General features: G+C 41.1%; 3 protein-coding genes across 4 annotated transcripts; 2 read left to right on the top strand and 1 right to left on the bottom strand.

The window, feature by feature from the left end:
* The first annotated feature begins 24,761 nt into the window (after window positions 1–24,761).
* Window positions 24,762–25,991, top strand: LOC149321315 (uncharacterized). Its single transcript, XM_089495326.1, has 3 exons — window positions 24,762–25,107; window positions 25,217–25,327; window positions 25,418–25,991. The coding sequence occupies exons 1-3, from the start codon at window positions 24,886–24,888 to the stop codon at window positions 25,958–25,960; spliced, it is 876 nt and encodes a 291-aa protein (XP_089351452.1). The 5' UTR covers window positions 24,762–24,885; the 3' UTR covers window positions 25,961–25,991.
* A 12,534-nt stretch (window positions 25,992–38,525) lies between these two features.
* LOC149321314 (uncharacterized) lies at window positions 38,526–39,755 on the bottom strand. The gene is made up of 3 exons (XM_089495227.1): window positions 39,410–39,755; window positions 39,190–39,300; window positions 38,526–39,099 (listed from the first exon to the last, which is right to left on the bottom strand). The coding sequence occupies exons 1-3, from the start codon at window positions 39,629–39,631 to the stop codon at window positions 38,557–38,559; spliced, it is 876 nt and encodes a 291-aa protein (XP_089351353.1). The 5' UTR covers window positions 39,632–39,755; the 3' UTR covers window positions 38,526–38,556.
* A 58,013-nt stretch (window positions 39,756–97,768) lies between these two features.
* On the top strand, window positions 97,769–384,016 carry FRMD4B (FERM domain containing 4B). 2 transcript variants are annotated; one of them, XM_089519398.1, is made up of 24 exons: window positions 97,769–97,941; window positions 178,386–178,508; window positions 245,306–245,371; window positions 246,377–246,471; window positions 250,381–250,473; window positions 253,734–253,818; window positions 286,125–286,181; window positions 287,214–287,236; window positions 309,840–309,923; window positions 314,531–314,596; window positions 315,516–315,573; window positions 318,688–318,774; window positions 347,222–347,298; window positions 348,224–348,362; window positions 348,901–349,042; window positions 352,844–352,977; window positions 353,122–353,241; window positions 355,759–355,990; window positions 360,331–360,387; window positions 365,375–365,522; window positions 366,487–366,606; window positions 370,838–371,646; window positions 374,074–374,206; window positions 381,900–384,016. In XM_089519398.1, the coding sequence occupies exons 3-24, from the start codon at window positions 245,306–245,308 to the stop codon at window positions 382,012–382,014; spliced, it is 2,940 nt and encodes a 979-aa protein (XP_089375524.1). In that variant the 5' UTR covers window positions 97,769–97,941; window positions 178,386–178,508; the 3' UTR covers window positions 382,015–384,016. The 2 variants fall into 2 exon arrangements, with proteins under 2 accessions (XP_089375524.1, XP_089375515.1); XM_089519389.1 differs by lacking the exons at window positions 97,769–97,941; window positions 178,386–178,508 and adding an exon at window positions 201,618–201,905.
* Window positions 384,017–404,340: the final 20,324 nt, after the last annotated feature.

Raw genomic sequence — 404,340 nt, 5'->3', positions numbered from 1 at the left:
CACAGATGAAAACTAGGACATATGTGGTAAAGCAATATCAGAGTATGGTCAGGATGTCAACAGCTATTAAAGAGGATGAATACCCAGGCTAGGAGAGAAGCTGCAGCAGTTTGCTTTTGCCCAAATTCCTAGGACAGGCAAGATTCTGCCCTCTCCCCTCTTCTCCCACCAATTGAGAGAAACTACCTTTGCTCCTTCAGCTCTGTAGCAACTGAAGCTGAAGACAAAGTGGGAGGAGGAGAGAGAAACAAGGACATTTCAAAAGCAGCTTAGAAATCAGGATAATCAGGACTGTTCCTGACAAATCAGGACAATCAAAAGGCAGCAATCCATGAAACCACCAGATCAGTCACACTCAGTGGTGGTCTTCCACAGCCTTGCCTCTAACAAGATAAGCAGGTCAAGTCTCTACTGTGGTGTTTGAGATCACAAAGTGAACCTGTCTCCTATACAGTCTGGTGGGGGGAAAGTGTTGTGAGACACCCTGTGGGCCATCTGTTCCCACAAAAAAGACCAGTGGGAGGTTTGTGGCATGAGGATTTGGAGATAGAATTGGGTACTGGACCAAGAAAAGGATAATCCTGCTCACTTCTAATCCTTACTATTGAACTCTGATCAATCCCCCAAATGGCAGCTTTCTCCCTCATTGGGGAATGCAGTTGAATATGGCAAGAAGGTACATACTTTTGAGAAACTTCATCCCATGTGACACATCCCCACTTCTAATAGAGAAGTGGGAAGCAAAACAGCATGACTGGCTTGTGCTCCTGTTCTTCCTCCTCCCCTCCCCTGCTCTCACGTGGGAATCGGGGCTTTTTAGACATGTAAACACCAAATCCCACTTCCCACGTTAAGTGCAGAACTGCAGAGAGAGCAGAACTGCTGAGTCACCCCTCCTTGTGCTTTTCTTACTCCTCTCATTATGTCTGCGTTCAGATAGGAGGAAGTGTAGGAGGGATGGGGAGACACTCCCCTTCGGCAAAAATGATGGCCATTCAATGTGTTCCTCCAGATTGTCCGCCCTCTGTTTCTTCTGCCATTATGATGAGAATCATAGAGTTAGAAGAGAGGGAGAGTTGCCATTGCCATCCTATGAGGTTGAGAGAGTGTGACTGGCCCAGGGTCACCCAGAAGGGTTCATGGCTGAGTAATGATTCAAACTCTGTTCTGCAGAGCTCAAACCACTCCATCAGATTGACTCTCATTATCATCACCATCATCATCTTTTTTAGACCAAAGTATTACAGTGGGCCTTTGGTATCTACTGGGGTTTGGTTCCAGGACCCTCTGTGGATACTAAAATCATGGATGCTCGTTCCATTAAATACAATGGAGTAATCAAATGGTGTCCCTTATATAAAATGACAAAATCAAGGTTTGCTTATTGGAATTTATATATTTTTTGAATATCTTCAAGCTGTGGATGCTTGAATCTGTGGATAAAAAAAACCATGGATATGGAGGGCCAACTGTATTTCCAACTCCATTTAAAAATCTTTGAGTAATTCATTATAATTAATAACCACTTCAATCTTTTTCTAAATTTGAATTCACGGGAACAGAGAGAGAGAGAGAGAGAGAGATTTAGAAAAAAGCATAGCTGTTTTGCTTTGCATGATCTGTTCTGCTTCTGTTGTTGTTTGAGCTATTGGTTCCAAGGTGATGGATTTGTGTTCTTTTTGGAGGTGTAAGGATTTTATTAACAGGTCCCATGAACATATTGTCAAAGCTCCTGGAATATCATTTACTTACACACTCACTGAAGCAGTTAAGTCAAACCATCTTGCAATGGGTCCACCAGCATTTTGGATTGCAAGCTGTTCAGTGCTCAACCATCCTCATTACTTGAAATATTATTATGCAGAAAAGGGAGGGCAGCAGGTTTGAGTCACTGCATCACAATATTGTATCAGACATCATGATGCAATTATACAATCTGGTGAAGGTATGCTTCTCTTCCAAACAAAACAAAAAGAGGTTTAACAGGGCCAACACTGGTTGATAATGAAATGGGCAAATAATTTCAAGTTAACACAACATGTATTAATTGCTTAGTGATTCAAACCCAGTGGAGATATTTGTCATAGAAGTGTTTAAAGTGTGGAGGGGATATACAAAATCTATGGGGATTATTCAGACATTGTATTTTTTTAGCACAATTATCCAAATAATCTCACTCACTTATTCCAGTTTTGTTGTTCACACTATTTTTTCTAATTGGAACTGCATCTATGTGCATCTCTGCAAGTTCTGTTGCTCATGTGTGTCAGGACTCAAATAAAAAATGCAGTCGATAATGCAAATGTACTTGAAACTCGTTCAAGGCATGCAGAGATTTATCCTGGTTTATGTCAAGTCTATTCATATCAGTTATTCACACAGCTGATAACGCAGATCTTTTAGGAAAACTCAGGGGGAAAAAACAAGATCAATTTTCCTTGTTAAGTGTTTTTTTTTGGGGGGGGGGGACAGCATCCCCCAAACTTACTCAGGTGCATTCGAAATGCATGTGAACAACAAAGTTTCAAACCACATTCTATCAGACTTATTTTCATCATCTGAATAACCCCTATGTTCCTCCACTCAGTGAAGAAAAACACTTGTGAAGAGAAGTAGGCAATGCTATTCAGGATGGAGAGCTAGGAGGATAGGGATATGAACTATGTGTTTCCTTATGCCCTCTCCCTACTATTAACTCTCATATGCACAAGCTAAATCGTACAAAAACCTACAGAAGTGCCCCAGTCTTGAATTCTTCCACCCATCAGACACATTATTTGTATAAGCCAGGTCTTTCCACAGGATCCTGTTCCTTCTCCCAAAATTGACAATCCCTCCCTGCCACCACCATAAACCCTAAAATCCTCTTCTGGAGGGCCCAGTGAAGCTGTCTTCTGGGACCACTGAGAAGCATTGCAGGAGAAGAAACAAAAATCCCATTTCCACTGGCATTGGTACAAAAGTCTAACACTGAGCCTTGATTGCGGACCTATTAACATGCATGACATTTTAAAGAGCAACATAACACACAGGACAGGCCCTTTTTCTACCTCTGGATAGAAAAGAGGGGCTAGAAAGAAAACAGTACAAAATACATAAGCAAGGACAAAAGAGGGAAACTATACTCAACTATTGCTGAGAGGAATAACCAAAGGGCTTTTATTAGCTTAACCTCAGCCTTGCTGTGGTCACTACTTACCACATCCATGATGGTTAGGGCAGGTTTCTATTATGTGACTGACCATTTATTTATTCAGTTCATTTATTCAATTCGTTTCCTGCCTTTCTGTCAAGGAAAAGGCAATCAAGAGGAGCTGACAACAATGAAATTCAAATTGGAATACAAATACAATTAAAAAATAGAAGCCAGTCTAAAATACAGTTAAAAACAGATCAAGAAAAAGAATCAACAACATCTCTCCCATCAGTCAATGGCCAACTAGATGTCAGAGGCCAGTCTGAATAAAAAAAAAAAATCTTTGCCAGCCAGGGAAACAAAATATCTCTTGTTAAGATGGCTGATGTGTGCATGCAGTGGAGAAGGTAGGCGCTTTTGTATGGTGAGAAATCTGTTTCAGTGATGGACAGGTCACATATTGACACAATGTGAAAGCAGATTTGATAGCTGCATTCTTAAATGTGTGAGAGTGTGTGTTCATTTTTTTTTTTGGCACTTATTCATTAGTTGTGGGAGGAAATAAAGAGTTATACCTGGGATTAAGTGACCATCAGAAAGGCTAAATCTATTTTATCATGTGGTCTTGAAGACCTCCACTGATTCCAAGCCCTAGGACCTAAGCCTGTTCCCATTTGTATGCATAGACCTGGATTTTCTTTCTTGGGCACAGTAGTGGGAGGAAATATTGGCTGGAGGTAGGTGGTGTGTGCAGCCTGTTGTTATCTTCTCCCATTTTACAGAAGAAAACAATGAGTGTGTGAATGGCCACAAACCATCCAACATTTGGATAGCCACAGGTCTCTGAGTTCCATTTCCATCATGCTATGTACAAGGCTGCCCTGGCTTGATGAAGAACACTGTGTACATGTGCCTCTTAAAGAGAAAGGTTTCCAGTACATGACATCATCTGCTTTGTATTCAAATTGTGATTAATCCCTTTAGAAAGAGACTAACTTGTCACAAAGGAAGTCCTCCCTTGTCGAAAACCAGAGGTGCAAAAAACAGAGGTGTAGACACTAACCCTTTCCAAATGTGGCTATTCCTTCCTGAATGATTCATTACCTGCCTGAGGTGTTTAGCTCTCTAACAAATGTATCTTCAGTAGTTTGTTTAATAGAGAGGTGTCAAGTCCTGAGACTGCATGGAAGCCACATCCTGTGTTCTACCTACTTTATCACTTACTTTCATGTGTGTGTGTGGGGGGGGGGGGGCAGTATGAGTGTCAACATACAAGAATAATACTCAGTTTTTTCATGCTCTTCCTATGCAGCTGCCAAATATTATCCTTTCCCAAACTTGGAAAATGCAGTTTTTATTTTTATTTTTTTACTACAAATCTCAGAATTCCACTGTCAGGCATTCCAGAAGTTATAGCTCAAAACAGTAACTTTTTCCAAGTTCTGGCCAGAGGAGTCCCTGGCAGCACCCTCGGGGGGGGGGGGGGGACTGAAAGCAGACCTGCCATCAATGGCGGTCATATTGATCAACTATTGCAGCAGTTGAAGTGATGTCTGCTAATTAAAATTCAAAATTAATAGTCCCCAAACTTTTCCATGCTATGGCTTCCTTTCCTCTTGGCAACAACCCCAGCACCCCCTCCAGGCATTTTTTTTTATATTAGGTCTACTGTTCTATTGCAAATTCAAAACAACCAATTCAGATGACTTGGGAGCAGCAACCAAGCAGCTGGCTGAGCAGTGACCAAGAAGCTTCTCACTTGTGCTGGTCTTGCAGCAAAGGCTGGCACAAGTGAGTCTTTTTGGACACTGTTTGACTGGCTGCTCAGTCGCTGCTCCCTTTATGCCCTGTCACCCTGGGAGCAGCAACTGAGCAGCTAGCTGAGCAACAACCAAGAAGTCTCTCAGTGTACAGCAAAGGCAGTGTTCACAAAAAGGCTTTTGGTTGCTGTTCAGGCAACTGCTCAGTTTCAGCTCCCAAGGTGACAAGGTGCAAGGGAGAAGCTTCTTCCCAGAGATGATGCACTCTCAATAGTTCATCGGAGCAGAGAAAGGTGCAGCCGGTGTATGTGTAGGGGGTTTACAGAGGCCACTTTCTCTGGATTGGAGACTGGTGTGGACTGGGAAATACAGAGATTTTAACTACAGGAGCTACTCCAAGAAAAAGGACTCTTTCCGATAACTGAATACAGTTACTCCTTCCCCAGAGACATTATTATTATTATTATTATTATTATTGATTATATTTATACCCTGCTCTTTAGAAATGCTCTCAGAGCAAAAGATATGTCTTTCCCACACAACGTCAACTGTCCACCCTCACACAAAAATATGGTTTCTTCTGCTACCTCTTCTCTCAGTCTATTGATGAAAGCAGAAGCAGCAGTGCAACTCCAGCCCACTGGCCAAGTCCCAGTAAAGTTCACAAAGCTTAAGCGGGGTCCCAAATATGAAAGCTCCTTTTTGCCGCCACTTCCCTCCTGCCACCATGTGCTCTAACTCCAGTCTGTCCCAAAATGGTGCCTGTCCAAGACACAGAAGCAATGTCCAGTGCCCAAACCTCATGAGAGTTTCCCAACTGCCACTACTAGCAAAAGATGCCAGTAAGGTAGTGAGCTCACATGGGCAGGCAAAGAATGGGAGATAGCAGCACACAAAATGATCAGAGAGGCTGCATTGTGGTTTTAAGGGACTCTGAAAAGAAGTTTCATGCAACTCTCATTCCCACCCTGGCCCCAAAGGCCGCAGGTTCCCCTTGTCTTTCTTGCACACCAAGACTTTGACTGAAGGCCACCCCTTTTTCCTCACTGCTCCCCTGGAATCTGTCCCTGCCTCCAGCAGGGTGTACTGCCCACTTTGGGAATTGCTGTACTAGAGGGAAGCTGGTATGGGGAAGAATATTTTTATGCTATCAGATACTGTTTCAACATGCCAACTATCAAATATTGTCAAATATAGCTGCTACTTGTCAGATACTGTTAAAGTTACTGCCAGCCACCAGCTACTGCTAAATGTTGGCTATTGCTGCATACCAGCTGATATACACTATCAAAAAGGTTGGTTTGCACCTCTCAGATTCTGACATGTTATCCCAAGCCAACTGTTACAAACTGTCAGATCTCAAATACTACGTGTCAGCTATTGTCCAACACTGAGTGATCCATGTCAGATAATGAAATAGTGAAAGCTAAGACATGCCATCTTTCATCTGTTGTCAGATGTTGACTACAGCTGCAGAATTTTGGGATGTCAAATGCTAACACTGAGGTCAATTATTTGAAAGGTATTTGCTTGGCAGACAGGATATGTAGTTATCCAGCATAAAGGAGTATTCTTAAAATTTTGCAGCAAACACTTTTTTGTTTCTTTGTTTCAGTGATCTTGCCCCCTAAGACTGAAAAGTAATAAAATGGACCATGTTTTGATATTTTCTGGGATCTTTATTTTATTTTATTTTATTTGTAAAATCAAAAATGAAGTTATTAGTATCCTTCATTGGAGAGGTGGACAACTTTCCAAAGTCCAGGGGTCACAGAAGCCTCTCCATACCTGGCAGTCCAAGGAGAACATCCCCTGTTTAAAAAATAACTGGAAAAGACTCTAAGCATTCTCTAGGGGGCATCAGGGGAGAGGCATCTTATTTTAGATTGGGGGGGGGGGGGTTTGCCAAAAAAAAAAGGTGGTGAATAGAGGGCATATATATTCCACAGCTCTGAACCATGGCAGGGATTATTTCTGCAGCACAGATGTAGTCTGGGTGACTTTAGAAAGTCACACACTCTTGGCCCTCGAAAGCCCCATGATAGGTTAGCCTTAGAGTCTCCATAAGTCAGAAACAACTTGAAGGTACATGACATGAAGAAAGGAAGTTAAAATTCTTACCTTTCCCAATGAGCCATCTCTTATTTATTTATTTATTTATTTATTTATTTATTTAGGTATTTATATCCCGCCCTTCAGCCCTAATGGCTCTCAGGGTGGCTTACAATTATTATTTTTAATCAGACAGTTCCCTGCCCTCAGGCTTACAATCTAAAAGACACAAAACAAAAGGAGAAGGGAATGGTGGAGGGAAAGGGGATGAGGTCCAGTGGTTCTTCTCTCCCTCTGAGGCCTGGACCAAGGCAGATGGATTGGAGGGAGGGCTCTTCCTTCTTCCAGGCTAGTCCTGATGGAATCAGGTTTATATAGAATGGTATTACTGGGTCTAGGTGTTATTTTGCTGCAGTTCTCCATTAACAAATATTTCCTCACAAAACATGTTTCCAAGATGAATTCAGGACTGGGATCTCCATTGTGGTCCACACTTAACCTAACCTCACATGAGCCTGCTGTCAATATAGAGTGTATGATCCGGTGCTATTCTCAAAGCTATCCTAATCATCGCTGATGTGATTCATGATAACTCACAGATAATTGGCTATGGAAAGCTGAAAGATTCTGGCTCCCATCTGAAGAGGAAAATAATGCACAACAGAGAGGGGAAAGATAGTACAGAGGGAGAATATTAACTTGTGAGAATATAGCTACACACATCTGGGTACTAGGTTCAACCACCCTCGCCTAAAAAAATTTCTGTGTTTCCTCCTGCTTCTTTGGATGAACTCTCTACACTTCGGAACTCTTGCAAACCTGCAACCTGTTCTCTTGATCCAATTCCTACTCGTCTTCTAATTTCTATAGCTCCCTCTTTTCTGCCCTCGCTTCTCCATATCTTCAATCGCTCTCTCTCTACAGGCTCCTTCCCTTCAGACTTCAAACATGCTCTCATTTCCCCAATTCTGAAAAAAACTTCTCTTGACCCCTCCTCTTTGTCTAGCTATCGTCCAATTTCTCTTCTTCCCTTTCTAAGGTTTTAGAACGGGTTGTTTATTCTCACTGTCTCGAGTTTCTTGAAGCCAACTCCATTCTTGATCCCTTTCAGTCTGGTTTCTGCCCAAGGCATTCTACAGAGACAGCTCTCACTATGATCTTGAATGACCTTTTACGGGCCAAGGCTAATGGCCTTTACTCTGTTCTCATCCTTCTTGATTTGTCTGCAGCCTTTGACACCGTTGATCACTGTCTCCTAGTTGACATACTCTCTGACCTTGGGTTCTCAGACTCTGTTCTCAACTGGTTTAGATCTTACTTGTCAGACAGATTTTTTGCAGTGGTTGCAGGTGGTCAGACTTCATCTCCTGTCCCCTTATCTGTTGGAGTTCCCCGGGGCTCTGTTCTGGGTCCCCTTCTGTTTTCTCTCTAAACACTGTCCTTAGGTAAACTCATTAGCTCTTTTGGTTTTTCCTACCATCTGTATGCCGATGACACCCAGTTGCATCTTTCCACCCCTGACCTTTCTCCAAGGTTTGAACAGCAAGTCTCATCTTGCCTCACAGCTGTCTCGCAGTGGATGCGCCATCGGCGTTTGAAGCTCAACATGTCCAAGACGGAGCTTCTTGTCTTTCCTCCTACGTCCTTCAACACTCCTTTTCTGTCTCTGTGGACAACATTTCTATTCAACCAGTTCAGCAAGCCTGCAGTCTTGGTTTTATCTTTGATTCTTCTCTGTCTTGTATCCCTCAGATCCAGACCACAGCCAAGGCTTGTAGATTTTTTTTGTACAATATTGCCAAAATCCGACCATATCTCTCCGCCTCTACTGCCAAGATCCTGGTCCATGCCCTAGTGATCTCACGACTCGATTACTGTAACATCCTCCTGGCTGGGCTTCCTCTTTCTCACCTCCGTCCTTTAATTTCTGTCCAGCATTCAGCTGCACGCATTATCACATCCGCCCACCGCTCTGACCACATCTCTCCTGTGTTGGCATCCCTTCACTGGCTCCCCCTCCCTTTCCGCATTCAGTATAAGCTCCTGCTGTCAACGTTTAAAGCCCTCCATGGGCTAGCCCCTCCTTACTTATCAGACCTTCTTTCTCCTCACCTTCCCACCCGGGCCCTCCGTTCTGGTAGTCAAGGGCTGCTGTCTCAGCCCAGGATTTCCTCTGCCCCATCTCGGATTCGCCCCTTTTCACTCGCTGCCCCTCACTCCTGGAACCTTCTTCCCCCACAAGCAAGAGCCATCACTTCTTTAACCAGTTTCAAAATGGAGTTGAAGACCATCCTGTTCAGGGCAGCGTTCCCAGGCATTGCATAATTGTCACTTGCTATTTGATGTTCTTTTATGTCTGTTTTGTTGAATCATTTCCTGTATTGCTATGTATTTTATATGTATTATCCTACTAGAGAGGCCCCTTCCCCACCACCACTCCCTTTGTGTTGTGTCTTTTTAGATTGTAAGCCTGAGGCGCAGGGAACCGTCCAATTAAAAAGATTGTATGTACAGCGCTGTGTAAATTTACAGTGCTTTATAAATAAAGGTTAATAATAATAATAACTGTTGCTGATGAGGTTTCTAATGGATTCAAACTACAGGAGAAGAGATTTCACATAAACATAGGGAGAACCTCCTGATGGTAAGTTTTGACAGTGGAATATGCTGCCATGGAGTGTGGTGGAGTCTCCTTTGGCGATCTTTAAACAGAGGTTGGGTGGCCATCTATCAACGGTGCTTTGATTGTGTATTTCTGCATGCAAAGGCTTGGACTGGATGGACCTTGTGGACTCTTCTAACTCTATGGTTCTATGATTCTATTTTCTGTTATCTGCTCTGGATTATTTTTCTTTTCCCTGAATCTGGGGGTCAAACTGCACATTGATTTCAGGGATGGACAACTCTGCCAGTACAGGAATTGTTGGACTACCTGTGGTGTTAGCCAGCAGTTGGGGATCATGGAAGGTGCACTCAGACAAGATCTGGAGGGTCATAGTTGGCCACTGCTGTTTTAAGGAGTAATCTTGGAGAGCCACTAATAGTAAAATAGAAAAGGGTAGAAGTAAAAACAGAGAGTAAATGGTAGAAGGCAATTTCAGTATGGACATTTTGAGATCCTTACTCAAGAAATCCAAGTGCAGCCCTTGAAATATTCTATATGAATGCACAAGCTTTTGTACAAACAGCAGCAAAAGAAGTAATAAAATGTTGATAGTTCCTATGCTTTGCATTATAGAAATTGCCTGCAACATCACTGTTATGGTAATGAGACAGAGAGCAGCTGGCACAAAATGGAGATGCTAGTTTTCTCTTTCTTTTCTCATTTGCAAAAACCTGAAATGTGCATTTCATTCTTCTTTCCCACAGCAGTACAAGGTGTACATTACACCTTCAAATTGGCAGCAGGTTTTCATTGCTTGCCTAGGAAGGACGCACCTGGCTGATCAGGATTTTTTTATAAAAAAATGCTGCCAATGCTGAGTCACTTGAAACACTTTTTTTTTCTTACAGCAGGTGTTGCTGGAGTTATAGCGTCTTTAATAGTTAGATCCCTGGGTTGTATGCAAAAACCCAATTACTGCTGAATCTGAGTGGACATTTAAAGAAAAACTAAAAACATAAAGGATCACAAGAAATCAATTGACAGGTCTGCAGGTTGATCCCTCCCAAGAAATATAGACTGAATGGCCACAGGAAGACAGGTTTAGAATAAAGGTACATAGTGTGGTTTATTGGAATATTTGCTCTGTGTGTCCACTTATTGTGCCATAGCTCTGTTAAAATAAATTATTCACCTTATGGCTCTAGGAACAGAACTTCTACGCCTTCTTTTTGCCTCCCTTTGCCATGCCCATCACCTCCCTGTGCTCTAAAAAATTAATTAATTAAAATAGCCTGGTGTCATCAGATTTGCTTCCAGGGGCCTTTTATTCTACACAGTTAAAGTGTTCTGATTCTACTTTAACTGTCATGGCTGCATCCTATGGAATCTTGGCGCTTGAGGATTTGTTTTTTGTTTTGTTTTGTTCTGTTTTGTTTTTGAGTCACTAGAGTTCTTTGGCTGAGAATTGCAAATGCCTGTCCCTAAACTAAAAATCCCAGAGTTCCATAGGATGAAATTTTGGAAGTCAAAGTGGACCATAGTGCTACACATAATTATCTGTGTCCAGGAGAGGCTGTAGCTGGCACACCAGTCGAAGCTGGTGCCCAAGCATTCCAAGCCACAAATTCCACTTTGAGCTTCCACCAGAGGCAAGAATATCAAGGAGCACTCTCAAGCTCTGTACCTGCTCTTTCAGGGGGAGTACAACCCCCTCCAGAACACGCTGCTTACCACATTCCTAGACCTGAGAACTGCCAATCCACAGGCCCTCCATCTTACTGAGATTCATCTTCAGTTTAGTGGCCCTCATCCGCCCCATTATAGCATCCAGGAACTGGTCTGCACTTGCACAGCCCCAGATGACCTTAGTGACAAGCAGGTGTATAGCTTAGTGTCATCAGTATACTGATGGCACCCTAATCCAATCCCCCCTGTAACCTGCCCCAATGGCTTAATGTAAATATTGAGCACCACAGGGGATAAAATTGAATTTTGTGGCTCTCCACAGTTTAATCGCCATAAGGCTGAACAGGAATCCCCCAGTGATACTCTCTGGTGGTGTTTAGGACTCGCAGCAACAGCAGCAGTGTGTGGCACAGCAGGATGTGTTGTAAACAGCCACCCACTGTTGCTTCAGTGGGCTCTGGCTCTTCTGGGAGGATCCAGAACAAAAGGTGAGGATTTTTTTTTAAGATTGGATTAAGGGGGGTATACCATGGTTTCACTGAACGATCCAGATGTGTTATCTGTGCCCTGTGTTATCCAGACCATTTCACCCTGAGGGTGGTGGGAGGACATGGCATTTGGCACAGGCAGACATGGCCTCTGGAACCAACCCTCCAGATAGGAGTGAAACCATTGTAGAACAGTGCCTCCTATTCCCATCCCACAGAGCCAGTCCAGTAAGATATCATGACCAGTGGTATCAAAAGCCATTGAGAGATACAGGAAGATCAACAAGGTAGCACTCACCTTGTCTTTCCCCAAAGCAATTCGTCAATCAGAGCAGCTAAGGTCATTTCAGTACCATACGCTGGACTGCAACCAGACTGAAATGGGTCCAGAAAATCCACCACTCTGTCAAATGGTAGGGCTGACACTGTCTCTAAAAATTTAACAGCACCAGTACATTTTCTTTGCAATAATGGGCCTTCTAACAGCTTATGAAAATGACCAGTAAAACCTTTCACCAGCAATTTCAATCACCTGGTGAGAAGGCCTCTGGGCCCAATCTTCGCCCTAACACACACACACACACACACACACACACACTTACTTTTAGAGCTGGTGCCTGTCATTCATGCCTTTGTGATTTTTTCTATAGATTACAACAATGTGCTCTATGTTGAACTGACCTTGCAAACTATTCAGAGGCCACAGCTGGGAGGCAGTGACTCCTACTGATAGACAGGCTTTGCTGTTAACATACCGAACTGGGGCAGAATGTTCACTGGTACAAAAGCAGGTCCTTCCAACTATCCCTGCTTTCTATTAGAAAGAATTCAGCACAGACTGAATCCAATAACCTGCTACAATAAGTGCTTGACTAAGAGTACATCAGATTACCACACCCCTAAGGACACTGTCTTAGCCATACACATTTCATTGAAATTAAAATAATTTACTTCTTAGTAAACATGATTAGGATCTGGATACATGAATCACATCTATTTGAATGACACAAGCATTGTTGTCATTTTTGTCAATTCTTTTGTTGTCCAGGCTGTTGTCCAGATGTATCTTTCTGTAAGGAGACTTATGTATACAGAAAATAGAACTGAAAAGTTTTGCAATGTCTATGTTCATCTAGGAGCTGATGTGACATTGCTACACATGGGCATCAATTGCACAATGTTGGAGTGGCTTATATGCCATGCCCAATTTTTCATTTCATTTGTGTCACCTTTCTCCCAGACTGGGATCCAAGTTGGCTCCCACTGAGAATCAATTAAAAAAATATATCTTAACAATAAAATTTTGAAAACGATTAAAAATGCCCACATTCAACAGTATACAGTCAGCTGTCCATATCAGCTGTATCAGCCATATCGGCTTGCCATCCGTGGAATGGGGCATCCATGGATGTTCCCACTCTGTTCTCTTCAATGGCAGGGTGTGCACAGAGCTGTGAAATGCAGTCCCACACATGTTGCATCACCATTGAATATAATGGGACATGACATCCCACAGTATTTGTCATCTTCAAGGGGGTTCAGAATGAACCTTCGTGGATATGAAGGATATGACTGTAAAATCATCTTAAAGGCATGCAAAAGCTAAAATAAATAAACAAATAAATAAAATACATATCACAATAAGAAGTTTCCCTGCTTACACAGTAAATGCCTGCTTACACAGTAAATGCCTGCTTAAACAAACAAACAAAAAACACCTTTGCCTGATGCACTGTGCATCAGGGCACTTCCCAATGTGCATCATAAGAACTCAATGTGCATCAGAAGAGCCCAATGTGCATCAGATATACCTCCTATACATTGGCACACTCTTGCCTGATACACATCTTTGTGGTTCACTAAGAGGGTTTCGTTGCACCTCTGCAATGCATCGAAGAATGTGTAACGTTACACAACATAGACCATGATGCAGAATTCTGCCCAGCCTTATTAATATTACTAATGTTATTATTTAACCACAGAATCCTCCTTCTGATAAGTCTCTCCCCACATTTCCTCCCAACAATTTCCACTTCTGTTTTCTTCTGCATCTGTTCCTAACCCAAAGAAAATCTCTCCCTTCCCAACCTCCCCTCCCGAAAACCAAGAAAATCTGCATACCCCCATCTAATTTTTACCAGTATGCCTGTGATCTCACTGGGTCAAACCAGATTTTAAGGGGCATGCATATTCACTCAGATTCACATGGTGTCCCCTCCAGCTTCAAAAACTGTGCGCTTCAGCAATCAAACTTGGAAATGAAGCCTGTGTTTACCTTCTCAGGGCCAATAACAAAACAAAACACACAGAATGTAGGTGAGGAAAATCATGTGCTAACAGGACAAACAGACATCTTTCACCATCCAAGGAATCACCTCATCTAAAATCTTACTAATGCTGTCATCCTGTTAATGATGTATGTATTACTTTGGTCATTGTGAAGGTTGGTGTTCTATCCCTCCCTTTGCAAGGAGCCCCATCACAACTCATTGTTTTACTGTAGGCAGTGTAGTGGTTTGAGCCTTGGACTATGACTTTGGAGACTAGGGTTTGAATCCCAGGTCATCCAGGTAAACCCACTGGGTGACTTTGGGCAAATCACATACTCTCAGCTTCAAAAGATGGCAACTGCAAATGACCTCTGAACAAAACTTGCCAAGAAAAACCTATGACAGGTTTGCCTTAGAGTTACCATGAGTCAAAAACTACTTGAAAGCACACAAGAACAAACAGCAACCACCCTCAATAGCCATTCAATGGCTGGTGATGAGCAGGGAAGGGACTGAGGAAGTGTCTGTCTGTGTCCCCATATCCCGACACAGAATGATTATATCATTCACTGAGATATGTGGAGGATCCCTGTAGATCACAGCAGATGATGTTGTCAGTTTGTGTCTGACTCTGGAGACATAGACACATATTTTCTATCTCACTTTCCACCAGCCACTGAATGACCACGAGAGGGCTGCATTGGTTGAACAGTAAGTAAGTAAGGGTTTGAGGGGAGACAGGTAGTATAGGACTAATCTGCACAGCAGAAATAATGCAGTATAACACTACGTTATCTGCCAAGGTTCAATGCTATGGGATCCTGGGATCTGTAGTTTGTTGTGGTTCCAAAGCTGTCTCACAGGGAGGGCTAGATATCTCCCAAAATTGCAAATTCCAGAATCCCATAGCACTGAGCCATGGCAATTAAAGAAGTATCAAATAGCATTATTTCTGCAGGGCAGATTAGACCATAGTTCTGTCTGCAGAACATTTATGTTATGCTGTGCAAAACAGGATCTATGTCTAAGTGACTGTCTCGCCCCTTATTCCAAGTTTTTAAAAAAGGAGAGGCACAGAAAGAGTACAATGCCTCTGCTGCTACGTAATGCCCTTGCCAAAAATGGCCTTTTGGCACTGACACTGGCTGAATTTCAGAACCAAGTTAAAACATGGATTTTTAGTAAAGTTTTTTTTGGATCTAATTAATTTATACAATTTGTACGTGTACATGGTTTTAGCTTTATTCCAAGACCTAGCCATGTCAGTCTGCAAAGCGATCTTGTAGTACCTTTGAGACCAACTGAAAGAAGTCTGTAATATAAACTTCCATAAATTTGATGAAGTTGACCCAGTCTATGAAAAGTTATGCCACAAACTTATTTTTCTGAGTTAGGTTGCATCTGCACTGCAGAAATAATCTAGTTTGACACCACTTTAATAGCCTTGCTATTCTGGGAACTGCAGTTTGTTGTAGCCCAGACTATTCTGACAGAGAAGGCTATATGTTTCACAAAACAATTAATTCCCGGAATTCTATAGCAGAAAACACTTATCTAGGCATTTGTAGGTCCTCCAGCATGATTTGATGGTCACCTTCTAGTGGATGTTGACCATAGAATTTCACTGGAGGACCTAGAGAGATGTTCTCTCAAGTAAAAAAAAATAATAGTATTTTTAAACATTTCCAGTTTTCCCACTTTCTCAGGAGCCCTATCCCTCTAACCCAAGAGAATATGATGGGGCCACTGTACACTTTATAATATTTAGGCCCTCAAAGTTACAACACTTGTGGGTCACTTGGGCAAATCCATGAGCATGCAAAGCAGAAATTGGCTGCATACCTCCCCCTTCAGGACACTGGAAAGTTTCCTTTTTTTATCCCATGTATTGACTAGTGGAGGCAAGGTTACCCGAGTAGATGCAAAACAAGAGATTCCCTTTTTTATTTGTTTTGTTTCCAGAAAGAGAAGAAAAACTAATTGCCGAGTGTATTGCAGCACTAATTCAACAGCAACCACTTGAACAGAATGCAGTTCTATCACCAACTTGACAGAGTTCTGTTTTGAAGCAGTGTATTCTTAGCTTTCATTTTTAAATAAAACAGTGTCATCCCAACATCAGCAACACTTGGATCTAAATTTGGACCTGAAAATTCCACTACATAGGTGAGGTGGAAATCTTCCTAAAAGCACGCTTGATTTGGCTTGAGTGTGAAGTAAATTCAACAAATGGCATTTTAATTTGTCCTCTGAAAACTATTAATAGAAAAATTTCTTGCACTTACACAATAACACCGTAAAGAAGAAAAATGATTGTGAAGAAAATTACATGAGTATAAACTATTTATGACAATTTGACCAATAACAAATTCCAGTTGGATCAGATTTAACTGAGACATACAGCTCAGAAGTAGTTAGTTTGGAATAGTTGTAGTATTTGAAAACATAGCCATGCTAGTGTCTTTTAGCTATATGGGTGTGTGTATGAGTCTGTCTCTCTGTCTCTCTGTCTGTGTAGGTAGATCCTGCAGCACCATTGAGACCAAGTAAGAAAAAGAAATTTCTGTCATAAGCTTTTATTGCATCAACAGAAGCCACTCTGGGCAGACTTATTTAGAAATGGGAGTAGTAGTGTGAATTGTAATAGAAATGCAAGACTTGTGGCTTTATAGTTTTTTGTGGGGTTTTTGGGCTATGTGGCCATGTCCTAGAAGAGTTTCATCCTGACATTTGGCCAGCATCTGTGGCTGGCATCTTCAGAGAATGCTTGCCTGGAAAGGACTTGGGTATATATATTGTGTGACCTGGAAAGGCAAGAGTGATTTGCATGTCTATTGTTCTGTTGCTAATGGCAGACCTCAGGGTGGGAGGCTAATGCAAAAGAGAATTAGTGTCTGCTTGATTAGTGCTCATTGTCTGCTGGGAAACCCCTGACCCTGCGAGATTTCTCATTTGCATTTGTTGAGTCTTCCTCTTGCTATTTTTCAGGACTGGTAGCAAAACCTTGTTTAGTTTAAGGCTTTCCTTTTTCCTGTTGAAATTGTCCAGATGTTTGTGGATTTCAATGGCTTCCCTGTGCATCTTGACATGGTAGTGGTTGGCATGGTCCAGAATTTCAGTGTTTTCAAACAGTATTTTATGCCCAGGGTGGTTTGTGGCATGTTCTGCTACTGCTGATTTTTCTGGCTGATCTTCAATTTATGGATTTGGTGATGAGATTAGAAGTCCAAATTCAATAATGGTCAGAAAGAGTAGTAAAAAGATAAATAGGTGGAAGACAGCTTTTGCATATAAGCCAAGATAAGCAGGTTCTTGATCTAGTGCATAGGTACAGGAGGTCTGATGGTCCTATTTAGCAGCAGTGATGACAGCTGGTGTTTTAACATTGTGGAGGATTACCAGATTGGATATGGAAAAGCCATCATTTTAATCCTGGACAGACCATAAATAAGGACAAGGTAGTGTAAAGCTCTGTTGAATTGGACAAAGGGCCCTGTCCTCCATTTCCTTTGAAACTCCAACTTTCAGCCACAGCCATCTCCTCCCATCATGGTTATTGCCTCCTCAGTGAAAAGGTTAGAGGACTCAGAGGAGTGCCCATCTCTCTTCTACCCCTTTGCAACAAGTCAGCAGTCAGTCTCCTTCCTTGGAGGTCTTTAAGCAGAGGCTAAATGGCCATCTGTAGGGGATGCTTTGATTTGGATTTCCTGCATGGCAGGGGGTTGGACTGGATGGCCTTTGCGGTCTCTTTCAACTCTACGATTCTATGATTCTATGTTGGGAAGAGATGGCTGCAATTGAAAATTAAAGTTTGGAAGGTAATGAAGGACCAGTGTCTTCACCCAATTTGACAGAACTTTACTGTACTTTGTCATGCTCCACAATCTGTTAAGCATTAAAGTTACAGAAGCTCCATCCCCTATCCAATCTGGCAATCTTAGCAACATACCAAGAAATCACTACCTATCTATGGACTGGAGTTTGTCAGTACATCCTAAGTCAGCTATTTCTTTTTCCAATGTCCCTTTAAAACTGTTTTGTTCAAGGGTGGCTGCTTGGATGTTAAGGATAGGATGTCAGTCTGCCCACTCTGAGCACTTTATTCTGCTAATACTTTCCTACCCTTATGGCTACTCTACCCACAGCCTTTTTGCCCCTGCCACCATTGCCTATGACAATGCAATTATACTATTTCAATGCACCAGCAGGATTCCATTTGATATTCTAGACTAACATGGTTATGCCTCTGGATTCTAGAATAACTGATTCGTGAGCCATGGAAACCTGAAAGTTCAGAACTTGCCATATACCAGATCAGACTATTTGCCCATCTAGATTAGTATTTACTAATCTGATTGATATCATCTCCCTGTACAGAAATGGGCTGTCAGATCCATAGGCATGGATTATCTTCTCTGGTTCAAAAAGGTGATGGAGAGGAATTTTGGGTTCCTATCTGCCAGTATGTTAATACCTCTCCCAGTTTTGTGTCATCTGCAAACTTGATAAGGATTCCCTCAGCCCCATCATCAAAGTCATTGATAATTATGGATCCATCTGACAGTGTTCCCATCTCTTCCACATGTAATAGGTTTGCTAATCAAATTATTATGGAGGACCTTATCAAATGCTTTCCTGAAATCCAGATAAATGATATCCACAGCATTCCCACCATCTACTAAACTAATAACCTGATGGAAAAAAGAAATAAGATTACAGTGGACCCTTATTATACGCTGGGGTTTGGTTCCAAGATCTCCCGTGTATAACAAAATCCGTGTATGTTCAAGTCCCATAACATATAATGACATAGCAAAATGGTGTCCCTTATAAAAAATGGAAAATCAAGGTAAATGTATACTTTTTTGGAACATTTTCAAACCGTGTATGCTTAAATCCGTGTATAAAAAATCAGTGTATAAGAAGGACCGACTGTAGTTTGACAGGATTTGTTCTTGATAAGCACATGCTGGCTGCTAATGATCACTGCATTGTCATCTTACTGTTAGACAGACATCTGAACAATCCTTTTCAATACTTTTTTTCCCTGATATTAAAGTCAGACTCACTGATCTGTAATTTCCTGGATTTCCTTTTTCTTTTTTTGCCTTTTTTTAAAGAGAGGGACAATGTTTGTACCCAGTCACAGTTCATTCTGAACTTACTATTCCAAATACCATATTCGTGCAAGTTTGCGCTATACATCTAGTGCACATCTAAAGCATCATGCTCTATCCAAACGTAGGATATGGTAGAGATCTGAAGAGCTTGGAGGTTGAGTTGGTGAAGAGAGAAAAAGCAATGAAAAAGGTCACAGGAAGGAAAGAGCGAAAAGGAACATGGCACACTGATTACTTCCATTCATGAGATAGGATTTTGCCAGTCCATGACACCATAGTTTTCCCACAAACCACTGGTAGTTGTGTTCATTAATCATTCTGGAGGATGTGCTTGTGTCTGTTTCCATGCATACATGCTAGCTGGCTAATTAATTCCATGGTGAGTTCATCAGGAGCTATTTTCTTTTCCCTTAGTTGATGCATTATATAAACACCTTCCTGTTTCCCATGTTTCAGTCCCTTTTCTTATGCTTCCACAATCTGTATGGATTAGGTTTAAAAAATCATATTGTCTAGTATACATTTTCTAGTAAACATCTAAACTGGATGATACCCAATTGTATCTTTCCACCCCTGACCTTTCGCCAAGGCTTGAGCAGCAAGTTTCATCTTGTCTGACAGCTGTCTCCCACTGGATGCGCCATCGGCATTTGAAGCTCAACATGTCTAAGACGGAGCTTCTTGTCTTCCCTCCTAAGCCCACCCTTCAATATTCCTTTTCTATCTCTGTCAACAACATCTCTATTCAGCCGGTTCAGGAAGCCCGCGGTCTTGGTTTCATTTTCGACTCCTCTCTGTCATTTATCCCTCAGATTCAGGCCACAGCCAAGGTCTGTAGATTTTCCCTCTATAATATTTCCAAAATCCATCCATACCTCTCTGCTTCTACTGCAAAGACTTTGGTCCATGCCCTAGTGGTCTCTCAGCTTGACTACTGCAACCTTCTCTTGGCAGGGCTTCCTCTCTCTCACCTCCACCCATTGATTTCTGTTCAGCACTCACTCTCTCACTCACTCGCCCTTATGACCATGTCTCCCCCCTGTTGTCATCCCTTCACTGGCTCCCCTTTCCCTTCCGCATTCAGTACAAGCTTCTCCTGCTCACCTTTAAAGCCCTCCATGGGCTGGCCCCTCCCTATCTCTCTGAACTTCTTTCTCCCTACATCCCCACTCATTCCATCTGTTCTGGTAGCCAAGGTCTCCTGTCCCAGCCCAGGATTTCCACTGCCCCGTCCCGGATTTGTCCCTTCTCGCTTGCTGCCCCTCACTCCTGGAACCTCCTCCCCTTACAAGCACGACTCAACATGTCTCTAACCAGCTTCAAAGCCAAGTTAAAGACCATATTGTTTAGGGAAGCGTTCCCAGGGAGTCTGTGATTGTGTCCTGGTTATTCAGATGCTTGACTCAGTAGTGGATATTGCTGTTTTAACTTGTTTCATATGATGTTTTTAATTTGTTGCTTTAACTTTTAGATTGTACGCCATAGGCAGGCTTTTATATTCTTGATTTTACTTGGTTTTGTACAGCGCCGTGTAGATTTACGGCGCTTTATAAATAAAGTTAATAATAATAATAATAATAATAATAATAATGCAGCTGCAATCTATGACTAAGTCTTTGCTCTCCTAACATTTGAAAAACCCTACAAAGGTCGGTATAATTGACAACAGGACCACTGTTTGAAGTTTGCCCCATTAAGGGAACAACCTGTATTAGAACAAATAGGTACATAGTAAAGGTTCTCCAAAGGGAAAAATCAAAGCTTAATGAAGAAGGCAATGGTAATCATGAAATAGCCAGAACTGTAGGTTTGTAGTCCAGCAGTAGAGTTTTTTTACACCCATTCAAAACAATGTATTTTTATTCAGATATTTCCATATTACCTTAAACAGTGACTCCAGGGTGGTTTGCAAAATAAAATACCGTACAACCAAGCAACAACATCCTAAGATATGTTGATGCTACTGCACTGCTATCTATGAAAATCGGGCTGAAGAGAAGTCTGAATTTTTTTTATGAGTTTTGTCAAACAGAGTAACTTAGAATAAATTATGTTGCAGTAAATTTAAGGTGATGGCTTTTGGCAAAAGTTCAACTAATATAATTGGAATTCAGGTGGAAATAAGATAGAACAGGTTCCCTTCTTTAAATACCTGGAGATATATTTTGATGAGAAAAATTCTTGAAAGACTTGTTTATAAAACATCAAGATAACAACACAGAAGACAGCTCATGCAATTTTGAAAATTTTCTGTTTTAGAGGTGGCAGGCTGGTAATTCCTATACAGAATTTTTTTTCTAGGAAAAGCAGTTGCCCAATTGCAATATGGTGTTGAGATCTGGAGAATAAGTCACAACAACCTGAATGACCTGGAGGTCTGTCAAAGCAAGTTTATGAGGTACTCTGGGGACTACAGCTGCATTCCTCAAGACAGAGACAGGTGGTATTAGCACATTCAAACCCCCCCCCCCCCCAAACACACACACTGTATATGGGTTTTGGGTTTTTTCACATTTTCATATCTTAATATGTAGAGTCAGGTTAAAAGGTCATGAAGGAACATTGACCCAAAGACATGTGTAAGATATCTAGGTTATACAAAAATAAAGGTTAAATGGATTTGCTGATCACTCTGTCCTGCCTCAGACTTTTTGCATGTCCTCTTGCACTGCAGACAAAGACAATCCCATTACACTAAGGTGAATGAGACCATATCTCCTATCTATACTTCTGTGTCACCAGCCAACTTCCCTGTCCATCCATCTTGGCATGTTCCTAAATCCAATCAATATTTTGTTACTCCAAAATTAAAAACATCAGCTATTCTGGAATCCCATTGTCAATTCTGTAGGAAGACCATTAGATCTTTATTATACTGCAAGATAGCACCAAGTATCTTTTGAGGCTAGGAGATGAGATATAAACATCAGCCCCAGATGTGTACATAGAGGGTCTCCTTCACTCACTGTGCCATCCTCAGACACTGTCTGAGCCCATCTGTGGATTTCTCTACAAGACTGGTGGATATCACCCTCTCTACAAATCTAACCCTCCATTATCCCATTTCCATACCTCGATTTTAGTTAATCTTGACACGGTACAGAGCACCAAAAAGAGGTGCCGGGGAGGCACCTCTCCTTGCTCCGCAGCAGCACCACATTAATCAAATTGTGTGATGCTGCTGCACAGAAGGAAAGGAGCATGTGGAAGCAGCTCCTTTTTGCGGCACAATTGCGCTGCTGCAAACCACCAGATATGGCACGATGGCGTCACAGGTGCGCAGCATTGTTTGAATGCTGCGCTGCTGTGATGTCATAGTTGTGCGTGCCATGTGGATGGTGCTGTGCAGCTGCGACATCCTCGTCACATGCAAAGGGCCAGTATGTACCGGGCCCTTGTATCATGTCTAGGACTGAACTGTTACTGTGTGTTTGGACCCTATTGCATGGGGTTAAAACCCCGGCTTACCTTTCCCAAATTCAGTGCTAATTCAGGAGGCAGCCAGGTCCTATCACACAGAAATCGCCACCAAATTGTTGCCCAGGTCCATCCGGGATGTATCAGTACATGGTTGCATATATCACAGTATATGCAGTATCACAGAAAGCACTCCTGGCTACAGCAGCCACCTAGGCATCCACCCACCTAGATTCTCGAAATGGAAAGGCAGGATATAAATAAATATTTTATTATTATTATTATTATTATTATTATTATTATTATATCCAGGAGCAATAGTACATTCAGGTATTGAGAGAGATGACCTTGAAATCCCACCTTCTTGTCTGGTTTGACCAAAAGGCTGCATGCATTCCATGTCAAATCATTTAGTAACATAACATAACATATTTATTTCGGTCGAGGACCAGCAATCATTTAGTAGGACTGCTGCTAGATACCAGAACCACTGAAAATTCTATTCAGATATGATTCTTCCTTTTGTGTATCAAGTTTCTATCACTATCACTTCTGGCCCTCATGTGAATCAGAATGTGTAGAGTGCAAGCTGCCCCAACAGTTCGCCAGCATTTCCAGTCCGTTAATTTTTTTTTTTTAAATTTCCAGCACATTTTCCAGACATTTTCACCTGATAATCATACAAAGCATTCAAAACATGCAGAAACACCCACAGCCCAAATAGTAAGCCCCTCAGAACCCTGTAGGACTCCCAAACTAGCTCTATTTCTTTTCTTTCCTTTTCCTTTTCTTCTTCTTCTTCTTCTTATTATTATTCTCAGAATGATGGCAGGAAGTGACACAGTGTCACTTAGGATTGCCACTTTGGGATGGACTCTGATAAAGACAGAGGTATTTGGGAGGGTTGTAAGGGAGATGTGGCCCAGGGGGAGTGAAAGAGGTGAAGGTATGCAGCCACCACCAAGTTGTGCACCCAATTTTAAAAAGGTTTTTTACATCCTTCACTGGTGTTACTAGAGCGCAAAAGAGACGGGCCAAAAGGGCTGCTATTGGGCCATGTTGGGGGCATGGCATCTGAAAGTGGCTGGAAGCTGCACTGACACCCCCCCCCCCCCCAATCCAGAAGAGATGGCCAAAAAGAAGTAGAAAAAAATCCATTCCTTTTTAGTGGCCTGGTTCAGGACTGCAGGAGCAGCCCAGATTGGGGTTAAGAGCATGTGACTGCCACAATCCTGTAGTGATCAGGGAGGGAACGGCCTCTGGCCGCTCCTTTTGCCCCATATGATTGACCTAGGTTTAGTGTTTTGGGACTAAATTAAATCCCTCTCTGCTAATACAGGGAGGTCTCCATAACAACGGATATTTTATCCATGGATTCAAGCATCCATGGATTGAAAATATTGCAAAAAATATAAATTCTAAAAAGCAAACCAGAGAATAGACCCTGGAGGAATTCAAACTGCAGTAAACAAGATTCCACCTCAATATTAGAAAGAACGTCCTGACAGTAAGAGTTGTTCAACAACAGAAGACACTTCCTCAGAGAGTGGTGGAGTTTCCTTCTCTGGAGGTCTTTAAACAGAGGTTCAATGGTCATCTATTGGGAGTGCTTTGATTCTGTGTTCCTGCATGGCAGGGATTTGGACTGGATAGCCTTTGGGGTCTCTTCCAGCTCTGTGCTTCTATTCCATGAAACCTTGCTTTTGCTATTTTATATAAGGAACACCATTTTACTATCCCACTGTATTTAATGGGGCTTGGGCATTCATGGATTTTGATATCCACAGGGGTCCTGGAACCAAACCTCAGTGGATACCAAGGGCCCACTGTAATCAGTTTAGAATCTCAGTAAGACTTTTGCATTTATCAAGATGCAAGGATAAATTTTGGTCTGGCTTTCTTGTCCTTGTTGTGAAACTTTCAGAAAAATTACACAGTAATACTAGTCCTTGAAATGTGGGTTGGCTAGCATGTTTTGCATTTCTTCTAAACTTTTTCCTCCCCTGTGTTTAGGGGGAGTAGTAAAGGGTGGCACCTCTCGTCAAACTCATAAGCCCCGCCCACTGACAGGTGCCCCGCCCCGGAAGTCCCGCCTTAACAGGAAGTCCCGCCTTAACCGGATATCCGGCCTCCTGCCGGAAGTCCCGCCCTCCCCGGATATCCGGCCTTCTGCCGGAAGTCCTGCCCTCCCCGGATATCCGGCCACGCCCCCGCTTGTGGCCCCACCCCAGCATGAAACCCCGCCTGTAGGTGGAGCGTCTGAAGGGACTCATGTGACCATGATGATTTAAAAGGGCCAATCAGAAGGCGGTTTTAGCAACGCTCCAGGAAGCCTTTGGGCAAGCCCAGACATGTTCAGGGAAGACAGCATGGAGGCCCCCACTACTTCTGCAAACTCTACAGAGCAAGAAACAGGGGATGTGAAGCCAAAAAGCAGAAAGCGTTATCCTAGCAATAGTTCAGATGATGGGCTTTCTACCTATGCTGACCTGGCTAGCGAAGAAGCTGATGAGATTTGCAAAGCATGGAACCGCCTGGTGGATGCCGTTTCAGCAGAACCAGCTGTAATGCAGGTAAAAAAGTGGGTTTTTTTTATTTTTAAAGGGTTTTGACTAGCCTTACAAAGTCGGCTCCCCACCTCTCCTCTAAAAAAAAAAAAAGACTATTTTCTTTATATTTTAGCAACCTCAGGCCAGTAGCAGTTCTGCAGAGAAGAGTGCTGAAGCATGTGGAGGCAACACATTACCTATAGCTCTGTGGAGGTTTGCAAGCATTGGCTGGAATGATATTCCAGTAAGTCATCTTTTAGAAGGGGATTTTGGTATTAAGTGTGTGTGTTTTAAAAATGCATTTTAAAGGTAATCTATCTTTTTTCTTTTTTAGGATTTCGTCGAGATGTCTACAGCTCAACCTAGCCCTGTGGTCATGGCTGAAATTCTTGGACTAGATGTTCCAAAAGAACCATTAAATTTTTCTCCCAGAGAATTGAAAGTTCTCATGCGGTCAACAATCAGAGCCGTGTGTTATGGAATCATCACCCATTGTTTGCAGCAATATCGCTATGAATCCTGTGTTGGCTGTGTAATCTCTGCCCCTGCTCAAAATTCCCATGACTGTCTGTTGTGGTCAAAACGTTATCTGTGTAGAAAACTGAGCTGGTTATGTGGGCAAATAGATTTTAAAAACGTGTTACACGTATATATTCTTGTAGCTTACAGTTTCAATGGCCTATTGATAACAAATGAGACTGTAGACCAAATCTTGCAACTTGTAACTAAAGTAGAGAGATCTGAAAATTCACTGAAGGAATTAAATAACATTTTGAAACCCAGGGATAAGCCTATTTTGGAGCATGTGTTAAAAGTGATTAAAAATAGATCTTATAAAACATTTCTAACAACTATTAACAGACCATCTGATCCATAAAGACTGACTAGAAGTTTGTTTGAAAACTGTTGGCTGCTTTGATATTTTTTAAAAATGTTTGTTAAAAGGTTATAAAATAAAAAAGAGTTTATTTTAAAAAAGGTGTTTGTGATTTTCTTTTCAAAAAAGTGACTACTCTAGAGCTGGCTCATAATGAGTATTTACAATGGGGGGAGGGGGGTATCAGTATTCATGCACCACTCAATCTCCCTAGAAAACATGAGGCTTTGGTGGTGTGGGGGATACAAAATGGAGGGGTGGAGGGTGGAGATGGCTCTTTAAATTAAACAATGAAGAGGGGGTGGGGGGAAGCCTTCTTACAGAAACCCTCCAAACTTCCTGACCCTCCTTAGCCTAAAAACAGAAATAAAGCAAAGGAGAGATTCTTACAATTAAGCTGTACAGCTACCTCTCCAACCCCCCCACTTCAAACAAAAAGCAGAAATCAGGATGGCTCTTAAATAATGTAGAGGGTTGAAAATCATTTTTTGCAACCCCCCAAGGCCCCCTCCCAATGTCTCCTAAACACAGAAACAAAAAGCATGGTTGAAGTTTTAAACAGACACTATATTTCCCTGGTGGGGCCCTCTGCAAAAAGTTTTTTAAAAAGAGAAAAGGGGAGGGGGGTGGCTTACCACATGGCTATGTGCCCTGCAACATGTACACCTTAGGGGTGGGGGGCCACCTTAGGGGGATGGAGGGACATAGATCCACCCCCAAGGACCACCTTTGGGTCATAGATCCACCCCCAAGGACCACCTTAGGGGGGGTGGAGGGACATAGATCCACCCCCAAGGACCACCTTTGGGTCATAGATCCACCTCCAAGGACCACCTTTTGGGGGAGGGGGGATAGATCCAACCTACCCTTTTTCTTAGGGGTGGGTGGGGGCAGGTCTCAAGAGCCAATCACAGACTGGTTACCTGACGTATAAAAGTTCTGCAGAGAAGGGGGTCTGTCCTTTTCTGGCTGCCATACCTGTGTGAGACTCTCTGGTTCTTGGTAAGTTTTTTCCTGTATATTCCATAGCATTGTTTTTTAAAAGAAGGCCTTTATAACTATTGCCTTTTCCCCATTTTTAAACTTTATTCAAAATGGGCTGTTGTGGGCCTTTTCCCTCACTAAAGAATAAATATTTGATGAATGTCCATTAATTTGGGGGGGAAAACTGAGCAGCTTTAAAATTACAAGCATAACATGCGGCTTTCTCTTTTTCCATGGACTTCATCTAAAATCTGGGGCTTTGGGCCATAAAAACATTGGTATTTATGCATTTTCCTGTTAAATGTTTTTAATTGTTAGCATGTAGTTCTGTTAGAAAGAAATTTTACATGTGCTACAAATGTTTTAGAAGCCTTTTTAAAAAATACTTTTCAAAGCTTACTGAAAGTAGAAATGTGTGGATTAGGATATACGGGTTTTTAAAATGTCTGGCAAATGGTTTCACTTGGAAACATGTGCTCAGCACTGTTTTAAATTTTTTTTTTGTTAAATATATATTTTTAACAAAGCTCTTTTTGGTATTTATGAAACAAGGTTTAAAATGCTTTAGAAGCCTTTTTTTAAAAAACTTTGCTTTGCTTACTGCTGGGTATGTTTGATGGGATTAAGAAAGATGTGTATTAAAAAGTCTGGCCCCTGTTTCCACATGCAAAACATGTGCTTGGTACATTTTTAAAAATTTTGTCAAATATTATTTTAAAAAGCTCTCTTTTTGTGAAACAAGGTTTAAAATGCTTTATAAGCTTTTTTTTTAAGAGTATTCTGGAGACTTTGTGGGGAAGATTTGATGGGGGTAGAAAACAAAGCTCCAGAGGTGTTAATGGGTTTATGGTCAAGAGCTGATTACTCATACGCAGCAGAGTTACAGCCTTTTGTATTGTTAACTTTTGGCTTGTTGGTGCTAAAAGTTCATTTAATTGTTAAATAAGCCTATTTGGAAAACTTCTTTTTGCCATTTTCCCCCAAAAAGTTTTTTTTTAGGTTTTAAATTGTCTAATGTGCCTGTTTTAAAAGCTCTTTTTTTTGGTTTTTCTCAAATAAGTGCCCATTTGGAAATCTTTTTATTCTGTTTAAAACTTTTTTTTTTTTTGCCAGTTTTTCTTAAATAAGCCTGTTAACTACCATTGCTTTGAGCATTGCTTTGTGTGTGTGTAGGGGTTAGGAATTGATGGTGACTAGGTAATTTCAAAAGATTTTATTGGGTGGATAGCTTTGTTATAGGACATTAGCATACAAGAGCTTATGCCGGAAATAACAACCACTTTAGATATAAAATATTGTACAGACGGTTAAAAACAGCTGTTCTCATATTTCTGGGTGTAACTTCATGCGTCATTATTAAGCCGTTTTCCTGAAATAATGAAAAGAAAAAAACTGTTAGGGCAACACATTTTTCTCAATTGATCACTGGTTCCATAGGGTTTCCTAAAGAATATGTGTTAAACTTACCCAGCTGCCATTTTCCTTCATCCAGATGTGTTTCTCCATTATCAAATAGCCGGCAATGCAATTGGTAATTTGCTGTACATTTCCTGTTGTGAGAGGCACACCTCTGGTCTTCAGCTTTTTGGCAATAAAACCTCCAAATAAGAGAGTCATCACAATTCTTCCCCAGTTGATTTTTCCATCAGAAAATTGAGACCTCATAACTAAATGGATTATTTCACAAGCACGAGAAATATTTGGAATTTCCAACTGTGTTATTAAGGGTTCCATTTTTTCTTCCACGTGCTTCTGAGTTGAATTGGCCAATTTTTGTAAAGTGTGGTATATTTTTTCATCTATTTGTTCATCTGGAACTTGGTCACATACTAGATTTAAGTAAACATGAACAATGCTGAATGTCTGCCTCTCCATTTCTTGTCAGAAGCAGAAATGTGGCAGCTCAGTCTCAACAGTATAATTCTGTGGGGTTTTCTGATATGCGAGGGGTGGGTTTAGTGGGCATGTCTCAACATGTTTGTGTTCATCAGGCACAGCTGGTACTTCATAGCCCCTGCAAGCCATGGAAAAACAGGTCCAAAACGTTCCTTCAGAGGAGACTGCACAGGGCACAGGAGGGATGGCTAAAACACAGGCCCCAAACCTGACACACCCAACAGATGAAGAATTAGGTAAAATTTGTGCTTAACAATATTAGCACTGCTTTGTGGGTCAAAAAAAAAATTTAGAGGTGGGGGCTAACAACATTAAATGTGTTATTTTGTGGGTTTGTTCTTTCTGAAATTAGTGCCTTTTCTTTACAGAATTGATGTTTGCTGAAGGCAGCCACGAAGGCAATGCGGCACCTGAAACTCCAGTGACAACAAATAAAAGTGGAGGTACAGTGTGTGTGTGTGTGTGTGTGTGTGTTGTGGTATTTAAGGGCTGGGGGGGTAATGAGTGAGTGAGTGAGCTATAATACTTCTTATTTTGTTTGCTTTTAGACAAATCTCTGAAACGTAACAGAGAAGAACCCCACGATGCTACACCCCAGGCTTCTAAGAAGCCAAAAAATAATGAGCAGGTGATGGTGATTGACGGAAATCTCTTACAACGCTTTGAAGCCCGCAGAAAGAAAGCTGCAACGTTATCGGCCTGCTTTGTGGAGATGCAGAAAATGGTGGCGAAAGGTTGCGCGATCCTTAGACGGGCCAAGGGCTATGAAGCCCATTTGAATTATATGTGGGACAATCCAGTAACACAAGCTCATATGGATGCTTTTTACGAGAGTATTAAAAAATATAACGAGTACATGGTGGACAGGTCCCTTGAACATCGGCAGATAGGCAGAGGTAAACTACAACCAAGGATCAAGAAAGGCCGGAATGGTAAATGGTGCAGGGTGGCGGGGTACTGGAAGAAACCTGCCAATGGTAAACTGTACTGGAGAAGAAGAGTAACCACCCTGATTAACAGATCAAAAAAAGTACTCCACACTCGGAAAAATAATAGGAAATGTAAAGGGGGCCTGAACTCGAGGAGCCTGGTAAAAAACACTAAACATAGTGTTGATAATAACCAGCCTTCTTGTTCCAGCACCCCTTCTTCCGTGGCCTCTGACCCATCCAGGGCTGAGAACCAAAACCCCTGTGACTCTGTTTCTGATAATAACCAGCCTTCTTATTCCAGTGCAGAACCTCAGAATGATTTGGAGTCTTCTGAATCATCCAGGGATGAGAGCCAGCCCCTACCTGCAAACATCCCAGGCTCCCCAGATGATGAGGGCCCCCCTGCCGTGTATGCAGAGCGTGTACGCTCATGGCAGTGGACCCACAGGTTGTATCGTACAGTGCGTATCGGTGAGGAGTTCCGATTCAGAAACTTAGAGCATGTAACATCGTACACGCAAGCTATACACGCATTACACAACTCAATACAAAATATTCTAGACGATCTTAACCAGCGAATTAGTCTGGGAGATTGTGTTCAAATTAGACTGGAGGCTGATGGCCTAAGAAATCCTCTGTATTCTGTTAAAAAAAGTAAGGACCTTTTAAATGCTGAGGATTTTCTATCACAGTTGAGTAACCTGTTGCAAAGCAACATGGAAATCTGTGCCCATTCCAGTTTTCGTCTCATAATTACGATTGTGAAACCCCCAGGGGGCGGAGGGCATAGATCAATAGGCTCCATCCCCTCTAGTGAAATAGTTGCCAGAAAAAGAAAACATTTGGTTGATTTAAATTATACAGGCACTAACCTCTGTTTTGGCGGTGGCCTGATTGCTGTCATGAGTGAAAAGATTCCCACAGATGCAAAACTGCTGACAGCAGCCAGGCAACTGTATAAGGAGCTTGGCTGGTCTGATCAGAAAAAAGTGACCTTAAGTGATATTTCACATGCTGAAAACCACTTAAAAATTAATATTCATGTGGCACATTATTCTAAGAAGGGGTGGAGTCTGTTTAAAACCCAAGGCCCTCAATATCAAAAAACATACACGCTGCTTCTGCATGACGAACACTTCTATGGGGTAATCAATGTAAAAGCCTTATTCGGGGTACGAAATTTTTGCATATTTTGCCAGAGCCTATATAACCATAACAATCACACCTGCTTATATTTCTGTCGCCTCTGCTTGAGAAAAGATTGTGCGGTTGTGGTAGATCAACAGGCTAGGTGTTTTGACTGTAAGCTGAATTGTAGGTCTAAAGAGTGCTTAAAAATACACAGGCAGCTGGTCTCAGAGGGAAAGGTACGCTGTGAAAGCAGGAGCTATTGTCCTAAATGCTCGCATTACCAGAAAAGTTACCATGATGAGGAAGAGTGTAAAGGCCGGCAGTGCACAGTCTGTTGGGGGTTCATCACAAAAGATGATGAACATAAATGCTTCATGCAGCCCCTAAAAACCCCTGAGGTTTCTGTACAGTATCTATTTTACGATTTCGAGTGTCACCAAGCAACTGGTGTACATGTCCCTAATTACTGCTTTGTAAAAGCATTTCCGGGGGAAACTGTAGAGTGCTTTAAAAATGGTAACAAAAGAAAGCGGAGGTATAAGAGAGGGGCTAAAAAGCAGTATGACAGCGATGATGAGGATGAAGATTATGAGTGGCCCCTTGCTGGCAAAAGTTGGGAATTTAAAGGGGAGACATGTTTATCTGACTTTATTACAACATTTATAGATCGCCAGTTTTCTGACTGTACATTCTTAGCACATAACTCTAAGGGTTATGATGGTTACCTGGTGCTGAATCAGCTGGTGAAAGAAAAACTTGATGTAAAAATTATCGCTCAGGGTGGGAAACTGATTTCTGTTACAGTGGAAAAATTGAATATAAAATTTATTGACTCCCTGAGTCACCTCCCTATGGCCCTCTCTAAACTACCCAAAGCTCTAGGCTTTGAGAGCTATAAGGGATATTTTCCCCATTACTTTAACACACCTGAGCATTGGGATTATGTAGGCCCAATGCCCTCAGCTGAAGATTTTGGTGTAAAATATATGATGCCTGGTGAAAAGGAAGCCTTTTTAGCATGGTATTCAGAGAATCAGGATAAAATCTTTGACATGCAGAAAGAGCTTGTGTTTTACTGCAAAAAGGATGTTGAAATTTTAGTAGAGGCCTGTACCAAGTACAGGCATGAAATTGTAGAACTGACAAAAGAAAAGAAGTTAGTGGAGAAAGGGAAGAAAGGGAAGAAAGGGAAAAAAGAATATGAGGAGTGGTTTGCTATAGACCCCCTCCAATTCCCCACCCTTGCAAGTGTCTCTCTTGCGATGTATAGATTTAAGTTTCTGCAAGAAAACACCATTGCAATTCCAAGTTTTGTAAATTACCACAATCAGTTTAAGCGATACTCCACACCGTCTATTCAATGGCTTTTGTATATTGAACATGAGGAAAAGCTTGAGATTCAGCATGCCTTAAATGGTGTTTTCTTGCAGAAACTTAAATCTATACATCGCAAGAGAGACACTTGCAAGGGTGGGGAATTGGAGGGGGTCTATAGCAAACCACTCCTCATATTCTTTTTTCCCTTTCTTCCCTTTCTTCCCTTTCTCCACTAACTTCTTTTCTTTTGTCAGTTCTACAATTTCATGCCTGTACTTGGTACAGGCCTCTACTAAAATTTCAACATCCTTTTTGCAGTAAAACACAAGCTCTTTCTGCATGTCAAAGATTTTATCCTGATTCTCTGAATACCATGCTAAAAAGGCTTCCTTTTCACCAGGCATCATATATTTTACACCAAAATCTTCAGCTGAGGGCATTGGGCCTACATAATCCCAATGCTCAGGTGTGTTAAAGTAATGGGGAAAATATCCCTTATAGCTCTCAAAGCCTAGAGCTTTGGGTAGTTTAGAGAGGGCCATAGGGAGGTGACTCAGGGAGTCAATAAATTTTATATTCAATTTTTCCACTGTAACAGAAATCAGTTTCCCACCCTGAGCGATAATTTTTACATCAAGTTTTTCTTTCACCAGCTGATTCAGCACCAGGTAACCATCATAACCCTTAGAGTTATGTGCTAAGAATGTACAGTCAGAAAACTGGCGATCTATAAATGTTGTAATAAAGTCAGATAAACATGTCTCCCCTTTAAATTCCCAACTTTTGCCAGCAAGGGGCCACTCATAATCTTCATCCTCATCATCGCTGTCATACTGCTTTTTAGCCCCTCTCTTATACCTCCGCTTTCTTTTGTTACCATTTTTAAAGCACTCTACAGTTTCCCCCGGAAATGCTTTTACAAAGCAGTAATTAGGGACATGTACACCAGTTGCTTGGTGACACTCGAAATCGTAAAATAGATACTGTACAGAAACCTCAGGGGTTTTTAGGGGCTGCATGAAGCATTTATGTTCATCATCTTTTGTGATGAACCCCCAACAGACTGTGCACTGCCGGCCTTTACACTCTTCCTCATCATGGTAACTTTTCTGGTAATGCGAGCATTTAGGACAATAGCTCCTGCTTTCACAGCGTACCTTTCCCTCTGAGACCAGCTGCCTGTGTATTTTTAAGCACTCTTTAGACCTACAATTCAGCTTACAGTCAAAACACCTAGCCTGTTGATCTACCACAACCGCACAATCTTTTCTCAAGCAGAGGCGACAGAAATATAAGCAGGTGTGATTGTTATGGTTATATAGGCTCTGGCAAAATATGCAAAAATTTCGTACCCCGAATAAGGCTTTTACATTGATTACCCCATAGAAGTGTTCGTCATGCAGAAGCAGCGTGTATGTTTTTTGATATTGAGGGCCTTGGGTTTTAAACAGACTCCACCCCTTCTTAGAATAATGTGCCACATGAATATTAATTTTTAAGTGGTTTTCAGCATGTGAAATATCACTTAAGGTCACTTTTTTCTGATCAGACCAGCCAAGCTCCTTATACAGTTGCCTGGCTGCTGTCAGCAGTTTTGCATCTGTGGGAATCTTTTCACTCATGACAGCAATCAGGCCACCGCCAAAACAGAGGTTAGTGCCTGTATAATTTAAATCAACCAAATGTTTTCTTTTTCTGGCAACTATTTCACTAGAGGGGATGGAGCCTATTGATCTATGCCCTCCGCCCCCTGGGGGTTTCACAATCGTAATTATGAGACGAAAACTGGAATGGGCACAGATTTCCATGTTGCTTTGCAACAGGTTACTCAACTGTGATAGAAAATCCTCAGCATTTAAAAGGTCCTTACTTTTTTTAACAGAATACAGAGGATTTCTTAGGCCATCAGCCTCCAGTCTAATTTGAACACAATCTCCCAGACTAATTCGCTGGTTAAGATCGTCTAGAATATTTTGTATTGAGTTGTGTAATGCGTGTATAGCTTGCGTGTACGATGTTACATGCTCTAAGTTTCTGAATCGGAACTCCTCACCGATACGCACTGTACGATACAACCTGTGGGTCCACTGCCATGAGCGTACACGCTCTGCATACACGGCAGGGGGGCCCTCATCATCTGGGGAGCCTGGGATGTTTGCAGGTAGGGGCTGGCTCTCATCCCTGGATGATTCAGAAGACTCCAAATCATTCTGAGGTTCTGCACTGGAATAAGAAGGCTGGTTATTATCAGAAACAGAGTCACAGGGGTTTTGGTTCTCAGCCCTGGATGGGTCAGAGGCCACGGAAGAAGGGGTGCTGGAACAAGAAGGCTGGTTATTATCAACACTATGTTTAGTGTTTTTTACCAGGCTCCTCGAGTTCAGGCCCCCTTTACATTTCCTATTATTTTTCCGAGTGTGGAGTACTTTTTTTGATCTGTTAATCAGGGTGGTTACTCTTCTTCTCCAGTACAGTTTACCATTGGCAGGTTTCTTCCAGTACCCCGCCACCCTGCACCATTTACCATTCCGGCCTTTCTTGATCCTTGGTTGTAGTTTACCTCTGCCTATCTGCCGATGTTCAAGGGACCTGTCCACCATGTACTCGTTATATTTTTTAATACTCTCGTAAAAAGCATCCATATGAGCTTGTGTTACTGGATTGTCCCACATATAATTCAAATGGGCTTCATAGCCCTTGGCCCGTCTAAGGATCGCGCAACCTTTCGCCACCATTTTCTGCATCTCCACAAAGCAGGCCGATAACGTTGCAGCTTTCTTTCTGCGGGCTTCAAAGCGTTGTAAGAGATTTCCGTCAATCACCATCACCTGCTCATTATTTTTTGGCTTCTTAGAAGCCTGGGGTGTAGCATCGTGGGGTTCTTCTCTGTTACGTTTCAGAGATTTGTCTAAAAGCAAACAAAATAAGAAGTATTATAGCTCACTCACTCACTCATTACCCCCCCAGCCCTTAAATACCACAACACACACACACACACACACACACACTGTACCTCCACTTTTATTTGTTGTCACTGGAGTTTCAGGTGCCGCATTGCCTTCGTGGCTGCCTTCAGCAAACATCAATTCTGTAAAGAAAAGGCACTAATTTCAGAAAGAACAAACCCACAAAATAACACATTTAATGTTGTTAGCCCCCACCTCTAAATTTTTTTTTTGACCCACAAAGCAGTGCTAATATTGTTAAGCACAAATTTTACCTAATTCTTCATCTGTTGGGTGTGTCAGGTTTGGGGCCTGTGTTTTAGCCATCCCTCCTGTGCCCTGTGCAGTCTCCTCTGAAGGAACGTTTTGGACCTGTTTTTCCATGGCTTGCAGGGGCTATGAAGTACCAGCTGTGCCTGATGAACACAAACATGTTGAGACATGCCCACTAAACCCACCCCTCGCATATCAGAAAACCCCACAGAATTATACTGTTGAGACTGAGCTGCCACATTTCTGCTTCTGACAAGAAATGGAGAGGCAGACATTCAGCATTGTTCATGTTTACTTAAATCTAGTATGTGACCAAGTTCCAGATGAACAAATAGATGAAAAAATATACCACACTTTACAAAAATTGGCCAATTCAACTCAGAAGCACGTGGAAGAAAAAATGGAACCCTTAATAACACAGTTGGAAATTCCAAATATTTCTCGTGCTTGTGAAATAATCCATTTAGTTATGAGGTCTCAATTTTCTGATGGAAAAATCAACTGGGGAAGAATTGTGATGACTCTCTTATTTGGAGGTTTTATTGCCAAAAAGCTGAAGACCAGAGGTGTGCCTCTCACAACAGGAAATGTACAGCAAATTACCAATTGCATTGCCGGCTATTTGATAATGGAGAAACACATCTGGATGAAGGAAAATGGCAGCTGGGTAAGTTTAACACATATTCTTTAGGAAACCCTATGGAACCAGTGATCAATTGAGAAAAATGTGTTGCCCTAACAGTTTTTTTCTTTTCATTATTTCAGGAAAACGGCTTAATAATGACGCATGAAGTTACACCCAGAAATATGAGAACAGCTGTTTTTAACCGTCTGTACAATATTTTATATCTAAAGTGGTTGTTATTTCCGGCATAAGCTCTTGTATGCTAATGTCCTATAACAAAGCTATCCACCCAATAAAATCTTTTGAAATTACCTAGTCACCATCAATTCCTAACCCCTACACACACACAAAGCAATGCTCAAAGCAATGGTAGTTAACAGGCTTATTTAAGAAAAACTGGCAAAAAAAAAAAAAGTTTTAAACAGAATAAAAAGATTTCCAAATGGGCACTTATTTGAGAAAAACCAAAAAAAAGAGCTTTTAAAACAGGCACATTAGACAATTTAAAACCTAAAAAAAAACTTTTTGGGGGAAAATGGCAAAAAGAAGTTTTCCAAATAGGCTTATTTAACAATTAAATGAACTTTTAGCACCAACAAGCCAAAAGTTAACAATACAAAAGGCTGTAACTCTGCTGCGTATGAGTAATCAGCTCTTGACCATAAACCCATTAACACCTCTGGAGCTTTGTTTTCTACCCCCATCAAATCTTCCCCACAAAGTCTCCAGAATACTCTTAAAAAAAAAGCTTATAAAGCATTTTAAACCTTGTTTCACAAAAAGAGAGCTTTTTAAAATAATATTTGACAAAATTTTTAAAAATGTACCAAGCACATGTTTTGCATGTGGAAACAGGGGCCAGACTTTTTAATACACATCTTTCTTAATCCCATCAAACATACCCAGCAGTAAGCAAAGCAAAGTTTTTTAAAAAAAGGCTTCTAAAGCATTTTAAACCTTGTTTCATAAATACCAAAAAGAGCTTTGTTAAAAATATATATTTAACAAAAAAAAAATTTAAAACAGTGCTGAGCACATGTTTCCAAGTGAAACCATTTGCCAGACATTTTAAAAACCCGTATATCCTAATCCACACATTTCTACTTTCAGTAAGCTTTGAAAAGTATTTTTTAAAAAGGCTTCTAAAACATTTGTAGCACATGTAAAATTTCTTTCTAACAGAACTACATGCTAACAATTAAAAACATTTAACAGGAAAATGCATAAATACCAATGTTTTTATGGCCCAAAGCCCCAGATTTTAGATGAAGTCCATGGAAAAAGAGAAAGCCGCATGTTATGCTTGTAATTTTAAAGCTGCTCAGTTTTCCCCCCCAAATTAATGGACATTCATCAAATATTTATTCTTTAGTGAGGGAAAAGGCCCACAACAGCCCATTTTGAATAAAGTTTAAAAATGGGGAAAAGGCAATAGTTATAAAGGCCTTCTTTTAAAAAACAATGCTATGGAATATACAGGAAAAAACTTACCAAGAACCAGAGAGTCTCACACAGGTATGGCAGCCAGAAAAGGACAGACCCCCTTCTCTGCAGAACTTTTATACGTCAGGTAACCAGTCTGTGATTGGCTCTTGAGACCTGCCCCCACCCACCCCTAAGAAAAAGGGTAGGTTGGATCTATCCCCCCTCCCCCAAAAGGTGGTCCTTGGAGGTGGATCTATGACCCAAAGGTGGTCCTTGGGGGTGGATCTATGTCCCTCCACCCCCCCTAAGGTGGTCCTTGGGGGTGGATCTATGACCCAAAGGTGGTCCTTGGGGGTGGATCTATGTCCCTCCATCCCCCTAAGGTGGCCCCCCACCCCTAAGGTGTACATGTTGCAGGGCACATAGCCATGTGGTAAGCCACCCCCCTCCCCTTTTCTCTTTTTAAAAAACTTTTTGCAGAGGGCCCCACCAGGGAAATATAGTGTCTGTTTAAAACTTCAACCATGCTTTTTGTTTCTGTGTTTAGGAGACATTGGGAGGGGGCCTTGGGGGGTTGCAAAAAATGATTTTCAACCCTCTACATTATTTAAGAGCCATCCTGATTTCTGCTTTTTGTTTGAAGTGGGGGGGTTGGAGAGGTAGCTGTACAGCTTAATTGTAAGAATCTCTCCTTTGCTTTATTTCTGTTTTTAGGCTAAGGAGGGTCAGGAAGTTTGGAGGGTTTCTGTAAGAAGGCTTCCCCCCACCCCCTCTTCATTGTTTAATTTAAAGAGCCATCTCCACCCTCCACCCCTCCATTTTGTATCCCCCACACCACCAAAGCCTCATGTTTTCTAGGGAGATTGAGTGGTGCATGAATACTGATACCCCCCTCCCCCCATTGTAAATACTCATTATGAGCCAGCTCTAGAGTAGTCACTTTTTTGAAAAGAAAATCACAAACACCTTTTTTAAAATAAACTCTTTTTTATTTTATAACCTTTTAACAAACATTTTTAAAAAATATCAAAGCAGCCAACAGTTTTCAAACAAACTTCTAGTCAGTCTTTATGGATCAGATGGTCTGTTAATAGTTGTTAGAAATGTTTTATAAGATCTATTTTTAATCACTTTTAACACATGCTCCAAAATAGGCTTATCCCTGGGTTTCAAAATGTTATTTAATTCCTTCAGTGAATTTTCAGATCTCTCTACTTTAGTTACAAGTTGCAAGATTTGGTCTACAGTCTCATTTGTTATCAATAGGCCATTGAAACTGTAAGCTACAAGAATATATACGTGTAACACGTTTTTAAAATCTATTTGCCCACATAACCAGCTCAGTTTTCTACACAGATAACGTTTTGACCACAACAGACAGTCATGGGAATTTTGAGCAGGGGCAGAGATTACACAGCCAACACAGGATTCATAGCGATATTGCTGCAAACAATGGGTGATGATTCCATAACACACGGCTCTGATTGTTGACCGCATGAGAACTTTCAATTCTCTGGGAGAAAAATTTAATGGTTCTTTTGGAACATCTAGTCCAAGAATTTCAGCCATGACCACAGGGCTAGGTTGAGCTGTAGACATCTCGACGAAATCCTAAAAAAGAAAAAAGATAGATTACCTTTAAAATGCATTTTTAAAACACACACACTTAATACCAAAATCCCCTTCTAAAAGATGACTTACTGGAATATCATTCCAGCCAATGCTTGCAAACCTCCACAGAGCTATAGGTAATGTGTTGCCTCCACATGCTTCAGCACTCTTCTCTGCAGAACTGCTACTGGCCTGAGGTTGCTAAAATATAAAGAAAATAGTCTTTTTTTTTTTTTAGAGGAGAGGTGGGGAGCCGACTTTGTAAGGCTAGTCAAAACCCTTTAAAAATAAAAAAAACCCACTTTTTTACCTGCATTACAGCTGGTTCTGCTGAAACGGCATCCACCAGGCGGTTCCATGCTTTGCAAATCTCATCAGCTTCTTCGCTAGCCAGGTCAGCATAGGTAGAAAGCCCATCATCTGAACTATTGCTAGGATAACGCTTTCTGCTTTTTGGCTTCACATCCCCTGTTTCTTGCTCTGTAGAGTTTGCAGAAGTAGTGGGGGCCTCCATGCTGTCTTCCCTGAACATGTCTGGGCTTGCCCAAAGGCTTCCTGGAGCGTTGCTAAAACCGCCTTCTGATTGGCCCTTTTAAATCATCATGGTCACATGAGTCCCTTCAGACGCTCCACCTACAGGCGGGGTTTCATGCTGGGGTGGGGCCACAAGCGGGGGCGTGGCCGGATATCCGGGGAGGGCAGGACTTCCGGCAGAAGGCCGGATATCCGGGGAGGGCGGGACTTCCGGCAGGAGGCCGGATATCCGGTTAAGGCGGGACTTCCTGTTAAGGCGGGACTTCCGGGGCGGGGCACCTGTCAGTGGGCGGGGCTTATGAGTTTGACGAGAGGTGCCACCCTTTACTACTAGGGGGATGGTAACAGAATCAAAAAGAGATAAGTTTAGAGCCACCTACACTCATTTCTCTATTTGTCTTTGTCAATAATCTCAGTTGCTCAGGAAATAAAAGACTGGTCCAGTCTCTCCACATATTGTTGCCAGTCCTTTCGCTGTGCCAAACTCCTAAATTTCTCCATAACATGACATTTGCTGTTTCTTTTCATTTTCAGTGTTTTCTCCAAATGCCCCAGTTACCCAAGAGGTTGGCAGTCATGTGAATTGCAGAAATTTGAGTGAGAATGTATATATTAATTTACTGTCCCAAGACAAAAAAGCTAAGATGGTGTTCACAATGACAAGACATGCAACTTGAAGGAAAAGACAGCATCAGAACGTGTTATTGTAGGTGTTCATACCATTAAAGCAGTTTGATTTAAATTCTACTGCCATAGTTCTACTTACAGTTTAGTGCTATACCTTTAATTCTCTGCTAGAGAGCACTAGACCATTCCCCCCAACTACAGTAAACTACAAATCCTAGGATTTGATATAAAACCACTGTAACTGGCAGGTGGACCACAACAACTTCTTCAATTGAATCAGGAGGAAAACTTTCACTGGCACGAACCAAACTTCCTTCCTGGAGTGAAGAACAGCTTCAAAAGAGCTTCTTCCATTAGAACAAGAGGAAATGCTTGACATGATCCAAATCCATCATACACAAGACTGATATATACATTTTGAAAACAGATACATAGAATGGATTCATACATCTTCTCTACTTTGTCTTTAAGGATACATCCAATAATACTTACAGAATAATCCTATGCATGCCTTGTTTGGATGTATGTTCCATTGAATTCAAGGGGATTTACTCCCAGGTAAAGTGAGTACAACATAACATTACAGCCACAGATACAGCCTTTAAAAAACACGCACTACTGGTGGGTCACCTAATTTGTGGGGAGAATACATTAGACCTTCCATCTGTCCCTATTTGATAGGGACTGTCCAAATTACTCCTCTGTCATCAAATGTTTTCAGATCCTTTTAAATTGTCCCCATTTTGTATTCCTCCTTCCACTTTTCCCATTAGCTTACTTCAGTTGCTTATTTCAATTGCTTACTTCAATAGCTGCAAATTGAGTTCAAAATGTAAAAAAATGCACTCAGTTAACTCTGTACTGAGGAGAGGAGGGGTGGAAATCTGCCCTTCCCAGTAGGCTCAGGCAAAGGGAAAGTGTTGCAGCCTCTCTAAGTTTTTGAATTCTTCCTTATTAATAATTTTTGCCATCTTCACCACAGTCTGATGTTGCTTGGCCACGTGTCCTGGTATTCTTTTGTGAAATGTCAGAGGGTATGGTAAATCCAGCTGCTGGCATCGCCACTTATAAAAACTTACAGAGGATGGGAAAGGCCTGTGTTTCTACAGACCACAGAATGCTGCCATGTGTAAAGAAGGACAATACTTTTTAAGCCCATCTGTCTGATCCAGTTTTAAGGCAAACCTTATACTGTAGTATGTGAGATTCAATCCAGATTGAGTTAGTGTAGACTAGTGGTGGGATTTCTGCAAACTATGGGTCTTTAGGTGCCCCACTCAAGGCCAGTGGATCACTTACCCCCCCCCCCCCCGACCTCTTCTATCAAAACAAAATGGCTGAAAATGGTCATTAATACTTCAAGAAGCCTCTATGGAATTCAATTGACTGTTTAAAGGTTATTTTGCCTCCTGGACCTTTTACAGGACAGAAATGGGTTTTAGGAAAAACTGGGCACTTGACCATATCATCATCATCATCATCATCATCATCATCATCATCATCATCATCATTATTTTAGGAAAAAAAACAGCCTGCTAAGGTTCAGAGGGTACAAAAATAGGTGGTTGTGGCACCCCCTATCATTGGTGGTTGCTCCAGAACAGACCCATTAAAATTAGTGGCACATCAATTAATCATAGCTTAAATTTCATTAATTCCAGCCGTTCTGCTCTATAGCTGAACCAGGTTCCTACCCATAGGAGCCAGGTGTTTGGAGGACTATTTTTGTCTGTTTTTACCAAGGAGTTAAAGCTTTAAAGTAGACACTAGTCCTTTTTTGCATATCCTCCCACCCTGAGGCCCTGCCATCGACAACAGAACAAACAGAACAATACACAGATTAACATGGGAATCACTCCTCCTTACCCAGGGTCACACAGTGTGTGTGTGTGTGTGTGTGTGTGTGTGTGTGTGTGTGTGTGTATTCTCTCTCTCTCTCTTCCAGATCAGCATTCTCTGAAGATACCAGCCACAGATGCTGGCGAAACATCAGGAATAAATTCTTCTAGAACATGGCCACATAGCCTGAAAAACCCACAAAAAAACTATAGATAAAGCTTTTCTTTGCAATATTCCCAAAATATCAGAATGTACAGCTGCAAATATATGCCTGAAAAGAATGTACAGCTGAAAAGGAAGAAAATTATGCCAAAAGGAGAGAAGCAGAAAAATGGAAAAGGTGGGGAGAAGTAAGGCAAGAGCAGCAAGGAGCCTTTACTTTCCATTTTTATTGTCCGATATATTATGCTTTCATGGGTAAATAAATATGAAGTCACTTTAACTGCCTTTTAATTTAGAAATATGCATTATCTTCCACACATTTCACGCTGTTAATGGACACTCAGCATGAGTAAGAGATGTCTCATGAAAAAAAAATCTCCTCAAAAGAAACAAAAGGTCAGCTTCCCTTTTTGCTGGTTTCTAACTTCCCCATATTCCCATATTGTTGATTCATGGAGTTGCAGCAGAATAGAAAACAGCATAACATCAGATGTAAGAGCTGCAGAGCATATGGTATATTGCAGTCACATGCTGTTTAGAAACACCCCCAGGATCAGCACCATAAATGGAGGTGAACTTGTTTGCCATCGACTAAACTCACAGATTCTTGCTCATGTTTTATGTTAGCATTCCAAGTGGAATACTAATGCCGCTCTATGCTTCTCTCTCCCCGCCATTCCTTGGTAATTTAATTTAGCATTCTCTGGTAAGGTTACCCATATCTTTTTCCTGCCAGGTTCACTGTACCATTCAGAGCAGCATAATGTGTATGAGTGCCATCTTGTTTTACCTTGGCTCTTTTCCTGAAGCTTGAAAAGTAACATAATGTGGAAAAGGTTTTCCAGGAGAGGTTTTCCTATCATGCAGGTAAATATTTGGAAACAGGTTGTTTCTCTATAATTTCTGCATATCCTGCCAGGCATTGTTGCTACAAAGAAATCAGAAACCCAAGATCTGAATGGTAGCCAAAATCTAGCAGTGGAAACTTGTTGGGGCTCCCCCAGCCCCATGGAATGGGTCTGCATTTTCTTTAGGGGGCAGTTTCTTGGCAAAAGAAAACCCAGTGTCTAGTACACCAGTTTTTGTTGAGACACTTTGAGAAAGCCCATGTCTGGAATCTGGGGGGGGGGGGGGGGGGGGAGCTGGCCTTACCATTATGCAGAGTAAGACTACATCTATACTGCAGAAATAATCCAAGTCGACATGGCTGCAACTGTCATGCCTCAACGCTATGGAATCCTAAGATTCATAGTTCTGTGAGATACTCAGCCTTCTCTGTCAGGGACCTCTGGTGCTTCAACAAATTGCAAATCTGAGGATTCATATAATCATAGAATCAAGATTCCATAGGAAAGTAACACCACAGTTAAAGCAGTGTCAAACTGCTTTATTTCTGCAGTGCAGATGCAGCCATAGCCCAGTACTCAAACTATTGCATCATGCTGGCTCTCTGTAAGTGCATTTATTCAGATGAAGGTGTCCTATAAGGCTTTTTCCCTGGAAAGGATGCATAGCATTTCAGCTTAAAAGTGCAACTACTCAGAGTTAAGTCCTGCTCAGACGTGGCCCAAAATGTTTTGCACTTGAAGCAAAGACCAAGGTGTACATAGCTCATTTGTGTACTTCACAGTGGGAGATATCACACATTCAAAGGCTGGCCAAAGACATTTTACTGTTTAATGAAAATAACAAAATGGTGTCCCCTCCCAGTCCATGTACAAAAGGCAACTAGGCCTGTGGCCTATGACTCTGGGGACCAGGTTTTGAATCTCTCCTCACCCATGGAAACTCACTGGTGATCTTAGGCAAGTCACATTCTCACAGCCTCAGAGGCAACACACACACACACACACACGAACAAATCTTGCCAACAAAAATCCAGGATAAGTTTGCCTTATGATCTTCACAAGTCAGAAAAAACTTTAAGGTGGTATCAGTTTATTCTGATATGTACAGTCAATGGCTGATGGCTTCCACATAAGTATGGTGGCTGGCTTTATATAAACTTTAAAGAAACTATCCAAGCTGGTGAAACCTATTCCCCAAAGTGAGTTCAGCACTTTGGATAGTTGACTAAAGTTTGGAGAAAAACTCAGAACAGATTCACCACCCCAGCGGCATGAGAGTCACTAGTCATCAGGAGATAAGGAAGGAGATTATTGCATGTCTGTTTTCACCCAATCCAGGCATGGGCTGGGTACGGACTTGAATGGGTGAAAACAGAAGTTATTGCACACCTTACTGCCCAATTCAGTTGTATCGCCTATGCGATCCGGACTCCTGGCATACTTTTCGAACCTATAATACTTTCCCGTCCTTCAAAATGTACACCAGCAGTTCAGACTGGGTATATGATGTAGCTGAGTTAGGCAAAAAGGTGTGCAACAAGATCCATTTGCACCTGTGCAAGCCTGTGCCCAGCCCATGCATAGATCGGGCAAAAATAGACGTGCGATAATCTCTGAAGTCTGTTTCCACCAGAATTCTCCAACCCAATGTCCTCTGTTTTTGGATAACAGCTCCCATCAATCCCAGCCATCGTGTCCAGGAATCATGTCAGACAGGAATTTTAGTTCAAAACCTCTGGACGGTATCAGGTTGGGGGAGGCTCATCTAGAGAGACTGGACAGACTGATTGCAATCAGAGATTTCTAAGCAGGTCATTCATTGAGTCAGTCTGAATTACACAGCACAACAGTAAATCTCATGGAGAACAGAGAAAACTATACCTATGAAACTAAACATATCAACAGGGTGACCAGATGTCTTAACCGCAAAGGAGGATAAGACACTGCAAAATGTAGGGCATTCAAGAAAAATGGAGGACATCATTGAATAAAAGCTTGAAATCACTCATATAGATATAAATTTATACTCAGAATGGAAGTCATTTCGGAATTCCTCCTGGACAGAAGGCTAAAATGAAGGACACATATTGGAAAATGAGGATGCCTGGTCACCCTGCATATAAAGGAGGAGCAGTCTCAAACTTGCCCAATACAGCATAAGTTGCACTGATTACTTGACAAATGCTGTTTGGTAATGCTACCAGAAGGTGGCAATATAAGGCTAGGGTTTACCTTGTCTCCTCAATCAGAAAATTTGGGCAGAAGAGGCTGATTTTGGGGTCAGTTCATATCATATGTAACAATTAGATGAACTGCTTATTTTTCAAGGAAGCATAATAGTCATTAGCCTTACAATGATTTCCTCTGTGTTATTAATCTAGCTTTCTACCCATAGTGGTCATGAGTTTGACATTTTATTGCATGTTCCTCTTTTTAAAAATTACCCTGATTGCCTTCTAAATCAAATGGGAAATATCAGTCAAATTGTTGGCTTTTTTATTGGTTTCCACCACTCTCTGCAAATGGCAGCAACATACACACACGTAATTATACAGGGTTACCTTTTGCACTCTGGACAAACTATAAAGGTATAGAGCCTTATCACACTGAGGGTTTTGCAGCTCTGTTCTCACGCAACTGCGGGTCCAACCATGCAAATTCATGCTAAAACATGATGTATTATCTCACGTGATTGCTTTCTATTGGGGGGGTCATTCTGAGGTGCTTCCGCAGTCAATTCAAAGTGACTCCTCATTTTGGTGAATTCGGTAACAAGCAAATTCACAAAAATTCCTACTAAGCTCACTTCGATTTCACTCTGAATTGGTCTGGTGCGGAATGCAACTTTTCTTCCATCCTGGTACCCCCCCCCCCCCAAAAAAAACCCCTCCAAGGTCCCACATTTGCCATGATGCCGCACTGCAATTTTACCCCATTTGCTTCCGGTGCTCCTTCAAGAATGGACATTTGGATGTAGTTGACAGGGATGAAGGGAATGAAACAGGAGGCTGGGGGGGGGGGGAGATGGAAGCAACAGAGGGGGCCATCAGAGGCTGGGGAGAGCAACAAACTCCAACTCCCAGAATTCCATAGCCTTGAGCCAAGGACCCCACAACAAACTCCAACTCCCAGAATTCCATAGCACTGACCCAGGACAGTTAAAGTGGAGTCAACCAGGATTGTCTCCCCAGTGCAGATCCAACCTAAGAGAAGGCAACTATTACAAAGGGAAGGAGAGCATGAAGAATAATTATAACAATTATCATTAAAATTGTTTTTAAAATAATAATAATAATAATAATAATAATAATAATTTATTTTAAAATAATAATAATAATAAGTTATTAGTTTGCTGAGGCACCAGAGCTCTCTGGCAGAGAAGGCTCAATGACTTACGACACTACAGTTCCCAGAATTCCATAGCACTGAGCCAGGACAGTTAAAGTGGAGTCAAACCGGATTATCTCCCCAGTGTGGATGCAGTCTAAGAGAAGGCAACTGTTACAAAGGGAAGAAGAGTGGATTGGATTCAGGGAGGTGGTATTTTAGGGAGCATAGAGAATAAGGGAAAATGGATCATGTCTGCACTCCTCCAAAACAGGTCTCCTTCAGATCCAAAGGATTTACTTCCAAGTAAACCTGCAGCTTCTACACTGATTTTGCAGTGAAATAATTATTTTAATAATAATAATAATAATAATAATAATAATAATAATAATTCCTTCTGTCATTCTCCTCATCCATTTCAGGCACATCTGCATCTATCCTCCTGTCATTCTCCTCATCTATTTCAGTCACCACAAGTCAAAGTTGGCTTGGCTGCAAATAATAACAAAGCTTTTGTGCCAGCATGGCTGCAGCCCTCATGAATATCCTTCCAGCCCTGGATCTGCAGAAACCCTACCAGAAGTCCAGGGCTGGAAGTCCTGCTCACCCCATAACTCTCATCCCCACATCGAGTGTCACCCAATGTGGGGACGCCACTGCTTCATGGTCATGGTCTGGAAATGAGAAGTGATCCAAATCTTGAAGAAAGACAACATTCCTTAGTGATTCTATAGCTATGTCTATCTTGACAACATCAGCTTAAACTGGAGTCCTACATGCATTCATTGTTTGAAAGTCACAATGAGTTTGATGGGAGTTTCTTTCTTCCAAACAGATTCCAAGAGGCTTGTGTTACGTTGTTGCTTTATTTCCCCACTGCAAAAATAGTACCCTGGGATATAATTTGTACAGTCATTTTTTGTAGTTAATTTTGTCTGTGACTTTTTGGGGAGGGTGGGATGTGAAAGCAACAGAAAATATCTATGAAACTATGCCAGAGTACACAATTAACATTTCTGTTATGCCTTTCATTTTGAACACTGCTGAAACGCTTTGTTTCAGACACTTTGGAAAAGCTTGTTGAAATTAGAGGTTCCATTGCCAAATTAAGGCTCAGTGTAGCCAGGAATTTTAAAAATGGCCAGTTGGTTGGGTAAAATTGTGTGCCAGAAACCTTTTTCATCTTAAAGAATATATCAGACCAGAGTAAAACAGGAACAGTTAAATTGTATTTTAACTTCCCAGGACAAGAGAGTTATGTTAACAGTGAAGCTGCAAGTGTATTTTCAAGCAGGCAATGAAGAGACTGAAATAGTTCAAGATTTTTCATACATGGGCTTCATCGTCAATCAGAGCAGAGACTGCAGTCAAGAAATCAGAAGAATACTAGGACTTGGAAGGGCACTTATGAAGGAACTAGACAAGATCTTGAAGTGCAAAGACATGTCATTAAATACTAAAGTTAAGATTGTCCATGACTTTACATTCCCATTTCTATGTATGAGTGTGAGAACTAGAGAGTAAAGAAAGCTGACAGGAAGAAAATCAACTAATTTGAAATGTGGTGCTGGAGAAGAGTTCTGAGAATGTCATGGACTACTAAAACATACCAATGGATGGGTCCTTGAGCAGATCAGGCCCAAATTTTCACTGGAAGCAAAGAAAGGAGGAGGAATAGCACTATATGTCAGAGATATTTACACCAGTGAAGAGATCCTGGACATCAATCATGGAAGCCAGGTGGAGAGCATCTGGATAAGAATCAAAGGGGAGGGAAATAACAAGGATGTTACGGTGGGAGTCTACTACAGACCCCCAAGTCAGACTGAGGAATTGGATGATATCTTTCTAGAACAGATGACCACACAGTCAGAAAAGAGAGATGTAGTAGTGATGGGCGACTTCAACTCTCCTGATATTTGCTGGAAGTCAAACTCAGCAAAATCCTCAAGGCCTAGCAAATTCCTCACTTGCCTGGAAGACAATTTCATGGTCCAAAAGGTGGAAGAGGCAACAAGGGGGTCAGCTATTTTAGATCTGATCCTAACCAACAAGGATGACTTGGTTAATGGGGTGCAAGTAGTGGGATCATTAGGTGGAAGTGACCATGTTCTCTTGGAGTTTGTAATACAGTGGAAAGGAGAAGCCAGGCATAGTCAGACACGCATCCTAGATTTTAGGAGAGCGGATTTCAGTAAACTTAGAGAAGTATTGAGGGCGATTCCATGGTCAGAAATACTAAAAGATAAAGGAGTTCAGGACAGATGGGAGTTTCTCAAAAGAGAGATACTGAAGGCACAATTTCAAACAGTTCCAGTGAGAAAGAAAAACGGGAGGTGTCTCAAGAAACCAGGATGGATGACTAAGGAACTTTCAACTGAGCTAAGTTTGAAACGGAACATGTATAAGAAATGGAAAAAGGTGGAAATCACGAAAAAGGAATTCAAAGAAATAGCAGGCATGTGTAGGGGTAAAGTCAGAAAAGCTAAAACGCAGAATGAACTCAGGCTTGCTAGAGAGGTTAAGAACAATAAAAAGGGCTTTTTTGGATATGTCCGCAGCAAAAGGAAGAAGAAGGAAACGGTAGGGCCACTGCGTGGAGAAGATGGCAAAATGCTAACAGAAGACAGAGAAAAGGCAGAATTACTCAACACCTTCTTTGCCACAGTCTTCTCAGAAAAGGCAAAGGGTGCTCAACCTGAGGATAATGGAGCAGAGGACAGAATAGGGGAATTTCAGCACAGAATAAGTAAAGAGATAGTAAAGGAACACCTTATTAATCTAAATGAATTTAAGTCTCCGGGACCAGATGAACTACATCCAAGGGTATTAAAAGAACTGGCAAAAGTAATATCGGAGCCATTGGCAATAATCTTTGAAAACTCCTGCAAAACAGGAGAGATCCCAGCAGACTGGCGGAGGGCAAACGTTGTCCCCATCTTCAAAAAGGGGAAAAAAGAGGATCCCAACAATTATCGTCCAGTTAGTCTGACATCAGTACTAGGAAAGATTCTGGAGCAGATCATTAAACAGAGAGTCTGTGAACATCTAAAAGGCAATGCCATAATCACAAAAAGTCAACATGGGTTTCAGAGAAACAAGTCATGCCAGACAAACCTAATCTCTTTCTTTGATAAAATTACCAGCTTGGTAGATGAAGGGAATGCTGTGGATATAGTATATCTTGATTTCAGTAAGGCCTTTGACAAGGTTCCCCATGACATTCTTGCAAACAAGCTTGTAAAATGTGGGCTAGACAAAGGAACTGTTACATGGATCTGTAATTGGTTGACCGGCCGAACCCAAAGGGTGCTCAACAATGGCTCCTTTTCATCCTGGAGAGAAGTGACCAGTGGGGTCCCACAGGGCTCTGTCCTGGGCCCAGTGCTATTCAACATCTTTATCAATGACCTGGATGACAGAATTGGGAGCATACTTATCAAATTTGCAGATGACACCAAATTAGGGGGAATAGCTAATACCCCAGAGGACAGGATCAAGATTCAAAATGACCTGAATAGACTAGAAAGCTGGGCCAAAGCTAACAAAATGAAATTCAACATGGAGAAATGTAAGGTATTGCACTTAGGGCGGAAAAATAAAATGCACAGATATAGGATGGGTGACACCTGGCTGAATGAAACTACGTGTGAAAGGGATCTAGGAGTCCAAGTAGACCACAAGTTGAACATGAGTGAACAGTGTGATGCGGCAGCTAAAAAGGCCAATGCTATTTTAGGCTGCATCAATAGAAGTATAGTGTCTAGATCAAGAGAAGTAATAGTGCCACTGTATTCTGCTCTGGTCAGGCCCCACCTAGAATATTGTGTCCAGTTCTGGGCACCACAATTCAAAAAGGACATTGAGAAACTGGAGCGTGTCCAAAGGAGGGCGACAAAAATGGTGAAGGGTCTGGAAACCATGCCCTATGAGGAACGACTTAGGGAGCTGGGGATGTTTAGCCTGGAGAAAAGAAGGTTAAGAGGCGATATGATAGCCCTGTTTAAATATTTGAAAGGATGTCATGTTGAAGAGGGAGCAAGCTTGTTTTCTGCTGCTCCAGAAAACAGGACCCGGAACAATGGATGCAAGCTACAGGAAAAGAGATTCCACCTGAACATTAGGAGGAACTTCCTGACAGTAAGGGCTGTTCGACAGTGGAATGCACTCCCTCGGAGGGTGATAGAGTCTCCTTCCTTGGAGGTCTTTAAACAGAGGCTGGATGGCCATCTGTCAGGGATGCTTTGATTTGGATTTCCTGCATGGCAGGGGGTTGGACTGGATGGCCCTAGTGGTCTCTTCCAACTCTACGATTCTATGATTCTATGATTCTATGATTCTATGACTAAACAGAGGTTGTCATATTTTAGCCACATCGTGAGAAGAAAGGACTCACTAGAAAAGATCATAAGGCTTGGTAAAGTGGGGGGCAATAGGAAAAGAGGAAGACCACATTTCAGATGGATAGGCTGATTTTCCTACTGCCCCCTACTTTACCAAGCATTACCAAGCATTATGGTATTTTCTGCACAGAAAATGCTGTTTCCTCTGGAAAACAGCTGCATGTGGTTTTTGTGCCAGAATAAGTTCCAGATTGCAAATCAACTTTGAATTCAATATGGGTTTTGAATACTTTCTTGCAGTGGGAAGGAAATTGTAGAATCCTGGAATCTTAGAGCTGGAAGAGACCTCAAGGACCTTCAAGTCTAACCCCCTGCCAGGCAGGACAAACACAATCAAAGCACTCCTGACAGATGGCCATCCAGCCTCTCTTTACAAACCTTCAGTGAAGGGAGACTCTACCACACTCTGAGGCAGCATGTTCCACTATCAAACAGCTCTTACTGTCAGGAGGTTCTTCCTATAATGTAGAAGTGGAATCTCTTTTTCTGTAGTTTGCATCCACTGCTCCCTATGAAGCAACAGAAAACAAACTTGCTCCACCTTCAATATGACATTCCTTCAAATGTTTAAAAAGGGGAATCATATAACCTCTTAACCTTCTCTTCTCCAGGCTAAACATACCCAGCTTCCTAAGTTTGAAGGGATGTCATATTGAGGAGGGAGCAAGCTTGTTTTCTGCTGCTCCAGAGACTAGGACCCAGAGCAATGGTTGCAAGCTGCAGGAAAAGAGATTCCACCTCAACATTAGGAGGAACTTCCTGACAGTAAGGGCTGTTCAACAGTGGAACAAACTTCCTCGGAGTGTAGTGGAGTCTCCCTCCTTGGAGGTCTTCAAACGGAGGCTGGATGGCCGTCTGTTGGGGATGCTTTGATTTGGATTTCCTGCATGGCAGGGGGTTGGACTGGATGGCCCTAGCAGTCTCTTCCAACTCTATGATTCTATGATTCTATTCTAGGTTATGAGAAATAAAGGCATAACTAAATCCAGAGCATAGAATGGGATTGCTGCAAGGCACTGTGGTGTGAGTTAATGTTACCTTTGCCAGCATGGTACTCCCCAGATGTTTTGGTCTGCAGTTTTCAGCAGTTCCAGTTAAATTGTGAATGGGGAGGGATTATAGAAGATGCAGGGCAAAACATCTGGAAGGTACCAGGCTGAGGAAGACTATTCTACTGCTAAGATTGTTTCAAAGTTGCAGACCCATATTGATGCAAATTGCAGCACCTTAAAATCTAACAGATTTATGATGGCATAAACCTCCATGATTTACGAGTCTGCTACTTTGTCTGTATGAATTCTGTTATTCTATGCTTTGCCTGTTCCTACTACTTACTTGTGTAATACAGAGTTTGATAGCAACCGATGTCGATAAGATGAAAATGACTGTAGAATGCATATTATGTATTAGAGATTCTTTTTATTGGATGTGCTCTGCTGCACTGAATTTTAATAACACATGTGCTTGACTGCAGTAGAATACTAATTATGTTTCATGCAATCCAAGAAGGTAAGGAACAGAGGCACATGAATAATGTCTAATAAAGTTCACTTCCACTGTCATATATTTGATGTTAAAAAATAGCTGGGGACTCTGCAGTTACAGCACAAACACTTTTATGTGCATTTCTTTAATGTTATGATAGTGTTATTGAATATACTACTAGTGGAAAACATCATGGACATGGAACAATTAATAAGGAAGGTCAAGTACAAAGGCAAGCTTGTCGCCAAACATACAGAAAATAAAAATAATAACAACTGAGGATCTACATAAATTCAACCTGGACAATGAGGAAATTGAAATAGTTAAGGATTCCCCATACCTTGGATCAAACATTGATCAGAATGGAGACTGAAGTCAAGAAATAAGACTAGGAATGGGAAGAGCAGTCATGAAAGAACTAGACAAGATTGCAAAGTGTACAGATATAACTCTGAACACTAAAGTGAGCATTGTCCAAGCCATAGTATTTCCCATCACCATTTACAAATACAAGAAAGTGTATTTAAAAAAAAAGCTCACTTGAGTTGTGGTGCTGGAGAAGAGTGCTGAGAATACTGTGGACAGCCAAAACAAACAAATGGGTCCGTGAACAGATCAAGTCTGAACTCAACACAAAGGAACGCCAGGTACTTTGGTAGCCTATGGCCTGAAAGGGTAGGCTGAAGGCAGATGGTTTTCCTGTGGAGGAACACCGCAGCAGTCAAGCTGCGCTGCGTGCCTCCGACCTAAAAAGAACCTGGAAAAAACGGGTTCTTCTTGGGATGCCACACGCATGTCACGAGTGCGCCATTGGCACACTCGTGACGAAAGCAACATGCAGTGACGTCTATATGCTGTGCGTCATTTATGTATGGACGGGAGGGCACCATTATGTTGCCACCGTGACATTGTAGGGTTAGGTACCGTGTGCTTGGTGCATGGTCTCTAACCCTACAATCAGCACCTGGATGCCACTTCTTGGTGGTATGTACTGGGCCTATAATTTCTTGCCTATCAAATTCAGGGGATCACCAGAATCCTCAGGAGGCTTGAAGGCACATACACACTCATAGGATGGAATTGGATTAATTTAAATGTTCAGCCCCAGAACAATGTGGATAGAATAGCATAAGTAATAATAGTAAATGAAACTGTTCAACAAAAAGTCCTTTTTTTATTTCAGTATTATTTTTCTGGTGTGAGATTGTAAGCCTGAGGGCAGGGAACTGTCTGATTAAAAATAATTGTAAGCCGCCCTGAGAGCCATTAGAGCTGAAGGGCGGGATATAAATACCTAAATAAATAAATAAATAAATAAATAAATAAATAAATAAATAATGGATTGTATTAGTTAATTAAGTCTGTGTAGGAATCTATTGTCAGAAAAAAAGATATAGAAGTAGAATTAATGTATCAGGTTCAGGTTTGTAGCTTGGGGATGCTCTTGGACCCAATGCTGCTCCTACAAAACCAAGTTGCTTTTGTGGCTAGGAGCACCTTTGCCCAGCTTCGGCAGGTGCACCAGTTGCACATTTTCTTGGGGAAGGCCTTTCTGGCCACAGTGGTTCAAGCCTTTGTTACTTCTTTATTAGACTACTGCAATGTGCTCTACACGGGGCTGCCTTTGAAAGGTGTTTAGAAGCTGCAGCTAGTGAAAAACAGAGCAGCCAGACTGGATCAGGAGTGCCTTTTAGAGACCATATAACTGGCTTCCAATTAGTGTCTGAGCTCAATTTAAAGTGTTAACCTACAAAGAGCCAGTGTGGCTTGAGTTGTTTGTATGTTGGACTATGACTCTGGAAACCAGGGTTCGATTCCCATTGTATGATCTTGGACAAGTCACCTGCTCTCAGCCTCAGGGGAAGGCAATGGCAAACCTCCTCTGAACAAATCTTGCCCAGAAAACCCTGTGATGGGGTTGTCATAAGTGGGAGACGACTTGAAGGCACACAACAATAACAGTGTTGACCTACAATGTTCTAAACAACTCAGGGCCAAGATATGTGAAAGACCACCTCTTCCTTTATGAGCCTGCCAGAAATTTGAGACCTTCAGAAGCCCTGTTGTGTATTTGAACACTTCATGGAGTTAGGTTGATGGGTACATGTAACAAGGTTTTCTCTGTAGCAGTGCCTCAGCTGTGCAAATTAGGTTGACCCCATCACTTTAAGCTTCTGGCAGCCAGCCAAAACAATACTGTTCCATATGGCATTCAATGTTTGCTGTTTTAATTGTTTTACCATTGGATTCTAGGACTGTTTTTAAACTGCTTTAAAGCTCTACAGTTGCTAGCCCTGTTTCCATGGTGCAAATAAAGTGGCCTCTCCCCCCTCCGCCATGCTCTTGGTTGGGAGTCTAGACAATGCAGGGCCCAATCCCTGAGTGTTCAGCACTGGGGGTATATCCCTCTTAAAATGGACTTTAAAAAGTCACCAGTTACTCCAGATCTTCCCAGAAGACCTGGAGCTCTCTAGTCCAATTGTATGTGGGTTCTAGGATTTAAAACAAATCCTGCTGTGCCACCCGGTGCCATGCATCACTTTTTCACTCTGAGTTCTGAACAAGGAACCCAGCCATGTGACAAATACTGGGTGCCTCGTTCTTATCTTAGAGTGAGTGACACATGACAGCGGAGGCCGTGGTAGGTGGCACAGTGAAATGCATATATAAAAAGCTGCCCAGCATCAGAACAGAGGGTCCCAGGTAGTGGGGGGCCAGGATACTCTGAGCTGCTCCTGGAAGCACCAGGACATTTTGCTGCATTCAATTCTGCCACAACAAACTGAAATACAGAAATAATTTCTCTGATATAATTCAAAGGTTGACTTGAGTAAGGGGCAGAGAGACCATGTACGAACAGTTCTTCAACATGGGAAAGTGTTTTAGATTAATACTTAAATGTACAACACTCAATACACCATAAATTTAATATCTATGAAGTGTTGGTTGAATGCTATAAAGTGAAATCAGCATGAAATTCTTAACGTAGTGCTTTCCGTTCTATCATGCATTATATAAAGCTTAAATTGCCACTGCTGTTACCATTAGTATGAACCGTATCCCCCACTTTTTAGTTTACAAGTTCTCAAAAACAAACAAACAAACAAAAAAACCAGAACAATCATTCAAGAATTTTCAATCTCTAGTTATTTAAAATCCCCACTCATTTTATAAAACATGAGTAATCCCAGAGAAATCTCACAGCTTGGAATCTACAAATCCCAGAGCTTGGAAAAGTTACTTTTGCAACTACAAATCCCAGAATCTTTCAATTAGCATAGCTTCTGAGAGTTACAGTCTAAAAGAGTCAAGCTCTGGTTGGTGATTAATTGAAAGCAGATGATCAGCAGATAGGACACTGGGGTGAACAGACCAACCAGCTAGCCAATCATGAGGCAGCTGCCTTCAGCCAATAAGATGCTGGCTGGGGAGAGCTGAAAATCCCGTGTGGCCAGTTGGGTTTGGACAGTTAGGGAACTGCTTTGTCCAGAGTGGGACAGTTAGAGGAAGGGTTCCAGATAGAGATATAGAACTTTATTGCATCAGAACCTGTAACATTACCATTGAGTTCTGAAAACGTTCTGTGGCCGAACGATCTGGGAACAGGACTCATCACATTAGAGAAGTAATAACGGGATGATAAAGTATAGGGAACATATTATATTGCACAGCACCCCCTTTGAATGGGTGCTTTTGTTGAGTACATTCTCATATCGTACTGCTGTGGTGCATGCACATTTCTTTAGTTGAGGTGCGATGCTGTGATGTCATCACTCTATCATCTTTTTACCTCAGACAACTTCCAGTTGTACACTCTAGGACTGCAGAGGAGGAAATTGTCTCAGCAAATCAAGATACGAGGACTGCCAGAATGGATATAAGAATGGATAGGATTACTGCACTAACTTTTCATGTTCCGGTATGATAACATTCCATCTGTCTGAGAACTGTTTCTCATGGTTCTCACCCTGGAACACTGTTGGAACACTTTGAGGTCAGAATGGGAACTCAATGGGAACCAAACTGTGCAGTAAATTTTGCTGCGTTCTGTTCTCATTTGGTTCCTAGAACGTTATCATAACACTATGCGATAAAGTTCAGGGTCTGTTCCAGAGGGGAACTTCTTTATAGTCTAGAATGAGGGACCTTTAACCAGTTAATGACTCTAAGGGAGTTATTTTAGTAAGCCTGAGTGGCAATACTACTGTGCATAAGCTTAGGAAAGTAGGCAAGTAGGACAGTGCCAGTGTCCTTGAAATCCAATAACAGTAATACTCTGCAGTGACTTTAACAGTTGAAACAAAGTAACCTCTAAGAAGTAACACGTGCCTGAACTAACAGCTGTTTAATGCCATTCAGTTTATGTAACATCCATTCAAATCCTCTGTTCAATAAAGTTCATATTTTGTTTTATATAAAGGCTTGTCTGCAATATAAATTATATCCATGCTACTATTAGACAGTACTGTGAACCTGGGTTTTAAAGAGGGTCTGCTCAAGTTTGGGGACTGTTACATAAGCATAATTTTGGTGGCAATTCAATGAGAGAGTGTGCGTCACAGACACTTTCTTTCTTTGAGCAGTACTTTGAGGTATTAAGACGCATACTCTCCAACTGTCTTGATTTGGCAGGGACAGTCCTGATTAATCTTCTGTTGTCCCACTTTTCAGCTGCTTTAAAATGTTCCAGTTTCTTTCTCCTCCTCCCCCCTTTGTTCTCAGCTTACTTCAGTAGCTGCAAACTGAATTCAAAACGCAAAAGTAGTTTGCACCCATTTCAGGGGAAGAAGCAGGGGACAAGATGGGATCTGGCCTTTCCCTGCTTCTTCTTCTTGTTGTTGTATGCACTCAAGTCATTTTTTACTTATGGCAACCCTAAGACAAACCTCTTACAGTGTTTTTTGGAAAGCTTCTTCAGAGGGGATTTGCCATTGCCATCCTCTGAGGCTGAGCATGATTTGCCCAAATCACTCAGTAGGTTTTTATGCTCAAATGGGAAATTGAAGCCTAATCTCCAGTCATAGCCCATGATGGCTAATGCAAATTGCTCCAGCCTCTCCTAGCCTCAGCTTTCTTCCTCATTAATAAGTTTTGCCATCTTGACCACACTCTGTTGTTGCTTGACCACATGTATCCAAGTTTCCACCTGAAAAGTTGGAGAATATGTGAGAAGCTGTCTTATATTGGAAGTGGAACAGAAGCCCTGTGTAACTTCATTTGGGAAGCTATATGTTGGATACAGCCTATGTATTTGTTTCTCTTTGAAAGCGTACCTTTCCTCCTATCAAATAGACATAAAAAAAGGCATCAAGACAAGACTCACCTTGGTGACATGTGATGTTTTGGCCCCACTGGGAAAAGAGGCTGAGTGCTTAATAACTGTCATGAAGAGAGGGGGGAAATAGCTGGGCAGCAAAATGGGGAAGTATCAGACAGAAAACTGAAGATCGAAGAAGTAGATAAGATTGAGAAAAAACTGGGTCTGTATGTGTGCATGCAAACAAGAGAGAGAGCAGTGTAAACAGGAATGGCACCTATCCCAGAACAATATGATCCACTTCTTATTTTCTTTGGAGCAGTGGGAATCAAACTGGAAAGGAAGAGGAATAAATTAATCAGTCTACACCTGATCTGCATCATTTTGACATGTATTCAGTCATAAGTCTTCTCTCCAACTTCCACAGTCTGCAGTTAAAACACAGACTCAGAGACACACAGATACACAAATTTACATTCATTTTCTCTAATGAACCCATATTGTATACATTTTCCCTAGCGATGCAGGGGATAGTTTTATGAGATAGTCTTCTTGCTTGATGTTGTACGTTTACATTCTGCCTAGAGGTGTCATTTGTAATGTTGCTTTTACTCAACCCTGAAAAATAATGTGTTGATTCTTAGCTTCATAGCTAAAGGAGCTATAATAACCACATTGGGTCAACAATATGGTTGAAATACCTCCTGCAGTTTGTCTTTTGAGCAGAATATATATCTCTAATGGGTAGCTGTCAGTACACATGTCAAAACCCCTCATCATGAAAGGTGAGGTTTTAAAATTAGCCTCACAGATGCATTTCATATACACTAGTATTTGAAACCAATGCACCAATGATGTGTCAAGCTTGCTTGTTTTTTATTTCCATCATCTCATTATTCAGGAATCTGCAGAATGATATAGTACTCTCTTTGTACATCAAATTCACATATAAAACATGCCCCTCTGTATGAAAGATTTAATTTAAATTTTAAAATGTGCCCTAGAGTTAGCAGGCTAAAATGAATTAGAACAGTTGGATGATCTGTCATTGGCATGAGCAGGCTATGCATAGACTTACTGCACTGCAAATCTCACCTCCATAACTTCTCTTTACATAATCTTTGAAATTTTGCCGTTTCAATATGACAAGGAATGGAATATGAAAATGATGTTGTAAACCAAATCTACCTTTGATTGGACTGTCAGCTGCAGCATTGATTGTAGGCTATATTGTAGTAAGCAACTGACAAATTACCATTGCAGACCTGTATGATTAACATGTTTGAGTCACCATCCATTTCCCAAGGATATGTGAACTGACAACTTCAATTCAATTAAAAGCACTACAAAATGGGCCGATTTCAGTAAATGGCATAGAATAGCCACTGTATTCCATTCCCCATGGGACATTTTGATGGAATTACTTCTGTAACAAGCAGGAGTGTTCCATCAGGCCCTGGCCTGTGCCTTATAAATGCATAATTCACCACACCAGGGGTGAAAATAATGATCTCTAGAGTCAAAGGTAGAAGCTTTTAGAGCCTGAAATATAAAGACATTGCTCTGAGATCTGTGCTGGAGCAAAATTATTTCATTTTATCATTGGGGGTGGGGAAAGGAGGAAAAAAGTGAGATCCATAGTATGTGGAATCTCATGTGGACATCACAGACACAGTATTAATACAAGAAATGGAATCTTTCAACTTTTTCAAAAATTAGGTTTCTTCCTGTTTGTAAGAAGCTTGAAAATATACACTGAGGATGAAGTCCAAATATATTCTTATGTTGAACATTCTTATGTTGACTCAGGCTGCATCTGCATTGTAGAAATAATGCAGTTTGACACCACTTTAAGTGCTGTAGCTTCTGCCTGGGATTTGTAGTTTTCCAGGGTTTTAGCCTTCCTCTGCAAAAGCATGCTGGTGCCACACAAAACTACAAATCCTAGGACTGTGTAGAATGGAGCCATGACAGTCAAAGTGGTGTCAAACTGCATTTTCTTTACAGTATAGATGCACGCTCAATACAATCTCATGGATATCATCCTAAAACATTTCTGGAGTGCAGGAGAAGAAAGGTGTGCAAGTTCTTCTTTTGTTTTTCTGCTTTTTAAATGTCAGAACAGAATAGTACTATCAAGTATTACCACGGGCTAGGTCCTAAAACAAAGGAGGAACCTCTGGAGGCGATACATTTTACAGGTGCTTAATGCTTCTCAGCCATCAACATCAATCTGTAAGGACATGAATTAAATCACATGTGATCAAATAATTGTGCCATACTAAATATGAGATTGTCCACTATATCAGGTCCAGTCATTCAAAACCTTCTCTCATGTCATCAGCCATATGTGAGGAAAAGCTCAGCAAGGAACCAAATCAAATCAAATTAGCATGAAAACTGTCAGCACTGAAAATAATCCCATTTTTAAATCATTTTCTGAATATTTTTGAAATGTAATTTTAAAGTGAAAGTATAGACCCTGCTGCTTTTTTGATGTCAATGACTTGTGATAGAAAGTTAAATAAAACCTCAGCCTCAAATGACAATGTTTAATCTCATTCCAGTGAACATTGAATAAATCTGCTTATTAGTATTAGATATTAGGAAGGCTTAACCATTCCCATTTCAGCACTCCTTAAAGTCTTGCCTACAAAATCTATCACAAGATAGCAATCACCTCATCAGCTGAAAAGTTAAACACCTCAGTTTTCACAGATCTCCCTCTGAATGCAATTGCAGGCTTTTCATCTTTGCCAAATGCCACATCAGCTTTCTACATTCCAATTTTCATGCCAATAACCAACAAACGGCAGCAACTGTTGATAGAAACAGTTGATTCATCCACAATGCACAGAGAAACAGTGGTGAAGTAAAGCTATATTTATGTGTCAATTACTTTATAATTCATGAGATTTATTAAAGATGGCTTGCATCCATCAAAATAATAATACAGAAGAGCACTAAAAGCATGGGGTTGGCTCTAGTGTCATCTTCCAATTTGCAAAGACCTCTGTGATACAGTGGAACATTTCAGGAACAGAAGAAGTGGCAAATTTAACAAACTGTCCTTTTGTTCCCCTGTTACCTTGTGTCTGCCTTGAAAAATGCATGAGAGCAGTGTGTGTTTTGCACCATAAGTTGACAAGTTGTGGCATTTAGATTTCTTTTTTTAAAAGAGGAAACTAAAAGCTACTCTGCTATTTCTGAGAAAAAGAAAAAGAGTAGTTTTTAAAATAATTACAACCATAATAATTAACTGATTGGGGGGGGGGAGGCTTTGAGCTATATTATTATTATTATTATTATTATTATTATTATTATTATTATCTATCCTGCATTTTCCTCCAGTTTGGAACTCAAAGCAGCAACTAATTAAAAAGCCACATAGTTAAAATGCACAAAATACAAATGTTAAAAAGAAATTAAATAATAAAAAAACCTCTCAGCAGATTAAAACATATGCCATTAAGCATGCACACACAAGCATAAACACATGCAAGATCCAGTGCATTGTTTAGGCGAGATGGGCCTTATACAGTCACTCATCAAATGCCTGTCTAAACAGAAACGTCTAGGCTGCGAAAAGAAAGGAGAGAAGGTGCATGTCTAACTTCTCTTAGAAAGGAGTTTCAGAGCTTGGGTGCAGCCACTGAGAAGCCCTCTTCTGTGTTTCTACCAGATGTACCAGTGAGAGCAAAGAGAAAGGCCTCCTCAGCAGATCTCAATGCATGACCAGGTTTGTAAGGGAGAATACAGTCTTTGAAATAACCTGGATGTGAACTGTTCAGGGCTTTATATATTGAATCGTGCCTGGAAATGAAATGGCAGCCAGTGGAGCTGTTGCAACAAGGGAGTTATGTGTTCCCTGTAGCCAGCCCAGTTAGCAATCTGGCTCAGGCTCTTTGGATCAGGTGAAGTTCCCAACTGCTCTACAAAGATGGTGCCACTTAGAAGATTATTGCACTGACTTTGGCCTGTTACAGACTGCCAAAATAAAGCTGCTTCGGGTCTCTTTGGAGGTATGCTAATTAAATGATGCATGCATCCTAAAAAACTGGAAGCTGCACCAAAAGCTGCACTCCAGTGCTTAGGAATGGAGTGTGGCTTTGGCGCGACCTCCGGACTCTTAGGACCCATGTATCATTTAAATAGCATACCTCCAAAGAGACCCGAAGCAGCTTTGTTTTGGCAGTCTGTAACAGGCCTGAGTTTTCCCATTCTGGACATAGGCTGAAAAATGGATGGTCTCACCTGGTGCACAAGGTTTTGTGCAAATGCACTCCTAGCTACCGCTGAAACCTGACTTTCCATCTTCCTTTTCTTATTGTGGAAAGGAGTAAAAGGGTTGGGTGTCATCTTCATACTTATGTCACTAAACCTCAAAACTCTAGACTTTAGACAACCTCTCCCAACTGCATCCGTAAGTTAAATAGTATGGAAGACAAAACCTGAGAAGTCCCACATGCCAATAGCCAAGGGGTCAAGCAGGAGCTCCCCAGTACCACCTTCTAGGTTCACCCTTCCAGGAGGAAGTAAAAGGTAAAGGTTTCCCCTTTGGTGTGATTTTCAAGTCATGTCTGACTGTAGAGGGCATTGTCAAAGACAACTCCATGGTCATATACAACACTACCCCCAAGTCCCATCACAGCAAGGTGATTCAGAAGGATAACATACTTGGTGGTACTGAAAACCACTGAGAGCTCTAGCAGAACCAACAGGGACACATTTCTGTCTAATTCCCAACATTGGTCACCAACCAAGGCAACCAAAGCCAAATCCTGGAAGGGGTGCCATAGGTGTGATGACACCCCTTCCACTCTGCACCGTTTGGGCACTGTGTGCCCAGTGTGCATCTTCATGGCACATGATGTGTCCAGTGTGCATCATCATGGCACATGCCGCGTGGATGAGCGCACACCAAAATGGTGCGCACACCAAAATGGTGTGGTAAGGACTTCAAGCATGTGGATGCTCAGCCCTCACTGCGCATACAGGCTGGCACAAAGTTAATGCCCCTTAGTGAGGCATTAACTATTCCCTCAACCAGTCCCCCTCTAGCTTTTTAAATAAGCCTGGAAGGGCAAGGATCTAACATACCTGGGTGTAGTGGTGTCATTTCTTCTCTGTAGCTCTTTCCCTACCAATATTTTGCCTCGATGTTACTTGTTCAGATATTTAAATATTATATATACAATCTACTGGGTGTTATCAACTAGCGTTTTGGATGAGGAATCTAGGGCTGGGTCTGCATGAACACTGTATCCCAACTCCACTGTGTGGTATCCCTGTCCCAGTTTAACGTCTTTACTGCCACACACATCTGTTTCAATCCAAACTGAAATCGCTTTAGAAAGCCACACAGTCGAACACCCATTATCAGTGCAAAGGGGTGTTTTTACTGTGTGCACATGTTCACTATATTGGTTTATGTCTGACCACATGACTGTGTCAGCTGTGAGCGTTTTTCCCCCTTCATATTCATTCAGTAAAATAGCATTTGGTTTCCTTTTGTTCTGGTTGCTCACCTTCCTTTATATAAAGTGAAGCTGGTAGAGAAGGAGGAGGTGAAATGCTGACATGCAAATCAGTTCCAAAAAGAAAAAAGAAGAAGAAGCAACACTGCTTTTTCCATATGCTGATACAAACAAGGGAGCTACCCTTCCATGATGGAAACAGTCCCATCCTCCTCACCTCCTGATTCCACTGCAGTCTCAATTTGGGGGTCAAGCTACAATTTTAAAAACCCAGTTGTCAAAATGAAGTGTTTTCACATTGGAAGAAGATGAACCTGGTGTATTCCAACATGACTGGGATGAAGGCACAGGCACATTATTTAATCTTTATAGATTCAGCCTAGAACTCTGTGAGATATTGTTAAATAACAAGGCACATTCTAAACAGCATCACATTTTGTAAATGTGCTCTTCTGAGCCAATCTATAATGATTTCATTTGGACGTTTTAAAATTGCTTTCTGAGAACCTATCACTACTGGAACTGCACTTGTTTTCTTTTCCCAGAGGAACTAAATATTGCTATTGTATTTTAGTACAGATCTCTGTAAATTTAAAACACATATGGCCTTCCAAGCCTAAATGGTACATATGTTTAAATGTTTAAATCACTAGTTTCCTTAGCAAAACAACAGGTACATTATATTTTTCCCCTGTTAGCTGGGTTTTATACATTTTGGCAGTTTCAATCTACTGCTGTTCTATTATTCTATTATATGCAGTCTAGGAGATTTGCCAAATAAATAAATAAATAAATAAATAAATAAATAAATAAATAACCAACCTTTATATATTTTACCCTAGATAGAGTTATTTAAATGTGCACTATCATTTACAACAAAATGTGCACATTTTGAACATTAACATCTCCATCTGAATACAGAAAGGGATCTTCATCTCCACTGCATAACTTTTTTAAAAAATTCACCATCCTCTCTTGTAATTTTTCATTTATAAGAAAGAAGGTTATGTGGGGAAACTGACAGAGATTTATAAAAGTAGGCACCATGTGGAGAAAGTGGAGAAAGAACTTTTCCTTTCTTTCTAATAATTTTAGAACTTGGGATCCTTTGGTGAAACTGACTGGATGGAGATTCCAGAAAGAGAAGCAAAAATAGTATTCTATCCTGAATTTAATGCCTACAAATATTATGGTAGCTATTAGTTTTATATGGTTTTAAAGGGGAATCAGATGCATTAATGAAATATAGCTTATCCATCACTGTTGGCCATGGGGGTGGGCATTTGCACGTTGAAAACAAACAAATAAACAAAGGAACATAGATTTGAAAAATATATTTATATGCTTATTTCTATGGACACAGCTGTAAATACAGAAGTAAGTTAAATCTGTGGTTTCTCAAGTTGTAGTAAATACAATGTTGTAGTAAAATGGTGCCCCCCTATATAAAATGGCAGAATCAAGATTTGCTTTTTGGAATTTATTTTTTAAAATATTTTCAGCAGCAGGTGGTTGAATACATGGATAAAGAATCTTGGATAGTGAGGGTCAACTGTAGTACTCTTCCCCTAGAAATACAGCTCAAGTTGCCATATAATGGAAAGGACTCTGAGCAGGTGATATGCACCGTGTCAGTCTATTAGCCACATGCTGGGGATGAACAACTTCAGGGCCCTTGCTTCTATCGCTGTTGTTATTCTACCTTCTTACAATTCTTTATCTGTAAACTTGAATTTGCTTAAAGAGCCTTCAAACAGAGAACAGAGGGTACAGAACAGAAACTTGCATACTTTATGGGCTATCATTGCTGTGGCAGCCTTGATTCCAATGCTGAGCCTATTAGTTATAGACCTTTTTCACACTAAGCAATTATAGCGGTGTGATTCCACTTTAGTTGCCATTTCTCCATCCTGTGGAGAAAATCCTGGGAACTGAAGGTTAGGGAGGAGCATTGACAGTTCTCAGCCAGAGAGTTCTAGTGCCTCCAAACTACAAGCCCCACGATTTGATAGGATGTTGTCATCCTAAAATATAATCTTCATACTGTGTGTAAAGGCCCTCAGGTAGGATTTGGACACCCATGTACAAAATTTGGTAACTTCGGCGCGTTACAGACTGCCCCTTTGGGGCGGCCTGTAGGCGCTCCTTTTCCTGGTGTATCGGGGCCTCAGCTGCCACAACGGCAGCCTCCGAGGCCCTGATCCACCACTTTCCAGGCCGCGAGGAAGCGGCAAAAGGCTGCTTCCCCGCGACCTGGAAAGGGGTGTCCTTGGAGCTTCAAGCCCCAAGGACACCCAATGGCGGCGGGGAGGAGGAGAAAGGGGCCGCTTGGCCCCTTTCTCCTCTGCATCGCTGGGAGCAGCCATGTAAAAGCTGCGCCCAGCGACGCAAACCTGGAAGGAGCTCCGAAATGGAGCTCCTTCCAGGGTTGCAGAAAGGGTGCTCTATGCACCCTTGCGCGGCCCCACTACGTCACAACCGTGCTGCCCTGTTTAGAGGTGGCGTAGTCATGACGTCATAATGGTGGCGGCCGTGTAGAACGGCCACCACCATTTTGTGTGCACTCCGCACGTCCTAGGATTGGGGGCATCCGTAAAGGACGCCCCTTTCTAACCCTAGCACGTGCAGAGCGCGCACTTTTAGGCCTGTCTGTAACGGGCCTTCATAACTAAATTTCATAACTAAACTAAGCTAATTCCATTAAAAAGCACTGTGCTAAAGACAAAGTTCTCCTTTCATCATTCACACCTGCACAAATTTAGATTTGACCACAGGCTGACAAAATTAGATTGACCATAGTAGTCAATATAGAAATGAATACAGAAAATTCATCACTTAGTACCATTTCCCAGAATGGTAATGCTTAGAAAGATGGCAGTGCCCATGCTATTCTTATAGGCTTCCTGAAACTATTAGCATGTTGTGCCTTTATTTTAGTCTGCTTTAGCAAGACTCTTCCTATTTTTATTTTTATGACTTAAGATCCTATCAAACATTAAAATCCTTAACAACAAAAATATTATAGCAGTAGGACCCATATCCTATTGCTCAGCAGCTATTTTTGTGAAGGTTTGTTTGTTTCCATTAGTATCAAGCCAAATGCTAATGCCTACTTTTAAAGCCCTTTCTCTTTTCTCTTCTAGGTCATAGCAGAAAACAAATGTTGTTCCCCATCAGTACTGAGCAGAATATACAACACGGTATTGTAGAACTTGGCTCAGACTGAATTCTCCAGTGATCTTAAGACATTTAACACTGAGGTGATCAACAAACTAAATATGGGTACAGAATGACAGTTCACCATTTCCTTTCAAAGTAATTGCCTTTGAACCATGCTGCTGTGAGTCTCATATTATAGACACATTCTGGAGAATTCACAGAACTAATTCAATGTACTAATCTACTGCAAAAGTTAACGTTTGTCAATTCCAGCACATACAGTTTGCTGTCTGTATGAGCCAAATACAATGGTCTTCTCCCTTTCCCTTGGCAGGGAGAACAGATTATGCATGGCTCAAAACCTGGTTCTGGTGAAAGCATATTGGAAAACATCTAGTCCACTCAGCAACAGAACTGAGTTTTACCCTCTTACCCAGGATTTTAATAATTCACCATTGGTTCCAGATCTTTGGATTTGGAACCCTCCGTTCTGAAGCCAGGTGGCTGTTTAAAATTTATCTGATTGCACTGAGCCACCCAGTGCATCTGTCACTACCATCAGTTGCTTGCTCCAAGGTCAGAACAAGGCATCCATCCATGTGACCATCCCTGGGCACCTTGTTCTGACAGAGTGAAGTGGCCTGTGATGGTTCAGCTGCCCGGTTTCAGAACAGAGAGCTTTGCAACTGAGAAGGATTGGGGCAGTTCTGAAGACAGGATACTGCTTCCAGTTTTAATGGAGGCATTATTCCATCTACCAAAGAAGGTACGTTGCCCTCAAATGGAAGAAGACAGGATTTTGCAACAGGGTAACTGCTATGTTAGGGGTTGTGCAGACCACCCTTAAAGGGGCGGCCTGCAGATGTCTCTATCTTTCCCAGATCAGGGCCATGGCAAGTGGATACTGCAGCCCTGATCAGGCCTTTCTGCAGTGCAAAAAGGACCCATCACACCACCCGGGGGAAGGAGGTCAGGCCATGCGTCATGTGAGTGCCATGTCCCGACTCTGCACCCAGGCCAACCTTAATAGCCGGTCTGCACAGCCCTTTAGTCAGCTGCTGTCTAAAGAGTGTTCCAGCATCTAAAGCATTTTTTCCAGAACAATACATGTTATTTAATTAAATGAGGTTCCCTTCTACATGGAGATAACACATGGGAAACTCCATTGCTTTGTTGTGATACTATGTTTGAAAGACATATGAGTGAATAAGGTGAGGAGAAGCATTCTATGGCCTGTTACAGACTGCCAAAATAAAGCTGCTTCGGGTCTCTTTGGAGGTATGCTATTTAAGTGATGCATGGGTCCTAAGAGTCCGGAGGTCGCGCTAAAGCCACACTCCATTCCTAAGCACCAGAGTGCAGCATTGGTGCAGCTTCTGGATTCTTAGGACCCATGCATCATTTAAACAGCATACCTCCAAAGAGACCCGAAGCAGCTTTATTTTGGCAGTTTGTAACAGGCCTATGAATCCTTAGAGGTAGCCTTTTGCTTCATTCAGAAAACCATGGTTCTAATGTAGGGAAGACAGAAAACTCTTCCCATTGCAGAAGCCAATTCTCATTAAATTCAGGGCAATAAGAACCAGCAGGTAAAGGGTACAGAGGCATAGTGCTTGCCTTCAGTCTCCCTTGCTTGTTCTTTAAATATTACTCAGTGGCGCGTTACAGACGGCCCAGAAGGGGCCGTCTCGCGCTGCCGCCGGTTGCAGCATCCGGGAACCGCAGCAGCCAAATGGCGCGGTTCCCAGACACTGCCAAGAAGGAGCGCGAAAATCGCGCTCCTTCTTGCTCCCCGGAAGAGACGCTGTGAGGTGCTAGTCACACACTCGTGGTGTCATTTCCGGGGCGCGACGTGTGGACGCAAAGCGTCCATTACGTCAAGATGGCAGCAGCCATGTGAATGGCCGCCACCATTTGTTACAGACTCAGTCCGTGCTAGGGTTAGGGGCATCTGGAAGAGATGCCCCTTTCTAACCCTAGCACGGACTGAGTCCATCCTAGGGTGCCTGTTTGTAACGGGCCATAATGTCTGAATAGGACCTGTGTTAGCAGCAAATTACTTCTGATGAAGTCCAGTCCAGTACAACTGCATTTGCCCAAACCTACTTGACAGAGACACTGAACTCACAGAATTGCAATAGGCATTTCTCAATCTACAATACCCATCAGTGAGATGGACACATTTCTACACATGTGGCTAGACTGCCCGAAAATAAACACATTTTGGCAATTGTTACTTGAACAAATTTCACTGATTACCAGCCAAGAAGTGAAGTTATGTCCAGAAATGCTTTTGTTATCAATATGTGTGGATGCAAATTCAAATTTGAAACATAAAAAACATATAGATTTCTTCATTACAGCAGCCCGTGTAGAAATTGCCAGATGCTGGAAAACAGGTGAGGTATATTTAGATATGTGGTGGAAAAATGTATGGGACCTATTGTTACTCAAAAAGCTATCTGATAACCAAAATCAGGAATTTTCATAGTCAAATGGTTCCCAGTCTTTGATCATGGCAAACATAGTGGGAACTTTGATCTGAATCCTCAATGAGACTCGGATCTCCTTGCTACAAAAATGAAATTATGAATGCCTCCTAAGTAGTCTTGTCAATCATTTCTTTCCATTCCCTCCTACCTGAATATCAGCATGATGATATAATGCAGCAATCAAAGTTTATTGACTGGTAGCTTGCAGTATTACTACATTTTCTCTAATGTTAGCATCCCAAAAGAATAAACATGTCCAGAACAAGTAGAGGGCAACAGATTTTCTTGTTTGCTTGCATTCTGCACAAATGAGCAAACTGGTGTACAGAAAGAGGAAGCTCAAGGGCAGATGCTGATTAAATAAGCATGGCTTATGTCCTTGATAGAGGATTTAGTGTCCTATACAAGCTGAACAAACTAAAAAAAATGTAAGACCAACTGATATAGAAAAGACCTAGGCCACTGAAAAATCATATCTAAGAATTACAAACAGTGGATAGTTTAGCATGGGGGGGGAGAAAGAGCGAGAGGTTTAAAAGCAAACAAACAGGACTTCTTACAAGTTTCTTTGGGATCCCAGTAGATACAGTTAATCACTAAAAGAGGGGACATAAAAAAGATATAAAACTTTTATTTTTATTAAAGTAAAATGAAATACATGTACTTTTATTTTAAGCAACTAAAAGGACAGAAGCCAAAATACTTTGCATATTAATTGAACTATTAAGCTCTTTTTGTTAACCAAATGCATGCATACACATAAAAAAAAGATTTTTTTAAAAAAATATCTGGCTACTTATAAAATGCTCAGTAGCTTCTAACTAGATATAGATATGAGTGTGTGTGTATTCAATTTTTTATTTATGATGACAAGACCATCAACAAATGATAACAAACAACTAAGGGCTTGTCTACTTGACTAAAATCCTCCTCATTAAAGTCAAATAGAACAGGGGTTTCCAGCCTGGGGTGTCATATCCCCAAGGGGTGAGAGATGAAATTTTCAGGAGGTGTGACAAAGAGAGGTTTGTGTCCTTGAGTGAGAAGTCAGGAGTCATCAATCAACCATCTAAAAGTGTGCCTTGAGACATGGTGGTAAGTGATTGTGTTGCATAGATAGTAGTCTCATTGTTTATTTAATCAAAAGAAGATAATTTTTACAATTTACAATAGTATACAATTTTTCTGAGTAAATTAGAATCTAATTGCTCTATTTAAATTAGTATATTATGTACTGATGTAAAAGCTTATTTTTAAAGTTCAGTTGGTTCACCCACAGTATTGTATGTGGTTCAATCTGCGGTTCCAAAATTAGACTTCTGCATTTTCAAATGTGATATTAGTTTTGTAGGGGCTTCAAATATTAACCGAACATTTCCTAAGGGTGTGGGGCAAAGAAAAGGTTGGGAACCACTGAAATAGATTGTAATCCAGCCAAATGTGACTCAGAAGAATTCTGACTTTTTGCATATATGCATCCTGAAAATCTACATAAACTGTGCTGGAAAAAGGATTTGTGGGGTTTTTTTACCAGAGTAAAAAAAACCACAAGTTATCAGACATGTGGCTGTCCATTCACTTTGTATGGATTTGAATGGAGTTGCATGGCTGTGCATTTTCAGCAGAGGGGAGGCAAATAGATGGGAATTTCTGCAGGAAACTGAAGACAATTAAACTTTGATATAAATGTACAAAAACCATAACAATTCACATAATATACTTACATGTACACTAGCCCTTTATGAAAAGGAAGCCATGGATTCCTTTAGGGAGAAAGGCAAAGAAAAAGGAAACATTCAAACATAAACTTTTTGACAATAGTTCTTTTTTAATTACACATAATAATTACATCCAGAAAGACAATATGCAACCCAGTGTACTTTTCGACAAGCTGACAGGGATGGAATGTCTATGTATATCTTGGTTCACATATGCAATAAAGATAGGTAAGTAAAGTGTGTCCTATAAACCATGCACATAGCAAGCAGGATTTATACAAATTCAAAGTAGATGACAAGGAAGTTGAAATAATAGATGATTTCTCATAACTTGGATCAATCGTTGATAGGAATGGAAATTGTAGTAAAGATATCAGTAAAAGACTGGGATTAGGAAAGGCAGCTGTGAAGGAACTAGACAAGATCCTGAAGTGCAAAAGTATACCATGAACACGATTGTTAGGATTGTCCATACCATCACACAGTCAGCCCTTCATAGCCATGGATTCTTTCACGGTTTGCAAATAATCAAAAATATATAAATTCCAAAAAGCAAGCCTTGATTTTGCCATTTTATATAAGGGACACCATTTTACTATGCCACGGTATTTAATAGGACTTGAGCATCCACAGATTTTGATATCACAAGGGATCCTAGAACTAAACCCCAGTGGATACCAAGGGCCCACTGCATTTCCCAGCACTATGTATAGATGATTTCCCATAACTATGAATGAGTGTGAGAGCTATGATAGAAAGAAAATCAACTCACTTGTGATGTAGTGCTGGAGAAGGGTTCTGGAGATACCATATATGACTAAAAACACAAACAAATGGGCCTAGAACAGATCAAGTGAGAACTCTTCCTGGAAACCAAGGCCCGTTACAGACGGGCCTTAAAGTATGTGCTGAGCACGTACTAGGGTTAGGAAGCGGCGGCGCTTCTGAACCCCCCAACCCTAGTACGTGCTCAGCACATACAAAATGGCAGCGGCCGTTCCACACGGCCGCCGCCATGAGCACCACCTCCAAACGAGATGGCGCGGTTGTTATGTAGAGGGGCCACGCGAGGGCACTTACTGCGCCCTTTCCATGGCTCCGGAAGGAGCTCCATTTCGGAGCTCCTTCCAGGTTTGCATCGCTGGGCGCAGCTTTTAGATGGCTGCGCCCAGCGATGCAGAGGAGAAAGGGGCCAAGCGGCCCCTTTCTCCTCCTCCCTGCTGCCATCGAGTGTCCTCGGGGCTTGAAGCCCCGAGGACACCCCTTTCCAGGCCGCGGGGAAGCGGCCTTTTGCCCCTTCCTCGCGGCCCAGAAAGCGGCGGATCGGGGCCTCGGAGGCTACCGTTCTGGCAGCTGAGGCCCTGATACACCGGGGAAAGGAGCACCTACAGGCCGCCCCAAAGGGGCGGTCTGTAACGCGCCCAAGATAACTAAATTTAGGCTGTTGTACTTTGGCCACATCATGAGAAGGCATGGCTCATTAGAAAAGACAATGACGTTTGGAAGGACAGAAGGCAGTAGAAAGAGTAGAAGACCACACATCAGATGGCTAGACTTAATCAAGAAAGGCACAGCCCTGAATCTGCAAGAACTGAGCAGAACTGTTGAAGACAGCGTATCTTGGAAATTCCACCTTCAAAGGGTCACCATGGGTTATGATCAGCTTGAGAACAGTACATACAAATACACACACATGCACGCATGCACGCACACAGCTCCTTGCCCCCACCATCCACGCCAGGTTTTAAAAAGGGGATTTGTACTTGTGGAAGCATCCAAGAGTGGCAACTCATCACAGACACATCCACAGCCCAGCCTGGTTACACAAAAGTCTTAGAATCCCAAAATCAAATTGGAATACATACCTTCCAACTGTTACAATTTAGCAGGGACAGTCCTGATTAATCCTCTGACCTGACATTTTTTTTTCAGCTGCTTTTAGGGTGTCCTAGGTGGGGTACAGACTGTCCAGAAGAGGTGCCTCTTCAGCGCCTCTCTCTGCTGCACAGCTGTGCCTCAGCATACAAATTGTGCGGCTCATCTGCGCAGCAGAAAAGAAGCTCAAAAAAGCGGGTTCTTTTTGCTGCGCTGCAAAGCGCCAAAGATGGCGCATATACATCGCAGCTGCACAGCTCCGTATGGAAGCTATGCAGCTGTGACGTAACGGTTATGCGTGCCGTGTGTAAGGCGCTGCGTAACTGTGGTGCATGCACAACGTGCTAGGGTTGCAGGGCGTGTGCACATGCCGCAAAAGGCCCATCTGGAGAGGGCCCTAGTTTCTCATTCCTCCTCCTACCTTTCCCCTTTGTCATCAGCTCACTTCAATAGCTGCAAAATGAGTTCAAAGCACAAAAGTAGTTTGCACTCAACTCAGCAGGAGGGGGAGCTTTGCCCCTCACTATAGCTGGTATAAGGCAAAAGCAAACTGCTGCATTCATTCCTAGCTTGAGTGTTCTTTATCATGAATAATGTTGGCTAACTTGACCACACTCTAATGTTGCTTAGCCACATATGTCCTTGTTTACATCTGTGAAATGTCAGAGGATATGGGAATAGATATCTTATCAATTTCAGTCTTGATTTGTGTTTGAGTTGTGCTTGCTAGTTTTGGGGCCTAGTGCATCCCACTAAGCTTCTTGGGAGCAGGAAAAAGACCACAGACACTCTAGGGTTGACCAGTCCTGAAATAAAAGGAATAAAAGGAATTCAACCAGATGCACACACCCTCCAAATAAGTTGGCTAGACAGTTGCTACAAAATGAAGAGTTGGCACATCCTGTCAAATGCTTCCTTCTTCTTAATACCTCAGATTATGCAGCTCTTCCCCAAAATGTGTAAATCCTACACTGATCAAATTCAGAGTTACCATATTTCAGTATATTCTGTGTATGTTTATTTAAGGGCTGTTTTGAATTTAGTTGTGGATTTCTAGATGGGGGTAGTATGAGAATGACATTAAGTCACTTTCTGATCCATTTCTCACTTTGTAGCCACATTTACTTCTCAGCCAGCCATGGAAGTGTTACCATTAATTACTTAGGGCCTGACTTTGAAGCTACCTAAGCAAAGGGGTCACATGCAGATGGTGCTGCCAAAATGAGAGGTTGTGTGGTCTGGATTGTTTAAAATTAATTAAACTGCAAATGGATGTGACTGAGCTGGACAAGAAGGCATGTTGAAGAGTGGGAGGGAAATGATTGCTATGCAATAAGTATTTACCACCGCAAGCAAGCTTACAGAGAAAATAAAATATTGTATTTGCCAAGGCATGCAAACATACTCAATATTCAGTAGGCTAAAACAAAAGCTTATCGTATTTGTCTAATCTCATTAGCAAATGAGAGGCAATAGACTGGTTCATGCACTACCTAATCATGAAACGTGGAAAGCACAATCTGATTTTAAAAAATTATTTATAAAGCAGTACAGGTTGAATCTTCCTTATCCAAAATGCTTAGGACAATAAGTATTTTCCATTTTTGAATTTTTTGTATTAAGGGATACCTGTATGTGCATATACATACATAATGACATAGCTTAGAGATGAGACCTATGTCTAAACACTAAATTCATTTATGTGTCATACACATCTTATACATATAATGTGAAGGTAATTTTATTCAATATTTTTAAAATAATTTTGTGCATGAAACAAAGTTTATGTACACTAAACCATCAGAAAGCAAAGGTGTCATTATCTCAGCCACCCATGAAAAAGGTTTTGGTTTTTGGAATATTTCAGATTTCAGAAGTTCAGATTAGGGAGATTCAACCTGTGTAACACATACAAAAAGTCTTTTCTTTAAAATAGTAAACTCGCCAAAAGTCTGATGGAATGTTTAAAAAAGGATTTTCCTGTCAATGGAAGTATAAGAAGAAGGGGTCAGCCAAGCCTCCTTCTGATGGGAATTCCAGAATTTGGGAGCTACTACCAGGAGCTACCACCAAGTAGGCTGCCTCCCACATTCCTGACAGAGATATTAGGCAGGTGGCAGAACTATGTGAAATGATACCCACAAAGCCTGGACAGGTTTGTAGCAGAGAATGTAATCCTTTAGATAACCTGGACCCAATTCAGAATCTAATAAATATATTCATAAATAAATGTGCATCAGTAGACAGCTCTTTTTCTTGCCCAGTAAATGGCACAAATTGCATTTTTTCTCACTATTGCCAGTCCCAGTCCCTGACAGACTATACGCTCTGCACACCCAAGCATAGGGCATGTCTACAGAGGCCATTAAAACCAGTCCATCCCTCGCCATCATTGCCACAACCTTTCTTTACACCACAGGGCCAAAGCCAGTTTCGCATGGAATCTGGGCTATCCTTCCCTTAAAAGGGTTTAAAATAACTAATTATTCTAAGCTTTTTTGTGTTATAGTGCCAATGGGACAAGTCAGTAGGCTAACCCAAGGAGTGCAAGCTAAGCCATGCAGGATATAACCATTTCCTTCCACATCTTTCCACTGCTTGATCACTGACCTGCTGGCACCTGCCCATTCAAATGATGAAATGAAGTAACCACTGGCATGCCCCATGCAAGCAGGGTAGATTCATAGAATCATAGGAGTTTATCACACTAGCAAGATCCCGCAGGCAAATGGGATTTAAACATGATATAACACGAAGGAAACCCGGAAATGCCCAACATTTTTCACACAATGTCACAGTTAACATGACATAATGCAAAGTTAATCTGCGGTTAAAGTGGAGGAAACCAGCAGCTTTTTAAATTTATTTGAGTTCCGAATTTGAAAAGCTGCTGGTTTCCTCCACTTTAACTGTGGATTAAGTTCACGTTATTGCACTTTGCGTTATTTCGCTGCAAAAAACTAACCAAATGTACAAGTCTTCTTTAAATTCAAATGTAGTTTAACTCCTGTTTACCTGTGGAGTGTCATAAAGGCCATAGAGTTTGAAGACACCTCAAGGATTAACTACTGCAGCACAACTAGCTAACATAAGCACACACATGCCTGAATCCTTTTCTTAGTCTCAACTAAAGTAGGGTCATGAATCTTTCAGCTTTAACTATTGTCTCACCATTAAACAGTTGATGCCAACCAGTAGGGATCAGAGACTAACAATGAGGGGGTTTATGTACAAATGGAAAGAGCAACAGCAAATATTGAAAAAAAATTAACAAAAGCAAGAATAAATGTGAAAATGTTTACCAAAACCAAGAAAAGTTGTTATTATATAGGCTCTGACAGAACTACTGTCACTCAGGATCTCCTGACACATGAGGAAACAATGATACATATAATTATTACAATTATTATTTATGTGCATACCTTCCCCCACTTTTTGTTTACCTTTTTAGAAAAATAATGACTAAAAGGTTAACATGAAGGTAGGGAGAAGAAGGAATGATGTTTGCTAAATGGCGTCAGGCCAGGTACATTGTCCAGCCACCTAATCTACCTCACAAGGCTGTTGTGTATACATATAATAATATAACCTCCATGTACTGAGCTCTCTGGAGGATGGGTGAGATACACATGCAATAAATTAGTATGCAGCAAATATAACACAGTTTTTAATTAGCCCACAAGGCCATCTGATAACAAAATTCTCTTAATCCTGCATGTCCAGGTGTGTACTGCAAAAATTAATCCTGATTTTGTAAAGCCTTGTTCCGTTGATCATGGCGCATATTCAGCACCATGCGCCTCGGCTGTGTTCTGTGTAAAACAGAAGCCATATACATCTTAGACACCCTGTGATGAATAGGCTAGTACATTGCTGAATCCACATCTCTGACCTTCCCTGCCAGGAAGAGTACAAAAGGCTGTATATCTCCTTTGATTAATAAAGGCTTGGGGGCATAATTCCATAGTATCTGACATCAAATCTAAACACTTTTCTCCTTCTTCTTTTTCTTTCCAAGGATATAATTTATGAAACGTTGTCCTCAAAGCACTAAACTTCAAGAGCCGTAAACACTTAAAATCCCATCTGCCAAGTCACTCAGGTGTATAAAAGGGAGAGGTCAACAATGTACTGAGATTGCCTCGGTTAACTCTTGTATTTTTCCTTAAATGCACATGGCTATAGTGCATACCAAGAGCAAAATACACTCTGCAACCTGATGGCAGCAAGTGATATGGTCCACTTGTTAACCTCAAACGTTTCACTTAACCTGCACAGTCACTACTGAGAAGCCCTCAAGCCTTCCTGTATTAGTAGCTATTATGCCAAACACTAAAGGCTGGAAACTAAGGCTGGCATTCTGTTGCGGCTCTGTACTAGTGTAAAAGCACTATTTTAAGTGATGGAAACAGGGAGGAAAAGCCATCAGAGAAATAGGCTATTTAGAATCAGCAGATTTGTCTGCCTTTTTTCACAACCACTGTCTGGCCCTGGGAAAATAAATCAACTGCTAACATAATGCACCAACATACTCCCGGCCTGCAATGGCATCTGTTGGTTTAAATTCTCATTGAGCATAACAAATAAAAACTCCCTTTGCATCTCAGGAAGCATTCATGTAGTACAAGAAATATTTGTTGTTGTTAAGTAGCTTCAGTTTGACTACAACTGATGGTGGCCCTATCATAGGGTTGTAGTAGTAGTTGTTGTTATTGTTTTGCAGAAATAATTGAAAGGAAGTTTGCCATTGCTTTCCTCTGAAATTGAGAGTGTGTGACTTGCCCAAGATCACCCAATGGGTTACCATGGCTAAGCAGGGGTTCAAAGTCTGGTTTCGCAGAGCTCTAGTTCAGCAGTCAAACCACTCCACCATGATGGCTTGTTGGAAATATACTGGAAATATATCTACCTAGCACTGGTGGTATATGTGTCCAATAAAGTCTTCACTGGATGATCTACTTCAGGGCAAAGCCCTAACTTTAGACTAGTGGTGAATGATTGAACTCAGCAAAAAGACCTCCAGAACCTCAAGGAGAGCTGAAAGGAAACATCAGCTCTCAATGTGCTGCAGCTGTGTAAAAGGAGCCCCATGCTTTGGATTAGCAGGAAATAAGCAAAATACAAAACTTTAAATATGATATCGGGAATAGCTCTTTTAACATGTTTTCTATGGCCCACACAGTCAATCAACTAATCAATCAATCAAACTATGGCTGAAACCCTATTTGAAACTGATGGAATAGAAAGATCTACCAGCATACTTACACAAGATGTTCAGGAGACTGATGGCTGCCAGTGAAGCAATGACATAAGGGAACCCTCTCAGTGAAGTCCCCTGGCCAATCAATGATCATTCAGGTCAGAGGAGGGGTCCACAACAGGCCAGAAGCTGTTGGACAATGAGAGAGAAACCACTGCACAAAGAAGTACTGGATATCTCCTTGCACAACATCCAAAAAAGTACAGTACTTACACTAGTACAGCTGACCCTCTTATATACTTTCTCAAAAGCACACCTTGATTTTAGTAATTTATATAAGGTGCACCATTTCACTATGCCACAGCGTTTATTGGGATTTGAGCATCCATGGATTCTGGTATCCATAGGGGGAGGGGGGTCCTGTCTGCAAGAAGAGAGGCTATAAATACTAGACTCCTTCTTAGTATTGAACTAACCTCCTGAGCCTTCGTGAGGTTAAAAATGGATAACCTTGCTTGAATTGCAATTGTTCATCAACGAAACTAGGTGATTGTGCTTTTTGTTAATTAAGAGGAACTGCTGAGACTAGAACCATGAAGACCTGTAGCTCTTCTGCAAGCTGCCAGCTCCTCTGCACCACCAGGGTACTGTCTAAATGGGGATGTAAAACTGTCAACAGAAAGGGAATCATCAAAACAGGCTGGCTTTTAGCTCTCCACCCACCGGGCTCGAGTGTAAAAGCTTCCTTTTTTAAGCTGACTTTCGGTCTGAGCAACAGTCTTCTTTCCTGATTCCCACTTGATGGATCAGCTTGGGCTTTCATTAATTCTCAAGCTCTGAAATGGGCTTTAATTTGATTTTGGGGATTTAGTAAAGTGCTACAACTACTAATTTGGGAAAGTAGGTTGTTGGGTGCTCTGAATTTGTTGTACAAACCAATTACAATAACTCAGAAAGCTTTTATCAGGTCAACCTGCTTGTTTTGGGTTGCTTACAAAGAGTCTTCTGGTGCTGTCAAGACTAACATAATCTGGTATTTTGTGGGCTGGAGGCCATGAACATGTATAGAATCATAGAGTTGGAAGAGACTGCAAGGACCATCTGGTCCAACCCCCTGCCATGCAGGAAATCTCAATCAAAGCATCCCCTATAGATGCCAAATAAAACATGCTAGTGTTTAAATTGCTGTAAGACTCTATTATTATTATTATTATTATTATTATTATTATTGCTGCAACAGACTAATATGGTCACTCCCATCCACAAAATATTGGTAATACCCAGCTATCAAAATTCATTGTACAGTCGGTCCTCCATACTCTTGGACTTTTCACCCATGGATTCAGCCATCCATGCTCAAAAATATTTTAAAAATATATAAATTCCAAAAACCAAACCCTGAATTTGCCCTTTCATATAAAGGACACCATTTTACTATGCTATTTTATTTAATGGGACTTGAGCATCCATGGATTTTGGTATCCAAAGGTCATCCTGAAACCAAACCTCAGCAGGTACCAAGGGCCCACTGTATATTCCTTATTGAATATTTGGTAGAACATGCTATATAGTTCATTAAGGCTACATCCACATTGCAGAAATAATCCAGTTTGACACCACTTTAACTGCCATGGCTCAGTTCTATGGAATTCAGGGACGTGTAGTTTGTTGTGGACCAGAGCTCTCTGACAGAGAAAGCTAAATATCTTGCAGAATTACAATTCCCAGAATTCTATAGAACTGAGCCATGGTAGTTAGAGGCCCTTGTTCCCACTACGTTTACATCGGGATTGCGATTGGATTAAAGGGGCATGGTTCCCACTGAATCCGGTTTTAGAAATCGATTCAGAAAGGGGGCCCATGCTTTCTGAACTTTTTTGCCCATTTAACCTGCGTTAAAAAGACACTGGGTTTTTGCAGTGTTTTGGGGGCAGAATTGAATTATTTTCAAATAAATTGATTCAGCCCAAGTGGGAACCAGGTGGATTCGAATCCACCCTGGTTCCCACGGGCAGCCCATCCGGTCCCATCCCTGTCCTCTCCTGGCCCCCAAATCCCCAGTCCAGCCTCCTTCCTGAATTCTTTGGCCACTGACCAGCTTCTCTGCACCTTTTTTAAAATTCCCCATGGCTGGGGAGGCCAGAAGGAGGTCGCAGAGAAGCAGGAAGCCTTGTGTGCTCCTTCCTAACTTTCCCCCGGCTTCTCTGCGACCTCCTTCCAGCCTCCCCAGCTGTGGAAAAATTTAAAAAGGCACAGGGCAGCCGGTCAGTGGCCAAAGAAGCCAGTAAGGAGGAGGCCAGATACGGGTCGGGCCAACAAGCTGTCCCCCACCACTTGCTGATTCCTGAACCGATTCTTGTTATCGGCACAAACATAGTAGAAACTACATTTTTTCGGAACAGGTTTCAGGAATTGGTTCAGGAAACGGATTTTCTGGTAAGTGGGAATGGGCCCAAAGTGGTATAAAACTGGATTATTTCTGCAGTGTGGATGCAGCCCCAGACACTTCTCTCTTCCTTTATTTCTTATTCAGTGTCTCTCTCTGAACTTTGAATTATTTCAGTGTATCCCAAATTATATTTACTTGTAACAGTGTCAGCTGTTGGCTGCTCAAATCTTAATTCTCTATTCTGAAACAACACACAGAAGGACCTGTAGGCACATGTTTAAAACACAAAAGTACTATGTATGCAGAAAGCTGTTCACTGAAAATTTATCTCTGGTATGATTTTTTTTTAATACAAACAGTACACATTCAGTGGATTTTGTTACACTTCAAGCCCTTCTATTCGCCATCTCTTTTATCATCACCCCATCCCACCCAACCCTCCAAACCCCCTGCCAAAGACTGCCTGTGATGTTTTCCTGTAATGAATTATTGACCTACAGCATTGTTTTGTTCCTTCTACTGCAGCCTTTCCAATCTAGTATGTTGGAGATGTTATAATAAAATTAAAATGATGCCAGTCCCTTTGAAAACATAGCCCAATGTCAAGCCAGATTTCCTCGGCTTAATCATTTGAAAAATGAACATTTGTCAAACACCAGCATGGTTTACCATTCAGCTCTGCAGCCGCTTTCTCCATGTTCCTGAAGCTCAGCTGTCTGGTTTCACAGATGTTCATTATCTGCATCCACTGTTAATTAGTTGTCTAGTTATTCATGCTACAACAGTGACAGAGACAGTCTGGGACCATCTCCCTAGAGGCATAAGCAAGGGCTTTAAAGGGGTTTTGTTCTTTGCTCCTCCCAGAACTCCATTCTTAGTGCTCCATTCTAAGCCAGAACATTGCTTTTAGTCATGCTGCCAGAGGCCAGGCCGCTTGGGGACTTTTTAAAAGTATGAACACACAGCTTCTGTCTCTCCCCAAACCTCCCCTCCCTGCCCCAAGCTTTCTAAGCACACAAATGAAATATTTCCATTAGCCATGAAATAATATTCCAGATCTCCAACTTGGCACCCTTCAGACATGTTAGATCACAGCATCCCCAGGTAACATGGCCACTGGCTTGTCAATTGGAATTATAGTCTGACACATCTAGAGGGTGCCAAATTTCTTAAGGAGTGGCAAGAGATATCATTATTCTTTGAAACTGCCACTTCTTGATATACAACTCTTCAGACGATTACAAAATGCATTTGATTTGCTGATCAAGGTGATAAATTACAAGGCACTAAGAAATCTGTTTTCTCTTTTGGGGCGTAAGAGCAGTCTGTGAGAGATCAGATAGGAACTAACTAATTAAAATCAACTAGGCTGGAATTTTTTAAATTGATTTAAAAAAAACACCAAAAACTTAATTGACTTATTTTTGTTAACATTTCATCTTCAACTTCTGTTTGAGGTCCAGCTTTTCAGAGTTATGGCCAAGATTCTAGATCAGCTACATAGGATTTGAACAGACAGACCAAAATAAAGCTGCTTTGGGTCATTTTGGATGTATGCTGTTTAAATGCTGCACGAGTCCTAAGAGGCTGGAGGCCATGCCAAAGCCATGCTCCAGTCCTAAGGACTAGAGCGCAGCTTTGGCACAACTTCTGGCCTCTTAAGATGTGTGTGTCATTTAAACAGCATATCTCCAAAGGGATCTGAAGCAGCTTTATTTTGATGGGTGGAACAATACTTTTAATCCTATTTTTGGAAATAAAGGTGCTTCCAGAAACTGAGCAAAGCTGGTTAAGATTTGCAAGTTCTCCTTTATTTTGTGTCAGCTTGCTCAATATTGCACCACTTACTAATAAGCAAACTAATGGTGGTTTATTCCAACAAAGAATAAGAAAAAACTTATCATAACTTGCTTGACCATACTTGCTTGACCATCCCTACACTGTTGCTGCCATCTTATTGTCTTCATATTTCTGTTGTAGGATAACACCCATATTCATTTCAACAGGCACCACTATGACAAATTGGTAAGTGACACCCACAAAAAAAATGTTGTGGCATGGAGTTGTCTAGTTATGAGGTGTCCCCCATCCTATATCTGTGCATTTTATTTTTCTGCCCTAAGTGCAGTACCTTACATTTCTCTGTGTTGAACAAAGCTAACAAAATGAAATTCAACACAGAGAAATGTAAGGTACTGCACTTAGGGCAGAAAAATAAAATGCACAGATATAGGATCGGGGACACCTGGTTGAATGAAACTACATGTGAAAGGGATCTCGGAGTCCAAGTAGACCACAAGTTGAACATGAGTCAACAGTGCGATGCGGCAGCTGAAAAGGCGAATGCAATTTTAGGCTGCATCAATAAAAGTATAGTGTCTAGATCAAGAGAAGTAATAGTGCCACTGTATTCTGCTCTGGTCAGGCCCCACCTGAATATTGTGTCCAGTTCTGGGCACCACCATTCAAAAAGGACATTGAGAAACTGGAGCGTGTCCAGAGGAGGGCGACTAAAATGGTGAAAGGTCTGGAAACCTTGCCCTATGAGGAACAACTCAGGGAGCTGGGGATGTTTAGCCTGGAGAAAAGAAGATTAAGAGGTGATATGATAGCCCTGTTTAAATATTTGAAAGGATGTCATATTGAGGAGGAAGCAAGCTTGTTTTCTGCTGCTCCAGAGAACAGGACCTGGAACAATGGATGCAAGCTACAGGAAAAGAGATTCCACCTCAACATTAGGAGGAACTTCCTGACAGTAAGGGCTGTGGAATGCACTCCCTTGGCATGTAGTGGAGTCTCCTTCCCTGGAGGTCTTCAAACAGAGGCTAGATGGCCATCTGTTGGGAATGCTTTGATTTGGATTTCCTGCAAGGCAGGGAGTTGGACTGGATGGCCCATGCGGTGTCTTCCAACTCTATGATTCTATGCGTTTTCTTCAGCTAGCCAGCAATGCCTTCTTCCAATGTAATCCACAGTTACTGACTTTTCTTAGTCTTCACTGAAATGGTTTGAGCGTTCCCTTTCTTTTGGACTACATTTTTTTTAAGATTGTTTGTTCTTCAAACTTTAAGCCCCTTCTCCAACACTGCCAATGCCTCCTTGTTTTGTGTAGTGTATCATTTTTGCTGCACAAAGAGGATGGGTTTGCTGTAAAGTAGGATGGAGAGTGTGGTATTCCTGGTCACCTCTTCTGTTCAGTTTGCTAAGCCCAAAGGAAGGCAGAGCTACAGTTCTTACAAACAATTGCCTTCTCTTTTTCTAAATCCTTGGCATGAAATGGATGGAGACTGCAAGAGAACAGGAATGTGACTTGTTCTGATTTTTTCCCCTTGAGCCAGAGATATAAAAGATGCTATTAGTATTGATCAAGACAGCCAATTTTTTTTTAGTCAAAGTTTAAAATCCTTTTAAAATTGATTTGAATATAGGAGCAAGATGGACAAATTGATTAGATTTCCTGATTTATTTGATCTAGTTATCTACACCTTAATTAAAAAGGCAGCCTCATCATACTCACATCTCCACACACAGACACAGAATTTGATGGGAAGTGTTACTTTTATCACTGCATTTTTTTAGTATACTCTTTTTAGAATTATTTTATGGGGTGATATTGTAATCAATGTAATCAAAATATATTTTAATATGTATTGCAAATCTGTTTTGAATGTCTAGTTTTGTACAACATGAGGCTTTTGTATAAACAAGTGTGTATTTATGTGCATTTATTTTATTTTATTATTTATATATCATTCCTCCATCTTCCAGTGCTGCCCTGGATTTAGCAATGTTGTTGAATTAGAACTCCCATCATCCCTAACCACTGGTCATACTTGTTCATGTTCTTATGGAGACCTGGGCAGCCTCACTGTTTGGTGCCAAGTGGGTGGAGTCCACAAAAGTCCACCAGTGCCTTGTATTCTGTTGATCAGAGATATGACATTGTGGCAGATGTGAGCAACTGTTGGCTGTTTGCACCACAGTGAAACTGCTCCCAGAGTCCCAGGTTATTCCCCATTGGAAATCATTCTCACAAGCCAAACTGGAAATGTGATTTGCTCCATGGTAGACCATTATGTCTCTGAAATTTCCTCCACGTCTTATCATCAGCACAGATGTCAGCATTTGGGGAAAAAACCTCTAGTATTCTAAGCTAGAAGATCTGGGGGGAAACTATGTACAGCACTGTGTAAATTTACAGCACTTCATAAATAAAGGTTAATAATAATAATAATAATAATAATAGGTATCAGTATGCTTCAGCTTCACATCTCCTTTGAATTCACGTCAGTTCTTCATTCCTAGCTGGTCAACTCCTTCTTCAACCACAATCAAGCTGATTGTGTCTGCATTTGTGAGGAGGGCAGAGAAAAGTCCTGACCAGCTCTTTTGGATCCTGGGGCCCCTTCACACTACATAGGCATAACACTTTAATTCCACTGTAACTGCAGTGGGTGCATCCTATGGAATCCTGAGATTGGTAGTTTGTTGAGGTACTAGAGCTCTCTGGCTGAGATCTGTATGTATCCCTGCCTAAACTACAAATCCCAAGATTCTACAGTGTGTAGCCATAACTGTTAAAGTGGGGTCATGGTGCTATAATTGTGTAATGTAAAAGGTTCCCTGATCCTGGGACACCCAGCTTGACCTAAGGAAAAAAATTCTTCTTGACCATTCAAGTCTGGATCTTTTCCTGGATGTTCTCCCCACTTTTCAAAGGGCAATTGCCTTATTTATGCCTATTTAATTTGACACAATTAACTTGAAGAGTTTTGTGTCATTGAGTCATAGTTTATTTCATTGAGGAAAAATGTGATAGGTAATTTATTAGATAGTGCTAAAATATGCTGAAGGTACCAGAGCCCAGCTGAACTCACAAATTAAGAAAAGTCAAGTCTGGTTACTGTTTGGAAGGGATACAACCAGGGAAAACTGGGTGCTGTATATTGTAAAGGAAGGCAACAGCAAACCATTGTTCATTTGAATATTCCTTGCCTAAGGAAACCCTATGAAATTCATAGGGTCACAATACATCCACACTTGTCCAAAAAAAAAAAAAAGAAAAAAAAAAGAAAAAGAAAGAAAAGAAAAGAAAAGAAAGAAAGAAAAGAAAAGAAAAAGAAAAAGAAAAAAAGGGAGAGGTCTTCAGAAGACTCCAAAAACAACTAATTTACAGAATTTTAAAAAGAAGTTCTGGGTCCCCCCCCCCCCCCAACATCAATAAAATATTTTCTTTCATCCAGGTTTTATAAATACTTAACACACACATACATATGTACATAGGGGGGTAGTGGTGGGAGAGCTTGTGACAAGGGTGTAACTACAAGAGAGTAAAAGTGAGGATGCCCCCAAATAAATATTCTCCCTCTCCCAGTGAAATTTACTTTCAAGTCCCCAAATTTCTAGCACTGTAGAGAGTGAAACAATGAAAATCATTCACACCTAGAGCTCCTATGTTTGCTGCCTTCCCTGCTCCTTTTCTTTTAGACGCCTAAACTGGATTTCTAATTTTTCAACTGAAGTTTTAAGTTACTGCTGTGTTGGACATTTGAAAAGTGGTGGAACAAAATTGGGGTGGGGGGTGGGAGATATTTTTATTTGGAGGGGCAATGCCTTCATTCTGCTCACTTTGTAGCTACACCTCTGGATTGTTGTAAAAAGGATGGTGGGATTATTTCCCCCTCAAACCCTCCACCTTTCTGTCATTAACTCCAAGAACTAATTATCTAGCTGCATCACTGCTTACTAGGATATGAACCCCATTAAAATCAGTAGAGCTTACTTTCTGAGTAATCACTCTGAGGATCATAGTATGGCTGAGGTTCTTTTCCCACATCATTTCCTCTTTGTTTCTGCATATCACAACTGGCAAACAATGGCTCTGAAGCCAGGGATATGAAATTCTGTGAGGAATTTGGCTCAGTTTTGCCTTGCTCCTACCATATTATGCATCTTAAAAAGAAAAATCAAAGTAAACAGAATACACAGCTCATGAAATCTGTGTACTTTGCTACATGATACAATGGCAGGATTTTAAATGAAGAGGTTTAATCTCACACTATTGAATTTTGAGCTGAAGGCAATAAGAACATGTATTATTTAAAATAAGAAGCCAGCGCAAAAGAACTGCTCAAAGAATAGAACCATTAAAGCCAATAAACAAAGCAGCCTGCTTTTGGAAGATGCTGAGCATGATAGACGTAAAGGGAGGAATACAGCTGCATAACATACGTTATTATTTCTGTAAAATATGAAAGATATATTGTATCACATATTATATCTATATAAATATGAAAGATACGTTTCATTTGTCAGCTGCTTCAAGATGCCAACTTGGGCAGAAGAGTGTAGCTAGCTAGCTGACCAAAGGTATAATCGATAACTCACAAACAAAGCATCCTCGACAGAGACATCCAGCCTCTGTTTAAAGACCTCCAAAGAATGAGAACCCACCACCCTCTGAGGGAGTGCGTTCCACTGTCAAACAGCTCTTACCATCAGGAAGTTCCTCCTAATGTTGAGCTGGAATCTCTTTGCCTGTAGCTTGCATCCATTGTTTGATGTTCTAGTCTCTGGAGCAGCAGAAAACAAGCTTGCTCCATCTCAATGTGATACCACTTCAGATACTTAAACAGGCCTATCTTATCACCTCTTAACCATCTCTTTTCCAGGCTAAACATACCCAGCTCCCTAAGTCTTTTGGTGGCCCTCCTTTGGACACGCTCGGGTTTGTCAACATCCTTTTTGAATTCTGGTGCCCAGAACTGGACACAATATTCCAGGTGAGGCCTGACCAAAGCAGAATTGAGTGGCACTATTATTTCCTTTGATCTAGACACTATACTTCTATTGATGCAGCCTAAAATCGCATTGGCTTTTTTTAGCTGCCGCATCACACTGTTAACTCATGTTCAACTTGTGGTCTACCAGGACTGCTAGATACTTTTCACGCGTAGTCTCATTAAGCCAGGTGTCCCCCAGCCTACATCTATGCATTTCATTTTTCTACCTAAGTGCAGTATCTTACATTTCTCCCTGTTAAAGTTCATTTTGTCAGTTTTGTACCAGCTTTCTAATCTATTCAGGTCATTTTGAAGTTTGATGCTGTCCTCTAGTGTATTAGCTAATCCTCCTAATTTGGTATCATCTGCAAATTTGATAAGCATGCCCTCTATTCCTTCATCCAAATCATTGATAAAGATGTTGAATAGCACTGGGCCCAGGACAGAGCCCTGTGGCATCCCACTGGTCACTTATTTTCAAGATGAAAAGGAGCCATTGCTGAGCACCCTTTGGGTTTGGCTGGTCAACCAGTTACAAATCCACCTAACAGTTGTATTTTCTAGCCCACATTTTATTAGCTTGTTTGCAAGAATACCATGGCAGACTTTGTGAAAGGCATTACTAAAATCAAGATATGCTATATCTACAGAATTCCCTTTGTCTACCAAGCTAGTAATTTTATCAAAAAAAGGAGATCAGATTAGTCTGGCATGACTTGTTTCTTAGAAACCCATGCTGACTTTTTGTGATTATGGCATTGCTTTCTAAATATGAGAATGGTAGAAAAGATTAGATCTAATAATCATTAATGCTTTATATATTGCAGCTCTCTGTAATCCACCTTTCAAACTTGCCCCTCAGGCAAAAAATATGTTATAGAGCTCTTCTTCTTTTTTTTTAAATAAAAAAGTGATAATAATGTAGCAGTAAAATAGATAAAGCATATTTATGTCCACAGCTATAAATGTTACCTGACCTTTAGAAACCATTTAGAGAAAGCACTCTTTTAACCTTGATTTAAGATTATGTGTGGAAAGCCAAAGGATGCATACTTATAGCATCAAAGTATCGACTAAAGCTGTTCACCCAACCAAAAAGAGGAGTGTATAACTAAGACACTGCATTATATGAGCTGGGATATGGAACTGGCTGCCCATGAATTTCTTCACCAGTCTCTGGATTGCTTCCAAATTTTTGCATCACACATTTGACTGGGACGCTTTCCAAACAATACCAGATTCTTCAGCTACCATGCAGCACCAGCATTTTCTTATTACTATACTCCATGAACTTCCATGCTCAGCCAAGGCAGGGTAAAATAGTATGTGAGGGAAGAAAATAGTTTACTTGAATAGATTACTCTGAGATGCTGCCTCTTCCTGAGTCATGGGACATGTCAACCAAGACCAAATTTGCCAGGTTTCTCTTATTATAAAGGGGTATTCCTTATCTGAGTATTTGGAAACCTTCCCTCTTATAGCTATCCTTTATTGTATGGTATGTCCCCTGTTTGAAGGTTGGAAAGCTTTTCTTTTCAGATAGACTGAACAAGATGCCAAAAATCCTATATTTTGGAGTTTGGACTTGGACAGAAAAGTGTGCATCATGTAATTTATGAATATAGACAGTGTGTTAATTTTGTAGAGAATCGCATGGCCAAGTCATCTGAAATCAATACTTTCATTTGGCATTTAAATAGCACACAAGCTAATTAATAACTACTTTCTGTTTGTTACCCTTGCATGCCACAAATTTCAACCACCCCTTATTGCTATTTGAAAAACTTGGTAACCTGGTATTACTAAAGACTGAATGCTATCGAATTCTGGGAACCGTAGTTTTATTGTGGCACCAGAGTATTTGTTAAAGGGAATCAGTAAGTCTTCTGCTTCACTGGGATACCAGTCTATTTCTTGGAACAATTCAAAGTGCTGGCCTATACAAAACCACTAAAACATCTGATCTAGGCCAGTGATTCCCAAACTTTAGCCTTCCAGATGTTTGGCCTTCATCTCTTACAATTCCTGACTGCTGACCGAGCTGATTGGCGCTTCTTGGAGTTGAAGTCCAAAACACTTGGAGGACCAACTTTTGGGAATCGCTGGTCTAGGCTGTTTGAAAGACGTTATTTTTCCATACAAGCCTGCCTAGGCTTTGAAAACTTTGATAGAAGTAATCCTTTCAGTTCTGTCACTCTCAACAATATGTCTGATATGCCTGTGAAATTATGCAAAATATATGGGAAACATAGTAGTAGATGTTGGAAATGTAAAAAGAAGAAAGAGACTTTATGCCACCTTTGGTGGAAATGCAAAAAGGCAAAAAAATTCTGGTCTGCTATACGTAAAACAATAAATAAGATATTAAGTATAAAACTTGAAAATAAACCAGAAATATTTCTGTTAAACATGATCAATGAGGATTTGGAAAAGAAATTTGGTTGTGTTCTATTTTATATGATTTGCTCTGCAAGAGTGTTGTATGCTAGATTTTGGAAAAGCAAAATAGTTCCAAAGGTTGATGATTGGTTATTGAAGTTTGAAGAACTATTAGAGTTAGATAAACTGACAAGAGAACTGAGAAATGGAAAATCAGACAAATTTTTGGAGAAATGGAAGCAGGTGTTTGGGTTTTTAGAAAAATAAATGGGGTCCCTTGACAACTAGTTTCTCGAAAGATTGATGATTGTGTAATTAATAAGTGCTTCATAGCACACATGATGAAATTGTAATGATGACATTGTAAAGTGTTAGATTAATTATAAGTTGACACAGTGGACTTTACAAGTAAAGATAGATATTTAATTTTAGGAAAAATAACGTAACCAGTCAACGGGCAAAACCCCCATGGGAAAAAAGTCTTCTTTGAATTATTCCTCTCTTTTGTATTTTCTTTCCTTTCTCTCATTTGTAGAAAGCAAGAATTAAAATAGGAGAAAACAGAAATAACAACAAAATTGCAGTCAAATAATGGTATTCTGAATGGGTTCACCTGTCAAAGTAGGAAGTTTAGTTTTTATATATACTACCAGGAATAAGATCATATGTATAACCACTTAAAAAAGAAGGAATATATTTTAAGGAAACTATTGATATATATATATCCTTTGAGATTAATGTCACCATATTAGGAGATGTATTTATCGAGTACATATAAGATGTACATGCGTATTATGTATGTCTTCTTTGTATGTCTTCCTTTTTTTGTATTAAAACTTTTTAAAATAATAATAATAATAATAATAATAATAATAATACGTCTGATAAAGAGGCAAGGTAGGATCTTCTTGGCAGTTGCTACTAGGCTGCAGAATATTATTCCTAAAGATATTAGACTTTCCTTTTTCCGTTTTCCTTTTTCCCTCCATGTAGGCAAAGACCGTTTTATTCAGAAAAGCTTTTGCAGTGGATTGGTTGCTGAGGGAAAAACTTTAACCCTAAGGGTGTTGTATTTTCTTTACTGATATGTTTTAAGTTGGTAAATTTGTGTTTCTGTATTTCTAATTGTTTTGTGTTTCAACTGTTGTACTGTGAGCCATCTTGAAGACTGTTTTCAGATGAAAAGTGGGATAGTGAGTCAATCAATAAAAGAGTCAAATATTTGTGAGACCTGCTAACTAATATAGAACAATGATAACCTGACAGTGCCATTTAGATTTATTGCAAAATTCCTCTTCAGGAAAGCCAGAACTATCCCTATAGATTTCACTATTTTGATACATACAACTGGTCTCTTTGTACCCGTCCTTGTACAATCTTTCTTCTTTAGTTGTCACTTACCAAATTGACAAGACAATAAGGACCAGAAAACTTGAGATATATCATTTCACAGCTGAATAGCACAATAAATTCCCATGCTACAAACTTACAATTTATCTGCAGTTATTTTCCCTACCTCAAAATGTCCAAGATCTATAGTTTTGTCTCCCTGTTGAGTGACAAGATAAATGTCTAAGATTATCTGATGGAATCCAGCTGAGTGATAACTTTGATGAGATAATAGGAAAGTACTATTCCATGACTGATTTCTGTTCTAAAGATGGCACTATTATCCAATAATACTAATTGGTACTTTGATTGCAAGGCCAGAATGCTGAGAACATGTGTGTGCTTGTAAAACCGCTGAATTCAGAGATGTCATTCAGATTGCAATCCTGTACCCACTGAAACCTATAGGATGTATGTTTGTAGAGATTTTAGTACTGGGGAAGAGTAGAGATGTGACCCCTTCACATGTAATGACTCCTTTCGAAGAGCTATACTTTCACCTGGGTCATGTAAGGCTGTAATTGTCACAGCACACTTACCTGGGAATTACTGCCACTGAATTAATAGTGGAAAACAGAATTAAGTTGTGAGGAGTAAAGAAGAAGAACCATTTTTATTCTATAAGAAGTTATACTGATGTGTCAGCTTTGGTCTGGAGAAAAGAACTGAAAAATTTAAGAATCTCACTGGCCATTGAGGGAGACCATTGGTTGAAATGTGTTGGATCTCTATTTGAATGAAGACCTGCCAAGACCTTTGGCCATCTACTGTCTTTCAGTTATTCATTTATTCCTTATGGACTTTCTCCCTTACCTTATTGCTATTTTTAACTTTAAATTGTGTCCTTTTTTAAAAAAAAAACATATCAGTTGATTATTTAATAGATTTATGATATCTTTGAATATTTGGTATACACTTATTTTATATTTATACCTTGACTTGGTTTATTTGTTCTCTGTTGCTTTTGTGAGTTAGACTTTTATGGTATTTTGTGAGCCAGACTTCTTGAGCAGACTGTTGTATGATTTTATTTTATTTATATCCAATCTTTCTCCAAGCATGGGATTCACAGTTCAGTATACACTCATCCCTCTCCGTTCATGGACTTGGGATCTGCGATTTTGTTCCTTCGTGGACGTCAAGCGGGGATGGACAAATTGAGGCTTGAATAACAAACGAGGCTTGAATATCTGCAATATTTCCAGTTCACAGGGGGGATACGGAACAGGTCCCCCACAAATTGGGAGGGATGCGTGTAAAATGTTTTAAAAGCAGAATAAAGTTAAAATTAGGTTTAAGCTGTACGAGGCTATTGGGGGCAACAGCAACAGAGTCTGCATGCATTCCAACTCATTCTTGTTCAAATCCTTGTCCACACATCCACCTTAGCCTATGGCTGATGTGGCAGATGTTGTTGAGCAACACTGGTAACCTTCATATCCTGAGCCCTCTGGCCTTTCTTCCATGGAGCTTGTGGGACATAGCTATTTTGACCGATTAGTTTAGACAGATCATTTTGAGGGGGACTCAGCCCCCACTCCAGGCTAGTCTTAGGGTAGCTTCACTCCCCCCCCCCCCACACACACACACTGCCAGCCCCTGTTCTACAGTATGAAGGCAAAAGTCCTCTCCTGTTCCCCAGGTACTGCTACTGGAAGACATGTTGTCTCTCTATTCATATAAATGATACCATAAGGCCATTCCAATGTTAGGTTCAGCCCTCCATGCTCTCCAGATGCTGTTATGTTGCATCCTAACATACTGGACCAACTGGAATTAATCTTGGGCTTCTCTGTGTGTACAAGTACTTTTACTTGTCTGTTTGTGTGTGTGTATTTCTTTCATTTTTTTTAAATGGATGAATTTGTCTCCTTTCAAAACAGATTTTTCCCAAGATGACTTATTAATATATTTTTTAAAAAAAACTTTTTAAAAATCATTTTCTCTCGTAACACAAATCAATCCCTTCTCCCCCTGCCCTGCCCCCACTCCCAGTATTTCAGATTGGAATAGATAACAGCAATTGTTTAAAATGCCAAATCTCTACCACAGACTAAAGGCAGTTTAAAATCTTAAAAATCCCTTTAAAGTTGATGAAAGCAAACATGAAGGGAACAAAATATAGACCCCATAGGAGGAAGTTGTATAGACAACTAAAATCCCTGCCTCTTGTGGTTTTGAATGAGTTGCTTCAACTGTTGTACCAGAGCTGGATACATGGAACCCATGTCACTCTGATAAAGACCAACATAAATGCTTCTATTTTTATTTCTTTCTACTAGTTTTTTTTATTCTGCCTCTCTGTTTTCTCTCCCAAACAGTGCTGCTTTTATAGATAATCTGGTTGTGCTGAACTGAATATACATCAGTAAGAGTGACAACCTGCCACTGGAACTTTTCTCTTCCTTACAATGCAGTGCCCCCCCCCCCCCCCCCCCCGCAATCAGTCCATGTGCAGAAATCATACCAAACTAAGAGTGTGTTCAAATGGGAAAATCAGGGGCTCTTCATTTGTATTTTAGCATTAAACTAAATATCCAGGAGAAATGTACTTCAAGATCAGGAATGGTGCTTTGTTCCACAGCAAATTCTATTCTGCTCATAGAATTCAAAGATATAGCTATGTTAGTCTGTAGAATCAGTATGTAGAGAGATCTTGTAGCATCTTGTGAGACTAACTGAAAGAAAGAAGTTGACAGCATGAGCTTTCATAGACTTCAGCCTACATCCTTAGATGCATTTGATCAAAGACTTTTGGTCAAAAGTGCTACAAGATCTCTCTGTTCTACCATACTTTTGGTTTTGATCTCTGGGCATGGATTCACTTCTGTCCCTACTGCATTTCCCAGAGAAAGCAGCACAGTCTGAAACACTAGCCTCATGATTCATATCTGTGTTTCATACCAATATCCAATAGTTGTCATGCAATGGAATTGTCTTCCCCTATGGCACATGGCTGATGACAGGCAGTGGTGTTCAGTATCAACACTGGCTTTCTTCTATGTTGCTCCTCAATTGTGGAACGAGCTCTTTTTAGAGTTGGGATCAGTTCCCACTCTTTATAAGAATGATGTGGAGCCCTCTCTTTTCAAAATGGCCTTTAAACTATCCTGGTGTTTACCGAGTATTGGTTTTGTTGTTTTTCTTTGTGGGGCATGAACCACCTTGAGTGCTATTTTCTCAGTAGGAAGGTGAGATGAAAAGGTAATTGGACCACAAGGAAAATCTCCTTTTAATCTCGCACCAGTGTTGTGACAAAAAAGGCTTTGCTGTTTGTCTGTGCTCCCAATGGAGAGGGAGAAGTAAGGCTTTGGCTCCTTTGTGGACTGCATCAGGCTAATGCGCCCAGAGGGTCTCTCTCTCCAATGCTCAAAACCACCCCAGGAGATAGGTTGGGAGGGTTGCCAGTGAATGGGCAGAATGCTCTCAATGCAATTGCACACACTATTGGGGGCTACAAAATGCAAAATCTCAATGAAGTGGGAAATGTTCATACCAACATAGAAGCAAGACTGACCCATGCTGAGACTCTGAAGTCAGAAACATCATCCAGTGAGGTAGCTCATGGTGCCACCCCCTCCATTGACCTCCTCCCATGCCACACCATACGGAATCCTTGTAATGTTGATTTGTTCTAATGTTACTGATAAATTGTAATTCCCATATATCATTGAATGTAATCGTAATAGTTGTAACATAAACGACTAGCATAATTAAAATTATACCTTTAAATTGCAATACTCAGACTATCAACACTATCAACAACAATGTATTTACATGTACAAAGTTTCATGTGGTGACAGTGAAAATTTGGTAAGTTTTAAAGAAAATTTTAAAAGATTTTTTTAAAAAAAAATAATTAACATTTAATTTACTTTTTAAAAACTTAGGGCCTCTCCTTTCTCTTCTCACTGAACCTCTCCATACTCATATCATCTCCTGATTTTTAAAAGGATGCAGGCAAATGCCACAGCCAATTTCTGCCAAAAGGCAGATGTTTGGAAAGTAGTATAGTGTCATTCCTCAGGCTATCACCTGGTGTATCCCTCACCTGTGCATCCCCCATGCCTGAAGTGATGCCAAGTTTAAGAGGCACCATACATCACCAGAAAATATATATGAGCCTAACAGATTTCAGGTCTGGTGAGAGATGGTGCTATAGGCTTTATTTTAAGGTCACTCTGGCTGGTCACTCTGAGAACATGGCAATGCCAAATCATCTCTGAGTACAGGCATATCTGAGTTAACAATGCCTTATGGTGACTTATGGTGAACCTATCATGGTGTTTTCTTGGCAAGATTTGTTCAGAGGAGGTTTAGCATGGCCTTCCCCTGAGAGAGTGTGACTTACCCAAGGTCACCCACTAGGTGTCATGGCCAAGCAGGGATTCAAATCCTGGTCGCCAGAGTTGTAGTTCAATGCTAACAAGCCACTACACAACCCTGGCTCCCAAGGTCTTTTTATGTTCTCCAGGCCCCCTTTCCTCCTTGTTCTCTACCTATCTGGAAGTTTTTAAAGCAGCATTGGGATGGTCATGTTGCAGCAGTGTGTCTGCAGTAAACAATGCAATCAAACTAGAACTGGAAAAATTGGATTGTACCCTTGCCTGCTGTAGCTGTAATTTCCTGCCTACAACTGGCAAGTTAAACAGCGGCTGCCTCTAGAATCCCCTACTGGGTAAGTGTAAACAGCAAAACAGGGGGGAAAGCAAGAGCAGATAAGCCTGCCTCACCAACACGCCCAATATATTTAAAAACAAAACGTAGACCTTTACTTCTGACCATCAAAACAGAAACCATAAGAAAAATAGAGGGTAAAGAAAAAAAAAACACACACATTCCTGGATGCATTTTGGCAGAAGTCTTACAGAGGTATCTAAAAGGGCTAAAACATTTTTGTTTACAAGGCTTATCTGACCTGATTGTTTCATTTCACATGTTATGAGAATTAAACATCTTCCAGAATTTCTGGCACATATTGTCAGTTTTCAACAACAAGTTTGCTAAAATATGTTGCAGGGCTCTTCCTTTTTTGTGGTGTGGAAACCTATCCCTGTTACCTCCATTGAAAAACCTAGCCATGCTACTCTGGAAAATCAGTATGCAAAGGGACCTTGTAGCACCTTGGAAACTGAGTGAAATACATTGTAGCATAAGCTTTTGTAGACTGGTCCACTTCCACCCAATGCATCTGAGGAAGTAGACTCATTGTGCTCCTTTCTTTTAGTAAGTCTCAAGAGGCTACAAGATCCCTTTGCATACTGTTCTTTGGCATGGGACAGACTGTCCCAAAAGGGTGGCCTGCTGGCAGCCTTTTCCCCTCCAGAGGGACGCCATAGCCAGCAAATCATGCTGCATCCATCCAGAATAAAAAGAACCCAAAAAAAACGGGTTCTTTTTGTGCCGCTGGACGGACGTAATGTGTGCACCAATGGCACACTCATTACATAAGCGATGCACAGTGACATGTGGACACTGCACATCGCTTATGTCAAAATAGCAGCACCTGTATGGACAGGACGCTGCCATTACTACACCACCGCAACGTGCTAGGGTTAGTGACCGTGTGGTTGGTGCATGGTCCCTAACCCTAAACAGTGCCAGCACTGTGCATTTGGCTCATCTGTTCTGGGCCTTTCCATTTAAAGACAGGCAGCCCTGTTAGTCTGAAAAATCAGTATGGTGCACCTGAGGATGTAGAACCAACTTGACTACCATAACTCTGGTGTGGAGCCCTGGTGGTGCAGTGGTTAAATGCCAGTACTGCAGCTACTCACTCACAAACCACATGGTTGTGAGTTCAATCCCAGCCAGGGGCTCAGGGTCATCTCAGTCTGGCATCCTTCCAAGGTCACTAAAATGAGGACCCAGCTTGTTGGGGCCAATTAGCTTATAGTTATAAACCGCTTAGGGAACGCTTAGTGCAGTATGAAGTGGGATATAAATGAAGCTGTTGTTGCTATTCTTTTCAGTTAGCCTCAAAGGAGCGGCAAGATCTCTTGGCATACTCTTCTTTCCATATTATTTGAGCCCTTGGTAGCAGCTTTTGTGGGAAAGCAGTAATGCCCAGAAAGATGTCTAATTCCCTGAGCTACTGGAGACCTTTCTTCCTTGTCTAGGAAAACCCTGTCAGACTCATGGGGTCACCATAAGTCACCAAGCGCATACACACACACCTACACACAGAGACATACACAAAATCTTTGGCTTGAAACTGCCACAGTTCATTGGTTGTTGTTGTTGTGTGCGTTCAAGTTGGTTCCGACTTATGCTGGCTCTTTAGACGAGCCTATCGCAGGTTCTCTTCTTGGCAAGTTTCTTTAGAGAGCCATCCTTTGAGGCTGAGAGAGTGTGACTTGCCCAAGGTTACCTAATGGGTTTCCATGGCCCAGCGGGATTCAAACCCTAGTCTAGTCCTAGTTCAACACTCAAGCCACTGTGCCACCCTGGGCCATTATTAATACAACAACAACAACAACAACAACAACAACATTGCTTATTTCTATAGTATAGCGCCATCCATGTACATGGCTGGCCTGCCCAGCCTGGTGTTTGACAAAGTTTCAGAATAAAACGGTGATAACACTGATACATTTTCTTTGGTCACGTCCTCCCTTTTTCTTGAATGTCCTCCATTTGGGTTGGCAATTCTAGGAATGCTTTCCCCTTTACTTGGCTCATGTCCTACGTTTCCACCTGGGAAGGAAGGAAGGGAAAGAGAGAAAGAAAGAAAGAAAGAAAGAAAGAAAGAAAGCCTCTTCTGTCAGCCGCCTGGGAAGGAAGGATGGGAAAGAGAGAAAGAAAGAAAGAAAGAAAGAAAGAAAGAAAGAAAGAAAGCCTCTTCTGTCAGCCGCCAAGGAAGGAAGGAAGGAAAGAAGGTAGAGAAAGGAAGAAAGAAAGAAAGAAAGAAAGAAAGAAAGAAAGAAAGAAAGCCTCTGTCAGCCACCTGGGAAGGAAGGAAGGGAAAGAGAGAAAGAAAGAAAGAAAGAAAGAAAGAAAGAAAGCCTCTGTCAGCCACCTGGGAAGGAAGGAAGGCAGAGAGAAAAGCTTTCCTTTCCTTCCTTCCCAGGTGGCTGACAGAAGAGGCTTCCTTCCTTCCTTCCTTGGCGCAGGTTCTCTTCTGCCCAGCCTGGGGCTCCTGAGGAGGCGGAGGAGGCGCCTTTGGACGCCTGCACCGAGGGAAGAAGCAGCAGCAGCAGCCGCAGCCCAAGCGTCCGGGAGCGGGTCCTCTGCCTCTGCCTCTGCCCCTGGCTGCTGTTCGGGGAGGCTCCCTGTGGGTCCCTGCCTGCCTGCCAGGCAGCCCCCGGGGAGGCAGAGCCGTGGCAGGGAGCGGAGGGCTGGGCTGGCACTATTGTGGGGCATTATTATTGTGGCGAGAGGGCGCGCCAGCAGGGATGGGATCTGCCCCCCTGGCCTTGCTTTGCCTTCCCTCCGCAGTCGGTGCGTCTGGCGGCGGGAGAAGGAGCAGCCCCTCAAGAGCCCCTCGGCTGGGCTCCTCGGGTGAGTCGGGACCCGGAGGAGGAGGGGGGCAGGTGGGGAAGGTCTGGGGGTGCCCCGGGCTGGCCTCCCGCCCTCCCTCCTCGCCTTGCCGCCTGGCCTTCGGTGGGGGGCGGCTGGCTCTTCCCAGGAACAAAGCCCCCAAAGCCGGCGAGGAGGAGGACGGGGAGCCCCAGGGCCCTGGGAACTTCGGCCTCGGCTCTGTGGGTTTGTGTGTGTGTGTGTGTGTGACTGTGTGTGGAGTGGCTTCATCCTCTCCCTTCTCCTGGCTTGGAAACGCTGCCTTGCGTTGAATGGACCCCAAAGACACACTCACAGAAGACTGGACTAGATAGATAGATAGATAGACACACACGCGCTCCATGTGCTTTGTTCTTCCCTTCTTCTCCTCCTCCTCGTTGTTGTTGTTGTTGTTGTTGTTGTTGTGTCTGACTCAAGGCGAGCCTGGGAAAAGTCAGCCTAGGGTAGTGTCGGACTCCAGCTCTGGGGTGCAGGGTTCAAGTCCCAGCTTGGATGTGGAACCCGTTGGGGGACCCTTTAGTCACACTCTCTCAGCCTCAGAGGATGGCAGGAGCCAATCTCTCAGGGACACATTTTAACTTGGAGGCACACAATACAACAACTAGGCTTTCTTGGCAAGGTTTCTGCAGATGTTTGCTTGGGATGCGTCCACACTGGAGAAATAACCCGCTTTGGCACCGTTTTAACCCTTTTTCTGGCTCTTGGGTATGGAATTCTAGGAGTTGGAGGGAGATAGGGATTATGTTTTTTATTATGGAATTTGACTATGGAATTCATTATGTTAATTGTGCATTGTGTGGGATATAAATAATAATGAATAATTTTATTATATACTAAATAATAATAATAATATAATTTACAATTTATATAAATAATAATAATAATAATAATAATAATGAGAGTCAGGAAGAGAAAATCAGGGAGCAGCTTGATTTAATGGAGAATTGGCCCTTGTCTTAGTGGACTGTTTCATTGCTGGTTGTATGCCTTCAGGTCCTTATGGCAACCCTAAGGCAACCCGATGATGGGTTTTTCTTGGCATGTTTTGTTCAGAGGAGGCTTGCCATTGCCTTCCCCTGAGGCTGAGAGCATGTGACTTGCCCAAGGCTACCCAGAGGGTTTCATGACCAAGCTGGGAATTGAAGCTGGCCTCCAGAGTCCAAGACTCAGACCACTATGCCACTACTGCCTCTCTCACTGGACTGTTCAGCTTCAAAGAAACATAGAGTTGGAAGAGACCCCAAGGGCCATCCAGCCCAACCCTATCCTGCCATGCAGGAATGCACAATCAAAGCACCCCCATAGATGGCCATTCTGCCTCTGTTTAAAGACCTCCAAAGAAGGAGAGCCCAGCACTCTGCAAGGGAGTGCGTTCCACAGTAGAACTGCTCTGACTGTCAGCAAGTTTCTCCTAATATTGAGGTGGAATAACTCTTTCTGTAGTTTCAATCCATTGCTCCAGGTCCTATTCTCTGAAGCAACAGAAAACAAACTTGCTCCCTCCTCAGTATGACATCCTTTCACATATTTAAACAGGGCTATCATATCATCTCTTAGCCTTCTCTTCTCCAGGCTAAAAATCCCCAGCTCCCTAAATCATTACTCATAAGGCATGGTTTCCAGACTGTTCATCATTTTGGCCACCCTCCTCTGGACATGCTTACATTGTGATGCCCAGAACTGGACACAATAGTTGACTCTTGTTTTTTGTTTGTTTGTTTTGCCATACAAAGCAATTGGGCTTCTATGTTGTTAGAGAAGGGGGAATAATTTTCATCTGAAACACAATGGAAAAGGAAAGAGTCCTTGAAGTTCATCACACGGGGAAAATTGGAAGTTGAAAAGGGTAAGAACCTGTGATTATCCAGCGTATTAGGCACAATTGTACAATGGTTTTCACACAACATTGTGCGCAAAACCCTAAGAATCTGACCAGAAGGAGACATGAACCAGCAATTAGTCATTTTGGGGAAAATATCATGAATTCATTTCCGTTTCATTCACAATATCACTTTTTTTTTTTTGCGTAGTTGTTCTAGTGTGAAAACTATTTGCAGTTTATTCATAGGATGTTCACAGTTTTTGTACTTGTTGCCAAATTTCCCATGGTTCTTTGGGGCAAGTTGACTCCTTTTGCTGTTTTGTCGTGCCCAGTTGCTGAGAGGTTTTTAAAAAACTTTCCTATCTTTTTAGTAATGTTTAGTTCTTTCTATTTGGGTTGCATACCATTTCTGGGAAAAGTAAGGGACAGTACAGTATGTTTTTAGAAAGAAAATTGTGTAAATAAACTGGTTTATTTCTCTGGGTGATTTTGTTTGCTGCTATGTGTGCTCTGGTGACTTGTGGTAATGCAACTAATTATTCTGTGCGCACACACAAAAATGCGGTTCCCAAACCATCAATGGGATTTACATGCATCTGTACCAAATGCACATTCTACTCTTTCTCACTTTAGTAATGAGCCTATAAAACGTTATTGTGTTAATTTGCACATTTGCAAGCTTTTCCAAGATTGTGGATGTTTTAATCATTATTGGGATGGAGGTAGATATGGTCCCCATGTGATACACTCCATTATTGGAAAGCAGAATGTCTCACTTTCCCAGAATGAGTTACAGAGTCTGCACCTTTACTTAGAAGTAGACCTCTCTGTGTTCTGTGAGGCTTATTCCCTAATTCCCTAATTCTTGTAGGGCGGCTGTCTTCATCCATAGCATCCTACCCATTCTGTTACATAGCAGAGCCTATATGTGTTGCCACCAATAAGAGCAACAGGGTTGCAAGGGGCAGGAAGAGACAGAGCCCTTTTTGTAGTTGGCCCACACTTGTGAAACTCTTCCAGGCCCTTGGGTCCCACTGCTGCAGGCCTTCAGGCTTGGCTCAGAAGATAGTGTCTCTATGGGGGGAGGACTTCTAGCATAATTATAAGACAACATAGTTGCACTGGAGCCCAGACTTGTGTGATGGATTGTACAATAGGCACCAAGGCCTCGAGTTCACCTCTTTACAAGGATTAGTTACCACTCTATTCTCTGCCTCTAAGCAGAAAGTGAGGGAGAGTTATGTGTGTCATTGGGGAATGACTGGCTACACATGGGACTGCATTTATACTATGAGAAAGTACAAATGATTACACAGTGATTTTTACACAAATGCAGTAGTTTTCTTGCAGGATTTCAGCCATGGTGTCCTTTGGCTTTAAAAGTAAATTTGATGTTTTTAGAATTGTTTCTTTAGTATTTAAAGTTCTTTTCTATGCTACTTTGGAAAAAATAATCCTGAAAAATGGTTTTCATGTATGTAAAATAATAAAGAAATAGACTGTATTGATAGTTTTTGGTGGGGTTTTCAGGCTATATGGCTATGTTCTTCCAGAATATGGCCACATAGCCCAAAAATCCCACAAAAAACTATGGATGCCGGCTGTGAAAGCCTTCGACTTCAGACATTATTGAATTTCCTCACAGGTGTGTATGATGTATTGTTAAGATGCCATCCATGTTTTCTTATTAATAAACCTCCTTTAATACGCTGGCACTGATTTCTAAATGAACTTGCAAAAGACTGCTATTTAAGGAGTACTTGATAACAAATGAAGACAGGAGCAAGGATATCTCTGTGTTCTTTAATTTATGAGGAAGAAATGACTTAGATCAGAATGCCACCTCCCCATGCCTTGGTAGGATGAGGAATGGTACAGATTCCTTCAAAATGAGATACATATCTAAGGCGCATTACAGACCGCCCCTTTGGGGCGGCCTGTAGGCGCGCCTCTCCCCGGTGTATAGGGGCCTCAGCTGCCAGACCGGCAGCCTCCAAGGCCCGAATCCGCTGCTTTGCAGGCTGCGGGGAAGCGGCAAAAGGCCGCTTCCCCACAGTCTGGAAAGGGGTGTCCTTGGGGCTTCAAGCCCCAAGGACACCCCGTGGCGGCAGGGAGGAGGAGAAAGGCCTCTTTCTCCCTTGCGTTGCTGGGCGCAGCTGTCTGAAGGCTGCGCCCAGCGACACAAACCAGGAAGGAGCTCCGAAACGGAGCTCCTTCCTGCTCCACACAAAGGGCGCATTAAGCGCCCTTGCGCGGAGTGATGGTGTCACATCTGTGCTGCCTCGTTTGGAGGCAGCGCGTTCGTCACGCCATCATGGCGGCGGCCGTGTGGAACAGCCACCGCCATTTTGTACGGACACAGTCCGTACTAGGGTTGAGGGGTGCGGAAGCACCGCCCCTTCCTAACCCTAGTACTTACTGAATACCTACTTTATGGCGGTCTCTAACCCGCCATTGTACCTCAAAAAAGTTGTAGGCCTGAGCCCTACTGTTAGTCCCAATTAGAGTAAACCCACAAAATTAGTGAGATTTACCTATGTGTTGACCCACAATTTAACATTTAACTCAATTAGCTTATTTTGATTGGGACTACATTCCAACCATCCACTGCAATGCTGTATTCATATATCTGGGATTAAGGCCAGTCAGTTCAATAGGATTTAATGCTGAGTATAGATGTACAAAAAGAGCCAATGTGGTGTAATGATTTAAATGTAGGACTAGAACTCTAGGAGACCAGTGTTCAAATCCCCATTGGGTGACTTTGGACAAGTCACACTCTCTCAGCCTTAGAAAAGGGCAGTGGCAAACCGACTCTGAACTAATGTTGCCAAGAAAACTTTGTGATATATGTGCCTTGGTTTCCATAGGTTGGAAACAACTTGAAGGCACACAACAACAACAGCAACAAATAAGTGTACAAAACTGCAGAGATTGCCTCTTGTTTTGCATCTCAGTGAAACTAAAACTACTTTAGCTGATTTGCAGCTGTTGCATATTTTGTCTTTCTTTCCTGATGTACTTCTGCAGAGGACTTCTAAATAAAAGTCAGAACAAACTCTTCCAGAATCAAATCCTAACTTTATCAAGGGTGTAATTTTGGTCAGTTATTTCATGCTGCTTGTTGTACTGCTTTTCCTTTGTTGTTTCACTCTATTTCCTCCTGCGTTTCCTAGAATAGTCCCTCTTCCTGCATTGTTTTCTGTGCCTGTTTCCTTTCTTCTTGCTTTTCAATGGTATCTTTCCCTCACTAATAATCGACTCAGTTTTATCACATTTGAGCATTGCGTTATATTCCACCCATTTCAGATTGCACACATCTGCATCTCAACTGATTGAACAACCTTTAATTTCATATTCTCTGCATTCCCATTTTACATTTTCTCCATGCAGTTTATGGCAAAACATATATGATGTCCTTCCCCACTTTTATCTCCAGAATAAACCATTTGATGGTAGGCCAGGTAGAGAGACAGTAAGTGAACCAAAATCATGTAGCAAATGATCCTAGTTGTCTTGGGGCCATGCCTAAGGTCCAAAACACACTGCAGAAATAATCCAGTTTGAGACTGCTTTAATTGCCTTTGCTCAGTCTGGGAATTGTAGTATATTGTGGCACCAGAGCTCTTTGACAGAAAAGGCTAAATGTCTCACAGAACTACAGTTACCAGAATTCCCTAGCATTGAGCCAAGGTGGTTAAAGTGGAATCAAACTGGGCTATTTCTGCAGTATGTTTTGAACCTATGATTTTAACCATTCACTGCATTGTTTCAAAACAATAGTGATCAGTGGTACAATTAATCTGATTAATCTTCAAGATGATACAAGACTCCTGACTGGTGTGGTGTTGGCTGACATATTTTGATATGGTTCTAAAATACTAAGTTACTTTGAACAGGGGATCCACTGACCAGAGAGTTGATTGCAGCAGGGCGTGTGTAGGCACAGATGGTCAGAGGGAAAAAATTAGCTCTTTCCAATCCCATTTAGGCCCTGTTGCTAGGTTTTGTTTTTTTTGTTTGTTGTTTTTTTTTTGTTTTTGTTTTTTGTGAATAAGAGGTCAACTAGAAGGTGTTTCTGGCCAATTCCATTGAGTTATAGAATCTTAATTGGAATGGGCCACAGGGGCCATCTAGTACAACACCATGAAAAGGAGCACTCTTGAAAGATGCCTATCCAACCTCTATTGTGTGTGAAGCTGTTGGGCGGGTATTGGGAGAATCTAGGATAGGGTTTCTGACAGCTCTAAGGGCCACTCAATATCCCCATCCCCAAGACTGCATGTGACCCATAGGCCATACTATTTCCATGTCTACACTATAGTGTTCAGTTCATTGAACCTATACAGATGGATATTTTACCTCACTGGGACTAGCCCTGCCATTTGGCATAAGGTGGCAACTGCTGCAGGTGTATCATGACAGGGTAGATAAATATCACTTACTTACTTCATCAGATGGGAGAGAAGTTCTTGTGCAGAAATATGTTGCTGGCTTTAGGTACCTGGACCTGAAATGGAGTGGAGCCAGAGCTCTCACCCATCCTTTTTGATTGGTAGGCATGGTGACATTATCTATTCCCCTTCTCCTTTTTATCTGCAGCCCCCACACTGGAAAGGCCCTGCTTTCTGTCCCATCACCTTCTCAAGCTCGTTTGGTGGGCCCAAGGAAGATGGCCTTCTCGTTGGCTGTACCCAGTCTCTGGAACTCCCTCCCAAGATAGGCCAGGTTGAGGTGGGGCTCTTAGTGTTGTGTGGTGCTGGTTTTTGAAGTTTTAAGGGTATATATATACAGTAGTTTTATTTTTATTGTTATGATGCATTTTAGTATTTTTGACTTTTAACATGTACTGTTTTTAAGAGCTTTTATTGCCCTAGTTTAATTCTGTTCACTTTCTGTTTAATTAATGCTCACTTTCATATGTTTTTAATTGTACTGTTCTTTTAATTTATAAACCTCTCTGTGTTCCAATTTTGGGGATATAGTGGAATAATAGTAGTAAGAATCAATGTGGTATAGTGGTTTGAGTGTTGTACTACAGCTCCGGAGAGCAGGGTCCAATTCCCAGCTCAGCCATAAAACCCACTGGATGACTTTGGGCAAGTCACACATACTCTCAGCCTCAGGGGAAGGCAATGGAAAACCTCCTCTGAACAAATCATATCAAGAAACCCCCATGAAAGGTTGACCTTAGTGTCACCATAAGTCAGAAATGACTTACTTTGTACACACATAATCTTACCCTTACCCACACAGAACCCTCTTTACTTTGTTGCCTTAAATTTACTTTTTCTTAAATGTGATAGTCAAACTATTGAAGTTTGGTGAAGAATTTACATAATCAAAGAAATTGTTTCAGATGGTTAAGATCTTTCCTTCCTTCCTTCTGGTCTTAACTGGGTGCCTCAACCCAGTGAGCTACCCTCTCTCACCTGGCTGAACCAATCAGATTAAACTTGATCTGCAGATGAAAAGTAGAATGAGGCAGATGTATGACGAATAGACCCAGATGCCTGCAAAACTTGTTCAAATCCCCACGGCGTGGTTCCTTGCCACTTTGTTCTAATTTGGACTGATAAAGAGAAAGTGGAGCACATTGTCCTGGTAGTAATTAAAATGAACATCAGCTAGACTAGTCACTTGAATTAATTGAAAGTTTAAGCCAAATGAGTGTGTTACAAGAATGGCTTATGTTCTCTTAATTTTTAGGAGAAAAATATTAATAAGAAAAATTAAGGTGGCTATGGCTTCAATCACATTGAGGTGGAAGCACACAAATAACATATTGTAATGCATGCGGTTCTATTCCAAGTAAATAAGCAGATACATTTTTTAAAAAAAAATCCCTGCACATAAACAAGTAGGTTGTCAATGAGATGGCTAGGCTGAGACGTTTCTTCTTGACATCTAACTTTCTATATATGAGTATTTCCGCGTGGAGAAGTGTGCAGTTCATCTCAGCTACTGGCTGTCTAGTACAACCTGGTGAGAACAGAACCCTATAAATCTTTGGATTGGCCCAGGGAAGTGGGGAATGGAGATTCTGCCACTGTGGGGTGAGGTACACTCCCTGTTTGGACCATAGTCTGACAGTGGTTTTGGTTAATGAGAACATATTCCCTTTCTAACCCTCTGGGATAGTTTGAATCTGAAGCGTTATAGAAGATAGGCCAGGACTCATGAACTTGTGATCCATCAGAGATGTTGTTTAGACTCCCGTTGTCATAAGGCCCTAGAGGCCTGGTCATTGATAAGAGATGAGTAGTTCATCAACATAGGTCCTCACAATTCTCTGTGCTTGGTTGTATGGCTAACAGAGCTATCCTATAAGATCCCTTAAATTTTTTTTTTTGGGGGGGGGGTCATAGGATATAGCAGATGCCCCACTATACCAGTGGATCATATCTCAACCATGATATATGATTTGCCAGTAGAACTACTCAGGAATCCTCGCAGGACATTAGATCAATACCCTGATGCATGTATAAAATGGGGTTTAATCATGAATGGAAAGGTAGGGCTAGCACAGTTAAGCAACATATTTATGCAGTAGCCTGTATTCCCCTAGACTGCAACAGTACCCCATTGATGGCAGGAGTTTGCACCCTCCTCGCACAAGAACAAAACATCTAAAGTCATGATGTGCCAAAGGTTGCCTTAATTGGCTTATAACCAGATGTCTTCTGGGATCCCATGTGTGGTTTTAATTCAAAAGATAACAGCATGAACTCTTTCTAATCAGTTTTCCATGATCTATGATGCAGTAACCTGGTGTTTCCTGCATAGGCTCCTTTGAAGTGTACTTCCTGCTCACTGTCCCCTTCTCTATACTCTACCATTGGTGATTTGTAGGCAGATGATTTTGGACTGTTCTCACACAGGAAAAGAAAATGTAGAGGAAGCTGAAAGCAGCTTCCGGTTGAAACAAGGGGACTTAGTAGTCTCTTGCATGCTGGATAGGAATTTGGACAATTGTATACAAGTCATATATTGGAAGATCCAGTGATATTCACATATACATTATGCTCTTGGGCATGTACCTAAATCTGTTGCAGTCAATTGGATTAAACATGTGTAATCTTTTACATAATTTCTCAGAAGTAGCCCCTGTTGAGTTCATTTGGACTTAGTCCCAGGTAGGTGACCATAAAGTGGCAAGCCAAGTAATTCCCAGGCAATAGGTAATTAAATAACTGTCCAGATATGTTGACTTTTGAAAGAAGGATGAGCAAGCTGTTTAGGGTTCTAAAAGCCAAGCCTGACTCTTGTGGTCTGGATATTCTTTGCTAATCCTCAGGGCAATGGTATCACTAGGTTTGGTGTCATCCAGTGTGGGAACTTGTGGCGTCACCTCCCCCTTTCTCCCTGCAGTGAGCCTCACCCCACTCGCACCATTTATTCAGCATTTTAGAGGGACCCAGATGAATCCCACAATCTATTTCTGCCAAATCCCAGATATTTAAGGAGCTACATTGTCTCATACCCCCAGGGTGTCACCTGGTGTGGTCTGAATCCCCCACCCATACCCACCTAGTGATGCCACTGCCTCAGGGCAAGATGAGACCAGTGTCTTAAAAACAATGTGTGTGTTACTGTTTGTTGCTGGCTCCTTTTGTTGTTGTTGTTTGGGCGGCTGCTCCAGGCTATTTTAGACTCTAAGGGGTCCATGTAGTCTCTCCTCCCCTATTTCCTCCTCAAAATTTCTGAAAACATGATTGGCACTAAGTGGGAGGGGAACATCAGTGTGAGGAAATATTGAACTGCCTTAAGAATCACTGACACTCTGTGTGTGTGTGTGTGTGTGTGTGTGTGTGTGTGTGAGAGAGAGAGAGAGAGAGAGAGAGAGAGAGAGAGAGAGAGAGACTTCTCCTCACCTTCTCCCATCTTCCTCACTATATCCTTATTGGTTGAAGCTACAGTACAGTTTCTTTTCTTCATCTAAGGCACATATGGATTGGGCCACTGAAACTTTTCCAGCTTTGCTTAGGCAGTTGATTCCTTTCTCTTTTGAGAGAATTGAGCAATTCCTGATTAAACTCTCCCTCCTTCTGCAACACCTGCCTACACACACATTCCCCCTCATTCCATACTCTGCCATTCTCTCTTTACTATTCACTTTCTCCTTCCCCAACTCATGTCTTCTCTTTTCCCCACCTGTCATTTTTCTTTCCCCCCCACAAATCACAACTTCTGTCTAATCATCTTCCTGCTTTCTCATGTCTTCTTCTGTTCCATGCCCTCTTTGCCTTGTTGTCACCTATCCCCCCCAGATCTTTCCCCTTCCCTTCCCTTCCCTTCCCTTCCCTTCCCTTCCCTTCCCTTCCCTGCCCTTCCCAATTCTCTATGCTACATTGCTCTTCATTCTTGCTTGCTTGCTTGCTTTCTTCTTTGCTGTTTCATCCTCCTTTTCCTCACACTTCTAACTCCACTGATCATCTTCCACTTCCTTCCCATGGTCTTTGCACACACACCCCAACTCAACCTTGACATCATGACTAGGTTGTATTAGCTTCACATCATTTTAAATAGTAAGTTCCATTAAACACCATAGAACAGTGATTGCGAAGCTTTTAGAGACATTTCAGCACTGAGTGTTACCCGGTTCCACGGGCAGAACTTCTGGGGGGGCGGGACTTCTGCCTTCTAAGGGCGGGACTTCCCTGGAGACAGTTGAAGGCCTGGGATGGTAGGGGGAAGAGGAGGAACAGACACATGCCTGTTCCTCCTTTTTCCCCACCCTCCTGTTTCTTCGCATGCCAGAGAGGGCATGTGCGCCATAGGTTCACCACACAGACATAGAGTTTGCTTCTGAATAGAAACAGTATGTATAGATGGCATTGCCCTGTTGTGTTCTATTGCCTTAATAATCTATTATCATAATTGACAATGTCTTCTTCCCCTCAATACTTGGAGATTATCAGTAACATTATTATAATGTGGATTATTTAGATGATGAGAGAGGATTTTGCAACCTGATTTACAAAGAAAGAAAAAGAGACAGTTAGAAGCAGTGGTTAAGTGAGACAATCCATTAAAAGCAGAGGTTTTTTTAAAAAAATCTTCTTTCTTGGAACATTTTATTTGGTTGGACTACAACTCCCATATGTTCCAAGCAGTTCTCAGAAAATCATTATTCAAGGCAGGCCATGGAAAACTTTATTTGGTTAGACTACAAGTCTCATGTATTCTTCAAAACTTGCAAAGGTTCTGAAAAGCAGAGCTAAGGAAGATTGGGTTTTGTTTAGTGTAGAGGTGTGAAGACATAATTTCCAGCTAGAGATATACTATATTTTCTCATTTTCTTAGAATTTGGTGGTGTTTTTTTTTTTAAATGAATTGCATATTCTTTTTTTAATAAATAAATTTGAATTGTATATCCTGAGCAAATGTCGTTGCTACTTAATGTACCATGTTTAATGGCATCATAAGTGGTTGTAGCCATTGTGATACCACTAAGGACCATCCTCCAGGGCTTGGGATGCTCTGGATTTGGCAATCCTAAACCTGTTGGTTCTCCAGATGTTGCTGGACTTCATCCCACATCGGTCCTAGCCAGCAAAGCCAGGAATGATGCTAATGTTCAAGCATTGTGTAAACATCTCCAGTGTCTATAAACCCACCATTGCTGCATTAGAAGGGATGCCCCTTGCCTTAGTAAAAAACACCTCCCTTATTCCTGCTTTAAAATGTTTCTTAATGTAATTCAAACTAGCAGATTTATGCCAGGTTCAATGTCCATTCAGCTCTATCCTTTTTAAAATGCGATCAGTGTTGTTTGCTTTCAGTCTATTTAATAATTGCTACAGGAAAACACTTGTTTCTGGAACATAAGGAGGTCAGAACAGGTTCTCTTTACATCATATAGCATCATTGCTTCCTGTTACTATATTTAAAAATTATGGTTAAATAGAGTAAGTTACAAGACTAAATTTTTTTAAAAAAGAAATGTTAACTCTACTGCACACCATACCTTGAAATGATGTGGTCTCTTGAGAGAAGCTAATGGATAGTGTGTTCTGAAAGCTGAAATGCCCTAATTTCAATTAGCTTTTTGTGTTTTTCTGCTTTCATGGCTCACCCATCCATAATGAATTCTTGACCTCTTAGGATAAAATACAATAATGGCAGGGGGAGCTGGAGGTTGGGTGGGGAGCACTGTTTGTCTGATATGATCTCCCTTCTGATAAATTGTTTTGTAGCATGTAGCAATCATGGGTGGGGAAATAGCTCTAAATGATTGAGATTACTAAAAATATGTTTCAGATGTTTGGTAAGACGAAAAGAAAAATGGTTACCAAAGTAAAGATTGGGCCATGTGTAGTAGAAATTTGGGGAGAAGAGGGGCATTATGGCTGCGAATGGATTTTTGGGTGGGGAGAGTGGACTATCATTGTGCAGTGGAAGGCATTATCTGCATTAGTGGTTTATCTGACCCATACTTGGAGCCTGGAAAAGTTACTTTTTTCAGATTATAGCTCCCAGAAGAATCTGGCCCCCATGGCCACAGGGCATGTTTTTGGGGGGACTCTGAGAGCTGTAGTCAAAGGGTAGCATTGCCAGTTTCTACCCCCATGCAGTGGAGCATAGGACATGATGGGAAAGGATTAAAACACTGTGCCAGTGAACTTTATTCTTTTCACAACACTTTTGTGAAGTGAGGTGCCAAAGTCAAAACATGTAGTCTCAGGGAAGGTGTGCATTTTGTAGCAGTAATATTCTATGCATCTATGTTGTCTCGTTCAACTGTTATGAGTCTATCAAGATCCAGGCCCTTTAATGAGTTCTCTGCCCTTTCCTCCATGGGCTCTACTGGCCATATTACAAAAGGATCATTTATTCAGAAGTAGCCTCACTTTGGCCTGTTTTTTGTTATTACCATATATACTCAACTATAAGTTGACCTCACATATAAGTCAAAGGCAAGTTTTGGGGCCAAAATTATGGATTTTGACATGACCCTATGGATAGGTTGAGTGTTAAACTTGGAGGCTCCAGTGTGGGTCTGTGAGGGACAAGAGGGAAGTATTAATCAATATGAGGCTTAAGTGTTTCAGCTTTCACTCCTGAGACAGTGAAGGGCATGGGTGAAAGAGGGGCTGTTAAACAAACAGCAGTCAATCAATCACCAAGGACTCTATTTGCTTGGCTCAGGATAGAAAGAAACTGTATGGGGAAATCTGAAAGAGTTGCTATTACATTATCATACTGAACCATAAAAAAGTCAACCTGGGATTTTGGGGTCAGTTTTTGGGCATAAATGTTTAGACTTATAGACAAATACATATGGCATTTGCCATCTAAGAGGAGCCCTAGTGGTGCAGTGATTAAATGCCGGTACTCCAGCCAAAATGTTGTGAGTTCAGTCGTGCAGGGCTCCAGGTTGACTCACTCTTCCATCCTTTCATAGTTTGGTAATATGAGTACCCAACTTTTGGGGGGGCAGTAGGATTCAATTTATGGCAAACCTATGAATGAGAGTCCTCCAGGAGTCCTGAAGAATCCTGCTCAGGTCTTCCAAACTCATGGTCGTGGCTTCCTTCATTGAGTTCATCCACCTGGAAGCATAGAATCATAAATTCATAGGGTTGGTAGAAACCTCAAGGGCCATCCAGTCCAACCTCTTGCCATGCAGGAATAAACAATCAAAGCACCCCTGACAGATGGCCATCCATCATCTTTTTTAAAACCTTTAAAGAAGGAGACTTCCTCATATTTCAAGCCAGCTGTCGTGGGGCCCATGGCTACTCTGACAGGAGTGGGGTTGGTAGGTAGCTCCATAACAGCAGAAGGAGGCAAGGACACCTGGGTGAATGCTCAACACCTTTATTCTAACAATAACTATACCCTTTTGATTTCTCATGTGATGGACTAGTTACTTCATCACCCATCTACTTTAACAGTCGCAGTGTCTAGAGCTTTGGGTCTAACCCTTCTTCTTCCGGCTCTCACTCAACTTGCACCTGTGGCCCTGGGCAACGCCCCACAGGCCAACACTGCCTTCGAATGTTCCAGCACAAGCAAGATCCGGGTAGAATTACCAGACAAGCCTGATAGGGCCCTTCATCAGCTTCCAAGGTAGTGGGGTGGACGCAGTCAGCAAAGAAGCACTCTATGTGGTGTTCCCTTAGCCCTTCACTCCCACTACTTCCCCGTCTCCCTCGTAGGTGTTGTCGTGCTTTGTCAGCAGTCCAAGCGTCCTGAACCCCCTCGTGTTATCTCCTCCTCATACCCCATCGCCTCCTTCCACTCCAGCGTCTTAGTTGGCTCCTCCTCCCACTCCTTGCCTTCCCTTTCCCCTTTTCTAGCTCGCGCATCGGACCCCTCCCTTAGGCCCATCCCTGTCACAGCAGAGTCTCCTGTTTTGGCAACCTTTCTTTCCCTTGGGGTTTCTCCAGGGTCCTCTTGTCCGCCAGATTCCCATGTAGGACCCCAACCCAACTCCTCCCCATCATTCACCCTCTGATGCCACCATATTGAACAGCTTTAATTGGCAGGAAGTTATTTCTAATGCTTAGGTGAAATCTCCTTTCCTGTAGTTTGAATCCATTTCTCTGGGTCCTATTCTCTGGTGCTGCATAAAACAAACTTACTCCATCTTTAGTATGACATCCTGTAAAATATTTAAGCAGAGCTATCATATCACCGTTTCTTCCTCAGGCTAAATATACCCAGCTCCCTAAGCCTCATTTCATAGTGCCTGTTTTCCAGACTTTTCACCATTTTGGTCATCCTCCTCTGGACATCTGTGTTACAGACAAAGGCAATGGCAAACCCCCCACTGAACGAAGAAAATTCTGTGATAGCGTCTTCTTATGGTTGCCAAAAGTCAGAAACATAGGCGGGTTACACACCGCCATTTAGTACGTATTCTATACGTACTAGGGTTAGGAAGGGGCAGTGCTTCCGCACCCCCCTAACCCTAGTACGTATAGAATACATACAAGATGGCGGCGCCCTGTTCATACGGTCGCCGCCATTTTTACGTATTGGACTCTGTGTGTCCGGATGTCGTGCGGCGTTTATGACGTCGCGAGTCCGCCCCAGGCACCTCGCGACGTCATAGAGGCGCTGCAAAAAGAAGCTCCAAAATGGAGCTTCTTTTTTGCTCCGCGCGGGAGCCGCGCGGTGTGGCTGCTGCGGCTCCCTCACAGAACAAATGGCGCCGGCGGGAGACCGCCACAAAGCGGCGGTCTATAACCCGCCATAGAATCATAGAGTTGGGAGAGATCTCAAGGACTATCCAGTCCAGCCCCCTGCCTTGCAGGAATACACAATCAAAGCACTCCCAACAGATGGTCATGTAGGCTGTGCTTAAAAATCTCAAAAGAAGGAGACTCCACCACCTCTTGCTGCCAGGAACCTCTTCCTAATGTTGAGGTGGAATCTCTTTTCATGTAGTTTGACTCCATTGCTACATGTCCTATTCTATGGAGCTGCAGCAAACAAGCTTGCTCCATCCTCAATATGTCACCCATTCAAGTATTTAAACAGGGCTATCATATCACCTCATAACCATCTCTTCTCCAAGCTGAACATATCCAGCTAAGTTTCTTTTCATAGGGCATGGTTTCCAGACCCTTCAGTATTTTGGTTCCCTGCTTTGGACACAACATTCCAGGGAAACAACTAGAATGTATACATCAAGAACAACTCAATAGTAGCTACAGCTTGAATTAGTGTAACTATTCTTAACAGTACAAATCTGCTTGTTTAGTGTCATTGTTTTCAATTATTTCTTCCCGATTACTTGGATATTTATTTATTTATTTATTTATTTATTTCATTTGTATGCTGCATTTCTCCCAGAAGGGACCCAAAGCAGTCTGTTCTGCTGTGGGATAAGGATATAGGATAAGGCCTTAATACTGTATAACATTTTTCTAGTTTTGATTCTCTCAAAAATAGGATGCTAAGACATATAATTTAACTTTTCTTTATTACCTTATTTTTCTTTTGGTATGTATTGATGCCATGCACATATATTCACCCCACTTTCTTTCCAAACTGGGAGTTTGGTCTTAGGTCAGGTTTTTTCCTTTCATTTGAGATACCCATATGTGTTCTGTCTCACAGTCTATGTAATCACAAATAGTTCCTTATAAATATATACAAGAAGCAATGTTTTCCTTCTGTTTGAATGTTGGTGTTCAGATGTTATTGTAAATTCTCAAATGTCTTTATTTTAATGTGACAAGACAATAAAATGTTTGTTTAGGTTCAGTTTCCCTTTCTGTCTCAGACTGTTTTGTCTAGCTCATTGTGTTTCCTTTCTTCTCATCTGCAACCTACACTTCAGTGTTTTATTTGTTTCCGTGCATACAGTGCCATTTGTCTGCCATGCCAATTTCTTAGTAGAAGCATGGTTGAGATGAAAAATGAAGAATTCAGAAACAGATGGATTTTGCAAGAAGTGTTTTGGAGATGTCAAAACTGGAAAGAAAATAGGAGAAATGTATGGAGTTGATCACTTAGAGCAGCTGGAGAATGCATATGACATTTCTTCATTGTTATGGGTTGGGTCCATCTGAGGGGTTCTCAGAAAAGTGTGTTTTTATGAGTCCTTTTCTTTGGTGGCGATAGAAGGCAACAACATTCTTAGTAACAGCAGGTGGCTGGGTCTAATTGCCGTGTGATTTCTTACAGAGCACAGGGGCTATGTGATGCCAAGGGCATTGTGGGTAGTTAAAATGGACTCTAGATAGGATTGCCAGGTCACAGCTGTCTCAGGCCCTGAGGTTCCAGAGTCAAAACCTGAGACCTAGGAATTGACTCCATGTGATGTCCTAGGGAGTGGGTCATGGTGATAGTACAAGGAGGACAGCCTAGTGATGTCATTACACATGACATATTAAGCATCAACCACAGTTGCACACAGCATGCCAATGGGGCAGAAAGTACCACACTAACAAATGAGGAATTTTCAAGACATTGCTCTTGCCCTAAGATGCTGCTCTGAGGAGTTCAGAAGAGGGTCCAGGCCCTGTCATCTAGCAACACCAAGGCTAGGCTTAAATATGCATATGGGCAGGTATCAGCAAAGGGCCCTGGATAAGATTGCTCCTCCTTCCTTTCCTTTTGAAAGAAGCTTTGCACATACAATCATTGCAGGACAGACATTAAGTTGAGCATGCATAGCTTTCCTAACTGACAGGAAAGATTTCCTTATCATGATCTGTGTAGCAGACTGTACATGTCCCCTACAACTAGATTTTCCATTGAGTTGAGACAATCTACACATTGAACATCTTTGAAATATTAAGAATGAAAGACAATTGTTCAATATCTTGCTACCCACAGGAAAGCCCACAGGTGGGGCATGAGCAAACTAGCATCCATCTGCTTACTTTCCATGTGTAACTGATATTCAGAAGAATGCAGTCTCTGATGCTAGAGTCAACATACAGACATCACAAATAATTACCATTAATAGACAAACATTTCATGAACATCTTCCACCAAATTTTGTAAACTAACGGGATTTACAGTATTTGTATTTAAATATGTACATGTTTGGAGTCTAAATCTCTTAATAAGGATGTTTGGCAGGAAGAGACATTTGTAGGCAATCTGCAGTTGTATAAATTTCCTGTTGTCCCATTTGTTTTGCTCAGTAGACATCATAGTGCTACAAATAGCACTGGGACTTCCTTAGTCAGACAGATTGACCCAGAGAGCCAGCAGGATTCTGTTTTGGGGGTGGGGATCAGACAGTTCCCAGCACTTCCCAGTTTTCTTCCAGCATTTCTATAAAAGCATCCTATTTTGCTTGGGGTTATGTTCTACCTAGAACATTAAAGAGACCTTTCCTTTTTAAAAAGTGAAATCAGATCAGATGATGAAAAGCCACCTAATCTTATAACTGTTTTGTTGTGGTAGAGTGTATGTGTCAGAAAGAAAGAATGAGAGAGAGAGCTGATCCCATTTAATTTAACAGGACTTACTGGATAGGTGCCACCATGATTTCCCATTATGACAGGGATGGACAACTTGCAATGTTTCAGATTTTAACTTCATCTCGTACAGATCTTAACCACTGGTAGTATGTAAGGGGGCTGTAGTGGGCCAAAAAGTGTATAGGATCCAAGGTTCCCTACCCTAGGTCTGAGAATTAGCTGCATTACATCTTGGTCTTGTTTCTTTCTCCACTCAAGAAACCCACTTGTTTCTTCTCCCATTGGCTTCCACTTTCAAGTTGAAGAAGAGGAGCTGGGAAAGAAACTCCTGCTTTCAGTTTTAGAGTGACCACAGTTTCACAATAAACAGGAGGAAGGAAAGGGGAGGAGAAAAAGATGGCAGTACCTTTAAGGCTAACTGTTCTTTTAATTTTTAAGTGAGCTTTCATAGATATAAACCCACTGAACTGTATCCAAATAAATGGGTTTGCAGCCCTCCATGTATTTTGGGGACCAGTGCAGCTCCTCAGCCTCTGACTATTACTCATCTCTAAACACAAACAAACACAGATGTGCCCTGACTCAGCTCAATCAGATGTGCATAGTAACCAGATAACATTGAAATAAACAATAAATATGTTTATAATAAAAAGTTAATCTTTAAATGGTAACATGGTTGCCAGTAGTTGTTTGTTGTGTGCCTTGAAGTTGTTCCTGACTTATGACAACCCTAAGGAGAACCTATCATGGGGTTTGTTTCTTTGTTGCATGTTTCTTCAGAGGCAGTTTGCCATTGCTGTCCTCTGAGGCTGAGAGAGTGTGACTTGCCCAAGGTCACCAGGTGGGTTTACATAGCTGAGCCAGGATTTGAACCCTGGTTTCCAGAGTCCTAGTCCAGTGCTCAAACCATTATGCCACACTGGCTCTCAATAGTCACATAGTAATATTGCTGCAGTGGCAATGTTGGATTGATACTGTCATAAATGTTATCACATTTTGTTATAATTACATTGTCATATTGTTTATTTGTATTCATTTTGTATAAGGGGTTGAAATATTTTGTTATAAAACATTTATTGTTTCTATCAATATTACCTGGTTGCTATTGACATCTCAGTTGCACATCCCTACCATACATACTTTCTGAGATATTAAATCTTCTCCTGTTTTGTGCCGCTTGTTCATTGTGTAGGGTTGCTGTTTTAGTTTGAAAAGTTTACAAAAGAAAGCAGGATGATCAGAAATGAGTCTCTGTAATCTTTGCGCTATTACTTCCATACTGGAGCAGATGTTCATTTATTCTGTCATGAAATCATAGGAGGAAAACAAGGATATGAACATTGGTGTCTCAGGTCATAAGCATCTGGCTGACGTTCCTAATGGAGAAAAGATGAATTGTAAACTCAAACTCGTACAACTCTGTCCTGTCCACTGACCCCAAAAGGAAATGAGGACACGTATTATTGTGTGGGAGTAGAAACCTCATGCACTGGCTCCACTTTTGTGTTGGTCCCTTTGTTATTTGCTTTTTTGTTGATTTTCTGTGCAGCTTAGTCCCTGGGAACACAGGATTTGCTTTAAAGGCATTGACTATTGTTTTCAAAGACTGACATCCTGCCTCCAGCGGCGGCCAGCATTTCGTATGTTGAGAAAAATAGGTCATATATGCATCCATTTGCCATTTGCCATGCCATCATAATACTTATGTGCAAGGCAGTCATAGCTCACATTTGGAATGTGGGAGCCATATTGGAGTGTGGTGCCATCAATAGGTTGATAACACTCAACTCTACTACTTCTTTCCACCCCAATACAAGGAAGCTGTCCTGGTCCTAAATCAGTGTCTATCACTGGTAATGGACTGGATGAGAGCAAACAAATTGAAACTTGTTCCAGACAGGACATCTAGTCACCCTACCTGTATGGCTCAGGTTCACGCCATTTGGCAGACTACATCCCCCTGTCTTAGCTAGCCCTCGCTGGATCATCAGGAGGGGCCTTTCTTTTAGTCCCGTTACCATTCACAAACATTGTTGATGGGGATGCAAGAGAGGGGCTTCTCAGTGGCTGTCCCTAGACTCTGTAACTCTCTTCCTCAGGAGGCCAGAATGGCCCCCTCCTTGTTGTCCTTCTGTCAGGTGGCTAAGACCTTTTTGTTCAGACAGGTATTTAAAACAGCATGTTTTTTTTTAAAGAACAGACTGGGGAAGCTGTACTGTTTTAATTATACTGTTTTTAATTGCTTTTATCTTTTTAATTGTATTTTATTCTTTTAATGAGTACTGTGCTTTTGATTGTTTAATTCTATTTTAATGCTCACTTTTTGTATGTTTTTAATTGCATTGTTATTTAAAATTGTGAGTTGCATTGAATCATAATTTTTTGGGGAAAGTAGGATATAATAATAATAATAATAATAATAATAATAATAATAATATAGCTATGCATCTGACTTTACCTCAAATATGGAAATGTGACTTTCATGGGTTACAGCTCCCCAAATTCCCCCACTACCATAGCTAATAGTTCAAAAAACTATATATCATTATAGTTTTCTGAAATTATGAATGAAAAATAATTCATAATGGGGACATGGTGGCTCAGTGGTTAAGACACTGACTCTGACAATTGCAGGGTTGGGAGATCAGCAGTTTGAGGCCCAGGTGCTTCATGACAGTGTGATCTCCTGTCACTAGTCCCAGTTTCTCCCAACCTAGCAGTTCAAAAGCATGTAAAAGAGCAAGTAAATAAATAGGTACCACTTCGATGGGATGGTAACTGCGTTCTGTGCAGTCCTGCTGGCCACATGTTCATAGAGTTGTCTTTGACAATGCTGGCTCTTTGGCTTAGTAATGGAGATGAGCACCACTCCTACAGCTGGACACAACTTTACCTTTTTATATATAAATATATATACAATTTAGTGGTGATTTTTGTGTGTGAAAAGGCTATGTGCTCAGTTCTGGGAACAGATAATAATTTCATAAAACTATAACTGTGTGTGTGTGTGTGTGTAATTTAGTGATAAAGGGTCATCATGTTGCGGCTGTTATCAAACAATTGAATGCCAGAAAACCTAGCCAATCTGCTACAGAAGTCACAGATCTATCATTATTAGTTAGATATATCATTTGCCCTCAAATTTCTTCTGCAGATTTGATTATTAATGAATTTGTGGCAGCTGGGCAAGCCAACAAGGAAGAGAGGCCATTTGTCCTGAGGATGGGGAGCAAGCAAGTGGGAGGATGTGGTAGATGCCCCTGACTGCCTTTTGACTGTGCTCCTACCACTGTTACTTCTGCTTGCTCATTCCAAAGGCAGAGCATAGTCACACAACCCCCTTAAGCTTCAGGAGGTGTGTGGCAGTAGTGGTGGTGGTGTGAATGAGCTCTGCCTTTGGAATGAACAAGCAGAAACGCTTTATCCATCCTATCCTGAAGCTTGAGGCTGTATCCCTGTTATCAACTGCCCTGATAAGGTATTGCAGACTCAGGACTGAGATTTCCTTGATGGAGTCTATCCACCTTGAATTTGGTCTTCCCTTTCCCTACTGCTTCCACCTTTCCTAGCATTATTGTCTTATATAATGAGTCATGTCTTACTCTACATCCAAAGTCTCAGTTTAATCATTTTGGTTTCTAGGGAGAGTTCAGGCTTGACTTACTCTAATACTGACACATTTGTCTTTGCAGCAGTGTTCTTAGCACTCATGTTTTAATTGTGTGCTTATACGAAACAGGAGGCTTGAATCATAGAATCCCAGAGTTCAAAGGGACAGCTAGAGCTATGTAATCCAACCTCCCATCATGCAGGAAAAGATAACTAAAGCACTCCTGGGAGATGGCTACCCTGACTCCACTTTTGTTTAGAGCCCTCCAAAGAAGAGTCCACCAACCTCCAAAGCACTAATATAGATTGCACTATACAAAATAATAATAATTAAAAAATTAAAAAATAAAAACACACCTCCCTGACAAAGGCATACAAGTAAACTCTAACTATGTTTGTAAGTGATCAATATATATGTAAGAACAAGCTGTGACATATTGGAGGGCAGCATATTTTAAACTAAGGATAAGCAACAGGGTGGTAGGTGTGGTAGCAATTCCAACGCCCCCACCCCACTGACATCATATGGGCCAGTCATGTGTCAATTCCCCCCCACTTTTGTTTAATTTAAACTGAAACCAACCTGGAATTCATTCCTGATTGTTATGTTCTTTTGAAAGAACATTTGCACTAAAGCAAAGCTATGTGTCGTGCTTTAGAGGAGAACTATTACGGTACTCCAGGATGCTTCCAGTAGTGTGATTCTCACTGTTTTAAACATCTCTTATGCCAGTAATGTGTGAGCACTGAAGGCTGTAGAAACAGTTAAGGCTGCATGTGACCCATTGGTTCCGAGCTACCCACCTCTCCTGTAACATTAGTCCAGCCTTATAAAAGCACTCAGTTCTGTGAACAATATATTTTCCTACAATCATGGTTTTTACATCTTGGTGCTGAACAAACACAGAGCAAAGAGGAAGTGTGGTGTCAGTTTCCTTCCATTTCTTATTTATTAAACAAAGTATCTATAGAGCAAAAAGTGTTTCCTTTTAAATCCTCTAAAGTGCAACAGTGTTCCTTTGTACAATAATCCTTTGCTGCATATATATCATTCCTTCCCTTGAAGTATCTTAAAACTGAGAAGAGAAAGAATATATACTTATGAAATTTCATTGGGGGTGGGATGTGTTTTTTAAAAGAAACATTACTCTATCAAGCTGTTTTGTTGATCTCTTCTTTGGATTTATCATGTCTTTCATGTCCCATCTCAGTGGGAAAAGGCTGATGCATGTTCACCATCTCACTGTGGAACAAGCAGCAGAAAACAGTAAAAACAGGTTATACAGAAAACAGAACCAAATTCTATTGTTACTTCCAACTAAAATAGACACAGGGAGCCAATAGGATTTACCTATGTGTTGGCTCACCATTCATTGGTGAATTTAATGGGTCTACTGTATTTGGGACTAAGAGGATTCAAACCAAGAGACACAAAATTAAATAATTTTATTTGTAGTGTCCAGAGCTTGTTAATAATGAATTAAAACTACACTTCCACAGACCCTAGTCAGCATTATAATTACATTTATCTAAATTTAAAAAGAGAACTCTATAAACATCTGGACTGTGATACAAACCACATGTCCTTACTTCGTCCAGGTCATTGCAGCTTCAATACACACAACAGAGCACAAATGGAGTAAGAGAACAGATACTCCTCCTCCATCATTTAGTGAGACTACTCCCTCACAAAAAATGCATATTTATTTATTTATTTCCCACCTTTCCCCCAGATTTCGAACACAAGGCAGCCTACAAAAATTGAAACAGATGCAGAGAAAATCTCACATTAAAAAGTTAACGTTTAAATGATCAATAGAATTAAGACAATTTAAGAAAGAGACCCATTAAAAATAAGAAATAAAGATGGGTGTATGTGTGCCTTGATCCAGCATATTATTAAAAGCTATTTTCCCATAAACAGTCAGTTCCCAAAGACCTGTTGAAACACAAAAGTTAACCTGTTGCAAGAAGCCCTTTGGGGACAGAGCAGTAAACAAAAAAACTGCTGCATTTTAGAAATAACAGAAATCATGTGCTGGTACACTTAGAATATGGCATTAAACCATGAAGAGTAAAACACAGAAAAGGTGCTTAGGCCTTGTAGTGAGTTTAGATTTTATGTGCTGAAAGGAACAGAATTTCAGTGCAGATACTTTCACAGTAGCGACACCCAAGTGATGATGCTACTGAGAATGTTTCCTAAGAAGCAAATGTCTGTCAGCTGTAGAAATCTGTAGTTTGCTTAATCCAGCCACGAGGGCCCATTAAAATGTGTGCCAACATGTACATTACTTTAGTACTTATGGCCTGGGAGCCTTAAATTTGCTGACGATACTTCTGTCTTTTATTCTGCTTCTCACAAATCTCTTTGAGTCCCTCGTATTTGAAGTAATACAATTGTAAGTCATTTTTGGTTTGAGGGAAAGAAATGTGTGCACATTAATAATGAAGAATGTAGGCATATATATGCTCTGTGAGTAATATAATCTAACAACCTCTCTCCCACTGGAAGTACCAGTTACAGTACTTCAGTATGATACAGGATGGGAAAATAGAGAAGATTCCCTGGAACAAACAGTTATTAGAATTATTAATTTCTATTTGTTTTCTTCTCTGTGCCTCTTACTGGGAGTTTGTTGTCACTTGCCATATAAAGGTACAGACAGAACTGGTCCCACTTACAGTAGCACCAGTGAGGAAACTGACTTAGGCAGGAGATCTTACAGATCAGTAGTTCCAGCTATTCTTGAGGCACTTGGCTGTTTCCTTCTATTGGAGGAAGTTTGTGTACTGCATGGTCTCTACTGTGTCCTTAACGTACACTGCTGTCCTCTGCTATTGTGCAGAACACTGTTGGCACTATTGTAAGATTAAATTTCCCAGTCCAGTCCACTTCTTTACATGGAATGGGAGGGAGACACCATCTTATGATTTGCCTTTTTAGGGACTTGTCTTGGGCCAGCCCTAGATACATGTGACTGAGGCTAATCACCAGCCTTGAAGTCTGGAATTGTAGTTAGTTGTGGCACAAGACATCTCTGAGACAGAAAGCTGAATATCTCACAAAACTACAAATCCCAGAATTCCATAGCATTGAGCCATTAAAATGGTATCAAACTGTATTATTTCTGTAGTGCAGATGCAGCCTACGTCAGCATAGCAGATGCAGACTTTCTGGAATATATTCATACTCCTTCTTTTATCATCTTCCTAAGCCCTATTTTACAATTAAGACTACTGAAATATTGTATGGGAAGCATTATTACAATACTTTTAATAAAATATTTTAAAATAAAATTATGAAATAGGACATAATGCAATACTAAAAAACATTTTAATAGATTTGTGATCATTGTTTTCAAGTGACAATACCTAACCATAAATAGTCTGATACTTTTTATGGATGCCAATACTTTTCCATGGACACGATCTTTGCCATCCTGACAAAATTCCTATGTGGTCGGCTGCTATTATTATTGCTGTTATGGGGTCTGAGAAACAGCTTTACCTAAGAGCACTCAGTGAAAACCAGCCATAGGCACTTTACAGACCGCCCAAAAAGGGCGGTCTGCCCACGCCATCATTTGCTGCACAGAGGAACCCCAGCGGCCAAACCGCATGGTTGCTTCACGCAGCACAAAGAAGCTGCAAAAAGCCGCTTTTTTTGCGGCGCGGAAATGGTGTCACAAAGCACCAGTGGCACACTCATGGCGTCATTTCTGCTGTGTGACGTGCGGATGCTAGGCGTCCACGACATCAAAATGGCAGTGCCCATGTAGAATGGGTGCCGCCATTTTGTACGCGCCAAGCGCGTACTAGGGTTAGCGGCGTCCTTTCCGGACGCCCCTTTCTAACCCTAGTACATGCGTGGCACATACTTTCTGCCCGTGCGGAACGGGTCATAGATTCTAAGGACAATGTTATGTTACATCGGTTACAGTTGTCACTCTGTCTATCACTCAAAACTGCCAAAGGGACAAATTAAATACATCATCAGTTGTATTAATAAGTGGCATCAGTTGTATTAATAAGTGGTGGCTGATGGTTTCCATATCATTAGGGCAGTGAATAATTCACTTTTTGTTTGTTTGTTTCATAAGAAGCAGCTGTGGGGCAGGAATTTAAATGTTCCTTTCCCTTCCACAACTCTGACAAAAATCAAAGCCTCCACATGTAATGTCAAGGGAAGTTCCCCTTCTCTTTTCCCCAATATATCAAGATTTCTTATTACAAAACAGAAATGGTGCTTGTTAAATACATTCATGTAATGAATATCTCACCTAATTTGTCCCAACATTTAGTTTGTAGGCTTCTTGAAGCACAAACCTTCTTATTTGTATGATAAAAACTATGGATGTAGACTGCACTGTGGAAATAAATCTGCCTCATTTCGTTTTGAATTGACTTCTTCATACCTGGTTTTCTCTGGTCTTGATCATCTTTGTTCCTTCTCTTCTATATAGAGGTTATCTATATGCTTTAAAATTGTTATTATTTCTCCCTCCTCCCTAAAATATTTAAATTATTTTCTTTTTTCTTTCTGGTATTTTGCAGACCATTGCTATTTTTTGACCTTTTCCAGTTGTTTATCTTATTCTTAAAATACAGCAACCATGGTATTCCCTTTCAGCTGAGCACACAACACTTCAGGTAGTCTATCTTTATCATGCATACAACACCTCTTTGACTGCAGCTGTGAATACTTTGGCTCTTTCAATTCAATGTTAGAATTTGGTATACTTTTACACTCCCCCCCCCCCCCCCGCCCAAACAGTCCTTTCTCTTCCACCCATTCTGGAAAACAGTAAGAAATTTGTCAAATGTCCTCAAATCAGAATTGTTATCCTTTCTTTCCTGAAACAAATCCTAGCGTTTTTTTCTCTTTCTCAGATAACAACAGAACTTCTGAAATCTACAGAAACAGAATAATGGGAGGTTCAGAACCTATAAAAAGACCCTTCAATTGCAGTGGACCCTTCAATTCTGGGAGTCCCCACAAATGGGGAAAATGCAGATGGTTGCACCCTATATTATTCAACAGGCAGTGATGTGCATGTATCTAAGTGCATGTACATGCACCCCCATTGAATAATATGGGGCATGGCAAGCCATGGATGTGGCAAGCCTGCTGATGCAGTGAGGGCACTGTATTTCTTTAAACACTACATGGTTAAAGCTATGAATTTGTTGTCATAAGAGACAGGGATGGCTACCAAAAGTGGACCTCTTTAAGGAAGTATTGGAAAAATTCAAAGGACAGGGCTATCATTAGTTACTGGTCATGGCAGATACATGTTCCCTTCATATTCCTCTGTGTATTTGTTACTGGAGAACAAAAATAGGAGGATTTGTTATACATCCCTCCTGCTTATGGATTTCCCATCGGCAACTCATTGTCCAGTTTGTGAAGATAATGTTGATCCTGATAGGTCTTTGATTTGATTTGGTCAAGCATATATTTTATGGTCCTAAATGTTAGGTGCCCCTGTGTACTGTTCATTGAAAGTTAACCCTGTGGAAGAAAAGTAGAAAACATGTATTTTCAGGGTTCCTAGCCCACTGTTCTGACAAGTATTTAGAGAGAGGCACCAGGTGTGTATCTTCTTTGTAGTTGTTCCACATTAGTGACTATAAAGATTGCCAGTTCTGTATATGGTATAAAAGCAAAGGTGTGTAGTATATACTGTGTGGCCTACGAATTATGAGTCAATAAAATTTTGGCCTGTCACTCAAAAATATATAGTTCAACTAAGAAGGTAGTTAGAAAAAAGCTTTGGTCTGATTCATATATTGCATTAAGGATTATATACTGGTTTAAAATTTGTGGTTTGGGTAGTATTCCAAAAGTGAATCTTTTCATCACACATTCTCAGTACCTGTCAATGGCGTACAATTTATGCTGTCCGATTAGCTCCCTATCAGTGGTTTGTTGGCAGATGTTGTGATATATACATTTTAATAGCAGATGCACAGTTCCGAACAATGGAACTGTAAATTGGATAAAATCAGTTAGGATGAGTTCAACTTCTTTGTATCTGAAGTTTCACATCAGTTTGTAGATGGAAGCTTTTTGGGAAGCAAAATTCCAAGCTGCATAAATTATGGAGATTTAACTTGGTGCCCTGCTAGTGGGCCCATGTGGATAGGAATAGAATTGGAGAGGCGACATTTTTAAATAGCTGCTTCTGAAGAAGGCTGCTTAACAAAGGGGAATGAAAGGGAAGGCATAGAGTGCCTGCAATAAAGTAAATGTGCAATTAATTCCTTAATTCAATCACTGAGTGTGTGATAGTCTCACTCCTATCGCTGTCAGACCTATGACTGTGCTCAGTATCAGGTGTTTTGCATGTGTTGGGAAGCATTTTGAAAAGCATCCTTTTCACTGAGGTGTTTATCTAACCACAGTCGGCCCTTCTTATACACGGATTTCTTATACATGGATTCAAGCATCCATGGTTTGAAAATGTTCAAAAAAATATTAATTTCAAATGTCAAACCTTGATTTTCCATTTTTTATAAAGGACACCATTTTGTTATGTCATTATATTTAATGGGACTTGAGCATCCACTGATTGTGTTATCCATGGGGAATCTTGGAACCAAACCCAAGGATCCACTAATCACAATTTAAAACATACACCTAACAAGTATTTTTAAAAAGTTAAAAACAATTTAGTAAAAACAACTATACAGCCCCTAAAGCCCTTCCTTTTGAAGCTCTTCGCTCTAAAAATCTGTTGCAATAAAAAAAAAACTTTGACTGCAGATAGAAGGATGTCATGGAGGGAGTCATTCTCGTCTCTTCAGGATGTCAGTTCCAAAGCCTAGGAGGAACCAACAAGAAGGCCTTATCTTTTGTTCCCACTGACCAGTACAATATGGAGAGGCCAATATTAAAACCAGTTAGCAAACCCTCACCTCTGTCTGGCAGAAGGACAGGCTCTCACACTCAATATACATTAATAACAAAACAGAATTAGTTCTGTTTGTGCCATCAGCCAGTGCATGGCTGTCCTCAGTACACATTTATAACAGCTAAAAGGCAGAATAAGCAAAAGGATGGTGGTCATGAAGATCAGTATCTCCTCACGTAATTCATTTTCAGCCACTTCTCCAGCAAACAATTCTTTGTTGCTGTGACTACATCTTCCTAATTTATGCTCCCCTAGAAAACAAGAATAGCATCCTGTCCTTGGGAGAAGCAATAGATTAAAGTTCAAATGCAACTGCACTCCAAAAGGCACCTCTTACTCAGTGCAATATATTGTTTCCTGCTGCAAATAGAAAACAGCTGCATTCTCAGTCATAGAGGACAGGTGTTTTCAGGTGTTACAGCAAGGGCTTTTAACTCCGCTGGCCCCAGGAGAGCTGCTTTAATCATCTTGACCGAGTATTTTCCCTTTGCTAGCTCTTCCAGATTATAGCATGCTCGTAAACACTTATTTGGCTCCTCAGCACAGGAATATCCCAGGAAGAGCTAGTGCTTCTTTTAGCTGGATGTGATATAGCTTTCTGGCTATGAGTGCAATGAGATGGAAAGCTTAAGAGCAGCTTTCTATGGCTACAAACGGTCAAGGATGTGAAGGTGAAATTCCCTCTTTGATGTCTAATGTGCTACATGCAGCAACCTGTACTGTAATGCATTTATTTCCTGAAATATTTGCCGGAGGGTGGTGGTGGCAGCAGCAATCCCTTATTAAAGACAAATCTGCTGCTTTTATTCTAGCCTTCCTCCTGCTTTAGGTTAAAACTGTTTACAGTGATGGCTCTGGGGAGTTGTTTTGCTCTCATAAAATATGTACTCCAGTGCCTATGCTTTCTCCATCAGAGGTCACAACATGACATTGACACTAACATTTTAAAATTAGATCAATTGATACAAAACAGTGTTTTTCAGACTATCTGATCTGGAAGACCAGCAGTCTTTCCCACCCCCCCAGTGTGCCAGTGGCTGGCATATATTTGTGTCCACTAGCTACAATTGTCTTTCTCTTTCTTGGAAACTCACCAATGGTGCGGGTACAGGGACCACCACAGGCCACCACTTTGAGTAGCAGTCATGTAAACATCAATTGTCCATTTATGGGTGCCACATTTTTTAATAGGAGTATGTATGGACACTATCTTTGATAAAGATAGTGTGAGGTTTGGAAATCATCTTGTATTAGTTGCCCTGGAAAAGAGAAGATTGAGGAAGTCACGATAATGCCATTTTGCAAGACAGTTCATGCCATTTCTGTTTGCAAGCTCTGTTCTTACCCTAATAGATATTGAGCCACTGAGCATCTTACGATCTGATAAGACTGTTTCTACTTCCCTTAAAATCTCTCCCAAATGGTTTTTGATATGTCTGCAAACCTTGCAGAGGTCCTGATTGAATACACAGAAGTCTATAAAAGGACAATGAAGAACACCTCATCACAAATACATTTTAGGAGTACAGGTGGCCACGGTAACATCCCTTGCCGTATCTGTCAGCCTCTTTTACTTTATTGGCTGTAGTAATATCCTGATCTCAAAACCAAGCTATTTACACAGTTCATTTCATATACTTACCTCTGGTGATGAATTTGGTCCTTCCCACCTTCTTCCTTAGCAGTTTATTATTCTATCTATATACTGTGTGTTCTTCAACTTTCTTTTCTTCTTTTTTGTCCCCTGAAAGCATTATACATTTTCAGTTCTGTCTCTGTGGATGCTTATGCCAGTTTATCTTCTTCTACTACTCTCTCTGTGCCTGAATGTTTTGAAATTTGTAATTGCGTTTATATTTATGTGATACAGTCAAACCATGTTGTTGCAGGAAATGAGCGATTCCCTCATTTTTAATCCATGCCTTCTTAACTTCACACCCACTGTGTGGAACTGCTCACGTACTAAATGATAATGGATTAGTTTTTCTGTTTTAAAGTTACTATGCCCAAATGCCTTCTTATCACAGTTTTTAAATTACCACCATCGTCCAAGCAGTGACCATTATGGAAATACAAAAAAGAGAGAGAGAAGGGGAGAGGGAGAGGGATAGGGAGAGGGAGAGAAAGAAAGAAAGAAAAGAAAAGAGGTCCACAATTCAACACCAAATGTAATTTGCAGACCTTGTCTTTGCAAGTTCCTCTTTTCAAATTGTGCAATAGAGAGGCATGGACCTGCCCATAAAAATGTAGCCGCTATTTAAATAGTACATTCATCAAGAATTCTCCAAATGAGGATTGATTCAAATATTACAATCTACTAGGTAATACTGGGTAATAGTTGAAATTTAGACATGGGGGTTCTTTTTTGGACTACAGCTATGCTGCCTTAGGGGAGAATTCTGGGAGTTGTAATCCAAAAGTAGACAAGCTATAAAGTACATTTGGGATTGGACATATGTCATCTTTTCCTTCCAAGCGAGCAGGGGTAGGAAAGCCTCTATCTATATTCTCCTCTTACTGCTATTTTCATATCCCACATTCAATTGAAGCTATTGATTGGCTTTCTTTAAAAATATACATTTTTGTTTAAGTGACATAAATAATAGAGCAGATTATTTTCAGTAGAAAAAACAGTGAGGGACATACTTAAACCATCCTTTCTGTGTGGTCCCCATCTAGGCACAGCATCCTCATGGCTTGCAAACAGAATAAAAAAGCAAAGGCAGTCCCAATCATGTGATTTTAAAATGTACTTAACATTTGTTCAACCCTAAAAGAACTTCTTAAAAAATGTTTTGTATTTTATTTAAGAACCACTGTGCAAATGGTGGAGAAAATATATTCCACATTCAAGGATATTGCAACTTCTTTGGGTCTTTTATTCATGTTGATGAAATGTGAATGAAGCTGTAATTTAAGATCATAGGAAGATTCCTGTCAGACCATTGGTCCATCGAGGGCAGTATTGACAACTCTCAAGTCCAAGATCCAAAACATACTGCAGAAATAGTCCAGTTTGAGACTGCTTTAACTGCCCTGTCTTAGTGCTAGGGGATCCTGGGAATTATAGGCGGGTTACAGACCGCTGAAAAGCAGCAGCCTGCACCTGCCCCTTTCCCCGCCGGATCAGGGCCTCAGCAGCCAGAGCGGCAGCCGCTGAGGCCCCAATCCGCCGCTTTCCAGGCCGCGGGGAAGTGGCAAAAGGCCCCTTCCCCGCAGCCTGGAAAGGGGTGTCCTTGGGGCTTCAAGCCCCAAGGACACCCCGCGGCGGTGGGGAGGAGGAGAAAGGGGCCACTTGGCCCCTTTCTCCTCTGCATCGCTGGGCGCAGCCGTCTAAAGACTGCGCCAACGACGTGAACGGCAAAAGGAACTCCATTTCGGAGCTCCTTTTGCGGCCGGGGAAGGGGTGCACTAAGTGCCCTGGTGCGGCGTGACGACATCACATCCACGCTGCCCCATATAGAGGCGGTGCGGTCGTGATGACGTAATGGCGGCGGCTGTGTGGAACGGCTGCCGCCATTTTGTGCTCACTCTGCATGTGCTAGGGTTGGGGGCGTCCGGAAAGGACGCCCCTTTCTAACCCTAGCACGTGCCGAGTGCGTACTTTTAGGCCTGTTTGTAACGGGCCTTTGTTTATTTTTGGCATCAGAGCTGTCTGACAGGGAAGGCTAAATATCTCACAAAACTACAGTTCTCAGAATTCCCTAGCACTTAGCCAGGGCAGTTAAAGCAGTTTCTTATTTCTGCAATTTGTTTTGGGCCCAAGCGATCTAAAGTATCATATCTTCCAGGATGAGCTTGCTTGATCACTAAGACCTTGAGAAGTCTTTTCTCATTCCCATCACTTGACACAATTGGTGGAAACATGGGAAAAGGACCTCGCTGGGGTGCACCCAGACCTTAGATCTCCCTTCCTAAGATCCCTCCTTGCTATCCTGCTGGGAAATGAAAACTTTTCCGTTTCAAAAGCTTTTAAGAACTGACTGTAAAGGCTTATGACAATGTGTTGTTTTGCTGACTTTTATCTTATACCCTTTAATGGATTTGTTTTTAACTGGTTTCCATCCTCTCAGTAGTTTAATTGCATTTTAGCAATAGCTTTCTATATGTATTTAATTAATGTCTTGTATGTACTTTTATTGATATCTGCTTTAATTTCTGTAAGCCTTGAGTCCCAGTTTGGGAAAAGATAAAAATAAATAAATAACGTTAACAGTCACTCTTCATATTTCAGGCAGAATAATTTCTTAGCCTTGTCTGAAGATCCCTGGCAAAATCTTGTCCAAATACTAACCATTATTATTATTATTATTATTACTATTATTAACCTTTATTTATAAAGCGTTGCAAATTTACACAGCGCTGTACATACAATCTTTTTAATTGGACGGTTCCCTGCCCTCAGGCTTACAATCTAAAAAGACACAACACAAAGGGAGTGGTGGTGGGGATGGGGCCTCTCTAGTAGGATAAAACATATAAAATACATAGCAATCCAGGAAATGATTCAATAAAACAGGCAACAAAAGAACATCAAATAGCAAGTGACAATTATGCAATGCCTGGGAACGCTGCCCTGAACAGGATGGTCTTCAACTCCGTTTTGAAGCTGGTTAAAGAAGTGATGGCTCTTGCTTGTGGGGGAAGAAGGTTCCAGGAGTGAGGGGCAGCAAGAGAAAGGGGCGAATCTGAGATGGGGCAGAGGAAATCCTGGGCTGGGACAGCAGACCTTGACTACCAGAATGGAGGGCCCTGGTGGGAAGGTGAGGAGAAATAAGGTCTGATAAGTAAGGAGGGGCTAGCCCATGGAGGGCTTTAAACGTCGACAGCAAGAGCTTGTACTGAATGCAGAAAGGGAGGGGGAGCCAGTGAAGGGATGCCAACACAGGAGAGATATGGTCAGAGCAGTGGGCGGATGTGATAATGCATGCAGCTGAATGCTGGACAGAGATTAAAGGACGGAGGTGAGAAAGAGGAAGCCCAGCCAGAAGGATGTTACAGTAATTAAGTCGTGAGACCAACCCTGACCCGGCTTAGCTTCCTAGATCAAATGGAATCAGATATGTTCAAGATGGTGTAATGAACATAGCATATCAAGAAGGTGGGGAAGCGGGGAAGGCTACTCTACAGCAACGTGCTTGCAAACAGAAAAGCCAGTATCTTAGAGATGGAAAGTACCAAAAGGGCCATCTAGTTCAACTGCCTGCCAGTACAGAAAGGAACAGCTAAAGCACTCTTGAGAGATGGCCATACAAACTCTACTTAATGACCTCCAGAGAGGGCGAGTCCACCATCCTTCAAGAAAGTCTATTCCATTAGCTCTTATCATTTGACCATTAGGAAATTATTCCTAATGTCTAGGTGGAATCTCCCCCCCCCCCCCTGTAATTTGAATCCTTTGATTTGTGGCCGGGTCTTTGGAATAGCAGAAAACAAGCTTGCTGTTCTGTGTTGTTGTTATCTTCATGTGCCTTCAAGTTTACTGCGACTTATTTCAACCCTATTCTAAGGTTTTCTTGGCAATATTTATTCAGATGAGGACTGCCACTACTTCCCTTTAAGACTGGGAGAGTATGCTTTGCTAGGGTCACCCCATGGGTGACCCATTTCATTTATTTAAAGCTGGCTACCATATCACCTTTCAATCCCTCTTTTGCAAGCCATTCCTCATAGGGCTTGGTTTCCATGACCTTCACCATCTAGGGGCTAGTCTGCACCTAGGTGTATTATGCAGATTGCTGCAGATTTTTCCACATTCGCATCAACTCTTAAATTGTCTTCACTTTGTTGCTTGAATTTGCATCTGTTTGCCATCCCTCAGGTGAAAATGTGCTGCCTTACAAATCCATGTGAGGCAACTTGCTGGCCACACATTTAATAATGTGCATTCTTGCAGATACTCATGAATACTTTAATCAAAGTCACTATTTCTTTTTCTGTGGAGCTTGAAGAGTTTTTTGGGAGGGGGAGGCAGCCAAAATCCTGAATTTCTCTAAACTGTTTTTGGAGGGATCACATTCTATTCAAATTGAATGAGGAGTATTTTAATCATGTAGACAAGCCCTAGGTTGCCCTCCTCTGGACATGTTCCAGCCTGACCCTATCCTCCTTGAACTGGACTGCTAGAACTGGCCACAGTATTCCAAGTGAATTACAGGAGATGGCCAGTGGCTTGAAATGTGGTCAGCATCAGTAAGGTTATAAGGTGAAACCACTGTTTTCATCTGATAGTATTCAAAACTCTTTTAAAAACCTTTTTTCCCCCTGTATGCTGCTGCCACTACACCATTATTGTACAGATACGTGTTCCATTTAAGATAAATTTTACAAGGCAGCTAAAGCAAAACCTAAATGTAAGTCAAGAATAGAGTACACTCAGGGGAAAATCATGTTTATGGGACTCATATCCATTGGGAGGCATCTGTGTAAACCTCCTTACATCTGAGACACATTTACTTTATCTGTTCTCTTCCTCTGCTACAGGTGAAGCACTTTTTCCTTTCACACACAAAAGGCAAGATCCTAGTTCCCCAAAGGAGCCGTTCTTTCAGATTAGGTGATTTTAATGATGTGATACTCCTAAAGGAAGAAGCTGAAGAGAATTTCCCATATTAGCTTGCCCTTTGCTCTCACCCTCCTCACACAGTTTCCTCTTTAAGAAGCTTTCCAGCTTTTCAGCTGGCACCTTTGAAACCATTCCTGTTCTTTCTCTGAATGCCTCCACCATAGCATTGCTTTGAGACATTGAGACATTGTCTGGCTTCATAGAGTCTGTATGCGTGCTCTGCCTTAACAAGGTGTCTACAGGTTGTGAAGCAGAAAAAAGCTTTGTATTGTCATTTTCCCTCTTTGATGGTCAAGGTTTTTCTCCACCAAAGAAAAACATCTGAAACCTGTTTTCAACATTTTGAATGCAAAGGGCAATGTTTGCTTTTTATGAATCCCAGGAGCTCATGGAGGCCAGAGGGCTTGTCTACACTGTTGAAAAGCTGGTGCTGGCAGTTTCCATGATGTATGGCTACTGGAAGAATTCATGGTTTTTTGCCCCTTAACCTGATTTTGCTTTGAAGTAAGCAAAGTCAGGGAAAACTCTGGAATTTTGAAGAAACCCACAAGTGCTTCCAGCTCTTTTGGCTGTGTGGACAGCTGGATCAAGCCCACGCTCTAAGAGCCATGCCATCTCTCTTACCCTACATTGAGCAGTGCAGGGAGGAGGATGGATCCCTTTCAGAGCTGCTGCCATTGCTTCCTCGCTGGCCAACAGCTCCCTGTAAATTCTTGCCTGGTATGCCATTGCTTTTGTTGAGGTCAGAAACAGAGTGCTCCTGAGATCAACAAGGAGGAGGTAGAGCATCCCCCTTCTTGTTGATTGCATGGCAGGGTGCTTTGTTCTGACCTCAGCAGAAGCACTGGTGAACTGGCCAGGCTCTCTCAGGAAGCACCTGCCCATGAGGAAGCAGTGGCTGTAGTGGCATCAAGGGCCAGTGTTGCCAATGTGGTGTCAGCCTGGCTGGCCTGTGTGCACAACAATGTGGTATTACACTATGTTTGGCTCAGAGCTTACAATCGCCATTGTGGTTGATCCATGCCCAGTCTGGGACATAATACTCTGGACTGGCCCTGGATTAAGATGCGTCCACTGAACTGAATGATTCTAGGGATTCTGAGGATGAACCAGCATCCCTTACTGATCTGGATTAATACAAATGGAGACAGTGTGAGAGAAGAGAGAATTTTCATGATTCTTTTAACTAACTAACCAAAGAGAACCACATATCCTGGCATATCCTCCTGTTTTTTTAAAAAACTTCCTGATCAGGTTAGCTCACATTGATCTAGATTTGGAATGGCAGCCTGGTGTCTATTCCAGGTCATGTAAGTGGTGAACAATTACTATGACCATACACTGAACAGCCTTTAAGCCAGCTTGTTGTGCTGTAGAGTGAAGGGAATCTTCTTGTCTAAGGTGCACTGGATACATCCTTATGCAGGCATGTAAAAAGTACAACCAGCAATGTAATGTGGAATTATGCTGCCAGCATGCCTTGATTGATTCTGCTCTTTGTTTGTATTTTTCCTTTGTACTGAAGCAGCTCTAGAGAACATCTTTTCAACTCCTGATTACCCAAGAGATGTGCTATTCTCAGCTAGTAGCATGAGGGGAAAGTGACAGGTTATTTGTTTAGCTACAACTTATTTTTTCAGTTATTAAAAAAAAATCCTGCTTTGTTCTGTTAAAGTTTTCCAGCTTTGGGACTCAGAATGGCTTAAAATTATACCGCTTTAAAAACATAATTCTTAAAAATGACAAATAAACAAAACACAGTGCAATACAGTTCTGCAAGATCTAGTCCTCTTAATCAGTCAGCCTTCACCCTAATTCTTTCTCAAAAAGTCTGCTATAGATTTCCAACCTTTCAAAAAAGTTTCCAACATCTTTTCTCAAATCAAAACTGACCATGTATCCATCTCTGCTAGCTCATTTATTTTTTATCTACCTTTCTGCTTTAGTAAGAAATTCATTACTCTTCCATTTCTTCCACAACTTGTTTCTAGTTGAATATCTATCAGTCCCAGAAGAAAAAATTCAGGTTTCAGTTGTATAATAGTCTTTACTAAAGTGTGCCTATGTCATATGCAGATGCACTATATGTGGCTTTCAGCATACGCTGAAAGCTGCGAGGGAGTGTGCAGGGCTCAAGGGGCGGCACATCCCATTTAGATTAATGGGGCACCACCACATGCATGGGCCCCATTACTTTCAATGGGGCTTGAGCATACGTGGGTTTTTTTATGTGGGGCCCCCCCGGAATGGATCCCCGCGTAAAAAAGGGTGCGCTGTATTTTCTACATCAATGCATATATTTGTACACAGTGCCTATTAGGAATTTTCACAAGCCCATCACATATAGCAGAATGTCCCTTCTTGTTTGTCATACTTACAGCAAACATTTAAATTACCCTTATACATCTTAGATTTCTCAGGGGTCATAACATAGCTTCAATTTCCATCCCTTTGACCACATATTTTCCCATTGTTCATTTGTATAATGTAGCCAAAGTGTTATTCCACTTTTCATTCCTTCCCCTGTTCCTCTTCTGTATCAAATTTCAACAAAAATTTATACATGTTACCAATCACCTGTTCATCATTTAAACATAGGTTCAATTCAAACTCAGATTTACATTGTTCAGAACCATATTTTGTCCATTTTGAATCTTTGAAATAACTGTAAATATGAAACCTACTGAAAATTGTAATCCTCATCAAAAGCTGCTCTTTTGTTTTCATAATGCATTCTCCTTGGCAATTCTACAACATTTCTTGGTAATACAACCATTTTTCTTTGTCTGTTTCTTTTCTATAAATAGCTTCCCATGCTGAGACCCATAAAGGAATTTTCTGACATAACCTCAGTTTGTATTTATTTCATTTTCTAAACAGGACACATCTCACCCAAGATTATTTAAATCCACATTCACTTTCATCTAATTGTACCATAAATATCCATGCCATCCAAACCTCAAATTATGACTTCATTTCTTAGCCCCAACAATTCCTTAGTCACACCAAACAATAGGCAGCAAAACATATCTTCAAGTTTTCTTCCCATTTTATTTATTTATTTATTTATTTATTTATTTATATAGTGCTGTAGATTTGCACAGCGCTGTGCATACAAACAATAAAATAGATAAGAGTAAACCAGTCCATGGCGTGCAATCTAAGAAATAATAGTGTAATACATATAAATAATACATAACAATACAGGCAACAAATTGAAGACGCCAAATAGCAAATAATAGTCACACAATGCCTGGGAACGCTTCTCTGAACAGGATGGTCTTCAGCTTGGTTTTGAAATTGGTTAAGGAAGTGATGGCCCATGTTCGTGGGGGAAGGAGGTTCCAGGAGTGAGGGGCAGCAAGTGAGAAGGGACAAATCCAGGATGGGTCAGTGAAAATCCTGGGCTGAGACAGCAGACCTTGACTACTAGAATGGAAGACCCAAGCGGGAATATCTTATATTTCAAATCTAGGCAGATGTAGGATGTTTGTTTGTTTATTTATTAGATATATATCTTTATTTATTAGATTTATATTCCGCCTTTCTCCCAGCAGCAGTTTTGGCATGCGTGTCTTGGTTATCACACAGTGCAATCCTTAATCCTACTTACTGGGGCATGGGGTTCACTTCTGGATAAACATGCTTGGAGCTGTGCTAGAATTGACACTGTATGTGGTTTACTGTTGGCTAGAGCAAATTGATGCAGCTGTATCGATTCTGAAAGGCATCTGCTTTTCTACTCCAACTAATTATTTGAGTTGTGTGGTTCCCACATCCTCCAAATTAGGGTAATGGAGTTCAGGCAATCCATCATAGCATGCTGTGACTGCTGTACAGTGTAGTTGTATCACAGAAGGCAGATGTCCAATCAAGAGATTTGTACTGTATGTAACCTTGGCCTTAGAACTGACACTTGATATATACGCTCTGTATATATAATTAGCACAACATTCGAAAGGGATATGTTGCTTACCAGGCCATAGCCGGTGGGCATTTCTTTCCTGTGCTCTACTGCACAAGCAAATAAAATAAAATAAAAAAAAATTGACTTGATGTGTTGCTTCATTTTCAAGATCCATTTTCTGGGATATTTGGAAGAATTAGATCCTGTCTCTTATCAGATAAACAGTCAATCTGGCTGAAATGATTTAAAACACCTGTATGATTGACTCTTAAATCATGCCTTGAGATATGTTTTGATTTGTTTTACACTGATTTCTAAACATTTCATGATTTTTCAAACCTCTCTTTACTTACAAAATAGACTCATTTCTAAAATAACAAAGAAAAGGTCTTGACTGTTAGCTCTCAAAGCTCATTGATCAGTTTTGCCTTTAAAAATCTGTCCTGGAAACTGTTAGCTGGCACTGCAAGTCTCACCTTTCTCATTCAGCGTTCCATTCAGCATTTGTACAGTTTATCTGTTAATATATCTTGTGTCTCTTCAGTTTTTTGGCTCACGTGGTTGGTGTTGTTAATTCTCTGGGGCACATGATGGGCAAATTATTTGTAAAGGTGAATAAATGTACAGATGCCATTCTTGGATGTATTCTTATTTTTTATTTATATCTCACTTTTTCTCCCACAATGGAAAAGCAGTTCATAACAGACAGTAAGTTAAAACAAAATAGCTAAAGCAACATGTGGTACAAAAGGTAAAACAGTATTAAACAATCAAATTCAATTTAAAAAATAAGACATTAACTAAAAACACACAAAACACTTATGGCATGTTTTATTTTAAAAAGTAGCAGTGCATGCCCCCCAACTGCTAACTTGCCATCTGCAGATTTGAGCATCAATGGATGGCAAGCCCATTGATTTCAATGGCTGTATGTACATGTGGCCCTGGGAGAGTGGCTGCATGTGTGCTGCCATTGACTACCACAGGACTTGAGGTTTTTGAGTCTGGAACAGAACCCGTGTGGATAAAAAGGGCCCACTGTACCTATAGTGCATCCTTCTGTCTCAGGCAGTTAAGGCTGAAGCCCTGTTTAAATAAGGTCTTTACCTGCTGATGAAAAGAGAGCAGAACAGGAGCCAGGTAAGCTTCCTGCGGGAGGGAGTTCCATAGTCTTTCAGCGCCCATAAAGATCTCTCTCTCTCTCTCTCTCTCTCTCTCTCTCATATATATATATATATATATGTATATATATATATATATATATATATATATATATATGGAAAGGTGGGGTGGGATAAAGAGAATGCCCTCCCTTGAAGACTGTGAAACTCAGACAGGTTCATATGGTACATCTATATGTGATATTATAGTTACTTCTTTCCTCATTCCTTAGGGCAGGAGTGGGCAGCTGACCCAGGTTTTCTTTCTTGATTCAAAGACCTCCAGGAGCTACACAGACAATAAAATCAAAACCATAAAGTGAATTGCCACAAGAGAATTAAGACACCCTCTTATTTTGGCCAGAGAAAGGGTAATCAGGGAATTGGGGGGGGGGGGGATCAATGGTCACAAAAAACAGTCTTGAGGGGGCCTCATACAGTGCTTGGACTCTACTTTGCCCATTGCAGCCTCAGGGCGAAGACCAGAAGTGACATATAAACATGAGATTATGAAAACAGAGTTCAGTAATAGGTGAGTGGGATATTTTGTCTGACAGAGCCCTGGGGCAAATTCATTCCACACAATTATAGTGCTATGATTCCAGTTTGACTGCTATGGTTCCATCCTATGGAATCTTCAGGTTTGTAGTTGAGTGAGCTACAAGAGATCCCTAAAATACACTGTCCTTAAACTGCAAATTGCAAGATTCCTCAGAATAGAATCATGACAGTTAAAGCGGAATCATAGCACTATAACTGTGTAGTATGTTTGGGCCTCTGAAGACAGCTTAGAAAAATGAGTATGTTTAGCATGGTGAAGAGAATGTTAAAAGGTAACATAGAATCATAGAATCAATGAGTTGGAAGAGATCGCAAGGACCATCCAGTCCAACCCCCTGCCATGCAGGAACTCAAAATCAAAGCATACCTGACAGATGGCCATCCAGCCTCTGTTTAAAGATCTCCAATGAAGGAGACTCCACCACTCTACGAGGGAATCTGTCCCACTGTTGAACAGTTCTTACTGTAAAGAAGTTCCTCCTAATGTTGAGGTGGAATCTCTTTTCCTGTAGCTTGCATCCATTGTTCTGTGTTCTAGTCTCTGGAGCAGCAGAAAACAAGCTCGCTCCATCATCAATGTGACACCCCTTCAAATACTTCAAACAGGGCTATCATATCACCCCTTAACCATCATGATAGCAATGTTTAAATATTTGAAAGCGTGTAATATTGAGCTTGTTTTCTGCTACTCTGGGGACTAGGACATAGAAAGAACCTCATGATGGTAAGAGCTGTTTGACAGTGGAACACACTGCATCAGAGAGTGGTGGAGTCTCCTTGTTTGGAGGTTTTTAAACAACCTGGATGGCCATCTATTGGGAATGATTTGATTTGTGCATTCTTCCATGGCAGGGGTGAACTGGATGGCTCTTGTGGTCTCTCCCAAATCCATTCTTGTAGCCAAGGAAAGCTTGCTACAGTCCTAATCAAGAATGGTAGCACTCATCTACTAATATAGATGAGTTTGCTAGATGTAGAAGTTTACCCATGGCCTTTTCAGACTTCTTGTAGGCATTCCTTCCCCAAATCCTGCAGCTGTGAAGATGCCAGTTCTTATGGCCCATTTTGCTTTTCAAATAGATTCTGTGGAACTGAAAGCCAAGTGTGAACCACCAACAAATGAGTTAGTAATAGAACTGTTATATTAAACCAAACCAAGTTCCTACATTGTGTTTATGAAGACTAATAAATGTTTATAAGTTAGGAAATTGTATTTCTAATATAGAATTCCATTTATGTTTCACAATTCAGTGAGAAATTCCTAACTTATAAACACTAATTGGTCCTAGAATGTGAATTGTCATTCGCATGATCGTGTTGTTGCTTATTTCTTATTCTCCAGGACTGACCAGGTCTGACCCAAAAAGGAATGAGAGAGCTTGTTTATTTTTTAAAACGGCCAGCTCCAGCTTTGAGCTAAACATTTCCTGGTAGATTTCCTTTTCTATAACTGGCAGGGCTGACACAACAACAACATAATCACATGCTGTATTTTATATTTGTTCCTCATGTTAATGGTTGCTATTTTAATTGCTTTTAATTTTATTGATAGTTCAATTATATGTTTAACTTTTGTATGGTGTAATTTTTTTAAAACTGTAGTCAGCCTTCTACATTTGCAGCTTTGACTTTTGCAGATTTTATTATTTATGGATTTGATTATATTCAGTTGATTATTTCCAGATTTGATTAATTTGTTCTCTCTAGAAATCTCTAGGTCCCCCAGCCAGCAGTGCCAGAAATTGACCACAGAGTTGCACTGGAGAACTTAATATTACTAGGGAAAACACTTTTATTGAATCCTTTCCTAGAATCATAGAATAATAGAATTGGAACAGACCGCAAGCCCACCCAGTCCAACCCCCTGCCATGCAGGAAATCCAAATCAAAGCATTCTCGACAGATGGCTATCCATCCTCTGTTTAAAGACCTCCAAGGAGGGAGATTCCACTACATTCTGAGGGAGTGTGTTCCACTGTCAGACAGCCCTTCCTGTCAGGAAGTTCTTCCTAATGTTGAGGTGGAATCTCTTTTGCTGTAGTTTGCATCCATTGTTCTGCGTTCTAGTCTTTGGAGCAGCAGAAAACAAGCTTGCTCCCTCCTCAATATGACATCCCTTCAAATATTTAAACAGGGCTATCATTGTTATGCATTATTTATATGTATTATGCTATTATTTCTTAGATTGTATGCCATGGGCAAGTTTACTCTTATCTATTTTATTGTTTGTATGTACAGCACTATGCAAATGTACAGCGCTATATAAATAATAATAATAATAATAATAATAATAATAATAATAATAATAATACATTCTCTTGGCATTTGTAAGTCCTCCAACATGATTCTGGGTGCAAATGTTGACCACAGTTTTATGCTGGAGGACCTAGAGATTCCTAGAGATGTATTTTCTCAGGTTAAAAAAATAGTGGTTTTTTAATTTATGGTTTTTCTACTTTCATGGGAGGTCCTGTGCCCCTAGCCCTGGAAAATGTGAAGGGCCCACTGTATATCTGTACCTTAGGTGCCACACTGGGGACTCATTCCCACTTACACTTTAAACCGATTTCCGATTTGCTCTGTGTTGGTAATTGATTCCCAAAGGTCCACTGTTTCCACTATGAAACCAGATCTTTTTATTATCCCCTTGTAATCGCTTCTTTTTTGGCACAATTGTTGTCCCCACTAATTTGCGCCAGTTCAAAATCCACTGTGTATCATCACTGACGTAGGTGGCAGCCCAGGCAGCCTGGCTTGGGAACTTTTAAAAAAAATAAAATTGATAGGAGATGTGATTCATTGGTTTTGCAACTATTTGCAATCAGTGAGGCGAGTCGTTGCAAAACCAATGAATCGCGTCATCTATCAATTTTAATTTTTCAAAATTGATAGAAGATGAGATTGATTGGTTTTGAAACTACTTGCCTCTCTGTTTACAAATAGTTGCAAGACCATTGAATCACATCTCCTATCAATTTTATTTTTTTAAAAAAACACATGCGCCCATAGGTCACACCACAAGCACAAAGGCAGCACTGAGGGGGGCGGGATGGTGGATCTACCAAAAACTGAGGAGGGATGGTAAACACCCCTCTAAATAATAAATAATAAAGCTTTTATTTATACCCCGCTTTTTGTTAAAACAATCAAAGTGGCTTACAATAGTTAAAATAGTACATCCATAAATACAAAGTATCCCCCCTTAAAAAAGATTAAACAATATAAGATTTAAAATTGCATAAATATTACAAACCAATAACAATGGCAGAGTCATCACCTATATGTGAGGCAATCACCACATGGCTGAGTAGTTTATTCTGGAAAAGCCTGCTGGAAGAGATCTGTCCTGACAGCTTTCTTGAAGCTGTCTAAGTTGGTGATTTGACCTCTGCCATTAGTCCCTTCCCTCCAGAATGATGTGATTCAGGTCTGTCATTCCCACTGGTTGAGCACACTTTGGAATTGATTCTTTTCAAAAGAACCGCTAAGAAACTAGTGTCTGGAAAAATCAGGTTTTTTTGTGTTTGCCTTGCTGTATCATGACAGGAATCGATCAAAGTAGGATAGGAACCCGTTTCAAATGGGAATGACGGTCATATAAACCAATTGGAAATTCACTTTAAATCATAGTGGGATCGCACCCTGGGAATACTAATGCTAATACCAGCACCACCATAGCTGGAATGAGGTAGATGCCCCCACTGACAGTTTTTTTTTTTTTTTTTTTTTTTTTTTTTTTGAGGGCGGGGGGAGGACCAACAGTAAGAATAGAGGTGTACATGCCTTATTGTATGGCTTGTGAAGGTTAGACATTATGAAAGCAGATCTTGTAGCTTCTTTTATTGCAGTATATGAGATACAGAAGGAGTGTGATGTTGCTCTTTGCCTCAGGCAGTAAAATGAGTTGACTCTGGTATGTTTTTCTGACTGCAGTGGCAATTCTCTAACAGTTCTAATCAGCTATATTGTTGAATACTTTAAATTCCTTACAATGTCCCAGAGCAATCAGGTTTGGGAATCGTGTGACCCTCCAGATGTTGGCCTGTAATTCCCAGTAACCTTAGACAATGGTGAGGATGTAAAAATTTACCCCATATCTTTTCCAGACTTGTATGTATTCTTTCCACAAATGCTGAAATTGTGAAGATGACAGTTCTCATTGGCCTATTTTACTTTTCAGATAGCTTCTGTGGAACTGAAAGCCAAATGCACACCAGCAGTGGGGAACTGTAGACCAACAACCTTTGGCAGTCTGTGTGATTCCCACCTGTGCTTTAAAGAACTGCAGTTTAATGAGCAGCTAAGTCCATCTCCCTAGTTCTACTCTGTCTATTCTACTACTCTAGACTTTTATTTTTAAAAGGAAGAGCCAGGACAGTGCTTACTGCCAGGTTCTTAAGGTTCTGGCTGTCAGCCCTGCTCTTTACAACCATTACATGGAAAGTAGATTGTCTGGAGATAAATAATGTAAGTCATTCAAAACAGTGTTGATGAGGCCACCAGCAAAAGTACCTGCCTTTACTTGGATTGGAAACCGATTTGTGGGTCTGTCTCTCTTGGTATGTCTTTCTCATTGCCCCCCAGTCAATATACCCTAGTAGTAATTCAGCTTGTTCCTTTTGTGTTCCTCAAGCCACTGCTGTTTTTCTCCTTCTACACACCCACCCCCCCCCTTCAGTGGTCTTTCCCTTCATGCCAGCATTCAATCAGTTTTTCTGTCACCTAACTCTCCTCCCTACCTTTACCAGGCACCAGGAATGTATGAGGATTTTTTGGGGTTGCCATAGGCATACATCCCCACATGCATGCATCCAGTATTATACATTATGAGGGCCTATGAACAACAGGATTCACACATAGATTGTTCCCAGGTACATTTTGGAACAACACCAAGCTTTATAGCTGGAGCCATCTTCCACCTGCAGAATAGGGGAAAAAATCATACTACACTTACTCAGGGCATGTCCTCATAATCTAGAGTATTATGTTCTGAAGTTGTCCCAAGTTGACAAGATGTGGGTCAAATGTGTCCAGACAGCTTGCAGGGCAGCAACAGCCTATCATACTGTCCCCCTCAGTGCCACCACTACTATGGCTTCACTAGCCAAACAGCTCCCTCCAAGACTCTGGTTGTCACTTCTGCTGATCACATGGCGAGGTATTCTGTTCTGACCTCAGCAGAAGTGATGGCCATGACCAGGCTCTCTCAGAGAGCTGCTTGGCCATTGAGGTTGCAGTGGTGGCACTAGGAGAGCTGGACCATTTTGGATCCAGCTGTCCTGACATTCAGCACACCTGCATTCACTTTCTTGGGAAGTCTGTAGTAAACAGCAGCTTCTATTAAACAGGATTAATAGCTGAAAGAGGTGGGCTTGCTGTGTATGCCATTAGGACTCATTGCACCACAGTCCGGGGATTTTGGCCAGTGTAGATCAGCCCTCAGGAGTCTACAGCTTCCATAATCCATGACGCAGCATTGCCTGCTGGTCATGCTGGTTGAAAGATTCTGGGAATGCAATCCAAAAAGGAACTTCCTCAAGCTCTGTATCTTAGGCGGGTTACAGACCGCCCATTTGGGGCGGGCTGTACCCGCCCCTTTCCCCGGTGTATCGGGGCCTCAGCTGCCAGAACGGCAGCCGCTGAGGCCCCAATCCGCGCTTTTCAGGCTGTGGGGAAGCGGCAAAACGCCGCTTCCCCGCAGCCTGAAAAGGGGTGTCCTTGGGGCTTCAAGCCCCAAGGACACCCCGTGGCGGCGGGGAGGAGGAGAAAGGGGCCGCTTGGCCCCTTTCTCCCTTGCTTCGCTGGGCGCAGCCATCTGAAGGCTGTGCCCAGCGACGCAAAGCGGCGCCGCAAACCAGGAAGGAGCTCCGAAACGGAGCTCCTTCCTGGTCCGCGGAAAGGGCGCACTAAGCACCCTGGCGCGGACCAACGACATCACGTCCACGCCGCCCCGTATAGAGGCGGCGCGGTCGTGACGTTGTCATGGTGGCCCCCATGTGGAAGGGGAGCCGCCATTTTGTATGGACTCAGTCCGTACTAGGGTTAGGGGGGTGCGGAAGCACCGCACCTTCCTAACCCTAGTACGGACTGACTCCGTACTTTCATGGCTGCCTGTAACCCGCCTTAATGTATTAACTGAGTCTAATTCTTTGTTGGTTTTGACCAGGTATGGCTGTTTGCTGAGGCTAGGAGTGGAATTAACCAAACTGACTGGCCTAATCAGGTTTCCAAACACTCAGCCAGTCAAGATTGATGTCAAATATGTTAGTGAGGTAGTGAATTTGCTCCAAGTTTTAGTCTAAACTTTAACAATGCTATCCAGCTGACCTGCTGCAGTGACCGGATTCACAACTTTGGATAGCTCATTTAGGTTTCAGATAAAAAGAGTGGATTTGCTTCCCACTGATGCAGAGCCACTGGCCTCCACTGCATTCAGTTACACTTGGTTACTAAACTTGTATTAGGATGAAGCTATTTTTCAAAAGAGAAGTTGCAGAAGGAAGAAGACACCTTTTGGACTACAGGTCCCATAATCTCATTATTTGCCTGTTTACAATGAATTGTTGTCCAAAAAGTGACTTCTCCAAGCTCTGAGGAGAAGGGATACTCAACTTTTCTCTCACCCCCCCCCCCCCAGTACCCACAGTCAAGAGTACTAGATCTGTGCTTGTAACAAGCCTGTGTCTACCAAGCAGCAATTTTAAAAGTAGGTTAGTGGCTAATGTATAATTTCAGACTCGATAGAAGGGTTTCCTGGAGAAAAAGATCCCTTTTCTAAAGTTGAGAGAAATGAAGAATACTCCCAGGATTTTGAAACCTTTAATGCTTCTTGAAGATATGCAGTTCTAGGCATAATTCAACCGTGTTATGTGGTGGGGCTTGCAATTCAGCACGAGTGAAGGACAACTTGTAATAATGCTGTTAATATAAAACAACCAGGAGCAGTATAGTAATTTCATGGGGCCATAATAGAATCGATTTGCCCTTTCACTTCAACAGGCTAACATAAAAGAAAATTGACTTGTCACACGAGCGTACCATTAGAAATATAGATGACATACAAGGAACTTTATGAAAGTGGCCTTGTGTAGCTACCTGATATGCCCTAGTTCAAAAATATTTTCAGACTGGGAGGGATGTAGATGTACAAAGAGCTGTGAGGATGCTGCAAACTATTTGATGCAAACTTGCACATCTAGCCTGGAGATGAGAATACTGAGAGATGGTTTGATAGCCATCTTTAAATATCTAAAGGCCCGTCAGGTGGAAGATAGGGAGAGTTTGTTTTCTGCTTCTCTGAAAGGTAATACCCAATTAATCAATTCAAATTACAGTCAGCCCTCCATATACACGGAAAGACCATGGGTAAATTTTTACACCCTCACCATCAGCTATGCTGGCTAAGGCTGCTGAAAACTGCAGTCCAATAGTTGCAAAAGAAAAATTCTAGAAAGCAAACCTTGTTTTTGCTGTTTTATATAAGGGACACCATTTTATTATATATAAAGGGACTTGAGCATCCACCAATTCTGGTATCCACAGTGGTTCTGGAACCAAACCCCAATGAATACGAAGGGCACAGTGTACAAGAAAGAAGATTCTAATTAAACATTAGGAAGAACTCAGGTACCAGCTGTTTGATGGGAACAGACTACCTCAGAAGGGGATGGCTGTTTCTTGGAAGATTTTAAAACAGGTTGGATTTTAAAACCTGTCAGGGATGCTTTAGCCATGGATCCCTGCACTAGGAGTTGTTGCATCCTCCAGTGAATTGTCATCTGGTTTCTTCTGAATGTGATAAAAGAGTTTGAATTTTTCAAAAACTAGAGTTTTCTGTGTTGGCAAGGTAGCAGGATTTGCTTTTGGGCAGATCAAGATATTGGTAGAGGACATAAAAATACTTATATTAATAAGACATCTTTGATCATTTTTGTATGATTTTATTATAGAACTCTTTCATTACCTAATTGTTACATTATCTGTGGATACATATCAATAGCTCAAAGATCTGCCTATTTCAGGGCTTATTTTTCTAATTGATAAAAAGAAAGAAATAATTTAAAGATGCCAGCCACAGTTGCTGGCAAAACGGCAGGAAGAAACTCTGCTAGAACATGGCCACATAGCCCGGAAAACACACAAAAAACTATAATTTAAAGAGACATTTTAATGGGCCATGGCTTGATTGAAATGTTTACAGTGGTGGAAGGAGGTTAGGCTCAGGTATTGATCCTCTATAGTGAGATGAACAATGGAAGTGCTCCTGGTTAAATTTCCCTGATGTGTTCCTTTCAATCTATAGGAGGGTTCTGAACATGAAGCAGTTTCACTTTCAAACAAGCTTGTTTTCTGCTGCTCCAGAGACTAGAACATGGAACAGTGGATGCAAGCTACAGAAAAAGAGATTCCACCTCAGCATTAGGAGGAACTTCCTAACAGTAAGAGCTGTTCAACAGTGGTGGGATCTCCTTCCTTGGAGGTCTTTAAGCAGATGCTGGATGGCCATCTATCGGGGATGCTTTGATTGTGATTTCTTGTGGTCTCTTCCAACTCTACGATTCTATTATTCTAAGTAATCTTCTACTAATATTCTGAGATGATCCAGTCCAGTGCCAACCCCAAACTTTCCAGTGTTTTGCTTCATAGACATTACTGCTGTTACCTGTTGTGAACTGGAGCTTGTTTGTTCTAATGACATAGAAGCAGAAGGTGGAGGCAGGGAAATGTTCCTGTACTAGGCATGCAGTCTTTGGTTGCCTGAAGCCACAGCATCATATGGGCTTATGCCAATCTTGGTTTATACAATATAACATTCATATGGAGTATTGTACCTTCTTTAAAACTGCACCCCCATTAAGTAATATGGAGGTAATAAACCAGTAGTTCCATAGCAAATTAAATAAATAATTAGGAAATGATATTGTTGAATTGTGGTGGCATAATCAGCTCCCTCCATAAGAAACACTTGTACATTTTTAAAGGATTTAAGCAGTTGTCTTTACTAATACAAAGGGAAGGACAGTTTTCACATTTTCTCATTTAGTGTCCTGTTAGATTGTCAGCTCTGGGAATGCACAAGTGGAAGTCCTTGAATAGTAACAGGAGTCTAGATACAATCAAGGTGGCTGTCAGGCTGTTTCAAAAGAGAGGCCAGCCCAAAAATTTGTGCTGAACAGAACAGTCAAGAACAGCAACAGTTAATGTTGTTTTACATCTTAAAACCACTTGTGGTTGATATGGCACAAAGTAAAGCTCCTCATTACCTCCTATTCCCCTGTAGTTGGGGAAATCTTTGGCTCTCCAGATACTTTGGACTGCCTCTCCCATAATCCCTTCCCATTGGCACTGTAATAATTACTTATAAATCCCAAATTCTCTCTGGGTTTGCTGCATGCTGTTAACATTATCCAGGTCCAACCCCTCCAAATTTGGTCTGGGCTGTTTATACAATGCCCAGACCCAATTAGGGGATTCCACCCATTATAAAGACTCACCTTTTGTTCTGGATTTTCCAGAAAACCCAGAGCAAAACATGGGTCCCATTCACACTACGAAAATAATCTGGGATGAATCCAAGTTAAATCCTTGGTGTTCTCATGTGCCCTGAATGCACTCAGTGCACCTTTGAGAGGCACTACGAAAAAAAATTAACCTGGCACATTTGATGCCATGTTTTTTTCTGAGTTTTTCTGAAAGATCCACATCAATCTGCATCGTTGGCAGAGTGAATAACCTTCAAAATCAATTTGGATTACTCTGTATCATTCAAATGAATGGAGGCGGCTCCATTTTATCCTAAAACGATGGCATGAAGAATAATACATGGGTTAAAATGACTGAGAGATTGGGAACCCAAAACATAGTGGGAACGACAATCCCAATATGCATCAGTGCAACAATCTGCATCTCCTTGGGACAAAAAAAAATGAGTGTGGGTGACCCCATGGTGACAGTGGCCAGTTCTTCTTCCCACATGATCCCTGCGAGTATCTCTGCTGAATTGCTCTGCAGGGGCAAGTCGCTCTGAGATCAGTACAAGGCTGGGCACCTTGTTTTGACCTCAGAGTGACTTGTGCCCATGTTGGCAGTGGCTGGATCACAGGGGGCACATGAGAAGGCAGCCAGCTATCATTCACTGAAAACCCAAAGAAGGTAAATGTAGGATTTCCAAGTAATTTGGAGCCAGAATACTCTAGGGATAATTTGGAGCATTTTGGCAAATGTAGATGAGCCCTCAGCTTTTGTGAGCTAAGTCCAAAATAGCTGGAGTGCTAAACTCCACCTCTGTTTGAACTCTTACTATATAAATCTTAACAGAAATGCAGAACATATCTAACAGTAATAGTTTCTAAAATGAAGGTTTCTTGGTAAATGTCAAACAAACTCAGTTGCTCAACCCAGTTGATCTAGGGCAGTTCCAAGGCTGAGGAAGGAAGGACCTTAGGGGCTGGTGCCCAGACATTTGGAGGTCTTGGGTCTTGTCTGTGTGTGGGTGTGGGTGGTGGTGGTGGTGTGGACAATTAAGAAGAACAGTATATTACAAAATAAGTTTTTGTTTCTTTCATTTCTCAGCAGCCCTGAGTGAGTGGCTATAAATGTTTGTTACTAAATTTAGAGACACGTGCTTCTGATTGTGCATCTCTCCTCAGCCCAGTGCCAGTTCTCAGCAGCCCTGATGGCAGTTCCCAGAGTAAAGTACTGCACCGCTCTGTTCACCTAAGGCACTTATGTTCAGGTGATTATGGCATGGTGATGACCATAATGATGATGATGTATGTGCTTTTCAATTGCGTTGTCGACTTATAGTGACTCCATATATTTCATAGGATGCTTTGTGTTTGTGTGGGTGTTGTTGTTTTTTGGTAGGGAGCATTCAGAGGCAATTTGTTATTGCTTTCCTCTGGAAATAAAATACAGTTCTGGTATTCTCCCCAGTGGTTACCTCCCAAATACTAACCATATCTTATCATGCCTAGCTTCTGTGATCAGACAGAATCTAGTCCTTAAGGAATGTACCTTAAAAAAATTGGAGAGGGAAGGCTTTGCCTCTTGCTTCTCTGGCAATCCAAGAGCAAGCAAACACTCTCAACAGAGCTGTGGCTCTTTTCCTTCCTGGTCAGTTGCCAAACCTTGTCCTGCCTCCCAATTCCCACCTGATCAGATAGCAGATCATCCCCCCCCCCCCCCGCTGAATCCTAACAATGTCTTGTTTTTTGGAGGAATATTATCATTTCTGGTTGCGCAGATGAATGAGTTTGTAAATGTACCCAGGCAGTAGGCTGCTGGAAGCACTCCTGAGAAAAGAAGTGTCATGTGGCTTTTATTAATCTATCCTTTACTCCTTTCCCCCCTCAGATTTTCATCCTTGAAATGAGATTAATTATACTTCCCTGAGTGCTGAGAGGACAGATGTGTTTTATTATTTTCAGGACCTGGCTGCAGCAGCTTTCAGGAACTGTGAGCAACAAGGGAAGGTTTTTCTCCCCCCCCCCCCCCCCATGCATGCATGTAACCAAAGGTGAGTGTCTGAGAGTTAAGAGAGATGAGTTTGGGTGAGGGAGCAGTATCTCTACATTTCTGACACTTAAATCTGCTCTTGCTTAGCACAGTTCCTAATGAGGGGCCATTATGTAACTTCTGCCTGGAGAACCATTCTTTCATTTGATACAGTTCTATAAGTGGGATTTATTCTGCAAATATTTAAAAAAGGTGAAGTGAGGACTTTGCTGGCTGATCTTACACATTTGCATCTTTAATTCAAAATATCAGCTGTTGAGAAAAAAGTCATTGTGGGTCAGTGGATGATTTAAGCTGAGGACCTTATCACACATGGGGGGGGGTTGCAGTTCAGCTCCGCAGTCGCTCCTGTTCTAGCAATGCAAAGCGTGATGTTTTTCCACACCAGATCCAGAGTCACTCCTCTCTAGCAATTTGGATTGAGGTTAAAATGTCATGTTTTTCCACACCTGGTTGCCTTTCTGTTGTCCTTCCAAAGTGAGGGAGAAGAGAAGTCAGTTCGATTCCAAGCAAGTCACATGATGCGGACTCAAGCAAAGGAGAGTGAGTGCACATTGTATTACCACACCAGAGCATACTGTGAGGGATCAACAATTCGAATCGGCCCGCTTGCACATGCTCAGTGGGGCTCTGGACGCTGTCTTCCTTCCCTGCCCCCTCCTTAGCTGTCATCTTTCATCGGGGTATAGGAGAAGGCAGGGGATGATGGGATAGCTCTCTGGGGATTGCTGGGGCCAGGATCAGGATGCAGGAGCAGTCAGGGGATGATGGGATAGGTGGCTGGGGGTCCCTGGGGCCAGGATCAGGATGCAGGAGCAGTCAGGGGATGATGGGATAGGTGGCTGGGGGTCTCTGGGGCCAGGATCAGGATGCAGGAGCAGCAGGGATGATGGGTTAGGTAGCAGAGGGGGCAAGATGGGGATGCAGGAGCAGTCAGCGGATGATGGGTTAGGTGTCAAGGTGAAGGAGAGGAGCAGATGGGGGTGTAGGAGAAGTCAGAGATGATGGGATTGGTGGGAGGCTGAAGGAGTGGAGCAGATCGGGGTCTAGGAGAAGGCAAGGATGATGGGATTGGTGGCAGGCTGAAGGAGTGGAGCAGTTCGGGGTCTAGAGGGATGCAGGGAAGGATGGGATTGGCTGGTTGGCAGAGAGGAGGAGATGGCATGAAGGAGGAGGAGGGGAATGATGGAGCAGGACGCAGGGGCCAAGAGGGGTGGCATCGGAGTGCTTTCCCACACCAGACCAAATCGCAGTGCAATTGAAGGCAGCCTGGAAGCGAATTCTCTGAAGCCACTTTTTTTCCGTTTTAACCAAAATGAGGGGTGACTTCAGAAATGCTGCTGAAGCAATTTGCAAGGGGCTCCCATAGAAATCAATGGTGTCTGATAAAACAGTCCCTTTATGAGGTGAAGCCGCATCGTTGGAAGTGCAATCACTTCGGAAGTGAGCTGGAACTGAGCCTACAAAGCCACCCAAAAGCTCCGTGTGATATACTCCTGTATCTACTCCTGTAAAACAATTTGTATTGATACCAATCCCAATCCTGTTTGAACACATGGTGGCCTTCCAGAATCAAAGTGAAAGCACTTCTTTTCAACACCTGAGGATCTTAAAGAGATTTTAAAAAATCCTTTTTACCCTGCAGTTTCTTGGGGAAACTTGGAAAAATAAAACGTGTTCTGCATTCCAAACCAGGATTAGCCTGGAATCAGGATAGGATGGTTGGAGGGCTGGACAGGTTAGTGGGAGGTTACCTTGGTATCTTTGTCCGGCAAGAGTGGCACCACCTTTTTGTTGTCGCTTTATCAGCTGCAGTGACAAAAAAGCCCACAAAGAACAGAAGGAAAGGGGATAGAGGACAGAGACAAAATGGTAGGTGGAGTGGAGTACAAGAAAAAAGAGAAATAGTGGTAGTGGCTAGGGAAGAATGGGTGAAATGGGGGGGGGGGTTCAAAGGTAGGGATGGCACTGTCTGGTCTCCTTTCAGCCCCCCCCCCCCCCCCAAGCACTGCAGCAGCACAGACTATCATATCCACAAACTCTCCAGGCATATACTGTAATGCAGTGGAAGGAAAAAGGTGAACATTTCCCCCTTCATAACCTTCAGCCCCACATTAAAATGTCTGCATATCCAAATATCTGATGGTCCATGGGGCTTCTGAAATATAAATATCCCTTTGTACATTTTAATACACTGAACTAAAAAAAAATGTTGACACTATACTTGGCAGTTGTGGATGCCAAGCTTCCCTTTGGGACCATTAAAGCCATGAACTTTGCCCACCTTCCACCCACCAGGCTCAAGTTGTGTGTTTGGAGAGAGGGGCTGGAGAATGCATTTGTTGTTAATTGTCTTTGAGTTGACCTCGACCCATGGCAACCGAATATATGAGAGATGTCCAAGTCACCCTATTCTCAACCCACCCTGCTCACCTACTGCAGACTTATGGCAGGGGATTCTCTGATTGAGTCTATCAGTATGTGGACTTCCTCTTTTCCTATTGCCCTCCACTTTGCCAAGCATTATGGTCTTTTCTAGTGAGTCCTTTCTTCTCAAGATATGCTCAAAATATGGCAACCTCTGTTTGGTCATCTTTGCTTCCAGGACGAGTTCTGGCCTGATCTGCTCTAAGATCCACCCACTGGCCTTTTAACAGTTGACAGTATTCTCAGACATCCTCTCCAAATGAATTATTTTTCAGGTGTGGATTCAGCCTTGTCTCAGAGGGAGAGAAGGAGCAAGCGCAGCTCCACCATGCCTAGTCCTAGAGGCAGATGAAAAGCCCTCCCTCCATTCCAGCTTCAGTATCTCCTGGGCATGATCTTCCTTTTTTCACTGCCATCCCCTTCTTCTTTATTGTCATGTCTTTTTTAGATTGTAAACCTGAGGGCAGGGAACTATTTAATTAGCAATTTGTAAGCTGCTCTGAGAGCTTTTATGGCAGAAGAGTTGAGTAAAAATACTCTAAATGAAATGAATGAAAGACTGCTGCCTGGTATACTGGGGCAAGTAATCTCAGCCTCAAAACAATTTTACTGATTACACTTGATGAAAAGTTGCAACCCATCTCAGTTCCCTGCCAAGTATACTTGTATGATAGAATATTTTGGAAACTTCTCTTTTGCTTTCAGACATGTATAGTTAATTCTCATTTACCAAGATTAAACAAAACAAAACTTGAGTTGAGTAAGTTGTGGAGTGTTTTCTGACCCCAGTGAGAATTGAGGGTCAGGTTGTGGTTTGGCTTTCATGCATACATCTTGTTTGGCTGGTACTTATCACACTATGTCATGTCTGTTTTGCTGCTGCCTTGCATTCCATTTGTTATTGTTGTGCACTATTACCCCCAGATCTAGTCCTCTTTCACCCCTAGTTGACCTTTGATATCAATTTAATATTAAAAAGGGATGTTTTAGGCAGGTAGCCAAAAGGACAGAAAGGACACTGCCAGTCCAGGAGACTAACCATGCCATAGATCCTGTTGGCTCAGCATGGGGGAAACTCTTAGCCTGGATAGATCAATTAAGATTGGACTCTGCATAATCTCTTCATGTAGGAGTGAGATGATGGGCAATGTACAGAGTACTTGCCAGAAAGCTGGAAATCAAAGGAACTTCCCTCTGGAAATGACACCCCTTCGTGTAAAACATTTGCCTTGTTTGTCCAGCCATCTCCACACATCTCTAGCCATTCATCTCCCTGGAAAATCCACTCAACCCCTGAGAAACTGCTCCAGGACATGTTTCATCCTATAAATATGCACACTTGGGCACCTCAGATTCTGTCTAGTTGGAATCAGGCAGAAACTACTGGATTCAAATTAACCCCTCATTACTACTGGCTGCACCACAAAACAGAGTTAAGAGCCCTATTTGGCTCACAGTCTTCCTCCAGATTGGAGTCTCACTTCTGAAATTGGTAATCCTTTAATTCACTGTCTGCTACCACCTTTTATATCTTAGTTCTTGTGTGTAATTGTGAGAGACTATTTTGCATGTGTGCTGATTGCCCTTTTAATCAGAAAACAAAACTAATTTGGAACCTGCCTCTGGAGTCCTTGGTTTTGGAACCATTATGCATAGGCTTGTGTTCTGGCTTTAGAGTTGCTTGAAACCCTCTCACTGCTGTAAGGGTCCACCCATGTAAGTTGTTGCAGGATGGGACTGTTGGAGTAGGGCTAAGGCAACAGGCACAGCCCGCTCTACTCATGCAGTGCAGCTGGAGCAGCTGAAGGTGCAGCCATTTAAGGGTTAGAGATTGACATGTCAACCCTTGACACAGCAACACAGTCTTCTGTGCTGCCTCTAGCTGCTATGACTGTATTTTGCCTTGTCTTGCTATTCTTCGACCCTGCTTTGTTTCCTGACTCTGCTTCCTTCCTCTGGCCCCTTGGACTCCTGAACTTTTGGCTCTCTGAGTTCAACATCCAGGGGTCTGGCCCTGACTCTAGCAGCCTGCCTTGTAATCCGGGCTACCTATGCTTCAGACTTTGACAGCTGCTTCCTATTGAGTTAAAGTAATTCCCCTATTGAATACAGTTGTGGGTATCCTCCTGGGACCCCAGCATTTTGGGTAACAGCATCTTTTCATTGATGGGCAAAACCTGTCAATAAACTCTCAGTTTCTTGCTATTCCATCAATGCCTTCATGCAGTAGGTCCCTTCCTCTGCAGTTCTGCTGCTCAGGCAGTCACATAGTGTCAGTGGGCATGATTCTGTTCTTCTACCCCTGTACCTCTTCCCACTCACTGTGATCCTAGTCACCAACAGTTTCCTGAAGCTGGCTGCTATGTGCACATTAAGGCACATCCTTGGAAGGCAGTTTACCACCCCAATTGCTTGTCTTTCCCTTCCTTCCAAAGCATGAGGCTGCTTGTGTGAGTGTGCACACAGCAGCCCCACATGTCAAGGGGCAGGGAAAGAAGGAGTGGCTATGGTTGCCAACCACCTCCTGAAGCCGTCTGCTCTGTGCATATTGACAGAGCAGCTGGCTTCAGGATGTGTTTGGTGGCTGCAATTGCTTAAGCGGGGCTGCTGTATGAATGTGCACTTAGCACCTGTGTGCTTCAGGATGGGAAAGAAGGCGTGATCACACCACCAACACCATCCCAAAACTGGCTGCTGTGTGCACATTCACCCAGCATTCAGCTTCCGGAGGCAGTTGGCAGCTGAGAGAGCTCATTCCCCCCGCCCTTATCTTCCTTCCCAAATCAGCATTTGACCTTGGATCACCAAAGCGCTATTATGGCAAAAAGTGTATACCAAACCGGTATGCTTCTGTTGAACTGACACAATTGCAGTGGGACAGCATGTTGGTGCAATAAAATCCTAAAATAGGAAAGGTCCCTAATGGTGCTAAGTTAACACTCAACTAAGGCCCCATTCCCACTGATGCATTTGTCCTGAATGGAACTGGGCAGAATCGCCTCCCCCCACCCCCCAAATCCCTCTAGAAGCAAGTGCCCACTAATAATTTACCTCATTCAGGGTAATTTAACCCTGAATGCCCTTGCAGCTCTTGCGGAGAGTTCACATGTGTAGGTACCAGTTTAAAATGAAGACTCTTCTGCTCTCAATCAAATTCATTTCCGCCTTCGTCAGGGTGACGTTTCCTGCAGCCAATTTGTCAAATTTAAAAACCTCCAGGTGTGTGTGTGTGCTGTGTGTATTTGAGTCACTACAGATTATGAATCTTCCCCTGCCTCCATTTTCAACCCCCAAATGCAATCTAATGCCATTTCTGCATCTTTCCTCCTTGCCACCCCAGAATGCCTCATACACATACAACAACAACAACAATAATTAATTCCTCACCCCAAATGGCATCTCTGCATCCTTTGCTTTCCCTCAGCCACCCCAGAATTCCTTACAGACACATACAGTAGCAAAAGCATTCTGTATCAATTTGCCAAATTGAAAAAGAAACATTTGTAACATTCGCATTGTAGCATTCGCACATACAAAAATAATTTAGAAGAAAAGCCTATTGCAAAGTGCCGTGCTGGTAGCAAGGAAATGAAAGGGAAAGTAGCACAAGCAGACACACATTCTATCTATATATGTATCTACCTGTAGAAAAAAGCATGCACATAGTCTGTCAAAAATGAGAGAGAGAGAGAGAGAGAGAGAGAGCTGCCTGCGAGAGTGGAGGCTTGCTCCGTTCTGTCCTCCCTCTGACCTACCCTGAATTGACCCTTTCTTTGGCTCCTTCTTCCTTCACCTCCTGCTCCCCCGTTACCCCGATTCTGCCCTTGGCACCCCCGGCTCCATCTGTCACCCCTTTGGCACCCATCCTTCAGCTCCTCCCTTCTTTCTACTCCTCCTCCTCCTCCGTCACCCGATGCTGCCCTCCATGGCACTCTTCTTTCCCTCAGCTTCATTCTCTTCCTCCTCCTCCTCCTTCGCCCCGATGAAGGGGAAGCATGTTCCACCCTCTGCCCTCCCTCCGACCTAAATCCCTCTCCTGAATTTGACCCGATCATGATCAGGGACAAGTTCATATTTGCCGGACCTGTTTTTTTTCAAAAGATACAGCTTTTACTCCGCTTCCAAATGACCTGCGCTAAGGGGCATTTGCCCCTCAACTGGTGTGAAAGCCTCGGATTCACTTGTGAGAGATTCAGGGCAAATATGAACTTCTTGTGGTTAATCCAGGTTCTGATCTGGGGTAAAAAGTAGTCTGAATGGCCCCTAAGCTAGTTTCACTCTTGGAAGAAATAAGAGAAAGGAGAATACTAGAAGAAGTAGAAAGGTCACTGGAAGCTACTTTGCCCTATCACTGCTGCTCTCCTTAAGACCTTCTTAGCCCTTTATGCATTGAGCATTGTTAGATTTTCAACAAGAAATGTGTCTTATAAAACATAACAGGAATTCTAGGATTTCTAACTGAATACCAAATGCCACGAGAAAACCAGTTAAGTAGATTGTGGGGTTCATTTTGACTTTGCTGTGTTTCAACTTACCTGCTTGCTTAGTTCTTCCCTTAACTGTTACTGAACCAAATGGAGTTCTTATGTCTGAGCAAATATAAATTTGAACTAATATTTTAAAAAAAGTATTGGCTGATATGCTGTATCATTTAGGCTGCAGATAATGTCTTTCTGCATTCCTCCCTGATAATATCCCTGGCTTCAGTCCAGTGTTCTTATGACTGCACACTGCTCATAAGTGATAAACTAGGGTTCCTGTGGTTCCTTGGTTTATCATGTCATCCAGTCATAGTAATTGAATTTGTTGATGATAGCAAAGCAGGAGATGGATGCAAGAGATCCCCACTGAAGCCTACTCCTTGGACTATGGCACTTAAGGAATACAAATCAAATAGGCAGGCATTTCCATTTGAAATCACTTAGCTGAAAAGTTTTCAGCTTGTCTTCAGACATGTATTTGAGCGACAAATGCCCAATTATTCATCAGTACAAGTCGTTAAATTCCTTCCAGCCCTTTGTGACTCCCCTCCCAGTATGCCCTGCAGCATGAATGTTAATTGTCCACATTATTACCACTCACTCCAGCAGTTTGCTGAGCAAGGGACCTTTCAAAGAACTTCAGCACATTGTGAGGAGCCACCTGTCTCTTATTACTGGAAACTAGAAAGGGACAAGCTTGTCTGATTAATATGATTCAGCTGCTGCAAAATTGTGGCTTAGCAGAAAGCATGTGGGGCATTGACATGCAAATGAGGATTGCAAGGCCTTTGCATTCTGCCTCACAGTAGCTGAAAGGGTGCTTCCAAATGGAGAGATGGACAGACAGAAATACACACAGAGTGAACCTGATACATACATGTTTATAACCGCATGTAAAGATTAAATATGTTTGTAAGCCATTGCATTAGCATCTTCAGTGTGCATTGTAGTGGCTGTACGTAACAAAGTGTGCAGTCTCTTAGATTTAATGAGTCTCTACTTCTGTACTTTTTCTTTTTCAGGAGAATGGCTTGCATTAATTCCACACCATGTGGTGAGACAATTGCAGTGACAAGATCTTGCTTTTTTAGATCTTTCCTTTACCCTGGGGGCACCAATATCATGCCAATCGATAGCCAGCTGTTATGCTTTTCTTTGAGCTCACAGACCTCACAGTTTGAACACTAGCGGGGTGAGTGGGGGTGAGGTGGAGGAAGGGTGGCTTATATATTTGTATGTAATTTAATATGCAACATACAGTTCAGGATTTCCAACATATTTGAATCCAGTAGGTAGATCTTGTAACTAATGATCAGTTAAAATTAGCTTGAAGATGGTATTGTGAATATGAAAAATAGAAAACTTCATCACTAAGTCCTGGCAGGCTTCAGTTTAAAAGGAACTTAATAATAAATGATGGGTTTATTTTTTATTTTTTAAGTATCTTTCTTTTTCCTCTTTGGGAGATAAAATATTCATCATATTAATGATTTCTTTGATCCGTTGACAGCCACATGAGATAAAGAAAATTAGATTTTTCTTTATCTGATATGTCCAAAGCACAGTACCAAATTAATCATCTTTTAGTTAAATCTTGCAAGTAATACAGTATATGTGCTTCAGATCCAGAGGGGATTAGATCCAAATACCACACTGCTGTGGGAAGCTTAGGGTTTTTGGTACAAGGAAACATCAGACAGAGGAGAGGGGGGATTTTTGGAGTAAGCTGTTAAGAGGGAAAAGGGAGGCAGATGGTTGAGGCTGGGATGGTCAAAACCTTAAACTGGGGCATCTGGAGAAAGAAATGGGAGCAAAAGGAAAGATGGGAAAATCACAGTGGTTTTTTTTAAAAAAAATCTGTGAGGTCATTATTGAAAGAAGGCTAAAGTGTTAAAGCAAGGAACGTGTTTCACAGATTCTGATTCTGCAGAATTCAAGACTTTTGCACTGAAAGCCAGTGTGCTGTAGTGGTTTAGTTGCACTAGGACACTGAGAGACCAAGGTTTGAATTCCACTTGGCCATAGAAACATACTGGGTAACCTTGGGCAAATCACACACTCTCAGCCTCAGAGGAAGGCAAGGGCAAACCTCCCCCCGAACAATTTCTGCCAAGAAAACACCATGGTAGTTCACAGTAATTCAGGAATGACTTGAAGGTACAGAACAACAACTCCAGAACTCAGAAGCTCACTTATGGATTGCCCAAAGACGAACAAAAAACACTCAGCATTATGATATAGATGTTTGTGTGTGGGTACTCACACTGTTACATACAGTTGGCCCCTCATATCCAGGGAATCTTTATCCACAGATTCAACCATCCATGGCATGAAAATACCTACATATATATATATATATATATTCCAAAAAGCAAACCTTTTTACTATGGACACCGTTTTACTGTGCCATTGTATTTAATGGGATTTGAGCATTCATGGAGTTTGGTATCCATGGGGGGAGGATGGCCTGGAATCAAACCCCAGCAGATTCCAAGACCCACTGTATGTACATGTGTGTGTATGAATTTTTAAAATTAACCATAATTTAAACAGTAGTGTGAATCATGCAGCCTCCCAGATGATGTTGGACTGCAACTCCAAGGAGCCCTAGACAGCTTAAGGAATGTTGGGAGCTGCAGTTCAGCAACATCTGGAGGGCCACCCAATTCCCATCCCAGTTTTAAAAGAAATGCAGCCTTCTCAACATAGTTGACAGTGCTGTGGCCAGGGCCACTCACTATTGATGGGCAACTTTAGGGATCCTGTCTTTTATTTTGGCACTTTTACCTTTAAACAGAACTTGGGACTGGGCAGCTCCTCCTAGGATGCATTCTGACATAGGGCTTTCCATTGTAAAGTAGGACATGCAACAGTCCTATCCAGACTACTAATGTAAAGAAGAGCTCTCTACAGTAAAGAAGATTTGAGGACAATAATTACTCTTGATGGCAGGGTTGCCTGTTGCCCCATGTGGCAGAAATTTCACAGAGGTTGCTATGCAGTAGTCATGAGCCTTGACTTATCCATCAGGACTGGATAACAAGTTTGCCCTTCTTGTTGTTGTTTGCTGTCAAGTTAACTTCGAATTATGGTTACCCTATGAATGAGAGACTTCCAAGAGCCCTGGTTGTCAATGGCAATGCTCAGGTCTTGCAGACCCAGGCCTGTGGCTTCCTTGGTTGAATTGTTTCATCTGTAGTGTGGTCTTTCTCTTTTCTTGCTGCCTGACAAGCATTCATCGTTTTTTCTATTGAGTTTCATTATGTCTTTTTAGCTATTTTCAAAAATTGTGGGGAGAGGTGTGCTTTTGACTTGAAATTTGACTGAGCCCTGAGTGAGCTCCTAACAATAAAAATCTGTGCCTATGTACTCAGAAGTGGTTGAGTTCAGACATATCGATACTCAGGTTAAAATAATGTAATAGTCTAGTGGAAACAGTAATTTTCTTGACCATAATAGCTTGAGGAGGGAAACTTTTCCATAGAGACTGTAAAGGTCACTTTTTTGAACATAGCTCCCACAATCTGCCAGTTACCATGGCTAGTGGCCATGATGACTGAGAATTCTGGGAGTTGTCCAAGAAGTTTTTTTTCAAGCTCTGATTTAATCTAACCACCACTATTATCCCTGTAATCCCAATCACTGATTAAGGTTGTGGGGGAGGTTGTTTATCTGTTTCAGTGTATGTTGGTGTATGTGTGAATGGGTGTGTATCCTGCCCCCTATATTTAATTCTACCCTTCTGTACAAGCCCCAAAGGTTTTCATAACCATCAGTGCACCCTTCTACCCAGGAATGATGTCCATAATCATGTCCTTTCTGAAAGTCCCATTAGAAGTAATAGTGCCACTGTATTTTGCTCTGGTCAGGCCCCACCTGGAATATTGTGTCCAGTTCTGGGCACCACAATTCAAAAAGGACATTGAGAAACTGGAGCGTGTCCAGAGGAGGGTGACTAAAATGGTGAAAGGTCTGGAAACCTTGCCCTATGAGGAACGACTCAGGGTGCTGGGGATGTTTAGCCTGGAGAAGAGAAGGTTAAGAGGTGATATGATAGCCCTGTTTAAATATTTGAAAGGATGTCATATTGAGGAGGGAGCAAGCTTGTTTTCTGCTGCTCCAGAGAACAGGACCCAGAACAATGGATGCAAGCTACAGGAAAAGAGATCCCACTTCAATATTAGGAAGAACTTGCTAACAGTAAGGGCTGTTCGACAGTGGAACACACTCTTTCCTCCGAGTGTAGTGGAGTATCCTTCCTTGGAGGTCTTTAAGCAGAGGCTAGATGGCCATCTGCTGGGGATGCTTTGATTTGGATTTCCTGCATGGCAGGGGGTTGGACTGGATGGCCCGTGTGGTCTCTTCCAACGCTATGATTCTATGATTCTGTGCACTAATGGGCTACAATAACCTGTTCATCAACTCTCTATGTAAGATTAGTAAATATATGGGAATAATAAATATATGGGCATACCCTCCTGATCCTGATTAAGACACCATATTATCTGTCAGATTGATTCCCTGTAATTGACCACTGTAGCATGTTTTGAATTTTTACTGTTCCTGGATTGTGATTGTATTTTAAGTATTCTATTTTACGGTATTGCATTTTATGATTGTATTTATGGTTTTATCAGGTTGTAAACCTGCCTCGATCTGAAGGGAGAGGCAGGGCAATATAAATAAAACTATTATTATTATTATTATTATTATTATTATTGTAAGATACTCCACCAAATGTTGACTTTTCTTGAATAATCAAGGATTCCATAGGGGCAACACCTTCAGTACTAGAGCTTCATTTTGAGTAAACCTGCTGGGGATTGGGCTGCATGATGTGGTATTAATAAGAAAGTAACGACGTTCCCTGTAAATAGGGTTGCCATTACCCTCCTGCCGACGGGACATTCCCGGTTTTTCACCACTAGGGGGCGTCCCTGCACGGTTTCCTCCTTGACTCAGGTTTGTCCTGGGTTTTGCCAATCTGGTGACTTTCACACCAAAATGGGTACTTTTCAGAGCCTTTGGTGTGATTTTGGTGGTTGGTTTTATTGGTAATTTTGAGAGTTGAAATAAGTTCCAATTATTTTTATTCAATTAGGGCTATGTTTTATTGCCATATTAACATTACGGGGACTTTTCAGGGATTTTGACTGAATATTTGGTGAGATATGGGGGGGATTTGGTGAGTTTTGGCCAAACGTTTGGGGAATTATCTTTGAGGCTTGTTGGCAACAATTGTTGCCAGACTCAGGAAGAGGAGCTCCTCCTTTGTTTGGTCCCAGCAAGGCAGCAGGGGGGAGAGGGCCATTTCCTTTGGCACCGAGGCGAGGAGGAGGTGTGTGGCCATTTTCAATATTTATTTTGCCCCTGTGTATTTTTTCTAACTTTGGCTGCCAGGGCTCAGTGCTCTGGAATTCTGGTTTCTGTGAGGCATTTGGCCTTCTCTGTCAGAGAGCTCTGATGCCACAATAAACTACAATTCCCAGGATTCCATAGCACTGAGCCCTGGCAGTCAAAGCAGTGTGTTTTGGACACAGATATCCTCCTTTTGTGAGTTAACGAATGAATCCAGTCCCTAGCCTTTCTATCTCTCTCACACACTGCAGGAGTAATAACCCACTTTGAGACTGCTTTAACTCAATGGTAGGGAATCCTGGGAATGCTAGTGTTTGGGAAATATTGAAACTTATCTGCCAGAGATGGCTCTGAGGCCACAATAAACTACAATTCCCAGGATTCCCCAGCACTGAGCAGTCTCAAACTGGACCATTTCCTCAGTGTGGATGCACCTGGTGAGGCATTCTGGGCACTGCAGTTCAACTACGTTTGGGGGGTTATGGGACTCCCTGTCAGAGATAGTTCTGGGGCCACAGTGTACTACAATTCCCAGCATTCCCCAGCACTAACCCAGGACAGTTAAGTCACTCTCGAACTGGATTATTTCCTCAATGGGGATGCAGCTTTGGTGAGGAACTCTGGGCATTTCAGTCCAGCTATGCTTTATTTCTGCAGTGTATTTTGGACCAGAGACAAGGTGACCAGACATCCTCCTCCTTTTCCAGGACATGTCCTCTTCTGTCAAATTTCAAAATGCCCTCATTTTGGATCATGCCTAAGAAACATGCATTTATATTAACATTTTTAAAAAATCATCAATTTTTTTCACGTGTCCTCCATTTATTAAAACTGTGTCCTACATTTAAAATGTAGTCCTACATTTGTCCTACATTTGTCCCGGTTTGGAGGTCCTGACTTATGGCAACCCTACCTGTAAAACGCCTAAATGTTATAATGATTTTCCTTGCGTTTTGATTATCTTAAGTTTATTTTAAAAATATTTATACTTTGTTTGCCTTGATTATTTACTATGCCCATGCCCAATTGGATTAGCATCCCATGGCGCTGTAACTTTAGGAGGGTTTTTTGGCATGAATGCCAGTGAACACAGTAACATTTCTATCTTGAGAATAAATGCCAGTGGTGTTTAGGTTTTGGAAATGTGCCTGCAGAATGAAGCTAAGTAACCATACATGGATGATTGCTATTATAAGGAGGAACAGTGTGTCTGGAAGAAAGGGGCACAAATTCAACCAAACCCTTATGAGATTAAATGAATGTGCTTTTTTCCTTTGTCATTGTTAACTGTTGCATCTACCCTCAGTGAGTCCAAGGTATTACAGATAGGCTAAATTACTAAATTACCATGCTCAAGACTCTAGGAAAAAGGAGGGCGAATATATTTTGGATATATCACTGGAAAGTGGAATGGAATCATTTATATTCTTGAGAACTGCAGCTTTAAGTGCATCTGCAGTTCCCCTAATATTCAAGAGAGGGCTTTTTAAATCAGCAAATTGTTGGAGATGTTATTCTGCAAATGCTTCCTTAATACATATGTTTAAAAGTTGTCCCATAGAGTAGCCACATTTTGGGAGGAAGTAATCACACAAGTATATTTGGTACTGGCAAAATATACCAAGTTCATTGGAATATTCAGTTGTTCAGGCAGTTCCTTGATATTCCTTGATACTGAGGAATGAAATATCTATCTTTTGAGTTTATTTATTTTGAGTTTCAGGTACAGAAAGTGCAAAATGATGGGAAAGAATTTTTAAACCACTTTGAACAACAAAGCTTGTGGAATCCAGCACCTTGATTATTAAGAACAGTGGCTATTTGCTAAAAGTGGATATATTTGATCCTATGATCTGTTATGCCACAGAGTATTTAAAGGAAAATAGCTAAAGATTTATTTGGATAAGTAGATTATAAAATCCACAGACATGACATTAGCAAATAAAATGCACATTTTGTATCCAGATAGCTGAATGAGTGAAGGCAAACCTGTTAAAGAAAACAAAGACTGCAGTCATATGCATTGTCCTAAGCACACACAAGTAGATAACATAGAGTTTACAGCAGATTTGCAATAATATAAAATTACATTCAAATATATTAGAGTTAGCTTCAATTCTGTATAGCCAGGAACATGAAGTCTTTTAATTTAGAGGGTTATATCAAGTTTATTTAATAAACTTGTAGAAAACAGGTGAACTGGTTTCCATTTCCTTCCTTTTAAACTCCTCCAGATAAAGTTTTGAGAGGCATAAAAATAGGCATTTGATGGACACTTCAGGGTTGAGTGCAATGTCTTAATGAGTACAGTCGGCCCTTCTTATACACTGATTTTTTATGCATGGATTCAAGCATCCATGGTTTGAAAATGTTCAAAAAAAGTATAAATTTCAAATATCAAACCTTGATTTTCCATTTTTTATAAGGGACACCATTTTGCTATGTCATTATATTTAATGGGACTTCAGCATCCATGGATTTTGTTATCCATGGGGAATCTTGAAACCGAACTGCAGTATATAACAAGGGTCCACTGTATATAAATATGGTGTATATAGTGTGTACTTGTGTGAACCTCCAAGTCGCCTCTCAACTTTTGGCAACCTCATGAATTTCAGTTTTCCTAAGGAATACTCAGAGGTGGTTTTGCTAGTTCCTTTCTCTGAAATACAGCCTATAGCACCTGGTCTTCGTTGGCAGTGTCCACTCCAAGTACTAATCAGACCTAACCTTACTTAGCTTCCAAGATCAAACAGGATCTGTTGCCTGTAGGGAATTTAGGCATTGTGGAGTATATCAGTATAGATTTATTTACTTAATATTTTGTGCAATCATATTTACAATCATGCGTCTGAACATCAGGGAATGTTTTCTAGATCTGCTCCCCCCCAACCCCCCTCCAGAGAATAGATATATTTTTATCTATTTAGTAAAATTGATGGTGCGTGACCCTATACAACTCAAATCATAGTATTTTTTAGACAAGTAGGATAGTAAGTCAGATTTGCAAAGGGAGTAATTAGCATATCTTGTAAGTGGTACATTCTGCACCCACAGTCATTTTCTTGTTGTCAAAGAGCGGTAGAATCATCAGGGATGCTTCCAGTGATTTTCCTGCAACTGGACACATTGCAAGGATGTCATTTGCAAGGAGGTATTGAGGAAAATAGCTGGATGTGTCCCCACTCATCCCCCTGCACTGCATGGAAATGGCCATGTCAGGGCAACCACACTACTTACAAGATGAGTTTCGCAGGGGATTTTAGTCATTGCATGGTCAGAACAGAATTCCAACTTCCACAACAATTTAAAAAATCATTTGCAGTGGCATGTATTACAGTGGCATTATAAACGTCAGACCCAATATTTATATTACCAGAACATGACTTATTGGTTAGGCCAGTCTTCTTTAGAGTACCTCATCCATTAGTCATAATTTGGAAAAATACTATGTGATTAAAACTTCAAAGAGCCTTACTACTCAATTAGATATTTGCTGTGATCACCTATCATTAAGAATCCAAGTTTGTTTTCTTCTTGTTGTTCTCTTCCAGGTATTTTCCTTTTGACTTGTGACATCTTTAAATTTTAAGCATGAGCTCCAGGGCAATTTTATTACTGATGTTTGTAAGATGTTCACAGAGCATTTTTCTCCTAATGCTCATGGTTCTTTGAATCCACGTCTGTGTTGTCACTGAACTTTGGAAAATCTGGTTTAAAAAAAGCAAGCTTCATTTGGCTGATTAAACATAAAGACCAAGATTTGTATTGTGAGAATCGAACCACCATACATTCTGTATGAGAACTGAGAACCCTTTGCATTGCCAAGAGTATCACATTTTGTACTGAGTGTGTCCTTACTGGAGTCCTGCCTAACCCTGACATTTTTCAGGCTTTGTAAGTGTGCTTCACAGTTCTATTAGATCTAACGGTTAATAAATAAAACTTAGCATTTTTGGCAAGGAACTTCTTATGTCAGTGACTGTGGCACTCTAGCTTAAATATTTGGTTACTTCATCTAGAAGAGATAAAATATTTTCAAATGTTATCTTCTGATATGTTAAACTTTGGATCACCTCCACAGAGTGAAAATGATTTTTAGTTTGCTTTTAATACAAATGTCTAAATTTTCTTTGGTCACTTTTGTTGGGACTGAAATCAGGAACTCAATCAATTGAATATACTGTAGCGAAATGGTGAATCATATGCAGATGCCTATTCATTACTAATTCCCTTTGCACCCAAGCAGTAAGACTGGACAACTCTCTGACAAGCAGGACAGCTAAGCTGGTTCTGCTGGTACTAGGGCCTGAAACACCATAGCCTCAGGATCAAAGGTGATGCATTGTCAGAATGTAGAGAGATCTTGTAACACCTTTGAGACTAACTGAAATAAAGAAGTTGGCAGCATGAGCTTTAGTAGACTCCAATGTACTTCCTGAGATGCATATAGCCTACGAAAGCTCATGCTGCCAACTTCTTTATTTCACTTAGTCTCAAAGATGCTACAAGTTCTCTCTGAATACTGATTCTACAGACTAACATGGTTATATCTTTGCATTCTACCACTTTTGTAGTCAGAAAAGAGTAATATTAAATTTGCTTAAAATAAAGGAATATAACAAAGACAAGCAGGATGGGTTTGCCTCTCCACTGTTACACACACTTTTTCTTTTCCATATGAAAAAGTGCCCCCCCCTTTTTTTTTGAACCCAGGTCTCCAGACTCATAGTCCAACACTCAAATTGCTATACTGAGTGTGTCACTAAAGTTCTGCGAAATAAAAGAACAACATCAGACTTCTGATTTGTTGATATAAATAATAATAATAATAATAATAATAATAAATTATTTATGTTTCCCCGCCTCTCCCGGTTGGATCGAAGCGGAGTTACAGACTAAGTAAAAACACAGTATATGCACTAAAATTCTCTAACATTAAAATATCCAACATGTAATTATCAATTAACTATTAACTATTAACAATACAATCAGTAAATAGCACAGCGTCTCAGTTGGTATATCATATCAGGAAATGCTTGGCGAAAAAGCTCGGTTTTAAGTGCTTTCCTAAATACTTGTTGTTTAATACATCCCCATGCATTGTGCACATAGCATGTGTTTCCAAAACCTAACTATGGGCTCCAACAAACAGGCCAAAATAAAGCTGCTTTGGGTCACTTTGGAGGTATGCTATTTAAATGATACATGCGTCCGAAGAGGCCAGAAGCTGCACCAAAGCCACGCTCCAGTCCTAAGGAGTGAAGCACAGCTTTGGCACAGCTTCTGGCCTCTTAAGATGTGCATGTATTTAAACAGCATGCCTCCAAAGTGACCTGAAGCAGCTTTGTTTTGGCCTGTCTATTCGGGCCCTATCTCTACAGATAATAATAATAATAATAATAATAATAATAATAATAATTATTATTATTATTATTATTATTATTATTATTTGTATCCCGCCTCTCCCTGTATTGGATCGAGGCGGGTAACAACAAACATTAGAACAATAAAAATAGAACACAACAAACCACAAGTAAAAACATAGCAAAACATATAAAATCTAATTCCCTATCTCCCTCCCACCTTAATATAGCATTAAAAACAATAATTCCCAACTGGAGAGTGAACATTCTGAGGAGGTCAATTTGGGAATGCCTGCCAGAAGAGATCTGTTTTTATTGCCTTCTTAAAGGCCTCCAAAGATGTTATATCGCAGATATCTTCCGGCAGGTCATTCCAGACTTTTGGAGTGGCAACAGAAAATGCTCTGAGACTGGTTTTCTTAGACTGCAAGAGATTCTTCCCAGAGGAAGGTGATAAGTATGTCTTTCTTGTGCTCAGGGGAGAAGCTCTTCTCTCTGAAAAGCCACTGATCAGAGAATGTTTTTACTTTTTGTCTTAGGAGAACCAGCTGGAGGTCTGGAGAGGGATTTTTCAGATGACGTATCTGGTGTATAATAATAATAATAATAATAATAATAATAATAATGTTTATTTATATACTGCTTTTCCAAATATGAACCAGAGGATTGTTAAATTTGTTGTAAAGTCTGAAATAACTTTTAATAGCATTTGCCATCATTAAGGATAAAGTAAAATCTGTATAGGTAGGTATTGTCTGTGGCCACTTCACTACAAGGTTCCATCTTCTGAGGAAAGGCCCATTAGGTGGCCTGTACTGCTGTGACTAATGGAATAGGAGATTCCAAACAGGCAAAAATCAGAGGTAGAGTAGGGATGAAAAAGAGGCAGGTCCTCTTTCCTCAGGTTGCACATAGTTTTATGTTGTCTTTGCAAAAGGTTTCTCTGTACATGCTAATTTCTCTCTTTGCAACTCCATTTTGGATAACTTTCTATTGGCACTCACCACTAGTTTGTTATTACGAAAAGCTGTTATTCCTCATTGAAGCCTTGGGTGGAATAGTTAGGTGTTAAAGAAAATTGACTCGAGGATCTAAGTTCTAGCTTTTGTAAAGTGGAATGTTGTTTTCTCCTCTGTTCTATCACACATTCTTTGATCGTCCATTGCTTTAAATTATGACTTCTGTGGGAAGCTAGTAAAACCTAGCAAAGCCTTACTCAGCAAATATTTGGGATTGCTGTCAAAGTGGGTTATTGCCCTGTTTCTTGTATTTTCAGTTTGAAATAGGGGGGCCTAAACTGCTTGAATTAATATTGTGTGAAGCCCACAGTTCATAATTCAAGTTAGGACCAGACTGCATTCTGTAGTCTACTTTTTTTTATCACCTTTGTTTGGTAGCAGACAAAAAATCAAAGCAGAGCCAGTAGGTTATTGATGTGTCTTCAGTGTTCTTCTTCAATCTTCCTCAGGGCTCATTCCTGCTACAATTTAAAGCAAATTGCTGATCAGGTTATATGTGCCTCGTTTCCACTTGAAACCGGTTTTCATCCTACTGAAATCAGCTTCAGTCGTGATGATGCAAGGCAAATGTAAAAAACCCCACTCTTTCCTGACACTAGTTCTTTGCCGGTTCTTTTTGAAAAGAATCGATTTCAAAGCATGTTCAACAAGTGGGAACGAAGGATCTGAATCACATCATTCTGGAGGGGAGGGACTATGGCAGAGGGGTTTGGCAGAGGGATCAATCCCCCCTCCCGGCTTCCCAGTCTTTACTTTCGAGTAGAGCCCAGCCTCCTGAGGTGAAAAAGAGGGAGCGATTCTTCTCTCCTCCTCCTCCTCCTCAGCTTCCCAGCCTTTATTTTCTAGAAGAGCCTGGGCTGCTGGGTTGAAAATGAGGGAGTGATCCTTCCAAGGCAATGTGGTGCAGTGATTTGAATGTTGGAATCCCAGATCAGCCATATAAACTAGTGGGTGACCTTGGGCTAGTCAGTCAATCAACCTTTATTAGGCATAAACCTGGGCTAGTCATACACTCTCAGTCTCAGAGGATGGCAGTGGGAGAGTCTTCCATGACACCCATGGATCCATGCATCCCAGGGGAAATTCCTCTATGGGGGTACCACCTCAAGCCCCCCCCCCATGTCCTCCAAGTCCTGTGAGGCTGGGAAGGCACCACCTGTCCCCCCATGTGTTAAGTCCTCCCCTGAATGTCCTACATTCTGAGGAGCATAACTTAGAGACACTCTGCATCAACATTCCTAGGAGTGATTTGAGTTTTGTTGATTTGGGGACACCCTCCATATATATATATATATATATATATATATATATATCCCTCTGGAAGCTCCTCCTTTTTTAGCATGACCAAGAGGCATGCATTGACATTTCTAACAGCGCCCTGGGGTTTTGATTTGGGGGTGGTCCTTCATTCAGGGCATGCAGCCCTGGACAGAAGGTTGAAATTATATGATTTTAATACTGTAGATGAAGCGGGCTGCGCAACGACTAGCGCTACTGGCAGAAACATCAGCACATATCTGACAAGGCACTCCATGAGAACATGTTACGTTCCTACGGAGTGGCAATCGATGCAGCAAAGAATTCATTCTGTGCTGCATGGATTGCATTGGCAGAGTCTCGTCCAGCAGAGCTGTTCAGGGTGGTTAGGGAATTAACTCAACCTCCGGCCACCCTGAACCCTTTATTAGAACCAACTACAGCCTGCTGTGATGCTTTTAATGACTTTTTTGCTGATGAAATCTCTCAGATAAGGGCTGATCTCGACGCTGGTTTTCTGACAGAATCATTAGAAGAGGTATCTAGTGCTTCTGGAAACAAGATTAAACTGGATCACTTTGAGTTTGTAAATCATAGAATCATAGAATCATAGCGTTGGAAGAGACCGCACGGGCCATCCAGTCCAACCCCCTGCCAAGCAGGAAATCCAAATCAAAGCATCCCCAGCAGATGGCCATCTAGCCTCTGCTTAAAGACCTCCAAGGAAGGATACTCCACTACACTCTGAGGAAAGAGTGTGTTCCACTGTCGAACAGCTCTTACTGTCAGGAAGTTCTTCCTAATGTTGAGGTGGAATCTCTTTTCTTGTAGCTTGCATCCATTGTTCTGGTACTGTTCTCTGGAGCATCAGCTCCCTCCTCAATATGACATCCTTTCAAATATTTAAACAGGGCTATCATATCACCTCTTAACCTTCTCTTCTCCAGGCTAAACATCCCCAGCACCCTGAGTCGTTCCTCATAGGGCAAGGTTTCCAGACCTTTCACCATTTTAGTCACCCTCCTCTGGATACGCTCCAGTTTCTCAATGTCCTTTTTGAATTGTGGTGCCCAGAACTGGACACAATATTCCAGGTGGGGCCTGACCAGAGCAGAATACAGTGGCACTATTACTTCTAATGGGACTTTCAGAAAGGACATGATTATGGACATCATTCCTGGGTAGAAGGGTGCACTGATGGTTATGAAAACCTTTGGGGCTTGTACAGAAGGGTAGAATTACCGATGACGTGGACAAGCTCCTTGGCTGTGTAAAAAAGACAACCTGCCCTCTCAACCCTTGCCCATCCTGGTTGACCGTTCAGGGAGGAGATGTAATTAAAACTTCACTACATCTTATAATTAATACATCTCTTCGGGAGGGAATATTTCCACCTGCCTTAAAACAGGCTATAGTGAAACCACTTTTGAAGAAACCCTCCCTAGATCCCCTGCAAATCAGTAATTATAGACCAGTCTCCTTACTACCTTTTTTGGGAAAGGTGATTGAGAGGGGAGTCGCCTTTCAACTCCAAGCTGTCTTGGATGAAGCCGATTATTTGGACCCATTTCAAACTGGCTTCAGGCGGTATACGGAGTGGAGACTGCCATGGTCGCCTTAGTCGATGATCTCCGTCTAGGTATCGACAGGGGAAGTGTGACCCTGTTGGTACTTTTGGACATCTCAGCAGCCTTCGATACCATAGACCATGGTATCCTTCTGGTACGCCTGAGAGAGTTGGGTATTGGGGGCACTGCACTCCAGTGGCTCCGTTCCTATCTCTCAGGAAGATTCCAGATGGTGGGGCTGAGGAACAGTTGCTCTTGAAAAAGAGAGCTGACATCTGGCGTCCCCCAGGGCGCCATTCTGTCCCCCATGCTGTTTAATATTTACATGAAGCCTCTGGGACAGATCATCTGGAACCATGGAGCACGGTGTTATCAGTACGCTGATGACACCCAGATCTATCTCTCCATGTCTCTGACTGATACAGTGACTAAGGATGGATGAGGGAAAACAAACTCAAGTTGAATCCAGAGAAAACAGAGGTACTCGTGATAGGTACCCCAAGTCCAGACAAGGAAATTTGTCATCCAGTCCTGGACGGAGTCACACTTCCCGTAAAGGACAGAGTTCACAGTTTGGGAGTACTCCTGGACTCATCCCAGTTATCATCACAAGTGGAGTGCTTGGTACCAGCTTTGGCTGATACGCCAACTGCGTCCCTCTTTGGACCAAAAGGACCTTGAAACAGTAGTACATGCACTGGTAACCTCTTGCTTAGATTTCTGTAATGTGCTCTACATGGGGCTACTTTTGTACCAGGTTCGGAAGCTTCAGCTAGTTCAAAATGCTCCAGCCAGATTGGTCGCTGGAATTTCAAGGTCGGACCACATAACACCTGTTTTAAGATCTCTTCACTGGCTGCCAGTTAGCTTCCGGGCTCAATACAAAGTGTTGGTTATTACCTATAAAGCCCTACATGGCTTGGGCCCGAGTTACTTGAGGGAGCGCCTCTCCCCACACAATCCACAATGCACTCTCAGAACAACAGGGAAGCTCTTACTCCCAAGGTGAGACTGGTAGCAACACACCAAAGATCATTTACAACAACAGCTCTTATGTATTGGAATAAACTCCCGGAAGAGATTCACCTTAGCTCTACTCTGGATGTCTTTAAGAAGACGCTGAAAACTTATCTCTTCTGGCTAGCATACCCTCCTGACTCTTTATAAAGAAAACTATTCCCTAATATAAAGAAAACTATTCCCTTTTACCTTTAGATGTTTACTTACGACTGATAGACTCTATGACTGGTTTTATATATTGTTTTTAAATTTTTTTATCGGATTTGTATCTGTAGTTGGAATTCTATTGTGCTATGATATGATATGTTTGTCTTAACTGAATCTGTAAACCACTTTGCTCTTGCTGGAAAAGTGGTATATAAATAAAGTTTTATTATTATTATTATCTGTAGGGTGGGGTGCCTGGTTCTCCCAGCCCTCCCTTCCTCCTTCTCCCTTCCATCATCAATGATGCGTAGATGATTGACATGCATTTTGAAGTGGCACAAACTAGTGGGAAAGACAGTCATGCCAAAAAAGAAGCGATTACAAGGGAGTAATGAAAATATCTGTTTTCATAGTGGGAACTACAGACCTTTTGGAACTGATTCAATGACACGGAGCAAAGGCAAATCACAAACTGGTTTAAATGTAAGTGGGAATGAGCCCTCAGTGTTGTTGATTATCATGACTAGAACATAGATGTTTATCACACTATACTCTTAAAGTGCTACTATTCCACTTTGACTGCTCTAGCTGCTTCCTGTTGCATTCTGGTATTGGCAGTTTTAAGGAGGGGTATTTAGAATTCTCAGGCAGAGATCTCTGCCTGAGAATTCTAAATACCCCTCCTTAAAACTGCAAATCCCGGAATGCAACAGGAGGCAGCTAGAGGAGTCAAAGTGGAATAGTAGCACTTTAAGAGTATAGTGTGATAAACATCATAGTTATGGAAGGTTAAATGCCTGTACTGCAGCCACTCACTCACAAACCACAAGGTTGTCAGTTCAATACCAGCCAGGGGCTCAGGGTTGACTCAGCTTGGCATCCTTCCGTAGGTCACTAACATAATACCCAGCTTGTTGTGGAGGTCTTTAAACAGAGCTTAGGTTGGCATCTTTCAGGACTGCTTTAGTTGTGTCTTTCTGCATGGCAAGGTATTAGACTAGAGGTCCTGCTGGTCCTTACCAGCTCTAAGGCTGCCCCTCACTCCTGGAACCTCCTTCCCCCACAAGCACGGCTCAACACTTCCCTAACCAGTTTTAAAACTGAGTTAAAGACCATATTATTTAGGGAAGCGTTCCCAGGGAGTCTGTGATTGTTACCTGGTTGTTTTTGATATTTGATTTGATAGTTTATATTTGATGTTTTTAATTTGCTTCCTTTTTATTCAGTTCTATCTTATAATATTATCTATTGTTTTATCTGTTATTATCCATTAGATGGTACGCCATGGGCAGGCTTTATATATTCTTCGATTTATTGACTTTTTGTACAGCATGGTGTACATCTACAGCGCTTCATAAATACAGTTTAATAATAATAATAATAATAATAATAATAATATGCATTGCAGAAATAATGCAGTTTGATAGTGCTTTTACTGACATGGACCCCTGGGATTTGTAGTTTGTTGTGGCAACAGAGCTCTCTGACAGATGAGGCTAAATATTTCACAAAACTACAATTTTCAGAATTCCATAGCATTGAGCTGTGGCAGTTAAAGCAATAACAAACTGCATTACTTTTGCAATGCTGGTACAGCCTAAGATTTTATGAGTCTGTGTCTTAACTCTCTCTGGCTTTCTTCGCAAACGAAGATTCAGTCTTAACTATAACTCTACCTAAAGAAGCCCATCCACCCGATCTCAGTAACCAAGTAAGGAGGGTGTTGGGGAAGAAACAAAAGAACAAAGGTAACTGAAGAAGCTGGAGAGATCTGCAGATGAGATGGGAAAAGGGCACCACAGGACTATTATCATTCAGATGGTTCACAAAGCTGGGCTTTATGGACCCCCCACCCCTCAAATATGTAGGTTATTAGGTATATTAGGAGCCCCCCCCCTCTCTGTGTGTGTATTATAGGAGCCCTGGTGGCACAGTGGTTAAATCCTGGTATTGCAGCCACAATGTTGTGAGTTTGATCCCAGGGCTCCAAGGTTGGTTCAAGGTCTTTCATAGGTTGGTAAAATGGGGACTCAGCTTCTTGGGGGGCAATTGGCTTACAGACTGAAAATCACTTAGAGAGTGCTGAATCATCAAAGAAACCACAAGGGCCACCAAGTGAAACCCATCCTGCCATGCAGGAAATTACAATCAAAGCACCCCAACAGTTGGCCAGCCAGCCTCTTTTTAAAAACTTCCAAATAAGAAGATTACACCACCCTCTAAGGGAGTGTGTTCCACCATTGAACAGCTCTTACTGTCAGGAACTTCATCCTAATGTTGAGGTGGAATTTCTTTTCCTGTAGCTTGCATCCATTGTTCTGAGTTCTATTTTCTGGAGCAGGGGTAGGCAACCTTTTTGAGCTGGGGGCCGGGTTGCTGTCCCTCAGCCAACTGGGGGGCTGAAGCCGGGGGTGGAGCTTCTACCCTCCGGGGGCGGGGCTGCATGCTGGGGGTGGAGCTTCCACCCTCCAGGGGTGGAGCCACATGCCGGAGCGTGGAGCTTCCACCCTCTGGAGGCCAGGCCTCCTCCTCTTTCCTGGCCCCTGACGGGGCCCCAGGCCCCATCAGAGACCAGCAAAAAAGCCAGCAGGGGCCTCCAGCGCTGGAGGCCCCCTCCTCTTTGCTGGCCCCTTTGCCGTCCAGAGGCCTGCTGCCGCCGCTGCTCTTGAAGGGCCCCAGCCACCGCAATGGGCCTCCTAGAGGCCGCCGCCAATGGCGGCGAAGTCTTGCACAACCTTTCCTGTGGTCGCACAAGACTTCGCCTCTAGGCCGCCGCCATTTTGTTTCGCAAAATGGCGGCAAAGTCTCACCGACCATGTGAAAGGTCGCGCGAGACTTCACCGCCATTTTGCAAAATAAAATGGTGGCGCCCGGAGCAGCAAAATGCCACAATCGGTGGCGGCGGCAGGAATGAGCAGAGGCCGGCCAAAAGGCCTCCACGGGCCGCATCCAGCCCGCGGGCCGGAGGTTGCCGACCCCTGCTCTGGATCATCAGAAAACAAGCTTGCTCCATCCTCAGTATGACACCCCTTCAAATACTTAAACAGGGCTATCATATCACCTCTTAAGCATCTCTTCTCTTGGCTAAACATCCCCAGCTTCCTAAGTCTGTCCTCACAGAGTATGGTTTCCAGACCCTACACCATTTTGGTGGCCCTCCTTTGGACACACTCCAACTTGTCAACATCCTTTTCGAACTTTGGTGCCCAGACCTGGACTGGCCACAGTACTACAGGTAATGCCTAACTAAAGCAGAATAGAGTGACACTATGATTTCCCTTGATCTTGACACTATGCTTCTATTGATGCAGCCTAGAATCGCAATGGCTTTTTTAGCTGCCGCATCACACTCTTGGTAGGAGACTGTTGACTCACCACACACTGTCCTCTACCAGGACTCCTAGATCCCTTTCACATGTAGTCTCCTTAAGCAAGGTGTCCCCTATCCTATATCTATGCATTTCATTCCCCCCCCCCCCCTTAAGTGCAGTGCCTTACATTTCCCCCTGTTGAAGTTCATTTTGTTAGTTTTGGCCCAGCTGAGTTCACTATTAAGTGGTATAGAAATGTAAATGGTAAATGCTATTGTAGTAGTTTTGCTGAAAATAATGAACATAAATTGTCTCATATAAAATACAGCAGGGTACTGCTGGCAAATGAAGGTATACATCACATTGGAAGATAGGTTGCTGTCTGCGCCTCTGAACTTACGAATGAGATCATTAGGTCAGCCATGAGAAAAGTGTGTGCTATGGATAGCATGTGGCTCCCAAGGCCCTTTTTGTGATTCCCAAGGTCTCTAATAAGTTTGGGAGGAAAACACTTTTACTCCCAAATACTTTCTAGAGGCTTCTGGGGGAGGGGGGCAATTATGCCATGTTGTTCACACACCTGGCCTAAGAGAGACCTTTTTTTAACAGAAAGTGACATCCTTGTTGCTTACACACACACACACACACACCTCTTCCCTTGGCCTAAGATGGGTGGGGAGGGGGACAATGATGACTAAGAACTTGGTACAGTTGTACCAATGCCTCCTGGAGGGCATTTGGAAACAAAAAACAAAAGGGGTTTTATGTTGGTTTGCAGGGGTGCAATGGGGCATGTGTGAAGCCCTCCAATTTCTCCTGGTAGGCCAGTGTATCTCTTTACCCCCCAATAGTTGTGCACCCTGCGTAATAAGGTTTTTAGGGCAGACGTGGGGATCCAGGTCATCTATAACGTCTAATTTCTGTTTCTGCACCTCTGTGCCAACATCTGTAACTTTGTAAATTTGGGTTGCTTTCTTTGAACAAGTACAACCCCGCCACCTATGAAAGAGAAATGTCATTGTCCAGGATGGGCTGTAGATTATTGATGTATGAGTGGTTTTAGCTCAGAACTGTCTGTACCAAACGAAATTTGGTATTTTCTCGTCAGTGCTTGTCTTATGGTAGTTTATTCCTTGGCACTAATCTAGCTCTTTTGATCTGTTTTTCATTTCCTTGTTTTGGTATTGTAGCCTGAGAAATGCTTGATTTAAATCTTGATTGGTAAATGTGTGATGGGTCTGAACAGATACAGTTGTATCACATAGCCTTACTATAAACAATAGATTTTGTTTTGTGTTCTGGATGAAAGCTGAAAGCATGCAAGTGTGTGCAGCAATCTGCAGCTTTCTCATATAAGGTGATGCTTGTATGTCCATTATGTAGTTGTATAGTAGCATCCAGAAAGCTAACGCTGGGAAGCTCAGGTTGATGATAGAGTTGAAGATCTGGTACAACTGGATTTAATTTACATGATTTCAAATAATAAAGACAACAGAGATTCTTGAGGCACCCAAAACATGAACAAGGGTTGTTGATGTTGGCTTTTTTGCATGAGCTTTTTAAAAACAAGCAGTCCACTGCTAGTAACTTTCCCCACTTTATAAACTAGCAGATTTTTCTACAATTAAAAAAAAAAGTTTCAACTAGTAAAATTGTAGTTTTGCAAAGTCTGCCCCCTGGTGTACAGCTAAAGTGCCTTCTTTTTTGCTATCACAAAACAAACAAACAAAAAAGGCACCAGCTCTCTTTGGCTAAAGAAGTCTACAGATCCCAGGATTCCATAAGATAGAGCTACAACAAGTGATGCTAGACTGCATTATTTCTACAGTGTAGATGAGTGCACATCTAGGCTTGCAATGTTTGTATGGGGTCAAACCATTGCCAGAAAAAGACACTGAAGGTGGCTAAGAATATCAAAATTCAAATCAAGATAAATACAGTTAAAATATAAGAACTTAAGATAGAATTAAAAGTGCATCAGTAACAATAAACAGCTCCTTTATAACCCACTTTTAAATGCTAAAGGCCTGTCAGAATACAAGTGTTTTGCTTCCATTAAAAGAAAAACCAGAGAGGAGGTCAGGCTAGTTTCTCTTGGACAGCCTGGGAGCTATTACCAAGAAGGCCCTCTTTCACATCCTCATAAGATGTGATTTTGAAGATAGCTGAAATAAAAGAGCCTCCCACAAACATCTTAAACCCAAGGTAGGCAAGTAAGTGAGGATATGATCTTTAAGAAAAACTTGTGTCAACTTATATAGGGATTTATAAGTTATAACCATCCAAATGTACACAAAATACACAGCTCTGGTACTTCCATTCCATTTTATCTGCTTCACAGTCTATAGTTAATAAGCCTCTGATATTCACAGGAATTAATGGGAAACTGTGTTGAGTTTTCCTGGGGCTATCTAGGGTGTCCAGTTTGCTGTACAGTAATTTTTGAATGTTTAGGTCTTTTGAGAGCATAATTCCAGCTAATATGATACTTGCAACACTTTGACATTTTGTTTTCTTACAGAAAGATGAATAAAGGCAAACAGATGAAATAATTAGAAGGATGAAAAAAGTGCACATATTAATGGAAGGCTGAAGAATATTGCAGTGAGAATCAAGGTGGCAGGAGCCTGTGGCTAAGATAAAAGTAAGTCTAACTGCCAAATTTTCTTTTACTTTGTCAGTGTGTATGGTAAGACAGAATAGATGTATTCAGCCATGAAACAGATGGGTAAAAAGTTACAGCCAGAAAATACAATTGTAACTTTATATTAAGAGATCATTTGCCTGAGTGAGTGCTGCAAGGAATTCTGAATCTGATATGTCTGCATGGTATGTGGGATGGGTGAACTTCCTGAAGGCATAGAAGACAGCTTTTGCAATTTGGTGTTGTTATTTGCCATCAAGTTGACCTCAACATATGGTGATCTTATGAATAAGAGACTTCCAAGACCCCAGTCATCAACTGTCCTGCTCAGGTTTCACATACTCAGGCCTATGGCTTTCTTGTTTGAATCAGTGTGCTCTCTCTCTTTTCTTACTGCTTTCCACTTTACCCAGCATTATTGTCTTTTCCAGTGAGTCACATTGGCCTGAAAGAGACCAACACAAAAAGGCGCCTTCTGTGCAGTTTGGGGGCATGGTGATTAGACAACACAAACCTCCAAACTGCATGTAAGCCACGCTGTGGCCATGCTGGGGCTGTGCTAAGGCCACCTAAGGTGGCCCAAACTCAGCTGCAAAGGGAGTGGATTTTATCCACACCTTGCTGCGGCCCATTTGGGACTGTCGCAGTGGCCAGCCTCAATACCGTGGCATTTGCTCACCATGGTCCAGCAGCAATCGGGGCACTCTCTTTTTGCCCTGTCTGCTCGAGGCTATGGTCTCATGGAATCTCCTTCCTTGGAGGCCTTTAAAGAGAGGCTGGATGGCCATCTGTCAGGTATACTTTGATTGGGAGTTCCTGCATGGCAGGGGGTTGGACTGGATGGCCCTTGTGGTCTCTTCCAACTCTAGGATTCTGTGATTCTATGAGATGTATGACAGCCTCATTTTAGTCATCTTCACTTCTAGGGAGAGTTCAGTCTTGATTTGCTTGAAGACCCTTTCATTTTCGAGCAGCCCATGGTATCCTGAGAACTCTTTTTCAGCACCAGATTTCAAAAGAGTTGATTTTCATCCTGTCTGCTTTCTTCACTGTCCAGTTTTTATACTCATATACAGAAATTGGGAGTACTACGGCGTGGATGACTGTGGCTTTAGTATCTAATTCTATATGTTCGTGCATTTCACCAAATCTTAGTCTTTTTCTGATTTCCTGACTACTGTACATTCTCTATTTTGATTGTTGACTGAGACAAGATATAGAAAATCTTTATTTTAGTGCCTTCATTACCCACTTTACAGTTATCATTTCTGGTCATTATTTCCCCCCCTCAATGTTCATTTGCAACCCTGCTTTAGTGCTGTCCTCCTTAAATCTCCTCCATAGTAATTCTAATTTTTTGCTATTTTCTACAAGTAATGTGGTGTTTTCTGTGTATTGTAAATTATTGATGTTTCTTCCCCCAATTTTGCACCTCTTCTCTAAATCTAATCCTGTTTGCCTTATGATTTGCATATAAATTAAGGAGTTATAGTGATAAAATGCATTCCTGGTTGCCCTCCACCTCCACCAATGGGAAACCATTATTTTTCCATGTTGTATTTTAACAGTGGCTTCTTGTCCAGGATATAGGTTACAAATAAGGGCAGTTATAAATATAACAATAAAACTTTAATTTATATCCCGCTTTTTGTTATCACAATCAAAGCGGCGTACAACTTTTAGATGTTGTGGCACTCACACTCCTATTAGAGCAAACCATATTTTTTCATGATTCAAAAAACTAAAGTTTTTGCTGTACTCTATAAAGCACAGGCTGATTTTCTTCTAATTTTTTGGTGTGTTCTATTATCCAACATATGCTTGCAATATGATCCGTAGTGCCTTTTCCTTTTATGAACCCAGCTTGAACATCTTATATTTTAAATTTCATGTTATAAAAGTCTTTCTTGTATAATTTTGAGAATCACTGTGCAGAAACAGGATTTAAAACTGGAAAATCCCATGTTGGGGGCATTGAGCATTAATCCGGCATTAACCTGCACAGAAAGTGGACGAAATTAGATGCTTTTTACTTCCGAGATTTTCCCGAAAGTAAAAGAACTGGATAACAGTTGTGTCTTTATCCCAAACTGGACAGTTCAGTTGTAGATACAAGATGGTATCATTAGGAGACTTGCAGAGAGGACATTGCATATGTGGCTGTTTCTGTTCCATTTCTTATATGTGTATGTCACTGATCTCTACAAGTTATCCCTCTGGAGTACTTGTCATTGGTGGTAAAATAGCAGTATTCAGAGCTTTGCTTTGGATGATTCTATACCCTGTAGGTTATACAATTTGCACTCTCCTAGTTGGGTACAAACTCATGAGATGTGACAATCTGTTTATGTGAAAAATGCATGTGTGGGCAATACACTGCCACAGAAAAATCACAAGGGAAGGGTTAAGGAAATGTAAAGAACCCCACTTCCTGGTAGATGCAGGTAATGTATTTCATGACTGCAGAGCAGTGAGTCTGCTCTGGGTTTTATTCAAAACCCAAAGGAGTTATTCAAGCTTCTCTCCCTATTGGGGGTGGGTAGTGTACAGCATGTTGGATATATCCTTTAAAAGTATGACAAAACCTCTGAACAGAATCACTGGCCTGTTACAGACTGCCAAAATAAAGCTGCTTCGGGTCTCTTTGGAGGTATGCCGTTTAAATGATGCATGCATCCTAAGAATCTGGAAGCTGCACCAAAGCTGCACTCCAGTGCTTACGAATGGAGTGTGGCTTTGGCGCGACCTCCGGACTCTTAGGACCCATGCATCATTTAAACAGCATACTTCCAAAGAGACCCGAAGCAGCTTTATTTTGGCAGTCTGTAACAGGCCACTGTCTCCACTGACATGGAATTCACTACCCATCCACTTTTGATTTGTCACTTCAGATTGTATATTGTGGGTGGATGGGGCAGTCATACTACATGTACTTTTACATATTCCCTCACATAACAAAGCTCAAAATGTCAGATAATTTTTCTTTCTACTTTTCATAGCTTGAGAGTCTCTACAAAAGTACAATTTTCCTCCCACTTCAATCTCATCCTTCCATTTGATTTGTTTGTCATGACCACTAGAGGGAGCCTTATGAGTAGAATCTTTGCTTTGCATTATGATGTTTAGGATAATACAGTACCAAGTAAATCCTTTTAGCAACACCTGTTCTCCAAGTAGTACTCATTTCCCCTGGATTCCTTTTAATAGACGAGAACTTTTTCTCCAGCTTCAGATCCCACAGAATGTACTTTATTTCCATGCTTCTCACCTAATTGGAATGCAGTGGATCTCCTTAATTTCAAAGGCTGTGACTTCAGAGGGTCAGATCTGGCAGGATCTCTGAAGCTTGAAAGAAGGCACTTCAGCTTTTTAGTATCTTCCATGGATGTTTATTTTGAAATGAAGAGAGTTGCTGCTGTCCATATACATTTTAGATGTGCCGAAGTTGGACAATCTGAACCAGATAAATATATTTGCATGCTATTTATTTAAAAACTGAATTGCTATGACTCATTCAATATATTTTTGAATGAACAGTAGTTCCCATTTTGTTTTGTTTTCATGTGGTAGTCACTGGATTATTTATATCCCTCTGAGTCAGGAGTGAGTGATGTATGGCTCTGTGTGATCCCAACCCGCCCTGGGTTTCCCCCACCCCTACAAAATTTGCAACCTCAGAAGGAGTTAACTAAATCAAGGGTTTACACAAGCTGTGCATTTTTGTGCACCTTGTTTGTAAGTAAAATCATGTTCCTGAAAACCTCTCAGAAGTATCATTAGATGCCTTTGCATCTATCTGAGTTGACATCTGAAGTGACGGATCCAGGAGCACCCCCCAAGCTGCAAACACAGTTCTTTAGGGGAAGTGTGACGCTGTCCAGGATCGGTTGACCTTTATACCTAGAGAAGGGCTGACCTTTTCTCCTCATCCCATATCTCATTTACATTATTCTTTCATTTAATCTTCTGTCAAGTGCTTTTTATGTGCCTAAGAGAAAGATGAACACATACATACATGAAGATATGAAAATGTCTCCTCCTCCACCCCCATGATCAACATGGCAGCAATCTCAATATGAAATACTGTCTTGCCTGGAAATTAAACAGCTGGTATTCACATTCTCCTTTGTGACAAACAAACAGCTGGAAAATTCTCTTCCGAAATATTCTCCGGACATGTAGCATCATCAAGCACTATTCATTAGATCTGGCATTATGAACATTATCTCCCATATGCCAGAGAATAACTTAGCTGTTTCCTACTCACCACTAAACAACATCCCAAATGTCTAATATGCTGGTGACAGATGTCTTGCTCCGATGGAAGAAAACATTCATACAGTACTTATCTTCTCAGTGGCATACAGAAAGGAGCATAAATGACAAGATTCCTTGCTAATGTTACCAGGAGATATGTACCTTACTGAGCAACAGATGGTATTCTTCCATAGTCCTTCCTAGTGGACAGTAGATGCATAATTCCAAAGTGAAGACATACCAAACGATTCACATTCAAATTGAGAATGTTACTATGAGAAATTCTATTTGTCTGTTTTGTGCAAACTATTTTGTGAGTGTTCTCTCTCCTCCCTGCTCTTGCCTTGCATCTCTCTCTCTCTTTATACTCATTGTGCTATATCAAAGGTAGGTAATTTGCAGATCCTGAACATCACAATTTAAAATATACTGTGATTTTGGGTTAGTTTTGTCTCCAGGTGTGTGAACACACAAAAAACCTCATCTCACCCCCCCCCCCCAAAAAAAAAGCACCTGTTGCCAATTTGAGAAGAACTTCCAAGGAAAATACAAGTATTTGGACTTGTTACAGGGGTGTGGGGATCTGGAGGGGAAATTAATTCTTGCCCCAAATACAGTTGGAAACATTTGCATTTCATATTTCCAAAAACACGTTTCCCCACAGTAGTACCCTACTTTGGAAGGCTGACTTGACTGGAACATTCTTGAATTTCAGAAGAGCATAGAAGACTTGCTGTCTACTTTATACCACTTATTTCTTTAATTAAGCATTTTTATGTCACCTTATATTCTGTTTATACTTCCAAGAGGTGTACATCCCTTAAATCAGGAATGGGCAACTGAAGTGATTCTGGGGGCCAATATTCATTGATGTTAGGTAGTGCAGAGGCCTCTGTTGTCTACTGAAAGCATCTGAGGTTCTCTATTGGAAAGTCTCCCCACCAAAATAGGGCCATCTGAGAAGTCTGGGGGTTAAGAGCTGCAGAAATTGCTAGGGAGAAGACATGTGGCCCCGGTACTGTCCACACTGCCTTGAATTGTGACATAAAAAGATCAAATCCAGCTTTTTGCTTAAACTAGTGTAGACTCAATGAATCAGTAAGTACTGGATAAGTCAACATGTAGGTAAATTTCAGTGACTGAATGGGTTTACTTTACCTGGGACTAACATTTGATTCAGTCTAATTAATCTACACCTAAATGCATTAATCCTTAAAAACAAACCCGGGTTAAAAATGCTCAGGTGAACAAAAATGTTTTATAGACATTCCACTTACCTCACATTTTGTCACCTGTGGTCAGTCCAAGCCCTACTGGGGTTGGACTCAGGGGTCAAGGGGAGGGCTCAGTCAGTTCCAAGGAGAGAATGATCCAGTGCTTGGTCCTGGATTGGTCTGGTGCCTAACATAGTTTCTCACCACAGCCCATGTACTTTTGTTCACTACAGCAAGTGAATGACCATTTTCTTCCTGTTCAGATGGGTATCCTTCTCTGCATTCATTTATATCAGCTGTGGCAAGTTCTGGATGGAGTACTTTGCGTAGTAGGAGAGAACCAGGTGAGAGTTACTTTAGCTTGACCCACATGGATGGTTGGCAGGGAGCTTTGAAATGGAAATTTGCCTTCCTGTAAGTGTCTTTTGATAACTGTCAAGCATCTTCTTCCTGCTCCAAATGGCTTCCTCTGACAGGCCCAGCTCACCTTATGTTCTCTCTAAGGAGAACATGATCTATTGGCAGAAGAAAGCTCAGATCTGCAGCTAAATAAGTTGGCCAGACAAGTAGCTTTATACTAATGGCATTATAATGATACTATAATGATACAACCACCTCAAATGCAGTGCGGATCTGTGATTTCACTAGTGTGGGCAATGCCTCTACTAGTGTAGATCACAGCTATTCCATCACGGTGTGTTCACGGTTGTAGCCAGTACATCACCTGTCAGTTGCCCTGTATGTAGGCTGATCCCTGACATTCAGACTGCTGCCAGAACCATACCTGAAGCCTTACCAGCTTGGTAGATCCTGCCAGACCTTGTGCTCTACTGACATAGCCTTCAAGACCTTGGGATCACTGAAGAAGCAGCAGAGTAGGACATTGTAAAGCAAAAGTAGCAGTGTGGTATTTTATTTAACTAAAAAGGATACTGTAATTCTGGAAAAGGTACAGGAAAGGGTAACTGATATGGCCAAGAGACTGGACCAACTGCCTTGCAAAGGAAGGGTACTGGGTTTAGGGCAAAAAAAAAAGTGAGTAAAGACTGTACTTGCATAACGGAGAGATGTGACACTTGAGGGTATTAAAAGCAGAACTTGGAAAAGTTACTTTTTGGACTAGAATTCCTAGAAATAGAATGGCTACTGGCTGAGTAATTCTGGGAACTGCAGTCAAAAAGGCCATCTTTCAAAGCATTGTTTAAAAAATATGTAAAGTTTTCCAATAGTCCAAATTATAGAATTGCCATTCTTTTAATATAATCTGTGAGTGCCATACTACACAGGTTAGTATGGCACAACTATGCATTTTTTTTCTTCTGAACATTTAGGATTACTTTTTTTAAATACTTTCATTTTCATCATAATCCAGAAGCAGGTCTTTTTTGTTATGTGCTTTCAGGTTGCTTCCAATTTACTGTGATCCCAAGGTGACCTTATCATGGGGTTTTCTTGGTTAGATTTGTTAAGAGGAGGTTTGCCTGTGTCTTTCTCTGAGGCTGTGGGAATGTGATTTGCCCAAGGTTATCAGTAGGTTTCTATGACTGGGTAGGGATTTGAATCCTGGTCTCCAGAGTCAATGTTCAAACCACTACATTCTTTCAAAATGGCCTCTATTTTATGACATTATAATGAGATTTCCTTAATGAAAAACATGGCAAACACTGGCCATAGAAAAGGAAAGCATCAGGACAAATAAAAACAAGTGAGAATTAATCACTCCATCCCTAGTGGCAATGAAAGTACGGTAAGCCATACATGGTCTGTTTTTCATGCTGAAACCAGAGAGCAGAGTTGTTCCCTCTTGTGTGTGACCCCCACCTGTCCCTTCTTCAGCTTACTCTGATGGGCTGATCTGAGCTTGTTTCCTTTCCCTCCCCTCTTTTTGGTGTGGCCCCAATTCCTCCCTTTCCTTGTCCTCTCCCTCAGCTGACTCAGCTATGCTACAACAATGAATGTGGGCAGTGCTGACCCCCCCCCCCCCCCACCTTTAGGATTTCCTTTTCTAACATCCTTTCTCACTGTTTGTGGAAATGTATGTTTTACGTTTCCAAAGGCCACCATTCACAGTAGGTCAAGCTATTATTAATGTCAATCCATCGCTTTACAGGACTGATCTGATTCCCCATTATTATTGTTGTTGTCATTTTTAAAATAGCATTTTAAGCTAATATTCTGGCGTACTAGTGAATCCACTTCTAAAAGAGCAAAATATGAAATTTAACCTTAACTTAAAATATGAAGCACCTAGACAGAGGCACTTCTGGTCATTTGAAAGACAGGTCTGGGAATAGGGATTCAGCTGGAAGTGGTTACATTCCCACTTAAGATACAGGTTCTCCATTTGTCTGTATCCCCTGATTCAGCTCTGAACCTGGATACCTAGCTTTGTGCAGTGGCCAGGAGTGCTTCTGCACACTTAAATCTAGTTCACCAGTAGTGTCCATTCCTGGAGATATCTGATCTGACTGTGGTGAAACATGCCTTGATTACATTGCTTTTGAATTACTGTAACATACTTTACATTATTCTAATGTGGATTATTATAATGCTCTTAACATTACAGTAACACGCCTGTGAAAAGTGCTCTGAAATCTCTCTTGGCCCAAAGAACTGCAGCTAGATTGTTAATTGGGGCTGGTTACAGGGTGCACACAACTCCTGTGTTGCAGCAGTTCCACTGGTTGTTTCTGTGTATAATTCAAAGTACTGATTATGATCTGTAAGACCTGGCATGATTCAAATGTAACTTGTTCTATATTAGCCTGTGCAAGGTCCAAAATCTGTGGAGAGGCCTGTCTCTTAGGGTGCATCTACACTGTAGAAATAATGCATTTTGACACCACTTTAAATGCTGTAGCTTCATCCTGTAGAATCCTGGGATTTATAGTTATAGTCTTTAGCAGTCTCTGCCAAAGAATTCAGGTGCCTCTCAGAACCCAAGGTTCTGAAAGATAAAGCTGTGGCCATTATAGTGGTGTCAAACAGCATTATTTCTACAGCGTAGATGTAGTCTCAGTCTAACTCCCCTTTCAGGCATATTTGATGGGCATAAGGGAGAGGGTCTTTTTGGTGGATGCTCTCAGACTTTGAAACTCCCTCCCTGTGGAGGCTAGGATGGCTCCCTTTTTTCTTCTTTCAACATGAAATTTCTTTCAAGCTTTTAGGAATTGTCAGCAATGGGCTTATAATGGTGTGCTGCCTTGTTGATTTTAAATTTTCTGTTATTAATGGATTGTTAAACGGTTTTAATTGTATAAATTGTTTAATTGCATTTTAAAGTAACTTTTATCTGTTTTACTTATATTTTTCATCTGTTTGGTTTTAATAGTTTGTCAGATATCATAGGGGAAATGGTGGGAGATAAATGAATGTATAAGCCAACAAGAGTAATATGCAATACTAGCTGCTATCTATTCCAAGTTTCATATGTCTTTAGCACCAGGGCAAAAATCAAAAGACCTGACACCGGGTGTCATTGTCCCTGCTCCACATTTTAGAAAAAGTAATAATTAAGAGGCTGGGCTTTCCTGCTATTCACATCTTTTTATTTGGTAATGGAAGGAAACCTAACCCTCTGTAAACTGTTTAGTTTTGAGAAATATGTTCTCTCTTCCTGCCTGCCCTACGGTATTAGGAAAATGATGACCAATTGTGGTGGTACACTGGTGCCATTCTTCGGCAATTCTTATAACCTGTCAACTCTTGTGTTTGAGTCTATATTTATTTTATTGCAGAGCACAACAATAATTATTTTTGTAGGGCCCAAGATTTGTTAAATTAATGTGGAAAGAATTTCAAGGCCCTTACCACAGATCTAGACAGATAAAATATGGATGTAATTAAGATACAGAATGCAAGATATTTGTCAAAGTAGAAAAATGTGAGGAAAGTGCAGGCTGCACTTTCAAAACTTAGCTCATTTGTGATAACCTGACAAACATTCATTATGCCAGGGATTCATTAATAACACAGAACATTAATTGTCTTTGTTATTCTTAAAACCATGTTGGTACATAAGTCATACTGTGGTACATGGAAGGTGTAAAATGTGGACATTTTTCCTAGCCATAATCTCAGTATATCACAGAAGCCTTAAGTTTAGAGAAATGAGAAAGTATTGGCTACTCTGTGGTTGGGCCAGGGAATGTTTGCTCACATTCCAATAGCTAAGGAGTTAAATGGCAATATGAAAGATGTAAGCTGTAGAGCCTGACTGTATCCTGTTGGTAGGAAGAAAACTGGCAGCACTTCAAGGTGGATAGCTTGATGGAGTACATAAGAATTGTATGAACAGATTGGGACAAGGAGCAGAAACATGGAGTGGATTTGAATGCATTGGAGTGCACTGTGAAAGGGAAAGATTTTGAAGATGTGGGCAAAAAGGCAGAAGGAAGACTATTAGGGGTAAAACTCAGGCCCAAGTCTTGTAGCATAGGAACTGAATCCAAATGATGGAGGCACAGCACAAACTCTGCATCTTTGTCTGTGAACCAAATAGTTTGGGTGGATAAATAGTTCCTTACCATACTGAGATTAAACACTACAAATTTACTCAAGGTGTCTGAGTCCCTCTGGAAAACAAATCACTTGAATGCTTCCTCTTAATGGAAAATTTTATGTAAGCACAATTTTAAATGAGCTGGCTATATAGCTCTTGGCATTCGTAATTGGAGACAGCATGTGTCAGGGTTGTAGAAAACTGCTTCTACTATTATTTCCTGTAGAAGAGGGGAAAAAGAAGACTACATTGCCCTGGATTGCCAAGCTGGCTTTTAAGCATAGTGTTTCTGTGAAAAAATAAACCTGATCCAAAATCAGCAAGAACAATATACTAATCATGTGGTCATGGGAGATGTGTTCAGATATTTATTGCCTATAATCCCGGTGGTTATATATAGGCTAAAGGCACATTAAGACTTTGAAAGAACTCTACAAAGGATTGTTACCCTAAATGTGTAGGACTTTTAGGCTCTCCACAAGCAATTGCAATCTATCTTTAATTATTTTGAGTAATACTCAACTTGGCTTTGTGAGAAAAGGGTAATGTATACAGAAGCACAAACCATATCGGTAATCACTGGTGGAGACTGCAGGCATGGGAAATGACATAAACCTTTATTAAAGTGAGTGTGAAGATGCACACACATAAAGATAATCCTTCAAATAATCTATATGCAGAACTAACTTTAAATGGAAAATGAAAGGGGATAGCTAGACATTAGAGTTGGATAAGGCAATAGCTACCTCTCTTGCACAGAGGAAGGTTCATGGAGAGGGTAGGCCAATGCCATCAGGCCTATCCTTAAAATACAGATCCCTCCATCTGTCCATCTGCCATGGTCCAGGCCTCAGAGGGAGAGAAGAATGCTGGACCTGATCCCCTTCCCCTCAACCATTCCCTTCTCCTTCTGTGTCATGTCTTCTTAGATTGTAAGCATGAAGGCAGGGAACTGCCTAATTAAATGATTTTATGTACAGTGCTGTGTAAATTTATAGCGCTATATAAATAAAGCTTAATAATAATAATAATAAAGCTGGGAAGTATGGAGACCAAAGTTATGAGGCTTGAGGATGCAGGTTATGGGAGGCAGAAGAAAACAGACAAAGAACTCAGACTGAGGCCTGAGGGCAACAATCACTGTACATGCAGAGGATGGGACAGAGTGACTGCAACAAAAAAAGGTACATTTTGGGATACCCTCAAAGCCAACCTCAATCCATAGAGGCTCTGTGAGAAACCAAAAGCATGATTGTTTTTCAATGGAAGTTAAAATGTTTTCCAAAGTGGAAACATTTCACCCAGAAAGGGACCCAAGGCAGCTTACAAGATAAAAACATCTAAAAACAAAACTTCAGTGTAAAATTTAAAACAATTAAAATCCTCTCTTTGAAACAATATAAAATTCACAATAAACATACCAAGTTAAAAATGTCACTAAAATACATACCCCATATAAATCACCTCTCTTGATAACACGTTAAAAAGCTTCCTTGAATAAAAATGTTTTTGCTTGCCAGCAGAAAGCAAGCAAACAGGAGGCCAGCCTAGCCCCTAGGAAGGACATTCCAGAGGGTGGGAGCAGCCACTGAGAAGGCTGATATCTGGAAGAAGAGAGGGATTGATTTTGATTGATGATGCTTCATGGCCTTTACAACAACTAGACAAGATCTGGGACCCTCAGGAATGAGAGGAAGGAAGGGTAGAAAAATGGAGAACCTATTATTATTATTATTATTATTATTATTATTATTATTAACCTTTATTTATAAAGCGCTGTAAATTTACACAGCGCTGTACATACAATCTTTTTAATTAGACAGTTCCCTGCCCTCAGGCTTACAATCTAAAAAGACATGACATAAAAGGAGAAGGGAAAGGTGGTGGGGCTAGTAGGCTAATACATATAAAGTACATAGCAATACAGGAAATGGTTTGATAAAACAGGCATCAAAAGAACATCAAATAGCAAGCGACAATTATGCAATGCCTGGGAACGCTTCTCTGAACAGGATGGTCTTCAACTCTGTTTTGAAGCTGGTTAAAGAAGTGATGGCCCTTGCTCGTGGGGGAAGAAGGTTCCAGGAGTGAGAGGCAGCAAGTGAAAAGGGGCGAATCCGAGATGGGGCAGAGGAAATCCTGGGCTGGGACAGCAGACCTTGACTACCAGAACGGGGGGCCCGAGTGGGATGGTGAGGAGGAAGAAGGTCTGATAAGTAAGGAGGGGCCAGCCCATGGAGGGCTTTAAACGTCGACAGCAGGAGCTTGTACTGAATACGGAAAGGGAGGGGGAGCCAGTGAAGGGATGCCAACACAGGAGAGATGTGGTCAGAGCGGTGGGCAGATGTGATAATGCGTGCAGCTGAATGCTGGACAGAGATTAAAGGACGGAGGTGAGAAAGAGGAAGCCCAGCCAGGAGGACGTTACAGTAATCAAGTCGTGAGACCACTAGGGCATGGACCAGGATCTTGGCAGTAGAGGCGGAGAGATATGGTTGGATTTTAGCAATATTGTACAAAAAGAATCTACAAGCCTTGGCTGTGGTCTGGATCTGAGGGATACACGACAGAGAAGAGTCAAAGATGAAACCAAGACTGCGGGCTTGCTGGACTGGTTGAATAGAAATGTTGTCCACAGAGACAGAAAAGGAGTGTTGAAGGGTGGGCTTAGGAGGAAAGACAAGAAGGTCCATCTTGGACATGTTGAGCTTCAAACGCCGATGGCGCATCCACTGCAAGACAGCTGTGAGACATGATGAAACTTGCTGTTCAAGCCTTGGAGAAAGGTCGGGGTGGAAAGATACAACTGGGTGTCATCGGCATACAGATGGTAGGAAAAACCAAAAGAGCTAATGAGTTTACCTAAGGACAGTGTGTAGAGAGAAAACAGAAGGGGACTCAGAACAGAGCCCTGGGGAACTCCAACAGATAAGGGGACAGGAGAAGTCTGACTGCCAGCAACCACTGCAAAAGATCTGCCAGACAAATAAGATCGAAACCAGTCAAGAACAGAGTCTGAGAACCCAAAAAAACCTTAAAAATATCCTGCTGGATCAGTTCAAAGGCCCGTCCAGTTCAACATTCTGCTTAAACATTGGTTAGCCAAATACCCACAAGAAGCCCACAAACTGGGCAGAAGGACAATATCACATTCCTATTCCATAGCACATGAAAATCTTCCAAATCATATTTTCTACTGATTTCTTTTCAAACCTTGTCATGAATATGGCTTGCTTTTAGTTGACTCATCCTTAGAGCCTTACTATGGAGATGAGTGTTCAGTTGTTCAGTGCAAGCTGAGTCATTTTCTCTTCCATTGTCAAATGGCCTAGATTATGCTGAGGTCTGATTTCTAGATGTTTGATGCACATCAGAGTGGCATTTCTGCCAGTTCTAATCTGCTCTAATAAACAGTGTCTATTGATTCTCTGCCTCGCCAAATCTTAGATCATTGTTGACTTTCTTTTGTCTTAGCCTGCCAAACATTAATTGTGCCAGTACTTCATTAATTAAAAAAAGGAACCTTCATTGCTTTTATTATTCTTAAAAAACCTCTTGGTTCATAATATGATAGGCTTTACAAACACCATTTGGGAGATGTTAAATGTGGTCCTATTCCGGTATTCAAATTCCACTGTCAGTTTATAGTTTCCTGTAATCAAAATGCATAACTATAACTTTTCTCTGAGTCACAGCATATTCTGGTCTTAATTATAGAAACAACAAAGGTCTTGTGGCACCTTAAACACTGACACATCTCTTCTGGCTCAGGCTTTGAGGACCAGATGCATGAAATGTTATCCTTAGATGGCAGATAAAAATACACACCACAGAGAGCAAAAATAGTGAACAGTGGTGTATATGTGTTTATTCATTTCCAAGGCCATCCTACTGTTAGAAAAAATTAGACAGAGCTACTTGAAGAAGTCGGTTTGGGATGTCAAAAAAAGGTAGCAAATTGTTAGTTCTCTTTTTATGTTGTTGTATTATTGTATTACACAGTTATTATCCCAGATCAAGGAAGAGTAGAGATGTTTGAGAGATTTTCTGCCTCATGTACAAAATTATGTGCTGGTTTCAAGTACCCCATACCTTCAGCTGAGTATATGAAGGAGACATCACTTACTGCTTCTCTACAGGCAGCAAAGTATCTGAGCTTGGACATAGCCCTTTGGACTATGCCTCCCATTTGAGGATTGCTTCATGCATTTGATGAATTTGGCTCTAAAAAGGCCACAATAAATCTCTGCTGCTTTCAGATGCCATTTAGTTGTGTATACTGCAGGAGACTAACATAACTATCTCTCTAACAGTTGCTCCAAATGTCAAGAATTTTTTTTTTTAAGCCTTGGTTTAGCTGAGCCTATTTCCTGAATGACATTCTCCAAACCATTGTGTTGATAGATGGACTGACAATTGCTGCGTACTGGCCATGCTGGCTGGGGGATTCTGGGAGCTGTAATCCAAAAAGGGATATTTCCAAACTCTGCTGCTAGGAGTATGTAACCTGGGAGCTTGTCTTCTTTTTGTCTGTAGAGAACATCCTGCTTGTCTCTCTCATCTATGGAACAATACAGTTTATTCATGCATATGCCTGATGGCTATGTGATTAACAGTTTCAGAAGAACCTCCTCTCCTTCAGCAAGAGACCCATCACAGAGAGCAAAGACAGCTTAGCCTTGCCATGGTTGGTGCTGGGTGGAGTTTTCCCGGGGGTTAAAAACTTTGAGGAAGCATGCTATAGGTTAATGCTCTGGAACAAGATATAGCTTTGAACTCTCATAAAGATAAACAAAATGCCATAAAATAGGTGTGAGATGACTATCTCAGCTTCCCAGTAGGGAGCTGTTCTCTGCAACTGTTTGGATCACTTGCATTTCTGTTCCCAGTTTCCACAGATTTAATGAAGCTGTAAAATAATAATAATTGCCGACTCAGGATAGCTCTTGGGCTCCAATCATTTTATTTCAGCCATGAAAACAATTCATGCAGATATAATTACCTGGCTTCTCTCCTTTCCCTTTTATATTTTAAGCATCTCCCAAATGCCAAGGACACCTCCTGCTGTCTCAGATGTTCCCTGCTGGGCACAAAGGACCCCTGGTAGGACCATCTCCTGTTGCCAAGCCCTTTGAGGTTATTTCACAGTGACTTATCAGAGGGATCATCAGAGAAACCTTAATCAGAAGTTAGCTGGAGGCAATTGGAGAGGATTAGAAAATTAACAGCAACCTGCTAAACCTAACCAGTTCAAAGTGCAAATACAGTTTGAATTTCATTTGTTTATGGCCCTAAATGTGGGAAGGAACATTTCCAAACTCTGTGGCTAGGAATATGTAACCTAGGAGCATGTCTCCTTTTTGTCTGTAGAGAGCATCTTGCTTGTCTCTGTTATCTCTGGGACAAAACAGTCTAGCCATACGTATACCTGCTGACAAAGTGGCAAGGCCGGTAGATTTCCAGATTTGCTGGTGTTACTCAAAATGCTGGGGTCCCAGGAGGACACCCACAAAAAAACAAAAAATTAATACAGGCATTTTAAAAGCTCAGTTGAAAGCATATCTTGTGTGGAACAACAGTCAGCCTTTGTGTAATGGTTCCAAACCACACAGAACTCTAGAGGCAATTCCAAATAAGGTTTCTTAGTTTTATTAGTAAAATAATCAACACATGCACACACACATACAGAGAGAGAGTGTGTGTGTGTGTCTCATGTACACACACAAGAACTAACAAAGCAAAGTTGGGAGAAATAGAATCATAGAATCATAGAATCGTAGAGTTGGAAGAGACCACTAGGGCCATCCAGTCCAACCCCCTGCCATGCAGGAAATCCAAATCAAAGCATCCCTGACAGATGGCCATCCAGCCTCTGTTTAAAGACCTCCAAGGAAGGAGACTCTATCACCCTCCGAGGGAGTGCGTTCCACTGTCGAACAGCCCTTACTGTCAGGAAATTCCTCATAATGTTGAGTTGGAATCTCTTTTCCTGTAGCTTGCATCCATTGTTCTGGGTTCTGTTCTCTGAAGCAGAAGAAAACAAGCTTGTTCCCTCCTCAATATGACATCCCTTCAAATATTTAAACAGGGCTATCATATCACCTCTTAACCTTCTTTTCTCCAGGCTAAACATCCCCAGCTCCCTAAGTCGTTCCTCATAGGGCATGGTTTCCAGACCCTTCACCATTTTTGTCGCCCTCCTTTGGACACGCTCCAGTTTCTCAATGTCCTTTCTGAATAGTGACTTTGAAGGTTGCTAAGAGGCAATAGTACCTTTCCTGAAGCATAGTTCCAATCTGGGGGTGTGCCAAATACAAGAGAAGACTGAGAAAATGTTCTGGCATCAATATCCCAAACAAAGGAAAACTCCTTCCACAGAGGAGCTACCTTTTGTTCGTATTTGTACGGCTACCTCAGGTCAGAAACGTATCATCGCCCTCCATTGAGAATAGATTATGCTGAGGTCAGTCTTGTGTAACCTCATTGTGGTGGATGCCCTTGCTAGAGCCAACCAGTTTTCCAAATATGGTCTGGCTTGGTTTTATGCAGTGGGGGTGCCTCTTAGGCTGCCCACCTCAGCATCCATTTTTATATGAAACTGATATCAAATATGAAAGGAGTGTGGTCTTACCCTGGAGTAACACTGGCCTGTATCCTGCCAGAGTGGAGTAGTGCTTTGAGCATTGGATTATGGCCTGGAACCAGAGTTCAAATACCCGCTTGGCCATGGAAACCCACTGGGTGACCGTGGGGAAGTCACCCTCTCTCAGCCTCAGAGGAAGGCACTTGCAAAAAAAAACCTTGAATGAATCTTGCCAAGAAAACCTCACAATAGCTTTAGGGTTGTCATAAGTCAGAAACAATTTGAAGGCACACAACAATAAGCTGGCATGGATGGAGCGGGAGGACTGATCTAACTTTAATTGCATATTTGTGAAATAATAATAATAATAATAATAATAATAATAATAATTTACCTGCCTCTCCCTACAGATCAAGCCAGGGAATGCAACGCATCACATCAGAACAATTAAAAGAGCATATAGAACCACCACGTATTAAAATCCATCAATAAATAATTTTAAAACAATCTGGATAGACCTGCCAGAACAAACTAGCCTTTACTGCCGATATCAGCTCAGACAGCATCTTGAGCTGACAGATCTCTTCCAGTAAGTCATTCCACAATCTGGAAGAAGACACACATTAGCCATATTTGTTTGAACTTACTTCTTTATTCAAAATATTAAACTTATTAAGAATTCCAGCTTCATACATTTTTAAATATTATATATATTCCTGACATCTTTCCCCAGAGCTTTGCTGTTGATCCCTCAAAATTACACTAATTTCCATTGGAAGAAAAGGTACTTTATACCCTGTCTGCCTGTTTTTTTTACCCTGTCTTGCTTCCTACTATATCAGGGTATGCAAAGTGAAGCCTGTGGGCTACATGCCTGTTTGTTGTTTTTTTTAAAAAACAAACCATTCCTCCCCCCCACCAACAAAATTGCCACCAAATACTGTCTGGGGCCATGGGCGCATTTTTGCCATGGCCCTGGATTGCTCCTATGGCATTTTAAGCTCAGGAGAGGCTTCTTTAAAAAAGTAATCATGGGGCTCATTCCCACTACAAAATAACCCAGTGCAGAAACTGGGTTATTTTGTGATCCAGTCTCTCCAGGTCTGTTTACTCTGATTTTACTCCCCTTTGTGATTCATACTTGAGATGAGGGGAGGGAGAGGAAAAATGGCTGCCATAGAGAGAGGGGGAGGGAAGGGGAAAAAAAAGGCAAACTCCTTCTGAATAAACCTTGCCAAGAAAACCCCACGGCAGACTTGAAGGTACACAACAACATTAACAACAATAATAGAGGAGGGGTGGTGGCATGGTGGGAAGGCTTGGGCCCCTGTGGCTCCTCCTTCACCTCCTACAAATGGGCTGCTCTCTGGTGCACCCCTCACCTTTTTGTCTATGGCAGCGGCAGCGGCAGTGCTCTGTTTCCCTCTCCTCCTCCTTGTCCTGACCCACTCTCAGCTGCCTCAACCGGAGAGCCCGACCAGAGTGCTCCCCAAAGGTGAGTTCCCAGGCCCCGATCCAGGTCTCTCTAGGGCCCAGCGCCGAACCATCCTCAGCAGCCTCAATGGGGGGGGGGGGCTGGCCAAAGCACTGCTGGGTCCTCCTCCACCTTCTCCTCCTCTTCATCCCCTTCAACTGAGAAAGTGTGACATTCCCAGGGGCACCCAGTGGGTTTCCATGACCCAGCTGGGAAAAGCAGAGGAAGGAAGAGAAGGTGAAGCCACACTCTAAGGACTCTGGTGAGACTCCCAAATTGCCTTGGCTCTCTCTCCAAGGAGGAAAGGCTCTCAATTCCCTCCTTGCCAAGGGAAGGAAGGGAAGAAGGACTGCCCTGCCTGTCAGCCTTGGCTGAGCCCAAAGGGAATGCCGTAGGAGCCACCCAAGACAGTGCCCGCAAGAATGGCGCTAGAGCACTGGGGCTGGCTGAGAGAAGCTGGCAAGAGCTGGCACACACACACCCAATATGAATCCGACCCATTGTTCCCACTTTTTGAACACAGTTCGGATTTGGATCTTTTCAAAAGAACTGCCCAAAAACTAATGTCAGGAAAGAGCGGTTCTTTTGTGTTTGCCTCACTTCATTTCGGTTGATATCAAGCGCAGTAGGATTTGAACCAGTTTCAAGTGGGAACGGCGAACACATAACCCAATCAGTAATTCACTTTAAACTCTAGCGGGAACGAGCCCATGAAGTGACTTCCCAGGACTTCCTGTTGGGGGGAGGCCTCTCCTGGGCCTAAAATGTCTAAAAACATGGCAAAAAAATACCCCACACTACCTAGGGGCATTTGGGGGCAAAAATAGGTTTTTTTAAAAGGTCTCCTGGGGTGAAATATTCCCTCCTTCAGCTTCTGACAGTTTCCCACCCAATTTTGAATGTCAAGGCAATAAAAATAAAAAGTCTCAAGATATCTGCATTTCTTTCCATCCTGTACTGTCTTGTTCTTCACTTCAGGCAGCGAAATATCTTGGAGTAGCCTTAAGAACCATCCTACTTTCCTAGTAACTAGGCACAAAGAAGGCATGATCAGACGGACAGAGAAAGGGTTCTTTTTATTCATCATTAGTTATTTATTTTCTCCATTGGCATCTTGCCTTTTTCTCAGAATTGTGATTCAGTAGAGCTTACAAAACTGGAAACAGATATAGATATAGTTTTTTGTGGGTTTTTCGGGCTATGTGGCCATGTTCTAGGAGATTTTCTTCCGGATGTTTCGCCAGCATCTGTGGCTGGCATCTTCAGAGAATGCTTGCCTGGAAAGGAGTTTTTATATATACACACACACACACACACACACACACACACACACACACACACTTTGTGAGCCTGGGAATGTAGGAGTGATTTGCATGTGTATTGTTCTGTTGCTGATGGCAGGCCTCAGGCTGGGAGGCTAATGCAAAAGAGGATTAGTGTCTGCTAATTGGTGATCATTATCTGCTGGGAAAGCCCCTGACTCTGAATGGTTTCCCATTTGCATTTGCTGAGTCCTCATTTTGCTATCCTTCAGGACTGGTAGCCAAATTTTGTTCACTTTAGGGGTTTCTTCTTTCCGGTTGAAATTATTCAGATGTTTGTGGATTTCAATGGCTCCCAGCCTGAAGCCTGCCATCAGCAACAGAACAATATACATGCAAATCACTCCTGCATTCCCAGGCTCACACAGTGTGTGTGTGTGTGTGTGTGTGTGTGTGTGTGTGTGTGTGTATACACACACACTTTCCAGGCAAGCATTCTCTGAAGATGCCAGCCACGGATGCTGGCGAAACGTCAGGAAGAAAATTTCCTAGAACATGGCCACATAGCCCAAAAAACCCACAAAAAACTATGGATGCCGGCCATGAAAGCCTTCGACTTCAGATATAGGTATATTAACATATAGGCAAAAACATACAAAGAGTGATTGCATTATATTTTTAAGAGTTATTTGTGTGAGAGGCAGAGTGGTGTGGTGATTTCAATGAAACAGATCCCCTGTGAATTGGAAGGGATGACTGTATGGCATTTTTGAACTTGTACTTCAGAACCTCCCAGCCAGTATGGCCACTGGTCAAGGCTTTGGAGACTCTGGGAGTTGACTTTTTTAAAAAAGTTACTTTTTCATGTTATTTAAGAAATCTTTGTTCTTTGGAAAAGTTTCCCCTAGTATTTTAATTCTAACAAAGCTGAACTTGATTTTCAAGTATAGGATCATGCATTCTTGCATCTGGTAGTTAAATTAATAAGCATCACACTTCAGGAAACCTACATTAAATACAGACAGGATCATTCTGTTGCCAGAGGCATCCACAATATTGGACTCTACTTTTATAAACCACATTAATCACTTTATTCCAAAAAGGTATTTTATAAATGTAGAAGATTTCCCATGTGTGCAAGCATTTAAATTTCTAGTCACACATGCCGTAGAGCCCCTGGTTGTCAATGAACTCATGCTGCCTGTGTTACTGTAGCTGAGCCAGTTGTACTTATGACTGCCAAGTATTAAGATTAGCCTGTGTTGGCTTTCAAGTTGAAAACATCAGTGTGGAAATTAAATTTTAGTTTTCCCTTTTAAAATTGAAATAGATCTTTGTTGGCCCCAGAAGTAAAAGGGGAGGGGGAGCAGTAATTGAAATTATACTTCCCTCATTTGTCTTACATATTTATATTTCAGCTGGAAAATGATTTGGCTGTTATGTACAGATGTCATAATGTGTGTGTTCTCCCAGCTAGTTAGTTCTTTTTCTGAGAAGGCCTGTTGTCACAGTGCAGATGTTCATCTTCATTCTTACTGAAATTCAGGAAGCAAGAACATGGTTGAAACCAATAAATGTTGAAATAATCTTTGGAATTGGAAGAGTTCCATTGTTGGAATAATTGCTGTTCTATCTTCCAAGATCACAAAGATTCTTAAAAGCCAAGGGTGCAAAAAAGTTTTTGTTCAGTATCTACAGATACTATGGTGGGACAAGATCCTTATTCAGTTCCAGCAGAGCAGAAAGCCCCACTGATGTAGTTATTTTATAACCCTTGCCATACACTGCCTCTACTTAGAACCAACCTTGTTTCTACAATGCCTGGCTTTGAGGTGGTCATTAAAGCCTAAGCACTAGGGGAGAAGGTGACTTTGGAAAGTGGGAAGATGGCTTAGTATATAGGAGCCAAAGTGCTAGAAATAGGAGCCAGTGTGCTTCCCATAGTGCCTTAGCTCCAAGAACTTTTTCTTCAGGCACTGAAGAAATGGCCAATTCTATATAGACCTCACCTCTGGTGGAAAGTGTATTCTGTGCATCTGGTGGGGATATTTGCATGCTGTGTGCCAAAGTCATCTGAATCTTAATGCATTAATGAATTCCATGAAAGTTTTTGTGGCTTTAGAATATAATTGGGAAAGCACTCTCATTTTATCGTTTCTAGTGTGAAGTTTTAGATGGTCACTGAATTTAAGTAAACATCTTTGGGAGATTATAAGATTGGTTTGCCAGCTTTTGTTTCACCAGTATTTTCTAACAGAGATAATCTCAAATGTGCATAAATCTGACCTTTGCCAGTGATGCAGTCTTTTTAAAGAGACATTTTATTAATTTAATAAATCTTCCTATTATACTGTATACTGACAGTGAGATAGGTATCATCCGTAGCAACGAGGTTCAAATGTACCAGTAAGTCATTGGCTATATGTCCATGCTTACTGTTTTACTAAATACAGATTCAGTTAAAGGTATAGGAACTTTTTCCAGTTTTCAGTCTGGCATCCCTAGTTATGACCTACTGTTATCATCTGTATTGTAGTTTCCACAGCTCTTTCTTTTATCTTCATGTTAAGCCTTAGTTTGTCTGCTCTGTTGCTCTGTTGAGAGGATTTTTTCAAGCCAGCAGCTCCAGTCTATACATAAGAATTGATAGTGTATGTCCAAGGGGATCCCTATAGTGTCTCCATCCCTCTGCCAATCCAATGAAAATTTGGCATAGAAAATGACAATTTGCACAAGATGTGTGTGTGTGTGTAGACAGCTTGTCTTAGTTTCAACTTCTGCCAGCAAATTGCCTATAAAACTAAGAGGTACTGTTTTCTGGCACCAACAATGTAATTCTCAGAAGGACTGGCCTTGGCTAATTTTATACCAACTGAGGCAAGCCTGGGAGTCTCTTGTGGGCTATTATTTCACCATTGTTTATTTACTGTGGTCCACATGGTGAAAGGCTCAGGCTTTGTGAGTCTCTTCTGTTTTTCTCATGTTGTGCATGCATATTAATAGGATTACAGTTAGTTTAGTGGAGAATTAAAGCCACAGTCCCTTTTAACTAGTAAGACAACATTCATCTCCGAAGTGTTGTATAATAACTGAAATACAAGATGGGCAAGAAGCATTCAGTGACGTATTATCTGAGGGTTGTCTTCTAGGAACAGAGGCAGAAAAAGATGACAGGATGGCTTTTATTTTCATAGGGTTTCAAAGTTGTATGCTGTTTCCTATGCCTTTACTTAATATCTCCTGTGTGAGACTAGCAAGAGTTATCTCTTTGAGAAATGAGGAAGAGATGCCAGAGGTAGTTTACGTGGTGTGTTCATACTCTGTGCCTTTGAACTTGGTACGTTTTCCTAGTATTGAGTGTGTGTATTGGAAGGAACAGAGTATTGAATTACTTGGAAGGAATTGTTTGTGCTGTCTCTCTTTTTTCTCCTTTCCCCCTTCCCTCCCTCCCTCTCTCCCAGTCCCAGAGTATTCAGATGAAGTAGTCGTGAAAGGCGTGCACACTGCAAAAATGGGTTAAACGTTTAATTAGAATCCATAGTGGTAGCTACTGAAGCTTAACAGAGATTTATATAAGCTGTTAAGAAGGACACAAGGCTGCTGTGTGCGCTTCTAGTCAGGCTGAGCCAGTGCAGCCGCTGGCCGGACTTCAAGCAACGCCAAGGCATGTCTGGGAGTCTGCCCAGGAAACAGAAGAGTGAAAGAGGAGTTTGTGTCAAGCTTGACCCTGGCCTCTTGCAAGCAACACCTCTCCCCTTTTCTGTGCCATATTAAATGAGTCTGCTATAGCAGGAGTGCTCTGTGTGTGCATGGGCGTGCATGCACGCAGGCCTGTGGTTTGTTGTTGTTGGGACTTTTTTTCTTTTTAAAAAAAGGTGGACTGACAGACTGGAGGCAGGGCAAAGTGTGTGCCTTGCCAGGCTAACACTCTGAAAGAGGACATCATGGCTTCGGTGTTCATGTGTGGAGTTGAAGACTTCCTTTTCAGCGGGAGTCGCTTTGTTTGGAACGTGACTGTCTCAACGCTGAGGAGGTGGTACACGGAAAGAGTGAGGGGATGCCACCAAGCGCTGAGAGCCTGGTGTGGGATAAGGGACATTTATCAGGTAAAAAAAACAACAACAACTTTGGGCTTTTTCTTTTTCCTTTTTCCTTTTTTTTCCTTTTGGAGGGAGAAAGCAAAAGAAAAGTCCATCTGTAACTTAAGTCTGACTTCCTCACCTGTCGGATGTTCTTGAATGAAATGCAAAATTCCCAGACAAAGTTATTTCTGTGTCCAATATAATGTAGTCTTTGGATTTATGTCTTCATAGTATCTTGTGTGAAAGTCTTTCTCTTTCACACAACTTTAATCATTTTGACACGTGTGCTCGTGTGTGTGTGTGTGTGTGTGTGTGTGTGTGTGTGTGTGAAGACTACGCTGTACAGAAATCTTTGCTGGGCAAAATGCCTTCCAATGTTGTTGGAAACCATTACTTGGGATTGATTGCCCTTTTCCATGCTGATTCCTTTCCAAAGACAGTAGTCCATAGCAGCAGCCTGCTTTTAAAACTATTGGGGTTAATTCAGTGTCTATCAAGTAAACAGAGCACGAAGAATTGTGAAGAGGGGAGAAACTTATTATATTCCCCTTCATAGTCTCTTTTTCTGCATTTTTATTATGTTCTCTTGAAGATAAATCACTTTAGCATGTCCTATACATTTCTAATTGTGTGCTGAATGAAGAGGGAGAGGGGTAAACAGTGAATATTGGAAATATCCCTCCTGTTAATTCCTTCCCCATCCTGTTATTCCTTTGTAGTACTTAGACAGACAGCAAAAATGTAGCAATATCATTTTTAATGCCACAAAGAATGCCATTTAATGGTAGGTTTTTAAATAAGTTGTCTTTTGTTTGGTTTTAAAGACAGTTATAAGTTTCTGCTGCTCCCCAATTGCTCCACATAAGTTCACCATGAAAAGCTGTCCCAGGCCTCAGAAGATATTGGAGGTGGGGGTGGGGGTGAAATATTTAAACTGCTATTGATTTGTATGTGTGCAATGTTGTTTGAAAAGGGAATGTTTAGATGGTTATAGAGCAAGTATGCCTTAACTTGCTGTGCTCTGATGTATAGCCAGTGGTGGATGTGCACTGTGATTTTTCATTCACTTTATAGAGGTTTCTAATGTACTTGAATTTCAAAGTATCAACACTGCACCATTATAGCAGTCTGATACCACTGTAACTGCCATGACTCTATCCAATAGAATCTCAGAATTTGTTCTTTGGTAATTCATTCAGAATTGTAATGCACTGTAGAGGGAACTCTACAGTAGTTCAGGAGAGTGGGCAATACAGTAGGCCCTTGATATCAGCTGGGGTTTGGTTCCAGGACCCTCAAATCCTATCATGTACAATGTCCCAGTAAAATGGTGTTCCTTATATGAAATGGCAAAATCGAGGCTTGCTTTTTGTAACACACACACACACACACACACACACACACATAGAATCATAGAATCGTAGAGTTGGAAGAGACCCCAAGGGCCATCAAGTCCAATGCCGTTCATGCAGGAGCTGTCAATCAAAGCATACCCAACAGATGGCCATCCAGCCTCTGTTTAAAGACCTCTAAGGAAAGAGACTCCACTACACTCTCTGAGGGAGTGTGTTCCACTGTTGAACAGCCCTTACTGTCAGGAAGTTCCTCCTAATGTTGAGGTGGAATCTCTTTTCCTGCAGCTTGCATCCATTGTTCCAGGTCCTGTTTTCTGGAGCAGCAGAAAACAAGCTTGCTCCCTCCTCAGTATGACACCCCTTCAAATATTTAAACAAGGCTATCATATCACCCCTTAACTTTCTCTTCTCCAGACTAAACATCCCCAGCTTCCTAAGTCATTCCTCATAGGGCATGGTATCCAGACCCTTCACCATTTTAGTCGCCCTCCTTTGGACAGTTTCTCAACATCCATTTTGAATTGTGATGCCCAGAACTGGACACAATATTCCAAGTGGGGCCTGACCAAAGCAAAATACAGTTGCATTATTACTTCTCTTAATCTAGACACTGTGCTTTTATTGATGCAGCCTAAAATTGCATTGGCCTTTTTAGCTGCCGCATCACACTGTTGACTCATGGTCAACTTATGATCTACTTGAACTCCTAGATCCTTTTCACATGTAGTCTCATTCAGCTAGGTATCCCCCATCCTATATCTATGCATTTCTTTTTTCCACCCTAAGTGCAGTACCTTACATTTCTCCTTGTTGAATATATACTGAATATTTTCATTCTGTGGATGATTGAATTAATGGATAAAAAAATCAGTGGATATGGAGGGCTGACTGTAATACCTCACCAACCCCAAATTGCAAGATTTCCTCAGGATGAATCAATGACAGTTAAAATGGCATACTGTTTTCACTGTGCAGTGTTGGAATACAGTACTGTCAGTCCAATAAGGGATTCAAGGGAGAGACTCTGATCCTTATCTTACATTAATTGTGTTCCTCTTGACCATTCAAGAACTGAGTAGAGTATGCAAGGAAGGGGGAGTGCGCTAGCTGTACCCTAGACCTCATGCACTCTCCGCATTTGGTAGATGATTTCCTGAGGATGAGAACCTCCTCTTCTGTATTCTGAATGTTGCAAAAAAAAAAAAAATACTCCCCCCACACACTACGTTTAGGTTGGGGCCTCCTCTTCAGAAAGTCAACCTCCATGAGAGGAGTGTGATGGAAATACTGAAGGAGGGGATAGGGTTAGCATGCTCCCCACTGGCAGCCCGTAGCTTTTCCCCTCAGGCCTTGGCCTGCCAGTGATACTGCTCCTCTTTCTATGGCCTAAAATGCATGGGTCAAATAAAGCAGCTTCCAGCCACTTTGAAGGAATGGCATTTAGATGATATATGTCCCCAAAGCATTTGGAAGCCATCCCAAGGGCACGCTCCAGTCCAAATGACCTGCATGGCTTGGGACTGCAGGTGGCAGTTCCCTTTAAGAGCTGGCTATGCAATCACCACAGTCCTGGCTCACTTGTGGCTGGAGCGGCTAGAAGCCACTCTTTAATGGCCATCTGCTTCACCTCTATGTTGACTCTGTGTGCTTCTTCAGTGGTTAAATAAGGACTTTTAGCTCTAAGGAGTTATTGTTATATATAGGAGTAAACATAGCACAACTTAACATCTAAGAAATAATGCATCATTAGATGTTACTTTATGAACATAGATCATCGTATATTTGGGCTAGACTATCAGAGTAATGCAAAGGGATGCCCATTGTAGTTGATGATTATTCCAAAGCATTTTTGAGTGTTTCATGATGTAGCCAACTCATTTAATCTCACAACAGTCTAATTAATGTAAAAGGTAATGTCCTAGACCTCTAAATGAAATTCAATTTGTTGAATATCTGAAGCCATAGCATATTACTTTACACTCTTCTACCAGTGAAACTGTACTGCCTGTGTGTAGTTTCTTTCCAGCTATTCTTTGTTGTAGCTATTGAAAGAGGAGAAACAGTAAAGTATCAGAAAAGTGTTTCTGTGACACAGTGAAGATTTACATCTGCTTCCTACCATCCTGCCTACCTAAAAGTACAAAATGACACCCTGTTTTGTACTGGACTGCTGCTCAGGTTAGGAAGAATAGCCAGACTTTATTCAGTTTCAGCAGTTTCACTGAGGGAAAGACATATACAGAAGCTCTCTTTCAAAAGGGTTGGAGAAACAGCCATTTCAGTTGTAATTGAGGATGATTAGTTGATGGAATGAGTCATTGCATGTACAAAAAGTTTTTTTCTGTACAAACCCATTTGATGGGCCCCGCCAATGGTTCAAATGACTGGACACAGTTGTTGAGCTCACAGTTTGTAGTTTCTTGTGCTTCTAGTCTCTTGATTCATTCTCTGCTTGTTGACTCTGGCAGCTTCTTGGGCACACTCTGGTTCCTGGTGTGATACTATAGTCATGCTTATTCATGCCTCCCTTCCATGAAATCATGACATAGGCATATTGCTCCTTAAGCCTTTCCTCATAGAAGCATACCTAGAACAATTCTACTGTTCTCATCTCACTCTCCTGCTGGTCCCAAAATTCTCCACAGGAAGAAGGACAAGTATAACCTGTGCTCCCTAGAAGAACTTCCTGCTTGCATTGGACTCATCCCCAGAAGGCCTGAGCTGGCAACATTATTATTGTTTTTGTTATTATTGTTATTGTTGTTGTTGTTGACCTTTAATTGTAAAGCCAGCAACACCTCTTTCTTTTCTCTGTGAACCCCATCCTTCCCATGGCTCGCCACATTTCTCCTAACCTGATCCCCATCCGGCCTCTCTCTGTCTCCCTGCTTCCCTTCCTCTGTTCCCTCTGGAACTGCCGCTCTGCTGCCCCTAAAGCAACAGCAATTCATGACCTCTTTCTCTCTAAATCCTTTAACCTCCTCGCTCTCACCGAAACCTGGCTCCCAGCCCATGATACTGCAACCTCCGCTGCCCTTTCTTTTGGTGGTCTCTCCTTCACGCACACAAGCCGTCCTGAGGGTCGAGGAGGAGGGTTTGGTATCTTGCTATCTAACTCCTCCCAGTTTCAAGTTCTATCTTCCCCCCCCCCCCCCAGCTATCATTTCTCTTCCTTTGAGTTTCATCCTATTAGACTCTTTTCTCCTCTACAGCTCCGGGTTGCAGTCATCTATCGCCCTCCTGGTTCTGCCACCCAGTTCCTCTCAGACTTCGAATCATGGCTGACTTTCTTTCTTTCAGATTCAGTCCCCACTCTGATCCTAGTTGACTTTAATATCCACGTTGACGATTCCAATAACCCTACAACATCTCGCTTTAACTCTCTCCTGGCTTCTTTTGGCCTCCAACCACATTCCAACTCTTCAACTCATTCTCTTGGTCACTGTCTTGACCTGGTTCTTGCTGCAAACTGCGCCATTTCTGACTACCTGACACTTGACTTTCCACTATCTGATCATCATTTTATCTCCTTTGCTCTTACTTATACTCCTCCTCCTCGCCATACTATTCAACGCCATTTTCGTGATCTTCAATCTGTCGACTCTAACCATCTTGGTCTGACCCTGGATTCATCTCTCTCTTCCCTAAATCTCGGGGATTCTGCTGATTCAGCTATGTCTTTATTTAACTCCACTCTTTCCTCAACTCTTGACCATTTTGCCCCTGTCTCTGTACGCACTTCTTCCTCTAAGACTAGACCTCAGCCCTGGCTTACCCCCAACATTAAGTTTCTCCGGTCCTGCTCTAGAGCGGCTGAACGTCTTTGGAGAAAGTCCAAAGAGTGGGCTGATTTTATCCATTTCAAATTTGTTCTTTCTTCCTTCTCACGCGCCCTCTCTATAGCAAAACAGAATTATTACAAATCATTGATCTCCGCCAATGAGAGGCGCCCGCAGTGTTTGTTCTCCATCTTCAACACTTTGCTTAAACCTCCCTCTCCTCCTGTCTCTTCATCATTCTCTCCTAATGACTTTGCTAATTATTTCATCTCTAAGATTACCACTATTCGCTCTGAGATAGTTCCTCCCGATTCTTCTTCTGCTCTTAATCTTCTATCGCCCTCCCCTAACAAATTTTCTGTGTTTCCTCCTGCCTCTTTGGATGAACTCTCTACACTTCTGAACTCTTCCAAACCTGCAACCTGTCCTCTTGATCCAATTCCTACTCCTCTTCTAATCTCTATAGCTCCCTCCTTTCTGCCCTCGCTTCTCCATATCTTCAATCTCTCTCTCTCTACAGGCTCCTTCCCGTCGGACTTCAAACATGCTCTCATTTCCCCAATTCTGAAAAAACCTTCTCTTGACCCCTCTTCTTTGTCTAGCTATCATCCGATTTCTCTTCTCCCCTTTCTTTCTAAGGTTTTGGAACAGGTTGTTTATTCACGCTGTCTTGAGTTTCTTGAAACCGACTCCATCCTTGATCCCTTTCAGTCTGGTTTCCGCCCAAGGCATTCCACAAGACAGCTCTCACTAAGATCTCGAATGACCTTTTACAGGCCAAGGCTAATGGCCTCTACTCTGTTCTCATCCTTCTCGATTTGTCTGCAGCCTTTGACACTATTGATCACTGTCTTCTAGTGGATATACTTTCTGACCTTGGGTTCTCAGACTCTGTTCTCAACTGGTTTAGATCTTACTTGTCTGGCAGATCTCTTGCAGTAGTTGCAGGGGGTCAGACTTCTTCTCCTGTTCCCTTATCTGTTGGAGTTCCCCAGGGCTCTGTTCTGGGTCCCCTTCTATTTTCTCTCTACACACTGTCCTTAGGAAAACTCATCAGCTCCTTTGGCTTTTCCTACCATCTGTATGCCGATGACACCCAGCTGTATCTTTCCGCCCCTGACCTTTCTCCAATGCTTCAACAGCAAGTCTCGTCCTGCCTCACAGCTGTCTCGCAGTGGATGCGCCATCGGCGTTTGAAGCTCAACATGTCCAAGACGGACCTTCTTGTCTTTCCTCCTAAGCCCACCCTTCAACACTCCTTTTCTGTCTCTGTGGACAACATTTCTATTCAACCAGTCCAGCAAGCCCGCAGTCTTGGTTTTATCTTTGACTCTTCTCTGTCGTGTATCCCTCAGATCCAGACCACAGCCAAGGCTTGTAGATTCTTTTTGTACAATATTGCCAAAATCCGACCATATCTCTCCGCCTCTACTGCCAAGATCCTGGTCCATGCCCTAGTGATCTCCCGACTTGATTACTGTAACGTCCTCCTGGCTGGGCTTCCTCTTTCTCACCTCCGTCCTTTAATCTCTGTTCAGCATTCAGCTGCATGCATTATCACTTCCACCCACCGCTCTGACCACATCTCTCCTGTCTTGGCATCCCTTCACTGGCTCCCTCTCCCCTTCCGCATTCAGTATAAGCTCCTGCTGTCGACATTTAAAGCCCTCCATGGACTGGCCCCTCCTTACTTATCAGACCTTCTTTCTCCTCACCTTCCCACCAGGGCCCTCCGTTCTGGTAGTCAAAGGTTCCTGTCTCAGCCCAGGATTTCCTCTGCCCCATCCCGGATTCGCCCCTTTTCACTTGCTGTCCCTCACTCCTGGAACCTTCTTCCCCCACAAGCAAGAGCCATCACTTCTTTAACTAGCTTCAAAACGGAGTTGGAAACCATCCTGTTCAGAGAAGCGTTCCCAGGCATTGCATAATTGTTGCTTACCATCTGTTGTTCTTTTAGTGCCTGTTTATCAAACCATTTCCTGTATTGCTATGTATTGTATATGTATTATCCTACTTGAGAGTATGTATTTTCCCTGGATGAAGATTAACCTTCCATTATGAAGCCAAGCCCTCCCTCCAGTCCATCTGCCTTTGTCCAGGCCTCGGAGGTAGAGAGGAACTGCTGGACCTCTTACCCTTTCCCTCCACCACTCCCTTCTCCTTCTGTGTAATGACTTTTTAGATTGTAAGCCCGAGGGCAGGGAACCGTCTAACTAAAAAGATTGCATGTACAGCACTGTGTAAATTTACAGCACTTCATAAGTAAAGGTTAATAATAATAATAATAATAATAATAATACTGGGTATTCAGCTATTCTAGTCATACTTTAGTCAGTGACTGATCTTGCAGTAAAAGATTTCAAATGGACATGAAATTGTATCAGATAGAAAAGGAGGAGTCACAATTTGAAAAACTATTAAGTAAAAAGTCAGATCATACCATTTCCAAAACATATAAACTTTTACTACAATTAGAATTGGAAGATGAAACAATTAAACAATTTATGATTAACTGGGCACAGGATTTAGGCAAACCTATACTTTTGAGTGAATGGGGAAAAAATTGGAAGACAAGGCTAAAATATACTCTGAGCTCTGATGTCAAAGAAAACTATAAGATCCAATATCGCTGGTATCTCACCCCAGAAAAATTGAGTAAAATTTACAAAAATAGTAAGACAACATGTTGGAACTGTAAAAATGTGTAGGGACTTTTATACACATGTGGTGGGATTGTGATATAGTCAAAAAAATTTGGAGCAAAATTCATAAAGAAGTCGAGGAGATATTGTCCATCAAAATAAAATTTGACCCAACCCTTTTGTTATAAGGAATGATGGATAAAGAAACAAAGTGGGAAAGAAATCTTTCATATGATAACGGCGGCTAGAATGATTATAGCGAAAAATTGGAAGAATGATGAGGCTCTAAAATGAATGCTTTACTGTACTGTGAGGTATATTCTCTTCTCTAGGTAAGCAAAGAGTTAATGATGTTTTAGGTTATATTTATGGGGGATCAGCATCACATAGGTGCAGCAGAGATCACCAAGAGACAGTTGCCCAAATTAAGATGATCAGTTTGGGGAGAAGTGTGGTACTTTTGAGCTGCTTCCAAGTGAGAGGCACAAGGAAGACTTAACTGAGAAATTTTGGGACTGATGGAGTGATAGGGGAGGCACACTTCACCTACCTTTCTATCCAGATTTCAGCACTTCACTGTAACTATCGTAAGATAATGCTGTTGTGTTTCTGTTCAGTGTAACAGCACATTTATGTTTGTGGGACACCAGGATATAGCCTAGAGTAAGATTCCTATATTCTTTCATCCAATATTGACAGATAATGCTTATTTTTCCGGAAGTAACAGCATTATGATCACTTGTGTTATCTCATATGCGCCATATAAAATATAGTAGCCTGTCCTCAAAAGCTGCATTGGAAGGTGCTGATGGAAGAGTTGGCACAGAAGGTCTTTGCAATCCCAGCACTATCCTTTGGAAGTCAATAAATGCTACCACTAATAGTATTAGGATTTGGCTGTACTCCCAAAGGAAGGCTGAAGCTTAGAAGTCACCAAGAATGTTATTCTCTTGTTTAGAAGGTCATACTGTATGCCTGAAGGAACAAAGAGATGCCAACCTTTTCTTGTGTGATACTGTAGGAACTTCTTCTATTTTGGGGACATTCAGGTACTTTTAGCGAGAACTGTATTCCCCTTGAGTTCTTGGCTCCAGTTTCCATGGCACATCTCCATCTGCTATTGAGGCATTCAAAATGTGGGAAAAGTAACTGCAGGAGAATGAATTATGAGGATGAATGTAGTAGCTTCCTTCCATGGTCATGTCTGCTGTTGTCTGCATACATAAGGTGACTTTATGAAGGGGAGAGTATTCCCACGGAGAGTTGTGTTATGGAAACCTCATTTTTCATGGTACTAAATCCTTCCAGGCAGAAAGACATCTTCCATATCTAGTGGGTGGTGAAAGGAGCAGGCTGGTATTTCCATGCATGCTTGGCATTTCTAGATTCCAAATGCCTAAGAAGGGTTCTAGTGGACTGCAAATCAGGTTTTCAGGATGCAATGCTTGTCGTTTGTCAATGTAGTATGGAGATGTCTACTCCATGGCAATTTAGGAAAAAATCAATTTATAAACTGGAATGAACTCAGAAAAGTAATGATGATGGTTTGATGTGGGGTGGGTTTACTGTTGTTGTTGGTCCTACAATATTGATTTATATTCTGCCTTTATCCGAGTTCAAGACTCAGAGTGCTTTCAACAAGCTGTAAACTCATTGTTTAAAATTCACCAGTTACAAACATTAAAACTTATATCATTATGCATGCACATGCACACACTATCACAATTGGCAGGATCCAAGGCATTACATAGTCACTCATCAAATGCCTGTCAAAACAGCAAAGTCTTTACTTGCCTGTCCTGAAGCATTGCCTCAGTCCCTGCCTGTTTAAAATTTTGTCCCTGATTATATCAGTGCTTGAGAAAGTTATTTGTTTGGGATTACAACTGTAAATTCTGGTGGGGTGTATGTGTGGGATTCTGGTACTTGTACTTACCAAACAAAATTGATTGAAATGAAACATTGGTGCAAGCAGGGAAAGAAAAAGATGACAATAACAGAACAAGAATAAATTCAGCATATAGAAAGGGTAGTAGGTACAAGTTGGATGATATCTTTGAGTCATTATAGGGATATAGGAAACTGGTTTACATGGAGTTAGACCACTGCTTCATCTAGTCCAATGTTCTTGGTTTCACTGGCAGTAGCTGTCCTATATACAGTGCCATACAGGGATAATCTCCAGTACTGCTACCAGTGCGCCGTCAAGACGGAGATTCTGCAGACTGCTTTTAACAACTTTATCTAGGAATATGTTTGGTGGTAACAACAAGCTATATCTGGGGCTTTCCTCCAGACTCTCATCCTTTATTTTATCAGTATTTGAAGTATGTGTGGCTGAGACATTTGTCTCAATCAGTATTGTTTCCTCTCACTGTCAGTGAGTCCATGGAGGCATTCTGAACAACCCTGTTATATTTTGAACATTGTTTAGTTGTAGACTTCGTGAAGTTAAATTGCATCCTTTATGAATAAGCAATTGATAATAACAATAAGCAATAAGAACAAGCAATTCCATCCAAAAATGTCTTCTGCTGTGCGATAGACAAAATACAATTTTTTTTAAAAAAAAATGTAATGTAAATCCCTCCTTCACAAAGAATGAATGCCACAATGTGTACAACAAAAATGTGTTTTTCAGGATACTGGATGATTGTTGCTAGTAGATACCTCCTTTCAGATTTTTGTGATTTTTTTAAAAGTTTTACCTGTGCTGCTTGTTTTTGTATTGTATTAGTTTGTCATATTCTTTCAGCATTTTGTAATTTGCACAAGAAATACTTTTATCGTCGATGATGATGATGATGATGATGATGTTTGAATATGTAAAATGATTCAAATGAATGCTGTAATCCCAAGGAGAATAGGGAGAGTGTTGCACAATTTAAGATTTGAGGTAGTCGGACTTTAATCTACTGGAAAGGAACTTTTTTATAATGTAGTAAGAGGCTGGAGAAGTTCACTGATGAGAGGATGGCTTTTAGTTCAGGTGGACAAAATGCTCACAAAGTGAATCAGCTTGGCAACATATTCATATCGTTCAACACCTAACTGTCATAGAGGAATAAAGAGGGAAATAGGCTATTTCTGCTTCCTGTAATTCAGATTTAGTTGGCTTGGACAGCTGTGCTTTTAACATTTCCTCTGCATCCCCACCCTCAGTTAATTTTCCAAAATGATATTTCACAAAAAGGGGATGATCTCTGTAATTATTTTTCCAGATGGAAGAGATAAATTGTTAGTTTTGAAACATCACAGCAGGATACTGGGCAAAGGGACCAATAAATGTTAAAAGCTAGTTAGTCCTTTGCTTTCCTATTAGGCTATTGCTATTTCAGACCCAGCATTCCCAAACAATGATAGCTTTCTTCTAGCAGGAAGGTTACAAATCTGTCATAGGTCCAAAACACACTGCAGAAATAATTCACTGTGAAAGCACTTTAACTACCCTGGCTCAATGCTAGGGAATTCTGGGAACTGACATTTTGTTAAACATTTAGTCTTCTCTGTCAGAGAGCTCTGGTGCCAAAATAAACTACAGTTCCCAGGATACTCTAGCATTTCTGCAGTCTGTTTTGGACCATAGTTAGGCACATCACTGTTACAATTCTTTGCATTGAGATTCCAGTAGACTTCTTGAAGTCAGTTGATCTACAAAGTATTTGGGGATATGAAGGCTTTCATGGCCAGCATCCATAGTTTTTTGTGGGGGGTTTTTGGGCTATGCGGCCATGTTCTAGAAGAGTTTATTCCTGACATTTCTTGCCAGCCGTAGATGCCACAAATGCTGGCGAAACATCAGGAATAAACTCTTCTAGAACATGGCCACATAGCCCAAAACAGCCACAAAAAAGTATTTGGGGTTACACTAATTAGAAATGGTTTGCAAAGTTTTTGTGGAAATTGTTTTCCTCCATCTGTTGAAAAGAGGTGTTATCTCTACTTTTATAATATTTAATTATTAAAAGTATTTCTAAAGTATTCTTTACCAAATGGATTTCAGGGGGAATGCACAGATTTAAAATTAATCATACTAATAAATATAAAACAATAAAACATCTGTAATGAGTTGAAGAAACAAGAGGTAGATGCAATAATAATAATAATAGCAGAGACAACATTGCCCTCTAAAACCTCTTGTAAATTATTCTGTTGGTGCCCAGTGGGTTTTTTTTTGGGGGGGGGGAGTTGAAGGTGTGGTATCGCCACAGAGAAGACTCTCTCCTTTTGAACATCTGCTGAGAAAAGCACTTGTAAGAGTGTCTGTGAATAATTTTAAAATTAAGGCAAGCTGGTATAGGAGGAACAGAACTCCTTCAGATATTATGCTTTGAAGCATGAATCTACATTGTAGGAATAATGCAGTTTGACACCATTTTATGTACTGTAGCTCCATCCTATGGGTTCCTGGGATTTGTAGTTTTACAAGGTCTTTAACCTTCTCTTCAAAGAGTGCTGGTGCCCCCCAAAACTACAAATCCCAGGATTCTGTAGGATGGGGCCATGGAAGTTAGAGTGTTGTTGAATTGCATTATTTCTACAGTGCAGATGCATCACCAATCCATCTAGTTCTCTTACACTGGAAATGGAACAACAATCAGTACTTTAAAAAGAGTTCATCTTCAAGGGAGCAGTCAGTGATGCAAATTATCCTCATCTCTTATCCACCTATTCTAATCTCTGGGAGGTGAAGTAATCTTTTCTCCTCCTTTCTTATTCTCCCCTACTAAAAGGAAAGCTAGCTTAGGGCCTGAACAGACAGGCCAAAATAAAGCTGCTTCGGGTCAGTTTGGAGGTATGCTGTTTAAATGACACACACATCTTAAGAGGCCAGAAGCTGCGCCAAAGTTGCGCTGCAGTTCTTAGGACTGGACTGTGGCTTTGGCATAGCTTCCAGCCTCTTAGGACACATGTAGCATTTAAACAGCATTCCTCCAAAGTTACCCGAAGCAGCTTTATTTTGGTCTGTCTCTTCAGGCCCTTAGTTAAGCAGCCTTATAGAATTTTCCTATCTCTATTGAAGGTCTTACAATAAAGCCTTAGTTTGTTTTTTTAGCCATTGATGTCTCCACTCCTTAATCAGAATTGCTAGCTGCTGCACATACACTGTCACTTTAAAAGTCAAGAAATAACAGCACCATGAATTATATCCAGAAGAATTCAACAAACACAAGTGTGTTTCTGTTCAAATTGATACTGATATGAACAAATATGGTTGTATTAATTAGAATTCTGGCTGCTAAATACTCTGTCCGGTTTTAAGTGGCCTTTAAGAGTGGGCCTATGTAGCAATAGCAATAACAAGTACATTTCTATAATGTGTATGTTATAGTAACCCAGCTGGGAGGTTATCAAAGTAAAGATCGCAGTCTAGTCCCATCAGGTTTAGTTTGATTCCATTTTAAAAACAGTCTGGAAATAAGATCCATTGAGTTCAGTGGTTTATTTTTATAGACACTGTGGTTAAGTCTGCAGTCCTGGGGGTGTACTGAAAATGTGTGTGGATGTTGTTGCTCTTCTCCCCCTTCCTTCTCTTGCAAATTAGCATATACTGGCAACCTCCCAGTTTTTATGAAAATCTCAATCAGTGGATAGCACTCTACATGGTGCTGGCTTTGGAAACTGTTCAGAAACTGCATCTGGTCCAAGACGCTGTGGCCAGTCTGCTGACCTGGTCTCTTTACAGGAAACATGTAACTCCCCTGTTGAAACAACTTCACTGGCTAGTTGTTTATTTTGGGGCCCAATACGAAGTGCTCAATATGACCTAAAATGTCCTAAATTCATTATGTCCAGATTGACTGAAAGACCATATATCCCAATATGAAGCTGCCCAAGTTTTAATAGTTTTTGTCACAGTCCTCCCACCATCATAGGCATCTTTGGTGAGGAAATGAGAAGTAGCCTTCTTAGTGGCTGCTCCTATATCTGATAGCAAGCAGGCAAAGACCTTTTCATTTTCCCAGGGAATGGATTGCTAACTGGCTGTTGCACAAAGTATTATAACTAGAGGGTGCTGGGTTTTTTTTTTTATCATCATTACTACATTTTAATTTGTTTTTTTAAATTGTTTTAAGCTAATGTTTTAATTGGTTTCTTTTTTGTGTAATTTCTTGTTTGCTAAAGACAATAGATTCCATCTGATCTTGGAATCTGAGCAGGATGAGCCTTGGTTAGTACTTGGGTGGGAGACCACCAAGGAATAGCAGGAGCTGCAGGCTGTATTTCAGAGGAAGGAACTGACAAAACCACCTCTGAGTTTTCCTTATCAAAGAAATATCATAACTTAATTAATAAATAAATAAATAATAAAACTTTTATTTATATACCGCCTTTCCTCCAGATCAAGGCGGTTTACATATAAAATTATAACATATTACAATACAATACAATACAATATATCAAAATTTCATACAGATTAAAAACCTTAAAAACAATATATCAACTTGACAGTTTGAAGGCACAAACACACGCATACTTGTTTTAATGGTAATGTTTGTTAAATTACATTGTAAGCCTCCTTGGTTCCCATATTCGAAGAAAAGTGGAATTTAAATAAAATAAAATAAAAAAAATAGATGATTCTATGCCTTTTGGCAAAAATGTTAATGGGCTAAAAGTTTTATAGGCGAAAAAACATTTGGCTTATTGTTTACAAGATATAGAAAGATTCTCCAAATTCCAAGAGCACCTCAACAATGGAATAAGCAACATGCACTGCTTATACAACCCCATACCTTGGATGTTTTCAAAGAAAGGTCAGATCGGAATTTGTTGTGGAGGCTTTATGTTTAGATTATCCTATCTTATGTTGGAGCTTCAGGATCAGCTGGATAAGTCAGTGGCTTGCTTCTGTTGTAATAGAAATTCAATTGAGTACTCTGGCTTTCACTAAGAACAGATGCACCCTCTTTGGCAAAACCTAACTGTCTCTAACCAGCCATCTTAATAACAACTACTAACAAAAAGGGGGTTCCTCTTCCCATGCCCCTGGGAAGCAGATGCCCTTTCCTGAACATCTTAATTCTTATTTCATCAGAGTATTATTGAATGCAGGAGATACAGTGTGGTGTAGTGGTGTGAGTGTCGGACTTGGACTCTGAAAGACCAGGGTTCGAATCTCTGTTCAGCCATGGAAACCTACTGGGTGACCTTGGGCAAGTCTGCTCTCAGAATGAAAGGAAGGCAGTGGCAAACCCCACTGAGCAAATCATTCCAAGAAAATCCTATGAGGGGTTCACTTTAGGGTCACCATAAATCAGAAAAGACTTGAAGGCACATGATAACAGCAAGAAATCATTGCATACACTTTTCTATTCCTTCCACATTTATTATTCTGTGGAAGTGGTTATTAACCTTTTCATGAGGTCACAAATCCCTTTGAGAATCTGATGAAAGCTATGACCCCCCCCCCCCCAAAGTACACATAAATAGACACACACTCACATACACACTTTCATAGAATTTATTTTATTGCATTGAACTAAACTCTTGGAAAGTCTAAATGTTTACTCTAAATTTCAGCGTAACAGAAAATTGAAAGTGGGATGAATCACACACATGAACATTTGGACCCACTTTACGGATCCCCCTGAAGATAACCCAGGTTAGGTAACCCTGTCCTATGGTCAGGCTCCAAAATTACAATCTCTGTTCTCCTTGTCCAGATTCCTTGTCACTTGAAAAAGCAATGAGCTAAAAATTCCTTTTCCAAACACTGAGAGCCAGTGTGATGTAGTGGCTCAAGTGTTGGGCTATGACTTTGGGATACCTGGATTTGAATCCCTACTTAGTTGTGGAAACCCACTGACTGACCTTGGGCAACAAACACTTTCCCGATTGTTCTCAGAGGGGTGGGATACAAATAAATTTATTATTATTATTATTATTATTATTATTATTATTATTATTATTTTCTTAGCCTCAGAGAACTCCTTCTGAACAAAATTTGCCAAAAAAACCCTGCAATGCGCTCTACATGGGGCTACCCTTGTCCCTAGTCCAGAAACTCCAGTTGGTACAGAATATGGCAGCCAGGTTGGTCACAGGAACAGCAAGGAGTGACCATATAACACCAATATTGAAGTCACTCCACTGGCTGCCTATTAGTTTCCGGGCACAGTACAAGGTGTTGGTTATCATCTTTAAAGGCCTACATGGCTTGGGCCCAACCTATCTAAGGGATCGCCTGCTTCCATACAATCTGCCCCGTACACTCAGGTCCTCTGGGAGGAATTTACTACAGCCTTTAAAGACCAGGTTGATGGCGACCTCCCAGAGGACCTTTACTGCAGCCGCTCCCAACTTATGGAATGGCCTGTCAGAAGAGATCCGTCAAATTACCAATCTAGAGAGCTTTAAAAAAGCCATTAAGACGGATCTCTTCCGGCAGGCCTTCCCGGAATAGAATACTCGGCCACGAATAAAACTCCCATCTATCAAACTCTGCCCATGATGACTATTATGTGGATTATTCAGATTTTAATATGTAGTTTTTAATCTTATATTGGCCCGTTACAGATGGGCCTTTAAGTACGGACTCAGTCCATACTAGGGTTAAAAAGGGGCGTCACTTCCAGACGCCCCTAACCCTAATACGGACTGAGTCCGTACAAAATGGCAGTGCCCCTTCCACATGGGGGCCGCCATGACGACGTCACAACCGCGCCGCCTCTATACGGGGTGGTGCGGACATGACATCGTCGCTCCGCGCCAGGGCGCTTAGTGCGCCCTTTCCACGGAGCAAGAAGGAGCTCCGTTTCAGAGCTCCTTCCTGGTTTGCGTCGCTGAGCTCAGCCTTGAGATGGCTGCGCCCAGCAACGCAAGGGAGAATGCCAAGCGGCCCCTTTCTCCTCCTCCCTGCCGCCGCGGGGTCTCCTTGGGGCTTGAAGCCCCAAGGACACCCCTTTCCAGGCTGTGGGGAAGCGGCCTTTTGCCGCTTCCCCGCAGCCTGGAAAGCGGCGGATCGGAGCCTCGGAGGCTGCCGGTCTGGCAGCTGAGGCCCCGATACACCGGGGAAAGCAGCGCCTACAGGCCGCCTCAAAGGGGCGGTCTGTAATGCGCCATTGTTTAATATTGTTTTAAGGGGGGCACTATGTATATATGGATGTGTTTTAACTTGTTGTACGCCTCTTTGATTGCCTGGCAAAAAGCGGGATAGAAATTAAAAAAATTTTTATTTATTATTTATTTATAATAGGGTCACAGTAACTCAGAAAATGCTTAAAGGCATACAACAACAACAAATTCCAAACTCCTTAATCTACTACAGTAATAACAGCAGTTCCTTCAGAGGTTTTACATTGGATCTTGTCCCTTCTTTTCAGACCAAGATATTCAGTTGACTAAAATGTTTTAAGACCTGAGTTTTCTCACAGTATCTGACATTCACACAGTGAAAGTAATTCACATAGTGAAAGTCATGCTAGTTTTGTTTGTTGCACTTTTTAAAAACTTTCTAAAAAGAACTTTCCAAAATTTTTGGAAAGGCATATTTCCACTTTAGCTTATGAAATGACATGGGGTTGGGGTGGGGAAAGGTTTTAGACTGAATGAAATAACATTTTGTATTGCCCTTCCTTCCTCATATCTGGAGAAATTCCTGACTGCAAATTTCATATCATTTTCGTCAAGGTAATATACCAGCCAATTACAAAACAATGTTCCTTTATTGACTAGCTCACCCCTCCCTTTTCACAGAGGATCTGTTACAGACCCCCCCCCCCAGAAAACGGAAGCTCACATATATTCAAGCCCCATTGGCTTGAATGGCTGTGCGCTCCTGCACCTGCACCACAGGCGCAGGCACCATTTAAGCCAATGGGGCTCATCCCCCTGAATAGTCGAGACCAGAGACTTCAAGTCTGCGAAAATGGAGGGGTGACTGTAATAACTCTTTCTGTAAGAGCAGTAGTGATATTCTTCAAATTCTGATGGAAAATAGAGCTCTGTAACTACAATATAGTTAAAATTAAAATGAATAACTTACCAGCTCTGCCTGGCATTCTGTTCCCTTATGGATGTGTTTGTACTTTGTGGCTGTGGCATAACATCCATATTCAGTTTGCAGTTGTGTAAATGGAGTTCCACAAGAGTAACTAGTGCACATGCAGCTGCCCATTCTTAGATGGTGTATAATTATTTGTTAGTACTTTCAATGTGCCATTTAATTCATTGGGATTATAAAAGATGGGCTCCTTCCTGAAATGATCCTACACCTCAAGAATACCTGTGCCAGTAATGATAGTATTGTATCATCTCTAAAAGGATTGTGGAGGATGGACGTGTCACAAAAGACAATATAATACTACGCTGTTATAGTGCTATTATTCAACTTTTATTGCTATGGCTACCTTCTGTAGAATCCTGGAATTTGCAGGTTGTTGTTGTTGTTGTTGTTACCTGCCTTTGAGCCAGCTTCAACTCATGGCGATGCTGTGAATGAGATAGCTGCATGTCTCCCTATTCACCTTCTTTGTTCAGGTCCTGCAGGTTCAGGCATGTGACCTCCCTGATTGAGTCAATCCATCTCGTGTGCAGTCTTCCTCTCTTTCTGCTGCTTTCTATCTTTCCTGGCACCATTGGCTTTTCTAATGTAGCCGAAATATGACAGTCTCAATTTAATCATCTTGCCTTCCAGGGAGTGTTCAGACTTAATCTGTTCTAGGGCCCATTTGTTTATCTTTTTAGCCATCCACAGTAATTCTCAGCCAGAGAGCCCTTGGGCTTCACTAAACTACAAACCTCAGAATTCCCCAGGAGTCAGACATAGCAGTTAAAGTAGCATAATAGTGCTATAACAATGTAGTGTGATATTGTTCTAAGTCAAGACAGAGTGCTGGCAGCAAATATTGCCTTCTCTCTGAAGTTTTTCCTTGATGATGTCACAGAATCATATCTGACTCTGGTTTTATTTTGGTGTTTGCAATCTCTTTTGTGTTTGGAATCTGCTAACTAAATGTGTGATGAAGAGGAGTGGAGTAGCCCTGTGCCTTATGTTGTCTCTCTCCATGTATGGAAAATGACTGTCCGAAGATAAAAGCTTCTGCTACACATGAAAGCTTGCCACTCCATCAGAATCCCTAATTTATTGAGGATCAGGGCTGCATACAGACCATCCAAATGGAGCAGATGCTCTTCTCTTCCAATTGTCACTCTCTATGCATAGAGAACGACAAGGGAGAGAGTGGAGCTAAAGTATTCCTCCTCCTCCTCATTACACATTTAGTTAAAGGAGATTTTGAATATCTGAGTAATGCTTACGTTATGACATATTTGAAGCCAAAGCACAGTAGGTTCAGTACTGTACGCTACATTGAGAGCAGAAGTACATTTTTCTACTGCCATGCAGCTTTCCAAAAAAACCATGGAAATGGAAAGCATTTTATGGGGCCTACTTTTGGCTTAGCTTTAGGACTGGAGTGTTTGGGATCTAAGTTCATCTGTATCATTTCTCCAGGTTACCTAAAATTATTGCTCAGAGTTAAGAGTATTTGAGATTTATCAAAACTTTTTAAAGAACATAATTGGGTAATTTGTTATAAAATGCTTCTCTCTCCAGGGACTCATTAGCTTGTTATTTTACTCAGTGCTTTTACCTATTTTTTGTTTGTTTGTTGTTGTGAACTGCCTTCGAGTCAATCTCAACCCATGGTGACCCTGTGGATGAGATAGTGGATGAGCTATCTCCGTGTCTTCCACTGCTCTGCTTAGTTCCTGCAAATGCATACCTGTAACCTCCTTAATGGAGTCCATCCATCTAGCATGTGGTCTTCCTCTCTTGCTACTTCCTTCCACCTTTCCTAGTATTATTGTTTTTTCTAATGAGTCCTCTCTTTTCATGATGTGTCCAAAATACGACAGCCTAAGTTTTGTCATTTTGGCTTCCAGGGAGATTTCTGGCTTGATCTGCTCTAGGACTCATTTTTGTGTGTGTGTGTTTGTGTTTGTGTTTGGCTGTCCACATGATCCTCAGCACTCTTCTCCAGCACCACATCTCAAATAAATTGATTTTCTTCCTATCTTGTTTCTTAACTGTCCAGGTCTTACATTCATACATTGTAATAGGGAATGCAGTGGCTTGTATGGTTCTAACTTTTGGGTTTAGTTGTATATATTGGCATTTTAGGATCTTTTCTACTTCTTTCATAGTTGCCCTTCCCATTCTTAATCTTCTTCTGATTTCCTGGCTACAGTCCCTGTTCCCATCAATGTTTCATCCCAGTTATAAGAATTATTTTACTATTTTTATTTCCTCATTGTCTAGGTTAAAATTGTGTAGATTTTCCATGGTCATTATTTTTGTTTTCTTTATGTTCAACAGTAAGCCTCCCTTTGCACTTTCTTCCTTGATCTTTCTCAGTAGTTGTTCCAGGTCTGTGAGGTTTTCTGCTAGTATTATAGTGTCATCTGCATATCGTAGATTGTTAATATTCCTTCCTCCTATTTTCACTCCTTCTGTGTCCAAGCTTGCTTTTTGTATAATATGTTCTACATACAAGTTGAACAGGTAGGGTAATAAGATTAAGCCTTGTCTGACTCCTTTGCCAATTGAGAACCATTCTGTTTTTTTAATTATTTTAATTAAAAAAATATTCAATAAGAAAATGGCTAGTTTATTTTTAACTCCCACCAAAAGGTTTCATAGATCTGTTCTAGCCCACCAAAGTAATGAGAAAAAGTTATGTTGAAGGAGTTGTTCTTTTGTCCTGCTTGGCCCCCAAAGTAATGCAAATAATTTTCAAGCACTGATTTATCATAGAAATAATAAAAAGGAAGGACAAATGATTCAACATTTAAGGTAGTTCCTGTGCTAATCCCAACATAGTCCAAATAGAGCTTCAGTGTCCCTCTATTATTTTTAATTAAAATTATTGTTTTGTTTTGTTTTTTGGAAATGTTTTGTCTGGATTAAAAACCGTACTGCACCATTTCAGTTTTCCTCATTATTCTGATCCTAGATGTAAGTTTGTGCCAGGGAAGACCATCACGTCATAATTAGTCATTAGCAGATCCCCTTATCTCTGTAACAGATGGCAACAGCCATATTCTCAGTGATTGTAAAGAGGATAATGCTGTCAGTGGTAGGACAAATCATCTTTTTTACCCACACTGGTTCCCTTGTACACATTTCTCTCTTGTCCTTAAAAGCTATTGCTTTGTTTATATTGGAAATTCTACCTCAACATTGTCATTCAGTTCTTTGTTTGTAATTTTATTCTTCTTTTAAGGGAAAGGTTCATTGCTCAGATGCAAATGTTACTTACACTCAGGAGGTGTTGAGAAACAAACAGCATTACAAAACTCCTCCCAGAGCATTAGCTCATAATTGGGTTGCTCGACTAGGGGGAGAGCAAGTCTCTCCTGGGGAAGCGTTCTTGGAAATTCCTAGGATCTCAGGCCTGAGGATGATTGCAACAAGGAGTACACATGTTACAAAGCTGCCAGTATTTGCCTCTGGAACAAAATATGAAACAAAGCACAAACATAAATATAAACATAGAGACAAGCTGGAGCATGACCAGAGAAGGGCGAAAACAACCTATAAGGAATGGCTAGGGAGCTGTGTGTGTTTAACTTGGAGAAGGGAAGACTTAGAGGTGAATGATAGCCATCTTTAAATATCTGAAGGGCTATCATATAGAAGATTAATCAAGCTTATTTTCTAGTGCTCCAGAGGCTAGAACAGAAACCAATGAATTTTAAATTACAAGAAAAGAGATTCCACCTAAACATTAGGAAGTACCTCTTGACTTGTAAGAGCTGTTCAACAGTGGAATAGTCTACTAAGCGGGTGGCAGACTCTCCTTCTTTGGAAATCTTTAAGTGTTTCCAATATCATTTTTAGTGATGCTTACTCATTCTTTAATCCTAGAAGTTCAGAGATGTTGTAACATGGGCTCAATTGGTGTCCTGCCACAGATCAGATAGTAAGTTACTGCACACTAGTTTGATTTTGACTAGCCTGGCTTCCTCTAAATGTCTTGTTACAAGGTCATTGCTGGATCTCTTCATGGCTGGTGATTTATTTACACGCACACACGCATACACATAAACTGCATTTCTAGTAAGATGTTTTGATGGCAGCAGTAATCAAAGAGCATTCTGACTGTCATAGCCAGTCACTGGAAGGCTGGTGCAGAAGATGAGGTGGATTTTTAGTGCCAACCTTCAGCTTTGCCCTTTGTAGTCTTGGCTGGCACTCTGTTGCCTTTTGTGGCAATTACAATACAGATGAACTGGCAGCAAACTGCCCACTTTCTGACTTGTGTTTGCAGAAGATCAACAGTGATTGCAGTTTTTAGCTCACCTTCTCCCATGTCTTTCAATCCAGGGGCCAGCCCTGCCTTTAGGCAGAACAGTGGCCACCTCAGATGCCAAAGGGTAGAAAATGGCATCAAAGGACAGCTGAAGGACAGAACGGTAAACATTATATGCCTTGAGTCCCTTAAGGTCTGACCTCAGATATTACTGCCCTCAAATATGATGGAGTATAATGTTCTGTTTGCCAATTCTGAACTGCCAGTTTGGTCAGCTTCTGTACATGAACTTATGGGAGGAGAAAGGATTCTTTTGTTTCAGGCAGCAAAATAACTTGGGCCAATCCACACACTCATATTCATCATGTCAGATATATATTTTCTGTGCTCCTTGCCAACCGAGGTGCACTGGGCAGGCCCTTGGAAATAGGGAAACACATTCCTACAAGATGTCTTATCACTGCCTACCTTTTTGTGAATAAAGAAGATGGATCTGTCTCACCAAGCATAGAGGAACTCCCTTCTGTGAGAAGCTAGACCAGTCCCCTCTCTGCTCTCCTTCCTCTGGCAGGCAAAAAATTTTCTTTTCAAGCAGGCTTTTAATACAATAGTTGTGCCCGGGAAGTTTTCTTACTGGGGTGTTTGCTTAGCATGTTTTTAATGATTTTATATTTTTAACTTAGTATTTTTAAGGATTTTATATTTGTATTTGTTATAGTTATACAGAGTTTTAATTATTTTTTTAAAAAATGTACTATATTGTTGTTGGTTTTTTAAACTTGAGTCAGAGTTGGGAGAAAGGTGGCATGTAAATAATAAATAAATATACAACAGTTGATTTCAGTTTCGGCTGCTTCTTTATGGTTTTAGGTTTATGGGATTTTTTTTTAGGTTACATGATTCTTAACATGGCTACTCATTATGGCTAATGCATCTGAGGAAGTAGACCGAAGTCTACGAAAGCTCATGCTGCCAATTTCTTTCAATTAGTCTCTAAGGTGCTACAAGATCTCTCTACGTACTAGTGGCTACTAATTAGTAAACCCCACTGAATTCAGTAAGGTTTATTCTAGATAAGCTTGTATGGGGCTGAAGCCCAGTTGTTGTACTCCAATGGGGCTGTAGTAATGGCAACAGTGGTTGTTGACTGTTGTTGCTGACATTCTGAGAATGGGTTAAAGTTTTAAACGTGTATTACACCCACACATATCCACACAGGATAGAACTCCAGGTTTCATGGACTCCTGGGCCCTGTCCTTGTAAGTTTCTTAATCAGTAGTTCCACTGTTGTTCCCTTTCTGTTATCATATTGTGTTTTCTGTCTGGGAGTAAATCAGATTGATGTCACTTCTGCTGAAACCAGAGCATCAGTTCGGTAGACTTCCCTGAAGACTTTGTTTTTCATTATATGAAATTCTTCTTCCTCTGAATAGTTTCCAATGTGGAATTAGATACTGGAAAACAGTACTGTATTGTTGTTATTTCCCTTGCCAGAACCTTTCACATCTCCCTGCCCAGCCTTTTTACCTGCCGTGTAGGAGGGTTTCTGCAAATCTCCTGTTCAGCCAGTTCATGTGTTACACAGAGAATTAGGGCACCGGATCAGGGGATCACGTAGGAGTGAGTGGGAGAGCATGTTGGGTCAGAAGACAGCTACAAGGTGAAGCTAAGGGAACCAGTGGATTATCTGAAAAGAGGCCAAATCTGATAGAAGTGGATGGGATAAAGATAGCTATGTGTTCTATTGAACTAATAATTCACCAGGGATTCAGCTAGAGCACAGAGATGCAACCCAAATACTTCTGAAATGTACCATTTCATATTTATGAATTCAAAATGACTGAAGTCTTTGTTACCCATGAAGCAACATTTGTGATACAATTCAATATATACTTTTAACTCTTTTTGTATTAGGTGCCTTGGATCTATTACAGGCACATCTCTTCCTCTCTCTACTTCCTTTGTAAGTCTCTCTGTTTCCCTCATAGATGTGCACCTCCATTTCTCCTCTATTCCTTTTTCTTTGTAAATCTGCATTCCATATTTCCCCTTTTCTTCGTGCTCTCCATTGTGTGCTTTCTTTTTGCTGCATTGCCGTGGTTTTCTTTATTACTAACCCCTTTTCTCTTTCCCCAATGTCTACTCCTTATCACTTAGCTCAAGGGTGAGAAAGCACAGACTTTCACTGTTCTTGTAGGTCACACACATGGGCAACCAATCAAAAAAGGTTAGAGGGATTTTTAAAAAATATATACACACACCCACACAGATACACACTTAGAGTAGAGATTTCCCTGGCCAAGACTTCATTGGTGCCAAGGATAACATTTCTCCTAAGCTCCTAATTCCTGTGTGGACCAGCATTTGGAAACCTTACTTTTGAAAGATACATGTCAACATTAGTGTTGCCTTGAAAAAAAGGAATTCACCCATGCTATTCTTTTAAAAAGGAGGGGGTAATATGATATGATTACAGCCAGTGTGGATTAGTGATTTGTCTGTTGAACTAAAATCCCGAGAGTCCAGGATTTGAATCAAGACCAGTATGTGAATTACTGCTTGGCTATGGAAACACCTGGTTGACCATGAGCATATTCTCTGAGCCACAGGGAAAGGCATTAGCAAACCCCCTCTAAACAAATTTTACCAAGAAAACTCCATGATAGGTCGACCTTAGGGTCCCCATATGTTGGAAATGCCTTGAAGGCATACAGCAACAACTTGATGTTATACTCATCAGTAAAATGTTACTAATGTATTTTGTTTAATTTTAAAAACTGAATATTGAAAAATGGTGTATGAGTCGGAATCTGCAAAATGACTTCACTATAGCATCAAGTAAAATTGTTTGTTATTCTAAAGATGTTAATGACACTGGGACTCAGCTTTACATACACACACACATGCACAGTGAATAATGGTATTGTAGTTTTAATGAGTTACTTATAATCTCTGGGTAATGGTGGTAGACAATACCTTTGAAATCAGGGCTAGGAAAGGAACTAGTAAACCTTCTTTCTCCAGAGCTGAAGTGCTGCAGTAACTTCCACCCCCACCCCACCCCCCTGGAACAAAAAAGTACAGTAATAGAGTTTGGTTATGGAATAAAACTCAGGCGCTGTCCAGCACTAACAGTCTCAGAAAACTATCACTGACAACATTGAATCCAGGAAGAAATCATAGAATCATAGAGTTGAAAGAGACCACAAGGGCCTCCCAGTCCAACCCATCCTGCCATGCAGGAACTCACAATTGAGGTATTCCTGACATGGTGGCCATCCAGCCTCTGTTTAATGACCTCCAAAGAAGGAGACTCCATCACTGTCAGGAAGTTCCTCCTAATGTTGAAGTGGAATCTCTTTTCCTGTAGCTTACATCCATTGTTCTGGGTCCTATTCCCTGAAACAGCAGAAAACAAACTTGCTCCATCCGCAATATAACATCCCTTCAAATAGTTAAACAGGGCTAGCATATCACCTCTTAATTTTCTCTTCTCCAGACTGAACATACCCAGTTCCCTTAGTGGCTCCTCATAGAGCATAGTTTTCAGACCTTTTATCATTTTAGTCACCCTCCTTTGGACATGCTCTAGCTTGTCAACATCCTTTTTGAACTGTGGTGCCCAGAACTGGACACAGTATTCCAGGTGAGGCCTGACCAAAGCAGGATAGAGTGGCACTATTACTTCCCTTGATCTAGATACTATACTTCAGTTAGGGGATGCAGCCCAGAATCCCATTGGCCTTTTTAGCTGCTGCATCACACTGTTGACTTATATTCAACTTGTGGTCTACTAGGACTTCTAGATCCCTTTTACATGTAGTCTCCTTAAGCCAGGTGTCCTCCATCCTGTGTCTATGCATTTCATTTCATTTCATTTTCCCCCCTAAGTGAGATACCTAACATTTCTCTGTGTTGAAATTCATTTTGTTAGCTTTAGCCCAGCTTTCTAATCTATTCAGGTAATTTTGAAGTTTGATGCTGTCCTCTAGGGTATTAGCTATTCCTTCTAATTTTGTGTCATCTGCCAATTTGATAAGCATGCTCCCTATTCTTTCATCCAAGTCATTGATAAAGATGTTCAATAGCATGGCCAAGGTTAAGCCAGTCAACCAGTTACTAATCCATTTAACAGTTGCATTGTCTAACCCACATTTTACCAACTTGTTTGCAAGGATGTCATGGGGGACCTTGTCAAAGGCCTTATTGAAATCAAGATGTGCTATGTCTACAGCATTCCCTTCATCTACTAAGCTGGTAACTTTATAAAAAAGAGAGAGAGATCAGATTAGTCTGGCATGACTTGGTTCTCTGAAACCCATGTTGACTTTTAGTGATTATGGCATTCCCTTCTAAATATTCACAGACTCTCTGTTTAATGATCTGCTGTAGACCTTTTCCTGTTATTGATGTCAGACTAACTGGGCGATAATTATTGGGATCCTCTTTTTCTCCCTTTTTGAAGATGGGGAAAACATTTGCACTTCTCCAGTCTGCTGTATGTAGTGGTTGATAGTCTTTTTTCACAGCAAACAACTGTAGTACTTTGCTTCCACTTTAACTGTCATGGCTCCAGTCTATGGAATCCTGGGATTTGTAGTTCAGTGAGACATAATTTTTAAAATTACAAATCCCAAGATGCTATAGGATGAAGCTGTGTCAGTTAAAGTGCCATGAAAGTGCTATAGTTTTATAGTATGAGAGAGACTGTAGACTTGCCATTTTCACTCTTTAGTTCACACATAACATGCATGCCTAAAGAAGAAACTCATGTGTTCCACTTTCCAAATGATGGGGAAACCAGGAGTCCTTGGTTCAGATGTACAATGAACAAATGGAGAGTGGAAATTGTGATTGCCCCTGCTACCCATTTATATTCATTGGTCATACAGAAGATGTTGTATGAAAAATGGCTAAAGCAGAGTGAGCTAAGGTTTGGGGGGCTGCACTGGACTTGCACGAGACCTTGAAGTATTATCTGCCCCAGAAGCACCACCAGGGAAATACAGGGGGTGTGAGCTGCACCAGGTGGAATACAGGCGGTTGTCACATGGCAAGGTAGTACACTCGGAGAGACTGGCATGACTACTGGGCAAGTGAGAAAGGGTGTTGCCTCCCTTTCTCACTCACCCAGCAGTTGTACTGGACCCTAAATGGGCCTGCTGGAAGCCGCAGCACTACTCCACCTCAGCAGTGGAGAGAGATCAAGGCATTTTGCACCCCCTCCCTCCCCCCCCCCCCTGCACTGGGTGACACCAGTCTCAGCAGTGCCACTGATCTGTCCCACCCCAATTATTTTTGTTTTCCTTTTAAAAAATATTGTTGGCTCAAAGTGTTCCCCTATGCCTGAGCAATTTTGTCAAATACCCCCCCCCCCAATGTTTTAGGCCCAAGAGAGGCCAGGAATTGAGGCCCTCTGAAAGCCTGAAAAACAGTCTTGAGTAGTAGTTCTTTGAGGGTTTCACAGCAGTGGTGTGACTGTAGCGCAGGGCAACATATTTTTGCAGTGTCTTCACTGTGGGTGCTCTGCTCATAGCCTTTTTTCTCCTTCTGCTATTTCCTACATGGGAAGGCTTTCTCTTGGTTCCACAACCACCACAGGCTTGCTTGGTGAGGACACGAGAGAGAGCCTTCTTGGTGGCTGCTCCTACCCTCTGGAACTCCCTTCCATGGAAGGCTAGGTTGGCCCTCTCTCTGCTTTACTTTCCTTGGCAGGCAAAGACATTTTTATTAAAGCAGGCTTTTAATATATAATCATTGTCAGGTAGGCTTTTATATGAGGCATGTGCACTATTTAGTATTTTTAACTTTTGTATGTTTTATGTAATTTATAGGATTTTAGCAAGCTGGTTTTAAGTGTTTTAAGATTTTTATTGTAAAGGTTCCAGGGGAAAGGAGGTGTATAATTGGAATAAATAAATAAATAAATAAATAAAATACATCAGCATAATTATTCACAAATTCTGACCATTGTGTCTTCTAGCACAATTACGTAATCTCCAAATTAAAGCATTTTCAGGAGATCCGTGAAAAAGGACGAAATGCTGGGAAGGGGACTGCTGTGTCTTTTCCTTATTATGGCAACTGATTTACGCTGTTCTCTCCTGTCCTGGATTCATAGACCTGAGTCATCTCTGGTTCCTATGCCATTCAGTGAAACAACCACTCTAAAAAGAAAAAAAAAACCAAACATTTTTTCAAGCATTAGCACTACATAGAGGAATAGCGCTTTGCTACCTAGCACAGTCCTGATCCTCTGCTGCGTGGGCAAAGGTCATGGTCTATTTTGAAAGATAAGAGATCATATCAAAAATGCATTTGAAGCAAGGCAGGGTATCTACTTCAGCCTTTAGAAAAAGCAGTGTTTGAGCACTGTTTGCATCAGGGGAAACAAAGCTTATTTGGGTGGGATTGGGATGAGGAGGATTTCATGCAGGATCCTCCCCAGTCTATCTGTATTTCTGAAATGTTGCAGTTTTCTTGCCTGGTAATACATGTGTTATTTTCATACAGCCCCCCCCCCCCCCCAAATCAAATTAGGTAGGAAGTGAAGGAGAATGCAAATTAGCCTCCCTCCCTATTTAGGACACAGCAAAAGGAGTAGAGTTAATCCACTCCTGTTGGCAGCCTGTTTGGGACCACAGTGGTGGCCCACTTCAAGAGCAGGCCATCTGGTTGCTGTGGTCCCACAGCAATTGCAGCCAGAGCAGCCAGAGATTGTTCCTTTTGGACTTTTTACTTCGGCCCTTAGTTTCACATATATTAATGTATCTGTCCTTCTGAAACTTTATAAACTTTTACTTAGTGCCACGTATGTGTTGTTGCAATCAGAATTGTGAATTACAAGGAACTGAGAAGATAAGTGCATATTTTAAAATGCCCTATGAGCAGATGATTTTGCATAAAACAACCAGCACCTACCTGTTGTCTCAAAATATTGCAGTATCTCCTCAGAAGAGGCAATTTGTGACTGTAAAATTTTCCAGTTCTGCCAAAAGAGTAAAAAAGTTGTTGGCCACTGATTTTCTTTTCTTTTTAAAATAAAATGTAAAGGCAGAATAGAAGACGGAAATGTAACAGAAACACTTTAATACTGATTTCTGACAGTTGGTGGGCCTAGTCCCCTCCTAAGGAACTACAGTACTTGCAAATTTCATCCAATGTTGTCAGTGTGACTAAAATGGTCTTAAACCATGTCCTATGAGGAACAGCTTAGGGAGCTGGGGATGCTTAGCCTGGAGAAGAGAAGGTTAAGAGGTGATATGATAGCACTGACAGTAAGGGCTGTTCGACAGTGGAACACCGTTCCTCAAAGAATAATGGAGTCTCCTTTTTTGGAGGTCTTTAAACAGAGGCTGGATGGACATCTTTCGGGTATACTTTGATTGAGAGTTCCTGCATAGCAGGGGTTGGACTGGATGGCCCTTGTGGTCTCTTCCAACTCTAGGATTCTATGATTCTATGATCAGCACTCAGGGACTGGCATCAGTCCATGGACCATCACTGTGAGTAGTACTGTATTAGACCACTTATCAGTTTGGATTGGAATTATAGGGAGGGTCTGTTGCTGAAAGTGCTGGTTTGTGGATGTGACTAAGAAATGGTAAAAGGCAAATAACTACATCACAGTGGGACCTATTGACGTGGGTGGTTCTTTTTTTCTTTTTTTTAAGGCAAGTTTTTTGCCTTTTATTCTTTGCAGATCTTTAATATGTCATGCTGCTTGGCTCGTATGGAAGTGCTTTTGTTTCTGAATCTGTAAGTAAAGCAAGAAATTGTCTGGTCATTTCCAAGAGATAACATGGTGATGGAAGAAGTCTGGGACTGTGCGAACCTCTGCTCTAAATAGCTTTTATTTAGGGGGTGCCGTGGCTCAAGTGGTTAAGATGCTGACCCTGTTGATTGCAAGATCATCAGGTTAGCAGTTTGGGGCCCGGGTGCCACATGATGGAGTGAGCTCCTTACTAGTCCCAGTTTCTGCCAGCCTAGCAGTTAGAAAGCATGCAAATGCAATTAGATAACTAGGTACCACTCTGGTGGGAAGGTAAACAACATTCTGTGCAATCATGCTGGTCACATGATCACAGATTAGTCTAACACTGCTGGCTCTTCACCTTAGTAATGGAGATAAGCACTGCCCCCTATGACTGGACATGACTTGACAACCTTGTCAGTGGGGAATACCTTTACTGTTACCTAGGGGAAAGACTTGTAGGCTTAGTGGATGTACTGTCCTTTTTGCACTTCAGCCAGCTCTTTAAAAATTCTGAGAGCATGTGATTTGGAGGTAAGAGAATTTATATGTGTGTGTTTTGTTTAGACTCTTTAGTGCATGGGTTGTTGTAAAATCAACTTCACTGAGTAAGAAATATGACAATAGAGAGAATAGCTACAGAGAGTCAATGAAAATATCAGAAAATGGCAAACTAAACATAAAATACAGAAACTTTTATGTTTTCTGGCTACAGAAAAATTGATATTCCTTACAGCATATTATGATGATGTGCATTGTCCAGAGCATAGAGTTGCTTTTCTTTACAATGAAAGTTGTGTTTATTGCTATTTTATAAGCATCATTTTCTGTTCTTTGCAAACACATTGCTTGCAGCCTTTTGGCCCCTGAGATCTAGATCATTATCAACACAGGCTACAGATTCTGATTTTCACAGATATAGTGTATTGAAACATATTAATAGTATTGAGATTCTTCAAAGCAGAATGATTTAACACAGCGTTACTGCCATCAAGGAGATGTTCCAAAGTCTCCAGAGGCTAGGCAAGATATTGTTGGCACAGCTACCTCTTTTCAGTTGGTAACCGTTAAACGTTTCATGAGTGAGATCTGTTCTTCTCTGTCGTCTGATGCAAGTCTTGGCATCGAGAGGTGCAACGGCTGGCATGGAACTCATTAGCAGCCTCTTAGAAAGGGCTCATTGATCCACACCCTTATTTTGAGGTCAAATGAGTCACAAAATCCCAACACTGTCAAATCCATTTGCATCCTTTCTCTCCCTCTTCTTCCAGTGCTTGGAAAGTTTTTTCTTCTTCAAATAATTGCTTACCTTTACCATTTTCAAGCTCACTTTTCTTCTAGTACAGTGAGCCCTTAGTATGTGTTTGAGTTTGGTTCCAGGACCACCAGTGGATACCAAAATCCATGGATGTTCAAGTCCTATTAAATGTAATGGATAGTAAAATGCTGTCCCTTATATAAAATGGCAAAATCACAATTTGCTTTTAAGAATTTATATATAATTTTGAATATGTTCAAGCTGTGGATGTTTGAATCCGTGGATAAGAAATCCATGGATATGGAGGCCTGACTGTAGTTCGTTTGTGTTATAGTTAATATCTTTAAAAGTAACATTTTACTTTCTTGCTATTTGAAAGTAAGAAAAGTTATTTTAGTTACCTTTCAAAATTGGTACAAGTGAATAGCCTGTAATATAAAACTCACCTAAGTAGTATGGCTATCTCCTACCCTGTGACTGTATAAATAACTGTTACTTTACAAAAGGAGTTGTTGTTAACCCTAGTTATGTTACACTGGTAACATAACTAAATTCATTTGCTAGCTGCTATCACAAGTGGCAATTACCTCAGAATAAAGACAGCAAAGTCAAAATGTTCATATCAACTAAAAGGCTGTTCCCATAGGAGGTACCCCTGACTGATTTGCCCATTTAGTACTTACAGTCGGCACTTCTTATACACAGATTTTTTATACACGGATTCAAGTGTCCACAGTTTGAAAATGTTCAAAGAAAAGTATAAATTTCAAATACCAAACCTTGATTTTTCATTTTTTATAAGGGACACCATTTTGCTATGTCATTATATTTAATGGGACTTGAGCATGTTTTACATGGGGATCTTGGAACCAAACCCCAGTGTATAGCAAGGGTCCACTGTACTATAAAATGTCAACAATAGAAGGTGGGAAGTAATGTGAACTATTAGACCACCAGTGCCAGCACAGAGACAGATAGAAAATATTATTATTGGTATGTTACATTCCTACATCATCATTACTTCAGTGAGCTCAAAGTTGAGATGCCTTTCTTGTCTCTTCTCTGCTTTATCTTTGCAAGAACCCTGTGAGGTAGGTTAGGCTAACAGTGACTACTTACGGGCACTGAATGAGTTTCATGGCTTGGTGAGGACTTGAACATGGATCCCTCAAATCCCAGTCCAACATTCTAAATATCGGACCTCATGTTGATTGGAGACTCTCATATCTCTGTACATTCATAAGAACTTAATGTAGTTCATTGCAGATATGCCACTTTATGTAGACACATGTTTAAGGAGACTGCTAATGATTTGGGATCAGTTGCAAAGATAAGAATACATCTCCATTTCGCGCACGCGCGCGCACACACACACACAGAATATTACTATAGGAATTACTTTTACTATAGGAATCATTCAATCTCATGTGATTACCCATGGGATTTAGCAATAACTCTACACAAGAACACAGAACAAAACCAGCTCCTAAGCTTTTGACTGGTTACTGTAACTTGCTGTATGGCCACAGTGCTATGGGATGAGTGTGCTGTACACAAGCTCTAATTAAATCGTAGCATTGCTGCCAAGGAAAGCAGATGCACACAAAGTATTTTACTGGCTCTGCCTTTGGAGTTGTTTTGTACTGATTGCTTCCTATTCTTTCATAACTAGCATTTGAGGTAGTAAAGAGATGGGTGTGGGGTGGGTATAAGAGGGAGGGAGACATGGGTGGTATTATTTCCTGTGGTTTCTCACTTGACCTGGCAACGTGATGATTCCATCTTTTATTCAAGAAAACCAGATCCCTAGTCCCTATAAGTGCAGCGAAAAACCTCAAAAATTCTGGCATTTTTTCAGAAGAGTGGAGGAGAATACAAAGACAATTTCTTAGCATAGGACATGGGGCTGGTGTTTGGTCTGGGATGATTTGATATTGCATTCTTTAGCTTTGGAGTTTAGGGGCACCTAGAAGAATCCTTCTCTTCTCTTTGTTCCTGTGTCACTTGTTGTGTCTACACTACCATCTCTTTTACTTAGAGGAAGTAAATTCCCATCAAAGCCACTTTGCCATTTGTTAGGGAATTGGTTAGTTTGAGGACTGGGTCACAGAAGGAATCATATAGGTAATTCCATATCTTTATAGGGAAAAGATTTACTTATTGCAGTTTTACTTATTGAGATTGGAGGAGGGGTGGCAGTTGTTTGATGAGCTGTATAGTCTTTTAGGTTTGCTAGTTTAGGGTCAAGAAAAGTTGGAAATAATATGAAGGCAAAGAATAAGTTGGAAATAGAATAAACGTAATGCAGAATACACACACAAATACTTTTTCTTCTTAGTACACCATTTGGATCACCTTGGTACAGTTATTTATTTATTTATTTATTTATTTATTTATTTATTGGAGTGTAATAAAAGATAGTGATACATCATGTGTATATAGCCCTGATGAATAAACAGTGGCATTCTGCCTTCATTTCTCAGGGTGGAAATGTTGTGCACTTGTTACCTTGCCAGTGTTTTGTTGCTTTGTTTTGGTTTTTAGCTGGTTCAGCTGGTGGAGATTACATGAAAGTCAGCCGATGTGCTTCAGGAGCCAAGAAATCCTCCCATTCGGTCCTTGTTTTTAAGGGAGGAAACCACACACAAATCCTTCTCTACATAGACTAAAAAATATAGCATATTAGAATCAAACTAAGCTTCCTCTGAATAATTTTGAAACCATCCCAAAGTAGCTGTAGATCTTGCCAAAGGTATCACAGCACAGCCAAAATGGCTTTGGAAAACAGCATCCAAAAGGCATAAGCCTGCTATTGCTTTCCATTGAATGCTGCTTGTATTGGACAGCAAGGCTGCATGCCTCCAGGAGAAGCCAAAGCGCACCAGTCTTAGCTTTACTCATTACAGTCAGTGTATCTGGCCTTTCTCCAGCATTCAGGTCTGAGCTAGTTCTTCCTTTTTTTCCTCGCCATCTTGTCTCATAGACGTCAGGATTAGTTGGTATTAAAACCTGAGCCCTCTGATCTCTATACCAATATCCTTTGTAGCAAGCCACATGGGACTGTGTACAAACAAAGAGAGCTTAGAAAAGTTCCCTTTGTGAAATTCAGATTTCAGAGTCTCCTAACCAGCACACATGATAGATACTCTGGTTAGGGAATTCTGGGAGTTGCAATCCAAAAGCAGTAGAAATCAGGTTGCACTTCTCCTACCTCCTAATTCCAAACTCATTCTGGCAGAGTTTCTTCATGCCTCCTCAGATTCAGTCATACAAGTCTTATGTTTTGGCATGGGACCGGGTTTCTCAGGAAGAAATTCTGCTCCTAAGAATTCTGGCCTTCATGTCATGGATGCCAACCACCTTTCGCTGTGGTAACTGATGTAGATTCTTCAGCGGCCCTTTGCCTGGGAATTGTCATTAGTGTTTACCCACTCCCTCCTTCACTATTTCCATGGCTGGCCAGGACTTCTCTCTGTGATAGGAATAGGCAACCTTCTTTGCAACACAATCCTTCTGTTCCTTTTCTCTGTACAACAAACTCTATAAATGAGGCTACTTGGCCTGGACCACACAAACCTGCCTGACGAATCTTATCTCTGTCATTGCCCAGACAAAAAGAAAGATTTATAATACACTGGCATAAAATAGCATATAACAATGATATTTCAAGTACTGTTTTTAAAATGTTTATCTTTTTAAAACTGTATTATATTCTTTTAATGAGTAATCCATTTTAATATTGGAATAGTTTCAAATCTATGAATACACAAGTATGTTTGTATGTGTTCTGAAAATGGCTGTTTTCTGTTTTTATATAATAGCAGTTACCCAATGTATAGAAAAGCCACAAACCAAATTAGAGTAATTAAAAGGGACTGATTTTCTAGATTGTTTAAGTTATAGTGTATTGTTAGAGACACAAAAATAATGCTTTAGTGTGCATGTAGAAACATTATTTGAATCCTGTTCGCCTCTATGGAGTAGTCCCTTGATTTCAGTGGAATATAGTCTCTATGACCACTGGTTTGACAACAATTTAGTTTTCTTCACAATGGTAGATTCAGAATTTTAGATTTTCAAACAAGTCATCATCGTCCATCCGTCCCCCCAAGATATTTGAAAAGTTACTGTTTGGACTAGAAAAAGAATCCACAGTCAGGGGAGTCTGATGGCTGTAGTAAAAAAAGAAGTAACTTTTCCAAGTTGTGCTTTCTCCACTGAGGTTATTGTATCTCATTCTATGGCCTTGTGGCTTTGCTGCTATGAATGTTTGAACAAAATACGCATTTGCAATCATTTGGCCATTTTGTGTGGATTTTTTTTTAGTTTCTTTGCTCCAGGCCTTTTCTTCAATAGAATCTGGCACAAGCCGAGTGTTTATTTCTATGCACATGATTAAACAACATTCCCCGTTCTCTTTGTGCATTTCCTTTATTAAATGTAACCTTGGAAAGCATTTTCCCCCCTGTTGGCAAAATAAGTTCATTTTCATTATTTTTATGCCATAACGTGAAGCTGCTGGCAATCTAGATCTCTTTGTGAGACCCAATAGTTGGTAGGCAACTTTCCATCCCTCCAGATGTTGTTGGAATTCAATTCCCATCACCTCTAATTAATGACTGTGCAGGCTAGCGTTGATGGGAGTTGCAGTGCAAGATTATTTAGAGGGCCACAAATTAAAGGAGACATGTGATGTCATCATTGTTAGCAAGGGAACTGGGTTGTTGTGTTACCCAAATTGCTGGTGTCTGGGGAGGACACCCCCCAAATTAATATGTTTTAGGGGAATTTAATATTAACTCAAATAAGCAATATAGTACGGTCAGGGTAACAGCAGCCTGGGATAGCAACCAAATTGTATACCAGGTCAGAATCACACAGAACTCCAGAGGCAAATCCAACTAAGTTTGTATTTTTGTTAGAGAAAACAATCAGCACACACAAGCACACATACACTCACACACAGAGACACACAGGAGCTAGGAAAGCAAAGGTGGGAGAAGTGGAATGGGTTTAAGGCTTTGCTAATGGTGATACGTTAGTGATGTGAATCTTGATTCCAATCGAAGGGAGTCCAGAACAGTGAAGATTCAATAGCTGCTGCGGGGAAGGACAGGGGTTATCCAGCATATTGAGGAGGCTAGTCTAGTCAAACCAACAGAGTGCCTGCCTGCTTGCAAACTAGACCAAGACCAGAGAATAGCTGTTTTACTAGCAGTATATATACCCAGAATTGTGTCTTGGGGGCAGAAACCAAGGCTTGAAAGGATTAGAAATTCTGCTCACTGGTTTCCCAGGGTGAAAAGAATAGTTCAGACTAGAAGCGAATAGCTGGGTGATTGCTGTGAATGTGCTAGACAGAGGGATTTGCCAGTGCTTCCCTGTCCTAGGTAAACACAAGCAATCACCCTCTTTGGCCATGATCCTGTCATGCCCTCTGTAGACAAAAGGGATTATGCTGTGGCCTCAGGGAATCCCATCATGGTGGGTGCCTTCTTGACCCTGGCTAGCCCTAACTGGTCTTTCCACATGTGAGCAAATCAGGTGTCCACATCAGGGTCATGCCTAGGTCACCCCCAGCTTCCGTTTTAATATTAATTTGACATTAAACATGAGGGGCAATTCCTGGGGTGTCAGTTGCAGTTGGGATGTCCGTGGAGTCCTGGTAGTTAGAGTGTTGTGTCTTCCTTCTTGTACTGCTAATGCACTTTCTCAGTCAAGCATAAATCTGGCTGGCTGAGCTCTGCCTCGGAGTGCTGTCACTTGGCTGACTTTATCAGTAGACTTCAAGAACCAATCCCTGTTAACTAGCCAAAATCTGTTAAGAAGTTGTTCTTAGTCTGAGGAAACGTCTCTTCCCGAGAAGATTGCTTGGCTCAGTGTAGAGTCCCCTTCCCCTCTACTACTTTCTTTTGGGACCCAGCATCCTTCCTGTATGTGATGATCTTACTCTTGCTGAGGCTGACTCAAGATCTTTTGCTTTTGGAATCAAATACTAAATGGCATCCATTCCCAGTTGCGTATTCAGTAACCAACCAGACTGGCAGCTGAATATAACTTGAGCATTGTTGAGGAAGGATTGTCCTCCGACATACCTGAGGATAGTGGATACAGAGCAAACTGTATGGCACACCTGGCTCAATTCCCCGCCCTCTCACCAACACAGTAGGCTTCTGCTTCCCTTGTCACCATGAGCACTCACCACTAAAGATGCCTGCTTAAAGGGAGGGCTGGTTTGCTTAAAGGGAGGGCTGGTTCTACTGCTTGGCTTCAGCTATGTTGCCTGCCTTTGAGCCCTTTGATATCTTCCTCTGGAACTTGACTTGTCTCTCCCCTGGACTGAATCTGTCCTTTCTAGCCCCTCAAGACTGATAGCTGGGATGTCTTATGTTCCCTGAAACCAGGTCATGGGGAGATTGACCCCAGAGCCCCACTGGAGTTCACATGGAGTTGTACAATCAAATCTCTTCTTTAACAAAGCTTCTGGGGGGAATGTGAGAGTGGATGAAAGCAATTACAAGTTATGTCTCATTTTAGCAGAGGTGATAGCCATCAGGGTCCATTTGTGGCCTCTTTTTAGTTCTTGTTATTGTTGTTTGATGATATTGGGACCTGGCTGTTTGTGCTGACCTACATTTCAGTACTGTTGGAGCTCTTATATTAGGTTGCAAGTTTGTTCTGTCAAAGAGTGTGAACAATTAACTGTTTTAGGAACAGAAGGTGGCAGATTTGCAGATCTTTAGGTACATTAGCTAATAAGCTTTTTCTGAATACAAATTTGCTTTTTCATTAGCTGGGTCCCAAGCTGACAGTTTTCTCCTTTTTGGCATGTGTTCAAAATTTTCTGATAAAAATGTGCATGTGAGTGAAAGAGATTTCTTGTTTTTCCTGTCTCTTCCATTAGCTGTTGCTAGAATCGTGGTTACATGAATCTGCTCTAATGATACATTGGAATTTAATCCAGTTTTGCAGTGATAATACAGACACTCTTGCTTTTCAATTAAGAGTGAATTAACTAAGGTTTATGTTCATTCATCTGGTAACAGGATTAAGCTAATATGAGATAAACCACTCTTAAATCAGAAGGACATTCCACAAGGAGCTTAAATGATTTAGCTAAATAGCTGGAGGAATGGGAGAGGTTCCTTCTGGAAATTTTAACAAGGAAAGACCTTCTTACCAGCCTTGGAAAATTTAACAGTGGGATGTCTAAGATCTTTCCCTAAAACCATAAACCCTCTGAGCTATATTAAACATAATGCCAGTAGAACTAACTCATACATTTTACTACATACGTTCACTCACATTTAGTCTTAGGGCTGAGTCAAACTTTCAGCATTTTGTGTTTTATGTGAAAAAAAGTTTTCTTCAAAGGGGCAGGGTTTTGCATCAACATCTGTAAAAAAACTGAAATACTGTAGTTCTATGCTACTTTTCAACATATGTTTTTGTGGTAGCTAGCAGTAACCATGGCAAAAATAATAATTAAATAATTAATTTTGTAATCAAACAGTAAGTAGGTATAAAATACAATGACAACAAAAGCCACAGTGGAACAGTAAGTGAAGAGAAGGCTAAGAGGTGATTTGATAGCCCTGTTTAAATATTTGAAGGGATATCATGTTGAGGATGGAGCAAGCTTGTTTTCTGCTGCTCCAGAGAACAGGACCCGGAATAATGGATGCAAGCTACAGAAAAAGAGATTCCACCTCAACATTAGGAGGAACCTCCTGGCAGTAAAGGCTGTTCGACAGTGGAACACACTTGCTTTGAGGGTGGTGGAGTCTCCCTCCTTGGAGGTCTTTAGACAGAGGCTGGATGGCCATATGTCGGGGATGCTTTGATTGAGAGTTCCTGCATGGCAGGGGGTTGGAGTGGATTTTCTGGTCTCTTCCAACTCTACGATTCTTTGATTCTATGGTTCTAAGTGGAGAAGTAAGAAGAATAAAATACATTACCCATTAAAAGTTCAGGAAAATAAATTTGTGTCCACTTGGCATCAAAAGCCACAAAAATCAGCACTAGTCCGGCATTAGTAGGAAGTGTATTGCACAGTTGTGATCCCGCCACCAAATGGAACTATTCTCTGGTCGCCTTGTCACAGAAGACGAATATCTCTACTGCTGAATTTAAAGAGTATGCAGAAACATAGAGGAGGTGCTGCTCTTTTAGATACCCTTGTTCCAAACTGTTTATGATATCTTTCTTATGCAAAGTCACCCTTTGAAAATGCTGGCAGCCTATTATTCCAGTGTTCTTTATCATTAGGAAGGATTTTTGTCTTTTTTCACTAATATCACCCTGATATCACTTCTTATGCTAATTCCTTTCATGACTAGCAGTTTGGGTTGCCACTTCAAGATCACCCTGGGCCCTGGGGTTTCCATGTCAAAACCTGAGACCTAGGGATAGGCCAGTGGCATCATTAAACATTATACAGCTTACCTGTTTGGTAATTAAGATAGAAATCTTAGTGCAAGGAGCTGTTCCCAGATCAAGGTTATTGTGGGTTATTCTCCAATAAATTCTCCTTCTCACTTATTTAGGGAAATAGGATAAGGAACACTTAATCTGCCCTATTTGCTTCTAACAAGAAAATAGATGTAGAGCAGAGTGGAGGGTGAGCCTTGATATCACAATGACTGGGAGAGAAGGAGCCATCTCTAATGACTCAAGACAAAATTGCCACTACACAGTTATAGTAGTTTGATGCCATTTTATCTGTCATGTGGAATCCTGGGATTTGTAGTTTGGTGAAATTCTTAGAATTTTGTGCTAGAGGGGCCCAGAAGTACATCCATGGTATAAAGGTGTGGAGATTTTGACCATGGAGCCACAGCAGCAATGTAAATTAGTGGGACCCTGAATCCGATACCAATCTGGGATTCTAAAGAGCTAAGAAAACTGGATTTGAGAGATGAATACATACATTGTGATCAGATTTTTTATTCATGCTGATGTGGTGGTAGTTCCACTGATGTTTTGACATCAACTGGGCTTGACCCTACCATTGGGAAGAGGGAGGCAGAGGCTTTGGGGGAGAATGTGACAGAACTGTTTGTGCCAGATTGGCTGTTATACATGGATTAGCCAACAAAATTTCAACATGTACCCAGACACCAACACATATCTGAGGCCAAAGGTCACCATGTTTTGCAATCCTCTCTAGATGGTCACCATGCAATAAAATAAAATAAATAGGCTGTTAGCATATTTGTATATGTTTAATAACATATTTTGGACCTGTTGCCAATGTGTATACTCCTAGTTGAGCTGGGGGCTGCAAAGATAATGGACAAGGAAAATGCAAAAGAAAGACAAAAATAATGGACAAGGAAAATGCAGCCATAGGGAACCAACAAGAATAGAAAAAGTGGATATAGGCACAGATGGGAGAAACAAGTCTGAATGGCGGGCAGACTTGATGCTAACTAACCCACGGGTAATTTTTCTCCTGGGCTTGCTTCAAATTGTTGGGGTTTTACCTATTTAAAAATAGTTTTGGAGAACTAAAATACAATCCTATATTAAAAGAAACAGTGACACATGTAGCCTGCCAAACCAGATAGATTTCTGGATAAAGAAAACAAAATCACAGTACTAAGCAGGGAAGAAAGAAAGAAAGAATCAGAATTCTGTAATCTAGAAATACCTCCTCCAAAGGTCTCCTTACTACAAATATATTCTGTATTTATATACACAGGTTGCTCCCTGTTTTTTTTAAGTCCTAAATTAAACTTATTCCTTCCACGAGGCTTCCTGTTTGTGTAGCATCTAACTACATTTGGATTATAAGTTAATGGCAATGTGGAACCTAAAAATATTGTCTCTTAACAGTATGTTTGATGTGCAGGAGGCGGCTGCTTTTTTTGAAAGAACAGCAAAAATATCCTGCAGGTTTTACTTCAAATTTTTGAGGTTATAGAAGGGAAATGTAGATTTGATTGCTGAGAACGGTGGCCCACACACTCATATTGAAGTACCATATTGAAGCAAAAACTTATTTAATAATTGCTTCCCCCTTTTACTGGAATTTCTATGAGTGAATAATTTGACTTGGTAACATATTGAATCTTAGCATTCTCAGTTACATAGGAGGGGGAATGAATTACACTGTTTTGTTTCGGTTAGAACCTTACTAGGTTCTGATTTGGGTCCTCTCAAGCAGTGTACTACAACAACTGGCACTTCTCCAACCGATCTCCAATAACCTTTTAGGCCTCCTTAGTAAATGTAGTGGCTCACAATACAACCAGTGACAGTTTTAGAACAAATTAGGTAAGATTACTTTTCACTGTTTATTTTTACACTTGAATCAGTCAGTGACTCTTTTAGCAGGGAGACTATAGCTCACAAGCAAAGCTCCTTTTTGTCATGCAATGCAAAAGGTCCCAGGTTCAGTTCATCACCTCTGCAGTTAGATGGAGTTAGATAGCAGGTGGCATGACTGGCTCAATACATTATTCTGCCTGAAAGAGCCCAAGGGCAAGATGGCACCCCACCCTATCCCTGATTCCATGTTCTGGCAGTTGAATCCTGACTGGCAGCTTAACAAGTTGACTGGTAGTTGTATCTTCTTTCAACACTGCTCTGTTGCAAGCCAATGGCAAGAAATGTTGGGTAAGCTCAGTTTGTGTATAACGGAGATGACCAGGATAGTAAAATGAGAAATAGGTGAGGTGAAATATTAATCAATAGATAAGTAGTAAGGTCCCCATGCTTAAATACCCTAAAGGCACTAGATCCCATCTGATCTTAGAAGCTAAACAGATCAGGCCTTTGTTAGTACTTGGATGGGAGCCTGTCAACAAATGCCAGGTGCTGTAGGATGTATTTCAGAAGTAACTTACAAAACTACCTTTGAAAATTTCTTGCCTGAAAAAAACTTATGAAATTCATGAGGTCACCATAAGTTGACATGTGAATTGAAGACACGTATACACATGCAAGGTTCACCATCTTTCACAGGGAAATGTGTGCATAGACAGAGTAATCACAGCTGGATGAAACCCATAAATCCATCCTGGCTCTGGAAAGAAAGGCCACAGAGATGTTTCAGTTAGCTGGGCCTCCATGCCCCCCACCCCTCCTTTCAGCTATTGGTTTGCACCACTAAACCCATGGGGAATGGGAGGTTTATAGGTTGCAAGGTGTGCAACATGGTACATATGGCTGTATCGGTTCTTCCCTTTATTCACCCTTAATAAGCCCAGCCCTGACAGGTGATGGCAGATAGCTTCTGGAAAACTGCTGCAGGTCAAATTGGACACTATTGGACCAGAAGGACAGAATAATAATAATAATAATTATTATTATTATTATTATTATTATTATTAAACTTTATTTCTAAAGCGCTGTAATTATACACATCAGAATTGTCTGATTATTGTACTATAAGGTAGCATCCTGTGTTAACATTGGCCCCTTCATACTATACTGTTAGAGCACTATTATTCCACTTCAGTTGCCATGGCAACATCATATGAAATCAGATCTGCAGTTTAGGGAGGGGCATTTGGAATTTTCAGCCAGAAATCATGGGCTTCACTAAACTACAAATCCCAAAATTCCATACGATGCAGCCATAGATGTTAAATTGGAATAATTGTGCTATGACAGTGTGGTGTGATTTGATTTGAGGATGGAACATATATGTATTTATGGAAGCAGAGTGTAGTGCAGCAGTTAAGACTGCTGGACTGTGACAACAGAGATTGGATTTCGATATCTTATTGAGCCATGAAATTTACTGAGTGATGTTAGCCCAGTCATACCATATTGAGGATGGAGCAAGCTTGTTTTCTGCTGCTCCAGAAACTATGACATGGAGAAATGGTTTCATGCTGTAGGAAAAGAGGTTCCACCTAAATCTCTTGATAGTAAGAGTGGAACACACTGCCTCTGAAAATGGTACAGTCTATTCTTCATAGGTTTTTAAACAGACACTGCATGACCCTCTGTCAGGAGTGCTTTGATTGTGTATTCCTGCAGCAGGTTGGACTGGGTGGCCCTTGGGGTCTCTTCCAACTCTATGATTCTATTATTCTGCTTTCTAAACCTGATCTACCACACAGGGTTGTTGTGAGAATAAAATGAGGAGGGGGGCGTGTTTAGAGCTCATTGGGGAACAGGTGGAATATCAATGTAGCTAACATTAAAAAGTGAGTATGTTTATAGCCCTAGAGAAAATGCAGAATATAAATAAACTAAAATAAATATATAAATAATTTATATGCCATATGTTTAAAAATTGAAAAGATGGACTTTGGTTTAGCTAATGAACCCAAACTTAGAATTTTCAATAGTACTCTTCCTTTGAAACAATGAGAGTCCTTTCCATTGATGTTTGATTGCTAACAATATTATCATTTCTTTGCAGATGACAGAAGGGAGACACTGTCAGGTACAGCTTCTGGATGACAGGAAATTGGAGCTGCTGGTTCAGGTGAGCCATTATAAATTATCATCATAGTTATGTCATTCTGCAGTTGTCCATTCCTATTCATTTCAATGGTATATCCTTGGCTCACAAAAGGGTATTCATATTTCTAAGTATAAGAATCCCAGGTGGTGTGGGCAGATACTGGTCGAGATGCTTCTACAATTTGGAATTTATTAATTTTTTTATTTATCAAGTTCTGATTGATTCTGTGGGTTTACTTTAGTGGGTACTAGCAAGTGAAATATGGTCCAGTTTTCAGCACCATATTTTAAGTAGAATATCAGCAAAGCAGAGTGTATCCAAAGGAGAACAGCCAGGAGGATGAAGTGTCTAAGAAAATAAGCTGAAAGAGTTGCATATGTTTTGCCCAGAGAAAAGAAGATTAAACATGTCTTCAAGATTTTATACCTGAAGGGCTGGTGGCACAGAGAATGGAGCAGATGTCTTCTCTGTTGGTCTGGAAGTGAGAAGGATGGGAGAAGATGCCTGGGTGGGGTGGCTCTTACCAACAGCTATTATTTATTTAGATATTTAGGTATTTATAATTGTACTATCTTTAACAGAGTAAATAATCATTAGTTGTAAGGGTAGGTCACATTGTCAGAGTTTTTCTCTCTGCTGATCTTTTTTTTTAATCTGCATGGCATGCATGAGTCAAATAAATAGTCTCCATAATATGAAGATGCACAAGCATTATTATCATATGTAGTTTGGATTATGAGATAAAAAGGAGAGGGGAATGTGTGGTCTTCCATATTTTGGACTGCAACTCCTATTGGCCTTAGCCTATGTAGCCAATGGTAGAGGTGTCATGTGCATTACAGCAACATTTGCAGGGCCACACTCATATCTTGCCTGAAATAAAGGATATTGTGTCATCAAATACAGAAGTCTATAGAGGAGAGGGATTTAATATTCTGATTGCCAGTTTCCTGCAGACACATTGAAGCAAGAATGGCTGTTTAGTACACGAAAATACCAAATAACCCATGTTGTTCTTTTCAATAGCCTAAACTGTTATCTCGAGAATTGTTGGATCTGGTAGCTTCACATTTCAACCTGAAAGAGAAGGAATATTTTGGAATAACATTCATAGATGATACGTAAGTATATGTATATGTGTGCATTTTTAAACAATTTTTTTACTAAATAGCCAAAGAATGAAATTGTCTTCTCCAAAATTATTTACTGATAATTTGGTAATTATGTAATCTTCAATAACAGTTAAGGGAAGTATCCAAGCAGATAATTTGTTTGTTATACAGGTTGAGTCTTCCTTCACCAGAGTTCCAAAATCCAACATATTCCAAAATCCAAAATTGTCTGCATGGGTAGCTGAGATGGTGACATCTTTGTTTTTTGATGGTTCAGTGTACACAGATCTTTGCTTTGGACTTGCATCTCTGAAAGTGTCTGGTATAGTGGTTTGAACATTGCACTACAACTCTGGAAACCAGGGTTCAGTTCCCTGCTCAGCCATGGAAACCTACTGTGAGTGACCATGGTCAAATCACACTTTCTCAGCCCCAGAAAACCCTGCCTTAGGGTTTCCATAAGTCTGAAACGACTTGAAGGCACACAACAAAAACAGCAAAGCAGCTTGAGGAGCAAAGTTTGGAATGCAAAAGTAGTTCAGTGCTTGGTTTCCTTCTTCAGTCCAAACTGCTCCACACTGTTCCTACATCCACAGAAGAATCCAGATATATGTTTGTCCTTCCCTATGGAGCCCTGATGGCGCAGTGGTTAAATGCTGGTATTATAGCCACAACATTGTGCGTTCAATCCCAGAGGGCTCCAGGTGGACTTAGCCTTCCATCCTTTCGTAGATCAGTAAAATGAGTACCCATCTTGTTGGGGGCAATTGACATTGTAAACCACTTAGAGAATGCTTAGTTCACTATGAAGCAGTATAGAAATGTAAATGCTATTGCTATTGTTATATCCATTAATGGAATCCTGTGATGAAGAGAGTGAGTTTTAAAAAAGCAGTCTAGGAAAAAGTTAAAAATAATTTCTATCCACTTGTTGTTTTGCTTAAAGATACATTTATACATGTGTGTATGTAAAATGTGAGTCATACCTCACTTTGACCATGCATTTCTGCTATGAGAGTGCTGAATTGCCTGTTGCAAGCTGTTACCACCATTGTTAGAAGTTCATGGTCTCAGAAGATTTTAGTGTCATCATCAATATATTTTTAGAAGTGTAGCTCCCATTTGGGAAAGTCTTCTCAGAAAATTGAGAATTGAGTGTGCTTTTGCTTTTTCTACCAGAGGAAAATATTTTCCTTTTATAAGGTAAAGGTAAAGTTAGTCCCTTGACATGAATGCATAGTCGTAACCGACTGCAGGACGCTGTGCTCATCTCCGTTACCAAGCTGAAGAGCCAGCGTTGTCTGAAGATGACTCTGATGGGGTTATGTGGCCAGCATGTCTGCACCGAATGCTGTTACCTTCTCAATGAAGTGTTATGTATTTATCTACTTGCATTTGCATGCTTTCGAACTGCAAGGTTGGCAGAAGCTGGGACTAGTGACTGGAGCTCACCCCATCATGCAGCACTCGGGCCTTGAACTGCCAATCGTCTGCTCTTCCAATTGTCAGAATTGATGTCTGAACCACTAAGCCACCGCAACCCACCATATTTCCTTTAATAACTAGCACCAAATCTCTGCTTACATATGTTCCACCTTTTTCACACAACCCCCATTATGTAGTGATACCATACTCCTTATTTCCACAGTGATCGTGTGAGAATTGCTTCTTTTTTCCCCACAGAAACAAAACAAAAGTTTCACTTTGATACAATCGAGAGATCTTTTTTTAAAAAAAAGATTGTAAAATTTTAATGTGTTACTCTTACAGAACAACAGAAACTTTACAGTTTATCAAAAATGTAATCTTACAGAATGAGATCTTGAAAACGCCTATAAATGCAATTCTGTTTTGCAGTTATTTTAACTATGAATTTGACACCTCCAGAGGGCAGTCTAGCTCCATTGTGTTAAAGCTCCTGTATAATTGCCATAGCTTTTCCTGGAAATACACCCAGGGGTAGCTGTCTTAGCTCCTGAAGCAAAATAAACAAAACCTAGAATCCTTTTCTTCTTCTTTATTATTTTTAACCCCTTTGCCTGATGAAGAAGACAGTGAAATTTTGCAAGTTTGCCTGATATATTTTATGCATTTTGGTTATCCAATAAAATGTATTGCTGTTCTGTGTGTTTTGGATTTTGTTACAGTATTTCCTATGGTGACTGACAAGAGACCAAGTAAATTACTTTCTCTCATGTTGGATCCACAGGATAAAAGAGCTCTTGTGGCAAGAGTTCAGTGGTGTCACACATTCTATTCAGACAGTAACCAGTAAGAATAAACTGTAAAGGTGCAAATAGTGGTTAATTAGAACAGCCTTCCCTAGCCTGGTGCCCTCTGGAGATGTAAAACTATAACTGCAATCATCCCTAGTTGGCTGGAGCTGATGGATATTATCCTCCAAAACCTTTGAGCCCTTAACTGCTTTGTACCTGAGAGACTACCCATCTTATTACAGTCTCCTGAAGTTACCAGTATCTGCAGAGTCCACTTTGTCAGGCATGACATGGGAAATATTTTTCCCCTCCTCTCATTCCTGATTGTGGATACTCTCCAGAATTATATTTAGCTGGACAACTACCTCCTGGGGATGCTCTAGCTGGAGATCCTGCACTGAGTAGAGGGTTGGACCTGATGCTATCTAGGACCCCTTCCAACTCTGTGATTCTATGATTCTACTTCTTTAACCTAGCATTTTAAATTATGCCCACTGCATGGCCATTTTAATAATGTGTAAGTACTTTTGTTTGTAAAGGGTTATTACACACTACACTGGTAGTACAAAAGATGGCGTAGAAATACTTTAACTGAATAAGTAAGTAAATCTAGAGGGCCTTTCCCCTTCTATCTGATTTGATGTCGTTGTTGTTGTGTGCCTTCAAGTTGTTTCGGATTTATAGCGAACCTAAGGTGAGCTTCTCATGGGTTTTGTTGGCAAGATTTGGTTGCCATTGCCTTCTTCTAAAGCTGACCTAGTGTAACTTGCCCATGGTCACCCATTGGGTTTCCATGGCCAAGTTCAGATTCAAACTTTGGTCTCTGAAGTTGCAATTCAACATTCAGAGCACTATGCCATGCTGGCTGTCCACACCACGCTGGATCTCCTATATTACTTTAACTTACTAATGCAGTGGAAATAAAAGTTCACAGTGAATTCCGATTAATTTTGGAGTGTGGGAGTAACCACACCATTGCAAAGGCTTCTCAGGGAGGATCAGTAATAAGCTGATCCCACTAAGAAATCAGGAGTTGAGCACTAGGTAAAAACAGTTGTGTGACCAGGCTATTGCAAATAATGTTCAGGCCTATGAGATCCATGACTTTGTAAATCTATGACGCATATGAGCTTGCCCTGTTTTCCATCTGCTCTGACATAGACTGAGCAGTTATGTTAATGGCACCTGTCCACAACCATATCTCAATCCATTAACTGACTCTTAGGTCTCAGGAAAAGAATTAATGGAATTTGCCATCCACTTTTTAAAAATGACTGCTAGATTTCTTTACCACTTTCTACTTAACATAACTTTGCATATTCTTAGCTAAGTAGCAGAGGCACTAATAAATCCTGTTAGTGAATTGCAAAGGTGCATATCAAGACACTGGCAAACATGCCCAATGTGTATCAGTGCACAATAAACATGGAAGTGTAAAACACATTGGGCACTTTGCTGGCTCTGTTACATAATATTGTAAAAGCAACCCTCTACTGGATATGGACATTACAAAACTGACCAACTCTAATTCCCACATACATAAGCCTGTTTCCAAAGACATAACTCTCATGCAGGATTCCAGCCTTCATCTCCAGTGGTCTCAGGAAGCTGAAACAGGCAACCAGCTTTTTCATTCACTTTTATTTTTATTTTGCTTTGTTTTTAATCCTGTTTTTTAAATCCTATTTAATTATACTTTCAGGGGTCAGAATATCTGGCTACAGTTAGATCACAGAGTTCTAGATCATGATTTGCCCAAGAAACCTGGACCAGCAACTTTGTTTTTTGCAGTCAGGTGAGTAACGATCATATAGGAATAAAATGCAAAAGAAATTAGCAGTGTGGAATTCCAGGCAAGGATTTGATGCTTAATTTTCCTTTATTATTTAACTTTAAATACCCATGCAGGGTTTGTTCCCTTGGGTTGTTTTTGTTTTGTTTGTTTTTTTTAAAAAATACAGTGACATTTGTATGAGTGGCTCTGTCACATTCCTCTTATCATTTCCCAACACAGCATGCTACATCATGTTCTAATTTTTTAATTTAAGCCTCAAAAAGATGAGTCAAAATTCTAGACACACAGTCATCCCTCCATTTCCACAGATTCTTTATCCACAGATTCAAGTATCCATGCTTTTGGAATATATATATATTTTCCAAAAAGCAAACCTTGATTTAGCCATTTTATATAAGAAGGACCTTTATACTATGCCATTGTATTTAATGGGGCTTGAGCACCCATGAATTTTGGTATCCATGAGAGGTCCTGGAACCAAACCCCCAGTGGATACCAAGGAGCCACCATAGTACTATCTTTCTGTGCATGGTAAAAATGCAGATTTCAAGGAAACCATTTATTTCCTGAGAAACACTCTACAGGTTTGGGAATGATCTAGTTGCCTGTTTGCACAAGGTCACTGCATCTCCATTTCATTCCCAGCATAATGCTATGAAACGGGTTATATTCAGAAAAATATCCCCAGTTGGACCCTGCATCACATCCCACATTTACTCTCTAGAATAGCTCTTTGAGAAGCAGAGGTAGCCACAAGGGAAGAGATGGGAAAGTCTTATTCTGTAAACTTCCTTAAGGGAAACTGTTCTAGGATCCAGGCCAATGAGTGCACAACTTATTATAACAGAGTTTTGGGTTGCCATGTTGTAGCCATGTTCATTTAATCCATTTATTTACAGACAGGGCTGTATCAAGTGGCTACACCCTCCACCCATTGCATACACTGAAGTAGTTCCTTCCTGACATGGCCTGTAGAATTCTAACATCTGCAGAAGAATTAGGCAGCTATTGCAGTGGGGACACTGCCCCTCACATTGTAACTCTCTCTGTCTTTTCAACTATTTGGGGGTAGCCTCTCTGGAGGCTGGACCAGGACTGCTGCATGAGGTTGCCATGGCCCTGATCCAGCCAGTAAAGGGGTGGCTGCAGGAACCCCCCCCCCCCCTTTTGAGGCAGTCTGTATAGCCCCATCCTCACCTTTTAAAGACTATACAGGTGCTTTTTTTCCACAACAAAAGGGGGGGGGGGAGAGTTTTCCTGATTGAGTCAGTTTTTTGGGGGAAAGCCCTGTATAGGCCCAAAATTTGAGATGTATGGTATTTGAGTGCCCTTGGGCCCATTTTACCTACCCCTGATTTATGGGTGGGGCCATTATGGGTGAGCAGGAGCCCCTAGGTTTCCTATGGGGAAACCTTTACATTTTCAATTGAATGTGGGAAGGCTGTCTCCTTCCAAATGTTTATCCTGTATATGCTGCCATCAGTAGATACTTACAGAACTGATTTATGCCAGGTCAGACCATTGATTCTTCTAGCTCAGTAATATCTACACAGATTGGCAGTGGCTTTCTGAGGTTTTATACTGTAGTTTTTTTCCCCCTAGCCCTGCCTGGAGGTTCCAGGGATTCAGCCTGGGGTCTTTTACATGCAAAACATGTGCTACATTGATCCTTCATTGACATTACATAACATCCCTAATACTGAGGGGCTGATTTACTGAGTACAACCGTATTCCTATTCACTTGTTTAAATGGATCAAACAAGATTTGAATGGGGTTTTTGACTTCTTTATTATCATCTTTGCATTTCAAATTGTAAACATTCTTTACAGTGGGAAGACTCTGCAAAGGCAACCAAGTTGCCCAAATTGCTTGTGTTGGATAAATGCCAGGCTGCAACCTGCCCTTACTACAAACCTTACATGACCAGCAATGGAAATATGGCTATCTTCAAAATTATGGCAGCATACCCAACAAAAGAATACCACAAAAAATGCTTGTCATTCTTTTTGACACCCTACTCTGTTCTAACTTGTGCTGCTCCTTTTGTGGTGATAAGACATATGTTGTGTGGCGGTGCCTTTTTGACAATTCAGTTCTCAGCTCATTATGAATAGCATCCTTGGGCTGCTTCCTTAACAAAAAGACATATTTAGTGAGATGCTGATTAACCTTTGTGTAAAAAAATAAAATCCATACATATTTATGTGTGAAAATACAGATTGCTTTTCTGTTATCATGTGCAATTGCACTTTGTTGTGAGATTCTCTCAGCTTTCAAACTTTTGGTCTTGGAAAGTCCTTTATCAAGCAACTTTTAATTTCTTCTCATGTGATCTGTCACCATGCCAAAGCAAATTCAACTTGTTTTGTGGCCACTATGCTGACCATCTACATACAAATGTACATTGAGGTGAAATTATTGATCTGTCTAGTCTAGCTCTCACTGGAAGTGGCTATCAAGCAGAGGTCTCTCCAGATGTAGTACGTATTGAGATCTTTTTTAAGTATTGGCAAATGAACCTGGAACGTTTAGTATCAACCATGGGGAACTTCTAGCCTGTAGGCCTAACCCAATAGCCAACATTCCCCAATCTAGCCAGTGAAATCATGTGATTGACTACTGGTATTTCTCCAAGCCACATACCGCTTATCTTTGATCTGAGCCAGCCTCTCAAGGAGGTGTTCCTCAGATTTCTGGATTAGATGGCTTTGGTCACTTGTTGCTTTCCCTGAATGGAAAGGACAAGCAGTGACAGAAACTGTCTCTGAAAGAAACTGGGATTAATTTCTCAGCTTGAGGTGCTGTCAGAACCCAAAACAAACTTTCCCTACATCTCATCATTGCTGGCTAGAGAATGTGAGGAAAGGGGTGATGAAATTCTGTGTATGTGTGTTTCTGTTTGTATGGAGGGAGACGAGCACACGCAGCGTGACATGCCAGCACTAGGGATGGCACAGCCTCGTTTGAGTTGATTAATGTGATTAAAATTTCTAGACATTACATGAGTATATAGTTGTCCCTTCTAATTTGGGGACTTGGAGTCAGCGGTCTCACTTTTTGTGACTGCAAGGCAGGGAGGGATTAAAATGGCACGTGTGCCTGTGGTGCACACCCATTATAATCAATGGGCTTTAAATATATGTGAAATTCCATTTTTGCGGGGTGGTGGTGGTCTGGAACAGATCCCCCGTGAAAATGGAGGGACAACTGTATATAGTACATTAATTTAATAATATTATTTTTAACCAATTTCTTTTAGATTTTACATTGAAAGTATTTCCTTTCTGAAGGACAAGACCACAGTAGAACTTTTTTTCCTGAATGCAAAGTCATGTGTGAATAAGGTAATTTGTTAATTTTGTTCTTTGTAGAATTGCATGTTATAATTTTTTTTGGTCCTAAAAGACATATAGATTTATTTGTGAATACATATATCAACATAAAAGAAACAGAGATAGAGATTAGAATCATAGAGTTGGAAGAGACCATAAGGGCCATCCAGATTGCAGGATACATTCCATAAATCATGTGAAGATTAACACATAAATGTATTGAGTCAGATTGTGAAACCTGATCTTGAATTGCTTGGATTTAAAAAACTTGAATACACACAGGCGCACGCGCCCACACACACACAAACAAACACACAGACACACTTTGAAAAGTGGTGGCATGCCACTACCTCCTTACAATAAACTTGTTACCTTTGACTGCCCCCACCTTAAGGAAAAATCTGTGCTTTGAATCAAAGCATCGTTGTCTTTTTACAATGATGTTTGTTTCTTCACAGTATATTTTCTTTAGTAAAGTGTTGAGCAATTGAAATGAATGGGTAGTATGAACACAATGGAGTTTATCACACAGGGAGAAAGCGTTATGCACCTGTTTTTTTCTGTTACCATTGCACACTTGCTCAATTGCGAAATAGCAATGAAATAGTAATGGGAGATGATCACACCTAAACCAAAAATGATGCAGTTCCACTTTAATTACAGAAGACTAGCACTTTTTGTGTATATACCTGAAGCGTTATGGCTCCATTTTTGTAGTCTGCACAGGAGCAGAAGAGATATCCTGGCAGTTCTCCCCTCCCCTCCAACTGTCATTGCTGTTATTTCGAATAGCAAGCTGGAAATGAAACCGCAATTGCAGAAATGCGCAATTGTAGTGCTTTGTAAGTACACACTTGTGGTAATAACATTTAGATTGCACTTTTGAGATGTTATTAATGATTTAAATCGTTAATACAATCTGACGGGAATATTTGATAACTTGTGGGCAACGTAATCATCCTGACTTCGTGTGATCATCTTCTTCGCAGTTGCACAATGGTAACAGAAAAAAAAACCAGGAACATGATGCTTTCTCCCCCATGTGATAAACTCCAATGGGAAATAGTGAAGCAGTTTGAAAAGACAGAAGAGTAGAGTCCTGATAGGATAAGATATTTATTGTTTATGTAGACATGCCTAATTGGCTTCATCAAGTCTCAAAAGTCTCCCTTTTGATCCCTTTCCTAGAAAACAAATGAATTATGTATTAATCATATAAGTCCAGGTGAACTATTCCTTTAAAAGACAAAAGTGTTAGTGCCACTTAATGGAGAGGAGCATTTAGAATTGTTCAGGGGGAGGAGGATTTGAGCTGAGCAAATGCAGGACACATCCTGATTTAGAAAATAGACTGACGTGTTGTTTCACTTTTCTAGTTTCCTTATCAAAATTTACAGCTCACAGGAATACCACCAGCTGGGTTAAGCAGCATAGTCTTCTTACTTGTGTAGATTTGGCCTGAGGGAAAATGTATTGTCTCTTTAAGGACAGTATGTCCACAGCAGATCTGAAATAGGGACATAGAAAAAAAACCTGCTTCTTTAGAACCTATCTAAAGTTCTCTTCTGAGATTTTGTTGTTTTTTAAAAAGTGCCTCCCTTAAAACAGGGCTTTTCTTCAGAGACAAATAAACATTTCTCAAAACATTATGCTCAGACATCATTAAAGAACCCTAAAAAGGAAGAAAGGAGGGGGAGGGGGAAAAAGAAATTTGACAGCACTTTTAAGACTAACTGGTTTATATTTTTGCATAAGCTGTCACCCCTTCGGATGCAGGACCTGTACTGAGTGGTCTTCAGGTGCACTACATATATTAATACCAGAGTCCTCACTACTGCACATATAACACAAGGAATCTTCTCAGAAATAATTTTGAACCTGGGAAACTAATTTGTGAGGGCTGTACATATGGAACAAAAGAACAAAAGAACAGCCTGTGTCCCCCCTGGCCTGGTATCATCCTATCTGGACAATGCAGACCAATAGCCCTGAGCTGAGATCAGGCAGACTGCATATGGATCTGGCCCAATCCTGGCCCCAAAAGCCCTTAATCCAGTTTACAAAGACCAGATGTTTGTGCTCTCATTACCTGCCATCTCTATTCTGAAGCCCCCAGTCATGGCCTGTGATACTGGAAGGGCGCACCTGACCACATGGGTGTGGCCAGGCACCCCACATCTGCCCTTACAGGCTGCAGCAGAAGCCTTCAGAGGGATGCCATAGCAAGTAAGTGGTGTGCATTAGCAGTGGCTCCACAGCATAGCTGTGTGTGTGTGTGTGTGTGTGTGTGTGTGTGTGTGTGTGAACACCCATCTGTCACTGGACTGGCCTCAGGGACATAATTGGATTGGAATCACAGAGAGGATACCACTGTTTTGGCCCATGGTATCTTGCCCATCTGTTTAGGCCCTCAGTAAGCAGAATAATTGCTTTCACACATCAACACCTATATATCAACATTAACATAGAACACCTATATTAAAATCTCTCCACTGGCTGCCTATTAGCTTCCAGGCGCAATACAAAGTGTTGGTCATTACCTTTAAAGCCCTACATGGCTCGGGCCCGAGTTACTTGTGGGAGCGCCTCTCCCTACATAATCCCCCCCCCCCGCACCCTCAGAACATCTGGGACCTATGTACTTGAATACCCCAGGGTAAAATTAGTAAAAACTTATCAGAGAGCCTATACAGCGACAGCTCCTGCTTATTGGAATGCTCTCCCTGAAAAGATCCGGTTATGTTCCACGCTGGAAGCCTTCAAGAAGGCTTTGAAAATGCATCTTTTTCAAATAGCAAACCCCCCTGATTCTATTTAGAGATAGAATACCCTAACTAAGATCCAGATACTCAACCACAACCAATCGTTTTTAAATGGACTTGTATTTGTTAGGAGATTTTTATTGTACTGTGTAATATTGCTGAGGTAATGGAGATTTTATTGTATTGTTTGAGCATTGTACTGTTTTGTATTATATTGTATGCTACTGTGAACCACTTTGATCAGTCAGAAAAGCAGTATACAAATAAAATTTTTATTATTATTATTAACACTGACTGACCATTTTGAAGATCTGAAAGACCTGTATCACCTTATGGAGACCTTTGAAAATTTAGGGCAAGGGACATGATTTGTATGCTTCTGGATCCTATTCTATCCCATTCTCACAACTGTATAAATATGCTTTAAACCTGAGTCCTTAATGCCAATTGACATTGTATTCAGAGAAGTGGGTTTGTATCCATGGAATCCCCCCGGTCTTTCTTCCTCCTCCCTTTCATTTTTTTTAAAAAATTTTAATTTATTTTTTTGTAATGCAAGAGACCAACACAACTACTTCTTTTTAAATTAACAGAATGCTTTATAAAGAAGGGATCTTGGGAAAGCCTGGGAGCCCTGAAAAGTCCACTATGGACCACAGGCTGCACTTTGCCCACCCTTGTGTTAAAGAAAGACCATAATTTTGCTGCAGTATGGCAGTGTGAACAAAGAAGCCCATCTACATAATGGCTGAATAGAGAGGCTCACGTGGTCATATCTGCCATCTGTCACTGAGGTTGTATCTGCACTACAACCACCATGGCTCAGTGCTATGGAATCCTAGGATTTGTAGTTTGTTGTGGCACCAGAGCTTTCTAACACAGAAAGCTAAATAGCTCTCACAACTACAAATTCCAGAATGCTATACCATTGAGCATGCCAGTTAAAGCCACGTCAAACGCCATCATTTTTGCATTGCAGATGCAGCCTAGGTGATCCACTCCTGTACATTGCTTGGCCTTTGTCCTGTTCAGACAGAAAGCTTCTGACATCTGTCATTGGATGGACGATACCACAAAAGAAGGCAGCACTTTCCCCTCAATCTGACTTAGAAATGTGCCTATCAATCACAGGAGTGCAGTGTCTTTAGGACTCAAGAATATATTGCCTGTTTCACTCTTCACAATCAAAGTAGTTTAATATTATAAATATTAAAGAGACAGAATGTTAAAATTTGTAGTTTCATGAGGTACTAGCACTCTATGTTAAAGAATTCTAATTACTATTGATTTTTTGTGAGTTTTTGGTCTATATGGCCATAAATCTAGAAGAATTTATTCCTGACATTTCACCTGAATTTCTCTGAAGATGCCAGCCACAGATGCAGGTGAAATGTCAGAAATAAATTCTTCTAGAACACAGCCACATAGCCCAAAAAATGCACAAGAAGCTATGGATGCCGGCTGTGAAAGCCTTTGACCTTACAATTCTAATTACCTCAAAAAACTACACATCTCAGTGTTCCTTAGGATGGAGCCATGGCAGTTAAAGTGGTATCAAAATGCTATAACTGTGAAGTGGGCTTGGTTCTGTCATCCATGTTATTTAGCCCATACATGAATCCTCTGGGAGAGGTTGTCCAGAGTTCAGAGGTTCAATGTCATCCATATGCATATGACACCCAACTCTATTACTCCTTTCCACCACAAGCCAATGAAGCTGTTTTGGTCCTAAACATCACTGTCATCAGTAATGGACTGGATGAGGGTGAAGAGATGGAAACTTAATCAAGGCAAGATGGAGGTACTCCAGGTCAGTTGAAGGGTAGATCAGGAAATATGAATTCAGCTTGTGCCGGATGGAGTTACACTCCCCATGATACGCAGCTTTGGGTGTGCTCCTGGATTCAACTCTGAGGCTGGAAGCTCAGTTTTCATCCGTGGCTAGGAATGCATTTGCACAGTCAAAGCTTGTGCACTAGCACTGCCTGTTCCTTAAGATGTCAGATCTGGCCTTAGTTACATCCCAGTTAGATTACTACATGGGACTGACTTTGAAAAGAGCTTGGAAAATTTAACTGGTCTAAAGAGCTGCAGCCATATTGCTAACTGGGTCTGTCTAGAGGGAACATGCAACTCCCTTGTTGCAACAGCTTCACTGTCTATTACTGGACACAATTCAAAGTGCTGATTTTTATTATAAAGCGCTGTATGGCTCAGGTCCAGATTATCTGAAGGTCTGTATTCTCCCTGACAAACCTCCTTGTACTTTGAGATCATCTGGAGAGGTCCCACACAGCCCTACCACCTTCACAGGTACATGGTTGGAACAGAGGAGACGGCCTTCTCAGTAGCTGTGCCCAGGCTCTGGAACTCTTTTTCCCAGAGAAGTTATACTAGCATCCTCCCTACTTTCTTTTCCATAGACAAATAAAGCCAATTTTGTTTAGACAGGCATTTGATGACTGACTATATAAGGCCCATCCCATCAAAACAATGTGCTTGATTTTGCTAACTGTTGGGCTGGTATGTGTATGTGTGTGGGTGTTTAATGATACATGTTTTAATCTGGTTTTAATTTTTTTATTATCTTGTTTTAACATTTATATCTTGTGGATTTTTAACAATATGTTTTTTGATTTGTTGTGGCAAAGCGCTGAGACTACCTTGAGTCTCAAACTGGGGGAAAGGCAGGATACTAATAACAACAACAACAGCAATGACAACAAGTTAACATTTCTAGAGATTTTTTTTTTTTAAGCAACTGTGGGTTTCTCTTCTTGCAGTATTTTCACCATGATTCCTTCTTTGGACTGCCATGACAAAATCTGTGTAGATTGCCTAACTTTTGTCCAGATATACCATCTTTCAGTGCCATCTCCAGAACTTGCTGAACAATCTTCAGCACTATTCTGCCCCTCAGGTTCTTTTCAGACCATACACCATTTCTTGAAGAGCTATACAATATGCTCAGATGTGGGGGAGATTTTGAGAGAAGCAGAATCTGAGGCAGCCAACCTAACTCAGGCTGCTCTTAGCATTACCTGGATGGGAGACCACCTGGGAGTCTTATAGCATTCCTGCATAAAGAAAGGTGGGATATAAATGTCATAAATAAAACAATTGTTTGCTGCCCTCTGTTCCTTTGCTCTAAACTACAGCTATAATTCATTTCTACTCACCCTGTGATGTTCAGAATCTAAGCTAGAATGAAAATCTGTCTATATGGGGGATGTTGTAGTGAAGAAATGGCATGAGTGGGAAAAGATTTAAGTAGACACAGCATTTTTAATCAAAATGCTTATAGGACAGTCTGTTTTTAACCCCTTAAGCTGCAGGAATGTGACTTACCATTCCAGTTAGGAAAATAGAGGGAAATACATGCTAAAGAGTTTTGTTAAGACACTCTTAAGAAAATTATCTTCTGCATCCAATGAATTGGGTTCAATAAAAAAGGTCTTTGGTATAATAATAATAAATAATAAAAATTTTATTTGTATACCGCCCTTCCCATGATCAGGGCGGTGAACAACAGGATAAAACAATACAATATCATCTACATATCAAAACAAACAAACAATACAAGTACAATACAACTATTAAAACCAATATTAAAACCCCTTAAGCCAGCTACCCTTGCTGTCAGTGAGGGGGACTAGCTGAACTTGTATTGGGGAATGCTGATTGGAACAGGAAGGTTTTCAGCTCCTTCCTGAACTGGGCCAGGGAGGTGGCCGAGCGGAGCTCAGTGGGCAGCGTATTCCAGAGGGTCGGGGCGATGATGGAATATGATCTCCTTGTTGTGGAGACTAATCTGGCCCCTGGAACCCTCAGTAGTTGCTGCCCAGATGTTCTGAGGGTGCGGGGCGGAATGTATGGGGAGAGGCGGTCCTCAAGGTATCCTGGGCCCAAGCCATGTAGGGCTTTATAGGTTATAACCAACACCTTGTATTGCGCCTGGAAGCGAATGGGTAGCCAATGCAGATTTTTAAGTACCGGTGTAATGTGACTGGTCCTGGACGTGCCAGTGACCAGTCTGGCTGCCATATTCTGGACCATTTGTAGCTTCCGGGTATGGTACAAGGGTTGCCCCATGTAGAGCGCATTGCAGAAATCCAATCGAGAAGTTACCAGAGCGTGTACCACTGTTTCAAGGTCCCCCTGGGCCAGGTATGGACGCAGCTGGCGAATAAGCCGAAGTTGATAACAGGTGCTCTTGACTGTCGCATTCACCTGAGCTGTAAGGTGAAGGGACAAATCAAGAAGCACCCCCAGACTGCGCACGGAGTCCTTCACAGGAAGCGTGATCCCGTTCAGGACAGGTGGAACCACCGCCATTCCTGGACCAGGGGAACCTATCACAAGTACCTCCGTTTTCTCTGGATTCAGACTGAGTCGGTTTTCCCTCATCCAGCCCATTACCGACTCCAGACAAGCCACGAGAGGAGAGATGCCATCCTCAGTCACTGCATCAGTCGGAGACATAGAGAAAACTATTTGGGTGTCATCAGCGTACTGATAACCCCGCGCCCCATGTCTCCGGATGATCTCTCCCAGCGGTTTCATGTAAATGTTAAATAGCATGGGAGACAGAATGGCTCCTTGAGGGACCCCAGTTGTGAGGGCCCTCTTATCGGAGCACACGTCTCCCAGCTGCACCATCTGGAACCTCCCAGAGAGGTAGGACCGGAACCACTGGAGCGCAGTGCCCCCGATTCCCACCTCTGCCAGGCGCTCCAGAAGGATACCATGGTCTATGGTATCGAAAGCCGCTGAGATGTCCAAGAGCACCAGCAGGGACACTCTTCCCCTGTCGATGCCCAGACGGAGATCATCGACCAAGGCGACCGTGGCCGTCTCAACCCCGTAGCCCGCCCGAAAGCCAGTTTGAAATGGGTCTAGATAATCCGTTTCATCCAAGACCGATTGAAGCTGGATTGCAACCGCCCTCTCGATCACCTTCCCTAGAAATGGCAGCAGCGAGACTGGCCGATAATTGCTATGTATCAGGGGGTCGAGGGAGGGCTTTTTTAACAGCGGTTTTATAGTGGCCAATTTCAAGCTGGATGGAAATTGCCCATCCCTCAGAGATGTATTAATAATCCGGTGTAACAACGAGGTTACCACCGGTCCCCCCTGAGCCGCTAGCCATGAGGGACAGGGATCGAGAGAGCAGGTTGTCTTCCGAATGCTTCCAAGGATCTTGTCCACATCATCGGTACTGACCAACTCAAACTGATCCAGTTTAATGGAGTCCACGGAGGTTCTGGATGCCTCTACCCTTGGTTCTGCCCTAATGCCAGCGTTAAGACCTTCGCTTATCAGAGAGGTTTTATCCGCGAAGAAGTTGTTAAATTGGTCGCAGCAGGCCTTAGAAGGTTCAAGGATCTGGTTCAGGGTGGGAGGGAGCTGAGTTAGCTCCCTGACCACCCTGAACAACTCTGCTGGACGCGACTCCGCGGACGCGACACGAGCACCATAGAACGAGTTCTTAGCTGCTCGCATCGCCTCTCCATAGTCCTCCAAAAGGCGGTCTAGGAGAGCCTTGTCAGCTAAGCGTAGGTGTTTCCGCCAGCGGTGCTCTAGCCGTCGCAGGACCCGCTTCCTTGCCCGGAGGTCTTCTGTATACCAGGGCTTACGTTTGGAAGCGGGCCTGAGAGGGCGCTTGGGAGCGATACTGTGTATAGCCCTGGAAAGGCCGGTATTCCAGATACCAGTCAGGGCATCAACAGAATCGTCGTCATTTCCAACCATGTTCCCCTCTAAGGCTTCTTGGAACCTTTTGGGTTCCATCAGCCTTCGAGGGTGGACCATCCTAATAGGTCCACCACCCCCGGGGGGGATCTGGGTAGAGGCCTTGATTTTTGCCTCCACGAGGAAATGATCCGTCCATGACAGGGGGGAAATATTGGTTATTTCCGCCCACTGATTTTCCGCATCCGTACAAAAAACCAAATCCAGTGTATTACCCGCAAAATGCATTGGACCCGAGATCAACTGGGACAGGCCCATGGCCGCCATGGTATCCATGAATTCCTGAGCCGCACCGGTTGGAACATAGTTGGCCACGAAGGGGATGTTGAAGTCACCCAGGACAAGCAGCCTGGGTGTTTCCAGCATCAGCTCCGCTACCAGCTGTGTCAGCTCGTTAAGGGAGTCCGCTAGCGCACGGGGTGGCCGGTACACCAGCAGAATCCCTAGACTGTCCCTAGTCCTCAGGGTCAGGTAAATACACTCAATAAAGGTAGTTTGACGGATGTGGTTCCTAGTGAGAGACAAGGTGTCCCTATGTACCAAGGCCACACACCCCCCGCCCACCTAACCTGGTCTGGTCCTTCACTGAGAACCCAACAGGGAGGGCCTGTGCCCACACAGCGTCTCCCTCAGGCCCAAGCCAGGTCTCGGTAATGCAAGCCAGGTCGCACTTGCTGTCCTCTAGCAGATCGTAAATTATGTGGGTCTTATTGTTAATCGACCTGGCATTGCACAGGAGGAGCGACAGGGTTTGTGGCACGGTTGGAGTGACCCTCAGGTCCCTTCGGTTGGGAGAGGGACAGGAAGGGGAGATAGATATGACGCATCGATCTCGCCTTCCTCTGTAACGCAAGTCCCTTCTTCCACCGCCATACCTCCCCCTGCCCCACACTACCTCAATAGGAGCTCCGCTCAAGCAGATGTTACCCTCCTCCTCCCCAGCCAAAGCATTCCCCACGTCCATATCCTCCCCCTCCCCTTTCCCAGCAACTGAAAGAGCAGAGGTCAGACACTGCAGACATCCTCTGCTCTAAGGCTGGCATGGACACTCTCCTTCAGCCCTACGCAGCCAAAATTGTGCAGCTGCGCAGCTGCGGAGCTACGGAGTCCTCCAAACACAGTCCGTGGGCGGCCTCCCTGGGGCAGTGCGCAGATGCGCACCTCCGACACCCCAGAGAGAGCCGCCCGGCAGCAGCACAGCCCCTAGCACAAGGTCCGGTGGCAAAAAGGAGGCGTGATGAAGGAGGAGTCCAGCGAGCTGACTTTCAGCGTGCCGCTGCCCCGACACGCCCCTCGCTCCGCCTTCCTCCCAGGTGACCTGAATTCGGCCCTCCGGAGCCGCTTTGGAGCTGCTGGTAGGCAAACTGGAGTCCTCCAAACACAGTATGTACAGCATATTTTCATTTTTAATAAACATTTAAACTGTTATTAGATATGGCTTTTGGAAATGTCAGGACAAGTTTACAAGACACAAAAACTGCTCACCCAACCCCCCCTCCCCCCCCCCCTCAGTCAAGGGTGTAAATCTAGAACAGGATGGAAAGGAAAATGTGAATGAATTACTAAAACATTTGGGTGTGGATCACCATGTGTGTGTACAAATGAATGCATACATATTTATATATGCAAAGAAAAGCGAAAACTCTCAAAACATAAACATTGCTGCTGTCATTATGCCAGGTCATGGGTGCCACTCACAGACTAATCCTGAGACAACTGGCTATGATGACAGTGAGGTACAGATGTGGCATTCTAAATACTGTGCATCTGTGATTGGTTTCAAGATGTATGGATGTAGTAAGCACTCAGGACTGAGAACAACATTTTCTTTTTACTAGGTGTGTGTTAATTGGTATCAGGATAACTGGTGCCAGGCAGTGGTTTCTTGTTGAGCCTGCCTGTCAGCCCAAGAGGGAAGGAGCTGTTCTTACAACTAGGGCATCATTGGGTGTTGTGTGGCCCTTCAAATAGTCTTGAACTGAAGTCCCCATCATTTCTCCCCATAGGCTCTGCTGGCTACATAGTTCTCACCTCTGCTCTAGGAAGCTTTGGAAACAGGCAGCTACCCTGCGGTTAAAAAATACAACACAAAAAAAATGGGGAAAGTGGAAAAAATGACAGCATCTCAGGACAACAATGATAAATGCTTTTTGTTTGTTGTTGGATATTCAGATTTAGGCAAGATGAAAATGTGTTGGTCAATATGCTGTTTCTACTTAATGCTTGTATATCAATGATTTAAAATTTACATGAAAAGCTGCTTGTGTTTAGAATTGGATTTCGTGAAATGTCCCAATAGCCTGCACCTTATCAGCAATAAAGATTATCTGCTTCCATCATCCATAAAACATGCCAGGTCGTACAGTCATCTCTGAAGCTGATCTTTAAATAGTACAAGAAACAATGGGAGCATGGACAAGACAGTTTATTGTTTTTACCAATAACTCTAGTTTTATGCTATTTTTGGGAAGAGGTAGCACATGCCTGTGTATCTTAGGAGTATCTCTGTGGGGAAAAAATGTAGTGGTAGCAAAGTCCTAGGCTATAAAAAGTCTACTGCAGGGATGGACAGACTTTAGTATTGCAGGGTTTTTTTCTCTTTTTGTTTTGTTTTTCTAGAACTATGAGATCCACCAACCAGAGCAAGGTTCAGAATGGTGGGTGGGTAGTTCTGGTTCTCAGATTTAAGTAATAAAAGTGGTTCTGAGAACCCCTTTAGCCTAGTATGCAAAGGGATCATGTAGCACCTTTGAGACTAACTGAAAGAAAGATGCTGGTAGTTGGTAGATCCCTTTGAATATTGATTTTCCAGACTAACATGACTTTATCTTTGAATTCTACATTTAGCCTAAGAGTTTGTTTTCATCTGCACAACTGAGCTCACAAAACTATTGCAATAAAATCTATTCATGGTCCCTTCACCCACAGCTCTCTTCCATTCCAGCAATTATATTTTAGAAGGTGTGGAGGAGGGGGAGAAGTTTTGTTGTCATTTTGGGGAACTGGAAGCCCTTGCCAATCTATTGTAAATTATTCAAACATCTGCCAGTAGATCATAATCTACTTTCTGCCAAATCCTGTTCTACTGGACATTGTCACAAGCTGTGCTGCTCTATGTTACAAACTGAGTTGCAAAATTAGACCTGTCCATGGAATCCATGCAATATAAAATATGTCTAATTTAAAAACTTCAGATATTCCTTTTGCCTGGTGCTATTATTTTCCTATATCCAGTAGTTATTCCCAAATAGAGTAGATCCAATGAATCAATGGAACCTACTTTTTGTATCTGATTTTATTTATATTCCACATTTTTGCCAAAACCAGGATTTAAGGCAGTGGTGTTTGCATTGATTCAGTGCGTGTACCATAGCAGGGACTAACAATTGGCCCTAGGATCTCCTTATATTCATGTAGTGTACAGCTGTCAAGTTCTTCTTATCACCTCTAAATGTGGTGGGAATGTAAAGCTTACCTAAAGAGTGGAGCAGAAATAGTTGTACTCTATCAAAAATCTTGGGCAACTCACACAAATACCTTGGGTCAGGAATGTAGGAGACCAAAAGTATAGATGCTCATATAGCAGGGTGTGGTACAGAAACCTGGCTAGATCAATAGTAGTTGTTAGATTAACTCAGTTACTAAACACTGTTGAAGGAAAGGATTGTGTGTATTAAGTTGCAACTTTGAGATCACATGTTAAAATGTGCTCCAAAACAGGCTTTTCAGGTACATACTTCTTGGTACCGAAATCATAATGGATGTTTCATTGGCTGGTAGATAGAGCCACACCATCCCTATGGCTTATGACATTTAGCTGCAAAGACTAGCTACATTTCAGGGGTGTTAGTGACAATTCCAGGACAAATGGGTCAAGTAATTGACGTCTTGCTTACTTCAGAAGCCTCACAACCTGTTAAGGGACTTAACAGTTGAAAGGGTACTTTGCATTACAGACTGATGTTCTTGGTACAGAACAATTCTCTTCCTGGCTTGTCCATATCTGTGTCAGCATGTTTTGGTCTGAATCCTATTTTTAGTCCCAACTAGTCCCATTGAATCAATTGGATTTTTCTGTCTGTTGACCCACCATTCAAAAGTTATCAATGGATCTGCTTTTGTGCCTCTTTTGTGGAATAGCAATGGATCTACTAATCAATAGCTTTTAGGCACCAATGTTTTTCCTTTTATCACATTGTTTCTTTTTGCTCTGGCAGAGCATACTTTGTGAGTCCTATTTAGAGTACTAATGGCTTTCTTCCTGTAATAACTAAACTGTTCTTTCACTGTTTGTACTTTATGAGGCTTTTGCTTCTCGTCATTAAGGGCCCAAAAAACTGCACACAATCAAATGCACGATAACTTTAGTGCTGCAGTGCAGTTGAAAAATGATCATGAAAAGAGAGCGCTGTAATAGATTTTGAACAAATGAAAGAACAGAATTGGGAAAGGGGAGGACAGAGTTGAAAATCTTCAACAAAAACTGATGAAGAGTTGTGAATATAAACTGCCAGATTAAAATACAAATAAATGTGTTATATATGGAGGGTTTTGGAACTGGAGAAAAACAAACAAACAAAAATCCAGTTTTTTTTAAAGAAGTGAAATTCATCTGTTAACTTCAAAAGGTATATGTAATTTGATTTTACTATAAAGTTATCATGTTATTTGGAAAATTATTGCAAATCAAATTTACTCTTTCACATGTTTATTTTTGTTACAAATGGAGCCACATGGTCCTGAACTGTAAAGAACAGCAGCCGCACCACCACCACCACTATTAGTGTAACTGGGATTGTATGGAGCTATTCTGTGAGACCACAGTTGTAAGCATATTTATTGAGTCCCATTGAACTGAGTGCCTAAAGACTGCCACTTCCATTCTGAGCATAGGTGAAGCACATGGACCTTAATAAAGCTTAGATCCTCATTAACATACAACATACATTTAGTCTAGTGCTAGTTTACCATATCTCCCAGGGCTACCTACTCTATTTAGGCCACCACACCTTACACCAGCCCTTCAGAACAATGGGTGTTTTTAATGTTAGTAATGCAAACGTCTGGGGAATTAACACACACTGCTGGTGAGATAAAATGCACCCCCATATCAAGAATACTATAGTCTCTCTTTGTGCATATCCATAACACAGCAAGGCTTCTAGTTTGGGTTGCTGAAACATCAGTCTGTAATGCAAAGTACCCTTTCAAGTGTCCCCAGCCTTCCAGAAAGTCCCTTAACAGGTTGGGAGGCTTCTGGAGTGAGCAAGGCGTCAATTACTTGACCCATTTGTCCTGGAAATGTCCAGGAACTCCCTTGCTCCAGGCATAGTGTGCAGCTGAATACCTAGCATAGGCAGGGGACCAAATAACTTAATAATACCCTGCTGGATACATCTACTCTCCCTTTCCTGCCTTTCTCTTTCTTTCTTTCAGCATGTTTTGGTTTTCTTAGATCAACACGCTGGACAGATCAAACTCAGTGATGGGATTTTGTCTTTGTGACTGCTTGCTCATGTTTATTTTTGCACACCATGGCACTTTAGCCAAAGACTTCTATTCAAACAGGGGCTGTCATATTTCCAATGGCTTGTCTTTCGACACTGGGCGGACTCTTAACAAGGAACATTACACAAGTCCTTTCCAAGTGAAACCACTACTTCACACACCTGTAGGACAAACCTGCCTGCACAGTTCAGTCTGTGTTTGTTTTCATCTCCACCTGACTTTCCACCTGACTTGCTTTACTCTTTGCTCAGGGCATAAGGAGAACATCAATTGCATTCTGCACACAAACGCCACTTAAAGCAAACTGAATACTTTCAGTAGTTCCTAATCCTGTTCCAGCACAGGGGGTTGCTACTATGACAAGTATGCCTTCTCCTCTACCACTGCCCCCCCTAAATCCTGAATAATATGCAGACTTAAGGGGAAAGTATGGCTTAACTCAGCTTGGATTGCTGCACCTTGTTTTACTTTTCTTGATGACTCTTAGTGTTTCTCTCTGGCACAATCTTTGTTAAGGTGTATGAAATATTTTTTGTGAGTTGAAGGTTATGGTGGTAGGAGGTTGTGGTTGAAGGAGGAAAGCAGGGCTTGGATGGTGACCTCACCCTATGGTTCTTTCTGGAAGGAACTTCAACAAACAACTATCCCATTGATTCCCTATAGTCAGAGCCCCTTATTATTTTTACTTACAAGAAGCCGCCAAATAACATTGTTTCTACTCCTCTCATCCCATCCTGAAAGGGGGAAAGTGTTGTACTGAAGCAACTTACATCCTTTGCTAAAATTGAATTGTGTTAATATAATTCATACACACTTGTCTGAACAGCTTACGTGTTTATAGAGGACATGACTAGGAGAGATGAGGAACAATGTAAGTAGCCCACATGTCAATCTTCAGCTCTAGTAATGTCTTGTATTTTTTTTCACTGAACGTGGAGGTTCTCAGGAGTCAGCGTTGTGTGGCAAGTTCCTAACTATACATGAAAAAAGTGCAGTACATGCAGGACTACCTGTACCAATGCCCATGGTTTGTATATCCCATTTTCTCTTGGCTTTTTTTAATTAGCCTTCAAAGAAAGTGTGATGGCATCTCCCTTGACCACACAGTTCTCATTGCTCAAAAGCTTGGCAGCTGCATAGTGCTTCCTTTTATGTAGTTTTACTTCCCATTTTCCATTTTGTTTGAGGAATAGTAAGTTCTGCCTGCTCTTCCTGAAGTAGTCTTTCTTACATCCAATGGCAGCAGTCAGGGTGTGTGTTAAGTCTCTGCATCATTTAAAGTACATAAATGTTCCTATTCATGTTTGAATTTGAACCACCTTGAAAAAACAGGCACCTGTGTTTTTACCTGCTATGCTTGCCATGCCAAGTATGTTTCTGTTCTCTGGTGAGGATAACAAACCCCAGCCCTTGGGCCAGGAAATGATAGAAATTCCTTCTTTGACTACTGAAAAAGACTAAGGCAAACTGACAGTTGTCAAAGAAGAATAGTCTCTGCTATCCCCCAATCTCCAAATTTGGAGATAGGAGGAAGCAAGCACTTGTGTCTAATGTGGTGTTGAGACCAGAGTTTGGAAAGGATGGGGTACAACTCCCAGAATTTCCCACCTAACAAGGCCCTGTTGATTGGGGAATTTCAGGAGATATAATCCAGATTGGAGTCAGCATGATGTAGTGGTTCAGAGTGTTGAACTACCACTCTGGAGACCAGGTTTTGAATCCTTGCTCAGCCATGGAAACCCACTTGGTGACCTTGAGAATTGCATATTGTCTCAGAGGAAGGCAAAGGCAAACCCCCTCTGAACAAATATTTGCAAGGAAACTTCATGTTAGATTCACCTTAGGGTTGCCATAAATTGGAAAGCATACAACAACAATCCAGAAAGTCACTTTTCTAACTTCTGCTTGATGTGGAGTGAAAGCTCAGTGACAAGAGAAGAGGTAGGGTCCTGGTCACTGTGATGTTTATTTTGGCTAGCAAGACCAATAAGAAATTATAGACCCCTTCAATAAAGAAACTTTCTGGAAATGGGGATAGGACAGTGAATGGCTTACATAACCAACTCCCTATAGCATTATTTCCCTCTCCCTGCCACATTCTTAGTGTTGAATACTCTTGTGGCCAGGTAGCTATCCCATGATACTCCACTTTATTCATGAACCTGTTTTTTTTCTTGCAAGGCATTTCTCTGCCACAGCTGTTCATCATGTATCAGTTTTCCTTCAGAAAATAAACAAAAAAAGCTTCTCACCTGCCTACATCCCCACACACTGTTATGCCTGAAACTTGGATATGTTGATGTGAGTTGTGGCACAGTCACTCCCTGTGGAAAATAATAGAGACTATCTGCAACAGTGAAAGCACTGATAATGGAAGATCACAAATATCACATACCAGCATTTCAAACATAAAATAGCGATGCTCTTGTGCAAAGGAACACTTGGATTTTGATAATAAAGGTGCATCTACACTGTAGAAATGATGCAGTTTGACAGCACTTTAACCGCAATGGCTCCATCCTACAGAATCCTGGGATGTATAGCTTTGTGAGGCATCAACACAATTTGACAGAGAAAGTTAAAAACCTTGTAAAACTACAAATACCAAATTCCATAGGATAGAGCTACAGCTCTTAAAGTGATATCAAATCATGTTATTTATACAGTGCAGATGCACCCTAAGACTACCTGACTATATGCAAACCTGTCACACACATGGCTGAATGAATCTCTTTGCCTATTATGTCCTCTATTCCCATTTAGTCAACGATTATCTTCATTGGTATGTTTTAAAAATGATTTCACACTGTTTTAAATTACTGGTGTTTAAACACAATAATTTAATCCCTTGATCCCTTGATTGTTACATTGATGCTGTTTTTCACGGAGAGATCCCTGGATGGAGGGTGGGTTATAAATATGTTAATAAATCGAAGAAAAGATTAAAAAGTAAGTTTTGTGTTCTCGTTCACTTTCAAATGTTTCCTTCCTTGCCTAGACATGACTGCAGCTAGCTAGTCGTGTTGTCCCTTGCCTCTTGGGCTCCCCATTCTAGATGATTGGCAGAATATCTCCATTTCCCATCCTTGCTGCCTTAGAGCTGACAAACTGTAGGTCTCTTGACTCTCCACCCCAGAGCCCACCTCTAGCAGTTCAGGTCACAGAGGCCAGCTTATCACAAAAGCACACAACAAAGCAAGGCTGGAGAGCCCAGGCTGAGAGTGAGCTGCTACTGCAAAGAGAAAAAAACAGAGAGAGTTTCACTTAAGGATGGCAAACCAGCAAGAAATGGTTCTGGGCATTGAGTCTTGCTCACATGAGCTTTAGATACCCACACACCAAGTTTTCTTGTCTGCTGTAGAACAGGATTGCTAGGATATGTTCAATAAAGGTAGCTCTGGAAGCTGCAATCTTTTCTATCACTTCCCTTTTACATTATACAGTGTACTGTCCAGCTGGTACTCTTGGGACTAATGATGGCTTTGAAAGTCTCCAGTGAGAAAGGAATATCCTGGTTAATCTTGACAAAGGATTCTACTGGGGAAATTAAATTTATACATTACGTTTTGTATATTGTGAATATCAATATATACTAAACTGCTTTAAAAATGAACATTTTAGGATGGTATTTATAACATAGTCTGTAGGGTCTTAGTAGTTTTCTCTGGAGTCGTTTCTCAAGAGAGGTTTTGGAACAGAGCCTTCCAAATTAGAGTTGATTTCCAAATTGGGAAATAACACATCATAATTCTGTAGCTAGAAAATCACTAAAATTAAACTTGAAAAAAATTGAAAACTTTTTCAAAAATCCTTTCAGTGCCTATGTGCAGGATTGCTTTATATGCCTCTGCCACTAGACATCTATTTGACCTGCTGTTGTTGCCAAACTTTAACAAACATCAATAAAGAGGCCTTTTGATTAACTACAGATTTCAGTCACTCTAGTTATTCTTTTTTCCTTGTTCAAGAAACAGCTCATAGAGAAGAAAAAAGTGGAGATATTTTTACACCTAGTCATTTTGCAGTTAGCACTGCAGAGGGGGAAAAAAGAACACCCAAATGCTGGCCTTCAAATGTTTACAATGTCTGGCTACCTGCCAGTTTGTAAAGGCAAGGGCTCTTGCAGGTTTTACAACAAACATTTCACAATTCCCCCATTTCATGTCTGGAAGAGAGGCGTGTTCTCTTGGATTGAAGGGTGTTCTGTTTCTGTCTGTGACTACTTAAATATACATTGCCGCAGACTAGATTTATCATTTCTGTTTCTAAAGATAGAACATGTACATGCTTCAAAAGACAAGGAGGAGAAGTGGGGGGTTAGCACTGAAAATGAGGTGAGAAAGTGCAGATACAGCTTGCTGAGATCTTTTCATGGCTGGCACAATCCCAAACTCTGAACACATTTGCTTGGAAATATCTATCAATTTGCTATTTCAGAGGCCTCTAGCAATGTGTCTAGGCCTCAGTATAATTGAGAAGGACAAAATGTTAATACACACTCTCCCACATATATGACATGATTCTGTTCCATCTAGACATCTTGAGTCATTAAATAAACATTTTTATTTTATTTCTGAAATTATATCTTCCTCATTTCCAGAATTGCACCATAGCCCATATTGAGGCTTTTAAGCCATGACCTCAGCATAGAATCATAGAATCATATGGCATTATGGAGTGTGAAATCATTTTTACTGTATATACAAGAACTAGTGCCTGGAAAAGTTACTTTGGAGGATTACAACTTCTGGAATCTCCCAGGCACTATGGTGACAGATATTTATTCACTGTTGAGAATACTTTCGTTCACTGTTGAGAATACACCGTGTGTTGTTTGTTTTATTCTAGCTCTTTTACTCTGTTGCTCTTTTGCAACTCTTTTGCTCAGTTGCTTTATTGTCTTCAACAAATTTCACAAGTGGATGACAGACAAACAGACAGAAAGATCTTTATATAAAGATCATCAACCACGATTGTGATGTGACCACCTTTCTGTGCCTTGAGGTTACCTTTTACTTCTCATTTATAGAATGCCCCTTGACAATGACACCTGCCCAGCCTCTACCCTTTATACACTTTCTCTAAATGTATCAGCTGTAGGACCCCAAGTGTCTTCCTCTTATAAATTTAATATCTTAGATAGTGTGTTTGTCTGTGCCTATGTGGTTTAGAATTCACTCGGGCAGAGGCTTCTGTTATGACAAATAAACATTAACTTTATTGAATAACATTTAGTAAGAATGTAGCATAGGTAGAATAGTTGAAATGGGGTATGGATACATTAATAAAATGGTTGCAGGCATTTCTCAGTTTCCTCTCTACATTCTGCAATACACTTTCTCTCCCAGCCAGTTTCCTTCCCTTACTGTATTGAGACCCTTTGTCTCTGTCTCTACTGTTGTGGCAGAATATCTCCCTGATTTTCTCTACCTGACCCTTATTTTATTATATCCCTGAATTTTACAGGGGCTTCCTTGCTTTTCCACTGTTTCCATCTTCTGGCTATGAAGAATCTGTTAAGGAGGGAACAAATGTAATAGCTGCACAGTGCCTTCTCATGGCTAATATGTAGGAAGCCTTCCATCTCAAAATATTGCAAGGGGGAAAAGATGCAATAGCAATAGCAATAGCAAATACATTTCTATACCACTTATCAGTGCACTTAAACAGTCCTTAAGCAGTTTACAGTGTGTAATATAAGTGCCAACAACAGGCTGGGGTACTCATTTTAGTTACCTTGGAAGGATACCAGGCTGAGTTGGCTGGCATTGAACTCACAACCCTGTGGTTTGTGAGTGAGTGGCTGCAGTACAGGCAGAGATCTCATCACAGCAAAGCTCCTATTACCATTTCTCCAAAATGTTTAATTCAGAGATTTACCAGGGCTCCATGACAGATCATTATAAACACATTTCTAGCCAGCGATGAAGAACAGAATATCACCTCTGTTGCAGAGGTGTTTGTGCTAGTCCAGATTTTGAACATGAACTTTTGACTTTTCTAAGATGCCAACACTATTGTGCAGGCTCAGGTTCTGTCTTTTTATATTTTTATTACTTGGATTGCTCATTGGAAAGCTGGCATTTTTGCAAAGTGGTTTAGTTAGCTCTGCCTCTAAGAGATGTGGTCTCAAATGGTTATTCAGAGCAGTCTTATTTTACATTTGTACCAGAGACCAAATTACTTGTATATCGCAGTAACAGTGAAAGTAAACATGGATTAATTGGTTGTGCTTTTTGTCTTCTCAAGCTAGGCTTGAAAAAGGAGGGAAATGAGCTTTTTCCAGCTGCTGTTCATGTATATGTGTTCACTTGATTTATGATTTCATAATTCCATGTTACACCTCTGTTTTATTCCCAAGTACAAAACTGAAAGGCAAGGATTAGCATTTCACTTTCCTTGGCCAATTCATTATTTCGCCTGTTAAATTTCAAATTTGCAAGGAGAAAAAAGAAGTCCTGCAGAAAAGGAAATCAAGAGAGACTTAACTACACAAAGAAGGAGAGACATTAAATGCTGAGGTTTCTGAAATAGCAAATGCATTGGCCCTTTATGGGAAAGTATAGAATGGATAGCAGCCGGTAAAAATCCATCATCTGCTCTGTGGTACTTGAGAACAACAAAATTCTTACTATCTATCTATCTGGTATTTTTCTCTTTTTCAAACAATTTGGACCCTAAAATAAGTACACCACTTTGTTTTCACACAAATTATCAGAGGTGAACATGATGGTTGAAAAACAGCCTTGGTCTTAATTCTGTTTAATGCCTAATTAGTGCTCATTGACCTTTATTTATTTGAGCAAACTCTTTAGATGAGCCTTTAAGGATTCACTAACTCCAGAGTTCAACAAACCTTCCAGAACTATGTATGTCAGCAAAAATATTTAAATTCTTTGCTTCAAAAGGTATAGTCCAGTGGACACCGGTAGCCCTGAAGGATGTGTTGATGCTAGTTTATGGAGAAGCATTAGGCATATCTTATCCTACTGCAAATATAACATGAAATGGATATGACATCAGGGAGGGTTCTTTACATATGACAGAAATGTGGTGTGTTTATTGTAACCCTTATTTCCTAGTGAAACCTAGCAACAGCCATGAAACCGATAACTTCACCAACAAATAGCATTATCAGCTTATGTTGGAAACATAAGAAATAACCACCACAAAGTGATTCAGTGGCCTCAAATATCCCTACTAAAAAGTAAAAGTTTATTCTGTTCTGAATCATATTGTGCACTCTATCTTGCAGCCATCTGATGATTTTTTTCCAGCAGATTTACAAAATTTGGATATAATCGTAAACATTATGAAAACAGATCAGTAGGATGTATATGCCACAGGCGAACCTCATGGTATCCTGCCCACAATTCTGACCTGTTTCTGCCCCCAGGCCAATGTGGCAATGAGCAGGTATTCACACATCCACCCATGTCGCTGTTGCAGCCATGCAACCCCTTACCTGGTGCCGCTGTCACATTCCCTGGGAAGGCCCCACTGCGGACCATAGTTACAGAAAAGGGACACCTAGCCACACCCACATCACTAGCCCCCCCCCCCCCCCAACATCATAGGCCATGACTTGGCTCTTCCCAGGGAACATGACAGCTGTGGCAGGTAATGGGGTGTGTGGCCAGATGACTGCAAACACCCAGTTAAAAAGACTGGGATAATGGCATTTGGGGCAAGGGTTGGTCCTGAACTGCCGGATCAGCATCCAGCCTGGCCAGTGCCAGCTTGCGGTTGTTGACCTGCATTGTCTGAACAGTTGAGGGGAACACGGGCCTTTTGGCCTGTGAATTCTGCTCTGTAGTCTCCATCTAAGCTTGTGCATTCCCCTTTTCCCTTTTGCATCCTGGCCAACATTTAGCCACCATTTCCTGTGTCATTTAGAAAGGTGGCTTGTTTTCAGAAACCACAGTTAAGTCTAAACACCACAGAAGATTCAACACTGAACTAGATACTCCAAAAAACAAGTATTGAGCTCTTTGTGGAGGACGTATAATGTTGCTTATTGTTATAAATTGTACTAATACATCGGGCAGTTCCTGAAGTACTATTCCTTTTCTTTAGGATACTGACTTTTGGTAAGAAACCTTCCTGTCCAGTCATACTAGTAGTGTTGCATCCAACACAGCCTGTGGAACAGATGGACAAAAACCACCTAAATGTATTCAATCTTGTTTTCTCCTGGTTGTAAAATTTTAATTTCAATTGAGTATTTAGTTATTACATTTAGTTTTGGTTATTAAATAATTGGTCAATAAAATATATTGACATATCCATCATGTGCCCATTTTTGTCCAGTTTTATCTTCTCTCTATTTCAGTTTATTAAGATAGTTTCAGAAGAGAATCAACAAACTCAAATCTGGAGAGTTTGTTGCATCTAACTTGGTAGAGCTTCTTACTATTTTCTCTTAAAAAAAAAAATCTTCCTTTAGCCTATACCCGAAAGTGTCTTTTGTTTGTTCCAACATAGGAAGTGTAAGATGACGCTTGATATTTTATTCATTTATTTCTCTTTGAGATGAAATCTTGTTTTGAGGTAAGCACAGCACTGGGATTTCTTGTCTGTCATCCACTGAATTTTTTATAAGGCTGCTATGTGCTGAACTGTCAAGCTTACCAGTGCTCTTTGCATGCTTAATACAGGCTTATGTTTTCAGTCCAGGTGGAAGGCTGTTGTAAGGGGATGCCGAATAAATGTGTAAATAGTATGGCGCACTGAACTCCAAATTACTATTTACAAGCAAAATATTAAATCAAGGAAAGGGAGTGAATCTACAGAAATGCTGACTAGAATAAAACTTTTCTTTCTTTGTAAAACCATCTCTCCCTGAGTGTAAGTGAGAGATTCTTATCTCTTACAGACTGGTCAAGTTGGAGGTGGCAGAGTCATATGGAGTTGATTTCCCCTCTTAAATCTTTACATGAGTCCATAGCCCCATAAAAGCCACCAGATGCCCATGCTGAAAACAGCTTGTTTCCACTGATTTTTTTTTTACATACGACAGGTTCTTAAAACAGATATGACCATACCTACATAGAAACTATGTATATTATAACCAACTACAGGTAATCTTTGTTGTTGTGTGCCTTCAAGTTGTTTCCAACTTATTTTGACCCTAAGGTGAACCTATCTCAAGGTTTTCTCGGCAAGTTTCTTCAGAGGGGGGTTTACCATTGGCATCCTTTGCAGATGAAAGAGTATGACTTGCCCAAATTCACCCAGTGAGATTCCATCTCTGAACTGGGATTTGAACCCTTGTCTCCAGAGTCATAGTCCAGGGCTCAAACCGCTAGACCATGCTGGTTCTATTTGCCACAAACAGAAATAGCAGAATAGAAGTGTGTGCATTTATCACATGCGACACTGGTATAATATACATTGTACATGAAGCTTTGGGGGTTTCGCCTGGAACCGGAAAAGTTACTTTATTGGATTGTAGCTATGCTGACTATGGCTATCCTTTGTCTAGGGGTAGGCAACCTTTTTGAGCCAGGGGCCGGGTTGGTGTCCCTCAGACAACTAGGGGGCCGAAGCCGGGGGTGGAGTTTCCACCTTCCGTGGGCGGGGCCGCATGACGGGGTGGAGCTTCCACCCTCTGGGGGTGGAGCCACACACCGGGGGTGGAGCTTCCACCGAAGCCCCACGGGGAGGAGGAGGAGGCATGTGCCCGCCCTCTCCTCCTCGGTCCCTTCCCTCGGCTGAACGGGCTCCAAGAGGCCCTTTCGGCCGAAGGGGAGGGAGGCCGAAGGGAAGGGCTTGGGCACCCGTCCCAGGCCCTTCCCTTCGGCTGAAAGGGCTCCAAGGGGCCCTTTCGGCCGAAGGGGAGGGAGGCCGAAGGGAAGGGCTTGGGCACCCGTCCCAGGCCCTTCCCTTCAGCTCTTCCCTTCGGCCGAAAGGGCTCCAAGGGCCGTGGATGAGCCCAGGAGGCGGCAGGCCGCTTCCATGGGCCCCTTCTCAGCCCGTGCGGCCCCAGGCCTCTCTCTGGAGAGAGAGGCCTGGGGCCGCAAGGGCCGTGGGGGAGCCCGCGGAGACGGCAGGCCGCTTCTGCAGGCCTCTTCTCTGCCCGTGCGGCCTCAGACCTCCCTCCGGAGAGAGAGGCCTGGGGCCGCAAGGGCCGTGGGGGAGCCCGTGGAGGCGGCAGGCCGCTTCCGCGGGTTCCATTTCGGCCCGTGCAGCCCCAGGCCTTCCTCCGGAAAAATAAGAGAAGAGGGGAAAAAGCGGAGGAAGAGAGGAAGAAGAAAAGAAGAGGAGGAGGAAGAGAAGAAGAAGAGGAGGAAGAAGACAAGAGGGGAAGAGGAAGAGGAGGAGGAAGAAGGGAAGAAGAGGAGGAGGAAGAGAGGAAGAAGAAGAGGAGGAAGAGGGGAAGAAGAACAGGAGGAAGAGGGGAAGGAGGAAGAAGAAGAAGAGGCAGAGAGGAAGGAGGAGGAAGACAAGAGGGGAAGAAGAAGAGAAGAGAGGAAGAGGAAGAAGGGAAAGAGGGAAAGGAGGAGGAAGAAGAAGAAGAGGAGAAAGAAGAACAGGAAGACAAGAAGGGAAGAAGAGGAGGAAGAGAGGAGGAAGAGGAGGAGGAAGAGGGAAAGGAGGAGCCCTCGGAGCCCAAGAGATGAGGGAAGCCGCCCCATGGGAAGGCCTCCCTCCCCTCTTGGGCTCCAGTCAGGGGCCCGGGCCGCCCTGGGAGCCCAAGAGGGGAGGGAAGCCACCCCAGGGGAAGGCCTCCCTGCCCCCCCTGGGCTCCAGCCAGGGGCCCAGGCCGCCCTGGGAGCCAAAGAGGGGAGGGAAGCCCCCCCAGGGGAAGGCCTCCCTCCCCCCCAGGCTCCAGCCAGGGGCCCGGGCCGCCCTGGGAGCCCAAGAGGGGAGGGAAGCCGCCCCAGGGGAAGGCTTCCTTCCCCTCTTGGCGGCGGCAGCAGGACCAGGCTGGTCCTCCACACCCCCACTGCTCTTAAAGGGCCAGAGGCAGCCTGGAGGCCTCTTGGCTTCCAAGCTGCCCCTGGCCCTTTAGCACGGCGGCGGGGAGGAGGAGGATGAAGCCTGGCTTCATCCTCCTCCTCCTCCTCCTCCTCCTCCTCCTCGCTGCCCTTAACGGGTCAGGGACAGCTTGGGGCCAAGAGGCCTCTTAGGCTGCCTCTGGCCCTTTAAGAGCAGAGAGGGCGAGGAGGTGGATGAAGCCAAGCTTCGTCCTCCTCCTCGCTGCCGCTGCTCTTAAAGGGCCGGGGGCAGCCTGGGAGGCCTCTCGGCTTCCAAACTGCCCATGGCCCTTTAAGAGCAGCGGGGGCAAGGAAGACGAGGCTTGCCTTCATCCTGCTTGCCCCCGCTGCCGCGGAAGAAGGGCTGGGGGCAGCCTGGAGGCCTCTGGGCCTCCAAGCTGCCCTTGGCCCTTTAAGGGTGGCAGCAAGGAGGAGGAGTATGAAGCCAGGTCTCATCCTCCTCGCCGCCGCCCTTAAAGGGCCAAGGGCAGCTTGGAGGCCCAGAGGAGGAGGAGGAGGAGGCCGTCTTGGCGGCAGCGGCAGCAACAGCAGCAGGACCGGGCTGGGGCCGGTCCTGCCACCTCCGCGGGCCGCATACGGCCTGCGGGCTGGAGTTTGCCGACGCCTGGTCTATGATGACTGGGGGGTTCTGGAATTGGAGTTCTAAAAATAACTTTCCTAAGCTTTTCATGGACGTTATAGTAGATTTGTAAAGCTTTCATCATCCTAAATGTGCTGTTTTGTGGAAGAATAGTGCTTTAGTACAGTTGAGACCTTTTTTGAACAATATTTGCCTTATAAAAATTATGAGTTTTATGTGTGCTTCCCTATCAAATATGGTCATCTGAATCAAGGAGCTCTGGGGTTTTTGTTTGGTTTGCCTTTTAAAATATTTAAACTAAATGGTATAAGACTTTATTGTGCATGTGGACATTTTTATGGATGAATGCATATTTTTTAGAAGGCTATCTTTCCCAATAATTCACACTGATACTTGGCCTATGTCTATAAACATGTACTGGAAATGAAGGTGCAATGTTAACGATACTAATCATAATTCTCATATTGGCATTGCTGATTTTTTTTCATCTACAAAAAGTACTTCATAAGAAGCAGTATTAGTATGTGTATTAGGATGGTTTTTCTTATCATGGGCTGAAGCATGGACTTGTATAATCAGGTTTTACATAACTTTTTACATAACTTACATAACTAGGTTTTTGTGAAGGTCTCATTATTTAGAAAGGAGTCTTTTTCCCTTTAAGAGCCATGAAGCAAGAAGATATTCAACTGATAGAGTTTGTCACTAAAAGCAAGTTCTAAAATGCCATAACGCTACTAAGGACATATGCATTTTGTCAGAGTGAAATTTGTGGGACTATATTCTGTAACTTGTTAATGGCATTTTGTTGTTTTTATCTTGTTGTTTTCAAAGTGATCCTCAACATTTGTGTGCAGACTCTCTGAGTCAAGATCGTTGAGCCTTTTAAGGCACAAGCCATATAGGTTATCATGGGAAAGCTCTCTTGTTTAAGCTTCTTCTCCTAAAAGAGTGAGTAGGATTAAGAAAGAGCAAGATAAAAGAGAGCCAGCATAGTGTAGTGTTGAGCATTGAACTATGACTCTGGAGACCATGATTTGAATCCCCAGTCATCCATGGAAACCACTGACCTTGGGCAAGTCATATTCTGCCAGCCTCAAAGACAAATCTCCTCTGAACAAATCTTGCCAAGAAATCCCCGTGATAGGGTTGCCATAGGTTTGGTTGCCATAAGTTGGAAAAGACTTGAAGACACACAACAAAGATAAAAGGCCTGGGTGTGTGGAATGATTGGCTGTTAGAACATGCATCTTAAACAACAAAAAGGAATGATAAAGAAAGGTCTGGGGCAAAAGTATTCTTCCATTACTACTGAGATTTTTTTCAGAACACTTTTTAAAAAACCCTACAAACTGCATGAAGTGATAGAACATATATACTTCATATCTGACTAGGATGGACCAGCTTGTTGAACAATAAAAGGTGGGATTTATACCATTGTGAAGAATATAATTGCTTGATTCCATTCTTACCTGTGTCAGAAGACCTCCTGGCTCCTAAGTTTGACTTTCTCCTTTTTCCTTTTTGCTTCTCCTATGCTCCCATCTGTTGGACCATTTTATGGACGTAAGACTCTTACATTATGCATTAATATGCACAGGTTCCCATGGAACCTTTTTACTAGTGTCTTGAGTTTTAAATTTATGTCTACTTGGATTGATGCCATCAAACTACATGGTCCCTGGGGCTGTTCCTGTGTCTGGTTACAGAATATCTAAATATGCACCTATTTTCTTTTAGAAAGTTATGCCATCTTGTCAACTTTCTCTTGGGAATGTTTATTTGCAAAAAAACACCAGTACAGGGATTCCTGCACCTAAGACAGTAGTAGCATGGAAAGTGGAGGGTTTTGATCACTGTGGATTTTCTCATCATGGCAACACTTTAGCTTGAGAAACTGAGGGGGATGAAATTCTCTTTCTACACTATTAAAAGGAAGTGACTTAGAAATAATACAATTTGATAGTGCTTTAACTGTCATGGCTCATTGCTATAGAATTCTGGGATTTGTAGTTTTGTGAAATATTTAGCTTTCTCCGATGATGATGATGATGATGATGAAGAAGTATTTATTTATATTCTGCCCCTTCCCTTTTGAGGACTGAGGTGGGTAACAACAGAGGTTAATACAATACTAAATAATCAAACAAAATGAACCCCCAAATCCCCCCAACCCTCACCCTCCCTTCCTAAATAAAATTACCACAATAAAACCATATATAAATATAGATCACAATAGAAAGTTAAAATAAATTAACACATGGCGGCAGTGATGAGATTTAATCAGAGAATCAGACTTGTTCTATTTTGGACAAAGGTCAGTCTGGGAAGGCCCACTGGAAAATAATTGTTTTTATCGCCTTTTTGAAAGCCTCAGGGGAGGTTATTTGGCGAGTCTCTTCCAGCAGGTCATTCCAGATTTTTGGAGCAGCAACGGAGAAGGTCCGTTGAGAGCTCTGGTTCCACAACAGACTATGAATCCAAGGATTCCATATCATTAGCCATGGCAGTTAAAACAATGTAGAACTGCATTATTTCTGCAGTGCCGATGCAGCCTATTTCTCCATATGTTCTTTCAAGTCATGCTTAAACTGTTTATAAGAATGTTTGAATGATGTGGATACGTCTCATCCTCTGATACTTTCCATGCCAAAGGACTACCTCTGCCAATACTAATACTGATGCTACTCATCAGAGCAAAGATCTGCTCTTTTTTCGGCTGGCGAAAAGCCAGCTTTTACAGCCCCACAGTGGTTTAAAGCCAGCCATATAAACGCTGCACCATCAGAGCGCCTTGAAGCTGCCCATGTCTAAACAGCTATGTGGCTTCAAGACATCTTGGGAGTGTGCAGTGTCTAAATGCCATGCCCCCATACTGCCCGGAAGGTGGCTTTACTGGGCAGTCTGTTTTGGCCCTTAGTTGGTTTTAATAATTATATTCTGATCTTTTTTAATGCCTGTGTGGGAAAATGTTGCCAATGGCAGCTCTTTGGCACCTGACTTCAAAGGAGTGCCAAGAGGAATTGGGCTGTGAAGAATCTGAATAACACATTTGTGTGTATGTCAGCTTTTCTGGGTTAAAAGCAAGCAAATTTATCACACCAAAATTAAAGGCTAAATCACTGCTAACACAGGCCCAAAGCCACCAGCAAAAGGAGCACTAAAAAAACGCTCCTGCCAGTAACTCATTTGGGATCATGTTGGCGGTCCACTTCGAGAGTGGACTGTCTGCTCACTGTGGTTCCTGGCAGATCAGTGACCGATCAGGGTTGGAGCAGGCAGAGGCCACTCCAAGCCACTGGTCTGCTTCACCCCATGGTCACCTTTTTCTTTTCTTTGCCTTTTCAGCCTTTTTTAATGTGTGCATTTTCTTAACTCCACCAATGCCTGGTCACTTCCCCTACGCTTTGGATAGCTACCATTTACTGTAGCTTCTTCCTCATTCATCCAGCCTTTAGGCTGAGCACAGTTACACCTGCTGGAAGTTTGTAAGATTTTTGACATTACTTTGCTTTGTCTTTTACATCCTTTGTTACATGCCCCTAAGTTCTAGCCTTAGTTTATACATGAGTCATATAAAAATCCACAGTTTGGCCCTGAAACCTGTCAACTTATACATGAGGTGGATATATAATTGAGTATATATAGTATCTATTCCTTTCTAAACCTGTGCTCTGAGAAATTTCTCTCCTGGGTTAAGCACCAGCCACAGCTTGTGGCTTATTTGTCACTTCGGTCACTATTTGTCACTACATGTCTTAGTATTAACTTTAAAACAGCTGTCTTACATGCGGAAGAACCTGAATATTTGACTATCATTTCATGAGATGAGGTTTCAAATCTGCATTCAGCCATGAAGACCTACTGGGTGACCTTCAGCAAGTCATACTTCTTCAGCCTCAGAGTCAATGGCAAACCTTTTCTAAAGAAATCTTGGCAAGAAAACCCCATGATATGGTCAACATAAGTTGAAGTCAACTTGAAAATACATTATATCATATATTCTGAATCTATTGCAGTGGGGTTTAGCACATTGGGTAGTTGTTGTTTTTTAAATGTTAGGCTGAACAACAGAACAGATTTACAGCCCCACTAACATTCTATATCTTCTGACGTTTTACAGACGAAAAATGGGGTATGTGAGTTCAAGCCAAGTTTGGCAAAGATGACAAAAGTTATTAATGAGAAAGAACATACAAGCTAGAATAGGTTACAGCAGATTGCTTTTGCCTAAGCCTAATGGGCAAAGCAAGATTCTGTTCTCTCTTCTCCCCCCACCCCCCTTCTGAAGCCAAAGTGGGAAAGTGGGAGGAGGAGGGAGAAACTGGGACATTTTAAAAATATCTGAAAAAGTGGAATGACAGAAGATTAGGTGGGGCTGTCCCTGCCAAATCTGGATAGTTGGGGAGGGGGAATATGTCATGGAAATACATTCCTCACCCCTAATAGTGGACACTCAATATAGAGAAGATCATCATGGAGGAGAGGGGCCATATGTCACTATTTACAGACTACATACATATTCAGCATAATGATAAGCACTGTATAGAGTTGTGTCACTAAATCTTTGGGCTTTAGCATTATTTACAACAAAACCAGAAAATCTCAAAAATAAAAGTTTTCCATTTGAAAATAAAGGTTTCCCATTGTTTCACCCCTTTCTAGCCCATATCTTACTGAACATTATATGAGGCAAACACAGACAATTAAGTGAAATACATACATAAGTGTTTGCATGAAATGAGTCGCAAGTGCCAAGGTTAAACAGCAACAGCAGCAACATTATCAAAAAATACTTTTACATGTTTTACGACAATCTTTGTATCACCGTTTATATATTTAAAAATCCACAAGGAATTGCATAGGAATTGCTCAAGCCTGAGCTTTTTTCATACAGTTTACACATATGAAGCTACCTTAGGTTGAGCCGGACTCTTGATTCATCTAGTCCAGTATTGTCAACTCTGACTGACGCTGACTCTCAGACAGAATTCTTTATGTGTAGATCTGTGGAATTTTCTGGTGGTCTCCTGTCCAAACACTATTGGGCTTGAGCCTGCCTAGCTTCTGAAATCAGATGAGATTGATGTTTTCAGGACTATATATAGTGGCACATTTTTCAGCATCTGGTATTTCCAGGTGACCTTCCACACAAGTACTAACCAGTTCTGACTCTACTTAGTTTCCAAGATCTAGTGTGATGGGATGTGTTATTTCTGTATCTATTTTATTTTCTGCAACCAAATCTTTCTCAGTAATGGATAAGTTACCTTATGTGCCGTTGATGGAGTTATGGGCAATGTTTGTAATTTTCTCTTTCCACCTGAAATAAATACTGAAAACTAAAGTGGGCAGCATGTTAGACTTTGGATCGAAAAGATCTGGGTGCATATTTCTATTCAACCATGTACTCTCCCACGTAACATAATCTTAAGCATTTTTTCCTCTTTATCCAACTCTGTGAAATTTATTCTCTCCAGTATGGTGTAATGGTTAAGAGCTGAAGTAAGAGCCGGGGAGACTAGGGTTCAAATCTCCACTCAGACCTGGAAATCTACTGGGTGACCTTGAACAAGTCACAGTTTCTCACTCTTATAGGAAGGCAGTGAGAAACCTTCTCCAAATAAACCTTGCCAATGAAGCCCTATGATAATGTTACCATAAATCAGAGCTGATTTGAAGACATATAACATCAACAGGGGGCATGAAATTTTGTTTAAAGATGCTGTTATCCATAATGCCTCAGATGCCAGCTTTTGACTTCTAAATTCTGGCCGAGGAGAGGTGTAAAACTGGACTTGGAAGAGAAACTAGCAGCAGAAAATCATTTTGGTATATTCTGAAGTTTACTATTCAGTTCTGAGTCTTGTTTACCTGCTGGGAAGGGAGTTATACTGCTCAAATGAGTAAAATAGTGAACACTTGGCAACCACTGCAGCTCATTGCCTTGTAGCTTCTGTCTAACATTTGTAAAATAGCAATTAGCAATTAGCAATCTATCCAGCAGGTGAAAAGTTTAAGGGCTTAAGAAGACATTCTGCACATTCAAAAGTACTGTATTATTAATCTTAGTTAATTTGCAAAAACTTCATCACATGTCTCAACATAATGTGTTCTGCTTTCATTCAAATTTTACTTCCTATGTTGAAACATACTAATAACCCAAGTCCCTTAAGCATCATCCAAAAAAGAGAATGAAGCCTTATGCACGTTTGTCCCATTGAGCACAGTGGGGACTGACGTCCAAGTCAAACTTCATCAGATTTCTGTGTGTATGTGTGTGTGTGTTTACTTAAAACTGAGCAATCTCAGTTGACAGAAGTGTGTTGGCAGAAAATTCAATTCAGTCAGTGCAGTTCAACAGAGCTTGCAAACCTGTAGGGTGCAAATGTACTACATTTACAAGGGGAAGTTGTGATTCATCAGAGATTGCAGGCAATCCACATGTCAACTTTCCTCTTTTTTCTCACACACCTTTCTTTTTCGCAAAGTGACTTTTCTAGTTGTCCATTTTAAATCTTATTCTATTATCCAGCTCTTCAGCTCAAATTACAACCACCCTTTCTGCTGTAATGGTATGATCTGCAACTGAAGGAAAACCAGTGGTGCTGACCAGTGACAGACTAACAGATTCATCAGCAATGGGGGGTGGGAATTGATCCAGCGCAGCCGACTTTGGCTGTGTCAACTAAACACTTTTCCTCCTTATTTGAACAGGGGCATATTGAGGTGGAAAGTGAGACAGTCTTCAGATTAGCTGCTTTGATTTTACAGGTAAGATTTCTCCCAAATTACTATGTGTTTATTTTAATTTGCAATGTATTTTCTAAAATGCCTATAGTTCCCAAACTTTTCTGTAGTTGTTTGCATGTATTTGATATATTACAAATGTATGCATTTTAGTAAAACAAATATAAATCTGTGGTTCAGGTGTCCAAATTGGGACATCTGTCGTTATACTAAGTCCAAGCAAGCAAAGATGTATGCATGTGAATAGGAGGACTATGATGTAAAATGCATTTAGGGTGGATACAGGAGGTGGATAGAGTTATTTGAATCAATTGTTGCTTCATGTTTCTAAGGTAATTATGTATTTTTCCATAATGCAAATAATAGGTAGATGTCTTGGGTACTGGAAAAAGTATTTCAAATAGAGAAAAAGATGATGCTGAACTGCAGAGACTTTAAACTTCTTTCTTCACTTCCAAAAAGCCTAAACTGAAATGTAATTTCATTTTTAAAATGATATTTTTTAAAACCTTGGCATTGTGAATCAGTTTCATCTTTCTTAAAACACCACAGTTGGTTTTTCAGTTTGCAGTCCTTGTCATTATTGGCATTTCACCACATTTTTACATTTCTTCCTCTATTTATTTTCCTCAGCAGGACACTTTGATTTTCATTGAAAAAATTCCTCAGCAAACTGATTATGGCTTTGACATTTGAACATTTGTGTTGTTTTGATTCAACCCAGACTTGATTCAGCCTAAGGCTGGCCTTTCCTTGATTTCACTTTCTATATTAGCTGAGGATACCAAGGATGGGCTTTTGTTGCTGTGTGCCTTCAAGTCATTTCTGACTTATGGCTACCCTAAGGTGAACTTATCATAGGGTTCTCTGAGGCTAATTCTTTTCCAAGAACAGTCTTTTTTTTTAAAGTAGCTAGGAAAAACTAATGAAATCCTAATGATCAGAGTTTGGTGAGTGATGTGGGTTAGGTTTTTCTTAAAGCTGCTATTTATGCAAAACATAAATTTAACTCAAAAGAAACAGCATTTTAACATCATTCATTTCTCCCACTTATAGGAAGCTAAAGGGGACTATTCAAGGTAATTACATTCATTTTTAAAATATATATCTATATTAGTATACAAGGTGATTGTGCTCTGTTCAGTTTGCATTCCATTATTGAACTGGTTGTTTTTCTAACTGGAAATTGGGGCAGGAGAGAGTGAAACAAGTGCAGTAACTGGAGCGAAATCACTGCCCCAGACAGGCTGGGCCACGGGGATGTGATTCTTTTGTGAATGGGTGTGAATCTAGCTGTTTTCTTTCAGAGTGCCACAGCCTGCTTGCCTACATGAGCTAATCTTTAATAAGGTGGAACTTGAGTAAACAATTGCAGCCTTTTCTAACAGGATCCTCTGCAGTAAAGTTCCTTTATTTATTTTTTCTATTTTTTTTTAAAAAAAGCCTCCAGTGTTCCTAATGACACCACTTTTGGATAGCCTTGATTTGTGTCCAAAAATATGAACTTTGTCAGCTGCCTGCTATGGAGATCAATGTGCATCATTTCTTTTGTTGCTACCCCACAGGGGCCTCACCCATCATGCTCTTGACCTGACAGTTGTATTATAGCTTGGGAGAGACTTTGAGCTTGTTGGATTTAGCTCTCACTGACTTGATCCATAAATTAAACAGCCTTCACCCTGTGTGACCCCATCCTACCTGTTAAACCCAACCACCTTTGTGCAGTTACAAGCCAGAAGGAAAGGAAAAACAAATAAAAAGGAAGTTGTGTTTCAGAGAGACAAAGAACTTAATTAGTAGTGGCTCACTGAACAAATGGATATTTGGAAGGTTAGTTTTAGCTGTTAATGTTTTACTCCTTGCCTGCCTTTCCACAAAGAAAAAAATGTGTGACTTGAACTACAAACACTTCAGGTACATAGAAGCCTAGTGTGCATTGCCATACTTACATAGGAGTTGTTGTCATGTCCATCATGAGTAATACTTGTCCAGTGACAGGAGCTAACTAATTAAAGGTGGGTTCAGGAGGTAAGGGAGAAGATGTTGTGGAGTTCCACCTGGTGGCACTTTTCACTGTCTTAACTTCACCAGTGTAAAGTGCCAGTGTTTTCAGCCTTGTTTGTAGGTGTTATCACCCTTAATTGTTACTTCTCTTATGAAATATCCAGTGGCTGCTCAATTCTGGCAACACTACAATAGACCTAAGAGATTTTGCATTTCCCAGCTATTTCTTTGGGGCTCTTTTTAATTTAGGCCAGTAGTTCCAATGGGTTGAATTCTGTTCAATGATTTTTAGCTCCATTCTGGTAATGTTTTTAGTGGAAACATTTAACTTACACTTAAATGACAATTTAACATAAACTTAATACTGTATAGTGGGCCCTTGGTATCCACTGGGATTTGGCTCCAAAATCCCCCATGGATACCAAAATCTGTGGATTCTCTAGTCCCATTAAATACAATGTTTTAGTAGAATGATGTCCCTTATATAAAATGGCAAAATCAAGGTTTGCTGCTTGGTCCCCCGTCCCCCATCCCCCCCCCCCCCCGGCCAGTATTTTCAAACCATGGATGGTTGAATCCATGGATAAGGAATCTGGATTTAGAGGACCAATTGTAGTTAATTTTCCCCTCTTCTAACAAAAGTCTAATTGAATTTGAGGGATTATCTAAAATTAACTAAATACACTAACCCTTTTCTACTAACTCACTATTTCTGTTGCTGCCAAGAGTTTACATGTAGCCATTGTTATTGTTGTGTGCCTTCAGGTACTTTCAGACTTACGACAACCCTAAAGCAAACCTATCATGGGGTTTTCTTGGCAAGTTTCTTCAGAGGAGATTTGCCATTGCCATCCTCTGAGGCTAAGAGACTATGACTTGCCCAAGGACACCCAGTGGGTTTAACTGCCCACAGAGACGTAGCCAGGATTTTAGGAAGGGGGGGTCCAGACTAAGTGCCACCATTATAATGGGGCTTGGGTGCAGCGGCGCAGCAGCACACACCATTCATTTTTCTAATGGAAGGGGGGGGGTCCGGACCCCAAGATCCCCCCCCCCCCCTTGGCTACGTCCCTGCTGCCCAGGCCACAACCACTGTAGTTTTTAGGAAACAAGGAAATAATAATGAGTATTCTGTTTTGACAGACACATAATTAGGAAAAGGAAAGGAAAAACAAATGCAGAGACTACAGTGTTTCTTTTTACTGTGCATGAGATAGAAGGAACCTTTTTAGTGTATGCTTATACCAGAACTTGGAAGAAGTACTTTTGGGGACTATAGATGGAGCAAACTGTAATCCAAAAAGCTATTTTTTCCTAGTTTGAGCATTATTTCCCATTGATATCAACTACTACCCACACAGAGAAAATGCGTGAGGAGGGCCTTCTCAGTGACTGCTCTCAGGCACTGAAGGTTTGGGGGGAAAGTGAAGTGTAAAGAGAGCAATGCAATAAAATACAATGTAATGAAGGGGGCAAGGGGCATTTTTAGAATAGCTATTTGCATGACAAAAAACAACAACAACAAGTCAAAGGGAGCTAAAGAGGTATACCGGAATCATATTTAGCACCAACTTTGTTTCCTGTGTTGGCTCTGCCATTCAGTTGGTACATTTTGAGAATTAGTGGAGATCGCTGCATGGATTGGTACACTCCCTATATAACTTGCAGCAACTACAGTATATGCATTGAATCAAGTGTAGCTGACGCCAAAACATCCTCCACCTGAAAATGTCATGATTGAGCAGTCGCTGGGTATTTTGTAAGAGAATGCAAGTAACAATTAAGGGTGATGATTTGTACAAGCAGGACTGAAAGCATTAGGTCTTTAAAGTGGTAAGATTAACTAATTAATCACAGATTAGAACTCTTAACTTTAATCTGATTTAATCCATGAAAGGATTTCCAATGCATCAAGGAAGCTACCATGCTGCATGCAAGTTGAGCAAGACTGTTAGCTTAAGTGGCAATCCCAATTCGGTATTTAAATCAGCAACTGCAAACTGAATACCACTAGCAAAATTGCTATGTCATGTCTATTGATTAATACAGGTTCAACTTAGAAAATTTCATTAAGTGTTTATATGTAGTGTTAAATTGTGTGTTTTTAAACAGTTTTAAAGTGGTATATAACTTTTGTATACCGTTTGCATCAGTACCTATGCTGATGGGTTGTTGTTTTGTTTTACTTTTACTATATTTTATCCTGTTGTATAGCAGACCCTTACCTTATGCAGGGATTCTGGTGTGGCAGTGTGCCGGCACACACGCACCATTTATTGTATTGTTGTGCAGCTTCAGCATAAGCTGAAAGCCTCATATAGTGTGCCTGCATATGGCGCAGGTACACTGCAGTTTGTTTGCAGTGGCTATGGCTAGTAGCCAGAAACATTTTAGATTGCATTCATACATTACTAGTACCAACAAGGATTAGTGGGGGAAGCACTTTCCCATGATGTATTCTTTTCAGTGTAGTGTACCAGCATTTGATACAGAAGCTGGAGAAGAGTTGATATTCAGTGCCAAAGACTAATTGATTCTGGTGTGGTATGGGAGGAAGCTGGTTCCTTCCAGTGTCCATTAGTGGTAACGCATGAATTGGTTCACAAATACAATTAATTTTATTGAGGTCAGTTCACATATTTATAAAACGCATAACATTTTAGATTGTCTAATGTTGTTTCATTGTCCATATCCTTTGGTTGCAGGGTAGGAATATAAATGTTTAAACAAACAAATAAATAGTCAAACTGCCAGATATCATATGTTGAGAAATCAAGTGATTTTAATATACTAGATAAAGAAAAGCCAATCTGAAGTCGAAGGCTTTCATGGCTGGCATCCATAGTTGGTTTTTATTGGGGGGATGGAGGGGGGTTGAGGACTATGTTCTAGAAGAGTTTATTCCTGACTCCAGCTCAGACATTAGAAGGGCTGCCAGACCCAGAAAAACCCTTAGGAGTGAAGACAAACAACCACCCAAAGGGTCAAAGGAGTCACAGACAGAATAGGGAGACTGGTGGGGAAACACAGCCTCCAAATGATCTGAAAACTAACCAAAAAAATCCAGCAAATGCTGTGCTCAGCAAAAGACAGGAGAGACACTTTCATGGCTGCCGGAGTTTACCGCATAATGTGCAGCTGTGGACAAGTCTATATAGGGACCACCAAATGTAGTGTTCAGCTATGAATCAAGAAACACAAGAGACACTGCAGACTGTGTCAGCCAGAAAAACCAGAAGTAGCAGAACACTCTATGAACCATCCTGGGCATAAAATACTATTTTATGCCCACCAAAATTCTGGACTGCGCCAACAACTATCAGGTCAGAATGCACAGGAAAGCCATTGAAATCCGCAAACACCTAGACAACTTCAACAGGAAGGAAGAAACCCTTAAAATAAACAAAGTCTGGCTACCAGTCCTTAAAAACACCAAAATCAATGCCCAGCAGAATGCAAATGAAAACCACCCAGGGTCAGGGATTTTCCCAGCAAGCAATGGATCATTAATTAGATACTCTGACACCTTGCCATTGATCAACAGACCAGCACACAGATTAACATGTAAATCACTTCCTCTCAAACAAGGGTCACACAGTTTATGTACCCCACTCTCTTCCATGCTGGCATTCTCTGAAGATGCCAGCCACAGATGCTGCTGAAACGTCAGGAATAAACTCTTCCGGACCATGGCCACATAGCCCAAAAAAACCCACAAAAAAACTATAAAAGCCAGTCTAGCACCATAAGTTCAAGAATCAAGGGTCATCTTGTCCAGCCCCCTGCCATGCAGGAATATACAACTAAAACACTCCTGAAAGATGCCCATCCAACCTTTGCTCAATCTCTAAGGAAGGAGATTCCACCATCCTCCACTGTCTTTTTCATTGTCCATCAGTTCTTACAATAAAGTGGTTTTCTATACTGTTCGGATAGAGTCACTTTTCTTGTAATTTGATGCAAATTACTTTTTGTTTTTGTATCTGGAATAGCAGTAAACACGCTTCCTCCATTTTCTACATGATATACCTTCAGATATTTAAGGATAACTATTATGTCATCTCTCATTCTTCTCTTCTCCAAGCTAAACATGCTCAGTCCATTCATTTTTCATAGGGCTTGGTTTCTAGACCTTTGATTATCTTGGACACCTTTTAATATGTTTCAGCTTGTCAATATCCTTCTTAAACTGTGGTGCCGAGAACTGGACACAGTATTCTGGGTGAGGTGTTGCCAAAGCAGGATGGCACTACTACTTCTCTTGATCTGGAAATTCTGTTGTATGCCGCTTTGATTGTGGTAACAAAAAGCGGGATATAAATTAAAGTTTTATTTATTATTTTATTTATGCTCCTGTCAATGCAGCCCAGAACTTAATTGGTGTTTTTGGTCTCCACACATCACACTCTGTTAACTCATGTTAGTCTGTGGTTGACTAAGACCCTTATGTATATTCATTTCACATGTACTGTTTTCTGGCCAGATGTTACCCATCCTATATTTGTGCATTTCATTTTTCCTAACTAGATGTAGTACTTTAGGCTTGAAGCTAACATGGTTCTTAAATTTAGTGGCTTCTGTCGGAGTTCTGAGTTCAGTGTATCATTGGTGCATTACAGACCGCCGAGAAGCGGCAGTCTGCTGCTGCCGCCAGTTGCAACATCCGGGAACCGCAGCAGCCAAATGGCGCGGTTCCCAGACGCTGCCAAGAAGGAGCGCGAAAATCACGCTCCTTCTTGCGGCCCGGAAGAGACGCCATGAGGCGCTAGTCACACACTCGTGGTATCACTTCTACCGCGTGATATGCGGACACACAGCGTCCGCTACGTCAAAATGGCAGCAGCCGTGTGGAACGGCCACTGCCATTTGTTATGGACTCTGTCTGTAATAGGAGTAGGGGCATCTAGAAGAGATGCCCCTTTTTCAAACTAGGATGTCCTGAGGACGTCCGAAATGGCGGTCTGTAACCTGCCATTCTGTTCAGGCAAATCGTTCTTTGTTTTGTGCAACTACCTTTCCCCCACAGTTTTGGTGATATCAGGCCTGGAGAATGGTTTAATGTCATCTTGGGATACCTTGAGACAATTGTAAGCATTCAGGATATTTTGGAAGCTGTTAGTAAATACAAGATTATTTTGCCATATGTCAAGCTCCCCAGAGCATATCATGTTAAAACAGCAGCTGTGGGCAGCATGCGATCGCATGTGAAGTTTATCTTTCCCCATCCCTATCTCACAGCATGTAACTTGCATTTATTTCTGAACAGATATGCTGCATGAGAGCATATGTCATTGCTTCTGGAGGGAGGAGTATAAGCATCTCTACCAAAAAAGAAGTAGGAAATGATGTTACACAGGGTGGCATGTTAATACTTAGGGCAACAAACAGAGACTGAACAATTAGTTCCAATGTGCTTGATGTCATTTAATCTCTGAGCAGTTTTAGGTGGTTTTATTCCCTCCTGGAAGTAAAGTCTGGATGGAAATTTAAATGAATAAAGCCAGGACATTTATAGTCCTTGTTAATTAAAAGATTCAGGCTCTTGCTGTACTATCCCACTGTTCCCAAGTTAACTATGTACAGGATTGGAGCCTTGATCAACATCCCAGTTGCAAAATGTCTCAGAAAGATGGTCTGAGACTTTTTTACCAAGCAAATATGGGAAAGAAGCTGGACAAGCAGGAGAGGAATCTACAAAATGATGTGCAGGTGAAGAATAGACAGAATCTTGGGGGAACAGTTGCTTGGAACAAACAATTATAGTAAATCAAAGGTGGGGGGGAGAATTAAAAAGGAAAACTGTGTGAATTAACCTCAAACTATTGGATTTGGTTCAAGGATTAGAGTAATACAGTAATCTAATTAGCAGAGAAGAGTTGATCATTTAGAGTGATATTTCATAATGCAAGTATTATTAATTTGTTTTATTAAGTTACGCATCAGTACTTCTGCCCTTTCACAATTAAATTAAGAAAATGTATCATTAATACAGCAGTACAAGCAGTTTAGAAAGTCTTGCAGTTTTGCTCTGAAATAGTTTCCACACACTTTAGTATGGCTTATCCACTAGTAGGAATAGAGACTTAAATACTATGTGGGGTGGTGGTGTTAATGGTTATTTACTGTATGTGACTAACAATTCCTTACGAAACACATAGTTGATCCAACAATAATACATAACAAATAATGTTAGAAAAATAAATTGTGACAGTCAATTGCTTTGAGAGCACAGGCTTGTTTATTTTTGTTCTGATGAGTTTTTCAATCAATTGTTTTTGTTTATTAAACAATCCTTGCAAAAATAAAACAAAATTGAATGGAGGGAGGATACTTGGATGATGATGATGATGATGATGATGATGCACATATGCATTGCAAAATGTCATCCTAGAAGAAGCATTTCCACCTATGTGTAAGAAGGTATCATGTTTTTTCTGTAGTAGTGCCTACCACCTACAGTTTTGGTGAGTTCTTGTATTAAAAGTGCAGTTCTGTACATGTCTGTTGAAAGATAAGTTCCATTGAATTCAAAGGACCTTACCTCCAAATAGGTAGCCGTTAGGTAGCAGACTAAAAGATTTTGCCTGCTTCTATAAGTTTATAAATTTACTTGGAAATAAATCCTACTGTGCTGAGGAGCTTGCTTCCAGATAAGCAGATGTAGAATTGTAACCATGCAGTGCAGTCTGAACTAGAAGGAAGAGGAGAGGAGAGCAGACAATTCCATAGCAGAGTACCATATATTCAGAAGGTCTCTGTTTCAGTCTCTAGTATCTCCAGGTAGCACTAGCAAAGAATTTTGCTTGAAATCCCAGTCAACCAGTACTGGTTAGTAGCAGATGAAACAAATCAATGGCCTGATTTATTATAGACAGTTCTCCCTCCCGACTGTATATGAAATTTACCCTCCTGATTCACAGTGGATCCGTTCTGGACCACCACCACCACCTGTGAATCTGGAAAATCACACGTATCCAAGCCCCACTGATTTCAATGGTGGTGTGCATGCCCTGGGCACATGTGCCATTTTGTCTCTCCCCACTTGCCATCTGTCAATAATTAAGTCCACAGACTCCAAATCTGTGAATTGAGAGGGACAACTGTATTTACTTGGAAGGAAGTTCTATTATATTGAAGGAGGCTTAATGCTTACTAGATGTATTTAGGAGAGCAAAATTAATTAATTGAACATAATTAATTTGATAAACATTGCAGCTTAAATAATGCTTACACACACTAGAAGTCCCCTAACTGTCAAATTGGTTTAAGTTGTTGCTGTTGTAGAGGCTCAAGATGGCCATGTAAATAATATTAGCATTGATTCAATGGCTGACAAAAATGTTGGGACAGTTGGTGAAAGAGCAGGTGGGCAAAGCATCTGTTTTTGAAGTGGCAGTCATAACACCCAGTTGATACCAAGTCCTGGCTTCAGAGAAAAAGAATGAGTATTTGAAACCAGGTGTTGACAATAAATCAATTCCTCCAAGATTTTGACCGACATAGTGGTTTTTGTTTTATTTTGTTTTGATATATGTGTATATATATATAAGAGAGAGAGAGAGAGAGAGAGAGAGAGAATATTCTACTTCACCATTTCAGAGTTATCTTTCTCACAGTGCAGTTGTGTACAGCTCTACACAGAAATATGCCACAATGGATCCAGCATATCTTCAGCCTATAAAAGTTAGGTTAGGATTTCAGGCCAAATGTCACTACAATCACCTAGAAGCATTTTAAATATTCTGAATGTGATGATAATGTATTTTTTTACACATACAACCATTTGGGGGAGAATGAGTAGCTTCCTTATGCTAATTGAGATTATTGTCCCATGCAGCCCAGTGATGCTTACCCTGGTAGTAGCTCTCCAAAGTTTCCATTAGATGTAATCTTTTAAAGTGAGGATGTTGGAGAATAAATCTTCAGAGTGCTAAGCATGAACATTACTACTAGGGAGATTTCCTTCCATATTATTTTGGAGAACTACCTTTTTTTAACTTTCTAAAACTCGTTTCATTTTATTATGTGCACAGTCATTTGAGAATTCCAGATTTCTTCATTGGGCATGTAACAAAAACCAGTTGGGGAAAGGGAATAAGTGAATGGAAAATTAAAACCACTGTGATAAGGTCTTGGTGATGTCTGCCACTCAGTCTGTACTTCAGAAATAATGCAGTTTTATATTGCTTTAATTTCCATGGCTTAATGCTATGGCTCTAGCACCACAACAAACTGCAAATCTCAGAATTCCATAGCATGAAGCCATGGCAGTTAAAGTGATGTCAAGATGCATTATTTCTACAGTGCAGATGCAACCTGTGTGATAGGGTGGAGGGGAAGGAGGAGGCGTATGCGGGCAGTCAAATCGCTGGTGTCCCTAGAATACATAGTTGTACCAGTTTGATACCACTTTAAGTCTCATGGCTATGTCCTCTTGTGTCCTGGGATTTGTGCTTTGGTGAGGGATTTCGAATTCTTTGTTAGAAAGTCTTTGTGTTCTTCCCTAAATTACAGTATTTACAGTACCTGAGAAGAGGGGCTGAGGATTAAAATGCACATTCTAGAATTACTATATGCAGGACTAAACCATGACAGTCAAAGGGATATCAAGCTGTTATAACTACACATAGCCCAGTTAAACTCTCTAGACAGGAACAAAGAAAATCTATGGTTTTAAATTAGTGTCCAGACTGTGAGTGGTGTATTGGTTTGAGCAGTGTACCATGATTCTGTAGAGCAGGGTCTGAATCCCTCCTTGGCCATGAAAACCCACTGAGTGACCTTGGGCAAGTCACACTGTCTCATCCTCAGACGATGACAATGGCAAACCCCCTCTGAAGAAACCTGCTCAGAAAACCCTGTGATAGGTTCGTCTTCCGGACTGGTTTACAATTTGTAAACCGCTTAGGGTGTGCTTAAGTGCACTGATAAGCAGTATAGAAATGTACTTGCTATTGCTATTCTGGTTGTCATAAATCGGAAAGTACTTGAAGGCACACAACACACAACAGTCTGTGAACTGAATACACAGGACTATAGATTTGTTAGTTTCCAGTCCTTTTTTCCAGTTTCCAGTTCTTTTTTTGAGAACAGGATTGCTGATATGAATGTATTTTTACTTTTGCTTTTCCTATGTTAAGTAGTGTGACTGGTAGGGAGAAGACAAGCCCACTTATAAGCAGACCTCAGCCCATGCCGTTGTTGTATCAACAAGAATATTGTGTGCCGCTAATGAGATAGTAATACCTAAGGGAAAGCAGCAACAGGGATTTAGAAGGGAAAGCAACATTTGTTTCAGGCACTGAGAGTACAGTGTCAGCTTACTTGAAAGCTTTGTTCTCAGTTCAAGCTAGAGAAATCTGGCATCTAAGTGGCACATTTGGAAGATACAGAGCCCCTTGATATATGCCAAGGGATTTTTGCCAGAACAGTTCATGATGAGAAAGTCCTCAAATGAGGTACCTTTACAGAACATATCTGCCAGTGAAGATTTCCATGTGTTTTAAGCTACCTGGCTTTCTTAACAGATCATTGAAACGTGTTTATTTTTAAAAGAAGGTTCATAGATGCAGATAAAGGATTGGAGTCATGAAGTGAGTTTTAACAATCAGTCCCTTCCAAAAGCCAAAACCATGAGACCTCATATTTAGTCAGGCGAGCTTGTGGCATTTAATTGGCACCTGAGAAAGGAGGATTTAATGGCTGGGTGTTGTACTTTATTTTTAGTGATAGATTACTTTTTTATTTAAAATGCTTTCAAATTAAGTATTGTTTTAATACCATCATTTGTTTAATTGTGTTTGACACTGTAACGTTTTGTGTTTTTATCTGTACCTATGAATTTCATAAGGTTTTCTTGAGCATGGAAAACTCAATAGGTGATTTTGCCATTTCCTTCCTCTGAATCCTACTCTACAGCACCTGGTATTCTTTGGCAGACCCTCATCCAAATACTAACCAGATCTCACCCTGCCTAGCTTCCAAGATCATATGGGATTCTGTGTCTTATAGAGTAAAAGTATATTCTGTTCATAGAAGTATTTTGTGTGGAGTATTTATTTAAAGTACAAGACCCAGTGTGGTGTAGTGGTTTGAGCACTGGGCTCTAACTATGGAGGCCAAGGTTTAAATCCTTGCTCGGCCATGGAGCCCCTACTCAGAAGATGGCAATGGCAAGCTCCCTCTGAAGAAAGAAAAACCTGTTGTAGGGTCAGCATAAGTTGGAGATAGCTTGATGGCACAACAACAAATTTATTTAAAATAATAATTAGTAGCCTCTTTCAGAAGTTTCTCCCATGGACCTGCCCACTACCAGCTCTGTCTTTTGACCAGTGGAAATTGGTGGCTCCAGTGTCTGTGGGTCAGTGAACTTGTTCTGGCTATTTGTCAGAACTTTAAATAAATTATTAAAAGTACTGTATCTGTTCTGGGAATAGGGTTCAGCACTTTGGAATATCTTCTTTAAACCTCTCTCTAAAACCACTTCCTCCAGAATTTCCCCCCACAAAGCTGAATTCTCTAGAGCAGTGCTATTCCAAGTGGAGGTCTATTGAACAGTGCCATTTGGTTTCTAGGAAAGAAAGAAACATTTATAGTGAATGTGCACAAATCCAATACTCATCAGAAATATATAAATGGTAAAAAATAAATTCCCTATCTCCCACATCAGTCTGATAAGCACTTTTTAAGAGGCTCGGTTCTCTATTTTGTGCTCCAGCCCAGTTTATGTAATGGGGGGTGGCATGCTGTGGGCAGGAGTGAGACCTGCAGAAAAGCTTCACCTACACCCCCTTCCAGCTACATAATTCACTACCTTTTTCTCAATAGAGGCTTTTCACTGGGCATTCTAGTTGGCACGACTTCTCTAAGATCTCAGGTAAGGAGCCTTTCCCATCCCTGCTAATTGCCTCTGATTTTTTTTAGCTGAGAACTGAATTTGAGAACTTCAAAGTAGATGCTGTCCTACTGAGCTATGACCTTTATGTTCCCATAAAAAAAGGACATCAGCTTGTGCAGCTTGTGTCTGTTCTTTTGCCAAAGCAAAAGCCCAAAGTGCTGAAAATGTTTTTTCTTCTGCTAAATGTTTGACTCCTTCTGCAAAAGTTCTTATAACTGGAGTAACATCTCTCTTTCTCTAACACATGTGTGTATATAAACAATCAGAAGAGCCAAGAAGGTTGGTGGTCTCTCTCCTTTCTCTGTGCTTTCTCTGTTCATTGCTGTGTATGTGGGAGACATAGAACATCCCGTGCTGATATATGCACCAGGCACTTACCCTCATTAAAAAATGAGGTCAATACAAACTAAAAAAATACTAAAATACATGTTGCAGGGGTTTGAGTGTTGGACTGGGACTCCAGGAAACCAGAGTTCATATCTTCACTCTCCCATGCAGACCCACTGCTTGACTTTGGGCAAATCACACTTTATCAGTCCCAGAGGAAAACAATGCCAAACTTCCTCAGAATAGATCTTGGCTGGAAAACCTGATGAGAGAGTTGCACTAAGCTGGAGCCAACTGGATGGCAAAGAACAACAAAAGAGAAGCAAGGAAAGAATCCTTAGGAGAAAATAGCTCTTAATGAAGCTATTATATTCATCTCCTTTCCCTCTCCTTTCAGAGTACAGAAAATCAACATGGAAGCAGGAACAGGACACTGAACACATAGGTTCGCAATATCCCATCCCCCTCACTCCCCTTTTGCATACTTCGCTTAACATTCCTCAGCTCCTCTCTCCCATTTTTTTGTATTCTTCCTTTCCCTCACTTTTGATGGGTCCAAATTCTTCATTAGAGTATATAATCCAATTTCCAAGCATCATTATAAAGTGGCAGTAAAGTTTAGAGTCCCTCCACTTACTCGCTAACATTGCTGGCTCTCAAAGAATAAAAGCTGTTTGTGGGTGGAAGTGAGTGGGGTATATACACTGTGTGACTCTGGGTTGGGATGAGTGATTTCCAAGTTAATCTGTGTATTGTTTTGTTGTTGAATGGCAAGGCCTCAGGGTGGGACAATATGCAAAGAGGATTTGTACCCAAGTCACTTCCATGCCAGCATTCTCTGAAGATGTCAGCCACAGATGCTGGTGAAACATCAGAAACAAACTCTTCAAGAACATGGCCACATGACCCAAAAAACTCACAAAAAAAACTATGGATGCCGGCCATGAAAGCCTTTGACTTCACATTATTGTTTCCATCCATCTGTTTAGCCAGGCAGCTTTTCTATACTCCCCCTCCCCCCCCCCCCCCCCCGTGGTTGATGGTAAATTCTTCTCAGGTTTGAATCCATGTTAATGTGCAGTAACCGAAGGAAACAGTTTCTTCTTCACAGTCTAGAAAAGTTATCTTTTCTTCCATAATTCCCCAAACCAGCATAGTCTGTGGTGTGCTGGCAAGGAAACCTTAGATGTTATAGGGTGGTGGTGGTTGTGTTTTTAAAAATAACTTATCTTCCTTTTGCTCATTTTAGCTTGCTGGGGAAGCACTGTCAGACTTCATTATTAGTCTGTCTGCTTTAGCATGTACCAGTATCTTCTTGGTGATTTATAGTGCATAATCAGTGTTAACACCAACGTAAGTACATTTTTCAAGGTGATACCTCATATCTCCTTGCGCAGTACCTTTTTGCTGACCATACAGCAGCAGCTCAGCAGTACCAAAGGCATACTTCCATGGCCAATAAGTGTTTGGAGAGACAACTCTGCCCTGGCACCAACCAGCTCCCTTTGCACTGGGGAAAAGAAGAACCAGATGTTACCCTCCCCCCCCCCCCCCGGTCCATTAAGCATTAGAAGTATTCCCCTTTTGAAACTTTATTTTCTAGCAGACAATCTCAAATTCCATTTTCTGTAGTAATGTTTTTTCAGAGGGCAGACCTAACCATACCTACTCCCTGGAAGTTAATTAAATTGCTGCCAGGAGGGCTTCTATTTTCTTTAAATAGCTGACACATTGGGTTTCCATTATAGGCCATGGGCTGCAAAGATAACTGCTGCCTGGTATAGCATAACACAGACAACGTAATGAATTCCTGATGGCTGACGATTTTAAGGGAGTTGGAGGGGTAGTGTCATTATTTTTGGTGATAAACACCGTTTGTAAGAGGAAATGGTTTGTACAAAAATACATCCTGCAGACTGTTACTGCAGTGAAATTGAAAGTCAGGAACATCAACATCAAATGGGAGGAATACATATTCTGTGACTTGCAAGGCATGCTGTCAGACATACTGTATAAAAGCTAAATATACATAGTTCAATCCCCTTATTAGCTCACTGAGAAAACTCTAACAGCAAGTTGTACATGCTAGGTGGGGAGTGGGGCGGGATTGGGAACCTGTTCAAAACAAGCAACTGCTCAGATCTCAAAACACAGCCATCCAGTGGCAAAACATCTGTTTGCTAGATTTTACACTCTAGACCTGTGTTTTTTTTTCTTTTTGCTATATTAAAAAAAAATCCTAGACAAAAAAACTTAAACAGAAAACTCCTGGAATCACTAGGAGGCTATAAAGTAGGTTTCAGGTCTGTACTCCCTTGAGGCTAATCTATCATATTCCCTTGAGGATAATTTGCTGTTTATATGGACAAAGCAAAAACCCCAGCAGAGCTCAGGGCCAGGCATCTTGCTATATTCCCTGCCTGTTTCTCTTTCTCTTTGGATTCATCTACACTGCATAAATAATGCAGTTTGACATCATTTTTACTATCATGGCTCACTGCTGTGGGATTTGGGATTTGTAGTTTTGTGAGATATTTATTCTTCTCTGTCAGAGATCTGTGATGCCACAACAACCTACAAATCCCAGAATTCCATAGGATGTAGTCATGACAGTTAAAACGGTGTCAAACTAGGTTAATTCTGTGGTGTGACAGCATCCTGAGTCTCCTGAGTAATTAGAGCAAGGGCCTTTTCACACATCACTGTTTTAGTGCTATTATTCCACTTTCAGTACCATGGCAACTATTATGGAATCCTGGGATTTGCAGTTTGAGGAGCAATATTTGGACTACTCAGTCAGGGAGCTCTTGTACCTCACTAAACTAAACACCCCAAAATTCCCCAGAATATTACCATGGCAGTTAAAATGGAATAATAGTGTTATAACAGCATTGTGTGATAAGGCCTCAGGAGTGGCGATTATACAGGCTTCCAGATGTGGTTGGACTGTAATTCCTAGCATATCTCATCATTGGTTATACTGCTGGAACTTGGAGTCCAGCTTCATCAGGAGAGCTGCATAATTCCCACCTGAACATAGAGAAGATGCTATACTGTATATAAAAAGCTGTAGCTACTGTTCTACCATTATTGGTTTCATTCAGTCAATAGTAATTTGTTATAAGCAGAAATTCTAGCTTTTTGACTGACAGAATCAGGAAATCATTATAATGTGGCTTTGCATATGGTCATCACATGAAGCATTCATAAAACAGAGATACTGACCATACTAAAACAGATTAATATGCTGACATGTGAACAAACCTGCTCGCCTGTGCTTGCAAATCATTTGCTTTTCTTGTTGAAATATGAGCAAAAGAGGAAGTCTGTAATTAAACATAATTTTCAATTTTATCCAAAACTGGGAAACTATTGTTTGGACCCTCCCTGGATAACAACTTGTGGCTTTGAGTTGGTTTAATATTTCAATGCATTCTGAAGCTGACAGCCATAGTTTTTGCGTTTAGATGAAATGGAAACCAGTAATTAATTAGAACCTTCCCCATGTATGTGGCCCATGGCAAAGAGAGAAACAAGCAGGGAATTGACTTGTTTTGTTATATGCAGCTCTACCTAACTATTCCAAAGGCTTTTCCAGCTTTCTCTTGCGATATATGGACAGGACGTGCACTTTAATGCCATTTTCCCTTGTAGTTTTGCTAGTTCTTCGTCTTTGTATGTATGCCTTTTTATAGTCTGAGGGGTCCTTTGTTATCAGGACCTAGGACTATGATAACAAGTTTTTCATTTTGCTGCCACACAAAAGAACCATAACTAATGGGGCTAATCTGACTTTTGTGCAAAGAGGAAGAACCCATGAATGTCAGCAACAATACGTCTGCTGCTTGCAACAGCTGTAGGGTCTTCTCCTGGCATCATGCAGACCATGAATAATCCCTATGTGCTTAACAATAAATCCACAAGTAAAGGGAAACAGATCTCTTTCCTGCTTGATCCATGGGGAAATGGGTCTGCTACTCTGAGGTCATATTCTTGAAAGTTGCAAGTGTTCTGTGCTGACTCTCAATGAAATCATATGGCAATTGGTCTTTCCCAGAAGGTGCAAGTTCTTCAGTTTCAAATTCTCTTTGTAAATATTTCAACAGCATATCTTAACACACATACACAGAGCCAAAAACTCTATTTTTGCTTGGTATCGAACCAAGTGGGTCTGTTGAAGGTGGGTTTGTGAGTTGGTGAACAGGAAGAGTCAATATATATGTTATTGTTGCTGTATGCCTTCAAGTCATTTCCATTTTATAGGAAACCTACCACAGAATTTTCTGGGCACAGGGTTTTTGTTAAGAGGGGGTTTGGCTTGCCTTCGCCTTCCTCTCAAGCTGAGTTTAACTTTCCCAATGTCACTCAGTGGGCTTCATTGCTGAATGAGGATTTGAACCCTGATCTACAGAGTCATAGTCCAACACTCAAACCACTACACCAAACTGGCTCTCTTGTGCCTAGGTGTAAATACAGTGGGCACTGGGTATCTTATGGGGTTTGGTTTGAGAAGCCCCATGGATATCAAAATCCATGGATGCTCAGGTCCCATTATATGCAGTGGTGTAGTCAAATGGTGTCCCTTATATAAAGTGGCAAAATCAAGGCTTGCTTTTTCAATTTACACACACACACACACACACACACACACACACACACACTCCATGGATACGGAGGGGGGTGTATCTTATGTGTGAGAGTGTAATATAAGGAACCTTGTTGCTCCCTAATGGAAGAATGTACTAAAATGGATACTATAGGTGGGATACAGGCTGCCAATTTGGGGAGGGCTGCAGCCGCCCCTTTGCCCAACATATTGGGGGCAGGGCAAAGGCCCCAATACGGCACTTTTCGGGACCAGGAAGTTTAGTGTGTTTTCTTCATTTCTTTAGTGGCTATGAAGCATGCAGGTAGATGAAAAGTTGCAGCAATCCACTCATTGCTGTCATGAAATTTTATTATAATTTGCTTAGACATTAATTTAATCAGAAAGCAAGTGGATCTAGCACCCTTAACATTGGTCCGCTTCCACCAGCCTGATTGTTCTGTACATAATATGAATCCAATTCAGTGTGGTCACATGCAGCAAATAATGGAAATCCTTTGTGGCTCAGGTTTCCAAAACTGGTTTTTGAGTGGCTTTCTGAATTGCAGATAATCATCTGAACCCAGTATTAATAGCTTAAGCAGAAATAAAGAAAGGTTATATGGTTAGAGATAAACTGAGAGTAGTGTTTCCAAATCTGAATGTACAAATCCAAAAAAAAAAAAAGAATAAGAAAATAAGTTGTAATATTGTTGTGCATGCAACATTATATAACTATTACTTCAGGATTGAAAAGTTTTCCCTCCAGTTACTGTGACTAGTGAACTTGAAAGTTGTCATTTGCAGCCTGTCATTCCCTTTACTTAATTATCAATTTGTATTATTTTACTCGTAAATTATCCTTTTCCTGTAGGTATGCAGGCATGACGCTTTGTTCATTGGCTTGCTTTATGTGTAAAGCGTTTTCATTTAGGTCATGCTGGGTTAAGTGAAGGTTGATCCTGTATTAAAGACAATGGATTGAAATCTAGTCAATCCTCAGATTTTCATCTAGTCTAACAAATGAATAATCCGTAGTCTTTCCTAAGTAAAACACCTTAATGACTTTTTCCACCTTTTTCATTAATGAGGAGGACCTCTGAAGTAGGCTAAGAAGCTACCATGTATATGTGGCACATACTGTGAGTTAATTGAAATGTCAGGATTAGAGAGTGACATTTTCTTTTGCAATGTCTTCACTGGTGGGGACTCAATCTTGATTCAAGCACTTTTGCTTATCATCATGATATTAAGTCCCCTTCTTTCACTGGGACTTAAAGAAAGCCACAAGCACACCAGGCATAGAACAGAGGCCAGATGTTTTGGATTGCAACTCTCAGTTTTCCTGACCATGGTTGGGGCTAGTTGGTATTGAAAAAATTAAAATACCTGTAGGGCTCCAGGTTGGAAAGGCTGATACAGCGTGATTGGCTTCACTTGCTAAATATACACTTGAATATTATATGCTGGAATATTAGCATAGGAGTGTGCTGATAGAGCCCATTGGAATGTTTTATGTTGGGAGATGATGTTAGGAGATGTGAAGTTCTGGATGAATCCTGGGCCCTTTTCACATTACACAGTTATTGTGCAATGAGTCCACTTTAACTGCCATTATTATATTTATTGTTTTGTTTATTCATATCCCAACTTTCTCTTGATGTAGGGACTCAATGGCCCGTTACAGACGGGCATAAAGTACGGACTGGGTCTGTATTAGGGTTAGAAAGGGGCATCCCTTCCGGACGCCCCTAACCCTAATACAGACCCAGTCCGTACAAAATGGCGGCGCCCGTTCCACACTGGGGCCAGCATCTTTACGTAGCAGATGTGCTGCGTCCGCATGTCGTGCAGTGCATATGACGCTGCGAGTGCACTATTGGTGCCTCATGGCATCATATTCACGCCACGGAAAGAAGCGCCATTTTGGGTCTTCTTTTTGTTCCGAGAGGGAGCTGCGCGGTTTGGCTGCTGCGGCTCCCTCGCGGAGCAACCAGCAGCGGTGCGAGACTGCCCATTTTGGGCGGTCTGTAACGTGCCAAAGTGACTAAAAAAAATTTAAAGCAGTACAAGTTAAAAACAATACACACCTTAAAATGTAGTTTCAGAGTTTAGAAAATTGATTAAACAATTCTAAAAAGTTAAAAAGATTACACATGAAAATTTAAAATGTATTCAAAACTCTATGCAAACCTTAAAATCTAAATTACACACCGTTTAAAGTCCAACCCTTGTCATTTTGAGAAAGCCTGATGGCACAAAGATGTTTTTATCTGCCACCAAAAGGAAAGCAGGGATGGGGCCATCCTGGCCTCACTAGGGGGAGAGTTGCTGAGCCTGGGAGAAGCCACCAAGAAAGCACTCTCTGCTGTTCTCACCAAATGAGAGGTTGGTGGGATCAGGGATGTAGCTGGGGGGGGGGGGTTCCTTGGGGTCCACCCCCCCCTTTCCATTAGATACAATGAATGATGTGTGCTGCTGCGCTGCCGCACCCAAGCCCCATTATAATGGAGGCACTTAGTCTGGACCCCCCCTTCCCAAAATCCTGGCTACGTCCCTGGTGGGATAGAAAGAAGTGTCTAAAGAACTCAATGCTCTAATGATCTCATAAAAGGAGATGCAGTCCTTCAAACACCTTGGACTCAAACTTTATGGGTTTCATGTCACTTCCTATGGAATCTTGTAGCTTGATGATGTGCGAGACCTCTCCTCTGTAGCTTAAAATTTTAAACTGCTCTCCCTAAATTAAAAGTCACAGGATTCTATGGGATGTTGCCATGAGTATTAAAGCATAACCATAGCACTAAAAGTTGTGTAGTATCAAAGGTCTCCCAGTGTTCACTGCGTCAGCATAACTGCACCAGCAAGAGAATAAAATTTGCAGCCACAGTGGTGTAAAGGAAGTATGGCTTTGAAAAAAACACTTTAGAGTACCATATTGTGCCAGCTTTCTTCTAGAAGGGTTATATGAGAAAAAAATTGCAGCCAGTAGTGCAGTGTACCAGCAGGATTACACCCTCTGTCTGCTGTTTTAAAGCCAGTGTGGACTATTTACAAATGCAAGACACTTTTTGGTGCTGCGGCCATCAAGCACAAACATATGTGAGCAGCTAATAAATACTGTTCTCTATTGAATTACTTTGGCAACTACATGCCCTCTGTTGAATTACTTTGAGAAATGGTCATATTTTAAATCAGAAGCCCAGTTATATCAACTCCTTGAAGTCCTGCTTTTGGATAAGTCATCAACAGCTATTTGCCTTGCAGGCACTTGACTGCAGTGGGCATGCTTTCTGCTTGTGGCGAACTGAGACCTAGATTCTGCAAAAATCTGGCTGATGAAATGGAATCCTTTTTTATTACTTTTTGGAATGTTCATTGTAGAATACTATGGCTGGAATGGCACATTTTGTTTGCTCATGAAGTGCACTTTTTGTTTCTGTATTGTTACTCAAAGAACAGGTGGGGGGCCGGGGGAGTCCCCATCAAATGTCAATGTTATTCGAATGTTGGGGAAATCAGCTTTTGCAAGAGGCTTGGGTAACCTCTGGACCATTTGCATCTGTTTATGCCAGTACTAACTGAAGAGGACTGCAGATTTTATGTGAATTAAGAAGTTTTTATTTAGAAAAATGAAGAAAGTGCAATCACACACACTAGATAGCAATTAAAACCAACACAGCATACAGAGCTAACCGAAATGCAAATAGGATAGCAGAGTTTTTAGGGGCTTTCAGGGGGTTATAATTACCTGAGTAGACCACAGAAAGCTGGAGTGAAATGGCTGAGACTGGGAGATGTGGGGGTGACACAGAACATAAGCAGCAGTGTGTGCTGTCTCTGTGCACAGCGGCTAAGTTTTGGAACATATTTATACCTGAAAACTAGCACCAAGTAATGGGCTATCTGGTCAAGTAACAAAGGCTGGATATCTTTTCCCAGGAATTTACTTATTGCTGGCTTTAATTTTAATGTGACAAAAACAGTGATTGGATCAGGATATCCCTGAGATGGATGGATGGGGAAGTTTGTCTGGGGACACAACAGGGGGAAGGTAGAGAAGTTGGCTTACCTCTTTGAGTGCAAGGAGATCCATTGTTTCAATTTGTGAGAGGAAATGCAGATTACTTGGGTCAAGGAAGTAGCACTTAATTCACACATTTAGATTTGCTGATCTTGTTTACCTGAATGTACACATGCTTCAGGACACTTTTTTCCCCTCTTGGGAACCTGATCTACAATTCCTGAAAGGTCATCAATCTCTCGAAAACATGCTATCTCCAGATATGAGAGATAAAAATACAGTGGACTCATCTGTGAACTTGCCAACCATGGATTTGAGATTCCACAGACAGCAAGCCCCGCTGTTTTTAATGGAGGTGCATGCACATTGTGCTAACATAGGAAACAATGGGTCTTGAGCTCCCACATTTTTTGTTATCCATGGGGGGGGGGGGACAAAATGGCTCCCCCATAGATACACATGGATGACTGTATGAGGACCTCAAAATTCTGCAGGGGGATGCAGGCATGGTAACAGTCTATATAGTGTGTGTGTGTGTGTGTGTGTGTGTGTGTGTGTATGTGTGTGTGTGTTCATGAGTGAAATATCTAGTGTGTGTGTGTACATAACACAAACCTCCACATAACCACGTACATTATTTGTGTGTTATTCCTCCATCCCATTTTAGAAATATTAGAATAATGAGTTGGCTCCTATGTTACAGGAGCAGAACTATGCCAACTTGTTGTTTTTCCTAGACAAAAGTAGAGGGGAGTTATTTCTTCACTAAATTTTCCATTTCTCTCAGTGGCTGCTGACTATGCTCCAGAATGTTGCTAAAGGGTCATCTATAGGTCCTCCTACCTACCTCTCCAAAAGGAGAAGTTTATATTCACAGAAAAGTTTGAGAACATCTTTTCTCCTTAATGCAAAGTTACTGTACTGTTGGGAAGGTGATTCATCCATTCCCCTTATCCTTCATATTTTGCAGGCAGTTGCATGCCTACAGAAAAGTTCTGCTTAGAGAGTGAGTGTGTGGTACCTGTGCTTTTACCTGAATTATTTAAGGGTGTAGTGAGCTCTGCAAACAATTTTGAACAAGAATTTGGAAAGCTTGTATGGTGTATGAACAGCTTGCTCAACTAGAAAACTAATGGCAGGCAGCCTAGTGAATCTTTCATTCACGAAAGTCATGTCAGTGCTTGTGCTCTCTGATAAAGCATGCAGAAATCCTGAAGAAACTGATGAGTTTAATTAGGCATGTGCACTGAAAGCATTGCCCATTTTGGTTTTTTTGACAGCTTTTTTGTCTTCCCAAGATAATTAAATAGATATGTGTCCAATGTTGATAATGGGACAATTTAAAATTTACTTTTTTAAGATCCCCCCCAACCCTAAACACCACTTTTTCTGCTCCCTTATTTTGCTTGATTTTCATCAAAAGTGCTTTTTCTAAAATGTAAGTATTTACATTGGGAATTTTAACTTCAGTTTTTCACGTTTATCATCCATTTAGATCCAGATGTGTCAATTAGAGGAGGAAATATTCAGTAGTCGTGTCTAGGAGCAAGTGAATGTTACCACTGCCTCTTTTTCCTCAGCTACTTAGTTACTGGGTTTTCTCAACAGCACTGTGCTTCTAATCAGAATAGTAATGAAAGTGTACCTCTTTTGTTCATAGCTGTCATGCAAGAAGGCCTATAGGATTCCGTTGCTATGACAGCTGCTGTACACCATGAATGAACTTGCTTTTAAGTGGCTAAAACTCAGCCCTCTTTGCTATAAGAAACCAATGGAGGTTTTGTAATTCTACAGTAGTGACACTTTATCACACTTTGGGTGTTTTCCTCTATTTTAACTTTTAAGTGATGAAAATGCAAGAAAAGATCTAAAGAACCTGCCTGCCTTTCCAACTAAGACTCTTCAGGAACACCCTTCACTTGCATACTGGTAAGCCATTTATTTAATTTACTTGTTGATTCTGTTTGTATCCTGCTCTTTGTTCTGGCTCAAGTTTAGAGTCCCCCCACCTTCCTGCTTACTTTATCATCACAACAAACCTGCAAAATAATAAGGTTGGGTCAGTCAGATAAAGGTAACCAAAGTCATTCAGTGACCTTGGCAGCTGAGCAGGACTTTGAGCCAAGGTTTTTCTGGTTCATCCAGCACTGAGTAGAATCCACCACAGTGGTTCCCACACCCAGCACACATGTAAACATTTTTATGGGACTATTGAACTCTCCTTTCAGGTGGTAGTTATTTGAAAAGCAGTTGAACAAATAGTATAGATAGTGTTTAATGCAAACTCTGGAAGTAAATGCTGCCAAAGGAGTTTAGTAGGATGCAAGTATATTTGAATTCAGATCCAGGATTTAATGATAAGTTTATATGTTCGAGAAAGCAATAGCTCAGCATATGAACAGTTTAAATAAGCTAATATTCACAGGGTTTTTTCCCCAGAGCAGTCTCAAGGACACAGTTCTATCCACACGTATTCAGGAGTAAATTCAATCACAGTAATTTCTCAGTTACGTCTCAGTAGACAGGTCAGTAGACAGGTCACACAGTTAAGTAAAGCTGAAGCATTTTGGACAATTCAGAGACAATTCTTTGGTAAATGATATGGCAATGGTAGCCTCACTATCAAGTTGTGGCAGAGTTTAGGAAAGTTACTTTCTTGGGCTACAGCTCCCAGATCCCCCATGCAGTAGGTATACTAGCTGTGCCATGCTGACTGAGATTCTGGGTGATTTAGTCTGAAATGAGGTGTTTTCTGCAGTGTACTTCTCAACAAATACTAGTAGCTTACGGAGATGTGATGTGCAAGTTCCACAGCTATTCCCAGTCTTAAGGAACTTTTCTTGTTTGTCAAGTCAAAGGCTTTCATGGTTGGCATCTAAAGCTTTTGCCTGCACAATTCCCACAGGTGTGTGTGTGTGTGTGTATGTATGCACACACACATCCCTCCACATTTGCGGCTTTGACTTCTTGGGGATTTGATTATTCACAGATTTTATTAGTATGTTCTCTCTAGGAATATCTAGGTCCTCCTGCACAACTCTATGATCAAGTCGCCCAGAAGGACCTAGGGATTCCTAGACAGAACACTCCACTAGGCAATGTAAAGTCGAAGGCTTTCATGGCCGGCATCCATAGTTTTTTGTGGGTTTTTCAGGCTATGTGGCCATGTTCTAGCAGAGTTTCTTTCTGACGTTTCGCCAGCATCCACTAGGCATTTGTAGCTTCTGTGGTCAGTGTCCGGCAGATGTTGACCACAGAGTTGCACTGGAGGACCTAGAGATTCCTAGAGAGGTGTTCTCTAAGGTAAAAACATGGTGTTTTTGTTATTTGCGTCCTATGCCCTTAACCCCAGTGAATGTGCAAGGATGAGTGTATATAGTCCACACGCTTCCATGCCACCACCATCTGAAGATGCCAGCCACAGATGAAATGATAGGAATAAATTCTGCCAGAATGCGGCCATATAGCCCAGGAAACCCACAGAAAACTTTTTGTGAATTTCTCGCTGAAATAAAACACAGCTGCTGACCTGCAAGCAAACTAAGTTACCATTCTCATGAATACATTTTTATGATTTTGACACCCAGAGCTAACTTACAATATTGTTCTGCCTAGGCCACATCTGCACTGTAGAAATAATGCAGTTTGATACCACTTTAACTGTCATGCAGATTATCTGCATCCTATGCAGTCCTGGAATTTGCAGCTTCTTGGAGCACCAGAGCTCTCTGACAGTGAAGGCTAAATATCTCACAAAACTACAAGTCCCAGAATTTTGTAGAATTGAGCCATGGCAGTTAAAGCAATGTCAAACTGGAGTAATTCTGTAATGCAGATTGAGTCTGAGACAAAGGTCAAAGTAGTACCCTGCACCATTCCAAGTACGGAAACCAATTGGATGGGCAGATGAAGCTTACTGCAATACACCGCCAACATACTATCCGGATCACAAAGAGCAGCAGACCAGTTTAGTGTAGGACAGGTCGTGTGCCCTACACAACTGAGTCCTCCAAAAAGAAGACGGTGGTAGTGGCTTAGGAGAAACAATTCGTGCTGCCTCCAGCTGGTTGCCTCACTCAACCTAATGGTAGAGGAAACCCTGGTCATATTATATGATTTTTTTAAAGAATTCAAGCATCAGCATAAATACTATAATAATACCAAGAGAAATCCAGAGATCATTTATTTATATTATGGTCCTATGTATGCAGATAAGATTTAAGCAGAGATCTAATTTGACATAGGTTGACAAACCTTATGTGTGCTAAAGGGCTGGTAGCTTTTGTGTTACCAGACCTTCTACATCTTTCAATATTGATGTCACTCACACATTCAACAGGTGAAGCTACTCCATTTGTTGTAGGTCCACGTAACGAATGGGGGATGTTTTACACATTTTGCAGTTTGTGCAGCTGTTAAAGGTGTAGGAGCCCTACTAGAAAAACAGGAGATGAGTTGGGACATGAGTTACATTCTGTAATTACCCCTCCAAATAAAGTTTCCTAAGTTGTGAAGATCTCATCTGGCTTTTGATGTTTCAGTTGTGGCATAGTGGCTCAAACTGGGATTACCTGTTGTTTTTCTTCACAGAGGTTTGGTTCCTTTAGCATTTCCATAGCATGAATGTGGACAACTGATTTTTTTTTAATTTCATGGTATTAGGTGATTGTTAAAATTCAGAACCTCTGTAGGAAAACACAGGGTGATCTTAGCTCAAGCTTAAACAGTTATTCCAGATCTGTTTCCTATTGACAAAGATAATGAGCTAATGCCATCAGTTTAGTGGTAAAAAAATGAAAGGAGAACCATGTTGCATTAGACCAAAATGCCATTAAGTCCCCCATCTTGTTTCACACAGCAGCTAACCAGTTGCTTCTGGAAAGTTAGCAAGTAAAAGCATAAAGGCAGTAGCCTTTTTTGTAGATGCTTCCTAGTGTACTGCCTCCAAATGCAGATAAGCATCACAACAATTCATCATTTGAATTAATTTTAAGCCCTTCTAAACCACATATTGTGGCATTGAATTTCATCAGTAAATTAATCACTATCTGCAGAAATACAGTTCTGTGTCTGTTCGGCATCTTCTGCCAATCAGTTGGGTAATCCTGAATTCTGCTATTAGAGTAGGAGAAACAAATATCTCTGACTATTTTCCTTACAAAGCTTTTTGCAGTGAGTGAATTAATATTAAGCTGTCTTGTGTCCAAGCAGACTTGGTTAGAAAGGCACGGTACAAAGCGCCAGGAAGAGGCAGCTGGAAGCTGCCTCTCTTTGCTGCGTAGACGTGCCACAGCAATCAAATGGTGCGGCTACGCAAAAAAGGACCGCTAAAAAGTGGCTCCTTTTTGCGCTGCCACAAAATCTGGAGGCCGCGCAGCAGTGGCATCATTGCTACACGTGCCATCTATTCGGCACTGTGCAGCGAGTACGCCCTCGTCACGTGCGAGGGGAGTGTGGGCCAGGCGCCCCTCACACATGACAAGGGCATCCTTCGGGGCCTGTCCATACCGGGCCTATGTTTTTCAAAATGTATAGAGACAAATGTGTGTGAATCATCTTCACCCAAGCCAGTATTACACAGATTTCACCCTAGGCTGATAAAGGGAGAAAAATAATAATAGTGGCATCACATAAATTGATGTGACTTCATCATTATTGTTAAATGATCACTGTTTTTCCCTGAGCTGGTAAAGGAAAGCGGGAGTTGAAAAATTGCCCTTCCCTCATCTATCAGTTATATGAACTAGTTTATAAAAAGGGGGGAAGGGAAGTACAAAAAACTGTTATTTATCAACTCAATCCCTAGCTCTTCCCCAAAATGTGTATTTTTGATATAAAGCTACCTTACCTATCCTGATGTCTTCCAGTTGTATGGATTATGACTCTCATCATACCCCAGCCAAAGGCAATACTATCTAGGGTGATGATTACTATGACCCACATCTAGAGGGCAATAGGCTAAGGGAAGATTAGGCAGTTGTCTGACATGTTTGGGTGCAGCTACCTTTACTCATGTTACTGACCATTTTAAGCTGCAAATTCTCCCCATGGTGACACATAATGAAGTCCTGTTTGATAGGGATGGAGGCAAGGCTACACCTGCTGACAAAGCTCCACCTGCTTTTGCAAGTTCAACTTTCTGTGTTGCTACAGCTGTTTTAACACACTTGGTGCTTTTGCGGTAGTAATGGTGCATTCCACAAAGGCTTGCACAATATTACAGGGTTAATTACAGGTGGGAACTCAGCATGCTTTGTCAAGAGAACTTTCCCATGATACTGTTTAGTGTCGTGAATTACAGAATCTGTGCTTGGAAAGTTACTTTGGGCACTACAACCCCCAGAATTCCCCAGCTAGCAAGCTCAGCAGTTGTGCTGACTTGGGGACCCTGGGAGTTGTAGTCCTAAAAGGAACCTTGCATATACTTTGTAGAGAAAATATGTGAAGTGACTTTTGTGTAGATCAAATAGAGTTCTGGTTTCTTATAAAACAGTCCTTTTAATCTTAATGGACCATTCTATTTGTTCCATCCACAGTGAGGACAGAGTGATTGAATACTATATAAAAAATAAGGGTCTGACCAGAGGACAAGCAATTGTTCAGTAAGTGTCTCACTTGGCTCTTTTTGGGGAAAGGTGAAATGTAACAGGGGGCTTTGGTAATATGTTGAGTGTTAGTGGCTGAGGGGCAATGATCAAATAATGAAATGAGACATGCATTCCAACAGTTCACAAAGGCATAGAAACCTGTTCTGGCCCTGTCAGGGCTCTTCAAGATGTTCACACTCCTTCCCTGCATTCTGACATACACCTTCCACTTCCACCAGTACCCATATTGTTCTCTATCCCAAGGACATCAGCTTCTTTGTCAGCTGAAGAATGCCTTTCATAATATGGCATATAACCAGGAACTGATCCAGCAGTAGAAGCTGTGTAAACAACTGACAAATCCTATCAATGGGTACTTTGCTGGTCAGATCTCATTTCCTGGATATATCTTTTTGAAGTTTATGTATACTTTACTGTTGAAATTTCTGTCACAGAGACATAAAGTAGGTCATCTGCATTTACAGTGGAAGTGTGCTGCCCAGAACTAAACTTGGAAAACAGTTCAGACCTATATTGTAGAGTTCAGCCACTAGAACTGGAGCCAAGTTTCTAATGAAGTTCAGCTGTTATACAGGCAAGTAGGAACAGACTGAGCACCTGGCAAACTTCACCACAACACTATGCGAGAGAGCCTCCACTTCCCCAAAAATGAGAAAACACCGATTGTTTTTTTACTGAACGCATTTGACATTTTGACTGTGTAGAGTGTTGCTTCAGATGCACTAATTTCTAAAAACATAGGTGTTGAGTGACCTATTCTAAAAAAAGAAAGAACATTTTTTGGGGGGGAAAATATCCCCATCTGCTTTTACATAAAACAAAGGTAACTATCAGTCTAAACTCATCAGTCAGAGGATATGTGTTTCACAGAAGACTGTACAGAACTGATCCACTTGTGAATCTCTCTGTGTAGGTACATGAAAGTGGTTGAAGCCCTGCCAACTTATGGAGTCCATTATTATGGAGTAAAGGTTAGTGAGTGCCGGAAACAAACCTAATTATCATGATGTAAGTGGATGAAGTTCAGAAAGAGAAGATCACCTGGAAAAAAAAGAGGAATGAGGGATTCTTTCAAGAGGGCTGTTAGTTAGTAAAAAGAACTGACCAGCTAGCAAGCAAGCCAGTTAAATATGTGTATGCTGTTTTTCATCCAATCATGTCACAGTGCATTTCACGACAAAATAAAACTGCATAATTTAAATGCCATGGGCCCTTGGTATCTGCTGGGTTTGGTTGCAGACCCCTCATAGATGCCAAAAACTGTGGATGCTGAAGTCCCATTAAATACCTTGGCTTAGTAAAATGGTGAGCCTTAGTTAAAATGGCAAAATCAAGGTTTGCTTTTTAGAATGTATATATATTTTTTATATTTTTATGCCATTGATGTTTGCATCCATGGATAAAGAAACTGTAGATAAGGAGTATCTGTACTGTACTACAAAACCACACAAAACCAAAATGCTTTGTAAAAACAATGTTTTTCCTTCCTTCTTTCTTTCCTTCCTTCCTTCCTTTGCTGGTTTGAAAATGCCTGGGAGAATATGAATGTCTGGATGGCTTAAAAGATTATGGTATAGGAAACAGATTAATTTCTCTGGGGAGAGAATTCCACAAACAAACTTCTTCCAATAAGAAACATCATATCTAATATTTATGGGAATGGAGAAAAAAATGCTAGACTGATAGATAATAATGTATGTTGGAAGTGGCAACTCTACATGTTCAGAACTTTCTGCCATTCTTTTAAAAGAATTTGGAAAATGTGGTTACCGTATATACTATAAGTCGAAAAATGTATACTACAAAATTGACCCAAAAAATTATACATTAGTCAATATGGTAATAAGATGGCGGGATGAGGGAGCGTTCACTCCCCAAGCCTCTTCCCAGCCTGGTTGCCTCTGGAAGGGACAGCCAGGCTGGGAAGACACAAGGAGAGTGAGCAGGACATCCTTTATATCCTTGGTTACTTGCTCTTCAGTTTTACGCTCAATTTATCCTCTAGTCATAATAAAATCCAAATTTTTGGCCCCAAAACCTACCCTTGACTTACACACGAGGCAGACCTATGCACAAGTATATATGGTAGTTTAGATTGCTCCAAGGATTTTCTTTGTGTCCTGATGTGACCTGTTGTGAAGGGAAACATGAAAGAGCTGCAAGTACTTTAATAATAAATTTGTGGAGACCAATTAAGTCCTTCAATTATAAATGGCACTTCTGAATCATTGAGTACTTAGAAGCAGAAGACATTCTGGACATGAAGAATGTGGACAGTAAACTTGTCCACAGGCTCAGGTTGAAAAGAGGAGAGAGGGAAGAACCAGTTTGGCCGCAAACTTGTTAGTGTGTGTGTGTGATCAGAACTGCATTAGTTTTGATTCTGGAAAATCTCCAGTATGCTGTCACAAATATCTGAGTAAAAACAAATGACTAAAAGAGAGATGTGTCTAAAATGACTTTGTGGCCTGTTTCATCTTTTATTTATTAAAATATTTTTTATCCTTTCATTATGAGATCTCACGGGCAGCAGACAACTCTGAATTAAAACTAATAAATAATTTAAACAAGTGAAAAATGTAATAAACAATTCAATCAAGTTAAAACTCATTTAAAAAATGTGCATCCTTAAGAGTGCAAAAATAAATCAGGCCACAAAAGTTTAGTAAAAAGCCACATCTTGACCTGGCACCTAAAAGACACCCATATTGATGCCAATCACACTGCAACACTGATGTCACTATCACTGATGGGAGGAGGGCCCTTCTGGCAGATCTCAAGCCCTGGCCAGGCGCATATATATATATATATATATATATATATATGGAGAACTGTTCCTTCAAGCATCAAGAACCCAGACCATTTAGGGCTTTGAAAGTCATCACCATCACCTTGAATTGAGGCAAGAAGCAGATGGACAGCCACTTTCATTACTAAGAAAGCTGTGTTAATGGCAAGCTGAAATGTTTAACAAAACAATTTTAAGCTGTTGTTATTATTATTATTATTAACCTTTATTTATAAAGCGCTGTAAATTTACACAGCTGTTCTTGTTTCGCTGAGTGGATATGTTTAAGTGACATGTATAGTTTTAGACACTATATAGTGGTTTGCCTACTATGAACCAGAAACTTCTTGTTCACTTCTGCCATAAGGGATTGCTGGCAGTAACCATGTCATTAGAGTGGTGACTGCTCAAGACTGTAATCCAAACTTGATCCAAGTTTCTGAACACTAGGTCCAAAATAGATTGAACACCTTGGATGATTCCTTTTAAGTTTGAATTAAAACCTAGATCAGCATTTTAGACAGCTCCTTAAAATTTGGAATATGGGAACCAGCAGCCACCATTAACTTTTTCTATGGTCTTAGGCATGTCACAGTCTTTTAGTTTCAGTCTTCCATTTGGAATAAGAAGTTAATACTAATCATAATTTAAGTGACAGGGGTGTTGAAAGGATTATGGAAATAATTTATTTGCTGTAAAATGTTACATGTTACTATTTTCTTGTCTGAAGCAGAGTCCTATAAAACTGGAACTTTTCATAGTTTCACTGAGCAAAGACATTAGAACAGCAAGAATAGGTTTTTTTACTTACTTCCTTTCTCTGTTTTGCATGTAAAGTAATTTATGGATGGTAGACTCCAACCTTAAATAGATTGGGATGTATTCCTGAGTAAATATGCATAGAATTGTTTTGCCTGTGTACATAACCTATTAGTTTCTTTCAACCGTATTCCAGTGCAGCTGTACTTTGGACACATCCCTCCCCAAATCTCTCTTCTTGGTGTTTTACCACCCACAGATTTTCTTGCACTCCTGCCCTGTCTGTAGCCCCTGTTTCAAAGAATGCAGCTTCTTTTCCCTATTGCTTTCTGCCTGTTTGCACAGCATTTTCCAGCTGGGAAAGGAATGGCGACCACTTTAAACAATAATCCTTTGCTCGGATGATTGCAGGTGCGCCAACAAAGAGCTGCCTAACCTGCAGATACTTGTTGCAGAACAAAGTAGTTAAATGTTCTATCAACTCAGCAGTTCTTGACTCTGACTTGAGCCTCACCATTTGTATTCTTCTAATCTACAGGATAAACAAGGAATCCCATGGTGGCTTGGGATCAGTTATAAAGGAATTGGCCAGTACGATTTACAAGATAAAGTCAAGCCCAGGAAAGTAAGTCTGGATGTGTATGTGTTTGATTATAATACATAGATGTGGAGGCAGAAGAACAAAGTAGACATTTAGCAGTGTTTTCTCCAACCATTTGAAACAAGTGAGTCCAGGAAATTTTGTTTTGACATGGGTGAAATATGTGTGTTAGAGAAGGAATGTTCCTCTTTATGCAGATAACTGAAGGTGCTGACAGCTGACCTAGGCTGCCATTTCCCCTGGGAAGCTCTTTTCAGATGTATTGAATTTGTGAAAATTTCATTTCTATGCAAAAATAAAAAGGCTTGTGTTTAGGGTGTTTAGTGCAGTAAAAGGAGAGTCATGGAACAGAAACAGTTCTCTTTTGTTGGACTTAATGTTGACAGTCACGTGCATAACATTTATATATATTTTTATTATCCTCCCTAGATTGTCAGCAAATTTAAAGTAATTCACCATGTACTTTGTTTTCTACTGGGCATGTGTGTTGTGGCTGTTATTTCTTAGATTCTTATCCATATCTACACTTAAAAGAGCACTTCCTTTAACAGAAGGGGGAACCACATTTTGTTTCCAAAATGAAATAATATGGTTTGCAGAATTTACTTGGGGGCAGGGGGGGAAGCTGTACTCACACATTGTTGTTGCATCCCCAAAGTATCCATGTGTGATCTTCTTTGGAGGCTGTGTCCCACATTCTTAACCAAATGAAATGAAGTAGGTAACCACTGGAGTGTTTCTGATAATGGCATTCTGGTTACAGAACAGTCTTCCCAGAAATGTTTGCCTGGCACCATTGTTATGATCTTTGCAGTACCAGATACGGTTTTTTGTTCACTATAGGTCTCTTAGTTTTAAAATATTTATTTTAATAAAAAATATATTGATTTTATTTTCATAATTGTAATAACCTTCACATTTTGTATTGCATTTTAATGTTGCATTTGTTTTATGAACCACCCAGAGAACTTATTTTTAAATTTAGTAAGCAATAATATTAGCATATGATGATGGTGATGATAACCTGGAAAGTCCCATTGCCAACATGTTTGGAGCTTTGAAAGGGAAGGCTGTCCCCTTGAAAACCTCTCCTCCGCCACCTGTTGTCACAGGCAGGATTCAGGGTGGATTGATGGAACAGCCAGCAAAACCAGAAGAACAACACTTTGGAGAAGCCATTGTTACTTTGTCTTTGCTGCAACAGGGCAGTTACAGATGTTGATAAGATTCATGACATAGGAGATTTGGTCCAAAAATCCAACCAGTGTTGCTTTCTGCCTACAGAAAGCCCCAAGTAAGACATGAAGGCAATAATTACCCTTGTTTGCCCTCCCCATCCCAAATACACATCATAACTAAGAACCGTATTCTCCAAAAGCATGCCAAATTCCTGTTTACAGCCTTCTAAGCTATCAGCCTTCATGGCATCTTTTGGGAGCATATTCCTTGCATTCAAAATGTGCTGTTGTGTGAAGAAATCCATATGTTCTCTGTCTGTCTTGAATTCGCCACCTGGCTATTTCATTGGATGACCCTAGGATCTAATATTATGGGAGCAGTACAAATCTGTGTTTTTTTTAAATCCATTGGTCTAAATCCAGTATTTTGCAATATTTTGCCACCTTGAGTCCCTATATTGGAAGAAAGGTGGGATATAATAATAATAATAATAATAATAATAATAATAATAATAATAAATATTAGTGTGTGCTTTCAAGTCATTTCCAGGCTGTGGCAATCTATCATGAGGTTTTATCGGCAAAAATTCCAAAAGGCTGGAAGTTATTAGGCGGTAGAGCCCTATATAACCTCAACTCCTCTCAGCTCTCCAAATCTTGGCAGGAAACACCAAGATAACCATTAATGTGGCCTCTCTCCATAGGAGGCCATCAAACTCTTATCCTACTTACCATGCAAGCAGTGTGGGGGGATAACTATTTCTCATATAGCAGTTAAGGAGGAAAAGCATTACACCTTCTATTTTTTTTCAGGACACATTTCAATGCCCTAGTTATGAGCTAGGAAACCCTATGGAGCTTAGGTTCAGAACGTCTGAAAGACTGTATCTCTTTATATCAGTCTGCCTGACTTTTAAGAACTTTGGGAGAGGGTTTCCTCTTAGTCCCACCACCTTTGCAGCTACAGCTGGTGAAGATACAGTGAAGAGCCTTTGCAGTGGGTGCTCTCAAGCTGTGTAAGTCTCCTTTAGCCAACTAGGCTGACCCCCCATGATCTCCTTCCACTTGTAGATAAGACCTTTATATATAAATATAAATATAAATATACATCTGGCAATTAAATGGCATTGTTATTGTTGTTATTATGTTTTTAAATAATATTACATTGTTTTAAATAATATTACATTGTTTTAAAGTATTGATGTTTTAATATGGTACTTTTAAAAAATAAATTGCTAAGTTTTAATTGCCGTACCTTGTTTTAATTCATGTTATTAGCTGCCTTCGATCCCAATCAGAAGAAAGGCAGAAAAATTAATTATTTGATTACATCCTATGTGTATAGAGTTGAGCCAGTGTGGCATAGTGGTTTGAGTGTTGGGTTGCGACTCTGGAGACCAGGGTTTGATTCCCAGCTTGGCAATGAAATCAACTGGGTCACCTTGGGTAAGTCACATACTCTCAGCCTCAGAGGAAAGCAATGGAAAACCACCTCTGAACAAATCTTGCCAAAAAAATCCCAAAAGAGCATAGCTTCACCTTAGGGTCCCCATAAGTCAGAAATGACTTGATAGGACACAACAACAAACAACAATTGTATATAGAGAAGAAAAAATAGAGTGAGAAGGTTGAAGACATTCCACTGCTTCAAGAATAAGTGACAGAGAAACAATCTACAATTCTTACTCTTATTTCATTTCTATTATGATTGGCTTGTGTCCTCCTTTGGCAATATTGGTACTGCTTCTGTGCTCTTTAACAAGGGCTTGCAGTGCTGACCTTGCCATTAGGCAGGGTCTGGCAACTGCCTTAGGCAGTAGAATATAGCTGTCACTAAAGCACAGCAGATTTTTGGTGCTTTAATCTACTGTTGTATTCTGATTGCTAGGGACAATGAAAGGGCTTGTGGGATTTTTCTGCCTCATGTGCCTAATTACCCTAAAGGCACCAGATCCCATCTGATCTTAGAAGCTAAGCTGGGTCTGTCCTGGTTATTACTTGGATGGGAAACCATCAATGAATACCAGGTGTCACAGGCTACATATATTTCTGAGGAAGGAATTGGCAAAACCACTTCTGAGTAATTTCTTGCCTAAGAAAACCATTTCAAATTCATGGAGTCACCATAAATCAACAGACAACTTGAAGGCATGCAAACACAGAGAGAGTGAGAGGCTAAAGTAACTTCCCTGGTTATGGGCACTACAGGGCCTTCATGGACTATCCTTCCTCCCCAACCTTGCCACATTATATTCTCTTCCAATTTGGAATTGAAATGGTTTTAATTGGCATTGTTATCAGTTGATGCATATAAGATATGCAAGACTGTGAAGGCAGGAAATAATTTTTATTGTTGCACAAAAGTTAAATAAACCAAAACAGTCTGGCATTTGGTAGTTGCATAAATATTCATCCCTGAGTCAGTAGTTGGCTAATGTACCTTTGGTGGCAATTACAGCTGCAAAACTTCCTGAGTAAATGTCTTATCAGCTTTGTGCATCTTGCTATTGCATTCCCCCTCCCCCCCAATCTGCTTGGCAAAATTGCTCCATCTCTGTCAGGTTGGATGGAGAACATCAGTGAACAGCACTTTGACTGGCCCATTCTTGTTGTTCTTGTTGTTAAACCACACTAGTGTTACATTGGTTACATGTTTAGGGTCATTCATCTGTTGAAACTTCCACTGCAGTCCTAAATTTCTTTACAGTCTGAAACAGGTTTTCTTCTAAAAGTACCTTGCATTTGGTTTTATCTGTCTTGCCCTCCACCAAACCAGTTTCTCAGCCCTGCCAATGAAAAGCACCCCCCACCAGAATGCTTCATCATATGGACAGTGTTATGATATGGATGAGTAAGGTTGGCTTTATACTATGCAACCTTTTGCAACAAGGCCAGAAAGTTCAATTTTTCATATTATCAAATCAGAGAATCTTCTTCCACATGTTTTCTGTGTCCCAAACTGCAATGGGTCTTTGATAAGGATTTGTTTCAGCAATGACTTTCCCCCCTCCATTCTTCTATAAAGCCCGGTTTTGTGATATATCAGGATAATTGTTGCCCTGTGGACAATTTCTCCCATCTCAGGTGCAGATTTTTTACTTGGTAACTGAGGGCCCAAACAGACAGGCCAAAATAAAGCTGCTTTGGGTCACTTTGGAGGTATGCTCTTTATATGACATATGCATCTGAAGAGGCCAGAAGCTGTGCCAAAGCTGCACTCCAGTCCTTAGTACTGGAGCATGGCTTTGGCGTGACTTCCAGCCTCTTAATAAGCATGCAGCATTTAAACAGCATACCTCCAATGTGACCTAAAGCAGCTTTATTTTGGCGTGCCTGTTCGGGCCCTGAGTTTTGGTAGACAGCCTTCTCTAGGCAAAGTCATGGTTCATCCATTCTCTTTGTATTTTGTAATAGTGGCTTTAGAAAGCCAGCATGATGTAGTGATTTGAGCATTGGATTATGATTCTGGAATCCTTGCTCAGCCATGGAAACCCACTGGGTGACTTTAGGCAAATCACACACTCTCATCCTTAAAGGAAGGCAAAGGCAAACTCTGAAAATTTTTTTTACCAAGAATACCCCATGATAAGGTTCATCTTAGGGTCACCATTTGTTGCCATAAATCAAAACAACTTGGAGGCACGCACAAAAACAACAAAAACAATGGATTTAACAATGATAATGGTGATGTTCCTAATTTGAGATTTGTTGTTGTTTGTATAAAACAAACTTGGTTGATGTCTCTTGCCAACCTTACTCCAGACTTATTTCAACAGCTCACTGGTCCTTATGATGCTGTTTGGAAATGCTCTCCAACATGCTCTGGGACCTTCCAGAAACAGGCCCCTTTATTCTGAGATTTCATAGGAGTGGGATTGCTCCCATGTAGACTACATTCAATGACTTGTGTGACTTCTGGAAGCTTTGGTTCCCACCAGAACATATTTAGTTGCATCATGATCAACAAGTGATAGTGCTAGAAGAAAGTTTCCCCATTACTTTTCTATATTTGTGCAGTTGCTATTAACAGTACAAGTTCTGGAATGGAAGCAATCTAATGTTCATCATGATATATTCTGTATTAAAATATCCACACAGGTTGTGTGCCATACTCTCTTTCACAGTGGAATCCTTGTCACATCTAAGTGTCCCTGCAGTAAGACACAATACCTCAGAACCCTTTTTGCAACATAAATTGATTGCCAGGGAAAATGAGCCCTTTTAACTTTGCCAGACAAGAGGGTATTACCCAAAACCTATCTCAGCCACCTTTAACAATCCTCCCCCCCCCCCCCCACTATCCCAATTTCATTCCTCAGCAAACCATAAACATCTGGAAAGAGTCCTGGAGTCCTTGGAAAGAATCAGTTTACCCTGCTGGATATAGCAAGGAGCACGTGTAGCAACTCTGCCGCAGGGGAGATGCACCTTGTTTCTTCCCAGCCACACCTCTATGCATTGCCTGTTTTTCTGAGCTGGTTGGTCTGCTATTCTTCATGCCTCCAAAGCTATTCAGGGGTCAACAGCTGGTGTACATTTTTCTGCATTTGCACATTTTCCTAAAGGGCTTTAGCTTCCTCTGGCTTCTCAGAATACAATCCAAGTATGTGTTCAACAGTTGATACATCTGGTCAACTTTCTGGAAAAGGTCTGCATCTTAAGGTGTCCCAGCAGGCTGCATCTACACTGCAGAAATGATGCAGTTTTAACTGCAGTGGGTGACTGATATGGAATTCTGGTGTTTGCAGTTTTGTAAGCTATTTATCCTTTTCTGTCAAGTAGCTCAGATGCCACAATAAACTACAAATCCCCGGATTCCATAGGATGGAGCCATGGCAGTTAAACCAATGTAAAACTGCATTAATTCTGCAGTGTGCAGCAGCACTAATGTGGGATTTATTTAACACCTTAAGGGTGCAGAAATTAGATATTCCAGACTAGGGAAACCACTCAGAGTCAGGGGCTTTCCCAGCAGAAAATGATCACCAGTTAGCAGACACTAATCCTCTTTTGAATTAGCCTCCCAGCCTGAGGCCTGCCATCAGCAACAGAACAATACAGATGCAAATCACTCCTGCATTCCCAGGCTCACACAGTATATATATACCCAACTTTTTCCAGGCAAGCATTCTCTAAAGATGCCAGCCACAGATGCTGGCAAAATGTCAGGAAGAAACTCTTCTGGAACATGGCCACATAGCCCAAAACCCCCACAAAAACTATGGATGCCGGCCATGAAAGCCTTCATCTTCACACTTGGGAAATTTACTTTGTTTAGACAGCAACTCTCAGGATCCTCCAGCCAATGTAGCCACTGGCTATACTACTAGTTTAGAAAGTTGGGGAGTTGAGCTCCAGAAAAATAATGGTTTCATTTTCTAAGCTTTAACTCCCCTCACTTGGTGGAAAGTGGTGACTCTCCCTGTCATTGTTTGACAGTTCAGTTTTTATTTATACACTGGTTTCCCGCAAATTATGCCTAAGGGCAATTCACATCAAAACCAGCCAACCAATATGGCACGCAGTGTAACAAATCAGAAATAAGCATTCTACAATATCTCTGGAATGTCTGGTGTGTTTATCCAGTCACTCATGAGTGTGCAGTGATCAAATAATATAATGGATTTTTATTCTATATTTTTAACTGTGTATAGCCTGCCTTGATGCCAGCAGAATTTTGGTTGTGTTGTTTAACACATGCAACCCTTTGTCAAAACACTGGGTTGGAAGCAGACTAGGTTTGTAATATTTACCTGTGAAACCTGAACCAAGTTTCCTGGCTAGAGGGGATGTTGAAAATACCTGCACCATGCTGCTCATTCTTAGGCAAAGCAAATTACTATGTTGCTCTCTCCCTCCCTCCCTGCCTTCTTTTATAAGGGGATTAGAAAGATTCATTGAAAATATGAATGGTTACAGGTCATTTATAGCAGTATGATTTCCACTTTAACTGCCAGAGCAACATCCTATGGAAATCTGGGACTTGCAGTTTAGGAAGGTACTTAGAATTCTCACCAAACTGCAGAGCCCAGGATTCCATAGGATGCAGCCAAGGCAGTTAAAGTGGAATTGTTCTGCTACAATGTTGTTGTATAAAAGGGCTCATACTGAGTATACATTTCCTTCTGTATCAAATAAAATTTGACTTCCATAGTTGACCATACTGTTTCATTCACGTTCTGTTCTCATGCTGGTGTATCTGTTTGATCTCAGGGGACAGAAATGTTAGATTAAACATTCCTTTGGTCTCATCCAGTTTAGGTAGCCTTATTATTATTATTATTATTATTTATATCCCATCTTTCTCCTGATAATGGGACTCAAGACAGCTAATACAAGATTTAAAACAATACAAATTAAAAACAGTTCAAAGGCATTTTAAAAACATAAATATAAGGTTTTTAAAATCTTATGCTCTCATTGGAAATTTTTGGTATAATGAATGACAAGTGTTTGTTTCCGTAGCATTTTGCAGTTTGTTCATGGCAACTACAGGTTTCTGAAAGAGTTACACAGCATAGACTAGAGAAGGAAGTGAGGGGAGACAGAGTCCAAAGGAGAGAGAAGAGAGATGGCAAATTCTGAGACCAATCAGCTTCTGAAAGCAGTGACACATTTTAAGGAAGACGTCATAGAGGAGGAGAGAGTGCAATTTCTTCTTTACACAGAGGGTGGTTCTGTGTTTGCCAGGCATAACAAACTGCAAAAGTGAGCAAAGACAATTAAAGCTAAGAGTGTTTGGAAGGAGAAAGAAATAAACATGTTTAGTAAAGGTGTGAATTAGAGATGGACAGAGGTGAGATCAATAGAACCTTTCCTCAAAATATGTTTGGTCCATTGTATAAATGTAGTACCGCTCTGCAGTAGGTAATTGTGGTCTCACAACACATATGATAGACCCCTTAATTTTATTCCACAGAAAGCAAAAAGTTTCGATAGAGCCTTCTTCCAGAGTCCAACCAAAGAGTCTCTGACAATGAAATCTTTTTAGCTTTCTGTGGAAAGCCCCTAAGGCCTCAATCATGTGTATAGTAAGATCACAGTCACCTAACACACGGTGATGACTGTGCCACCTAAATTCCAGCATGTCTGAAGCGCATGTCTCATTCAAGGCCGGAACCTGAAAAAATTGCCTTTTGAATGAGAGATACTGGGACAAAGTCACAGTCTTTTACCACCTGCCCTTATGGGGTTAAACTGCCAACCAGGCAGGGAATGAAAACTGACTTTGCCTCTTAAGTAGATGTTTGGAGGAAGAAGGGGCCCTCTATATCTGATTAAGAACATATGAAGGTCCCTTATATGGGTCAAGACATTGGTCTCTATGACCAATGTATTTTCTGCCACTCTGGCTGACACCAGCTTTCTGTGGTCTCAGGGAGGAGTCTTTTTTCCCCATCACCTGCTACCTGATCTTTTAAACTAGAGATCCTGCAGATTGATCTGAGAACCTTCTGTATCAAAATCACATATTTTGTATCACTGAGCTGTGGTCCTTTCAGTCTTCATCCCTGTAATCCTAGAAATGCAGAATCAAATCCTTAGCACCAGATTTTTAGGAGCACTATACTTCAAAAGAGAATTATCCTCATCTGCGGCCTTTCAGTACTAACCCACTTAGGTTTAAAAAAAAAAATCAGGGGTTCAAAATCCTTGATACAAGTTTTAAACTCACAGAAGGTGATTCTGGGGATGAGTGGGGAATTCTGACTTTTATCATTTAAAAAATTAACTTTTCTGAGCTCTACAGCTAAGAGAGTGTTCCAGTTTTGCATTCCTCTCTCAGAAATGTATATATTTGCAAAACAGCTATAGATTCCTGTGGATCTATATTTTCCTATAGATTTCAGCATTGTCATTTTATATGTATTGATTGAAATATGGAAACATTTAATATGGGTATAAATATATAAGACATTGAGGGTTGGGTTTGAATACAGCTATTGAAATGAATACTGATTTATTTGATTTTTTTTCAGTTTAGGAAGGAAGTGTTACTGCTTGTTAACATCACTGTTTCAGAATATTTTTTTTTCTCTGTGTACTCTTACTCGCCAAACAGTTATTACTTTCCCATTGTCAGCTGTTTCCTACAAAACTTTATAATTTGCAGTATAGTTTACAGATTAACCACAAGGTGTAGGGATTATATCTTGCAAGATTTGAGAGTTTCAATATGTTGAAACTTGTTTTCTCTATGCATATTTACAAGGAAACGCTGACTGTATACGGTTTCCATTGGTTTTGTATTCGAAGCTGGAAAGCTTCTTTGATTTTGAGATATAGAACCTCTAGTAAGATTAAGGTGTGTTGACCTCTTTTTCTGGAAGTATTCCAGCTGGGTAACTAACCGCATTCTCTTTTTCCCTGGCCTTTAGTCAGTTCCACATTCTTTGAAGCTGCTGTCAGAGATGACTGCAAGCATCCTTTAATTTCAACATACCCCCTGAGAATAATCCTCTCCCAGCTAAACTGTGTGTGCATAGAGGGGAGGGGAGCAGGAGGCTGGCACAACTCTGCTTTTCTTAAGAGCAAAAGAAGCAAGTGGATCTTATAAATCCTGCCTGCTCTGTCACTGTTGCCCACTTTTGCATAGTACACATCCTTTTTCCCATTTCACAGTAGTGAGCACACACTAGTCAAAGTTTCACCAACTAGAAATCTGAATAAAGGGTTAGAGGAGACGCCCAATAAAGCCAGGAGAGTATAACATTGCCTTTTTGTTATTGTACCTGCTGCCTTCCCAGAAAGACAGATCCGAAAACTGAGAGTACATGATCCAGCCAAAATTAATTTTCATTCACTAAAAATTTTCTGGGGGGGGGGGGGATAGCAAAACAACTGTGTAAAGTGTGAGATATTTTCTGAACCCCAATGAGAAGTCTTGCAAAGCATTCAGAGGTGCCACATGCAGAGGTGTGTTTGTGTGTGCAGAAGCAAATGTGTTCTACTCAGACACCCAGAACATCAGAAGACACAAGGTGGAATGAAAGGGAAACAAAATCAGACACTGAAAAAACAAAACTTCTTGTAGTGTGAGATGTGAAGACACATTAAACTGTTACCTTCCATGGCCTGATAAAAGAAACCCATTATAACCTTCAGAATGTTTTTGGTGTGTGTGTGGGGTGGGGGCACTTTGGCAGAAAGAATGTAAAACCAGAGGCTTCTCTGCTGAACTGTCAGATAGGGCCAGTTAGAAGTAGAGATGGAGCAGTGGCAGATAGGAATGGATTAATTTTTGAAAGGGACAATTAGAAATAGAAAAATGGTTAGGCTGGGCATGGATAAGATCTCAATAAGGACTTTGGTTTGATGGATGCTGAGTGTGGAATGAAATTAAGGGGGAAATCTTACTTTTGGGGAGGGAAATGTACTATAATGCTAGATGTTTAACTTAACTTGTTACACAATACCTCTTTACTCTTCTGTTTTCTGCATATTTTTATTACAAAAAGCGGCTGCCCGACTCCCCGGGCCAGCCGCTTTGCTGAAGGGAGCCGGCGCGGCTCCATGGCCCCAACTTCCGGGTTGGGGCCTGCCCTCCGCCCCGATTGGTGGCTCGGGCTGGAAGGGCCCTCCCCTTCCTCCCGGGCCGCTCTAGTAAGGGCGGAGGAAGTTTCTATGGTGGGGCTCCAGTCCTCCAGGGCGGCCCATTGGTTGGGGCCGCTTTGGAGGAGGAGCCTCAGTATGGGGTGATGGGCGGGGCCTTGGCTATATATTGGCCACGAGGCCAGGCCCCGCAGCCATTTGCCGCTCGGCTCTCCCACCCACCCTCCGCTTGGGTTCTTGGGTATATTGTCACAACTTGGGGCGGCAGCATAGGACAGGATCTGGTTGGTTTGGTTACCAGGGCTATGGAGCACTGGTTTGGGAGTCAATTGAGACCTGGGGGCAAGCTGTGCAAGGGTTGTGGCCATTGCGGGGGCCACAACATGGATATGCCACCCGGTGACTAGGGGCTTTGTGATCTAGAGAACGCCTGATGTGATGGCGGCCAGTTTGCGGTACTTAGCCCCTAGGTCATCCCAACGCCTGGCGGTCACCAGGCATGCTGCTTATCGATTAACCGAGGGGTTAGTCGATGCTTCAGATCCTGACCTTATGCTTTGTGCCAACCCTTCTGTTTTGGTTTGCTGTTGCTAATAAAGTTGTGGCCTTTCTTCCAATATGGTGTTATGTGGTTTTTAGTGCCGGCCTCCTAGGCAAATTTTAATATATATAAGGAAAGACGTATAAGCAACTTAGCCTCAAAAATAACAGTAGAATTTTTGTGTAAAATTATTCAGAGATTTTGAAAACTGTATATCCTTGATACTCTTTAAATATATTAATAAAACATTTTTCAGCTGACTAGAGCAAAATGCATATGTATGCATGTGGCAGTCCTGTACATGTGTGGCTAAATAATGGATAAAGAGCTGTAAAGAAACAAGATAGATGACTGAAATATCCCCAGCTATTGGCCTTCTATCTTTGTGGATGGCAATTCAAAACTACTACATAAATCTTTTAACTTCTTCACTGTGCCTGGATGCCAGGCTAGAAATAACTCTGGGTTGGGAGAATTTAGCTCTGGAAAAATGGAGGTCTAGAATAGACTCTAGCTTTGATAAATAAATGTACTTAATATATAAAAAATGTAAGCAGCACACAAATATCTTTTATAATAAACGGCATCTATTTATTCCATATGTTAGTAAAAGCTTAGGAGTTCTCTATTCACCTAAAACACATACCAATTTGTGGATAAAACACATACCAATTTGTGGAATCAGAATTCAAAACACTGCAGAAATAATCCAGTTTAAGGCAGCTTTAACTGCCCCTGCAGTGTGTTTTGGACCAATGTTTTAGCTTAACATATAATGAATACTCATAGTTTGGGTTTTTAAAGTGCATTTAATTGAAAACCAAGAGTTGGTGAGATTTGTTCAGAGGGGGGTTGCCTTTGCCTTCCTCTAAGGCTGAGAGAGTGTAACTTGCCCAAGGTCACCAGGGGGTTTCTGCGGCTGAGCAGGGATTTGAACCTTCATCTCCAGTCGTATTTCAGTATTCCATCCATAGAGATAGAGAGAATATCTATGCATTCTTATTGATAAAAAGTGTATGTCATCTTAAAAATTGTATATAAAAGTATAGTTCAGTGCAGCCTTGTTGTTTTTGTTCACCTTCAAGACTCTGAAATATCATAGGGGTTTCTTGGTCAGATTTATTCCGAGGAGGTCTGCCATTACTTTCTTCTGAAACTGAGAGAGTTTCAAGATCATCCAGTGGGTTTCCATGGCTTAGCTGAGATTCAAACTCAGACCTTCTGGGGTTCTAATCCAACACTGAAACCACTACATCACACTGGTTCTGACAATACATACTTACAGAAAGGAAAACAACATTCAGCTGCTAAAAATCATAGTGTGTGTGTGTATGTGTGTGTATATATATATATATATAGGGATGTGGTGGCTCAGGTGGTTAAGACATTGACCGCATAGAAGCTGTTTTGACATCTGTTAAAGATGAAGCAGCAGGGATGCAGTGGCTTAGTGGTTAAGATGCCAGTTCTGATGATCAGAAGATCAGAAGGTTGGTAGTTTGAGGCCCAAGTGCTGCATGATAGGGTGAGCTCCTGTCACTAGTCCCAGCTTCTGCCAACCTAGCAGTTCGAAAGCATGGAAATGCAAGTAGATAGATAGGTACCACTTCAGTGGGAATGTAACAGCGTTCAGTGCAATCATGCTGGCCACATGACCACCAGAGCAGTCCTTGGACAACGCTGGCTCTATGACTTAGAAACAGAGATGAGCACCGCCCCCTACAGTCGGTTAAGACTAGACATTCATGTCAAGGGACTACGTTTACCTTTTTAAAGATGAAGCAGAGCAGTGGTTGGGTGTAGAATGATTGTTCCTGAAATGTTTAAGAGCCAAATTGTTTAATCTTCCAAATTTCTGATGGCTTCAAACTGTTAGCGTTTAGGGCCAAAGCAGCAATGTTTTGTCATTAGGGAGTATTACTTTATGGAAATCTTAGCTGTCTGAAAGCCCTTAATGCCTCAATAATATTAGTATTATTATTCCTTTCTACAGTGGGCCCTTGGAATCTGCTGGGGTTTGGTTCCAGGACCCCCTGTGCATACCAAAATCTGTGGAGACTCAAGTTCCGTTATATACCATGGCTTATTATAATGGTGTCCCTTATATAAAATAGTAAAATGAATATATACTGTATTTTCTGTCGTATAAGACTACTTTTTAACCCAGGAAAATCTTCTCAAAAGTCAGGGGTCGTCTTATACACCAGGTGTCATATTATAGGGCAGGTGCTGAAACTTCCGAGTTGGACTGGAGAATCTGCAGTCGCCGCATATGGTGGGGGGAGCTCAAAAACGGCTGCAGCCACATCCCTGCTATATGCGGCGATCGTATGAAAGCAGCTACCGCTCTGATAGTCTTGGAGACAGGGAGCACTGGGCAGGCAGGGAGAGATGACTAATCCAGGCAGGCTTTGTATACAACAAGGTTTCCTGCTAAGGACCTGCATGTTATAAGCATTTGAATTTAAATTATCATATTGAAATCAAATCTGATGTTTTTTAAATTTTTATTTGGTGTGCGTTGGAAGAGGGGTAGTCTTATACGGTGAGTACATCCCAAACTCTATATTTTAACTGGAAAAGTTGGGGGGGGGTCGTCTTATATGCCCAGTCGTCTTATACGCCAGAAAATATGTGTGTGTGTGTGTGTGTGTGTGTGTGTGTGTGTGTGTGTGTGTGTATCAAAAACTGTGGATGGTTCAATCCATGGGCAAAGAATCCATGGATATGAAGGGCCAACTGTATATTATTATGAGATAAAGCCAGTGAATAGAATTTGCTAGTCACAGCTAACCTAAACCTCATTGATTCTGATGGGAGAGCTCTAAGTAGGATTGATGTTGAATTTGGCCCTCTATGTAGGTGTGTCTTAATTTCTGAGATATATATGAGCATATTTTTATTTCTTTATTGTGTTTTGAATCAGTTTTACTTTCTTGGAGCTCAGAGTACAGCACAGTATAGTATGTTACTAATCCTTATAATGATCCTTCTAACAAACCTGTGAAGTTGATAAAGCTCACTGACAATGACTGGCACAGGGCCATAAAAAACAACACCATACCTGTGTGCAAACTGGAGCTGAGGTCTTCACAGTCCATTCTTGGCACTCTAGATAATACACCACCTGTTCTTTGGAGGATACTCTTCATCAGCAGTTCAGAAATATCATTGGATTTGAGTCATGTAAGCAGACTATCTTAAGTGGGAGCAGATCCTGTGGGTGTCTTGGATCCCATCCCCATAGTTTATCTTATTCTTGGCCTTAAGAAATATTATGTGGCTCACAGGCATGACTCATCCTCTGACGCTTGTATATGAAGTGCACTCTGTGTTCTACCCTGATTTCTAGTTGCTATATCTCAGACTGTGTTTTGCAACTGCAGATACATGAACAGCTATTAAATCTTGTCAAGGATTGCCCCTTCCCTTTAACTCGTGGAGAAGAAGGGAAGCATGACATTTATATGAACTGTGAAGTCTAATGATTAATTCTGTTTTTCAGACTCCCCCCAAAAAATATCATCGTTGATCTCTGATATTCTAAAAGGCAAATTTAAAATTATGTTTAATGTTTAAAAATATATTTATTTCAGTTCCATGAGAACTGTGTGCCTTCTATCAACAGTTAGCTTTGCAACGTTTGAAACTTAACACAACCCTACAATATAGGGTGCAAAATGCATTTTCCTGTGTAGGAATTATTTTAAAAAGAGGAAATTGTAGTTGCAAACTTCTTCCAGCAAGGAAGCACAGATGATTGGGCTCAGAGTATGTGTAACTGGGAGTCCCTCTTGGTGATGAATGCAAAGTCTTCAGTCTTCATGGACAGGGTGACTAGAAACATGACTGGTCCAAGGCCAGATTGGCATCTGAATAATGCTTCAACATTGACAACGTTCACTGTTCCCTGTACACCCCTGAGAGTAGTTTAAAAGGTAGCTTAGTAGGTACAGGGAGCCCACATTGCACCCTGTAGCTATGCCCTCCAAAACAGTTGCCTGCTGCTTTTCTCACTTCTCCTGCATCTGCTGCCTCATGTGGCTGCCTCTCTCCGCCTACCAGCAGGACTGACCTGCTAGCAGAAAAGGAGCTAAAAGGTTAGATCAAAATTGGACCTTTGTATGTGCTCTGAAACCAAATCACATGCTATTTATTCAGTTTAGGAACAAGTCTCAAAGCACAGTGTGCTGTAAATTTGCAAAAACGAAATGACTCTAGGATTGGTCAGTGCCTGGAATGGGAAACTACTACATATACTTGTCCAGATTTCTACCACAAGTCATAGGCTATCAATTAAACCTCAAACTAAATTAACCATATTGCCAAAGCCACTATAGAAAATTTAATTTTATGCCCCTCCCCTTGTAAAAATAAAGCTGGTTTTCTGTAGTACTTTCCTTCTCCCAGTTCATGTCATTTTTTCAGTGTGTTCTGCCATCAGGTTTCCCACCACAGATCAGTGAAATAAGGAGAAATGGGTAGGATAAATCTTGCACTGTGTGGTTCTATTACTGTAAAGATGAGACCAGCACAGTCTGTTAGCATTGTCAGTTTACGTTGATGCTGGATGTCTTGAGGCCATTGAGTTGAACAGTGTATCTTTGCAGTGATAATGGGCAGAAGGTACACTATGTAATAATACATTTGCCAGTGGAACCTTTCCTTAAAATCTCTAAGATCAAAGTAGACGTTTATTTTTCTGTGTATTCCATTGCCTTTCCTGGCATCTTGTTCTTAATGTTTTCAGAATACTTGGAAAAGAACACCTTAAATTGTTCCTAGGTAGTTGGGAAATGTCATTTTTGCGTGCTTATAGCTCTTATAGTTACTCTTGGTTACCAACAGTTTGCTGAAATCTCTGACTTTATGAAGACTTGCACATCCATATGATAAGCAGAACTCTGTATACTGTTTCAAAACATAGGCTAGATTCCTTAAGTGTGTTAACTTGCAAGTCAGTTTGACTGAAAAGAAGTGTGTCTCATTTGCAAATGACATTTGCATGCTCCGGAATAATTTGTGATGACACTATAAGTAAGTACAAGCCAAATACGGGGAGAAAGGCTGTAAGGTTTATTTTTCTGCTAAATATGATGTTTATTACTCAGCGGACACATTCCCCCAGATATTTTCATACTTTGCGTGGTAGTAGAAGTACTTGAGCTCTTGCATAACTCCCATTAATTTCATTGAAATTATGCAGGAGATGTTCCCAGCTGATTGTGCCTAGTAGGAGTGGAATGCCCATGCTGTTGAATTATTAACTTATAGACTTAAGCTTGTTTATTCAGTTGTGGCCAGAGATGTTTGAAAATGCAGCTTTCTGGAGCTAAACAAAGTGCAAGCATTTTCACTTTTTATGGGATAGTGCATTCCTTTTTCTGTCCACGGAGAATTTTTTGCATTTTATAATTTCTCTCATAAATAGGTCCAGCAAAGAAAATAGTCAAAATATTATCTTTTTCACAAAGCATGTGAAGCATATATATGTATGAGCTCAGGAGCGGTATAAGATATTGGTTGAGGAAAGGAAATGCTGAAGGGAAAGAAATCCTAGTTTCCATAGTTAGTATCTGCCTTTGGGAAAGGTACATTCTGGACTACAGCTCCTACCACGGCAATGTGGGATGGGGGTTATGGGAACTGTATCCAAAAAGTGATTTTTCTAGGATCTGGAACTTGAAAAGAACCTTGAGGGGCACTTTTGATACCTTTCCCCAGGCGTACTGTCTACCTCCTAGAAGCTGCTTTTCTGTAGAAGCAGAGGGATCTTGTAGCACTTTTCAGATTAACTGTTGGCCACTCTTATACTATACTGCCTAGTTTGGCTTTCTCACAGTAAGTTGGACTGGGATTGCCTCTTCATGTATATGGTCCAAATAAAGGCATGTGCTCTTCCTCACCTCTCTCACACACAAATATGCCAGACTTGCTTGTATTTTCCTACTGCTTTAGTAGACTTGTGTGATTAACACTGATAACAGGAATGATAAATGGCTAGAGTAAAGCCCTTGCTTGTATGCACAGCAAATGTTTGTGTTCAGTTCTGTGTTTCGTGTTATGGCTTTAAGATAAAAGTACTTTAATCCCGTTGCTGGCTTTTGAATATCATTCTTCATGTTCCTATACAGTAATGGCAACATGGCCTCAGCAATTATCTGCCCTTTAACCCAAGATTTTTATTTTTAATTCCCCCCCCCAAAAAAAAAAATTTTGTATCTATTATTTGTTTGTCTCACTACCTAAAGTATTAAACTGTGCTCCGTGAGGTGACAGAAGAGCAATTGACAAAGGGAGGCCAAGGTAAATTCCACCACTACTCCAGAACAGAATTGTTCATGTCAAACACAAGTCATTGTCATGGCAGAAAAATCCCCCCAAGCTGTTGAAGTAATGCCATTCTAACCTTATTTTGTTAAAGTATGCAATGTCCTTCAGAAATGTAAAAAACAGGAGGTAGGCAGATTACCCTACCATTGGTATATATTCAGAATTTGAGAACAGATGGAACTACAATTCAGAGGCTCATAAAGATACTTGTGTGAGGGAACAAAAACAAAAAACCTAATACAGACCAATTTTTATACCCCATTTGTATCCTTGCATTATGCCACAGCTTTCATTTTAGAAGCTTAAATTAAAGAAGTTTTCCCTAGCCACCCTCCCATTCGGTCTTCCCAACAAACCTTTAAGAGAGGTTAGACTAGAGGTTTCCAAGGTTTGGTCCTCCAGATGTTTTGGACTTCAGCTCCCAGAAGCCTCAGCCAGCTTAGCCAACAATCAGGAATTATGAGAGCTGAAGACCAAAAGCCCTCAAAGACCAAAATTTGGGAACCACTGGGTTAGACTGCACATTAGCAGCTGGCCCAAGATCACCTGGACAATTTCAAAGCTAAGTGGAGATGTGAACCTTGGCCTTTCTTAGCCTAGCCCAACAAGTCTAATCGCTGTATCATACTCACTCCAGATTTATCTTACTGTTTCTTAGTTATAAAAAGAATGACCTGAGGGATGTGTGAGAGATATTTGAAAGATTATAAACTGTGTGAAGAAAATGTATAAAGAACTGACTCTGCGTAATGGATACTTGATTATGATTGATGCGGAGCTGAGCCAGGCTGAAGCAAGAATTGTTAAGATGCCTGTGTCCGAAAAATTGACTGAAAGCCTTCTGGAAAGAGGTGTAACTCAACTTCATACAAACAACTGGGTGGCTACATTTGGTGTAAGACCTAAGGGCTTCATTTGGAAGAATTGACTCTAGTTTAGGATAACTTCTACTTCTCTTTCACGGGTGGAAAATGGAGGCACAAAACATGGATTCTGTTGGAAGGAGCGTGTAGATTTTCCATCTAGAATGTTTCTAATTGTGAAGTAGGCTATTTGTGGACTTTTCTGAATATATTTTTAATATTTATTTCCTCACTAGTGGTACCATAAGTAGTAGTAGTAATATTTGCATGCCACTTTTTTCCAGTGAGCTCAACACTTCTCCTCCCTACATTATCCTCACAAAATTGTGTGAGGTATGTCTGGGTGAAAGACCGTGACTAGCTCAAGGCCACCTGAGGATTTGAACCAGCATCTCCCACTGCTTAGTCCAACTGTATCAAACTGCATGTGGCATACTTTCAGGCCCAATAATGTACGCTCTCTGGAAGACTTCCAGTACAAATGAAAACAAATAAATTGCAAAATATAAAACATAATCAGAAAAGCATTTTAAAAACCTCACCACATGAAATAAAAATAAATAAAATCAGTACAACAGAGCCTGTGGTATCACCAAAATGTCATTTCTCTTAAAACACACTATATCCCAAACATATCCATATTCTCCAACAGGCCCAATTTGGCAGGGACAGTCCTTATTAATTCTCTGTCATCCCAATTTTTTCAGTTGCTTTTAAAATGTCCCAGTTTCTCTGTCCTCCTGTTGCATTTCCTCTTTCTCCTCAGTTAATTCAAAGTCCAAAAATAGTTTGCACTAGGTTAACTCAGCAGGGAGGAGGAGGAGGGAATCTTGCCCTTCCCAGTAAGCTAAGCTGTTCCAGTAAGCTGTTCCAGCCTCTCCTTCTTTGTGTGTTCTCCTTTATAAATTACTGTTTCCACCTTGACCACACACTGATGTTGCTTGACCACACTATACTGCTTTTATTGGTGAAATGTTGAAAGGTATAGGTATCTTCTGTCATGATCTTCAGCTGCTAGATAAAATATGGGATATTTTATATGGGAAAGTAGCTTCTGGAGCAAAGCCTTCAAGCACTGTGTCAATAGTAAGATCTGCTTTTCCTTAAAGAAAGAAATCTGAACTGAACTGCTAATTTTTCTAACTTTTGTAACTTGATCTTTTTTAAAATTATTGTAAGTCACCTTCAATCCCATCTTGGGAAATTATGAATTCAATAAATACATAATAAATACATAAACTTGATCTTTTGTACACCTGAGGACTAATTAACAGCTTGGAAATCAATGCCATGCATGGTTTCCTTTCTGCTTTATAGGGCCAGCAGCATGCTAGGACCTATTCAGAACTCAGTCATGCTCCCTGCAGAGAGGGCTTATGGTAAGGCAAACACAGAGAGCAAATGCTCAGGCTGCTGACAGTTTTCCTAATGAATTTGCCACTTCGGTGGCATGATTAGAGAATTCAAAAACATAGCCATGTTAGTCTGGAAAATTAGTGTGCAAAGCTGCTACAATATTCCTTTCCCTAATGTTTACAGAATATCCACCTCCTTATTACTTTGAACAAACAGCAGGGGAACATTCAAAAGCACTATGTTGAACTTGCAGCCTGAATTGGTTAGGTCCATTCTCCAACCTCATTCTGTTGCATATCTAATCCAAACACCATATCGCATGGCAATCCTATAACAGAATGATCCACTCTGAGCCTACCTTCTCCCTGCTCTAAGCTTGCACCCTGAGTGCAGAGCCCCTTCTGCGTGGGTGTCCATGAATGCAAAGTTCATTTGCTTTAACATTTGTGTCTCACTTTTTCTCCCAAAACAAAGCCCAAACTGGTTAATAACAGCATACCTCTCTCCTGTCCAGGAAGGAATGTGGAAAAAATTTAGTTGTGCCAAAAAAAAAAAAAAAAGCCACACACAGAAACTAGTAAAAGTAAAAATATATTAAGCAGAATCAGGCTGTACAAATTATGCTAATCTCACATTTCAGGTCTATCTACTTTGTGTTGAATTGTAATGGTTTATTTGTCACTTGCCTCTTTTCCAAAATGGGAACTACTTGATTTCTAGATAGCACAGTTTCATGCTTTAAAAAAAATCCTTGGTCTGCAATGCTACAGCCCCATCTACCACAACCTTTTCATGTGTTTGATCTCTGCCCTATTCTTTGCATGGGCCCAAGACAATACCTTTTTTCCCAATTGTTGTTGTTGCTTTTGTGTTTCTTCAAGTCATTTCTGACATATGGTGACCCTGAAGTGAACCAATCCTGGCAGAATTTGTTCAGAGAGTGTTTGCCATTGCCATCCCCTGACGTTGAGAGAGTGTGACTTGCCCAAGGTCACCCAGTGGGTTTCCATGGCCACACAGGGATATGCACCTTGGTCTTCCAGTATTCTAGTCCAGCACCCAAACCATTACACCACACTGACTCTCTTTTCCCATATTTAGGGGACTTTGAAGTAATACATTGAGCTCCGTAAAGCTCAGATCCAGAATATCTTTCTATATGAGCCTCCCTGAGCTTTTAAGACCTTCAGCAAGGGCCCATATCTTGGTCCCTGCAGCTTCACAGGCATGTCTAGTGGGACCACAGGAGAGGGCCTTCATGGCTCCCAGGTTTTGGAACTCCCTTCCTAGGAAGACTAGGACAAGTCTTAGGAACTGACTATGAGCAGTTTTTAGAATGTACTGTTTTATGTACTTTTATTTTTTAAATGAGTTTATTTAAATGGGCTTAATTCTATGGCTAATCCAATAACTTTTTCACTTATGTCTTTGCATGTGTTTTAATCTGAATTTGCCTTAATTTTTGAAAGCCACCTTGAATCCCAGTTTGGGGGGGCAAGGTAAAATGTAAACGAAGGAATAATAACAGTGGCCTAAATTTTGTTACTAGTCCTCCCTAGAGTAGACCCATTGGGGTTTACTTATATATTGACTCACCATTCAACAATTGATTGAGTGGCCCTACTCTGGTAGGGTCAGACAACAAGATTCCAGCCCATAACAATGTTATTTGACAGATCATAGGTTGTTCTCAGCAACGAACCATTGAAAGGCTCATTTATTCATCCAGCAGCACCACCTCTGCAGATTTCCTATGTTCACATGTTCCCAGTAGTGTTCCCATAGGGATCATATATTACAGAGAGGGTGGCATATATTTGGTTGAGAATTACAAATGCCAAAGGAAATTGTCAAGAGGGGGAGGGAGGTTAGGAGTCATTATTAGTCAGAGCGATAAGGCAGGAAAAAAAGGAGGAGGCAGTGCTCTCAAGAGATCTTGTTTCACACACACATACACACACCAATCTCCCCTTTCTGGTCAATTGGCACTGCAGGGAAGTGCCACTGGAATGTGGCAGACTCTTCCTGTAGAACCTGTTGCCTTTTGATCAGGTGCATAAGACTGATGGGGAGGACCGCATTTCTCGGGCTCTGGTAAAGTAGTAGGTTGTCATACTGCTCCCTGGCTTGGCCAGAGCTGCAGCTGAAACTTCCTCCCTCCCTTCCTTCTGTGCTGACTTTAAGGCATGCCCCTCCTTCTCCAAGACACCCATCAGCATTGCCTCTTTTGCCCTCCTATGCTCTGATATCTGTGGAGGAGGAAAGAGACAGATAGGGAGAGAAGGTGGAATAGGGAGGCAGCCCTGGTGATGTCAGCAATGTGTCAGAGGAGGGAGGCAGTCTGTGAAACCAGAGTTACACCTAAGTGTCTGAAAACCTGGCAGAGGCATTGAGAGAGGAAGTTCTGCTGCTACAAAGAAGAGGGGAAAGGGGTTGGAGGTGAAGGACTTACCTAAAGTCATGCATTTTTTCAAAAAAGAACAATTTTGGCACATGGAGTAACAAAACTTTCAAGGGAAGAGTTTCCACAAAGATCCACGTAAGTGCAGTGAATCTTTCCTTCAGCTTTATGTGCAAGCTGTCTTGTTTTTCTGCTGTGTGTGGGTGAAGTGTTAATACTGCATTAAGTTGTGTAGTTTGGCTTTTCTGAAAGAGCGAGAGGGAGAAGATAGTAATCGGCAGTGACCCAAACTGTATATCTAAGTGGATCGGGAGAGTTTAATTGAAATCAGCTGGTCTGATATCTCAGATGGTTTAAATATTTAAGATCGAAAATGGTAATGAGCTCCTGGTTTTGCCTAGCTGTTGAAACAATCTTACCGGGTGAAAGGTTTCAAATTACCCTTTGATACAGAAGGCTACTTGTTTCATTCCTTGGTTTTATTTCTGTTTGCTGTAGATAGCCTTCCAATTTTTTTTAAAAAGGGGATGAGAGGGATGTGGAATCTATATGCTATTTTGAGGATATTTATACAGTTTTTATGGAACAAGATCTCAGTTTGTCAACAATAAAGATTGTTGATACATTCCAGCATATCAGAAGCGTGTGGCTGTTTGTTTGTTTTTAAGCATGTTTATATGCAGACTTTTTAATAAAACACAGTTTGGGCAAAGGCACAGTTTGGAATTGGCAAGATTTCTGAAGATGAAAGGCTTGTAAAATGAGCAGTGCTTGGCTGTTCTATGAACACATGTGAAGGATTAGGCTTTATTTATGGCACAAGATAAGTGCATTCAAAAATGTAATCTTTTGTGTATTTGAAAGGGATGGTTGCTTGGTGCTGTAGACTACAGTTTATGTTTAGCAGCTGCAGTGGGTACAGGCTGGTTCAGTATATTATATCCCACTGTTGTGTAGAAGAAGAATGCAATTTCTCACTGAGTCCTTTTGTACACATCCTCTGCAAACTTCACTACATGCACTAAGTATATAGTTTATTGAAAGGGATCCTTTGGACCTCTGCTCAAAAGACAGTTCAGCTGCGCACATGATTGCATCTAAGGAACTAAATACAACCAGGTCTTAGAAAAGGTACTGTTTGAAATTATCAGTCCCTTCATCTAGCATGCCCGGGTGTCCTGTAGAATTGTAGTCCAAAAACACTAACTTTTTCTAAGCACTAAATAAGACTTATATCTTACATGTATTTTAAGACTTGTGTCCTTACCTTCATGTAGTTGACAATAATCCAGGTTGAATTTCACTCTTCAGTTTAACAATCATAAGAGCAGATTGTATAGCTGCATTCCTAAGAACTTGAGACTGTCAGTAGACCATGGAATTATGTACATAATTAATTGTCAAGTAAGTTACTTAAAGACAGTAATTCTTCATGGGAGTGAAAGGAAGACTGGATGAAATCTGGCATTGTGCCATTCTAAAATGTTCTGCCTTCACTTTGATTTGCTCAACAAGCAGGAAAATTCTTTTCATAGTCCAAATACCAACCCTTGGGATATTGTCTCCTGCATCAATACTGGCAACAAAAAGTTTCGGACCTGAATTGCTCTATAGACTCCACCTGTGCAAACTCATTGTCTCCCAAGTGTCCTCCTGGAGCAGCTATGAAAACTCATTGTCTTTGTTTTGCAGCAATGCTCACTGAAGAGGGCTTTTGTAAGCCATGCCACTTCCATCTACAGTATAAGCCCAGAGAAACTAAAGGGACTCTGTTATCTATTATCAACAATTTCCTTGGATTGTTAAAGCACAAAGGGAGGCAGTTTTCCATGGAAAGTTGGAGTTATCGGGCATGGAATAAGAAAAAGGGATGTAGTTTAATGGTTAAATCTTTGGCATCTTCAAAAAAGCTGGGAAAGACTCCCGTCTGGATCCCAGAGGAGCTGCCAGTCAGTGTTGGCACTACAGAACTAGATGACCAAATGATCTCACTATTAGGCAGCTTCCTAAATTTCTAATAGAACTTGAAGTTTACAGATAGGATAGGATATCTTCCCCGCTTCCTCATTATACTGCAGCCTACCCTTTTGTTCAACCATTTCCCTCATTTTCCAACATTGACTTAAATCTTGTTATTACTTAATTAGAGTAGAACCCAGAATGAATTAAATTTCCCTATGCATTGAGTCACCATCCAACTGTTGATTGATTGTGCTCATGCTAGCTGTGACAAACAAACAGGATTCAAGTCTCCATCTCCTTCACACTTTTTTCTTCCCCTTCCAAGCTTTACCCAGTCCTTATTGCTTCACTCTTGCTTCCTGTTCCCACTGAAAAGTGGTACATGGAACTGTTTCAAGGAACTGTGCAATACCTCTGGCATTTCCTATAAAGAAATCCCTAAGGCATAACTTCTTCTGCCAGCACCTGAATGCCAACTTCACTCAGAGACTGGCATCAGAAGAACTGCTTTCAGATGTTCTGCTGACGTAGGTTAGAGTTCAAATTTTGATTTCAAATTAAGAATTCAAAATCTCTTTAAGATTATTTTTCTCTGTAATTTTCACACAAGAAAGCTGTCTGGTGGATGTGCCCTTTCTGTACTATTATCATGAAGGTTCATCAAATACCATTTTTTAAAAAAGGAAAAAGGGAAGGAAAAAAAGAAAAAAAAGAAATGCATGCCATGAAATGGTAGCCTTACCAAACAGAAATCATTCACAACACAACTGAGTGGGGAAGTAATTTTTTAGCACTTTTCCCAGTATATGTGAGAAGTGGGACTTTCAGACTACATTGTAGTGTAAGCAGCATCTGTATAAAAGGATGTGTCCATAAGACACCTGTGTGGCCCAGTGTTCATATTCATTTGAAGTTCTATTGAGTTTACCTGTAGCTGTGCCTAAGCTATGATTATAGTTGGCTTTACAGTGCAATCCAATGCATGTTTACTCAGTAATTAGCTCCAGTGTATTCAGTGGGGCTTAGTCCCAAGCTGATGTGCATTAGAAAATACCCTAAATTACAGTAGTTTTATTCTGCCTTTCATTTTCTCCACTTCCTGTCAAAGACACCAAAGCAGCTACGAAGGTACAATGGGCCCTTGTTATACGCTGGGGTTTGGTTCCAAGATCCCCCATGTATAACAAAATCTGTGAATGCTCAAGTCCCTTTAAATATAATGACATAGCAAAATGGTGTCCCTTATAAAAATGGAAAATCAAGATTTGATACTTGAAATGTATACTTTTTTGAATAATTTCAAACCGTGGATGCTTGAATCCATGTATAAAAAATCCGTGTATAAGAAGGGCCGACTGTAGTTAGCACAGTCTTTAGCATAGGTCTCTGCATAATCTACTGATGGCAAGGGGCTCTCCTGATGCCACTGGACCCCAGCTGCCTCAGTTTCTTGCTGTTGGCTGTGGTGGCTATGGCTGATAGGAGCTGTGAGCCAGAAAAAGAAAAAGGAAATCTGGAGGGCACAAGTTGCCCATCTAAGTCCATAGTGTTTCTTGGTGCTAGTTTTAATGTTAATGTGCCACTGGGGTTTGTGGCTCGCACGTTGTGGTAGTGTACTGTGCTTGGTCAAACATCAGGTAGTAACTCTCCACTATGTTGGAGGGCGACTAAAATGGTGAAAGGACTGGAAACCTTGCCCTATGAGGAACGACTCAGGGAGCTGGGGATGTTTAGCCTGGAGAAGAGAAGGTTAAGAGGTGATATGATAGCCCTGTTTAAATATTTGAAAGGATGTCATATTGAGAGGGAGCAAGCTTGTTTTCTGCTGCTCCAGAGAACAGGACCCGGAACAATGGATGCAAGCTCCAGGAAAAGAGATTCCACCTCAACATTAGGAAGAACTTCCTGACAGTTAGGGCTGTTCGACAGTGGAACACACTCCCTCGGAGTGTAGTGGCATCTCCTTCTTTGGAGGTCTTTAAGCAGAAGCTAGATGACCATCTGCTGGGGATGCTTTGATTTGGAATTCCTACATGGCAGGGGGTTGGACTGGATGGCCCTTGTGGTCTCTTCCAACTCTATGATTCTATGTTGCCTACATGCATTTGTAACTGGTCTAAGTCTTTACATCTCCAAGCAAATTTATTTTTACAACATTACTTAAACAACTGCTGGGTAAATCATAATTCTACCTTATTATTTATTAACAATCAAAGCAAAGCATAAATGGTCTTTGTTTGTTTCCCTTTTTATCTTTTTGAAAATACCGCTTTTAAATTTTTCATGCTCTCACAATTTATATGGGATTTTCATTGATTGTTTCTAAATCAAGTTATGGTAAACCTACCTCACCCATACCAACATATTGGCCTGCAGTGAATTTTTAAAACAAAGCAGCAGATATACAGTGGGTCCTCGCCTTACGCGGGGATCCGTTCCGGATCCCGCCGCGTAAGGCGAATTCTGCCTATGCTCAAGCCCCATTGTAAACAATGGGGCTCGTGCACGGCAGCGTGTGGGGCGCAACATGCGCGTGCGCCCATTCACATATGCTCAAGCCGCGTAAGGCGCGCCCGCGTATGACGCGGGCATGCTGTATAATGCTTACCGTTCCAATGCAGATAAGACTATTTGTGACTCATTGTTGCCACTAACATAGAAGAAGTGAGACACACGTACAGGAGGTGACTGGTAGCTTCCATGTCAGTGAGATGTTTCATTCACTACAGCTTTTTTCTCTTGAACTTTCAAGGAGTTATTCTGGATGCCCTAAAATAGATTCATCACCTTAGACAGATCCTTCAGACTAAAACTCTGACCAGATTCATCACCTCAATGACAAGCAACATATTAGCCACTATTGGTATGTGCACACATCAGGGGTGGCGAACTTGTGGCTCTCCAAGTGTTCGGGGACTGAAACTCATATCTCAGCATTACCTATATTGGTTGATGGGAGCTGTAGTTCAACATCTGTAGGGCCTCCACCCTTTGCATATATTGTCAAAAACAACTGACCACATCCCTTACTGCTTGCATTCCTGTCCCACTCTCCCATGTTCTCTGCCTCTTTGTTCTTTTGATTCTGGAAAATGGGCCAGATTCTGAGCTACATAATTGATAGATTGGTTATTTCAGCCTAGAATGGTGCCATTTCTAACCTATGTTCATGTTTTGTGCTATTTGGTACAATTGTTTGTCTGTTAATACAATTTATATCCCAATTTTCAGTATTAAAAAAACATTCTTCCAAGGTTACATAATCAAGGTAAAAGAATATTATAAACTGTAACTGATACTACAAATCACAGCTCTCAAGGGTCTGCTGCCCAGGGCACCTTATAAAAGGCGTTGTGGGGGGAAGAAGCAGCGGTCTGGGATGATTATCTTCTGCCTGCCGTAATACTTTCCTCTGTTTTCTTGGGTCCTTTCCATACAGTGGTTGGTGGTTATGGCTTTATCTGTAGAGGGGACAGTCCATCTGGAGCAGGCACTAAAGTGGCCTTTACCATATTGAGCTTATGATTTCCATAAAAGGAATTTAGCTGCATTTTGAGGAAGAAAGCATGATGCAGAATACAATTATGTCTTGAGTGATATTTACAAAATGACATTATAAAATTAATCTATATGGGCCATAGGACTGTGTGACTTCATACATCTGATACCAAAGCTTTTAAAAAGATGACCAGAACTCAATGGGTAATGTGGTAGCTGTGGTGGGAGGAGGTTCAGTGGGAGAAAATTTAAAATTTAATTGTTTTCTTGGACAAAATCCTATTGTTAGGCCTAACTAGAACAGATGATTGAATCCATGGAAACTTGGTAAGCCAGTGCTTCTGTATGTTCAGTTGAGTCAATGGGTTTGCATTAGAGGGGACCAACAATAGGATTCAGGTTATTCAGTTTGGTCTGGATAAAATTGGGATGAGAAGAAACAATGTTTGTTATCCCTCATTCAGTAGCATTGTTTGTTAGGTACAAATATTGAAAGGATTGGTTGGGAGTAGAGTATAGGACAGCAAAGGAAGGTGATAGAATAGTCTACCAAATGTCAGCAGTAACATTTACAGTATGCATTGTTACAACAAACAGTATATGTTACTACATGGACCTTTTTATGGTAAAAAAGCCAACAGTTGGGATGTGTATGATACATTAATCCTCAAGTGTAACTTGAGTTCCTGTCAAATGAAAACTCTGTGAATTATTAATAATGTCTTAGAGTGATTCAAGAAAGTTTTGGTACTTAAATAATTGTATTTCTTGTTTATTTTTTCCTCAGTTATTTCAATGGAAACAACTGGAGAATCTCTATTTCCGTGAAAAGAAATTTGCTGTTGAGGTTCATGATCCTCGTAGGTAAGTGAATGCTGTCATGTCCAAAAATATTTGGTTTGTCATGCAGACAAGAGTGGGAGCCTGAACTTGTCTCACTGAATTCCAAGGATTGGACCCAACATTATAGCTCTATTGATAGGATTGCTTTCTTCAGTGGAAGTAGGATGGGAAATTATCCCACCCTAAAATCAAGACAGAGTAAGAGGGTACTGTAGAAAGACATCATCAACAACAGCCTCCCCAAAATCATCACTGTTCCTAATGTCAGGAAAAAAATTGTTCCAGTGGCTCCCATTCTGTTTTAGAAAGCGCTATGTGAATTGCACCACTCTCCTTTTTTTCCTATCACAACGTGTTCTGCCTTGAATGTTTTTTTCTTCACCAACTCTCTGCTATTGCCACAAATGTTCTCTTAAGCTGAAGAGTACATTGTGCAACTGTAGGGAGTTGTTTTGAATTTTTGACTCAGCTTTCTAACAAGGAAAAGTAAAAAAAATCTGAGTGTAACAGAAACCTCTTTCTCACTGAGATGGTAAAGCTACATCTGGACTGTACTACTTCCATTGAGCTGTCTGAACTGAAAATTCCTCCATAGAGTTAGTCCTAATCATACAAATATGGCTCAGCTAGAACACTTGTCACTGATGCCTTGCTTTCTTTGTGAAGGGAGTTGTTTGTTTGGAGGAGCATTCAAACATGTCTGCCACCACCCTTCTCACAGACGATGATCGTACAGCCTAAGCATAACTTTATCAAGTAGATAAGGAGAAATAGGCCAGAGACACTAAAAGTAAAGAAAAGGTTGCCAGTTATTTTGAAGTTTATGGGTTTGTGTTTTAGACACTTTAGTCAAGAGTGTGTTTCACTCATCTGGTTTAAGAGACAGGGGCATGAAGAGGTGTGTCTCAGCAACAACCTTATATGGCCTTTCTAAATTCTGCTTTAGAATTTCAGTGTCAAGAAGGACTTTTGGACAGAGTGGCCTCGTAGTGCAAACCTGGTATGCGAACACTTCTCTGATCAAATCCATCTGGGTTATGGCAATCAGTCAACATCAGTTTTACTTGGACAGAAAACAAAGCAAAGTAAGTTAAAATTGGTCAAGTGCCATTTCTTAGAATGCAAATCTGTCATTTGCATCTGATATTCCCTCCATGTAATTATCTCTCCTCTGGAAATGAGCCCCCGACATTTCAAGACCATGCAGATTAGTAATCTGTGGTATATTGTCATTTTAAAGAGAGAAAAAAAACTTCTAACTTGCAAATGCATCCCTCTCTGGTTAGCTAGAGGTTATTTTTATTCATCACAAGAGAATAGACCTGTGGCAGTTGAAGGCCTTTGAGTCCCAATATTGAGAGAAAGGCAGGATATAAAAAATAAAATAATAGCAGCAGCAACAATAAAAACATAAAAGTTATCTTGTAACTGAGCAGGAATATGATTATTCAGCCTGTTTCATGCTTTAGTAATCAATGGCCAGGAAATAAATTAAGTGGTAAAGTAATATATTTAGTTCTTTAGGTGTAGTGAAATGTCATCTTCATTATCTTGCATTTGGAACCATTATCAGAGTCAACCTGATAATAATATAACTTTATGCATACATTTACATTACTTCAGGCAAAAATTCCCTCAGCCAGAAGTTTGGATGATATTGCAATGGACCTCACAGATATGGGAACACCAAAAGTTTCAAAACTAGCAGCTTTGGAAGCAAAGAATCAACTTATAATGGCCAGCAATGGTAGTTTAATCTCTTCAGGTAAGATTTCTGTCTTGTTTCAATAACTGCTGCTTGAATTTTGATGACTGTATTATTAAACTTGGTGATATGTGTACAATAAATGAGGAAAACTGGAAGAATCCTATTAATTACATAGGAGAAATCCCCAAACTCCCTCAATGTGTATGGTGACACGAGGTAAATCTTAAACTAAAGGATTTTTTAAAAAAAAATCTCTTCTATATAATAACTCTGCATTGCCAGGAGGATATATATATGTTTATATCCTGCCTTTAAAGTAAGCGATGCTTGAAATGATAAGACTTAAAGTGAGTACAGGAGACAAAATGAGGTCATTTCCCCCAGTCTGAATCCTGCCTCTTTAAATTCTGTCCCCAAATTTCTAGCATTGCAATAACTTCAGTTCAGCATTTGGAAATACAGGTATTTAAAGAAAGAGGTAAGCAACACAGCCAAACATGAAAGTTTGAATGACTTTCAAAGTTTCACTTTCTCCATTGCTAGAAATTTGGAGTCTGAAGGGAAAATGCATTTGGAGAAGCAGAATTCTTAGTTGGAGGGCAATGCCTTCATCCCCCCCCCCCAGTCATTACACCCCTGAGTGGATACATTTCCTGATTCTGTTAGTTCCTCACTTTAAAGTGGGGGAAATGTGAGGGAAGATAGTGTTCTCTTACTTTTGTCTTATGAGAGTCTTTTGTCTTCACTCACTGCAAAGAACCTTGTTCCTTTTGTAATCACTGTAATTTCTACTGATTAGATTTGCTTTGATTTATATCTTGCCCTTCCTTGACTCTTTGACCCCAAAAATTGTTCCTGTTCTGAATCCTCCCACCTTCCTGCAGCCCTATGGAACTTTTGCTGAGTGTCAGGAGGGGAAAGTGTAGATTTGAACACATGAAGCTGTTTGAGAAGTGGACAGTCACCTCAAATCAGGTGGAGACCTGTCACATCTAAGCTATTCCATTCTAATTCATTCATAAGCAGTCATGACTGGCTTAATCTTAAACCATAAATGTAGGCCATTTCCACTCTGCCCCAGAAACTCCTTGTGTTTCACATTGTTCAGGAGGCATGCTCCACCCTCCAGACAGGTTTTGGGGTGAGGAGGCACAAGGAACAGGAAATTTCCCTCTGTGCCCCTCCTTCCATACACTTATCTTGGAATGAAAGCCATAATATGCAAAGATGCTTTTAAAAACAAACAAACAGTGTGGCAATCAAATAAGAGCAAGCAGAAAATCAAGCAACATCAGCCAGTTAAAATTGTGGGTTTATATGTTCCCTTTGCCCATCTCTTAAAATCAAACTCAGTTATTATAAGAGGAAATTCAAGATGGCTTTAAACACGTCCAGTTTCATCCAGTTGGTAACTTGTAGCCTATCTAGAACTTCTAGAAGAAGTGGGTGCCAGCACTTAGTCCTCCATCCATTCCTTGAAGAGCCCTGGTGGCGCAGTGGTTAAATGCCTGTACTGCAGCCACTCACTCAAAACTATAATCTTCTTTACACTATTTGTTTATTTACTCATTTGTTAATATTATTATTATTCTTTCTTTTGGTAAAATTTAAGATATGTGTGTAAATGGAAAATATATTTTTCCTTCTTCTTTTAAATATGGAATATCTGAACATGGAAATTATGATTGGTTGAATTATTTCATTGTAATATCAATATTTTCTGCTTTGGAGGAACAGAAAACTCAATAAAAATTACTAAAAAAAAAAAAAAAAAAAACTATAAGGTTGCGAGTTCAAGACCAGCAAAAGGGCTCAAGCTCAACTCAGGCTTGCATCCTTCTGAGGAGGTCGCTAAAATGAGTACCCAGATTGTTGGGGGCAAATTAGCTTACAGTTGTAAACTGCGTAGACATTGTTTAGGTAGTATTAAGCGGTATATAAATGAAGCTTGTTTTGTTTGTTTGCATTCATGCATTATGGCTTTTCCAGAGCCACCTGCCAGATTTTACTTAAGGGATGGACAATGTTGCCCATTTTCACCATCCATAGACTTCAGCAGGCTGAACCCACATCCTCCAACACCCCACCAAACGGTATGAACATGGCAAGTTGCACCCACAGAAGCCCCTGTAAAGCATTAATAGCCATTTATGAGGTATTCCATGTGGAGGTGAACCTTTAGGCCTGAAATAGCATTTTTTTTAAAAATTAAAGAAACATTTTAAAAGGGTTATTTGGGGTCTGGGGAAAAAGGGGTCCTGCAAGAGAGGGAGAAAACCCAGAGGCTTCTAGACATTGTCACACTGATTGGGGCAGGAGACCATAGTGCAGAGCCTATGAGTTTGCTAACCTCTATTCTAGGCTATCTTGATCCAGTCAATAGCATCTGTGACTGCTACAATCTTGTGGAAGCTTGTCTCTCATCATATTCTGCCACTGTCACACAGTATCATCTGTTCTCTACACAGTCATGCTGAGGAGGGCAAGAGCTAGTGTGATGTCTTTCCTAAACCTTTTTAATCTCACTACAGATTAGAATTTTCTACCCATCCCAGCCCTAGATAGCCACATAACAAGTATTTGTTTCTAAGGAAAGGAAATGTATTCATAATGTGTTTCTACTACAGTACAGGCAACCAGATCTACTTTAGTGCAGGCAATCTGAATGGTGTGGGCAACATTTAGAGCAGCTTTAGGAACATTCACCTACAAGTAACATATAAACCTGCTTTGAATCCCATTGTGGGAAAAAGGTGGGATATAAAACCTTGACATAAATAAATAAACAAGTTAGCATTTTCTCTTTTCTGCCTTGCTCAGCTATCCTGCATTTCCAAAGACTCAGAGGGATCCTGTATGATACCTAATTCTATAAGAACAGAAGCAGCCAATTTGCCCATATTTTTTAGGCTTATCATTCACTGTATTGAAGGAAAAGTCTAGTCCTATGGGATTGTACTACTTAAAACCCTAAATCAAGCTTAGCTTTATATCTTTAAAACAAGGGTGGGGTGCCACTGAGAGCTATGTTGGCCATTAGTTCCCACATACATGGGCCAATACAACCAATAGTAAGATTGTGCAAATTGTAGTCCATAACATGTTGGGAGAGGTGCAAAGGTTTCTTACACTTGCTACACTACAAGCAAGGGGAAGGGAAGTGTTTATCTGGTTTTGGCTGTACACACATTGAAAGCCCTGTTTAATGACCAGGACACACCACAGATGCTTATACTTCTAGCTCTGTAAGGACTATTCCCAATACATTTGGAAGGCTCAGAAGGTAAAAATCAAACAACCACAGGAGCTTGGTTTTCATATTTCTTGACTGACATTTCAGCCTCGTGAGTATGAGAAGCTATAGAACAGATTTTTCTCTATACATGATTTTTCTCTGTGCATGAACAGAGGTGCCTATTGCATTTCAATGTAATACAGCTATGATTTGAAAAATCTACTTTGAACTATGAAAACATGTCAGATTACCCTTCCCTTGGCCCAAGACCAAAGAAAAGAATGGATTGATAATCTGGATTAATAGTCACAGGAGCGAGCAGAAAAACTTGCCATCTGGAGTGTTGCTGATTACAATTGCAACTATTCCATTCTCTTGCTGTTTTGGTTTTCCATTTATGCCCCACCCCAAAATAGTAAAGATTATGTGGTCAGCTGAGAGTCCTCATGGTGTTTATATTAGGGTTCTCTCTTCATTTTCTATATTTTTTTTCCTATAAACAAAAATAATGCTCTAGGGCATTTCTCCAAGCCTGCAGATCCATCCTCCTTGTGATGGGCTGCAAAAGAAATGGTGCTCAAATCCTAAGGGTCAGGAATTACAGGAATGATTTGCTCTTACAGGGTCTCAAGATTCAGAGGTCAGTGAGGAGCAAAAGAAAGAGAAAATCTTAGAACTGAGAAAGAAAGAAAAGCTTTTACAGGAAAAGCTTCTGCAGAAAGTGGAGGAGCTGAAGAAAATCTGCCTACGGGAGGCGGTGAGGCCTGTTCATTACTTTCCTTTTGTGTGTATTTGTTTGTGAGAGTGTGTGTGTGTGTGTGTGTGTGTGTGTGTGTGTGTGTGTGTATCAGAACATAGTAATTCTACAGTTCCTAATTATGCATTTTCTTTCACTGCATAGGAGATCACTGGGAAAATGCCAAAAGAATATCCTCTGAACACAGGAGAGAAACCTCCTCAGGTCAGAAGGCGTGTTGGCACAGCATTTAAATTGGATGACAATTTACTTCACTGTGAAGAGGTAAGTATAAGTTCTGCTGGAGGTTTTATCTGCAAAAATGTGACAACTGAAAGTGCTAGTGGAACACCTCTTAAAACACTGAGTCCCCTGTTGACTTTGATGCATACAACCTTCACTGTTTGGTTTGTGTCAGGTCAGTGAAAGGAGATCTCAGACAGGAGGATTGGTGGAAATATGTGCAGGCACATTCTGAAGCAAAGATTAAACCTCTCTTAATTATTTATGTGCAGAATTCAGTCCTTACGTAATGGCTTTAAAAGCTATCTGGTCTCAGTCAAGAGCCTCCTTCAACTTTATTTAAATTCCTGGGAATTGCAATCACTGGTTTCAGTAAAGCTTGTAACACATAGGAGTGTCCTTTGTAAATTTGGTTCCACCAAATTACACTGGTTTTTCTTTAGACCATATACATGTTTTGCCTTTATATTGTGGTTAAGAAACTACTCTCTTTACCTCACTTAGAAAGCTTGTTGGTTGTTGAAAGGGAATAGGATGAATTATTATGTGCAACTCCAGCATGTTTAGTTTGAATTTCTTGTACATTTGCTTTTTTGGGAAGTTGTTGTGCATTAACTTTTCAGAGTCTTAGATTCACACCATTTTCTTTGGATTTGAATAATAGATTTGTCTATTGGCTGCTAGGTACTGTTGTGAACCCTGGTGGTGCAATGTTTAAATGCCTGTACTGCAGCCACTCACTCATAAACTACAAGGTTGTGAGTTCAATACCAGCCAGGGGCTTAGGGTCAACTCAGTCTGGTATCCTTTGTTAGGGGCAATTAACTTACACATTGTTTAAGTGCACTGATAAGCGGTATAGAAATGTACTTGCTACTTGCTCATAGCTGAGATGGGAAATAATATAGGGCACTGACAAGCTGAAAATCTTGGTTGTGGTAACCTGATGGAGATGCAGGCACTCTTTATTCACACAGAGGTGTGGCACCAACAGTGGTTTCCACACTGTTAGGGGTGTATGTGGAGAAACATTAGGAGAGGCTACAAAATTGTATTTTCTTACTTTCTTTCTACAAATAATGTTCTCCTCTTAACAATCCCCACTGCTACACTTTCAGCAGGATTCCTTGAAACTTTCTCCAGACTCCACATACTGTCAGAATCTTGTAACTGTTCTGTCCCAGCTCTGAGCAGATTGGGTAGGAAGAACTGCCCTCTCACAGAAACATACATCAGTATGTGCACTGCAGTGATGGTGATGGTGACAATGAACTTCATTATGCCACTCCTTTCTGCAAACATCTTAGTCCCCCATCTATGTACAAGTCAGGAGTTGTTGGGGTGAGGGTTAGAGGGCCAAATTATTTGCAGTGAATAGTTTAACAATTTCATTTAAGGTGTGGTGATATTTAGATTTCTGTTCAAGGGCTAGAAAAATGATAAGCCAAAATAGGTTCTTAATCCCGTTATACCTGTATGCTAGGAAGAAAAAAGGTGACTAGTGGAGATTTCTTAGGATTTAGTACAGAGTTTGAAAATACTGCTTTTAAGGACTAGAATTCCTAACTGGTAGTTAGGATGCCTGTGTTTGTGTTTGTAGGTAGGTAGATAGATAGGTAGGTAGGTATGTTATGAATAGATCCTCAGATGGCCAGAAGCTACTCCAAAGTTCAGGGATTTTCTCTAGGAGAGAGATAACAAGTATTCCAGTTCTTGCTTTGCACCTTTGTGTTTTATCAAAGTGTCCTTCCATGCTTCAGATGTAAACTGCCTTGGCTTTTAACTTTCATAGTGGCTTTGGTTTAGAGTATTTCACACCTCTTTGCCAATAGGAACCCATTCTCTTGAGTGAGACAATTACAAATAATGCTCCCTCTTGAATATATCACTATAAAAGCTTTTGAAGCAAGACATAAAAAGGCATTGCTTAGTTACTCTCCTGTGTGCAACCTTTCATCTATGTTGTTCATAATTGTTTGTAAACTTTGACTAATAGAGCTTCCAGCATTTCAGAACATCATTATATTAGTGTTAGCACTTTGCTAAACCTTTTGCAGAAAAGCTTAACAGCAGTTTGTTCTCAGCAGGGCAATATAAACACGTTGATGGTGCTGGAGAGATCTTGGTATTTTAGTTTCTGGTGACAATGTGTGAAAAGGTTGACCATTTTAGAAGTATCCTAAGGATGTCATGGTAAAATCTGGATAAAATGAAGGAGCATGGGGAAGGAGAAAAAAGAACCTTGTAGTACCTTAAACACTTCTTTATTTTAGTATTAGTTTTATGAACTAGTGTCTACTTCCCTAGATGCATTGATAGAGTATATATAGTATCTGACAGTAGAACTAGGGAGCACAGTGTAGGAGATTAGCTTCCAACATCACACCACCTAATCCTATACATAATTTTAGAGGTGCAACGTTCTTTGTGTTAGATATGATGAAATATATTATATTGTGATTTTTGCTGTTGTCATTGTTCAGGTCTTACAGCTTGCCTTAAATCTAGAATCCAGTGTTTAAAATCCCCATTATTATTTCTGTTTTCTGGTTGGTATAGGACCCAGCTTTGCAGAATCTGGAGAGCAACTTTCTCATACAACAGAAGCTGGTGGAAGCTGCTAAGAAGCTCGCTGGTGAGCCAGACCTGTGCAAAAATGTGAAAAAGAAAAGGAAGCAGGAGTATGTGGAAGCAGTGAAAAAGCTTCAAGAAATTGAGAACTCCATTAATGAATATAGGATCAAGTGTGGGAAGAAACCTGCTCAGAAGGCAACCTTGACCTTACCATCAGGTATCAAAATTGATATTCTAATGAGGTGGGAAGGGGAAGGATCTGGGTTGGTTTTTTTGTTGTTGTTGTTGTTTTGTTTGTTTTTTAGTCCTGTTTTATTTGGAATGTTTTCTTCTGCAGAACAGAATAAAATAAAATACTTGATTTGGATTCAAATTTCAGATAGACAAATCTTGCCCAGTAGAAATCTGTAGGTTACCTCCCCCCAGTACCTGCTGCATAGTCTGAAGTTTACCTGTAATCTAATTTATGTAAGATGTGGTTGAAAGGAAATATAGACAGAGACAGGAGCACAAGCACAGGCTTGTTCAAATTACTGGGCAGAGAAGGACTGGCGGCATCCTTCCAGCCAAAACTAATGCAGTACCTCATTCTGTTATGTGTTGGATGCTGATCTGAGCAGAAATTGCATATTCTGTGTATGTGTGCATGCACGTGTGTGTCAGGGGGAAGAGATCTTTGTTAATATTGGGTCTGTTATGAGTCAAGGTTATGAGTCAAGCTTAAAACAGGAGTCCCATCCCTCCCACCCCCACTCAACTACCAACAAATGTAAGAAGAAGTGACATGGAGAGGATAGGAAAGGAGGACAATAAAAATGGTATGTTGGTTTTTAGCACTCAGAAAAATGGCAAGAATGTAGTGTTCCTTGTTGAAGAGTAAATAATATTGCAATAACGGGAAAGTTAAAAGATTCACTGTAAAAGAAAGTATAAGGTACCTGTAAATACTGTTCTTTTCTCAGAGTTGTTATTTCAATGTTGAGCCAAACTGTTGCCACTGGCCCAGGAATGCAAAATTCCAGGCACATGAATGACTCAAAGCATAAATAAGGTATATCTAGAGGTATATTTTAATGTACAGCAAGGTGAGTGATGCTGTCTAGATTATTTGGGAGGCAAGTCATCAGTTATCTGCCTGGAAAATCATTTCTGAAGTATCAACATTCCAAGGCTGAGTTTCAGAAAATCCAGATTTAAGCCTCTTTAGTTTCAAATTAATTCACTCCAGCTGCACCCATAGCTGATGGCTTTTGGTTTCCATTATGCACCATGCTATTGGTTTTTTCACAGAGAATCCTGTTTACAGGCTGGAAATGCAGCAGTGAGTAACTGGAAAGTCCTCTTTTATTTGTATGTTTGTAGCTTAATTATTCTGGCCCCAGACCTGTATTGCAGAGAGTAATATAAAAGTTCGTCAGTGGAACAGTTCTACATATCTTTTCTCCACCATCCTAAACTCACTACCACCCCCGCCTACACACACAAACAACACACAACTATTCAGTGGCTGGTAGAGCATATAGGGATTAGAGAAGACTGGCTATGTCTCCATGGCCAGAGACCAAACAAGGACATCATCAGCTGAGATCTGCCAGGATCCTCAGGGCATCTGAGTAGATGTGTTTCATCTAGCCAGATATTTCTCCCACCCCCTCACTCTCCACCAGTCACAGAATGACTGCAGAGAGGGAGCTATTAGAAAAAAATTGTGAGTCTTGAGTAGGAGGGCTTTGGTCACTGTTTAGGCAGAAAGAGAATACCAACCTTCACAACAACCAAAAAAAGAATGCAGAGGCACATGTTGGACACTTGCACATGTCACTAACAAGATGCTAGGCTTCAGTCTCTCATCTGTATTTTTAATTGAAAGGTTAATGTAAACAAGAAGGTAGAGACTAAGTAACAAGCTTTTCTTTTACAGTATTGCATTTTAAAAGTAATAATATATAACTATTCCATTTAATTTACCAAAATGCCTGATTCTGGTCTAGTTTAATAGCATCCAGAGGGCCCCATGCATTCAGGTGCTTTATTCTGGATTTTTTTAGTACCCTGTGTTGTCAATCACTTTATCTAATTGTAAGCAACACAGGATTGAGCAGACAAGGAGGAGGCTGAATACAGGAAAAAAGATAGGTATGAGTGATTGGTCCATAGTTGGTGCCAGTGTTTGAATGAAATGTTGAAATGTGTAGAGGGTTTAGTTTAGTTCATCAAAATGAAGACTAAGAGGATTACATCAGTTGTAGATTTCCAGCATTACCACAGGGAGAGAATGTCTAGATAAAGAAAATGGGTTCTGTAGTCAAGTAGAAGAAAGCATGAGAAATGCCAGTAGCTGGCAGTGAAAACTGGATGGTTCATTGGAGAGCTTTATGCCAGAACATGAACTGATCAATGGCTGTGCACCAAGAAGAGACCAGTTTCATCTACTCCACAATGTGCAGCAGGAGGGAGGCCTGACAGCTTTATACTGAGCCGTGGAAACTGTGCTGCAGGCTGACATTGCTGCTGGTGTGACTGCTTTCTGGATACTGACATTCTGTCTGCCATGGGACTGGCATCAAGTCATCTTATGCTAGACAATGTCTGGTTTTTTTAAAGCTACAGTTTGCATATTGCCCCTTTTGTCTAATGTTGGAACTTCAGCTCAGAGCAACAATAGCATAGCCGTGATGTATATGTTTGGCTGCTAAATATGATGGCAGTGTTCTAAACTTGTATTTCTTGACATAACATTTGTTTCCCATAGATAACTGATTGGCCACTGTGGAAACAGAGTATGAATCTTTGGTCTGATCCACCAGGGCTGTACTTATGTTTTTAGGATTAGGGGGGCAGTTGTTGTAACCTTCTCTGCTCTTGATCCAACTAGAAGCAGTGTGAGATCTACTTTGCTAGAGCTTTCCATAATAAAATTAGTGGCAGTCACCCTTCCTAAATCCATGTACCTCCCTTGCCCCCAAATTCAGGAATCTATTGGCTTGGCTCTGTCATCAGCACTGGATCCCTCGGTGACTTGACTCTCCTTCAAAAATCATACGGCTATTTTCATGCTAAAACATTAAAAGGTTTACACACAAAGGCGCTGCAGTTGGAAGAAATTACTCAAAGCTGCCCACAGTTCTTTGGGTTTTTTCCCAAAAAAACCTGAGGATACAAAAATGACATCAGGTTCTAGGCAGAATAGAAAAGGAGCAAAAAACACTAATCTGGGAAATGATGCAGTGAGTAATAATTGGAGCACATTATAGTAGATTATCTGTATGCTTGCACCTGCATTTAAACATCTAGAAAATAAATAATGATAGTGTGGTAACAAGTAGGAAGAATCTTTCCAAGGCTGATTTAATGTGGGCTGTAGATGCTGAAATGGCAACCTGTCCTCTAATACTGGTCTGTACCAGAACAAAACCTAGGATTTTCAGATACCCATTTTCACATCTGTAGCAGTTCTTTGTTGAAGACTGCTCAGAACAAAGAAAGGCAGATAGAAGTAGATGTGTCAATATATGAGGCAGAAGCTACAATGGAGAGGGGAGGCACGTTGATTTATAGCCATTTGGTAGAGGAAAGACAGAATAGGAAAGTATAGTTACATTTAAGTATTTATTTTCAGCAGGGATTAAAAGTTTGCTTTTTTTGTTAATATCAGCTAAAAATAAATAATAATTGAAGAAATAACCAAAAAAAAAAAAACCTTTACTATTTTACAATATGTAGTACCATTTTAAAATATTCTGACTCTTTCCCAGACAAGACAACTGTAAGCTGCAGCCTATCAATAATGTCTGCATTTCCCAAGTGCACTACCCATCTCAGAAAAAAACTATTCTCAATGTAGACAGTGACTAGCACTTTCTAAATCTTCTGGATCTTCTTAAAGTCTTTCAAAACATTATCTTTGACAGTACCTAGCCTCATCATTATTCTGAATTAATGAGCATTTCAGAAAGTTGAAGTCTCTCTCTCTGGTACCCCACAGTGAACACTGCAACTATGGATTTTTGGAGCAGCTCAGTAGAAGATAGAGTGACAGGGAATAGCAGCCTAACTGAGAGATTAAGTATGTGTTTGGCAGCTACGTATATCCACAGTCTTGTCAGTGTCACCTGGCCTAGCTGACTGGAAATGTCTCTAGTTTGACTCCAGTGGATTGCAGTGTTTAACACTTGTGCAGAGTGCAACAAATGTTGTGTGTATATGTAGCCCAGAATCAATAGACACTATTGTGAAATGGAAAAGAATTTTAAAAATTGCTAACAGCTGATTCATCTGGCTTTATTCTTAAATCTCTGACTATGCCAAAGATACTTATTTTGCTTGGGTAGCCAATACTCCAACTACAAAATGGAATCTGGATTTGTTTTTCACATATAGGTTTGCAATTATGTTTGTGGTTACTTTTGCTGTACTAATTTGGTTTAGCCTCATTATATCCTAACCTATACGTGGACATATACCTGTGTGGATACATCCAATCCTGATGGTCATATATATTTCATATTCCAAACTTAAACTTTGCCATTATTAACCATCAATTCTCTTCCCCTACAGAGGACATCATTCCATCTGAGAGCAGCTCTTTGTCTGATACAACAACATTTGATGATGGTACGTGGCTCTTGCTCTTCAGTTCAACTTCGCACTGCAAAATTGTACACTCCCTTCTCTGGAACCTCTTTCTCTACTCCAGGCAGGGGCCCAAGACTCCAAATGTTTACACAGTGTGAACTGGTGCCTTACAAAAAGCCATGCTGTATCATAAAGTAGAGTGCCCAACAACTGATCCCATGAAGCAACTGGATCCTAAGACCAGTTATCTAAATCTCCCCTAACATTCTCTTCTTACAACCAGTTGTGTCACACACAAATCCCAAAGAAATTCTCTATAGAGTTGGAAAGACTTCTTAAAAATGTGAGATAGGACTTCAGAGACTTCAAGGAAGAATAGGAGGGGAAGGAATAGGCACGGAATTTCCTTGAGTTAACTTTTCTTAAAATCCAAGGTCATAATAATAATAATAATAATAATAATAATAATAATAATAATATAGTTTATACCTCCCGCCTCTCCCATGGATCAAGGCGGGATTACGACCTTAAAAGACAGTACAATTTACAATCAATACAACAATAAAATACTAACACTGAATTTACCAAGAATTCCTATTAGTTCTCTGAAAATTACAATTCGTCCATTAGCCAACAATCACAGTCAAGGAATCTATAAAAACAAAAGTGATAACACTGATGGATCTTCCTCTGTGAGGAACAGTGAGGAATCTTTTTACCATACCATTGTTAAAATATGATAGGGCTAGATATAACCTATAAATTCCATTTCTAGTGTACATGAAACAAGTGTACAGTAATTAGATTGGAACTAGGAGTAATTTGACCTTATTACCACTTAATTGTTTTTAACAGTTCCTGCTCCCCCTCACAGTATTTTCTGAATCTTTATAACGTGTAGTCAGAGCATGATTAGCCAGACTTCTAAGAGGGATGATTCAAAACCAATGTGAGCAAAGTGTTTGTGCAAGCTCAAATTATTTTTGAGCCAAGGTATTAAGTACAGTGTTCAACTTCAAGAGGATCAGTAAGAAAAGAGGAACAAAGACTTGGATCTAGCTTACAGAATCAGAATTAAATTCTGGTTCTGCACAGGTGAAAATGTTAAATATGAAGGATTAAGGCTTTGATCAAGGGAGCTTCCTGGACATCTCTATATTCCACCTCCCTTCAAGGGAATGTTGTGCTTAATGCTATAGGAATAGTTGAGGGACTGGCATAGTGGTTTACATCCTTCTGGTTCCCCAATATATGGCTGGCATTCTGTTGGTGAGTCCCAATTACAGCACACTTTAATAGTGAGTCCACACATAGGTAATTCCCACTGATTTGACAGTTTTACTTTAGTCATTATTAACAATAAAATTTAGGCCGTTAGATTTACGACTCCCATCTTTATTTCCTATTATTCATGCTGCCTGAAAATCATGGGAGTTGTAGTCTGGCAGCTACTGGTCTAGGAATATTTCCTTCTCCTCTTCCCTACAGAAACAGGAAGGTAATGTTTTATGTGCATTATTAGATTAGCAAACTGGGCTTGGGCAATTGATGAATCTCAATGAAGCTGGATCTTCCCTTCCATTAATCACCCACACAATCTGGCCAAGTTGCTATTACAAAGAATCTAGACTCAATCTTTTTCAAGCTTAAGAGCTTTATCATGGATTGATGAAAGGGGTGAATTGAGAAAGTACTAGCCCAAACCCAAAGTTTTCTATTTATATTTTAGTGAACATTTGAACATCATTTATGTCATAAGAATGAGATGAACTTTGTTCTTCTGTCATTTCACCTTGTGAATTTGAACCTAAACAGTTCCAGAAAAAAAAGATTACTTTAAATCTGAGCTAAACCTTGAATTAAGTTCCTCTGAGACCCCCTCCCCCAAACCTTAACTGCTAATTCAGTAAAAGGAAGAAGGCCAGTATACTAATACAATTTTTAAATCTTCTTGAAAAATGCAACTTTGTCGTTTAACACATTTGCAAAGCAATTATTATCATTTTATATTTTTTCATGATTCCCAGGATTTATTTAATTGCTATAATGGCATCTGGGTTAGGTGTTTCCTGCAAGCTAATGATGGGCTGGGTTTAGCCACATACACCTTTAGCTAGTCATTAGTGTTCAGGAAACACCCTCTTTCCCTCCCTTCACATTATCTTATTATTCCTTAAACAGAAATATGTAACTTTTATATTATGCTCCTACAATGCCAAATGTCCCTTAATTTTGATCTGGAAACTTGTTTTTTGACTGGCTAGTTTCAGGAATAAGGCCACTGTTTTTCACCAGTATTGAAATGATTAAGATACCATTTTAAAAACACTTTTCCCTATCTGCCCTTTCTTTTGAGTCAACAAGAAGTGAAGGCAGTCCTCAACAGAAGTAGGGATAGCCTGGATTGGTCATAATACAATTATTTGCTGGGTTATACAGGATTATTTCCCCTTCAATAAAGATTAAGTACAAAAACTCATGTTGAAAATTTGTATTATGCAAGTTTCAAATGTGACTTTTATCACACTACTAAATTAACTCCACAAGGCAGAATAGGGGCAAAATAAAGTATTGTCTGAAACCACCCTTAGAATTCGAACTCTTGTTTCAAGATTTTTAAAAAACACATACCTGGGGTAAAAATTTACACTTGATGTGTAATGCAACCATTAGATCCCTTCCTGTTAACTGCTAAAGAGTTATTTAAGAATTAGATACTACAAAGTCAATTGTTATTTCGTCAAATGTATACTCCACATCAGTGGGAGGATTTTAGTCCTCTTCTCTCATTTCTCCATCCCTAGCTGACTTGTGACAGCTGTTATGCTCTTTGTAAAAGAACTAAAATGGAACTGTCTGTTGAAGAAAAAGCAGAGCCAACTGCTCTCCATGAACCATTTGCTCCCAGACTTGTGGAGTACCAGGCATGCATCCAAGAAAATGGTGAATTGTAACCCTCTGTCAGAGCTGACTTTCTTCCCTTTGTGTCTGAATGCAAATTGGATCATACACAATTGAATGTACCATGCCCACAAACTTTTCGTTAGTGTTTTGTTTAATGCAAGTAAGGTTATACATAGTCTGTATAATCTTGGCTCCATCAGGCTTCAAGAATGCCAAAGGAGTTACAAAAGACATAAAGATGAGCTGTTGGTAGCTGTAAATTTAAGGAGTATATAGGAAATAGGCCTACTTTTGAGGGTGAAATGGTTTATTTTAAGATCACTGGTTGCTTGTGGATGGGAACTTTCACACCATTTTAGGGCCAGATGCACCCCTTCCTCCATAAGCCAGTACTGCTTAAAATGTAGAGATTGAGGGATCTGTTGAATACAACTCATGCCAAGTGCTTATTCAGATAGGCAGGATACCACAGCCAACCTTGTGGTGTCCTGCCTGCAGTTTTGACCTGGCTCTGTCCCTAGGCTGGTGCAGCAATGGGTGGATGTTCACATACCCACAATGCTGTGGAGCCACCACCACCACTTGTGCACCCCTTACCTGCTACCTCCATAGTATAGGCCCCCACCATGGCTTGTAGGGATGGAAATGGGTCCCCTTCTGTGGCCCATAAGGGCGGAAATAGGACTATACCCACCTGACCAGGTGCCCTCTTCCAATACCATAGGCTGTGGTAGTGGCCTTGAGTAGGCACTGTGAGGGCAGCAGATAAGGGGTGCATTGGCCCATGCGGTCTGCTGACTTGCTTGACCGAGTTTCCAGGAAACTGTCACAAATAACCAGTCCTTTCAGACTGTGTTAAGGGCCTTTGAGCCAGGGTCAGTCTGAAAAATCAGATCAGCATCCAGGCTTGCCAATCCTGGCCTGGAGCTATTGTCCTGTGTTGTCCATATAGGACAGTGCCAGGCCAGAGGGAACACGGACCTTTGGGCTCTTTCCTTCAGCCCCAATGATATTTGAAAAATAGCTATTTATGCAAACTTTGTTGCTAAATCTTTAAAGAGAAATGCAGAAATTTTTAATATCTGAATGATTGTGCTTTTATATAATAATAATATGTTTATTTATAGCCCGCTTTTCCTTGGCAGATCAAAGCGGGTTACACAGGAGTACACAAAGTACAATTTACAAACAGTAGGCATATAAACATTTAAAAAATACATAAACAATTAAGACAGGATTAAAAATTACAAGATTAAAAACCATACAATAACTAGCTTAAAGTGCAAGTGCAACGAGGAGAGAGCAGATATTACAGCGTCTGGGGGAAAGCCTGTTGGAAGAGGAAGGTTTTTAACCTCTTCCTAAATAGGTCAAGGGAGGTAACCGAGCAGAGCTCACTGGGAAGATTCACTGTCCCTTAAGTCTTTGTATGACTGCTATGAGATAACATAATGTTTTGCTATTGTTGTAGCACTGTATGCAAGTAATGCATTGCTTAATTCTTCGGTCTGGAAATTTGCTGACTAGATAGTATGTTTGGTAGTGTATGTTCACAAGGTAGAGATACTACTATCTTTATTTTTAATAAGAACACATCATTACCTGGCTAAGATCTTAACAGATTCAATTACGCATGTCATATATTGTAGGATAATAAGATACAGTGAGACCGTGTTATCTCCTGGAGTTTCCCCCATGGATAACAAAATCCGTGCTCAAGTCCCATTAAATATAATGGCAGAGCAAAATGGTGTCCTTTATATATAATTGAAAATCAAGGTTTGCTATTTGGACTTTATACGTTTGTTTAATATTTTCAAGCTGTGGATACTTGAATCCGTGAATGAAAAATCCATGGATAAGGAGAGCCGACTGTATAGTAGAATGTGTGGCAACACTAATACATTTAACTAATTTTTAAAATTATTATTAAAATCTATTATTCAGATTATGTGAAACTTATTTCCCTTGGCATTTCTGAACTTTCCTGCATCACCAAAAGCTTCATAGGAAATGACCTTGTATGGTCAAGACATCTTGAGGATACAAACATTGCTCAGTTTTCACAGAGATATACTACTTCTATCCTTCCAAGTCTTAACTGTGTTTTTTCTTTAAATAGGCAATGATTCCCTTGCTGTGCCAAGCCAAAGAACAAACTCTGTGCCCCTTTCTCCAAAAACTCCACCACCCAAATCACTTGGGGTAGAGAGAATACATCTCAGAAAGTCTTCCATGAATGAGCAACTCTTGGACTCCAGGCACTCCAGGTATACATTTGACATTGTCGTGAAGTGCATTAGCTCTATTGCCATTTGCTCAGCTTTGCTTTAAAGAGTTCTATCCATTCTTGCCTAACTTTTAAAGTGCCACATTTTTAAATGTTGCTCTTATTTGTCTATAGATAGATAATATTTTTTGCTACTTTGACACATATGTTTGTGTGCTCTTTACAAAGTAGTTTCTTTTCTCTTAGCTTTCACTTGAGAACTGAATGCAAATGTTAAATTTTTCCTGTGCAACTTGCTTGGGCTATTACTTCATTGGATGGAAACAGAAGAGGATTAAAAGAAAGGTGATAATATTTGTGGGACTAGTAAGAAAGAGTTCCAAAATCTTAGTTCTGGGCAGTATCCAAAGTGTCTCCACCCACATTTTTTTCAGTCACTCCCTTCCCATTGCAGCCTTTTGTGCCCCCTGGAAAGTGGCTGCTGAAAGCTGAGCAATCTTTCTGAACAGCCCTGGTGAAATACACAGAACTGCAGTAAGAACCAGAAATGTGGAGATCATGAACATTTGTGTAAAACCACTTCAGCACAGTCAAGAATTTCATTTAAATGGCCACCATTGTTTGGGACTTTTCAGTTTCACATTCTGTGTTGCATAGGACTGTAATACATGAGTGTTTAATAATATTCCATGAACTTGCACCATCACTCCAATGAAGTACAAATACTGTGTTAAACCTGATTAATTTTCCCTTTCTTTTTGTCTTTTGGAGTCTCCCCCCTTTCAGTTGTCAAAGTAACAGCTCTTCTGCAAACTAAGCAGTGAGTTGTTCTCCTGCATGAAATCTGTGCTACCAACACTTGCTTATTATAATCTCCTCCCGCATTCTACAAATCTTGCACTTCCAGTCTGTAGGCAAGTAGTGCCAACGCTGTTCCGCTTTGCATTTTATTGATGATATTGGGATGGTGGCCCCATATTGGTTTCTTCTATTTATAATCATAGAGATCCGTTGTCAACACATAGCAGTCCATACAGAACTGTAGAGAGACAGCAGCATGGTGGAAGAAGTATGCCCACAACACCAGTTCTCACACGCAATGCATACAGTAGCACACATTTGCGGTAAGTTGAATTCCTTCTTTCTACCCCCCAACTGCCTAATTATTTCTAGTACAGAAAATGCCATGGAAGCATCATATGTGTTCAGGACCAAAGAGGCCTATTACAGATAATGGAGTGTACATTGTAATATTGCTGTGAAAAGGTGAGAGATTGGATGCTTTAGTCTTTTGATTATAAGGAATTTAGGTCTCATTTGATGTTTTATTTTAAATAAAATTTAAACCATTTGTGGCAGGGTCCTCAAAGTTCCCTCTTACTACAATCACTGAATTTGCCATAGCAATGCTAAAAAAAACCCCACTGTGCTTTGAAAGCAACCTTGGAAAAGAGCTTTGAAAAACATCTTCTTTAAAACATTTTAAAAAATCATTTTAACGGCATCCATACCTTGGCTACACTATATTTAGAATGATGAAATGCAATCTATGTGGGACTAAGATTTGGAAGCCTACTTGCTGGGTGTGTGGGAAAGGCCTTTTATCTGCATTGTTTGCCAAACTCTGAAATATACAGTATTTTCTTTGGAGTTGCAGTTGGTTTCCAGTCCCTTAATTAAGACAGGGGCTCAAGATACAGCTTTCGAATTTAGCTTTTCACATTTTAATGTTGTTTTTCATTATATTCTTAATTCCTATGCTTCTATGTAATTATTTTGTGTTTTGAATTCTTCTGTAATCGTAGAGTGAGTTCTAGAAAGATGGTATAGAAATACCTTGAATCAATCTGGGTAACTTCCACATATGTCCCTGTGAGGCTTGAGAGGGTCATACTATCTCATCTCTTTTTCCCCAATGTTTTACTTAAAAAAGCTCCACCTATGTCCTCTGGCATTGTGGAGACATTTACCAGATTTTGGGGGTCCTTGTCATATATTACTCCAGGCAGTATTTCCTGCTTGTAAAGGATAAAAGTAGGAAGTTAATTAAAAATATGAGGACCTCTTGGGAAATTTTTTAGATAGTCTTATGTGTTGGGTCCATGCGGGTATGTGGTCCACAAACTACATCTTGTGTATGCTGTTGTAAATAAATTAGTTATAGTTTTTTTCAGTGAAACTTAAATATGCTTAGGTTCTTTTTGTGCGAAACTTAAATATGCTTAGATTCTTTTTGTGCTTAACTTTCTTTTTCCCATTAAACATCCTTTTGTATCATGGTGGTCACAGAAATATTAATAAACTGAGTTCTTACATTGTTCATTCTGAAGGTGTTACCTAATTACTTTGAAAAGGGCTTTAGTCGCTAGATGTTACTAGTATTCAGGCTTGACTACCTAAAGGCCCACCAATATTAATAGGTGTTCATTCTTTAAGCCTTTGGAATTGAAGACCACAACAATGTGCATTGTCCTACTCTTGGTTCCATTTCTTGGCCAGTCTAGAATAGCCAACATTTATGTATGCATTTGTTTTATTTAATTTATATACTGCCTCTCTCACAAGATTGGAACCTTTCTGTTGTTTTGCACTGCAACTACCATCAGCCCCAGCTAAGCATGGCCAGTGGTGAGAAGTGATGGATGTTATAGTCCAAAACATCTGGAGATCATCTGGTTGAGGAACATATTGTAGAAGATGATGGAATTCTGCAAATTACACTTAAAATAGGCCAGACTGAAGCTTTCATCTTTCCAAAGCAAACACCAGGAACATCCAGCATCTGATCTTATTCACATATATTGTTTATTTAGTATTCTTATTTTTTTGTAAATGCAGGACTGCAACACATGTTGAGCTTTTTCCATCCCTTCTGCAACCCATCCCCAAAAGCACCTTCTGCAAAATCAAAAGTTGGCTTGAGTCCCCTTTTGTAATTCATTCTCAGTGAAAAGAAAATGAGAGGGGAAGTTGGTCAAGCATATGCAGTCACTTGCACTCTGGTTACAATTTTGTTCATTTAAAAACCTATGAAAACTCATGCTTTCAGAGAAAATTCTGCTCAGACATTTCTGTAGAAAACTCAGTGCTGACATTCAGCATTATTTTTTATGTCAAATTCACAAACTTGATCTAAACCCTGAGGAATATCTCTCGTGTAGCTTTCTGTCCCTGGATAGATCATGTCAGATTTTTTATGCCTTTGCTATGCCTTTGAAAGACTGCAGCTACATTGTATCTGATAAGTGTGTTCTTTAGTACAACAGTACTTGGGAGGAGAGGGATTGATTTTGTGCCCTTTAGTTCTCATCGTTGATCACTCATATACACCATTGATATTTCTGTGGAGAATATATTGGCATCCTTTAATCCCAAGCAGTTATGACTAAAAGGATCATTTTCTTCCTTGTGACTAGACAACATGATATTTGGATGAATTGTCATCGAAGATTTCCATACATGGCAGAATCACTGATAACTCATCGCTCAAACATCCCTCAGATATAGAGGAAGCGTGCGTGTGAACGCCTGACGCGCTTTCTCAATCGTCTTGAAATCGTCGCTCCCTGTAGCGTCCCTGAATCATTCTAGTGGAGTGGATTTCTTCTGAAGGGGAGCAGATTTCGTCTGAATGGAAACTTTGCATTCAGAGGAAATCTGCTCCCCTGGAATGATTCAGGGATGCTAGAGGGAGGGACAATTCCATGACAATTGAGGCAGTGCACCAGGCGTTCACACACATTTGAGGGACATTTAAGGGATGAGTTATCAGCAATTCTGCCAGGTATGGAAATCTTCATCCTCATGTTGTTACTGCTTTATCAACAACATTGGAAAAGAGCCTTGAAAAACTGTTCTTCCTCCCTGTTTAATACATTTTAAAATCCATTTTAAAATCACTGTCTGCAGTTACATGTTCTCCCCCTGCAGCTGTCAAATCCTGGAAGTGACCTCTGGTGAGGAAGGGAGGGATGGGGAGACAATTCAGGCAAGTAAGAAGCAGCTGGTCTCAGCCTGGAAGAAAAAGGCATGCACTCACAGATTGAATACACCCACCTTTTCCTTCTCTGAGCCCAGACCAGCCACATTTTCATTGTCTGAGGGGCCACCCAGACTAATTGAAAAGTCCCAAATTTTTTTTTAATTAATTAATCAGATGTACACTCTCAAAGATGAAATATTTCTCAGCATATGATAAGAAATAGAAAGACCGAGATGGTTCTAGGGAATAGATAACTAATGAGGAACAAAGAAGAGAGCTGAATAAGTTATGTGAGAAGATGTGTGTAAGAGACATCTAGATGGTAAAGAATGATATGTGAGGGAAAGGGGGGGGTGGAAGTGAAGTAATGTGATAATATTGTAATGTGGAAATGTAAATATATATGTGATTTTTTTTAGCTTTTCAATAAAATTAAAAAAATATTTTTAAAAAAAAAAAAAAAAGAAAAGTCCCAGATTTTTTTCCTGTTCTTTCTGATTTTATACTGTGTTAAAATAAACCAAAGGGGGGAGCTGGTGTAAAAACTCTGCTCATACTGGGAACTGACAGAAAATATTCTGGGATAAACAAATGTGTATGCATTGCCAAAATAAAATTGGAAAGAACAGGAATCTGGGATTTTCTGATCTTTTTAATCTGTGTAAATTATTATTAACATTTATTTATAGAGTGCTGTAAAGTTTACACAGTGTTTTAGATAGTAAGGTTCAAATAAAATAAGAAAATAAAAAGAATAAAAATCTGCTGAGCGGTGTACAATCTAAAATGACAACATTAAATGCACCCAGAATTGCCTCCTTCCTCCCTTCCTTCCTCATCAGTATGTAGTAATAGCAGCAGCAGCCTGTGCTAGGACTGACAACTGCTTGGGGGCGGTGTTGGACAGGGTGCAAAGGATTAAATACATTATATATTATTTTTATTATTATTATTAAATAACAGTCCCTGAATCCAGTCCAACAAGAGACATACACACACATAAGTTGCATTTAGTAACTAAAATATGCCACAGTGTCTATCACAACAGTGGATGTTGTGGCTTCTTTAAGATTGATGTGCTTTCACATGAGCTTTTGTAGGTTGCAATCCACATCCTTCGATGTATGGAGTATAAATTTAGGGGTTCAGTATATGAAGTGCACATGGTTGGGAGGAGGGATGTTACCATGATATTGGCAGCCTCCATAGGTACTCTGCTTCATTGCTCAACTATTTTACTCTTTTATTTTTATTTTTATTTTGCTTTTAAAACCTAAGTCTACATTTTCTGTTATGTAAAACTATTTGTTCTGTGCTGACCTTGAATATATGAATGCTGAATTTGAGGCAAACACACATTTCTCCTTTTCCAGGCCAGATCGCTCCCCCCAGCACTGCAGACAGCGGAGTGGCAGCTTAGAGTCCCAGACGAACACATTGTCTGAGATGGCTAGTGAAAAACCAGTGTTCAACCTTTCAAAATCGCAGAGAAGCAGCAGTACAGAGATTCTAGATGATAGGTCATCCTACACTAGCCAATCAAGTGCAGAATACTATTGTGTAACCCCGAATCCAAGCCCGTATTATACCACCCAGACCCTTGACAACCGTACAAGGAACAGGAGACGGTCCAAGAAACAAAACATTTCTGCTTCCAGTTCAGGAAGCATGCCAAATCTAGCCCAAAAGGACATCCGTAATGGTGTCTACCCAAAGTCTCAAGGACAGACATCAAACAATTGCTACATTACTGGCTATGCCCCTTACCTGGAGTGTGATGTGTATGTCAACGGGGGTTATGTGTATGAGAATGGCACAGAGGGCCAGTACACAGTCAACCCTTCCTACCGTTCATCAGCACACTATGGATATGAGCGGCGCTATCGGGAATTCAGGTCTTTCCATGAAGATGAGATGGAAAGAGTTCCACACAATCCATATGCTACCCTGCGCCTGCCACGGAAGCCATCTGTGAAAGCTGAGCACATCACCAAAAATATTCACAAGGCCTTAGTAGCTGAGCATCTTCGTGGCTGGTACCATCGTGCCTCTGGGCAGAAAGACCACGGCCATGGCCTGCAGGCAGGCTTCGACACTGACCGAGGTTCACAAAGGAGCCTGGGCTTTGCTGGACTGCAGGTGCCATGTTGTCCAAGCAGTCGTGCATCATCTTTCTCTTCAGGTAACTATTGGTTGGTCTACCAGTTCTCCATGGAGTGGAAGCAACTATTGGGTAATTTTTGTATCTGGGTATAAAAAGACATAGAGCAGCTCAGATCTAGGTAAAAGATAGTAGAGGCTTGAAAAATATGACCAAACTGCTAATTAATACTAGCGAGGTTCCTTTCCTCCCTCCCCTGCAATGTACAGTCTATTTGGAAATGCTCTGAAATGTGTCCAGGAACTGCAGAAGGCAGATGTCTGGCTCCTTAAAATGATTTGCTGTGAGGAATGTGCTACAGTTATTCAAATGGAAGTCTATAGCAGACATTTAGTTTTAGGGTCTACATCAAGGAGCCTACACCTTTACAGCACAGAACAGCCTATGTCACATAAGAGATACCTTTTCCATTGTCATTTCTTTGCCACCTGGAATCATCCAGACAGACCTCCTGTACTGTCTGAGATTAGGTTGGCAAGATCACAGCGTAGGGCTTTTTCTGTTGTTGTGCCATGGAACAGCCTGCCTCAGCCAAGTGCTTCAGATATTTTAGGAGAATGGCCAAGACCATTTTTGCTGTTGCTGAAACAGGCTCATGGCCATATTTGGTTATTCTTGTTCACATTGTTTTTATTCTGTAGAATTCCTTGCCACCTGCTTTGATTTCATTGTTGTTCTTCATTACATTTCTTTTTTTTTTTTATGGCAGTGGTTCTCTAACTTTTTACCATTGTGACCCACTTTACATCTGCATATGGATGTAATGCTCCCTTCCTGCTCAACATAATATATGCATTAAAATATTTTGTTTGTTTAGTATGCGTATTTTAGTTCACACATTCATGTATATTCATATTTTAACATTTTATAAGGAAATGGCTCTCCCTCCTTCTCCTCCCTCTGGAAGAGACTCGCCCTCCTTGCCTTTCTCTTCCTCTCCAGGACAGAAATGGTTTGGAGGGATCAGGGCCTCCAAGTCTTTTATCCCCCCCCCCCTTTGAACAACTCTTGCACCCCTGGGGATCCCACCCCACAGTTTGAGAACCACTGTTTTATAGGAACCAGAAGAAGTTCTGTTTCAAGAAAGGACTAACATACAATGTAAATTTTAAAATTAAGAGTAAATAAATAAATAGGCCTAAATCCAGTTGCTAATCCCAATTAAAGGCGAATAAGATGAGGGGTGAATCAATTTGTATGTAAATCGCATTGATTCAGCAGGTCAGTGATGTCTGTGAGTAGCAATTGGATTTAAACTATAGAGTGAGATAGACATTGTGCAGCCCTCCACTGTCAAACTACAACTCCTAGTAGCCCCATTCAGAATAGCCAGTGGTGAGGAATGATGGAAGTTGCAGTTCATGCAGTTTAGAGGGCAGGGTGATTTCCACCTTGTCATAAACTATATAAGAGCAAGCAAGAGCAACCATCTCACATTCTGTAGATTACAATTTGAAGGAGCATAAGTGTGTGCATATGTGCAAATTATAAATGTCAGCATGATTTACTATTACTATTCATTTTTTTACATAGAACTTTAATGTGCAGCATGTTTTATTAATATTATTCTACCAGCCTATCTGTGATACATAGAAAAAGTCTCAGCTACACCTACAGCTAAAAAGGCTTACTATATTGGTTATGAAAGAATGGTCAAACTGGTTTACAAGCGTATCAACAGTACACAGAAGCGTAGGAAATTTGGGAGAAGCCTACCGGCTCACACAGGTGGTTCATCCAGTCCAGTATCCTGTCTCCCACAGTGACCAGATCCAGATAGTTATTGCATTATTTAACCACTTAAAGTAACAACAGAGGTGGCCTGCATTGTTGTGCAATGGGAGAAGTACATGAAAATGTGTACCAATATCTAGCTTGTTAGGGTAAACAAATAAAAGAAAATACTTTTTATTTTTTTAAAAAAGTGGGATGCAGTTTATGTAACTGTCTGTGGAGATATGTATTATCCAACACTGGAAGTTGCCTAGCCCATTGAAAGAAACAGTGAATGGACAAAATCTCCCCTAATAATTATGTCTGTAATTATCTAATTCTTATGAAATTGGAAGACCAAAAAACAAAACAAAACAGTTCTGTGACCTATTCAGTTCCCTAGGTTATATGCAATAGAACCTAACATATGAAAATATGTGCTTACTGAATTTAGATTATAGTCAAAAAGTTGGTAAGTGTCACAGTCATTAAATCTGGACAACAGCCATGTCTGGTGGGAAGGGAAGGAGAGAGAAAAGTGTTTATGGGGTTCTAGGTTTCTAATCTTTCATTTAACTGTTTCAGAATATGCTTTATATATAGCCACATATTCTAGTATTTGCATGTCTGTGTAAGGAAGTGCTGTGCTTGAATCTGCAACATAAAGATTGATAGCCAGGTAAAATGAGTTACTCATTCTCATCTTCCCCCCGCTTTCCCTGTCCCCAATTTTAGCATCTTCTGCAAACACCTCTGGGAATTGGCGGAATCCAATTGCACTTGGACTGTCTGATTATGACACCTTGTCTCAGTCTTCTTACCGCAGCTGTTATGGGAGCATGTATGGCAGCAACCCACAGCAGAGCAGGTGAGTTGTGCACAATAGAATTGCTGGTTTGCCTTGTAGGATTTCTACAACTTGCAAAAATATTAGTAGATATTAATCTTTATGGAGGGCAGCTATGTCTACTAGAGGAGTCACCTATTTTCTTGTGGTTTTTGCTCTATAAATAGCACATGGGGCATTTTCTTATCCACAAATATTAATCTGATCTATTGAACTGAACAAAAAAAAAGTTATGTGATACAAGTGTTTTGTCTGAAAGGCAGTACAAGGACTGTAGATACTGTAGTTTCTTTCCACTAGCTTTCCCCTATATCCTACATGAGTCTACATGGCAGCATCATAAGAGGCAAAATCCAAGAGGAAAAGTGAAATAGGCATGGTTCCCCACCCCTATCTCTTTAGACTGAGGGATTGCATGTTCTTTGCCATTTGTCAGCTAATCTGTATCTGCTTGGAGGTCCCTGTTATCAATATGTGGTTGTCAGGACTTCCAACTCATGAACAATCCAAACAAGTACAATACATCAATACTGTACTTAAGCATTTTTAACTCTTGCAATTGGCAGATTATTTGATATGGGAGAATGAGCAGGCTCTCTGTTAGTCTTTTAGGCTATTTTATTATTTACAGTCATGGATCTACAAATATACACTCCCCTCAAGGAGAAACATAGATCTTAAGTGTTTAGACACATTACTTCACTACTTTATATTGCAGGTAAGGCATCATATGTTACACAAAGGCATCGAAGAAAGATAATGTCCCTGGGCATTGCTATATCCATAGCAGCACTCAGTACAAGCATAATGGGAAACATATCTTTGACATAGCCCAAATCATACCAGCATCATTTGGGTTTTTATCAGCCAGGAACAGTGAAGCTGTTATAAAACTGTTCTTTTGATATGTGGGAGGCTGACACTCCTGGTCAGCCTGTATCTTCTGGGCCAGTTTTATATCCTTCCCAACCTTTCTCTATCCAATATGTGGAGATTGTTTAGCAGCCTCCACTTATGTAAATAAGTGGTCTTTCTTCTGTGACATAATACTTGGTGAACACTAGTTCTTGGCTGCCTTCATCAAATTGCAGCAGCCAGTAACACTTTAATGCAGTACTAATGACACTTTAATATGGCATCTTTCTCAAGTTACTAAGTTAATTCATTGTTTATGTTTCTTTCAAGCTTAGCATTTTGCTTTTGTTATGCTAGCTTTATGACTCAAACTAGGCAGTGCCTATGCTGTATTACGTATATGGATGTTCACATGGAACACTTTATACTTTTATGTTTTATGCTTCACAAAGACATATTACATTGCTTCATGGGCCTAAATTTTGAAAACTGAAACCCAAATCATTGCTTAGCCGTAAACAAAAGTCCTAGCCCTGACAACTGAAAATCAAGAAACTGTCCATATTAAGAATCTAAAGGTAATAATTTGCATTTCTGTCAGTCTGCAACACTGAGCAGTGCTTCAGAAATGCATGATTTAAAAATTGTATTTTGTGATACTGTGACTGCATGTTGTTGGATAATAGAATCATATAATCATAGAGTTGGAAGAGACTGCAAGGGCCATCCAGTCCAACCCCCCTGCCATGCAGGAACTCTCAGTCAAAGCATCCCTGACAGATGGCCATCCAGCCACTACTTAAAGACTTCTAAGGAAGGAGACTCCACTACACTCCGAGGGAGTTTGTTCCACTGTCAACCAGCCCTTACTGTCAGGAAGTTCCTCCTAATGTTGAGGTGGAATCTCTTTTCCTGTAGCTTGCATCCATTGCTCCGGGTCCTAGTCTCTGGAGCAGCAGTAAACAAGCTTGCTCCCTCCTCAACATGACATCCCTTCAAGTATTTAAACAGGGCTATCATATCACCTCTTAACCTTCTCTTCTCCAGGCTAAACATCCCAAGCTCCCTAAGACATTCCTCGTAGGGCATGGTTTCCAGACCCTTCACCATTTTAGTCTCCCTCCTTTGGACACGCTCTTGTTTCTCAACATCTTTTTTTAATTGTGGTGCCCAGGACTGGACACAATATTCCAGGTGGGCCCTGACCAGAGAAAAATAGAGTGCACTATTACTTCCCTTGATCTAGACACTATACTTTTATTGATACAGCCTAAAATCGCATTGGCCTTGTTAGCTGCTGCATTGCACTGTTGACTCATGTTCAATTTGTGGTCTACTTGGACTCCTAGATCCCTTTCACATGTAGTCTCATTCAGACAGTTGTCCCCCATCCTATATCTGTGCATTTTATTTTTCCACCTTAAGTGCAGTACCTTACATTTCTCTGTGTTGAATTTCATTTTGTTAGCTTTGGCCCAGCCAAAGATAATGGCTTTCGACAACTGATACCCCCATTTTTTTAAAGGTGACCATTTTCACAATCTTTTTTCATTGTTCTCATGGCAGTTCTGCAAAAAGCAGACAGCTTGGTGTTTCACGCCCCTGCTGCCATGCAACCCCCGACACCTCTAATTTTAGTTTAGTGTTGGCTGCTTCATTCTCTGAACTCCACCTGTTATCGATCAGAACAAAGGGCTGCTTGTGCTTGCAGAAATGAGATCGTATTTAAGTACAGTTGTGCTCTCTGTAGCTAGCTCAGTATAATAAGCAGTCATGATCATTTTGTGTCTGGTTTATAATGAGCTGGCTTTCTCTGCCCACATTCCATTGCTGAGCTGATTTTCTGAAATTATCTAGCAAGATAATGGCATTTGCATTATTCTACACAGTGTACCTTACAGCACGATGTAAAGTGTCCCAGTTTTTCGTAAGTTAATTTCTTATACTTCTGGGTTGCAGTCCTGTTGGCTTGAGGATCTATGGCAGTGTAGGCAATGGTCCAGTGATGGAGTAAATTGACCCCAGAGTAAAATGAGCAACACTGGGGGAGAGAATAGTATTGAAAACCATCTGTCAGGCAAGAAAGATGACCTGCTGGCTCTCTCAAGTTGTTTGAGAGCCAACAGGGCAGCTTTCTTTGGTATCACACACTGTTCCAAAGAGGGCCTTATACTGGCATAATGGATAGTTACAGCATAAGTCACCAATAGGATTCTACCCATTCGTGTTGTTTTCCTAAAGGAATTACTTTAAAATGTGGTTCTTCATTTTTCCCAGTGAGTCAGAGGGGATGGGTAGAGATGGCTTGTACAATAAATTTCATAGGTTTATTTAGATCACAGCATATCAACAAGAAAACACGGATGAAGGCATAATACACAGAAGAGATCAGAGGCCAATAAATACATTTCAGTAAGCAATAAAACAATTAATTGAAAAGTGCAGTGTACAATAGCTTGCTTTAAAGACTCTGCACAATATGCAAAATTTGGCACAATCTACTCTTTATAAAACCCTTCATTTACCTGTAAATTTTCACCAGGCCTCTAGTTAAAACTTACTGCATTCCCACCTATTTAGTAGTTTGGCCTAAAGGCCAAGGAAGGAAAAGTTAAAGCTAACTGTTTCAAGGGAAAGGTCCTTGAAGATTCAGGTACAGATCAAGGAAGATTGGTTTGGGAAAATTCAGATGGAAACATCAAACCAGAGAGAAATAAGAAGATAGTAAATTGTAAAATACTATAATGTGAAGTCGAAGACTTTCATATCCGGCATCCATAGTTTTTTGTGGGGTTTTTAGGCTATGAGGCTGTGTTCTAGAAGACTTTATTCCTGATGTTTCACCAGCAGCTGTGACTGCCATCTTCAGAAGATGCCAGCCACAGCTGCTGGCAAAACATCAGGAATAAAGTCTTCTAGAACACAGCCTCATAGCCTAAAAACCCCACAAAAAAACTATGCAATACTGTAAGTTTTACAGTAAGTAAAATATTGTCAAAACATTTTACACTAAGGAAAATACTGCAACATCAAACCAGAGAGAAATAAGAAGATAATAAAATGTAAAATACTCCCACCAGGAGATGGGAGAGGGGAAAGGAAGGGAGAACCCAGACAGATAATAACTACAACCACCACCATCATCACCACCACAACCACCAGGATTTATTCAAATATATCCACAAAATAGAAATGCCATCTAGGAAAATCTAAGCCTGTGTAAAAAAAATAGGAAAAGTTATGATCAGAGAGGAATAAAATCACTACAAATTATAACAAAAGATTAATTAGAGTTGTGCTAAAGAATGTGTGGAAGACTAGTGTAATGGAACCTTATATCGAAACGAAAAGGGGAAACTCTGGACTAAAGGCCCCAGAATATACAAAACCATCAGAAAGTAAATTTTAAGGAGAAAAAAAAGGAAGGAAAAAAGAGGTACTCTCCTGTGGTACAGTTGCTTCTTGATTAATTAAAGCCTCCAAATGTTTATGCTTTCTCTTTGTTCTTTCCCCCCTATTGTCACTAAAATTCAGTTCAGTATTGGTAAAGGGCAAGCCAAGAGTACATTACATTGGCATTTCTTTACAGCTTAGAAGCAATGTCCCTTTGTCATTGAATAAATAATATGTCTCTGGTTGGCTTCTTATCAGGCTACACTCTGAGCATAGAGCCATTGAGAGTATCCAACTTGCTAGCTTCTCCATTTTATCATATCATAGCTGTCAAGGCCTGATCTGTTAAGGAAAAAGCAACATGGGATATACAGTGAAAGAAATAAAACATGTATGTGAGAGTCAGCATGACTAAGCAAAAGCAATTAAGGAGCCACACAGGTGTAAAAGGTAATGTAATTAGCAGTCCTAAATGCCAAGGACAGAAATGTAGAGTGTATAATTGAAAGCACCTGAGAATCGTTGAGTGGACAAGGTGAAATGATGAAATCATTAATTATGGGATGAACCATGAGAACCAATCAAAATGGATGTACACGCCCACTGGGTGGAAACTGGCTAAGTGGGTGGTGTTTTACAATGGCTATAATAATTGCTATGATTCCCAATGTATTTTGTGGGTAGTTGTTGGAGTAGAGTGGAGTTTTGTGATTGTAGAGATTGTGTTTTGTGAGGGCATTAGTATTTGTATATAGTAGAATAAAGTAGATCTTTTATATAAGACTACTGAGTTGTCTGGTGTCTTGAGGAAGATACAAGAGCCAGCAGGATCCTGAAGAAGTGTGAAGACTTCTGTGGAGCAAGAGTGAGAAGGCTTGGAGAGTTTGTCAGGATCTTCAGCCTATTCTCTGAAACTCTGTTGCTTTAGAGCAAAGCTTTAACCACTGGCCAAAACTGGTGCATAACAAGGTGGTGAGTTAGAGCCAGAGGTGAAGAGCTACAACTCCCATCATCCCTGACAAGATCACCACAACAACCATTAATCTGCCTTTTCACTCATTCCAGAATCCAGAGATCCAGGCTGAGCAATCTCTGTCCTGTCCTCTCACAGTTAATCATCTGTCATTCTCTTTATGAACCAATGCAAAAAAAATAAATCTATTCCGTTTCATACTTCCATAGGCATTGTTCCCAATACCCTAGACCCACAAATAGTTCTTTAGTAACGTAGCTAAATATAATAACTTAACCACTAATTAACTGACTCCCCCCCCCCTTGATTTCAAACAGTGGAGGAGAGTGATTAATATTTTGGCAGTTCTGCAAAAGATCTGGTTTGAACATAATACAAAACTATGATGTAGACTTACATGCATGTGTCTCAGCTTTACACATTCCTGTCCCCTCCAACACAGCCATAAACAGGAGACAAGAAACACTTGCTTCTGTTTTTAGTTAAGTGTAGTTTAGTATTATAAACAAATCAGAAATTGGTTAATTTTAAGTGTGGTTATTGAGACAAACCAACTTCATAAAATATGACTTCGGATTCCACCATGCTAAATAGTTTGGAGTAGCCACATATTAAATCCATTGTAGTAGTGGGATTTATCTATGCTTTGACTCTTCAGCAGTTGATTGAATGAGTCTACTCTAAATGGAGTTACTCAATAGGATGTGAGCCTTAGGCGGGTTACAAACCGCCAAAAAATACGTATGGAATACGTATTAGGGTTAGGAAGGGGTGGTGCTTCCGCACCCCCCTAACCCTAGTACGTATTCCATACGTACAACATGGTGGCGCCCCTTCCACATGGGGGCCGCCATGTTTACGTCTTGGACGCATAGCATCCAGACGTGTCATGGCGCTAATGACGTCGCGAGTGCGCCAGCGGCGCCTCGCGACATCATTAGGGTGCCACAGAAAGAAGCTCCATTTTGGAGCTTCTTTTTTGCTCCGCAAGGGAGCCGCACGGTGTGGCTGCGGCGGCTCCCTTACGGAGCAAACGGCGGCGGTGGCAGACTGCCTCAAAGCGGCAGTCTATAACCCGCCTATGTCTGCAAATAACTCTGAACTGTTGATAGTTAAAAATGAAAACAAAAGCTTCCCATCCATAGCAGTTAGATGGTTAATGCATTCTGGTTTGTAATTCAAACTTTAAAGGAGCTATGCAAGTTTGTGAACTTATTATGGTGATATAGTTTGGTGCATTGGATAATTCCTTTAAAGTTTAAACTAAAGACTAAAGTGGATTCCCTGCCCCACTGACATGGAAACTCCCAGCTACCACTGCTCAGAAAGAAAGCAGGAATGCAGGATCCCAAGGCTTTGCCATGTAACCATAAATGATTGTTCAGATTTGTGTCCAGACACAGCCGTTGACTGCAGTTGACTGAGAACTAGCCAGTGCTTCCACTGCCAGCTCTGGCAAATCTATTGTCACTGATAGTGCTGTGCCTAGCACCATCACTTGCGTGTCTAGGGCACTACCATGCATCTGGTGTCACATCGAGGTTCTCACTTTTTTTTCTGATAGCATTTATTGAATCTATATAGCATAGCATGATATAAAGATGATCATTTTGCTTGACTTTTAAAAGTGGCACAAGATCATGCCATGGGAGAGGTGTCTGTATCACATAGCTACATTTCCATAGTTATGTTTCCCGATGCCACCCCTCAAACTTGGAAATTATGCATCCTTTCCTACCCACATGGTTTCAGAGAGTGGCCAGATGAGCAGGGACAAGTCCAGCTGTGTTCATAGTACAATGTTTTTGGATGTCCAACTACAGGAAGATAGCTGGATGCATCCCTGCCCATTCCCCTGCTCTTTGTCAACGTGGAAATGACTGTGTTAGAGGAAGCTGGACTGCCTACAAGTTAGGAGGGGTTGGGAGGGTTAGTTGTTACATGGTTGGGACAGATTTTTGATCTTCTCAGCAACCAAAAATGTGAGGTGTGTTGGTCTGAATCAACTTGTGCCATAATGATTCATTGTTTTCACCTATCCTAACACGTAAGGATGGGACAAGATAGAAGTAGATACATATTGTCTTAATGGCTGTTTATGTTACAAACATTATAATTTACCAGTACTAGGGGCTCAAGAGCTGTAATTTAAAAACTTATATAGAGATGCATGAATTGTTGATTTCTCAGCCAACCCCATATTCACTGTACATGTTATTATGTTAACTGCCTGGATCTTTCCTACCACAGTAGATTTACTTTCCAATTATGATCCAGAATGACTCAATCTACTCTCCTTCTGGTGTAAGTCCTATTGATTTCAGTTTTGAAAGAACAAGTTGGAAGAAGGGAGTGATTGAGTGTCAGACAGTCTTTCCACTAGACAGCAGAATATAGCAGGACCTAAAACCCTAATTCACCTAGACTGGGCGCTCTCTTGCAACCTTTTGATTATGTGATTCTATGTCACTGATGGATATTCTTCTTTTCCAGGACATATGCTGATACAAGTGAGCTGGGTGACAGGAACCAAGTGGAAGGCAACTTGCAAGACAGTGAGCAAAGACTATTCTGGCATGAAGATTCAAAGCCTGGGACTTTAGTGTAAACTAGCCATTGCTTCCATTACCTTTATGTGCCTTGCACCTTATGCTCTTCCTATAAAAATAAGCTTCCTGGTGCAACTCAAAAAGGAGGATCATTTTGGAAAGATAAAAATTGTTCAGTGAAAGAAAGCTACAAAAATCTTACCCATTCTAGCACAAAAGTATGAATCCAAATAACACAGAAGAAGAGGAGGCACCTCAGCAGCCTGGCTTTAACTCTCCTCCACTACCCCAAATGGTTAAAGTATTTTTGGAAGGCACTTTTTTTTCAAGCAGATGGAAGTTGCTGATATTGCAAACATCCAAAAATGTGAAAAGGAGATTCCTATGGGGACCATTTTAGGAGCACAATTCAGTGGGAAAACAAATCACAGTGTTTGGAATCACTTCTGCCAGAGCATCTGCTTGATCAAGTTTGTGACCTGTTGATGGGCAAAGTGATGTGTCTGAGATTACAGCTACTTGAAGGATGTTTGTGTTTTTAAACAGTATTTTGAATGAAGTTAAAATGTTTTTTAAGGTTTGCTGGCTTAAACGTGCTTACTCTAAGCACAAGGAGGGGGGAAATGAACGGTAGTTGCACATTGCAATGTACTACATAAATCTGAGCCTACAGAATGGTTCTTTTCTGGACAATGGGAATTCAATTTTTCCAGTTTTTCAATGTTTGTTCATTTATGCAAGAATGCATGCAAGTTTCACAGCAGCATGTGTTGGGAAATACTTGTTATACTTCCAGACAAGGATTTGGTAGTGCAGTTGCCCTGCTTTGAGGAATTTTATGGGAGATTCAGACAATGCCATCTTTCATTTTCAGTCTTTGCGTGTTTTCCCACTCCTTTTTTTCTGTCTTTTTTCTTTCCATAAAATATGTTAAGGAGGAAAAGATGGCGTAATATTTTAGGGTTGGTACTCCTCCATCATGAAGCCTCCTTTGTTTTGGTATGAGCTACAGAATGAGCTACCAATGTAACAAGGTGTCCAATATACTGAACAGTTTGGTTATATTGGCCAGTATTATTCATGCTTTTGAGATGGATGCAAATACATTTAACAGTAAAACCAAGATGGTGCCTTAAAATCAAAGGGCATTATAATTGTGAAATATATGTTACCTGAAAAACAGGTGCACTATTTTGTTCCATGCCCCAATCAATAAAGTCAAGAGCATGTCCACTGCTTTTCCACTGGAGCTTTCTGGCCTTCAAAATGTGATCTCTGCTGTTTGTCTGTTGACCAGAGGACAAAGCGTAAGAGGAAAGAACATGTGGATTTAGTCCAGGCCACAGGTTGAATTGGACTGAGTGCTGACGGTGTAGATCACATGTGGCCCCACATCACTGTAGGATCTAATCTGTGATTGGAAGCTTGTTTGTGGGCTGACTTCTAAAGACTAAAGTAACTAAGTGCTAAGTAGCATCTTTGCTAACTCAGTGGATTTTGGTTTGGGGTTTGTTTGCAAAAAGAAAAAAAATGAATGATCAGCTGCAGGTTTCATCTGGGAGGGATCAACCTACCTCATATCATCTACCTGTAGGAACAAATTTGCTAAAGATTATCTAAGTAATTTTGCAAACTGTCTATGAAGATACTTGTTTCTCAGCTATATTGTGCTTCAGGATGCTATACAATGGTGCTGTTCAAGGATCTTTTTTTTAAAAAATGTAGAATGCATCACTCCTTGTTCTTATTGTGAATAAGTGGTTTCTGGAAAACAGTTTTTGGACCTTTTTTTTACTGATGCTTCCAAAGCATATAAGAAGAATTCTATAAATAGATACACACATACTTATGTACACACACACACACATATACATATGTATATATATATCCACAGAGAAGTTTTTAATTTGTTAAGCTGGTCCTTAGTCATTTGTATTATTAGAATTAACGTTTGGAATAAGAATGGAAAATTAAAGCAAAATTAATTTATTTCTTTTGTGCATATTTGTATAGCCTTTTAGAAAGAAGATCTTTTTTGCTTATTCTTTTACTGCTCCTGACTTTTTTAAAAGGCCTATGGTTTTGTATAGGTCAATAAACTTAAAAATATGCTACTAAATATTTTCAGTATTCCTTGTTTTATTTTATTAGTTTAACCTTCACTATATCTTCATCTTGCAACACAAAAACAAAACAAATATATGGCACAGATACATAGTTGACATCCTTTTCCTTTAGTAATGATGATGTCCTAAGATGGGTTTATGAGTTGGACTATGACTCTGGAAATCAGGATTCGATTCCCAGCTGAGCCATGAAACCCACTGGGTGACCTTGGGCAAGCCACATGCTCTCAGCCTCAGGTGAAGGCAATGGCAAACCACCTCTAAACAAATCTTGCCAAGGAAACACCATGATAGTAAGTCACTATAAGGTGAAAAGACTTGAAGGTACACAACAACAACAACAAAGCCAAACTTACATCATAAATATTGGAATTCATATTTATGATCATAGCACCATTGCCATGATCACAAATACCCCTCGAAACCCACCTTAGAAACCAGACAGCCACACCAACTGAAGTAGTTCTGAGATGCTGGACAGTGAGGGACTAAATGATTATGTATCCATCCCCTTGTGCCAGTAGTGCACAATTTCAAACCATGTCTTACAGGTGAGAGTGGTCTGAACACATGCATTGGTCTCCAGAGGTACCATCATTATAGTGATATCTGATGATGCAGGATTTTGACTATATATTTGATTCAAGCAAAATTAATATCTTATAAACCTGTGATATCTAATACATTTATAATTGTCTCATGTGAAATCAGTGGAACATTTTTAAGTGTCCTAACTTGGACCCAAAAGACTGTGTTGACACTTTTTTTAAAAAGGGACAAAATCTTAAGCACAATGGTTGGGCATCCTGTTGGGAAGTTACACCATCATAAACTGACTTACAATTGCAAACAATTGTCCATTTCCACAACATTCATATTCTCTTAGCTACATTATTGAAACCATAGCTCATGTAGGAATTATGTTGCAGCAAGGTAATCTATGAAGATACCCATCCTCCCTTACCTTCCATATGCCAAATTTCAGCTGCAGCAATCCCCTCTCAGTATAGATGATATTACAAGGGGTGGTGGACAACAGAAGGAAGGCCCATGAAGGAGCACTCAGCTCTGTCTTGTCTTAGGATACTGCTCCAATGGAGCAGCTCCATGCCCCTCTAAGCTCTCCACCATGGCAATAGCCATATTAGGAGGGAACCATTGCACATGAATGCTAGGGGTTTGGAAGGTGGCGGACAGGTACATAGGCAAAACATGACAGAGCTTTATGGTACATCATCCTTCTCCATGATTTCTTGAGGATTAAAGTTACAGGATCCTTGTCTCAGATCTAATGCCTTCTCCATTTCTCACTGCCTCCAATCTTTTGCCACTTTTCCTGGGCTTCCTGCTTCTACCTCTTCTCCATTGCTTTCTTCAGCCCTTTATTTGTTCTCAGTTCCATGATATTCAGGCCTATGCAACCTCATTTTCCTTCCACCCTGATCCTCTAGTCACCACTTCTCTGCCTTCCATTATCTCTCCTGTAAATGCCTATGTTAACCATGGCAGCTTCAGTCCAGGATGGATGTGACATTTACTCATGGAATTTGGCTCCATGTGTTGAAATATATTGTTGGTTGAAGGCGAAAACCAAACTGGCTTGGCCACTGCTTGTAGTCTCAGTGCCAATTGCCCCTTGTGTGCCACCCAACATGGAAAGCACAATGCACAATGATTGCACTTTAACTGCTGTTGCTGCATTCTATGGAAACCTGGGTTGTGTAGTTTGCTGAGGCACTAGAGCTTTCTTCCTACGAACTCTAAAGGTCCTTCTCTAAACTGCAAATCCCAGAATTCTGTAGGATGTAAGCAGGGCAGTTAAAGTGGAATTGTAATGGTATATTGTATGGTGTGAAGGAAGCCAGTATCAATACCATCACATCTAGTTTATCCCTCAGGCAAGAAATATAAGACTCCCACTCTGTCTCTTTTTCCCCTAAAGGACCTGTTTAATTTTTTTCAGTGAAATTGACAAATTTAACCCACCCCCCTTTTTTAAAAAAAATAATTCAATATGATATCTTATTTTAACATACATAACATCTCATTTCTACCCTCACTGACTTCAGTAAGTATCCTAAAATAGTATAGACTAAGGGTCCTTTCACACTACACAGTTATAACACTATGATTCTAGCTGAAATGCCATGGCTGCATCCAGTGGAAACATGAACTTTGTAGTCTGATGAGGCACTTGATCTGTCTAGCTGAGAATTTCACATGCCCTTGCCAAAACTGCAAATCCCAGGATTTCACAGGATGGAAGCATGGCAGTCAAAATGGAATCATAGAATTATAATTGTGTCTACATTTGGTCTATGCTTCATTTACACATATTCTCTCTTTTCACAATATCTCATCCAACAAGATTCTGCTGAGGTGAGAAGTGTTTCCTGCCCAGTATCCTTCATGGGTAACTTTTAAAAACTCTTTGTGCCTGAGAACCAGCAAACCATCTTCACATCCTGCCCGAAGAGAGGCTGTCCCTGATGGAATGAGTGATGCCCCAGAAGATTATCTGTGATTCTGAGAAGATTATCTGATTCAGTGTCTGCTCATCAGGCCTAGCTGGTAACACCAGCTGTGGGCAGCTCCCAGTACACCTTGGCCACAAGACAGGTCTTACAGGTTTAGTCATGATCCAACCTTTAGAAAGAAGAAAACCAAGAGGATTTGGAAAAATAGCTGGAGCCACGTGGAGATGGTCACATGTTCTCTAGATCTGAAAAAGTGGGGAGAAAATAGTTGTGTCATATCTTTAAGGTTAGTCGGCATGCTGTAGCATGGGACTGGGGTGCTTCATGCAACTGAATACTAAAGGTTGGAGAATTTATATTTTGGGAATACAACAATGGCCAGGCGGGCTAGGAACACACCTATTCTTTGTATTTACTTTGTTTTAAAAATGAGGATGATATCTATTGTTTTATGCATTTGATTGTGTTGATACAAATGACTGTGATCACTAGGCAGCAGATGCCTAGATAAGGGGATTAGAGAAGAGAGCTAACATTTGCTTGTGGGAATGATGATAATGAGGAAATTAGGATGCATGAATCACAGAGGTGTTGTCTTCCCCACATAATTCTGGATGCAAGCCAGTGCACTTTCACCCAACAGTATTTATTTCTGTAAACTCAAGATACACAACTCAATCATCTTTTCTGTCCTCTGCACCATGCACTGCAAGATTTAAAAAAAATACTGAGCCAATAGACTGGGTATAGTCCATGAATCAACAGTATGAGTAATGTCAAGAGCCATTTCCTATGGTAGTGCCTTCAGCAGTATCAGATCCAATATGTTGGCTGTGATACTTTCCCTGCTCTTCCTATAAGGTCAAAGCAAAAAAAGAAAAAGAAATATGGCTGTCACTTCCTGAACACACACACACACACACACTTCTGTATAAAATACTGTTAAGAAAATTATGACACTAGTATTCAAGCTTGTAATATTTTAATTGCCTTCTCCAGATGATTTCATAATGACTGCCATCAGATATTTTTCTTATTGTGTGTTCCCATTTCATTTTTATGCATACTCATTTTGATTTATAATTTTATTTTAAATCTTTCTATTTCATGTTTTAGGAGAACACCTTACAAAGTGGCTTAGACAGAGTTGTTTTTTTAAAACCATATCACATGGGAAGATCACAATACAACAAAATAACATAACACAGGCCATCTATTTGATTTTTTTTAATGGCTCCATAAATGTGTTTGAGAACTGAGAAATACACACAAAACATACACACACACAAAATGTTTTGCTTGGAACCCGTTATTTCAACTCAGCACATGCATGTTCAAGTAGAAATCATGTCCAAAATGAAAGGCATTTCAGAATAGCAACCTTGCACGCATAAGTGGAATTGAATGATGTTTTCTTTTTAAAAAGAGACATTTGTTCAGAGACAAAATGACAGAAACAGTCTTACCAAGACAATGACTGAAGATACACTGAGAGGTGATGGCACTGTGGGCCAAATCGCAACTGACTAGTTATTACAAAGTCTGGTGATGAAACACTTCCTACCTGGCAATAAACCTGCAGCCATAATGCAAACGGAGTGATGCCTGAAACAACACCTGTAAGTCCAAAAAACTAGATAGATAAAACATGAATCACCCTTTGCCACAAATGGAGTGGTCAGGTAATTGGTCCCAATAATATGCTATTAATTATAAGGTTACAAAGGACCTTTCCACACAGGGCACAGAAGTAGGGTCAGTTCGCATTGGTCGATGCGTATTCGCGTCATATCGCATCGTTCATTCACACCTGGGTGGACTTCCGAATCGAGGTTTTGTGAATCGGCCAATGCGTATTCAGGCGAAGTGAGGCAAGTGCAGATTGGATAACCACACCAGCCCAATACAATGTGTATTGGCCGATTTGCATCGGCAGCCTTGCACATACTCTGTGGGGCTCTGAATGGGGCGCAACATTTTTAACTTCCGGGATGAAGAATGAGGTCACTGTTTAGCGCGTAATATCGAATTGCTGCCTTTAGCAACTTACAAAAGGGATATGCACCATCTGTACATCTGTATGTGTGTGTGTGTGTATATATATGCACACATATAAATACATACATACATATTTATATATATATACATACACACACACACACACACACACACACACACACACACAGTGGTAAAGCCAAAAGTGAGGTGCCTTTTTTATGTGTACACACACATTTGTCTGTATGAGTGTTTATACACACACACACACACACACACACATATATATATATACACACACACACAAACTGTGGAGCAGCCGAAAGTGTAATGCTGCAGGTATATGTTTACACACACATCTTTGTGTGTGTGTGTGTGTGTGTGTGTATATACACATACATATACATATATACACACATATACGTATACATCCCCCCCCCCCCGACACAAAAGGTTTCTGCTTTATCTCGTTCAGTGGAAAAATCGCTCCCCAGCCCCGGCGGTTGTCCTGAAAGGGGAAAGGGCCAACGGAAGGAGAAGGGGAAAATTCCAGCGCAGCATCATGGGAAATTTGTAACCCGTTGGTCTTCAGGAGAACCAGCGTATTGGATGTACACACCAGCCAAAGCAGCAGAAGTTTCGCACTGGCCATCAATACAGATCCCGTGAATCCACTATTTTTGCGGACTCGCAAAACGGAGGAGCCGGCTGCCTTCAGTTCGGAACCAGCCGTGAATACGCATCAGCCGAAGCGTATTCACGTTATATCGCATTGGTCAATACATATTCTGAGCTCACAGGTGTGGAACACCAATGTGATATAACGCGAATACGCATCGACCAATGCGAACTGAGCCTACTTCTGTGCCCTGTGTGGAAAGGTCCAAAGACTGAAAGATAGCAATAGTAATTTTAATTTTAATTTTCTATTTATCTGATTCTTTCTCTGGATTTCAGGTCATCAGTGATTGGTTTTAAGAAATAACCTTGCTTCTGATTAAAGCCCATATTGCCAGCTGCACAAAGACCTCTTTCTTACTGCACATTTTATTTTGCTACTATACAAAATATGTATTAGAACAGAAGGTGGCAGTCCTTTCTGCTGGACAGAAAATGGGTCAATTGGGTGAGGGTTTCACAGGTACCTAAGGATCCGTGGGACGTTAGGCCTACTTGCACCACTGACATGGCTCCAAACAGTCTTAAAAAAAAAACCCAGCCCCTATAATTATAGAAATGTTTTCCTCACTGGAGATAAAAAGAGGGAGAATGACCATCCCCTATGCCTGCCACCACTTTTTCTCTTTCTTGAAGCAGAGCCAAGAGCATCCCCTCCAACTGTGCTGATTTTTCAGGGGCAGTACTGATTAATGCTCTCTTAGCCTACTTTTTCAGCTACTCTTAAAATTTCCCAGTTTCTCTCTCGTCCTGCATTTCCCCTTCATCTTCATTTTAGTGCAAAGCCCCAAAGTAGTTTGCATTCAAACAAGGAAGCAGGAGGGAGAGTAGGGGGCTGAACCTGCAGACTCAGGCAAAATCAAACTGCTGCAGCCTCTCTTAGCATGTCATTAATTGTGTTTGCTTTCTTGATCACACTCTGGTGTTGCTTGGTCACATGTGTCTCTGTTTTCATCTGTGAAATGTTGAAGGATGTGCAAGGATACTTAGGAAGTGGTAAGTCTTCCACTAGAGCCCATCACCACACTTTAATACTGCATTAATTAATTAATTTTATCATAATTAATTAATTAAATTGTATCAATCAATTAGCAAGGAACCTGCAATTAAAAACATCTTTTTATACAACTGCTTATAAAAACTGTCTAGGGTATATACCATCTTAAATGAGATACTCCCCTACATTCTGCTCATGAAGGAATTCCTTGTCTCTGATGGCAGCTGCTTAACACACTTGGATGCATTTTCCATAATGAAAGCATGTACCTTTGACTGCAGCAGTATATGTTTTCACAGATGAAAATTATACAATTAGTTTATGCAATTGAGGTGGCAAATGTCAACAAAATCAGAAGCAAAAATAAGGAAGTAGGGAGGTATCAGCATCCACAGGAACACTCTGACATTTTCAGAAGTAGCAAAAACGTTTTGTTTTTCTTTGCCACTAGGGTTGGCGTCATCTGGTACAGTAACTCATGATACAGACACTCCCCATTGACCTCCTCCCATCCCACCTCATACAGAATCCTTAGTAATGTTTTTGTACTAATGTTACTCATGAATCATAATTCCCATATATCACTGAATGTAATGGTAACAGTTGTGATAAAAAAACAACTAGCAGTATTAAAATTATATCTTTAAATAACAATGTCATAGACACAGCCTAAATGTATTCACATGTACATAGTTTCATATGGATAAAGTGAAAATTTGGAAAGGTTTGAATTTTTTTAAAAAATTAAAAGAATTCTAAACATTAAAAAATTATTTCTTTTAAAATATATATTTTTAAAGGGGGGTGGTCTCTTTTCTCCTCCCACTGAGCCTTGCGCCACTCACACCATCTCTTCAGCCTTTTAAAGGGATGCAGGCTAATGCCACAGCCTGTTTCTGCCCAAGGTCAGATGTTTTGGGACCAGTGGTGTCACCCCCACTTAGTGTATTACCTGGTGCAAGCCACACACCCCACACATCCCTAATGATGGAGTAACTACCTGTTGGAAAAGAAAAATGGAAAGTAAGTGTGTGGGGGTATGCAGACATAGTCCCAAATGTCTGTGTCTGTAAGATTTGTCTGTCTTTCTTTTAGCAACTGCAGAGATCAGCATTCCCTATCTTCCTCATGCAATGAGCCAGACCCCCTAAAAACTTTTTTTTTTGCTGGCCCCTTGACATGGCCATGCAGTGATTGGTAGAGAGCAGGGAATGGTTGGAAAGCATCCAGCTATGTACCTATATCCAGACACACAACAATGAGGTCATCTCTCATGCCTCACCTGAAGGAGGCCTCCTCAGATGAAGAAACCTATTAGCTATGTTGGCCATGCAGCAATACACAACAAAATCCACAATCCACAAAACAGTGTTACCTTTTATTGAGCCAAATAAAATGCACAAAATATATCATGCAAGCTTTGGGCACTTCATTGCCTTCTTCATCAGCCAGAGATGTCAAAATTGTGCAGGAGAAGCAAAGTTATGATGGTAGAGTCACAGGCCTACATTTTGTCACAGATGTTAATTCTATTGTCATTTAAATTGGTCTGGAGGGACATCAATGCAGGCAGAGGGCAATCTCCTTCTTGGCCATGTGGGGACCAGGGTCAAAGGACAGAAAAATCATACATAATGAAGGAGAAAAGGAGTGCCAAGAAGATGAACCTCAGCCAGAGCTAAAGGATGTTGGTACCTTGTTGTGACAGTAGCAGAACGTGGTCCATCCCAAGGAGCACCTCCAGATTTGGAGGAGGCAATATAGTCTCTGCAACCTGTCATACACTGACAGCTGAAATGCCAAGAAAAGAGACCCAGAAACACTCTCCTTAAGTAAACTATGCTGGTTAATAAGCCAGCTAAGCAAATTAACTGCTGACTATACATTAGCAACAACCATTCTGGTGCATTGGACAATAGATCCAATGTCTCCTGCTGACCATGTGTAATCTTCTCAACTTCCTATGACTCAGACCCTTGGACTAATCTCCCTGGCAACTCCCTTCTTGGTTTCGGACTTGGCTCAGGACTGTTGCTTCATTTGATGTTGGACTGTTTGACTATGCTTCCACTTCCCTGGCCACTTGTGTCACACTTGAAAATAATATTTATATATACATATACATATACATATACATATTCATTCCCAAAAACAAACTTTGATTTTTTTATATATAAGGGGCGCCATTTTATGATGCCTTTGGATATAATGGGACTTGAACATCCACAGATTTTGGTATCCACTGGAAGTCCAGAAACCAAACTCCAGTGGATACCATCGGCCCACTGTAGCTCTCCCTAAACTGCATATCCCAGGATATCACAGTATGCTGCCATATCAGTTAAAGTGGCATCACAGCACTGTAACTGCAGAGTGTGAATAGGCCCCAGAACACAAGCAAGAACCCTTCAGGATGCTGGATCTCACTGATGCTCAGTGACAAAGCATATGTTTTGGACATGCAGAAAATCTAAGATTTCCTTAACATTTCTTGTCAAAAGCTTCTTAAATAGCCAGGCTAGGAAGGAGTTGCTTCCATAAAGACACACAGAACTGGGCTTCAAAGACCTGGCTCAATGTAGGACAGTTTTTAATACATTCCTGAAAGCAGCCACAATTCCCAGTCTGGAGCCCAAGAGGAAAGAATTTGCTAACATATGTGTTTCACCTTCAGGATGCAACACACCTTGTGCAACAGCAGCTATTAGTGGTAGAAATAAGTGTGATGACACACTGCAGCCAGAGATTATATCTTGGAATTACTTTGTTGCTGCAAGAAGATAGTCCTGGCTGTATCTCACTTTCAAACAGAATGGAGAATTGTGTGGGGCCCAAGACATTTTTCTACCTGAGGTAGAACAACACACTCATCTTTTTCAAGATGCATACCACCTGAATTTTGTCAAAAAAGAGACAAAATCCACAAATGTCTTTCATTATCTGTGTCAGTAAAAAGCAGAGCTGAGGAAAGTGTGACCCACAGAGGGACATGCCTCCAGTCCCTTTCTGTGGCTCTCTAAGCCTCTCCTCAGTTATCCCATCTAACACCCCATTTTAGCAGCATGGTCTTTTGGCTTTGCAGATTGTTGCCAAAATTCAGCAGCAAATGACTGTAGGAGTTTAGGAACCTAGGAGAAAGTGTTACACACAGATATCAAGCCCTTGTGGAACCTAAAAATGTTCGAATTGATCATGTGTGGATGGTGAGGGTAATGGAGAAGCAAGTTATTGAAGGAAAGCCCCAGAGATCTGGGGCTGCCTGGAGAAAAGAGTAACCTAATAACCTTTTCTCTCTTAGTGCAAAGACGTACAGAGAAGCCCAGTGTAAATACAATTTTGGAGTCTTACACTCCAGAACTGTAGGACTGTGGCCAGGGAGAGCATGATTTATTATGGAAAGAGTTAAAATGGATGCCCACTCCAAACATGTTTTAGAGGCGAGTCTATCCACCCAGAAGCAGCTGGCCTCTGACCAGCCTGGCTCTGGCAATCCAGAGAAGAGCATGCTCTCTGTTGTCAGAGCAGGTGCCCTGCCAAAGGTGTCTGCAGAGGAAATCGCTTTTCGCTGACTCAACCATTTACATGCCAAGGCAGAGCACAAACTGTGGGATCAGGCATCTCCATAGCATTCTTCTGGAACCTTTCCATATCACTACTATTGCTTTGGCATGCTTCTCTATAATACTGACAAAACAAAATTAAATAGAATAAAATTAATTTCATTTTCAATTTAAATGGACAGACCCATGCCCCCAAATTGCATTCTTCTGAGATGTAGATTAAAACCTAAAATGGGAAGAAAACAAGGGTTTGGAGAAGAGATGGAGTACCAAGGGATATGGACACATGCAGTTGTATTCGGAGTACAACAAGCAGCTGTGGAGGTATCTATAGATGATGATGATGATGATGATGATGATGATGATGATGATGATGATGATGATGATGATGATGATTTCTATCCCACCTTTCTCCCAATATAGGGACTCAAGGCACCTAACAAAAATTTAAAACAGTACAAGTTAAAAACAATACAAGCATTAAAATTTAGATAAAGTTTTAAAAACAATTAAACAATTTTAAAAAGTTAAAAATGTCTCACATTAAAAGTTAAAATGTATTAAAACTGCTATATAAATCTCTATACAAACATTTCATTTTAAATTACACAGCATTTAAATTACAACCCTTGTCAGTTTGAGGAAGCCTGATAGCACAAGACTATTTTTATCTGCTGCTGGAAGGAGAGCAGGGATGGGGCCATCCTGGCCTCTTTGGGGTGGGAGTTTCAGAGCTTGGGAGAAGCCACTGAGAAGGCCTTCTCCCTTGTTCCCATCAAATGAGCCTGAAAAGGTAGTGGGACAGAGAGAAGGGCCTCCCTGCTAATCTCTAATGATTTATAGATGACATCTTTGCAGTGCAGCTGGTCAGGTCTCCACTTACTTCTCCACTTCCCCACTCTCCAGTGACATGAAATGGCTATGTTGGAAGGGCTGCATCATTTAAAAGATAGTCTCAAAGGGGATTTTAACCATTGCACTGTAATAATTTGACCTCTGCAATGACCAAAAAATCAGGTTACAATAACATAAAGTGGATTTATACTATCATGACTTACTAACAAAACGCCAGTCTCCAAAGTCATAGTTCAACACCAAAACCATTGCATCACGCTGACTCTTGTTGCAGATCACATATGTGCAGCTTCTATTAACTCAGCCTTTAGTGACAGGAGGCAGGCTTTTATTCCTCAAGCTTGCTTGATTTATTTAACTTTCCTATGCCAGGTGAATGGTGAAATATAAATAAAATACAACAAAATAAAATTAATATCCCAAAATATAGACAAGTGCTTGCAAATTTAATGTGCCGCCATCTGCTGTACCGAAGGAATGATGAAATAAAGTTCAATAGTGTGAATATTTATGCACAGTAAATGAAAATAGCTTTATAATATAATTGTTTTTACTGTGACCTCCAACATTATTTTATTACCCCAATTTTACAAAGTATACATGTAAGAGCTGATACGTTTTTTCTTCATTATCTTCTGGCTGATCAGTTTCCACAGATTACAGAACAAGTAGCCAGTTTCTGTGCAGCAGCAACTGTATGTCAGGATAGGATGCTGACACAGCACTTAAGGCATTATTGTCCTACATTATTTTTTATTATTGTATTGTAAATATTTTATATTTATACTGTAGGCAGACTGACTTCATCAGAACAGACCTAGCAATGAGTAACAAACAAACCAACAAAAACCAGGGCAGTACATTACTCTGAAAAGTAGTTATTTACAGCCCTGGCTGTTCCAGGCAAAAAAGGTAGTAAAATTTCAGTTCAAAAAGTAAGTCATTACCCAAACAGTGCACTACAACTAGGGTTGCCATAACCCGGCTGCACCCATGACTTTCTCAATTTTGGGGGCCCCGGGCCCCTCTCGGCATGGGTGCAGCCCAAAAACCGGGACCCCCCCGGTTGCAGCCAAGTTGCTGCGGCCTGCAGGGCCTCGCTGCCCTCCTCCTCCTCCTCGGGAAGGCAGGGAGGAAGAGGAGGGCAGCGAGGCCTGCCTGGGGCGGAGGAGGCGCCTCCTCCTCCGCCCCCTCGCCCCCAGGCTTCACGCCCGCCCGCAGCATGGAGGAGGCGAAGACGGACGGAGCCAGCGCCTCTTGTGCGCGGGTGCGCGGGGAGGAGGAGAAGAGGGGGCGGAGGAGGCAGGGGAAGGTGGCGCGCCCGCATGGAGAGACAGGGAGGGTGGCGCGCCCGCGCGCAAGAGGTGCTGGCTCCGTCCGCCTTTGCCTCCCCGCGCGGCCGCGCCACTCACCTCCTCCTCCGCTGCCCCCTCTTCCCCAGGCCGTGCGGCCGTGTGGAGGAGGCGAAGCTGGAGGCGGTTCGCCTCCTGCGCGCAGCCGCGCACCACCCTCCTCCTCCGCCCCGTCCGCCCCAGCCCCCAGGCGAATGGAGGAGGGGGAGAAGGAGGAGGAGGAGGGGGAGGAAAAGGAGGAGGGGAAGGAGGTGGTGAGTGAGTGGCCAGAGAGGCCTCAAGGTGAGTTTTTGGGGGGTGATTTTAATGGTAACAAGTCTCCCTTACTTTGACAGTGATAGTGTAGTGGTGATGATGATGATGAAGATGATATGAGTGGGTCAGCTTGAGAGGCATGCAAGCACTGTTTCAGAAGCCGAGAGAGTGTGACTTTCCAAAGTGCCTTTTCTGTGTGGTTTTGGTTCTTTAATGGTGATATTGATATCAGAAAGCCTCTGAGGCTTGGCCAATGTAAGTTGCTGTGATTTTTACAATCTCATGCGCAGTGAAGAAAAACCACAGTCCCTTGACACACACTTCTGAGAAGTACACTTGCTGCAAGAACGGTGAAACCACCTTGACATGTTCAATATGCATAGCCATGTTAAACCATGCTAAGTGTTAAACCCAAGGGGTTTGGTTATGGAATAAGCCTCTGATGCAAGAGGCCATGTTCAGTAAAGCCATGTGAAATGCCCAAATGTGCTGTTGTGTGTGTTTTGGAATGGAGGTCGGGGGTGTTTTGCCAGAAAGGGAAGTCCATTTCTGTCATTTGTCTAGGAATAATGCCCAAATGTCCTCCATTTTGATCATGCCTAAGAAACAGGCATTTATATTAACATTTAAAAAAAACCATCAATTTTTTCGCGTGTCCTCCATTTTTAAAAAATGTGTCCTACATCTGAAAAATGTGTCCTACATTTGTCCTACATTTGTCCCGGTTTGGAGGTCCTGACTTATGGCAACCCTAACTACAACTAACATGCTACATTCAAACACTGGAAATGGTGATAGCTGTGACTGGAGTATTTTTTTAAAATCATTTTTATTAAACATAAACACAATCACAAAAACATTTTTAGATATAGCTAAAATACAAACAATAATAACTAATAATGTCTAAACAAACATAACTGAACTATTAAACAAAAATAAACATACATTACTGACCAGGCCCAGCTGTGATTGAAATAATACGATTGCACGTCTCAGCAAAACAGAACCCTGTAAACTGTGGCACACAACCGATGAGCCTCTGGACAAAAACATGTACTGGACAAGAGTTGATTTCTAGTTGTTTGCAAGTATTGGAATGGGGAGTGAATAATACAGAACAGTGTAGCCTGATCTAATTAAAATATGAGAAGTAAGAAAGGTTAGATTAGCTAGGAGGATTCCCATCTTTGACAACACAACATTCTGCTATGTTGATGGGACCCAGAAAGAAGTGGGCAAGGACAACAGGAAAGGTTGCCTGTGGATCTACATCTATCTCATGTGCTTACAAGATGTTTGGTATTAAACTAGTACTATCTGCATTAGCTAGTGTGAGGTCATGGTGAGTGTTGGACTAAGATTCTGGAGACCCAGGTTTGATCCAAATTCAGTCATGGAACCCACTGGGTGACCTTGGGCAAGTCATATGCTCTCAGTCTCAGGAGAAAGCAATGACAAACCTCCTCTGAACAAGTCTTGCCAGGGAAATCCCATGAAAGGTTTACCTTATGTCCACCGTAAGTCAGAAACAAAGGCACATTGCAACAAACAACAAAATCTGCATTATATTAAGCCACTTAAAACATTCAGTGACCAATCAAATGCCTACAGAAATCATCCAAGAATGGCAAGGAGGCAATTGTTGAAAGAACTGAAAAATATATTGCTTCCTTAACAGTAGAAAAAGAAAAAAGAAAACATTGGTTGTTTCATCCAGCGTTTAGTTATTTAGCCAAGAGGTCATCAACACCAAGTGCTGTAAGCTATATTTCAGAGGAAGGAACTGACAAAACCATCTCTAAGTATACATTACCTAAGAAAATCTTAAGTCAACAGGCTACTTGAAGGCACGCACACACCATCACTTCACAATCACAGCACTATGAATCCACTTTAAATGCCATGTTTCTGACCTAAGGTGGTTGTGTGCCTTCGAGTTGTTTCTGACTTATGGCAAGCCTAAGGTGAAACTATCATGAGGTTTTACTGGCAAGTTTAATTCAAAGCAGTTTGTCATTGCTGTTCTCTGAAGCTGAGAGCATGTGACTTGCTCAAGGCAATCCAGTGGGTTTAACATGGCCAAGCTGGGATTTAAACTCTGCTCTCCAGAATCATAGTCCATCAGAATGTTCCTCTAGCAGCTCTCCACATGACAATTCCCAGGATTTCCTCATATGAAATCATGGTAGTTTGGTGGAATAATAGTACTATAACTGTGTAGTGCGAAAGGGCTGCAGAGTCTACTAGAGATCTTGTGGCTAATAACCATTCAGAGTTTTGAAAAGTTACCATTTTAGACTGCAACACCCAGAATCCCCCAACCACTTTCCATGCTGTCTTGAATATTCTAAGAGTTGACGCATAAAAATGCAACTCTACCACGTTCTGTCACTGATGGATCTTTTCGACTTCAGTAATCTAAAAGGCATCCAAAATGGAGTCTGGCACCCTCTCTTTTTTCAGACTTGACAGCTATTGGCGCTTTGGGGCTTCCTTGTTCTGCACTAGGCAAAGGCCGTTGGAGCATCTTTTAAAAACCTACTAGTTTGCTTGGTGTCATTGCAACAAAAATCCTCTAATCATTTTCTGACTTGGAGCAACAAGGGCCTCTAGTGTCATACAAGGCTCACTACAGCCTGATGGGTTTCCCATGAAAAACAAAGAGGCAAAATTCCAAATGTGTTCAAAAGATTCCTCTTTTAATAGGAAAACAGCAAACATTCAATACCTGTCCCATTTCAAACTTTGTTGGCATTCATAGAACCTTCTCAAGGCTGATTGTTTATTCATTTAAATACTTTTTATGTGTACAATTCGCACTTATATTAGGGTTAGTTCATTCATTAAAGCAGAATGATACTTATTAATAATTAACACTAATATCCCATTTTTTAAAATTCAAAGCACTTCACATTGAATTTCAAACTAAGCCACACAACAACCAAGAAAATAAGTCTTCCCCAACCTGGGGAGTTCAGATGTTTCTGACTACAAGTCCCATGTCACTATGAGATTTGGTGTGGAATAGTGATTTAGTTGTTGGCCTAGTACTCTTGGAGACAAGGATTCAAATCCCTGCTTGGCCATGAAATTCCAATGGGTGACCTTGGGGAAGTCTCACTGTCTCAGTCTCAGAGGAAAGCAAAAGCAAACCCACTCTGACAAAATCTTGCTGAGAAAACCCTATCATAAGTTCACCATAGAGTAAGTAAAAATTGACTTGAAGTCACACAACAATTTCTGTAATGAACAGCAGTTATAATAAGCAACACTGCTTGCCCAAAAGAAAAAGAAAAAGAATGAATGAATGAATGAACTGTCTTTTCAAAAGGGAAATAGGAAAGGGAAAGGGAAAGGAATATTATCACATGAATTTCGGGTTGCTGTTATCATGCATCTTTGACTCATTTCTGACTTATGACAATCTACCTATCATGGTTTCTTGGCAAGATTTGTTGAGAGTGGGTGTGTCATTGCCTTTGTCTGAGGCTGAGGGAATGTGACTTGCCCAAGGCCACCCAGCAAGTTACCATGGCAGAACAGTGATTTGAATCCTGGTCTCTCAGATTCCGAATCCAACACTCAAACCACTATGCCACACTGGTTCTTAGGGTTGCTAGGGCAGCAGCATCCCTTTAACTGGGATTCCAGGGCCAAATCGTGAGACCAGTAACACCTTGTGATATCAGAAAGACGACACCAGGAAGAGGTGGCACTGTCTCTAGGCTAGCTGATTGTAGAAACAGATATGAGAAGATTCCATGTAAAACCTAGTTAAACAGGAAGTATGGCAATCCAGAGAAATGAAGGCAAATCGCAATTGTCCATGCAGATGCAGTAGTTGCTGATTGACCAGACATCCTCCTTTTCCAAGACATGTCCCACATTTCAACCTTCTGCTCAGTAAGAATTCCAAAATGGCCTCCATTTCGAGCATCACTAAGAAACCTGAATGTATGTTTATATTAGTGTTTTTAGCTTTTATTTCATCATGTCCTACATTTTTCTAGAAAATCCTACATTTTTCAGTGCCTTCTCCCCCTTTGCTGTTATGACATCTGGTCACCCTGAGTGGATGCTACCATTCTTGCTCTTTGCCTCCTATACATTCTTACTCTTATGACGTTTGAGCATTCTCTGAGCCTCTATGCTGTTGCTGAGGCTTATGGAAAACTAGCCCTCTGCCAGCCCACCAGGAATGTTTTGTTTGCTCCAGGCCCCCACTTCTCAGTTGCCAAGGCTCCTTCAACAATTGTGTTTGTGAGTCATGATGCTGGCCTTGCTCTAAACAGCATAATGGGCCCAAGTGCATGACTCTCTTTCCCGTCCACTCTTCACACTCCTGTGTTTGTCTATTTGTCTCTTTGTTTTGGAGCTCCTCTATTGCTTAAACACCACACAATGCAAACTCCTCAAAACTGAGCCAGTGAACTTTGGTGCAAGCTGGAAATAGATGAAGATGGTTACTAAGGCTGCATCCACACTGCAGAATTAATGCAGCCTGACATGGCTAAACTGCCATGGCTTCATTTTATGTAATCCTGAAATTTGAAGCTTGTGGTGGCACCAGAGCTCTCTGACAGAGAAAGCTAAATATCTCACCAAACCACAAATCCCAGAATTCCATAGCATTGAGCCATGGCAGTTAAAGGGTGTCAAACTGCATTAATTCTGCAGTGTAGATGCAGCCTAAGGCTTTAAAGCCACCTCACAAAGAAAAATCAAAGTTCTCCTCCAATGCCACTTGCCTTGAGATTTGTCTCTTTGCCTAGAGACCCAGCAAAGTATAGAAATTCCCCATGAATTCAGCGGGTGCCCTGAAACCTAGCAAACTCTAAAAGTTACCAATATGGAACATGGCAATATGTTTGGAACTGCTGGCAAATTCTAAATAAGCCTGTCATCATAGAAGAAGAAATTAAAGATAAATGGGGTTCAAGCTGTACAAACATCATCGTAATCAAATGCTGAAGGCATGGAGAGACCAGATCTCAATGTTCTTTCAAAGACAAGAGTCAGTTAAAAACCACGAGAAGAATGTAAACACAAATAACAACATGTTATGGGGTAGGTTTACTCTCAAACAGCATAAGATCACAGCTTTCTGATTCATTCAGCAAAGTGGTAGGAAGAGAAAAAAGAGCAGAAGAAAGATGACATGATAGTTCTGATGGGTTTGATGATGAATAATATTGAAAGATGTTGTTGTTGTTATTGTTATTATTAGTAGTGCTCAAGTCAATCTCAACCCATGTTGACCCCATGGATGAGACATCTCCAAGACTCCCTGTCCTCCACTGCTCTACTGAGGCGCAGAACAGACCGCCCCAAAAGGGTGGCCTGCCGGCAGCCTTTTCCCCTCCAGATGAACGCCACAGTCGCCAGACTTCACGGCATCCATCCGGAGGAAAAAGAACCTGGAAAAACTGGGTTCTTTTTGTGCTGCTGAGCAGACGTAACAAGTGCACCAATGGTGCACTCATTACGTAAGCGACGTGTGGCAACAGGCAGGTGCCGCTCGTCATTTATGTCACAATGGCAGCACCCGAATTGATGGTATGCTGCCATTATAGCGCCGCCACACCATGCTAGGGTTAGGGACTCTGCAGTTGCCATGCAGTCCCTACCCTAAAATCAGCGTCAGCACAGTGCATTTGGGCCTTAGTTCCTGAAATTTCATACCCATGGCCTCCTTAATAGAGTCCATCCAGCATGTAGCCTTCCTCTCTTTCTACTCCTCTTCATATTTCCTAGCATTATTTGGGGGGGGGGGGGTTCCAATGAAAAAAGTTATCATCATCATATTGAATTACCTGTATTATTATGTTATTGTGCTTACACAAGACAGGAGCTAAGGTACTTTCTAGGAAGAAAGGCTTACAGTCTACGGGCCAGATCTAATTCTATTCTCTGGAAGTCTCTTTAACATATGGAGCTCTGGTGGCGCAGTGGTTAAATGCCTGTACTGCAGCCATTCACTCAAAACCACAAGGTTGCGAGTTCAAGACCAGCAAAAGGGCCCAAGCTCGACTCAGGCTTGCATCCTTCCGAGGTCGCTAAAATGAGTACCCAGACTGTTGGGGGCAAATTAGCTTACTTGCTAATTAGCTTACTTGCTGTTCACCGCTATGATCTTTGGAATAGCGGTATATAAATAAAACAAATTAAATTATTATTATATTCTTAGGGAACACACAAGGGGGAATGCAAGAGGAGAAAAAGAGTTTCCCTGCTTCCTTCAGCCAAAGCCTATAATTCAACACATTGAAGACAGTGTAGTATGGGAATCATAGAATCATACAAATGGAAGGGACCCCCAAGGACCATCTAGTCAGATGCCCTGCCAGGAAAACAGAGGGAAAGAGAATGCATTTATCTTTATTATACCTGCTTAGATTTACACAATGTAGGATCATAGACTGTGTGGACTCAGAACCCTTGTTCAAATTTCATAGCATCATAGAAACATAGGAATTTATCATACTAGGGAGATCCCAAAGAAAAATGGGATTTAAAAGAGATTTAGATTTAAAGAAAACTTGCAAATGCAAGAAGTTTATCACACGAAATGGCCCCCAAAGTGAAATAATGTGAAGTTAAACTGAACGTAAAGCGAAAAAACCCAGCATCTTTTTACTTTCAGGAAGTTCCAAAAGTAAAAAGCTGCCCGTTTTCTCCACTTTACGTTCAGTTTAACTTTATTATTATTATTAATTATTAACCTTTATTTATGAAGCGCTGTAAATTTACACAGTGCTGTACATACAATCTTTTTAATTAGATGGTTCCCTGACCTTGGGCTTACAATCTAAAAAGACATGACACAAAAGGAGAAGGGAGTGGTGGAGGGAAAGGGGATGAGGTCCAGCAGTTCCTCTCTACCTCCGAGGCCTGGACCAAGGCAGATGGACTGGAGGGAGGGCTTGGCTTCATAATGGATGGTTAATCTTCTTCCAGGGAAAATACATACTCTCAAGTAGGATAATACATATACAGTACATAGCAATACAGGAAATGGTTCGATAAACAGGCACCAAAAGAACATCAAATAGTAAGCAACAATTATGCAATGCCTGGGAATGCTGCCCTGAACAGGATGGTCTTCAACTCTGTTTTGAAGCTGGTTAAAGAAGTGATGGCTCTTGCTCGTGAGGAAAGAAGGTTCCAGGAGTGAGGGGCAGCAAGTGAAAAGGGGCGAATCCTGGATGGGGCTGAGTCAGCAGACCTTGACTACCAGAACGGAGGGCCCGAGTGGGAAGGTGAGGAGAAAGAAGGACTGATAAGTAAGGAGGGGCCAGACCATGGAGGGCTTTAAATGTCGACAGCAGGAGCTTATACTGAATACGGAAAGGGAGGGGGAGCCAGTGAAGGGATGCCAAGACTGGAGAGATGTGGTCAGAGCACTGGGCAGTAGTGATAATGCGTGCAGCTGAATGCTGGACAGAGATTAAAGGACGGAGGTGAGAAAGAGGAAGCCCAGCCAGGAGGACATTACAGTAATCAAGTCGTGAGATCACTAGCACATGGACCAGGATCTTGGCAGTGCAGGCGGAGAGATATGGTTGGATTTTGGCAATATTGTACAAAAAGAATCTACAAGCCTTGGCTGTGGTCTGGATCTGAGGGATACTCGACAGAGAGGAATCAAAGATAAAACCAATACTGCGGGCTTGCTGGACTGGTTGAATAGAAGTGTTGCACACAGAGACAGAAAAGGAGTGTTGAAGGGTGGACTTAGGCAGAAAGCCAAGAACCTTCGTCTTGGACATGTTGAGCTTCAAACGCCGATGGTGCATGCACTGCGAGACAGCTGTGAGACAAGACGAGACTTGCTGTTCATGGGTGGAAAGATACAGCTGGGTGTCATCGGCATACAGATGGTAGGAAAAACCAAAAGAGCTAATGAGTTTTCCTAAGGACAGTGTGTAGAGAGAAAACAGAAGGGGACCTAAAACAGAGCCCTGGGGAACTCCAACAGATAAGGGAACAGGAGAAGAAGTCTGACCTCCTGCAACTACTGCAAAAGATCTGCCAGACAAGTAAGATCTAAACCAGTCAAGAACAGAGTCTGAGAACCCAAGGTCAGAGAG

This window comes from Sceloporus occidentalis, unplaced genomic scaffold (genome assembly GCF_023333645.1).
Source record: "Sceloporus occidentalis isolate IW3139 unplaced genomic scaffold, rSceOcc1.0.p SCAF_1, whole genome shotgun sequence".
Taxonomy (NCBI): domain Eukaryota; kingdom Metazoa; phylum Chordata; class Lepidosauria; order Squamata; family Phrynosomatidae; genus Sceloporus; species Sceloporus occidentalis.
The sequence above is the reverse complement of the archived record's forward strand: the minus strand, read 5'-3'. Positions and strand labels throughout refer to the sequence as shown.

Coding starts and splice junctions, on each gene's coding strand:
- LOC149321315 (XM_089495326.1), top strand. CDS start 24,886: ATGTTCAGGGAAGACAGCATGGAGGCCCCCACTACTTCTGCAAACTCT. Junction 25,108..25,216: donor CAGAACCAGCTGTAATGCAG/GTAAAAAAGTGG, acceptor TTTATATTTTAG/CAACCTCAGGCCAGTAGCAG. Junction 25,328..25,417: donor TTGGCTGGAATGATATTCCA/GTAAGTCATCTT, acceptor TTTCTTTTTTAG/GATTTCGTCGAGATGTCTAC.
- LOC149321314 (XM_089495227.1), bottom strand. CDS start 39,631: ATGTTCAGGGAAGACAGCATGGAGGCCCCCACTACTTCTGCAAACTCT. Junction 39,301..39,409: donor CAGAACCAGCTGTAATGCAG/GTAAAAAAGTGG, acceptor TTTATATTTTAG/CAACCTCAGGCCAGTAGCAG. Junction 39,100..39,189: donor TTGGCTGGAATGATATTCCA/GTAAGTCATCTT, acceptor TTTCTTTTTTAG/GATTTCGTCGAGATGTCTAC.
- FRMD4B (XM_089519389.1), top strand. CDS start 201,744: ATGGCTTCGGTGTTCATGTGTGGAGTTGAAGACTTCCTTTTCAGCGGG. Junction 309,924..314,530: donor CACCCTTCACTTGCATACTG/GTAAGCCATTTA, acceptor TTCCATCCACAG/TGAGGACAGAGTGATTGAAT. Junction 371,647..374,073: donor TGCATCATCTTTCTCTTCAG/GTAACTATTGGT, acceptor CCCCAATTTTAG/CATCTTCTGCAAACACCTCT.